We start from the raw sequence: 576716 nt of genomic DNA, 5'->3' as shown, positions 1-576716 counted from the left end.
AACTCTATCCTTTGAAAAAACTGCAATGGAAATTAACACAAACACCGACAATGAAACACTAAGAGGCAGACTTAAGTACAAATGGGGTATCTGCAGCTCTTGCTGGAGTCGTATAAAATGGAACAAGTTATAGATGGAGAAAAAAACCACCATTTAATACAGCCTCCTTGGAAGAACAAGACATGAGTCAACACACATTTTCAAACTGTGGGGTGCAGCCAGGAATGGTTGGCGGGGCATGCCTTGCCTTCTCCACCCCAAGTCACCTCAGTGGGACACCCAGCCTGTAGCGGAGTGTCAACATCTGCCACTGCCGAGCTGATTTCCACTCCCAGTGCCTCTGCACCCAGTGCTAGGTCCACCCCCACCCTGACAACCCTAGGCCTGAGGGGCAGGCATTGGTGTCTAATTTTGTCTGATACTACAATATTCTCAATCTTAGCCTTGCAATGTATCAGCAACACATGGAGCCTTAGGGCCAGGGTACAATTTTACTGTTAATATAACATGAATTTTATGTTAAGAGAGTTTTGGGGCTTGTGAGTAACACAGCATCTTTTCTGGATTTGATTTTTATAATGCTCCTCCTATTTTGCATATGAATGTTCCCTATTCCAGGGTAGCATTTTCACTCCTATCTGGCAGAAAAGCCTTTACAAACTTAGAGTGGGGAGCAGGAATAGAGTTGTCCAGAAATCATTCCCAACCTGAAATGGTCCCATGCTCAAAGAACATTAACATGCCTAAAAACCTCCACAACTAGATCAGTCTAGTTTTTCACTACTTAAAAGTGGCTGTCAGCAGCACTGCAGTTAGGAGACAGATTCTGCCAGTACACAGTTAAAGCAACAGCAGCTAATCATGTGAAACAGCAAGACAAATGCCAGGTAATGAAAAACAAACATCAAAGGCCTTACTGGGTGTGCAGTAAGCAAGGTATCTTGCCTTTCCAGCCACAATAGTTCTACAGGTGATTTGCCGATTGCTTTTTACAGCCATAGTCAGAGGTGGGTTTGAGTGCTGATTTAAAGTTAATTTAGGAAAATTAACAATAAAGGCACAAGGATTCCCCCTCCCCCCTTCATCTTTTTTCTGCTTTTAGGAGCGATGTAAAGTGCAGGATGATTCAAACATCAACAAAGGGGGGTGGGGGGATCAACCCCAAAGAACAAGGAGCAAAATGTTATCAGGGCAGCAGGAAAAAGCAACATCCCTTCCATTAGTCCCCCTCCACCCTGGGCATACACAGAGGGGAAGGTTTAGAGTCTACATTCTGCTCCAACTGAAAACCAAGAGCGTACCTCCCCAATCAGTGCAGTTTACCAGATACATTTCCTTGCCTAACCCCAGGCTGTGGGGGCATTTATAGAAGGGAAGGGGTACTGGAAGCAGCAGGGAAGAAGGTAGTCAGGACTCCCCTCTAGAATCTGAGGGTTTCGGATGGTGGCCCCGCAGCAGCCCTACTCACCGAGCCCTTGACAAGTGCTGGTGAGGAAAAGAGAAAGTCCTGGCAGGACACACAGAAACATTGCCTTCCCAAGTCCCAGTATAGTTCCGATTCATATAAGCTGAGGTCTGGCTTATGCTCTTGGGTTTTATTTAGTTACTAAAGTTTAGCTGGGGTCAGTTCTTTTGTCCAAATAGCAGAGAAACCCCAGGATGTAGAGAGGTAGGTGCGCTGAGGGACTTCTCTCAGGCTTTTCACTGTGCCATAGGTGCCCTGCCTCCAGTCCCCAGATGCATGTCCCAAATCCCCCCCCACCCCCCCCCCGCTGTGCAGCACTTACAACCACTCCCCTCCATCACTGCACCCAGACCAGCCCGAACCCCTTCCAACCCATAAACCCTTTTTCCACCCACCCACCTAACTAGTATCCTGACCTCCTCATACACACAACCACCAAAACCTGCTCCTCCTGACTTATACCTGAGCCCTTCTGATCCCCCTCCACATTCCCTTTCCCCAAGTACTCAGTCATGACTTTCTTCCCAGCTGCAAAAAACCCTCATTTCCACCTTTCATTTCCATCCCCTCAGCAGTTAGACCTCTGCTGTCTCCTCCCCACAAACCACTCTGCTCTTCTCCTCTCTGCAGATCCCACTTGAAAACTCCTTGGGCACCTTGTCCTGACCTCTGATTTCTCAGCGTGTTCTTCTGGCTGGAATCAGCTTCCAGGCGTGATCACCCAAAGTTGGCCACTTTCTACAGTCTAAAAAGGAACATTTAAGGGCAGGAGACCCAAGAGCCAGACTAAGTTTTTCCCCTTCAACAAAAAACAAACCCTACAAGATTTTGCAGAGAGATTAGTGTTCCTCTTCAAAGTGTCTCAGTGCTCTCCGCTACCATAAGAACAAGGCTAGCCCAGCAACCCTGCAACAACCACCACTACCCTGTGCCCACACACAATAGAAGAAAGTGTTAAAGGACAAAGAAACCAGTTTCTGTTTTCAGCTTCCAAAGTGTGCTTGTGAACTGGGTTTTTTTTTGGGGGGGGAGGGGGAAGAGGGGGTAAAATTAGGAAAAGTACGTCAATGGATGTCAAAGCATCTGATGCCTCATGAGATGTTAACACATTTCATTTTCAGACAGCCCTGCTACCCACAATAGGTGTTGCTTTCTGATCTTTTCTGCCTTTACTCTTTAATTCTTGGGATATTTGCATAAAAGCTGGATATTTATCTCCAGATGTCACCTCCTGCTCACTCCCCACCTGAAGTCAAATAACCCTGTTTGTAACATCATGCTCATTTCCACAGCAACCAGCTGTGATTTCACAGACAGGACAATGATTGCTGCAGTTGAGGAATGAGCCACAAAAGCATATTAAACTCCTTAGGAAGCAAAGATCTGGTTTTCATTAAATACCGCAAGTAATAAGAATCAAGGGAAGTAAAATGCAGGAAAGACTGGGGGACAGCACTGAATAATCCCCTGAAAGCTGGGCCTATGTACTGTCTAAGTGAGACTATATCAGGGCTGACTTGCGCTTAGCAGGACAGGGACCAAATTGCTCCTCTGTTGAGGTACAAGGCTTACAACAACTAAGATTTCCCCCCCCATCGCTTGATTATATCCCTCTAATTATCTCCTCCTCTGTCCTCCTTCATAGCCAGATCTCCACTCCAGTGTGTCCACAGCGCTGCCACTATTAGTATGTTTAATTATTTGCAATACAGTAGCGCCCAGAGAGGCCAATGAGATCAGAGCCCCATTGTGCTATGCACTGCACATACCTATAGTGAGAGAGGCAGCCCCTCCTATCCTAAGAAGCTCACAGTCTAAATAGATGAGGCAGAGTCAGGCTGGGAGGGAGACCAGAATCCCAGAGAAGTGGCAGATAGATTAAAAAGTCCAGCTCTGATTTCTGGTCTGTATCGTATTACTCCACTCATCAGGTTATACAAGAAACTTGGCCGATTTCTTTTTCTTTTGAAAAAAGAAAAATAGTGCAGGAAATGTTCCCGACTAGAGAACAGCTTCTCTCACTGAGTCATCATTGGGTCCCACATGTTGAAAGGAAAGGCTCTGTTCTGCCCTCATTTGCACAAGCGCACTGACTTATGGAACACAGCAGAACTGGGCACTACAGGTTCCCAAGGAGGGGTGAACAGTTCTCAGAACTCCTTTCAGAACAGCTCCTTTCTTTCATGCACCTTTTCTCCCCTGCATTTTAAGGCCCTGTAACTTGCCAACATCTGTCCTTCCAGCTGAGAAAAGGTGGTGGGAACACTACCACCTATTTCTAGGGTGCCAACCACTGTTTCTTCACTTTAAATAAACATGACAGACAAAGGTTGGAAGGGGAAACTGAGGCATGGGGAGGTGAAATGACTTGTCCAAGGTTGCACAAAAGCCATTGACTTGAACCTGAGTGTCAGTCCAGTGCCCTATCCACTCACTATGCTGCCTCCCCATCATCTTCCCCACCTGCCTTTCACTTTGTCACACTCTTCTCTGAGCCCCTCCAATTGTCTGTCTTATTGTTAGAAACAAGCCGTCGATGCTCTGCACCCACTCTGCCCAGACCTGTAGCTCTGCCTTCGCTCCTGTTACATTCCTCCCTTTGGCCAGCTATCACCACCTTCTCCAGGCCCCCTATACCCAGAACCCCTCCTATCCAGTTGTCTTCCATCCTGTCAGCAGTCAAGTCTCACTCTACCATATTGCCTAGGAATTCATAACTAAAGGAAGAGCCTGAATGAGGAGCTGGGAGGTCTACTTACTGTAACCCTGAGCCTCTCTTATCCTATCCCCTCCCCACTGTTTGTTACTCCGACTTGCTGCAGAACAGCTAAAATTAGAGTGGATGTTCTTTGGGGCAGAAACCAAATGTCCTCTTGTGGGTGACTCCTAGCACACCGGTGGGTGCTGCCAATAGAATAAAGCGGGAAAGAAAGTGGGCTTGGCCTGGGGAAATGACAGGGGACGAAGAGAGAAAGGGTAAGAGTTTTGACAATATTGGCAAATGTGGGGGGGGGGAGGGGAACTTTATGGGATCCTCCCACTTACACCAACTTTAAGATCCTTCCCAGCCTCCAGACAACCAGGCTGCCCTGTTTTACTGCAGTGTGCCCCCACCCACCCACAGCCCTAAGAGTGCGGCTCAGATCCCAGCTGAATCTGAGCTAGACCCCAGCATGAAGCTTTCCAGTTCAAATATTTTACCTTCTTCCATGCGATAGAGTCTGTAGGGATGCAACCCCCCCCCCCTAAAAATTTGGAAAGACTACACTTGCTGCTACCACAGGTGACTTCTAGTGCATGGGTGTGTGGAGAGGGCAAGGCAGGGCTCACACACAGAGGTCTGCAGCAGCTTAGCTTGGTTTTAAAGTCACTGAGCCAAACACGTATCTTGTGTAGGCCCCCAAGTTGCCAAACCAGGAAAAGCCAGGCATTCAAAGGAGCACACTTGTGTTAGAAATGTACAAAGTGTAATTTAGTTTCAAGCTCTGAGCTTTCCCTTACCTCGTTCTACTGGGCATGCTAAGATTCCCGTGCAATCTCCTGCCAGCTAGGTACAGAATTCCCCTGCTGAATTTAAAACAGGTTGAACAAGTTCAACAGCAACCGCATGAGAGAACACAGGATTTCACATTCCCAGCTTCTTAAAGAAGCACTGGCAAGATTGGTGGAGCCCAAAATCTCATCGCTTACCCTTTCACAGCAGCCCAGGCCTCTTCTGCTCCCCCTCCCTCCCAGAGCCAGAATGATTCAATGTGGTTTTCCCCTGCTCTCCTCTGATATAAAACCAGTTGCAGCATTCCAGCACTCGCACTCAGCTATGCACAATGCAAGAATCATAATTGTGCTATGGAAACGGGTCCATTTCAGGCTTCCCATGGGTCTTATCAGAGAGGCAGGAATATTTTTGGAAGTTATTTTTTACATCAGCCATCCCCAGTGCACTTCGATTTCACCAGTCCTGCTATACTTTTGGAGGCTATAACTGGTGCAATGAAGAGCCCTGGTAGGGCTGCAGCAGATCCACAACTTCAACTAGTTTGTTGGCCCGCAATTGTCTTGCCTGCTTATTGTTTGCCTCAAGAAGGGGCAGAGGGTGGCTTTAAAAAAAAAAAAAAGGCAACTCAGAAATGGCCCAGAGGAAATGCAGACCAGTTATTCTGGGATCTGCAGCCTGTCATGCCTCCCTGTAAGAAATTACTTTTGGGAAGGCAGCTACATTTGTGCATCAAAGCACAGCACAACTATTGTGTACATTAGCATAAATGAGGGCTCACTAACCCCAACAGTATGTGAACATTATAAAGTGTCTTCTATCACCCTGCAGTACCACTGACTCAGCACAAGGGGCTGTCATTCTCCAGGGCACAGTCTCTTCTCAGGCTGTAGTAGTGATTTACTAACCACTAAAGAGAGAGAAGCACAATACTCATCTGGCCCCACAGAGTGAAGGCATGGGTTCACAACAGAGCACAGAAGTTTGTTATGTAACTCCCCCAAACAAATAACTTTGCACTGTCTTATCCAAGAATCTAACAACATTTTATAAACACTCATTTTCACAGTATTCCTGTAAGACTGGTAAATATTGCCCCCATTTTACACATGAGGAAACTGAGGCACAATGGAGTAAGTGACTTCCTCAAGATCACCTAATATGGAAGAACTGGGAATAGAACTCTGGAGTCCAGCTATAGCTAATTCCACACTAGTCACACTAGGCCACTTGTTGGACTCATTGGGGATTGGGAAGGGGATTCCTAAGACGGGTTTTAAAAGCTCACTACATGACGACTGTCCCCACCCTTAGCAATCCTTTCCAAACCCACTTCTTTGGCATGGTAGCAGGGGTTCTTTGTTTTGTTTTAAAAGTAACAGTAAAGTATTAAATCTGCCTATGTCCCTGATCCTACAAACACTTAATGTCAAGACTGGATATCTTTCAGAAAAGATATGCACTAGCTCAGCTGGAAGTTATAGGCTTGATCCAGGAATCACTGAGTGAAATTCTATGGCATGTGTTGGGCAGGAGTCCTGATTACATGATCATAACCACCTCATCTTGCCTTAAAATCTATGAACTCTAAGCACAAGCAGTCCCCTGGAAGAGAGAGGAAGGATGGTCCAGTGATTAGGATGCTAGCCTAGGACTTGGGAGCTCTGGGTTAATTCATTGCTTAACCACACACTTCTTGTGTGAACTTGGGCAAGTCACATAGCCTCTCTGTCTCAGTTCCCCATCTGGGATAATAGCACTGCCCTACCTCACAGGGGTACTGTGAAGATATATACATTAAACATCGTGAGGTGATCCGATATTATGGTGAGATGGGGTGAGGGGGAGAACAGGTAAGTACCTGAGAGAGATGGAGATTGACTGCAATGGAAGTCAACAGGACGACTTGATGTCAATGCAATTCTTTTTGGGTTTTAAATTAATCATATGTATTAGCATTTGCAAAATCTGGGCCTGTATAATTAGAGAGTTAAATTACATTCTGACATTTACTGGAAGCCAAACCTACCTCAGCTGTTACATTCCTTCCTCTTCTCCCACACAGTGCAACAAAACTGAAGTTACTCTATTTTTTTCCACTCAGTTTTATTATAAAAATCAACATTTCATTTGTTACAACTCAGTTTATAGTAATAATTGAAAAGGGATTTTTGTACAAGGTTTATATACAGCTTAAAAGTAAAGCACTTTATTTTACAAAAAAAAGTTAGTGAATGAGTGGATAGGACTGACCAAATGTTGGCCATTATAATATAAATACATCCTTGCAAAGCACCATCGTACCAAAGTTGATGAACAAGAGACACCAGCTGGCTTTAAGACAATGACAAACAGTGATTAAAGCTTACAAAAAAGGATAAAAACAAATAAAAATAAAAAGATTTAAAATCTGAAAGCAGCACCAGATCCTTCACTTGCAAACAAGGCTTGTTCAGCTTAAGCCTGGTGGTATCCTCTTTACAAAAGACGCTTCTTTTTTCCCTTCTTGACTCTTAACTGTTTGGCTTAAGGCTACGGCTGCCTTAATGAGTCTTTCCCAGCTTTTCTTCATTTAAAAGATGGGGAAGTATGCAGGATAGCTCTTCAACAATCCCACCACGCCAGGGTACTTTACTAAGATAACTTCCGGATGGAATCTAGTTGCCAATTGTGCCCTGCATAACTTTGGAGCTGGATTTCCCAGCTCCAATTAATTTTGCTTTAGCATCATTCAGAATCCATCAAGGTTTTCTTCCCTTATTTAAAAAATTACTAAAGAAATTTGCCCAACATTCTACAATTTCCAATAGCATTTGAACCATTAATGCTTAAAAAAAAGTTGCAATATTGTGTGCCTGCCTTGTACTTACTAGCTACAAGAACTATTCCTAATTCATTTTATTTATGCATACTCCACGTGGCAAATAAATTGAGGCTTACATTTCAAGTGAAATTCCCCCAAAAGCAAGAAAATTCCAGGGTTAGAAAACCTGCTTTGCGCAATAATTTAAAAATTACTTTTGCATTCAATAATCAGTAACATATTTACTGATTCTTTCTGGTAGAAGCAAGAGGTAATCCGCTATTTTTGCATGGTGTGTGCAGAAAACAGAGATTCTGCCCGTAACTATGTCATGTGACCTTCACACTAGGGACAAATGTGACAAGGAAAGTAACTGATTACTTTTCAGAATGAAATTTTTGAACTGCACCAATTGATCCAGGAATTTCAATTTTAGCATTTCCCTCTAGAATAGGAAAACTTAAAATTCAGTCAGGTAATGTCTATCAAGCTGATAAGACTGGAAATACTCAAGATAGTTGCCTTAAAAATAAAATTTAGATAGATTGGACACATTCAAAGAAAGGGGGGGGCATAAAGCAGAACTCAGTTTGGGTGTGTAATTCATGCAATGGACCATTGATAGAAAGCATTCATCATAAAGGTAGGGGTAATGTACAACTTAGAGACCAGAAACCCAACTATCACCAAAACCCAACAATGCAGGAAATGAGATATTCTTCATGCGCCAGCAACGGAGTGTAATATCTGCTGGCACCAAGCACCTTAAAGGTACACTTTCATTTATCAGTAAGTGAGGCCTGACAGACTGATTTCCGTGTAGCTGTCAAATACACAGAAAATTCTTACTAATTTGCATTAATTATCAAACTAATGATAATATATCACATAATGGAATTTTTCCTTTTTATTATCAAGTATGACAGAGCATTAGTTTCTTGTAGATGTAGTAGTAAATGTTCTGTAGTATGTTCTGTAGATGCAATAAAGTCTAGGTAATATGAGACAACACTACAAGCTGCCATTAGCTCTTTGCAGAGAGGCAGGGTGAGCCTTCTGGATTATTAATTATTATTGGTGGGAGTGCAGGAGGAGAAAGTTATTGGCTCTGTTGATCAGGCATCTTCACATTAGCAAAGCTCTGTGTGTGTACATACAAACAGAGTTATATTTGGGATTTAGAACTCAGGAAATTGTAAATTACAGATCCCACAGCATATCCTTTGGTATAAATTGGTTCAACTGCAACTTCTATATTACCAAGTTTCATTTAATGCCTTAATATGTATATAGGTAGGCAGCTTGGCTGAATTTTGGATTCATGGAAACTAGAATTTTAAGATTTTAAAATGCTATCAGTAGGAAATAGAATTAAAATGTCCCATCAAAGTAGTTCTTTGCATATAAATCTCCTAGCTTTTAAAAATGAGAAAAAAAAACATGCATGTTCCTTTTAGCATGCAACAGGATATGGCAGGTATACATTTGGAGAACCGCAATTCAAACATGCAAAGCTACAGATAAGTGTAGTGACCAGAATGTACACCTAGGGAAAACTATACCCATGTTTACTGGAATGGGCTATGTGGTTTTTAAAAAGCTATACCTTTCCCTGCCCCCTCCAATTCAACAAGATGAATTTATTTCCATGTGCAGATATTCAGCTACAGACATTCTGATGCACAGGCAGGATAAATTACACATGGTGCACTTGAGGAAAATGCCCCACTGTATATGGCTCTGATTCAGGAAGGCACTTAAGAGAGCCTAAATTTAAGCATGCATGTCAATGGGACTACTTAAGTGCATGCTTAATTTTCAGTATTGAAGCACCTTGCTGACTTGAAGCCAAATGTTCAGTGGACTTAAAACTTCATTTCTCAGTCAATTTCAAAGTAGCAAAGCGCTTGCTCCCTTATGTGGGACAGAGACAGCATAAGCCATGTCTGGTTGATGGGAAAGGAAGAGAGAGAGATTGTTCAGTCTCTCTGTCAAATCAGTCCTTGGCTTATCCACCAGGAATGTTCCAACAAGGATGTTAGTTGTGGTGACGTTTTTGTAATATGGACATCTACTTAATGGGAACTTCCTTAATCTTAAATCAATTTAAGATTTCCACTTTAGATTCATGTAAAATATCTATGATTGCAAATGTAGGTCTCAACTTTTCCAGCAAAATTCTTTGGTAAATCGGAACAGGAAAAGAGCTCATCTCCCCAATTGGTCTTCATCATCTGACAGTTTCCCCCCCATCATTAAAATAAAAGAAGCAGCGGCATATTTAAGTACATGCTGCACACAGTGAGAGCCACAGTTCAAATATACTTGGTCAAATTCTGCATTGACTTAAGTTCTCCCTCCCCCGCCCCGCTATTGACTTCAATGGAGTTGTATCTGGGTGCGAGTACAAAATCTGGGCATTACTGTCCAAAGCTAGAGAGCTAATTCTTCTTAAACAAATCCCTCCAGTTGTCAAGTTTAACAAGCATGTTATCTGTAGAAAGTCCTTGTAAAAAGTCAGTCTCAAAGAGACAGTCTGACGCTCCCCGTAAGAGGATACCACAGCTTAAGTTGAACCACCTCAGAGTTTTTCAGACAAACAAATTGGCACACTGAAGCATTCTGCAAGTAGAGACCATTGACATCGCAGTACAAGCACTTGGACTGAGACATAACAATGCAATATTCTTCTGAGTTCATTAGTGCAAGTTTCCACATGTGAACCCCACACGGAATGCTGCACATTTAAAAATGTAAACAATGTAGAAGTCTCAATGCTGATCAGCACCCCAGCCTCTGCTCACCCTCTCCCGCTCTTCATATAAATGGATTGGATTTCCCTTTATAGCTCACAATACCTTCAATATCCATCCTACTGGAGACCACAAGCAAGTTTCTTCACCAACAGGAAGAGCCAAAAATTTCTTAGGTACCTAGAAGACAGCTCAAGGTATCAGCTGGGTTAATGTTTATGCAAAAGTTAGTGCACCTGACCCAATGGTCAATTCCAATTGTCTGAGGATCATTCAGAATTTTTTTTAAATACTTTGCTTGAAAGCTTCCTTGGGTATCTTCAATTATTAGAAAGGTAAAGCAAGAATGCCAAACTTCATGGTTTCCCTTAAAGCTGAAACCGAAAGAGGCTCCAACAGTCGAGCTGAAATGCAGCACGGGCAAGAATCACTCAAAAACTTCATGAAAAGTATGGGATTTAAAACTAGAATGTTTTTAGCCTGCATCTCTTAGTAGAAACTGACTTTAACAGAGCAGTCAACCCATCTGGGCCTTATGAAGAGTTACTACACCAATGCTGAGCCCCAGTACCTCAATGCAGGAGTCCCTCAGTATCCTTTGTGAGGAGAGGTAAGATTTAGGGTCTGAACTTTGGAGGTGCTCCTGAAACTCCATTAAAAGCCAATGGGAATAGCAGATTGGTAACACATCCCAAGATCAGATCCATTGTGAGCTCCACTTGTTCAGGCTGTTGAACTCAAACACTGCACTGGAGTCAGGAAGAGTGAAGAAGATCATATGTTGCCCTTCAGTTCATGCAAACTGTTTTTAAAATGAATGCATACTATCCCTTTCTAATTGCCAAAGAAGCTAAGGAGATACAAAAATACAGGATGCTAATATAAAGTGATTTGGTTCAGAATATCTTAAAATCTGACATTCACAGTGGTTAATACTAAAGTATTAAACGCATGCCACGCAAAAGAGGAGGTATGTAGAAATCATATGGAGAAGACCGGCTTACCTAACATGAACACAGCATGAATAGTTAATACAGTAGGGGAAACATTTCTAATGATCAAAATTCCATTTCTTATAGATTGTGTCCCATCCTCCCATCGACAATGTTTAAATGCTTCCTTACTAGGAAATAATATAAATATATATATAAATGATTTGTATACTGTGATATTAACTATACACTGAAAGTATTGCAAGGAAACAGGATTCATTTACAGTAAAACTAGTAATTATGGTTAAATTTATAGTTTATAAATATGTTGTCTATATTATATGTGGTATAAAAATACTTGACATTTTGTGGGCACTAAATCAAAACAATTTTTAAGGGACTAAAACGATTCAGGTATATCCATATTACCCTTGTCGATTACATGAGAATTGGGCTGACCTGGTACAAAATGGAACCCTACGGTATCAGCTGAATAAAGAAACCCAAAGCATAACTTGGCACTGCAACACAAGGCTAATAAAAAACAGAGGATGAATTTTCATTGGCCCAATTCTAGAAGTACTTTAAACAAGGAAATTTGATTTAACAAAATGGCTCGGGGGGGGGGGGGGGGGGAGAGAGAAGCAGAGGATACAGGGGTGGAAAATGCAAAACAAATTAAAGACATTTTTAAAAGTGTACCCAACAAAATTACTGAACTTCCAGCAATGGAGAAAGTTTTAAAATGGGGGGAGTGATGCAAATGTAGGCAAAAAAAATTCAGATGCATTTTAATTTTTAAAATGTGTGTGACAATATATTCTAATATTTCATTATATTTGCACACACATATATAATAAAATATTATAACACATACAGTCACTGCTACGATTGCTGTATTCCTGTAGAAAACATAAAGCCCTTTGTGTAAGGTTAATATCTGTCCTGACTGTTTCTTCAAGTTTAACTTTCATTGCTGGCCCTCCATAGTTAATGTAGAGGTTATTTGGCTACTTCCAAGTATCTATGGTATGCTGCTCTGAGACGGACTTCTTTTTTAAACTTTTTTGGTATTGACGAACCCCACACTTTGCCTCACTGGACAGTGACGCGTCCTGGTCCTTCCATTTTCTCATGTGCTCGGTCACTTCACTGGATTAAGGCATGTTTTTTTTGTTCCATTTGCAAAAATAAAAATTTTGTACAAATTTCTATTCTTTTATACAAAAATTTCTTCTTATGGCACAAGCAGCAGATGCTGTTTAAGAAAATATATAAATATCCTTTTTTCTTCTATACAAATATCTCCAGTATTCCCCACCCCATTTCATAACTTTTAACTGTACACTGTCGTGCCTCCTCCCTCTCCAATAGCTCCCTCCCCCCTCCCTGGTATGGACAATTTGTATTTACACTTTTGTAGTGGAGGAAGTTAAGGAAGGGGGCGGAGGGGCCCTCATGAGGAGTCCGTGCAGGGGGATGGAGGCGGCGGGTAGAGGTGATGGGAATAGCTCCGTTCTGTGTACGGGGAGGGCGGACAGCTTTCATAGTTCTCCTCTGCCGAGAGGTACTGGCTCCTTGGCGTCGGTGGAGGGGGCACGGGCTCGGAATCATAGTTCAAATCACTGGTGTAGCCCTTAGTCACTGCTGTTGTGACCCGCCGGCTGGGGGCGTAGTCGCTGTCACAAACGTCTGTGCTGCATGGCGTGGTTGGAGGTGCAAAATGCCGGTAGCTGTATGGCCTGTAGCTATGTAAGGACATTCATAGCAAAGATGTCAGCACTTAGAGAAACTATAAGCCAAAGATTCAGATAACAGAACACAGGGCAGCTGTACCGCCTCAAAGGGAATACTTATTAGCAGAGCTGTGATTTTTCAAAGTACTGCCAGCGCCAAACCGAGGCCCCAAAACCCCAGCCCCACCTGTCTGGGCACAACCACCCCAACATTTTTCAGAATTTTCGCGAATGGAAAAGCTGGAAATTAATTCATCTCACGTCAAAAGAAACGTTTTGTTCCACTTTTGGGCATCTACTTTTCTTGTTTAAATAAAAGCAAAGGAAATGGAAAGCTACATTAACAAGGGGACTTAACGTGCCATTCACAAAACCAAGGAGGAGGGGCCTAGTGATGGAGGTACAGCTGGTGGTGCCCCAGCTTATACCCAATAGCCTAGTGGTTGGGGCAGTCACCTGGGATGTGGAAGAGCCAGGTTCCAGTCCCTGCTCCCCAGGTCTCCCCTCCACCTCTGCCTTGTTTTTGAGAGTGGTGTCCAAGTCCCCTAGAGAATCTAGCCAAAAAAATTGAAACGTTGCTTTTCAGAAATGTCAAAACAAACAGTTTTGACGTCTTAATTTTTTTCTTCAACTGAAACCACTTGCCAAGATCAGCATCAATTCATTAAATGTTTCAGTTGACCTGAGTCTGCATTTCTCAGCAAAAAATGTCAAGTTTTTGCTCAGTCAAAATATGTTGCCCAGCTCCACTAATTAGCCATCAGCTTGGTCTAGACATCACAAAGCCTCAACCCTGGTCAAACAGCTACAAAAGGGGTGGGATTTGGGGGGTTTTAGAGGTTGGGGGAAACCAGAGTGTGTGGAGTAGATGTTCTATTTCCAGTATCCTCTGTTGATTAATTCAGCACTGGATCAGAGTCCACAGACAGAGAAGCTAGCTCATGCGACTGTTTTACTGCAGCCGGGAGACTCATCTCCCTGAGCAGCTAATGTAGCTGCAGTTCCCATGTGCTGCTATCTGAAAGAAGTTCTGAAGTGGGTGCAAGAAAAAAATCAAGTTGCACATATAGAGGAGAGCGACTTCCATTGCCCAAGACACTGAGGCTGTAGCAGCCACTATTGTCAGCACCTCTGCCCCAAAATCAAGATGGCCAATTTCTCTAGGTCAGTGGTTCTCAACCTTTCCAGATGACTGTACCCCTTTCAGGAGTCTGATTGGTCTTGCGTACTCCCAAGTTTCACCTCACTTAAAAACAGACATAAAAATGCAAGTGTGACAGCACAATACTACTGAAAAATTGCTTCATTTCTCATTTTGTCTGTATGAAATTTTAGTTCGTACTGATTTCGCTACTGCATTTTATGTAGCCTACTGTAAACTAGGCAAATGTCTAGAGGAGTTGATGTACCCCCTGGAAGATCTCTGTGTACTCCCAGTAGTACATACCCCGGGTTGAAAACCACTGCTCGAGGTAATTGTCAGAATGTGAGGAAAGACAAGATGATCAGAAGCAGCAATAGGATATATTTTTGACTGGGAGAGAAAGTTCTAGAAACATCAAACCCAGCACCACATGCTCAGTATCATTAATGAGATTCAAATGTCACATCAGCTAACAGTAATCAGAATTATCGAAGCTGGTGCCAAGCTTTGATGTTGGTTTGCTTTCTAAGCTGCCAGTCCCTTTTATAGAGTTTTCATAAGGCCAGAAGGGACCACTATGAACATCAAGTCTGACCTTCTGCAGAACACTGGCCATGTATTCTCCTTTAACAGAAGATATGATTTTTGAGCCCCAATAATTTCTTTATCCACAAGCCCATTACAGAGAACTTATTTTTGACAGAGATACACAACTCCCTCTGGTAGTCAACCAGTGCTGCTTGTGTGTCTGGGGTGGGGTGGGGTGGGGTAGGGTAGGGTAGGGTAGCGGGGCATGGACTATAGACTTGGAAAGGTGCTCCTTTTCTTTCATTTGTGGTAAAAACCCAAATAAATTAAAACATAAAATTATTACAGCAAAGAGACCAAACATCCATCTTCGGGGGAAGGGGAGGGTGTGCATTAACATTACATTAAATAAAAACTATGGGCAAAAGCTTACAAGTCTATAAACAACAACAGTGAAATAGGCCATAGTTTAAAAAGGGAGAAAAAAGGAAATATGTAAAAGTTTAACAGTGAAACCCCCCTTTAGCCTCCCCCCCGACCCAAAACAACAAAAAACAAAATAGGAAGAGGGTTAAAAAAGGATTTAAAAATTTAAATATAAATACATATTAAAAAAAAAAAATCAGAAACACCTCATTGTGGAATCAGAAATAATTATGTTGTGCACAAGCTAGGCTATGTATCCACGGTATCTATGCAACATTAGTCTCTCTTCTTCCTTTCCTAGGATTTGCTTGTCATCTCTCTCAAGATGGCAAGGCCCAAATGATATATTGTGTGCCAAACAAATTATTCATGCAGGAAACTTAAAATAGCATAAGACATACTCTTCTAGAGTGAATGGCTCTCTCACTATCTTTCTGGTGTAAATGATTTTCAGTAATAAAAGTAATGGGACACCAAGCTTATGCAAAACTTAAATAAGTTTTGGACAAAAACTGAGTGATGTCCCTCAATGATACACATTTGAGAGAAACGCTGCTAACATACTTGTTGCATTTTGTCTTAAATTTTTGGCCCCAATCCTTCAGACACTTATGCACGTGCTTCAGTGGGACTACCTTTTCAGGGCCAACATACCAGGTAGATCGGACCTGGGGTAAAGATCTGCCAACTGAATGCTGAAGGCCTCTCACAGTCCAAGTACGACTTCCTGGAGAAAATGGTGAAGATGACCAACATCGATGTTCTCACCCATGTTGCAAATGAAAAAAAGACCCATTGCTACAAAATCCATGGCTATAAACTCATAGCCAGCAATTACCACCCAAAATGGGGGCTGGCAATTTACATCAAGCAGGAGATCAACAAATATGTGGTTCTACCTCCTACATTGCACAAACTACCACCATCTCTGTGCGCATCGGCAAGCTAACCATCATCAATGTATATAAACCACCTGGTACACCATGGCCTCAACCAGCTCTGCAGAAGGTGCAGGACCTTGCTTATTTGTGGGCAGCTTTAAGTCACTACACACAATGAGGCTATGCTGCAAACAATCTTCCAGGCGAAGAACTGACACACTGGACTACAGCAAATGATATACGCCTCCTTTTTGATGCAAACCAGGTGGTCACTTTCCACTCTGCAAGATGGGGCAGAGGATATTGCCCTGACCTGACGTTCATCTCTAAAGAGGATACAGGGCACACCAACACCTATATGCCATGGATCATCCTCAATGACTTCCTGAACACTCAGGACAGACCCATAATGGAATTCAAATCCCAGTTCTCTACCCAAAACTAGCTCCAGGCTGGAACTTTAAAAAAGCAGACTAGGCCACTTTCACTATGATTGTGGAAAACACCATCTCCTGCATTCCCCCTTTTGACCATTTTACTGCACTCCTAATCTCTGCCATGAAGAACAACATTCTCTGGGGACACAGGTATACTCCCAGCTGGACTGCAAAGAGCCACAAGCTCCTCCACAAATATGATGAGCGTAAAGACCTAAAAACTGGAAATGCCCTCCTGGTGTCACGGGATGCAGCAAGGCAGAAATGGTGGCTTGAATGCGTAGAAGGTCTAAACTTCACACGCTGGAGCAGACATGCCTGGAACATTTGGGGGCTGCAAATCCAGCGCATGCCATTAGGTCACAGGTGAAAGCCAATGCCATCGCTGCTAAATGTTTGTGGACTTCAAAACAGCCAGCGAACAGACAGTAGTGCAGACAAGTCGAGCATCAGCTTCAGCTGGTGATGTTCACAGGTGCTGCACTGTCCCAATGGTCTGGGCCATTCAGAAGTAAGGAGATCGATACCGCCAATGCAGCCATGAAACTGGGAAAAGCAGCAGGAAAAGATCGTATCTATCCTGAGATTTTATATAACGTGGATCCACTGGCATGGAAATGGATGATGCAGCTTTTCACCAACATCCTGGTGACTGGTGAAATCCCCCAAGTGTGGAGAGAAGCCAAGGTCATTTTCTAAAGCCTCTGCTGTGACCTTCTGTATTAGCAAACATGGAACTTCCAGCTATCAGTTCAGATAGGGCCACGGCACGAGAACTTAGATGCACCAAAGATTACCCAGAACTTCCCATCTAGCAGGTTATGGATAACATATCCTAACATCAACTGAAATCGCGAAAACCACTGTGGACCACACATGACCACCTCATGTCTCTGGATCTAGCCAGGGAATGGCAAAGTATCTGGACCTTATCTACCGTTCCAAACAAACACATTCATACTGACCCAACAAGCCGCCCTCTTAGTTTTGACCTGCCATGCAAACTTTGGACCACATTTAACTGCCTCCGAACCACCCATGGGAGACGTGGCTACTAGATTAACAAAGACTCCCCGTCACGCGACTGTGCCGAGAACATCCAAACTATCGATTGCATCATAGCGCAGCCCCCCAAATATGGATTCAAAGGTAAACTGGATGATATCCATAATATCATGGGGGAGGGGAGGTTGAAATGGCTTATGGATCTATCACTGCATCCATAGCATGTTGCTCTGCAGATGGCATGTGCGAGACAGAGAGAGTGGGACTATGCATGTGATTAAAATTAAGCATCTGTATAACTGTTTGCAGGATCAGGGCCTTAGATTGTAAACTCTTTAGGGCAAAGACTGTCTTTTGTTCTATGTTTGTACAGCACTTAGTACAATGAGGCTTTGATTCCAATTGAGGCTACTGTATTAAAAAATTACCTGTAGGATCTATGAGTGGAAGGACTGTTTGAAGAATAACCAAATTCCATGGTGTAATGTGAGCGTTCAGTAGCTGGTGATGGCGGAGGGTTCAAAATCTAAAAAAAAATAAAAAATAAAGAGGCATCTTTTTAAACAGCCACAAAAAACTTAAAGAGGAAGAAAAAATTAAATACAGCCATGATGCTATTCCTACCCAATATTAAAGAAAACACTAGTATGTAGTTCATGCATTTCCTTCTTGTTAAGGCAAAGCTCAGTACTGCACCTAGACAAAGCCATGGCCCCTTCCCAGCGTAAATTCCTCTCTATAATCTCAACATCCTGCGAACCTCGCTTGTATCCATTTCCATCTAGGCTATCACTAAGCTTGCCTCCTAAGCAGCTGACTACTGTTGCTATTTTGAAGCACTTAATGCTGAAAAGTAAACCCAAAGCAGGCAATTCAAGACTAGATTGCCATCAGATATACCGCTATCCTAGGCAAACTGACGGATGACTGCCACAACCAGTTCGCTGTTTCCAGTATTGTTATTTTGCTGCCCCTTGTTCTTTATATGGCTGAATGGATTCTGACTCTTAGAGGAAAGAGGATATTTCAACTGTAGTGAAATAAATATCCTAGGGGGAGTACGTTATGAGGCCTCCGACATCATGGTCAGCAGTTCAAATTCAGCCCACATTTGATCATTCAATTTATCATCACCTGATGGGCTGTTTTGTGCGTTATATATGAAGTAGTTGGTAGTATCAGTTGCTACTGGAGGACAAGATTACTTAGGATCTAGACTGTAAAGTCTTTTGGGCATGAACCGTCTTTCTGTTCTGTGTTCTAACACAATGGGGTCCTGGTCCATGACTGCAGCTCCTAGCGCTACGTTAACAGCATGAAAGCCACCATTGCAACTGGTTCTCCTGCAAGGACTGTGGATAGTAGACTCCCCTTTAGTGAGGATCCCTCCATTCCAAGTTGGAGGTGCTGCAGTGGGGTCAAAGGGGAGAAGTTTTTTTCTGCCTGTGCTGTATCTGTTCTATAGTTTAGGGCTTTTACAGTCTCTAGGTCAATCAGTCCAACACCTTTCACCAGCACTAAATCTACTAACTCTTTTCGTTTAGCAAGACATTCCTTTGCAGCTTTGGAATAGGGCATGCTGTACACACACATTTCCTTCCAGTTCACCCACTCCATATTCAACCAACCAACCAGATTTGTTAGACTAGAAATCCAAAACAAAACCCCTGCCAAACAGCTAACCCCAGACATGCGCGCTGCTACTGGACTGAAGGATACCCATGCATGGAAGTGCGACTTACTGGAGGGAAGTAAGTGCCCTTGGTGCTTGAAGAACTACTGGAGGATGCCCCCGTGACATGGGCTCTGTCGTAGGGAGGGCCGCTACTTCCGGCCATAATGCTGAGGGAGCTGATCACAGATTTACCACGAGACATTCCTAAAGAAGATGACAGACAGTATGTACATCAGTATTAAAATCTTTAAAGCAAAACTGAAGAAGGGATGGGGTTAAAGCTAAAATCTCTCTACAGGATACAGGCACTATAAACACATGACTCAAAAATAAATAAAAAATAAAGCTGTCTGCATTAAACAATCCTAGTCTCCTTGAAGGAAAAGCAAAATGAAGTTACTCAGGGAATAAACATGTTGGCTTAACATTCTAGCCACTGAACTCAGGAACCTGGCATGGGGCTGCATGAAAGCTTGTGCAAAGAGAAACTGATTCCTTTCACTTGAATGGCTTTGAAAGGCTTAAGAGAGAAGGCACTTCAGCACTCTCTCTATACTCAAGAATAAAACATTAAACTGATTTTGCCCATCTCATGCGTGCGAGAGGAAAGAGGTTTTGTTCATTCTTTTCCACATAGTGAGTTTTTGCAACAAAGTGAAAGGAGACTAGGAGGGAGGCCTAACAAAAGGGGAAGATGCATGTGAATGCATTCCGGACTACAGCGAAAATTCTGCTCAAAGCTCCCTCTTATGAAAAGCAGCTCATTACAGGAAGGCAAAAGGGGCTGATGCATTGATATAACGCCATAACAGGTTTGCAAAAAGCATTTACAGGCACCTCTTTTGCTCCAGTTGGATCAAAATAAAGCAGCAAGAGTATGGATTTTATTAAAAAGACTTGGCACTGACTAATGACAGCTCATTATTTATAAAGAAACAGATACAGGAGTCATGCACATTAATTAAGACTAAATGCACTTTTGTGACCAGCCTTAGTTTCATATCTCATCGGATAGATAAGGTTACAACATATGGCTGCTGTTTGCATAATGCTGTTTAAAAGGGTTTACAGAAATGAGGCCATAATTACTCCTGGTCATTAAAGATCCCATAGAACTCTCCTTAAGCACACAATACAGGATATTTGTCCCCGAGACAGGGCAATTCCCAATCAACATGAGTGACTATATTCCATCTAAATTCTTGTTGATTTAATTCTATTTCCTGAGCCTACACTGCTGTGTAGAATTGTTGGTGCCATTACACTGGCCCCAGAAGAGGATGAATTTCAGTAGTAAAAGAAGTGATCCCCAGGTATGGGTATATACAATTACTGGTAGTTCTGCTTCTTGTGGATGACACTGTTAGAAATCAAAACAACTGAGTAATACAATTTAGAGGGTTAAATCCTGTCTTCCGAGGGGCAGGTGCCCAGAATTATGTACATGGTACAAACACCTACTTTGCTGGTGAGCACGCGCAGGAGCGTGCATTATAACTATATAGTGCCATTAAGAGGCAGGATAAGGAAACCTAAATTTTTTAAAATGTAGTTTTAAAATGCTTAGACATCTTGTTACTTACCTGGGAGAGACCCTGACAGAGAGCTTGGGTGAGGCACATAACCAAGTGGTACGGAGGCTGGTCCGTGCACCACATAGTCATTAGTCATTGTTTCCCCATCCCCCTTCATGCGTGGGCACAGCACCCTCTGGCAGATAAAGTACATTGCTCCAACCACAAAAACAGTGAGGATCACTCCAATGATCGAGCCTATGGTATTGTTGGCTTGTGGTGCTGGCTCCTCTGTTGTGTCTAAACGAGGAGAGAGAAATCAGATTCTGTAACTTACTTTGTTAGGTCCAACCACTTCAGACATGCTAAGTTTAGCATTCATGCCACTCTCCCCAAAACAAAAACTGGAAGTCTATGCTACTGAGCTTCCAAGCCACTTACAACAGCCTTCTAATTAAACATGCAGCGTGAACAAATGCCCACTAGGCACTAGGATGACATTTTTACCTGCAATTAAAGACAGCTACTTTTCACATTTGACCTAAGTAGCATATGAACCTAGGGCAAAAGCCAGTGTTCTAATTAATACCATTAACTCCCACTCCTCTGCTTCATGGCCCAGCATTCACTGATGCTGAATAGGAGAACCATGGAAGCAATGATCAACTGTGTCTTGTGGCATTTCCAAAGACACCTAACCTGCCCCATGTGCACTTCCCATTGATGGTAACAGCTACACCTGATCATCTGTCCTAGAAGTATCATCTCTGCAAGGCAGTGCCACCCTGAATTGTTATTACAAGCCCATCAGCAGTCAGACAGGGATGCCATTCCTGAAGGTACTGGACCGTAAGCAGTGATATTTCTCAGAACAATGGACAACAACCTGACTATGCCTTGAGACTCTGTGAAGACAAGCAGGTATCAAAGCATTTACCTATTCTATTCAGTGTCTTATATCACACCCATCTCCATGGTATCTAAGTGGCTACTCTTCAATCCATATATCCTTGTTCCCTGAAGTCTGCACCAACCCTTTAGCCAATCTCTTTGGCTCCCATATTTTTTCATCTCTGTAGATTCATTAGATAAGACCCTGTCCACATTGGAAGCAGAACAGAACTAGCTACAAACTTATCTCAGTGAATACATTGACCTAACTTCCCTCCTCCCTCGTTACAAAGAATAGAGAAGATAGGAAATGGGCTCAGGTCAGTGTAACATGCTGTATGTGCACGTTTGTGATAGTGGCGTCTGGCCCACAGGGAGGATAAGGCACCCTACTATTACTGCCAACAAAGGGAGATCTCATTTATCTCTGAAGTAGATTTAGGAGCTAAAGAATTAGGGGTCATTCTGGACATACATTTGGGGACATTCACACACACATTTGTGTGTTTTTATTCATTAATTGTGTCTGTTATGTGCAGTACATCAATTGGTTACAATAGGTGAGGAGATTTCCCATTTAATATTTCTAATAATGTAACAATGATGCCAGTGAACTTTAAGGCTGAAATCTATTCTGTTTGGCGTGTAGTTTTTTTTCTAGGGCCCTGGAGGATTTCAAGGCAGGCACGCCCAAAGGATATTATATTCCATAAACCATAATCTGCAACTATAAACCAAGAAGAGAATTACATAGGCTTTAGGCACAAAGGAAACTTTTTAGCATATTTCTATGTGCAGAGACAGGAGCACTCCTAAGGTTCTTAAAGTACCTCTTGTGAATTCTATGGCTGAGAGAACCATGAAGCAGAGCAGAATGGTTACAACAGCCTCAGGACATTTTGAAGAGATTCTTATACCACAGAAGAATGCTTCCATCCATGCACACAAACATATTATTAAGCAAGAGTTCCAAATTTTTTAAATTTTTTTTAAAATATAAGGGGCAGAATTTAACTGTTTTGAATCTGAGACACATCATCAGAATAATATATTTTTAACTCCAAAAAGAGCTGCATGTCAATTAGCTCTTCCCATGATCCCCAGGCATCAATTATTGGGCAGCAGGTGAGGCAGGAACACCCACCTTAAAATTAATGTATGTGGCTTTAATATTGGGTTGTGAGAGCGAATCCTAACTCACTGAGGAGGTAAACAATCATCTTCACTTGCTGCAACCATGTCTCTGATCCCAGATTATACACTTACAGCATCCTTGCTCATCGGAGCTGTCACTGCAGTCCAAGTTGTGATCACATTTCTTGTTTTTCCCAATGCACTGGCCACTGGCGCAGCGGAATTGATCGGTTAAACAAAGCACTGGAGGGGGGGTAAAATGTCCAGAAATGTTCAATGTCACATACTCAAGAAAACAAAGACAGGTGATCAGGTTCAGTAGGAGGGTAATACAGTGATAACCTGAGAATGTTGTTTCCTATTTGCAGGGTAATAAATTATAGTATCCTGGGCTGAATGAACTCAGAGGCAGAAGGCAACAGTGTTTATAGGAAATAAACCCAGGATAAAATTAACAGGAAGCACACAAGTTATAATTACTATTAACGTTATCCATTAAATATTTGAATTTTGAATGAGAGAAAAGAATTAAGTTATAAAAACTTGTCAAGCTGCTAAAAGATAAAGTTATTTCTTTTCAAAGAGGTTACAAATTCCTTCCAACACTCATCAGACCCTTCCTCTTCCTCCCTCTTTCCCCAGCCCTGCCTTTCCCTCCCTCTAGGTCAGCAAATTGCTAGACCATTGGACAAAATATTTTTGTTGACATTTACATTTTAAACCTGAAGTGGAAGACAGAGGAGGGGGCTGGAACTCTCCCAAGTCAGAGTGTAAACATGCATATGTGACCATTAGTCTGGGGAGAAGGGCCCTCCAGTGAGGGAAAGGAGTTAAAAGGGTTTAATTTACAAACAGGTTTGCTGCGCTTGATATCATCATATTCTTTGCTTTTGTTATATTTTGCTCTGTTTCATGTAAGTTTGGGAGCTTTTTCTTTAGCTGAGATGAGCGAGAAGTTGAACCAGAGGTTTTGTGGCTAGCAATCAGCTTGAAAATTCAGGGTGTAGGAACCAGTTTAAGGTACAGCATTATGGCAGACTAACACAGTAGAAAGATATGTATAGTCATTGTGTGGTTCTGGAGAAAACTAAACTGAACAATAATTATCCAAATACCTGCACTCTAGGTAATAATTGCTGTCAACTGATCAAAGTACAACGTTTCATATACTGTATGGTTGTAAAATCACTGTGCAGTGATTATGTAAATATCAATAAGTGTGCAAGGAATTGTAAGACTAGGGTGTGACAGAGTGACAATATCTTGTCATATCCCAAACAAACCTGACAGAATTAAGATAAACTTAATTCAATAAAGTTAAACCTTATTGAATTAGAGTTAGTATCTTTGGGGTACATTGTATTAAAAATGCAGTGATGTATGTGCTATTGTAGAACTGAATGTATCTTTTCTAGTAGGGAGGGGGGAATGCTAGTGAAAGCTGTTGGAGAGATATGCATATACTAGTTCATACTAGACTCTCCAGAGACCAACAGACAAAGAGAAGACTTTTGGTTAAAAAACTGAGTTTAGGCTGACTAAGGGGTCTTCTTCCTGATCCAGCAAATGGATAGGAACACTGGTTCACAGAGGGGCCCCAATCCTCATTGGAGGATTGGAAGGCCTTGGCCTACCGAGGCCTCATAAACCTGTTTGGTTGTTCTGAAATGAAGCTCTGATGAACTTGTAACCACAAGGTAACCCCTAGGGTGGGGTGATGCCTGGTAAGCTTATTAGAAGGTTTGCAGGCTCTTTTATTATTTTTAATATGATTTCTCTGTAACACTTTTTACCTTAAGAATAAAGCAGGCTTGCTTAGAAACAGCTGTGTGATCACTTAAATCTGTAGCAATCACTCTGCTATCTATCTCTGAAGAGGAAGCAAGCAGATTGTCCTTGCTGGAAATGACATTATCCTTGCTGGAAATGATATTGTGAAGGTAGGGAACTGTGCAGCCTGGAAACATGCCAGGCAGAATGGAGTAAGACGTGGGTCTCTGCCCAGGAAGGCAACATCTAGGGAGCTGGAAGCTAGGAGTTGGATGCCCTTGTTGAACCACTGAGGGGAAATACAGGTACAGCTTCCCTGAATATTGACATATCGGAAATACTATTCTTATTTTCATTAGTAAATGGCGAGCTTTCTTTCTCACACTAATCAGACAGGACAACGCCGTATCAGTATGATGTTTTTTAAACCACCTGAAACTTTGCAGCCAGAAGTTTCTCATCCTAGAGACAAGTTATCAACAGAATCAGAATCTAATGATGTGAAAGACTGGATGGCGTGGCAGGACTGGAAGTGGATAGGGAGACTTTCATTCCAAACCAGTCAGCTTGTTGAAATCTGGCCGAGATCATTAGTTTCCTAAATCATTCCCAACTGAAGACTGGCTTGGGGCCTGCATTCTCAGCCCTCGTCCTAGCAACTGACTTTAAAGCAGTCCCTTCAGATTCAGAAGTTTTTAAGGCCTCAGAAGAGGAAACTGATTGAATGGATGTGCGAAAATGGCTATCCCCTCACGCTCAGAAGCAGCCCCTCCAGGCCGAGGCTGAGACATACTGTCAGGGCAGTCAGATGGAGAAGGACAACTTGCGTGTGTTACACTTGTTTTACTGACACAGGACTTCAGACTCCAAACTTCCAACCAACATGAAAATTCATTTAATTTACAAAAAAACCTCAAACTACAAAAATCGGAGGCTGTTCACATTTGGCACACTAGTATCACTTCTTTGCATGCTGCCTTTTGTTGGAGTTTGCAGGTGGAAGACATCTCCAAAACTCTCTCATCCATCTGCATTCTCACCCATCCATACTCACACCCACTTTAAATTCCATTGTATTCAGATATTATATAATAAATTAATAGTAATCTCATTTTCCCACAGTTTCCATTAGTCAATAAGAAGCATTCAAACAGCTCTCTCAGCAAACAATTAAACACAAAACTAAGTCCAATGCTTTGAGATTTTTAGAGCTTGAAATAAAATATCATCTCATTCTTAAATGGCATCAGTAGACCTCAAAGTGCTTTACAAAGGAGGTCAGTTTCATTATCCCCATTTTACAATTGGGCAAATTGAGACACAGACACTTGCCAAAGCTCACACAGCAAACAAGTGACGGAGCTGGGAATCACATCAAGATCCGCTGGCTCCTAATCTAGTGCTCTATCAACCAGGGACCAGATTTTAAAGGTATTTAGGTGCTTAACTCCCAAGCATCCACTATACCTTCACAGTTCTTTTCATCTGAGTTGTCCTGGCAATTTGCCTCTCCATTGCACCGGAAAACGCTGTCTATGCATTGTCCGCTTTCACACTGGAACTGGGAGTCTGAACAGACAGGGCAGTTCTTTTCATCACTATGGTCTTCGCATTCAGTGAATCCATCACAGCGCCAGGCCACTGGGATGCAGTCAATCTCCCCCGTGAAACAGGTGAATTGCTGAGGGGAGCATGTTGGGGGTTCTTTTAAAAAAAGGAAACAAAAACAAACCCAAAGGAACACATCAATAATCCATGTCTACAAGCAGCACATCTTAAAGGAGAGAGGTGGGAGAACCCAACTCTTCGACAAACATACCCCATGCAAGGTATTTTTTTCCCCCTCAGTGATTGGTGCAGCTCTGAGCTTCATATGCCAGAGTGCAGGCTCATGTAACTGGAATACAAACTGGCACAAAGAGAGGACGAAGAAACATATGCACGCAAAATTCAAAGGACAATTCTCCACCAGCACAGTATACCCTTCCCTTGTACTTCATTAAGTCTTCAAAGGTTTTCACTTGAAGTCAACACACAGAGAGTGTTTCTCTTCCTCTTTTCCCCCTTTCCCGCAATCCCACTGTGTGCACAAAAAATGGCTCGCTTTCTTTTTAATGTTCAACAATAATTGTATAGAAAACATTAAAAGGATATAATGTGCTGCAGATGGATGTGCTGTGACTCAATGTCTAGTTATGTGCCCTCTATAACTGTGTTCAGCCAAACTTGTTTTAGAAAGACAAAAAAATTGCTCCGTCAAGTCAACTCCTGCTATCTCCACACAGCTGTTAGCAGTTATTTAACATTTACTACAGTAACTGTTAATCTTATGTAGTAAGCGTTCATTTTTTTTTTTTTTAAACGAAGAGGCCCTTTTTTGGCCTAACATTAAATTTGCACTCAGAAAATATCTGGATTATGTTAGTTCTTTTTTCCACTGTGTGACCACATGTCGCCTTGCTGGCTACAGAATTGCTCAACAAATCCACTCAAAATGTCAACAGAAAGAGAATGAAGCTCCTGAGCTCTCCTCTACTTCCCTCCTTGAACCAGCAGGGCCTGGCCAGAGGGGCAGCATCTTCCATTGCTCTAGAATGACTCTCCCTCTCCACCTCCAGCTGCAGTTTGGAGTGGTGTGCATGGGATGACTTTGAAGATGGAAATGAAGAGGAAGAAGGAAGGATAGATGGTACACAAAACAGAAGACCCCAGAATCAGAATGATCGACAACAATTTGGGGAAACAATTTGCTATTTTAAAAATTCAGTGCAAGGATTGTTGATCCTCCACCTCTTGTTTTCAGAGTGAGAGAGAGTGAGTGTGTGTGTGTGTGTGTGAGAGAGAATTTAGCAGAGGCAAGAAGTTGACAAATCAGCACCCTAGAGACTAAAGTCCTCTGTTTAGCCAAGGATCAGGTACAATGAAGGCAAAAGAGGTTCCGGTTCCCCTCACAGTACTCTGCCTAAATTCTCATCTAGAAGAGCCACCTCCAAGCCCCATGGGTTAGTCAGTCCTTGGCCTCTGCTGAGAATACCCCCAAGGGTGCTAATTACCCACCTCTAGGGTGGTGCCAAGGAGTAGACTGAAAAACTCATTTGTACTTCCTGTTTATATTTATTGCAGAATTATGAGCCCCTAAACTGAACCTGCCTGAGGTAGTTACGACAATTTTTTCTATCAAGTGTTAATCAGGGCTTTGAGTCTTACTGTACCCACAATGATTTTTATTTTTCCAAGCCACTAAGGCAAGGTTCACAAAAACAGTGCTCTGTGCTCCCTCTTTAGCAGCAGCTAACTTAAAAATACCTCTCGCCAAGAGCTATGTGTTTAGCACTGGTGGTCCTGGGGAAGCCACACAAAAGTGTTGTAGTGTGCTTTAAAGTAGCAGGTTAAACAAAACCAGCTCAATTAATTTCAGCTGTTTTCAAAGTCACCTGTGTGTCAAATAGAAAATGTCACACTAACGAAGGTAGGGAGGGGGAAACAGCTCAGCTTTCTCAGATGGTATTACAAACCACTGAATTTAAAAAAAACAACCTGAAATAACTCAGTGTCCTTTTAGTTACTAAGGACAATGGAAATCTGTATCTTGAAAAGCCTTCTTGCCTCAGAGTTAATTAACACCACTCACTGGGACAGGTTAGTTGTGGAGCTATTGAAGAGACCAAAATGGTATCCAGATACTCGGTGTGGAAAAGCATTGTTCAAGACATCTTATGCAGGAAAGCTCATCCCCTCATGGCACTTACCTTTCCCCCTCCAGAACTTCTCCCAGATTGAGGATTGTGGCTAACATGAAGGCCGTCCTAACCATATGTTAGGGGTTCAACTAAGGAAATGCAGACAACTGGAAGGACTTACCTCCACAGGATAGTTCATCCTGAAGCAGAACAAGGTGCACTGGACAAGAACACCGGGTTGTACCGTCACCCTTCACAATACAAATGTGCGAACACCCGCCATTATCTTGAGAACAAGGATGCTGTCCTGCAATTTATAAACAAGATCTTTATGCAATATAACCCCAAACCCACATGCCTGGTTGAGATTATTTAGAAAGAAGAAACTAATTAGTAAAGCTTGGGTAAAAAATAATCCAGATTTACTTTTTCAGGCCCTGATCCCATAATGAGCTCAGATGGGGTAGATCCCCTGCAGTGGGGCTCCTCATGGACACAGGAGGTTCACCTGAATGGAGCTCATTATGACAATGGCCTGCCTCCCTTTCTCCCTTCCCAAATGGAAAACCTTCGAGACAAGCAGCTCCAGAGTATTTTTTTTCCTTCACAGACATTTATAATTATTTGTGATCTGAAGCATCATAAAAAAAAAAATCACGCAGTGCAACCTTTTAAAAACAGGAAACAAAACCTAAAGGTTTGTTTCTTGGGAAAGGTGGAATTAGTTCTGGAAGAATACAACAAAGGTGCCTAAAATTTAATACTGCACTCACTTGCTCTCTCTAAGCCAATAAAAAAAAAAGCAAACTTTTCTGATTTACAAAGCCTGAAGTATTTGCACTGCCTCCAAAACTCAAATGAATATGATCTAGATAAATATGTCTTTTCATTTTAATGTTTAATAAGGATGCCCTGTTTCTTCTTGAAATTCTTGACAGATTTACTGTGATTAATGGCAAACAAAGCTAGTAGTCGTCTGCTTTAATTAATATCCCCAGACAGTTTCCTAAAAAAATTCTCCAGTTCAAAGCATACATCATACTTATGTTAACGTGATTGCTTCCTCTATGATGGCTGTGGCTCCACTTGGCTGCACCCAGCCCCAGCCAACCCCCCATTCATTTCAAGTTAGGAAAAAGTTTGTGCTCTTGAAAAAAAAAGTTTAGAAACTAGTTGAGTGTATTTACTCCTGGTGAAAAGGGCTGAAGTTCTCTAAACAGACAAAGCATGTGGCAGGTTAAGCTTAACTACTCTACCCCATTAATGTGCCACAACCCTGATCCAAAGGAACCTCCTCTAGGACTAAGATGGTATTTTAGTCTCTATATCCACTCAATCCTTAGTGTCTGTCATAGGACTACCTATAAGGTTGCCCATTAGGGTATGTCTACAATGGAGCTGAAAGGTGTAATTTCTAGCTCAAGGAGACCTGCACTATATCATTCTGATCAGGATCAGAACTCAAGGCAGCTAGCCCCTCCAGGTGCTCACACCACCATGGCTTCCCTTCTCTTTAGTGTGCCAGCTCAATCAGAGCTAAAGTAGGTATGTCTCCTCAAGCTGGGAATCACACCTTCCAGCGCCAGTGTAGAGACATCCTCTGTGACAAAACGTGATAGTGGTTTTTGTTATGGTCTCCTGTCCACTGGGAGTTGTGCTGAGAAAACTCCACACAGGCCCCTTATCAGCCTTTTGGCCACTACTGATCTGGGGTGGATTTAAATCAGTGACATAGGAAGAAATGTCTCCCTATGCCATTAATAATCCCCTGTTGCGCCACTTCCCACCCCAACCCCACACCCCCAATTGCTTCTTGCTAATAGGGATGGTACTTACTGTATTCCTGGATGTTTAGTTCTTTAACTGCATGTATGTCGCTGAGCTGTGCAATACGAGCCTGGACTTTCATACGTCCTTCTCGACCAGTCATGTCGATTTTTTCAATCATTTGTTGTTGCTTGTCAATCCAGTACAGCCAGTTTTCAAATACTGTCAGCCCAACGGGTTGCAAGATATTGGAGTCTTCTAAAACTATTCGATTTGCCCCTTTGGAAAGGAGGTTGTGGTTTAACAATTGGAAGAGACCAAGATATCATCATGAACACATTTTACATAGATGTAAATAAGCATATTACACATGCACGCACGCACACAGTCGTATGTCCTCAATAGTTGTCTGGATTTAAATTCTGCAGCCAGATCCCCAATATACACAATACACCAGCGCAGGGAGTGGAAGCTCCAAGGTAGCTTCAGGGAAATGCAAAAAAATGGAAGGTGTTTTTAATTTTATATTACAGTCAGTAGTATAGTGAGCATAGTACCACTTGTGTTACTTTGATATTAAATTCAGCTTTACGCTGACTCAACTTTTTCATTTTGTACTGCAAATTGTACTGTGCTGATAACTCACAACTGCATTCTAGAAGCAGCTAGATGTTCCAACTGCTGGAAGGGTATAGAAAAAGTGGGTATAAGGCATAAGAACAGCTATACAGGGCCAGACCAATGGTCAATCTAGCCCAGCATGCTGTTTTCCGACAGTGGCCGATGTCAGATGCTTCAGAGGGAATGAACTGAACCAGTAATCACTGAGTTATCCATCCCATTGTCTACTCCCAGCTTCTGGCAATCAGAGGCTAGGGACACCCAGAGCATGGGATCGCATCCCTTACGTTCTTAGCTAATAGCCATTGATGGATCTGTCCTCCATTAACTTATCTAATTTTTTAACAACCTCATTATAGTTTTGTGCCAGGGCTTGCCCAGGCTGAGCCCAGGCATCTCTAGGCTTGGTGGTTCATAGCCCCAGCATCTCCGGGCTTGTCGCATCAGTTATGAAAGTAAGAAAAATTGCTTGAGCCCTGGCACCTCTTTCATTACAAATTAAGTACTGAGTGCATTGTGTGAAGTACTTCCGTTAGTTTGTTTTAAACCTGCTGCCTATTAATTTCAGGGGACCCCAGTTCCTGGGCATCGTGAAGGGGTAAATAACTCGTCCTTATTCACTTTCACCACACCAGTCATGATTTTATAGACCTCTATCATATCCCCTCTTAGTCGTCTCTTTTCCATGCTGAACAGTACCATTCTTTTTAATCTCTCCTCATCCAGAAGCTGTTCCATACTCAACCATTTTTGTTGCTCTTCTATGTATCTTTTCCAATTCTAATATATATTTTTTGAAACGGGGTGAATAGAACTGCACACAATATTCAAGATGTGAGCGTACCATGGATTTATATAGAGGCAATATGATATTTTCTGTCTTATTATCTCTCTCTTTCCTAATGGTTCCTAACGTTCTGTTGGGATTAGGTTTTCCAATGTGCATTACTTAGCACTTATCAACACTGAAGTTCATCCACCATTTTGTTGCCCAGTGACCCAGTTTTGTGAAATCCCTTTGTAAATCTGCTTTGGATTTAACAGTCTTCAGTAATTTTGTATCATCTGCTAATTTTGCCACCCATTTACCCCTTTTCCCAGACCCTTTATGAATATGTTGAACAGCACTGGTCCCAGTACAGATTCCTAGGGGACACCGCTATTTACCTCTCTCCATTCCGAAAACTGATCATTTATTCCTACCCTTTGTTTCCTGTCTTTTAACCAGTTACTGATCCAGGAGAGGACCTTCCCTCTTATCCCAGGACTGCTTAGGTTACTTAAGAGCCTTTGGTGAGGGACCTTGTCAAATGCTGGTACTCTTGATCACCATTGTTTTTTGACCCCATCAAAGAATTCTAATAGATTGGTGAGGCATGATTTCCCTTTACAAAAGCCATATTGACTCTTCCCCCAACAAATCGTGTTCATTTAAGCGTCTAATAATTCTGTTCTTTACTATAGTTTCAACCAATTTACCTGGTACTGAAGTTAGGCTTAACAGCTTGTAATTGCCAGGATCGCTTCTGGAGCCTTTTTTTTAAATTTGGTGTCACATTAGCTATCCTCCAGTCATCTGGTACAGAAGCTGATTTAAATGCTAGGTTACATACCACAGTTAGTAGTTCTGCAACTTCTCATCTGAGCCCCTTCAGAACTCTTGGGTGAATGCCATATGGTCCTAGCAAATTATTACTGTTAAATTTATCAATTTGTACCAAAACCTCCTCAACTGACACCTCAATCTGGGACAGTTCCTCAGATCGGTCATCTAACAAGAATGGCCCAGGTGTGGGAATCTTCCTGCATCAGTCTTCACGGCAGAGGATGTGAAAGAATTCATTTAGCTTTTTCAGCAATGGCCGTATTTTCCTGGAGCATCCCTTTAGCCCCTCAATTGTCCAGTGGCCCCACTGATTGTTTGGGAGGCTTCCTGCATCTGATGTACTTAAAATTTTTTTTGCTGGTAGTTTGAGTCTTTGGGTAGCTGCTCTTCAAATGATTTTTTGGCCTGCCTAATTATATTTTTATATTTGCCTTGCCAGAATTTATGCTCATTTCTATTTTCCTCAGTAGGATTTAACTTGCAATTTTTAAAGGATGCATTTTTGCCTTTAACCACTACTTTTACTTTGTTGTTTAGCCATGGTAACATTTTTTTGATCTGCTTAATATGTTTTTTAATTTTAAAATATGTTTAATTTTATTTGAGTCTATTATGGTGTTTTTAAAACATTTCCATGCAACTTGCAAGCATTTCACTTTTGTGACTATACCTTCTAATTTCCATTTAACTAACGTCCTCATTTTTGTGTAGTTCCCCTTTATGAAGTTAAACGCTACAGTGGTGGGCTTCTTTGGTGTTTTCTCCCCTGCAAGGATGTTAAATTTAATTACATTATGGTCGCTATTACCAAGTGGTTCAGCTATAAGGCAGTTTGGGGTTTTGGCTCTCATGAGGTGATTAAGACTTTTGGCAAAGAGGAGGGGAAGTACTTTCTTCCCCTAACCCTTCTGGAAAGAATCAACAGCAATTTTAAGTTTTGTGCATGGGCTTGAGCTCTTCGGACTTGTCTTCATCAGGGGAAAAAGGGGAGTTGTTCATTCATCACTAATATGATGTAAAATCCTAGTGAAGACAAGGCACTTTGTAGTTTTCATACTAGTTAGTAGGAAAATGTAAACCCTTGAAAACTATGAGGGAGTTAACTCAACCTGCAAACTAGTGTGAAAATTATAAATTGCCTTGCCTTCACTAGGTTTTTACTTTGCGTTAGTTACCATGTGTTAGTTAATTTGAATTAGGAATATACCCTTTTCCCCAGTGAAGACTCCCTCTCCGTTCTCTATATTAGCAACCCTCGGCAGCGACCAGGAGAAGCACATTAGCTGAATGTTTATGCTACAGTGAGAATTATTTAACAGCACTGACTTTTAAATGGTCATTATTAGATTTCAGAGTTAAAATTCCATTCAGATGAAAGGGAGCACAGTTCATACTTGTCTCAGAGCTATTGCTGAAGATGGCCTGTAAACTTACTCTGCGCTACTTTACATTAACTTTTTACATTTATTTTCTTCACAACTCTAGGGCTAGAAACTTATATTTAAAAAAAACCCCAGAGCTTAGATTACACTGCACAATTATACTGTGAATTTGGTGACCTGTAAACAGATTTAGTGAATTTATTATGCCCTGCACTTATACTTACTTTTACTCACACACACTCATCACAGGAACTAAAAGTTCAGAGAACCCACAGCTGGAATGTTTGGATCTAAATCCAAACACTGCCAAACCTTCTGGGGTGTTCAGGTCATTTGTATCTAAAACTTAAAAAACAAAACAAAAAAACAAAACAAAAACCCCTACAGCAGGTAATAGCTTGTGAACGTGTTCAACTACACTATGCTTTGCAAAAAAAAGTAACTGACATTTTTAAAAAAGACTAGTACAATGAACCACCACATATAAAAGGCTACCATTTTTTTTCCAAGGAACGTGTGGCCAAGATTTGCTTTTGGGACCAAAAAGTTATCTATTTATTATTATAATGCCTGAATGTTTTATTATTTCATGTTTATTAATATAAATGTTTTGCATTTTTATAGGCTTTCATTAGATGCGCTCACAGTGCTTTACAGTAAGTTAAACTAATTATCATCTCCATTTTAAGATGGGTAAAGTGAGGCACAGATAGGTTAAGTTGCTTGCCTGATGTCTCATCGTGATTAGCTGATAGATTCTGGCCTGGTCTACACTTAAAACCTAGAGAGTGACTTTTCTACAGTCCACAGTGGTGTTAAAAATCCACATCCCTGAGTGCCGCAACTACGCTGACTCTTAACCCCCAGCACAGACACAGCTAGGTCAATGGAAGAATGCTGTCATCAACCTAGCTACCGTTGCTCAGGGAGTAGGAGTTCCTACAACAACAGAAACCCCCCATCTTTCGCTGTAGTCTATGTCTACACTGTAAGGTTATGCTGGCATAGCTAAGGTGCCATAGCTATACTGCTACAGTGCCTGTAGTGTAGACATGTGTTCTGACACAGCACCTAAGAATCCTCCCCCCGCGGCTTTCAAATACAGACAGCGCTTTCACTTCTTGATCTGGAGCTACACCAGTGTTGAATTTGGCCCTAGGAAAGATGTTAATGGATTCTGTAGAAGGACATATCCAGCTTGATGCAGGAATTACGAGTGTGAGGTTCTATGGTGTGTGTAACGCAAGAGGTCAACTAGATGACCACAATGGTCCCTTCTGGCCTTAAAATCTATGAGTATGAGTCATCTGTTGCGGGAACACTAGCTGTGAGATGTCAAGAAGGGGGCAGAGAGGCGCACAAAGGGAAGCACGACTGTTACTGTCAACCTTTACAAAAATAAAAGTTTTACTTCTTTGGACACAGTTCTTTTATGATCCAGTGAGGAGGTGGGGGATCTACATGACATTTCTCAACATATTGCACAAACTTTTAGCTTAAAAATCTCAGTCTCTTAAAAAGTACCTCAGTTTTTCACCCATATTTATGACTGAGATTAATTTACTATTTGTGACTAAACCAAGACCGTGATATTTATCCCTCATATAAATAAGAAATCCTAAAGTGGGGACCACAAAGTTCACAAAGCGTCCACTAGTCCCACCAGGATTGTCATAAAGGAAGATCCTAAAGGCTTAGAAATCCATGTTTGCTCAAGAATGAAACATGACTAACAGGACTTCTTTCCTGCCATTACTTCCCTCCTACATGGGGGAAACTGACTGGAATAGCCATTTCAGACTAGCTGCCTGTGTGGACACACAGTTCCAGAATAAAAGTCAGTGTATTCCAGAATAATTAGTGTGTGTCCAAAATAAACTAATTATTCTGGAATATACTGACCTTTTATTCCAAACTACTGTCCACATAAGGAACTATTCCAGTCCATTTCCCTGCGTAGACAAGCCTTTACTCATGTGAGAAGTCCAATTGACTTCAATGGGATTTCTATTATTAGGACAACACAACTAGGCCCCAGGTATCTGTTGGGAGCATTCTCCTCTCTCCTATCCTATCACACATATGAAGCATGCGGTCTCTCTTTGTAAGAGTAACAGCATCTGCAGACACAGGAAGCAAGAGAGTTTTTAAGAACACAATGCAGAAAAATTATGCTCTCAGTTTAAAAAAAAAAGGCCTATTAATCAGCATTCTTTAACTAGCAATCTGTCTGAACAGATAGGATTTACACTGATAAATTGCTGTAACTTATCTTGCAGTGCAAATGTCTAAAGATGAGTGTTTTGGAAAAAAAAATTCTCCATGTTCATGGAAGGAATGGTGAGGTTTTAATAAACAATACATAAAATCTGATGACAGCTTTTTTTTTTTTTTTAAGTACGATAATTTAAAAACAAAAGAGTAGGTTTATAATTTACACCAGCCTTCGACTTTGGTGTTCTAAAAATTGACATAACAGATGCAAAAGGGGAAACAAGGAACGAGTAAGTTTCAGATGTCAGTTGAATCCTGCAGATACTGAATCTGTGATAGTCAAGGTCATCCAAGGATACATCATACCAAAATTTCAATGTTTTAATGTACTAAGTGTGGTCTACTGGTTATAACACCCGATTAAGAGTCAAGAGTTCTTTTTCTGGATCTTCCATTAACTTACCATGTGTCACTGGGCAAACTGCACACACTTGCAACTGAAATAATACCACTTGTCCTATCATACAGACATGTTATGAAACATGAATAGAAGACGGAAAGCAAATTGGTGTCCTTGGATGGAATGCACTACAGAATTCCAAAGCATTATTATATCATTAATGAGCATATATCAATGCAATACTTTACTACCAAATTCATTTATAGTTTCCATCACCAGTCTCTACTCTTACTCTCATATCTCATACATGCATGCAAATGGGGGAACGGACATGCATCTGAAGTACAAGGACAGACATTGCAGGTATTACATAGTTTATGTTGCCACAGGCACAGAAATGGCCAGTGCATGCCAACTTAACCCTATAGCACAGATTTTTCACCAACTGTACACTTCCTGGTTTGCCTGACAGGTACTAGTACTCCAAAAAAGTGATGTCCATGAAAAAGAGCAGTGATTATTTGTGAACTGCCTTTGAAGTAGAAGCTAACCAAGGTTTTGAAACTAGAAACTGAAGTGAACAGCACTAATATTGAGCAACTAAGAGTGCAAATGAATTTCTAAACATAAGTTTTATTTTACCTGAAAGGTCACTGCTCTCAATTCTCCGGAGCTCTGAATCAGCCCAGAATAACTTGCTCAGCTGGCTGTCAAGGGCTAGGGCTATAGGTTTACTCAAGCCACTGAAAAAGAGGATCTCCCGTTCAGTTCCATCCAGTGCTGCCCTCTCGATTTTGGGTGACCTTTCCTGCAGATTAGTGAAATACATGTACCTGTAACAGGAATAGTTAGAGTCAAACAGATTAGTAAATTATGCAGGTTTTTATTAAATAACTTTTTTCCCTCTAACAATGTCTCAGAGAGACAAACATCCCTTCTCACTACTGTGCGAAGCGGGAGGGAGGAGGCAGCTATTTAAGACAATAACTGATTTGGGAGTAAAAAAACATTTTCAGTGTCAGGCTAAACTGTCCCTTCCCTTTTGCAGGTGCTCTGCTCCGGGGTAGGAGGAAGGGAACACAGGATACCTGGGCCTAGTACACATGCAGGAAACAGGCTTGCTCTCTCTCTCAGCACTCAGGTGTGCAAGGGAGGAGGAACTGACCATCTGTACAGGAGCTGTTTCTAGGCAGGATGGGGCCATGTCTCTTGCCCTGCATTTCACCAGGATGCGTGTGAAGAGGACAGGAACATAACCAGAATTCTCTTACAGCTGGGGCCCACAGCTCCCTGCACCCAGCCCCACACACTCCCCCTGCTGCTCCCCAATACCCAGTCCTGCACCCAGTTCCACACATACTCCCCTCCAGCTTCCCCACACTCAGCTCTGAGCTTTCCCCACTGCACCCAGCCCGATGGTCTCCCTGCCCTGAAAAACACCATCCCCACCAGGAGCCAGGTGGTTTTGGGAGCTCCAGGCCCCATCCTTCTTCTGCATCTCTACTTCCCAGGAAGCCCCAAAAGCTTGGATCCAATCCTCCCCTCTCCTGGGGACTAGGAGTGTTGCCTACTCCACTTCTTCCTAGGGACTGGGGTGCCCATGAGTGCCCAAAGGACTGTAAAGGTGGGGTGGGGGTAAGGAACATGGAGTTGCAACACCCCTCAAATCTATGGGGCAGCTGAGCCAAATTTGAGTGAGTAATGTTGTGACGTGGTGCATGGGGTTGCAGTGTCACTCAAATATGGCCTGGCTGCCTCTTCTTCATGACAGAGGGGTAGCTGTGCCAAATTTCTAGCTCCAGTCCAGGGCCAAGTGGGGTGGGGTGGGGATGGAGGGAGGGTGAACCCTCTGAGCCCTCTACCCCTCATTGCATCCATTTAAAGATGTATCAAGTCCTGCCCTGTATTGGGCTTCTCCCCTTCTATAACACAACACTACCACCCTCTAATGGCACTGCCTCTCCATCCCAACAAGGCTCAGCCTCAGGAAGGCCATAATTGAACCCTGCTAACCTTTACCAGGGAAATCCTGGCCCCAATTAAGTCAGTGGAAGAATTCCCATTGACTTCAATGGGCCCGTATTAAGAATTTTAGAAGTCTCAACCTTCAGCACCAATGCAAAAGTTCCAAAGACACCTTTATTTTGATGAAGGGTAGCCAGAAGCTAGAAGATTTATTAATAGGATCTCCGGGTTGGATTTTCCCTACTATTCCACATTACAACTACATACCCTTTCTCTGGGTTCACCACAATGGCCCGGGGCCTGTCGTCTTCTCCTTTCAGCACCACGCCCATCGGTCTCCCATCCAAGCGTGTCACATTAATCACATTAGTGGCTTCACAAGTCCAGTAGATATAGCGGCTGTAGATGTCAATGCTCAGATCATAGGGCTGCATGTCTAGGTTCTGATTGGGAACCGGACTCGTCACCACAGTAAGGCTCTGGGAAATCACCAGAAGGATATTACATTCAGTGCATCACCTAGAATTGGATCTGCTGTATGTGAAATTCTTCCAAGTTAGAAAGAGGCCTCCAAAATATAATCCTAAACCAGGAACACATGTTCAGTTGATTCTCTCTCTCTCGGTCCCTTGGTGAGCAACAGCAGAGCGAGCAGTGGACACAAAACATACCCTGGCAGATTTAGGGGGATGGAAATCATACCATTCGGTTGCAGCTCAGAAGAACTGATGTTGTTGTTGGGCTTTGTGGGGGTTACATTAACCAGATTACATTGGTTAAATCCCAACCACTCTAAGAGAGGAGACAGCTAGATCACTAAAGTCAAGGTTTCCACTTGGAAAGGCACTCTCTGGGCCTTGGCATGGCACAGTTTTGATGTTTCTCTTCCAATTCTATCTCATTCTCTTTTTCTTAATAAACCAAACTCCTTAGACAGTCCAGTTCCTCAGTACATAGACTAATGTGAATACAGAACACACATCTCTCTACAACACAAAGTCCACGTCACCAATAATCCCTAACCCTGAACAGTCTATAGGATAGATCAGGAAAAGAAATGTTCAGGAGACCAGCTGATGGCTTGGACAACAGCTCTCGCATCAATCCTCCTACATCATTTTCATCACATATGTGAGTAGGAAAATCACATTAGGGAACCCTTCTAACTGGTAGAGGGGATATCTGCTAGCACTGGTCCTTAGTCTAGGTATGAAATTTAGCACTTTAGAATTTTCCCATTTTACTCCCTTCTGAGTTTTCCCTGTTTTTCCAAGTATTTCAACTACATGTAATCCCCCTTTCTGGCCCTCTTCAATGTATAGAAAATTATTATGCAGACATTATAATCGCTCCACAGATAAGATCAAAGTAGTCTTCCCTGTGACATACACGATTTACCCCACCCAGACAACTTTATTAGAGACATATCGATCCAGCTGAAAGTCCATGTACCACATCTTAGCCTTCAACAGTCTCTCTGGAAAGCCTGGAGTAAATTCAATGTGACATTCTGGGGACAAAGGTGCTCTGTAAAGTAGTTTGTCTTGCACTTTTGGAAAAGTTGCCAACCTTTTTTTTTTTTGGCTTGTCACATCTTCCAAAGCACTTGGCCTAGAAACTGCACACTTGTTTTATTCTGCTGGTCCTGGAGAGATCTGGCACTTTGGACCAGTTTTGGATGTTAAATTATTTAGATGTTCACGAAAAATATCCCTAAATAGGAGTGAAGGATGAACGAGCATTTCAACGGAATCCAGTTCACATTTCCCACCCCCTCCTTAAGAAACTGCACTTTCTTTTAACAAAAAAATTTATGTCTTCAATTCCCCGCCACCAAAAATAAATAAAAGATTTTAAAAGTCTGAGAATGAACAATTGCACAAGCCTTAATCAATTACTGTTACCTCACCCATCCTGCACCACGCTTTGTCTCCGGCCCCATCCGTGCCTCCTCTCTGCTCCCCAATCATGTGCTCCCTTTCCATGCTGCTGGGATTCTTGCAACTCTGTTTCATGCCTCTAATCCAGAGTCCCACTGGTCTACTACCCCACTCTCCTCATGCCTACACCAGAATTCCCCAACTCCTAGACAGGAGCGGCATACCACCCCAAATCTCTTACCCTCAAGTCAGTGTACCTTCCCCGGTCATCTCTATTTCCCTGCACAGACTATTGCCCCTTCTGTATTTCCTACATGAATCCTACTATCCATTTCTATTGAGGTTCTCATCACCACCAGTCCAGACCAGCTACAGCGAACCCGGAGCTAGCAGAAAGTCTGTCCGTCTATATTATTTAAAATTTAATCATTGCTTCGTATAAACAGTGCCTCATCTCTTTGCAATTCCTCTCACTGGATACCTGGCTGCCATCTTCTTGTGCCTTCCGGATAATGTTCTGCCGAGAGTCAATCCAGTAAAGTTGCTTATCTAGGGGGTCATAATCGATGGCCCGGACATTCCTGAGACTGTGGATAGGGAGTATGATATCTGGACTCTGTTGCTCATCTATCACCATGCGATTAATTGCGTTCTTCTGACTGAACAACAGGAAAGTTGTAGGAGCTTTAAAAAAAGGGGGAAACACACAGAGCAGAAACACCGGTTATCTATATACCCACTACTAACATTACTACACAAAAGCTATCAATACCTTACTTTCCCCTAGAACCCACCTCTTTCCTCCTCCCCACATATACACACATCTGCACAGAGTTTTTTTTTTTTTTAGGCTTTAAAGGCATCTTTTAAAATAAATTCTTGTGTGGGGATGTAAAAAGCAAGGATAATTTCAAATGCAAAAAAAAGAAAAAGAATATGGACACACTCTTTGAAATCATGACAAGATCCAGGTATTCAATTTAAAACACTTTTCCCAAGTCTCTTCACAGCATCCTTTTAGCCCAGTGGTCTGTCCTGCAATAAAGTTACAGTGCACTGTAGAACAAGGCCCAGCAGCCTCAGTAAAGTAGATCTCAAGCCTGGAAAGATCAGCAGGGGGACATTTCACCCATTTCACCCACAGGGGGACATTTCACCTATAAACCAGGCGAGGCAACAGTTGGGCGAGTGAGGTTCCAGAGAACATCCTCTGTCTTTATTATTTTAGGCATGTACTTTGAGTATTTTTTCTGGTTGCTGCTAAGAAAAAAGTTTCACTGGCATAAAAATATACTTTTCACACTGTTCAAAATTCTGACCTAGGTGCAAGTTATTTTTGCTTTCTGAAAAACCTGGATTTCCCCCCAAGCATTTCACCAGTGACTTTTTTCTACATTTAATCACTAATTAATAGAAGATAAGACAAAAGCAAACCAAACACCCCTCCCCCCTACACACACACACAAAGTTTGTTGTACGTATGTAGTATATAAACAGCAAAACACCACATTTGGAAAGGTCAAATCCCTTATTCATTACATAAACCAGAATTTTAAGGGACACATGTAAAAGAGAAAGTTTTAGACCAAAACAAAGGAAGTTGTAACTGAAAGCATGTGTCAAAGTTCCTCCCCCACTCTGAACGCTAGGGTACAGATGTAGGGACCTGCATGAAAAACATCCTAAGCTTCTCTTTACCAGCTTAGGTCAAAACTTCCCCAAGGTACAAAATATTCCACCCTTTGTCCTTGGATTGGCCGCTACCACCACCAAACAAATACTGGTTACTGGGGAAGAGCTGTTTGGATGCGTCTTTCCCCCCAAAATACTTCCCAAAACCTTGCACCCCACTTTCTGGACAAGGTTTGGTAAAAAGCCTCACCAATTTGCCTAGGTGACTACAGACCTAGACCCTTGGATCTTAACAACAATGAACAATCCTTCCAACACTTGCACCCCCACCTTTCCTGGGAAATGTTGGATAAAAAGCCTCACCAATTTGCATAGGTGACCACAGACCCAAACCCTTGGATCTGAGAACAATGAAAAAGCATTCAGTTTTCTTACAAGAAGACTTTTAATTGAAATAGAAGTAAACAGAAATAAAGAAATCCCCCTTTTAAATCAAGATGGTAGATACCTTACAGGGTAATTAGATTCAAAACACAGAGAACCCCTCTAGGCAAAACCTTAAGTTACAAAAAAGATACACAGACAGAAATAGTTATTCTATTCAGCACAATTCTTTTCTCAGCCATTTAAAGAAATCATAATCTAACACGTACCTAGCTAGATTACTTACTAAAAGTTCTAAGACTCCATTCCTGGTCTATCCCCAGCAGAAACAGCATATAGACAGACAGACCAGACCCTGTTGTTTCTCTCCCTCCTCCCAGCTTTTGAAAGTACCTTGTCTCCTCATTGGTCATTTTGGTCAGGTGCCAGTGAGGTTACCTTTAGCTTCTTAACCCTTTACAGGTGAGAGGATTTTTTTCTCTGGCCAGGAGGGATTTTAAAGGGGTTTACCCTTCCCTTTATATTTATGACAGCATGCAAGCCTCCTTTCACAAACAGTCAAATCCCTCTGCTCCCCCGCTTCCAGAGACCCTTTGTCATTCTCAGAGATCCACTCAGTAAGAACTTCAAAAGGAAAGGTATTAAATAATTGTCTTCTTGATATCTGCAAACTCAGACTTCTCTAGCATTAGTATTATCCAAATGAATCGTTCATTGTATGTGGTGGTAGGGCAAATTTCCCATTTTAAGTCCCCCATTCTCTGGAACTCAGTTTGGGTTTTGGAAAACATTTTCTATTCTCCAACGTAGTTTCTCCCAACAGTCATATTTTAACTATATCTCTGGAAGGAACTGTAGGTGAAACACAGCAGCATCCCAGCTGGGGAACTGCTCTTCAAGCTTAATAATGCAGCATTGGCTCTGAAAGTTTGAGCTCCCAGATCTCGTTGCAGCAGCATCTCCTTCCCATAATTAAAAGAATGTGCGCACACATGTGCATTGTGGTCAACAAAGGGAGGAATTGGCCTCTAAACAGAATCTGTGCTAGAATAATGCTCAGAAACACATAACCAAGTAAAATACACAACAGAAAGTTAAAATGATCCATGTGCCAATTACAGAGGCCAAGAGAAAACTTAAATTACAAGCAGAAAAATCTAAGTCTCCAATTACCTACAAATGAGAAGTGGGAAATCTACCAGGGTTGAACATGGCTGAAAAGCTGTTAATGCCTAATGAAAGACTCTGAACCATACTATTTAGGAACAGTTCTACATCTTTATAACATAAGATGTTTCCTGTATTTTTCTCGTTGCTTTGTAACGAAACATTTCCATGAAAACAGGATCTTTACGTGACTACTACTTATTTCTCGTCCGAAGACAAAATTCCCCGCTTATGATATCATAGTTATCACCACAACTATGTCAATTATTCTTTTGACATGCAGTAGAGGAGGAAGGAGGGCATGGTACAAAGATTTTGTTCGCATGCAAGTGGTCCCTTGTAATCAACAGAAAAGAAATACTGAAAATGTGGAGTGTGCAAAGCAGAAATGTTTCCAAGAGGATGATTTTCAAAGTATTCCATGGAGGTGACATTCTCAGAATAAGTGACACCTGATTTGGGTTTAGTGCAGCAGTTAGATCTCTTTACTCATCCATAATGCAGATGAGATAATATCTGATTCTCTTAAGCCAGACTAATCTGAATGACACCAGCAGAAACCATCCAAGCATCCTGGCAGTCAAAAATGGAGGTTACTTACCAGTAACTGGAGTTTCTTCAAGACATGTGGTCCCTATCTGTGTTCCACACATTAGGTATGCATGCGCACTGTGTGCTTGAGTCCAAAAGTTTTTGCAAGCAGTGTCCATTGGCTCACACATGTGCTGTAAGTCTCCTCATACTCCAAACCAAGGGCATAAAAGGTGATGCAGGCCAATGCCTTTCCAGTTTTCCATTCTTACAGCAGTTCAAACAATCCACAGCAGAGGGGATGGAGGGCAGGTAGACGGGGACCACACATCTTGAATAGCATCCAGTTAACAGTAAGTAGCCTGCATTGCTTCCTCGAGTGATGGTCTCTATGTGTACTCCCCATGTGGGAGATTAACAAGCAGTGGTAAGCCAAGAGGTGGGTGCAAGGAGACCAGCGCTGACGGTACAACTGCTTTCCTCACAGCTGTCTGCATTTGAGCAGACCAGAGCGTTATGTCTTGCAACGGTCTGCAAAGAGCTCAATTAGCTGCCCTTCATATCTCTGGGAGAGGTACATCTCTCAGCAATGCAGCCAAAATAACCGGCCCTCTAGTAGAATTAGCCCTCACCTGCTCCGGAGCGGGAATATAAGCTAGTTGGTAACGAAGGGTAACACAACTCGAGATCCATTTTGAATGTCTTTGTGTCTATGTAGCTTGACCCCTTGATCACTCTGCTACGAAAACAAATAGTTTAGGTGTCTTAACATCATTTGTTCTTTGCAGATAAAATGCCAAAGCACTTGAGACATCAGACAATGCAGTCATCTCCCTTCATCTGAGGCATGCAGTTTTGGAAAAGCTACCGGTAAATGGACTACCCGACTCATATGAAACTCAGAAGCTATTTTAGGAATGAATCTAGGGTGGGGTTATAACAAGACCTTTTCTTTATAGAATGTAGCATACAGTGGGTCCACCATGAGCACTCCCAGCTCACCAACTCTTCTGGCTGACATTATGGCTATTAGAAAGGCCACCTTCATGGACAGGTGAGTCATAGAACATGTGGCTAGAAGCTGAAAGGGGGAAGGGGAGCAAGTGAACAACAACAAAACAAAATTGAGGTTCCACTAAGGTCAGGGGTGAAAGTAAGTCGAGTGACTTACCGATACTCTGGGGCCAGCTCTGGCCCCTGGAAGGGGCAGGGACTAGGGCAGAACAGGGGTGGGAGGGTTGAGGGGGTCAGAGCCAGCCCCAGCCCACCCTGTAAGGTAAGTGCCCCCCCCCACTGGGGTAGCAGCAGCCCAGGGCTCTGGAGGCTATTTAAAGGGCCCGGAGCGCCCCTCTTCTACCGCCCTTTAAATAGCAGCTGGAGCCCTGCAGCCGCTACCCCAGGGCTCCAGCAGCGGGGCTCTGGAGGTCATTTAAAGGGCCTGGGGCTCCAGCCACTGCTGGGATTGCCCCCTGGGGAAGCCAGGTTGCCCCAGTACGGTACACCGGCTCTTGCCGGTACGCTGGACCGGGGTGTACCAGCTTACTTTCACCTCTGACTAAGGTGCAAACTTCACCAATGGTGGAAAGGCTCTGAGACTCCTTTTCAGAAATCTAGTTGTGACAGGATCAGTGAATACTGTATGGTATTTAGAGGACAGAAATTACTGATCGCTACTAAATGTACTCGCAGAGAATTGAGCATGAGACCTGAAGACTTAAGAATAAGTAGATACTCTAAGATAGGAAGGATCCCAGCAGATTTTGGACACAAGTTGCATTGGTGAGCCCAGGCGGAGAAATGCTTCCATTTTGCTTAACAGCAGCTTCTCACAGACTCTTTTCTGCTTTGGTTCTGGATGGATTGCACCCTTTTAGAACGAGTATTCTATTTCTGATGCCCATCCAAATACAAGGCCCTGAGTTGCAACAGTCCCAGGTTAGGATGCTAGGACTTGCCCTTATGCACTCAGAGTCCGGCACCTTGGGGATGTTCTTGGGTGGGTGAACTGAGGCCTTCAGCAGATTGTAAACCAAACTGTCTCAACCAGTTGGGTGCAAACAGGAAAACATGAACTCTGTCTTCATGAATCTTTGGTAGCACTAGTGGTGTCAAAGGCATTCCCCAGGCAACCCTTCCATGACACCAGTAGGGCATCTTCTGTCAAGCCCTTGCCCAGGGCTACTCTGGAGAGGTACTGAGGAAGTTTCCTGTCCTCCCATGAGGTGAAAAGGTGTGATGTCAGCATTCCCATTGGATGAAGACGTCATCAAGAACCAAATTATGAATCTCCCGTATGTGATGTGTGGAAAAATGTCTGCTCAAGCAGTCCACTGGGGACTCATAGCCTTCTCCAGGAGATATTTTCCGAGTTTCAGTTCCATAAGCTCATGAATTCTGGGGGGAAAAGAGCAGCAGATGCTCACAGAAATATAAGCCTCACCCATGCAGTAGAGGCAGTGCTGATGTTTGTCATTCACCGAAAAGGAATGAAGGCAGGAAACACAATTTTTGAACCCTAGGCATAATCCCAGACTTCTCCAGAGAAAATAAAATGGGTGGGGAAACACTAACTACAGAAGAACCTCAGAGTTACGAACTGGTCAACCACACACCTCATTTGGAACCGGAAGTACACAATCAGGAAGCAGAGACCAAAAAAGGCAAATACTGTAACGGCAATTAAATGTAAACTGCTATAATAAATTAAGGGAAAGGTTAAAAAAAAGATTTGACATGGTAAGGAAACCATTTCTGTGCTTGTTTCACTTAATTTAAGATACTTAAAAGCTGCATTTTTTTCCTGTGCAGTAAAGTTTCAAAGCTGTATTAAGTCAATTTTCAGTTGTAAACTTTTGAAAGAACCACCATAATGTTTTGTTGAGTTACGAACATTTCAGTGCAGAACCACCTCCATTCCTGAGGTGTTCATAATGCTGAGGTTCTACTGTATACTATAAAAACTACTACAACTAATTATGTACAACATTTTACAGCAATGACGCAATAAAAAAAAAGAAAAAAAAAGAAAAAAAGGGGAGATGAGGACACCAAAGATCTCGATTCAGACCACGCAGCCATAAGCAGGAGCTGAAGAGGTGTAGGCCTGCACCACTTTTCATGCCCTGGGTTTGGAGCATGAGAAAAGCTACAGCACATGTACAGGCCAATGGCCACTGCTTGCAAAAAATTCTGGATTCAAACACATGGTGCTCATGTGTATCCCATGTGTGGAATATATGTAGGGACCATCATATGAAGAATTATGAGTGCTGCACTGGAAGCCACTTATTGAGAGAAAGATGAATTATTTGGCTAGAAACTAACTGTGGCCGGCCTAAGGGCCTTGTGGGTCACACACTGCACAACAATGAAAAAAACTGGGGGTTGGCTGCTTGCTGTCTCTATTGTGATCAGGAACTGGAAGTGCTGTGAAGGCAGCACCCTGGGGCCTCTTTTCTCACTCAAAAGCAATGTCTTTAGCCACACTGGGGTGAGCTCTGAAGGAAGGTCTGTCCAGCACCTCTTCAAGCTGGAATATAAATCACAACTAAATTCACCTCCAACAACCTAAAACGCATCCAACATTCCAAAACATACACCAAAATCCCATTAATCCTCTATGCCTGGTAAATCTCAAAAAAATAAAAGGGGACATGAAATAACTTTCATGGGCTGGCACAAAAGCAGAAGTGTTTCCAGCCTCTCTTCTTACCCAGCCTTATTCTGCTTGGCAGAATGAATAAAAAGGTTCACTGAAATTAATCCCGTTGCCAAGCTGTTGGCCTGGAATTTTTTTTTAAAATATCATAACTTTTACTCAACTGCCTGGTAGGATTTTAGTATGGTTAGAAAACAAAATCCAGCCAGTTTTTTTTTTAAATATCATAACTTTTACTCAACTGCCTGGTAGGATTTTAGTGTGGTTAGAAAACAAAATCCAGCCACATTCACACACACACCCCCTCTGCCAGAACATCCTGCTTTAAAACTTTGCATTGGAACTGGAAAGGTTTTTAATAACCTTTCAGTATCAAAGGTAGAAACGAGCCATGACTTGGCACATTATGTTCCTGTACCAAAGCAAATGGTCTCCTCTTTGTTGCTACTCAAAATAAATAGAGAAGAAATGAAAATGTTTCTTTTTTTTCCTAGTAAAATACTTTTATCTGTTACCAAATTGCATTTGCTTCCATAATTTATTCCCATCGGAACAACAAACATGGCATTCTTTTCCCTGTGTCTCTAATTTGTCATTTGTGCTTAGGGCTTACCACTACAGGTTCTGTTGTCAGAATTCAAGGAATAGTGAGCTGGGCATCCACACACAAAACCACCAACTGGCACTGCCAAGCAGAGATGGGAGCAGTGCCCATTGCTAGATGCACATTCATTCCAGCCTGCCTGTCTTGAGGAATGGAAGACCAGGATATCCATCACATAATCCAAATGGCCTTGGATGATGGTCCGGTTCTGGCCACTGGTCTTGTTGGCTCGCTCAATGCTGCGCCGGCTCCAATCTGTCCAATAGATGTAATCCTGGTATTGAGTCAAGCCGAACGGGTGAGGCAAGTCATCGGCTATAACTTCACGGTCAAGGCCTGTTTTCAAAAAAGGGAGAGAGGAAAACAAGAAGAATTACTGGGGACATACTGGGTTTTTCTAACAATGTGTTAGACATTGCTTCTTTGTGGATAGGTTAAAAAAGGCAACAAAAAAAAATTAGTTTAAAAATCAGCTTCCACCAGGATTGCCAGTCTCCTGGAACAACCCATCTGCAGCACAAGGCCCCTTCCTCGTCTGTCTCTCTCTTTCACACATACGTCCTACTCTCATGCCTGATGCATACAATGGAGTACGCCTACTTTAAAAAAAATTTTTTTTTATTTAAATCAATTCTGAGCGTATTATATCTATGAGCTTTTTTGCAGTTTGGCTTTCCTACCACCTCGCCACAACAAATGCTGGTTATATTTTTTGCCGGACAGGACACTCCAAAAGCTATCAGTTGACAGCTTTGTCCTACATGTAACTAAAAATACACAGCTTGCACCGAAAAAGCAACAGCAGCTTACCTAGCATATTTGAAGATTCTATTAAGTTGGTATCTAGATCAGTCCAGTAAAGTCTTCTTTTCGCATAATCAATTGTTAGCCCATTAGCTCGCCCCACGTTTGGTACCAAAGTAGTACGTTCACTTCCATCCATGGCAGCTCGGTCAATCTTGGGCTTCCCACCCCACTCAGTCCAGTACATAAACCTGTATAAAAATGCCAGAAATTTCTCATTTATCTGATATAGAAGTTCTGTGCTGATGCAGACTCTTAACATTTCTTGTGAGTACATGAAAGGAAAAAACAACACAAAAGCAAGAAGAAAGGGAACAGAAAATCAGAGTTACAAATTTAAGTGTTTATTAAAACACATTACATTAAATATTTTTCTCAAAATACAAGCTAGGAAATGAGTCAGACTTCCCTATACTGTTTTCAATAATATTTGCTCCATCCAAAGCTGGACCATTACCAAGGACTTCCTTACTAGAGCCCTTCAGTCTTTAACTAGTTCACGTGTGTTAAGCTAATAATAAACAGGATGGCATCTGGGTACATTAAATTGCATGTTGTTCTTTATCAAAAATTGGTCCAAAGCACATTGCATGAGCAACAAAAATTGCCTTCTGCTTCTATTCAATCCTCCACTGAACACCAAACTAAATGTTTCTTTTAAAATAGGTGAGAGTGAGGATATTTCCTTTCTCCACTAATTTCCACACCAGAGATTGCTTTTATAGATAGCAATGGACTAGACAATTTTCATGGTTGAAGTACCACAAAACTGTATGGTATTTCCATTTCACTCAGATATGGATACAAAGGATCACACACCTGCCTGCTAATTTATGCCTCACTTGTTGCCAATGTGGAGTTATCAAGGATACTACAACATTTCACATACCAGTGTTTGTTTTACTAAAGGATGTTAAACACACCACAAAATCCTTCCTAAAACAGTATATTTCTTGTGCAGACATTTGGTATCAGCAAGGCAAGTACACATCTTCCAAAATGTTATGACTACATAGTGCTTAAAATTTGAATATAACATAACTAGCCAAATTAAACACCTTTATCCCAGGTCATGATAACGTTCAGACAAACCTGATTTGCATCAACACAACCTCTCCAGGGAGAGATAGGTTTCTGAAGTAACTGCCTGATGATCAAGGAAAAATGTTTCTTCCTTTGGCTGTCAGGGTACCTGAAAAGCTTTTCACCCAGTCAGATGCCCAGCACAGATCTAGTACAAATCTCCACAACAGAAAGGCCATGGGAAGTTTCATTTAAGTGATATGAAAGTTGCAATAACAATCTGGCATGCATGGGGGGATGGGGGAGGAAGAGGAAAGGAAACGGATTTGTTCCAGATCTAGTACTGGGTTGAGGCAGCTGACCAGAAATGGGAACTAAGCTTAACTAATTTTGTGTGACAAAGTGGTGCTCTGCAGGACATTTTAAAGTTCTTCTCCCATGTACTCCCAACAAGCTGAATCGTAACAGATTGTCCAGAATAAAAGCTCAAGTATTCCTAATTGCAAATTTGAATCATGCAGAATAACACTGTATTCATTCAGATTGAGAGTCTCTGGCCTTGCAAACAGATCTCAGAGGCTTTCCACTGCAGTTGGGTAACGATACACTTCATCTCAGATACTGCTGAACCAAGGTAATGCTCTCACCCTCCTATGTATAGAATACAGATCATCTAAGTACTGTGATAGCAGTCACCACATAAGCATATACTATTGTTCTCTGGCATCACTGCATTGCAGCAGGGAGATGTGTTTCCATATGTATGATACCAAACTCTTTGTATTGCCTGCCATGGACTATGCTGATCCTAATATCTTGAACACACAACACCCAAAAAGGTTAGATAGGTAAGCTAAACTAAATAGGAATAAGATCACTATGAGTGTGAAGTGATCTGACAGAATATGTACTGGCCAAGACTATAAAGAAATGGATAGATAATGGATAGGTTCCTAAATACAGGTTTCAGAGTAACAGCCGTGTTAGTCTGTATTCGCAAAAAGAAAAGGAGGACTTGTGGCACCTTAGAGACTAACCAATTTATTAGAGCATAAGCTTTCGTGAGCTACAGCTCACTTCTTCAGATGCATATCGTGGAAACTGCAGCAGGCTTTATTTCCACGATATGCATCTGAAGAAGTGAGCTGTAGCTCACGAAAGCTTATGCTCTAATAAATTGGTTAGTCTCTAAGGTGCCACAAGTCCTCCTTTTCTTTTTCCTAAATACATAGGCTCATTATTCAAAGGGAGCTGCTGAGTTAGGTGTCTAAACATAGGATTAAGAAGAAAACCCACTTTTGAAAATCTTGGTGATTATTTACTGTTTTAAAAACAACAAGAGAGAATGCAAGTAAAGCAACTTCACTGTCGGGGTCCCAGTGTGAATTTAAGATGAGGAATTGAGAACCACTCTGGTCTACGTGTGTTTTGACAATATTTCTGGCCAGACAGCTATTAGAGCAAGGGAAAATGAGGAACTTTGCAGTAAATGAGAAATACTAGCTCTTGTGAATACCAGTGATGAAAAGGAGTCACAAACCTCAAGGTAAGTGGTAAAATCACAGCACTAATCTGCAACTCCAGGGATTGAGCTGCTTTGAGGGACTACGTGGACACAGCATACTCCCAAAACATCTGGCTCAGATTTGCATATCACATCTGCAAATTTAGTTCTCTCCCACTTTGGATGAACATTTTTGGTATTTAGCAAACTTTAACTGCTATTTTTCAAGTGAAAGATGGTATGGAGAGGCAGCTCTACCTAGTGAATGGGAGCCTGGAAATCCTGAGACTTTCCAAGCTCTGCAGTGACTCAGTCTGGACTCGAGCACATAATTCAGTGGCTGATTTTCAGAGTTCCTGAGCTCCTACAGTTCCAACTGAAGTCAGTGTAAATTGCGGGAATTCAGCGTGTTTGAAAACCAGACCCTAAATTTCTCTGTCTCAGTTTCCTCATCTGTAAAATTGGGGTAATATATAACTAGCGTCTCTCACGTGGATTTTGCAAGGAATAAATTAGTAAATGCTTGTAAAGCATTTCAAGGTTATAAAGTGCTATTTAGATGTTAAGTATTATGACCGTTTTTTTCTTATTACATTTTAATGTGATTGAGTCCATTTTCCTGGAGAAAAAAAAAGAGTTCCCCCTTTATAAAATCTTACATTTTGGATTGGCAGATAGTGCATCCACGAAAACTGCTCTATTTCCCTCCCCTGCCTACCCAACTTGTCCCTTCCCTCCAAAATAATTGCTCTCCTTATTCTCACACAGTGAGCTTCCCCTTCCCCTCAGAGGCAGAGCACATAATACCCTCACAACACCCTAATCTGTGATGAAGGGAGCTCCATTTTAAAAGGACAAATATTTTCAGAGCTTTCAGTGTGATGGACCTTTTCTAATTAACGAATTCCATAAACCCAAAGCTACTTCGATTTTATGATTAATTAAAAAACTAAATATAAATCCTTTTTTAATGAGCTTCTCTGATTTTTGTGAAGTATTCCTAATGATTATTCAAGGACATTAAGAGCACATTCCTCCAGCCCTTGTATTCTAAATTACTAGGTTATATTTCCCAAGCTGAGTTCTCTCAGGATTTATATACTGGTGCCTCATTAACATGCCCTACAGAAATTATGCATGTGTTATTTTTAAGAAGTTTGTAAACATAAAATTAAGTCAGCAAGTTACCCTTCAGCAGGGTCTAATGCCAGTGCCCGGGGGCTGTCCAGATCCTTCCACACCAATACTTGACGATGTTGTCCATCCAGCTTTGACACTTCAATACGATTTGTTCCGGTATCAGCCCAATACAGGTTCTTCCCTAGCCAGTCTACTGCCATGCCTTCTGGGTAATCCAAGCCAAACTCCACCACATGTTCGAGTGCACTGCCGTTCATAAATGCCCTGCTGATAGTCTTCAGGGATACAATGATACACAGGCAAATTAGGAATTTTACCAGTCTGTCATTGGGGTTTGCATTTAAAAACTTTCAGATTTCAGGCATTTTGCAGAAAAGAAGTTCATACAATATGCTGCTTACTCCTACAATTAACAATAAGGCCTATTCAAGAGTGTTGATTTACTATGCTCTATGAAAGGTCACTGAAGAAATAAATGGGTTGACTTTAGTTGGGTTTCATTAAGCAGTCTACATGCCACACTGACCTTAACAACTCACTGACAGCTTTGAGGAGAAAACATTTTGGAATTCTCAGGCTCATGCTGAAGCTTCTATGCTACAGCGAGGAGCAATATTTTAGAGTCACAGAGACAGCATTTAAAGGCAAGAAGAGACCACCAGACCATCTAACCCAACCTCCTGTATATCACATGCCACTTCCCACCCAACCACTCCACGCCACATTATTAATTAATTATGTTTATTATGATAGTGCCCAAGGATCAATTAACAGCAGGGACCACTGTGGTAGGCACAATACAGATTAGTAGACAGTCCCTTCCCCGAAGAGCTTTCAATCTAAATACACCAGACAGCACACAGGCTGGAGGGGGCAGGCGGGCAGAACACACCAGCACAGTGAACACTGTGATTGTGAGAAATGTCTTGTGTCAGTGCCATGATTTATTTTAAACAAGATCCTCATCTAAAAAGTTCAGAACAAATCATCACCCAGATGAAAACAATCAATGGCCAAGAAGTCAGTTAGCTCTGTAGTGCCAGTGTTTATGGATGGATGGTAAGCAACTAATTTAATTCTCCATTAAGAAGAGTTTTGATCTCTCTTTTGTCCAAAAGATTTCTCTCTTTTAACTCTCAACTTCATAGACCTTCCTATGACAACAGAGGCAGCCATAATTGTATAATATTTCACAGCTTAGCCATTCACTGATATACAATTATGACCAAGAAGCCCGAAGATAACATATCTTTGCCAAGGGACAACAATGGTATGCAAACACTAGTTTCTTCCCATCCCTCACTCCTCATGTTTCTAACACTGCAGAAGTCAAAGTTCAATTCTGTTTGCTTACAGTTTGTGCGCTAGAACCAGTGATGTCACAAGAGTGTCCATAATTGGGAGTTCAGGGTCCCTTAATCCCTATCTACAATGCCCTTTCAAACCAACGTTGGGAGCAATGTTTAATCTATTTCAACCACAGTTCAAGTTAAACCAGTTTCTACAACAGTTTGGCCAGCTTCCCTCTTGGAAACTCATTTACAAGTTAAGTTTTCAGCCCTTGTGTGCCCAACTCCTAAATTACAGAGTGCCGAACACAGCAAGTTATTGTGTAAGCCTTTATTTAAAAAATCCTGATACTTCCATTTCTGAATAAATTTACTCCTCCTGAAAATGAGTGTGTGAAACTAGACTGGTGGATATAGATGCTGAAACTTGTACACCATTTGTCTGCCTTATGCCTATTTCTGATCTGCAATACTCCCCAATACTTCAGTCTCAACCGAATAATCTAGCTATTTCAGTATAACTTACCATTCATACCATATTTCACCAATTGTATGGTATCTTCATAACTAATGCATACCGAAGTAAGATTAACATCAGCTTTCACTTCAGGCTCAAGACACAGTTCCCTCCCACAATGTATTTGGCAAGATATCCATATTAAGTCCCCCAAATCTCCCTCAAAGTGGCGTCTTCCCCCAGTTTCAGTTTTCCACAAAATGCTGACTTTTATCCTTGCAAATTCATTGTGTATGTGAAAAAACATATACCCACTGATTTAAAAAGAACATGTCTGAATTTAGCCAGGATATGAAGACATTTTGTGTTGAGTCACGCTTTTCCCTCTGAACTAGAATTATGTAAAATTTATTTGTTGGTCAGTTCTTGAGTTTAAAGTGTTTTGACAATGCAGCAATAGCAGGACTGCATGGGTGGAGAGTGAACCCTGGGCTCGGGGAGGCTAGCCAGCAAGCCCCTGGCCCAGCCTGCCCCTTCTACACGAGGCCCCGCCCCTCCCACTCCCCTTCCCCCACAGGAGCGCTGGGCTGGCGATGCGCCCTCCCCGGCCCCGAACACTGGGCAGTGTGAGCAGCAGTTCCAGCCACCAGGAGTCCCCGGCCCCAGGCCGGGGTTCTGGCCATGGAGGAAGAGCCACAGAGCCCCAGCGGGAAGCAGGAGGAGACCTGGGAGCGAAGCATGGGTGGGACAACACAGGGCTGTTTGGGGAGGCACAGCCTCCCCCGGCCTTTGATACCTGCTGCCCATGCAGGACTGAACACTAGACAGAGACAACTCCCTCCTTTACCTTCAGTGAGATATCTGTCCAGTAAATCCGATTGTCTGTCACGTCAAAATCCAGAGCAGAAGCTTCTTTGACTCCCGTAAGTGGGATGGCAACATTGTTGTTGTTGGTTTCCAAAGAGATTCGCCTGATATCTGCTCTCCGAGAAAAGAGCAGGAAAGCTTCTGGGACAATGCAAGTCCTCATATCACTGATGAGCTCTAAGCCTATGGGACAGGCGCAGCGAGGGCCCTGAGGTCTGTACAGACAGAGGTGGCTGCAACCACCATTGTCCTCTGCACAAGGGTTTGCACCTGCACATTCAGTAGAAGCAAAAAGAATTTTTTGACATTGTCATCCTTTTCAAGAGAATTATCCTCAGACAGAAGTGCTAACTTTCTCCACAGTACATTGCCCCACAATCTACCTCAGCCTTGTCCTATAGCAATTACCTTAAGAATGGAAATAGTTGCAGACTTCACACCCATTCAGAACACTAATAAAGAAGACTATTGTGATAGTTTTTTGTGTAGGTTATGGAAGTCTGTCTATTAAGAGCTGCACCAACACCACCAAACACTCATTTCACACAGGCCAAACAGCTGGGAGGAGGTCTGCATTTGACACATGTAACTTAGTGCCCATTTAGACCAATCAGTGCACATGCAAAACCTGTGTCGCTCCTAGCTTTCGTGCAGACACAGAGCACAGTTCGTAGACAGGTTGTGAGATGAAGGCCTATAGAACAGTCTTAGCTTTATTAACCAACCGTTGGTCCTAAAGAAATACAAATCAACACGTAACTAAACTGAATTTTGTACATGTTCTAATAAGGCCCGGTCTACACTAGAAAATTAAGTCAGCCTAATCATGTCACTCAGGGGTGTGAAAAATCCACCCCCCTAAGTGGCGTAGTTAAGCGCACCTAAGTCCGTGCGCAGACAGCACTAGGTCGACGGAAAAATTCTTCTACCACCCCATGGGGAGGTGGATTACCCATGCCAATGGGAGAACCCCTTTTGTCGGAGTAGGCAGTGTCTACACTGAAGCAGTACAACAGCACAGCTGTAGCATTTGAAGAGCAGACAAGCCCTAAGATGACGACCAGGCTATCGAGCCCTCAAAGCCTGCAGAAGATCATTGATGACACCGTTCCCTACTCTCACTAGCTGAGTTAAATACAACCACAGATTTTCTCTCTGTTCTTGTTTATACTTTGGGGTAGTGTCTTTACAGTGTGAAAGAACCAGTTACCCCATTCAGCTGCTTATGAAGCTGCTTTTCACACTTTTTGTCCAGATCTGATTTTCAGTCACTCACCAATGATCTGATGGACATTAGTAGCTTTCAGGCCCATTAGGTCAGGCAGTTGGTCTATGATGATTTCTCTTTCTGCTGTACGCTTATGCACTCGCTCAATGCTACGCCTTTGCCAGTCAGTCCAATAGATGTAATCTCCCAGCAAAGTGAATCCAAAGATGTGAGGCAGCTTGTCCTCCACCAGAACTCTCCTGCTACTGCCATCTGCATTCATGACCTGTGCAGATACAAAAACATTTGAATGAGAGAAACCCTGCCAACATGCAGAATAATTTCTCCAGACGGCCCACAATTAATAACTAACTTTCAACACAAAATAAAAAAAACCCAACAACTAAACTATCAGAAAGGCTTTTGGCAAATCCTCCATCCACAAACCCATGCAGGACCTGTACATCTAAGGCTATATCCTTATAAGCAAAATCCTGATAAACAGATCCTAAAGTGAGGTTATGACTCAGCAAATCCTATAGTAAGAACATGCAAGAACTGATATGCTGGTTCAGACCAACGGTACATCCGTCTCCAACTGTAGCCAGTACTAGAACTTCATGGGGAATAAACAGAACTGGACAGTTGGAGTGATCCACACCATCTTCCCCCCTCCCAACTTCCGGCAGTCAGAGATTTAGGGTCGCCCCAAAAACAGGGTTACATCCCTGATCATCTTGGCTATCCTCCATTAACTTATCTAGTACTTTCTGAAACCCAGTTATACTTTTGGCCTTCACAACATCCCTAGGCAATGAGTTCCACACGTTAATTGTGTGTTATGTGAAAAAGTACTTCCTCTTGTTTGTATTAAGTCTACTGCCTGTTAATTTAATCAGATCACCCCTGATTTTTGTATTGTGTTGAAAAGAGTAAATAACACTTCCTTATTTACTTTTTCCACACCATTCATCACTTCACAAACCTCTATCACAGTGATGCCCAAACTTTTCCTCTCACCCCCTTCCCCCTCCTTACCAGTGAAGGAATGTGTCCACGCCCCCCTGGGCCAGGAGCAGAGTCATGGCTAAGCAGGGGGGCAGGAGCAGAGCCTCAGCCAGGCGCAGAGCCTCAGCCGGGGCAGGGCCACAGCCGGGGCAGGGCCACAGCACGCTCCCTCCTCACCCTTGCATGGGGGTTGGCTGGGGCTCTGCCATGCTCCCCGGACATTCCTCCATGCTGCCCTAGGGGGCGCACCCTACAGTTTGGTGACCACTACTCTAGCATATCCCCCTTTAGTCATGTCTCTTCTCACTGAACAGCCCTAATCTTTTTAGTTCCTCCTTGTAATGAAGTCAGTCCATACCTGGATTATCTTTGCCGCCTTCTCTGAATCCTTTTTCCAGTTCCACTATGCCTTTTTAAGATGTGGCAACCAGAACTGGACACAGTATTCAAGATATTGGTATTTATATAGTGGCATGATATTTTCCATCTTATTTTCTACCCTTTTCAATTAAACTTTTTGACTGCTGCTGCATATTGACCTGAAGTTTTCAGAGATCTATCCATGGTGATTCCAAGATCTTTCTTGAGTGGTAACAGCTATTTTAGAATCCATCATCATATATGTGTAGTTCGGGTTATTTTTTCAGATGTGCATTACTATACTTTGCATTTACCTATGTTGAATTTTCTCTTTTTTTTTTTTTTGCCCAGTCACTCAGTTTTGTTTGGATTTAACCATCTTGAATATTTTTGCATCATTTGCAAACTCTGCCTCCTCAGTTTTCACTCCCTTTTCCAGATCACTAATGAATGTGTTGAACAGCACAGGTCCCAGTACCGATCCTTGAGGGACCCTGACGTTTACCTCTCACTGTTGTGAAAACTGACCATTTATTCAAATCCTTTGCTTCCTACATTTTAAACCACTTTATGATCCATGAGAAGACTCTCTCTCTTATCCCATGACTACTTAGTTTACTTAAAAAAACAGGAGTACTTTTGGCATCTTAGAGACTAACAAATTTATTAGAGCGTAAGCTTTCATGGGCTACAGCCCACTTCATTGGATGCATTGAATGGAACATATAGTAAGAAGATATATATACACATACAGAGAAGGTGGAAGTTGCCATACAAACAGTAAGAGGCTAATTAATTAAGATGAGCTATTACCACAGCAGGAAAAAAAAAGCTTTTGTAGTGATAAGCAAGATGGCCCATTTAGACAATTGACAAGAAGGTGTGAGGATACCTAACATGTGGAAATAGATTCAATATGTGTAATGACCCAGCCATTCTCAGTCTCTAGTCAAACCCAGGTTAATGGTATCTTGTTTGCATATTAATTCAAGCTCAGCAGTTTCTCATTGAAGTCTGTTTTTGAAGCTTTTCTGTTGCAGAATTGCCACCCTTAAGTGTTTTACTGAGTGGCCAGAGAGGTTGAAGTGTTTTTGAATGTTATAATTCTTGACGTCTGATTTGTGTCCATTTATTCTTTTGCATAGAGACTGTCCAGTTTGGCCAATATGCATGGCAGAGGGGCATTGCTGGCACATGATGGCATATATCACATTGGTAGATATGCAGGTGAACGAGCCCCTGATGGCATGGCTAATGTGATTCGGTCCTATGATAGTGTCACTTGAATAAATATGTGGACAGAGTTGGGATCGGGCTTGGTTGCAAGGATAAGTTCCTGGGTTAGTGTTTTGTGGTATGTGGTTGCTGAAGAGTATTTGCTTCAGGTTGGGGACCTGTCTGTAAGCGAGGACTGGTCTGTCTCCCAAGATCTTAAGAGCCTTTCATGAGGGACCTTGTCAAATGCTTTCTGAAAGTCCAAGTATACTATATTGCCTGGATCATCCTTATTCACATGCTTATAGATACCCTCAAATAATTCCAATAGATTGGTGAGGCATGACTTCCCTTTACAAAAGCTGTGCTGACTCTTTCTCAACATACTGTGTTTACATATGTGCCTAATCATTCTGTTATTATAGGTTTGTTTGAGGGTTTTTTTGTTTGTTTGTTTGTTTTTTGTTTTTTTTACCAATTTGCCCAATACTCACGTTAGGCTTACCAGCCTCCAACTGCCAGGATTGCCTCCGGAGACATTTTTAAAATCACCACTTTAGTTGCTATTTATTTTGTGATCCCAAATTAGGCATATCAGTCACACATCCAGTCCTATACCTCCGATCTCCTTTCTATGTTATCTTTATTGCTTTTCATTTTAAATGGGAGGGGCAGTGTGATCTGGAGGATGAATACAAGTTTAGAAAGTCAGGAAGTCCTGGCTCAGCATATAGGCTAGTTAGCAGTCCCTTCTATGACAGCTTAGTCCAGCTCAGGACGAATGATAATATTCCACACAGCAGATTCTGCAAACTAGAGGGTTAGGGAGAACTAACTGTATCCATCATTTTAAATAACAAACCATTTTTGTGTTCTTTACAACTAAGATCAACATCTTCTGAACAATAAAAATAATGTAAATCACTTGGTGACTTTGGTCAGGACACTTCAATTCTCTACCTCAGTTTTCCCGTTGCTAAAACTGTGTAATTCTTACCTTCCTCAAAGGGGCATTGGAAGGATTAACTAACCTTTGTACAGCATTTGACCATGTTAAAGCACTGGGTAAGTGCTAAATATTATTAGTAAATACTAAGTGATGGAGGTGGAAGGAAACTAATATTTTAAAAGACGTATTTCTATGCCAACGTAACAATCATGTTACAACATGATTTGATATGATTACTGAATTTTGTGCACAGAGAAATCACTACTGAAATGTACTGCATTTACTTTAAATATTTTTCCATTTGTTTTCAACAAATGAACATTTCAGGAAAGAATTTTCCTTTTACTTCCATGCTAAAATATTGCATAACTTGTAAAATTAATCCATCTTTCAGAAAACTTTATGAAGTATCCAGATAGCATTCTCAGCCCTGCAACAGCTCAGAAAGCATCAACTTTTCTCCCCCTTCTAGAACCTACAGTGTTACCCAAGATCTTCTGACAAAACGGCCTTATTTTGGAACACTAGATTGGGGACAGCAGAAACTTTTGAATCACATTCACGTATTGTTTTAAATGGGTCCTGCGCGTCCCTGGAAGAGCCCTGGGGGCTTCCTCTTCTCTCCATGACCCACCCCAAAGATCTGTGCAAAGACAACCTTCAGTGTCAGTCAACACCAATGCATTAACCAGGGGGGCCACTGTTTTATGGTTAGAAAAACTTCCTAGCACTACGGGATGAGCAGCCTGCCTCTCTAGTGCACCATCCCCCCCTTCCACTCCCACTTGCAATCCTCAGGGCAGTGGCGACCAGGGTGAAGGGGGAAATGAAGAACAAAAAAACCCCAGATCTTTCTCGGCATAATGCAGAGCAGGCTGGTTATTTTTTTTTAAAGGTAATTTCTAATATCTTCCATATTAAAAAAATTTTTCTAGCCACCACTTTGGACCACCACCATAGTCTCCAAACACATATTTTTGATCAGAAGTGATTATGTCGCAAAACTGTCTGGTAATGCTCAATTTTCCCCATCCCACATTGAGTACCCAGTTCTGTGAGCCTTCCCTCCTTGGACAGAAATCCTTCTGAAAATAGAAGCTTTGTATGTTTGCTGGCTTGGAGGAATGGGCTTTAAATTTGTCTTAGAAATAAATTCAAAATTACTCCATGAAATGGTCACATCAAAAAGTTTTAGCCCATTATTGTACACTGTATATTTACACCCACCCACACACACACAGTGTCCACAAAAAAAGGCAGGCATTACATTTTACTTTGTGAAATTTATATTGCTACATGTATTAAGATTCTTTTGAAAGTACAATAAGCACACTTTTCCAAACCTAATTTTGTATTAAGGTACATTTACCAACCTAGGTCTACACCTTAAGCTTTTTACACCAATAACCAAATCCAAAAATGCTGCTCTTCTCATTACAGATGGTTTAATTTTTAGACTTCCCTTCGAAAACTGTGCTGTTATTCTACTTCAGAAACTTTCAACATCTGCCGACTTCCCCCATTTTTTCTAGCTGCATGGTTCCCCGACATTCTTTTTTGACAAATGAGGTGCCTGAACAAAGATGCTTAACTGAAGAAACATGAAACTGCTCTAAGAAATGTCTGTAAGGCAAACTGTGACTAACACCTTTTGCTCAAGCCAACAGTCTCTCCAACCTTCAAGCCACCAGTCTCTCTAATCAGCATGCAGAGCCCCCTTTTACAAAAATCTTCACTGGTAAAGAAAACATCTCCACCCTTTAAGTGAAACTCACCATCCACATTTTATCTTATCAGCATCTTGCTGACTTTCACAGTAGTTCTAATTCTCTGTGCTGATTTCACTTTTTTCCTCCCGAAGCCATAAAGATAAGCCACTTGTCTGTAACTAATTAATTCACAATAATTAGTGCTTGCTAAGCAGAACAGCCAGCTATGAGGCATGCCTAGACGTAAACAGATCCTGTAACTGGAAGTGACCAAATAAAATAAACAGTAGTCATCATTAAAATGTCACTAGTTACCAAAAGTAGCCACCACACTGCATTAGCTAAGTTACCACACTTTCACCCTGTACTTACAACAGAATACAATTGTGGTATTAGAGACGGTGTCCTGGGAACTGCTGGTAAAAGATTACTTAAAAAGTGTGCACTGTGAACTAAACGAAAGCTCACATAAGCTTCAAATGGCAAGCTATGCTACTAAAACAGAGCAATCAACCATACTTGTCATGAAAGGAAGGTGAGGAGGGGGCAGGGAGGAGAAGAGAAAGGAAACCATCACCTAGCCCTTTGTGAATTTCTGGTTTGGAGTGTTTAAGGAGATTACTTACCTGTAACTGGAGGTTCTTTGTGATGTGGGGCCCATATCTGTATTCCACTGTGGGTTACGCATGCGCACCATGCGCTGGGAGTCAGAAAATTTGAAAGTAGCGTCGATTGGTCTGCACATGTGCCCTGTCTCGCTTGGTGCTTCCGACAGAGGCAATAAAGGGCGAGACAGACCAAGCACCTCTTCAGGTCCTTTTCTACTGTGAATAAGGGAGGGTGAGTATTGGAATACAGAGAGGGACTACACTTCTCAAAGAACCTCCGGGTACAGGTAAGTAACCTCCTCTGGTTCCTGGAGTGATGGTCCTGATTGCATTCCACTGTGTGCGATTGACAAGTAGTATCTAAGCAGGGGGAAGGTGTGAGGCTGAGACTGGTAGGGTTGAATGGAAAACTGCCATCCAAAAGGAGGCATCAGCAGCTGAGTCCTGTACCAGGGCATAATGCCTGGTAATTGTGTGGACAGCGCTCCACGTGGCCAGTTTACAGGTATCTAGGAGTGGTACGTCCTGAAGAGACACTACGGTTGTTGCTTGAGCTCTAGTGTATGAACTAGATACACTAGATCCTGTAGGGGGCGGGAGGCTTGAGAGCTGATAGAGTAGAATGCAGCCAGAGACCCATTTGGAAATTCTCTAGGTGGAGATGGCATGCCCTCTGACTCTCTCCACTACAGTGACAAACAATCTCGGGGACTTCCTGATTGGTTTTGTTCTCTGTCGATAAAAGGCCAAGGCTGGTCATACATTGACCGAGTGGAGTCTGTTATTCTAGAAATGTACGTGGTTTTGGGAAGAATACAGGTAAGTGAATGGATTGGTTAAAGTGAAATTCCATAACCACTTTAGGGATAAATTTGGGATGTAAGTTTAAAGAAACTTTATCTTTATGAAACATGGTGTATGGAGGGTCTGCCTTCGCCGACTCTCCTCACCGATGGGATTACAAAAAAGGTGACCTTCATGAAGAGGAGGGAGATGGAGCAAGTAGCTAAGGGCTCAAAGGGAGCACTTGTCAGTACCAAAAGAACAAGTTTTGAGTCCACTTGGGGCACAATCTTTTGAGGAGGTGGGAAAGTTCTTATCAGGCCTTTCCAGAAGTCGGAACCGACTGGTTTGTGGTTGTGTGAAAATAGAGTAGCCCTCAGTAGGTTGATGGAATGCACTGACTGCTGCCAAGTAGACTCTCACGGTACTGAGGGAGAGACCCGATGTCTTCAAAGTTAGGATATAGTGTAGGATGAGTGGAATATCCATAGCTTCTGGTAGAACACCTCTTTGTTGTGTCCAGGACGAGAAATGTTTCCATTTAGCTAGGTCACATTTCCTAGTCAAGTCCTTTCTGCTATCAGAGAGGATCTCTCACAGGGCTGAAAAGCATGTACAGTCTAGGGATGGTGCCCATCCAAATACCACATCCTGAGCAGACATGCCAAACCCGTGGAGAAAAAACACGCAGAAATTGGGCTTGTTATTGGCTTGAGAGTTGCTTGTTGGCTAGTAGCTTGTTGGGCTTCTAGTGTGTTGGTTGTTGCTGCTGCCTTCCTCTTTTTTTTTTTAAAAAAAATCGGCTCCTGGCAAGCAGGGGAAAGGTGAGAAGAGAGTCGGGGTGCACAGCGGGCTCACCACAGTCCCAGATTTCACACCGGGGGGATCTAGTCACAGAGTGTTGGGGTTCTTAGGGATTGGCTTGTTTTGGCCTGGTTTTGAAATGGGATTAGCTTGATTTTTGGCTTATTGTGAAAGTCAGGGTGTTTATTTACTGCATGAAAGTTGGCAACTGTGGTCCTGAGGTGGAGTGGTCATGGTTTAGGGTGTTAGATCCTGCTGCTGTATTTGGTCAGGAGCTCGGGAAACACTGGCAGTGAAATTGGCAGACGAGACAACATGCACAGGAGGTTGGGGAACCAGAACTGTCTAGGCCAAAAAGGGGTGATCAGGATGACTGTTGCCTTGTACCGCCAGATCTTGCGTAGCACTCATTGCAGGAGCAGCACTGGAGGCAAGGCATAGTTGAACAGCTCTGATCAGGAAAGAAGGAGAGCATCACCCTGGGAGCAGTAACCTAGGGCTCCTCTGGAGCAATAGGTGGTGCACATGTTGTTGGCCTGGGAAGGAAACATCACGTGAAAATGCCATGCAGCACTGTGTCGTGATTTTCCCCACTTGTAGTCGATAGCAAAGTGCCTGCTGAGGGAGCCAGAGTACATTCTGCGTCCCTAGAAGCTAGGCTGTAAATAGGGTGATCTGACTGCTGATGCACCGGTTCCAGAGATTGACTGCTTCTGCACACAGAGAGGCAGATCTTGCTCTGTCTTGCTTGTTGATGTAGAAAACTGTCATGGTGTTGGTCTGACATTATCAGGATATGGTGAGAGTGGATGAATGGAAGATTCACATGCCTGCTTTCTCACCCTTAATTCCAGGGCACTGATGTGCATTCTGGACTCTCGAGTTGTCCATGTTCCTTGCACTGGGTGGTTGCCCACATGGGCTCCCCAACCTAGTAGGGACGCATCTGTAATTATGGCCTTGTTCAGTGAAGAGGAAAGAAAGGGGACCCCCACACATACATATGAGGATTTGTCCTTGGTGGGAATGGTCAGTGTGAAGTTTGTGGAATGATCGCTTGGGGAATAAACCAACTGTAGCCATGTTTGAAGGCAACAAAGGTGGAGACTTGCAAATGGAGTATCGTATGTGCACAAGGCCATGTGACCAAGTAGGGACAGACAGGTTTTGACTGTGACCTGAGGGTTGCTCAAGATGTGAGCTATATCATCATTCATGGTCTGGAACTTGTCTGTGCTCAAGCACACCCTTGCAGTGACAGAGTTCAGGGTTGCCTCAAAGAAATCCAAAGATTGCAGGGGGTAAGAACAGATTTTTCAATGTTTACTCTGACTCCCAGTGAGGAAAGGAGGCAGAGCATTATAGAGGCTGACATATAGACTTCTTGGCATGATTTGGTGATGAAGAGCCAGTCATTAAAGTATGGGAAAACAATGTCTGACATGAGCTGCTACCACTGAAAATATCTTGGTAAAGACTCTAGGGGCGGTAGCTATCCCAAAGGGTAGGACTCTGTATTGGAAATGGCTGGAGCCCATAAATCTGAGATACAGTCTGTGGGTGGGATAAATATTGACGTGAAAGGGACAGCGGTACCATTGGAGCCCAATGTTTCTGGCTTCTTGTCTTGCCTGTGGGACTTAGGACATCCTAAGTCCTCATGTGCTGAACTGGTGGATTTGCTTGCAGGCACATCCGGTTTCTTTGAAGTGGACTTAAAGTAAGACTTATTCCCATGCTTATGAGGAGTGCTTCCTAACTTCCCAAGCAGGCCCTGCCATGGGGTGTGTGGAGCTGGATTCCCTGGCACCGGGGTTGGACTTTGCAGCAGAAGGCAGGCTACTTGATGACTCAGGCCAATGTATGGGGTTGAGGGGGGGTTTCCAATCAGGGTCTCATTGCCTTCTCCATGAGATACTTGCGGAGATTAAACGCCCACCCTTCTTGGGTACGGCTGGGGAAGGACTGGCAAACACTGCACCAAGCCATGATATGAACTTCTCCCAAGCAGCACAGACACCACTGGTAGTCATCAGTGACTGAGAAGGACTGTGGACAGCAAGCGCAGAGTTTGAAGCCCAGAGTTCTGGGAATAGTCTGATACCCAAACAGATTATGAGGGGTTCCCCTGTAGCTTAATCTAAAGCTAAAAGATACTAAAAAACTATTAAAATTACTAAATCTATTAAAGTTTATTAAGAACTATTCAAACCCAGGTCTTTCTCCTCCTCTGTTGCATTCAACTGACCAGACCCCAGTCTATAGCAAAAATTCTTGTTGCATGACCTTTCACTTTGTACTATTAAATTTCATCCCACTTCTCTTACTCCAGTTTTCAAGGTTGTCCAAATCTTCTTGTATGATATTCCAGTCCTCTTCCATATTGGCACTGTTTCCCATCTTTGTGCCATCCATAAATTTTATTACCAAACTCCTACTTTTTCTGCCAAGATCATTCATGAAAATGTTAAACACTGATCCCAAGACTGATCCTTGAGGAACTCTACTAGTAACCTCCCTCCATCCTAGCAATTCACCTTTCAGTATGATCCGTTGTTGTCTTCTCTTTAACCAGTTCCTTACCCACCTTTCAATTCTCATATTAATCCCCATCTTCTCCAATTTAACTAATAATTTACAATGTGTGAAATCCATAGATTAGATCTACAGCATGTCCTTTGTCTTGAAAATTGGTTATCTTCTCAAAGAAAGAGATCAGGTTACTGTGGCATGATCTACGTTTTGTAAAACCATGTTGTATTTTATCCCAATTACTGTTTACCTCTATGTCCTTAACTACTCTTTCAAAATTTGTTCTCAGTTCTTGCATACAGCTGAGGTCAAACTAAGAGGCCTGTCGTTTCCCAGATCACTTTTTCCCACCTTTCATAACATATAGGTAACATACTTGCAATTCTCCAGTCATAGGGTATGACCCCTAAGTTTACAGAGTCACTGAAAATCCTTGCTATTGGGCTTGCAATTTAATGTGTCAGTTCCATTGATACTCTTGGGTGGAGATTATCTGAGCCCCCAGACTCTGTCCCATTAAACTACTTGAGTTTGGCTTCCGCCTCAGATATGATCATTTCTACTTCCACATCCTTGTTCCCATTAACCAGCAGGCCACTGCCCCCCGAACTCCTCATTATCCTTATTAAAAAGTGAGGCAAAGTATTTAAGTATTGGCCCATACGTAGATTATCTTTAATTTCCACTCCCTCCTCTGTGTTTAGCAGTCCCACCTCTTTCCTTGTTCTCTTTTTATTTATACGGCTTAAGAACTTTTTACTATTGTTTTAATTTCCATTGGAAGGTCCAACTTTGCTTGGCTTTTGGCAGTTTTCTCACTTTTCCCCCTATATTTTCTGAGTTCCAACAGGTAGCTTTCCTTGCTGATCCATCCCTTCTTCCATTTCTGTAGGTTTTCTGCTTTCTCTTAATAACCTGTTTGAATGCTTGCTCATCCAGTTTAGTCTGTAATCTTTCCTCACGAATTTTTTCCCTTTGCTCAGGATGCAGGCCTCCGATAGTTTCTGCATCTTTGACTTCCAATAATTCCAAGCCTCCTCTACATTCAGATACTGAAGTTCTTCAGTACAGTCCACTTCCCTAATTAATTCCCTTAATTTTATAACGTTTGCCGTTTTGAAATCAACCCTAGCTGCAGACCTATTTTTGTTTATCCTTCCATTTAGCAAGCATGTAGGACCATTAATCATCGCCTGATGCACAGAACTGAGATTCTCAGCACCACGCAGGACCTAGTGGATGGATCTGCAGCAATGAGTTCCCAAACTGTGGTGGGGAGACAAACAGCATGCTCATCCCTATTTTGGCACTAGCCCACCTTGCTACTGAGTACTTCAACAGAAAGGCTACTTTTCTATCGTTATGCAAGCAATGATGGATCACAGAGAATGCTTCATTGATATCTCACATTTTGAAGAACACAGGACTTAGAAAGCTCAGAAAGCTGCAAGCAGAAACATTCTTTCCCAACCGGTAGATGACCATCAGTGATGCTGAAATACCCACGCTGATCCTGGAGGACTCACCCTACCCCTTGCTCCCCTGGCTCATGAAGCTGGGCACTGGCCACCTTGACAGCACCAAGGAAAGATTCAACTACCAGCTCAGACTGGCTAGGCTGTGGAGGAGCCTCAAATAGGTCCTGGCTTGCGGCATGGTCGGAATCCCCCCTCACAGTTCACGAAAGGGGCTTCTGTTTTGGGCTCCTCAAAGGCACCCATAGTGGTTTGCGGAGTGCTGGTGGGGTCTCTGCCAAATATGGCATGCAGGTCCACGGCTCAGCACCTGATCTGCTGTTATGCTCCTAGGCCTGGTATCCCCGACAAAGTTCCTTCGCTTTCACGTGGCACTGCTGCTGCTCTCTGTCGTACCCCTTTGCCCCACAGCCTCTTCTCCCCACAGGCCAAGGAGATCCAATACTTATGTATTCCAGGCAGAAGCATACCTAGTCGTACATGATCTGTTCGGCAGCTGCACACAAGGGTGAGCTCCTAGGTGTGTAATCAGGATGAGGCACTCCACAAACATGTGGGAAGCATAAGGGGTGGATGTGGCTTCTGGGCTCCGTGACCCCAGGACAATGGAGTTTAAAATTGTGGCCCGAATGGTCACTGTCACAGGGAACGGGGCATTGTGAGACAGCTGCTGGAAGACTGTTAGGGTCGAGTCAGGTCATGTAGTGTCTACACTCACACGATGTTGCCCTCATTAGGTCAACCATGGCTCTACGCCATTCAGGGAGATGGTTTTACTATACTGCTGTAAATGGATGCTTATGTCAGCTGGCGACAGATTTGAACACAGACACGCAAACACAGACCTAACTTTGTAGTGTAGATCAGGCCTAAGTAACTTGCCCAAGATCACTCAGGAAGTCTGTAGCAGAGCAGGGAATAGAACCCAGGTCTCCCAAGTCCTAGGTGGGCAACAAGAAAACTTGGTTATTTAAGTGAACTTAACACTGGTGAAAGGTGCTGGACTGGCAGTCCAGGCACAGCACTATGGCCGTGCAACCTTGCCCACATATGCCCCAATCCTCACCTGGAAGGGTGGGAGCATAAATCAGGTTCCATGCCCATTCAAACCATAACCACTTGGCAGAGACTGGCAAGAAGTGTTGTCAATTAGTGCCAACTGTGGTGAAGAAGTTTCTTAAAGGGCACATCTGTCTACAAAGAGCTGGAGTTAGAGCAGCAGTAATTCCATCATGACCAAACAGACAGCAACATTTAGTTCCTACTGACCTTAGCTGGATTTCAAAGGTTTTAAAAGGATCCCAATGTGTAAATCACAAAACAAAAAAGAACCAGAGTGACGCAGGGGGAAAAGCAAGAAGGGACGCGGGGGCGATACATACATTCTACACAGAAGAGAAAAAAACAGTCATAAATCAACTCATTCTAGAGGATTTCAACATACACTCTTCAGACTGTGAAATTCAGAGAACAATCAGGTCACAAGCTGATCTTCCTTGCATGTGTACTCCTCTGTGGGATCCCAAACTGGATTATTCAGCCAAACTGATAACCAGGCACTCTGAATCCCTGGTTAAGAAACCTGTCTTATAATCTGAGCTAGTGTCTCCAGTGGTTTGTGCTGCTTTAACCACAGTGTGGTGTGGGTTTCACATTCTGAGGCTATTCTAAATACTTCAGACCACAGTGAGAATACAGGCTACAACAGGAAACAGATGTGCTTAACCACAAAAGCTACCTTTACTGAAAGAGTGAGTAGTTCTATGAAAGGGGGGGGAGGAGGAAATCACACACAAGAAATGCAAATGGTCTTTCCTCTGGGCAAGAGTCTTGCAAATCAGTCAAAGAAAACAATATCAATACAAAACTTCAAAAAAATATAGCATGTTGAAAATAAAATTAATTAAAACAAAAAATAGTGGCCATATCTTAAGATGCTGATGACCAAACACGATGTGAATAATACATACAACTTAATATCTCATAGTATTGTTTCCATCTGAAACCAAAAAACTTCAGAGTGGAATTTTGCATCAGAGCAATTTGTTCGGTGTCTCAATTTTTGCCAAATATTCTAGATGTAATTCACTTCTGAATACCAACAACAACGAAGTGATATAAGTGGGCTGATGCAGTGACATTCCACTTCTGGCAGCACTAGCTGACATTTGACTGGTGGTCTCAATCTAGTCAAAACACCTTGGCCATTTCATCAGTAAATTCCAGTCAGTTCCAATCAGAACAGGAAGGTTTGGCAAATCATTACTATGGTGTATTGGCAGAGTTATATGGAGGGACCCCAGTGAAGTGACCTTTCAGCATTTTCAGTATTATTTCTATTGTCATTCTGAAGATTACCTTAGCATCATTTCAGAATAGGACTGAAAACACTCTTGGTGTTCGGTTCAGCTTACCCGATTTTGGGAGATTTTTCTATTAATTATTTCTGAAGAAAGGACAATGGTTTTAATGCTATGTACTGTGGTCACCTCATGAAATTAAAAAAAAAAGCATTTAATAGGCACCTTGTTGCTGTAAGAACAACAGCTTTAAAAATAATTCAAAAGAATATAAGACACCCCAAGAACATTTCACACCAAGTTGTCCCTCCTCAAAAATGCCCTCCCACCCCAAAAACAAAACAAAAACCAAAAACCCACACCCTAAATAATCAATATGCTACACACTCCCCTGGAAAATCTGGCACTGTCATAGGCAGCATACTGAGCGTGATGGATCATTGGTCTGACCTAGTACGGCCATTCTTAAATTCAGATTTGGCCAAGTTTGCAAGGCCTTACGCTCATCTTGATATAGTGTAGTTGTAGCCATGCTGGTCCCAGGATATTAGAGACACCAGGTGGGTGAGATAAGGTCTTTTATGGGATCAACTTCTGAAGATATTACCTCTCCCACCTTGTCACTCAACTTGATGGCATTTCAGAACACAATAACTTTTGAATGCCACATCTGATCAACTCCAAAATGCCAGGGAATGTTCTAGGCATCAATGGGCACAACCATATTGATTTGGGTGAAATTCAGGAGACAGGAAAAGGAAAACGGAGGACACACAAAGCCCCTGGCATCTGGTTAGCAAACTTAGCAACTCCAACCACCTCTGTAACTGTCTATAGATCAAAGAACCAGCAGATGGCAGCCATTACCACCTTCCAGCATAACACACCCATCTCAGCTCTGCCCTTCCTCCCAACACGGTTTAAAATGTCGACACCCTGAATTACTTATCTCCCACACAGAAAGAACATAAATAAGAATGGTGAAGGTAAGGGGGAAAATGGGGGCACACAAAGAGCCCCTAGCATGGAAGCGAGAATGGGGAACCCTGGTATGGGGGAGAAAGTGACACGGAGAGCACACACAGCCCCTGCCAGAGGGAGCATGGGGGTTTCAGGAAATACAGTGGTCCAGGAAGGTGGCACACAGAGAGCTCGTCAGGGGTGAATGCAGGAATCCAAGGAGCCTCTAGTGTATGCAATGTGCCCATCTTACACAAGCAACAAAGTGTGACCCTCTAGTTCAGACATTTTAATTGTTGAGGTAGTTATTAGCTGGTCTAGCATGGGATCTGTACATGTATATACACAATAGTATGCAAAACTAATATCATTACTTAGTATGGATAATACTTATGATGTGATGGTAAAGAAGGCAAATTTGTAGTAATTCTACTCAAGATCTAATTGTTCTTTCCATGCTAGGTGTTACAGAACCCACTTTTGCTCTCAGATAAAACACCGTAAGTGTATAACAAGGATATTGCCCAAAAACTTACTAAAATTATATCTTTTCTGTATTTCTTTTTCTATTACTGCAGACATCATAAACATAGCACTTAGAGGAGAGGAAAGTGATCAGGAACAGTCAGCATGGATTCACCAAGGACAAGTCATGCCTGACTAATCTAATTGCCTTCTATGACGAGATAACTGGTTCTGTGGATGAAGGGAAAGCAGTGGACGTGTTGTTCCTTGACTTTAGCAAAGCTTTTGACACTGTCTCCCACAGTATTCTTGCCAGCAAGTTAAAGAAGTATGGGCTGGATGAATGCACTATAAGGTGGATAGAAAGCTGGCTAGATTGTCGGGCTCAACGGGTAGTGATCAATGGCTCCATGTCTAATTGGCAGCCGGTATCAAGTGGAGTGCCCCAAGGGTCGGTTTTGTTCAATATCTTCATAAATGATCTGGAGGATTGTGTGGATTGCACCCTCAGCAAATTTGCAGATGACATTAAACTGGGAGGAGAGGTAGATACGCTGGAGGGTAGGGATAGGATACAGAGGGACCTAGACAAATCGGAGGATTAGCCAAAAGAAATCTCAAGAGGTTCAACAAGGATAAGTGCAGAGTCCTGCACTTAGGACGGAAGAATCCCATGCACCGCTACAGACTAGGGACCGAATGGCTAGGCAGCAGCTCTGCAGAAAAGGACCTAGGAGTTACAGTGGACGAGAAGCTGGATATGAGTCAACAGTGTGTCCTTGTTGCCAAGAAGGCCAATGGCATTTTGGGATGTATAAGTAGGGGCATTGCCAGCAGATCGAGGGACGTGATCATTCCCCTCTATTTGACATTGGTGAGGCCTCATCTGGAGTACTGAGTCCAGTTTTGGGCCTCACACTACAAGAAGGATGTGGAAAAATTGGAAAGAGTCCAGCGGAGGGCAACAAAAATGATTAGGGGACTGGAACACATGAGTTATGAGGAAATGGGGATGTTTAGTCTACGGAAGAGAAGAATGAGGGGGGTTTGATAGCTGCTTTCAACTACCTGAAAGGGGGTTCCAAAGAGGATGGATCTAGACTGTTCTCAGTGGTAGCAGATGACAGAACAAGGAGTAATGGTCTCAAGTTGCAGTGGGGGAGATTTAGGTTGGATATTAGGAAAAACTTTTTCACTAGGAGGGTGGTGAAACACTGGAATACGTTACCTAGGGAGGTGGTGGAATCTCCTTCCTTAGAAGTTTTTAAGTTCAGGCTTGACAAAGCCCTGGCTGGGATGATTTAATTGAGGATCGGTCCTGCTTTGAGCAGGGGGTCGGATTAGATGACCTCCTGAGGTCCCTTCCAACCCTGATATTCTAGGATTCTATTCCACTTCTGTTATTGCATAAACTCACTCATTTCCCATCAGACAGCTTCTCCCAAAGTATCAATTAAGCAGTGTCTCAAATCTAGCATTTTTAACACCCTAATTACTTTCATGGTGACAAATTGATTTCAGAAACAATGGATTGTGTTATCATTGGGATTGACTCAGGCCAAAGATACCCAAGTAAATAGGGGAAAAACAGCTTCTGTTTACAAACTTCCTGACAATCAACAATGACATCCTCTAGGAAATCTCAGTAATACAAAAGAAACTACATTTGGTAGTAAAGGATCAGACAGAAATTACAGTTGAAATGAAGGACAAACAGGGTTGAGAGCACATAGACAACCTAAAAAATGTCTCAGAGAGAGAGGGGTAACATCTATATACAAATAAAAAAAGTTTTAAATGGGCAAATAAGTATTCCTGATAATGGAATAAAAACTTCAAGCATTTAACACTTCTAAAACATGGTGGAATGACCTCAAAGGGGTAATATACTAAGTGGGCACAAACTACACAAGGATAGATTAGATTGTAGATATGGAGGGGGAGCACAACAACTTAAAGATTCCATGAAAACACCATATCAGAGTGGAGGGGACCATAAAGTTTGGATATAAATCCCAAATCATAAGAATAGGAATATATCTACTAGGGTTGTATTACCACACTTCAGAGAATGAAAGATATTAGGTTTGTAGTGTTGAGGGTGATCTGAGAGAGAATTTAAAGTTAATGAGGCAATAAAAATGGGTGATTTCAACCACCCACATATAAACTGGTCATATGGTTTAGAGTCCGTGGAACAGCTACTTCGAGAACACAAGAGGAGAAGTTACTCTGGATTTAATCCTAAATCCAACATCCATCTCAGCTCAATGTGCAGCCGTGCTCAGAAAAGCAAATAAAGTGTTAGGATGTTTAAAGAATGTGGAAAAAATAATGAAAAAAATACTATAAAGCCATTCATTATATAACTAAATATAAACCTTCACCAGGAATACTGTATTCTGTTCTGGTCAACCTACCTCAAAAAAGATATAGGAATAACAGAAAGAGTTCAGAAAGAAAATACCTCAGCCCGTGGCGCTTCCTGCAGCCCCCATTGGCCTGGAACGGTGAACCACGGCGAGTGGGAGCTGCGATTGGCCAACCCTGCGGAAGCTGCAGGTAAACAAACCGGCCCGGCCCACCAGCAGCTTTCCCTGATGGGACACGTGCCAAAGGTTGCCAATCCCAGATATAAAACATAGTTTCTGTCTGGAGAAAAAAATTTCCCTAGAACCTAACCCCCGCTACTTAAATGAATTCTTATGGGAAATTGGATTCGCTTAACATTGTTTCGCTTAAAGTAGCATTTTTCAGGAACATAACTACAACGTTAAGCAAGGAGTTACTGTACATCTCTCATTTGTACAATATACCAGGGGCAGAATTAAGAGGCAAAGCGGTTTCAGATGTATGCTTCATCTGCATTTACTTCTAATATCTAAAAGAGCTATTGGTTCTGTCTAAATGTAACTATACAAAAACATGTGTGTTCAACTTGGCAGGGAGTTGACTGTTTCTACCTCTCAATTTTCAGTGCTTTATTAAAAAGTGGGGGTTGAACAAAAGCAATCAAGCTTGTCTACACATCAGTATTTCACAATATACAGATATATGAAAAAGAATTTCTCAATAACATTTTTTTGAATGCTTGGAAAACAAAATTTTCTTATTAGGGTACTGACGAAATAGAGTGTGTTGTCATCAAAGGAAAATGTAGCCCTACAATTTCAGGATTAGAATGCAGAATGGAGCATTCTCCAGATGCCAAGCTTTTAATTCCCTGGTCATACACAATAAGGTCTTCTCTGTTCAAGACCTTTGTACCCCAAAAAAAAATCTTAATAGCTTCCATTTTCTGTTGCCCGATGAAGCTGTGTTCTGAAAGCATGTGTGTACTTATGCTGAAAAGAAGCAAGATATAAAAGACGTTCCCCATTAATCATCAGGGTTAGGGAAACTAATGCTAGGCATGATAAATAGAGTTGGGCATACAGAAACACTTCAAGTTAGAACTGCACTCAGAATCATTAGATAATGGTTGGATCTGTATGGGAAGCACACAGTCTTTGCTCAAAGCCCCCTCCCCCCCGCCCTCTCCTCCAGGAGGTGTATGTCTGTTTCATCACTGGATTTGAGAAGAATGGAGAAAAGGAAGGAGAACAGATAAAGGATAACTGAAGCAAAAAACATACTGAAAAATTGCAAGAAAACCAGCTGTATCAATCATCAGAGGGGTAGTCGCGTTAGTCTGGATCTGTAAAAGCAGCGAAGAGTCCTGTGGCACCTTATAGACCAACAGACGTATTGGAGCATAAGCTTTTGTGGGTGAATACCCACACACACTCTATATCAATACAGGTTTTGCTGGCCATTTAAAATCCATCCTATGTCTTAAAACAGGTAGTATACATGTCCAGAAGACCGTATTCACTTGAGCAGGAAAACAAAAAAACTGTTCAACGGAGCAGATCATACATTTTTAACCTCATAGCACGGCAGGAAAATCCTTTAAACCTGTAGCAAGTCAATGAGAAATCTTCCCCACTGGTAAGCACAATAGCAGCCATCCATTTCAATAGAAGTTTATCAGCAGTGAAACCTGACCGAGATAAATGAGGAAGCTTTTGAGCCACACAGCCTGCTTCTGCCTGCTGCAGACTGCCAGATAAAATGGGAACAAAAGCTCCCTGCTGCACCCCCTACCATTCTCCATTAACCCCTGCTGATGTTTTATCATCATCTGGGGGCTCCAGAAAAGCATAGCATGAATCAGTGCGTAAAAATAAATACTAGAGCACATATGTGGCACAAACATACCAAAAATCTGGCTTGCAGGAGACACTGACTTCTTTAGTGATGCAATAAGACTACTATTTGAGTAATGCCACACATTGAAAAACAAAAAAGCAAGCACTATTTAATGATTTTGTATGGAAAATCTACTTGTATACAATAATGCATAATCACACTGAAATGTCTCTTTGTCCATACACAAGGCCACTTATCAAGCAGGAGCAGGCTGAGTTTTCCTGACACCAGTTCCAAGTTCTACAATTAGACCATGCATAAGGCCCTTCATTTTCAGTTTTTATTTTTTAAAAGAACTTCACAGGAATTTATTAGTATTTATTCTAAAATTTTAAAAATGAGTGAAAGATAATTAAAAATTAAAAAGGAAGGGTAGTGTGCAAGGCAGGGCAGTAGGGTGACCACCTTTTCAGAAAGCAAAAGCAGGACACATGCAGGTGCTCTGCCCTCTGTGTGGTCCTGCCCCTCCTCATCCTCCCAAGTCCCCACCTCCTGCCCCTTCTCTTTCCTCAAGTCCCTACCTCCTGCTCCTCCTCTTCCCCCGAGGCCCCACCCCATGGGCTAGGCTGGAAGCTGGAGCAGGACTGTGTTAAGAGCCACCTAGGGAGTCCAGACTGCTATGGGGAACCTCAGACCCTCCATCTGTCCTGAAGCAGCCTCTGGCCAGTGTGCCCAGCCTCTGGGGTGCACCGCCCAAGGGCAGGTGGAGGGTCTGGGACTCCAGGGCTCCCCACAGCAGCCCAGGCTCCCTGGGTGGTTCTTACATGCCCAGCTCTGGCTTCTGGCCTGGCAGAGGCCTCAGGAGGGAGAGGAGGAGGAGGAGCGGGGGGGCAGGACCTCATGGTGAGGGGAGAGACTAAGGTCCACCCCTGCCCCTCCACCCTGCACCAGGAAGACGCAGGCATCACCCTGAGCCTCAGACAGGCGCAGACCAGTGACGCAGGGAATCCAGGACAAATGCTGTCCCAGAGACATTGAGCCCGGAACCAGGACTTGGCTCTGCATTTCATGACTGTCCAGCCCAATTCCGGGTGGGTGGTCACCCTACAGAGCAGGAGGTATGCTTACTACTCACAGGGGTTGGGGATACTTGTGATGTAGCCTCGTCTCCTAGGACCCGGGCTCCCTGCCTGTCTCGCTCCCCAACTGCGCAGAGGAAGCAGACAGGACTCCGGCACTTCAGCATGGCCAAGACAACAGAGGCTACAACTTGGGAGTACTGACCCCCCCAACTCCCGCAGGTCATAGCCCTCTCCTGAACGCAGCCTTTCAGAATAGCGCCATCCACTTCCTGGGGTCACACTGAAGGGTATGGGTCAGGATAGGGCTTTGTCCAGCAGGGAGCTCAGTACTCACAGAGTCTACTTGCTGGCTGGTACACAGTGGGGGAGAGAGATGGGCAGGGAGCTGGGTCCCGGTAGTCGAGACCACATGCACAAAGTGCCATCCACTTCCCCTGCAGGACAGAGCCCCCAACCCTGCCCCTGGCCATTTAGTGTGATCCCAGGAACCAGATAGGGCTGCACTGAAAGGGCCAACAGGGGGCTCTCTCTGGGAAGTGGACAGGGTGCAGCCTTCTGCTCCCCTTTTGTGCCTGACCCCGTCCACTTCCGCCACAAAAAATTCCTGGGTCCTGAACAGCTAAAATTGGTGAAAACTGGGTAAAGCCCGAATACTGACTTTTTCAAAATCCAAGAATTTTTTTTTGGAGAAAAATCAATAAATACCGAAAACAGGCTACACAACATCTCAAATTAAATTAAAATTTAATTCTGAGCTCCTTTTTTCTCTCCAAGGTTAAAGGATCATCTTATACTAAGGCTACACAAATAGTGGGGGGGTTTTTTGTTTACTTTTTTTAAACAGCAGAGATCTAGTAATCTCCTTAGCATATGTACCATTTTGGTGAAAATGGTATTTGATATTCAGTTGTTTACAGTCTCAAAGGCTTGTACATTAAACACAAAGAGAGCAAATTTAGCCCAAAATTGAAATTTATGAAAATTGGCCTACGGCGAATAGAAATGTTTCTTGTCCTCCCCTTTCCTCATTTTGCCCTTCACCGTTTCTTTTTTAAAAGAAATGAAAGGGGGAAGGAGAGAAACCTATTCCCCCTGCAATGTTTGAAACCCTTACAACATTGTGCTACGCAGATAAGAACTCGGAAATGAAATTGACTAGAAATATGTGAAAATGACTAATTTATTTTAAAACTGTCTGAATTGGAAAAAAAGCACAAATAGTAAAACGCACATATGTTTACATAATTTTTCCTAATGTGTTATTACCAATGTAAGTAAGGAAATCTGTTTGTTTTTTAAACATATGTCTAAAGATGTCCTTTTTAAACAAATCCTCCCAATAGCAACCCATCCCCACTCCCCAGATCTATTACCTGGTTATTAGTCCCAATTTATAGATAGAGAAACTGAAGAAGAGTAGTGAAGTGACTTGCCCAAGGCCACAGAGGAAGTCACTGGGATTAGAATTAAAGAGTTCCTCATTCAGAGTAAATCCTCCACACCTATGCTGCCTCCTGAAGACCTTCATGGCAAATATATCAGTGTCTATAGCTAGACAAATGGAAGTTGCTCTATTGTCTTAACTGTGTAGAATTAATTAAAAATGCCATTAACAAACCTCAATTTTGTCTGTTTTCGCATCTCCCCAATATATTTTGCTTTCTGCATAATCCAGGGCCAGTCCATTTGGCCAGCCAAGCGAAGTATTCACCAGCACAACTCTGTCTGACCCATCTAATGCAGCCCTCTCAATCTTTGGAATTTCTCCCCAGTCAGTCCAATACATGTATCTGCAATGGAGAGCAGAAGAAAAGTTTAAAAATACTTTAAAACTAATGCTTTCAACATTAATGCAGCTCATCTCTAATACCCCCACACCAAAACGGTGTGATCAGAAGACATACAACACAGACCAATGCATTTCTAGAACATGATTTCTATCACTGAGGTGGTAAAATTCAACTTGTGCAATATGTCCTCAATGGTGCTTATATGTGTAAATGCACTGATCAGTTTAAACAGAATTCCCATAACAATCCGCTGCAATTCTCATAATTGTATAGCCATTTTTAACGAGCTTCAATTAATAGCCAATTCTACTTAGTTACCCAAATCTGGAAACACGGGCAAAGACCAGAAAGAAATAAAGAGGACCAGTCAATTAATCAAAAAGTAGAAATAGTTCATTTGTCCCCATTTGGTAACTTGCAGATAATCCAGGTTTTTTAATTTCAAGCAAAAAGAGCATATGTAATATTCATGTTCCACTATCTGCACCGGTGTACATACAGGCATCAGTTCCTATTTTACTAAATTTTTGTTTGTGTTTTATATGCAGGGACAGGGTTGACTTTTTTAAAAATCTTTTTCAGCTAGAGATGTTCAAGCACAGTGTTAAACAAGAACCGACACTAACGGTTCAGATGTTTAGTAATTATTTAGTAATTCTGAGAAATTGCAAAATGAGAAACAGGAAAAGAATAGGAGGAAGAGGTTGAAAAAAAAACTAAAAAAATTTAACTTTGGAAACGTAAGACCTCCCACAAATCAAATGGTATTAAAGATCACTTGTTCTTAAATTTTCAAATCAGTGTACATATATCTGCATAGCCCAGATCATGTTACAGTTAAAAGCCAGATGAGTGAAAGTGAGTTTAATATGATAAAAAAATTGGTATTATTTATACTCCTGAATACAGACAGGCTTGAACTCCACTAGAAAGATCACTAGGGTTTGTATTTTTTGTTTGCCTTTTAAAGAGACCATAGTGTATTTGGCATCAGAGAGCTACAATGAATCTCTGCCATTGTTAAAGGGTACACATTACATTTCTGAATGATACAACTTTCTAAAACATTTTAAACACTTCCTTACCCAATCATGGGATCCAATACGATTGCTCTTGGTTCTTCCAAGTCTTCTGATATCAAGATCTTTCTCATAGTCCCGTTAAGTCTTGTCACTTCTATGCGGTCAGTGCCGGTGTCAGTCCAATAAAGGTTTCGGGCAACCCAGTCCACAGCAATGCCATCGGGATGCGCAATCTGTGCCGTGACAACGAACTGACTACCTGATCCATCTATGAAAGAGCGGCGAATGGCCCTCACCTCATCATCAGTCCAATAGATGTATCCTTCCACAGGATCATAGTCAATAGCAATGGCATGACGGATGTCCTCTAGCTGCAAGACAATGTCTGTAAAATCCGGGGTATCCAAGGAAATGCGCCTCAAGTCCGTCCTGCGGGCTAGGAGCAGTAATTCGGTGGCTCCTGAATATACCAAAACCAAACAAAAAAAATATACCCTTAATTCAAAAATTGCACATGATAAATATGCAGATTCTTAGCAAGATTCTCAGCTGGTGCAAATTAGTGTGGCCCCACAGACTTCAGTGGTACTATGCAGATTGATTTGCACCTCTGGAGAATCTAGCTCAAAGTTCTTCAGTGTGAATTTTGGATCCAGTGCTGAATGATTCAGAGGACATTTTCTGTAGAAATGGACTATTAAAATCTGCATGATAATAAGAAAATGTTGATGAATAGTGCCCTTTTGGTCCAACTTGAATTGTACATAGCATGTACATTTTGCAAAGTTTAATATATTACAGTATGTTTTAGATACGTAGACTTGGCAAAATTAGTTTTTTTATATATAATTTCAATGGCTAATACCCGTTAATTTTTAAGGTTTTTTTTTAAGATTGAAAATGTAAATCGATACCAAAGCTGTGGAAAATTAAGGGAGGGTTTATAACTGTTACAATACAAATTGTCGACATCACATGTCAAAATATACAAGGTAAAATATGCTTAAATCAAATTAATAAACTCTCAAGCAGCATTTTCTTATTCTATCTGTAAATTTTAATTATCAATTGAAATATTTTTTCATCGGGGTGCGTGTATGGCAAAATCAATATTTACCGATATTTATCAATAAAAATTGAATCCTTCCAAAAGCACTGAAACCAAATCAACAAATCTGTTGTGACTATATTGGAACCAACAGTTGGCTATCCTCTCATAGATAACATATCTGGTGGCAATAGGGAAAAACCTTTTATTAAAAAAAAAAAGTGCGTGTTTAAACAGTGACATACCTATGAAACAAGCTAATATAAAACAATGAGAGTGACCCTCCTGTGAAATTCCTGTGTCAATCAACCTGGCTTGTTTAACAGGGGGAAATGCATCATATGCTGGGATTGACTCTCATGAAGCTGGACGGACTCTTCATTAACACATCTAATGAAAGAAGTCTGTATCAAGATGTGAAGACCTCTACTACATAGGCTTACAAAGTCATGCTGAAATGAAGTGTACTGATGCCTTTACAACCTTTACATTTACAGAGGGAAAAAAAATCTGTTCATTTATGCTGTAGCTGATTTTTCCATAGAGTACAGCACAAGCTAGTGGTGAATTTGTCATTGTATCTGAAAATATTTTTATTTTCAATAATGATTTATTTTGCGGGATTTTAAAGTTATCTTATGCCAGTGAATTTCATTTTTATTTAAGATAAACCAACTTAACTGGAATGGGTGAGGTGATTTATCTATTTGATAAGGAGTGACCGGATGGCTTTAAGAGGATCACAAGCAGGGCTGGGTTTAGGGGGGTAGAAAGCAGAGCAATTGCTTGGGGCCCCAGAAAGCTAATGTACATGTTTCAGCCCTGAGCAGCGGCTGAAGCCCAAAGCTCTGAGCTTAAGGTAAGTGGCTGTAAGTTTTTCTAGTGCTGGGTGGGGGGGGTCACACTTTACTGTCTGTCTGTTTGTTTTTTAAGTCCAAAGAGGGTCGACAGCACAAAATGGTTGAGAAACACTGCTAAAGAAGATGGTGATTTTGAACAATAAAAGTTTAGAACATTAATACAAGTGTTCTTTCTTAAGAATGGACTAAAAAGACCGTGTTATTCTCCATCCTAAACCATCGCGTTCTCGTTTAGAAATATATGTATACATTTGTCAGCTATTTAGCTAGCAAAAAACTCTTCTTTTATGCATTATCCAATGTAGGTTTTCCCCATCCCGCAGCTATATTTTTATGCCTTCTTTAAACTTTAACATGAGACTTAAACAAAAGAAAAACAGACCAGGGTTACAAGGGTATGCTACACAGCAATTAAACACTTGCGGTTAGCCCACGTCAGCTGACTCAAGCTCAGGTTGCGAGGCTATAAATATACAGGGTAGATGTCCGGGCACAGGCTGGTGCCCGGGCACAGGCTGGTGCCCAGGCTCTGGGACCCTCCAAGATCACAGAATCTGGAACCCAGGCTCCAACCTGAGCCCGAACGTCTACACTGCAATTAAACAGCCCGAAAGACTGAGCCCGAGTCAGCTGACATAGGCCAGCTGCAGGTGTTTAATTGATGTGTAGAAATACACTATAAGTCCCATGATTACAAAAGTTAAAAAAAAGTAAGCAACCTTGTCACAGAAGTCTATTAACTACCATATCCACAAAAATAAATAAATAAATAAATAAATAAAATCTTGATTCGATGTCAAGGTCAAAACATACTTACATTGAATTACCATATATACAGTAATAGATGCACAAGTAATCAATTTGCCACCAACTACCTCAGCTATTCATAGTCAATTAACAAAGATTCTCCAATACAGCCTCATCAGAATCTACATCATCTTTTATCCAAGCTTCCATTTGACCTAAATTGTAGAAATCATCATCATCAACTGCAGTTGAAGTGATAGGAATGCATTACCACCAGGTCTGCAGATGATCAAAAGAAGTCATATGAAGTATTTCAGATAGTAATTTTAATACGTAACTTTAAAAAACTTTCTTGGACATGGGTGAAAGTTATGATCATTTTGAAAAACTATTGCCAGTTTGCCAGAAAGACTTCAGCTGAGGAAAGTACTGTCTGTGCTGAAATTCACCCTTAAAATTGACCTTCTGATTGTTCTCAAATAAGCTCCATTTCAACACAGCATTGACAAAAGAAAAAAGAATTTTGTTTTGTCAAACAGACTGCAGGCTGGTCTCCACTGTAGAACATACATCGACATAGCTACATCTCTCAGGAGTGTGAAAAATCCATACCCCTGAGAGACAAACATACCGACCTAACCCCTGGTGTAGACAGTGGTATGTCTATGGAAGAATTTGTCTGTTAGCCTAGCAACTGCCTTTTGGGGAGAATTACCAATGCCGACAGAAGTACCCCTCCCATCAACGGAAGTATTGTCTACACTGAAGTGCTACAGCGGGGCAGCTGTACTGTTGCAGATGTGCTGCCATAGCACTTTAAGTGTAGACATACCTGTGTCTCTAGGACCCGTGTCTTTAAGACCTCATTCAATATCAGGAAATTATTGGCTTTCAGTTAACCTATGTTGCACACCGGATCTTTGAGCTAAGAATTTCATGGTCTTTATCTAGGAGCATAGCAAACATTCCACTCATCAAACAAAACCAACCCCGCAAAAACATGGCCAATCAAGCAATAAAGAGTTAAAAACGTTCTTTAAAGTGATTATCCACACCTCTGTAAACAGACAACTTATCTGGCTAGTTATATCGCTTTTGAAAGCCATTCTGTTGGGAAAATGGGAATTGATTAGCAGAGAAGCACCTCACCAGAAGTTTAGGTTGAAGCGGTGTAACTTCAGATGATCTCAGCAGGCTCTCCTTGTCCTGACCAATACCAAAAGTAGTAAATCTCAGAGGCTGGAATATCTATAGGATGACCACTGGCCACATATCACCACCTTGATCATCATCAAGGAACAAATAAGGGAAGACTCCAAACTAAAAACTAGACAAACTTGTACAAAACATCCGTTGAAAAGCCTCATATAACATTGGATTGTGAGGACTATGTTCAGAGGACTATGCAAGACATGTAGGTTGCGCAAGACATGAAGCTTTTATATCTCAGTATTTTGTTAATTCAAATTCCAAAGGTCATTAAAAACAAACACATACACACAAGACTAAAGTCCAGCTTCAAGACTCTGTACATACACCATCAATTTTCTAAGATAATTACCCAGAATAGTTGCAGCTTGTAACTTTTGCCCTTTGACCCCACGGTAACGAAGTTTCACTTAAAATTTGTGTGTTTTTGTTTTGCTTTGGTACAAGATTAAAAACAAAAACAAAACCAAAAAGCTTCTACCTCCACTGGTGAACAATACAGGAAAAAATCATACCGGGTACACATACTTAAGAGGAAAAAATGCAGGAAAGAGGATTTCAGGTTTGTGCATACCTGTGTATAGGGTTTCAAGTCATCATTTACTGGGGCACTGTAACTCCTTATGAATATACAAAATGGCTCATAACCCCACTACCACCATGACTTCAGTGGGAGAGGGGAACACACTGGAGCTACCAAATGTAATGTGCTTTTTTAATTCAAGTGTTACGGAACTATATTTAAAGTTAGCATTTAACAGTAAGCCAAAAATACTGAAGTAGTGCTATAAATTAAACAATCGAGCAGTTTTTTAAAATCAGGTCTTCTGATTACCATCTTGCTGATCTCCCACACAATTTATGAGAATTTTAGCACCCAATAGTTTATAAACGATTAAAGTTGGAGACCAAGACCAACATTTAAAAAAAATATCTATTTATACGGGTTCCTAGAGTTAGGTGTTAATGGGAACTCACTGGGTGCTCAGTTCTTTTTGAAAAGTCAAGCCATTTATTTAGGTGTCTAAATATGGACACAGAAGCCTTACTCTAGGGCACCCACGTTTGAAAACTTTTGCCTACTTTTATTAAGCAGTTTGAAAGCTGGCTTTGCAAGCTGGCAGTGCATTGTATCAGTTCTACTACCCCTAATATTTCTCTAGAAAGTCTCTACTAATAATCAAGTCTAATTTAAACACATGGGGGGAGGAAGAGAGATCTAGGAAAGAATGGGAAGAAGCAAGCGGATACTTGCAATTACATGACTTTAAAGTCGTATGTGTCACGACCTGCCAAGCTTTACAATAGTATAAACAAAGCATCTGCTTGTTGCCCTGGTGATCTGTACATTATTTTACTTTAAAACCATTGTTGGTCCCTCAGAATAACAGTATTTTCTTGGTATCGGTCCAGGACTATATAAATAACAGGACCCATGCCTAGCACAAGTCTAATGCTCTCTCTGTGCCTTATCAAGCGTAAGTAATGAATAAATTCTCAATACAATTATTACATATTTGATTAGATTTCCTTCTCCTAAAAATCTTTGCCTTGATTTTTATCCCATCCCATTTATTTTGTTGTACCTGTTGCTGTCAGTCTGCCCCTGCTACTACAGGAGGAGAGAAGAGATAGAACCCCAACAAGATTTCTCATCTAGATGAGAACAGCCTTGAATTTACAGAGGAAAAGGAAGAAGTGTCCAGAAATTTATGGCAAATTTCTCTCTTGTTTAAAGGGAGGTGGGGAAAGGAACAATTTTAAAATGAAGAATCTTGATATGTATAAAGAAATCTGGATTCAGGCTTTACAGGCTGTGGAGGCAGAGAATTTAGGAGTTTCAAGGGGTACTCTTAAACTGCAACAGGAAATACAGAGTTCTGGTAGCTGTCCTCAAGACAAGAAAAAAAAAGAAAAAACAGTATAAGGGTTGCTAGATATGGATGGGATAAAGAATGTCTCTTCTTGACAGTGACAGGAAAACCAAAGCAAGATTCACAGCCCAAAAAAAAATTATTTATTTATTTACTTTTTAACAATGCTACATTAGAAAAATATTAGGTCTCCTCACTAAGTGAAAGCAACTACTGTAGTGTTTATTCCTTTCCAAGGGCCAACAGTTAAACTGTACTGGTGGTAGAAAAAGTGCGAAATAAGAAGAAAATGTCTAGCGCACATAAGGACACAGAGTGCAAGTGAATGAATGGGGAGATCTTCCCAAGATAAACAAGAACGCAGTAGGCCTCTAAAAACAAACTCAAATTTTACCATTAAACAAAAAGAAATGTCAATCAAACAGCATATATACAGCCAGAGTGTCAATAGAAGTAGGTTCATATGGATGCATGTCATACTGAACAACACCCCAAAGTGCTTTACAGAACAGCAAGCTAAAGTAAAATATACTGGCTGTGGCAGTTGCATGCTCAAAATAGCTCAGTTAGCCTTGGACATATCGATTGAGGAATTGCTGGCTGGCAAACTGGTCATTCTCCCTCTCTTTTCTTTGAGGAATAGGGATTTTTGAACTTTCACCCAGATGTTGGAGGAGTGTTAGCATTGGAAGTAAGCCAAAGTCCCAATTACATAACTGTTTTCTTTTGGAAGGGGAGTGGAAATTAAAAGCGACTGAGCAGTCAGTATAATTAGTCATGAGGAGAATAACTAACTTTATCCCAGCTCATACATCAACCCTTCCTAAAATACTTTGGAGAGAAGTTTATGGAATCTACCCAAAACAGGAAAGGGGAAAAAAAAGGTATTGTTCTGAATAGTCAGAAAAAATGAAGTTCCTCTAAGGTGCGATTTAAAAAAACCCAAAACACTAGAAAACACACTTTGCTATAAACTGAAACTATTCAAAAATGCTAGTTGTCATGGAAACTGCTCAAGGAGGGTCAGCCAGCCTCACCTTTGGCTGCAAGGTTCATCTGTCAATGCCAAACCACTGCTAACATGCACACAATAATCACCCTCCAAATCTTTCCTGTTCTGGCCAGCGCGCTAATCTAACATTCCAGAAAAATAAGGATCTCTGCCTCTCAGAGGTATTCCTTTCAGTATGAAACAATTTATTATTTAGTTTCAGAGCTATCATGATTTTTGCTCAGACCACCACTAGAAGATAAAATTGCCTTGAAAGAAAGAGGCATTGTCTCTCTCCTCATTTTCACTGCTCTTTAACTGGAAATCATCTTTTTTCCCAGCAAAGTCAAAAACAGGTTACATTTCAAAACCTCATCTGAAACTTTAATTATTCAGCTTTCTTTGGTTCTTTCAGCACAACTGAAATTTACTGAATGGATCTGGCTCACAGGGAAAAATTGATTTTTTTAATTCACTGTGTTCAGTTTCACTTTTTCCAGGACAAACACATTTAACAGGCCAACTGCAGAGTAAAAATGGAAAATCAATTTATTTCACTAATATCAGTAAGCAGCCTACAAGAGAAAGTCTACACATAAACAAGAACAGATTTACTTCTTTTAGATCCTTGAGACTCCTGCTGGCCTGCTCTTTTTAACTGCAATGCCCCACAAAATTCACAATTTTGACATTTCACAACTACCAAAAGCAATCGAATGCAACTTGGAGCTGGCCCTGTAGGGCTCAGGAAAGTCCTGCCTCCCTCACCCACAGCAGCCCCAAGTCTCTGTCACCTTCGCCACCTCAAAGAAGGAGCACAATTGTCAAAGATACTTTTTTTTTTTAATTATTATATAATCTCTGAGCAAAGCATAACAACTTTGAAAGCTGGACCATACCCCACACACAGGCCTTCCCTGGTTCCCTTTGGTCCTATCCTCCCCCAGCAAAAGTCTCTTAGCAGCTGTGATTTACCAGAATGATGCGTACTGGGACATTAGGTAAGCACAGCGAGACATCCTAGAATGTGAAACAAGGCTTGAGGTGTATATATTTTTACTTTGTTTTGCACTGACTACTCTAATCCTGTTTAGCAGTGGGGTATACAGCACATATTGACTAAGGAAATGGATTTTCCATTTTTAATTTCCATTCCACCTCTTAAAAGGTGGGCTTGTTATTTTGGATCATTCAGAGAGTCAGGCAGAGTCATAGAGTTTAAGACCAGAGTGACCACCAGATCATCTCATCTGATCTCCTGTATATCAGAGGCCACAAAACACCACCCAGCCGCCTCCACACCAAACAACCATAATTAGATCAAAGTATTATAGCCCGCAGGAGACTAAACTATTGTGTGCCACAGGCAGAGAACAGGAGGGACACACAAATTGATATTGATATGATCATCTAAGTCTCTGTTGCATATACTCTACATATCGCTTGCACAATGCTTTAAAGTGATTCTTAGTAAATAAAATCACTGATAATATGAAGAGCTATGCTGTAATTCTGAACAGGAGCACACTAATGGTTCAGTATCTCATGTTCTTATGGAGAGAATGGAATAAAAATTGACTCATCATGAACCAGGCAAAGAAATAAGCTGATATATTTTATGGCTGTGAATACCCAGAATCTGATATCAGAGTTTAAATCATTATTTGAAATTTTTATTTATGAAAATAAATACTCTTCATCTACATGCCTCAGATAATTTATTTTGACAGGTAATAAAAACATTAGCTTGTTCATCATGGTAAGGATGGGAAAGTAAATTTTTTGCATGGGCTGGCAATTCCTCATGACAATTTTGCAAGGCTGCTTTAGAATCTTTATGCTTTTTTGCTCTTCTATGTACAAGAGGCAATTTATTTTAATAAGGTTCTCACGGACACAACTAGCCATGTTAAACAATCAGGAGGAGTGAAATAGGAGGAGATAAGAGGAAACACTGAAGAGCAGCTGACAAGTCCGAGTAAATGTCTTAAATTAAATATAAACGGGTACATTAATAAAATTAAAAACATTTTTTTCAAATTATTCTATTTAAAATTAATTCTGCCTATATCATTTTATGGGTCCCCCCCCCCCCCCCCGCTACCTTTTCAGTGGGGAGAGTCTGCATGAAAAAAGGTTCTTTGTTTTACAAGAGTTAATTTGATCCTGATACTTATTCTTCAGCCGTTTGACATCAGGATCATTATAGCAATCCGATCCAATGTTAAAAATTATTTAGATTTTCAAACTTGAGTGCCTAAAGTTAGGCACCTGAATCTATATTTAGGCACTTCAGTAAAGATCACTTGATTTACAGGGAGGGGTGTTGAGCAGTCATATTTCCCTAACAAGTCAGCTAGACCTCTGGGTGCTCAACACCTCTGGAAATAATGCCACACTTATTTTAGTGCCTAAATACAGATTCAAGTGCCTAACTTTAAGCACATGATCTGAAAGTTTCAGCCTATGATGTTAGGTATGAATGGGGTAGGATAAGTGGCAGCATTAAAGAGAGATTTTGCTTGGTTGGATCTCAAAGAAGGGATGAAAATATTTAATGTACAATAACAACAGAAGTGCTTTACAGACATTAATTCACTGAGGCCAGGTATACACTATAGACTTACATCAGTAGAACTGTGTTGCTCAGGGGTGCGAAAAGTCCACACCCCTGAGCGACAGAGTTATACCAACCTAACCCCTGGCATACAAAGGGGAGAGCTTCTCCGTCAATATAGCTCCCACCTCTCAGGGAGGTGGATTAACTGTACCGATGGGAGCAGCTCTCCCATCATCATAGGAGCATCTTCGCCTCAGCGTGACAGTGGTTCAGCCGCACCTATGCAGCGTTTTAGGTGTAGACCTGCCCTAAGAAGCAATATATGAGGTAGTTGTTACCTCCTTTTTTAAGAGATGAGGAAACCAAGGCTCAAAATGCTTGCCCAATGCCACATAGTCAATCAGTGGTGGTGCTGGGACTAGACCCCAAATCTGGTCTCCAGTACCTATTCTTTAGCCATGAGACCACGCCTTCTCTTTTTAAAAGTAGAGAGATGAACATATTAACAGAACACAATTAGAAGTTTTCCATGCATGTGCAAGTCTTCAGGGAACATTCCCTATAATTTACATCTGTATTGGAAAAGCATAAATCATTCTATCCTACTATTTCCCATAATAATATTTCCAACCCACAAGCCCCTTCATATGCTTTATCCAATTAAATGGACAAACACCTTTCTTGCAGAAACTACATCAAGTTTATTCCAAAATAATCTTTCAAAAACAAAGCCTACCATCTTTGCAGTTCTTTCCATTCTCAAGGAGTTTCACACCAGTGGGACAAGCACACTGATAAGAAGGCTTGATAGGAGACATCAAACACAAGTGGGAGCAGCCACCATTATTACTTCCACATGGGTTTGTAGCTGTTGAACATAAATCACACAGATTAATATTTTTGATAACAAATAACCTCCTCTCATGTGTCAGTAGGCACAAGGCTTTTTTAAGAGTCTGTGTTCGGAAAGTGGATAAAGGAGGAAATAATAAACACAGAACAAGTAAAAGTTAATTCCAAGCATTAAGAGTGGATAATTATTGTACCCAACTGCAAAGACATTGCATATTTCCTTTCTTGAAAATGTGGCATTTGGCTCTACATAGGATTCTTGTTTAATCTGTGCTCTTATCAGTTTCACAAACTGCTCAGCACCAAAACAAGCAGCGGCATGTACAAAAATACAAAATGCAAGCAAGATAAATTCACTAAAAGGTTAAGATGGTGGTTATCCTACAGAGCTAGTCATGTTTAACACCATTAGCCACATTAACAATAGTTTCCATTCAGGAACATGGACTTCTCAGGTAATGCTCAAGAGAGAGAAAAAGTAAGTCCCCTATTGTTTAAATCTCCAGCACATGGCCCCCTTAAAAATAAATAAATAAAAAGGAACGCTGCACAGCATCACTATGGCAGGCAAGAGGAGGAGGAGGGGTGAGATGTTTTATTAATGTTAAAGAACAACGTAAAGAATACTCAGTGTCCCTTTAGGTCTATTCCCAAGTCCCCTGCTTTGGAAACTGTTGCATCATAAAGCAAATGTAGCCATCCAGCTCTCACGTAATTTCCTCTTGTCCCCAAACAGAAAGGCATATCAGACTTCTACAGATCAGTTCCAACCTGCAGCTAGAAAAGAAACCAAGACTCCTTACCATTTGGCTGCCTCTGTTGACTGAAAACATGGATATCCATGGGAGAGAAAATGTTGGAATGTATTTCACGCAGGTCCTCCCCAGAATACTTGTTGCAAGCCAAAATAGAATGAGTGTTCCAGTCAGTCCAGTACAATGTGTCCCCAAACAAAGTCAAAGCAAAAGGATGTGGAAGAGAACCTTTAACCACTGCTTGCCTAATAGGGTATAAGGAGGAAAACACATGTTCACATATAATTAAAAGTACACTTTTGTTTTAAATTTACATTTAAATAGTATAATATCTATGAAAAGGTGTTACACTGATAGCGCTGCTGAACAAAGTCTTCTGTTTATCCATGGGAAAGCGCATTAGCAACGGAGGGCAATTCACTTTCTATTGGCCAATCCGTTGACGCCAGAATGCCAACAGATGCCAGCTGTTCGGGGTATACAGCTCCACTAACAAAGCACTATAAAAGTGCCAAGGAGTAGTTACCTTTTCAAAGTGCTGCACAAACATTAGAGAGTTATACTGAGATTACACATTTCATTTCACACATGCCAAACCACCAATAAATAATTCAAGTCACTTCCAACCTTGACACAGATTTAGAACTGAAAGGGTTTGTGATCTATTACCAAGCCCCGGGGCCAACCATCTCTTCTAGGTTTACTATTATTTTCAACCATTAGAAGAATAGCTATCGTATCAAAAATTTAAATATTACAAAGTGTTTAAATACCAGAGTTCTATTTATCATCATTTATTTCACTAGATTGTTTTAATATTTATTAAAAGCAGGGCCATTAAGAGTCATCTATTGGCCACATTGCTATGACATCTCTTCTCACCCCAGTTTCCCCTTTTATGCGGTCCTTACCTATCCCCAAAATGAAGTACAAACATTGTGGAAGACAACATGTTCAGATTACTGCTATGCTGAAATCAGTCATCAATGAATCTGGCCTCATGGGATTAAAGCTGAGTATTTTGCAGTCTTTCTCCCTCACCCCAAAAGCAGCATGTTCTACCTCACACATACGAAACACTGTAGCTGACTTCCGAACACCCCCTTTACCCAGTGTTCTTCTGTTCTGAATGTTGTCAATTTTTAATACCTCTGCGCTTTTGCCATTCCTTCCTTCCTGGGTGCCACTATCTAGCTTCTGCTTAGAAAATGGATGAAGTAGGACTTAACAGAAATTGATATACATTTCCACTAGACATTCAGTTGCTGGCACAGGTCAAACTCATTTTGGCAAGCTGCATTTATTTAAGAGGACTACTAAAGTAAAGCAGACATTCTAAAAGATAGTTATGGAACCCCACTTCCCATGAATTCTGGAGACACATTCCTGACCAAAGATTAGAGCTTGAGGTACAGGCTCAGTTTCTTTGGGATCAGGATTTGCAAGATGTACAATGACCAACCAGCCTCATTTCAGTCTTTTCTTGAGTGGAAAGGAGTTGCTGGTTGCATAACTTGTTGAAGAAATATCCACACACTCCCTCCTAGACAGGAGTCAACAACTGACTGAGGGACAACAATATTCTCACTTTTCTGATCGGTGTTAAAAGCATAGCAGCAGGACAGTATTGTGAAGTATGAACATGTCCTGGACCAGTGGCTCTTTGGATAAAGGACATTGCAATTTCTAGTACTTCACTCTAGCACATTCAATTATTGATTAACTGTCTTTTAAAAACTGCTACTCTTCAATTTGCTAGAAAAACACGTTGATTCATTTAATGGTCATGTTTATGTTCCAACACCACACTAAATAAAATCATCTATTTCCTTACATTTTGCAATAGGATCTCGGATATCAAACCATAACTGCTCTTTTACATGCCTCCATCTGGGTCAGACAGATATTTATTAGCACCTAATTAAAATGAGGAAACTCAAGTTCACACATTGTGAGACACTATTATAATGTAGGTTTCAGTTGAAATCCAACATTGTGACAATGAAGCTTGACCTACTGGAACTCCCAGAATAACGGAGTTTTAAAAAAATATATGCCAAATAGCCATTAAAAAGCTTTCAAGTTTGCGTAATTAGACAAGTTTTAACAGGGTCATAATTTGTCCAAGTCTTTTAACATGATCATTAAAACAGCAGAATTCCAAGGTCTCACTGACTACCAACACCCCCAAAAAAAACCCCAAAACAACAACAAAACCCCACACTGCTCTGAATACCCAAGGTCAAATTTTTCAAGAGCCCTTAGTGCGCACCTACAACTCAAGCCATATTTTTCAAGAGAGCTCAGTTCCCATTTAGGCACCAAAATAAAGTGCCCAGATTTTTAAACGTTCTCAGGTCCCAAGAGCCCTCAAAGAGAATATGTCATTGAGAACAATGGAAGATGCTGGGTGCAAAGCACTTTTGAAAATCTAACCCTTAACATGCAGTGCATAAAGTGATTTGTGATCCTTATCTAAGCCTGACCCTATCTGGAAAGGTTCATAAAGACTAGGAAGCTACCACACTTGATTGCTCTATCAATTATGTGATTATACTTAAATGTGTGTTATTTTTTTCTGTAGATAAAAGGACAGGTCATGGTGAAAAAGTCTTTAAACCTAAGTATACAGGTACTGGTTTCTGGTACTTCATTAAGCTAAGTAATAATATAACACTATGCTCCACTTCATGTAGTTTTCTGGACAGCAATTAGGAGATGTGGTGATAGTTCATTTTCAATCACCTAATCTAACTGGCATTTTATTCTCTCTAAACATGTTTTATGGGCCATATTAGCAAGTTTGCTCAAGAGTGGCTACACACTTTGCATCAGCAATGAAGTTGAGCTTCACTCCACAGACCTTCCTAAATCTGCCAGCTCTAGATTCTAATCAATGGGAGCTTTTTCTTTCTCTCTATCTTTCTTTCTTTCTTTCTTTCTTTCGTGGAGAGGGATGGGAGGGAGGAGAGTGGAACCACAGAAAGCAGGGAAAGGAAGAGAAGTAAAATAAAAGAAGCAATACTCCCTCTCGGGCTGCTATAAAGCAATTTTAAGTATGATCTGCATTAAGGGCTGAAAGGGTTTGGTGGGGAGGAAGGGGAGAAACTGGAGAGGAATAATTTTCATCTTGATTTACTAATTATGAAAGGTGCCAGAGTGACAGTACTGGAGAGTGTTGTTGTATAGTTAACTGCTGAGTACGGGTAACAGCAGTGCAAGCTTCCCACAACAGTCCTGCCAGTGTGCTTAACCACTAATGCAAATGAACCCCACCTAAGGGTAAAAGGGGAATAGGGTCTCCACCCCTCTGGTGAGACTGCCAAAAAGGGCACCAATTATGAGGTAGGTGGTGTAACTGGATTGACAAGATCTCTGACAGATGGCTGGTGGCAACTACTTTCAATCATTAAATTATCAGCCCATGCTCAATTTGAACAAGTGATGTGAAGGCAAGATATTGTATATCCCATTATCATTCTACCAAGCTATTCAGTTTCCTCAAAGGCTTACAGTTTCATAGGCATAGTCAAATTACTGTCATAGCTAAATTACTACTTCTAGTCACAGGTATCAACAGAAATAAGAGCAGGAGAGTTGGGGATAAGAGAGCAGTTTTATTAGCCCTGTAGACCTCATGGAGATTTCTTAATCAACACATAATCATCAGATAAAAATATTTATAGAGAATAACTGGAGGTTCAGTCAAAATTAACATGAAAAATGTAACCACAGAATTAAACTTCAAAAGCCAGGGTAGTTTCAGGATGGATTAATTAAAATCACCTATTTTAATCATGATTTAAATTAGCAAGCAGGAAACCCTGATCTGAATCACTGATTTTTAAGCTTGCTTTGCATTTGTACTTTTTTAGTTATTTTCCTAAAAGAAGGTTAATTTTCATTGGTTGGTGATCATTAAAACATGATGATCCTCAACTAAATATAGCCATTATAGTAAATCTAGTTTCTCTTTTTGCTAACCAGGAGGCTCTACCACATCTATAGACATTTATTTAGTCTAATTTACACATATTCAGATTCTTAATTTGTCTTAATTCTTATGTTTACATTTTTATATTGTCAGAAAATGGTGTGAAGCATTTCTTATTTACGAGGTGATTATTTTTTTTTTTTACTTGTGATTTGTGACAAGCTCTATTTGGAGGGAAATTCAAACAATTAAAAATGCACAAAACCAGCATTTTAAAATAACCCTCCTTTATTTAACCAAATTAAAGTTATCAAAATATGTTTTGCATTTAAAACTAATCGATGTATTGAGAAAGGAAGTAACATCTCCAGTTAACTAACTGAACTGACTTTTCCTGGTCACCATTGTGCTTCAGAATTTTAGAACTAGTAGATCTCATCTTCTCAAACCTAGTTTTTAATACACAGATTGGAGGAGGAAATAAACTTTTCTGTTTTTTCAACTCCCATTTGTTTCTTAATTCTGAATGATCTAGTCACTGCACTGAAATAGCTGAATAAACAGAAATGAAGAAAATATTCCCTCTGAACCTACAGAAGAGGCTATTGCTACTAAAAGCAATTTTAGCACTTCAACTAACTCTAGTTCCAAGCGCTCAGCCAGTGACTTCCACCAGCTCAGTGGTTTGACTTCCTTCAACATTTGGCAGCAAATATGTACTACTAAATATTTTTTTAATTTAAATTTTAAAATTACTGTAATAGATTACAGTAGGCCTTACCACAAAATCTCCAATTTAATTGTAAATAGGTTTATTAAAAAAAAAAATAAGCCTGTATTTAAACTTTTTAAAAGTCCAATTAAAAACATCATTTTTTTAAAAATCACCTTTTTATCCACCCTTCGCACCTTACTTTAAAAACATTTACAAACTATATACACTGTTTTAGTGGTGGGAGAAGAGACAGTGCACCTCTGTCAAGATGAATCTCTCTTGTGCTAGGTATCACTGTTTCCTGACTATAGCCAGTTATATTATCAGCATGGTAATCAGTAAAATTAAAAACAGATTTTACCAAGAAGTCTGCTATTGCATGAAGAAAATTTAGTTCAAATTAAATGTATTTGCATTTATACTGTTGTTTAAGATGCCTATATAATACTTTGTGAGAAAGCAGGAAGAGAAAGGACTAAACACTTACTATATGTGGCTATACACATTTAAAACAAACTGAGTGAATAAAAAAAGATTGATGGCCAAGCATTTACCTATTGTATATTAAGAGCAACCAAAATTCTTGCCCTGTTGTGGAATGATTGTTTTTTGGTTTTATTAGGTCACCATATTGAGTACAAACATTTTTCCTACGCATGACAAAAGTCCAAACTGTAAACGTGTAGGAAGTGGCCAGTTATACATCCCTATTCTTGATAGGTTGGCATTTCCCTAAAATCCTGTACAATATGCTGCCAACTCCCAAATCCAAGAACAGATTCAATTTAAGATGAAAAACATTTACAGACTTCCTTTAAAAAAAATGCACCAACTAAAACAGAGAATAAAGATGGGATTTTTCCAAAACTTAAAAGAGCAAACAATTAGACCAAAGGATGCTGCATTATACTAAATCTAACACTGTGGATCATCCATACCTCCTTATTCTAACTAAGCTTTCATGCCTCAGTAAATCCATTATTTCCTCTTTACATTAAAGAGGAAACTCATTCTACCTGAAAACTGTATTTCAATAAACCCAGAACATATGGGGTGCTTTCAGCCCTTGTATTTCTCTCAGCTGTTTATATTCCATCTCCACAGCACCAAGAACTTCATTCTTCTATCCATATTACATACAGAACTTATTAGTATACACTAATGGCTTCCAGCATGGTATAATACTGCAAAAATAAAAAAATTTCAGTCAGCTAAAGCAACGTTTTGTTTCAGTTCATCATTTCCACAATACAGAACATAAAGGGCTGTCTAGTAACACTACTGAAACAGAGTCAATACTGTTCTGAGCTAAAATTATAGGTCTCAAAAACTGAACAATGGAACTGCAGACTGAGATAATAAAGGCATAACGTACATGATGCAGCATCCAAAACTGAGGTACCCATAATCAATAATCATTGTTTAAAAATCTTGGTCAACATTTCTATATCAGCAATATGCAGCACATGGACAGAAGGTACAGTAGTTGGGTCCACTAGTCATGGAAGGTCTTTATCCCTAAAGTCTCTTCTCTTCATGTTCCATGTTGTAGGGGCCAATCTCAGTGGTAGAGAGTAAGAATTATCCTATGTACATTTAATTCCACCTTTCAAATGAAGATCCTGTACATATTACCATCTCCCAGCAGTTCCAGGATAGTAAAACTATCATTGTTTTGGTTTTTTGCAACTGAATTTCAAAAGCGTAAGGGGGGAAAAAAATGAAGTTATCCACACCACTGCCACATGCTAACAAAATAGCATATAGACACCCCATATTAAAACAAGTAATCTTACAATACAATTTGTGTGAGAAATAGTTCTTCATGTACAACACTTGACCTCTCCTGTCCGATAACTGAGTGAAGAGGGAGCAATCTTCTGTCCAGATGGGTTGATCTGATGGTGTAGAAATCCCACTTGGATGGTTGAGTGTTTCCACTGAACTGAGCTGCCTTACCAAATCCTTAATAACCTACCCAATCATCCAACAGAAGGTGAAATGGGCAAATTAAGTTGAACATTTTAGTTCATTTACACCAAACAGGGACATTCCACTTTTATCTGAGTATTCATTACCCACTCAAAGGATTCCACACCAGGAATGTAAGTAATGAAATTGATGGCCTGCTAACCAGGAAATCACAGTTAATGATTTAAACAAAAAAGTCTCCGCTATTTCAGCATAGCTACATTTCCTCAAAAACCTCTCAGTAGCATACCAATTAAAACATACAAGCACACAAACGTGCGCGCACACGCACACACAAAAATCCTGTCAGCTCAAAACATTAACACCAGTCTGCAATATTTCGCTTTACTTGTTGCGTGGTGTGGATGAGGCACCTTCCTTTGTACCACAGGGCCTCCATAATCCCACACTGCCATGGTTTGGGCTTTCAGGCAGGTCAGGCCTTGCTTGCAACAAGATAAGTGTCTTGGACAGCTAAGAGGCAAATTTGCCATATTACTCTAAAGTGACAGCGGAATATTAAAGAAATAGAAATCCAATTTACAATCTGGAGGTTAAAGTTTTCTGATTAGCCATGAAATCAAGAACACAGTCTTTAGGGGTTACTGCTGGCCCATATTTACATTTGCTCGTTATTAGCCTATTGAAAACTATTACACCTCTGATACTATATACTGGATCTGTTTTGAATGAATGCTCACGGCTACATTTTTGTCACAGATTCCATTATTTTCAGGGTTGTTTTTTTTTTAAATCCCTAAAAAAAGTTTTTGCACAAGTATTTTACTATATCAGTGATAGGTGGGAAGATGCCAAAATGTCATTCTTTTTAGTACATGAAAAGTATAATAGAAAACGTATAACAGCAACAGACTTGTATAATACAAGTTAAACTCTGTCTTGTAGAGAATATTTGTCTGTCTACAGACCTGAAGAACTACTCTTGGTAAGCTCAAAAGTTTGCCTCTTTCACCAACAGAAGTTGGTTCAATAGAAGTATTACCTCACCCATCCTGTCCCCATAGTAGCTGTCTACAAAGTTATTTAATTATACCATAATCCTTAAAAAATGTCAGTTATATATCCATGACTCTTGACATTTTGGGCTATTTGCTTGTAGGTGGGTGTGATGTTAAACAGTTTCAATGAGAATCCCAGGCCCTGCCAAACTAAATCCTATGACAGTGGTTCCCAAATTATGGGGGAGGAATGTTCGGAGGGAAAGGGGTGCGGGCGCCATGCAGCAAGTCTTGGGCTAACCTCCCATAGGGAGCAGGCAGGAAGAGCCACGCTTCCAGCCCCACGCCACCCCCAGACCAGTTCTCTCATTTAACCCTGCAGTCTTGCTCTGCCTCCAGGCCTGGGCCATCACCCTTGGGAGGTGAGGAGCATAGGAGTAGTTTGACTTCTATACTGGGTGGGCAGCTCCAGTCAGGCCAGCGAGGCCACACGTGGAAGGCAAAATTCTGCGCCTGCCCAAGGTTTGCAGTTTGGGGGAAGAGGAGAGAGGAGCAACGACCCCCTGCTTCCATCCCCAAACTACACCCATGGTGGAAAGAGTGCCATGCTTTCAGACCCGCTCTGCCCCCAGGCGTGGGCCAACCCCCATGGGGGTAGGGAGAGAGCGCCAAGCTTCCAACCCCACTCTGCCCCCAGCCCAGCTCTGTCCGCTGCTCCATCCCCAACCCAGCTCTGCTCTCATTCCCTCTCAGACCAGCTCAGCCCCTAGCCCAAGCTCCTCCCTATCCCCAGTTCTGCTCCCAGCTCTGCCTTTAACTCAAGCTCTGCTGCTTGGCTGTGCAGTAATGGGGGGGGACCGGGGGGCCACAGAGAGATTCCACTAATGGTAAGAAGGGGAAGGGAGGGGTGCGACTGGAAAAGTTTGTATACCAATGATCTAGAGAATATGGAAAGCTAATAGTACGGTGGCCAACTTTCTCATGCCAGAAAACTGAACACCCTTGCCCCACCCACTGCCCTGCCCCTTCCCTGAGATCCCGCCCCCTGCTCAATCCATCCCCCCACCTGGCTCATATGCTTATTTTCACTGCAAGGCCCAAACAGGCATAATTTATTGTTTTGACAGAGGTACTATGCTAATTTAAAGTTATTTGTTACAGGATTCTAGAGCTGGCAGAAAAATAGTCAAAAAGGGTAATTTTTAAAAACCTGAAATTTCACAAAGGTTGTCATGATTGTTTCCCTCCCCCTTCCCTTTTTCATAACCAGCTCCATGTTTTTTGTTCGCTAAAGTTATTGTAATTTTATCTGTGAAATTAGGACCACACATACAAATACAAATCCATAAAGCACAACCACAGAAATGCACACTTGTCCAGATACCCATATAAATAAATCTGTAGAAACTGACTCCTACACCTACACGCAGATACACACGTGTATTCATGTCTACAACTTTATCATGCACGAACACATATACCTCCACATTATTTAATATTACAATTGTTGTTTAGTGCCTACAGACCATGAGTCTGAAACAAAGTTTATAATGTAGCTAGACAAAGGTTATGAAATGAACACACATTTTATGTCATCAATTTTTTTGTGCGCAAGCCAGCAAAAGCAAAGAGTTAGGCCGCAAATTTTATTTACACAGGTAAAACACACATGCAGCAATACACACCCCTCCCTACACAAAGCCACACACTCTCTTACACACATACAATACATGCACGCATACACTTGCCTACACAGAGACACCCAGCCGGGAAGGGAGGAAGGTGGTCTGGAAGAGAAAAGATGGGGGAAGGTGGAGGGAAAGAGACCAAGGATGAGAGCAGGGTGGGGATGAAAAGGGGTAGTGAAGGAGACCGGGGGGAGGCCGAAGGGTATAGGTGCATGAGCATATGGGGGGCACAGAAGTATATAGGGACATAATGGGAGTGCAGCAGTGTATGGAGATGAATGAGGTGCAGAGCTGTGGGAGGTGAGGGACATGGGGGTGGCAACTCTGGGAGGTGGAGAGGATGGGTGGGAGAGCACTGTAAGGGGCAGAGGGCTGGGATGGGTAGGTGTGAGAGGCAGGGCTGGGATGGGACGCAATGAGGGAGATGGAGGTGGGGTGGGATTGGGACAGAGAGGGATGCAGTGAGGGGATTGGGGGTGAAGCCCCATTCCCAGCACTCGGGGATACAGACCTCGAACTTCTGAGTGCTGGCGATAGGGCGACAGACTGCAGTTCGCCACAGGGCACGCGCTGCAGCTTGAGCCCAGCCACAGGAGGAGCATGAGGTAGAGAAGAGGGCCAGCAGCAACAGGAAAGGCGCGTGTCACGACCTCTCAATAGCTGCCTGCTAGGCACGCTAGTTTGTCCCCTGCCCTACCCTAGCCAATGGGAGCTGCACCTGCAGGCGGGGTGGCAGGGCATCACGCGCACCCCACTGGCTGGCCACCCTATAGCTTAGGAACCGGACATGCCAGCTGCCTCCCGGGATCCGTAGAGGCTAGCAGGGAGCCTGCCAGCCCCACTGCACGGCACCACCAACCAGACAGTCAACGGCCCGGTCAGCAGCATTGACTGGAGCCACCAGGATCCCTTTCTGACCAGGTGTTCTGGTCAAAAACTGGACACCTGGTCACCCTAGCTAATAGAGAGCAAGGCACTCAATAACAACATAGTGGTAACACCAAAAACCTGCCCAGTATACCCTAATTCCTCCAGGGATCATGTGGTTTCTTCTTCTGTCAAGGTAACAAAAGCTTATTTTAAAATAATTGAGAAAGTTAAATCATAGAATATCAGGATTGAAAGGGACCTCAGGAAGTCATCTCGTCCAACCCCCAGCTCAAAGCAGGACCAATCCCCAACATGGTTTACAGAGGTCTTTCCTCAATACACCAACAGCTTTATTTATATATCATTATCACAGCTCAAACACAGTGCTAATTACCTGACAAAAAGAGGGGAAATAAAGATTATTTTGGGGATATAAAACATTTTTAAAAAATAGATACACAGTATTTCCATTACTTTTGCCTTTTTTTAAAGCTACATCTGCCATGTGATACTTCCTTAAAGTCTCCATGGTAAAAAGCGCCTTAAGATACTGCATATTCAATCTTAAGTTTATTATACATTTTTAAAATGTATAATTTTGTAACTGAACAAGATGTTTGATGCTGGACTGGAATCCGGACATGAACCCCTTACCCTTGGAAACCAAAGGTGAAATACTGGTTGAAAGTGAAATGATTCTGTTGGTCTCATTTCAGTGCACATCATAAAATTGCCTCAAAGTTCAGTTTGAGTCAAAGGACTCTGCTGAAGAGGAATTTGGGATGGAAATAGCATAGGATGTTGTGCTCAGGAATGAGGGATGCTGAAAGAACTACAGATAGAAGCACCTATTACAGTGGCAGTCCCATGTTTTTAACTCAATTTTGTTTTGCTATTTCCTCATTTTTGGGAGCACTAGATATTTTAATATAATAGATATTTTTATCATGTATATTCATTTATCAGTCACGAAGATTAGAGAATTTCTGCTATATTTTTACAAACTATTTCACGTAGAACTGAAAGTTCTATTTTTCTTACATAATTACTCTTAAAAAAGCTCTTTAAGCTTGCTCTAAAGAAATACTGTGGATACAGTTCAGCTTTATTTTAAAAAACTTAATGAGACTTTTTAAAAAAACATTCCACAAGAAAAGAGCAATATTTTTAAAATTAAATTTGATTTTTTTAGATTCAAGTAAAATTTGACTGATTATAATCCTGTATTCTTCGTTTGTATGGTTTTACTTTAAAACAACTGAGGTAACCATTGTTTATTTGTAAATATTCTTTATAAATATATTATTCTTTGTAAACATTATTTTCTAACAAGTTTGCATTCCTGGGCTACTGGTACACCGCTGAGGTAGATGAAGGCACTGTCCGTTCAGCCTGACAATGCACAAAGGCCCCAAAAATATGCAGCCTGTTGTGATTTACTGCTTAACTAGAATCACTAGCATGTAAATGTTCACAAGTCTAGACATTTGGAAACTGCATCTCTCTGAAATAAAGTGCCCAGAGCACTTCTAGCAAGAGTTGGGGAATTAGCTCCAATTCATGCCCACCTATTCCCTCCCCTGCAATTTCAATTAGCCATGGTATTCTTCCCTTCCTCTTCTGAGTTGTCATGCAGTGTTAACACAGCTATTGACTTTTCACCCCAGAGATGGCTCCATTTTAGTAGCTGAAGAAATTTTTAGCTTTTTAAAAGACACATCACATAATTATACTGTATCCATAAATTATACGTACACAAGGATAAAAGGTTCTATTGTAAATGTCAGACTTCATATTTTTAACTTTTCATCAAATCCACAACAACTAATCATCTGACAGACACACATGATTTCATGCTTGAAAGCAGACCCACAATGCTCAAATGCAAAATTAGAAACCCAGGAAACACTTACAAGGCAGTTGTTGAAAGTATGTTTTCTTACAATGGCCTCTAAACCCATCTCATTAACACAAACGCTTCCTGAGGGACCATGTAAGTGCATTTCCCTTCAGCCAATAATGTGTTAACTTATTAATTAGAACTGCTGTTGCAGGGTAAAACAAGACAAAATTAATTCAAGAGCTGCCTTAGCAGGCCAACCTATCTCAGTACTCTACTCACAGGAGAGATGTCTGCAATTCAGTTTTGTTTAATTAGTCCCACAAAAAGCAACTGGTTCACTCTGATAAGGAGGATAAGAGCCTCAAAAAACAAAAACGCTCCTTCCATAGGCCAATTTCATTTTTAAACTATTGTTTTTCCAATGTGAGAAACGGCTGTTTTAAAGAAGACTGTACATTCCTCTCTCTTGCTTGCAAACCAAGGACACTGAACATCAACTTCTGCACTACCATCCTTCATTCTAACAAACCCATCACTGAAGCAGTCAGGCCAATAAGTCCCAGAGCTAGATGACAATTATATATGATTACTTAAAATTTGCTGTTTGCGTTTTCTTACAAATGGAATCTCATATCACATATTCAGTGGGAGAGTTTTACTATTTGAATAAATGGAAGGGAAGAAGCATTGCTAACATTGTCACAGGGCCTAATACTCATTTTTTATTCAGAAGCTTGCAGGGTTTAGACGGAGCTCCTCTATCCCTCTTTCTAGTAAGCAATAAAACATTGAACATGATCTGTTGGTTTCTCCCTCCTCCTCCTCTCCGACCCTCACTTTCCCCCATCCCCAAAGTAGGAGCCAAGAAAGTGAGAAAGTAAGCTGTCATGGATGCACCATATTATTTATTGTCTTTCGTTGCTGACAAGCACAGTAGCCTGTTTAATTTAAATCCATATATTTTGACTGCTATTTAGTGCAAGAAATAGAAATGGCAGTTAGTCTAGAAGATAAAGAATAGAAACAAAGTAGCATATTTCCTACAATTTCTGGTATGTTCAACAACATCAAGATTTTTCTCTCTTTCACATATTACTACCACATCCTTCCCGCACCACTGTTGCCACACAGGGCAGAAACTCAGCTACTTCATTCCTCTCTGCCATTTGCTGTTGCTTCCATCTGCTCCGTGGTGGAGAGATCAACAGTTATGTCCTCCCTATTAGGAGTTATTCTTAAGGTTTCTCTTCGGCTCCCTCATTTTTTCACAAGTTAGTTTCCACATGGGAGTCTGTGCACTGGCATGCAGAGTAAATGCCCCAAATATATCCAGCACTTCCTTCCAATTTCAGTGGATATGAGCTGCTGGTTGGTGATTTCTCAGATCTCTTCATTGGTGATTAAATCTTTCCATCTAATGCCCAGAATCTTTTGTAGACACATTTTCAACAGTGTCTAGTTTTCTGACTAACGTTTTGGTAAATCTCCAGCATTTGTGGCCATATGTTAATCCTGAGATTATGTCTGGGTCGAAAAGTCTAAAGTTTTTTTTCTGACGCTGTATATGTTTGATTTCCATATGCTGTGAGTTTAATGATCTGTTCAACTTTCTTGATATCTTTGCCTTCTAATGTGATGTTGCTGCTTGACCTCTGGGTTTTGAGGATGTGTGTGTTAGCATAACTAATTTTGAACCCTGTTTGCATGCTCTTTTTCCAGATTATCTTTGTAGATCTTCAAGACATTTCCCATCTACCCATGAATTACCAGTGTTTATGTTGCTAATACATTTCTTCATTATCCAATTTATGAAAATGCTAACTAGAAGATCAACTAGAACACAGCTGTGTTTCATGCTAGTGTCCACTTTGAACCATTGTGCTGCCCGATTGTTCACTCTTATAGAGTGCTTCGCCTCTCTATACATAATTGTAATGGTATTGGCAACTTTAGATGGGATTCCATAGAACTGAAGAATATTCCACAATATATGTCTGTGCAGGCTGTCAAATTCCTTTTGAAAAAATCAAAGAAATTGATTTTCTATATTTGTAATGTACGCAAACAGTATATTAATTTGAGCTGTGTCTGAACCTCTAATACTTAGAGCTTTATCGATCAGAGACACTGGCTTTTCACATCCAATTTAGGTTATATTGCTTTCTAAATTCATGCCAAACCAAACCTCCATTTCCTTTGGCTTGTTTGAAGCTCTTTCCTGGATTAATAGTATTTGGTATTATTACTAAACTCTCTCTCTCTCTCGAAGTCTCATATTTGATCCTCCTTTCTTGGTAGATTCTTTGCTACAACACATGTATCTGCTATTACCTTTGTCTTCTGCCTTATATTATGCAAGACTAAAAAGGCTGGAGGCAGATCTTTGTACTCTCATCCGCCTCCTCTGCAAAACTGACCAAATCTAAACAAATTCAGGACATTATATTTGCCAAACTATACAATTTTCGTAAAGCCAGTTGCTTCTGTTTATTGCTTCAATGGTTCTCTAGCTTACACATGAGCAAATATTTTCCCCTATGTAATACCACCATGCGGAAAACAAGCAGAGCGACTAGTAGCATTTTCTAGAGATCACAGATCCTAATTTAAGGGGAAGGAGGGCGTGGAAATTAGACTATTAAAAAATTACATATGAAATGTATTATATGTGATGCCTAGTTAAGGATCTGAACACTGAGGTCATTTCTACCAAAGTATCTGCACCCTGGTTACACAGCAATTAGTTACATGCTATACAAGTTCCGTTTTTTAAAGGGCCATATCCATCTCTACACCCCTTCATATTATACTATGAGTCCTCACTAACAGTAATTTAGAAATAAGGTTTGGGTTAGTGATGTTGTCCTTGCCCTCCCAGTCTTCTGCTCTCCACTTTTGCAATGTCGTAGTATGTTTTTTATGTGCATGGATTTTAAAAGATGGCCTGCAAAAGAGGAAAAATTTGGATTTGTACCCTTTTTTAGGTCTGTGTGCATTTAAAGAAGGCCTCACAAGTTTGTTTCCTTTCAAAGGTTGTTTTTTTGTTTTATTTCCTGCCCTTTTTTTTTTTTTAATGTTAGAAATTCAGATCTTGGCTGAGGAAACTAAGAAAATGGTGACATCAAAAGAGCCAAGCCACTGAAAACTGAATAAACTAATGGTATGTTAACACTGGGAAAAGGTGTGTTTTAAAAAACATGACTGGTAACATTAAAAAAACAACCTATTAATGCAGACAAGCCAAACTGTGGTTTAACACATTAGTTGGTCAAGATTAACCCTGGGAAGGAAAATAAGGAAGGAAAACCTTGACCAGTTAACACATTAAAACTACAACATACTGCATCTATATTATGATTTTTAAATGGGTTAGCTAACACGTTTTAAAAATGCACCTGTTTTGCCTAGTGTAGACAAAAGTCTAGAAGGTAAAGACAGAGAAGAAAAAAAATTTAGAAAGAGTTGCTTTGCTCCTTGAACAAATCTTCCTCTTTTTCCATGATGAACGGGAATTGTAAAAAACACAGCACACCTGACACAGATGCTGACTATATTCTGAATGTTTACAGCTCCCTTATGTGCCGAGGGAAAACCAGGTGCTGCAGAGAGTGGAGTACGCTTGTGACTGCTTAAGGCAGGTTATAAGCACCTGGTCCAGAAACAGTTAGTATTTATTTGAAGAAAAATAAAAAACAAAAAAACCCAATTCCCTCCTAATTCCAACTATCATTTTAAGGTTAGCCAAAGGCAAGTAAGGGGATGAGTTCACTTACAACCTAAAGTTCACATGTGTTGCTGCACAGTAGACCATTAAGAAGAGAGATGCTGAAAACAAGCCTGCAGGAAAGAAATACTGAAAATGCAAAAGTGCCTGCAGGAACAGTAAGGTATCTGTGGAGCTGGAAGGACTGGGAATGATGGATAAGACGCAGGGAAACTTGTGTTTGCACGTTAGGAAAGCACATACACACATATATCAAATTGGATAGAGGTTAGTATTGATTTTGATCACTGGGTGCTTTAACAATGAACACTTACCATCACCAGATGTCTACATTATGCATAATTTCCCATGGGCCCTACCCAGACTATCTATTCGAACCCAATGACTCCCACCACCCACTGCTGCCATCCCCTTATTTTAGTATAGTTAATAAGCTTCTCCTTTTTTTCCCATCCAAATATGAGAGCATAAAACAGGTAATTCAAAAAATAAAGCAAGCTACATATTTACTCTGTTGGGCAAAAACTACAAGCTGGGTTTCAAGGGTGATCAAATCAGCTGTCATTTGTGAGTCTTTTGACGATTATACAAAGCTTAGTCATTTAAAAATTGGATGAGAAATCCACCTCTGGCATGTAACCTGTCGGGTGGCAAGCTGTCATTTTGTGCCCTTCACGTGGTCAGTTTCAGTCAAGATGAAGATTTTTAAGCACCCATTACTTAACTGGATTTAAGACCTCTCCTTTTTCATTACAAGAGAGCTTTAACATCAATTTATTTTTAGCCAAAATTAGACTAACTGGAACATCCTCTGTTCCCTTCTTTGTTAATGATTTCTATTAAAAAAATTTATATATCACAGACCCAAATAATTTTATACATCAGTTATTTTGCATTTTAAGGCATTTTACGTGATAATGTCATTTCTGCCCCTTTGCCCACCACTTTGGAGCCATTGGCCAGTTCTGCATTCTTAGAGGCAGGAGTATCATCAGCTTCCAATTATTTTCCTTTTTCCCAGGCAACAATTCCAGAGCCATTTCAAAATCCACTTAAACTACAAACCTCATACCCAGCCTGGAATTATCTATACTAGTTAAATTATTTATAATAGTTGAAAAAAAATATTGTACACAGCTGCTGTTATCCCTCAGACAAATGCTAATACAAAAATTCTGGATGAAACACTGAAACAACAAAGTTTTTTGTCTGCTAAGAGGCAGGCTTCAGGACGTATGTGGCATAAGCCACCGAGCCAGCCATGTTGTGGTTTTATCCTCTGCTTTCTGGCAGGAAACCATGGATTACAAATAAATAACACATTAATACAGTGGATGTGTTTTATAAATGCTGCCTGTGTAACTAGCCACAAATTAAAATGAAAGGCCTAGATAGCAGATACTGAGGCTCTTTAAAGGGCCCAGTTATTGGACCATGAATTTATGTTCACACAGGAACAACTGCTAAATCACTAGGATGTCTGAGGAGAGAGTAACAAAGAAACCTTACCAGACATAGCTAAATCTATAACCCCCTTAACAGCTCTGTTGTAGAAACACAATCAATTTAGCACCCACACATACATCTCTGAAAATGGTCTACCCTGTTCTTGTCACAAGTAACACCTTATCTGACTGAAAGAGAAGAAAAGACTGAAATATTTTCCCCCATGTTGTTTATTTGCTGCATTTGACAGGCCTCTGCTTAGAGACACAACCAGAAGGGCTAGAAATGTTTGTTTTTAGAGAATTGCAAGTTGAGATTCTGCCACATTTACCTGATGCAAGGACCCGGGGCTATCAGAAGAAGACCAAAGAGTGTGAGGCTTGCAATAAAATTGCGAGAGCTGACAGTACTGTCTTTAAAAAGAAATAATCCACAGCAAGCAGGGGCAGAAAATCCATTAAAAAAAAAAAAAACAGGAAAATGTTACTGTAAAACCAAATAAATTAACAGGGGTCCCTTTAAGGATCACTTCAGAAGAAAGGCTTTTGTAGCTTTTCTAAGAATACAACAGATTAAGAACCATCCCCCAGTTTGAGTATCCATTCAAACCCCACCTGTAGTTTGTTTTTATTTTACTATTAGTTTGTTTGGAGCTTCATGAGTGCTAACGTGGCAGTTTGACTGGTTCGAATCAGCTGCTATAGAGCTTATGTATTTATTAAACAGAGTCTGTTCAAAAACCATTGGATTTGCATACAAGTCATATTAAAATTTCTTACCGATGAGTTCCATCCAGGTTTGATTTGTGGATGAAGTTCAGTTTAGCATCTGCCCAATAAAGCTTCCATTCCTCATAATCCAAAGTCAATCCATTTGGCCAGTAAATATCTGTGTTTATTATAACGGAGCGGCTTGAACCATCCATCCCAGCACGTTCTATCTTTGGCACTTCTCCCCAATCTGTCCAATACATGAACCTATAATTTTTTTTTAAAAAGAGAAGGATACAGATTATGTTCAAATCTACACTCTAATCACTGGAATTATTATATTCCAGTCAAGATGAAGGCTTAGTTGCTATTTTTCTAAAAGAGACTGAGTTCTCTTTCTCTGAAGCTATATTCTACAGGGCAATGCACCGACCTTCTGTGAAGCAGAACAAGCGTATCTAGGTTTTGCTTCTGTTTTTAACTAAAATCTCTCAAACATCATTCGATAGTGCAATTTGATATTACCCTTTTCAGGGTCTCTTCCCTCAGATCGCATGAGACCTTTGGGGAAATTCTACACACATTATCTATAACCTATCAGCATCAAAATTAATCAGGGAAATTAGACAATGTGCACTGTCATAGAAAATAACTCCTTTAATATGGATCACAGGAGACGAGTGTGGCAGTGCAGGGATTGTGGGGGGACAGTAACTGTACGCAGTGGCAGAAAAAGAGATATAATGGACGGTTGTTTTCTTTCGGGTCTCTGTTTGTTTTTTTGTGCGGGGAGAGCACTTCTGGCAGGGAAACTGCTTTTGTGAAAGAATGGATTTAGAGACAGACAACCAGCTGACGTGTTTTTAAACACAATTTAGCCTGTCTATATTGGGTGCCAAATCTGGATTTTAAAAAAAGAAGTCACATTACAGGGATACTCTAGGCTGTGAAACTCTGTTTTAAAACACATTAACACACGTTAATACATACCTTTTTAAGCACTACTTAGGAAATCGTGTAAACCAGTGGTTCTCAAACTTTTGTACTTGTGACCCCTTTCACACAGAAAGCCTCTGAATGCAACCCCCCCACATATAAATTAAACACACATTTGTATATATTTAACACCATTATGAATGCTGGAGGCAAAGCAGGGTTTGGGGTGGAAGCTGACAGCTTGTGACGCCCCAGGTAATAACCTTATGACCCCCTGAGGGGTCCCAACCCCCAGTTTGAGAACCCCTAGTGTAAACAAAGACATGTAAAAGCATGTTACCTGGTCATAGTTAACCCTAAGAGGAAACGTATGGAAGTTAGATAAGGCAGTGGGGAGAGGGAAAGAGTATGATCAGAAAACTCTGCTCTTTTGCTGATGGTAGGAGGAACTAACTCTACTCTTCTGGACTGGTAAAAGGACTTAGGAATAAACACTATTTTGTACCTAAAGGATCAACATATGGGGCAAGAACTTAAACAGGTGGATAAGAAAGCCAGGCAAAACATTGTGTCAACAAGGGAAAACTGCAGCTCTTGGACGCTTGTAGCACTCAGAGGCACAATATGTCACTGTATGGTGCCCACATGTGAGAACAGGACCTGGCCACCCATGCTTTAAACAAAAACAGACATGCAACATATTTAGAAACATTTGCAGATGAAGTTCTTCTTGGCAAAGTTTATTTATTTATTTCTATAAAGACTCAGGAAATTCCAAGTCTTAATCTATGTTTACAGACTCAAATGAGAGTTTAATACAATGTTATATCTACAGACAGACATGCACCACAAGCAACACAAATATTGCCCAATTCAGTCTCACATGATTCACGCTTTAAAAAGGGATTTTTCTGCCTTAAACTCACACACTGCATGGGGGTTTAGAGAGAATGCATGAAATTTCTCTAGACATGAATGAACACCATGAGGGAATGAGTTATCTGTCAAGAAGAAAATAAATCTAATCTTACTGTAGAAAAAGATTACTAAATAGCACCTTTGGCAGGTTATCTGGCCAACCGGCATGGTAAGGTGCAATTAGAAACTTGAAAAAGAAATTCAAGCAGTACTTCTACAAAAAGAAATAAAGTTGATTTAATAGTTTTTAAAGAAACACCCCTTCCCCCTCCCCCAGCAGAGTCAAATATTTTCCAAAGGTTAACAGGTTCCAAGGTATTGACCACCCTGCCTGACCAACCCTTCAGGCTGAAACAGATAGCTCATTAGTCGCTATAATAGGCTCATTTCTTTCTCCCTTTCTCCCACCTTTTAAACAAAATGCAATTATTCAAGTAAAACCAGGTAAGGAAAGCTCAGTGACAAAACAAAAGTCCTCCAAGAATTCACAAACAGGCCCATTTCATTTGTCAGAATACATACACGCCCATGCACGCACAAATTCAGATTACGATTTTAGGACATTTCAAACCAGTTCCCTTGACTTTTGTTCAGTTTCTCCAATAGCTTTTTCACAGTCATCTGTTTGTTTTCTTCTCTATGGTTTGGAAGCCTGCAGGTTTTAGTCCCAGTTAAAGTCGGTGGAGCCAGCAGATCCAGCACACCAGATGATGGCACAGAAAGAACATATGTAAGTGCTGTGCTTCATTTGGGAAAATCAAGAGACTTATCTTCACTGAATAGCGAGCAGAGGATTTTTCTCTCCTTCTTTCCACATACACAAATCTCTCACCCAAGTGTGGTGGTGCTTTCTACCTGGGCCAGCTGGTTACAGCCCAGGTTCCGCATTCACGTGGGCTGGTAACTCACTCTGCACAGTCAAGTGCAGACAGTCCTCTAGTTTCTTCCCACAATCCCCTGTGTGCTGGGAAGGAGAGACTATTTCTATCACAATTCACTGGGAAAGAATCAGAGTGGTCCATCTTAGTGCACCACAAAGTTCTCTGGGATGAGCCCCCACAAGTCCTGGTGCCTCATGTGAGTGAGTGCAATGTCAGCGTGAATGCAGCTGAGTGGACATATCTGTGTACAGCTTTGCAATGGGGCTGCTCACCTCTTAAGTCAGGCCAACACAACGGCTCAGACTCCAGTGCACATCACCCAAATTAACTCTACCATGAAGAAATATTCACAATAACTTTGCTCACATAAAAACAAAGAAAAGAAAGTGTGATGATTCACAAGACTACAGTCTAATATCTTCTATAGCTGCTTTAACATAAATCCCTTTTCCATCTTTAGGTGAAGTCAAGCTACACACTTAACTATTTCATTTCCATTCTTCTGGAATGTTTACAGAATCAAGATTTTTATTTGATTAAATTGTGGATGGTAACAAACCATAGGGGGGAGGTGAAACAGGTATATGGGTTTTTTAAGGACTTTTCTTTAAATTTCTGTAAAAGGCAACTATAGTATAGGAGAGGTGTTTTTTATTTCACTACTGAAAGAAAATCTAAAAGGAGTATTTTCTGTTAAATTATACCATCCACTTGTTATCATATGCTACTTAACTTCCATTACAGAATATGCCTTTTCCAAATTACTAATAACGAAGACAAAGATTTTGTCACAGTTCTTTTTAGTAAAAGTCACACACAGGTCACGGGCAATAAAAAAAATTCACATAAGCCTGTGACCTGTCCCTGACTTTTACTAAAAATAAATGTGACAAAACGGGGCGGAGCCTGAGCCCTGCTGCAGGAAGGGAGTCCAGGGCCCACCACCACTACAGCTGACAACTCCAGGGTCCCCTCTCTGGTGCCCATGGTGGGTGGGAGCTCTAGGATCCCCCAGCTGCCCTTGGAGTTGGAGGTGGGGGGGGAGGGGAGAGGAAGAAGAGCCTCTCTCTAGCAGCTCAGAGCTCCGGGGCTGAAGCAGAAAGTGTCATGGAAGTCATGGATTCCGTGGCTTATGTGACCTCCGTGACATAATCTTAGCCTTACTCACAACTTGCTATAAAACTCAACTTTTGGACTGATGTTTCTCATGCCTGGCCTCAGCCCAAAGAGGGAAATTTGTAAAAAAAGTTTAACTGAAATCTGCGCCCCTGTTTTTGAGTTGTACAAGAGGAAAAAACAGATGGATTTCCAACTACACAAAAATGTTGAATATGCCTTTTTGCATATAGCTAACTTGGAAAAAATTTAAAGTACAGCTGTTTTTCAGAAGATTAGTAATTACTGAGAACTGGCCTCCAGTTCCTATGAAAAAAGTGAGAACAGTTTTAAGTATTGAACAGGTCAGTATTGCTCACATGCTTTGGAACTTTTTGCCTTCATTCAGACCTATGATACTAACTACAACACAGCATTATAGGTAACACAGATGTGGAAGGTTTCAGAGTAACAGCCGTGTTAGTCTGTATTCGCAAAAAGAAAAGGAGTACTTGTGGCACCTTAGAGACTAACCAATTTATTTGAGCATGAACTTTCGTGAGCTACAGCTCACTTCATCGGATGCAGTGAGCTGTAGCTCACGAAAGTTCATGCTCAAATAAATTGGTTAGTCTCTAAGGTGCCACAAGTACTCCTTTTCTTTTTAGAAATGTGGAAGAACTTCTAGTTGACTCTTTCCTCACTGAAGTAACTACATACCGCAGCCTTTATGTGCTTTGAGGATGCAACAGGCACAGATTTCACTGCAGAAATGTGTGTGAGCACCACTAGAGCAACAGAAATTTGTACTGTTTGCAAGCCCCAGGGTTGAAATCCTGGACCTCTTGAAATTAATGGTAAAATGCCAACAAATAGTTTCCTACCCTCCACCCAACATCACATCAGTTTGAAGGATGAAATCTGAGCCTGCAGTCTTTAATCTATGCCCAAATCTCACCCAAACACTAATCAAAATCACTTAACCATTTTGACTATGTCAGATGAAACGGAGATAAAACAGACTATAAAACTCATACACGCTAACAAAAATCATAAATTTGTGCGCAGATTTTTTTAAACTCAGACCCTTCCTCTCAATTTTAATCCAAAATCCCTTTAAGGAAAAAAGAGAAGATTGATTATCTGAACCATGGAAAATAGAAAGGTTCTTCGACCCATCTAATTCACTTGGATAGTCTGCTTGACTAAGGCCCAGAATTTTGTTGATAGCAATTTAAAAAAGCTTTTGCTTAGAAAGTTTACATCACCTGCAAAAATGCAAAGCAGCAGCAAGCCCCAGTTCTGCATTAAACAAGCACACCTTCAGCTCAGCCTAATTTGCAGTAATGGCTTAGGCAGAAATTAATTTAAGATCAAATTTTCAAACTCATCTACATGAAGTTGAGGACAACAGTAAAAGTGGCCGGGCTGTCAAAGGTTCTAAGCACTCAATTCCTGCTAAAGTTAATGGGAGTAGAGTGTGCTTAGCACTCTGAAAATCAGGCCACTTCATTTCAGGAGCTCAAATCTGGACTTGAGATACTGCAGTTAGGCACCTATGAATAAAGAATTGAGCCTTTGTGTTTAAATCATGATATAAATGGCTATATTTGCATTGGGCCACCAGATGAATGGTGTAGATAATGCTGTAACTACTGCAATTCAATGGTAATGAAAACAGTCTTCCTCAAACTTGTTTACATAGTAAACCACTTACAAAAAAAAAAAAGTCTTAAAGCAACCCTCCCTCCCTTCCCCCACCCACAATCTCTTGGTTTGCTTGCTTTCACCCAGACTAGGGTTAGCCTCATCCCCAAATACAAGTGTGGTTTCAACCAAGAAGTCTCAGTGAAGAAAAATCAAGACTGAATCATCGCCTTGGCCATTTTTAAATTATGATACAGAAAAAAACTAAACATAGTTTCACATCAAATTCTTGGTCTCTGAATATAAAAGGAGGAAAAATGATTGCTCCATCATGCAACATTAAATGCAAAGCAGCTCTTACACCACTGAAAGTTAATGTGTGTGCTTCTCTACTTGTGTTTCTTTTTTTCTTTCAGAACAATGATCACGTTCAACCTATTTGAATGAAAATAGCTTTTGCTCTCCCAGCCCCTTTTCCTCTATGAATTTCAAAATGTTGTCATGATGATGTCATCCCCATGACATCTGCAGATAATTAAAGGAAGTCAAACACAGGGTTTTAACTATTGCAGATTTGAAAAGAAGTGAGATCAAAGGAGGTAGTTCTTAAGGGAATATGCCAGCCTAATTAATGGTAGGTTTCAGAGTAGCAGCCGTGTTAGTCTGTATTCACAAAAAGAGAAGGAGTACTTGTGGCACCTTAGAGACTAACAACTTTATTTGAGCATAAGCTTTCATGAGCTACAGCTCACTTCATCGGATGCATACTGTGGAAAATACAGAAGATGTTTGTTTCATGATTTGTGTGTATAAAAATGAAAAGCTCATGAAAGCTTATGCTCAAATAAATTGGTTAGTCTCTAAGGTGCCACAAGTACTCCTTTTCTTTTTATAAAGTAGTATGACTGGCTAGAAGTTGGAGTGTGGAGCTGTTCAGCTGTAGCCCAGCAGTTTTAATATGTCCCAAGCTGGTAATGACCAAAAGAGATTACTAATCAAGGATACAGCAAATCAATTGATGTTCTCAGTTCAGTCTCTGTAAATGGAGGGGGGAAATAGGTAACAGGGTCCTTATTCCAAAAAGCTCATAAACCACACACTATAGGAAAAATATTTCAGGTATGCATAAGAAAGCATGCTGAAAACAAATGTCAAGATTAAATACTGTAACTAAACAGTTATTTGTGACAGTGGACACACAAGGATGGAAATTCATCGCCATCCTCCACCAGCTTTGTAGCTCTCTAATGCCTTCCAATGGTGCTGCAGATTCTTCCACCCCTACTATCCACTCAGAAAACTAGGCCCCTGCTCAGAGTATCATTAAAATGACAGCCCACACTGTCAGGTTTCAGAGTAGCAGCTGTGTTAATCTGAATCCGCAAAACAAAAAGCAGGACTTGTGGCACTTTAGAGACTAACCAATTTATTTGAGCATAAGCTTTCGTGAGCTACAGCTCACTTTATCGGATGCATACTGTGGAAAATACAGTGGGGAGATTTATATACACAAAGAAGTACCTCAGACCTTTTGTCAACTGCTGGAAATGGCCCACCTTGATTATCACTACGAAAGATTTTTTCCTCCCAGCTCTCCTGCTGGTAATAGCTCACATTACCTGATCACTCTTGTTACAGTGTGTATGGTAACACCCATTGTTTCATGTTCTCTGTTATATAAATCTCCCCACTGTATTTTCCACAGTATGCATCCGATGAAGTGAGCTGTAGCTCACGAAAGCTTATGCTCAAATAAATTGGTTAGTCTCTAAGGTGCCACTAGCCCACATTGTGACACACACAACAGTCCCATTCAGTGACTGGAGATTCTGTACATGATACTTAACTGATTTTAAGCCAGTTAATTGGGACACCTCTCAGGCAACCATTTACCTTCCCCAATGTTATTCAGTGCAAAAGACAGCTGCTTGATTGGGAAAGCCAATTATTTGGTATTGCCCTTCTCAGTGAATGCTTCAACTTTCCAATTATCCTAGTTTTGGTCCCTACGAACCGCTAAGCTCTGCAGGGACTGAGGCAGCTGAGAAGCTTGTAAAACCATTCCAGGCCCTGAACTAAAGCAACCCCTGTGGAGCTTATCAACGCTGGAGTGGTCCCTGCTCTCTATTTGGTTCCAGCCTCAGTACAACAGTTGCTCACCTAATAATGGAGCAATATGAAGCCAAGATGACGTGCCATCCACTGGGGCCATCCAGATAAATGTACTGAAGCAGACAGGGATTTCCAAAAAAAAAAAAAAAAAAAAAAAGTATAAAAATTACATATAGTAAATATATGTTGGCTATTGAAGATACTGGAAGGTAGTGGCTCACTGGAATTTTCCTGTAAAGTAACTGACTTTGCAGAAGGAATTTTCACCCGCAAGCTTTGATAAAATAATGGGAGATGATTCTGAATTTGCCATTGCAGGTAATAGCTCACATTACCTGATCACTCTTGTTACAGTGTGTATGGTAACACCCATTGTTTCATGTTCTCTGTGTACATAAATCTCCCCACTGTATTTTTTCCTAACAACCCAAGAGTATCAAATTTAAAAAAAAAAAAACTTAAGGATCCATCTGAGTTTCCTGAGAACATATTTTTTAAAAACATAGAAACAGAGCATCAAAAGAAAGTGGTAAATGCATATATGCAATGGATAAATTATTTTCAGACATCAGAAAGACTGTCAGTGTGAAATTTCTCAATTTACTGAAAGACTCAGGAAATCCTTTTATGCTCCCAAATGAAAAAAACAACCAACAAAAAGCACTTAAGGTCAATAACATCTTCTCCTTCCCCAGTTATTGCCATAAAAACAAAGGAAGAACAAACAGTCCCTACAAGACACAGTCTGGATACAACAAAAGGCATTTTTAGCTACCTGAATAGTGCAGTTTTTTTAAGGCTCCATGCAAGCTGTAACTTCTTACTACGCTTACCAGTTAGGGGCACAACTGGTTAAAAACTTCAGTTTCTCCACACAAAAATTACATATTGGACAAAATGAAAGCAACACAAAGAAGTTTACTGATATTTTCATGCAAATCGAGTCATCTTCTTTCTGTTGATCTTAAAATTTCATGTAGGGCTGAAGATGTCAGCATGCCTACCATGTGACAGTCATCCCAAGTAATGCAACTGGAAATGTTAGATTTTTCTTTCAGCTGCCATACTCAGTCTCTGTACCTGTAGTACCAAAACAACAAGATTTGGCCAGCAAAGTATAGAAGATGATGGAGAAAAAGGATATTTCACATCTCTAAGGCCTAGTCTAGGCAGAAAATGTTCATCGGTAGCCACAACTTACACAGGCCAAGAAGTGCTTTTGCCAATATAGCAAATGCCAGTTTCCTGAGCAAAATACACTGTACTTACTGGCAGAAGCACTTTTATGCTGGTATAGTTGTACTACTGGAAGCCCCAGAGTAGATGCAAAAGTATTAGTCAAACCCAAAAATACAAACAAACAAACAAAATATCACACAACCCACCCCCAACCAACACTGCTAGATCATCAAGAGCTTCCAGTATCAATCTAATCTTAGAGCTCATCTCCACTTACCGGTGGATCGACACTGCAGCAATCAATCCACTGGGGGTTGATTTAGCCGGTCTAGTAAAGACCCGCTAAAATCAACTGCAAATCGCTCTCCCATCAACTCAAGTACTCCACCGGAACAAGAAGAGTAAGGGGAGTCGACAGGAGAGCATCTCCCGACATAGCGGAAGCTACATAACTTAAAATTGTGTAGCTTAGATCCACTTTCACCCATACTGTTGACCTGCCCTTAGCTTCTTACTCTGAGAAGTTGGTAAAGTGGGAGAGAGAAATAGCCATTATTTTTAATTAAATTACTTTCCTTTTAAAATTTTTATAAGCCTAGGAACTCCACTTTTGAAAAATCATTTCATCTAATACATTAAATGATAATATACCAAACTAATGCTTTGCCCGTTTTTAAAAAACAAATACCTGATATAGTCATTATCCAAGTTAAAATATTACAACAGGTCAACCTGAAAACAGGAAACACAACAGTCCCATCTCCTATACAGAAAGAAATGACCAACCTTGCAAAATCCATCCATATAAAACATGGATATCCAAAACAACTCAAATGTGCAGGTATTATATAATCACTCTAGTTAAAAAATTCACTGGCTGTGTTACAAGAAAACCAGAGAGAAACGGTTGCCTTTCATTCCCATCCAGACTTTAGTTAGAGTCCTTTGGAAGTAGTATTTGACACAGTAAGCAAACACGCTGATAGCGTTCAGAGACACATGCATGATTGGCCTTTTGGTTGCTGAACCCCGGGAATTAGCCAAAAAGAAAGAGGTGTATTGAACCGAAGCAGAACCAGTTCTTGCCGAGTGTTGACAAAGATGGCAGCTCCACTGTTTGAGCAAGTACAAAGGGCTTTTGCTCCAAGGACTTGCAAATTAACCTTTCCTGTCTGAAGGCTGTCGCATACTAAAAGTCTGAGAAAATTCCTGTTTTTTAACCATGAAGATGTCTTTTTATTGTTGTTGTTTATTTTGAAGTGAGCAGGAAATAAAGCTAGTCAGAACTGCAGCATTTAAAAAAAATCATTTTAGAAAAATCCACCTCTGTGTGAGTAGCCAAGCCAATAAGGAGATTATATGGTACCAAGGTTCAAAAAAGGGTAGCATAAAATCACAGAAATGTAGGGCTGGAAGGGACCTTGAGAGGTCACCTAGCCCAGCTTCCGATGGCCCAAATATATCTAGCTAATCCCTCTGTCTAACCTGTTATTAAAAAACTCCAACAATGGTGATTCTACAACCTCCTGGGGAAGCCTATTCCAGTACTTAACTACCATTATCATTAAAAAGTTGTCCCTAACATCCAACCTATGTCTTCCTTGCTGCAGATTTAGCGGATTACTTCTTCTTCTACTTTCAGTGGACATGGAAAACAATGGATCACTATCCTCTTTATAACAGCCCTCAATGTATTTGAAGACTCTTATTGGGTCCTCCCTCAGTCTTCTTTTCTCAAAACTAAAACATGCCCAGTTTTTTAACCTTTCCTCATAGGTCACATTTCCTAAATCATATGTTTCCAGCTCGCAAAGCCACTCACTCAAATTTGGTCATGACGGAGGGGTAGCTCAGCCAAACCTGAGTGTCACTGCAACCCTGTGTGCCACGTCACAATGCCCAGAGCTGGGCCCAGCCCCATGGGACAGGAGCTGCTGCTGCAGAGTGCGTACAAAGCAGTCTCTTTCTCCAACTCCTCCCATCAACCTTCATCTCCTCCCTGAGGTTAGGGGGGTGTGTGTGTGTGTATTTAAAACACATAAGTTTTAACTGAACAATTTAATACTGTACACAGCAATGATGATTGTGAAGCCTGGTTGAGGTGGTGAAGTCAGAGGGTGGGCTATTTCCCAGGGAATGCCTTACTGCTAAATGATGAACTAGCACTCAGCTGAGCCCTCAAAGGTTAACACTTTGTTGTTAATGTAGCCTCACACTCTACAAGGAGGCATGAATGGAGAGACAGACACACACCGTGTGTGAGAGACAGAGACACAGAGACCAAAACACACACCATGTGTGTGAGACAGACAAGCATTGCTCCTTTAAGTACGCTGACCCCACTCTAAGTACACTGCCTTTTTAAGTATCAGAGGGGTAGTCTGGATCTGTAAAAGCGGCAAAGAGTCCTGTGGCACCTTATAGACTAACAGACGTATTGGAGCGTAAGCTTCCGTGGATGAATACCCACTTCCTTTCAAGTAGATCAGCAAGTTGAGACAGTGGCTGCTGCTGGCAAGCTCCCTCTGTCCTGAGCTGTTGTGTCCCGCCCCCCGCACTCTGTAGCTGAACTGGCAATTGGTAGTCTGCTGGGCAGCTGCCGGACAGGGAATTTACAGGAGCGGGGAGCTGATAGAGGGGCTGCCGGTCCACCCTGGTTCCAAGCCCCCACCAGCTAGCTGCAATGGACTGCTCTTCCTACAAGCAGTGGACAAAGCAGGTGGCTGCCAAAAAACTTTATAAGGGAGCACTGCGCAACTTTAAACAAGAATGTTCCCTAACTGATCAGCAACGTGTAGTGGAAAAAATTAACCACACGTTGTATGTGGATTAAAACCAAGCCTGAGGCTCCTTTATTGATTACCAGTGCAGGGGGGGGGGCGCTACTATAGCTTTAAGTAGCTGCCCCCTGATGACAAGCACACACAGCTTTTTAAAGCTTAAAACCACAGACAAATTACACATACTTTTGTCTTAATTACCTTATTTGGAATATATTTGGAACAAGCTTTTTCCTGTTATTGACAGGTTGGTCTTTTGTGGTTAATGTTTTTTAAGCTGTGCTGCTGCAATTGCCTTACAATGGAATTTTCCTCACTTTCTTTTTATGCTTGATGTACACAGTTAGCTTGACCAAAGTTTTAGGCCTACTTGGGTCCACTGAATTTTTTCTCCACAAATGTTAACAACGAAACAACATTAACTGGGACGACTTTAAGTGAGGAGTTACTGTATATGTAAAGATGGGTCACACTAAAAAAGGACAAATGCAGTTGGTGGGTCGCCTTAGTAAAAAGTTTGTGAACCACAGCCATGGGATGAATTTCATCAGACCCTGCCAACTAGAATACATGTAATTCATCTAAATATTTTTAACGTGTTCTTTCCCTATTCTGCCTTGAATTCCATACCTCATGTTGTTAGTATTGTATTAACTTATTTACACAATTAACTTATTTAGAGAAGACCAAAGCAAAACAGACATTAAGCACTTCGGCTTTCTTGGTGCTCTGTTATTAGCTCTCCTTCCCTGCTAGGCAGTGGACCTGTATTATTTTAAAACCACCACTGCACTACATTTGAATACCAGCTGCATGATGGCGATGCACACATCTCAAACATATTTCTCAGCACTACAACTAGCTGTCTCTTCAGGAATCACATCAAATGTAATACAATGGATCCTGAAAGCCAACGTGAACCTTAGTTTACATCAGTAGCAGGTAAACTGGCTGAAATAATAAAACCTAGATAACCAGCGAAAGGGACAAACTAGCAAAGTTTCTGTAAAGGAAAATTGTATTTATCCAATCTACTAGAATTCTTTGACCTTATCACAAAATAATGGATGAGAAAGAAAAAGCTGATACACTTTCTATAGACTTCAAAAAAACAAAAACAAACCAACCAAAAAAACCCCCCATACATACCCCAACAAACCACTGTCAAAGTCCTTCACAAGAGATTATGGAAGAAACTAAGTAGTCATAGCTCATGAAGTGGATAACGGACAGAAAAACAGTAGGAATAAAAACCTTTTACTACACCAGAAATTGATAACAGTTGCAAGAGCTCCAATGGTGACCAGTAGGATGGTTGGTGTTTAACATTAGTTACTTATTTTACTTTTTAAATCTTGTTCAGAATGTAGAACTTTTAAAAAAAATTATATGTAGCCATTAATGTATTGGCCAATAAAGGAATGCAGGGAAAAAATAGGTGTTTATCAGTTCGAGCATACTGCTGTTATTTGGCTTTTTCTGAGCACCAACAACAGGCTGGGAGCTATAAAAGATGTAGAAGGCCAGGTCCTTGCCCAATGGGCTTATAAACAAAATTAGACAGACACGGTGGAGTTGAAACACAACTTGCAAACATACAAGACACTTCTGTTCACGATGAAGCTTCCATCCTATAAGTTACCTGAAATAGTGTACACCTTTACAATTGTCCATCACTAAGTGAAACCAGGTTACCTGTTAACTGCCAGACAGTTGTCCATCTAGTCAATTCTCCTATTTCCAACAGTGATCAAAACCATATGTAAAAATCCTGAGAATCCTGCCCACAGGAATTTCTTTGCAGACTACCCTGCTTCCTATCCATTAGTGGTTGGTTTATGTGCTGAAGCTGGATCCTGCTATGCTCTTAGACAAAATGATAACATGTGACAATAAGTTCAATAGGTGAATTATACATAATGTAACCACGTATTATCAGTTTCAATTTATCCTTCTATTTCATTGGCTGTCTCCTTATTTTTGTAAGATGAGAGGATACACAGTCATGTCTGAGTTATCTTTACATATCGCTACCCCAAAACCACATGAAGTTCACCTCTGTAATCAGTTTTAAAAAAAAAGTAATTACTGAAATAATAATGAAGAGTCAGCTCTTCAGTAATAAGAAAAGGAGTACTTGTGGCACCTTAGAGACTAACCAATTTATTTGCGCATAAGCTTTCGTGAGCTTTTCATTTTTATATACACAAATCATGAAACAAACATCTTCTGTATTTTCCACAGTATGCATCCGATGAAGCGAGCTGTAGCTCACGAAAGCTTATGCTCAAATAAATTGGTTAGTCTCTAAGGTGCTACAAGTCCTCCTGTTAGTCTGTGTTCACAAAAAGAACAGGAGGACTTGTGGCACCTTAGAGACTAACCAATTGATTTGAGCATAAGCTTTCGTGAGCTACAGCTCGCTTCATCGGATGCATACTGTGGAAAATACAGAAGATGTTTGTTTCATGATTTGTGTATATAAAAATGAAAAGCTCACGAAAGCTTATGCTCAAATAAATTGGTTAGTCTCTAAGGTGCCACAAGTACTCCTGTTCTTTTTGTGAACACAGACTAACACGGCTGTTACTCTGAAACTCTTCAGTAATGACCAAATTCAGGAAAGGAATGGTTTAACTTTAAGCACATACTTAAAGTCTTTTCCTGAACTGGGCCCTTCATGAGAAAAAATTTAGAGCGTGCAGTAAATTACTCTTTTAAAAAAAAATTAGTATCTGTACAGTAATTACACTGAGGAAGTGGTCAACAACCTGATACAACAGGTGAAAGAGGAGGAGGAGGGCAGGTCAGTTTGTGAAATACTGTATAAACTTTGACAAATGCTTAAGATTCAACACTGCCAATCAAGTAATTTGCATATTCATTTGAGGGGAAAAAATAACCACACAGAAAGGACTGAATTGTTGGCTGCCTCAGTGCGTGGTTGAGAGCTGAACAAAAGCCAACAGACGTGCTTTATAGAGCTGAAGAGAAAGCTTGCCCAGCTTTTCAGAGTCATTCCCCATAGAAGATAAAGTGGAAAGCATCTGGGAAACAGAGACAGAAATATGAGCTGAAATTGAGAATTAAATCACTTTCCTTCCCCCTCTTTTGTCCACAATAGACTTAGAGCTCAGTTGAATCCTTGAAATAAAAACTAAAATTGTCTTTCAACATATCCAATATAAAAACTCGCCTCTATAAACAAGGCAATATAATTCTGCCATTTCAAATAGTATTGGGCTGGAACGCAGCACACAATCAGAAGCCAACACACAACTTCTCCATCCCTCTCCTCCAGAGAAAACAGTCATCGTTATTTAATCATACTGTTTCTTCTGCTTCAGGGGGGCAGAAGCTGAGAGTTCTGCATTAAAAAAGCCATAAAAATTGATGTGTTTCTCTTGTCCCTTTTCCTTCCTATACCACAACACTGCATTTCAATTTACTGATCATACTTATCCTACGAGAATTACCGTAGGCCTTGTTTATACTAGAAGGAGTTTACCAGTATAAGTTATACCAGCTCCTCTGGCACAATGAAACTCTCAACGATAAAATTAAAGCTCATTTGTACAGGACATAAAACTTAATCTGGGGGTGGTCTAAGAAGATGGAACTCCCCCATGGACTGAGGACCATCACAAACTTCACCACTTTCCATTACAGGTGCAAGGTGCATTTCTTTGACTTTGCCTTCTCTGACATAAACACATAGCAAAAGGTGCATTTATTCAAACAACTAAATCTGGACATTCCACTGCATAGGCTGCTCCCTTTGAGGAGAGGAGAGGAGAACAAACAGCACGTCAGATGTAAGGTTAGGTTGCTCAATGAGCTATTGGAAGGTGCTCCGATATTATGGAAATGAATGCAGCATCAGAACCTATACAGAATCAAACGGAAAACCCTCCTCGTGTAGACACAGCTTACACCACATGTACAAATAAAATCACCTATTCCAGAAAGACAATTCTACATTTACACTAACGGCAAATGAAAAATACTATATTTTTTTTTAAAAATTACATGCATTACTAGCTTTATTATACCAGCAAAAGTGTCTGTGTAGACCTGGCCTAATTGTAACAACATTTCAGCATCTTAAAATCTTAATTCAAGGTCACAAATGAGTTGCTTGCTTTCAACTTTGCCACATTTTGTCATATGTTCCCATATCGGTCAACATCTACTCGGGGGAGATTCAGAGCTAGAACAGCAGGGGTCTACAGTAAGGAAGAAGAAAGAACGAAAGGTAGGTAAGGGCAATAATTCTTAGTTGTTAATTTGGTCTTCTGGAGTACTAATTTATCCCAGACCTCTCTCTGATAGGCAAGGGAGACAGTATAACTGATGTCAAATTACAGTACATGTAAAATACCTGTTAAACTTTATTTTAAAAACCTCCTGAGGGAGTCTGGTATCACTAAATCAAGAAACCTAAATCAATAAAGAAATTTTACCCTTCTCTGGTACATTATTTTATATCCAGTACATACAAAATTTCCCAAAGCAGTAGAGAAACCTCCAAGGAGGAACCAGTGCTTAACTCACTGCTCTGAATTTGTAATTGTATTGGTTTATTACAGCAAGAGCATATGTAGTCTTTTCCTTTACCAGAGTACAAGTTTTCGCCTGTGTTCATTTAGAACAGCGGTCACCAACCCGTCGATCCTGGGGACTCTCCCATTGATCACGATCTCCGGAAGTGGCCAGCGTGCCCCCACAGCTCCCATTGGCCAGGAATGGGGAACTGTGGCCAATGAGAGCTTTGGGGGCAGTACCTGCAGAGAGGGGCAGCACACAGAGGCACGCTGGCCCCTTCCGGGAGCAACATGGGGCCGAGGCAAGCAGGGAGCCTTTCTTAGCCTCACTGTGCCACGGACCGGGAACCGCCCACAGGAGGCAGCACCCCAATCCCCAGCGTTGAGCACCCTCTCATAGCAGCACCCCGTACCTCCTCCTGCACCCCGAACCCCATCCCTGTACCCCAAGCCCCTGCCCTAGCCCTGACCCTCCTCCAAGAGCCAGCACCCTGCACCGCCTGCTGTACCCTAACCCCCTGCCCCAGGCTCAGCTCAGACCTCCTCCCACACTGCAAACCCCTTGGCCTCAGCCCAGAGCCCGCATGCCCGCCTGAACCTCAAACTCGTGCCCCATTCCGGTGAAAGTGAGTGAGGGTGGGGCAGAGCGAGCGACGGAGAGAGGGGGGATGGAGTAAGCAGGGCGGGGCCTCGGGGAAGGGGTGGAGTAGATCATGGGTTGCCCTTAAATTCAAAAAGTGATCTTGGGTGTAAAAAGGTTGGAGACCACTGATTTCGAAGGAGGCCTGATGGAAACCTCAGGTTGTTCTTGACTACCTCTAAATCCTCTCTATATTCTGGAGGGGATTATTTTGTTAGACAAACCAAAGTCTTGTATGTTCGAACTGTTGACTAGGCGACAGAACTCTCCTTCCCTCAACCATGTTCCAAACTGCTAAGACAGGCCACAGAATTCCCTAGAAGTATTTGTCATAGAACCAACTCTAGGTTTTAGACATTTTCAAAGGAGTGTAGTATTTCTTCCACAATCTCCACTTTCTCTACATATAACAGTTCTCCAAAAAGTATAGCCTGGTGAGCTGAACTTTGGATGCCATTTACATCAAGGGTCTCTTCTTGGTTGAAAATAAGTATGGTATGATAAGATACAAAAGGAGAATTCAATTAGTGTCTTCATTAAGCAAGTGGAGAATCGGCAACATTTAGCAATATTTGTACTAACTCTGTATTAGCATCCCCACTTGCAGACAGACTTCCCTTATTTTCTGTCACTACCAGACTAGCATGCCTACTGCACCAGTTACATATGGCTGGTTACAAGGAAAATCCTAATGCTTTAAAGGATTTTTTGAGCAATTATTCAGCTGTATGGTTTAATAGACTCTCCCCCTGCTCTGGAATCATAGTTTGTGTTTTTCAGCAGAACCAGGATCACTTGCAACAGAAGTTGACAAAGTAGCCAGCTCAATGTCAATACCTTTTCTTGATTTAACTTTTCATTTCCTGCATCCGTGGAAGAACTAGTAATGCACTGATGATGTGGTTTTGGAAAATCCTTGGAAAATTAGTTCCCTGGAAAATAAGATTCAGTTTTGGCTTACAACATTGTTGAGCCCAGTCAATTGCCCTCAAAAAGCAGGATCAGAATAAGATTCTCTTTCATGCTCTATGTATTTGGTTTATCCCAGCACTTCAATCAGAACACAACACACTAGCTTAGTCAGGATCTTGAATTATGCATCCTCTGACCAAAAAAGTTGCTTTTCCAGACTAGGGTTTATCTGTAATGGTGGACCACACATACAGATACCTTGTTTAGAAAAACATGGCAACTCTAGAGAGGAGTTGCTGAGATACTGACTCATAGCACTGTCTACACAGAGTTAGGTCAGTATAACTACGTCACTCAGGAGTGTGGAAAATCCATGCCCCCTGAACGACGTTGTTATACTGATATAAGTTGGTAGTGTTGACTAAGCCTTAACAAGGAAAAAATATCCAGCTTTTACCAGCACACTGGTTTAAACTAGAGAAAACCGGTAACACAAACATGGCTAGATTCCACTCTCCGTCCCCTCTAGTATTTTTTTACCTCACTGAATCCAGCTAAAACGAAGGTCTTCATAATGAATCAGAGGAAATACTTAAATAATATTGTTGATAAATTCAACATTAAAATATCAAGTGCATATGCAGGGTACACAAATTTAAGAGACAACTCCCCAAAATACAGAAGGTTGTAAACTATTTACTCAAACATCAGTAGGAGCAAAATGTACAGTACAGTTCTGCAGTGCCAAATCTGGGTCACCAGGCTGAACCAAATGTAAGGAATGTTGGAAGAAGAGCCAGTTTATGAGAAGCAGTAATGCAAGTGATCATCATGTTTGGTTTGGTTTGCAGTTTGGTTACCAACAAAGAAAAACTATACTTCCTTCTTCTAAATTGACTTCCAGCCAAATCCTTTATATCAATAACTAATTAAGCTCCTCAGACACAAGTTAAGTATTTATCCCATTAGTTAAAAAAAAGGGATAATGAATAACAGAACGTTTAAGAAATTTGCCCAAGACCTCTGGCAGGGCCAAGAATAAAATCCAGATAATCTAGCTCCAAGTCCTTTTTTCAACCAAATGGTTGTCTTCAACTACAGTTTTCTTCTTCTTTAATCATGTAGCACACAACTCACTAGGAAATGACACCTAGACCCTTGGCTCCTTTCGTATTATAATAGCACAAGTAAGGCCCTGTTATTACTTATCCAAAGCCATCTGATATCCAAGAGAAAAAAAGGAACAGAAAACATCAAAGAGAAAAATCCGTGTTGCCAATTCATGGTTTAATTGTGAGACTCGTGATATTTGCTGTTATACTGAAAACTCTCATTCCTGAAGAAATGCAGTTATGTGATAATCTCATTTTCGTTTAAATAAAATTAAGTTTCTAGTCCTCTTTGTTGCAGAGAAAAACTTCAAAATGTAACTTGGATAAGATGCACACACCAGACTCAAAAACTAGAAAGCAAATATAAAAAGGTCAATTTTATTTTTAACTCATGATTTTAAATACACTCATGATTTTTGACTATTCGGAGGTGGAAATAAAAAAAGGAAACAGAACTTTTTTTTGCTTTTCTGCTCCTTGTTTTAAATGGTTAAAGCGAACAGCACTGGGCACTGCAAACAGACTAAACGCTTACATTAGAAATGGCACTACATTCAACTACAGCCACATTTCCATTATTTATGTGCACCTGGGAGTCAAAGGTTAAAATCAATTCAGACAACCTGAAAACCAAGCCATGATCATTGTGCCTTGAGAGCATCATATAGGTCAGTCACCCGCTCTTCCAGTAAGCTCCACCACCACCTAATCATGCATACTGCATACAAATCCACTTCTAAAGACAGAGATGCAATGAAGGCGAAACAAATCTCACTACTCTCATCACCACTCCCCAAGCCCAGGTAAGCCCCACTCACAAGACACATTCTAACGGGGAACAAAGAAAAATCTCTACCAAGCTACACAGAAGAAAACAAAATCCAGTATGCATCCAATGACATGTAAACAAAAAAGATTGTCAATTTAAATCTGAGTTTGCTACTGAATAGCTAGAAAAATGCTGCTCATTTGCTACTAACTTACGCTGGATAAAAACATTCTGTTTCGTTAAAAAAAGCCCATTTTCTAAACTATAAAAGAGCATACTTCTCCTTTCCTTCACTAAAGGTATTTTACATATAGAATACACACACCATATTTAAGCAGAAATAATGCAAAGCAATTTAATTTAATTTTGATCACAAATTGTGAAAAAGCTAATACTTGAAAGTGACATGAAGGCTCTAGGTAAGGCCTCGTCTACGCTACATGGTTAAGCCAACATAAGATGCCTTGCACTGACCTGGCTATGGAAGTGTCTTCACTTAAATTTGGCTCCCACTGACATACTTGCCTCTCTGTGCTGATTTAGGGCTTGGCTACACTTACACTTTATAGCGCTCTAACTTGCTCAGGGGTGTGAAAAATCACCCTGACTGCAGCAAATCAAAGCGCTTTAAAGCGCTTGTGTAAACCGCTCCCAGTGCTCGGAGCTAATCCCCTCGTGGAGGTGGATTACCAGGAGCACTGGGAGAGCTCTCTCCCAGCGCCTGTGCACAACCACACACACACACACACACACTTCAAAGCGCTGCCACAGGAGCACTTTGAAGTTTCCAGCGTATCCATGCCCTTAGTAACACTATTTCCCCGAGTGACATCGAGTCACAGTTGATGTAATTAGGTCGACGCAGATACAGTGTAGACACTACATTGCTTACCTTAACTGTTACTGGCTTTCAGGAGCCATTCCACAATGACCCACCCTGATAATAAAATCAATACAAGTGCTCATGACCAACACAATGTGCTAAGTGTGCACACACAAGGGATTAAAACTGCAGTGGCTCTATGCCGATATAAATTAGGTCGACATTTTTGTAACGTAGATATGGCCTAAGATCAAGCATAGCTGAAGAATGAGAAGAGTTCATTTACAGAGCACTAATGTAAAGAACTAGTTCGATTCCTAGGTCTGGTTCCTACACAGATATATATTGTTGGCACCTGCAGATTACACATCTTGTTTACAGGTTTCAGTGGTAGCTGTGTTAGTCTGTACCAGCAAAAACCAGGAATCCTTGTTAGTCTCTAAGGTGCCACATCTTGTTTAAAATCTTCAAAGAATTGGATGGTTAAGAACAGATTGGAAATTCCACGGTGGTGGCTATCTAGAACTTTTAACTATTTAGAAAACAATATATTTGTATACTATACTATCAATAGGGTTCTTTTGGTGGCATATTTCCCTCTGAGTCAGCAGGTCCCTGCTTTATGCTCATATCCAATGCATGCACTGAATTTCCTGAAGGGGATAAAGACTCAAAGGTTCAATAATTATCTTCAGATAAACCATGAGGTCTAGGTGTCTTCAGTCCATCTTTCATAGCTGCAGAAATACAATTTTACGGGGATTTCTTTTTAAAATAAAATAATCCCAGTGTCCAGTTCAATAATCCTTTTTCTAAATAAAACCGGTTCAAATGTACGCAATCATAGGCAAGCTTTTGCCACATTCTGAGTATATAATGGCTACAACGTTTGTCTACATGGTCACCAGGCTAGCATTTACCTTCATAAAACAGGTATCTGACAGATGCAGAATGGTTTGACAGAAAATATCGGCTTCTGATTGCTGAGACCTACAGGTTTGTTCTTCTCCCTTTCACCAGCATGTACACTTAATTCCCACTCCGCAGAGCACCCCTGTTCTCTAGCACCCAACACCCACTTCCTCATGCACACACGTACGCTCCAAGCATCTGAAGCTATAACTGTTTCCTTAGGGCTGCCTTTCATACACATGAATTTATTTTTAGCTTTGGTTTTGTTCTTGGGCCAATGTAATAGTTTAACTCAGTGCAACTCAATATAGTCAGAAAAACTTGGAAGTAATGTTCAACTTGCATGTTTCAACATTCTCCCAGCCTCCCACGAAAAAGAACAGAGCATTCAGAGGAAAGATTGAGAAGTTCAGGCCAGCAATGCTTTTAAATCTGCAATTCACAATGCCACAAGAGAGCAAATGATGTAACTGCTCATCTGAAGCTGGAATCAGCATTTTTATTAGATCTGTAGACTGGTGATGACTTTCCTCTTTTAAACTTTTTAGTGCCAAGATGGTTCCTCCCCACTCTCCATGCAGTCTTTATATTTCCATCATACTTTGTCTCCTCCTCTCTTCCCAATATCATTTTGATGGGGGAACTGAGGAAAACCCATGTTCATGCTGACGCCTGCAACTTGCTCTAACAAAATGTTTTGTGCTCATACACAAGAGCACCAGTGAGTTTTATGTCGAAAGATCAACATATTAGATGCTGAGTAAATTAAATGGCTTCTACGTGCTGTCCTGAAATATAACATGTCAATCACAAGATCAGACATCTGGGTCACTGAAAATTCCAAGCTAGGGGCGAAGGATACAAGACATTTCTCCAGCATTTCCTGTAAATTACTGCTACCTAGAATCATAGGTCTGGAAGGAACCTCAAGAGGTCATCTAGTCCAGTCCCCTGCACTCATGGCAGGGCTAGGTATTATCTAGACCAGAGGTGGGCAAACTATGGCCCGTGGGTCACATCCAGCCGGCAGGACCCTCCTGCCCAGCCCCTCAGCTCCTGGCCAGGGAGGCTACCCCCGGCCCTTCCCCTGCTGTTTCCCCTCTCCTGCAGCCGAAGCGCACCGCGCCACCGGCTCAACACTCTGGTAGGCCGGACACTGCAGTTGCAGAGCCGCAGCCTGACCCGGTGCGTTGGCTGGTGCAGCTGTAGCTCCGCCAGCCACCGGTACTCCAGGCAGCGCAGTAAGGGGGCACGAGGGGTGGATGGGGGCAGGAAAGTTCAGGGGCTGTGGTCAGGGGTGTGGATAGGCGTCGGAGCGGTCAGGGGCAGGGAACAGGGGGTTGGGAGTCCCAGGGGAGCCGTCAGGGGGCGAGAAGCAGGGAGGAGTTGGATAGGAGGCAGGGGCCGGGCCACACCTGGCTGTTTGGGGAGACACAGCCTCCCCTAACCGGCCCTCCATACAATTTTGGAAACCCGATGTGGCCCTCGGGCCAAAAAGTTTGCCCACCCCAATCTAGACAAAACACCAATCAGGGATGGTCTAACCTGCTCTTAAAAATCTCCAAGGACTCAGATTCCACAATCTCCTTAGGCTATTTATTCCTGAGCTTAATCATCCTGAAAATTAGGAAATTTTTCCTAATGTCCAACCTAAACTAGCCTTGCTGCAATATAAACCCATTGCTTCTTGTCCTAACCTCAGAGATTAAGGAGAACAATTTTTCTCCCTCCTTCTTGTGACAACCTTTTATGTGCTTGAAAACTATCATCATGTCCCCCCTTGGTATTCTCTTCTCCAGACTTAAACTCAATTTTTTCAATGTTTTTAATAATTTTTGTTCCTCTTCTCTGGACTTTCTCCAATTTGTCCACATCTTTCCCGAAAAGTGGCACCCAGAACTGGACACAATGCTCCAGTTGAGGCCTAATCGGTATGGAGTAGAGCGAACGAATTACTTCTCGTGTCTTGCTTACAACACTCCTGCTAATACATCCCAGAACCATGTTTGGTTGTTTTAGGGTGCAACAGTGCTACACTGTTCATTCATATTTAGTTTGTGATCCACTATGACTCCCAGATCCCTTTCCACAATACTTCTTCCGAGGCAGTCATTTCCCATTTTGTATGTATGCAACTGATTGTTCCTTCTTAAGTAAAGTACTTTGCATTTGTCCTTGTTGAATTTCATCCTATTTATTTCAGACCCATTTCCCAATTTGTCCAGATCATTTTGAATTTTAATCTTATCCTCCAAAACCCTTGCCTAAGTGTACTCTCTCTCTCTGCCATTCTCTAAATCATTGATGAAAATATTGAACAGAACCAGACCAAGAACTGATCCCTGCGGGATCCCACCCGATATGCCCTTCCAGCTTGACCGTAAACCACTGATATAACCTACTCTCTGGGAACGGTTTTGCCACCAGTTTGGCAGACACCTTGTAGGAGTTCCATCTAGACTATATTTTCCTCTTTTGTTCATGAGAAGGTCATGCAAGACAGTATCAAAACCCTTACTTAGGTCAAGATATACCCCATCTACTGGCTCCCCTCTATCCACAAGGCTTGTTACCCTGTCAAAGGAAGCTATTCGGTTGGTTTGACACAATTTGTTCTTGATAAATCCATGCTATTACTTATCACTTTATTGTCTTCTAGGTGTTTGCAAACTGATTAACTATTTGTTCCATTACCTTTTCGGGTACTGAAGTTAGACCAGTCAGTTTAAGTCCCCAGGCTGTCTTTATTTCCCTTTTTATAGATGGGCACTATTTTTGCCCTTTTCCAGTCCTCTGGAATCTCTCCCGTCATCTGTGACTTTTCAAAGATGATTGCTAATGGCTCAGATATCTCCTCAGTCAGCTCCTTGAGTATTCTAGGAAGTATTTCATCAGGCCCTGGTGACTTGAAGACATCCATCTTGTCTAAGGGCATGGCTAGATTGGAAAATTCAAAGTGCTGTTGCAGGAGCGCTCCCGCGGCAGCGCTTTGAAGTGTGATTGCACGCGAGTGCTGGGAGAGAGGTCTCCCAGCGCTCCTGGTAATCCACCTCCATGAGGGGATTAGCTCTCAGCACTCGGAGCCTGTCTACACTGGCGCTTTAAAGCACTCTGACTTGCTCCGCTCAGGGGGGTGATTTTTCACACTCCTGAGCCAGCAAGTTAGAGCGCTATAAAATGTAAGTGTAGCTAAGCCCTAAAACTGGTAGCCGTGTTAGTCTGTATCAATAAAAACAACGAGGAGTACTTGTGGCTTAGTATTCCCTATTTTAGCCTCTGATCCTACCTCATTTTCACTGGCATTCACTCTGTTAGATGGCCAATCGCTACTAACCTTTTTAGTGAAAAACAGAAAAGTCTTTTAGCACTTCTGCTATTTCCACATTTTCTGTTATTGTTCCGTCCCGACTCCCTGGTCCCACCCCCACTGAGTAATGGGCCTACCCTGTCCTTGGTCTTTCTCTTGCTTTTAACATATTTATAGTATGTTTTCTTGTTACCCTTTGTGTGTCTAGCTAGTTTAATCTTGTTTTGTGCCTTGTCCTTTATAATTTTGTCCCTACATACTTGTACTATTTACAGGGTGGATAAAAATCAATGATTTTTTTTTTTTTAAAAAAAGATCAGATTTTTTTTATTTAAAATCGGAATTTTTTGATAAAATGCTTTTTGAGGAAAAAACACCTATCTAAAGATATTTTTAATTAAGATACATTGTAGCTCAAAGATATCTCATCATGGAATAGGGATTATAAATTGCAATTCTACAGTATGAAACAATATATTCATGTAATGTTTAAGAAAAGTTTTGTAAATGAGTTCCAACAGTTCATGGACTAGGGACCCAATCTTATGGGGTTCCACAGGCTTCTGTATAGATTATTTAGGTTAATCTTCCTATCTATCCAAAGTGACAGTGTTCAGTCTAGAAGACACCATCAGAGATGCTTAGTTTTGCACTTCTCAAATCACGGATTTGTGTCTTCAGAAGCAACATGCTTGTTAACAGCAAAACTGTTTTTAAATAAATAAATAATACAATATAGAGAGGTGAGAAATAACAGACCTCAACCCTATTGTCCCTCTGCAAATTTGTGTACCCAGAGTCAATCCCTTACCTCTCTCTAAAAGTGCAACGTTTCAAAAAGTTCAATGAATAGAAGATTGTTGGGGGCAGAATAGATCTGGACAAGGAGAAGTCTGGAGATAAATGTGAAAAGTGAAGGACATATGCTTGTTTTATAAAAATATTATATGTTTGCTGTTGAAGAATTATATCCAGAATACTTAACGGTGTTGTTTTAGTTAAATAAAATAATTTAAATGTCTGTTTGGTGATGTTCTCCTCCTAATAAGAGCATGGTAAGAAAATCCTCCAAATATTAATGATTAACCTGTTGAATTGGAGATAGTTCCCCTCCCAATAACTTCATAAATATCTGCTTCAATTACTTTTGGTAAATGAAATAACCAATCAACCGTTCATTTTCTGATGTACCTTTAAAACTAATCTGAAAGTTTTCAAAATAAATCACTGTTTAAAAATGTATAGCGTGTACCTTCTAAAAACGAAACCTACATCTCTCTCTGACCTGTGAAGAGTATGTATTAAGGTTATAATAACCAACAAGAATGCACTTTTATGTAGAAAATCATGATTAAATCGAGTGTTCCTAACTAGTGATTTAAATTAATTTGATTTAAATCAAATCCACCCTGGTTATTTATATTCATCCTTTGTAATTTGATCTTGTTTCCACTTTTTGTACAACTCTTTTGAGTTTCAGATCATTGGGGATCTCCTGGCTAAGACAGGGTGGTCTCGTTATACTTCCTATCTTTCCTATGCAGTGGGATAGTTTGCTCTTGTACCCTTAAAAATGTCTCTTCGAAAAATTGTCAACTTTTTTGAATTGTTTTTCCCCTTAGGCTTGCTTCCCGTGGGATTTTACCTACCAACTCTCTGAGTTTGCTAAAATCTGTTTTCTTGAAATCCATTATTTTATTGTGCTGTTCTCCCTCCTACCATTCCTTAGAACAGGGGTTGGCAAACATTTTGGCCTGAGGGCCACATCGGGGTTCCGAAAGTGTAGGGAGGGCCGGGTAGGGAAGACTGTATCTCCCCAAACAGCCTGGCCCCTGCCCCGTATCCACCCCCTCCCACTTCCTGCCTCCTGACTGCCCCCCTCAGAACTCCTGACCCATCCAACCCCCTCTGCTCCTTGTCCCCTTACTGCCCCCACTCCCATCCAACCCCCCCCATTCCCTGACTGCCCCACTCCCTATCCACAGCCCCGCCTCCCTAACAGGCCCCCCAGGATTCCCACACCTACCCCTGTTCCCCCCACCGCCCACCGAAACCCCACCCCATCCAACCACCCCCTGCTCCCTGTCCCTTGACTGCCCCCCGGGGTCCCCTGCCCCTTATCCAACCCCCCTCACTATGCCACTCAGAGCACCAGGACTGGCAGCCGTGCCGCCCAGCAGGAGCCAGCCATGCCGCCGCGCAATCTAGAGCATCGGGCAGGCTGGCGGCTCTTGCAGCCACGCTGCCCAGAGCAATGGCAGCATGGTGAGCTGAGGCTGCGGGGCAGGGGGTAAAAGAGGGGAGAGGCCGTGAGCTGAAGGACCGGGCAGGACGGTCACACAGTCCACATGTGGCCCACGAGCTGTAGTTTGCCCACCTCTGCCTTAGAATCATGAACTCTACCATTTCATGATCACTCTCACCCAACCTGCCTTCCACTTACAAAATTCTCAACAAGTTCCTCCCTATTTGTCAAGATCAAATCTAGAACAGCCTTTCCCCTAATAGCTTTTTTCCACCTTCTGAATAAAAAAAAAAAAATGGAATGTCTCCAAGACATTCCAAGAACTTTTTGGATAATCTGTCCCCGCTGTATTATTTTTCCAGCAGAAGTTCCCCCATCACCACCAAGCCCTGTGCTTTGGATGATTTTGTTACTTGTTTTAAAAAAAGGCTCAGCCATCTCTTGTTCCTGGTTAGGTGGTCTGTAGTAGACCCCCTACCATGACATCATCCTTGTTTTTTACCTCTTATCTTTACCCAGAGACTTTCAACAAGTCTGTCTAATAGTACTTTATTGTAACAACAGAAGCTAGAGGACTCAGAAGTACTGTGCAAAGGGCTGTAAAAATAGACAGTAAAGTGAAAGACCCTATCCTAAATGGTTTATAATTTAGGTTAATGATTAGAGCCAACAGGCGGATGAAATAAATGGATGAAGATGAGGGAATGGGAAGACAAGGTAGTACGTTTTCATGTAGACTTGTTGTGTGCACAAAGTAGTTCCCACCACCCACCAATTGTTAACTGGCAGTGTTCTGTAGGCGTCACAGCAGAACTAAGTCATAAGGAAAGATCTCACAGAGAATAAGGTAGAAACTGTAGACTTTATGGAGGAGTTCGTACCACACGTAAGGGTTAGCATGGGAAAAAGCACGAAGGGGTTCACGGAAGAACTGGAACAGGCAGAGTAGTCTGGAAGCACTAGTGGAACAAAGGTGGTAGCTGAAGATGTGATAATGCCCCTGAGGACAAGAAGTTTAAATTTGATGTAGTAGAGAAAGGATTCCGAGATGGAAGCAGCAAGCAAAAGGATAGAATTTTGAATGGAGTCCAGCTGGGCAAAACCGCGGTTGTCAAAACCAGAATGAGGATCTGAATGAGAGCTTCAAGAGTCGAGACATAGAGAAGGCTGAGTCTTGGAGATATTATGTAGGTAAATGTGGCCACATTTATCATTATTCCCGATAAAGTCATCCCTCCCTACAGAAATCCATCTCAATAAGCTATACAGATAAAAACACATTTATACAAGTGTAACTGCATCCATTTTGGGGGCAGCACCAACTTAACTGTATCTATTTCTAAATCAATATAGGTAAATGGTACAAAAACTGTGCTTAGATTGCTCTGAAGACTGATCTGTAAACTGTTGACTTCCCATCTTAACATTCAGACTACACAGATTTCAAACTACCCATTTCCTAGAGTTTAGCTTGCATTCAGACATCTGTATAAAGATCAAAAGTTCTCTAAAATTGACATGCTTAGTCAGATTTCTTTGAAATTTGGTGTGCCTCGAGAGGGTGCAGAGAAAGGTTAGTGACCTAAATTTGGAGTCATCTGAGCCAGGGCTTCCAGAAATGTAAGCCCTGAAAAAGTAATTAAAAAAAAAAGCCAAAAAAAAAAAAGCCACACATTTCTAGGTGGAGGCTTTTTTGCCCAGAGCTAGAGATCTGATGCCAGTCAAAATGGTCTGAGGGCAGGTCTACACTTAAAATGCTGCTTAACTGCATTGCTTAAGTGAAGACTCCTACACTGACAGGAGAGAGCTCTCCCACTGACATAATTAATCCACCTCACCAAGAAGTGATAGTTATGTCAACAGGTGAAGCTCTCCCACCAATATACTGCTCTCTACAGGTTCCCCAGTTATAGCGCCCCCCCCCCCAAAAAAAAGTTTCTTTCTGCTGCCTTGTACTGTTAAAGTGAAAGGTACTAATGACTGGACGAAACAGACACCTCAGTGAGTTTGATTGCTGTGAACTACCTTTCAATTAACACAACTAAAGATAAGTTAATCAGAAGCTAGAGGTTGGCTACAGTTTGAGAGTCATCGGTGGCAGTTTTTTTTTAGGGGATTGTAATCAAGGTATTGGGGGGTGGGCAAATTAGACATGTGAATGCTTCTTGGGGCAGGGAAGGATATTATCGAGGAGTGGGGAAGAGGGGTTTGGGGCTGCAGCAAAAGAGGGGGATAAATGGGAATGGGATAAATGGCCCCCTCCTTGCATCCCATGTGAGCCAGGATCTGGGGAAAGTCCTGAACCTTTGAGTGGGAAGAGCTGAGAACGGACATACTTCACGCATCTCACAGGCTCTAAAGCACTCAGAAGGAAGATAGTACATCTGCTGAGATGAATGGAGCAGTTCACACATTTCAGAGCTCTTGTTTCAGGCTGTATTCATCTCTATGGGGTGTTCTCATTCAGCTGAGAACATCACATTGAGATGAATGGGCCACTTTGCCCTTGTCAAGGTCTCCTAAGTTGCAGAGGGATGTGCAGAGGTGCCCTTTCCCTCCATCCTTCCTGTTTAAAGGATAACCCTTCTAAGTGTCCTAAGATCCATACATTTGCCAGGATTTTCTTGAAATTTGTTATGCAGACTAAGGTTAATGATCCACATTTGGGGTCATTTGAGCAAGCAGTTCCAGAGATATAAGCCCTGAAGTAAATAGCCATTTTTCAAAAACCTATTGGGGTGGGAGGAGGAGAGAGGAAGAGAGCTAGAGATCAAAGTATTGCTGTGATGAGGATCAAAATGGTCTCAGTTGGTCAATTTTTACCCAAAGTAGTGAACAGCATCCACTAAGTCCTTGGGGACCCAAACTGAGAACAGTATTTAAGAACATGTTCACTTTCTTTACTTATAGCCATCTGCAGTCCAGAAGGTTTACAGCGTGCATGCACCAATAAAGGAAAACCCATAAGAGGATTTCTATGCAGCCACTTTACGGTTGCCTGGGTAGTTTGAGGGAACGTTTCAACAGCATTGAGCATACTACTTCTGGATCTTCGGGCAGATTCAAGTGGTGTTGCAGAATGCTGAGCTGGGCAAAACTCAAACATTGGAAAACCAGGAAATGCAGAGTTAAGGTTACAATGCCCTAATATGCTCCATTAACACACACAGCTTCACTGTGCCAACCAACCCCATAGTTCACCTCCTTTTACAATCCGTTTACTCTCACGCACAGGTTTCTGTGGGCAAAAGGCAAACACTCACACTTAGCCAAGTCCCGAGAAAGAATACAAAATGTCTACAACTTAAGAATCATTTCACAATCCCGTACGCTTGGGCAGGATCTACACTAGGAAATTAGATCACTATAACTACATCGTTCAGGGGTGTGAAAAATCCACTCCCCTGAGTGATACAGTTAAATGACCTAATCCCCAGTGTGGACAGCACTAGGTCGATGGGAGAATTCTCCCATCAACCTAGCTACTGCCTCTTGAGGAGGCTAGAGTACCTACACCAGCGGGAGACGCTCTTCTGTCAGCACAGGTAGTATCTTCACTGAAGTGTTACAGCAGCACAGCTGCATCAGTGCCCTTACTCACAGTATACCACCTCAACCTACACATTCACTTAACTATCATTAAAGCATTAGAATCCGGTCATATTCCACCTGTTATGTGCTATATTGGAGCAGTGCTGATTGAAGGCAGAGCTAAGTGTGCATTGGAAATTCTATATTTCCTGGGTTTCAGAACCTTGAGTTTTGCTCAGCTCAATAGTCTAACAAAGAGACAACATACCACCAAACCACCCTAATTCTGCATTAACATAGTTTTTTACATTGAATTACACATGACTTGAGTTTGCGTACATTACTTCCATACAGGAATCATGCAAGCTTAAAGAGCAACATATTTAGTGCAAATTACACACACACTTTCAATTAACTGAGTTTGCTCTCAATTTAATTTATTCCTTTCATATTAGGTGACATTTAGCCTGTCCATTCCAGTGCTCTGCTCCAGATGACAATATTTTCTTTTATTGTAATCATGGATAATGATCCCTTCGTGGTAGTTATCCAATTTTACCACAACTTTTAACTGACCTATTGACAATTACTATTAAATTACCCTCCTCTGAACTGAATACAACTGTGATAGAATGGATCTCTAGTTATGCAAATTACTTTTAAAAAAAGGAGTGATTTAATACAGAGGTTTATTCTAGTTAGAAATATGCAGTTAGTGTAAGTGGAAAATAAGCCATAGAGTCTAGATAAAACGCATGTGCAGAAAAGTGAGAAGCGTAGTAGGGACGCCAGTTTTCTTCACCCCTTTTGCCACATTAATCCTTCCCAATACAACACACTACTACATCAAACACCCACAACTAGCTGTATTGTGCGGGGGTAATCCGATAAAGGGACGTATGGAGAAGGGCAAAGTTGCACTACATAGTTTGTCATTTAGGATAGCTGTGGTAACGGTAAGGTGTGTACATGGGGGTGGAAAAGTAGAGTGCATGAACGGTTAGGAATCTTAATTCTTTATTTCCTTGTTTTGTTGGTTTGAATAAATTTACTTTGAAGTTGTTAGGAGTGCTATGCACATATGCTTTTTGGGTACTAATATGAAAGATTAATTTTTGAGCCGGGGCAGGCAGGCGGACGAGGGGGAGGGGGGAAGAGAAAACTTGTTGCATGTCTCTTGACTACTCGACAGACCAGGGGAAAATTTGTGGGGAGGGACTGAGCTGTGTAATGGGTGTATTTTGCTCATTCAGAAGAGCAGGAAAATGTATCCATGCTTACTTGAAAATTTCCTTTCTTCAAATAATAAGGTCCACAAATCTATTACATTAGGTACTACAGCCTGCTTGAACTTGTGAGCAGAACTAGATGAGTCAGCCACAGGAAGCAAAGGAATGCCCCACCACCAGAAGTTCCCTCTGAGAATTTCCACAGCCAGCATAATCCCATTCTACTTTCCTAAATTACAGATTGTGTTAACTATACTTTGAATAAAAGGCACAAATTTCCTACTGCAGAGCATGGTGATAATTTCCCCCAAACAAAAAGTACAACTGAATCTTTGCATGTCAGTTTCCTTTCCTTTTCTGCATGATCTGGTTAACTCCAGAGTCCGCCGGATCTGTGGACCTTATTACCCAAAGAAAGGATGTTTTCAAGGTATGCCCAGACAAATGTTTCTGTTCTGTGTCATGCTAAGGTCCACAGGTCGATAACAATGGGATTTTCAAAAAGGCTTGCCTCCAAGGTGAGAAAGCAGGATCATCCTTTAAATTTGGACACTCAAATTGAAGTAAACTTTGTATCCTCTATCTTCCCTGGGGCACTGAAGACCGGAGAAGGGTTCTGCTGAAAAATGGCATCATCAAAAGATTGGATAACAAAGTGGGTCAATTTATGTACGGATGGCCACCTTGCAGATCTCAATACAGTAGACACGCTTCTCTGTCCTCAGTCTGTCCGTGCTCCTACAGATTGGCCTTTGATGCTTGACAGAAGGAAGAATATTTCCTGAATTTATTTTGGAAATGAATGCTCTGATACTTGTTATGGCTACTTGTCTGGATTAAAACTATAATACTGAGTCTCATCCGAGCAAGCTCCCAACTTCATTAATTCATCTGACTGGAGACAGTAGTGATTGGGAAGGCTACTTTAATGGCTAGGCAGCATGACACCTGCAACAGGAGTGCAATGGGGGTAGTGCTGTAACGACCAGGATGAGTGTCCAAGGTTATGTCTGTAGATTTCAGCCTCATAAGCAAAGAAGCATCTAATGTCTGGGTTCGTACAAAACTTTATTTTCTTGAACATGTTAATAATATTATACTACAGACACTTGACCTTTTCGCTTAGACCCTCCCATACACCCACATTAAGGCCCTTCTGGAGAGTTGCAAGGCTATACAGTAGAACCTCAGAGTTATGAACTTCCTGGTCAACCACACACCTCATTTGGAACTGGAAGTATGCAATCAGGCAGCAGCAGAGACACCCCCCCCACCCCCCCAAAAAAGCAAATATAGTAAAGTTTGTGTTAAAATGTAAACTACTGCATGAATAAAGGGAAAATTTTTTTAAAAAATCTGACAAGGTAAGGAAAGTGTTTCTGTGCTTGTTTCATTTAAATTAAGATGGTTAAAAGCAGCATTTTTCTCCTGCATAGTAATGTTTCAAAGCTGTATTAAGTCAATGTTCAGTTGTAAACTTTTGAAAGAACAACCATAACGTTTTATTCAGAGCTATGAACAACCTCCAGTCCTGAGGTGTTTGTAACTCGGAGGTTCTACTGTACTTCACTCATTTAACATGGTAGTTAAACTATGGTCTTTGCTCGAACCAGTAAAACAAGTTGTATTGATAATTGCTCTGAAGTATCCATTTTGTACCTGCGTTGTCCTGGATGGAGGACTGTTGTCTGCAACAGGAGACCTTCTCGGACGTAGAGACATAAGAAGGCCCAAGAATACCACCTACCTCTAATACACTGCTTTTATCTGTAAATCTCAAAGCACTTTACAGGCCTGAGAGCCATAGCCTCTTCAGCCAGAAAAGATTAAAATTGTGTAATTACTGCTTTTTCCTACTTATCTTTTCATGGTTCTGGGAAACAGTGGAAGAAGTGGGAAGGCACAACGTTGAGACCTTGCCTGGCTTTGCAAGAGATCATTAATCACCTCACATCCTGGGACCTGAAACATTGAGAGGACACAGAGCACTTTATTGCTGTTTCCAGATGCAAAGAGGTCAATCACCAGCCCACTATACTGATTTACAATGAATAGACACAATTAATACTCTGCTTAATCTCACTTATGCCATTTAAGCCTTACTGTGCATCTTCCCCTCGATAGGCAGTGCACACAGAGATAGGAAACCTGGCTCGGCCCAGGACAGGAGAAGTTGATTTTCTTTCTAAAGTAAGGGTGATTGTTATGTTCTAATTCATTTATGAAAATCCCATCAGATACAGTGGCTGTCACAACCAGAATCTGTTTCCATGAAAAGAAGAGGGCTCCAAGACCTCCATAAATGATTGCATTCCAGGAGGTGGATGCTCTGTGCTCTCGCTCTTTCTGCTCACCATTCCCTGGATGGAACTGGGACTTGAAGGAGCCCTCCCTATTATTCCCAGCTGGCATCTGACATTAGAAATCACAGGTAAATCCCTTTGAAAAATCTGATTCTCTGCATTCACCAGTGGAGGGAGGGGAGACTATACAATTGGGCCCTTGGCCTCTGCCAACAGATGAGATAGGGAAGGGATAACAAATTACTGGAGAAGGCTCACATGAACTCCAATTCACTGGAGCATGATTTCGCATGAAATCAACAGCATCCAATAAGACCTGAATTTTGGTTTTGGTGACATCATTTGTTCTTCTGTTAACAGTCTTCTGAGGAGAAACCTTGTACCAAATAGGATTCATCCTCACCCCAGCCATATCTAAACCAGGATTCCCACTAGTATTACTAGCAGGGTCAGCAGCAGTGGAATTTTTTTCTTCTAAAAATCCCTTGTGTAGATAAGGGCCTCATCCTTACGGTCACCATGTCATCAGCAAACAAACTATCAGGTAGCCCCAGAATATTCTCTAGCACCCAGTAGCAAGAGGTTTCCAATGTAACGGAGATGCACTGAAGTTGCTGAAGCCATGGCACATGGCTCCAGTAATCTTTGTGGTGGATTTAACGTGGCTCAGAATTAGGACAGATTGAGTCCCGCTCCCTCTTTTTAGGAAAAAACAGTTACTTACCTTCTCGTAACTGTTGTTCTTCGAGAAGTGGTGTTCATGTCCATTCCACATTAGGTGTGCGCACGCTGCGTGCACCAGCATCGGAAATTTTCCCCCTAGCAGCTCCCGTCGGGCCAGTGGGGGACCCCTGAGTGGCACCACTGCGTCATGCATATATACCCCCTGCCACCTGACCCCTTCCGGTTCGTTCTTGCCAGTGACTCAGACAGAGAGGTAGGAGGGTGGGTGGTGGAATGGACGTGAACAACATCTTGAAGAACAACAGTTACAAGAAGGTAAGTAACCATTTTTTCTTCTTCGAGTGCTTGTTCATGTGCATTCCACAAGCTTACCTCTGGAGGAGGGTAGGAGTCACGGAACAACTGATTGGAGGACCGCTCTGCCAACCGCCGCATCCTCTCTGGCTTGCTGGTTGACCACATAGTGGATTGTGAAGGTGTGCACAGAGGACCAGGTGGCTGCTCTGCAGATCTCCTGGATCGGGACCTGTGCCAGGAAAGCCGTGGAAGTCGTTTCCGTCCTGGTCGAGCGGGCTGTGACCGCCAGGGCCGAAATACCTGTGAGCTCAGATGCAGCTTGTAATCCAAGGCGAGATCCGCTGCGCCGACACCAGGAGGCCTTTCATCCTCTTGGCTACGGCCACGAACAGCTACGCAGATTTACGAAAGAGCTTGGTGGAAAAGGCACTCCAAACAGAACTCCAGCGCTCGACTGACATCCAGGGTGTGTAGGCTGTGGTGACTCGAGTTCATATGGGGTTTTGGAAAAAACACCGGCAGACAAATGTCCTGGCCCAAATGGAATTGCGAGACTACCTTAGGGAGGAACTTTGGGTGCGGTCGGAGCTGCACCTTATCCTTGTGAAACACTGAATACGGTGGCTCAGAGGTGAGAGCCCTCAGCTCAGACACCCTTCTGGCCGAGGTAACGGCCACCAGAAATGCCACCTACCAGGAAAGGCGGAGGAAGGAGCAGGTAGCGAGGGGCTCAAAAGGGGGTCCCATAAGTTTAGAGAGGACCAAGTTAAGGTTCCAAGGAGGGACTGTGGGGGCGTGAGTATGGAAACATCTTCCAGTCCTTTAAGGAACCGTCCCACCACTGGGTGGGAAAACACCAGGCCTCCCGAAAACCCCGGATGGAAGGCGGAGATGGCTACCAGGTGTACTCTGAGTGAGGATGGGGCAAGCCCCTGCTGGTTGAGGTGCAGGAGGTACTCTAGGATGGCTTGCACCAGGGCTTGGCACAGCTGCACCTGTCGGGGCTCACACCAAGACGAGAACCTTTTCCACTTGGCCATATAGGTAGCCCTGGTAGAGGGCTTCCTACTGCAAAGCAGAATCTGCTGCACAGGAAGGGAGCACTGGCTCTCCAAGGCGTTTAGCCACAGAGCTTCCACGCCATCAGGTGTAGTGATTGCAGGTCGGGGTGGAGAAGCCGCCCGCCGTCCTGCATGATGAGGTCCTGGTGTATGGGGCAGGACTACCAGGGCCTCCACCAACAGCTCTAGGAGTGTTGTGTACCAGTGCTGGCGGGGCCACGCCGGGGCAATGAGGACCGCCGCCACCCTGTCCCTGTGTACCTTGAGCAGGACCTTGTGTACCAAGGGGAGCGGGGGAAAGGCATACATCAAGCCCCCTCCCCACGGGATCGCAAACGCATCTGCGACTGAGCCCGGGTTGCGGCCCTGGAGCGAGCAGAACCGTGGCCACTGGGCACTGGCCCTGGTTGCAAACAGATCTACCTGGGGAAAGCCCCACCTGCAAAAGAGCGAAAACATAACGTCCACTCTGAGCATCCACTCGTGCACGCGATATGACCTGCTGAGGTAGTCTGCCAGCTTGTTTCACGCCCCCGGGAGATACGACGCCTCGAGGTGAATGGCATGGGCTATACAAAAGTCTCAGAGAAGCAGAGCCTCGCGACAGAGCAGCGAGGAACGGGCTCTGCCCTGCTTGTTTATATAAAACATGGCAGTAGTGTTGTCTGTCAGAACTGTCATGCTGTGACCACTCAGAGTGGCATGAAAGATCTGGCCAGCTAGACAAACCATCCTGAGAGCCTTCACAGTGATATGGAGCGACTGCTCTGCTCCGGACCACAAGCCACGAGTCCTGAGTCCCCCAGGTGAGCCCCCCATCCGTAGTCCGACACGTCCGTCACCAGCACGAGGTCCGGTTGTGGGGCGGCAAAGGGGATGCCTTTGCAAACCACAGGCTGGGACTGCCACCACAGCAGGGAGTCCAGCATGTCCCTTGGGGCTGTCACTACCAAGTCCAGGGGGTCCCTGCCTGGGCAGTACACACGAGCAAGCCATGACTGTAGAGTCCTAAGTCTCCGTCTGGCATGCCTGACCATGTGCGTGCATGCTGCCATGTGGCCCAGCAGCCGCAGGCAGCACCTGGCCATTGTCGTTGGAAACTGGGATAGGGAGGCCACTGCTTGCTGGATAGCTCGGAATCGGGATACTGGAAGGCTTGCCCTGGCCTGCACCTTGTCCAGGACCGCCCCTATGAATTCCACTCTCTGCGTGGGCACAAGAATGGACTTGGGGACGTTGACCAGGAGCCCCAGCTCGCGGAACAATCTTAGGGCCACCTCCACGTGGCCCTGCACTTCCACTTCAGACTGACACGCCAAAATGGGTATGGGTAAACCCAGATCCTCTGCCTCCGTAAGAAGGCCGCCACCACCGCCATGCATTTTGTGAACACCAGTGTGGCCGCAGCTAGACCAAAAGGGAGAACCGCAAACTGGTAATGTTCTTGGCCCATGGTGAAGTGCAGGAACCGCCGATGAGCTGGATGGATGACGATATGAAAGTATGCGTCCTTTATGTCGAGGGAAGGGATGATGGTGCCCAGAGAGACCATGCAGAACCGAGCCTTGACCAGGAACTTGTTGAGCCCATGCAGGTCTAAAATGGGACGAAGGCCCCCTTTGGCCTTGGGGATGAGAAAGTACCGGGAGTAGAAACCTTTCCCCTTTAGGCCGTGCGGCACCGCCTCTACCGCCCCCCACCTCTAGCAGCAAGCAAACCTCCTTCTCTAGGAGATGCTCGTGAGAGGGGTCCCTGAAGAGGGACGGGGAAGGGGGGCTGGGGAGGGGGAGGGAGGGAAGAGAATTGCAGCGAGTACCAGTTCCGTACCATGCGTAAGACCCAACAGTCCGACGTAATGCTAGACCACGCAAGGGAGAAATGGGACAGGCGGTTCAGGAAACAAAGGATGGATCCGGTGACTGGTCTGGTACGTTGTACACGAGCGCACCTTCAAAAGCCTGGCTTAGTGCCCGGCTGGGATTTGTGCTGACCGTGGTTCTGACCCGGCGCATGATTGTTGTTATTATTGCGCCGTCGCCGGTTATCCCTGCCTCGCCTACAGTAAGGCTCACGCCTATGACGAGGCTGGTCCTGGCACTGAGGGGGAGAGGCTGCAGCTTAAAGGGCTTCCTCTGCGTCACTGGGGTGTGCATTCACAGCGACTTAAGCATAGCCCTCGAGTCCTTGAGGCTATGCAGCCTTGTGTCTGTCTGGTCCGAAAAGAGCCCGGACCCTTCAAAAGGGAGGTCCTGAAGCGTATTCTGGACCTCAGGCAGCAGGCCTGACTCCTGAAGCCACGGCGAGTGCCTCATGACCACCCCTGACGCAACTGTTCTGGCCGCCGCATCTGCTGAACTCAGGGAGACCTGGAGAGAGGTCTTAGCTAATGCCTTGCCCACCTGGGTTGTAAACTCCTGTTGGGAACTTTGCAGGACGTTGTCCTTAAACTTCCCCACCGCCATCCAGGAGTTAAAATTATGCCTGTTAAGGATAGCCTACTGGTTTGCAATCTTCAACTGAAGGCCCCCTGATGAGTACACCTTTCTGCCAAAAAGTCCAGGTGTTTTGCGTCCTTGGCTTAGGGGCTGGGGCCTGTTGTCCATGGCGCTCCCTTTCATTCACCACTGAGACCACCAGGGAGCATGGACTTGGGTGGCAGAACAAGAATTCTTAACCCTTTGATGGGGCAAAGTATTTGCGTTCCACACCTTTGGCCGTTGGAGCGCTGGAGGCCGGGGTCTGCCATATAGTCTTATAATTCAATTGGATGGTCTTAATGAGCAGGAGCGCTGTTCTAGATGGACCTTTGGGGCTCAAAATGTCCACGATGGGGTCCTCCTGCTCAACAGTCTCCTTGGCCTGCAACCCCAAGTTCGACCCTACACAGTAGCTTCTGGTGGGCTCTGTGGTCTATGGGTGGAGAGCTGGCCACTGCTGTACCCACCACCGCCTCATCCGGAGAGGACGAGGTTAGCAGCTGCTCAACCCCCTCTGGCTGGTCCTCCTGCTCCCCTTCTCCCATGGGAGGGGCCTCTGACTCAGGCCGGGGCGGGAGACCTCGGGGTGGCACCGGACTCGGTGCTGGTCTCTCCAATTTAATCTGAGGGGGATGCTGGAGGCCTGGATACTGTAGCTTCCTGCGCCGTAGGGCGTCGGTGCGAGGACCGGGACCCGCTGCACCGAGCAGCTCACCCTGGACGGGGCACCTTGGCACTGTTGACAGGCCCAAGGAGTCCAAAAGGGCCAATGACCTGGCGGCCCCCATTGGGGGTGCCAAACTGAGGGTCCCTGCTGTCTGGAGCCAGGTATGAGTAACTAATGGCCTGAGTCGGCGCTGGACTGCGGCGATGCCGACTGCGAAGGCCACAGCAGTGCCGACGATCTGTGCCGGTGGGAGGTCAACGAGCAGCTCCTAACCAAATGGGAGCGGGACCGGGACCGGTACCGATATCCCCAGGACTGGGATCTGAACCAGGACCAGCGCTGGCATTCCCGGGAGCGGGATCGGCGTCTGTGGGAGTCCTCCAGTGAGGGCCATCTTGACTCCTCCTGGTGCCAGTCTCTAATTAGTGCTGGAGAGCATTGTGCCTCTCCCATTATTTCCTCATGTCAACCCACTCCCAGTACCGTGACTTCCTTCTGAGCCGCGGGTAACTGGTAGTCCACAGACACGGAGCACGACTGGGACCAACTCCAGGAGCGATGCTGGGATGATGTCCTCGAACGGCACACCATTGCCAGCTTACCCCTCAACGGCACACGTGGCATGAGTGCCGAAGGATTCTCCCCATATGGGAGGGGGCTCGTCGCCGACAGCTCAATGAGGTCCTTCACCACCTCAAAGGTGCCAGGCTTGGAGGGCTGATCCAGTAAGTCTTCGAGCCCATCATCTGCACTGAGCTCACTTAGGCCTGGGCTTGGTGGGACTTGTGGTGCTGAAGCGGCGTTCCTGCTCTTATTGGTGCTTGGGGCCTTGGAAGGCACTGGCCTCCTATGCGGGGAATGTCCACGCCTTCCCTTTGATTGCACCATGGGCTGCACCAGGGAGGATGAGCGGTGCCAGGGCCTAGTCTGGCACTCTGGGGCCAACAGCTTTCAGTGTTTAGCTGGTGTTGGGTCTCTCGACGGCTCTTGGGCACTACGCACCGAGGAAGCCAGAGCCGACGTCAGGTGCTCCAGTCCCCATGGCTGCAATGCAGCTTCCATCAACAACTGCTTCAAACAAAAGTCTCTTTCTTTCTTTGTTCTTGGCCTGAAAGCCTTGCAAATCTTACACTGCTCAGTTTGATGCTCTTCCTCCAGGCAACGTAGACACGAGCCGTGGGGGTCACTAACTGGCATAGGCTTGCGGCACGTGGCACAAGCCTTAAACCCGAGGGCCTGCAGCATGCCCCGTGGCGGGTGCTGGAGGATTCCAAGCACCTAATCACTTAAGTGTCCACAACAAAGGTATGCTAACTAACTGATAACAGCTATCTATGAGAAAGGCTAAGGGACTGTACTCATACGAGAGAGAAAGAGAGAGAGGGGCCAACGCCGCCACAGATTGTAAGAAGGAACCGGAAGGGGTCGGGCGGAAGTGGTATATATGCATGGCACAATGGCGCCACTCAGGGGCCCCCGCCGGCCCAACAGAAGCCACTAAGGGAAAAAGTTTCCAACACTCGCGCACACCTAATGTGGAATGGACATGAACAAGCACTTGAAGAACAAGAAGAATTTAAACTGAGAGACATTAGAATCTTCTGAGTAGGACAACCGCTTCCTTCTTGGTTTCTGAACTGCGAATGCCACAATCTTAGGTCCACTAGAGCTTCTCTAGAAAAACTGCTCTGTGGGTCAGCCACACCCATTTTCTACTTCTCTAAACCTAGCCTGAAGAGAGGCAAATTTAAATTAAGATTTCATATGAAGAGGAAGGTTTTTCTTTTTTTAGAAAACCTAATAAGCTTGAAATTGAAAGTTATTATAAACAACAAGAAAAACATTTAAATCACGGGTTCTCAACCTGCGGCTCAATCAGCACAGAGCTGTGGCCCATGTGAAATCCTCAGGAGCTTTCCTCAACATTTGTACATGTGATCCAAGGTCCAGAGTAGAAATTGCCACTACCCACCACCAAGTCCCCTGCACTCGAACACTTTTCACATTTAATCATGGCAGCAGGAATAGCAAAATATATGGAACATCTTTGGCAAGGAATATGGGGAAGGCCGGGGGCTGGTCTACATTGGGAATTTACATGGGCACAGCTGCGTCACTCAGGAGGATGAAAAATCCACACTCCTGGTAGACTTAGCTATGCGAACCTAAACCACAATGTAGACAGCACTAGGTCAGAGGTTCTCAAACTGGCAGGCAAGACAGACGCCCTGGGTGGACACGGAATGTATTCAGGGGGTGGGGGGCAGGTGAAAAGGCAGAGCGTAGAGTGGCAGCTGCTGTGTGGGCATCCAGCTCCAAAGGCAGCGTCACCACCAGCAGCATCACAGAAGTAAGGGTGCCATGGTATGGTATTGCCACCCATACTTCTGCACTACTTCTGGGTGGCCGAAAAGCTATATAATATATACTTAAATGGCTCTGTTTGAATCAGTGCCTTACTGTTTTTAATATTTAGTGAGTTGCATGAAGATCTTTTAAAATTGGTATATATACACATGTGTGATGGAGGTGGGGGGGGGGAGGATACGTAAACTACTACAGACACACAGAAGAGGGGCGTGATCAAATAATATTAAGAACCACTGCACTAGTTAAACAGAAGAATTCTTCAGTCGACCTAGCTACTGCCTTTCACGAAAGTGGATTACCTACGCCCATGGGAGAACCCCTCCTGTTGCCATATGTAGCATCCACGCTGAAGCGCTGCAGTCACATCCCTATAGCATCTTCAGTATAGACATACCCTGGATAACTAATAGATCTTGCTAAAGCTATTTGTACGCTGAAGCAGTAATCACAGCAGTATTGCTGAAGACAATATCTCCCACTCTGTTCATTTGATTAAGCCTCCACTAGAAACACAGTTTGAAGTCTGTACTATCTAGTTAATTGAGGACAGCAAAAACCCATGGTCTGCAAGCTTAACATTGCAGACTGAAAATATTTGGAGGTGAGGAAGAAGAGGGAAATACAAAATTAAATAATCCTCAAAAGTTCCAAGAATGATATTTTACCCATCACAAAGTGAGAGAATACATTACACATTTTAAGTTATCAAAAAAGCAAGAAAAATGCCTATAAAGTACAAATATGAACTGCTCTCTGGTTTTCTCAAATTGAGTTGACAGGAAGGGATTTTTGCTTTTGGAATAGGGAGGTATATCTGGATAAAAATTTAGACAAACATTTTCAAGACTAAAATCCTATTCCATCAGGAAGTTTTCTTACCCCGTTACCAAGAACAATGTAAGAACATAAGAACGGCTATACTGGGTCAGACCAAAGGTCCATCTAGCCCAGTATCCTGTCTTCCAACTGTGGCCAATGCCAGATGTCCCAGAGGGAATGAACAGAACAGGGAATCATCAAGCGATCCATCCCGTCGCCCATTCCCAGATTCTGGCAAACAGAGGCTACGGACACCATCCCTGTTCATCCTGGCTAACAGCCATTGATAAACCTATCCTCCATGAATTAATCTAGTTCTTTTCTGAACCCTGTTATAGTCTTGGCCTTCACAACATCCTCTGGCAAAGAGTTCCACAGGTTGATTCTGCATTTTGTGAAAAAATACTTCCTTTTGTTTTAACCCCGCTCTGCCTATTAATTTCATTTGGTGGCCCCTAGTTCTTGTGTTATGAGGAGTAAATAATACTTCCTTATTTACTTTCTCCACACCAGTCAGGATTTTATAATACCAGTTTAGAATTAGTTGAAAGCATTTTAAGAGTTCAATTTAAATTTTTCACCTTTTATGTGGCTTATTTAATTAATCTCAGACAACGAAATTAAAAACAGATCAGATTCTCTTGCTGCGGACAGATAATTTTAATTTCTGGTTCATTGGCCCCACGTTTTTTTATTTAGGCTTCCAGCACTGTAGGAAAATGCTTAAGTCCCAAACTCTCTAAATTAATGGAGGTTTGTTTGTTGTTCTAATTATCCTAAAAGCTTTAATCCATACTAGGGTTTGTAAAATTTACTTGCCTCCTTTCCCACTAAAAGGGTAGCCTAAAATGTTTGACAAATTTAAACTGTTAAAGCGAGCATGGGATAGGACAACTGCTACGTGATCTTTTAAACACAAAAACAAAGCAGGATCAGTGCTGGTCCATCTTAGGTGTTGTTCAAACAGAAGAGAAGACTCCAGGCCCTTTCTCAACTTGTAGCTGAAGAAATAAAACAAAACATAGTTCTGTGCTTATGTAACAACATTGCATACTGTACATCAGCAGACCTTTACATGTTTTACAAAAGGTAAATCCCCATTATCCCCATTTTACAACAAAGGAAGGAACAGACAGGTTAAGTGATTTGCCTAAGATCATCCAGCCAGTGAGCTGCGGAACCAATAACAAAACCTCAGTCACCTAAATTTAAAAATCTTGTGGCAAGAGCAAATGTTTGCTCAATAATATACATAACATGCATCTCACTCAACTAATGTGACAATGTAGCCTGCCTCAAAACAAAAACCTCTACATTATAGCAAATATGTTCTCACCATAAAAACTGTACCAATCGTTCAGTATGACAAACCCCCACTCAGAGAACTATCAGTATTTAAGTGACTAGTATAAAGTTCTCTGCTATAGTCTGCATGTAATTATTGTTTTCAATGCCTGCCTGAAAAGTCAAACTATTAGATTATATTAAGACAGTATACAAATGTGGAACAAAGAGTGCAGTTAGGTTTCATCATTTTGATCTTACCTGTATTACACATTCATTGACATTTTAAGGATGACTGTGTAGTCTATCTGCCTATTATATAGTGTCATGGTCTGACTTGCTTCTGAACATGGAAGCTAAGTTTTCATTACAATAAGAGTCACACAGGGAAACTTGCCTTTTGAGAGCTCCCATGTTTGCAATTATATTCTGGTCCTAAAAGTGGTTCGACAGGTTTTACTTTAAAATTAAATACCATTTGACCCTGAACTTAATTATCTAGTAACTAGCTCCCTGCTCCAGGGTGTACTTAAACCTTTATTACACAGAACCTGACATCTGATGACCTTACAGGTGACAAACCATCAATTAAATCCTCTGCTGTGCAATTGCCCATTTTAGACATAGCACCATTCTGCAAAATCCTTAGAGACAGACAAATGCTATACTTTATAAACAGGGTCCTGCATACTCCATGGCAACAAACCCTAAATCCTGAATCATCAATAATGTATTCAATTACTATAAAATATCCTCAAATCCTGCCCACAAACATAGCCCATTGCAGAAAATACTCAGCTTTGTAAAATTAAATGGTTTATGATTTTTAGGAGAGCTTTTTCCAATATGGTCTCCAGGTGGCCCAGCTCTCCTTACTCAGCCTTAGTTCCTGTGACGTCATCTCAGTAGAACTGAGACACAAAACCAAAATGTTGGCTGCCTAGCTGCAGCAAAATGATAAATTCCACTGCACAAATGCTGAATTATGTGACGTGAAAAAAAAGCCAAGTTTCACAGCCCCAGAATCACAGAGTCCATGGGGCCCAGATTCAGACAAAGAATAAGTTTGCATCTCCTAGAGCTATCGTTTCAAGCTATCTGCAGTCTCGGTAGTTGGTCTACCCCCTGTTCCTATTTTCAAGGTTCTCTCTACAACCAAAAGGGCTAAAAGCAATTTTTAAAAGCTGAAATTCTGGAGCAAGGGGCAAACTCTGTTGTATTGCAGAAATACATAAGACCCTACCTATAAACAAAGATAACTTATTTAAATACTTTTTATTAACACATTCACAGTCACCTACAAAGCACTGTAGTATTAGAAAGAAAACAATTTTATAACCAAATACACTAATCATGACAGTGGAAATCTGAAGTCATGTAAGGTATTTTTCTGAAGACACCAATAAAACAACGTTGACGGCACTATTCAGCTCACTTCTATTTATATGTTTTGGCCACTCTTGCAAGTACTCCTCCATGAATATGGTTTTCAAGACGTGTACAGGAAAAAAAAATAAGTACTTCTCTAAATAAAACTTCTCTTCAATAAACTATGGAATGTGTGCCAAGTGAGGAAGGGACAAAAGATTAGAATGCACTTAGTATTTACATTACAGGATACAAAATAAAAATATGAAACTTTTTAAAGTGGCCTGCAACATACGGAGGGGGGGTGAAGAATGGATTAATGCCTTTTATGATGTACAAAGTTGATTACATCTTCCTTTCTGGCCCTCCTCAACAAAAAAAAAAAAAAAAAGTGTTCTACTTCTTTTCTATTTCTCTGACTATATCAGGATTATTAAGTCTGGTCTTCCAGGGCGCATCCTCTGGTAAAACATGGGAAGTCTCATTTTCTCCTTTGCAGGTCATATTTACCAAAGGCTACGCCCTATACTTAAAACATACCCCCAACATAGCTTATGTCTCTTGGTGAAATGGTATAAGCTATACCAGCAAAAACATTTAAGCCAATATACATTTCCTATACACTAGAAGGGTTTGCCAGAATAGTTGTTCCAGCAAAACTTTTCTAGTGTAGATGAGATCAGAGTTAGTCCTCCATTCACATAGGGATGGCTAATATAGTACAGGATGCAACTAAGGTGAAAATGAAAATAAATGGTAAGATGTATACTAAGAGGAGCTGAAATCAGGTGATACGAGCTTTTGAAAGATAAGTGTTCCACAGACCTATTTCTGCTAAAAAAACTAGTTACCCATTTTAGACAAAGTTGTGCTGCTTTCTGAATCAACTGTTCTGATTGCACACACAAGTTAGTTCTTGAAGTAAATTTCAAATGTTTTAAATTCTAAACTCAAAAAATGACCCATGAAGGAAATGTTGCTAGTTAAAGTACACAATGTCTTGGGTAAATAAAGAGAGACATTAAAAGCACGGAGACAGCACTGGGCATGGCTATTCTTGTCAATAGTTTCTACTGCCAAAATATTGAAATAAGGTGTTGCAATAAAATGCCTCCAAAACAGGGCACGTACATTGCAAAACAACCTCCATATGCATACATGGAGATTGCAGTGGATCACAAATTACAAGTCACATTAATATTAACTTACTTAAATGATTTCTTGTCAATGCACGGAAGTACAAATACTTTAAAATAGGATTGGAAACGTCTTTTTTTTACATCAAAGAATAATTCTGAAGAAGCGTATACACATCCCGGAGGGGTGGGGGGAAAGGGAATATAGGTTTTTAGTGTCAAGAGACTGGTATTTTGATATAATAAAGCCTGAAATCTTTCATACTGATGGTTCATCTAACGCTGGCACTGGCCTCAAGCTGGTATTCCATTTCTAGCTCAGCTACCTCAGAGATCCAAGTTCCCTAGGGCAGTGGTCTCCAAACTTTTTTGATTGCGCACCCCATCAGTAAAAATTTTTGAGCACGCACCCCCAATATATGTATATTTATTTATGTATAAATTATATACATGTACTACTGTACTAATATATTGTGTAAATTATAAAACACACAAAAACTAGAAATTAGAAAACAATGAGAAAGATTAAACAATATTTTTAAATATTTTATTTATTAACAGTTAAAAAAACCTTTTTGTGCTCACTAAAAAAATTAATATTTTTAGTGAGAACAATGTGATTGAATATGCTTTATTATTTTTTAAAATCTTGGTTTAACACTTTGTGATACAGCAGGCGCTCAGGGTGGGGTGCGGGGTCTGGGAGGGAGTTACGGTGCGGGAGGGTGCTCAGGGTGGAGGTGTGGGAGGAGGCTCAGGGCTGGGGCAGGCAAGAGGTGCCGAGCACTTACCTGGGGGAGCTCTTTTTTGGAACGGGGGTGTGCAGGTGGCTCTGCGCAGAGCAGCACCACCCCCACGGCCACGATTCTGGGAGCTGCCCCCACCCTGGCAGGCAGGGCCACCTGGAATGTAGGGGCTTTAGGGCCCTGGGCTAAGGGGGCCCCGGAGCTCTGGCCTGCAGCTCTAAAGACCCTTTCGGGATGCTGCCCTGAGAGCATGGGCCGGAGGACTCAAGAGGAGCAGGGCAGCCACGCAGCCAGCGGCTGGAGAGAAGAGGCGCTTTCCCCTTCAAAGCACCACTTCTCTCCGGCCAGCTTTGAAGGGGAAAGTGCCGCTTCTTTCTGGCCACTGGCTGCGCGGCTGCCCCGCTCCTCCAGGGGCCGGAGGACTCAGGGCCGCCCCCCTTTTCCCCCCCGCCTCCGGCGGTGCTCCCCCTGCCACACCACCCTTTTGCTCCAGCGGCACTCCTCCTGCTGCGTCCCCCAATCAATCATCTTGCACACCCCACTTTGGAGACCATGCTCTAGGGTACCCACCAGCAGATAACAGGGATTGGTTGTGTTGCATCTTTCTTTTCTACTCTATGCCAAATTAAATAAAATCCCAAGTAAGAATCAAGCAGACATAGCTAGATTACATTATACAAAAAGCATAGCTAGCTATGCTCTAAGCTTAGTTGCGGAGGTGGAAAATCGTGACTCATCTTGAAGAGCAGTTCACCATAGTCCCTGTTTGGGAAGAAAATCAGCCATTGCAGAATTCCTACATTCTCCGGTTGAGGATGGAGGGGATGAAGCTCTACGTCCCACACTAGCTAGCACAGCTATGCATGTCTGATGGGAAAGTACACTGATCCACGTATTGATCCAACAAAGGGTACTTCCCCTTCACAGCAAGAGAACGGAAAGGAGAATGACTATAAAGGCACAATCTGCTTCCTGGTATGCTCAAGCACAACAATACAAAAGGGACCATGAGAGGTCACCTGCACTGAGGCAGGACCAAATATACCTAGACCCTCCTTGACAGATGTTTGCCTAACCTGTTATTAAAAACCTACCATGACAGGGATTCCAAAACCTCCCCTGGAAGCATATTCCAGTGCTTAACTGTCCTCATAATTAGGAAGTTTTTCTCAATATCTGACCTAATTCTCCCTTGGTGCAGATTAAGCCTATTGCTTTTTGTCCTAAGTTCAGCAGGTTTGGAAAACAATTGATCGCTGTTATCTCCTCATAACAGCTCTTAACATATGTGAAGCCTTACCAGGTTCCCCCTCAGTCATCTTTTCTCAAGACTAAACATAGGTTTTAAAAAAAACTGGGTTTCTTCATAGGTCATGTTTACTAAATCTTTCATCATTCATGTTGGTATCCTCTGGATACTCTCCAATTTGTCCACATTTTTCTTAAAACTGTGGTACCCCAAACTGGACATAATGCTCCCTGCGGCCTCACCAATGCTTTGAGCAGAACAATTACCTGCATCTTAGATACAAACATTCCTGTTAATACATTCTAAAATATTAGTTTTTTATAACTGTATCACATTGTTGACTCATTCAGTTTGTGATGCACTACAGTTCCCAGATTAGGAGTGGCCAACCTGACCCTGAGAAGGAGCCAGAATTTACCAATATACATTGCCAAAGAGTCACAGTAATACGTCCGCAGGCCCCATTAGCTCCCCCCTGCTCCCAGCATCTCCCCCCAACCAGCAGCCCCGCCAATCAGCCCCTCCCTTTCCCTCCCAATCAGCTGTTTCGTGGCATGCAGGAGGCTCTGGGTGGGAGGGGGAGGAACAAGGGCATGGCAGGCTCAGAGGAGGGGACGGGAAGCGGTGGAGTGGAGGCAGGGCCTGTGGTTGAGCAGTGAGCATCCCCCAGACATTGGAAAGTTGGTACCTTTAGCTCTAGCCCCGGAGCCGGTGCCTATACAAAGAAGTAATAGAAGTAACTTCTGAAAAGCTGCATGTGGCTCCGGAGCCACAGGTTGGCCACCCCGTCCCAGATCCTTTACAGCAGTTCTGCTGTCTAGCCAGTTATTCCCCATTTTGTAGTTGTGAATTTGATTTTTTCCTTCCAGAGTGAAGTGCTTTGTACTTGCCTTTACTGAATTTCATTTTGTTGATTTTAGACCAATGCTGCAATATGTCCTTTTGAATTCTAATCCCGTCCTCCAAAGTGCTTGCTCTCAACTTATTGTCATCTGTAAGTTTTATAAGCATACTCTTTAAAGCATACGTCCATTAATGAAAATATTTACTAGTACTGGACCCAAGACAGACCCACTGAGAAACCCCACTAAATAAGTTTCCCCAGTTGGACACCGAACCATTGATAACTCTGAGTATTATCTTTCAACCAGTTGTGCACACACTTTATAGTAAACATAGTAACAGTAATTTATAGACCACATTTCCCTAGTTCGCTTATGAGAATCTCATAAGTGATTGTGTCTAAAGCCTTACTAAAAATCAAGATATATCATGTCTAGAGTTTCTCCCCTCGTCCAGCAAACCTCTCAAAGAAAGAAATTCGGTTGGTTTGGCATGATTTGTTCTTGACAAATCCATGCTGGCTATTCCTTATAACCCTATTACCCTCTAGGCTCTTACAAATTGATTATTTAATAATTTGTTCCAGTATTTTTCCAATATTAAAGTTAGGTGACCAGTCTATAACTTCCTGGGTCCTCTTTGTTCCTCCTTTTAAAGCTAGGTAAACATAGTACCTTTCTCCTGTCCTTTGGGACATCACCCATCCTCTATAAGGTCTCAAAGATAATCCATAATGGTTCCAAGATTGCTTCAGCCTGTTCCTAAAGTAATGTAGGGTGAATTTTATCAGGCCCTGCTCACTTGAATAAAACCACCTTATCTAAATATTCTTTAACAAAATCTCTCTATTTTGGTTTGCTTTCATTCCACCTTGTTATTAATATTAATTGTGTTAAGTATCTGGTCGCAATTTACCTCTTTAATGCCTGTTTTGTTTGTTTTCACTAAACACCTCAGCTTTCGTGATGTCACACTTTATTCTCTCTCCTTCCCCATTAAGCTGAGGACCTACACTTTCCTTCATCTTTCTCTTGATCCTAATGTATTTACACAACCTCTTATTCCCTTTTATGTCCCTCACTAGGTGTAACTCATGCTGTCCCTATGTGCTCATGCTATTTTTTGTACTCATCCTTAGCTATTTGTTCATGTTTCCACTTTTGGCGGGGGTGGAGAGGAGGGGGTAGGATTCTGTTTTGATTTTCAGGGAATTGAAAAGCTCCTGCTGGAGCCATATTGGCTTCTTGCTACTCTTCCCATCTTTCCTTCGCATCAGGACAGTTTGCCTGTGGCAAGGCCATGATTCATCCCGTGTAGGAATTATGCCAGATGAAAGAACGAATGTATTAGAAATCACTCTCGTGCTGTTACCAGACTTTATTTTAAAAAAAACAAAAAACAATCAGTCGAAGAATCATGCCTGCTACCTGAAACATACCTACTTAGTCCAGTGGTTGACAGCACATCTTGTGGTTTGTTTTTTCTAATGCTTTGGTATTATCAGAGTTTAAAAGCTCAATTTGCGCAAGAGTGTAGTTAGAAATGACAACATTAATACATTTGTGGCCGATTTGGGGATGCGCTCTCTCTCTCTCTCTCTCTACAAGCAACCAGAACTTCAACAGCAGTTCAGCATAAGTTAGCATGTGGTCCTTGTTTATCTCAACTAGTTCTTGTGTCTTGAAGGGTAAATTCATCACAGCTTGTACAAATTCACCTATTAATGTGATCTCTCAACACTCAAGGCCTATTACATGCTATGATGGAGTCCAAACCAAAATTCAAACATTGAGAAGTGACCACTGTTTATTGTTATATTTATAACCCGTAGTGCCCAGAGGCCTCAAATCAGGATACAGCAAGACATTTCATACCCTGAAGAGCTCAGTCTTGAATCTCTCTCCATACAGGTCCACTTCAGCAGCTAATGGGAGCTATCTCAACATTTATGGCTTGTCTTTGGTTATCAAAACCGTTATCTTAACATGTCTGCATACAGATGGACAATAATATCTACTTAACATCTAAAAAAGCTAAGAAAAACAACAAAAAGTGGATTTTTCCAGCATGAAAAATACAATTAGTTCCTCTCATCCCATAAACCCATAGAAATACCTTTCCTAGAGAAGGCCATCTTTCTAACCACAAACTCTGAACTCTGCCTTATTTTTTCACTTAAGGAAGAGAGAGAATTCATGAAATGTCTTTAAAACTAGATTAAATACTGTCTTCAGTTCACTCTGCACTGTTTTGGCCACATCAGAGTCACCAGTACCCATGGATATTTTGTACAATTAAAAAAAACAAAACAACCTTGATATTTCTTTTCTGTTTAGCTGTGTCATTTGTGCAGTACATTTAGCCATAGGAAGTCCTCAGTCTTCCAGGTAGGTATTTGTCTAAAATGAATACATTTACTTTGGTTGTTCACTTTTTTTCTGTGAAATGTCCCAACAGAGCAGATAAAAACTGATGGGTTTTATTTAAATTGGGTTATTTAAATTAAATATAGGGTTTTTTAAATTAATGTATTTAAAATTAAATTTGAAATGGACAATCTATACTTAAGGCCTAAACTTCTATTAAATTAATTTAAATGTAATACAAAACATACTATTAAGCAGTACATATTTTCTGCCAAATTTTAAAGAAAGTCAAACCACTGAGGAACTAGTGGAAGTCACTGGCTAAGCACCAGGACAGAGTACATGGTGGCCAGAAACAATTAGTTCAATTCACTAACTACAGAAAATACTTCCTTTGTTTAGTAAGTTAGCTAGTTTTCAATGAAAATCATTTTTGAAAAACTTTTTAAGTATCCAACACACATTCCGTAGACTTACTGAATAAACTAATTTATAATACTATTTTTACCCATTTTTAATTTATTTGAATTTCCATCCAAATAGAACTTGACAAAAAACATAAGAAATTAATCTAGTAAGTAAGTTAGCAAATGGTGAATGATGCATTTCTTAACAAAAAATGTAAAAATTAGTAATCTAAATAAGTGTGAATTAAGCTATACAATTGCTTCATAAATGCGTAGACATACAGTGCATCCTCCTGGTTAGCAAAAAGAAGCACCCAATTTAGTGCAAAGGCTATATTTATTTGCAAATCAACATGCTTTAATGGTTACCAACAAACTAATGACAATCAACCTTTCTTTATGAAAATTACTAAAAAGCAGAAGTGCAAAACACGATTAAAGTTGATTATTTAAATCCAGGTTTCCTGCTTGCTGATGCAAATCATGACCAGTCACTTTGATTTAAGCCAAACCATCCTGATTCCTGAAGTGAGTAACCGCATTGAGTGAGTATCTCCAGTGACTTCCAACTGGACTGCAAATCTCTTGCAGCTTTGAGCTTGTGTCAAAATCTGAATGACACCAAAAAACATATCTTCAAGTACACTGTATCACCATTTTTGTGGTTGTCCAGTGCCTAGCACAATGGGGCTGGGACCTCTAGATGCTAGTGTAATGCAAGTTACTAATAAAATTTTAAAAGATGCCCAGAATTCAAGGCAACGATGCATACGCACTCTGACTGCCACCAGTCTCGGGGGTGGAAGAGAAGAGTGGGGAGAATGAAAATTGCCTCAGGGGTCAGAAAATCCACTCATTTATGGAGTCAATTATGCTACTTGCTAGAGTATGGGGTTGGGAAACAGATCTGACACAGCTCCATGTGACTAGTTAATTGGCCAAAGTAATGAGCTGAGGCAAAGCAGACATCACTACTCAATAAATCTTATTCCAGCTGCTGGGTGCTACTCTCCTGTTTGGGAGAATGAAAATTACAGGTGGATTTAAAGCTTGTCAATTGCTCAGTCACATTGTCAATTTAAAACCCTGAACTGTGTGTAAAAATAAAGCACAACTCTAACAACATTAACAAAACCAGACTATAGATGCCAGAATTTAGTGCCATACTCATTCCTGAAGAGCAGTCTAAAAAGGAAGACCCAAGTCACAGAGTATCTTCAAAGTCAGTCATAAAAAGGCCAACTGTTCCCATACTCGTTTCTACCAAGGAGCCCGTGCTGTTCCATCAGAGAAATGTTAGTCATTTCAGACAGCCATTTCACGTGTTGGACATGCTGTTTTCTCTAGTCTCTCCATGTAACCCTTTTGACTGCAGTCAAATCAAAGGAAACTCATCTAGAAGCTATGGAGAGAGATGAAAATGGTAAACCTCCAAAGCAAACTTTGGACAGACAAATATTAATGTGCAAAAGAGGGGGCAACAAGTCAACTTTTCATAAATAAAAAACTAAGCTTGGAATCTCTCTATATAATAACTAGTTCTAACTCATTCTCCAGCTAGTGCATTCTTCAAATTCGCACCTATATTCCCTAGTATCCATCAGATTTGGTGCATGCAGGAATAGGGCATAATGATCTAGATCAGTGGTCATCGACTGGTCAATCCTGGTGCCTCTGCCAATCGATCGCGATATCTAGGCTGCTAAAAGTCCGGTGGCGTAGAGGGGCTCAGGCAGACTGCCTGCCTGCTGTGGCCCCATGCAGCTCCCAGAAGCGGCTGGCTGCTGGCACTTCTCTGCAGCCCGTAGAAGGAGGAGGGGGTGAGAGACGGCTCCACGCGCAGCCCCCACAGCTCCCAGTGGCTGGGAGCTGCAGGGGTGGCACTTGCAGGCGCGGACCGCGCCCGGAGACCCACTTCCCCCTTCCCTATAAGTGGCCGCTGAGATGTGCCAGCAGCCAGCCACTTCCAGGAGCGGTGTAGGGCCATGGCAGGCAGGCAGCCTGCCTGAGCCCCGGTGCGCCACCAGCTGGGAGCCACCTGTGGTGAGCGCCTCCCAGCCAGAGCCTGTACCTCGCACCCTCTCTTGTGCCCCAGCCCGGAGCCCCCTCCTGCACCAAACTTCCTCCCACAGCCCGCATTCCCTCCCACTCCAGCCCTGAGCCCACACTCAAACTCCCTCCCAGAGCCTGGACCCCTCACTCCCTCCCGCACCCTTGGGGCGGAGCCTAAAGGAAGGAAAGGGGCAGATTCCGAGTTCATCTTAAATTCAAAAGGTGATCTTGTGCGTAAAAAGGTTGGAGACCACTGATCTATCTAGATATATTAATACTAAAAACATTTACCAGAGGAAAAAATACATATAAAGTTAAATTCTCTTGTATACTCTTTACCAGTTGAAGATTAGACACTGCTGGAGTATTAACATTAAATGGCTACCTGAAGAGAACTTTTTAACATCAGCTGGATCTTGTGTTAAAGAAACAATTTCAGTTACCCCAATACTGCTCTAATGAGATAACGGCTTCTATTACTTGTGATTTTGTCCACCTTGCCTTTATGGTGTGCCACAATGAAACTCAAAGAAAAAAACCTGGATTTCTGATGCAACATTCCAAAAATCATCTTTAATCTTCTTTGGAAAATAGAACTTCAGACCTAAAAATCAAATATAAAAAAAACACATCCCCACAAAAAAGATTTAACTTTGACAAAGAATTTACATTGCATATTTTTTCCTTGGAAAACAGAGTAAAGCCAACTTCAGAATCTAAAATTCTAGTCTAGAGGGAAGGGATGTGTATGCAAGGTCAAGGAGAAGAAATATGCAAGATGATTTAGGAAAAAAAAGATTTAAAAGATTTCAACAAGCTTCTGCATATTAAATAGAAAACTAAAAAAAAAGCATTTGCAGCTTCAAAAATATATTTCCTAGGAAAAGAGAAAGAATTTTTTAACTGCTTGTGAACAGTTAATACAACTAATTTTTCCATTTCTTGTTTACAACTTTAGGACAAGTGGAAACTTAAAAGGAGCTTCCAAGTTTTACCTCTTGCACAATGTGTCTCTATAAAATTCTGAAGCTGGTATAGAAGCAGAGTGAACACAGCAGAAATACACTATTCTTATATGAATATCCAGCATAAATTAGGAATGCAAGATTAGCAAAAACAAAAACAAAAAGCCCACAAAGTATGTTTAGGTTTAGAGATGGAGGAGTCTGAGGACAAACCTTTCATGAACAGGCCCCTACAGTGAAATTCTTTCGTCCACAATAAAGCACTTAAATAAATAGCCTGATTTTTGAGGTGGCTGAGCATCCCGCACTCCCATTAGTTCAGAAATATTCTCTCTAGTATATTTTCTAGTACTTTTTCCTGAGTCAAGTTTTAGTATCCCACCATAGTAGGGCTTCCACCACTATCTAACCGATCTCAATCTCTGGAGGCTTTTTGTAATATGATAAAATTTCATTTCTTAGTGTCATTCTATTTCTCCCTAATTATACCTACTCCCTAAAAAAAAGACCAAATTTTTTCCCCCATCCTCCATGTTTGCACCCCTCAAAGTATTCATACGTAATTATTTCCCCCTCTTAATTACTGCTTATCAATCTTTCCAGCCTCCTAGGCCTGCTCCTAAGTGATTTGTCGTCTTCCTGTAAATTTCCCCTTGTTTGCCAATATCTTTCTGAATTGAACACAATATGCTAGGTATGGTGCCCACCATATCAAGAAAGGGATTTTCTTTCACATCTTTGCCTTGATGATTCTCCCCATCCAAACTAAAAATCTAAGTAGCAGTTGTTTGTTTTAAAATGGCAGGCAGCTATAGCACTGAGAGGTGCTGAGCACTCTGGCTTCATTCCAGCAGAGCATTTAAGCACATGTTTAACTTTAAGCAAGTGAGTAATTCCTCTGAATGAATCAATGAATGTGTGCACTCAAAATTAAGCATGTGCTTAAGTGCTCTGCTGGATTGGGGTCAGAGCGCCTTTCATATTATGGGCTCAATCCTCCAATGAACCAGAATCCTCCCCTCCCCCATTTTTTTTTTTAAACAGGTATAAAATATTGGTTTGGTTTAGAACTAGACTATTTCTGTAACAGGTATTCAGAATAATCAATATTATTATAGGTATCTGCAGGAACAAGATGTCTTCATAATGGAGTGAAAAATGCATATACTGGAAAACTCCACGCACACAAAAATTTCAGATATCAACATTAAAAAACACAAAAGAGTCTGTAAAACCTCAAAACACCCAGAAACCAAAGAGGAAAGGAAAGGGAAAGAGGAAGAGAGAAGCAGGGGTAGTAGGGTGAGAGAAGGGAAGCACAAAACACCCTAATACAGTCACTTCTCTCATCCAAACCTTAGCTTAGTGCTTGTCTACACTGGCCAGTTTCTGTGCAGTAAAACAGCTTTTTGCGCTCAAACTGCAGGCGTGTGTACACACTGCCATGTCACTTTATGCGCAGAAACTCCTCAGTTGCAGCACTGCAAAAAAACCACCTCAACAAGAGTCATAAGGTTATTTGCTTTCTGCGCAGTAATTGGTCTCCGGAGCAGTCCCATAATGCCTCAAGTGACCACTCTGCTCACTGTTTTGAACTCAGCTGCCCTGGAGACATGCGCCCCTTAGGGTGACCAGATGTCCCGATTTTATAGGGACAGTCCCAATATGATTTGGGGTTTTATCTTATATAGGTACCTATTACCACCCCCCCACACACACCCTGAAGTGCCGATTTTTCACACCTCCTGTCTGGTCACCCTAGCGCCCCTCCCCTTTCAAAGAACTGTTTCTGACCGTCCTTGCATGCTGTGCTGATCTGCTCCAGGACACAAAGCAAACCATTAATGCTGAATGCTCCTGCTGTGGAGCACAGAGGCAAGTGCAGGGATGGCAGGTTTGTAGAAATTTTGGTGGTGCCCAGAACCCCCAGAAACCAACCCCTCCCCCACCCCGCAAATTCCCCACACACACCTGCCTAAGGCTCTAGGAAGGAGTCTGGGGTTCAGACGATTGGGGTACATGAGAGTGTCGGGATGCAGGCTCTAAGAGGGAGTTTGGGTGAAGAAGGGGTGCGGGGTCAGGCTCTGGGAGGGAGTTTGGGTGGGGGAGGGGGTCTGGATTGCAGGCTCTGGGAACGAGTTTGGGTGCAGGCTTTGGGCAGGGGTGCAAGAGGGATGGAAGTGCAGGCTCTGGGAGGGAGTTTGGGGACAAAAGTAGGTGCAGGGGAGGGGTGGGAGTGCGAGAAGGAGTTAGGGGGAGGGGGTGCAGGCTCTGGGAGGGAGTTTGGGGGCAAGGGGGGTGGCGGTGCAGGAGGAAATTTGGGGACCGAAGGGTGTGTTTGTGGAGGGGGTGTGGGTGCAGGCTCTGGAAGTGGATGGGGGGGGTTCGATCCTTATCTGGTGCACCCCCTCCAGCAGGAGCTCCTAGGCAGGGCAGGCCGGGGGGGGGAGGAGGGGGGACTCCTCACACTGCTGTCTCCAGGCATCGCCCCTGCAGCTTCTCATTGGCCGCAGGGGCGTTTGGGGGGCGGGGGCAGCATGCAGCAGCACAACCCCCTCACATGGGCTGCCAGCAGCCACGTGGAATGAGCGCACAGGAAGCCGCTCAGCCCCGCTGCGCTGCTGGGTGGCAGCGGGAACCCCCAGGCTGTTTTAAAATTGCCCAGGGGCAGCAGGTGGGGGCAGGGAAGCGCGGGGGGAGTGTGTGTGTGCGCATGAGCGTGGGGGGGGGGGCGGACTTTGCTGGAGTTGGGCCTCTGGGACAGGAATATTCCTGGTGCCTGGGCACCACGGGCCCATAGAACTCACCGCCCATGGGTGGGTGTGTGAGAGAGTGTGTATGAGAGAGGGGGGTCAAGGCAGGTGTGGGGGGGCAGGTGTGTGTGTGTAGGTAGGCAGGTGAGGGGGGCTTCCCCCTCCCCCAGAACTGGTTGCTTCCTGCCGCTGTCTGAATTTACAATAAATTGGTTAGTCTCTAAGGTGCCACAAGTACTCCTTTTCTTTTTGCGAATACAGACTAACACGGCTGTTCCTCTGAAACATGCTGACACACACTCTGTCCACCACAACACACTGTCTCTCTCCCCCACCTCCATACAGACATACACACTCCCTGTCACATACTCCTCCTCCTCCCTCCCCCCCCCCATTCAGTTGAAAAGCAGCTGGCAATGTAGTAGGATGCCCATGGAACAATGGGATTGGGAAACCTGCATCATGTGATCCTGGGCCTGCCTCATGGGGCATTGCAAACTTTTCCCAAAGCACCCTGCAGCCAGTTGCACAGTGGGATAGTTACCACAATACACTGGCTAAGTCATTATGCAAGGTAGCCTGTTTCTTCTTGTTTTTTCCTACCCCCCCCCCCAGATGTTCTGGTTTAACTTGGATTTAAACTTGAAGAGTGGTCAGTTTGGATGAGCTATTACCAGCAGGAGAGTGAGTTTGTGTGTGTATGGGGGTGGGGGGGATGTGAGAAAACCTGGATTTGTGCAGGAAATAGCCCAACGTGATTGTCATGCACATTGTGTAAAGAGTTGTCACTTTGGATGGGCTATCACCAGCAGGAGAGTGAATTTGTGGGGGGGGGGGGTGGAGGGTGAGAAAACCTGGATTTGTGCTGGAAATGGCCCACCTGATGATCACTTTAGATAAGCTATTACCAGCAGGACAGTGGGGTGGGAGGAGGTATTGTTTCATATTCTCTGTGTATATATAAAGCCTGCTGCAGTTTCCACGATATGCATCTGAGGAAGTGAGCTGTAGCTCACGAAAGCTTATGCTCTAATAAATTGGTTAGTCTCTAAGGTGCCACAAGTACTCCTTTTCTTTTTGCACAATACACTGCTGTCTTTGCCGTTGCAAGAGCTGCTAAAGTGGATGCACTCCAGTGTCACAAGGAGCACAGCGTGGACACACAACAGCGGTTTAATTCCAGCGGTTTAATAAAAGTGGTATAATTTGTGGCTCAAACTTGCCAGTGTAGACATACCCTCAGCCTGTGCAACAACACAGCTACCACCAGCACTGCTTACTCCAAGCTCGGAATGTCAACACTAAGTTCTTCAGGGAGCTTTTTTAATGCTGTTTGTAATAGGGATAAAGGAGATGGGCGAGGTGGTTTTGGAGATTTACAAACCATCTGGAAAGAAAAAAGGGAAAAAAAAGAGGAGGTCCAAAAGTATGCAAATATGTGCATCTGTCCCCTATTTTGATATTTTAGAGACACACACAACAACCAATTTTCTCACAGCCTCTGATGAGAATTCCAGCTCAAACTGTTTCAACTTTAGATTACTACCAGTTGTTCGCACAGGGTCAGGCTTCAAAAAGGGGAAGACTGACAGAGGCAAAGAACTTAAATAGGAACCTGAGCTCTACAAAGTCAATATTCCCACTCCATTCCAAGGACTGCCCTTTTGCCTCCATAGTCCGAATCCAACTCTCATTGAAGGAAACGGTGTAACTCCTGTTGACTTCTATGGTGTTTAATGCCTCATGCAGATAAGTAGCAACATTAAATTCTGACAGGGTTTGATAATGTCCCCTTGTCACATCAGCCTTCTGCCTCCATGTCAGGTCAAGCTGGGCACCCAACAAAAAAACATGGATGCAGCAAAATTTACTAGTATTTTTGAACCTGTATTTTTTGGTTACCTGTCAGAGGATCAGATCTCTTTACAAACTTCAGTAATTAACTCAATGTGCACATGGGGTGAGTGGATATCATCTCTGTTTTATAGATGGGAAAACAGAGAACGTAAGAGAACTGCCTGCAGTTACAAAGGTCAGCAAGTAGAGGTGGGAATAGAACCCAACTTTCTTGACTTTCACACTTGTGGTTTATCCATAAAGCCATCCTTCACCTACTTATAGAAGGTGGAAATTACAGTGGGCTAGATCCTTCAATTGTGTAAACTGATGTAGCTACATTGAGTTTAATGGAGCTAAACCAATTTGCAACAGCTGAGGATCTGTCCAGGAATGTATAATTGGTTCATTTTTATGTGAAAAATTTATCTTTTGTTTGCCAACAATGAATTCCTGTCAAATCTCACTATTAAACTGCATATTTATAGTACCATAGACTGTTTAAACACAAATTTGGTCTTTAGTTATAAAGCCACTGATTGGGACTATGTAATTTGTTAAGTATGAATGCTTTTAGTGGCTATGAATAATGACCAAACCTTTAATTAAACAAATCTCTTATTTCACCATTGACTGTTCAGCCAAGTAGTTTTCAGTCTGCCAGCAAGATAACAGGTGCTGGCTTGAACCCTGTATATGCCAATAATTTTTCTCATCCATATAATTATAATCACTTGCATGATTTAGGGGCCAATGGAAATTCCCATTCAGCACCTACAAAGACAAATTTCCAGTACATACAAAGAAGAACTACACTTAGCATAGCAACCTACATCTAGCAAAGCAACAAGCTCTTAGGCTTATTTTAAGAGACTTACTGTGTTTTCACCTTCTCTAATGTTTTAACTTGTCTCAGACAACCACAATAAGGTGGCAAATTGCTTAATCAAGTATATATGATGAAAATCAACACAGAAAATGCATACTTTATGCAACTATGGAACTTCTGTGAGTGATCATCTAATTAAGAGAAGTATGAAACGTAATGAAGAACATAAAAATTTTGGAAACACAAACATTTAAAAAACTAGGTCAATAACCAGCTGAAAACGAGAGTCAGAATTATGATAGATGGATGGCATCTTTTATTTTAACTGTACCCTCCAAAAAAACACTCCACAGATTTTAAGTAACAGAAAGATTAAGGAATAGATGGAAACTTCTTATGCTGTTGTGTTTTCAGAGACAAGCTGTTTCAATACGCCAAAACAATAAAAATAAAGTAGGAAAAAACATGCCTGGTGAATGCATTGCAAGAAAGTGAGACAGTTCCTTTAATTTCAGTACCACTTTTAACAACATGTAAAAGTTGAGATAATGCTTATCATTTAAGTTAAATTTAAAAAATAATTTCACACTTTGTGCAACTAAAAAGTTAAATCAATGTTAGTTTCCAAATGAAACTAACATTGATTTAACTTTTTAGTTGCACAATCTCACATCTTTACTGTTCCTTGTTTACAGTGAGAGAAAACGTAATGCTTTCTTCCCCTCCTACCCCACACACAAAAGGTACTTTATGCTGAAACACAGAAATTAAGATAGGTTTCAGAGTAGCAGCCATGTTAGTCTGTATTTGCAAAAAGAAAAGGAGGACTTGTGGCACCTTAGAGACTAACAAATTTATTTGAGTATAACCTTTCGTGACCTACAGCATCACTGTATGCATCCGATGAAGTGAGCTGTAGCTCACAAAAGCTTATGCTCAAATAAATTTGCTAGTCTCTAAGGTGCCACAAGTCCTCCTTTTCTTTCTGAGAAATTAAGATGTAATAGTAAAAAGTGTCAAGAAACCCCTGGGAAATGAAAATGTAAAGTAGGTGTTAAATAAGGAGGAAGGGGAGAGAGGGAGGAGAAATCACATAGTCCCACAGAATGTTGACAGTTTTTAATATGGGAAATGAAGAAAATGGGTTTTTGAACAAAAGCATTAAGGTTCACACAATGTGCCACTATTGTCTTTAAGTTATTATTCAAGAAATACTAGTGAAAAACGTTTCCATTGTTTAACGTTTCTGGTTTAAGGTTACATCTAGGTTATGTTCTTTGCACATTTTAGGTTGAAGATGCAATTATTTTTAGAATTACTGCTAATTTAAGCCTTTACAATTTAAGCTTTAGGATACTGCTCGGACCTAGAATAGCATTACTGATCTATCGGAAGTAACTCTGCTCCCAGGGACCATGTGGATTTTTGCTATTTTTGAACACCCACAACTGTGCTAGGTGCATTACAGAAAGCAGGTAACAGACACATCCCACCCCGAAGAGCTTTTCAGCTAACTGGGATTTTCATCATATTGGTTTTATTGAGGTGGATACAACATCAGACCTTTAAAACAAATGAACTTCCCCCAAAAGAAAAACAAAAGTGGTTCATCCTTCTCTGCTGCATTTTCTACAGCATGTATCAAAAGTGTGGTTTAGGTATTTGTTTGGCCAATGCAGAACAGTTACCCTATTAAATGTGTTCTCTGGATTTTAAATTAAAATTACAGCTAAGATTTTAAAAGCCCATTACTCAAATTACACACACACGAGGAACAGGCAGGAATGGTCATTTTATTGTGACATACCAGGAATAACTGAACTCCCCTCACACTCTGCAAGTAAGGCCAGGTCTACGCTACAAACTTCTGCGGGTACAGATGTCAGCAGGGCTACGATGAAGTGTGATTTGTGATAGACATAGCTGTGCTGACAGAACCTCCCAGTGCAAATGCAGTTATACTAAACACTGCACTTTTGCTGGGATAGCTTATTATGCTTGGGAGGACGGGAAAGCTGAATGAACTATACCGGCAAAAAAATGCCTATACCTGCGAAGGGCTGCTAGTGCAGCCCTGGCCTAACAAATCCTACTCTTAAGGATTGCCCCTTTCCATTCACAGCTGTCAAGAATGCTTTGTCCTCTCATGTCGGACAGGTTGGCATGTCCAACCTCCAGGCTTGATGACTAACACTCTGTATGTAGGAATGAAAAGCTGGCCTTTTATAAGCAAACAAACCAACCACACACAACCTTGCAACTGCTCCAAAGCACCACAGCCCATCTCCATAGCCATAGAAAGCGTAGCACCTCAGCACTCACTCCCTTTGTTGCCTCCCTATTGAATATCAGGCCAGACTGTACATTTCTGTCCTCCTCTACAACCTCTCCGTGCAATCACGGCTTAGATTACGTGAAAGAACCACTTTACACTGCGTAATCATGAGCTCCTGAAACAGCTACTTTTCACTGGAAAAAACTGAACTATTAAACTGAAATGTGAGACTCACACATGCAAGAGACAGAACTTTCTCACCATGTCTTCACTGCTGAGATAATGCAGGCTCTCACCAGGGTGCTGCCTCTAATCTCCCTCCTGTCCACACATGAAAACTTCTGCGAGTTTGGTGGTTCCTTCAACCCAGGCTCACCTTCCTTGGCCAGGGGTATGGGTGAGAGCTGGGTTCCACTTTCACTCAGGCTGGTAACCCACCATTTTGGAATGATGACACAGCTACATCACTTGAGTGCTGATAGCTCTCCAGTGCCACCCCAAAATTCCCCCCCACCCTCAGCGTGCCCAGAAAAACAGACAAAGCTTTCCACAATTCACTGAGAAAGAATCAAAGCTTACTGCAGCTCACAGACCCTTGGAACATGGCCTCAGAGCTCCCAGTGACACACACAGTTGAGCGCAGCACCAGTGAGGACACAGCCGTTTTGCAGCATGGCCACTCAAACCTGGGCGGGCTCACCTGGATGCCACTAACTCTGCGGCGAAGACATACTCTCAGGCCTTGTTTACACTACAAAATTTAGTCCACCTACATTAGGTTGACAGCCACCACAGTAATTACTGCAGTTTTTCATGTCCACAGTAGGTGATGCATGTCCTCACCAGGCACACTTGCACCAACTTAAGTGGGCCAGGGTGGGGGACTACAGACCAAGCTATCAGCCCCGCTCAGGGCTCACAGCCAGAGGCCCGCCGTCCCAGGCTGTCTGCTCCAGCTGTCAGCCCCACGCAACCAACAGGTGATGTAAGTAACACAGTGTCCTCTCAGACAAAACGTCACCCTAACTACATCAACTTAAGCACTATACCTATCATGGAGGTGGAGTTCTTAGGTCAGTGTAGTGGGCAATTTTCATCGGCAGGAGCAACGTTGTAGCATACACGCTTACAGAAGTAAGTCGATGTAAGCTGCCTTACTTTGACCTAACTACAGAGTAGACCAGGCAACAATAAATGATTCACAAAAAAGCAGTTCGTTCCTAGAAGAGTTAGGGATATCTATGTTTTGCATGAACAAAATGCAAAACTCAGTTTAGACCAAGTCCTCTCACAATAATCCCCTCCACCCTTACCTCCTCCCTCCCCCCCGAGAGAGAGATGAGAAGAGATGGTGCAGGTTGGGGGAGTCACGTGTAGGCTTCCTAAGTTTTTAAAGGTGACCCAACAACATGGTGATGGGCACAGCATAAGAACCTGGGTTAGATAAGTGTGTATATTCTGGTTATCCTTAATAATGATGGTGGCAAAGAGGTAAACAAGGGAATCTCGATGGAACAGGACATTAGTAGAAACAAAGTGGTGGTAAATCCTGTGAGGTAAATAGAAAGGAGCATAAACACTGCCAAATAAGAAAAGCCAAAAAGGAGTTTGAAGAACAGCTAGCCAAAAACTCAAAAAGTAATAAAATGTTTTTTAAGTACATCAGAAGCAGGAAGCCTGCTAAACAACCAGTGGGGCCCCTGGACGATCGAGATACGAAAGGAACACTTAAAGACAATAAAGTCATCATAGAGAAACTAAATGAATTCTCTGCTTCAGTCTTCACGGCTGAGGACATTAGGGAGATTCTCAAATCTGAGCCATCTTTTGTAGGTGACAAGTCTGAGGAATTGTCACAGACTGAAGTGTCACTAGAGGTGGTTTTGGAATTAATTGAGAAACTTAACAGTAACAAGTCACCAGGACCAGATGGCATTCACCCAAGCGTTCTGAAAGAACTCAAATGTGAAATTGCGGAACTATTAACTATGGTTTGTAACCTGTCCTTTAAATCAGCTACTGTACCCAATGACGGAAGATAGCTAATGTAACACCAATATTTAAAAAGGGCTCTAGAGGTGATCCTGGCAATTACAGACCGATAAGTCTATCATCGGTACTGGGCAAATTAGGTGAAACAACAGTAAAGAATAAAATTGTCAGACACATAGAACATAAATTGTTTCACAAAAGTCAGCATGGTTTCTGTAAAGAGAAATCATGTCTTACTAGTCTACTAGAGTTTTTTGAAGGGGTCAAACATGTGGACAAGGGGGATCCAGTGGACATAGTGTACTTAGATTTCCAGGAAGCCTTTGGCAAGGTCCCTCACCAAAGGCTCTTATGTAAATTAAGTTGTCATGGGATAAGAGGGAAGATCCTTTCATGGACTGAGAACTGGTTAATAGTCAGGGAAGAAAGGGTAGGAATAAATGGTAAATTTTCAGAATGGGGAGGGGTAACTAGTGGTGTTCCCTAAGGGTCAATCCTAGGACCAATCCTATTCAACTTATTCATACATGATCTGGAAAAAGAGGTAAACAGTGAGGTGGCAAAGTTTGCAGATGATATTAAACTGCTCAAGATAGTTAAGACCAAAGCAGACTGAAGAACTTCAAAAAGATCTCACAAAACTATGATTGGCCAACAAAACTGCAAATGAAATTTAATGTGGATAAATGTAAAGTAATGCACATTGGAAAAAATAACTCCAACTATACATACAAAATGATGGGGGCTAATTTAGCTACAACTAATCAAGAGAAAGATCTTGGAGTCATCGTGGATAGTTCTCTGAAGACTTCCACGCAGTGTGCAGCGGCAGTCAAAAAAGCAAATGGGATGTTAGAATCATTAAAAAAGGGATAGAGAATAAGACGGAGAATATCTTATTGCCCTTGTATAAATCCATGGCAAGCCCACATCTTGAATTCTGCGTACAGATGTGGTCCCCCTCATCTCAGAAAAGATGCATTGGCATTAGAAAAGGTTCAGAAAAGGGAAACTAAAATGATTAGGGGTTTAGAACGGGTCCCATATGAGGAGAGATTAAATAGGCTAGGACTTTTCAGCTTGGAAAAGAGGAGACTAAGAGTGGATATGATAGAGGTATATAAAATCATTAGTGGTGTAGAAAAAGTGAATAAGAAAAAGTTATTTACGTGTTCCCATAATATAAGAACTGGGGCCATCAAATGAAATTAATGGGCAGCAGGTTTAACACAAATAAAAGGAAGTTCTTCTTCACACAGTGCACAGTCAACCTGTGGAGCTCCTTGCCTGAAGAGGTTGTGAAGGCTAGGACTATAACAGGGTTTAAAAGAGAACTGGATAAATTCATGGAGGTTAAGTCCATTAATGGCTATTAGCCAGAATGGGTAAGGAATGGTGTCCCTAGCCTCTGTTTGTCAGAGGGTGGAGATGGATGGCAGGAGAGAGATCACTTGATCATTATCTGTTAGGTTCACTCCCTCTGGGGCACCTGGCATTGGCCACTGTCAGACAGGATACTGGGCTGGATGGACCTTTGGTCTGACCCAGTATGGCCATTCTTATGTTCTTAATGGGAAAAATGTTTACCAAAAAGGGAGGACAAAAAAATTTGAGAATCAAATGCTAATTTTTAAAGCATCTAGAAGGATATTACAGACAGTAAGAACAGAAAATACCTCCAAATCTATCAAAAAAGTAGTTGATGCAGTCCTTTAAAAAATAATTTTCTAATTTACAATGGGTTGCACTCATACACTTTAGGACTGATTTACAAAACTGTCTGAATTGTGGTGAGCCATATATAAGGTAGCCAACTAGGTGGAACTGTAAAACTAGAGGTTTTTTGGTTAAACTCCCCCTCCTCGCCACAAAAAAACAAAAAAAAAAAACCAAGCTCACCATACACCCTGGCTTTTTGACCAAAACAATTTTTTTTTGGCTGAAAACGTAGGAAGCTAAAGTTAGTCCCTTATTCCTAGATCTGTATTAATAAATCAATGTAAGATTAATTTTTTTTTTACAAATGTCACCATACATGAGTGACTGCATTTTATAACAATTTATATTAATTATGGTTTATTCAAATAATTAACTTTCAAATAAGGACCTGGGTTTTCACTGGCTGTGACAAAATACTTCTTGGTCACCCCAAGTGACACATCCCTACAATCATGAAGTAGCTGGAACAAGTCACTCCCTAATCCACAGCTTTAGTTCTGTGCAATTTACTGCTACCTCACTCCCATCCCAACTTCCCTTTTGCATGTGGCATTTGAATAAGGAACTGGGTTTTGACTAACTGTATCTAAGAAAATGTGTCTTGGGGTCATCAGGAGACTGTTTGCGCTACCTAGGACATGCCACTTCCTGACTCAAAGCTTCGTTCTTGAGCAATAATGTAGCCACATGTCACAGCCATACCCCATTTCTCCTTCGTAAATGGTATTTTAATAAGGAACTGGGTTTGAAGTGACTGTATATGACAAGATGTATCTCAGGTGACCCCAACTGACATACCAGTGACCTTTATGGAGAGACAAGGCTATGCAACTCCCAGAGCTGAAGCCTCATTTCTGGGCAAAACTATGCAAAATACTGTACCCCAATTTCTATTTTGTATTTTCCTTGTTAGACAACCTAGAAGATACATGTAAAAAATCACAGTCTTCAACCAATTTGTTTCAACTCCAGCTGTAATATTTTCACAGAAATTATATGGATGATTAGAAATTAAGGTGTTTGTAAAAAACCCTAGTTTCTTCTTGGACAAATTAAGAGGAAAATAGCTAAATTTATCATTTTTAAAAAATGTTGGTACAAATAATACAATAGTTATCAATAGTGTTGTGCCTTTTGCTCATTACACAACAAAAATAATGAAGAAACAAAATGAGCACAACTGGCGCCGACATAATTACATACAAACGTGCCAGGTCTAGCTTAATGCATACTGCTGCTTTTCGTCATTTCTGATGGCTTCTAAAAACACAGAACAACATGTGCGCTACAAAGGACTTAAACAGATACGAGCCTGTTCCCATACACCTCAATTACTGGAACCAGTGAGGGTCTTTAGTGTTGCTGTGAGCAACAGCAGCAAGGTGGCTTAGTACGCTTCCCTTCTCAAGGGATTTTGAGAACTCTCTAGTTGTGGTACCTCCACTTCCATCCTTTCCTTTTTAATTCTAAATCCCCATCACAGACATGCCAGTGACCAAGTTTAGGAAACACACAAAATGGTTCCCTGTGTTGTATGTTATCCCAACAATGTAGTCCCTGTAATGTACAGCATCTGTGCTTTAATAAACTGCTGCTTACACAAATAATTGCTGTGAACTATATTGAGCTAAGGGGTCACACGCTTCCTAGCTGAGTAGGCTGAGCTCACTGCATGCAACATGGGCTCCTGGCATCACTGCATTCCTACCCCCCACGAACTCCCTCACTGTGCCCTCCCATCCTCCTCTATTTCAGGCACTGCCTGCAACTCCCCTCACTCTCCCCCCCCCCACAGGGTTTTGTGTGTCCCCTTTCCTCCCAAACCGGGGTCCCCATTCTCCCCTCCATTTCAACAGTTGTGTGCAGCCCCATCTTCCCCAAAACTCTCCATTCTACCCATGGCAGGGGCTCTATGTCCCCTACATTCCAAGATTCCCCATTCTCCCCCACTCCCACAGCAGAGGATTCCCCCCTCCAAGCAGCCAGGGACCGTATGCGCCCCTCCTCCCCCCGTCCCTCTTCCCTCCTCCACTACTATTTCTTCTTTCTGTTTAGGAGATAAATCACTGAGGGTGTCAACATGATAAACTGCATTGGGAGAACAAGCAGAGAGGAGATGGAAGTCTTGTTGTGCTGGAAGGCGTTAACTGGAGCCATCAGTTTTTTGATCTATATACAATTGCTTGAAAACTATGGCTGTGTTAAAAAGCTGGTAAGGCAGAATGTCTCTCCCATTTCGCCCCCTTTCTGCTTGACAACTTTACCCAAAAATCAAGAGGGTTTTGGTCACTGATGCCTAGAACATTCCCAAAAATTCAGGATGTGGCATTTTCTTTTCTGCATCGCTATTATTAATTTTATCATCTCCACCTAGTATTAAGACATTACCATTGCTAACTTTTCTTTTGTTCCTAATATGCTTTTAAAAACTCTTATCTTGGTGTCCTTAACCCTATTAGCCATGAATTTTTCCCTGACAGCTGTAGACTCCCTTATCAATTTTCCACATTTCATAATATTTAATCTATATGGATTTCTATCTATTTCCTTTTCCATATGTTATATATTGTTCTATTATTATTTCTAATCACTGCCTTCACCTCACCACTGAGCCAAAGTGCAATTTTAGCCAGATGTTGGCCTCTTTCTCAATTGTGGCCATCCAATAAATTCTTCTTTAAGACTTCCCAATCTTCCTTCACATTTTTCTATCTAACGTTTTCCTCTCAATAAATTTTGCTCATAATTTTGCCCAGCTTTGGGAAATTAGTCCTTCTGAAGTGAAGAGTACATATGTTACTGGTTTGGACTGTCCACTGTTCCCTCCTACTGACTCTAAGCAGGGCATGGTCACTGGCCTGTAGTCAACCACCAACTTCCAGTCCAGTGATGAATTCATCTTCATAAGGTCCAAAAGAGAGAGCTACCTCCTGTTGGGTGCAATACCTTTTTAAATTAGAAAATTATCTATAACTTTTAGAAACCCTAATGACATTTTATTGCTGGCTGCATGAGACCTCCAACATGTGTCTTTCATACTGAATTCCCCTGTGACACCATCATTTTTCTTTCCACACATTACAGACAGGGTGTTTAATGAGTAACTCATCCTGTTCTCTGGTTTGATTCAGTGGTCTGTAATAGACACTCACCAATACCCTCTTCTGGGTGCTGTTAGTTAGCACTCTGATCTATATGCATTCAAGAGCCTGAGTCATCAATAACCCTAAAACAGATAATGGCGTCTTTAATGTTCGGTGCCATCACCATGCCACTTTTATGCACTTCATTCTTCCTAAACAAGTTATAAACCATGGGCGACAGGTATAATAGGCCAGGGAAGGCTAAGCCTCCCCTACTCCAAGCCCTGGCCCCGCCCATGCTGTGCCATCTCCTCCAAGTTGGCCGTAGCTCAGCTCTGGCCAGAGGCCAGCAGGTGGCAGGTGCTGCTGGGTGGCCTGGTGCTGGGGCCAGCCATGAACTGGTGTCAGCCGGGTGCCAGGACCTGGCTGGTGGCCCGGGGCTGTTCAGCCGTAGGGAGGCCTCAGGGCTGGGGGGGGGGGGCAGTGGAGGGGGCTCAGGGCTCTGGTGGGTGGGATCAGGAGGAAGGGGCAGGGCCACATGGCTAGCTTCCGGGGGGGAGGGGGTGCCTCACATGCCACCCATAGTTATAACAAATAATTTTAACATTCCAATCATGTGAGTCATCCCACCAGATTTCAGTAATGACAATTATATAAAATTTCTCCTCACTGAAAATTTCCAACTCCTCTTGCTTATTACCCAGACTCTCAGCATTGGTAGTATAAGCAAGTGAGAAACTTATTCTCTTCACATGCTTTATTACTTTAGTTTAGCAGTTCTCAAACTGTGGGATCCCAAAGCCGGTTGCAATACCATTTTAATGGGTTCGCCGGGGCTGGCATTAGACTTGCTGGGGCCGCAGCCAAAGCCCGAGCCCCACCACCCAGGGCTAAAGCCAAAGCCTGAGGGCTTCAGCACTGGGTGGTGGTGTTCAGGTTACAGGGCCCCCACCTGTGGCTGAAGCCCTTGAGCTTTGGCTTTGGTCCCCCCACCCGGGGTGGTAGGGATTAGGCTTTGGTCCCCACTCCCAGGATAGTGTTGCAATTTTTCTTGTCAGAAGGGGGTCACAGTGCAACAAAGTTTGAGAACCCCTGCTTTAGTTCAATTTGTGACATGATGAATTTGAGCTTGAACCAAGTTACTGTAATGCCCTCCTAACTGCTCCAGCTAGTCTCCAACAAAGATGATCATTCCCCACATCACCTCACCTGTTGGATACTTTAGTACAGCCCAATATTCCAGAATCCAAAACCCCCAGCCTGACACCAGTCACACAGCCAACAGTTCTGACTCTGTGACTAGTTGCTTCACACACCAAGGGCAACTAGTTAGGTATGTCCCCTATAGCTTTCTGTTCCCTTCCTCCAGAGATAAGTAAGGAAAAACCTGACTCGCTCAATATCTGGTAATGTTTTGATACTTCTAGCCTTGCTGACTGTCTCCTGGGTCTCTTCCTCTGTCGTCCACAAATTACCGAATTACTCTAAACTCCCTCCAAAACTCCTATTTTCTGCTCCTGTTCATCTGGCAACTGATTAATATACTGATCAGACTTGCTATTCAGCTCCACACCCATACTAAAGGGAAGGCTTAACCACTCGGACTTTAAACACTGCTTCTGTTGAAATATCCAAAGGTCACAGCCACATGGCCCTCAGTAGAAGAAACAGACCTGCTTCACCTGGCTGGCTGTCCATGGACCCACAGTCCAGTCGCACCACTGTCACAAAGAACAAGCAAGAAGCCAAACACACCACTCAACAAGTCCCTCTACCGCCAAGAACAGGATCTGCAGCTTCTCCCTCTGAAACATCCCTGTTTGCTACTCCTCTTGCCTTGCTAAAGGGGGCATGTGTTTTAGGAGGAAGGAAAGATGGCGACATGGGCCACAACTTTTTACAAAGAGAAGGGGCCAGGGAGTGACTTGTCCAATTCAGAACAATCTAATGGTCACAGGGACTTTTTTTTTTAATATCACCCTGGGCTCTCGGCTCCCCACTGCCTGGAGGCAGTCTCCCGGGGAGCCAAAAGCCTGGGGTGCATCCAGGCTCTTGGCAGGGAATTGCATATGGAGCTAAGAGCCCTGGCTCTCAGCCCCTGCCCCCCACACACACTGTCCCTCTTACGTCAATGGAAGAACTCCTGGTGAGGATGCGCACCACCGATAAGAGGGCAGTGCGGACATGAAGCACCGCAGCAATTACTACGTTAGGTCTACTTAGCTTTCTAGTGGAGACATGCCCCTATTGTTCTTACAGTTACGATGTTTTTCCTGAGATTTAATCTAAATCTGCTATACTGTAGTTTGAACCCATTGCCTCTTGTCCTGCCCTCCAGGGCAAAAGAGAACAACTCTTCATCTTTTTTTGTGGCAGCCTTTCAAATATCTGAAGACTTATATCTTCCACACACACACACACACACCCCATCTCCTCTTTTACAAACTAAACATACTCCGTTCCTTCAGCCTTTGCTCAGAGGGCTTGCATTCCATCCCTCTGATCATCTTTGTTGCTTCCCTTTGGATCATTACCAGTTTCTCTATATCCTTTCTATACAATCAATGACCAACACTGGACACAGTACTCCAGTGCCGCCTAGAGCAATACGATCACCTCCCGTGACTTGCATGCTATGCCTCTGTTAATGCAACCTAAAATTGCCTTTGCTTTTTTTGCAACAGAAATGCATTGCTGGCTCATGTTCAGGCTGTGATCCCTCAAGTCCCAGATCCTTCTCAACAGTGCTGCTGCCAAGCCAGTTTTCCCCCATTCTGTATTTGTGCATTTGTTTTTTCTTCCTTAAGAGTGGCACCTCACATTTGCCTTTGTTGAATTTCATTTTGTTGTTTATAGACCAGTTCTCCAATTTACCAAGATCCCTCTAAATTTTAGCTCCATCTTCCAAAGTATTGGCAACCTCCCTTAGCTTTGTGTCCTCTGCAAACTTGATCAGTATGCTCCCTTTACCTATATCCAGATCATTAATAAAGATGTTAAACAATACTGGACCCAGAACAGATCCCTGTGGAACCCAACTAGAGACTTCTCTCCAATCCAACATCATTCCATTAATAGTTACTCTTTTGTTTGTGGTTGTTTAACCAATTATGTAGCCACTTAACGGTAGTTCTGTCGAGTCCGCATTTCTCCAGCTTACTTTACAGAGTGGCACGTGGGACTGTGTCAAACGGCTTGCTGAAGTCCAGGTATATTATGACCACCGCATTCCCCCATCCACCAAATCAATTATCCTGTCAAAGAAGGAAATCAAGCTGGCTTGACATGATTTCATCCTGGTAAATCCATGCTAGCTGCTAATGATCACCCCTTCATCCTCCAGGTATTTGCAAACTAAATGTTTTATACAGTGCTCTAGTAGCTTCCCAGGTATCGAAGTTAGCCCGACTAGTCTATAGTTTCCTGGCTCCTTCTTTTTCCCCTTTTAAAGATGGGTACTATATTAGTCCTTCTTCAGTCTTCCAGGATCTCTCACGTCATTCACACATTTGTAAATATTAATGCCCGTGGGCCGAGATTTCTTCTGCTAATTCTGTCAGTACCCTTTACTAAATCATGTTAGTTAAAACTTGTTCACCAACACATTCTAAAAATTCAACCTGTCTTCATAGTCTAGACTTCCCTCAGAAGTTAGTTGTAACTGTAGGGATTGAAAGCAGGAAAAAAACATGAGCATGAGCACATGCATACCACCAGGGGCAATTTATGCAGAACAGAAATTACTATTTTGGTTTAAATATTTAACCTAAGTTATTGAGCAAACACTGCATGTAAACATCTCAAGTTTGTATTAACTTTTATGCTCAGTTGACAGTTATTTTATTAATTTATATAGCCCTTATCACCACAGCAACTAGGTGCACTGAATGCAAAACATTTCAAACAAGTTATTTTGAAGGTGACTTTATTTGATAACAGGTCTTAACCCAAAGGCCTTTAGAACCAAAACCCAATCCGCACATGAATCAAAATAAGTGGGCTTTACACCATCTTGCACATTTTCTGGGAGGAGATACATGGATATGCGCAGATTTGAGCAGGTGATAACGAAGGGAATTCATCTTAAAATGTCTAGAGTAGTATTAAATGACTGTATTGTACTGATTTATATTTTTGTACTCATTTATAACAACTGTGTACAATGATTTGCTAGTAAAAGTCAGATTTTTTAAAACTACAAAAGCAAGTTATCATCCACACCCCTCTATATTTTATATTGGGAAATTGAGTTGCTTTTTAAAAAAGCGATCTTCAAGGTCTGAACAATAAAATTGGTTCTTTTCTTCTAAAGAGTTTAGTGTATAGCGACCTAGAAACATTCTGGCAATTGACTAGAAATCAGAGGCAACACAAAACCAACAAGCATGTAGCCTGTGCTACAGTGGCAACACACCACCTTCTGAAATAGTGAACTTCCACAAGTCAAGAAAACAGAAGCACTTCTACCAGGCCATACTCAGGTTTCTGGGACTTGTGGTCCTAAGATGCCCAGCAGATTTGCCTAACTAGAGAGCCACAGACCGCTGCACACCCAATGAGAGAGAGAGAGAGACACACACACATATGAAGCTGCTGTCTGTGATGGTGTTGGCAGCAGAAGGGGGTGCCAGAAATTGCCCTGCCTTCAGCAATTGGGGAGAGGGGGATGGTAGAGAGTGGGGGGAGGAGTAATGGGGGTCAGGGACGGGTACAACAGATATGGGACTCAGAGGGGGGCTTCAGACATCCTCCAGCCTCTTCATTCAGAGCTGCTGTTCCCTTTACCCTCAATCCAGTTACTCATTTGCACATTGGAGCCTAACTTTACACTCCTATTGTAGAAAACCTTGGCTTCTGCGTGTATAAAAAAGTTCAGTTTGTTATTGTATTGAAAGTCTAAATAACTTCATTGTTAACATTAAAACAATTTGTTTTCAAGTTTCAAAAATGCCACTCAGAAAAAAAAAGTTTTTAATAAAAATAATTTTAACCCCGATGAAGCAAATGTTTATATACACGCTTAACTTTAAGGACACAGGCTATGAGACTAGTCATGCAAATAAAGTTACATACATGCATAAGGGCTTGTCTACACGTGGAGTTATTTCTGAATAAACTCCATGTGTGGACATTCTTATTCCAGATGAAGGCCACCTTTTTTCCAAATTAATTTACTCCACCCCTTCGGAAGTGGATTAATCTAAATCAGAAAAAGATTCTCTTATTCCACTTTATTTGACTTGTACCTTCTTGCAATAGTCACTTTGTCCTTGTCGCTGAGGTGACAGATCTTGTAAACGTACAAGTATGCCTAGTCTTCACTAGAAAAATTAATCCAGCTAAAGCTATTACAAGGTTTAGAAAACACTTTGCTCATGCATACCAAAAATTACTACTTCAGTTAAAGTGTTTAGTTCTAACTTCTTGAGCAAGCACTACATTGAAAAATTATGTATTTTATTACGTAGTCCTGTTGTAGCTGTGTTGGTCCCAGAATATTTGAGAGACAAGATGGGTGAGGTACTATCTTTTATTGGATCAACTTCTGTTGACGTAAAAGAAACTTTTCAGTTTACACAGAGCTCTTCTTCAGGTTTGACTTCTGTACTCTGTCTATTGGTATATTACTACATTTATGTAGCCCTTTTCTCCCCAGGGGAATGACTCCAATAACCAAATCAATAAGATATAAATAATGGATTTAAAACACTTGGTTTTTAAATAAATCACTGATTTAAATCAGATTAAGGCTTTATAAAACTAATTTAAAACGTGCTATTGCAATTTTAAATTAAAACATAAATGCTGAGTTTTGTGTGTCGATGCCCCTATTGGTAATATATCTTATATGAAATTTACTGCACTGCTAAAAACAAAAACACAAACATTTTAACATTTAAGATCCTAATCTTGCAAACATTAATTCGTAGAGAAACCCTTAAAGTTATTCTGAATATGGGAGAGTATAAATTTAAAGCAGAATAGGTATTCTGGAATAACACTAATATAAACCAGGCATACATGTTCATTGGCAAGTTCTATCACCTCAGTGACAGAACCAAAATGACTGTTATAAACAAGATACAATACAAAAAAAAAAGTCCAGAATGTATTACCAATGGGTAGCTGGCCACTTAACAAAATGACACAATCCCAAGGAAACTAGTAAAAATCATAGTCTATACTAGCTTTTATGGCATGTGATCTATACCATATGTAGAGAGTAACACTGTAGTCAGACATAATTTGGGTCAATAAAAAGGAACACGTTATAACTGGAGAAGTATCATCTGCAAATTGGAGCATGAGAAAAATCACTCCCTTTCTCCAGAGGAGGTTTAAACTTAAGAGCTTCCCCCAACACATTATAGCTAGAAATCAACCTACATTGTCATGAAAAACAGTATATTATTCTTTGTACTCTAATGTCACCCATTAATTGAAAAGCCTTTATAATGTGAACTGATTAGAGTTTTACTTGAGAGTTTATTCACTAGCAATTATTTTAACTCTAGAGTTATTTGAATTAAAAAACTACCACTGAAATGTAAGACATTAGTCAGAGCTTCCAGCGGACACTTAAAGTTCCCTTTCACCTCACAGTATACCTAGAAGTGAGAAAAGCTAGCTGGTCTTGGCAGCACTTTTCTTGAGACTATATGCAGTGTTGATTTTGTGTGTTACAGAAACTAAACTAAACAACTTTGTTTACACTGAAACATTTTCACACATCATCATCAGCTGCACATTATCATCTGCAGCACCGCTATTAAGAACAGTTTAAGTTTTAATGCAGGTCAGACAAAACACGCAGTTACAGAAATGGCGATTGGGACTTGGTCAGAGATAATCTTCTGAAACAATATTGAAAACTCCCACTGATTTCAAATGACTATAACATCCATTTCCCCTCCCTTTGAACCACACATACACAGGAGTTTATTCCACTGCCAGAAGGATGAACAGTAACTGTGTCAAATAATAAATTGCAGCATGTGAAATGAAAACCTTAAGCCATGCCCCAATGTTTACACAATTGGCTAGCAAGATCGCTACACATTTTAAGTTATGCTGGCTTTCTTTAAGTAAAAATGCCAAGTTAAAAAAAAATTCATCCCCATGTATAAACTACCAATAAAATACCATAAAATTAGGAGGTTTGGCAGTGACAGTGGCAGTTACCCCATCCATTTATTTTCCCACCATCTCCACCACTGCGGTGACACTCCCTACAAGAGCATGCCATTCCCCAGATTGGTCAACACAGCTTTGGGGAGAACAATGGCTGACGACAATACAAAGAGTGTCATGCAAAAGTTCTTACTGGCCTGAAAAACTAGGGCAACTGGGGGTAGGGGAGATTTGTTTTGAGAACTGTGGTTAAAAAAAATCAAGAATCCTATTACAATTTAACTTCTATTAAATGGGCCACTGCCAAGAAGTCATGATGCAACAGCTAAATGAAATTAAATTGCTTTAACTGCACACATTTAATTTAGTCCTTTTGTTTTTTAATATAGCAAATGTATAAACACCTTTCACTACCTAATTCAGCTTGACCAGAAAGCCAGAATGGTTCACAACACTGCCAGAGAAAATTTTTAAAAAAGGTTTTGAAACAAACTCAGCTAAAAATCAGAAACTTATTATATGTGCCGATTTATATTAGATGGATTTATTAATGTTACGAAAATGGTCATTATGCATTAAACTGATTTTTTTCATTAAGCCCTGTGTAATTGCCAAGATATTTTTCTTTTTAAATTGAAAATATTTACAGATTATTTAATTTGGAGTAACAAACAACTGTGTGTAAAAAAAGAGAGACAGGCTGAAATTCCAAAGAGAAGAGACAGTTTTGTTTTTCAAGTTCTAGATTTTACTATTAGGCTGCTGTTCTTAGTCCTCTTTGCTGCTGGTTCCACACACCAGCTGATGGGCACTAATATAAAACTCCCAGACAGCACACTGGTACTTCTATCTATGCAGTAATAAATTAACAAATGCAGGGTGGATAAAAATCAATGTTTTAAATAAAAAAAATCCAATTTTTTTTAAAAATCAGATTTTTTGATAAAATACTTTTTGACAAAGAAACCTATCTAAAGATAGTTTTAATTAAGATCACTATAGCTGAAAGATATCTCATCATGGAATAGGGATTATAAATTCTAATTTATAGTATGAGACAATATATTCATGTAATGTTTAAGAAAAGCTTTGTAAACAAGTTCCAACAGTTCATGGATTAGTGACCCAATCTTCGGGGGTTTCAAAGGCTTCTGTATAGATTATTTAGGTTAATCTTTCTATCGTCCCTTGGCCCACGCCGCTTCCCACAGCCCCCATTGGCCTGGAGTGGCGAACTGCGTCCAGTGGGAGCTGCAATCAGCCAAACCTGCGGATGTGGCAGGTATTATAGGTTTGCTGTTGAAGAAAAAAATCCAGAATACTTAACGGTGTTGTTTTAGTTAAATAAAACAATTTAAATGTCTGTTTGGTAATGTTCTCCTCCTAATACAGCATGGCAAGAAAATCCTTCAAATACTAATGATTAACCTGTTGAATTGGAGATAGTTCACCTCCCAATAACTTCATAAATATCTGCTTCAATTACCTTTGGTAAACGAAATAACCAAACATTCATTTTCTGATATAGCTTTAAAACTAATCTGAAAAGTTTTAAAAATAAATCACTGTTCAAAAATGCATAGTGTGTATCTTCTAAAAATGAAACCTACATCTGACTAGTGAAGAATACGTATTAAGGTTACAACAATCAACAAGAATGCACTTTTATGAAGAAAACCATGATTAAATCGAGTCTTCCTGACTAGTGATTTAAATCAAATTTGATTTAAATCAAATCCACCCTGAATAAATGCTACTGAAACAGAAAAAAGATAGTTTTCATACTTTCTGTATTCCTATCCCTGTGCTGATGCCACTCATCCTTAATGCTCAAGAGAAAGTTTTGACATATGATCAGCTTGCAAAAATGGCATCTCTCTTCAATGGATTTTAAGCAGACAAAACTGCATTCCAAATTTGATTAAAAAGTGAAAGAATAAAATTACTGCTAACGTTTTTCTGATTTTTAGACTGATCAATCTCTTCAAAATATTAAATAAACCACCAGGAAACATGTCCTTTATTTCACAACTTACACTAGTAACTAAGTTGTATCAATAAATCTCATCAGGGACAGTTTTATTGGAGAGTTAGAAGAGAGAATATTCCTTTATATTTAAAGCTCAATCTTTGAAAGGGTTCTTGTCTTGAACTTCTACTGACAAGAACTGTAGTAAGATTTGGAAATGTTTTCTTGCCTTTCAATTACATGAAGATTTAAATTAAAAATTGAAAGATTGTGATCAGAGAATAAACTATTAATTAGGAATCTGACTTTCGGAAAGATTATGGAAAGCGTTTTTGCTCATCTATAGTGGATTGTCCTGTTATTGCTTATTTTTGGTCAAATGAACTCCCCCAAAAGTGTATGCTACTGCATTAGATTTATCTTTGGCTCCTTCAATTTTTTTTCTTTTTCAGCTCTACTCTCAGGTAAACCTTGTGAGAAAGTACAATAATCTACATACTCATCCAATTCTAGCCACCGAAAATGTTATTGTGCATACTTGGAAATTAAGTACTCCTCTTGCAAAGCCCAAGTGGCTTGCTAAAGTTTGGTTTCTATTAGTTATGGACAAAATTTCTCTTCTGTTACAAAACAAACTGCTAAACTTGATTGCCGCACGGACACTATCTTTGGCTAGGTCAACAGAAACCACACTAACCTTGACAAGCCAAAAAAGCTTCCTAATTCTGTTTTTATACAAATTTCATTCCTGATGTTCTGCATATGAATTATAACTATTTTTATAAAGAAAACACTAGTGTGATGATGTAGTGCAACCAACTGCTGGCAAACCTATCCCAAACATATTTGCCTTATTTTTCCCCTTCTCTTTTTTGGGTGGGCTTTATATTTTCATTTGCTTCCTTCAGTATTTTTATTGTTTTAGGGTTGTATGTAACTGATGTATTAAGTTTACTGTTTCAGTGTCAGAGTTTAAAAACTTTCAAAGCAATTGGTGGGCAGGGAGGAGAACTCCATCTCCTTTTTGCTGGTTACGGTTGCATCCATTTATTTCTAAACCTGTTGATATATGCGTGTGTGGACTGTGGAGGAAGTACTTTTATTCTTATTATATCTTGTCCATAAGCCTCTCAAAATTATATGGGGAAAACTTGAAAAACATTGTATTACAATTTATCTATAAAAGTTTAATAATTGAATATGACAGCACATTTTACTATATTGACTCCTGTACTTGAAAACCAAACTATGCCTTCAAATAAATTAAAAATGAGATTGCCTCTCTTTAAATTGTAATATGGCTATAAGGACAAATTCAGAACTAGCAACCAAAGCATCCAACAGTCTACCTAACAATACCCCCAGATATCTGAAACTGAGAAAGGTGTTGGCAGAGACCCTTTCATAAAAGCACCCTCTGTCGGTCTTCTTAATATTGCAGATACAGGTGAACTTTCTTGCTCAGATAAAAACACACTCTTCTTTTATTTGTAAGCTACTCTACATAATAGACCCTATTCAAATTTTTAAGAAAAAGAATGTTGGGTTAAGTGGGCCACTAGGTTATTGCACCAGCCTTTCATTTCTGGAGACCATCAGGTTTTAGAAAGAACATCACAAGCAACCATGCATTTCGTGGTCGCATCCTAAATTTCAGTGGGCATTCATCTACATCACAAAAACTACCATTGAATTTAGCATGCTTGATGGCCACCGTTTAGGGAGAGGCCCCTGAAGGGAATTAACAGAGAGTACTGCAAGTCATGACTAAGGTCCACTACCAGACCTTGAAATGGCAGTTGAAGAAGAAGAAAGCTTGTACTATGCCTAGCCTGAGCCAGTTCTACTGTATCATTGTTTTTATTACAACAGAATTTCCCAACAGCACTGGGGTCAGATGTTTGCAATAAATGTATTTTCTAATTGACTACTGAAACCTCTCTCTCAACATCATCATTATGTTTTTTCTTACTTATTACGATGTTAACACTATATTGTACCAAATGCTGAGCAGAGACAAAAAAAAGTTATTCAGATCACAGCAGCAATACAGTATATTACAGCTCCATAGGCAGGTGTTGGCTTTACAGACAGACTCCATCTGTTTTCACGTTAATCAGAACCGAACGAATTATCATCCTCTGCATTGCTACTAGAACAAGAATAGTTTCTTCTCACATTGTTTGCTTGCGCATCTAATGTTTTTAAACAGAGACAGTTTGTTGTTCAGACAGCAAGCCATCTCACACATACACAAAAATCATCATCAATATTGCTGATTATTATTTTCACATCTCACAGCAAGTGCAAGAAAAACAAGACCACCATCTGGTATGCAAACTGGCTTAGGACAGTACCATATTTAAAGGTCACAGCATAACTGAGAATATTCAGATCTCTTTAAGCATGGTGAATTTCAATAACTAATGACCAAAACATGCCAAAGATTTTAAAAAAAAACAAAACCCAAAGACTTACCCTCTTGCAGGATCTAAGGCTATTGCTCTGGGCTGATCCAATTCTTGCCAAAATAAAACTTTTCTCAAAGATCCGTCTAAATTGGAAACTTCAATCCGATTTGTTTCAGAATCTGTCCAGTATAGTTTCTCTCCCAGCCAATCGCATGCCAGCCCGTCAGGTGACAAAAGCCCAGAAATGACCACATTCTGTATACTCCCAGTTTTGTTAAATTCTGTTCGTTTAATGGCTTCTTCGCTTACATCACTCCAGTATATCAACCCGCGGACAAACACAAAGTCCACTGCGGCTGCATCTTCCAAACCACCCACTACAACTGTAGCATTCTCTTTCCCATTTTCAGCATCCACCAATCGCAGATCACGTCGGTTTGCATACAGCAGCAGCGGGGCAGCTTTAGGTGGGGGGGAAAAATGACACACATTAATGTAAGTCAGGCTATTACAATTTAAGGCAGTAGTAGTTTCACAGACATGGTATAAAAGGGCTAATTCAATGACTCCAGAAAAGGCAGCCTTTGGAAGTTAACTAGATAACCTGAAGTCACAGTTTCAAATCTCAGCAAGATCCTCTCAGCTCTTTCAAAGGAGATAAATTACTAACATACCGCTCACTATCCTACGGTGTGTGTAGTTCAGATAAGATGGTCCAAAAAAAAAAAAAAAAAAAAAACCACACACCAGGTCTCAATACATTCATTGAAGAACACATGGACCCTTTTTCCTAGGAGAGCAGTGTTCAAACAGTATCTGAAGGGGAAACTGAGGCCATTGTGTGCTGTGCACCATTTGCTCACCTGCTGCTGCCCTGCAATCTAAAGTCGGCTCCTTTTTAACAGTGTTGCACATACACACTCTGAAGCAACTTGGAATGAAAGACATTATATAAAATGTTAATTAGTACTAAAGCGAGGGGAAAAAGCAGGGCTACAAAGACTGCATGAAGTCTTCCTTCAAACTGAGGCCCACCATGCCGTGTTTACTTATCCGATCAAATGTCTTTTTTTTACATGCCTAGTTTGCCTACCACATACTTGTTTCTGCACAGTCAGTATAACTTTCATATGTAACCCACAAATAAAACTACTGAAAGGTACAACCATGAAAAGAGATATTTTAAAAGTAACATATCTATTTAATTATACTCAACCACCAGTAGTATCACATGGCATCATGAACATTCCAGCATCATTTGCACGGCAATGGAAGTTAGTAAGAACAAGTTTTTAAAACAGAGAAACACCACAAACGAAATCTCCTTTTAAACTGTTATCACAAAATGGAACTAGCCTTCTCTATGATTGCCAAGGTACTATTGTGATGAGGGCACATAAAATACCTAGCTAGACACGGAGGTTGGCCCTCTAAACATATTCATGTACATGCCATTATATCATTGCTATCAACTTAACAAAAAACTGTAGACTTACCTATAGCTGTCAGTTCTCTCTACAAGCTAAAGTAACCTGTTAGGTCACCAGAGAGAGGCCTGCATTAATGGAATCAAAAACTGCACATGGTTTGATGACGGCCATTGTTTCTGTATAGGTCTGAAGAGTCTTACAAAGATAGCACATTTGTTTCCAGAAAATAGACAGTTCTTATATAAAAGGCTTACACTGAGACTAGAAATCCAAGTGCCTGTTAAATCAATTTACACTTTAAAATGTCGCCTCAGAAGTTCAGCTTTCTCAAGACTATTCATTGCATATGTTCCATACCATGTCCTTCAGAAACTCACATGGGGAGCGGGGGCGGGAGGGGACAGAATAGAAAATAAATTTTTGTTCTGTGTCATTCTGTGTCAGGAACCGTATGTAAAAGTGTTCCAATTTTTTTAAATAAAAAAAATTTGAACTTTGTTTTTAAAATTTTGTTTAGGTTCATTTTATAAACACTGCATAAAAATTCCCCTCACATCCAATCATTTAAGTCTCTACATAACATTGAGTGTTTTTTTCTAACAAAGTCAGATTTCAAACTTAACATCTTTATCTACCCACATTATTGATTTACAGCAAAACATTTAGTGCAGGCATAGTACTTCTATGGGAGTTGAGGAGGCATTTTTACAGAATCAGAGGGGAACCCCATTTTAAGTTACAAATTTGTTACTTTATCTTTCTACCTTCCTTTCTCTCCCCTGCAAAAAAAAAAAAAAAAACTAAAAAATTAATTTTAAATGATTTAAAAGATAGTTTCCAAAACTTTAGGTCTCAAGTTGCTTAGACAGGTCACAAGCAGTCACATACCAAAAAAAGGCACATTTTCCAAAAAAGTTATTCAGCACTCCGAAAATGATAAATGGGAATGAGCAAAATAACTGCGTGTTCCTGTAAGGTTACCATGTAAACTGGGAAGTTTAGCTAGTGGTACAGTGCAGTATAGAAGTGTGTATAGCAGACTGACAGAACCGTTTCTAATAAGATAGTATGCACCGTGTTTGAATAAGGCAAATCCAGGCACAAACAAGTACAAGCTCCATTATTATGTACAACACGGAGGGAGAGTACCCAGGCACACAGCATGCACTGAACTGGAACACCAGGCATGCCAAGGGTAATCACGAAGGCACTGCTGAGTCTAACACAACTGCATTGCATAGTTTTTCATTCTTTGTGGGAGCTCAGTTCTGGCGGAGGAATGATTCCGAAAGATGTCCTTTTTGCAAAGTGAATTCGAATTACACTTCAGAATGAAATTTGACTACAAGCATGACACACAGTTTTACACAGACTGATTCAAAACCACAACTTGTAGTGCATTCTGCAGGGCTGGCTGCTGAGAGTATTAATCCTTCCAAGTTGTTGAAACATTTAGAAACCAGGCATTTAGAAACCAGGCATCCATCAGTGAACAATAAATCTGAGGAATTTTTTTTTCCCCTGAGAAAACCTGAAGCTTTGAGTAAGTCAACAAGACCTGATCACTCAAACTGGCAGCATCAATAGGAAACGCCCTTTATGCATCTTATTGAGTACCCATTTGAATTACACAGCATTGGAGAGAGAAAACTTGTTGCAAAAAAATTCATCTTTCCCTGTGTAACTGACATGGGGTTTTTTTGGTTCTTTTAGGGACATAGGATCTGAGGAAGCGATCACACTGAAAAGCATGCCTTTGTTCAAATAACACTGTTCTGTGCTTTACTGAAGACATGGCAGATGATGTCCAAGTGGAACTCCTTTGAGAACGCAAACATAGCAGTAACTACTTCGCAATTCAACTTGATGAGTCAGCCAGTGTATGTGTGCACGTGCGTGCGTGCATGCATGCTTTGATTATTTGCAAGTTACGTTTCTGATAGTTCTACTGAACACTTGCTCTAGCTAATGTGCAAAAACAAGGTTTGTGATACTACAGCAAATAGTCAGAGATTTCTGCATGTAATGGGCACAGTGTTTTGCAATCTGCCTGCCTGGAGCCATTCGACAATTGGTAAGAATAGTGGTCCGATCACATCAATGCAAATCATTACACCTACCAGCTTATGGCTTCACTGTTTTGTACACAATCTTTTTGCCAGCAAGGAAATAGCTGAAAACCCAAACCTAATCCTTCATGAAGCTGTAAAAGCAATGCATTTAATTAAAGGCGCGCCAATGAATTTGTGTTTCTGTACACTGCTCTGTGATGATATGGGTTTCCCCTTACTATTAAGTCCTCTTTCATACTGACATGAAGGGAAAATGGTTACAAGGTTTGAATCATGAACAAACCTGAAAGTTTTCCTCAATTTTTAGCTCTCCCCCTTTGCTGACATTTTCAATGACTTATCCAAGTGCAAAGAAGAAACCAAATGGTTTCCTCTTCTTTCAGATTTTGAAGGAGCTATAAATTCAGAAGTTAGCATGTCCAACCCAGCTGTTCAGCTATTCTCCTAATGACCCCCAGAAGAGAAAGATGTCATTGACTTGACAGCATAGATTGGACCACTTCAAGACAAACTGAGAGGGACAAGACTGCAACTGACTTTTGCTGAGAGAGAAAATACAGAGCTTTCGTAACATCACATTGTTATCCTCACTTCTCTGCAACTCAGCATTCTCTTCAATAGTAATGAAAAAAAGTATCTATCACCCTATAGTCCAAAGTTACTTCATTTCAGTATACTTCCCAGTTAAACTTAGTGCACAGCACCTTTTGTCAGCTCATCCACCACAGTGAATGCTGCGAATTTAAAGGTTGGTCTTCCTTTACTAATGGAATTCATTTACACAGCTTCACAATTCTTAATTTTTGTACAGTTACATAGTTTCTGTGCAACACAGGAGGACCATCTTTGACCACTTGCTGAAGCACACACCAGAGATTGGTATGTAGATTAACAAAAGTCAAAACAAAATGTACATTTTAAATGTACAAGTTTAAAATTAGCTTTCGGTAAATCAAAACTGTAAATAACCAATCCAAAGATTACATTTCAATGCCTCAAAAGCATTAAATTTGCTGTGGCGTTAACTTAGGAAACAGAATTTCTACTTCAAATGAACAGATAGAGGTTTTGGAGGTGGGAAGGGAGGAATCTACTTTAGCAATTATGATTACTAGCAACTTTATTTTTTTAAGTTATTGATCAACTAATGTAATGCAGGTCCAACTGTACTTCCAAGGCACCCATACAAATCAGTTTACACATCAAATGTGACAAATATGTAAAAAGATTAACAGATAAGAAATAATCCTACAAAAACAATTTTATAAAACACATAATTCACATCTGTCTCTTTTCAGATTAAGCACTACAGTTCAAACCCAGTTTTGAGAAGTTTTAAATATTGCATCTATTTATAAGCTTTGCTCTTTTGCATGGTATACGGTATGATTATTAAACCTCAGTGAAGTTGCTGCCTTATAATAACATCACTGATTTTCCACATGGACATCATAAAGTGGATACAAGGCTTCCCAATTAAACCGTGTTCTATTCTGAATGGGTTACTTTCTCCGTTAATCCATTTTTGCACAAGAAGATTCTTGGATTTCCACAATGAATTAAGAATAACTGAGTACAAATTATTTTATTCCTTGATCGATCTATCTATACAGTGAAAGAAAAGAAGCTGAAATTCAGAATAATCCTAAGTTTTTGCTACTTTTTACATGCAGTCAGTTTCCAGAATTTGGCCAACAATGGCCAGGACTACAGCAAATAAATTACACTCCCTCTAAGTATTTTGAATCTTTGACAACTGAGGGCAACTAGGGAAAAAGTTTGTTGCTAGAAAGCAACCAAAGTATAATAAATAAAGATAATAATATGAAGCAAATTCCCCCCCCCCCTTTTTTTTTGGCAGCAGGCAATGAGGAGAAGAGGCTGAAGGGGAAAATTATGTTTCCTTTTATTAATTCACATTTCTATTTGAATAGTGGGAAAAATAGTTTGGCTAAGTGACAGAATTATTATTAGTAGAATTATTCATGTAGTTAGTTAATTAAGACTGTAGATTTCCCTTCTCTCCTCTCTCAGAGATGAATAATTTTCAAATTTGACACACAGTGCTTACACATGGCCCTCAAACAGAATTAAAACGATATTGTCATTTCTGTTACATTGATTTAATTGTAATACAGAGTAATTCTATTTGGGTAATATAATCCCATAACAAAAAAAAAAATCTTTGCAGATGTTGCCATCTTCCATATCCACATATATAAAAGCATTCATTATTAGCACATCAGAAGCCAGTGAATATTCTATCTTTAAAATATAATAAATAATAATCTATGTTAAAACTTTGGGGACTTCTCCCAAAATTAATACAGAAAGTTTAACTAAAAGAATGTTAATAACTAAACTACAGTTTAAATGGGATAATCCCAAATGCATATTATTAATCCAGTGGGGAAAAAAATGGTACAGTATTCACACACTCTCCCCTCAGATTTTTAGGTTTGACTCCATTTCGAAGATGCTTTAGGGTCCTGCCAACTGACTTGAAATGCACAGCCTTATATTTTAAACAGTAGCTAATTAATCACTGTAAAAAGAAAAACAAATTTTAGTAAGTAAAACACACAAGGACATAATGGAAAGGAGAAAACAATTATGACAAGCTAATTTCTAATGCAAATACCATCATTTTAGTCAAACTGAGCTCGGCCCACTTGGAGCAAATAGCTAATCTTCTCACACTGTGAATTCCTTTCCATAAATATTTATAAACTACAGGAGCATTTGGACAGTTAAATTAAGTCTTTATTAGCGTGTTAATTTGCCTGCCAAGTATAAATAGCTTTTTCCTATTTAATTTTTAGGGCAGTCATCACCCAGCATTTATATAATTGTAGATGCAATGTTTTCCCCTCCGAACACCTGGAAAATTGTACTTTTACAGAACTGCCTCTTCATTTATACTGGCGAACGATTATGCAATGCTGGTTAAACTGCTCAATATGTGGAATAGGTTGTGTAAATACTGGTAGTTATTTAAGAGGAGAATGAATGCTCTTTTCACCCAAATCAACTATTAGTAATAACCAGGCAAAGAACAGAGACAATCCCAAAAAGGCTTGTCTACAGTTTGCTCAAAAGAATAATAACCAACCATCACATGCCACCACTGGACAACGCCACACTTGTACAAACACTTGTGTCCTACACACAACAGGCATCCAAAGCGTGCTGCAAGCACAAAGGGCTTGTCTACACTGGCACTTTACAGTGTTGCAACTTTCTTGCTCAGGGGTGTGAAAAAACACACCCCCCCAAGCGCTGCAAGTTTCAGCGCCATAAAGTGGCGGTGTAGACAGCGCCCCAGCACTGGCAGAACTCTCTCCCAGCGCTGGTAGCTATTCCCCTCGTGGAGGTGGCTTTTTTAGAGCACTCTCCCAGCGCTATGCCGTGACTACACAAGCCATGTTAAAGTGCTGCCATGGCAGCACTTTAACACTGCCAGTGAAGACGTGCCCTAAGTCAACGGCTGGGACAAGTGGCTTAGCTGGGCTTTAGATGAACAAGTGTCATCTGCCTGATGTGAACAAGAAGCCACCATCAGTGCAGCAACATTCCTTCATTTCACAGTAAGCACCCTGCATCAGGCATCCATGGGGTAAACATCTGTGGTTACAGGAAATCCCTTACCAGTGTTTTAACTTGCAGCAATAGCTGGATATTAAAGCATGTCCCTGATGTGCTACCTCACATAAACTGCAGATAACTTGCTAAATTCTATGCTACCATCTGTTTCCAAGAGCCATATTCATGGACTCCTTCAAGCTGGCCCAAGGTTGATGAGGGCCCCCTGCTAGAACTATCAGTCTGTTCAGGTGCAGCACCCCTCTGTACATAAAGGTAACAAGGCAGTTTGCCAAATTGGGAGAGGTCCTGCACAAGGCCAGGGATAACAGCTGCATTTCTGGTGCCAATCCAAAATCCTCTCTCCCACGTATGAGAAACTGGACTCTCTTGGAGAACAACCCACCAGCAAGCCAACTCACATAATTAACATTTGCCAGGAAGCTAATGAGGATGAATATGCCAGGGACAAAGAGGACAGTGTTGAAGTCTAAAGACTGGCTGCCAGAGAAAACGGATGGTGACAGAACAGGAGATGAGTGTCTGACTGTGTCTCTCTCTCATATGCGCACGCAGTGTACTATACACTACTTGACTTCAAATGAAGAAGTAAATATAGCGATGAGTGCACTGAGGTGGATTGCTTCAAGCAGGCACATATGGGATGCAATATTACCAGAAGGGTAGAAATACGTGTCAGAAAGGGTGGAAATTCTCTGATTCCCAGAAGTATGTGAGTAAGAACTCGAGCAGAGGAACATTCCTGAGCTGCTATCCTCTAGCTGAAAAATTTGCACAACTGCAACAAAACCCCCAGCCCAACCTGCTGTCCCTGCAGTCAGATTGTCACTTCCAGCTAAAACTTAACAAGAGAAGAACAAAGATCCCTTACTGGAAGGTAACGGAGGAGGGAAACCTGAAAATTATTAATATCACTCTGAACAATATTTCTGTAAGCTATTATGATTACATTAAGTTCTTCAGTTGAATAGTTTTACAGTACACAGGTGGATACAAGTACTGCATCACCTTCATAAACCACTGACAAAGTAAATTACAACAACAGGAGTACTTGTGGCACCTTAGAGGCTAACAAATGTATTAGAGCATTAATATTAAATAAATAATAATAATAAATATTTATTTATTAATGTTCTAATAAATTTGTTAGTCTCTAAGGTGCCACAAGTACTCCTGTTCTTTTTGCGGCTACAGACTAACATGGCTGCTACTCTGAAACCTGTAAATTACAACTGTATCCAAAAAGAAAAAAATACCAGCGAACTTCATCATATTTGAACACACTTTGCCATAATGCTACTTTATATTTTGCTCCCAGCCACAGGTGCTATAATCACCTTCCTAATACTTTATTTAAAAAAAAACTTTCAGTGATGATTTAATGAGGATGAGGGATACAACTGTGGAAATTACTGTATTAATGATGGCATTTACCAAACCTTAGATCATGCTGGTTTCAGAAAGCTCTCAGCTGAAATATGGCAATGACAAAGGCAAACCAAATGAAAAATATGGCATGCACAATGCCAGACTGATCTCTAAGGAATGATACAAAGCCAATTAAAAATGGGCTATCTTTTATACATACAGGGATTAAGGGACAGGGGGAATGTATTGTGGTAAATTGGAGGAGGATCCTCAAAGGTCTAATCTCCAACACTGGCGCTCCAGGTCTCAAGAAACCCTTTATCTGAAGACTTGAAGCTCCCATTGGAACTCCTCAATGCTGCTATAAGACCCCAACTAGTTGTTTCAGAATAGAACAGGATACAGTATACCTCTTCCTCCTCTCTGCTCCCAGCATGCTGTTTGAGCAGCACCTTTAGTCTCTACTAGCCCAAGGAGCCTGGAACCTGCTAGCCTTTCTAAATTAAAAACAAGAGAGTCTTTACACAATGGTACCACTGGACAATTTTTTTTTTTTTTTTTTTTAAAAACACAAGTTTTTTGAGCACATTAGGAGTTTGTCAAAATATCAATTACCCAACAGGCATTTCCATTCCTTCAAGGACTGATTCTAAATACAGGACAGCGGCAGGTCTGTCCAACACAATGTCATGATAAATTTGCACAAATATAATTTATAAGCTTCCTAGTCAATCAATTCTTGATGCACTCCTGAACTCTCTTACTGATCAGTGAAAATTAGGAAGTTTTCCCCCAGAAGGGAAGAAGAGGTAAGCCATCAGTTCCCGCAGAATCTAACCTGTTCTTTTGTAAAAGAGAAGTTAAGTTTCTAGCACCTATGACTGAGGTAACTTTGCAAATGTAAACCTGTGTGGTGTCATTTTCCTTCGTTAACAGAGAGGCCTATTGCCCACCACTTTGCTCCCAAGCAGCAGCGGAACCTCTAAAAGATTCTGACCAGTTTCACTGCTACTATTAAAAATACTATGGGTAACTGTGAAGCTGACATGAATCAGCTCAACCTCACTCCTCTATGCCCTGGGGAAAACTCCAAGCAGCAGCAACAGCGGGCACTGCTGATGTTCAGAAAAGAGGAAGCTGCAATCCCAAAAATAAAACCCAAAGCTGGAGGAGGCATACATTAGCAGTGACTGCACCAGCAGTCAGGAGGTTCTGGGACAGTGGTCTGCTCTCCCCCACACCCTTCCAGCACCAGAATAGGTCAGAGGCCAACATGAAAGATGGGAGTCTTTTAGTAGGATCCAGGGACATCTCCCCTTTATGAACACCAGCATTCTCCCCCCCAGCCGGTAGTGGGACCAAGGTTTCACCACTGGAGAGGCCCCACATATTACGTATCAACCTCTGGCTAGTAGGTGCCTAGTATACTTTTCCCATGATCATGAGGGTATAATTTGCTAATTAACTGGATCTTGCATTTAAATGTTACTGGTGTTAATCCAGCCAAGACTGGTAAACAAATGATCAAAAATTCCTACTGTCACCTGGCTAATCTTTGTGATACGTCAGTGGTTTCTTTGCAGTTTATCATGGTCAAATATCCAAATCAAAGATTAGCATCAAAATGTGGCATTCCTAAGTAATACTCCTAGAAGACAGAATGCTGCAAAATAAGAATGAACTTCAGTTCCATTCCTGTGTATAAAGGAGGGGCTTCAGTCTCCAGCACTGTCAGCTTGGCAGATTTCACAGCACCCAATTCGCAAACCAAGAAGTAAACATATGCACAAAAAACTTCACCCTTACTCATGTAAAAACGTAGTTTTACTTCGGACAATATTCTATGTGGGCACAGCTTACCTTTGCCTCATTAAAGGGCTGCTGACGCCTCCTGGAAATTGAACACATTCTGTTCAGAACCAATTCTGCTTGCATATCATGTACCTTCTTTATTATGAAAGACATATGCATAAAAATACTATCTTTGTTTCTTCCAAGTTCAGCTGCTCCTGCTGCTTTTCCCAACCTGAAGTAACAATTAACTGCGGTGGAAATTATTGTAATGTCACAGATAGAAGATTATGATTTCAGGTGGGGGAAACAAACAGCAGGAGCAGATGAACTCTAAAGAAACAAAGATGCTGTTTTGATGCAAATATACTCAGCAAAAGATAGAGGGAAGAGAGAAAAAAGGACAATCCAGAATGGTTTATAAACTGAATGTCTTTCAAAGTTTCCTACAAAGCATCAGCGGGTCTGTGAAGACTTGCAAAAAATATATAACTAAGAGCTGATTGATTTGGAAAAATGACAGTCATGGTGCCAATATCCCACTGACTTGTATACTCTTGCTCAAAATGCAACTTAAGGAAAAAAAAACAGAAGAATATCTGGTTAAAGGCAACAATTAGTGCTAGATGAATTTTTATTAAGGAAATGTATGGTTATTAAATAATAAAGTGTACTGCTCAAAATACATTATTTTTTCTCCTTGCCTGAGATCCAGTTACTTAAAATTGAACTTTACAGCCACAAGTGGAGTATGAAATGTTATGTAGCCCATTTAAATAAGTAGTATACTTAAATTTCTCCAACAGGATGCAATATGGCAAACAGATGCATGGGGGGGGGGGGGAGAGAGCTTTCCTCTTCCAGAGCAGTGAGCAACTGACTGACTATCAAGCTCTTCCTCCAACCCAAGTCCCCTTCCCCCAAGCTCCCATCAAAACAAATTAATGGTTGAAAGCCAATTTTTAAATCAGAATGTGATTACTTTTTTCTGATATATCAAAGAATCCCTTCCCTCATTAACTTTGGAAAAGGACAGTGATGTGATGGATATAAACACAGGTCTCTTCCCCCCCCAAAAAAGGATTTTAAACAAGTAGAATCGGTTACTGTAATCAAATTTACAGCATACAAAACCTTCAGTTATCTTTCTGTTCTCTGCAATACAGGAAATTGAGGGGAGGGAGAAATTAAATTTTGTATTATATTGTATTTAAAACAGTGAATGCCATTTGGCAGTTCATTTCGAATCCCTGATTTGAAAAATATATCAATATTCATTCCATATGTATTAGCCAAGTCTATCAACATCCTTTACAATCAGCCCTCTAAAACACAAACTTTTCTCAAGTCCCAGAATGAACCCAATACAGATCAGAAGAGTGTTATTCTTCTTGTCAAAAGAATGAGGAGTCTGGTGGCACCTTAAAAACTAAACTGATTTATTTGGGCATAAACTTTTGTGGGTAAAAAGAAACCCCACTTCTTCAAATGCATGGATTCTTCTTGCCAACTGTGCATTTATTCCGGTGCATATAAAATCCAATGAAACGCTAGATTATTACATACACTTTTTTTCAGTAAAGTGTACAGGACTTCAATTATCTCTAAGCATTTCCCCTAGTGGATAGGCCCAGGGGGCGACCAAAACAAAAAAACAACAAACCAACACACCCACCCACCGCGATGTTTTAATGCTTTGCTCTTTGAAACGCTGCCCAGAAGCTCCTCACCCCCCTGCCTAACCCATCCTGGATTACGTGCAAGGAGAATTGCAAACCCTGAGCTTTTTTTTTTTTTTTTTAAAGTTTGCAAAAACAAATATATACACATATATTTTTTTAAGACGACTCCTGAGCACGCAGGATGAACAGAAATAACTCCAGCCACCCCCACACAAACATCACGAAGCCCAGAGAATATTCGCCACCAGGTGATTTTCTCTGAAAGCGACTCGGGGGTTGCGGGGGGGGGGGGGGGGCCCGCACAAGCCCGTGCCCTGCCTCCCAGCCGCCCCGGCCAGCGCAGGGCTTGCCCGCGGCGCTGCGGGAAGGTCGCTGGGGGAGGAAGGCTGGCCCCATGGCACTGCACAGAGCGGGGCTGCCCCTTCTCCTGGGCCCCTCTCCCCCTCCCCGGCGGCCAGGCCTGGCCTCCCCCCCGGCCGCGCGCGCGGAACGTGGCCACGGGCAGCGACCCCCGCCCGCCCGCCCGCTCACCTCGCAGCAGGGCGCAGAAACTGCAGAGAAGCAGGCTCCGCAGCGCGGGCCCCATCTTCCCTCTCTGCTCGCTCGCTCGCTCACCGGCGGCGGGGTGGCGGCGGCGGCGGCGCTGCCGGCGGGGGAGAGCAGCAGCAGCACCTCTGCTGCCAGTTCATACTTCCAGGCGGGGGGGAGCAGCTGCAGATCCCCCCCCCACCCCCCGCTGCCTGGCTCTAGCAGGCGGCTGGTCCCTTTGCACCGGCCGCGCAAACGCGCCCGTCCATGCTGCTGCCGCCGCCTGTGTGCAAAGGCGGCCGCAATTCCCCCATCCAACCCCTCGGCCAGCCTCAGCCGCCGCCGCCGCCGCCGCCTCCCGTGCACAGCGGCGCAGGGATACACGCCCCCCCTTCCCCGGCTCAGGAGCCGCCGACGCCGCCGCCTCCCCCGGACGGCGCCCCACGCCCCAATGCAGCGCCCTCCTCCGGTGCCAGCGCTCGCACAAAGCCCGCCGCGCGCCGCCCCCCGACAGAGGCAGGCGGGGCGAGCCCGAGCCGAGCCGGGCGGCGCTTTGCCCAGGCACCGTGCCCGGGGAGGGACGCTCCAGCAGCCCCTATCGCATTCCGATGGGACTATTTTCCTTTCCCTCCTCCCTCTTTTTTGGGGAGTGGGGGTGCGAGGCGGTTGTCGATTCAACACTGGACCTGGGAGGGCCGGACCTACTTTCAGCCACAGAGCAAGAGCGAAGAGCAGGAGCACAAAGGAAACTCACAGCTGCTGCTCCTGCTTCAGGTGAAGGCAGCCGTGGCTCCGGCAGGCTACGTGCTAGCAGCCCGGGAGAAGCTGCGGGAGACAAGCAGAAGGGCCCGTGCCTCTTTCCTTTTTAATTCCCTTTGTCTAACCACTGCAGCAAGGCATTAACCACACACTGCGAATGGATCAGTACTAATGGCCCTTGAACCAGCTGGATATGCAGGGATCTCCACGATAAACTTCTGGGACCAACCCTGCACTCCTTACACAGCAAAACTTCCACTGACTTCAGAGAGAGTTTTGCCTAAAGACTGCAGCGTCCTTCAAAAAAATCCTTTCAATCCCACATCAGCCAACCCCCAAAATAAAATTTCTGCCAGTCACGCAACTGGGTGGAATAATATTGACATTTAAATATTTATCAGTCTCATAGGCTTTTCCTGGTCTGGCCTCCTGATTGAATTAGAAACCCCCTAGGGGAATGGCTGAGTCATGTAATATTAAAGTATCAGTATCCCTAGAAAAAGTTGAGCAGCATTGTAAAATGAAGCTACAGTGTGGGGTCACTATGGGCTGCAAAGGAATTTTTTTTTAACCTTTCCCAGTGCAAAAATGTTATTTATTCTTTTTAACAGAACTTTGCTGCTTAATTGGTGCAATGATGCATGTCTCATTTCCCAAAAGTCACTAAGGGTTCTTTTTGTCCCCTTCACTGAATCAATGCAATAAACAGTTTTGAACAAAAATAAAAAAACACAAACATAAAACCACACAGTCAACATTTAAATGTAACAATAAACACTTCCCAAATGATAGCCACTTAAGCACCCCCCTTCTATGTCAACTACTATAAACAGATTTTTAAATATTTAGTAATTCACTCCTAGAAGCTTTTAAAAAAAGTTTTATTTCCCTGCATATTTTGCTCTTTCCTAGTTGAAAACATTGAATGAAAGTTTTCTTGCATTTCCATAGCTTCTTTCATCCGCTTTACAAACTCCACTTAATGATTTGTACTAAGAGACATAAATACCACTTTGCCCACCAAGGAATGCAGCAGCTGTTTAATAGCACACAGACACAATACGCAACAGCTTAGGGCAGAAGTTGAGAGAAATACCATATTAAATTTAAAGGGTCATATTATTCTCAGATCTACTACAAACACAGGAAAAACAACCCTTCCAATTTCATGGTTTACTTTGTTCTTTCCTGGTGATCATTTATAGTAGGATGTCAGCACCGGAGACAGACTAGGGTATGGGCCTTATAGATCCTTGCCTAGGGCCCCAGTTTCTTGAGTCTTGCGATTACATCAGAATCTCAACTTTCATTTAAAAAAAACAAAAAGAAAAGAAAAATGCATTGTAAGTTTCTCATCCATATGGTTGCAAAGAAAAGCTAGAACATTTAAACAAGAGTCAAACCAAAGCAACAATATCTCTGCATCTGCAACACTAGCTCTGAGAGATGTGAACTGCCTCATTCATCCCAATGGTGATAGAACTTCAAGACCCACTGGTCTGGGAGACTCCATCGACATCACCTCCAGCGGTGGACTCAGTGAGGCCCAGCTACCAAGTTGATTTCCCCAGCTGCTAGTGTAAATATTGGGAGGTCCCCTGCCTACCTGGGGCTTGGAGAGGACGCCCCATTACTACTCCTGGAGAGATATGGAAGACTCATGTTGCTCTCTCTGCCTCTCAGCTAAGAGACATGGCCTTCCCTATTTCTACCACTCCATCTGGGGGATGGGCTCACAGGGGGGCCCATGTCATCATGTATCTAGGCATTGAATTCCCTTAAATCCAGCCCCAGTCAGCACAGTTACCTGAGGCAAGAGCCTGCAAGGGAAACATAAAATTATTTAAGCTGTACCAGAAAAATGATAATAATTTTCACAATATAATGTAAATTGTAAAATCAGTGTTGTGTAACAGTGATTAGCCTTTTAACACAAGTATCTAGAGTCTGTGATGAATTCCCTATCATAATCACATAAAGTAGAGCTGAGAAAACCCTCAACCTGAGAGCTATCAAGCCTGACCCCCTGAAGCATGCAACACATTTCCCTACATTATTCCCTCTAGTGTCTTATCTAATCTTTTGCTGGTGAAACTCCAGTGTCTTGACTACCGCTCTTGGGAGTCTGATCCCCTACCTAATTGCTCTCACTCTTAAAGACATCTTCCCTGAGGTCCAGGCTAGTTTTATTTTTAGTATTAAAACTTTACAGCAGTCCATGTCTTCACCATGTCATTGTAATGCAAGTCTTCTCCTTTCCTGATATTATTTCCTTGAAGGTACTTAATGAATGTTATTGGCTTCCTCTACCTCAGCTTAGCCCTTTGTTCCCACAAGTATCAAGTCAGATCCTTCAATCTCTTTTCATCAATGCTGTCATATCTAGTCCTATTCTGAACCTACTCCCTATTTTTCTTCTTATAATACAGAGGCCAGAACTGTGTGCAATATTCTAGGTGCAACAATACCAGGATAATATAAGAAAGGCAAGGTATGTGAAGTAAAATCTTGTATTGGACTAACTTCTGTTGGTGAAATGGACTTGCTTCCAATCTTCCTCAGGAAGAGCTCTGTGAAGCTCAAAAACTTTTCCCTCAACCAACGGAAGCTGGTAAAAGATATTGGTTCACCTAGCATGTCTTTCTCATATCCCAGGACCAACATGGCTACTACAACAATGTAAAGACAATAAAACAAACAAAAAACCAAGGCACCTACTCTGCTTTACTTGCAATTCATATGCACAGAAATTAGTTTTTCAGATGGACGACAAAAGGAAGTAGGTAAGACAAATGGCCTCACCTACACCTGCAGGTCTGTCATACTGTTTATAGTATGTTACTTGATTTGAGCTCAGAGTCAGAATAAAATAAAGGGGAGTGGGAAAAGGGTACATTTTGAATTTTAATAGGGATTCCTCATGTTAATTAACATTTAATCACTGGCTCAAAGTAGAATTTCTGGGTCACAGATTCAAAAACAGTCTAAGACCCCCAATCCTGCAAAGAGATCTGTGCAGGCTAGCAGGCTCTCACACCAACACAAAATCCTGATTAAGTCAGTGGGATCCTTGTAAGACTGGGGCCCAAGTCAGTAGTGATCAAAAGCAATTAGTGGATTATGATTGCCCAGCAAATGAGTTTGTGGCTACCACATCACAGAAACCACCATCAGAATTGAATTCTTTGCTGATTGTCTCAATGAGTCCAAGAATTCAATGGGCATGGTGGGTGAAATCCTGCCTCATTGAAGTCTATGGCAAAACTCCCACCCGCTTCAGTGGGGCCAGGATTTCACCCCAAGACTCTAGCTCACCCCTAGAAGTAGGACCACAAAGGCAAGGCTGAGGCACAATAGTTTGGGGGGATAGAGCACTATTTAGGGAAGCCTTATGCTGCTGTTGCCGGTGTTGTAGCTGATACTGTTCAGTGCATTAACAGAAGACATTGGCTTTCAGTGCTGTCAGTCTGACACTTTTCCCAAGCCTTAAACTCACTGTTTAAAAAGAAACAGATTTAATTCTTATCCTCCCTAACCCTAAGCCCAACCCCTGTTCAAGTATAAGTGCATTTACCATCATTTCATGATAAATCTTTGGGAAGAGGTTTGCCAAGAGTTTCTCTTCTGAAATGAAACAGCTCTTTAAAGTGGGGCTACTTCAACAACCAAGTAGAAAGGGGTTAGATTATCTTGTGCATAATTAGGGTCAACATTAATGGGAGATATTTTGTCCCTCACCACCTCCCCCATGCCATGGGGAGGTGCCTTCAACTTTTCAACAGGAAATAGGAAGCTCACAAATAGGTTTCTTTGGATTGAGAGAGAGAGAACATTTTGGTTTTCTTTGTTTCTAAAGCACCACCTCCACTTGTGATCCTGAGAGGTCCTCTCAGAGCAATCCTCCTCATCTCCTCTCTTCTTCAGATAAACCTTGAGATGAGAAAAACTAGAAGCATCTCTCTTCAGAGCCCATCAGTGCCACTGCTGTTACCAGAGGGGGCCATTTACACAGCAAAGCAAGTAATTCATCTCCTTCACCTACAGAACCCATTCCTTGTGGCAGATCATATAGCAAATGGGGACTTGAAGGGACAATCAAAGTTTCTGCTCTCTCCTTACATCCTGTTCGTTCTCATCTTATTTTTTTCACTGATTCCTTTTTACCCTTCCCCATTACCAGAAAAGGTGGCGGGTTGCTCAGCCTCTATTTGCATCTCCAGATAACCAAACCACAAGTGCCCTCCCACAGCCAAGCACTGCAACCAAAGCAATAGCTTGGACTGTGCCTGAGCCACAGCCATATATATATATATATATATATATATAAAAATCTCTGCAGAATTTCTACTGAAGTGTCATATATATAAGCCACTTCAATAGAAATTCTACGGGGACACCCTGAGAGTAGGGATGGAAGCCTTCAAGGACCTGCCCACCACCTTACTTGCAGCGTGGGGGGGGAAAGAAAAGGGGTAGGGAAGGAGGAGCATATTTGTAATGGTGGCCTGGGTGGATCTGAGATCATGTGATATACCCAGCCCCCACTCCCCGCTCCTTTCCTCTCCTCCTCTAACTCTCAAGCTTGAAAATTCTCTGCCCCCCACCCTCAGAGCATGCTTCCGTTGTAGTGCTTTCAGCTCCCCACATGTAGGATTCTGATCCCAGATTTACACTACCCGTTGGACTACAGGGCAGGCCCAATATTTATTAATGTTTAGCATGCCTAAATTTCAAAGCCAAATTATGAAAATGTCATTTGAGAAAGTTACAGTTTTAGTATGTTTAAGTACTTTAATGCTGCATGGATGAGTTAAAACATCCTTTTCAAAGGGATCACATTTTACACTGAAATGCACTGAAGCATTGTTTTGTTTTAGTTTGCTAAAAACTTTCAAAAACAGGCAGCATATGGGCCCCATTAAGTCTAATGTGCATGCATTTTAAAGCAACAACAATTTTAAAATACTTCCTTTTCAGAACGCTTTCATGGAGTTCAATATTTTGCAATACGTATCCTCAGTTTTTACCAATTAAGCGTTGCATTGCAGCCTTTGAAGCTTAAGAATTAGCTATTGGTAAAACACTGTACGTGTTGTTCACACTATTTTAGTCACAGGGATTGGTGGCCCAAGTCTATGGCTATGGTGAAGAAAGGGAGGTCACCATTTCAGGGAGTAGTTAAACACACAACAACTTTCATATGGCAGCTTTCATTCCTGATGGGCCTTAAGAACTAAGAAATACAAGCTGTACGCAGGGAACATCTCATCTAAGCCTCGCAACGCAGCCACTTCTGGGATGAAATGCAGTAGTTAACAGTGCACAGAAACACTCTCGTTTTATCCAGTTCAAATTGCAGAGGGAATGTAGCTAATCAGAACCTAATCACTCATACTGGAACTCAGCCAGGATACCAGGGCTACTACCTTACCTCTCAAGAAAATTACTTTGAGATTTTCAGTAGCAGTTTCTCATCAGGGGCTTGGGCTTTTTACATCCATTCTACATCTGTAGGGTAGCACTACAGTACCCCTAAAATCAAGCTGAGTCTTTGGTTCAGTACAGATTCACGGGAGGAAAGTGTGCCCCCTACTGGCTCACCAACACCATTACCTGCTGTGCCTCACATCTCATACAGTCCATATCTGCTTAGATTGTGAGGCAGGATCACATTAAAGAGAAGGTATTGGAGCCATTCATATTTAAAGAGATGCCAAGATCTTCCTCAACTCAGTGCTTTGTATCCAGTGATAAAAATCAAAGAAAGAACTATGGCACATTCTCGATGAACCCCCATTAGCATTAACAGGGATTTTTGTAAGCTAAGTTTATACACTTGGCAATGCCCACTTGCCACCACTGCTGAACACCATAGGTTTTTATTTTATTTATTTTGGTGTGTCCCAGGTCCTGTAAGGGAAACTTATAGGAAACATATGTCCCCAGTTTATCTTAGGCATATAAAATACTAGTGTGTACATTGTGGCTATATGCTACCTCATATTTGTTCCATTAAGGCAAATTCCTTAAAACTTTTTTTTCTGTTTTTACTGAAAGGCACAAACTCTAAATGCTGATAATAAAGATAAAGTTTAAAATTACTGTTGCCCACATCTTAACCGAGCATAACTAATGAAAACCCTGTTTAATTGATATAGTTTTGGACATTTGTGAGGCTGAGTGAAATGGAAACTGAATCTGCATTTTCCCCTCTCAACTGGCAGCATTGTTAAGTGCAGGGTGTACCATAACAACCTACATCTCTTCCATGCCATAAGGGAAAGCTGACATGTAGACAGAGGACAGCAAAAAGTTAGAGACACAAATTCAGCCTTGGTATAAACTGACACTTTGACTTCAAAGGCAGTTACAACTGCTTACAACAGGAATTAAACTGGGCCCTTAAGTTTGCACTGATTGTGTATATAATGATTTCCATCGTTTTACAACTTATAACTCATTCTTTGTAAGATGAGAGGGCGGGAGAAGCAATTATATATGGTTGAAGACTCATTTGCTGTTTTTCCATGTCCATTAGTTTCTTTGAATAATTTCCTTGGGCACTGATGAAGATTGTTCAAGTACAGCTGGGGATAAAACAAAGACAAGTAACATAGGAGACACTAAAAGAGATCTCCAAACGGTATTAATTATAAGAGTCACCCATGCTATAAAGGTATTAATATAGAACTGGTGCATTCAGTTTTGGAATAAATAGATTTTGTTTTCTTTTAAGGAAAAATAAGTTATTACAGCAAGAACATCCATTCTGTCTCTCTCCCCCAGCCCATAAATAGTACTTGGTCACATGAGTCCTTGTAATTCAGAAGACTGAGGGTATGTCCACACTATGGAATTAGGTCGAATTTATAGAAGTCGTTTTTTTAGAAATCGGTTTTATATATTCGATTGTGAGTGTCCCCACACAAAATGGTCTAAGTGCATTAAGTGCATTAACTCGGCGGAGTGCTTCCACAGTACCGAGGCAAGCATCGACTTCCGGAGCATTGCACTGGGGGTAGCTATCCCACAGTTCCCGCAGTCTCCGCTGCCCATTGGAATTCTGGGTTGAGATCCCAATGCCTGATGGGGCTAAAACATTGTCACGGGTGGTTCTGGGTACATATCGTCAGGCCCCCGTTCCCTCCCTCCCTCCGTGAAAGCAAGGGCACACAATCATTTTGCGCCTTTTTTCCTGAGTTACCTGTGCAGACGCCATACCACGGCAAGCATGGAGCCCGCTCAGGTAACCATCACTGTATGTCTCCTGGGTGCTGGCAGACGCGGTACTGCATTGCTACACAGTAGCAGCAACCCATTGCCTTCTGGCAGCAGACGGTGCAATACGACTGGTAGCCATCATCGTCATGTCCGAGGTGCTCCTGGCCATGTCGGCTGGGAGCGCCTGGGCAGACATGGGCGCAGGGACTAAATTTGGAGTGACTTGACCAGGTCATTCTCTTTAGTCCTGCAGTCAGTCCTATTGAACCGTCTTATGGTGAGCAGGCAGGCGATACGGATTGCTATCAGTCGTACTGTACCATCTTCTGCCGGGCAGGCAAGAGATGAGGATGGCTAGCAGTCGTACTGTACCATCTTCTGCTGAGCAGCCATGAGATGTGGATGGCATGCAGTCCTTCTGCACCGTCTGCTGCCAGCCAAAGATGTAAAAGATAGATGGAGTGGATCAAAACAAGAAATAGATCAGATTTGTTTTGTACTCATTTGCTTCCCCCCCTCCCCTGTCTAGGGGACTCATTCCTCTAGGTCACAGTGCAGTCACTCACAGAGAAGGTGCAGCGAGGTAAATCTAGCCATGTATCAATCAGAGGCCAGACTAACCTCCTTGTTCCAATAAGAACAATAACTTAGGTGAACCATTTCTTATTGGAACCCTCCGTGAAGTCCTGCCTGAAATACTCCTTGATGCAAAGCCACCCCCTTTGTTGATTTTAGCTCCCTGAAGCCAACCCTGTAAGCCGTGTCGTCAGTCGCCCCTCCCTCCGTCAGAGCAACGGCAGACAATCGTTCTGCGCCTTTTTTCTGTGCGGACGCCATACCAAGGCATGCATGGAGGCCGCTCAGCTCACTTTGGCAATTAGGAGCACATTAACCACCACACGCATTATCCAGCAGTATATGCAGCACCGGAACCTGGCAGAGCGATACCGGGCGAGGAGGCGACGTCAGCGCGGTCACGTGAGTGATCAGGACATGGACACAGATTTCTCTGAAAGCATGGGCCCTGCCAATGCATGCATCATGGTGCTAATGGGGCACGTTCATGCTGTGGAACGCCGATTCTGGGCTCGGGAAACAAGCACAGACTGGTGGGACCGCATAGTGTTGCAGGTCTGGGACGATTCCCAGTGGCTGCGACACTTTCACATGCGTAAGGGCACTTTCATGGAACTTTGTGACTTGCTTTCCCCTGCCCTGAAGCGCATGAATACCAAGATGAGAGCAGCCCTCACAGTTGAGAAGCGAGTGGCGATAGCCCTGTGGAAGCTTGCAACGCCAGATAGCTACCGGTCAGTTGGGAATCAATTTGGAATGGGCAAATCTACCGTGGGGGCTGCTGTGATGCAAGTAGCCCACACAATCAAAGATCTGCTGATATCAAGGGTAGTGACCCTGGGAAATGTGCAGGTCATAGTTGATGGCTTTGCTGCAATGGGATTCCCTAACTGTGGTGGGGCCATAGACGGAACCCATATCCCTATCTTGGCACCGGAGCACCAAGCCGCCAAGTACATAAACCGCAAGGGGTACTTTTCAGTAGTGCTGCAAGTTCTGGTGGATCACAAGGGACGTTTCACCAACATCAACGTGGGATGGCCGGGAAAGGTACATGACGCTCGCATCTTCAGGAACTCTGGTCTGTTTCAAAAGCTGCAGGAAGGGACTTTATTCCCAGACCAGAAAATAACTGTTGGGGACGTTGAAATGCCTATATATATCCTTGGGGACCCAGCCTACCCCTTAATGCCATGGCTCATGAAGCCGTACACAGGCAGCCTGGACAGTAGTCAGGAGCTGTTCAACTACAGGCTGAGCAAGTGCAGAATGGTGGTAGAATGTGCATTTGGACGTTTAAAGGCGCGCTGGCGCAGTTTACTGACTTGCTTAGACCTCAGCGAAACCAATATTCCCACTGTTATTACTGCTTGCTGTGTCCTCCACAATATCTGTGAGAGTAAGGGGAGACGTTTATGGCGGGGTGGGAGGTTGAGGCAAATCGCCTGGCTGCTGATTACGCGCAGCCAGACACCAGTGCAGTTAGAAGAGCACAGGAGGGCGCGGTACACATCAGAGAAGCTTTGAAAACCAGTTTCATGACTGGCCAGGCTACGGTGTGAAAGTTCTCTTTGTTTCTCCTTGATGAAACCCCCCGCCCCTTGGTTCACTCTACTTCTCTGTAAGCTAACCACCCTTCCCTCCTCCCTTCAATCATTGCTTGCAGAGGCAATAAAGTCACTGTTGCTTCACATTCATGCATTCTTTATTCATTCATCACACAAATAGGGGGATGACTACCAAGGTAGCCCAGGAGGGGTGGTGGAGGAGGGAAGGAAAATGCCACACAGCACTTTAAAAGTTTACAACTTTAAAATTTATTGAATGCCAGCCTTCTTTTTTTTGGGCAATCCTCTGTGGCGGAGTGGCTGGTTGGCTGGTGGCCCCCCCACCGCGTTCTTGGGCGTCTGGGTGTGGAGGCTATGGAACTTGGGGAGGAGGGTGGTTGGTTACACAGGGGCTGTAGTGGCAGTCTGTGCTCCAGCTGCCTTTGCTGCAGCTCAGCCATGCACTGGAGCATACTGGTTTGATCCTCCAGCAGCCTCAGCATTGAATCCTGCCTCCTCTCATCACGCTGTCGCCACATTTGAGCTTCAGCCCTGTCTTCAGCCCGCCACTTACTCTCTTCAGCCCGCCACCTCTCCTCCCGGTCATTTTGTGCTTTCCTGCACTCTGACATTATTTGCCTCCACGCATTCGTCTGTGCTCTGTCAGTGTGGGAGGACAGCATGAGCTCAGAGAACATTTCATCACGAGTGCGTTTTTTTTTTCTTTCTAATCTTCACTAGCCTCTGGGAAGGAGAAGATCCTGTGATCATTGAAACACATGCAGCTGGTGGAGAAAAAAAAAGGGACAGCAGTATTTAAAAAGACACATTTTATAAAACAGTGGCTACACTCTTTCACGGTAAACCTTGCTGTTAACATTACATACATAGCACATGTGCTTTCGTTACAAGGTCGCATTTTGCCTCCCCCCACCGTGTGGCTACCCCCTCAACCCTTCCCCCTCCCCGTGGCTAACAGCAGGGAACATTTCTGTTCAGCCACAGGCAAACAGCCCAGCAGGAACGGGCTCCTCTGAGTGTCCCCTGAAGAAAAGCACCCTATTTCAACCAGGTGACCATGAATGATATCTCACTCTCCTGAGGATAACACAGAGAGATAAAGAACGGATGTTATTTGAACGCCAGCAAACATACACTGCAATGCTTTGTTGTACAATGATTCCCGAGTACGTGTTACTGGCCTGGAGTGGTAAAGTGTCCTACCATGGAGGACGCAATAAGGCTGCCCTCCCCAGAAACCTTTTGCAAAGGCTTTGGGAGTACATCCAGGAGAGCCGCGAATGCCAGGGCAAAGTAATCCTTTCACATGCTTGCTTTTAAACCATGTATAGTACTTTAAAAGGTACACTCACTGGAGGTCCCTTCTCCGCCTGCCGGGTCCAGGAAGCAGCCTTGGGTGGGTTCGGGGGGTACTGGCTCCAGGTCCAGGGTGAGAAACAGTTCCTGGCTGTCGGGAAAACCAGTTTCTCCGCTTGCTTGCTGTGAGCTATCCACAACCTCATCATCATCTTCATCTTCATCGTCCCCAAAACCTGCTTCCGTGTTGCCTCCATCTCCATTGAAGGAGTCAAACAACACGGCTGGGGTAGTGGTGGCTGAACCCCCTAAAATGGCATGCAGCTCATCATAGAAGCGGCATGTTTGGGGCTCTGACCCAGAGCGGCCATTCGCCTCTCTGGTTTTCTGGTAGGCTTGCCTCAGCTCCTTAAGTTTCACGTGGCACTGCTTCGGGTCCCTGTTATGGCCTCTGTCCTTCATGCTCTGGGAGATTTTGACAAAGGTTTTGGCATTTCGAAAACTGGAACAGACTTCTGATAGCATGGATTCCTCTCCCCATACAGTGATCAGATCCCATACTTCCCATTCAGTCCATGCTGGAGCTCTTTTGCGATTCTGGGACTCCATCATGGTCACCTCTGCTGATGAGCTCTGCATGGTCACCTGCAGCTTGCCACGCTGGCCAAACAGGAAATGAGATTCAAAAGTTCGCGGTTCTTTTCCTGTCTACCTGGCCAGTGCATCTGAGTTGAGAGTGCTGTCCAGAGCGGTCACAATGGAGCACTCTGGGATAGCTCCCGGAGGCCAATACCGTCGAATTGTGTCCACAGTACCCCAAATTCAACCCAGCAAGGCCGATTTAAGCGCTAATCCACTTGTCAGGGGTGGAGTAAGGAAATGGATTTTAAGAGCCCTTTAAGTCGAAATAAAGGGCTTCATCGTGTGGACAGGTGCAGGTTTACATCGATTTAACACTGCTAAATTCGACCTAAAGTCCTAGTGTAGTCCAGGGCTGAGTTATGCCTGAATAGCCTTGACTTGTAAAGCCTCTTCCAATGCCTTTTCCAGTGTCAGGGCTTTGCAGTTAATGCAACTTGTACTAATTTTTCCTTACTACAGTTGTGAAAAATCTAATACCTTTAGGATGATCTGAAAAGAGCTTACACAGAACAAAATCCCCGTTTAATCTTGGCATATTAAGAGATCTTTTCTTTGAACAATACATTTAAAATGCTATTTCCCTCCATCCCCAAACATTTTTTTAAGCAGAGCTCCAAAAGAAGAAAAGAAAAAGGTAGAAATTCAGAGCCACATATTCATTTGTGGTTTATGAATCTTGGCACTTTAAATTGCCAGAATTGTTAATGAACCTATGGGTTTCCTATGGCACATTGTGGCAATAAATCATTACCTTGTTTACCAAAATGCGTCAAGTTCCATGCGATTATGTTAAAAAACAATGGAAGGCCCAGGACCAAACCTCTTTAATGGAGAAAAAGAAGTATGAGTGAAATGTCACACAAAATCTATTTTACTCAGTCACTGCCCCAGCCTACCCTTCACATATACATATACCATATACTCCCAATTTGCTTGTGTTAAAAAAATATTAAGGCATGTGCTTGCTCCCTTTTTCTATATTTGATCTTCCTGACTGGGTGATCGTTGTACCGGCAGCCTGTGTAGTTACAGACCCAGCTATTGCCACAAGTCTGTTTCCGTGCAACATTTACATACCTACTATGAAGCTGATAAGTCTCTGTCTCTTGAACAATTGCACTATAGATACTTAAATGAGCACAAAACATATGAGGTCTGAGTCTACATAGTTGGTGGACCAGTTGCAGTGGCATACCACTGCCAATAAGGAACAAAGCTTGATTTCACTAAATGGAACTTTAATTTCAGTGGGCCCAGAGTTTGGCTGCAAATACACTGGGACATTAAAATTATGAGTGCAATTATTGAGAGGAAAAACACCCTTAGCTCCCATTGACTTCAGTGGGAGTGGAAGGTGCTCAGTACTTTACAAACTTCCCCCCAGTCCCCTACATGTGAATTATCCATTAACTAGCTTCATTAAATACAACTTATATAAGCCATCTCAGAAGACCTATATTTTAGAGCCCTGCGATCCAAGTCCTTCTTCTCCTTTTGGTACAATATTAAAAACATGACAGACGCATAAAAAGAATACCAAACACAAATTAAGGGCATATTCACAAGATTACGCAATAACTATTTAGGGACTTTTTTCTGCCAATCAGATGCAGTTGTCAATTTTCCATGAATAAAACAAACAAAAAAAGTTTGTAATCAAAGTATCATGCTTTATGTTCACACTGGGCTGACTACCCTCTCATTTACTCTCAGTGTAAATGGGAGTCTGGTGCAGGAAACGAGGAGTGCATGTGCCCCCTAATCAGTGTTTAAAGTGATGGCAATAGGGAATTCCATGCAAAGAACAAACGGGGAAATTTACAGCTGAGCTGAATTTGAGACAAGAAATTCAAGTTCAGACAAGATTTGGCCATTATAACTATACTTCACAGCCAATTATTTTTGACCTTTTCCAAAACAAACAGTCCTCAATAAGGACGACAAATAGCATATGGCATATCTGAACGTTTTCCAAAAACAGTGATTGAGTTATTGGAGTATTAAATAAAACACATCTGTACTATTTATTTCATGCCTTGAAACAAAACAAGAGAAACACTGCCATAGTTGGCTAATCAGAAACAGTTGGGAAGATTGTCTTTGGAGTCTTCCAAAAATTTCACTGCTGGATTGAGAAATCGTGTCCTCCTTAAGGCAATCATTTTGAAAAGTTATGACACACAGTGGAGGGCCTTGGCTTGGGGCCATGAATTATCTGCACGTGGGACTCCAACTGACATAACTGGAAGATGCATACACAAAGACAGAGCAGTACATGACCATTTCAATAAAAGGGCCACCTTATCCTTAACTACTCGTGATGCAAGAAGAGAATTTAGCGGCAATGGGAGCTGGTCGTAGATGGAAACAGGCCCATTAGAAAGAGCAACTAGGAAAACTCACTCAAAACACACACCAAATGTCTTCCCTAATACCATTCAGCAGGAATGCCCTAAATCATCACATCCAATGAAGTGAGCTGTAGCTCACGAAAGCTTATGCTCAGATAAATTGGTTAGTCTCTAAGGTGCCACAAGTACTCCTTTTCTTTTTGCGAATACAGACTAACACGGCTGTTACTCTGAAACCTAAATAAAGGTTCTTCTAACAGCTCCGTAACCCCAGAACAGATAGAACCTTGTGAGAGTATTAAAGTAGTTAGTTAGAAGGCATTGTAAAGGCACTGTAAAATGCACAATCTACAAGTTTGAACAGTGTCCATGAAATATAGAATAGCTAGAGTAGGCACAGAAAAAGTAGGTTCCTTTTCCCTGTTACTCTTCAACATTATACTAGATCTTCCACCATAAAGATCAGGTTCCACTGTGAAGTAGCAGATATCAAAATTTCATACCGGAATGAGCTGTATTTGATCGAGGCAAACTGCATCTTTGGTTGCTCACTAACATTAAGGATGAGACTCCCAATCTGCTAAAAATCGGTCAGTCAGTAATTACTGTAGAGACAAAGTAAAACTGAGAATGACTCTAAAGTCAGGCACCTAATAACAAACGTCTTTCCTGTGCCAATCTCAACTGATCTTTCAGCCAGGTTAAACAGAGTACCTCGGCATCTGAATCACCCCAGACCTAATGAAAAGTACCTATCCTTAACATGGAGGACTTGTCTTCTGTGGGACTATGCATGAGCAAATGGATTACAAGAATCTAGCCCCCAATCCCTTCAATTTCTGCTGAACAGCAAAAAATTATTTTCTTGCTCATTTCATTTTAAGGAAGTACTGAGTGCGCAAGATTAACCAATAACTATTTAGGGACTTTTTCTGACAATCTGATGCCGTTGTCAATTTTCTATGAATAAAATGAAGAAAGACAAAAAAAAAAGTGGGTGATCAAAGTATCCTGCTGCTATGTTCACACTGGGCCTGACTACCCACTCATTTACACCAATGTAAATATGGAATAATGCGACTGAAGTCAATGGTATCACAAAAGGTTAAAGGAGGGAAAAGCAGAACAAGTGGTTTTAACTTGCGAGCTTTAAATCTTTTTTCTCACTGAACCAATATACTATTTTACAGAGGATAATACAGTACATTATAGATGTACTGAAACTGGAAAAGAATATTTAATCCAGATTATAAATGAAGAACACAGTAGTGGGCGTTGTGATGGATGGTTACACCTGAATTTATGGTCTGAATATTAATATCCTTATGAATTACATATGATATAAAACTCCAGGGTGAGGTAAAGATTTTCTATAGACAATGACTTCCTGAAGGTCAAAAAGGAGGGCTCTAGAAAGAACAACTTCAGGCATGCTCCAAGAATGTAGACAGAAGACAATATAGTGGGAGACCAACACCACAAGAGGCATACAACACAGATGAACTTGCATATAGAGGAACATGCCTTTCAAGGTAGGTGCAGACCTTTGGGGAGACAAGAAGAGCTGGTTTTCCCAGAGCAACTGGCTACAAACTGAGAGATGAGAAAAACTATTCTTATGTGAGGAAGAGTAACCAGAAAGCATCCACGAACCTGGCAGTGTCATGTTCACAGAAGTGACTTGAAGGGCCTGTATTCCATGCTCTAAGAGATACCACCAATGTCAGGAATGCTGATGTGTTAATACCATCAATAATTCTTTCTAGTTGGTGGGGGGAAGGGGAAAAACCTTCACATCATTGACATCTGGTGTTTGCTGTAAGCTGTAAATTACAGATTAGAGAAAAAGGAAGCGAACTAAGAGTTTTCTGATTGCCTTTCCATGTCATTCTACACTCTTTTTTAGTTGGTGATTGGAAGTTTCTTATTACACAGCAATATTACTAAAGTACCAAGGTTTCATACTTGGCACAAGGTCATACTGAAATTATGAGCATTTGAATTGCTAGCCTATGAAACCATACAATATTGAACTCCCAATAGTTTGAAGTGTGGTTTCCCTGCCCCAAAACAGACCTGGAGCTCTTGAGTGTAATTTTCTTTTTTGATCGTTTGCATTGGTGATCACACAACTAGGTTTTCAATTTGCCTTTTTATATGGGACCCTACAAAATTTTTGTGTGCCAGTCTATATAACTTGATGATTTTTAAAAAACACATCTTATTTATGTTCTGCATAATAAAAAATAATAATAATAATAATAATGTGAAACACTCCTAGAGACTAGGGTAATTACTACATTTCTTACGTGATTCAAGTCAATCAGTTTTTGACTTTGTGCTGCAACATAACCTGAGATGTGCTAAAGAGCCCAGAAGTACACAGATTATCATGTCATAGTGGCTGATAACTCTTCATATGTCTCTGGTATTGTTTTCCTATATTAAAATTAATGTATTGTCGACAAACCCAACTTATTTTCTCACCAACTTCTACTGCTCCCTGATCTGTTCATTCCTTGAACTGTCTGCTGAAGTGTGTTACAGGTTGGCAATTTCATAACAAGAAGTGGGGGGGCACATGTCATATTTTAGGAGCATGCGGTGCAAAAAGAAAGTAGTCCATAAGAATCTATGATGAAAAAGTACAATATAAATATAATGTATTTTGTTTGTTTGTTTGTTTGTTTGCTTGTTTAAACAGCTGCTCTGCCTCACACATTTACCCTTTCTGATGTCCAGGAAAATAAATTAAGTCTGAAAAATGCATATTACTAAGAAGAATAAGTTATTTATAAATTAAAATGTGATTAAAGCAAATCCTCTCTCACCCATGAAGTATTAACATTTTTCAATTTAATAAACTGATGTTGCCCTCTAGTGTTGAAGTGTAGCTTCAAAATACTTTTGAAATAGAAGAATGATCCATACAAGTTATCCAATGGCTTCTCTTTTGTACCTGGAACAAAATGAATCTGGTAGACTATAAGCAGTTTTTAGAAACTAAGAATTTTTAAAATAAATTGTTCCACTTCTTGTAGAAATCTCAACTCTGTTTCCTTACCAAATTGGTCACTGCATCATTTCACATGCATCTTATTTCCATGCTTCTACTGTTAAAATGTCGAATGTCTGTTTACTATCTCATTTAGATGCAATGTTTTAAGATTGTATTTTTAGTTACATTTACCTACCACATGGGCCAGAGCCAGCCTTGGACAATGCACACCATGTCTGCCAACTATCAGCTTCCTTCAAAGAGAAGGCTATCCCAATTAACACCCCCTCCCCACCTGCCTCCAACAACCTCCTTACTACAGTAGAGACTCACAATGGAAATTTCATGGCTTTAGACAGCTGCTCCAGCAAGTGAGCTAAAAGGGAGCCTCCTTCTGGCCCAGACAGTAAAAGCTAAGCTCTTTCCACAGCATGTGTATGAGTAAATTGTCTGGCACTAAGAGATATGCAAATAGGGATTATTATTAGACTAAATACATAGGATGTATTAACAAGGTCTGCTGACACAGACCATATTCAAGACTTCCCACAAATACTGACTGTCCTTTTAAAAGGAACATAGTCAACTTAAAATCTAGTCAGCCATCTTAAGAAGAAACTTAGAAGTAGTTTCAGGCACTACTGCTGCTCCCATGTCCCTCTGACTATATTTATCATTTCACAGACACATTTTGCAAAAATGTTTCCCCCCCATATTCCTTGCTAAGAGTCTCATATACTGGAAAAAATAAATTGATTGCGGACAGAGTGTTTTCAACTACACAAAGTGAGCTGATAAAATTGAAATGCTGTTCTCGCTCTAATGTTTTTCATTTACCATAATCTAAGGCAGCAGTTTTCAAACTTTGGGTCACGACCCGGTACTGGGTCATGAAATGCAAGGCACCAGGTCGCCTTGCTCAGCATCCAGGGACCCTGGTGGCCAGCCAGTAAAAACTAGTAGTCCCTACATGTTCTGACACCGCGCTGCGCCCCGGAGGCAGCCAGCAGCAGGTCTGTCTCCTAAGCAGGGGGGCATGGGGCTCCACGAGCTGACCCCGCCCAGAGCACCGGCTCTGCACTCCCATTGGCTGAGAACCAGCCATTGGGAGCTGGAAGAGCGGTGCCTGTGGGCAAGATCCTAGGAGCCGGATCTGCTGCTGGCTGCTTCTGGGGCACAGTGCAGTCCACGGTGCCAGGACAGGCGGGAAGCCTGCCTCTGCACCCCAGCTGCACCACTGACCGGGAGCCACCAGAGATAAGCCCGCACCCCAACCCTGAGCTCCCCCAAACCCAAAGCCCCCTCCTGCACCCCAAACCCCTCATCCCCAGCCCAGAGCCCTGATCCCCCTCCCACAGCCCAACCCACTACCCCAAATTGTTGATGCCTGCAACCCAGAACCCCCTCCCACACCCCAAACCCCTCATTCCTGGCTGCACCCTGCAGCCCTCTCCCCTGCACCCCTACCCTCTGCCCCAACCCTGAGCCCCCTCCCACACCCTGAACCCCTCTGCCGCAGCTCCACTGGGTTGCAGGCATCAACAATTTTCTTCAACTGGGTTGCCAGAAAAAAAGTTTGAAAACCACTGATCTAAGGGGTGTTTCCTAACCTTATAATGACACATTTGGAGACTTAAGCATCATGAAGAAGCTGGTACTTCTGGAGGTGAGGGCTGCTTTGCCGCCTGCTGCTCAGGCTTACCTCGACCAGGTCCTGCACAAGGGCACGCCCCACCCACCCTCCACCCCAGGTCCTCCAGACCTTTTCATTGGCCCCCCAGCCCCGTCTCCGTGAGCCGGCTGCACGACTTGCAGCTGGTCCACTTCCAGACCACACCACGAAAGCATCTATACACGCTCGTGCTCCACACTCTTCACTTTCTCACCCTCGCGTCCCGCCCCGACACAAAGTGGCAGGACCTCCTGCCACCTCTAGAGGGTGAGAAGCCCCGGTGGGCCAGCCTATACTCCACCCTGGTCCCGAGGCTCGCCGGGGATATCAGCTGGTGGCTCCTTCATGGGACCATGAGCACGGGCATGTACTTGGTGCAGTTTACATGTCCCGGACACCTGCCCCTTCTGCAGCATGAGGGAGACTCTGGCGCACATTTACTTGGAGTGTGCCAGGTTGCAGCCCCTATATTGGCTCCTCACGAATATTCTTTGCATTTTTGGCTGCACTTTTCCCCTCACTTCTTTCTCTATGCACTCCCTGTCCGTGGCCCCACGAAGTCAAGGGACCTCCTGGTCAACCTCCTCCTGGCCCTCGCTAAAACGGCCATCTATAAAACCAGGGAGAGGAGGCTGACCGATGGAGACTCCTGTGACTGTGGGGCCTGTTTCCGATCCTCTGTCGGTTCATGTATCCAGGCAGAGTTCTTCTGGGCGGCATCCACTGGCTCCCTTGACGCCTTTGAGGAGCAGTGGGCCCTGTCCGGGGTTCTCTGCTCGGTGTCCCCCATCAGGCTCCCTTCTTCTGATCCTTTGACCGTGCTCCTGTCCCTGTTATTTCATTAGTTGTCCCCCGGAATCATTTGGTTTCCAGGTCCTGTGGATCTTCCCCTTAAGCTGGGGAGGGAGGGTCCCTCAGCAGTGGATGAGCTTCCGCCCGCCCACTTCCCGGAACCCAATAGGTACAATGAAGTTTATTTAGAGAAAGTTTTCAACTTCTTTGTTTTGCATAAATTAATCTGTGAACAATTAATTTTTCTTCATAACCCTGTTAGTTTGAGTTAAAATTAAAGATGGATGCTTTAAGAAATTTATTCTAAGAAAATTATTTTTGTACCCCTCCAGCTTAATCCCATGATAAAAACCTCACCTCAAGCACCAAATTTCTCACACCGCCTAAGAAACGATTGGATATAGGTTATTTTTTTAATTTAAAAATGAATTATTTCCCCTTATTTTTGATAATCCCATTTTTCTGTTGTTGATTGTACTGGCTGTCAAATGGATGCTCTAGGATCTAGGCTTTCATTTAAAAAAAAAAAGATTCTATACTTCATGATTGTGACAAGCTTTGAAAACAAGAACTGGATGCTACAAACCCTGTCATCCCACCCCACACACTGTTGCTTCCCACAGCTGTGCCCCCTGAATGTGGCTGTTCACTCCCACACTCTTGCTCATCCCTTGCCCGCATCACCAGAGGCAGGGAAGTCCATGTGTAGAGTGCATGTGGGTGTTAACAGCCATGTAGAGGAGGCATGAGAGTAGGGTTGCCACCTGACTAGGTTTTCCCAGGATCATCCCTGTTTTGAGGTCGCTGTCCTGGGAAATCTGCAAGGATGCTCTGTACACACTGCCAGCTGTCCAGTTTTATGGGCTCAGGATCATTTTGGATGTTCCAGGTTTTGTACCTCAGAGGTGGCAACTCTATGCAGGAGGTGAATGAAGATGCATGTGTGGAGGGAGGTATAAGAAGGGGCAACATGCTATTAGATACAGGGAGGTTGGGAGTGAGGGGACAGGGCTGTGCAGTGGGCCTGGAATGGAGTGTGAGCTCAGCACTGGGACAGCAGTGCTGCCTGGGTTCCCCAGTGCGCTGATACAGCTTAGAGCTTCTTCTACTAAACTCAGAAGATACACAGGCTTGCTGAGACATTTCTATTGATTGGAAGTGGCATCTCTGATTGCTAGACAGATTTGTGTGATGCAGACACAGCTGTCCTTTAAAGTCAGAGATTAGTATCCCTATGGAAGTGGCAGTGGCAGGACCCATGCCTTTAAGTGGTGGAATAGAAGACAAATGGTGTTAGGTGCCTTAACCTTTCATTTCCTTGATTTTATATCAGGTAGGTTTATGTGCATAGCACCCTTCACTCTTACACCATGAAATTTTGCATATGAATGATTTCTTTTTAAAGTGTCCCTCTATGGCATGAGGCAATGTATTAAATAGGACTGTCAGGCAAACAGTAGTGTTTACACACTGTTTAACAGATATTTTTGTGCCAAATAGTAACAGAATAGGGGGGTGGGCTGTACAGATGCACAAAATAAGTTTTGTTCACAACCTAATCAAGGTGTAGAATATTATGTTAGGATCTTGATCTTTTATTTTAAATCTAAAAACATCTCTGCTTAACGTAGACAGTGTTTGTTTATTTTATGATTTTGCAGTTAAATAAATGTTACTCCGCAATTCAGGGTGTACTTTTTTTGCAGGGGGTGGGGCGAAGACCATATCAACAGCTGCTTGCCCCTTTCCCATCTTCAGCTAAGAGAGAACACACCCTTCTCAAGGATTTCAGCACTGCAGTTCAGTTTCAGGCTACAGCTGCTAACAAAGACTGCACTTCTTACCAATGTATTGTTTCAATTTCCCCTCCCATCACACGTCAGTATACATTCCATTGATCAAGTAATCTAGCCTATTATAATGTCTTCTCTGAAGAGATTGAGACATCCTTCTGCCTATTAGCGCAATAACTAATAGCAAAGACACTATCCCAAAAAGTAAAGCTGCTATGAGACCACTTTTGTCACCAGATTGAGGGGCATGCTTGCTTTTTGGATCATCATCTAATAGGTAGGCTTCTGAATCAAGCTGCCTATTATCCTGGTGCATATTTTGAAAAGGAGCCAAGGAATCCTTACTAAGCAAAGCACCAACTGACAAAGAAAAGAGAGCGATGCTGCTAGTACTGTCTGCAGAGGTGGCTATTGGCTTGATCGTGGTGGCAGATGTTCTTAGCCTTGCAAATTCTGTAGCAGTTCTGGAATTTGAGACCAGGCGGTCAGGTGTGGTAAAAGCAGTGGTGGTAGGAATCTGAGTGCTAGAGGTTGCGGTTTTGGGTACCGCGCTACTGACAGTGGTAGGAAGCATGGGAGGCGGTGGTGGAGAGGAGGTGCTGAACTGAAAAGTATGAGCAGCCCTGGTAGGCATCAGCTCCGTTAGCTTTTGTTTTGGGAAATAATCTAAGGTCTCAGGATGTTTTTTCTCTTGGCCTTCAGGAACCTGTGTGTGAGATTCAGTCTTAACTAAATCTTCTTCTATATGGTCAATGAGTTCAGACATCTGAGAAGTAACCGATTTCTGCAAAGCAGCAGTATGATTCAGGTGACCTGCCTGACTGGGAAGGTCAAAGCGAGCTGCTTGTGAAGAAAGAGAGTTTCCATTCGTGTTGTAATTTGCAAGCTGTGAGTCCAGAATCTGTATACCTAAAAATAGAAAGAAAATATATAAATTAATTATTCAATCCACTTTAGCAATCAAATGCTTCCTCTGCCTACTGCTTCTTCTGAATCCAATAGAGAATCACAAAAGGGACCCACCCCGAAAAGAAACAACTAAACTGCCTGGGGTATCATGATTTTCTCCTATATTTTTTTTTTAAATCACTCAAGTGTTTGGCAATAGGCATATTAAAATTACAGTTGTCATAGCACAAATTGATACTCCATCTCCAAAGCCTAAAAATATCAGGCCGGATTCTTCACAGTCTTACACCTCATGTAAGCATTTACCTCTGTGTAAAGCAAGCATTTGATTTGGTAGTGTTCTGCACTCACATTGCACATGTTTAAATGCTTATACAGAGGTGCAAGGCTGTGAAGAATCAGGCCAATCATCTTCAAAACATTCTTAGTCTTTGCCAACCAGAGAAGCAGAAGTTACCAAGTCACACTTGTATTCGTCAATTTTGCATAGATCAATCTAAAGTACTTATAAGGTCCCTGTTGCTTCAGTATCTGGATGCCTCACAATCTTTTAATGTTATTATCCTCACAATGTAATTATCCTGTGGGGTAGGGAAGTATCATTATCTTCATTTTACACAGGCACAAAAAGGTTCAGTGACTTGCAAAAAGTCTCACAGGAAGTCTATGGAGGAGCATGAACTTCAGCCCAGCTCTCCTGAGACTCAGGCTAGTGTCCTAACTACTGGACCATCCAGAATTAATTTTCTTACAAACCCGCTTCACTCCACTTAGTTTCTCTGTGTACCTGCCTGCAATACTTTTATTTTTTTTTAATCCATGCAGATGAGACAGGCTTAGGGGTAACCTGGGGACATCCATCTACACAGAGGATAGATAATTCAGTCCTTGATCTCTCTGGGAAGAAGGAGGAACACTGCATTGTTACAACTGTATTGCATCAGGGATTGAATGGAGCCTCTACAGTTTACAAGCACCTCTCTGATTGAAGTATCTGCCTGACTCAGGGTTCAACAGTGTACCTGGAACAAATTAAAATGCTGATGTGTTACATTGGCACTGAACGAATTTAAATATCTTAATATCTTGCAGGCATAGCTTGAAGGATGCAGGATATGCCTATTGAAAACAAAAGTTGTACATGCATATACATATGGAATTTGTGACCACACTAGTGGAAGACCCATGTTCCCACATCACATCCTGAAATCTGCTCATTGCAAATGCATTCCACTTGCTCTGACTGGGTTTATCAATCCTGTCTATCAAATAGAGGGATTGTCACATGGATTCCCAGCCCTACCACCACGCAGTGAGCAGAGCAAGGAGATATTCCAACTTAGCAGCCAGGTAGGAGAGTTCCACCCATCCAACCCTATACCTGTAGAAAGTAAGGAAAGCCACCCTAATACCCAGTAACTAGGCGACAGAAGAACCCTCTCCATCCCAGAAGCTAAGAAGAACAGAAAGAATGGATCTCAGAAGTGTGACACATAGGGATTTCTACCATGGCAAACAATTGCTATTACGAGTGTAACAAATCCCCACATTCTCCAAAACATCCTGCCAACTTCCTACACAACAAACTGACTTGTTGAACAGTCTGGGTCTCCACTCTTTTACTAAGAGAAAGGTACCCCCATGAGAGCCATCATGACGGGAAGTGGATGAAGAGTTGTTAGAAATGAGGAGAGGCAGGGTCCATCATAAGTAGTTGACTCAAATGTTCACCTTTCCTCTGAAGTTAAATTGAATCGGTTTCTAAGCAGCACAGTGCATAGCAGCTATGTTAAAACTATTAACTGGAGTCTGGTAGCAAAATATGCACAGTTTGGCATGATAAAAGCTGCATACAAACTCACATTATTGACAAAGATTCCATTATGTTAAGATACTGTATATAGATCCTATGCAAAAAAACCCCCTAACACTTTGGGTGAGTAATAGTTCTTGGGAAGACTAACTAACTGGCACACCTCCTTTGTTCACATCATCCAACAGCCAGTTGAATTTACCACTGGGTGTGGTGCTTCACCCTTATTCATTGTATTACCTCTAAGTACTGGAGGGTTGATCAGACATGAAATTCCTAAGCAAACAAGAAACCACACACCCCCAACACTTAGATAACCTAGAATTAATGGTGAAAGAATCTGACTCTTCCTTCAATTGAAAAATCTCTAAGAAATGGATTTTCTCTCTGAGAAAAGTTAAGTGATAAGACAACCATGTTAAGGTTCCACTTTACAAGATCACCATAACATTAAAGTATGTAAATATTTGGGTGACCTTCACTGTATACCTTTAAATTTTCCCCTGCCACCTGACAGCAGCCAGAAACTAAGATAAACAAGTTGACTCACAGGCTCACCTCATCAGTGATTGCCCTAGTATCCCTAATGTAAAACTATATGAAGGGTGTACACACTTGCTTCCCTCAGAATTTCCCCCAATATATCTAGATTTTGACCAGCAACATCTCTGCTCTTAAGAGCAAAATTGTGCAATACACACAAAATAAGTACCAAACTGAGATCACCTGACGCGTAAGTCAGGATTTGACCTCAGGCGAGTGCACTAACCCTGTGTATTCATAGATATTTAGGTCAGAAGGGACCGTTATGATCATCTAGTCTGACCTCCTGCACAACGCAGGCCACAGAATTTCACCCTTCCTTAGCAACAGGTCTTTGCAAGAGAACAGACAGGAAGAAGACGAGAAACTGAATATATGGAGAATTTAGAAGGAGAGTACACTGCTAAGTAGCTTACATTCAGATTTTGCCTGCCTTAAAATTGATATAATTAGATACATATAGGACTTTTGAAAAAAGAAGTGGCGGATTTAAAATATACAATTCATGGTCTCTTCTGTCTCAACTGGAAGCCCCTTTATGCAGAGTGCTGTGCTAACTTCCATTATATTGGGTCACAAGGAAGGAAAAAAACCTTCACAGTTAATTCAATTAATTGAAATGGAAAGACCACCTACCCCAGCTGCTGTGGTACAAGTTGGGAAATATATTTTAGGTTTCTAGAGGGGACATTAAGCAGCATAGAGCAAAAAAACAGTTATGTTATGAACTGGAATGCAATAACTTTTTAAAGAAAATTCCATTTAAAACCATAATCAGAACGAGAAAATCCTTGTTATATACCAGTTTTTTACCACATGGCCTTTTCACAATCTATCCAACAGACACCAAAAAACTCCCAGAGTCTACCAAGAACAAGTTATTGATTTTTCTGCAAGCTTTACTCAGTAGTCAGAAAGGGATTTCTACATAAATTGATATTTTATTATTTAACGTGCACCACAAACTCAAAAGTCAAAATCTAGATGGTCAAAATCCAACAGTTTCCTCAGTTCCAAGTGCGTTACCTCTGAGACAAGGAATTTGCCCAACAATACAGCAGATGTGGTCAGCTAAACCACCATTCTCTTCTCATTCCAAACAAAGGAGTGTGGGACTGAACCCCACTTGTAGAACCCATGCTTTTAGACAAGCTCCCAAAGTAGAACAATGATGCAGTGTTCATGTAAATTGGGTTGTGCAACCTGCAGGTTACCAAGTTCACTCCCTCAAATAACCGTCAGAAAACTGCAGTGTGTGTGGAATTTATGCTGTGGGAAACAGCTTGGTTGGCTGACAAAGAATGATCTCATCACCCTACTTGAGTCTCCCCACCTTCTTCCACAAAGCCAACAGATGTACCTGAACACTCTTGGATGTACTATCAAGAAGCAGACAGTTATTGCAGCCGGAGTCTGACTAATCACACCCTATATTTTGGGAGTTAAAAAACAAAAGTCAGCCTTATTTCCTCATTTTCATTTTAGATTGTAAGCTCCCAACTGCAGGGGCCTTGTCTTCTTAAGAAATTGTCACGTGCTAGGGACACTAGTGGCATTATAATAGAATAAATAATCTTGCTATTGAAGGAAGACAGATAAAGCAGTGCACAAGCCACTATTTAAAAAAATATAAAAGAAGAGTATTCTACAGGACCATTCTCAAATAGTCCATCTGCTAAACTACCTTAGAGGTCATCTCCTTGATGGAACTCTCATTTGGAATATAGACAACATGTTCCATACAGGTTTCAGAGTAACAGCCGTGTTAGTCTGTATTCGCAAAAAGAAAAGGAGTACTTGTGGCACCTTAGAGACTAACCAATTTATTTGAGCATGAGCTTTCGTGAGCTACAGCTCACTTCATCGGATGCATACCGTGGAAACTGCAGCAGACTTTATATACACACAGAGAATATGAAACAATACCTCCTCCCACCCCACTGTCCTGCTGGTAATAGCTTATCTAAAGTGATCATCAGGTTGGGCCATTTCCAGCACAAATCCAGGTTTTCTCACCCTCCACCCCCCCCCACAAATTCACTCTCCTGCTGGTGATAGCCCATCCAAAGTGACAACTCTTTACACAATGTGCATGATAATCAAGTTGGGCCATTTCCTGCACAAATCCAGGTTCTCTCACCCCCTCACCCCCCTCCCAAAAACCACACACACAAACTCACTATCCTGCTGGATACATACAGATCCATACAGATAATCAATCGTGATATTGGTGGATACCTACTGAGAATACCCATAGAATCCCATCAATATATCACGATTGATTATCTGTATGGAACATGTTGTCTATGTTCCAAATGAGAGTGTGAGAGGCAGAGCAGAAACCCCAAGCAGTTTTTCAGGAATAGCTTTTGTGGCTGGAAACAGAAGACAAAGACATCTCCTGAATCACAAATGGGTTCTGTGGTGGCTGAGCTGGAAAAATCAAGTTTGCACTGAATAAAGCTGCTCCAATATTTGAGTATTTTTCTTTATCACTAATAAGTGTAACCTTGTGCACATTTCTATCTGAAAAAACAAACTTAAAAGGTTTGTCACAAGAAGTGGGCTAGGCTTCTTGGTAACTACCTTTGAAAAGCTTATCAGCAATGTAGGCTTAAGGTAAATGAGCTCACAGACGTCATTTTCATAAATCAATGTGACCAGGAGCCAGAAAAACAGCACAATTGAAAACAAATGGGTATAACTCAGCAATTGCACTTTGGCAAATCAAGAGCCCAGCACAGTCACATGTTCCCTTCCCTCTTTCATTCCTCTACATACTCCTGGGGGAGAAAAGAGTGGGAGAAGAGTGATAAAAGTTAGATAATAAATTAATTACTTGGACTCTTCTGCTTTTGCACCCTAGGAGTTTAAGCCATTTGTTCCTTCCCCTGCCCTGGTTTCCTGGTGTTGTCACAGCAAATGCACCCGAACAGTTTCTGAAAAAGTTATGCGGATGACCCTGACAGACAGCATGCTTTCCCTCACCAGCCAATTCCTTCCCAGGAGAAAGTTACCTCTTCAGTAAACTCAGCCTTTGGAGCTATCTGAGAGAGAGGAAAAACTCCAGTATATTTAAAAAACTTGTGTTCTCTGCAAAATGAGCCATACTGAAACCACCATATAAACTCCCTTGCGAGAGGACAGTCTAATTGTCAATTTGTTATTTGAAGAGTTCAGTCAGATAAGGTACCAGTGTAGAAGTACATTTTGAGAGACAAGGTGTGTGAGGTATCTTTTAGTGGACCAAATACTGTCAGTGAAAGAACCAAGCTTTCAAGCTACTCAGAGCTCGTCTTCATTACCTCACCCATCTTGTCTCTCCAATATGCTGGAACTGCCATGGCTATCACTACACTGCAAAGTATATTTTGGTCAGCTTGCTACATCTTAATAGCGGACCTTAGTACAGCTAATGTATTAGCACCAAAAAGTGAACAGCACATTAGACACGACAAGAAATTCCTGAGTTCTAAGTCTTCTCTAAACCTTGCTACTGACATGCAGTTTGGCCTTGGGTAATAAGTCCCTTTGCATCTCTGCTTCAGTTTCTCTACCTGAAAAAAGAGGAATATTACTACTTTTGTTTACTTACTAACCTTGCAGAGATGTAATGAAGATTAATATTTGTAGAGTGCTTTCTATAACTAAGTATTTATATGCCCCTCAGCCACCAAAATATGATCCCTTCAAATATGTAAAATGCTACAAGGGTGCTAAATTTCTACTGCTTCTGTAATATTTAATATACCCACAAGGAATTTCTCCCAAACATACAGAATGTGTCAAAACGGAAGAATCTTTTTAAGCACACACAAACTGTATTATTTAGGAATAAATCCCTGCCTTAAAGAGCTTACAGTCTAAACAGAAAGCATAGATATGAAAGATTGGAGAGGAGATATATTTTCCTGACATATGAATATTAACTATGTCTCACATTGTCATGGTATGATAGGGTGGGCTTGTTTCGTTTTTTTTAAAGAAAGAAAGAATATAAAAGATTTTGAAGTCTAATAAAGGGGGGGCAATCAGGATGCATCATGGGAGATGCAGTCCACATGAGAAGCCAGGTCCATAAAGAAGAAAGGGGGTATAAGGCACCGTATAACTCCCATGAAGTACTATGGTAGCATTTCCAAAACGAAATTTTCAGTTTTCAGCTGATTGTTTCAGTTTTAATTTTTGCTGATAAATCAAAACATTTATGACCAACTCTAATGCAAACACACATCAGTAAGGCACATGAGTATAAACAAAGTCAATGATCAGTTGATTTTAGTATTGTTTACCTCTATTTATCCTGTAGCTCATGAGTCCTTTTAATGGTTTCATTGGACAAGCTTCCTTACTAGGGCAGTAAAACAGGTAGCAGTTTGGATGCTGGCTTATCCTTCGAGCATCAAAAATCATCAAATTACATTGCCTGTCTCCTAAAAAAGGATAATATATTATATACTTTAGCAGCAAGAAGTGTTGTATCTGCCTCTTTTATGGCAATAAGCTCTGCTTAGCTTGACTAAAATCCTCCAGATCAGTATGAAGGGAAAAGAATGAATATATCACATTCTGCAGGAAATATAGTTATGGGGATTAATATATATAACTAGATACCTACAAGCCAAAAGCTTATGTGCAAGATGTTGCCCATCCTTCTACGTGCCAATGAGTTCTAACAGAAATAGTAGGATAAGCCTCCCCTCACCCACCTGCTGGGATTCCTACCAAGGTGCTGTTGCCCTCAGATCAGATCTGGGGACACCATTTTTCATATGAGCCTTTGGCTCAAAGGCATCTGATAAATTTGAAAAACCCCTAATTTCTTTGAATGACTGAGAGAAGATTTCACCATTCCCACAGCCTCCTGACTCTTTCTACTGTTTGATTCACTGTTAACACTGTGAAGCTGCTATCTGCAGCTATAGTTCATTTTGCTTCTAATGGCTTGATGGAAAGCAAAGATCCCAGAAGAGTTTAAGCATTTTATTTTTGGCTACTCATATGTAACATAAAACAATCCATTGTTTCTTTTTATTCTGTCTACTGGACTCACAAAGTTATGGCTTCTACATCTTGGAGTGGATGGTGTGGGCGAGGGGGAAGGGCTTAAAACCATTGTGCATGCCAAACGTTCAAGATACATGCAATAATTGCTCAGACTAATACATATTGCTAGGACTTAATCACTAAAATCTCATTTCATTGGCTAATAGGTTTAGCAAAACAGACCAATATTCACAATATCTCGTTAGTCTTGGTGTGAAAGGAGAGAGATATTCACATTTAGTGCTGAAAGAAGAAAGGAAATGCAGAATGTCCTGGTTCTTCCCCTTTGAGGGCTGACACCAGCTCATCCTATCCCAGCCCATTACAAGCATGTCATAAGCAATGATAGAGAAGAACAGAGATCAAGGGAGTATAAGGTTACCCGATATTTTTTTTTCTAAGCAGCAAACATTAATACAAGCTTCCCGAGTTGGTGTATATATTGGCTCAGTCCCTCTGATGCCTTTTGAGAGAGATCGCATCATATCAATGACAACATTTTCCATCTTCTCTAGAGAGCAATCTTGACTTAGGGATGGCCCAGGTATCATGTAACACATGATTAGAAATGTGCAAGTAGACCACCAAGTTATGCTGATGGCCATTTTTACTTAGGCGCCTTCTTCTTCAGTCAGGAACAGCGATGAACTTCTTGGTGTTTAACTTCAAGATAATCTCATTTCAAGAAGAATGCATATCTGTAAGGAAAAATAAAGAATGGCTTCCTTTAGTCAAAATGAAGTTTTCAACAACTTTTAAGAGCCTTTTGTACAAGTAGCAAATGTTGGTCTTTTTTTTTAAAAGTTTATATTACATATTTGATGCAAAGTTACTTACTTCCTGTCATAAATATAAAGGGAAGGGTAACAAACTTTATGTATACAGTAATATAAAATCCCTCTTGGAGAATCCCCTTACCTGTAAGGAGTTAATCAGTTCAATTAACCTAGTTAGCACCTGACCAGAAGGACCAATGGGGAAAGAAAATACTTTCAAATCTGTGGGCGAAGGCTTTGTTTTTGTGCTCCGTGTGTGTTCTCTCCGAGACAAAGAGAGAGACCAAGCAAGTAACCCAGCTCCTACTGAAATGATACATCTAATATTAGAGAAATAGTAAGTAATAGCAAGGAATGCGTTAGATTATCTTTTGTTTTAGCTTGTGAGTTTTCCCTGTGATAAGAGGGAGGTTTATCCCTGTTTTTTTGTAACTTTGAAGTTTTGCCTAGGGGGGAATCCTCAGTGTTTTAAGTCTTATTACCCTGTAAAATTACCTTCCATCCTGATTTTACAGAGGTGCTTTTTTTACTTTTTTTTAGGAATCTGACTGATTTTCAGTGTCCTAAAAAAACAGAGGTCTGGTCTGTGCTCACCTTGTTTACCTATCTGGTTGGTAGATTATTCTCAAGCCTCCCCAGGAAAGGGGGTGAAGTGGCTTGGGGGAATATTTTGGGGAAACAGGAACTCCAAGTGGTCCTTTTCCTGAATCTTTGTCTAACTCACTTGGTGGTGGCAGCAGTACTCATCCAAGGACAAGGAAGGATTTGTGCCTTGGGGAAGTTTTTAACCTAAGCTTAATAAGCTTAGGGGGTCTTTCATGCGGGTCCCCACATCTGTACCCCAAAAGTCACAGTGGGGAGGGAACCCTGACACTTCCCAACATACTTGGCATTTAAGATATTTTAGAATTTCCCAATTAAAAACATTGCTACACTTTTCAAATGAAAAAGGGTGGTGAATACAGCACACAAGAATCTCTCTGAGGTATTTATATGGCCCCATCATAATATCTGAGTGGCTCTTAATCTTTAATGTATTTTCATTACATACCTATAAGGTAGGAAACTGCTATTATCCCCATTTTACAGAGGGGGAACGGCACAGAAGGCATAAGGGACTTGTCCACAGTCACACAGGAAGTCTACATCAGCCCTGGGGACACATATTGGAATCCTCTTCCCTACTTTTTCAACCAAGATGCCCAAGGACATAAAAAGAGTGACAAAGGGGATCAGTGCAAACACTGGAAACAGGTGATTTGGGGGATTGCTATTGAGACAGACAGCCCCCCTTACATAACCAAGCTCCTGCTCAGATATGCTAGAGGGTCAATAGAGTAAAAATAGTTACATAGATTCCAAGGCCAGAAGGGACCACTGTGATCATCTAGTCTGACCTCCTGTATAACACAAGCCATAGAACTTCCCTACAATAATTCATAGAGGGTATTTTTTCAAAAAACATCCAGTGTTGATTTTAAAATGGTCAGTGATGGAGAATCCACCATGACTCTTGGTAAGTTGTTCCAAAGATTAATTACTCTCACTGTTAAAAATGTATGCATTGTTTCCATTCTGAATTTCTCTAGGTTCAACTTCCAGCCATTGAATTGTGTTATACTTTTCTCTTCTAGATTAAAGAGCCCATTATTAAATATTTGTTTCCCACGTAGGTCCTTACAGACTGTAATCAAGTCACGCCTTCACTTTTTCTTTGTTAAGGTAAATAGAATGAGCTCAGCGTGTCTATCATTAAGAGGCAGATTTTCTAATCCTTTAATCATTTTCTTGGCTCTTCTCTGAAGCCTCTCCAATTTATCAAGATCTTCTTGAATTGTGGACACCAGAACTGGACACAGTATTCTAGCAGTAGTTGTGCCAGCATCAAATATAGAGGGAAAACAACCTCCCTAGTGTTACTCAAGATTCCCCTGTTTATGTATTCAAGGATTGCATTAGACCTTTTGGCCACAGCATCATACAGGGAGCTCATATTCAGCTGAATATCCACCATAACTCCACTGGCAGTTTTGTCAAGCAAAATAGTGGTTTCAGTAACTTTTTTAATGGATAGGCATCCACATCACAAAAAGCACCATCGAATCTAGCAGTGCCGGTGGTACTCTCAGTAGTCTGGCTAAGATTTGAATAGCTGATGGAGACTAAATGACCTCCAGGTCCCAAGGGCAGGGACAACACAGAAGAAGCTTGCAACATTACTGCCTGTGCTCTATCTGTCTAGTAATTAGAAGGATACAGATCTCAGGATACTTAAGTCTTATACCTTAAGACTGGAGGATAGGTAATGTGATGCCAATTTTTTAAAAAGGCTCCAGAGGTGATCTGGCAATTACAGGCCTGTAAGCCTAACGTCAGTACTGGGCAAACTGGCTGAAACTGCAGTAAAGAACAGAATTGTCAGACACATAGATGAACGTGCTTTGTTGGGGGAAGAGTCAACATGGTTTTGTAAAGGGACGTCATGCCTCACCAATCTACTAGAATTCTTTGAGGGGGCTCAATAAACATGTGGACAAGGGTGAGCCAGTGGATATAGTGTCTTAGATTTTCAGAAACCCTTTGAAAAGATCAGAGCCATCCTGTCCATAGGACGGACAGGGGAACCGTCCTGGGCCCTGAGCTTTGGGGTGCATGGGAGGGCAGGGCAGCCCAGGGGCCTTGTGGGGGGCCTGGCGCCAGCAGCAGGGTTGGGCCCAGGCCCCACACTCACTGGCCCAGGCATTTATTTCTTTTTCTTGCCTGCAGCCCCCTGGGCTTGGGCTCAGTCTGTGCAGCAGGAGCGAGTAACCTGGCCCCAGCCCACTCTGCTGGCTCCCAGCATCGCCTGCCACAGCATGGTCCTAGTGTCCCCCAACCACTAGGGCCAGGGCAGGCTGAACCTGACCCTGCCCTTCTGCCTCGGACGGACCCTTCCCTTTTCTGGTAGTACCCTCCACCAGCACAGGCATCCCCTCGCCCCTAGCACAGGTGAGTGCCAGTCACTAGTCTCCAACATCCCTCACCCATCGCCCAGCCCTGGTGTCCTGCCAGTGCCCCACACCTCCCCCTTGCACTGCCCTTTCTCCCCTCTCCCAGTGCTGGGTGGGGTCCTCCAATGCCACTCCAGGCCAGGGCCAGCCCTTATCACCCCCCGCCTCAGGGTCCTCCTTGCCTTTCAGCTCTCCAGCCTTGGGGTCCCCCTCCCTGCAGTACCACCCACCAGGAACTGGGATCCTCCATCCATCTGCTTTTCCGCCTCCCCTCCCCCTCCCAGCCCCCAGAGAAATCAGATCTTAGAGCCCCTCCTCCATGCTGGAGGGTCCTGGGGTCCCCCAGCACAGCGCACATATAGGCTGTCCAAGAGCCACGCAGTTCCCGAGACATGGACTCTCAGTGTTGCAAATGTGTAATTACATTTTAAAAAATCCACCGAGGGTAGTGAGACCATATGCACCTGGGAAGTAAGTTTGCTGCAAGGAAGTCCAGGAAGGTGGATTTCAGAATGTAAGCGGTGTGACACTGATCGTGATCGGTGAGGGTTTTTTTAAATTATATGAACTTTATTGTAAAAAAACTACAATATAACATTATAATTATGAAGCTGGGCGCTATCAATATTTAACCTGTGGCCAGCAGCTGCCCTTGAAGTTCACTGTAACCAGATTTCACCTGTATAAAAAATGTTAAGGGTGGCCACAAACAGGCTAATTTGCTCCAGGCTCCGCACCCAGCTAGGGACAGCCCTGGACAAGGTCCCTCACCAAAAGTTCTTAAGCAAAGTAAGCTGTTATGGGATAAGAGGGAAGGTCCTCTCATGGATAAGTAACTGGTTAAAAGATAGAAAACAAAGGGTAGGAATAAATGGTCATTTTCAGAATGGAGAGAGGTAAAAAGTGGGGTTCTCCAGGGGTCTGTACTGGGACCAGTCCTATTCAACATATGCATAAATGATCTGGAAAAAGGGATAAACAGTGAAGTTTCAAAAACTGCAGATGATACAAAACTGCTCAAGATAGTTAAGTCCAAAGTAGGCTGCAAAGAGTTACACAGGGAACTCACAAAAGCGGGTGACTGTGCAACAAAATGGCAGATGAACATAAATGTTGCTAAATGCAAAGTAATGTATACTGGAAAATATAATCCTAACTATACATATAAAATGATGGTGTCTACATTAGCTGTTCCCACTCAAGAAAGTGATCTTGGAGTCATTGTGGATAGTTCTTTGAAAACATCCACTCAGTGTGCAGTCAAAAAAGCAAACAATGTTGGGAATCATTAAGAAAGAGATAGGTAATAAAACAGAAAATATCATATCGCCTCTATATACATCCATGGTATGCCCACAGCTTGAATACTGCGTGAAGATGTGGTCACCCCATCTCAAAAAAGATATATTGGAATTGAAAAAGGTTCAGAAAAGGGCAACAAAAATGATTAGCGGTATGGAAGCGCTTCCATATGAGGAGAGATTAACAAGATTGGGACTTTTCATCTTGGAAAAGAGACGACTAAGGGGGAATATGATAGAGGTCTATAAAATCATTACTGGTGTGGAGAAAGTAAATAAGGAAGTGTTATTTACTCCTTCTCATAACACAAGAACTAGGGGTCACCAAATGAAATCAATAGGCAGCAGGTTTAAAACAAACAAAAGGAAGTATTTCTTCACACAACGCACAGTCAACCTGTGGAACTGTTTGCTGGAGGATGTTGTGAAGGCCAAGACTATAACAGGGCTCAAAAAAGAACTAGATAAGTTCATGGAGGATAGGTCCATCAATGGCTATCAGCTAGGATGGGGAATGGGGAGCTCTGTTACCAGAATTTGGGAATGGACGACTGGGGATGGATCACTTGAAGATTACCTGTTCTGTTCATTCCCTCTGAAGCACTTTCCATTGGCCACTGTTGGAAGACAGGATACTGGGTTAGATGGATCTTTGGTCTGACCCAGTATGGCCGTTCTTGTGTTCTTTCATGAACACAAACTTAAAGAGTTTAAATTATTCTGAAGTCCTGCAAAGATATGGGAAGTAGCCTCTGTATACAAACAAACAACAGTGAGTTCCTCCTGCCCTACCTCAGTCCTCCCACCCCTAAAAAAGGAGCAAGATTATTTTTGATGTCCCTAGTTTAAGGAAACACTCATTGCCCTTTAAAGCAAACTGGGCAACTTGTTGAAAACTACATAACTAAACAGAAGGCGGAGCAGCGCTGCTTACAGGGCCATCTGCCAGGAAAAACAGGTTCCCCATCCCGCATATGTGGGTGGGGCAGAGGGGCACAATAATCCCTGGGGCGGTCACAAGAAGCTGCGTTTGCTGTTATGGTTTCAGGGAGCCCGAGTCCTGAATCAAAGCCGGGGGGCAGGGAAGGAGCTTACACATGCACTCAGAAAGGAGAGGAAACGGCTGCTGGGACAGGAAAGGAAGGGGGAGAGGATTAAGGCACCAATTAACAAGACCCCTCTTCTAAATGACTTGCAACGTGTTTTCCCTTTCGCAGCTCGCGGTCAGGCTCCCCAGTGTACGGAGCCTGGCCAACAGGACCTGGCTGCCCCCCGGATCTCTGGCTCCTGCCCCCAAGGAGTAGCCGCTGCTGAGAGCCCCCCTCGCGCGGCTCTCTCCAGACAGCCTTACCGGCAAGAGACGTCCCGCGCAGGGGGCAGCGCTGCCCAGGGAGGCTGCCGCAGCCGCAGCCGCAGCCGCAGGAAGGAGCTTTGCTTTCAGGCGCCTCCGGGTCCGGGAGGGAGGAGGCAGAGCTGCTGCGGGCAGGGGAGGGCTGAGCTGTGTGACTTTGAGGTCTGTGTGATCCCGGACGCTTGAAAGCAAACTCATGCGCTGCTCGACTCCAGTGTCCAGTCTTCTTGATCCCAATGGGGCTACTCCTCAGTCCCCTGCTCGCAAATCCTGAATGAGGCTCCAAATGATTGGCATAAGAATGAGATTTGTTTATTTTTTAAACAGCAACCGTTTCTGGGGTCTTTTTATTTGCCTCCTGGTTTTGAGCCTTCAGGGTTCACATCTTCCAGCTTTTCTCTGCAACCATGGGAGTTAAAAACTTACTCTCTCCCCCCACCCTTGAAAGCTGACAATCTTACCTAATAACATGACTCCAGGCAGAGGTGCTGGAACAATTTGTATAGTGGGGGGACTGATGAGAGCCATTGAACCAAATGGTAAACCCTGTATGTGATGGAAACCACTTTAAGTCAGGGGATGCAGCAGCACCCATAGTTCCAGCACCTATAACTCCAGGATCTGGGTCTTTCAGAAAAATACCAAATATCTAGAAACTCCAGAGACTTGGCAATGCTGAGTCATATGTTTGCAGGATCAGGGCCTCTATCCCTCTCTCACCTTTGCTAGATGGGCTGAAGGCACCTGTGTTGTCAGGAGTGTAAAACAAACATTGGTCATTACACAGTATCTGATCTGCCACCACATCCGGATCCATAAACCACTGAACTTCCCAAATAAGACAAAAAGAAAAATTTCCTCCTTCCAAAAACAGAGAAAATTCTTCCTGACACTTAAATGCCAACACAGGTCAGTCAAGTTATAATTTGCTCTAATTATCTCTCTCACAAATGCAGATGAGGGGCAATACAAAAGGTGTAAAGTTATCATGGAATCATAGAAATCTAGGACCTGAAGGGACCACTCTATTCCTACTTGAGATTCCCCTATTTAAGGATTGCATTAGCTCTTTTGGCCACAGCGTCATACTGGGAGCTCATGTTCAGCTGATTATCCACCAGCACCCCATATCTTTTTCAGGGTCACTGCCTCTCTGGATACAGTCTCCCATTATCTAAAAGTGTGGCCTACATTCTTTGTTCCTAGATGTATAATTTATGTTTAACCATATTAAAAAGCACGTTGTTTGCTTATGCCCAGTTTACCAAGCAATCCAGATCCCTCTGTATCAGTGACCTGTCTTCCTTGTTATTTACCTCTCTCCCAGTTTTTGTGTCCCTTGCAAACTTTATCAGTGATAATTTTTTTGTTTTCCTCCAGGTCATTAATAAAAATATTAACTACTGTCGGACCAAGAACTGACCCCTGCAGGACCCCAATAGAAATATACCCATTCTGTGATGATTTCTCATTTATAATTAAATTTTGAGACATATCAGTTAGCCAGATTTTGACACATTTAATGTGTGCCATGTTCATTTTATATATTTCTAGATTTTTAATCAGAATGTCATGTGGTACCAAGCCAAATGCCTTACAAAAGTCTAAGTATATAACATCAACATTATTATCTTTCAGAGTAACAGCCGTGTTAGTCTGTATTCGCAAAAAGAAAAGGAGTACTTGTGGCACCTTAGAGACTAACCAATTTATTAGAGCATAAGCTTTCGTGAGCTACAGCTCACTTCCTCAGATGCATATCGTGGAAACTGCAGCAGGCTTTATACATACACAGAGAATATGAAACAATACCTCCTCCCACCCCACTGTCCTGCTGGTAATAGCTTATCTAAAGTGATCATCAGGTGGGCCATTTCCAGCACAAATCCAGGTTTTCTCACCCTCCACACCCCCACACAAATTCACTTTCCTGCTGGTGATAGCCCATCCAAAGTGACAACTCTTTACACAATGTGCATGACAATCAAGTTGGGCTATTTCCTGCACAAATCCAGGTTTTCTCACATCCCCCCACCCCCATACACACACAAACTCACTCTCCTGCTGGTAATAGCTCATCCAAACTGACCACTCTTCAAGTTTAAATCCAAGTTAAACCAGAACATCTGGGGGCTGGGGGGTTAGGAAAAAACAAGAGGAAACAGGCTACCTTGCATAATGACTTAGCCACTCCCAGTCTCTATTTAAGCCTAAATTAATAGTATCCAATTTGCAAATGAATTCCAATTCAGCAGTTTCTCGCTGGAGTCTGGATTTGAAGTTTTTTTGTTTTAAGATAGCGACCTTCATGTCTGTGATTGCGTGACCAGAGAGATTGAAGTGTTCTCCGACTGGTTTATGAATGTTATAATTCTTGACATCTGATTTGTGTCCATTTATTCTTTTACGTAGAGACTGTCCAGTTTGACCAATGTATATGGCAGAGGGGCATTGCTGGCACATGATGGATGTCATGTGGTGGATGTGCAGGTGAACGAGCCTCTGATAGTGTGGCTGATGTTATTAGGCCCTGTGATGGTGTCCCCTGAATAGATATGTGGGCACAATTGGCAACGGGCTTTGTTGCAAGGATAAGTTCCTGGGTTAGTGGTTCTGTTGTGTGGCATGTGGTTGTTGGTGAGTATTTGCTTCAGGTTGCAGGGCTGTCTGTAGGCAAGGACTGGCCTGTCTCCCAAGATTTGTGAGAGTGTTGGGTCATCCTTTAGGATAGGTTGTAGATCCTTAATAATGCGTTGGAGGGGTTTTAGTTGGGGGCTGAAGGTGACGGCTAGTGGCGTTCTGTTATTTTCTTTGTTAGGCCTGTCCTGTAGTAGGTAACTTCTGGGAACTCTTCTGGCTCTATCAATCTGTTTCTTTACTTCTGCAGGTGGGTATTGTAGTTGTAAGAAAGCTTGACAGAGATCTTGTAGGTATTTGTCTCTGTCTGAGGGGTTGGAGCAAATGCGGTTGTATCGCAGAGCTTGGCTGTAGACGATGGATCGTGTGGTGTGGTCAGGGTGAAAGCTGGAGGCATGCAGGTAGAAATAGCGGTCAGTAGGTTTCCGGTATAGGGTGGTGTTTATGTGACCATTGTTTATTAGCACTGTAGTGTCCAGGAAGTGGATCTCTTGTGTGGACTGGACCAGGCTGAGGTTGGTGGTGGGATGGAAATTGTTGAAATCATGGTGGAATTCCTCAAGGGCTTCTTTTCCATGGGTCCAGATGATGATGTCATCAATATAGCGCAAGTAGAGTAGGGGCTTTAGGGGACGAGAGCTGAGGAAGCGTTGTTCTAAATCAGCCATAAAAATGTTGGCATACTGTGGGGCCATGCGGGTACCCATAGCAGTGCCGCTGATCTGAAGGTATACATTGTCCCCAAATGTGAAGTAGTTATGGGTAAGGACAAAGTCACAAAGTTCAGCTACCAGGTTAGCCGTGACATTATCGGGGATAGTGTTCTTGACGGCTTGTAGTCCATCTTTGTGTGGAATGTTGGTGTAGAGGGCTTCTACATCCATAGTGGCCAGGATGGTGTTATCAGGAAGATCACCGATGGATTGAAGTTTCCTCAGGAAGTCAGTGGTGTCTCGAAGGTAGCTGGGAGTGCTGGTAGCGTAGGGCCTGAGGAGGGAGTCTACATAGCCAGACAATCCTGCTGTCAGGGTGCCAATGCCTGAGATGATGGGGCGCCCAGGATTTCCAGGTTTATGGATCTTGGGTAGTAGATAGAATATCCCAGGTCGGGGTTCCAGGGGTGTGTCTGTGCGGATTTGATCTTGTGCTTTTTCAGGAAGTTTCTTGAGCAAATGCTGTAGTTGCTTTTGGTAACTCTCAGTGGGATCAGAGGGTAATGGCTTGTAGAAACTCGTGTTGGAGAGCTGCCGAGCAGCCTCTTGTTCATATTCCGACCTATTCATGATGACAACAGCACCTCCTTTATCAGCCTTTTTGATTATGATGTCAGAGTTGTTTCTGAGGCTGTGGATGGCATTGCGTTCCGCATGGCTGAGGTTATGGGGCAAGTGATGCTGCTTTTCCACAATTTCAGCCTGTGCACGTCGGCGGAAGCACTCTATGTAGAAGTCCAGTCTGCTGTTTCGACCTTCAGGAGGAGTCCACCTAGAATCCCTCTTTCTGTAGTGTTGGTAGGGAGAACTCTGTGGATTAGTATGCTGTTCAGAGGTATTTTGGAAATATTCCTTGAGTCGGAGACGTCGAAAATAGGATTCTAGGTCACCACAGAACTGAATCATGTTCGTGGGGGTGGAGGGGCAGAAGGAGAGGCCCCGAGATAGAACAGCTGCTTCTGCTGGGCTGAGAGTATAGTTGGATAGGTTAACAATATTGCTAGGTGGGTTGAGGGAACCATTGCTGTGGCCCCTTGTAGCATGTAGTAGTTTAGAAAGTTTAGTGTCCTTTTTCTTTTGTAGAGAAGCAAAGTGTGCGTTGTAAATGGCTTGTCTAGTTTTAATAAAATCCAGCCACGAGGAAGCTTGTGTGGAAGGTTGTTTTTTTATGAGAGTATCCATTTTTGAGAGCTCATTCTTAATCTTTCCCTGTTTGCTGTAGAGGATGTTGATCAGGTGATGCCCCTCTGCCATATACATTGGTCAAACTGGACAGTCTCTACGTAAAAGAATAAATGGACACAAATCAGATGTCAAGAATTATAACATTCATAAACCAGTCGGAGAACACTTCAATCTCTCTGGTCACGCAATCACAGACATGAAGGTCGCTATCTTAAAACAAAAAAACTTCAAATCCAGACTCCAGCGAGAAACTGCTGAATTGGAATTCATTTGCAAATTGGATACTATTAATTTAGGCTTAAATAGAGACTGGGAGTGGCTAAGTCATTATGCAAGGTAGCCTGTTTCCTCTTGTTTTTTCCTAACCCCCCCCCCCCAGATGTTCTGGTTTAACTTGGATTTAAACTTGAAGAGTGGTCAGTTTGGATGAGCTATTACCAGCAGGAGAGTGAGTTTGTGTGTGTATGGGGGTGGGGGGGATGTGAGAAAACCTGGATTTGTGCAGGAAATAGCCCAACTTGATTGTCATGCACATTGTGTAAAGAGTTGTCACTTTGGATGGGCTATCACCAGCAGGAGAGTGAATTTGTGTGGGGGGGGTGGAGGGTGAGAAAACCTGGATTTGTGCTGGAAATGGCCCACCTGATGATCACTTTAGATAAGCTATTACCAGCAGGACAGTGGGGTGGGAGGAGGTATTGTTTCATATTCTCTGTGTATATATAAAGCCTGCTGCAGTTTCCACGATATGCATCTGAGGAAGTGAGCTGTAGCTCACGAAAGCTTATGCTCTAATAAATTGGTTAGTCTCTAAGGTGCCACAAGTACTCCTTTTATTATTATCTTTATTAACCAAACTTGTAATCTCATCAAAAAAGGTATCAAGTTAGTTAGACACAAACCTATGTTGATTGGCATTAATTTTATTACCCTCCTATAAGGCTTTATTAATCAAGTCCCATAACAACTGATCCATTATGTTGCCTGCAATTGATGTCAGACTTGCAGGCCTATAATAACTCAGATCATCCTGTCTACCCTTTCAAAATATTGGCACAATATTAGCTTTCTTCTAATCTTCTAGAACTTCCCCGGTGTTCCAAGACTTATTGAAAATAAACATTAACGGTCTCTGAGCCCCTCAGCCAGCTCTTTTAAAATTCTTGGACATTATCAGGTTGTCCTATCAGTCTTCTGTTCCCAAGATTAATATGCCCAGGTGTTTTTAACCTTTCCTCATAGGTCACATTTTCTAAACTTTTCATCGCCATTGTTCTCCTCTGGACTCACTGCAATTTATGCACATCTTTTCTAAAGTGTGCCTCTCAGAATTGGACATAGCACTCCAGCTAAGACCTCTCCAGTGCCAAGTAGAGCAGGGCAATTACCTCATGTCTTACAAATAAAACTCCTGTTGACATGTGTGACACTGGTAGACATGCTGCCAGCTCTTGTCAAGGCTGTAGGTGTCAGCGAGCATTGATAAATTCATAGCTGGAAACCAGACGTGTTCACCTATATGTTAGTATTGTTCAAGATAGGGGTTTGACTTATAAACATGTGTTTAGTGTTTAGACTCTGTAAAATGCTTGTAAATTGCTGCATACATTAATCTTACTTGTAATGTCTGTATCCAATAAGGCAGGGGTTTTCAAACTTCATTGCACCACAACGCCCCTTCTGACGACAAAAATTACTACATGACCCCAGGAGGGGGGACTGAAGCCTTGGCCCACCCAAGCCCCCACCAGGGGTATCAGGCGGCCAAAGCCAAAGGGCTTCAACTCTGGGTGGGAGGGCCTGTAACATGAGCTCTACCGCCCAGGGATGAAGCTGAAGCCTGAGCCCCACAGGCTTCAACTTTGGCCCCAGGCAGTGGGGCTCAGGCTTTGGCTTCGGCCCCTGGCTCCAGCAAGCCTAATGCCAGCCCTGGCAACCCTATGAAAACAGCACTTTGAGGTCCAGACCCAAAGTTTGAGAACTGCTGCCATAAGGTAATATGTAAGTTTTGCTTTATAACTGTAAAAATGCCTGCTCTTAACTTGTGAACCAAGGCAGGGGAAGTGGTTCCCTTGCCCATCAAGGACTATCAAAACTAAGTGGGCCATTGTGAAACACCACAATATAAAGACTGGGTTGACGCCCCTCTCACACCCATGAAGGTGCTACGTACAAGGAAGCTGGTCCCATCAGCTTGAATTCTGGAAGAAGAAAATAAAGACAGCTGACATGAAAATTCTTGATCTCTTTGCTGTTTGGACTCTCACAGGGCTGGAGCTATGAAATAGAAGCAGAGATCCCCAGGGTCAAGGGCTGGCCCTAAAAGACATTCAGTGCTGACAAATTAATACTACAGTTCTGTCATCTTTTGGAACCACAGACTGTAACTCATTTGGAACCACAGACTGTAACTCATATATATATATATATATATATATATATATATATGTTGCCTCCTTTAACCTTTAAATAATTCTCTCATTTCTTTTTCCTAGTTAATATATTCTTAGTTAGTTTACTATAGTACTGGCTACAAGCATTCTCTTTGGTGTGAGATATGAGGTACAAATTGACCTAGGGTAAGTGACTGGTCTCTTGGAAGCAACCTGAAGCCCTCAGGAAGCAACCTGAATCTTTTGTGATCTTTGATATGTGGGAACCACTATAAACTAAATCCAGCTCATTTGGGTGGCAAGATAGACGGGAATGCCCAAGGGGACTGTCTGTGAATCCATGGCACGATTGTTATAGTACTTCAGGAGTTCACATTTGTTACTGGGTTGGTGAAATCGAATTACAGAACATACAACCAGTTTGAGGTGTATGTCCTGCTTTTGACTGTCTACCCTGAGCTTGGCATTCATGGTCGTGAACCACTCCAGATAGCGTGACAGAATATTAGCTTTTTTCCCAACTGTATCACATTGTTGACTCATATTCAATTTCTGATCCACTATTCCGCCCAGATATTTTTCAGCAGTGCTATCATTTGGCTGGTCATTCCTCATTTTGTAGTTGTGCATTTGGTTTCTCTTTCCTAAGTGTAGTAGGCTGGTTCAGCATGATTTATTCTTGACAAATCCATACTGGCTATTCCTTAGAACCCTATTATCCTCTTGGTGCTTACAAACTGATTGTTTAATAATTTATTACAGTATCTCTCCAGGGTATCAAAGTTAGGCTGATGGATCTATAATTCCCTGGGCCCTCTTGGTTCCCCTTGTTGAAAGCTAGATGCTGTGCCCTACCTTTGAAAATAACAAAGAAAAATCAAACAAGTTATTCTGAATTTTATCCATTCAACTGAACGCCACATTGACCAATGTAAAAGAGGGGTGAACTGAGCAGCACTAGTTGGAAATGGTATTGAGAACATATATACATACATATATATATTAGAATGATCATGACAAGTGATGATCATATAAAAATGTCAGTGTTTTTTATTACTATTAATAATCATCTTTATTATGGTAGAGTGTACGGGCCAACCAAGAGTGGGGCCTCATTGTGCTAGTTACTGTACAACCACAGAATAGTAGACAGTCTCCGTGCCAAAGAGATTACAATCTAGATAGACAAGATGGATACAGGGTGATATCACTAAATCCCCATGGCATGGCTTTCAAAGATGCTCACATGCAGCAGTTCCCCATGTCACAGAAGCCCTCATTATGCAAACTTCTCCGTGCGGCTGGACCCCTTTGCCTGTGAAAAGCAGGTTGCAGGATCAGAGCGTAAGGTCCTGATCCTATTAACACTTACACATGTGCTTAACTTTAGCACCAGGAGTAGTCCCAGGGAAATCATAGGACAGCTAAGTGCAAGCATAAGTGTTTGCAGGACTGGGGCCTTATTTAGGTGCCTATATGTGGACATAGGATTCTAACTGTAGACAACCTATTTTGAATGGCCTCAGTGCAGACGCTATTAATGTTTTCCATATGGAATGATTTCTTCCCCTCCCCTTTTTTTTTAGGAGAGCTCTAGCACCCTGAAGAAGCCCAGGAGGAGTGTAAGTTTTGTCCTCATTAATGCGTGTTACCTACACAGTTTACTGCTTGGTAAGGGCCCTGCTCTTGAAAACTGCTGTACATAGGCAGAATCCTGTGGCAAACAGAGCCCCACTCATGTGGCCCACCCTCTTCCTCAGACCAGCTTGCAGGAAAAGGGCCTAAGGGCTCAATCCTGCAAGGTATGTAATGCAATGGGAGTTTAAGACACTGGGCACCTCGTAGACACGACAGGATTTGGCCCAGAATTAGAGCAAACCTTGCTTTGTGAGCTGGCTGCTAATTGGTCAGTGGGGCAAATGCAACCTGCTGGTGTGACCCCCAAGCATCTCTGTATTCTTTCCATACACAATATGTGCAACATCTGCCTCGTGCGATATCATTTAAAAACTAACAACACACTGATCGTCGGTATTCTTGTGTAATGTATGTACAAAATGCATATTCAGAGTTATGAACATAAACTGAAATTATGAGTACAATGTGTTTACCAGACAAGTCTGGGGAACGGGGAACTGGTTTCTCAAAGACAAAGGACAAGCCGACGCCTCTAGCCAGGTGTCAAAGCTGATTGGCAATCACTGGTCAAGTGACCATTCTTTTGCAAAGAACGGGGACAGGAACAGATCAATCTGCATTTTAGCAAACAACAACATGGAACTTCTTTCACCATGAGGGGTAACCCTCAGGAAAATGCATTTAAATGGGTGACTGGACTATAAAAGTGAGGGGCAAAACACCCTAGGTTATCTCTCTCTCTCTCTCTCTCTCTCTCTCTCTCTTTCTTTCTCTTTCATCTAAGGAGACAAAGGAACCAGCCCTTTGACTTTGAGGGAGATCCTGACCTGAGAATTTGGTCAGCCATGTTGCTGGGAACCCATGGTAAGGATTTTACCTTGAACCAAGTCTAGCTTGTTAAGTTTTAGCTATTAGGAAGCGTTTCATCTTTATTTTTCTTGTAATCACTTCAGACTTTAATACCTTATACTTGTACTCACTTAAAATCTCTCTCTTTGTAGTTAAATACATTTGTTTTATTTTTTTAATCTAAACTAATTCAGTGTTGTGTTTAAACTGAACAGTTTGGTAATTCCAATTAAAGCAGCAAACTGTTGAATATTGACGCATTCAGGAGCAACGGACCTTTAATATCTGAACTGTCCAGGAGAGGGCAGGGAAGTGCAGAACACATGTTTTTGGGAAAATTTGGGACTGGGAGTATGTTGGGGTCATCTTCTTGCAAGCTGTAACCAAGGCTGGTGGAAGCCAGAGTGTGACTGGAGTGCTGCTGACAGGTCAGAGTTGCTGGACAGTGCTGCAGTTACACACAGATACACAGGGTGTGACCTACATGCTGTTAGGCCAATGGTTTTTAACCTGTGGTCTGCAGACCCCTGGGAGACCACAGACTATCTCAAAAATTTCTAAAGGGGTTTGCAACTCCATTTGAAAATGTTTAGGGGTCCACAATTGAAAAAAGGTTGAAAACCACTGTGTTAGGCTGTTTGTGAATGGCCCTGGTTGGGAGCTACAACAGCAAAGCACTGTGAGGCACCCAAGGTTGTGGGGGAGGCAGTGACACAGCCCTCACTGGTCTGGACTGCACCCCAGAATGTGACAGCTGAGTAGGACTGAAATCTGTACACTCCAGGTATGACTACATTAGAAATGCTACAGTGGCGCAGCTTTAGTGCTGTCATGTCAACACTACAGTGACAGAAGAGAATCTTCCACCGCTCTAGTACATCCATTTGTCCAGGAGGCAATAGCTAGGTTGATGGAAGAATTCTTCCATTGGTATTTACACCAGGACTTAGGTCATCTTAATTACATTGCACAGGGCATGACATTTTTCACAGCCCTGAGTGATGTAATTAAGCCAACCTAACTTTGTAGTGTAGACCAGACCTGACTAACAGATTTGTTTGCACCTTCCCCCATCAGTAGATTTACTGTAGTCTGACAGAGTAGACTTGCCATTACATTTACAGTACAATCAACAAAACAGAGGGTGAAGCTCAGTGATTAAGACCCCAAGATTTCAAAGTTTTTTGACAGGAAGCAGACATACCTATGTCCGCCATCCCAGGAATGAGCTAATCTAGGCAGACAGCCTGTACATTATGCCACAGCATGCAATTGTTTTATTTCATAGGAGCAACATTGCTTAAGAAGACTGGCCAATTTTTAGTTCTTCATTAGGATTTTTATTAACAAACTGCTAGACATTTCTGCCTCACCAGTACCCTATTTTGTCTTCCTTTCAGAGGCAGCCTTGAGTTCAAAGAGGTACTGACACGTAGTTTAAATCCCAGATTTTACATCCTGGACCTTTAAAATGGTTAAAGCTGAAAAGTGGAAAACAGAAAATCTGCAGTTTAGTCTTGCTTCTGCTAGAGACTTGCTGTGGGACTTAAAGCTAGTAATGTAAACCTCTCTGTACCTCAGTCTCCACATCTATGAAATAAGCATATTGCTACTTACTTCCCTGATATGTGTAGCACACTTTGAGATCCTTGGATGGAATTAATGCAACACTGGCAGCAGCAATGCAACCTGCCTCATGCTGCCTTACTAAAGTGCCGCATTCCTTGTCATGGATGGAAGGCTAATATATCCTCTATGCCCATTCAATCTTTGTCCTTTTTTTTTTTTTTGAGACAGCCAGCGATGGGCTTTTATGCGGACACCTATGTAGTAGTTAGATCGAACCTGCTGACTCATTTCACATTAAATGGGCCGTCAAATAGCCATGAGATGGAAATGTGGTTTAGTCATTAGTTGACCTGAATCAAAAATGAGTGAATCATCTACAGATGATAAAATATATATTCCATTAACATACCCACAGGGAGCATCCTGACCTCTACTTTTACACAAGGACCTGCAGCTGTTGACCAGCTAACTATTTGGGGAGATGGAAATAACATGACACTGTTTTTAGTGCATTTAGTTTAAGTCCCTACTACAAAAAGTACTTGGCCAAGATGTCAAGGTCAGATTACGAGCAGGACTCCAGCTCCTCAAAGCTCCTTCTGGCTATTGCCAGGCAGATTCAATAAAATGCAACTGATTTGGGTTAGACAGCAAAAATTATTTTAGTAGAGGCAGAACTGATTTTATAGAGATCTGTATATATACACAGAGACCTATAGACTAAATTCCTGTATTAATGCATGGAATACATACAACATATGTGACAAAAGTGGAAATTTGCCTTTGCTGTCTTTCTAACATGCCCCAACCATGAACTGGAGGAGCAAGAGAATAGTTTAATCTCCATAGCCAGTTCAATTCTTGCCCTTTTTACTGAGTCTGCCAAGTAGATTGTCAGTTGTTGTGAAAGAAATGTTTGAATACATGACCTGAGTGTACCCTAAATGCTCAAGTACTAGAAGACAAAGAAAAAGAACCTCAGATTCATAATTTGTTTTAAGTCACATAATTTTAAGCCAATATGATTTCGGGAGGGGCCAACTCATGATTTTTGAATGCTTTGAGTTGGCAACAATACCTGCTTCTTAGATGTCTCTGCCTCATGGTAGAGCTTCTGTCTGTAATCTTACACAGTCCCTCCTGGGTACCTTCCGGTTAAAGATTTAAGTAAACAGTTTACATATCCTCACACATCTACTGCCTTTTATTATTTTCAAACTTCTCATAGGGAGAGCGAAAAAATAAAATCAAAACTATATCATAAGAGAATATTTGACTTTGTTCCTTTAAATTGTTTGGTTCTTGGTAATAAACATATCAGATCTGTATATTCTATATGTAGATATATAAAAAGGGATATGTACTTTCAAAAGCATTATCTTAGCCAGGAGTTGAAAGGATGCTGAGGAGCAATTGTCTCGTCTCCAAACTATTAGCAAAATACAAAACCAAAATAATTTGCACACCTAATATATTTTAAAGTATGAACACAGGTTTATTTTATTTAAAAAGCTTACAAAGAACAAATTTTTAATTACTTCTTTCCTTTTTCAAGTACAAACCCTCATATATTCAACACATATACTAGTATTTAGTAAATCAAAAGCCTGAAATTTAGAGTGATGATAACACATCTCAAAAATCACATTTTTAAAATTAAAAAAGAAAAGAGAGGAGTAGGATTTTGGAGAGGAGAAATACCATACTGTTATATTTAAAGGAAACTATCTGTTTAACGAGAGAGAGATATGTCTATCCATATATACACAAACATTAAGCAGAAAAAGATCCTTAATGTTACCTGTAATTAATGTACAGGTCTCATCTATAATAAAATCAATATTCTGCCCAAATAAGGTTATTATAACATGATCACCATAAATACAAAATAATTATACAGTTCACAGAAATAAAAAGTGCGAAACTGAATCAAGCTAATTTAAGAATTTGCCTGAGCTCTATTATGTTACATTACATTATCTCATATGTTAATTAGGCCCTGATTTTCCAAAGATTTACACACATGCTTAATTTTGCACACTATGAGTAGTCTCAATGAGATCACATGTGATTATTTTTAAGCACATGGGTAAGTGTTTGAAGGATCAGAACTCATGATTATCATCACTTTGCTAAGGATGGCACTGCGCCAACAATCGTTTGTTTGATTTCCCACTCAAAGAATTATATGGCTTTAAAATTACTTAAGAAAAAAACTGTATTCATAATTACAGATTCCACTGTAAAACCAGTTACATTATTATTAGATTGCAAAAACACTATGGGCTTGTCTACAGGGCAAGTTGCTGCGCAGCAAGCCAAGGTATCCCTCTTCTGTGGTTCAGCACCACTCTAGACGTCTGGCTCCCCAGCAGTTGCCTTTCTTGGGAGGAAAACTGCATCTCTCTCCCTTCTAACTAGGGTATTATAAGGCTGAACAGTTCCCTGCCTTCACTGTGTTATTCCCCAGCAAAGTGAGGCTGCCTAACCATTCCTGTTTTACTTATTCCGCAAAGACAGTAAACAGTGTAATTATCATAGTTAATCTACCACACTGCTCTTTCTAAGCAAAAACATTTATTCTTAAGGTAAAAGCATTAAAGAAACAACATATTAAAACTAATCAAAGAACCGACACAGAGGCTAATAAGCTTACCAGAGATCACCCCCTCACTCTGACAAGACCTCTTGCTGATCATCAGTCTTCAAACCCTATACAGGGTTTCCCTGTGGTCACCAGTTCACGACAGCTTCAGCTCAGAACAAACACCCAGCCTGGGCCAAATCTTTCCAACCCTTCCCTAAGGATTGGGGACCCCCGTGGATCAGATGTCCGGTTGGATGGTTTGCTTGACCACAAAGAAGGCCCTGAAACAGTTTAAACTCAGGCTATTTATCCAAAAATCCTTACTTTGTCTGTTGGTCTCCAGAGAATCCAGTCTGATCAGTATATGTGAGCCTCTCTCCAGGTGGGCGTACCTCTCTGGAGGCGTTATAAGCTTAATGAACTTGCCTAGCCTCTGTCCCCCGTCATTCTTTTTAGTTCCTGGAGTAGCACTGGTCCCCCTTGTTCCCTGGGAATTATACAAAATCCCTGGCCCTCGTCAATGATATCCCTGGACAATGATACATCAACTTAATTCAGTAAGGTTTGTCCAGGATATTGCAGGAAATTGCCATACCTGTCACACGGACAGTGCAATGAAAGTCCCAGAAACTGCACACCAGGACTTTCATTGTGCTGTAGCAGTGTCCGCTGGCACACTGCAGATTCATATCCTGGCTTGCCGTGCAGTAACTTGCTGTGTAGACAAATCCTACAGTTTATGACTGAGAAGTGATCCAGGCATGCTCATCTGGGGAATAATTAGGTGCTGCTGAGCTAAGATAAAACTCAGAACTTTACAAAGAGGCTGGGCTTCACACTCACGATAAGCATGGGCTTGGCTAGAAGCCAGCACAGGGAATGCTGGAGATGGAAGAGTTGGTCTGTTTATATTATTTTGTGTTTATAGATAGTCCTGTTTTGCAAGTTTTATGAAGGGAATGTGTCCAGGGACACTGAGGGGGTTTTGTTGCTGTTTTAATTGTGCTAGATACAAAAACAATAAACCTGAAACCTTCAAAGAGGATTTTTTCATTTTGCTTAACCTAAGCCTCCTATGAACTTTCTATCTGGCTGTTATTATCTCAGCCCTGTCACAATGATAAATATAGAGTGCTGCTTCCTGCATGTTGGACCTGATTAGTTATTTATCACAGAAAGATGTTACTTGTTTTTTAAGAGATGGGTACTAAATTTCACAGTGTCAACAAAAAGAATTAAAAATATAAAATCAGAAAAAGAAGGTGAGTTTCTATTTATTTGTTAGTTATTAAGATGTTCAGGATACACATTTAGGCTCTAATTCCATCATTGTCACCAGTGATTTTAAAATAAGAAAAATGTTTGCAGCTGATTTCCCCAAAAACGTTTGTATACATTGAAAAATTAATAAATACATCTCACTGACAAATTGCACATGGATTAATGCTACTCTTAAGAGTTTTTTTCTGAAAAATCACGTGGGCATATTCATTGCTCTCTCAGAAATGCATCCGATGAAGTGAGCTGTAGCTCACGAAAGCTTATGCTCAAATAAATTTGTTAGTCTCTAAGGTGCCACAAGTACTCCTTTTCTTTTTTCAGAAATGAGGGACAATTTAAAATGATGACTGAATGATATTTAAAATGTTTTATTGAAACACACTAATAACAAATTCATCATAAGGTCCTGATCACTTATGCATGTGTTTAATTTGACTACTATTGATGGGACTGGTTAGGAGTTTAAAATGTTTCATTGAAACACACTAATAACAAATTCATCATAAGGTCCTGATCACTTATGCATGTGTTTAATTTGATTACTATTGATGGGACTGGTTAGGAGTTAAGCGTGTGTTTCCGGGCTTGGGGCATAAGAGAGAGATTTAGGCTCTGATCCTGTAAATGCATACTCACATGTGTAAGTTTACTCATAGGAGTAACCCCATGGAGGCCTATGGAATCAACATCCAGATTAAATGAATCCAGAGTCTTCCTATTTTTAGGAAACATTTCAAAATCTTCCTCTTTGATAAAGTCTTTCCATATAGCAAGAATGGCAGTCACAAAACCAATACCCTTTACTACTCATCCTTCCTGAAACAGACCCCAAATGAACAAACAGACCACATAAACCAACAAATAACCCGCTCCCAAGGAAGGGTTTTTTTCCCCCCTCAAAGGAAGATGCTGTGAAGTCTAGCAGGGACTTTGCTCTTGCTAATCTATTTCACATAGATGGTGCTCAGATAGTAAGGTGATGGGTGGTGGCAGTATAAAACCCTTAGATATGAGCTTAGAAGATAATGTTTGCACTTCACGATCCAAGAGACACCGACAAGGTTTTCATCTCGGGGCCAAAAGACCAAACCCATCAAGACACTTGACCATAGTCTTTAACAGGCCGAGAACCAACTTACACTTGATCTTGGCTCCAGGAAGCCAAGAAGCATATGCATAAATGTCTGCAGGATCAGGGCAATACTCCAGTATACTCCAGCTCCCCCAGGTCTTTCCTTTCTCATTTTAGTTAGCAGGTTAAAAAGCTCCTTTATTTTCCTTTTCCAGTCCTCTCCCCTTTCTCCTTCCCTTTTCTCGCTCAGCGCCTTTGGCAGGCGAGATGCTCGTTATCACTATTTTCCTGCTCATAAGCTCTCCCCCTCCCCCCCCCAACAAAAAACAGCCCGGGGTAAGGTTAATAACACCGCTGTATGTTGGGAGGCAGTGCAGCGGGCCCTTTAAAACCGAGCCACCGGGCTCTGCCTCCGCCCATCTCCTGCATGGGCCAGGCCTCCCCCTGACCCAGGAACAGGAACGTCCTCTCAGCGGGCCGGCTGGCGGCTGGGACCCGGAAGGCATCGCGCCGCAGACTCCGTACATTGAGTCACGCACAGGGGAGGTTGCGGGAGCCGCAGCTGCAGCAGGCGGGACGCTTTCTTTTGCGTGTTGGGGCTGAGCTGCTGTGCATGCGCTGCATCCCCTGCTCCCGAGTCAGCGGGAGCCCCGTGGCCCTAGCAGTTTGGGGCCCGCGGGTGGGGGTGCGGGGGGGCAGGTTGGCTTTCAGTGCAGTGGCAGGTGCTTGGTTTCCAGGGCAGGTTGCTGCCCTTGCTTCCCCCAAAGGAGAGGAGAGGGTGGGGTGTTTGCAGCGGCGAAGAGGTCCGAGGGGGAATCCTCCAGCACAGCCGCAGCCACCATGGGAGCTGAGCAAAGTGCAGAAGCTGAGAACCGGCCAAATGACCTGAGCAGTTCAGGTCGGTCTCTCTGTGTCCCCCCACCCCCATCTCTCTCACCCCTTTGCTCCAGTCATAACCCACCAGTCACAGGGGTATGCGGGAGGGGACAGCAGCAGCATAAACCCTTGTGTGCAGTCTGGATTTCTGGGGCGATTTGGGTGGTGCTGGTTTGAGGAGTGGCAGGGATTTTTGTGTACTCTTGTTAATACGTAGCTGGATGATTATATGTCTTACTGAGCCATATGTGTTTGCATGATGTTTTACAGGAGACTAAAATGGCACAGTCCCTGCTTATACATGTGTCAGGAATGCAACAAATTGACAGCAAGAGGGGTAGTGAGGGGGACAAGACACAACTTCTATAGCAAGGGAAAACAGCATTTGATGGTGGAGCCTTAGGGGTGTGTTGTGCCCCCGCTCCACACCGCAGAAAGCAGCTTGTATATGTTGCTATAGTTCTTCCTTTTATTCCTGTTGTAGGTGGGCGATTGTGAAGCGGCATCTGTGTATGGAGGGATCAGGATGATGAGGGGGTGGGTAATTTGTATACAAGAGGTGGGAGACTGTTTGGTCCCAAGGGGTGGCAAGGCAGAAGAATACTAAAATATCTCTTAAGAGTAAGAGATGGGAACAGAAACAGAGATGTTGTTCAGAGCCTTGAAGGTGAGGATCAGCATTACATTCATGCAAAAGATGAAACGAGTGAAGGGACAGTGAAGAGGAAATTTGTGACAAAGGGAGAAAAAGATCTGTCTAATTTCATCCCTGCATGTTAATGATCATATTGTGTATACTGGCAGATGTGTCTCAGGAGAGTGGGGGAATACGGCAGGCAACATGGCCACAGAGTGTCTTGTTAGCACACTTCAGCTCTCTCGGGCTATGCTGCATGCTAATCAGATGGCCATGGGAGGATGGAGGAGCTTTTAGCCCCAGCCAAGGTTTCTGGAGAAAGGTGTGGAAAGAGACTTCAGCAGAGTTTGTTTTATTTAATTTTCATCACAATGAGTAACAATATTAGTTTAAAACAAATAGCTGAAACACCATGTACAACCAATTAACTGCAGAAAGTGACTGTAGCAGGAAATATTTTGAGGATTTTAAAAAACCCTAAGTGTAATAGGATAGTGTCACCTTCAAAATCATGTGTTGTCAAAAATATCTTTACTTGTGTTACTAAAACCCTTTAGAGTATTAAAAATGAAAGAACTATAAATATGCTGTATTTGCCTGTGTGTGTGTGTTTTATATGTACTTTTTTACATTTTTCTAGATAGTGGCATGAACAAAAGTAAAACTGACTTTGTAAATGTTCACTAAGTCCCTAACTGTCTTGTGGGGGTGGTTTTTGTTTTTGTTTTTTTTGTTTTAAATGGAAACATTTCTGTTGTTCTTTGGCTTGTTTTTAATAACATTAAAATTTTAGGTCAAATTTAAATTTATAATGACACTCTCTAGAATTTTAAGAAGTGCAGCATGTCTGGGTCTAAGTGAAAGTTTGAAATGGCCAACAGCAGTTACTTTCTGAAAGCTCAATCTACTTTTAAGTAACAAATATTCTTTATTCTGCATTCCATTGACTTTTAAAAAACCCTGGAATAATGCTATCAAGCAGAACCTCTTATAACCAGTGAAAGTAGAAGAGCACTATGAAGTCCATTTAACTTACCTGGGAGGCATCTAGGTACTCCAGTGGTGTCTGCTATAGAAAACCTTTAATATAGACAGAGTGCACACACCACAGTCATATTTTTTGACAAAGGATGAAGCAGATCAGTAGTGACAGAGTTAGCACTGTACGGCCTTATTCATTTAAATGTTTGATTTACTTATTTTTTCCCCACAGCATCTCCTTCTCCAGCCAAGCAACGAGCTAAAATGGATGATATTGTGGTGGTGGCTCCGGGAACACAGTCCTCGCGGAACGTAAGCAATGATCCTGATGTGATAAAATTGCAAGAGATTCCAACTTTCCAACCCCTTTTGACAGGTAAGAGAGAATTTTCCGTTCTCTTCCCCCTGCCCCCCTGGGCACTTTTTCCCCTTAGGAAACTCAGTGGGGGACACAACCCCATCTCTATCAGAGTCCAGGTTCCTGATGATCTAATCACTTCCCTTCTTTCCCCAATCTATGTTTTATGCCTTGCACCCATAAGCCCTAAACTGCTGTTGCTATCCTGAGGAGTGGTGAGCCGGGGCAATGGCATAATGGGAATGTTGGAAGTTCTGCCTCTCCCAGAGGCCAGGGACACGCTTTTGTGATTACAAGAGATCTAGAGATCTGGTTTAGTTGTTAGGTTGCCCAGCCTGGTCCGAGTACGTTAAGACTGTTTTGGACTTTTTGTTATTGGAGGCTATTGGAAAATGGGTAGAGAGAAAGAAAGTACCCTTTGGCGCCTATGGAACATAATAGTGTCCCCTAGTATCAGTTCATTTCCTTTATTCCCACCACATCGTCTTCCTTCCCTTCACCCCATCCTTATTCTTTTGCTTGTTCTATTCCCCTTTCTGAGCTGACCCTTCCGTTGTCCCTGCTGCTCAGTTGCTTTTCTGGTACTTTGTATGAAAGTGATACTTCACATTTCTGAGTGTGTTGCTGATAGGAGCACCATGTCTGTCTGTTACCTTGGTGTTGCCTGCATGCTATATAGCAGGGGTGGCCAAACCGTGGCTTAGGATGAGCCATATGCAGCTCTTTTATAGTTAAAGTGCGACTTGCGGAGTCCCCTCTGCCCCCCCGCGACTCCTTCAATCTCTGCCTACCGGACTTACGTGGAGGGAGTGGGAGGCACAATTTAAAGATTTGCCCCCCCCCCCCCAACAGCTTGAGTCATGCCCCCTCCCCCTTACTCTTAGTGGCCTCTCCCTCCAGCTCTCGGCTGTTTGCCATGCCTCTCCCACTGCTGCAGCAGCTCCCAGCTTGCCGGCTCCAGCAGCTGCCGTTCAGGGTGGGGGGCCATGTGGCACCATGTAACCAAGGGGGCCAGCAAATCCTGGCAAAAATGTGAGGGGTGGGGCTTGTCCCCACATGGTGCCTCTGGCTTCTGCTCAGTGGGGTGGGGGGGTCTTGGGGTTCCAGCCCCGTGGGGCGTGCCTGCCAGGGCTCGGGGCTTCAGCAGGAGTGGGGCTGAAGCTCTGAGCCCCGGCAGGTGCCACCAGCTGGGCTGAAGCCCCAGGCCCTGGTAGGTGCACCCTGGCTCTTGAACTTCTGAAGATTGTCGTATGCGGCTTGGAGGGTCAGTAAGTGGCCACCCCTGCTATAGAGATTGAGAGTGTTATAGACTAGGCTCTGAGTTTTGCGGTGCTGGAGTGCTTCTGTTCTGGGGAAGCTCCTTAGAGCTCTGTATGGTTATGCTTTGAGGTGAGGCAAGTGGATGAATGCAGCAGAAGTGGCCTTGGAAGGATCCTTTCCAGCAAAAGGGAGGTAAGGTGGGCAAGCAGGGGAAGCAAATGGGTGGAGGTGAGGGAAAGGGATAAGTGAGGACACTTCATTTGGATTGGTATTCCCAGGAGAGAAAAGAGACCCTGTGCTCAAAATAATCCATGTTTGTGACTTGCTTCAAAGCCTATCAGCACTGCTTCATAACTAGCTATAATGTTGCTGAATGGTGTGGGAGAATGTCATCAAAGGGCTGAAGTGTTACCAGTTTGGTGCACTCTACCTTTGCCAGTCCAAGAATCCAGAGACGAGGAAATGGAACCTGAATCCCACATAAGACCGTGCAGAGAACTGAACACTAGGTCACTGGTGACCAGCCCCTTCCTCCCCTTAAAAAATAAATAAATAAATTATACAGTTTGCTAGGAAGTCTTTAGCCATTTAATTGGCTCGACCATGTAGGTCATGCTGACATCTGGCTCTTGGGCAGAGCTGCAAACTAGACTATATTGCATGGAATAAATAATTATATCCTGTCTTTCCAGCCCAAGTGTTGTATTTGTAAAACAAAATGTGTGTGATTCTTGCACTGAAATCACTGAAAGCAGCATGACTTAGGATACGGCACTGGACTGGGACTTGGGAGACCTGGGTTCTATTCATGGTTCTGCGACTAGCCTGCAGGGTGACTTTGGAAAGTCACTTCCCATGGGTAAAATGGGGATAATGATCCTGACCTCCTCTGCAATGCGCTTTGAGAACTAATGATGAAAAGTGCTGTATAGGAGCTAAGTATTACTACAATTTGGCATGCACCTGGGAAAATCTTGCGCTGTGTGTGTGTGTAGTTTACATGGAGGGAAGAACAGATTTGAAACCTAGCTCAAATCAGTGAAGAAAAGGAAACTGGGAATTAATTGTTTTATTAAAATCCACTTTTATTAAATCTTAGACAAATTTAAGAAATGCTTAATGTAGTCAGCCAGTATCTCCTTTGCCATTTGCCTTTGGGTTTGCTGACCTTGGTGCATTGTAGAAGTTATAATTGTACTTGGATGACTAGTCCTTGAACAATTTGTCCTGTATAATTGACATCCATCAATAGGTTCTCTGTGCCAGCAAATCTTTACTTCTTCCTTTTTTTCCCCCCCCGCCCCCTTAAAAAAAACAAAACAAAACAACCCATGTATCTGTTGCAAGGAAAACCATCTGGCCTCTCTTGAATGTTGAACATGATGCTGTTTTCTGGAGAAGGCTGTTAACCATTCAGTCTTCCAACATAAAAAATAAAATGAGGTGTGTTTCTATGAAATGTCCAGGGAGATTAATGTCCCCTCCTCCCCTCCCCCATCTTCTTTAATTGCTAGGAAAATTTGCATGGAAAACCAGGATTCCACTTGTCAGCCGTGCTTCTGCTGCTTAATCCTCACCTGAAATCCTAACGTTTTATCCTTGTGACTCCCATTAAGCTGTTGAGGAGAAGACTTGGATTTTGCACATTGCCAGTTATTATTTCAAGGGGGGAATGAGCAGCAAGCTCTAGTGGACTCTTAAGAGGCAGAGATCCTGTTTGCATGCAAATACCCCTAGTAATAAACATAGGGAATTAAAATACAGAAAATGTGATCTATTGCACAGTTAGCAGAGTGGTCTCTATGTAGCATGCTTGTCAGTTTTTGTCCTGAGGTGTCGATAGCTCTCTAAATTCTGTTGTGGAATCACTTTGCCATTCTCAAATATATTTTTGAGTTGTGACTTTTTTTAACACACCCAATTTACCCTCCACTCCCATTTTAAATCAGTTTCTGTTGCACCAGTTGATTAAATGTATGTATTAATACTTTAAACTGGCAGTACCAAACTTCTTGTCTTCAGTAGGCATCCTCTGTGAGGAGAGCTGGAAATGGCTTCCTCAGGTACAAGACAAACCCCCTCTGAGGCACTTATAGGAATTGCAGGAGAACATCACAAGGTGCTTGTTCCTGGGACCGAACATACACTTCAGTGCTGCCAGCCGAGGGGGGAGGAAGTGGGACATGAACTTGCATCTCTGAAATGGCAATGCAGCATGTTGAAACTAGACTGCCTTGCTGACCCAGTATGTGGTGCACTCTGTCTTCTGTTGGTGTGAATGTAGTGCTGGTGAAAGATGATTCTCTCTTTGTATTTTGCTAGCTCCGAAGACCCCTAGTCACAGATCAGGACCCTGCTGTACTAGGTGCTGTACAAACACAGAACAAAAAGACAATCCCTGTCCCCAAGAGCGAAGTTCTGTTCGACAGCCCAGGAAACTGAAGTCTCTAGAAGTTGCAAACACAGAATTTGTCCCTTAGCCATTGCCTGACCTGATCTTGCATGTGATTCTCACCTAAATGCTCACTGGTCTCCGTGCTTAGTATGTACTATCAATATGTAGCAAGTGGGATTTTAAATAGGACGAAATACAAGGCACCTCAAAGTGGCTGACATTTTCAGAGTTAACTAACAGACCCTTATGATTTCTCTTTTTCAGTTTTTCCATAAATGCCACTAAATAAAAGTATAAAGGTCATTCCCTAAATTTTATGCCACTTTCAAAGGCAGATTCTTCAAACCCTTAACTCACATGTCTGGTCCCAATCAAGTTAATGGAACTGATTAGTGTGAGTTTTTGGAATTAGTTATGGGATATGCACCCCAAATTAGTGTTTCACAAAAGAGGCTGAAAGTCATTGTCATTTAACAATGGCTTCTCAGTGGCTAGTGGGCAGGTATTCACATTAAAAATTACACTGACTCCCATCCTTGTTGGACGGGTCATCAAGTCAGCATGGGGACCACACTAGCCACTAGGCCCCAGAGATGGGTGATCCCTCTGGGTAAGGGGATTGAGGCAGGGTACTGTGTGGAAACTTGCACTGCCCATATTGTACCTGTGCTATGGATAAACAGAAGGCTTCATTTCCATTGTTTATTAACCCTGCATCTTTCACCAACACACAAAATTCACTTTGAAGTTATACATATTCATCCATCTTCATTAGCATATTAAGTCTTTTTAGTGTCAAGAGCTCTGCAGGCACTGCTGGGGGTTTTGATTCAATGATTGCAGCTGAAAAACCAACGTGGAAAAGGGAAGCATTGCTCCAGAAGTAGAGTGCTCACCCTATTGGTCAAGATTGTATTCTATATTTCACACACTAGCGTGTGTGTATATGATTTATTTCTTCAGTGTGTGTTTCAACAACTTAAGATATATACTAAATAAAAGGCTGTTGGGAAGTAACTAATGTTACCTAGAACCTATGATGTCATTTCAAAACTACTTAAAGGAAACTCCAAGAAATTTCCTTTGAGTGCTTGGCTGACAAAATACAAATAACCTTCAGCACCTTTACTCTCATAGGTATTCTAATTGGCTATGCGACTTTATTTTCATTGGGGAGTTAAGCCAATTCAAGATGACTGTTTTCCCCTCTGCATTCCCCACTACAAAGATCTCATTCCTGAATCAGGTAGAAGGAGAATGCTTGAGATGGCCTTTTTTAGGAGCTAAGCTGCTGCCCCTGTTTCACACTCATGCATTGTCGGCCTGGAGAGCTAGAGACCTAAACCCATATACCTCATGTGGCAGAGATATTAGTGCTCTTCACCCTTCTTGGTTCCTCCTACACTGAGCAAAAATAAAAGGGATGTGGGTTGTCTTTTTTTGTTTTGTTTTAAGTGTGTCACATGAAGCAGTTAATGAGTCAGTCAACTGGAGTAAGTATAGCAGCATGGGCCCATGATGAGGAGCGCCATTTCAGATTTTGGTTGGAGGGGGCAACTTTAAGTGTGATTCCAGGGGCTACTTAGGCAACTGAAAACTCTAGGTGTGTTTTTTTTTTTCTTTTCAGAAAACATAGACATTAGCTGACTGTGTATCTGTATAGCTGTGTGTGTAGGGTTAGGTCTGTCTTCATTGGTGTTCTTTTTATTTGCCTGCTGCTTTTTGAGCCTTTAGGGTGCACTGGGGTCACATTTTGACATTTTCTCCGAAGCCACAAGGGCTAGAGACTAACTTTTTTTTTCTTTAAGAATGACGGCTGAAATCATCACATAGCCACTTGACTCCGGGAGCTGGGGCTTTCAGAAAAACAATAATTATCATGAGAGTCATGACCAAATTATGAGTTAGCAATACTGCTTTAATTTCTATTTAAAGACTGGTTACTTTCCAGAAGGCTCTTAAGAAAAACACTATGGTGACTGAGTTGCGGTTCTTACGAGACTTTAAAACCAACCACCAAGAAAATTCCACATTTAAAGTTGAGAAAAAACTGAGACTTCTGAGGTATATCAGGGCCACTGCAGGCAGGAAAGGAAAATAAACAGGCACAGGAACTCTGGGCAGCTCTTCTTCTTGGAAAAAAAGTTGGAGGGTCAAAGCTTCCAGTCCTTAATCAGGTAAAACTTGTATTGTCATCAGCGCTTCCACTCCTGGATATTAACGTGCTCAATAACTATACACGTTATACTTAAATATCTTGAGCCGTCTTATCCAGGGCTTGGATAAGAGTTGGAACTTCTCTATACCACTGGTATCCCTTCCCTTGGTTTTGGCCCCTTCTTTTCAGAATGTAACCTTGGCTCACAGTGCTTGGCTGTACTTCTTCGAAATCCCCTGCATTCTGTCAGTGCTGTGTTTCATTTTAGAAAACAGTTCTCAACAGAATGTGTACATTTCCCTTTCTTCTATTCCAGTATTTGAGTTTACTGCATTGGAGTTTCACAGAACTACAAGCTGACAGAATTAGGAAAATAGTCCATACCAGGAGTGTTACTATATTGATTTTCCTATGGCAAAGCTGTACTGTTAAACCAATCCATAACACACAATGCTGAGTCCTTCCTAGCACAAGAAGAGAATTAACTAGTCTGAGCTTTATTTTCTCTTCCTAATTGCAGAGAAGATTCTTTACATCTAATATCTTCACTGAGGCCCAAAACACTGATACACATCAATGAAAATGTCACCCATTAAGAAAACTACTTAAACCCAAGTAGTGTGACACAGAACCACCTCTGGGTCTATTAACATGTCTTGTACCCATCTGCTTAGGGACCATAATGCATTGTAAGTGCTTAAATAATGGTCAAGATTTTCAAAGGTGATTGTTTTTTAGGTGCCTTAATACCCAAAATAAGGTACACATTTTAATGGTGAGGGTAATTAACCAGTGGAACAGCTCACCAAGAGTTGTTGTGGATTTCCCCATCATTGGATATTTTAAATCAAGAGTGGATATTTGTATCTGTTGCATGTTATGCAGGAGGTCAGACTAGATCAGGGGTTGGCAACTTTTCAGGGAAGAGGAGCCATTTTTTTGTTTTTGTCTTTGACCAAAATATTTTGAGAGCCGCATCACACGCAAAGCTATTTGTAGAGTTAAAATTTATAAACTAATAATAATTGAACGTGTTAAAGTTATTACTACTCACCAATACTTTTAATGTGACTTCTGCTGTGGGACATCTTTAGAAGGTTGCTCAATGTTTGGTGAATATGCTGTGATTTTCATTTTTCAAGCAGGACTCGAGACTAATATCTTGCAGTTGGCTCCTCAGTTTGTTTTTGATTAAATTCATGTCGGAAAACACTTGTTCACAGAAGTACGTTGAACCAAAGATTGAGAGAAGCCCAAGTGGTGTATTTCTTCAGCTGACTGTACGTATCTGGTAGACAGTTCCAAATGTCACATATAATCTGGTCTTGCTGTTTAAGGTCGTCCATTTCAAACCACTTGTGTTGTAGCCCTAGGGTGGATTTCTGCCTTTCCAGATTTTCAAGTTCAGTGACAAGCTCTTTCAATTTTGAATTCCATAAATCCTTGTCTTGCAAGTCCGTTAATTCAAGTTCAAATTGCACTCGATTCCCACAAATGCTGAAAAATTAAATGCAGAAGTTTGAGCTTCACGTGGTTTCAACAGAACTGACAAAGTGGCCTTTTCCCTTCTGAACTTGTGAAATTGGTCAGCAAATGCAGCCAGCATTTTGATGATGTTTCTGCAAAGAACCTAACATCAGTGTCACAGTTGGTTGTTTGTATTGCTTCAGTGTTGGGAAATGCACTAACATGCCCGTCTCAGTATCCCTTACAAACAAAGACTGCTTTCGTTCAAATGAAAGAACTTCTTCCAAAAGTGAAATTGCAATATTTCCTTTTCCCTATAGCTTCCGATTCAACATGTTTAAATGAGAAGTTAAATCCACCATGAAATTGAATTTCTGCAGCCAGTAAGGATCTGTTAGCGCCACCTCTTTAAGGCCCTTTTCTCAGAGGAACACCCTACTTTCCTCAAGACGTGACGCAAACCTCACCAGGAATGCACCTCTAGAAAGCCATCTTACCTTGTGATGCATGAGAAGATCAGAATATTGGCTGTTAACTTCTCGAAGAAGCTCGCAGAACTGCTGATGATTGAGAGCCAGGGCCGTCCTTAAGATTTATGGGGCCTTATGCAGTATTATTAAACTGGTGCCCCTATGTCTGACTTGCTCATAGCAACACAAACATGAGCTTGCAGTACTGGAAAACTTGCAGTCTGCACTTTCTTTAAAACAGTTTAATTGTACCGTCTTCACCCCAACCCCTGCACTTCCTCCCACCTGTGCCCCCAAACCCAGCCCTGTGCTGCCAGTGTGCCCTGCTACACTGCACCCTCATGCCCAGTGGCCCCTCATCCAGAAATCTCCACCGCAGATCCCTATGCCCAGCAATCTCCCACCTATAGACCACTGCCTAGCACCCCTCTCACAGCCCCCTCCCCCATTCAGCACCAAAAAATTAAATTCTGTGCACAATATTTTAAAATTCTGCAAATTTTGTCAATAAATAAATGTGGAGGCTCCAGCATGGCAGTAGCAAGCATAGGCCAATGGCTGCATGCAGGTGGGAGATCGCTCCTCCCCTCCTCGGATAGGGACCTGGCAGTGAGATACCGCTGTGTGCCTGTCAAAAGGCCAAAGCGAAGCCTTTTACGTGATGGCTGGGGTGTCAGCCCTGACCCAAAATCCATTTGAATGACAAAAAAGAAATAGCTGATACCAATGGCTGAGTCCAGCCCTCATACAGGCCCTTGCCTGTCACTGCTCTGAGCCATCAACTCCCAAATTGCCTTTTATTCTCCCTAAAACAGAGCATTTCCCTCTAATCCTGAAAAGTACAGAGGTGCTTCTGATGTGCAGTTTAATAAGAAAAGGAATTATAGTCAGGCACCAGTCTTTTTTTTTTTTCTGCCCTGATTTACACGCCTGGTTGCCACACACGCCTCAGTGGGATTGTACTGGGTATAACTCAGCATGCAGTTTCAACAGTGGGGCTGGAGCCGTAACAGTATGGGGAGATGTCAGCAAATGAGTAAAGTGCCTGAAACCACTATGGCTTATTGCAGTGTTTCTCAAACTTGGGATGCCACTGTTCAGGGAAAGCGCCTGGCGGGCCAGGCTGGTTTGTTTACCTGCTGCATCTGCAGGTTCAGCCGATTGCGGCTCCCACTGGCCATGGTTTGCTGCCGCAGGCCAATGGGGGCTGCGGGAGCGGCGTGGGCCGAGGGACGTACCGGCCGCCGCTTCCTGCAGCCCCCATTGGCCTGCAGCGGTGAACCGCAGCCAGTGGGAGCCGTGATCGGCTGAACCTGCGGACGTGGCAGGTAAACAAACCGGCCCAGCCCTCCAGGGGCTTTCCCTGAACAAGCGGCGTCCCAAGTTTGGGAAACACTGGCTTATTGCTAAAAGCAGCCAAGTCAGCAGGCTTAGCTTAACCAAGGCAGGAGGGAATACATCTTGCAGTCCCCACCAGCAGACGGAAGATTTGGCCACCGGAAGCCTGCCGCTGTGTCACTCGAGAGCCACACTCAGCTTTGGTAATTATCAAGGGTTGGGGTGTTTTACTAACCTTTTGCAGACATGTGTAAGTGCTTGAGACTAAGTAAAGCTTAGCTTGAAGTGAAAGCACTCTTGTGTTGTCCTGTTTGTTTACCAGCCACGTTTCCCCTGATTTATTTCCTGACACCACCTCACACAGAGTAAAAGTTACCAAGAGCTGTGGGTTGAAAGAACCCTGAGTAACATAATCAGCCAAGTCTCATTTGAACAGTGGCTCTTGTTTTGGATTATTTAGGCCGTTTTTAAAGGTCTTTCCCACGGGTGAGGAAGAAGGAGCTGCATTCTTGAAGGGACCTTTAAAATCCCACTCAACTCTGCACTGTTTAGAACTCTCCCTCGTTCAAAATGCTACCAGCTTGAGAGACAGCCCTGGAGATACTTGGATCCACAAGAAAAAAATCATGTCCCTTTTCCCTAAATAAAAGTTTTCAGCTACTTCAGCCTTGTCAAGTGCGAGTCCATCTTCTTCCCCAGCTAAGAGGTCACTTCCTGCCTTGTGTTCTGCAGCCCTGATTGCTTCTTTTCTGCTCCAGGTACACCCCTCTCCTCCTTTTGTTTTAGGGTATGTCTACACTGGAAACTTCAAAGTGCTGCTGTGGGAACGCTCCCGCTGCAGCGCTTTGAAGTGCGAGTGTGGTGGCTCGCGAGCACTGAGAGAGAGCTCTCCCAGTGCTCCTGGTAATCCACCTCCATGAGGGGATTAGCTCTCAGCGCTCAAAGCCTGTCTACACTGGCGCTTTAAAGCGCTCTGACTTGCTGCGCGCAGGCGGGTGATTTTTCACACCCCTGAGCCAGCAAGTTAGAGCGCTATAAAATGTAAGTGCAGACATACCCTTAGTGTCCATTTCCCCCCGTTGATACTGGAATATTGTGAATGGGCAGGAAAAGCAAACACCAGTTTCTTTTGTTTTCCTTTACCTTTTCCCTCCTCTCCACCCTGGTTGTGTGTGTCTCTTCCCTCCTCCTAGCCTGCTGCTGCTGATCCCTGCTGGGGAAGGGAGGAGAGAAAAAGGTGACGGTCTAAAGGGGATCCTCCGCGTCAGAGAAGAGGGAGGCGAAATGAAAAGGAGACTAGGAGAGATTTCAGGGAGTTGCCAGTGGGGCAGCGCATGTGGGCAGAAGAAGGGAGAGGTGCAGATACAGTGTGGGGTTGCTTGGAACAGTTGCTCTCCCACGGGGTTACCAGCCTGCTCCCTAGGAGGCCCTGCTGCTTGCCAAACGAAGAACCTCCCCCACATTTTCCCTTCCCAGCCCAGCTCCCTGGAGCAATCCCCAGCCTGGCTCCTCCTCTTCCTTCCCCCTGCTCCCCAATGTCCCATGCCCGGCTCTACCCCCCGAGCTCGGCTCCCCCATCTCTTTCCAGCCTCCAGGTATTCCCCCCCACCCCGGCTCTGTTCCCAGGCTTGCCTGGCCCGTCCCTGTTCACTCACATGCAAACTTTCACTCCTGGCCCCATGAGGCCCCGCTCCAGCTGGAGCCCTCAGCTGGCTGGCTGAGAAGGGAGTTGCCGGAGGGGAGGGGCCTGTGGACCAGAACTGGAGAGGGGATGGAGAGGAGTCTGTGCCACAGCCAGCGAGGGTGGTGCCCCAATTTTTTGGGTGACCTACGCAGCTGCGTATGCCTAAGGACGGCCCTGTTGAGTGCGCTTGCCATTATTTTGTTAACAATCTGCACAACCATTTCCATACTTTTGAGATTTCCTCTGGAAAGTTTTGTGCACACAGCACCCTCTGGTGGATTATGTCATGAAATGAAATTACGTCATGCTCCATACTTTTTTTAAGTAAAGAAACGAAACCTTTGTGTGCCCCCTTCATGCTCGGTGCTCCATCTGTAGCAATAGAAATTATTCTGCTGATGTCAATATCTTTTTGTATCAATTATTCAGCGACAACAGATGCAATATCTTTGCCTTGAGTTTGTCCTTTGAGTGACAATAATGCGATCAGCTGTTCTTGAGGACCTTGATCATTAACGTATCTGCCGAGTAAGGCAACCTAAGCGATGTCATCCACATTACATGTCTCATCGCAGGCAATAGAAAAACCTGGTGCTGATCTAATATCTCTAATCTGCTGGCTGGTTACGTCTGTGGCCATCTTAATAGTTCTGTCCTTTACAGTCTTCGCAGATAATGGCATTTCTCTAATTTTCTAACTATTACATCTTTGTTTTTAAAATTGCTGAAGAGGTGCTCAGATCATAGAATCATAGAATATCAGAGTTGGAAGGGACCTCAGGAGGTCATCTAGTTCAACCCCCTGCTCAAAGCAGGACTAGTCCCCAATTTTTGCCCCAGTCCCCTAAATGGCCCCCTCAAGGATTGAACTCACAACCACAGCTCAAACCACTGAGCTATCCCTCACCCCCATGTTTTAATGAAACATTCTTTCACATATTCTCCATCTGTGAATGGCTTCCCCCATTTGACGTTTTCTTGAGCTGCCATGAAACTCGCAGTAGCAGTTCCACTTGGTGCCTTCATCCATTTAGCAAACATACATCTTGTTTGCTCTGCTTTGCGTCGGAGCTCGTGTACTGCTTTTTTCCTCGCATCACCAGCTGGACAGGTTTCAGCAAAACATCCAATGTTTCTTTTCAAAATGTCTTTCTAGGTTTGATTGCTTATTGTTGGATAGTTTCTCATTGCAAATGAGGCACAATGGGACTCCAGCTGAACTTGCTATAAAAGCGTAAGACTCAGTCCAATCATTTTGAAATTCTCGATGTTCATCTTCTAGCTTTCTCTTTTTGGTTGTCATTTTTTTGATTGAAGGTATTTATCTGATCTATTTTATTTCTGACTTTAGACTTTTTCAAACTGTTGGATGTTGGAACATACTAATAAAGACAGCACATCTGCTTCCTTTTCACAAGAAATTCCAAGAGTTTTATTGGTAGGCAACAGTTGCCTTGGTAATGAGCTGTTTGAATTTGAATATAAACAGGAGGGGACTCTGGGCTGGGGCAGAGGATTGGGGTGCAGGAGGGGGTACAAGGTTTGGGAGGGAGTTTGGGTGCAGGAGAGGGTTCTGACCTGGGGCAGGGGGTTGGTGTGTAGGAGGGGCTGTAAGGTGCAGGCTCTGGCCACGAGGCGCTTACCATAGGCGGCTCCCAGCTGGCAGCGCAGCAGGGCCAATGGGAGCTGCAGCGGGCGGTGCTTGTGGGCATGGGGGGTGCATGGAGACCTGCTGCTCCCTTCCCACCAAGGGGCATGCAGAGACATGCCAACAGCCAGCTGCTTCTGGGAGTGGCGTGGGGACAGGGCAGGCAGGCAGCCTGCCTAAGCCCTGCTGTGCCGCCAGCCGGGAGCCGCCTGTGGTAAGCACCTGCCGGCCAGAGCCTGCACCTCACACTCCCTCAAAAATTGGCTGTCGGCAAGGGGGCAACGAAAGAGCCGCATTTGGCTCTGGAGCCACAGGTTGCTGACCCCTGGACTAGATCAAAACGGTTCCCTCTGGCCTTACGTGCGAATTCTTGGATACTCAACTTGAAAAACCATGAAAGGGCCTGATTTTCAGCAAGTTCTGAACTCCCAACCCCTGAAAATCAGGCCCTGATAAGGGTCTCAAGTTGGTTGCCCAAAATCACTTACTTGAAAATCTTGTCCAGTCTACTAGATGACTTTTTTGAGTTACCACAAGGTGGCACTATTTGCTTCTTTACTGGGACATTGCAGTCTAATTTTGAGTGTCATTTGTACAAATATCTCCCTGCAAAGCAATTACAACAGTAGATGATACAGTGCATCAATAAGAACTTAGGCTACAGCTACACTACAGCCGTGATGCTCTGAGATCGATCCACCAGCGGTCGATTTAGTGGGTCTAGTGAAAGACCCGCCAAATCGACAGCAGATCGCTCTCCAGTCAACCCCTGTACTTGACTCCTGATGAGAAGAGTAAGGTTAGTCAATGGGAGAGTTTCTCCTGTCAGCCCCTCTTCTCCCCTCCCCCCCCCGAGGTTTAGGCCCCGAGGTAACTCGGCCTGGCGTAGGTCGACTTACCTCTGTAGTGTAGACATAGCCTTGGAGCGTGGGTGGGGGAAAGACTAGACATAAGTAAGGATACGTAAGCGTGAGCATCAGTGTATGGAACTGAGAAATCAGTTAATTACTCTTTTAGCACTGCAGTATCTTGTTGGGCTAACATGATGAACCAAGTTGAGATCAATTGCAAATGGGCGTAACCCCATTAACTTTAGCAGAGTTGTGTCTGCTTGTAGTAGGTCTGACACTTTGGCCTATTCTTACCCAAACTTTTATCCTTGCCCCATGTCCCAATCCACCGAGTCCCACCCAGGACTACTTTCCTAGTTCTGCTAAACAAGATTTTCACAGAACTGCCCTCCCAAAATTGCCTTTTCAGTGAGAACAAGTATGAAAAATATCAGCCTAAAGGGTATTTTTAAAAAAAAATTGTAAGCACCTGAAAACAAGGACTTGTGGTGAGCAGTACCTTCTCAACTGCTGATTCTGCCATTGTGCTACTGATATCAGAATAATTGGTCTAGGTTTTGCTCATTCATTGCATGGGCAATAATGAATAGTACTGAATGATATTTGTTAAATTACTATTTTGAGCCAGACTCATCTCGATGTCCTTATTGTAGGCCATGGAGTGGTTGTTGTGTTTCGTAAAATACCTTCTGGACAGACGATTAATTGTATGTTCCTGGACTTGTCTCTTTTTTGTTTGAATCTGGATTTGTTAAAGGACTAGCTTTGCAGAAAGGGAGCCCTGTATCTGTAGTATGGTTGTGCTGTATTTCTTTTTGTTAGTGTTTTTGGATTGGTAATGGACTACTGTCTGCTGGTGGTAATTGTATTGTACTAAGGAAAAAGTTTTGTCAACTTCAAAGAACAAATAAAATCCACAGACAGTAACTTAGATGAGTGAACACAGACTCTTTAAAAATGAAAACCAGGATTGGTTATATGTGTTTGGCAGACACCAGCTGGCTCTTTAGCTGATCCAGTTGGATGGATGATCTATTGGTGAATACCTTTATGATGTGTTTGTTTTGAAGTCCAGTGCTGTGTTCCATCAGGGCTGCTTGTTGTGTGAGAATGGCATACATGTGTGGAGTATTATGGCCCTCTTCTAGATGCATGTACTTGTATGTTTCAATTGAAACACTCATCACTAAAACAACTTTGTTAATAATTCAAAACAAAGTGATGGGAACCATTACCCTGTTAATTTTAGCAGGTTTGTGCTGGTATTTTCCTCTCTATCCCTTCCCCTCATTTCCTCCAATACTAAATTCAGCTCTCCAGTTGCTGTAATGGCAGTTGCCAATATAGTGTTTGCTCTGTATGTGGAAGAGTGAGTGGCTTCTGCTGAACCAGGTGCCCAAGACTGAGGGGAAGCATTCTAACCTTCGTGCAGACCTATTTGGGTAGTCTTCTTAATGTTCCATGCTAGGTGTGGCGCAAACCTCAAATAACTTTAAAGCTTTAAAAATGCAAAGTCTGGCAAAATCAGGACATGTTTGTGGCTTTTAAATATTTGAGGCTAGTAGCTGAAACCCGTGCTGTCATGGAGGTGTAATTTGTAAAGTCATGTGTTTGTGGGAGGAGGGGAATGGGAGCTCTTGTTTTGACGCACGGTCATGTAGTGTCACGAGTACGCATTCCTCAAAGTTTGTGCACAGAGCGGACCCCCTGTCTGGGGGTACAGCCACCTCTTTGTCACCCATGTAGCCGTTACTCTTTCTCTGATCAGCTGTTGCATTCCAACTGTCACCGAACCTTTGGGCTCCAGCATTCCATCTCGTTCTCACAGGGCTCTGTGATGATTGAACTCGATGCTATTCTTAACAAAAAGAGTTTTCAACCGTGCTGTAGCTGTTTCCGTTGCTTCACACAGACTCAACACATAAGTGGTGTTTGGGATTATTGTGGGTGGCTGTGTTGATTTGTGTCTTGGGGGTTGTGCTGAGCAATTTGTGGGGATGGCAGTTGGGTCAAGTAATCCACCGTCTGTGCAGTCTTACCCATCCCACCAATGAAATTGTTGCATGTAAATTAGCTATAGAGTAAGTGTGGTAACTGAGTTACCAATATCACTGTGATCCAGGATTTTGGTATTGCATAGATGCATATCTTACTGTAGCTGTATGCCAACCGGGTATAATTCATAAAGTCAAAATGACCAAGAACTTAAAAATTGGATGATAATAGTGATTCAACCTCATGATAGTCTGAACAAAAAAAGCCCTTAGCTATGCATATAGTTGTTCCATCACTTCACACGGACTCAGTGGACATGTTAGGCTTCTGAGAGACATTCCTGGGATCTTATTATGTAGTTTTCTTTAAAGTAAATTAATCTATTTCACTAAACTATTCCTTTTTTCACACTTTACAGTTTCAATTTATCTGCTGTATTAGTGATCGCCTCACACCTCTCTATCCAACAGGATCAGGGTCACAGGAAGAGAAGAATAGATACAAGGGCTGGGTAAGTTGGCAGGACAGCAGAGACACCCCTCCCCACCCCCCCCCCAAAAAAAAAAAGACTAGGGGCAAAGGGGTCAGATAGAAGTGTGGTTGGAGTTAGAGCTTTAAGTACAGATTACAAATGAGAGGAAGGAGCTGGTAGAGGATGTTGAAGGTATTGATGGCTTGTCGGTCATTAGAGGACTAGGGTGCTGGGGGACTGAGAGAGACTGAAGGCAAAGGGGAGTGAGAGAATTTGGTGAGGAGGTCAGTGAAAGAGCAGTTTTGGGTTAGTACTAGGTCAAGTGACCACATAAGTGAGGTACTGATCCAGACATGTAGGTCAGATGGGAAAGTGAGGCACAGAAAGTGAGAGGACGTGAGGGGTTATCTGCATGGAAGTGGAAGTTACAGAAAACGATGCTGGAGAACTGGAAGAAGCAGATGGATGAAACCAGGAATCTAAGAGGAAGAGCGGGGAGATTAACAGACGGAGAGGAGGAACAGAATAGCCAGGTATTCTGAAAAGACTGAGGCAGGAGAAGTTGGAATTAGTGGTAGTGGGAGCAAGATGATCTCAATGCTGCCACCACCACCAGATGGGTATGGTGTAGGAAGGCAGATAGGGCATTAGAGTGAGAGAGCCGAGTCTATGAGGAAGCAAGGAGATGGAAAGAGCAGGACATGGAAAAGATCATGGGTAGTAGCCATTTTTTTGGAGATGTGGTCTGAGTTTGAGAGAGGGAAAATATGCTGGAGATTGTGGGAGGAGCCAAAGGGGTGTGGATGATGACAGAGCAAATGACTCCAAAGGGAAGAGGTGGAGGTGTAAAGAGAATTTATAGTAACAAGAGACATAGTAGTTGGGAGGCAGGTGAGCTGGGAAAGTGGGGTTGTGGAGGAGTAGGGGAGAATTAAGGGGGCATAAACCAATAGCCAGGAGATGCCTTGCCACATTCCTGTCAATCAGGTTTAGAAAGGAGTGAGCAGATTAGAAGGCAATCCATTACTCAAATTGTAAACACAGTTAATGGAATTAATTAGGAGGAATTGAACACAATTAAATGGCATCATAATCCAAAAAATGGCAGTGATGGGAGGGAGCACAATCAGCAGTGCAACAGAATTGATTACACAGAGCTGGAATCAGTAAGGATAAATCAATTAGAAAGCATCACTCGAGATAGTTAACTGAGGTTCTGGTCTGTTGATGTTAGGTCCCATTGCTTTGGTGACTGGATGGGAAGCAGGAAAAGTATTTCCTAGTCCTGAGCAATGCAATTCCATTGCAGCTTGGAAAGCAGCAGGTAAGTGCTGCGGATGGGGTTTAGAGGTTGGGGGTATGAAGAAGAGTTAAATAGTAGACGTTGGGTTATTATGTCAGTGGCAGCAGGGCTGGCTTTCTCCCAGTGATTGGCCATTCTGTAGTCATTACTCCTATTAATTTTATCGTTTTGTCTCACCAGTAATATCATGAAGGGTGTGTGTATGCGCGTGTGCAGTAGGTAGTCCATAATGCTTTGGAGTATTTCTAGACATGATGTAAATGTGCATTAGTACTAACAAGAGGATTCCTGACACATCCACCAGCAAGGGGTTGAAGTGACTTATATCTCACTGAAAGGCCTTAAGTGCTGGGCCTTTCAGAACATGACGTGGCCCCTGAGTGAGGCTCTCGCGTGTAGGCAGAGAATGTTGTTACAGACAGGCACTCGAATTCTACAGTCAAGAGGGATGCATAAGTACCCGGATATATATGAGTGTCTCAAATTCTGAAGAGCAATAAACCAGGAGACTTTCTAATAGTAAATGTCTATGGTGCTGGATAAGCAACACAATGTGTGGTAATAGCGTTTGCAGCAACGCTTAACGGGGACACAGTCAGGTTATAAATTATATTGTAATAGAGCCCAGATTTCCCCATGGTAAGAGACAGTGGACACTTGAGTTAATGAAAATGTCTCTCCCCTTCCTGGGGATGCTGTATTTTATTTAGGCTCCTAACAAAATGAAAAACTGTGTGACATGCCAAGGACTTCTCTGCCTTTGGCCTCAGGCCAGGTGCTTTACTCCTGAGGTCATTCTATGCCAAAAAATTATGCTCACAATATTTTAAAATTCTGAAAGTTTTATTTATCAATAAATAAATGCAGAGGTCCCAGCATAGCAGTGGGAAGCACAGGCCACGGGCTGCACAAAGGTGGGAGATCACCCTGCAGCCCCACCACCCCCGCCCCTGGGACACGGACTCAGTGGTGAGGCTGTACCCGACCTGGACACAGCACAAGGCTTGGGCCTGCCCCAGAAACACCCTGGGGCCCTGCCTCTCTGTGCCAGGCACACCAGGTGTGAGGCAGGCAGCTGATCCCAGGTCAGGGTAGGAGCCACCACAGTGATTTACCTCTCCGCTGGCTGCTCTGGGTGCCTGAAATGATGTACTTGCGCTGCTAGGGAGTGGTTTGTGACTGCTCTTGCAGCTTCCCTGTCAGAAAGTCATTTTGCTGCGGGGGACATGAATTCTGCGCATGTGCAGTGGTGCAGAATTCCCTCAGGAGTAGTGCTTTTTCCTGAAATTGAGAACAGGCATTTGCATGGCACTGTTGTAACTGGTGTCACAAGATAGTTATGTGCCAAATGCACTAAAAATTCATATGTCTCTTCCTGCTTCAACCACCGTTCCAGAGGACATGCATCCTGGCTGATAAAGATCCAAAGCAGTATGGGCCGACGCATGTTCATTTTCATCATCTGAGTCAGATACTACCACCAGAAGGTTGATTTTCTTTGTTGGTGGTTTGGGTTCTGTAGTTTCAGCATCAGAGTGTTACTCTTTTAAGACTTCTGAACTCATGCTCCACACCTCATCCCTCTCAGATTTTGGAAGGCACTTTCGATCCTTAAACCTTGGGTTAAGTGGTGTAGCTATCTTTAGAAATCTCATATTGATACCTTCTTTGCGTTTTGTCAGATCTGCTGTGAAAGTTTTCTTAAAACGAACAATATGTGCTGGGTCATCATCTGAGACTGCTGTAACATGAAATATCTGGCTGAATATGAGTAAAACAGAGCTGAGACATACAATTCTTCCCCAAGGAGTTCAGTCACAAATGTAATTAATGCATTTTTTTTTTTTTAATGAGCGTCAACAGCACGGAAGCATGTCCTCTGGAATGGTGTTCGAAGCATGAAGGGGCCCACGCTAAACATTTGTCTCTGGCATGTAAATACCTTGCTATGAGAGCCACAAAAGTGCCATGCAAACGCCTGTTCTCGCTTTCAGGTCATGTAAATAAGAAGCGGGTAGCATTATCTCCCATAAATGTTAACAAACTTGTTTGTCTAAAGTTTTACATTGTTTTGTTTTTTTGAGTGTAGTTATTGTAACAAAAAATCTACATTTGTAAATTGCACTTTCACGACAAAGAGATTGCACTACAGTACTTGTATGAGGTGAATTGAAAAATACTATTTCTTTTGTTATTTTTACAGGGCAAATATTTGTAATAAAAATAATATAAAGTGAGCGCTGTACACTTTGATTTCAATTACAACACAGAATACAATATATTTGAAAATGTAGAAAAAATACAAAACTATTTACTACATTTCAATTGGTATTCTATTAACAGTGCAATTTAAAACTGAGGTTCTTTTTGATTAAATTTTTAATTACAATTCATTTTTTTTAGTTAATCGTGTGAGTTAACTGTGATTAATTGACAGCCCTAGTTAAAATGTTTTGTATGCATTTGATTTGAATATTGAAGTCTGACATAATGAATTATGTAAGTGCAACATCTCTTTGTAAAGACTTGATCCTGGACTACAAGTCTCAGTTGCTAGCACTCTTGCCAGAGGGTCATAGATTCAGATCCCATGCTGTGTGCTGGGTTTATACCTAGTGCTGGTGCAACAGTCCGTTGTGGGTTCTGTTTAAGATGCAGTCCTTCAGCTGTGACATTGAACTTCCATTGGACTTTTATGAATAGGCATAACTTGACTTCTGTATTTGTGGGGGCAGCTCCAATCAAGCCAACAGGGCTGTGCATCAGGGGGCAAATTCCATACCTGACTGAGGCTTGCAGGTTGTAGGGGGCAAAACCCCTTGGCCTCCCCCAAACTACATCCATGCTTTTATGATTATTTTATTAATCATACTATAGATGTACATAGCAATTTGCAAACTAGTAAAATATGGCAGATAAGCTGCAAGATTCTAAGTGCAGCTAAATTAGATGTGTTATAGGGAGAGAGAACATTGCACAAAAGGAGTGAGGAAGGGGAAGGAATGGGCATACATGGTATGAGGTTGTGTAATGCATATTCAGGGTGAAATCCTGACCGTGCTGAAATTGGTGTAAAAGCTTCCATAGATATCAGCAGGGCCAGGTGCTCACTTTGTTCATGTATTTATTTAAAATCAATCAGACACAGTAATGGATGTCATTTTTGAATAGGTGGGTTTTGGAATGGGAGAGGGAGGTTGCAGTGGCAAACTGCACAAGAAACAGGCAAAAACACTTTGATTTAAGAACCCAAAACATTTCTGGAAAATACTGAGGAGATAACATTGGATATTTGGGTATTGTTGCCTTTCTATTTATATACAAAAAAGCCTTGCATACTCAAGGCTACCTGTCAGCTGTTGTTACAGAGTGCATAATAGCAGCTTCACTTGGCTGCTTCACTTGTCTACACAGTGACTGCACAACCAGACCATTATTCCACAAAGAACAGTGACGTGAGATCGCCTGTTTCACAATGACTTGGTTGTAAAGTACAAAATGGAACATAATGTAATGTCTTCCAATTGCCTACTGTACTGGAGTAGCATTTGGAGTAGATTTTTAAGGCCCTATACAGACAGAGGACAGAAAGAAGGGTTAATGATGCAGGGAGATCTGGGTCTTTTTCTTCCATTTTATCAGTCAAAAATGAGAATGATGTTTCAGAGCAAAACACTGAAACATTAGTCTGCACTCTTGGATGTGTTGTTCAATGCTTTTTTTTTTTTTTTTTTATAGCTAGCCTGTATTAAGACACCCTACCTTTAGAAAATGTTAGGTATATTCTAATTCAACAAAAAGCAAGGTTTTCAGAATGAAGGCTGCAGTTCTGTCTTTAAGGCTGATTAAATTCTTGACAGAATAGGAATATCACTAACAGTCAGACAGAAATAATGGACTGCAGAGCTGCATTTCCGCCTTGCAATGAATTACTTAGAATCCTAGGTAGTGAAGCGTGTTTAATTTTTCACCTTGCTATGTCAGCTTTGAAAGGCTTGGCCCACCCAAGTGAAAGCCACAATAAAATGGTGTGATATTTCAACAGTTGCATTATTGCTTTTGAATCTCTCTCTATTCTGCATTGGGACTGGGAAAACACATCACAAGCACCCTCTAATCCAGGGGCAGGCAAACTTTTTGGCCTGAGGGCCTCATCAGATTTCCAAAATTGTATGGTGGGCCAGTTAGGGGAGTCTGTGCCTCCCCAAACAGCCAGACGTGGGATGGCCCCCACCCCCTAACCGAGCCCTCCTGCTTCTCGCCCCCTGACGCCCCCCCTGGGATCCCTGCCCCATCCACCCCCACCCCCCCGTCCCCTGACCGCCCCCGGACCCTCTGCACCTAACTGCCCCCCGCTGCCCCATCCAACCCCTCCTCTCCTTCCTGACTGCCCCCCCCGCGACCCTGACCCCCATTCAACCCCCCTGTTCCCCTCCCTCTGATCGTCCCGACCCCTATCCACACCCCTGGCCCCTAACCACCACCCCAAACTCCCCTGCCCTCTATCCAACCCCCCCTGCTCCCTGCCCCCTTACCACGCTGCCTGGAGCACCAGTACAGGCTGAGGTTGCGGGGGGACAGCGTGGTGGGGGGCCAGGGGGCGAGCCTCCCGGGCCAGGAGCTCAGGGGCTGGGCAGGAGGGTCCCGCAGGCTGTAGTTTGCTCACCACTGCTCTAATCTTTTCTATTAGGGAAGGCATGTATATTTCATGCTTCACTAATGAAACACATCAGGGCTGTTTAGGTGCAGCGTTTCAGCTTTGCTCCTACATTTCCTGCCTCTTCGTTTTGTTCTGACATCCATGTCAAATACTAATAGAGTAATTCAAATTGATACTGTTTAGCAAACATTCAACCAGCAGATGTCACTATAATACAAAAAAATGGAATAAGAAAACATCTGGAAGTATTCTTGAAACTATACATGAAAACTGTCTCTCTTTTAGGAGAAAATGAAAGTGAGTCTTTAACAGTTTGAAAGTTAATATTATTTTTACTAAGCTATCTTGGCCTATGCAGCTTTGATACAAGTTTGTTCCTCGTATATCTATGACTTTTCACATAGGATGAGCCTGCTGCATATAACCAAGATGTGACTGATTTTAGGATCAGTCAAGGGGGAATGGTATGAAAACAGTACTCTCTGTGACAGTTGTTCAGAAATTGGAATCTGCAATGTTCAATATAGGAGTCTCAGACAGAAGACTTTGCATTAAGTTTCTCTTCCATTGTTGATACCCTTATTGAGTATTTGTGTTTATTAATCATATTGGTGTTTTAATATAATGATACAGAAGATTATTGGTGGTTAAGGCATTCAGGAGACCTGAGTTCAGTTTCTGTCTCCACTTCAGACTTCCTGTGTGATTTAGGGCAAAGTCGCTTTATCTCTCTGTGTTGCTTCCCCATCTGTAAAATGGGGATAATATTTCCCTACTTCACAGGCATATTGTGAACATAAGTACATTAAAGATTGAGGTACACTGGTACTATGGTAATGAGAGTTATGTAAGTACCTTAGATTAGATAATAGATCTTGCAAAGACTTATGCCTGTAGTTTTACATGCCGTGAGTCATCTCATTCACTTCAGTAAGACTACTTGCAGTGTGTAGAATTAGGCAAATGCATAAATCTTTGCATAATCAGAATATAAGACTTCAGCCTTTTTTTCTCAGGCTATTCTAACTGAATAAAATGTTCCTCCATCTCTAGTCATCAGACACACCTAATCAGCTTGAAGTCCAGTGCTCTGCTAATTCCTGTCATTTACATAGGTGCACGCATGTGTGTAATGTCTAGAATCTTCATTTCTGTTGCCTTAGAGATGTCATAAGGACACTTTTATCCAAAATCTATAATATCCAGCAGAAGCCCTTCTACTTCACAAGAGATTTATATGCCTATCTTTCATTAACATGTTAGTGGGAGGTGTATACTAGAACATCCAGGGATCAACTGGAGAAATATGCTCTTTATTACAGGCTGTTCAAACTTTGTGTCACCAACAGCTGGATTGACAATTTAGCAAGAATTTGAAGTTATACCAAATTTACATGTAACTGCTTGATATACATGTGCAAAACCTTAATACTTGCTTAGACTTGTCTTCAGTGAGACAGTGGAAATTGCCTGTGTGTGTGGGTTCACAATGTGCAGTTGGTTGCCTTTGTCCTGATATTGCTGTAACAGAGAGAAGATAGGCATGGACTGCGTTCAAAAGACTTGCAGGTTTTGCTCCTTAAGCACTCCTGCTTTTGGTATAATCTGACTAGATTTGCTCAGGTCCCTCCTTAAAACTCACTACTTCTGCAAAGCCTTTCTAAACTAATTCACAAGATAGGGGCAGGAGGGAAGCTCTGTTTAATGTTAACACCTCTTCCCCCTCATCCCCTTCCCAAAATGAAAGAAAAACAAAACAAAAACAAAAAAAACCAAAACCCTAAACCCCTTTAACAAAACACCTGAGATCACCTGGGCTTCCCAAGAGCAGTAATCTTCTCCTCTTCCTCCTGTCTTTTCCAGTGTCTCTCTCCCAACAAGTTTCAGAGTAACAGCCGTGTTAGTCTGTATTCGCAAAAAGAAAAGGAGGACTTGTGGCACCTTAGAGACTAACCAATTTATTAGAGCATAAGCTTTCGTGAGCTACAGCTCACTTCTTCAGATGCATATCGTGGAAACTGCAGCAGGCTTTATATATACACAGAGAATATGAAACAATACCTATTCCCACCCCACTGTCCTGCTGGTAATAGCTTATCTAAAGTGATTTCCAGCACAAATCCAGGTTTTCTCACCCTCCACCCCCCCACACAAATTCACTCTCCTGCTGGTGATAGCCCATCCAAAGTGATAACTCTTTACACAATGTGCATGACAATTAAGCTGGGCTATTTCCTGCATAAATCCAGGTTCTCACATCCCCCCCACCCCCATACACACACAAACTCACTCTCCTGCTGGTAATAGCTCATCCAAACTGACCACTCTTCAAGTTAAAATCCAAGTTAAACCAGAACATCTGCGGGGGGGGGGGGGTAGGAAAAAACAAGAGGAAACAGGCTACCTTGCATAATGACTTAGCCACTCCAAGTCTCTATTTAAGCCTAAATTAATAGTATCCAATTTGCAAATGAATTCCAATTCAGCAGTTTCTCGCTGGAGTCTGGATTTGAAGTTTTTTTGTTTTAAGATAGCGACCTTCATGTCTGTGATCGCGTGACCAGAGAGATTGAAGTGTTCTCCGACTGGTTTATGAATGTTATAATTCTTGACATCTGATTTGTGTCCATTTATTCTTTTACGTAGAGACTGTCCAGTTTGACCAATGTACATGGCAGAGGGGCATTGCCATGCTCACTGCATCGGGTATAGCTCACGAAAGCTTATGCTCAAATAAATTGGTTAGTCTCTAAGGTGCCACTAGTACTCCTTTTCTTTTTGCGAATACAGACTAACATGGCTGCTACTCTGAAACCTGAGGAAAGAGATTGGCTGAATATTCTTCAGGGTTTTATCTTTTGTAATATCCGTTCCATACAGTATTCTTGACAGGTTTCCATCATTATGTAGCAGTGCAAAACTTAAATTTAAGCAGAAAGTGGGGAGAAAAAAACATTCACTTCTATATTTTCTCTGGTAAGATAGCCAAGACAGAGGGCCAAATTTTGCCTTTCAAAATCACCGTGATAAGCTGAGGTAGAATTTTATTTTATAAGAGTGACAAAAGCTCTAGCAAAACAGATGTTGAGATATTGTGTCTGAGCTCCCAGTGCAGCCTAAATTCTCTCCTGCTGCTTGCACCCCCCAACCCAAACTTCATGCCAGGCTCTTCTATAATAAGAGGTCAAGTAAAAATTCCCCCCAACTCTTGGAGAAAAGCCTAAATCTTGAGCCTACCTTAAACTGATCATGTCTTAGCACCTGGGAGCCCTAGTCATAGACCCAGGCCCCATGGTGCTAGGCGCTGTACAAACACAGGACAAAAAATGTTTAATGAGAGGGGTGAGACCCGGCCGTGGTGCGGCTGCAGAATCCAGCTGTTCGCTCCACCCCACTATAAAGCAAAGGTTTTTCTCCAGCAGAGCAGAGATGCCTTGAGCAATTCCACCCAGGGCTAAGGCAGCTGGGAGGCTGCTGCAGATTGCGGGGAATGTTCACGGCCATTCAACGACTCTGCAACACCCAAAGCTGCTTCCTGGCATGTTCCACCCACCCTGTAGCAGCTGCTGTATCGAGGGACCCCGTCTCTTTGCGGGAGGGTGGCTAGCTCGGGGCGGGGAGGGGGAGGTTTGTTCAGGCCCATCTGTGGGTTTGCTCTCAGTCACTCACCCATTCCTCTGACCTGCTTACCAATCCCAGGAGCGCTGGCTCCCCTTTGTGTTGGAACGTGGGAGTGCAGAATGGGATGCTGGATATTGGGCACTGGGATTGGGGCACTTGGGCAAGCAGTAATTTGGGGCAAGATCCCCCCCACCCCCGTCACGAGAGTTCAGGGCTGGATTTTCAAGCACTCAAGCATGCGCAATTTTTGGTGAACCTGGGCTGGGCGCTGCTGCAGGGTTCTGGGCCCCAGGCCCCAAAGGACTGAGGTCCACCCATGTCCTGGGTGCATGGAGCTGCAGGTGCTCCATGGTGCTGGATCCTGGGTGTCTCCAAGGGGTCTGCTTTTCTGGGTGGGGAACAAAGAAGGCTAGTACTGGGGGGGATGAGGGGGATAGCTCAGTGATTTGAGCATTGGCTTGCGAAACCCAGGGTTATGAGTTCAATCCTGGGGGGGTGCATTTAGGGATCTGGGGCAAAAATTGGGGACTGGTCCTGCTTTGAGCAGGGGCTTGGACAAGATGACCTCCTGAGGTCCCTTCCAATCCTGAGATTCTATGATTCTATGTTTTGATAAGAGCATATACATCTCTTATGCCTCTTCCATTTGCCATTAAGCCTTATTCTTATATCTCAAAATATGTAACCAACAGCAATCAGTTAATCATATAAATGGTTATGCTTGTATTTGAATATACAATCTCATCTCTAAACAGAAGATTGAGCAGAATACCTACACTGTTTGTTTTTATTACCTGTTGTCTGGAGATGTTGCTATTGTCACCTTGTCTAGAGTGGCTCACAGCTGTATCTGACAGACTCTGGTCAGACTGTCGGAAAATAAGGCAGACACCCCAAACTGGTGGTATATTCTATAATTAGATTTCACAAGCCAGTAATAAATGTGCACTCCATCACTCTCCCTGTTTTACCATGGAGTCTCAAACAGTCCCTTTAGGTTGTCACCTGTCATCCTGTCACCCAGACAAACTGGAGTTAATAATAATGGTCACATAAACCAAAAATCACACCACATCAGGTTACTCCCAATCCCAAAGGATTAGTGATTTACCCCAGATCAATTTGGTACTCTGGATCTCACACCAAGTGGAGATGATGCCACACCCCCACAACTGAACACTTAAGAAAAGCTTCAAAAGAAAAGGACTTGGAAAGGGGATAGGGATCACAAGCTGAAAAGCAAGTGCAGCTTGTGCCTTAAGAATCTGCAAGCCTGCTTGCATCCTCAGTCAGGGTGAGAGATTGTTAATTCAAGTCCTATCCTTCTAGTATGGTAAACAAAAACTAAACTTATTTACTAGGTAATCTGCTTTGATCTGTTTGTTATCACTTATACTCACTTTAAATCTATCTTTTTAATTAATAAAAATTATTTTATATTTTCATCTAAACTGGTAAGTTTGGAGTGAAATGCTTGGGAATCTTTAGTTCAAGGGGCAGGGACTGTTGCATTTCCCCTCCATGTTGAGGGAGGGGCAAACTCTATGACTTTATATTGTATAAATCCCTGTGCAGTGCAAGACGGTACAATTTTGGGTTTATACTCCAGATGGGGGATGCGTACCTGGGGAGTTGGGGTTATCTTGGCTGTAGCCTCTCTATTGTCGGTTCATGCAGTAGCTCGTTAGAGAGCCTGCATGTAACTGCAGCTGCGTGTGTCCCTACCTGTGTGAATGCTGGTGGAAGTGTAGGACCGGGACTGGGTCTGCAGCTTGTCACAGCAGCAGTGTGAGAGGGAGCCCAGACCGGTGAGTCAGAAGGCTCAGTGGTACCCCAGTTCCAGGTGTCACCTTTGGGGGAACCCATCACAGATAGCACTCTTCTTCATTTACATTTCCAAGGTTCCAGTCGTGTTTGATGGGTAATTTAATTACAGGGATATATACAATGTAAAAGGTAATGTAATAGAAAACAACAGTCCTTCATTAGTTTTCATGAAGTTTACACATCGAGTAGATTCTCATCTTAACACTCTCATGCTTTTGGTCTAGGGTTAACTAGTTAAAGGGAGATACATAATATAATGTAATAGCAATCAACACGTTATAGATAAGTGAAGCCAATGCCATTAACGTTTCCTTTGAACTAAACTAACACACAAATGAATTGGCCTGATTACATTACAATACCTTTTGACATTCCTTTGATTTCTATTAGCATATGAGTGAATTAGCCTGTGACTTTGTCTTGAGCTGGCACCAGGGTAGACAGTGTCACAGCTGTGAATTCAGAATTTATTGCAAAGCTGAAGCCTTGGATGTCTGGTAGGGTGCTATTAAAATTACTCTCATTAGTCTATTTGAAATTCTTGGTTGTTTTGCATTCCCTCTGCTACAGGTCTGTGTCTTTAGTGTCCCACCGCGTAGAAGGTACTATGTGAGACCTTACATTGGATACTGAGCTGAGTGGTGAAGATGGAGGTCTTGTTGTTGTTCTTAAGTTCTTCCCCAAATCCGTGTAGGTTGTGTTTATTGAAATCTTTCCCAAGCTCCAAAGCAGGTGGGTGTTTTGGTGGCAAGAGGGAACAGGTCACTGTATCAGTAATATCCAAGCTTTGCCCAACCTAGTGCCATGCTTGCAACTTGTCAGATGCCCGGATTAGTACAAAATAGTGTTGATTGCACATACCCTCTTCTTCAGCGCAGAGGTGGATTCCCAGCATGCATTTACTTTCATCAAGGTGGAGCATTGCATGGTGGGACCTGAATTAAAGATGAGCAGGAAATTGGGCTGTATTTTGGAATTCTGGACTGCATTTGGCTTATGGGCTGAACTTCATCTACACTGAAGTTACATAAAGTGCAAACCCTTGGACTGCTATTCCCAGTTCCTCCAATAATTTATATGACATTTTATCAATATAACTAAACACAATAACAAACATAAGATCATAGGTTAATCTTCACTGCTTGCAGCAGCTTTTGGATTGCATAATTTCCTAATAAAGACAACTGGGGATGAGAATTAGACTTGGGACCAATTTAATATATGAACCACAAATCATTTCAAGGATACAGATGGCTATTCTGATAAATGAATTTTTCACAGTGTGAATCTAATTAAATTAACTGTGATTCCTGTAAAGACACATTGTCATGGAGGCATTTTGACTGAGACACAGCATATCTTGATAGTTAACAAAAGAGAAGAATTCAGTTCATGTCTTAAAATTAATTTATTTAGTCTTTCATAACTCACTAACTGTAAAGTGCTATTGAGTATTGATGAATCAGTAGATAGTATATATGGTAAGTAGAAGACATCTGTTTGCTTCTGGCTGTACCTCTTGGATTAGTCTAATAGAATCATAGAATATCAGGGTTGGAAGGGACCTCAGGAGTTCATCTAGTCCAACCCCCTGCTCAAAGCAGGACCAACCCCCAATTAAATCATCCCAGCCAGGGCTTTGTCAGGCCTGACCTTAAAAATTTCTAAGGAAGGAGATTCTACCACCTCCCTAGGTAATGCATTCCAGTGTTTCACCACCCTCCTAGTGAAAAAGTTTTTCCTAATATCCAACCTAAACCTCCCCCACTGCAACTTGAGACCATTACTCCTTGTCCTGTCATCTTCTACCACTGAGAATAGTCTAGAACCATCCTCTTTGGAACCACCTCTCAGGTAGTTGAAAGCAGCTATCAAATCCCCCCTCATTCTTCTCTTCTGCAGACTAAACAATCCCAGTTCCCTAGCCTCTCCTCATAAGTCATGTGTTCCAGACCCCTAATCATTTTTGTTGCCCTTCGCTGGACTCTCTCCAATTTTTCCACATCCTTCTTGTAGTGTGAGGCCCAAAACTGGACACAGTACTCCAGATGAGGCCTCACCAATGTCGAATAGAGGGGAACGATCACGTCCCTCGGTCTGCTGGCAGTGCCCCTACTTATACATCCCAAATTGCCATTGGCCTTCTTGGCAACAAGGGCACACTGTTAACTCATATCCAGCTTCTCGTCCACTGTAACCCCTAGGTCCTTTTCCGCAGAACTGCTGCCTAGCCATTCGGTCCCCAGTCTGTAGCGGTGCATTGGATTCTTCCTTCCTAAGTGCAGGACCCTGCACTTATCCTCGTTGAACCTCATCAGATTTCTCTTGGCCCAATCCTCCAATTTGTCTAGGTCCCTCTGTATCCTATCCCTACCTGCCACCGTATCTACCACTCCTCCCAGTTTAGTATCATCCGCAAATTTGCTGAGAGTGCAATCCACACCATCCTCCAGATCATTTATGAAGATATTGAACAAAACCGACCCTTGGGGCACTCCACTTGATACCGGCTGCCAATTAGACATGGAGCCATTGATCACTACCCGTTGAGCCTGACAATCTAGCCAACTTTCTACCCACCTTATAGTGCATTCATCCAGCCCATACTTCTTTAACTTGCTGACAAGAATACTGTGGGAGACCGTGTCAAAAGCTTTGCTAAAGTCAAGAAACAATACATCCACTGCTTTTCCTTCATCCACAGAACCAGTAATCTCATCATAGAAGGTGATTAGATTAGTCAGGCATGACCTTCCCTTGGTGAATCCATGCTGACTGTTCCTGATCACTTTCCTCTCGTGTAAGTGCTTCAGGACTGATTCCTTGAGGACCTGCTCCATGATTTTTCCGGGGACTGAGGTGAGGCTGACTGGCCTGTAGTTCCCAGGATCCTCCTTCTTCCCTTTTTTAAAAATGGGCATTACATTAGCCTTTTTCCAGTCATCCGGGACTTCCCCCGATCGCCATGAGTTTTCAAAGATAATGGCCAATGGCTCTGCAATCACAGCCGCCAACTCCTTTAGCACTCTCGGATGCAATGCATCCGGCCCCATGGACTTGTGCACATCCAGCTTTTCTAAATAGTCCCTAACCACTTCTGTCTCCACGGAGGGCTGGCCACCTACTCCCCATGCTGTTTTGCCCAGTGCAGCAGTCTGGGAGCTGACCTTGTTCGTGAAGACAGAGGCAAAAAAAGCATTGAGTACATTAGCTTTTTCCACATCCTCTGTTACTAGGTTGCCTCCCTCATTCAATAAGGGGCCCACACTTTCCTTGGTGTTCTTCTTGTTGCCAACATACCTGAAGAAACCCTTCTTGTTACTCTTAACATCTCCTGCTAGCTGCACTCCAGGTGCGATTTGGCTCTCCTGATTTCATTCCTACATGCCCGAGCAACATTTTTATACTCTTCCCTGGTCATTTGTCCAATCTTCCACTTTTTGTAAGCTTCTTTTTTATGTTTAAGATCCGCAAGGATGTCACTGTTAAGCCAAGCTGGTCGCCTGCCATATTTACTATTCTTTTGACACATTGGGATGGTTTGTCCCTGTAACCTCAATAGGGATTCTTTGAAATACAGCCAGCTCTCCTGGACTCCTTTCCCCCTCATGTTATTCCCCCAGGGGATCCTACCCATCAGTTCCCTGAGGGAGTCGAAGTCTGCTTTCCTGAAGTCCAGGGTCCATATTCTGCTGCTTACCTTTCTTCCCTGTGTCAGGATCCTGAACTCGACCAACTCATGGTCACTGCCTCCCAGATTCCCATCCACTTTTGCTTCCCCTACTAATTCTTCCCGGTTTGTGAGCAGCAGGTCAAGAAAAGCTCTCTCCCTAGTTGGCTCATCCAGCACTTGCACCAGGAAATTTTCCCCTACATTTTCCAAAAACTTCCTGGATTGTCTGTGCAATAGTATTTTCTATTTTTAAGATCTGCATACTACAGCATCTGTTGATATCCGTTTAGACCAGTGGTCCCCAACGCGGTGCCTCTGGGCACCATGGCGTCCGCTGGGGCATTTATGTGCTCTCGCCTACTGACGAGGGAGCACTTCTGCCAGACAACCCGCTGCCGAGGAGCGTGGCCTCCAGACAACCAGCCGCCGAAATGCCGCCCAGAAGCGGCAAAGCCAAGAAGCATTTGGCGGTGACGCTTCTCGATGACCCCGCTTCTTACCGGCATTTCAGCGGCTGGTTGTCCGGCGCCCGTCACACTCTTCTGGGAACATGAATATGCTATTGCAACAGAAAGGTTGGGGACCACTGGTGTAGACATTAACCAAAATTATGAAACACAGTAGCAAAGTCTTTTGCAGCACTGTTGCATTTAATCTCTTCTTGGAGAGATTGCTGAAACAACTGTCCTCATCAGATGATGTTGTAGGAGTTTAAAGAATCCTTATTATGAGTCAGAGGGAGTTTGACGGTTTTGTCACTTTTGGGAATTTGTCATTCTGAAATTTGCATAAACATACTTGAAAGATGTGTGTTGGGGGGGGTCAGATTATGCTAGAAACACTGAAAGAAGAGTTAATCTGAATGAAAATACTCACTTTTTTTCCTTCAAAAATAAAATAAAATAAAGGGGGAATTGATGAGAACATCCAGGGTCTTGTTATAACTAGTACGAAGCAATAAGAATACTACAGTACAGGGTGGATTTGATTTAAATCGTGATTTAAATCACTAGTCAGGAAGACTTGATTTATTCATGTTTCTCTACATAAAAGTGCCTTCTTGTTGGTTGTTATAACCTTAATACATATTCTCCACAATTCAGAGATGGATGTAGGTTTCATTTTTAGAAAGTACACACTATGCATTTTTAAACAGTGATTTATTTTGAAAACTTTTCACATTAGTTTTACAGCTATATCAGAAAATGAATGATTGTTTGGTTATTTCATTTACCAAAAGTAATTGAAGCAGATATTTATGAAGTCATTGGGAGGTGAACTATCTCCAGTGCAACAGGTTAATCATTAATATTTGGAGGATTTTCTTACCATGCTGTATTAGGAGAAGAACATCATCAGACAGACATTTAAATTGTTTTATTTAACTAAAACAACAATGTTAAGTATTCTGGATGTTTTTCTTCAACAGCAAACATATAATATTTTAACAAAACAAGCATATGTCCCTTGTTTCTCACAATTATCTCCAGAGTTCTTCTCCTTGTCCAGATCTATTCTGCCCCCAACAATCTTCTAGTCGTTGAACTTTTTGAAACTTTGCAATTTTAGAGAAAGGGAAGGGATTGACTCTGTACACAAATATGCAGAGGGACAATAGATTTGAGATCTGTTATTTCTCACCTCTCTCTATATATTTATTTAATTAAAACATTTTTGTTATTAAAAGCATATGACCCCTGGAGACACAAATCCAGTTTGAGAACTGCAAACCTAAGCATCTCTGATGGTATCTTCTAGACTGAGCACTGAGTCCCATTGGGTAGATAGAAAGATTAACCTAAATAATCTGTACAGAAGCCCCTGGAACCCCCATAAGATTGGGTCCCTAATCCATGAACTATTGGAACTCATTTACAAAACTTTTCTTAAACACTACATGAATATATTGTCTCATACTATAGAATTAGAATTCATAATCCCTATTCCATGATGAGATATCTTTAAGCTATAATCTATTTTAATTAAAACTATCTTTAGATAGGTTTTTTACTCAAAAAGCATTTTATCAAAAAATCTGCTTTAAATAAAAAAAATATAATTTTTTAATTAAAAAAAAAATCATTGATTTTTATCCACCCTGCTACAGAACTTCCTAGAAGCCTAGAGGGAAATAGGTGGAATCAGCTGTCCCTGGATGTTGTTGAGATGACTAGTTAGGATTATAAAGTGGTATGGAGGCTTAATTTGCTAGAATCTAGAAATTTGTGGAAGGTCGGCAGGGCATTTGAAAACACGGTTCTGTTGAAACTGGCTAACTCCATCTTATATTTTCTGGCTGTGCATCAAGATTGTTTCTCATTCTAACTGTAGAAAATACAAAACTGGCTTATCAATATTGCAAATGGGTGACTTAGTATTTGGTAATTATCAAGTATTGGTGCGTGACTGTCAGAGTTGATATGCCTAAATTTGAAGGCAGTGATAGGAAACAAGCAATTGTATAGAGTGAAGTAATGAAAACAGATACATTCTTCTAACATAAGAGTCAGGAATTGTTAAGAGCAAGATGGAAAGGATTCATGCTCATCTCAAAAGTGCAGAAAATCTATTTCTTTTATTCTTCAAGATCAAATATGTGATTCAATGAAACTGTCTTTTTTGGAATGGAAAGGAAGACATTGAGTTTAATAATCCTGCAGGTGTGACATTTTTTATGCTATCAAAGTTGTCTGTGCTCCATACTTTCCAGCATCAGCTTAATTCAGGAGCAGGCGCTGCTCATTTTGACACCCAAGAAATGGCAATAATTAGTCACAAGTTATGCTACAGAAAGAACTGAATGGGAAAGGCTTGAACTTGGTGATGGGAAAGTTGCAACCTTCTTTTATACTAACAATATTGACTTCAGCATAGCACCAAACTTGGCGCTGGGAAGAAATCGGATTTCCTTTTCATAGGAGAATCTGTGGTAGTTTTTAATATTTCCTGTTCTGAAATGTAGCAAAACCAAAAATGTCTTAAATACTCTGCAAAACAAAATCCGACCTTCTCTCCTCCCACTTCCATCCCCTTCTCCCCCTTCCCAAAGAAAAGTCATTTCAGGATGATTGAAACATTTTGTTTCAATATAATCAAAATGGTTTGTATTTTTTGTTACATACAATAAATTACATTGAAATGAAAAGTAATTTCAAATGGAAAATTGAGATATTCCATTCTGAAAAGGCTGAAACAGAATGTCTTGACCTTGTCACTTTTTCAGTTTTACTTTTGAAACTAGCTTTTGTTGAAATTGATGCATTTTCACTAAACGTTTTGCTTTTGACAAATCACCATTTTCTGAAGGTGGAATGAGGGGAGTTCTCTCAGAAAATTCCTGACTAGCTATAACCACACTATCAGGTTAAAAAAGCAGCTGGAGTCCTTTACCCTGGATATACTCTTCCAGATAAACTAAAACTTTCAGGACCGATACTGCAAGTGAAGACAGGGGGACCAATAAGGGTATCATTATGATTATGTAGTTGTAGTCTGACGCCATGCATAGCACAAGCCATAGATTTCACTCTGTGACTGGTGACTAAACTGGTTCACTTTAACTCATGGCAAAGCTAGAGTGTGTCTTTTAGAAAGACATGCATTCTTGCTTTAAAGACTCCAAGCAATATAAACTTTGCCACATCTCTTAGTAATTTGTTCCAGTGGTTTAATTACCCTCACTGTTAAAATTTTGCATTTTATTTAAAGGTAGAAGTAAAAGAATCAGGACTGTCACTAATGCAAGGTGGTTGGTCAACATAAGAATTGACTCCATGGTCACAAGAATCATACATGGGGAAAATATTCCTATATAATCCTATAGAATCTATATCTGAGTGACAAAAAACATGGAATATTGAATGGAAAGTGTGGCAAATCATGTAGAGAAGATGGCAAATGTACAAATGAATGGCTTTGTATGCCAGTGTTAACTACTCTGTCAATTTAATTTTTATCAATGAAGGCACTTAATATGGTCACGTAGGACTAACTGGAGCATCAAAAGATCAGAGCAGCTTCATGTCTCTGGAGTAATTACATTTTGCATGTGGTGGACATCAGTAGGCTAGCAAGGAGGCTCTTATGAAAGGCTAGCCTGGCAAGAATCAGTCCAAGTGCTGAAGTTGCACCAGTTTTGTTGCATCAATAATAATAAAAAATAAAATCAGCCCCCACTGCACATCAGCAGACAGTCACAATGAATCAACAAAGGTGCATGGGATAGACTGTAGGTCAGTCAAAGATAGCACTTGTATGTCACCCCGCAGTAACAGGAGTGATGTGAATAAAGTAATCTCCAAAGAGAGAGATTCTGAAGTGGATAGGTGAATGCATTTATCTAGCAATAATATGCAGATAGCAAGAGGTACAAGAATGGAGAGACTACAGGGTTGATGCTTGGCTCGTATAGATGGTCATAACTCTGTGGGCATCAATGGAGCTGAAACAATTTACACCAGCTGAGGTTGTGCACCTCGGAATGTATATGAAAAACGTGCCATTGGAGAACAAGTGGTACTCAAAACGGTAAGTTTTTAGCGTGTCCTGATTTTTTACACTTTCAGATGTGGTCTCCCTACACCAAGGATTTGTCTACGCTTGCGGCAGCATGTAAGGTATTGTAGCTATATGCTGCAGTGAAAAGTAGGCTGCATCCACGCTGAGATGTGAAGGCTTTCCCTATTGCCCCCCAGCTGCTGAAGCCTCCCACTCTACAGCGGAAAGGCTTCCAGAAGTTGGCAGGCAGGAGGACACTAGAGAGCTAAAATTAGCAGTGTAGATGTGAGAGGCACTGCTTTGGTGTGCAGAGAGCCGTGTACGGTATATACCCTAAGGTTCTGGTGTGTCTTTACTCTCCTAAGTAGTGCCTCACCATCTACACTGCTTATTTATACCCATGCTAGTGGGGTGTGCAGTGGTTGTGCTCTATATGCTGCATTCTGTGTAACATAGCCCACAATGCTATGATGAGAGTTTTCTTGGCTCAATTTCAGACTCTTCCTTGGTCACTAGCATCTGATTTTATGTGTGTGAGAGAAAATATTTAATATGACATCCTGAGATTTGACTTAGATATTTGGTTCAGTTAGTCTCCACTGGTAGGAATAAATGGAGAAGATTGATTAAATGCTTCATTTTCTTTTTCCAAAGGTAGGAAAACGTAATCCTATTCAAGAACCTCTATCATGAGAGGACTCTGTTTAAAAACTTGCTGACTCTATAGGAAACCTTTATTAAGAAACGGTCATGAAGATCTCTCATTCTGAGTCTTCTTCCTTAATTTTAATTCCAAGGGCATAGCATGAAGCATTTGCTGCTTTATTAATTCCTTCTGCTTGTTGATGCTACTTTTCAGTTTTAGAGAGTAAAATTTAGATACACTGTATTATGCTGAGCTATTTATACTTTTTACTCTCCTAAAGACGTGGGGTGTTCTGACATCTCGTCTTTTCTATCTTACCAAATTCAAGATAATGATGTTCACTGAATATTAGGAAATGTAAGTATTTGAACAATGAGTAGAACAAATTTTATTAATACTACAGTGGGGAGGGGAAATCACAGAATCTCTTCCCCCCGCCCCCCCCCCCACCTCTAGGTCTTCTCTACATAGGGAGTTATTCTGGAATAGCAATTACTGATTAACTCTGTGTGTGGATGCTCTTATTTTGGAATAAAAGCACCTTATTCTGAATTAACTTTAATCCACTCTACCCTCTACATCAGGGGTGGGCAAACCTTTTGGCCCGAGGGCCACATCTGGGTATGGAAATTATATGGCAGGCCATGAATGCTCAAGGAATTGGGGATTGTGGTGAGGGCTCCAGCTGGGGGTGCAAGCTCTGGGGTGGGGCCAGAAATAAGGAGTTCAGGGTGCAGAAGGGGGCTGTGGGCTGAGGTAGGGGATTGGGGTGTGGGGGCAGGGGGTGAGGGCTCCAGCTGGGGGTGTGGGCTCTGGGGTGGGGCAAGGGATGAGGGGTTGGGAGTGCAGGAAGGTGCTCCAGGCTGGGACGAAGGGGTTCAGAGGGTGGGAGAGGGATCATGGCTGGGACAGGGGTTGGGGTGCAGGAAGGGGTCAGGGGTGCAGGGTCTGGGTGCCGCTTACCTCAAGCAGCTCCTGGAAGCAGCAGCATGTCCCCTCTCCGGCTCCCACATGGAGACACAGCCAGGTGGCTTGACACACTGCCCCGTCCTCAGGCGCTGCCCCTGCAGCTCCCATTGGCCATGGTTCCAGGTCAAAGGGAGCTGTGGGAGAGGTGCTTGGGGGAGGGGGCAGTGCGCGAAGCCCCCTGGCTGGCCCTAACCATAGGAGCTGGAGGGGACATGCCGCTGCTTCCGGGAGCCGTGTCAAGCCACAGCACATGCGGAGCAGGGCAAGCCCCGGTTGGAGTGCTGGAGCGGGGCAAGACCCAGCCCTTGAGCTCCCACCGGGAAGCGGGGTCTGGATTAAAACGTCTGAACGGCCGGATGTGGCCCCCGGGCCGTAGTTTGCCCATTCCTGCTCTACATTTAGCTTAATCCCATAGATTAGGTTAATTTGGAATAAGGTGCTCTTATTCTGAAATAAGAGCATCCACACAATGAGTTAATCAACAATATTTAATATATTTAAATTCACACCATACTTTATTCCAGATTGATGTTCATGTGTAGACAAAGCCCTTAGCTTGTGTTACCAGGTTTAAAACGATACCCAGCTGCATATGTCTGTTGACACCTTAGTGCTGCCTATGTCCAACTTTAGCAATGCCTCTGTCCACCCTTCCTGCCTATACTGACAAAGTAAACTTATTTTCCTCTGTGTTCTTCAGCTGGTCATTTTATCTCTAATACATACCGGTGTGCACATGCACACACATGGACTAGAAGGGATGGCTCAGAATTGAGTGGCAAAAATGTGTAGAGAGATGTAAAGATTTCCTCATACTGGAATTGTTCAGACATGAGATGAATAAGAGAGGGATATGATAGAGGTATACATAATAATAAAGAATATAGTGAAGATAAGTCAAATTTTCCCTACTTACCATTTCTCATAATATGAGAACAAGGGGAGATTGAGTGACTGATATTGAAAGACAATGAACTTAAATATTTTACTCACTTTCTCTAGAGATCTTTGAAGCCGAGATCTCAATAGGTTTTAAAAAATTAGATTTTTATATTGATAATGAGAACATCCCTAGTTTACACTAGGTTAAATAAAAATATTTTAAAAACAGGTATAAACCCTAATATTTGTACCTATAAACCAACTACTAACTTCTCCTGGGGCAGGTTATTCAATAGTTGTTCAATGTGTACATTCTTGCACCTTCCTCTGAAGCAGCTGCTACTGGAAACATTTGGACTTGTGTGTTCTGTTATCTTTTAACACTAGTCAAAATTATAGTTTCAATGAAATGATTTTGTTGAACTGGATTTTTCTGATGGAAAATTTTTGACCAGCTCTTTTCCGTGTGTGTGTGTTTAAATGGGCTCAATCTTCTGTTTGTTCCTTTGACTGCACTTATTTAAGGAATAATATTTACTTTGCATTTTTGCCCCTTGCCTTTCTTCACTGGTCTCATTTGCTGTAGTATTTGCTGACACATGTCCTTGGTACAGGTGACTCAACAGCTAAATGGGTGCTCTCTTCTGCAAAGCCTTTGAGAAATAGGTTACAGGGATGCTGCTATTCTGTAAGCAGTGCATGTCAGTAAAACAGAACACTTAATAAATAAATAAAAGGCCAGAAATTTGAATTCCTTTCACAAATACGAAAGAGAGTACTTCTGCCAAAGTCCTAGCTGCAGTGTATCTTGGCATAGTACAGTAGTCTGTTATATTTTAAAGTGCACTTGCAATCACTGTGATAGTGAGATAAGAACTATTTCAGTTGGATGAAATGCCTTTGCAATCTTCAAGGACAAATCTATCCTTCTAATTTCTGGATATCTGTTTTTATACATTTCTTGCTTTAAGGTGAAAAAAACCATCCTGCTGGTAATAACTAGATTAAGCTACATTGATTAGAATGTAGTAGTTTGCCCAGAGCCATTGCCTCTCCAGTTTACGTTCTCAGCTGTGACACATGTTCTCTTGAGGTTAAGCCATGACCTGCTCATTCGTGTAGAGATTCTTTACAAGTGTCTTTCGTTCCTATGAGCCTCACTCTGCTGCAGATCTGGAATTCCCTGTAGCTAGTGTTTTTCTGTTTTGTTTAATATGGCAGAGAATGTTCAACAAATGTGTTTAATCATGCAAAGAAGAAATCAGAACATTTAATTAAGGCTTTTTAATTTGTTTAATATTTCCCCAGGGAAAAAGTCTTTAAAGTGGAATTAGGGTTAAGAACAAATATGGGTAATTTATTATTTTATTTCTTAAATTGTTATTGTAAAGAAACAAACCTGAATTTCTAATGGTCAGTTAAGATTAAAATTTAAAAGAAAACCAAAGAAATGATGGAAATCAATTAAGGCAGCCAAATTACCGAAAAAAGAGGGGGAAAAACATGTCATGTTTTCTGCTGCTTTACCATGTGTAACATAGGTCTGAAATGCTTGTGTTTGTTCATGGTTGTTGTTTCTTATTTGTTCTTTACATTAGCACTTCAGATCTTATCTACCTGAAGGGACTTGTCCATATGACAAAACTTCACCAAGTTTGGGTTGTGAAGAATAGTCAGCTGACCACAGTCTAAGGTCTGTAGCTAACCCTAGGACAAATCATGTTCAACGTCATGTTTGCTAATTGTGGTTAAATCCTGGTCCCACCAGTGAGTCCATCAACGAAATCAAGGAAGACCAGACTTGATGTTTCTGAAACTTCTGATTAATAAACATGCAGGGAAAATGGGTTGCTTATAATAATAAACCTTCAAGATCTTATATACCATAAAAGCAATAAAATAAGCACAACCCTAACATTTTTTTCCATGTCACGTCTCCTTGAGCTTTGCTCCCCAAGACACTCTCTGGATGGAAGAAGCCAAACCTGAAACAATCATAGCCAACCAATCCAAAATTGCCTCATGTCAAGTTGAGAGTGCTACTTCAGAGTAGAGGCAAGGAAGTAGTAATACTTTATTAAACATCTCTGATATTGTTTGCAACTCAAAATTGTGGATAGTCCTCAATTACTCCATTATACAAATCTCAAATTACAAAGAATCCATGGTAGGTGACAAAACTGATTAATGGATTTGAAAAATACCCGCCTTCTGAATAAATGCTAATGAAATCAAATATAGACAGCTGGTCAGGGCATAAAATTGTTGCCTATATATGTGTGAAAGGGTAATATAAAGGTGGGGTGGGATCACTTACTCTGTCTGACTCTAACGTCTCAAGGTGCAACAGCTGAAAATAAAAAAGGAAGTATGGTGAGTTTAAAGCCCCAATCCTGAAATGTATAATATGAGAGTTATTTTCAGTGGCCCTTCATGAAGGTGAAGCAGTCTGCCTGTGCTTTGTACATTGCAGGATTGGGGCCTAAGTGATGATGTGCCTGGTAATGTTCTTGATGCACTGTGAACTCTTTAAAGGTAAATGGAGGCGGTGGTGTTTATCAAAATCTTAATATAGGATCATGTGTTTGACTGTCCTGCAGTGTCCAGGGTGAGTGCCATAGAACCCTGCTTGAACACAATTTAATACATTTTGGAACAAAGTAGTTGTAAAACCTTATCCAGAATGATGATTTATAGTAAAATAAGCACCACTTGCTATAGGCTCGTTCTGCTGTGGTTGTAATATTACCTTCTTATTTCAGGACATCAGCACCTACATTTAACTTGACTCTAAATTTTTTTCTTTTTAATACTTTGAGTAGGGTAGAAAAAACTCTTACGGGACATCAGTATAAAAGTCTGACTCCATTGCATAGAGTAAGTTGAACAAGCCTTCTTGGGTTATTTATTTTAATCCTATTAGTAGGCCTTCTAGGCTTCTTCTTTGATTGTACTAAAGGTATCAAACTAGAGTCAGACTGATACGGGACAGATTTTCCTTCTATGAGATTACAAGTTTAAATAAAAGACAAGATTTCCAAAAGTGGCTAGAGATTTTGGGTACTCAACCTGAGATACCTTTAAAGGGGTCTAATTTTTTTTCAGAAATTGAAAGTCTATAGGTGTCTCATTGGATGTCCCGTAATGGAAATACCCCCAAACCACTAGTCGCTGCCGAAAATCTTGGCCATCATTTTCATTGTTAGTTGTCCCACTATTTTAAATACAAATACATAAATGGCTTAGTTGCTTAGTCATGTTCTGATCCAGGCCTTTACAACAGTGGGTTTAAACCTTTTTTCATTTGTGGACCCCTAAAAAATTTCAAAGGGAGGTGCAGCTCCCTTTGGAAATCTTAGACATAGTTTGCAGACCCCCAGAGGTACACGAACCACTAGTTGAAAACCACTGCTTTGGAATAATGCTGCTTTCACAGAGTGGATAGCCTCTCTGTCATAAGAGACATGATTCAGTGTATAACTGAACTGCTAATATACCCTTAGACAGCTCTCCTGAAATACAGTTCACTAAACTTTCCTTTCAGTCCCTCTATTAAGAAACTGCATCCAAGAGTTAAGTTTGATTTTGGCCACTGATAGCAAACTTGTACCTCCAGTAGGTTTTGGAAAAAATAACATGGTAAGGAAATATGCTCTGGGTTTTTTAATATGCATTTACATCCTATCAGAATTAGACTTGTTGCATTTAAATATTATATTCCTGTTCTAATAAAACAAGTGAAGCACTGACAAATTGCAGTTAATGAGAGCCTCACTGTGAAAGCTTTAAGAAGGCAACATACTAGTGAAGTGCAATGAGAGTATGGTTTGTGCTGTGACTGCAGGATTGATCACTTGAGGAATAATTGTATGGTTCTTATTTGCTCTGTTTAGGGTGTTCAGAATATATTTGACCTTTGCTGCTGATAGGAATATTGCCAAAATGAAGTAGGTTTCCATTTGGATGGAACCTTTTAACAGAGGTGAAGGGGACAGTTTCGTTTGTTTTCCAAGGGAAAAATGAGACCTTCTGTACTGTAGCTGGGGTTTGGGTGAATTCTGCAATGTGTGCTCAACAAGCTATTCATATTGCTTTAGATGAAATAATGCCCTTTATCTACTGGCAGCACTTGCAAGGCATAATTAGTCTCAGTTTTAGGTGATACTCTTGCAGTGTTTATTAGCCATCTCAGCTGAACTGCCTGATCATAAAATCAAGTAAAATACACTTTCACTAGCTGTATTTTTGTAGTGCACGTAGAAAAACAAAGTTAGACTTTTTTTAGCCATAGCTGCAGTTGTTCTGAATGTCAAAGGTTATAATACATATTAATGATTATTTTCCCAAGTCATTAAGTATCTTGTTTATTGTTAACAGATTTTTATTCCCCAGATAGGTATGCAGCTTGACATTATCATTACTGAGAAATTATTGATTTTAATTATTTTCAGGCTGTGACACCAGGGTTTTTTGGGGGATACAAGCTCATTATGTTGCATAGCAGACTGTGAGATTTTCATTCTTGATATTTGCCAGGACAGTATGGCTCATTGATGCACAACTGCATGAAAGGGGAGAGCTAGCACTGGTTCACATATGAATTTTACTTGATGAATATCAACTGGCTAGGGAATGCTGGACTGTGAGAGAGTGTGCCATGAATTCAGGCATACTCTAGAAAAATCTGCAAGATTGTCTATTCACAGTGAATGTTTAAGAGTAGGATGTGGACATGGAATAGCTTTCCTGGTCCTTTCCTCTGAATTTTCTTTGGTCAGCAGAATAAGTTAATTGCTTCAGGGGGCAGCCAGTCTTGCACATTCTCATTTCACATCTGTCTGTTGGTCTTGTACATGAGACTCCAGGCTCTCTGCAGAACTGTTCTTAGACAGGTGGCCACATCAGTTACTCTTGACAAATGTAAACATGTTCAAAAGGATTAGACAGTAACTTTTTAATTAAAACTCAGAGGCTCAATACTTAAGTGAGGAAGTTGACTGTTGCATTGCTCCATAGTTTGATCAACCTAATGAGACTGTGGAACTGACTGCCACAGGAAACTGAGGCCAAGAATTTTGCAAGATTAAAAAAGGGAAGGGACACTTATGTGGATAGCAAGGATATCCACAGTTGTCATAATTTGTGATAACGAAGTTTGGAAGGAAAAATAAACCTCGTGCTTTGGGCCTTATGCCAGTCTTTAATTATTAGAGATCAGGCTGAGACCTAACAAGTCAGGGGTAGATTATCCCAGATCTGCCTACTGTGGGGTTCTTTCACCTTCTTCTGAAGCATCTGATACTGGCTATTGTTGGAGGCAGGGCATTTGGACAAGAGATGGCTCTCAGGTTTGATCCAGTATTTGTAGTTCCTATGTTCCTAAACCTACTTACTGAATGTGTAGATAAGTAACAATTTCAAGATTCTTGGACACATGAGGCAACATACCAGGGTTTGATTTGCAGTGTGGTGCCCAGCTGAGATCCCAAAACTTTGTCTGAATTGAAGTCTATAGGGTTAAACTTCCAGCCTGTGTAGCAGGACCCAAAGATATCTAAAAACACATCTGTTTCTGTTGTTGTACAAATGACTGAGCACACATGCATGCTTATTGGCCACTATTTTGGAATGTCTTAAAAATTACATTAGATCAGTTGTTCTCAACCTATTAATCATTGTGGCCCGCAATGTGTTACCAGGGCTGCAGGTTGCGAGCCACAGCACCACCCTCACACACTGCTGTGGCCGGCTCCCCAAGCCCAGAGACCCCTCCACAGAGTGGGCCCAGGAGTGGAGCCCCGGTGATGGGGCTGGGTGGCAGGGACCTTGGATCCTGTTGTGTGGGGCCGGGCAGCAGACTCGACCCAACCCCGCTGCCAATCCTGACTCTGACCCCCACCGTACAGGGCCAAGCGGTGACCCTGACCCTAGGCTTGCCAACCCTCCTGGTTTCACTGGGAGTCTCCTGGAATCAGGCCCTATCTCTCGGAGGCTACTGATACCAAACTGGGAGATCTTAGGTGCTAAAAGTCCAGTGGGGCCAAGGCAGACTCCCTGCCTTCCCTGGCCCTGCACGGCTCCTAGAAGTGGCCGGCACGTATCTGCAGCCCTTGCGGGAGGGCACAGGGTCTCTGCGCACTGTCCCTCCCTTGAGCACTGATTCCGCAGCTCCCATTGGCTGGGAACTGCAGCCAATGGGAGTTGGGGGGGCAGTGCCTGCGGGCAGGGGCAGTGCGCAGACACCCCTGATCCCCCTAGAGGGATGTGTCAGTCGTTTTTGGGAGCTGCCCCGAGGTAAGCACCACACCCCAACCCCCTCCCCCGGCCCAGAGCCCTCACCCCACACCAAAACTCCCTCCCAGAGCCTGCATCCTGAGCATGCTGCAGGGGGCCGCCCTTTAGCACACAGCTGGGCTGCAGCTGTGTGCTAATTAGGCCCTGGGTTGAGAACCACTGCATTAGATAACAGTTTGGCTTAAAGTGGCAAATGCAGATAAATACCGTGTTAAAAGTTCTTTTGTCTTTAAATATTGAAACTTCTATTTGGGTATCAAGAACTGTGAGCCACTCTTTTACCCTCTCAGCCCCAGTAAGTGAGAGCTTTGCTGCTGCTAAGCTATGTACCAGATTTCTGACACTCCAGCTTGTCTGCCTTGCTAGCAAACTCTACAGCAGGGGTTCTTAACCTTTTTATTTCTGAGGCCCCCACAACATGCTATAAAAACTCCACGGCCCACCAGTATCACAACAACTGTTTTTCTGCATATAAAAGCCAGGGCCAGCATTACGGGGTAGCAAGCAGGACAATTGCCCAGGGCCCCATACCACGGGGGTCCCCACAAAGCTACGTTGCTCAGACTTCGGCTTCAGCCCCAGGTGGCAGGGCTGGGAGCCCTAGGTTTCAGCTCCACCCTCTGAGGTTTGAACTTTCTGCCCTGGGCCCCAGCAAGTCTAACACTGGCCCTCCTTGGTGGCCACCCTGCAACCTGCTTGCGGCGCTGCTCGTGGCCAGAGGGCTGTGGACCCCTGGTTGAGAACCGCTGCTCTACAGGACTCTGGCAGCCCAAACATTTGTCTTGCAAGTAACAACCAGTGAACACCAATTCCCGAGATCCCCAGAGAAGTCTTTCTCTGCAGTGTTCAGTCCCTCTCCCTGGACACTCGCAGGGGTTAAGTTCGCTGCCTCCATAGAGATAGCATGCCCATCAACCTGTTAGGCTAGCTGAGTACTCACTCTCCAGTTTAATACACAGCACTGAGATGGTTTTGTAATAATAAACTTATTCTTGTTTTAACAAAGAACAGAGATTTAAGTGATAATAGATAAGGATGAAAGAGACAGGTATGGTTAAAATGGAAACAAAAAACCCTTTCTAGTGACTAAACTTTAATTTCAGCAAGTTACAGTCTTTATTTAAGCAGGTTTCTCAACTATAATCAGATTCCAGCTGCTCTTGCCTCCCAGGTCAAGAGGAGCCTCCTTTCATGAACTCAAAGGGTACTGTTCTCTTTTGTCCCCACAGATTTCTCCCCAGCTAGAAAACATGAGTCTTTAAAAATTTGGATTGATATTGAAAAGACTTACAGTTACAGGAGAAAAAAGTTCAGCAATTTGAACTAATTATGAGATCCCACAGCCTACCTGAGGTCCATCCCTTCCCTCATAACTTTTGCTTTTTATGAGGATTGGCAGAAATTGATGTGTTCAATTCTAAACCTTGTTATTGCTTGGAGGAGAATTTTCAAATTTTCATTTGGTTATTGTTTTTAAAAGTCGTCTTTCTGACCAAGAAGGAAGCCATCCAGTCCTTAATAATTAAGCACTGTGAACCTAAACTTCTCAATGGATTTGAATACTTACAAGAAAGCTATATGAAGAAATGTCAGTTTTGTCCTATGTCCATGCATGTTATGTACATGTTTTTATCACAGCTTGTGCTGTTTAAATTGATAGTCATCGGCTTTGTGGAAGGCAAAAACTGGTGATAAGATGTGTTTTATCAGCATTCCTGCTGAACTAATTAGCCCCCTGAGACAGTGTTGCAGTGTATGTGTTACTGTATGTCCTGAATAAGTGTTTGTTTTGTCCATGAGTATACAGTACAAATAGCTGCAGTAAGATAATTCATCGCCTCTCCCATTGCACTGGAGATTTATTTGGCTAAATGGGCAGCTCCGACAAATTCTGTTGTCTGCATAAATGGAGATAAAACAACCGGAGGCTGCTAAGATGTGTTGGTAACCAGTCTAATTATAGTGGCACTTGGCCTGTTATAGTCAAACTCATTTCATTATTTCTCTGTTTCATATTTCTGTGACCAAACACCATATTTCTAGATGTTTGAAACACATGTAAAAATATGCTGTGAACTACAATTTGGGGGAAAAAGGTTTAAGCCCGGAAATGAACAAACCTGTGAAAATTGCCTGAATTTTGGTCGGCGATAGGGAAGATGTGTATTTTCTCCACTTTCTTCCCTTTTGCAAAATGTAAAATAGATCTCTCCCTTTTTTAAAAATTAAATTACAATAACCCCAATGCAACAAATTGAGATTGCTAGTTTCAGATGTATTTTTGTGCTCCTGTAATTTTAAAAACATTTTTCCCCAAACTGAACTCTTACAAGGCTGTTTTGTGTGTGGGAAAAACTTCCCTATCTGAGTCTCATGGCTTTCATGTAAGAATCCAGTGTTAACAATTAATGCACTCTGTCTTTTAAAAATAAATACATTCCCAAGGCGTTTCTTGCATAAACAGATTTAAAGACCTTTTCTTGGATCAGTTTTTTTCCCCATGGGCGCTTATGTGCATAGCTTCATCCCTGGGGTAGTGCTGCATGTCCAGTTACAGCATCACATTGTCTTTTCCATGACAGCCCAATGTGGTACTGGTGCCCCTCATTGTCTATAACCTGACAGTACTTGGAGACAAGCAGCATGACAATACCAAAGGACAAGTCATGAAGTGTTTGTTTGTGGAGCTGAGATTTACCGAAGCAGCCATTTGAGAGTGGAGGAGGGAGAGAGAATGTGCATACACTAGTAGGCAGCCATCTAAGTGAATACCCATTGGCTTTCTGAAGAATCAAATAGATTAATTTACTGGGCCTTCTGCTCCAAATTATTTATTTGTATTGTCATAGTGCTGAAGAGTCCCGGTCATGGACCACCATTGTGCCAGGTGCTGTGCAAACATGTTTCTGCCAAACTAGCTGGTGGCTCTTGTTTTATTTAAAACAAAAACATTTATTTTTACAATTTCAAATAGAATGTGATGTAGAGCAGTGGTTCTCAATGACCAGACCATGGACCGGCGCCAGTCCCTGCAATCTCCCTGACACAGTTTAGGAAGGCAGCAAGCTGGTCCCTGATATCAAAAAGGTTGAGACACACTGATGTAGAGCATGTGAGATTCTGAAGATTTATATCTGATCATTCCTGTGCTTCTGCCTGAAAAACGAGCATTCTTCCCGTTAGAAACTGCGTGTGATAAAATCAGTATCATTTTGTTGTTTTGTGAGATCATCTATATGCCTTATGCACCAGCCTTCTTCGAGGCTTGCTTTGGAACATACTCCTGCCTGGCCTTGATTGCAGTTGTTACCTGCACTAAGCACTTCCTGCCTGATGGTCTAAGTACTGCTGCTTCCGTTGACTTAAGTGGGAGCAGCAATGGATTCGGTACGTTAAAAAATCCGGTAATGAGTTCAGGAAAGGTTTTTGGTTGTATTATCAATAGTACAGAGGAGATGCTAAGAACACTTCGGCCAGCTTTTAAAAATCTGTTCTTTCTTGCAATGGCAGATGCAAATGTGAATGTGCAGGCACAATCAGGTACTTACTTAGATGTCTAAATGATATTAACTGCATCTGCTAAGAACTGTGGGTGTTAAGAAAAATAAAGAGGATGGGCTGTTGAAGCCAGTCTGAAAAGCAGGTCCTAAAATATTTTGACATAGTAGGAAAGGGAGGAAAGGAATTGATTTTTTGTATGGTCTGTGTTAAAGATGTGTGAAAAAATAATCTTCCTAGCAATATAGACTTTCTCAGTACTTACAGACATCAGTACAGGTGGTATGTGTGAATGATGATACTTGACAGTGATCGCTCCTCACTCTCATTTTAAAGGTAATTAACTTCTGTGGTGGATTAAGCTAAAAGGATGTTGTTGTTTGTTGTTAAAAGCTGTTCTGACCACCAGAGGAGTCTGCAGGGCTTGTTTCGTGGAAGACAGGAAGCCTGTAGGTAGACTTCTCCCTTTAATGACAACAATCTAGAGTCTGTCTTTCCCTTTTGGAGAGTTCTATAAATTGATTTTTCACTCTCTGCGCTGGCTGAAGAAAATCAATGATTCAGGTGCACTCTGAATACATTAGTTCTTCTGGAGTATGAAGGCTCATAAAATCCCTTTGGCTTAAATGGGGTTAGACACAGTGCTGTCACATGTCAGGGAGAGTAAATGGCTACTTTTGCTCTGTTGGTTGATTGTTAGGCCATCTGGGAACCCCTAAATCCCTTTCTCAGCAGAGGTCAGGCCAAGTAGCTGAAATACCTAGGGCAGCACTGGTTGCCTGAAGGCAACTGGCTGATGGGTGCCTCAGAGTTCTACCAGGAGCAGCCTAAAAAGCTGAGGGAGAGAAAGGAACATCTTGTTCCTTCTGTCCCAATAATCGGGGCAGTTTGTGGGGAGTGAGCAGGGAGAAACAAAACCCCACCCTTAAGAAGGGAGAGAGACAGCCAGGTGGATAGAGGGGAAGGAGCATGGAAGAAAAAAATCTGGGGTGCTGGTGGAGAAATGCCCCAGTGAAAGAAATAGCACCTGGGATTTGTGTGTCTCCTCCTCTCTCCCCGCTTCCCCCTACCGCTGCCTCTGAATGGAGCCTTTCCCCACATATTCCTACACTAAGTAGGAGGCATGGGATGGGGGAAGATACAGGCCCATTCATTTTTGGCTATGTTAAACAATCTCAAAGAAATTCAGAAAGTATCAAAAGAGTTGTGTAGGGTTGAACTCAGAATTGCTCTTCATTCTTATTTTGTAGACTTTCTGCCTGCCCCCAGTATCGCTCTTTCACTGCTGAAAAAGAAGCAAACTGACTCCTTTTACGAAGTGTTTTCCTTGCTCAAATGTGAGCACAGTGGAATCTTTTTTTTTTTTTTTTTAATTTTATTTGCAATGCTATGGTGGCCCCAGGTCTAGGAAATGTGGTGGGTTTAACATATTGTGACTTGCACAAGCAACAGGAAAGTGTCAGAAAACAAACGACAATGAAAACAAAACACAGCCAGTAACCTTGTGGCTGTTGGAACAGAGCAAATGTTTGTCAGAGTGAGATTCTACTGGACATCACTGAATAAGAATGAGTTGAGGTCACACTTGGCAAGATTGGGAGCTTGTTTCCCCCCTCCCCCCAGCGCCATACAAACAGCACAACATCGCCAGGGGAAAAAAGGGTGGGGGGAGGGGAAAGAGGAAGGGGGGAAGAGAGCTGTTTGCTGTAAACTGAACTAATAAAAAATATATAAAAGCTTTGTTTGTTTTGTTGGAAGGAGTCTTGAGTCCTAGGACATAAATAGACAAAGGTTAAGGATGCGTGCGAGCTCCTCCTACACTGCAGCTATGAAGAACTGTACACAGATCCCTGCAGAATATTGCATAACTGCTTTGAATCTTTTCCAGTAAAGAATGCTATGGACTCATTCCTCAAATCCTTACTCAGGCAAACCTCTAATGGATTTTAGTGGGAGTTTTTGTTTGTGTAAAGAAGTTCAGGATTGTGACCTTTGGTAACTTCAGTGTTTTGAAAATGTATATGATACACTGTGTAACTTGCATGTCCTTCTTGTGTTAAAACTTCATTGCATGTTTAACATAAATAACACAATTTTAACTACAAAAAGAGATGCCAAGATGTATTCTTCACAAGTGTACAGACAGTACTGTATATGAATCTGACAGCAGTGGATTTTAAATGTCCTCAGAAATGGGGTAGATTTGCTGAGTGAATTTAGTGGTGGTTTATTATTAATTGTACTACTGTAGCATGTAGGAGCCCTAGTCATGGAGCAGGACTCCATTGTGCAAGGTGCTGTACAAACACGGAACAACAGATGGTCCATATTCTAATTGCAAGTCATAACTTGCTTCCCTTCATTATCCTAACCTCCCTTCTTCTAGAAGAACAGAAAAGGATTGTTAACATATAATCTAGGGGGTTATCTATTTGGAAATTTACTGGCATAACTCCCTATATGGACACCCTTGTTCCAGAATAAGAGTTCCTTTTTTCTAGTTTAGCTTATACCACTTCCAAAGTGACACAAACTAAATCAGAAAAAGGAACTCTTATTCCAGAATGTCCATGTAGGGAGTTATGCCATTATAGTTTTACCAATATAAGACACTTAGGTGTCTTCTTTGATAAGTTGCAAATTGTGCCTGCAACGGAGAGGTTGTTTGAGTTTCCATTAAAATCTGGGCCCAGAGACATTACAAATATAACTATAGTGTTTCTAAAAAAACCCTCAACTCTTCCTCCCTCCTTGCTTATTGTCCTATAGCAATTGATGTCATCATACAACCTAAAATACAGCAAGAAGTGCAAGGAAACATTCTCTGGTCTGTTCAAGGCATTTGATGTGTTTTCCCTCTAATAGTTAAGAGTATGGTCACCTGATCAGAGGACTCTTCATTTATTTATTGGGACAAGATGCTTTTCAAACATTTTTGGTCTGATATTTTTTCCTCAAAGCTGAGCATCTCCAATGGGATTTATGGATGCTTAGCACTCCTACAAATTGGGCAGCTTGTTTTAAAAAATGTAAATGATTTGTAAACAATTTGAGGATCTTAAACTTATTTTCAGCAAATTATTGTCACTTAGCCTTTAAAAGCATTGGTCAAATTTATGCGAGTATAAGCAGGCATAACTCTACATTTGACCCCTTAGCTTTATAATTCTCTCCTGTCTGGAAACTGTTTTGATTTGATGACTTCCTGACAGGCATACGTTATATCATTCAAAAGGTCCTGCTGATGTGTGATGGGTTGAGTAGAAATGAGCACTTTGTTATGCTGAGCGACCTTATTAGAAATACTTATACTTCTTTTAACCTCCATTGCAATCATTTGTGGGTATGGGCATAGAGTAATACATCAGACTTCAATGTACACTGGCTAGACAGAGGCCAGCAGTGGCATTCAGACTCAGGACAGTTAAAAGAAGGCTGTGTAACTTCCAGAGAAGGGTCAAGTTTGTCATGTTTTCTATTTCCATAATTATAAGGATTATCAAAGTAAAATTCTTCACCGAGCAATCGCTCCACATGCGTCTCCTTGACCCCACTATCATGGCCAAAGGAGAGAAAGAAAATAAACACTGTATGTTGCATGCATAGGTGCTGGAACTAGGGGTGCTGGAGGTGCTGTTGCACCCCCTGGCTTGAATTGGATTCCATCATATCCAGGGTTTACAGTTTGGTTCAATGGTTTTCAGCACCCCCACTATCTAAATTGTTCCAGCACTTCTGATTGCGTGAAGCGGTGAATGTACAATAGGATTTCACAACGCTGTCTTGTAGTTTTATGCCTAAAATTTGAGCTGGAGTAAATTTTCAAGAGAGTCTTCAGAATTCAACGCCTCTAGCTTTTTAAGTTCGACTCTACTGTTTCTTGAAAAGTCTTATGGAAATAAGTTTATATAGTACCTAAACCAGGGCCGGATTAACTTTTTGTGGGCTTGGCGCCAAACATATTTGTGGGCCCCAATGGAGGCAATGGAACATGGTACAGGGGGGTTTGGTCGTTGGAGCAAGGGGCCAGCCAGAGGCAAAGGGGCATGGCATGGCAGGGGAGGCCCCGCTTTGCCCAGCCAGTGCGAGGGCACTATTTACAAACTGGCAGTTGCCAGAAGCACAGTGGTTCGCCCAGGCCTGTGCTGCCAGCATACCCCTTACCCTCGGGGGTGGGCCCACGCCATCCCATGCAGTCCCCCTGCCCAACACCAGAACACCTTCCCGATTCCCTATGGCCAAAGGCCCCCTGGACCTTCTATGCCCAGCGCTGCCCCAGACCCTGCCACAAATGCACAGTGCCCCACACAGAACCCCCACTCCCTAGTGCCCCAACACACAGAGATCTTCCCTGCCACCTCACAGCCGAGCACCCACCCCCCAAGGCCCTCCAGAGACCCACTCCCCCATGCCCTGCCTCCTGGCCCCACTCACTGGCCCTGCTGAGGGGCGACTGTGTCTGCCTGGCTGAGCTGCCAGCGTCCCGGGGCGGGGAATCACTCCGGCCCCTTGGGAGTGGTGCGATCAGCTAGGCCAGGGCCTGCCCCACCTTGGCTCCTGCAGGACCCACTTGCCTGGAGGGGCCCAGCCAAGCCCCCCACACTGTCCCTTCCCCAACTGGCTGAGACTGGCCAGGCTTCTGCATCAGTCCTAGGTGGCTCAGCTCCAGGGAGACAGGTGGGTTCCCACAGATGGTGGGAAGCAGAGACTGCCCAGAGCCAGAGGTGTACTGGGGTTTGGCCAGGAAGCAGAGAGAAGCCAGCAGGAGGCCAGGGGGTGGAGAGGAGCCGCCAGCGGGCAGGCCGAGAGGAGCAAGTGGTGGGCAGGGTGTGGGGGAGCTGGCGGGGTCTCAGGGTACAGTGCAAGCAGAGCAGGCCAGGGCCCCTTCTGAGCCTGGGCCCAGCTCCATGGCGCCACTGGAACCATTGTAAACCCAGCACTGACCTAAACCAAAACAGCAGCACGAGCAGCTATTGTTACCAAATGCTGTTCGCAGGGCTGCGATGACCATCTTCAATAATGCCTGTGCCCACTGAAATAAACAAAAAAGTCTATTAATTTCAACTTTTGTAAGAAACCGAGAAAATAGCAAGTCCCACACCAAAAGGATAAAGTTATTGGTAAAACAGTTTCAGGCTTTAAGAATATTGTGAGTGAAGCTGGGTTTATTACATTTGGGACTAGAAGCTAAAAGTTTGAGTTCTACATCTGACTCTGACACTGACAACCTTGAAAAATCTATTTGGAAGCAATTCTGCTTTTATGTCCTCTTTATTTATTACAAGATTCTTCCTCTGCCTTTTTTTTTTTTTTTTTTTTAATTACTGAGGGCATTTGCCTGGCAACAAGAATGTCTTTGGCTTCCGAGCTCATCCCTTCCTGCTGTTCTGTTCCTTATCTGAAGTCACAACCCTCTGCATACAATATCAAAATTAATTGCTGTCAGTGTCACAGACACAGCATCATAGCTTCAGAATTGGAGTAAGCAGCAGGGGGAATTGTATATAAGTGTGTGTGTGTGTGTGAACTTTTTAATATTTTGTTTATATTTTATCTCGCACATTAAGCGCAATCCTCTACTCTGCCTGGCCTCCATTTGATGCAGGTGGGAGATGGAGGTGGAGACCGAAGTTGTCCCCCAGAGCCCATCTGCTGGCTAGTGATTGCTGGGTGAATGAGGTTGCTAAGGGGTGATGTGGAGCCAGCTGTGCCAAGCTTTGGGGGATTCCTGTCTGCAAAGCCAGTTCTCAGCTGGATTTACAGATTCTTTGTGCTATGGGAGAAGGGTGCAGAGTCTGGTGCACTATTTCTAATAGCATTGCATGTATAGAGTACTACTCAAAGGAAGTCTATTCAGTGAAATACAGTATGCTTCAGTTACAGCACACATCTGACTTTTTTTAAAGCCACACCAGATTAATGCTAAGCAACTGAGTAGCTATTCAATCAAATGCAAAATCTTTTGTTTGGCACATTGTGCATATTTTCTAATAATACAAGCAGTAGTATGTTACAGTTGTATCTAGTGTTGTTGTGGGTCCAGCTATATATATTCCTTAGTACCGGTGTGTTGACAAGATTGACTCGCTTGATGTGGTTAAATATCATTGATGCGAGAGGAAGGATTGTCCAACAGTTAAGGCCCTAACCTGGGACAAGGGAGATCTGGGTTCAGTATCCTGCTCTTCCACAGACTTCCTATGTGACTTTGGGTAAGTCATACTATGTATGTTTATGCTTCAAGCAAGGGGTGTAATTCCCAGTGCAAGAAGACACACCCACGCTAGCTCTGATGAAGCTGGTGCGCTAAAATTAGAGTGTAGCCGTGAAGTGCAAGTGGTGAGAAAGGCTAGCCACTCCGAATACATCTGAGATGCTGGGCATGTACATGGGACGACTAGCCCCTCTTGCCACATGCGCTGCCGCAGCTACGCTCTATTTCTAGCACATTAGAAATATACGCCCAGTTCAGAGTGTGCATATACCCTTGTCTCTCTGTGTCTCAGGTTCCGGTGTGTAAAATGGCGGTACAAGTACCTCCCCACCACAAAGAGGTATTAGTGTCAATAAACACGGGAGGTTGAAAGGAGCTCAGATACTATTGTAATGGGAGCCATGTAAGTATCTAAGGTAAACAGATGGACACAAAAGTGGTGTAGGAAAAATAAACTTTGCCACACAGAAGTAGTAGGGTATCTAGTTAAAAATTGTCGTGTGAGGAATGAGATCCTGAAAATGGACTGTAAAATGACTGATACTTTCCATTTTAGGCTTTGGGAAATAGTTCCATGCTGTGTTTTGAGTGCATCACGGGTAGTGTTTTTATCAGAAAATGGGCATGTTTTTACAGCTGTGTTCTTTGGGGGCAATAGGGAGAAAAATGAATTTTTATTATCTGGGTATCTCTAACCACAAAGGCCGTGACGCACATGCTTGGCAGAGCTGGTAGAAATTCACTCCATTGGCTGTGTGATATGAACCTCGTCATTGATGACCACCCTGAGATTCAGAGTCATCTTATAATGTTGGAAGCCAGGGTTCAGGAAACCCTTATGCTTGCTTAATGCATGATGTCATTTGTGGTACGTATGACTGATAAAGCTGTACTCTTAGAAGTGAAAGTAGTGTATAATGGAAGAAATTGCAGGGCCTGGGAGAAAATGAATAGTTGCCTTGGGTCCAAATTATACAGTTCTTTGCAAATACATATCGTTCTCTAAGAATATAATCAAGTGTTTTTTTAGGGAGTATTCAGCATAAGTAAATCTTCTTTTAAAACTTGGATGACTCTATCTTTTAATATAGATCATACCAATGAGTTCACTTACTGAAGAGGTCTGAATAGAATGTAAACCATTTACTACGGGGAGAGGGAATATTTGATTTGTTTTTCAAAGATTTTAAAACATTGCATGACATGGATTCCTCTCTTTCCTCAAGGTGCTTTGCCACTTAATAGTAATGACAGCATAGGGTAAATATTGAAGTGCTACAGAGCAAATCAGGTCACTTATTTCTGAGTAATTGTTGCATACCTTAGATGTTGTAATAAGCCACAAAAAGCCAAGTGATACTTTTTGAAAATGGTTTTAAAAAAATATTTTGTACTCCTTCACAACTTTCCATCTCAACCTGTGGCTAAATTTAACATCCATTTGCCACATTTGTTAATTTCATTTCCAGGTCAACTCCATTCCCCATGTATCCCTCTAGCCTCAGAGAAAGTGCTCAAAATGTTGCAATACAAAACTGAGAACAGTAGCAGCTGCTGGAACATACACCTTGGGGGGGGGGGGGGGAAGGCATATATTGTATACTTTAAGAGACTTTAAAATCAGTTGTTCTAATGCATGTGAAAATGAATCAAAAACAGATTGAGGAAGAACTGGGAAACAGTGGTTTAGTTTTGTTAAGTCAAGTCATGAAGGTAGGAACAACAAAAGCAGGTATTTTTACAATGTTTTAGTGCCAGGTATAACTGCTGTATTCCCCAAGCCAGTTAGTTTGGCAGTGGTAGTATCTTTTAATACAGATTGATCTGAGCTATTTGAATCATTTTGTTCTGTTTGGACAATCGTGTTGCCAAAGGCAGAAATTAACGTGCACAGGCAAGTCAGGCTTCTCCATCCTGTATTCTACAAGAGGAAGAGCCACCATCCCAGCAGTAAGAAAAGGAGTACTTGTGGCACCTTAGAGACTAACACATTTATTTGAGCATAAGCTTTCATGAGCTACAGCTCACTTCATCGGCTGCATGCAGTGGAAAATACAGTGGGGAGATTTTATATACACAGAGAACATGAGACAATGGGTGTTACCATACACACTGTAACCAGAGTGATCAGGTAAGGTGAGCTATTACCAGCAGGAGAGGAAAAAAACCTTTTGTAGTGATGATCAAGGTGGGCCATTTCCGGCAGTTGACAAGTCAACTGACAAGGCCCACCTTGATTATCACTACAAAAGGTTATGCTCAAATAAATTTGTTAGTCTCTAAGGTGCCACAAGTACTCCTTTTTTTTTTTTTTTGCGGATACAGACTAACACGGCTGCTACTCTGAAACATCCCAGCAGTGCAGAGGCTGGTGCTTTGCATTTCTGAATGGAAGATACAAGATAATTTTCCATTCTTTCTTGCATTTTTCAAGTTTGCAGGGGGGTTTGGAGTGTGAAGACGAGCATCCTTAGGATCGCAGGAGAGGAATTAGTTTGTGTGTTGAAGAGTAGAATACATTATGTTCTTCTTTGAGTAGTGTCTTGATGGGTGCTCCCTTTCAGATACATATGTGCCTGTGTACCTTTTGATTAGAGATTTTTGGTAGCAGTGCCTGTTTGGCCCACACAAGTGCCATATGTATTCTTGATGTCTGTCCAGAGGCTATCTAGGGCTGTGTGGGCGACCCCACCCTCAGTTTCTTCTTAACCACCTTCGACCTGAGATGGAGTACAGCGCATGCCTGTTCTCTCCACAACTTCGTTTTAGTGTAGTTATTGTTCATGCTAGTTAGTGAGTTATTGGCACCATTGTTTACCCTTTTCACTTTCCCCCCATTAAGTGGTTGTTCTGGGGTATAGCTGGATCCCTGGGCTGTAAGTGGTGTCTTTCCTGCCTTGATGTTATCCCAGTCAGTGACAGGCATCTTTGCTGCCTCTGCTGTTTGGGAGACATTTGCGTCCCTAGCAAATGTAAAATCTGTAGCTCCTTCAAAAGTAGATCTTGAAAAAGGAAGAGCAAGTTTAAATGACTAATGACGGAGAAAACTTTAAGGCCGGTTTCTGACCTGGATGTTGAGAACCCTCCCCCTCCCCTTCCCCCCGCAAGTCTTCCAGTACTCCTAGCGTCCTGTTTTACCTCAAGGTTCTGGTGACTGAGAGCCTTGAGGGATACAAATGCTACTTCACCATCCATCTCTGGGTCGCGATCACCAAAAGCCTTAGGGGAGAGAGCTTCTGTCCAGGTATCCATGGTACTGAGAGGTGTGTTATCTGAGTCTCTAGGCTACCAATCTAGAGACTAGGAGTACTAGATCTCCTAAGAAGTCTAAGTCACTAACCCACAAGAAGACTATGGAGAACTTACTTACCAAGAGAAGTTCCATGGAGGCTTCAGATGGCTCTGGTGCTGCAAGGTTGTCAAAAGTGTCCTCTAAGAGCCAGACTACAAAACGGGACTTGGTACCAAGGTTGTCTTCTACTTCGAATACCCCTACGCAGACTAATAGAGAATCTTCCTCTAAGAGGTCTGCACCACTGAACCTTAATATGTCTCTGGTATTTACAGCAGTATCACATCACTCTGTGGTATGATGGATGTGTCCCCCTTTGCCCTATGGCGCCCTGCAGTGGGCTTGTTGTAACCCTTGGACGCTGTTATGTGCAGTTTGAGAGCCTCTACTCACTCACGGAGGGAGCATAAACAGATGTATTCTCCTCAGCCTCCACTCCCACCATCACAACCATAAGAAGAAAGATTTGAAGAGCAGGAAGCAAGGGCTGATAAGGAGAGTGCCCCCACCCCCTTACAAATATGTCCTCATCATCACCTAATGAGGCTGTCATGTGTCCACTACCATCTATGGAGGATGACTTCAAACAGATTCAGGAACTGATAGTGTGTTGCTGATGTGCTTCAAATTCCATTAGAGGAGGTCCAGGATTCACATAAACTCCTGGACATTTTACATTCTTCAGTTTCTACACACATAGCCATCCCTGTCAATTAAGCATTACTGGAGCCTGCTAAGACTTTTTGGCAGATTCCACTGTCTGCACCACCTACTTACAAGTGTGTGGATAAAAAATACTATGTTCCAGCTAGGGACTGAAACATCTTCACTGAAGTGCCTGATAGTGAATGCAGTTACTGAACATGGTTAGACAACACAATGCTAAGTCTACTCTTTACCGTAAGGACCAAAGGAGGCTTGACCTCTTCGGTCTTAAAATTTTCTCTTCAGTTTCAAATAGCGAAAATCAGGTGCTTTTGTCAAAATATGATTATTTGAACTACAATACATTTAATGCCGTTATTGACCATCTACCAGAGGAACATTGTGAGCAATTCAAGGCCTTTATCCAGAAGGGCCAACTTTTAGTAAGAACACCATTGCAGGCTTCCTTAGATGCAGCAGATGCTGCATCCTGATGTATTTCCAACGCAGTTATGATGCGGCAAGCATCTTGCTTATGGCTGTTGGGCTTCCCTAGGGAGGTGCAGAGTACTACTGAGGTGAGGACCTTCCTTTTGATGGTCATAAATAGTTTGCAAAGTCTATGGATGACTCCCTTCACACCTTGGTTTGAAGGACTCAAGATCTGCTCTCCAATTCCCTCGGGATTTATACCCCTGCAAACAACAGAAGAAACTTTAGCAGATTTCAGATGGTGCAGAGATCTTGCCTAGCCCATTTTTCTAACTTTCATAGACTACTTGAGCCACTAGCCAAGAAGCCTCAATATTCGAAAAAGCTAGCTACTGCCACAACTACTTCATCTCAGCTATCCCCCTCATCCAAGCACCCATTCTGATGGCTTGGTTGAGAATCTGGACCACCTCCTTGACACGGATTTATTACTGCACCATCCCATCCTCCCTTTTGACACCGTCTCTCTTTCAGTTTCAACCTGCATGGGGGAGCATATCATCTGTCAACTGGGTTTTGGAGGTCATAATGTCTGATTACTCCATCTGTATCTTCTCTATCCATCCCTCCCATCCCCTTTCCAGGGACCCATCTCTCAATCCGTTACTGAGACAGGACCATGGTTCTCTTCTGTTCATAGGAGCTACAGAACTTTATCCCAGGTCAGGACATGGGAAAAGGGTTTCATTCGAAATACTTTCTGGTTCCCAGAAAGAACAGAGGGTGGAGACAAATATTAGATCTTAAATGTCTGAACAACTATGTGAAATGGCAGCAGAAATTCAGGATGGTGACCCATGCAGCTCTAATTCCTTCCCTGGATTCTGGGGATTAGTTTGTGAACCTTGACCTTCAAGATGCCTATTTACATGTCGCAATTCATCCTTCACACAGGAGGTTTATTCACTTTATAGTCAACTGTGACCACTGCCAGTCCCGCATGCTCCCCTTTAGCCTCTCCTCTGCCCAGGGGTGAAAGTAACTTGAGGGACTTACCGGTACGCAGCGCAGCCGGGGTCCTGAGCAAGGTTGGGGGTCATCTCAACAGAAGGGGTGTTGCTGGGGCCAGGCTCTGGCCAGGCTCCGGCAGTGATTTAAAGGGTCCTTTAAATCACTGTTGGAGCCCCATGGTAGTGGTAGCAGCGATGGCGGCCGGGAGCCCCCAGGCTCTGGCGGTGATTTAAAGGGCCAGGGGCTCCGGCTGCAGCCAGGAACCCCGGAACCTTTTAAATTGCCAGGCCCCAGGGCAGTTGCCCCCTGCTGGTACGGTGGGCTGTGTACTGGCTCTTACTGGTACACCGTACTGTACCGGCTTACTTTCACCTCTGCCTCTGTCCCAAGGCTATTCTCAAAGGCAGTCCTAGTGTTGGATCATATTAAAGAAGTTCTGTATTAAAATCACAAATGAGTTTGATTCTCCAGAGTTTAAATTCCAGGGTATTACTAATTAAGAGGTCTCTTGGTTTTTGGTACTGTTTCTCTCCCTCTATGTGTGAAACTTGCAAGCTGCTAACTGTGTTAGTACATTCTAAGACAGAGTCTGTTCTCAAAGCAATTCACAAGAGAGAGAGACTCAAAGCAATACTCTAACAACAGAAACAGCACCCAGAGACTCCCCACCCTTTTGTTGTATTAACCATTGTGATTAAAATAGAGATAGAGGATGTATGTGGATGGATGCTTGGTGTGGATAATAACTGAATGATCAGGGAGGTGCCAGCCTAAGAATCCAGTGTCCATCGGCTGAAGAAGGTGTCAAGTGGAAATAACCAGAGGACCCCACCCGGAGGGCAGACTGGAATCCACCCAACAGCCTCAAGAATGGGAGAACCAAAGAACAAGATAACATCTAGCGGCACGGAGCCGTCAGGAATGTGCTATCTGCTGATTGATTCAGCAACAGCATGATGAAGCAATTCCCATAGACTGGCATAGGAAGAAATTCCTATAAAAATAGACTCTAAAAAGTGAGAACTTTGGGGTCTGATTCTGCAAACCAACTTCCAGGAGCATCAGATGAGCATCTGACAAGGCCCTGCTCCCTCCTCATGTCCAGGCCACCTGGCCAGTGACTTGGCATGAGCAACTCTAAGGCTGGTAACTATGATAACAACCTTGCAGAACCTGTGTGTGTGTGTGTGTGTGTGTTTGTATGAATGAATGTGAGAATAAATATGAGATTGAATGGAATGTTATAGCTATAACTAACTGCTTACTATGATTCTTTCTGTATTCACAATAAATGTGGTATTTTGCCTTTTTCCCTTTAATAAGATCCTGCTGGTTTTTATTTTATTGGTACAACATTTTGGTGGAGAATTGCGAAAGGGGGAATATTGGTAAAAAACCTCAGTTATTGTAAATATTGGTGTGCACACCGCCAGCTCTAGTGAGCTAGGCATTTCTATTAGGTTAACCAGACCTGCTGGCCTCCGAGAAGGTAGCAGGGGACCTGCTGGCCTCCGAGAAGGTAGCAGGGAAAACAGATTAAACCAGACCTGCTGGCCTCCGAGAAGGTAGCAGGGGACCTGCTGGCCTCCGAGAAGGTAGCAGGAAAAACAGATTAAACCAGACCTGCTGGCCTCTGAGAAGGTAGCAGGGGACCTGCTGGCCTCCGAGAAGGTAGTAGGGAAAACAGATTAAACCAGACCTGCTGGCCTCCGAGAAGGTAGCAGGGGACCTGCTGGCCTCCGAGAAGGTAGTAGGGAAAACAGATTAAACCAGACCTGCTGGCCTCCGAGAAGGTAGCAGGGGACCTGCTGGCCTCCGAGAAGGTAGCAGGGAAGAACAGGCTAACCGGACCTGCTGGCCTCCGAGAAGGTAGCAGGGAAGAACAGGTTAACCGGACCTGCTGGCCTCCGAGAAGGTAGCAGGGAGAAACAGGTTAACCAGACCTGCTGGCCTCCGAGAAGGTAGCAGGGAGAAATAGGTTAACTGGACCTGCTGGCCTCTGGGAGGGTAGCAGGGGACCTGCTGGCCTCCGGGAAGGTAGCAGGGGAAAAACGCATAGATTAAGCTATGATTTCAGAATCTAGGCTGTGTCACTTGCTAAGTAATACCAGCAGTGACAAAGAGATTGAAATATCCATGTTAAGATGTTTAAAAGAAAACAGGGTAAGCCAGTACTAGAGGGAGGAATGGAGTCAGAAGGAACTCCAACCTCACCTTTTGTTAAAGAAATTACACCTTTTAAACAAATCCTTCAAAAATTTGGGCACAGTCCTTGGACTAAACAAGGCCTAGCTGATGTCTGCACTATTTCGGACCTAGAGGATAGATTGGCTCAGTATATCCTCATATACAAACCTTCTAGTGCTGCCAAAAGAGATGCAGCAGCAATTTGGTTGTTGTGGGAGGCATATAAGGATTCTTCCCTCCGCTTGTCTTCATGTAAAGAGGAAAAGGCACAAATGGAAAAGGGAGCAGACAATTGGAAGGTGCTGGCTACAAATATCCAAAGCCAGCTGAAAATAGTGAAAGAGGCACTCCAGGAATACAAAAAGAGTGAAAAAGTTAACTCTGCAGAGGCTGGAGGGAGGCAGGTAAAGGGGGAGAAGGTCCTATGTACGGCACCCCCAGGCATAATTACAAAGAGAAAAGAGAGTTAAAAAAAAAAAAAAAGTTAACTCTGCAGAGGCTGGAGGGAATTAAGCAGTTAAACTTTGTATTTCACCCAAACAACTTTTAACCGAAAATGTTAAAAAGGAAAAGTGTTAGAGCATTCTTGGTTTCTTTGCAGCCATTCTGAAAGAAAAATGGGCCCTTTTCCAAAGGAATGTCTGTAAATTAGCCAGGCAAAAATAAACTATCTGATTAAAATCATTTGACTGGACAATTTAGTCAAATTTGCTAAAAGAACATAAGAGGGTTCTATTGGAACTTAACTGCCTCAAATGTATAAAGGGAATGTAAGATGTAAAAAACAGAGCAGTGTGGAAGGGATGTTAAGGAAAAGAAAATGTGTATGTATCTGTCTGTGTGTGTAAATATGTAAAGTTCTAAGGACCAGTTAGTTTTGTTTTTGTTAATGCCACTAAAAATCCATTTGACTCTTTAATTCAAAGTTGCAAAACTGACAGACCTTTTTGCTAGACACAGGTAATTAGTGTTGTTTGGCTTTGGGATTTGGCATTTAACCCTTAAAAGGTAACTCAATGCTTTACAAAATTTAAAATGTTTTTAAGTTGTGGCTGCAGCAGGGCAGTCAAAATCAGGAGAATATAAAAAAAAAAAAATTTGGGATTCTTTTTGTTTGTTTGTTTTTTGTTTGTTTGTTTTTGTAACAAAACAGCAGATGAGAGTTGTAGTAAAAAAAAAAAAATTAAAAAAAGACAGTGCCTCTCTGAAGCAACAGCAGGGGTGAGGTGCACAAAACAAAAAGAAGCAATGTTAGAAACACTGAGTCTTAAAATGGCTCTGAGTAATCAGACTGTCACTTTGATAAAGGTACATGAAAACTCTGTAAGCAAAAAAAGAAATAGTGACACCTTATGTAAAAATGGATCTGGATAATGTTATAGAAATTAAACTATGGAAGGAATGTGCATTTGCCCCAGAACATGTGCAGGGTATATTGTAGAAGGGGCAAAAGAAATGCAAACATACCATGCTACTTAATTAAAATGCTATTAGGGCTCCAAAGGGAGCCACAATAGGTTGGGTTTTCTTTTTCAGATTGCTGTGTGTTTTGGAAGCAGAAGTTAAAAGTAATCAAAACTCTGGTGAAAGTTGATTGTGTCCCTTTTAAGATAGAGTCTCTGAGCTGCTGATGGCTTTAAATCCAAAAGCAGGAAGTTTCTGTGAAAATGCAAATGACCTAAATGATAAAGGAAGGAAAGAACTAGCAGCACAAAGGAGCTGCAGATAAAGGACATACCTGGTCAGCAAACAAATTGTCTAAATAAAAGGCATGGGATAATAATGATAATAAGTATCCCTGTAACAAAAAATCCTTTAAGGTCGTATGGTAATGATGCTTCTCAGTTATTACCTGTAAATAAAACTTAAAGCTTAACACAGCAGGAAAAACATTATAAACTTGGTCTGCTGTATAAGAAGGAAAACTCAGGGATTTAATGACTAAACAGTGGGATAATTTCCCCATAACCCTTAAAAGATAAAAGCCTTTGAAACCTGGCCTGCCTATAGAACAAAAACAGGAAAATATGGGGGCAATTTCTCTGTTTTGCCTGCAATCAGCAAGGGTATTTGTAAAAGAAATATTTTAAGCAATAATCTGCCACCCCAAAAGGGGTAGAAACATGTTCTTTTTGTCTTTCAGAAAATCAGGAAAAGCTGATGCCAGCTGAAAAGCAACCCAATACCATGAATCTACTGTCACAATAGAAATTGTGTTCTGTGTTCTATGTTTTGTCTTGTGTTTTGTGTTGTTGCTAGCACTGTTGTGTGTTTAAAAAAAAAAATACTGAAGACCTGCAGGAACTTAAAAATAAATTAAGCTTTCTGTCCCAGCTACAGGACAGCCTGATACAAAAACAAGTACATGCCAATGTAGACTTGGTCCAAATTGGTCTGGGTAACCTAAACGGCCAATGGAATCTTTAGTAATGGCTTAATACTACCACATGGCTTATCCATAAGAAAAAAAAAAATATTAGAAATAGGAAACTACACAGCCATAGCTATGGGATGCACTGAAATGCAGATACTTGCACTAGCTACTTTGGAACACAAAATGTTCTGGGTCATATTGGGAAATATTAAGGGTTTGGTGCATTTGTTAAAACAAAGAAAGAGATCATTGTTTGACACTTATCAATATGAATGGATGCAATATGTTTCCAGTATTGTAAACCAGACTTGTTAATGGGAGAAATTGTTGTCAAAATTGCACACTAACAGTTCCTGGAGGCAAAGGTATTGAAGGTTAACCCACTCCCCATATTACACATGGGATCCTTCTGGCTACCCTGGACCTCGAGCCAGTGGGCTGGGGAGGGAGGGAAGCTATTGGACACTAGAGGTTGTACCGAATGGACTCCTCAAAAGTGGGTGTGCCTCACCTTGCCTGTTGCCCCAGAACCTTGTAGTAAAGATACATCACCAGGATCATGTATGTGGCATGAATTGGAATCACAAACTCAAATTGCCTCACAGTACTTTCTCTTGAATAGGCTACATAGAAAGTGACACTGACGATTATAAATCTTAGTGTCAAAAGGGGGATTATGTTGGATCATATTAAAGAAGTTCTGTATTAAAATCACAAATGAGTTTGATTCTCCAGAGTTTAAATTCCAGGGTATTACTAATTAAGAGGTCTCTTGGTTTTTGGTACTGTTTCTCTCCCTCTATGTGTGAAACTTGCAAGCTGCTAACTGTGTTAGTACATTCTAAGACAGAGTCTGTTCTCAAAGCAATTCACAAGAGAGAGAGACTCAAAGCAATACTCTAACAACAGAAACAGCACCCAGAGACTCCCCACCCTTTTGTTGTATTAACCATTGTGATTAAAATAGAGATAGAGGATGTATGTGGATGGATGCTTGGTGTGGATAATAACTGAATGATCAGGGAGGTGCCAGCCTAAGAATCCAGTGTCCATCGGCTGAAGAAGGTGTCAAGTGGAAATAACCAGAGGACCCCACCCGGAGGGCAGACTGGAATCCACCCAACAGCCTCAAGAATGGGAGAACCAAAGAACAAGATAACATCTAGCGGCACGGAGCCGTCAGGAATGTGCTATCTGCTGATTGATTCAGCAACAGCATGATGAAGCAATTCCCATAGACTGGCATAGGAAGAAATTCCTATAAAAATAGACTCTAAAAAGTGAGAACTTTGGGGTCTGATTCTGCAAACCAACTTCCAGGAGCATCAGATGAGCATCTGACAAGGCCCTGCTCCCTCCTCATGTCCAGGCCACCTGGCCAGTGACTTGGCATGAGCAACTCTAAGGCTGGTAACTATGATAACAACCTTGCAGAACCTGTGTGTGTGTGTGTGTGTGTGTTTGTATGAATGAATGTGAGAATAAATATGAGATTGAATGGAATGTTATAGCTATAACTAACTGCTTACTATGATTCTTTCTGTATTCACAATAAATGTGGTATTTTGCCTTTTTCCCTTTAATAAGATCCTGCTGGTTTTTATTTTATTGGTACAACACTAGCCAGTCACCTATGTCGTCTGTGGATAATTGTCTTCTCTTAGCTCGATGACTGGTTACTCAAGAGCAGATCTTATCTTAAGAGGTATGGTTCAGTTCAGTCCTCAAACCTCCGCAAGAAGTTGTCTTCAATGTTTAGGGCACATCGTAGCTTATGTATTCAAACTCAACATGCCAGGGGGATAGCTCGGGGGGGCTATATTCCGAACAAGCACAGTATGAACAAACAGGTGTCTGTCCCTTGCTGGGGTCTATGGTCACTTGACTGGTAGAAGGACCCTTCAAGGTCTGTGAGGAGTCCCATTTTGTTAAAGATCCTCCTTCTGTCATCATAACATCAGACACATCACTCTTGGGCACATCTGGGGTTTCTCACAATCCAGGGCAAATGGTCATTCCAAGACCAGCTTCTCCACATCAAACTTCTAGAGCTGAGGACAGTCAGGAAAGCTTGCATGCACTTCCTTCCTTTTATCAGAGCCATGTCTGATAGAGCCATATCTATCAAGATCATGACGGATAATGTGGCCTGCATAGTCTACATAAATTGTCAGGGCAGGGCGCATTCCTACTCACTTGGTGCCAAAGCAGTAAAAACAGTAATTTGGTGCATAATCAACCAGATACTCATCTCAGCATCTTACCTTCTGGGTATGCAGAACATCATGGCCAATGACCTCAGCAGACACTTCTCCCAGAGTTACAAGTGACATTTGTATTCATGAGTCCTCAACAGCCTATTTTTAACTTGAGGATTTCCAGAAGTGGACCTTTTTGCCACTGCAGCCAACACAAAACAAGAAATTTTGCTGAGATGGGAACTAGATCCTCAATCAAGGGGGGAATGCCTTCCTCATCTACTGGACAAGAGGTCTTCTCTACACGTATCCACCAACATCATTACATTTGAAAGTACTGAACAAGATCAAGCAAGACAAGGCCAGGGTCATTCTAACTGCATTGATCTGGCTGAGACAAGTTTGGTATCCTTACCTGATTCAACTGCTTCTTGTCCACCATTGAAACTTCCAACCAGTTGCACTCTGTTGTCTTAGCATTCCGGTCAGACACTTCACTCCAATCTGCGACTCCACATATAGCTCTTGGATGGTTTTCATGTATGGAGGCCTCCTGTTAAATAGAGGTACAACAGGTATTATTTAACAGCAGAAAGACATCTGCGGGAGAGAATTACCTCCAGAAACAGAAGAGATTTCACCACCACTTTACCCATCGACAAGTTTCTCCAGTTGACTCTTCTCTTTCCACCGCCGTTGACCACCTGTCGAAATTAAAATGATCAGATCTTGACACAAGTTCTGTCAAGGTTCATTTGGCCACTATCACAGCCTTTCACTTACTGATAGAAGGTTTGTGGGGTTTTTTCCCCTCACCCCATAACTTCAAGGCTTATCACAGGCCCTGTGAACTTTTCCCCACACATTAGAGAACCTACCCCTGTATGGGATTTTAACCTTTTTCTTAGTAGACTTATGAAACCCCTCTTTGAGTCAGTAAGTATGTGTTCATTGCTTCACCTATCTATGGAAACAGTTTCCATGGTGACCATCACTTCCATCCAGAGAGTCAGAGAACTGGGGGCTTCCATGGTGGATCCTCCTTTCATAGAGGTGTTTTTGTTTTTTGTTTTTTGTTTTTTTTGAAGGACAAGGTACCATTGTGGCTACATCCCACATTTCAGGTGTCCTCTGAATTTCTCATAAACCAGACTATTCACCTTCCAGTTTTTTTTTGTGAAACCATATCACTCTAGGCAGGAATCTGCCTTCCATAATTTAGGGATCAAAAGAGCATTAGCCTTCTATCTGGGCAGAACCAAATCTTTCCAAAAGTCTCCTAGACTACTTATTTCAGTTGTGGACAGGTCCAAGGGATCTGCAGTCTCCATCCAGAGACTCTCAAGATGGACTTGGGGTGTATTATTTCATATTATGACTCTGCCTCCTTCTGGAGTGTTAGCTTATTTTTCAAGGTCACAATCTACATTTGGAACATATTTAAGTAATGCAGCATTTACTGAAGTCTGCAGAACTGTCACTTGTACCTCTGTACATACTTTCTCCAACCATTATATTCTGGTTCATGCCTCTAGATCCAACACTGTAGTTGGAAGTGACAAGTCTTAGAGACAAGTCTCTGTTCTGAAGCTTCCTCTTCCTGCTGGGGATACTGCTGGGCAGTCACCTGAAGTGGGACACCCATAGGGACACTACTCAAAGAGGAAGGAGAAGTTACTCACCTTGTGCAGTAAAGAACAACTGTTGAGATGTGTCCCCCTGTGAGTGCTTCCCCTCTGCTTCAGAGTTTTCCCTTATAGGCTTTGTGGTGCAGAAGGAACTGAGGGCAGTTCACACATGCAACCCTATAGAGCCTTGGTATGGGGCATGAGGATGTGCAGGGCACATGCATGGGCCATACAGGCAATGCTACCAAAAATCTCCGCTCAAAGGTGCATGGGTACCTAGTCACCTGAAGTGAAGCACCCACAGAGATATAGTTCTCAAAGAACTTCAGTTACTTCACAAGGTGAGTATCCTCTCCTACTTTACTGAATTGGGGCTTATGACACTAAACCAAGACTGGAAGTAGCTTATGGGACTGCCTGAGAACCCCACAGTACATTTAATTGCTGAACTGCTAGCACTTTCCTCATATGTTTTCTCTTTCCATATATAAGCCATCCATATGGTCCCTACCTCCCAGACTTGAGTTTACAAATCGACTTTGTAACACTGAGAAGGTGACTTTTGTTGAAATATCGTTACTGTCTCCACTAAAAAGAAATATTGTCAGACATTAAATCGAGTCAGTGATCCTTAACCGCAAAGGGCCAAATTCTCCACCTTATTCACATTGAATAGTACTTTGTTCTGTGAGTAACTCCATAGTACAGTAAGGCACTACTCCAGGAGAATAAAGGTGGCACAGTAGGGGCAGATGAACTAAAAGATTAATTACTTGCTGTGTCTTAATATTGACATTTTTGGTTTAAGTGATGGGCCGGTGGTAGATTTCATGCTAAACCTGAAAACTGTCTTGACTTCTCCCCACTGAGATGCAACATCATAAGCAAGTTCATTATTTATGGACCTTGCCCTCTCTCTGTTTCTCTATCTGTGTGCATGCAAAACCTACCAAAACAAGACACTCCATTGCACATGCTTCTCCTCTGGGGTGTGGGTGAGAGAACAAACACATTACAGATGTATGGTCATGTTGCTTAATGCACTACTGGGGAGCGCTTGGGTACTATGATGATGAGTGTGGTGTAAGAACGTATATAAAATATAATATTTAATGCTTCTAAGGCTAACATGCAGAGTGTAATGCACTCAGGACATTAAAGGGACACTGTCAACTTGGATTTTTCTTAACTAATTAATTTTTAAAAACAAAATATGATTTCTCTTTAAATAGCAGTAGCGTGATCTGAATTTTTTTTAAAGGCCCCTTAATATTGTTTTGTAAGGGGTTTTTCTGTTAACTGATTTGGTACAGTGCCATAGTCACAGTATCACTGGAGGTTATTGTATGCTGGAAGAATTTAGGGGAGATTTGAAACACAAGTTTAGGCTTGTGCTTCTCCTGCATATTATGCACAGATTAAGAGTCCATTTCAAAATAGACTTATATTTCTCATGTACTGCTCTAACTTCTATATTTGATATAATGAACAATGGTCATGTGTTTCATAACTTTATTTTAAAAAAGAGAGAGAGAATTTGATAACATACTGCTTCAGAAGGCAGTAATAGTGTAGACAGACACACCGCATGTGCTCCAAAACATCATGAGCTTACATAAATAGAATACCTTTTAAATGGATTTCTCATGAAGATGCTCATATTCGGGGAACATTCAATAATGAACAAAAATGTGAAGTCCATCTTGAGCTGAATGTACACTAAAACTCTTGACCAACTTGTGCCCAGTGGTACAAGTAGAAATCATTTCTTGCCAGGACTGCACTCATGGGAGGGACACAAAGGGGGGCACGTTACCTCCCCATGTGCCCCTCCGTGTGATTCCTCCCTGCCCTGCACCCAGCCTGGGGCCACCATGCTCTCCTGTCCCCTCCAACACTCCTCCCCCCTTACTTGTCTAAAATTTTACAACTCCATTTGTTAAACAGATCCTGTTGTAAAATGATGCTTTGGGCCCCTGGTGCCACCTGTACTTCCAGGCGTCATTGAGGATCCAGCAGCACCCCAAATTGAAAACTTCTTAAATGAAAGAAGGATAGGAAGGACAATCACCCCACTTTCCCTTAACACACTATCAGTGCCTCCCTTATGTCCAAACTAAGCTTCTGTGCCCATACTGATTTCAGTCAGCTTCTTCAAAATTTACCAATGTGCATTGCCAAAGAGCCACAGTAACACATCAGCAGCCCCCCGTAACCCCTTCTCCCCACCCCCAGTGTCTCCCACCCACCAGCAGCACTGCCGATCAGCACCTAACCCTCCATCCCTGCGCCTCCCGCCTGCCGCGATCAGCTGTTTTGTGGTGTGCAGGAGGCTGGGGGTGGGCGGAGGGGGGAGGGAAGGAGGAGGAGCAAGGGTGCAGCAGACTATGGGGAAGGGGCGGGGGCCCTGGGGAAGGAGCAGAGTGGGGCTGGGGTAGAGCCAGGGGTTGAGCAGTGAGCACCCTGTAGCACATCGGAAAGTTGTTGCCTGTAGCTCCAGCCCCGTAGTTGGCACCTGTGCAAGGAGCTGTATATTAACCTCTGAAGAGTCTCATGTGGCTCCGGAGCCACAGGTTGGCCACCCCTGACTTAGAACTATGTAAGGCTCAGTGTTCCTAATATTGCTAGTCTTGTGATCCCCGCCTTTCCCCTCACCACCACTCTCTTGCAGTTACTTCAAAGGTGCAATGTCTCTTTATTTTCCTCTTCCAGCTCATTTAGCTGCTATAGTATTAATACAACAGGATTTAGAGTTTTTTCCTGCTATTCTGGTTCTGGCTGTCCCTACCACAGCCACAACTACAGTCTAGTCCTTATTTAAAAAGATGTTAACTTCATAAAAACACGGAGGTACTCCAATTTATAAATGCTAAGTAACAAAGCCGGATAACACCACCTACTTGTGTTTGGCTTGAGAGGGGAAAAAAAAATAATTTAGCAAAGACTTGTACAGGCACAGCTAGTAGGGAAGTGCACTCTGCCTTGGAAGTACTAACACTCCTAACTTTTGTCGGCAGCTGTGCCTCTCTGCTTGTGACAACCATGGGTTTCACACTCATGTGCAGGAGACGAGGTAAGAATAGCTTAGTGGTTGGAGCATTGGCCTGCAAAACCCAGGGTTCAATCCTTGAAGGGGCCATTTAGGGATCTGGGGCAAAAATTGGGGATTGGTCCTGCTTTGAGCAGGGGGTTGGACTAGATGAGCTCCTGAGGGCCCTTCCAACCCTGATAGTCTATGATAAGATGTTATCATTGCTATGTATATCTACTGGTCTCTTAAGAGTGAAATGTGTTTGGGCAATAGCTGGTCCTCTAGTTTATGTCCATGGAGGCTAAATAATGAAGGCAAGATAAAAATGAGGAAGCAGCTTTTTTAGTAGCTTGTTTTGCACTTATTTGGAAATAACGATTGGGTTCAATAAGCATTAGAAATTGCGCAATAATTTTATGACAAGCCAGCGGATGATGGGACCAACAGTACTGTTTTTCTGATACAGAAATGTAACTATGAATTACATTTGAATGAATTTATCTTCAGTCCATGTACATTCCAATTTCAGAATCTTTATTATTGATGAGGCCAGAAGGAATGCTGCTTGACTTTCGGGTTTGGCATCAGCTTGAGTTAGATAGGTTAGCCATGCTTTCACTTGTGCAAATTTAATATGAAACTTACTAAGAACAATAAACACGGAACTCCACAATCCTGCTGATGTTGCGGTTATCCTTCAGAGCAGAACTTCACTTTGAGTGTGCTGCCAGGGCAATGGTGTATCCTCTTGACTGAAAGGATGCTGAGAAACCAGCATGGTATAGGAGGGGACAGATTGTGAAACTAACCTTGGAGCACCCAGAGTTCTAGTATTGGCTTTTGATTGGATGTGGTTTCTGCCCTTGAATAAATCAAATAGCCCACCTCAGTTTCCCCATCTGAAAAACAGGGGTGGTAATACTTATCCACTTCACAGGAACATAGCAAGGACTAATGTTTGTACAGTAGATTGGAGGTGGAAAGTACTACTTACATGTGAAGTGTTAGCATCCAGATTTCAGAAGATGCTTTTTCAGTCTTTGTAACATCTCCAGGAGGCTTGACTAGCCAGTTTTCAACAGTGCCTCTTAAGCTATGTTTCCTAGCTAGGTTGTGTGGTGAAAAGGAGTGGAGTGACTTGTCCAGTGTCTCACAATAAGTCAGTTGCTCAGTCCCAGCAAGAATCCAAAATATTGTGTCTCCATAATTTGTTTTTAGGACTAGTTCTCACACCTGTTTTATGTCTTTCTTGCCTCTCAGGTAGTTCTGGTTTCCTTGGATGAGTTTTAAGTTTATTTAAGGGTTCTGTTGATCAGTCCAGAGTATCTGCCACCTGCAAAGTGTTCACCACCAGGTATGTAGGCCCTTGGTGGTAGTATCTGAAGACTGCTTTAAAGCTGGGTCCTTAGTGAACTGGGACGCTTTGACCTGCAGTCATTATCCTTATGAATTCTAAGGTGCAGTATGGAGTATCCTCTTCTCTGTGTAGGCCAATAGGGAAGTTTGGATACTAAAGCTCCTAAGTGAGAAACATTTAAGAGTTGATAGATACAGTGCAATTGGGGCTTCGGTTGCTCATCAGAAGAAAGCAAAATTGCCTTGGGTTGTGCTTTTTTTTGTTTGTTTGTTGGGCTCCCACTTCCCTCACTTTAAGTGGAATTAATACCTTTATCTCTCCCTTCGCTTGTATCAACTGCATTTTTGATTAAAAGAAGCCAGTACATCTAGTCTGTCATAAAGGGTCATGTAATAGGGTGTGCTGTTAGCAGCTGACTCAACACCCTGTAACTCTAATAGCTCCAATATAGATTAAGTGGGTACTAACTAGAAGGTCAATTAACTGAGCAGAGCTACATCTGAGGGGCAAGCAACTCCAGCAGCTGGGAGCATATAAATTGAGAGGAAGGAAGTGCTGGTGGGGAGCTGAGAGCTCTTGTTCAGCTCTGTGTAAGCTCAAAAGTTTGTCTCTTTCGCCAATAGAAGTTGGTCCAGTAGAAGATGTTCTTTGTGTCTCTAGTGTCCTGGGACCAACACAGTTACAACACTGCAAATAGAAACATAAAATGCCATTTCCGTTATTTTCTATATTAAAATCTATGTTTTTATCCTTTCTCTAGTGTTATCACTTTTCTTTCTGGCAAACATTGGTTTTCCCCTCTGATCCCCACCATGGTTTGTTTTTTTAATTCCTTTCTTGTGCACCAGTAGAGTTCTTGCAATGAACCTGTGCTCTCTCTGTTAGTGAAACACTAGCTCAGTACACAACAAAATTATGTCCAACCTAAACAAGGGAGAAGGCAAATCCATTTGAAGACCTGTGAAGGCTTAAACTGGCCGAGGAGCTGTCACTGGATCGTTACCAAAAAATCTCAGGGGAGGCATGGGTTTTTTTTTCTCTCTTCAAATATTTATTGGGAACCTGGCTGAGATTCCCATCACATAAAAAGTGTTAAGGTAGGTCAAATTCTGGACCTGAACTTCAGGACAATATCCCTTTCACTGTGGTATTAAAGGCAATAACAAAGCATTACTATCTCTGTTAACCTTTTACATTAGAAGTCTGCCAACATTTTATTGTCTAGCATGAAGAGACCTTTAGTATCAGACCACCTGCTGTGATCAGATGAATCATTCCTTGGGGGTGCTCTGCACTGGCTCTTGTCTCCTCTTCAATATCAAGAGGAGGGAAAAGGGTGCAGTCAACCATATTTTAATTTGAATAGCTTTTTTTAAAAAAATAGGGAACTAGATGATAATGGTCCAGATCTTGGCTACAGCAAAGAGAACACAATGCAGCTTAAATAGCGGTGGTGCAAAGGTGGATTTAAGGCACACAGTTCTGCAGTCCTGGCTTGTCTGTGAACCAGATTGGTTCTTTGGTGTAAATTGCAGCAGCAAGGCTAATTTAGAGGGCTGTTCTAACTTGTAGTAACTGTCCGTGGGATAGTCTTGTGGGTAGGGTACTGAGCTGGGACTCAGAGCCCTGGGTGCAGTTTCTGGCACAGCCGCAGAATTCCTTGGGCAGGTAACTTAATCCGTTTTGTGCCTCAGTTCCCCATTTGTAAAATGCTACTTCTCTACCACCTGGGGGCGTGGTGATGCATAAAATCTTGTAAGGCTTTCAAATAGTATGGTGATGAGGGGCATATAAGTCGATAGAAAGAGAATGCCTCCACCAGACTGATATGACAGCTAAGCCTAGGGAGGCACCAGCTATGCCATCTTTCCTCCACCTACACGTTACACTGACTCAAACACCAGACCGCCCCTACAGTGGAGGGATTTCCCCCATTGACAGCTTTGATAGCTTTATGGCCATCTTGCTGTCATGGTGCAGCATAAAGCAGATGCATTGCAACATCTACTTCGTCACTATTGCCAGTTCATTGTACTTGTATTGCGGTGCATATTTTCAAATATGATGATGTGTGGCCCTGCCACATAGGATTCAGAGTGTTCTTCAAATCAGTTGGTTTTGGTGCTATTCAAAGTCCTGGTCTTTTGGAAGAGCTCAGTTTTAGCACAGTCCTTTCAGAACTTTGAATTTAATATCCTGCTTGCCTGCTTGTAAGTAGAACCTCCAGAGGTGGCTGCAGTCCTGGGGAACAATGAGATTTGAGCCTTTTCAGCAGCTGGCTGAAAAGCTGAGGAACTTGCTTCAGAAGGGGCTGGTTTTTGACCATGAACTCAACCAGGTTCAAGACAATATGAAATGTGCCTTTTCACATTACTTTCTCATAGCACAGCATAGCTCCCACTCACTGGTGTGCACAGACAACCTGTAGCTAATCACCACCTACTACTTTGCCCACTTTCAGAATGCGGAGATGAACAAAGAAATGAAATTCTAACCCCCCCCACACACACACACTTGTGAGAGAAGTGAAAAATCAAGTCACCTTGTAGACCATTCATATGGACTTGAAAATTTGTAAGGTGCTTTGGTAACTTGGAGATGGAAAATGTTTAAAAATCTAGGTTGGCCAGAAAACAAAGCTTTATCCCTTTGGAAAAGGGGGATTCCCACTGAAGATACAGCAGTTGCTTCTATTTCAGGACTATCATGAGATATCCGATCTTAAATCTGACATTTTATGTATAGCTGAACAATTTTTTGTGTAGTATAGCTGTATTACATGGATTGGGTATAATTTTCCTCTCCTAAGTCTTGTTTGGTTGGACTCATGTGCCACCAGGCATTATAGCTAGAAAAAGACAAATATTCTGATAACATTTTTAAACAAAATCCTGTCCAGAACATTCCTTTCTTCATTTCTGTGAAATAGGGGCCATGGCACATACAAAGCTCATGGTGGTGTGGTGTTGCACTGCTAAAAGGTTTCATTCTTTGGCATTGTCACTCTGTGACTAATGCAGCCATCCCAAACTCAAGCTGGTAAAACCTTCGTAGCACCTCTTCATGTAATCCCCTAAATGTCAAATCTGATTGAGGACTAAGTGCCCACAAATCTGTGTTTTAAAAATAGACGATGGAGACAACCAAAATGTTGTCATAATATCTAAATCATCTGAATATCATAATATCATAATCATCTAAAAACAATGGTTCTTCTTCGAGTGCTGTCCCTGTGGGTGCTCCACTCTAGGTGTCGGTGCGTCCTGGCACAGTTGATCGGAGATTTTTGGTAGCAGTGCCTGGTCGGGACGCAGGCGCTCAGCTGGAATCTTCCTGAGCGCCTGCGTACGGCACCCTCCTCAGTTCCTTCTCAACCATCCCCAGCTGGAAACGGGGCTCGGGGCAGTGCTACTTCTCTTCCCTGGTCTCTGTAGGAAAAAAAGTATCAAAGAATAGAATATAGAAATAGTTATTAGTTACATCCCAGTTGTTTCCCTTCCTTCCTGAGACACGCTCCCCTGCTATTTCTAGTTCACAATGCCAGGGGCTTCAGGATTCAAAAAGTGTGTTTCCTGTCAGGACTCCATGCCATGGTCCGATGGGCACTCACATTGTGTGAACTGCCTCGGGGAAACCCACATCCCTGCAAAGTGCCTCCACTGTACAAGCCTCAAGTCAAGGGCTCGGCGAGACAGGGACCTGCGATTTAAAATGCATCTGATGGAAAAATCCCTGCAGCCCCTCTCGGAGATGGGGAAAGTTAAACCCGCTCCTACATGCTCCGAACCAGTTGGGAGCATTGCTTCACCCTCTCTGGAGCAGAGGCAAGAAGCACAGCAGTCTCATAGGAGAGACTCCAACAAGGGTAAAGAGTCTCCCGCGAGATCCTTACCCTCTGTGCTGACAGCGCCACAGGGGGGCACCACAGATCTTTCTAAAGCCTCAGCCGTGGCTCCCACAGACCGCAGAGGTAGAAACCCGACCTCCCGTACCGGGAAGGTCTCCGCGGCACTGAGCGCCTCAGCGCTAAAGATAGTCGAGGTGCCGCCTGCGCGTTCTGAACGTCGGCACCGAGCCTGCCCCGGCACCAGCAGCAGACCCCCTGCAGGGCACCTCCAACAGACCCGCGGCACCGCTGACACTTTCACTTTCCAATGCTAATGCGCTAGAGCACAGTCCCGGCTCAGCGCAGCCCAGGGAGCAGGAGCAGCAGTTCCTCACTGAATGTGATTTATCAGTGCCACCGGAGCTTAACTCTCCACTCCTGGGTACACAGGGCTCACTCTTCGAGCAGCCGCTCTCACCACCTGAACTGGCTACCTGACAGCAAACCCGATATACAGCAGCAGGCGGAGTTCTCCCCACCTGCCTCTCCTCCTCCACCAGACCCTCTTCCACCTCAGGCTACGGTCATCAGTTACCAGCCTCCGTTTCCCTACTTCACCCCCCATGGACGGCACCTGGGTTCTCTTACACTTGGCCCCAGTGGTACCCTTGGCCACATCCTCCTACCACGCATCCTCAGACCTCTTCCACGATACCACTGCTTTCTTCTGTGCCTCGATCTCCAGCTCCGTCCATTTCTAGAGTACCTGAACCCCCTCCTGAGAATGTGAGCTATGAACCATATCCTGACTCACCGAACCCGAATTCTCTATCTGCTCCAGACAGAGCCTCCACAGAACGTGGACAACTGTAAACAATTTCAAGAGCTTTTCAAGAGGGTGGCACTCAGTCAAGACATCCCCCTAGAAGAAGTTCAGGAGACACAACACAAACTCCTCAGAATCCTTCAACCCTCTGCTCCCGCAAAGATCGCGTTCCCTATAAATGAAGCTCTCCTGGAACCAGCTGACACTCTCTGGCAACCTCCAGCTTCTTTATTACCTACCTGCAGAAAGGCCAAATGTAAATACTATGTTCCTGCTAAGGATGCTGACTTCCTATTTTCTCACCCACAAACGAACTCTCTCGTCACGGATGCAGTCGCACAAAGGACGAAACAGCCACAATATCGGCCCACCCCGCAAGACAAGGACCTTAAATGCCTTGACGTCTTGGGACACAAGGTTTACACATCCTCCACTCTTCAATTCAGGATTGCAAACTACTCTGCGCTCCTCGCCAGCTACGACTTTGATAACTACAATAAACTTTTTGAATTTGCCTCCTACATTCCAGAGGATAGTAGAGCGGACTTTAAATCAATTCTGAGCGAGGGCCAATTGATTTCCAGAACGGCCCTACAAGCCTCTTTAGACACGGCAGACACAGCAGCCTGTACTACTGCAACTGTTGTGGTTATGCGCAGATCTTCATGAATTTCTGCATCTGGCATCCCTAAAGATCTGCAGACCAAAGTGGAGGACCTCCCTTTTGATAAAGACAAACTGTTTTCCAAAAAAATCCGATGAACTACTTCACATTATGAAAGATTCTAGAGCGACACTGCGCACCCTCAGTATTCACCCATCTCTTCACAGGAGACAATGATACCAACCTTACCAAAGATCACGCACACAACAGTATTATTGGCCTCAACCCAAACCATGTGACATAAATAGGAATTGCTGTAGACCACCTAAGCACAGACAAAATCAAGCTCAAGCATCCACCTCCCACCCATCCAGGAATAAACAACAATTTTGAAATGTTGGTCAAAACGACTGCCCCTTGATTCCACAACCTACTTGCCCATTTGGCCACCGCCTCCACAGTTTGCAATGTGCCCGGCAGCATATTACACAAGATCGCTGGGTCCTTGAAATAGTTCAGTCCGGTTACTCTATCCCTTCATATCCTATCCTCCTACCCTTCTCCCTCCCTCTTCAGGGACCCCTCTCACGAGCACCTACTTCGCTTAGAAGTGGCTCACCTTCTCCAGCTAGGCGCAGTGGAACGTGTGCCGACTCAGCATTGAGGGAAAGGGTTCTACTCCCATTACTTCCTGACCCAGAAAAAGACCAGGGGATGGAGGCCTATACTAGATCTGCGCCAACTGAACAAATTTGTGAGGATACAAAAATTCTAGATGGTCACACTGGGCACAATAATTCCTGCACTGGATCAAGGGGACTGGTTCACAGCCCTCGACATACAGGGTGCTTATTTTCATATATGAATTCATCCAGCTCACCGACACTTCCTATGATTCACAATTGGTCACGACCATTTTCAATAAAGAGTTCTTCCTTTTGGCCTCTCCACAGCACTGAGAGTCTTTTCCAAAACTCTAGCCGTGGTCGTGGCTCACCTCCACAAACATGGGATCACGCTTTTCCCCTACCTGGACGATTGCCTCGTCAAAGGCGACTCCTATGGTGAGACACTTCAGGCTACCCGCTTTGCCATCTCCCTCTTTCACAGCCTAGGCCTCCAAATAAATGTCCAAAAATCCACCCTGACACCTACACAACAGATCGAGTTCATCGGCGCTCATCTCGACTCAATCCAGAGCAGAGCCTTGCTCCCATATCACAGATTCCTTGCTATCACGCAGCTCATACCCACACTCTCTATTCGTCCCAGGACACAGGCAAGAATCTGTCTACAGCTCCTTGGTCACATGGCAGCCACCACCTTCATGGTCCAGTATGCCAGGCTACACATGAGATGTCTTCAGGGATGGCTCAATTCCAATTTCAAACCCAACAGACACACCTTAGGGACGCGGCTAACTCCTTCTCCCAATGTTCTAGCTTCCCTACATTGGTGGACAAGACCAGAAAACATCTGCACGGGGGTTTCCTTCCAGCAACTATCCTCAATGCTCACACTCACCCCGGATGCTTCCCTAATCAGTTGGGGAGTGCATCTAGGGGGACACAGGGCACAAGGCCGGTAGTCCGCATCAGAGACACACCTACACATAAATCTCTTAGAGCTCAGAGCAATGAGATGAGCATGCCTTCACTTTCTTCCCCTCATAAAGAACAAATCTATTCGAGTCTTAACAGACAACATAGCATGTATGTACTACATCAACAGACAAGGGGGAGCCCGATCACATTCCCTTTGCATGGAAACCATCCGAGTATGGAGTTGGTGCATACAACATCAAGTACAAATAATTACTTCCTACCTACCAGGCTGCCACAACACTACTGCCGATGCACTCAGCAGGAACTTCTCGACAGAACAGGAATGGGAACTGCATCCCGCAATACGTCAACAGCTCTTCTCCTTCTGGGGCACCCCATCACCCCGTCTTTGCCACACCCCAGAATCGGAAATGTCGGCTGTTTTGCTCCAGAGAGGGACTCGGACCTGCATCCTTAGGAGACACGTTCCTCATCCCGTGGAACAACTCTCTCCTCTGCACCTTCCCGCCAATCCCTCTGCTACACAGGGTTCTTCGGAAGATCGTAGACGACAAGGTCTGGGTCATCCTTATTGCCCCGGCTTGGCCGAGACAGACGTGGTATCCTTACCTACTCCGCATGACCTCCCGTCATCCACAGGCTCTCCCCAACAGGCCAGATCTCCTTTCCCAGGACAACGGACGGGTTCGTCACCCCCAGCTCCAAAAGCTCCACCTGACAGCCTGGTTCCTTCATGGTTCCAAACCCATGAACTAGCCTGGTCCGAGCAAGTCCGATATGTCCTCCTGCACAGTAGAAAAGACTCCACTCATAAAACTTATGTGCAGAAGTGGAAGCATGTCATCCTCTGGTGCTCACATAATCACTTAACGCCCAATACGGTGACCCTCCCTAACATTCTAGACTACCTCTTGAGACTAAAACAGGACGGACTTTCTCTCAGTTCCATCAAAGTACACCAGGTGCTTACCACCTTCCACGACCTGTTAGAAGATTATTCACTCTTTACCCACCCCACCAAAAAATGATTTCTCACAGTCCTGCAAAATCTCTACCCTGAAATTTACCCAACAGCAGCTACGTGGAATCTTAACTTCATTCTTCACGCTCTCATGAAACCTCCATTCGAGCCTTTGGCTACCTCCTCTCTTCTCCATATGTCCATGAAGGTAGCTTTCTTAGTTTCAATAACATCAGCAAGGAGATTAGGTGAAATAAGTGCCCTGATGGCCCATCCTCCCTACACGATCTTCTCCAAAGACAAAGTCATTCTGAGACCACATCATAAATTTCTCCCTAGTATCCACCTTAACCAACCGATATACTTGCCTACTTTTTATCCCAAACCTCACAAGACTCCACACGAGGCATCCCTGCATACTCTTGATGTCAGGTGAGCAATCGCCTTTTACATAGACAGGACTAAGCCATTTTGTAAATCTCCACGACTCTTTGTCTCCATCACCGAAAGATTAAAATGGCTGTCTCTAAACAATGTCTGTCCAAGTGGATCTCTGACTGCATCAGATCCTCTTACCGTATTCAAAATATTCAACCGCCCGAAGGCATTAGAACTCATTCCACTCAAGCTATGTCAACATCTGTTGCCTTCCTGCATAACATACCCATTTCTGACATCTGTAGAGCGGCTACATGTCATCTGAAAACACGTTTGCCAAACACTATGCTATCATGCAAGATACCACGGCAGACACCATAGTAAGCCATACAGTACTCTCACTGCCGCATCTCCAAAGTCCCACCGACCATAGTGGGTACTGCTACACATTCACCTAGAGTGGAGTACCCACAGGGACAGCACTCGAAGAAGAAAGGGAAGTTACTCACCTTGCAGTAACTGAAGTTCTTCGAAATGTGTGTCCCCGTGGGTGCTCCACTCCTCACCCTCCTTCCCTCTACTTTGGAGTACTAGTATAATCGCTCCACGGTAGAGAAGGAACTGAGGGGGGTGCGGGACGCAGGCGCTTAGGAAGATTCCAACGAGACGGGAGATACCAACTGAGCGCCTGTGTCCCGACCAGGCACTGCTACCGAAAATCTCCGATCAACGGCGCCGGGACTCACCGACACCTGGAGTGGAGCACCCACAGGGACACACATCTCGAAGAATGTCAGTTACTGCAAGGTGAGTAACTTCCCCTTTTAACCAATTTTTTTTAATAAATAGACTGTCATCCGAATGAAATCTGTGCATAAAGCTGTAGCTCATGACACAAATGGAAGTGCTTGAGTGTTAAATTGCTGTAGAGTAAAAAGGGTTTAAAATGGAAAATGCCAGCTAGGCTTGTAGCATTTACAAATTGCTGCTGCTCTTCTTTGTATTTTACTGAATACATGTAATGTACCAGTAATGGGCTTAAATTACTCTTCCTAGTACTCCTCGTGCAAACTGCCAGTACTCTAATTTCCGCTGTCTCTGCTTCCATTAACAGACCTACCGGGTGACCATCTAGGAAAAATATTACTAAATAGAGAAAACGAAGATATATTTCAATATGCATACAAAAGCTAAGTGGCGGAGTACATATCACCAAACCAAAGCATCTTTTAAGCGATCAAGTCTGACTGCATCCTTGTCTTTTCCCAAAGGGGGCAACATCTGTGAATCTTGGTTAAGTTGGTTATAGGCTGTGTGGAGACATGAACGTCCTGAGGTAATGGCCAAATTCCTTTTAATGCTCTTGTTAGAGAACCTAAGACAGAGAATCAAGTCAGAGGAAGAGCCTGGGTGAGTGTGTGTGTGTGAATAATGGGAAGAAACAGAGGAACTCAGACAATGATTCACAGGAAGTCAAGCGTGATGAAGTTTATTGAGATTGGGAAATGGGGGCACTTACAAAATAAAGTCAGGAATGCGGAATAAAGTTTATAGGAAAGGCAACAGAGAAGAGTGGCCATGAACTATAGCTGTAGAAGACTTTTAAAATGTCTTCTGTAATACATATATTAAAACAATGAAAGACATTTGAAAATGATAAATTCAAAACCTTCCCAGCACCATGGGCAAGATATTGGCTCTCCCAGTGCCAGGGAATTAACATGCATAAAACATTCCTCTGTGCACTACCTGTATTGTATATAATATAGCTATGGGGACGGTAACCTCCATGGGGCTGCTATGCAGCTTCCTTCACAGAGAGTGTGTGGAGCATTGACTCTGGGGGGCTCCCATCCAAAAGTGATCTGATGTGGAGAGAAAAGTAATCTGCCCCAGGTAAAGGACTGGTGCTAATTCCCCCCTGTCCATACTATGACATAACCAGAGACAGAATTATGATTCTCATATTTCCGTCTCTGGTTGATCCTGGGGCACTGAAACTACATACTGCTCCCTACACATGGCTAGTGACAGATCCACAATCTAACGCTAAATAAGGAGGATTTGATACTTATAAGAATAGATCAGAGATTACTGCATAGCAAATTTATGAGGGCAGGGCAGAAAGATTTTTGACAAACCCTAATAGAAAAGAGAGACCTAGACATATAAGGTAGACCCTTCTAAAAGGATGATAAGAAAACAATGTAGAGATCTCTTTCTCCACTCATGTACCCCACTATTATTGTGAAGTACTTTAATGGGTATTTCTGTTATCCTCTGAAGCATCAAGTCTGAGCAACTGCTAAAGACAGGAATGGGACATGCAGGACGATGGGATGATCAACTCTGTTGACTGATTTATGTCAGGGCAGCTAAATGAGAGAACAACCATGACCAAACCCAGTTATCTGGTCCTGCACCTTATGTAACAAACTGGTCCTGATAAGACTTTTTTACATGCACTTTTTACATTGCTCTCCAGATTCAAGGCTTGTGTTGCTCACCTGCCCACAGTTGGTAAGGGAAATAATTGGACATGCAAACTGAAAGAGCTTCCCACAAGAATTCCAAGATGGTTTTGAGAATGAATGTTAATAATCCCCTCCCTCTCCTCCTCCCTCTCACCCCAATGAGGATAAATCTAAGATCTTTGTGGCATTTTAGCAGATCTGGCCATTTCACTTAAAGTCGGAGGTCTTTCCCCTCTTCATTCACACCGGACTGCATCAGGAAGTCTTCAGAACCTTGATGGGGTGGCAGTGTGATAGGGGACTGGTTTGGGGCTTGAGAGACCTTGGTTTAGTTCCTGGCTCTGCCACTCTCCTGCTGGGTGACCTCAGTCAAGTCACTTTCCTCCATTTGCCTTAGTTTCCCCTTCTGTGACATAGGTATTATGATACTGACCTTTGTTATGTGCTTTGAGGTCTAACAACGAAAAGTGCTGCATAAGAGCTAGCTAGCATTATCATTATTATGATAGGTTAATTTTAAGGGGCTGAGACCTTCATGACAATTTTTTGGAGGAAGAAGGAGGATTTAAAATGTAACTTATTTAAAAAAAAATATGTGTAGCATTAAAATGTTCAGGGGAAAATGTTGTAAAAATAGTTAAATCTATATAGACATTGTTCCCGCCAGGAGGTACAAATAGATACATTTCTAGCTTAAGCAAATTTTCAGACATTCTTGTAATTTTTAGCTCCACAATTTCCCTGCCATTTTTTAAACTGTAGCTTGCGTCTCAGAAAAATTAAAGTGCAAACTCAAATACTAGACTAGCTGAATCTCAGAGTGAGTAACCTGTACCTCAGTCCTTCTTCTGACCATCGTGTGAATTTAAACTGCATTGCGGACATTGTGGAATGAACTCCTATGACACTCAAGGCAAGTCAGTGTTTAGTCCTAACTTATTTGGCAGTGTTTTCGTAAATGTTCTCTCCTATTTATCCCTAACAATCATATCTTTGTCTTAAGTTATGTTGGCACTGTAATTTGCAGTTCCTGCAGACATATTTGTGCTAACTGTACTCTTGGTAGCTTGCTAAAAATAGCAGTGAAAATGCAGTGGTGTGGACTGCATAAGCATGGATGTACCTTAAGGTGAACAGGTGGGCTTGTAGGGTATAACTGCACTGCAATAAAAGGCCAGTGGGCATGGCTGTGGTTGGCCTTGGTCAATTGACTCAGGCTCGTAGGGCTTGGGCTGTGGGGCTAAAAATTGCAGTTTAGACGTTTGGCCTTGGGCTGGAACCTGGTCTCTGAGGCCTTGTGAGAGAGGAGGGCCACGGAGCCCAGGCTCCAGCCTGCGCATCTACACTGCAATTTTTAGCCCTGAGGCCTGTGAGCCCGAGTCAGTTGACCCGGGCTCATGACTTGGTGCCCCATGTTTTTATTGCAGTATAGACATACCTGTAGTGAAGCCTGTACCACTGTGTTCTCCTTGCAGTTCTTAGCAAGCTAGCACAGATATATATATGTGTGTGCTGTAAATTACACTCCTGGTTGCAGTGTAGAGGCAGAGATTAGTCTAAATTTCATCTTGAAAACAAGGACCCTCTAATAATTTTTCTCTTCTGTTAATAACTGCTGTTGACATACCAATAATGTACATAGCCTTATCCTTTTGCCTACAATCATCATTGGTTAGCCCCAATGAGCTCTCAGTAGTTTGATAATAAGACTAATTAGCTGGGTTTTTTATCAAGTACTGGAGAGGCAAAGGGGATGGTCTTGTGGTTAAGGCTTTGGACAGGGACATTGAAATCTGGATTCTGTTCCTGGCTCCACTACAGCTGTTCCTGTGCAACACTGGATAAGTCACCTTATCTCCCTGTATCTCAGTTCCCCATCCGTTTTACGAGGATAGTCACGTTTTCTTTCTCCTTCCCTGTGTATTTATATAGTACTTGGAATAATGGGGCTCTGGTCTTGGCTGCGGCCTTCTAAGTGCTACTGTAATACAAATAATAATAATAGGTTTTTGATCAATTTTGATGCGTTTTAAAGATACTTTCCTGCAAAATAAAAGAAGCTTGTTGGTTCTGTTTCTATCACGTGAACATCTTGCCACTTTTCCATGTGGCTCTCTCAACCATTTTTTTCAGTGTTAGATTTATTTTTATATTTTCAAGTCTGTGGCAGGAAGTGGGACATACACTGTTGCAAATATGTAGAAGAAAACACCCTTTGTAAACCACCTCTGTGCACCAGAAGTGGAGAATCAACATGGAGCTGGACTGGGCAGCAGCTTGGCTGTTTGTGTGGCTGGCTTAACACACACATTTTAAAGAGAGTGGTCACTTTGGATGGGCTATTACCAGCAGGAGAGTGAGTTTGTGTGTGGGGGGGTGGAGAGTGAGAAAACCTGTATTTGTGCTGGAAATGGCCCAACTTGATGATCACTTTAGATAAGCTATTACCAGCAGGAGAGTGGGGTGGGAGGAGGTATTGTTTCATGGTCTCTGTGTATATAATGTCTTCTGCAGTTTCCACAGTATGCATCCGATGAAATGAGCTGTAGCTCACGAAAGGTCATGCTCAAATAAATTGGTTAGTCTCTAAGGTGCCACAAGTACTCCTTTTCTTTTTGCGACAGCTATGTGTGTGCCATCAGACTATTGTGCGGGTTTTTTTTTTCCCCTACCTGTAGCTTCAAAAGAAGGGTATTTGTTGACACAACGTTTTCCAAAGTTCTGGCAACTGCTGATGACTTTTCCATGGTGCAAACCATTCAACAGTCTGCATGTGCACAGAGATGTATATAGTGACTGTATACTGGACTTATGAAGTATTCAGTCTCGTTATTCATGTTTTTGTTTTTCTAATCATTATAGAAGTAGAAGGATTCCAATAATCCAAATGGTGAAGCGTTACCATTGTTTAAATGTGGGAGTTTAAAATTCTGTACATCTACAGCATCGCTAAAATATTTTTCGTTTATAGTAATGAGTTGGGGGTCCCATTGTGCTAAGTACTCTACAGACATAAAATAAGAGGCAGTAGTCCTTGCTTCAAGGAACTGAAAAACTAAGGCCTTGATCCTGCAAAGATTATGTATATGCTTAATTTTACATTAATTATTTCTACTGTAGGCCTATTTACCTAGGTGGATAACATTAATCACATACAAATCTTTGCAGGATTGGGGCCTAAATAAAGACAAGATGTATCAGGTAGGTGTAGCACATGCCATCCTGGGAGGAAGACCGAGTAATCTGTAATTGGATTCCCTTTTAGTGAAATTGTTCCAAATAACTAATTATAAACTACTTAATGTGGCTTCCACAGTCTTGTTAGGCGGAGGTCTGGGGTGGTGGTGGTGCTTTAATATAATGCAGAATATGTAAAGATCACATAGTGATCTGGTCCTCAGAAACTTCTAGGGAAGAAGCGGGAGAGGGAAGGGGAGGGGAAAATGAGGGGTTCCTCAATGGCAGTGTTCTCACCGTGTACTAGGATGTGGTCTTAGGTTTAGACATTACAGTGACAGCATTGAAGCATACTGTTGACAGTGAGCGGGTGTTGGTGCTCCACTGTTAGAGCTGTCACCTGTTTTAAAAAAAAAAAGAGAGAGAGACATGAGACAATTTTTCCCTTCTGCCCATCTTTGGGGGGCTACAACTGCAGAAGTTAAAGATCACAAGGTGCTTTTTCAACAAGAGGGCTGGGGTACCCTGTTTCAATGGGTGCACTATGCTAACCTGCCAGAGGGGCACTGACCATCTACAACAGCACCGGCTGCCCCAGCATTGCAACCCTAATCCCATCCCAGTGCAGAGGGGCAACAGGGCCAGCCCTGAGTGCCGTTGCAACCCTCTGTGCCAGGTCACCACATCCAGAGCAGGAAGTTAAGCCCAGCCCTGTGGGACAGGAGCTACCACTGCATGGTGATTGCGGAGGGGGCTCATTCTCTAGTCCCTCTTTTGCCTCCAGCCCTGGGGCCTTCCCTCTGCACCAGGCTGGGAGAAATGTTTGCCTGTTTATTGATATCATGATTTCTCTAGGTACAACTGAACCATGCTAAAGCCGCCCTGGAGAGGGTTAGAAACTGCTGTTCTAGCCAACATTCCTGGTCACAGTAAAAAACGTGTTAAATGTTCCTGGCTGTGAATAAGCTGTTGTTGCTCACATAATGACTGCACAGTTTGCCTATAGTCATTGCACTACCTTATCCAACCGCAAAGCATTTGAAAATACATGCAGTATAAAGCCAAATTTTATTCTAGAATGGATGTGTCAGGGCCGAGATGCAGGCGGCCAGGTTTAGTGGTTGGAGCTGGAATCAGAATCAGGGAGTTGAACCAAGGGTCAGAATTAGAGTCAGAGACCATGGGCAAGGAGTCGGCCAAGGAATCTGGTAAGAAGGCAAGGTCCAGTGTAGCAGCCCACTTGTGCGGACAAATTCCTGTGCCTCTCTTTGGGTTTAAATAAGAAGCTCTGGCCAATCGAAGTTCATGGTGTACCTTCAGTCAGGCCGAGGAAAGAAGCCCTTCCTGATGTAACTTCAGGTTTCATACTCTCTCCTGCTCAGCTGGTTAATAATGAGCTGCTGGCTGGGAGCAGGGAAGCAACAGTTTGCTGAGGACCCAAGTTCAAAACCTGTGCGATCATGACCGAATGCATATTTTATTACAAGATCTCTTAAAATTACACTTTTAAGATAAATTTGTTGGTAACAAGAGCTTACAGACTTCTACATAATCAGCAGTGGGTTAAAGTGTGATATCTTGCCATTCTTAGTGCCTTTGGTCTGCTCTATGCTACATAGTTAGGTCAATGTAATCTGCCTTGCGTCGATCTAGCTGTGTAAGTGTCTTCACTGAAATTTGGCTCCCGCCAACTTAAGCACCTCTCTATGCTGGTTTAGTAACACTACCTCCCCAAATGGCGTAGACCACATACATTGGCGTGGTCAATGTAATTAGGTCAATTGCTTACATCGACTATTACTGGCTTTCAAGAACCATCCCACAATGCCCCACGCTGAAAATACAATCGATACAAGTGCTCCTGGTGAGGTTGTGCACCACCATCAGAGGAGCCAAGCGCACGCACACATACAAGTGATTTAATAACTGTGGTGGCTGTATGCTAATGTAAGGTTAGGTTGACATAATTTTGTAGTGTAGACATGGCCTTAGATTTAGTAACTTGGTTTTCAAGGTAAGTAATGATCAGTAGATTCTCAGATCCTACTGAAAGCTGTAATGTTTTATTGTTCAATATGTACAATTTTTTCCATCGCTACATGAATGTTCATCTGTCCAGGGTCTGTCTGAGAGCTGGAAGGAACGCAGGGATTTCCAAAGCATAGTGAGACAAGTTTTGGTGCATTCTACCTGTGTCTGCAACAATTATTGAAGTAAAGAAGTTGGACAGTCTGGCCATTTCTCCTGTCTTTAAAATTGGTTAAAACCTAGCATTTTGAGGTTCTTCCATTCGGAGAACCTTTTATGGATGAAGAATACTATTTAAATTCACAGTATTTATAATTTCTGCAAACCAGACTTCTTGTCCGTTTGGAAGTATTTAAAAACAACCGACTCCCCTGTCCCGTCCCCCCCACACACACACAGAGCGCTATTTCTTTCACTAAGTTAGGCTTTAAAATAATTTAAAGTAGAGACAAAAGGCTCCAATATCCCCATTTACCAGCAAGTCCACTGTCTCCAATCTGGTTCAGGTCATATTGATCAAGAAATGGGACTCAAGGCTGCTGGGGACATACTGAGTGGGTCCATCAAAGCTGGTTTGTTCACCTGGACACTGGGAGAAATTGCTGTGCTGGAGCAGTTTGAAGCAGCTAAGCAGGAAGAGAAGGGGTGTTTGTGGGGCTGTGTGCTAGGAATTGACTATAGGTGGTAGGATCCATAGCCGTTTAGTTTGTGCAGCAATGTCCGCAACTGTAGCAGGTCTTGCCTAATTGTGCTCAGGGTGAAATTCAGAGGACTTAACAAAAGGCCTATGTAATGCTTGAAGCCTGCTTCTCAAAGGCATAAGTGAGGCATATCCTGTGTGGCCCTCTACAAAGGGATGCATTTTTAGAAAAGCCTGCTATTGCTTGTTGCAACCAAGTGATTATGGAGCCTGCCACCAGTCTTCAGTACTAGGCCAAATACAGGTTAACAATAAAGTATTTTGTGTACCACCACGGCTAGAAATGGGTACTACTGGGATTGATGCCCTTTCCAATGAGACACAGCCTTTTGTTTCTAGTCCTGATAAATACTGAGATAGTGAACTTTAAGACGGTGACGTTATACTAGTTTTAGATAACTTATTTCTAGTGTCACCTTAGAGACTAAGAAATTTATCTGAGCATAAGCTTTCATGGGCTAAAGCCCACTTCATCGAATGCATGCAGTGGAAAACAGAGTAGGAAGATAATATACAGAGAACATGAGAAAATGGGGGTTGCCATACCAACTCTAACAAGACTAATCGATTAAGGTGGGCTATTAGCAGCAGGAGGAAAAAAACTTTTGTAGTGGTAATCAGGATGGCCCATTTCAAACAGTTGACAAGAAGGTGTGAGTAACAGTAGGGGGAAAATTAGCATGGGGAAATAGTTTTTAGTTTGTGTAATGACTCATCCACTCCCAGTCTTTATTCAAGCCTAATTTAATGGTGTCCAGTTTGCAAATTAATTCCAGTTCTGCAGTTTCTCTTTGGAGTCTGTTTTTGAAGTTTTTTTGTTGAATAATTGCGACTTTTAGGTCTGTAACTGAGCGTCCAGGGAGGTTGAAGTGTTCTCCAATTGGTTTTTGAACGTTATAATTCTTGACATCTGATTTGTGTCCATTTATTCTTTTGCGTAGAGACTGTCCGGTTTGGCCAATGTACACGGCAGAGGGGCATTGAAGAGTTGGTATGGCAACCCCCATTTTCTCATGTTCTCTCTCTTTCTACTGTATTTTCCATTGCATGCAACTGATGAAGTGGGCTTTAGCCCATGAAAGCTTATGCTCAAATAAATTTGTTAGTCTCTAAGGAGTACACAAGTATTCCTCGTTCTTTTTGCTGATACAGACTAACACGGCTACCACTCTGAAACCTATTTCTAGTGTGTTGCTTTTAATTTTCCTGACTCTTGGGGTTCGTGCAGTTGGACTCATGACATGAAGGAAGGTTAGCTTAACTCAAGGAGGGAGATAACAAATAGTGCCATTAATGTTAGAAAATAGAATGCCACAAAATGCTTCTAACATAGCTTTTCTGTAAAATATCTGGCACTTGTTGGAACACCTTGTGTAGCTCCTGAGGAGCTTTCCTCTTTTATGAGTAATGTGTGCATCTCAGGCTCTCATGCTGATTAAAATCTTCATAATCAGGCCACACCATTGTGTACTGTCCCTAATATTGTGTATTCTGTAATATATAAAATGTCAGCAGTAAAAGTGTTGATTCCTTTTTGTCATGTCTGCTTGGGACTGGGATTAACAAAATGCCAGGAAATATAACTAAGTGAAAATACAGTAATTGCTTTTCAGCCTGCAAAGTGAGCTGATTCTTCTCAGGATCGTTTATTTAAATCTGTTGAATGTTACTGTAATTGGTTAACGTGTTATGCACATACGTTTACAGTAGTGGTGTTATAAGGATCTCTTCGAGACTCTCCTCTGTTGTTCCTCTGGCTTCATAGAAATGGTTTCGTATTAACAGCTTTCTTCTGCTCAATAGGATGTGATTTGTTGTAACTGTAAACTGTAAAACTATAAACTGGAACCAGCAAGATGATGACTAACTAGGAGGGAAATGGTTTTAACATGCCTCTGCTTTGCCAAGGAATATGAAAACAATGAGAGCTTTGTCAAGTCTGTGGGTCAGCTAGCCTACTAGTGATATATGGTGTTTTTATAGGCATGCCACATTTTTTTTTTTTTTAAAGTGCCGTTTAGCAGCTGAAATGTGATTTCCCATCTGTTTGCCCCAACAACTGCGGAACATCACCTTCATGGTTGTGTGTTGTTTAGTAAGGAACATAGAGGCTGACTCCTCTTGGTCCTCTCTGGCAGGCGTGTAGTGCGGTCTGCCTTTATTTATTTTGCAGTACAGTTTGAAAAGCTAAGAATGTGTATTGGTAGCAATTGCCAAGACATTTTGCGTCCATACACTACAGCTCCTCAGCCCTGCTGTAGTCCTTTTCCCTCATGCCAGTGTTTTGCTCCTTGCTTCTCTGTAACCCACTTCCCCTTTCTTTCCAGTTAGTCATGACTAATGCTAAGATTTTGTCACAGATATTTTTAGTAAAAGTCACAAGCAGGTCACGGGCAGTAAAGAAAAATGCACGGAAGCCGTGACCTGTCCCTGACTTTTACTAGAAATATCTGACAAAATGGGGATCTGCGGGTCCCCACACCACCTGCAGCAGGGCAGCTGCGTGGCGGCTTGGAGCTCTGGGGTGCTCTGAGCTCAGCAGTGCACCCCTGCTGCCCACAGCTTTGGAGGTCCAGCCACGGCAGCCAGGTGCTCTGTGTGGTGGTCCCCCCACCAGTCGCAGTGGCCAGGAGCTGTGAGGTGGCGGGGGACCCTGCAGCTCTTGACCGCCGCAGGCTGAAGTCATGGAGGTTGCTGGAAGTCACGGATTCCATGACTAAATCGTAGCCTTAGTCATGATGCACTTTCCATATGTCTCACCCCTACCTGTCTTTCAGGACAAGCTGCAGCACCTTATGTGCCAAACATCCTATCTCCTGGGGCCCAAGCTGTATTAAAACTTAAGAGCTTTCCTACTGGAAGCCTTATGGCAAACTCTTATGGCCAGGCCTTTAAAAAGTAACTAGAGATTTAAGAGAGACCTTAAAAGAGGCTTGCCCTTTAGAAAGTTCAGAGCATCCCTTCCCTTTGAAAATTAAGATGTCTCAGATTGGACACCCAAATCACTAGTCACTTCTGGAAAATCTTGGCCTTGGAACTCCCAGTATTCCTCCTTCAGCCATGCAAAACCCTTGTAAACCCAGAGTGTTTACGGTCTCTTCCATGAAGAATTAAGGTGACTTACTGTGAACATAATCTGCTCTCTTGAAGCAATTTAGAAGTTAATAACTTGCTGAAAATGCAGTGAATTAATGAAACATTAATATTCATAGCACAAATTCCATAGCAGTAGTCAGAAAGTTTTTAAAAACAATAAATAACTGATCATTTTATAGCTTATGGAACCTCGAAGTCCAACAGAGAACATCACGTGCCCGTTTCAGCCTGTTAGTACTAACTCTGGTTGTTTTTCAGATGGATGGAAGATTTCCATGTGAGTTAAATTTACTTATAATGGCACACATCATCAACCTGAGTATAGAAATCCTAGAGAGGCGCTGAATTCCATCCCCACCTCCTCAAAAAATAGCATCCAGCTCTTCTTGAACTGATTTACACTACTTGTTTTTTATTGCTACCTCATAAATTGGTGCTGGATTGTATTTCAACCAGTGATGAAACACACTTGGGGGTAGACTAGATGACCCTTGCAGTCCCTTCTAACACTATGATTCTATGATGTATTGTTTTAATAAATAAAACTCTATTTGAACAGTTAACATTCCTCCACTTTCACTTCAGCCCATGATATCCTGGGTAGTGAGTTACAGGCTGTTTCTTATATTTTAAGTGTCTTTTAATTGCTTTTCACAGTACGGAACGGTACAAGATTTTATGTCTATAAGCTTAAGAGCCATAAAGGAACATATTACCCATGTTGCAATCTTTATCCTAGCTATCTTTGCAAATTCCAACAAACAGCTTGAAGAGTTCCCCAAATACCTACACAAAACTTTAAGGTTAAACTTCAATATCCTAAATGACATGTAGCTTCTCCTCTGCTGGTTGGAGGTTGGTGAGTGAGTAGTAATAAATGTAAATGAAATTAATTGGCCAGGGGCATAGGGTTTTTGGCTGCTTCCAAGAGCAGGATGGCACCTCAATGACCAGTGGTCTGATCTAGGATGGGGAATACTATGTTGTGACTGTGTGAACATCCAGTAAGACACAAGCTGACTGTGCTAGTCAGACTTTTTCCTAGTTCTGTGTCATGAGATGCTTGCTCTCATTACTTTTGAGAAGTTTGGAGTTAAACAGATCCAGCAAAACCCTAAAAATGCTTGAAGTCACACACATAAGGAATCCCATCCGCTTCAGTGAGATTAAAGTTATGCATGAGCTTTACTGTTCGAGAATCAAGGGTTAAATCCTCTTTGCCCCACTGAAGTCTATGGGAGTTTTTCCGTTAAATTTGGTGGAACCAGGATTTCACCTGAGGTTGGTTTGTCTTTCAGAAAGTAAATGACAAAGACCATTACTCACAGTGTTAATACGGTTTCAGTGACAAACGTTTAGTTTTTATCAACCCAGGCACCTGTATTGGGCACAGAGTTGGGATAAAAGGATGAATTCTGACAGGCAGTGTGGTGAGGGAAGCATGATTTTGGGAGGAGAGAAACTAGACTCAGTTGAGGGAACCTCTGTTGTGGAACTTTTTCTCTAATAGATGCTCCTAAATTGAGCTAATTAAATACCTGATGGCAAATTTAGTAGAATGAATGCTTTTATTTCTGATTGTGACTGATCTGTAACCAGATGTATTTTTTCCTCAAGTTTATTTGTCAAACAAGTTGATTCTTGATCTGTAGCTTGGTCATAAACCATTTTCTGACAAGTATTTGATATTTGAAAATCCAGCTATTGGTCATATAGAATTGTTTCAATTTCCTGGCTGGGTGGACTCTTAGAAGCAGTTTCTGATTCAAAATATTCACAATTATCAATTTGAAATCTGCCTTCTGTGTTTGTTTGGTTTTTTCAGTGGATATTCCTGCCAGTAAACTAGAATGCCTGTGAATATTCACAGGCAATGAGCACACAAGGGATGCAAATGCAGTCAAACTAAATTTATTTAGCAGCTCTGACAGATATTATTGGAAAACTTTTTGTGGTATTTGCCTATTGCAGCTCTAGTGCTAGAAGGTTCAGATGGTGCTTAGCCTGAACAAGGAAAAAGTTTAACTAAACCAGTAGGAAAACTAGAACAAAACAGTAGGAAGTAGTACAAGGAGGAGCTTAGTAGTACTAGTATCATTTCTTCCTTATAACTTAAAAAAAAAAGTTTTATATCAAACTGCCACAGTGGAAATCAGAAGAGGGTCTCAAGTTCGACTCCTTTTGATAAAAATAATATGGGATTGCTTAGAAGAGCATTCTCTATAAGGGCCCCACAACTCTGGAAGTTGCTTTCCCAGTGTTGCCAACTTGCATTTTTATCATGAGTCTCAGTCCCTGGAGTCATGTGATTAGGTGAGAATCTCAACTTTCATTTAAAGAAAACAGTGAATTTCTGGTCTTCAGGATTGTGTAGGAAAGCCTGAAAATGTGACTCAGTAGCATTCTGGAGTCTCAAAAGCAGAACGCAAACAAAAAATACAGGCCCCTGCCTCCTTTTTTTAAAGAAGATTTCAACTCATTCTTTTCTTTGTGGAGGCCTGACTCGTGACGTGGGAACTCTTGTCGTTGGCAGTACTATCTTTTTGGTCCAAAATAGTCCGAATCTGATGACCTTTTGGGAACATTTCAAAGCTTACCATCTTTCCTCCCCTTCCACAATTTGAAAATGTTGGGGGAATTATTAAAGGTGGGAAACTGGATGAGGAGGAAGGAAGGGGATTTAAATTCTTAGGTAACCCACCACCAGCAAATCACGTTTTCTGAAGTTGTGCTGCCGCACTTAGAATGTGTTTCAGGTGCGTCAAGGGTCCTTGCTGGGTATGGTTAGAGGTACCTGTTTTAGCACTTCTGTCTACTGCATTATTTACATACTGCATTATTTCTTTTTGGCAGGTTTGTTCCACTGCTGATCTTTCATAGTTCAGTTGTGTATTAGTTGCTGTTTAAGCAGTCAGATTAATTCCATTATTGCCCATCTCTTCTAGGACTGCTCAGTGGGCAGACTTCCCCTACAAACAGCAAATTGGAGAAGCTGGACTCTCAGCAAGTGTTACAGCTGTGCCTCCGATACCAAGATCACCTTCATCAGTGTGCAGAAGCTGTTGCCTTTGATCAGAATGCTCTAGTGAAACGAATCAAAGAGGTATGCTGTACAATAGGTGCATGCTTCTGTCAAAGAGGGAGATAGCTGGGGTTGAACCAGGACTAGCTCAACAGCTATAGCAGTGCTTGCTATAGATCACCTTAAGTCATTTGCAGTAATCCCTTAGGTTCTTCTTTCAAAGGGAAACTTTAAAGGGAAGTAAGTGTGTGTATGTGTGTGTGTATTTGTGCGTGTTTGAGTATCCTCTTGGCTTGAGCAATGGACACCCTAAACCTTACTGGTAAAAGCTTTGCCATATGAGACTAGATCATTGGACCAGTATCCTGCCTCATGTAGTGTCCAGTTCCTGATGTTTCAGGCAAATGTATGCTGACCTGCACTTCTAATGCACCTGCCCAGTATGATTCTCAAACTTTTCTTGTTTTTACTGAGTGCCATTTTGTGAGAGAATCTCTTGTGGACCCTCCTTCTCTCCCAGTGCCTGTTAACCGCAGTTGGTTAATTCTCAAAGTGATTCAATGTGGAGACCAGCAAAAAAGGCTTCATGGAGCATGGGTTACCACTAAGCCAATGTTTGAGAATCACTCACCTGGTCAGTTAAGCAATGGCACACATGGGAAGGAAATTAATTTCTGATGCAAGCAGCATACACCTTGAAGCTTGCAACTGGATTATTCTTATATGCATACTTACAGTGTTGTCAATGGTCATAAGACCATACAGATTTCAGAAGTTAAGGTACAGTGCAAGTGAGAGAGAGCTCTTAGAACAGCATGTCTGTCAATAACCAATCCATGGTGGATAACCCAGCCCAAAGCATAGTGCAACACATTTGGGAATGTTGCTTTTGACAAGAGTAAGTGGTGTCACCAAGACCAAATGCACTTAGTATCAACAGGGTGGAGAGTTTGATGAGCAGGTGATTAATTTGTACCGGCTCCCCATAAACAGTGACCTTGTTTTGTTGCTGTCCTATTGGCTCAAGATTAAGAAACCCCACAATATGAACTGGATAATAAATGTGATTCATGGGCTGTTTTGGAGAACTGCTGTGTTTTCATGATGTGCTGAGTCCAAAATACCATGGGAGCCATATAAAAAAAAAAATCCCTTTTTCTACTTTGGTGAGTGAAGATATAAAGCCAGCTATTATGCAAGATGTAAAGGTACTTGCAGATGTTGGTGACTCAGCTCACATAAATCCAGAATTTATTTAAATTGCCAATTTAATGACATTACAGTGCATTAATTCAAATAGTTTGTCATTCTTTTGGCCATTAGAATGCAAGGGCCAGTGTCAAACTAATTTGAAGGACTGGTAGACTGTACAACTGGCTTCTGACGCAGTTTCACTTTCTGTAGATGGGTTTATTTTATGCAGGGTAGGTGGCATGGCTACCACTCGACTTAATGATTATGATGCTTTCATTTGATTCATAATACCTTAGTTTGTAAAAATATAGTGCCTTGGTCTTGGTTCAGTACTGGAACGCGCAGCTCTCACTAGCCTCTTTATTATGGTCTTCTCTAGTACAACCTGAAGATATGGACAGCTGACCAGTCACTTCTGTTTTTGTCATAACACTTAAGTAGTTTCAGGGCCCTGAGTCCCTCTGCCAATCTGTGTGGTTTTACAACTTACTTTCCTGTTACTTTTTGTTTTCCCCCCTCTCCTGTTGCTGTATATCTGCTTTGGAGAGGAGGTGGGTACAGAGGAAGTCCCTCAATTTAAATAAAATGTGAAGCAAGACATGGGCCCTGTACAGTATTAAACTGACCCATTGTTGACAGTGAGTGCCAGCAATTGGTATAGTTGAACTGGCGGGCTAAATATGACTTAGATACAAATATAGACTAGGACAAAGCAAGATGAGCCCCACCCACTGTCATCGGTAGTTCAGTTTTGTGGTATAGACTAGGCCTAACTGACTATAGAGAGGAAATGGTGAAAGAGAATATATAGCATACAGCAAAAAGCACAATGTTTGCAAGCTAGAGGGAATACACTCTCTCTTCTCCATACTGGTAAAGTTTAGTTGTTGTTTGTTTTAAAGTAGGTAAACTGCTTCTGACAGAAGTGTTGTTTGTTTGACAATACCTCCTTAACTTTCCTCAAATGCTTGTAACCTTCAGTCCTCTATTTGTCCTACCTCTAAGGGCCAGCCACCTTTCCTCAGGCCTTACTGACCACATGACCATAGTCAGGTCCCTTTTTTGGTGTCACCTTGACTAAGTGCACCATGGCAAGTGCTTTTTGCTCCTGAGTTTTGCGAGAGGATGTTTCTTTTGACAAAGTAGGGCGGTGAATTTACAGTTCCTCAAAAACTCATCATCTGACACAAAATGGTCTTAAATAAAAAGAGAATCATTTTAAAATACCCATCTCTCAGACATACAAAGGGTTACATGGCCATTTTAAGGGTATCTGCTCAAATGTAAGAAGAAGCATCAAAAGGAAAATATTCATCAATCACTTTCTGTCTTGCCTTCCACAAACAGCTGTTATTATCTCTAACGAAATTAGGGCTTGTCTACATGCACAGTTGTTTCAGTGAGTTAAGCTAAACAGGAACATGGTGCTCTTGTTCCTGAATAAGGCTGTTCACGCATGGAGTTGGTCAGGAATGGCTGCTGCACTTCAAACTCATACCCTGTTTCAATGTGTACTAGCTTTCAGTTATGGACACACACAGAGTACCACCACCATCCCTGCCACAGCTATCTGTCTGCTTGTGCTTTAGCTTAGCTAGCATCATTTTGGACGTAAATTGTCTCTGAGGGACAGTGTTGACTTAGGCTGTATCGATGGCTGTATTGAGGCCTTGGTCTATGTACAGTTTTTGTACCAACATTGGTGTAATTGTTTTTATCAAAATAGGCTGTTTGCATAGCTGAAACGGTGTTTTTTACAGCAAGATAATTAATGCAGATAAACATGTAGGAAAGAAGTTACTAGCTAAGAAAAACCCTTGGATAACAGATAAAATTTTTGCTCTGATGGGTGAAAGAAGGAAAGTAAAAGCACGAAGATCGACATCAGAAAAAGAGAAACACCAGAGATTGACTAAAATGCTAATCTGCATTTATTCTTTATCAAAGTCTAAATGGTTGAATGAGAAATGCACAGAAATTGAACAAATAAAGTGAGATATATCAAAAGATAAGAGTCTTTGATTACAGAAGAAAAGTAATCAATATGTCCCTTAAGGACAAAAGTGGACACTATTTGACAGACCTTAAAGACAAGAATGAGAGATGGGGAGAATATATCAAGGAATTATATTGTGAAAAACCTCAACTAGAGACCAGTCAAGTAAGCCCACCAAAAATGGGTGAAGAAATCATAGCATCAGTACAAGGACTTCTGAATGGAAAAGCATAGCTTGTCATGTGAATTGTTCGAAAGAATAGGGGATGAAGGCTTTAAAGCCCTGTCAGAGATAATGAAGAATGTTTGAGACAGAATAGCCGGAAGATTTTACAATCTCACTTTGTATTCAAATCCCAAAAAAGAACAATCAGCCTCGTGTCACATGAGACTCTTGCGAGTTGTTCAAGATTGTATAAAAGAAAAGATTGATAATGAAATACACGAACAGCAATACAGCTTCAAACATGGAAAGCCATAATAAATGACTTCATGAACTTAAAGCTCATACTAGAAAGATCATTTGAAATGGGGAAAATAGTATACGTGTGTTTCATTGACTTCCCTAAAGCATTTGACAGAATCTACCACTCACGGATTTTGTTCAACGTTTGTAGCGAGTGTTTGAAATTAATTGAAGAAACAGAAGATGGTATTAAGGTGAATGGAAAAATGGTGAATAATGTTTGCTGTGCAGATGACAGTGAAGTTGGCTGATTCAAAAGAATGTTTGTTGGTTTTGAAGTTAGCAGAGATTTATATATGAATGTGGTCTAGAGTTGAATGGGTCAAGTTAAAAACTATGCTACTGTGTGAGGAGCCTGGAAAAACATGCAAGATTGCCGTGAGTGACACAAGTGTACATCAAGTGAGAAAGTACTACCACTTAGGAAGCATCATTACAGAAGATGGAAGATCAAAAACTGAAAGCAACACCATAATATCAAGAGCAAAAGGGACATTGTGGAAGAATAAACATCTGAGTCAGAATTTAGTCTTCAGATTTGTCACTTCTCCTAAAAACTTATATTTGATCTGTGTTTAAATTATAGCTGTTGTCAGGGTTCCTTCCCCACTCTGAATTCTAGGGTACAGATGTGGGGACCCACATGAAAGACCCCCTAAGCTTATTCTTACTAGCTTAGGTTAAAAACTTCCCCAAGGTACAAACTTTGCCTTATCCTTGAACAGTATGCTGCCACCACCAAGTGTTTTAAACAAAGAACAGGGAAAGAGATCACTTGGAGATGTCTTCCCCCCCAAAAATATCCCCCAAGCCCTACACACCCCCTTTCCTGGGGAGGCTTGAGAATAATATCCTAACCAATTGGTTACAAAAATCAAAAAAGATCCAAACCCCTGGATCTTGGAACAATGGAAAAATCTGTCAGGTTCTTAAAAGAATTATTTTATTAAAGAAAAAGAAAGGTAAAAATAATCTCTGTAAAATCAGGATGGAAAATACTTTACAGGGTATTCAGATTCAAAACACAGAGGATCCCCTTCTGGGCAAAAGCTTAAAGTTACAGAAAACAGGAATAAACCTCCCTCTTAACACAGGGAAAATTCACATAAAACAAAAGATAAACTAATCCGCCTTGCCTGGTTTACCTATTCTGGTTGCAATAGTGGAGACTTGGATTAGGTTGGGTTGGAAAAGATGGATTTCTGTCTGGCCTCTCTCAGTCCCAAGAGAGAACAACCATGTAAACAAAGAGCACAAACAAAAGCCTTCCCCCGCCCCACCAAGATTTGAAAGTATCTTGTCCCCTGTTGGTCCTTTGGGTCAAGTGCCAGCCAGGTTAGCTGAACTTCTTAACCCTTTACAGGTAACAGGATGTTGCCTCTGGTCAAGAGGGATTTTATAGCACTGTATACAGAAAGGTGGTTACCCTTCTGTTTTGTATTTATGACAACTGTGAAACATGGACGTTCAAATAATGTATAATAAAGAAACTACAATTTTTGAATTATGGTTTTATAGAAGAATTCAAAAATATCATGAGTAGGCCACATAGTTTTTCGTTGGTTATCTGAGATTACTGGAAATCTAACACTTGTTAGAGATCTTATGAAAAGAGATTTGATTTGCAGGACACATTTTAAGAGGTTCAGTGGGTGATGCATGTTTAAGGGAACAGGAGGAGAAAGTTGATGGCAGAAAATGAGACAGAAAAAGAAGAACTTGGATGAATGATGTGGTATCCCGGTGGGATCAAAATGACTTCTCCATCCACAAAGGAGATTAGCAGAGGATTGTACAGATTGTGACACCAAGTTTGTAATGTACAGATTGTACAGATTGTGACACCATTCTAGTAATGGAGATACCACATGAGAAGAAGAATTAATGCATATTGGTTATCTTGCTGTAAAATCCTAGTGAAGGCAAGGCAAGGTGGATTTTTTTTTTAAACTGTGATGTAACTAGGAAAGGTCAACCACAGGTTGGGGATGTGTTGTTGACCTCACCTAATAACAGCACAGTAAAAATCACCTGCAACTTGTCTTCACTGGGATTTTAGAGTGAGATAGCTAACTGTAAAAAAACAAACAAAAAACCTAAAAAACAAAACAAAAAACCCTTCCTTTTTTGGCAATGAAGACATAACCCTAGTTAAACCACTGTAAGACCGCTATTGTGTACGTAGTTACGTCAGTGTAAAGATCCCTTAGGCCAACTCTACACTATAGACTTTTGCTGACACAAGTTACCTCGGTGTACAGCCACGAACTATTGTATATTGCTTGAGCACCTGCACACTTGGATGTTTGGTTGGTGTTGTGTGTATGCATGAGTGGCTGCATTGGTGTAAAATACATTGCACCATGGATAGGGATCCCAGTGGGCCCTGAACTGCCATCCAGCTCAGTGCCTTGTGGGACATTTTTGTAGTGCTTTATGGGATATCATACATTTGCCCATGGATCTCTGAGAGCTAGGGATCAAGTTCCCACCATGCCACTTTCTCCATCCAATAATGCTTATCCCATCCTATAATTTTGTGCCATTTTAAAAAAATACAACCTCCCACAGTCCTGCATTCTGCTTTTCAGTCTCTGCCATCTTTCTGGCAGAAGTGTGCACCCTACATAGTTCAGCATAATTATCATGAGTGTTGCTGATACCGGACACATGATTGCCCTTTATTTGCAGAACTATGTGTGTGTGTGTGTGATGAGGAAGATGCAGAGATGTTTCAGCACAATAACTGGACGCTGATGGACACAGCAAAAAAAAAAAGGGCGAGGCTGTTGCTGGTATTCATGGAACAGCTCCACACCACTGCTTCTGTCCCAGAAAAAACGAGCACTGATTGGTGGGATTGCATGGTAACGGGGGTATGGGATAACAAGCAGCGGCTGCAACACTTTTGAATGCAAAAGACTACATTCCAGGATCTGTGTGCTGAGCTCACCCAACCCCTCTAGCACATGCACACCAGAATGACAGCTACATTGGTAGTGGAGAAGCAAGGGGGGATTATGCTCTGAATACTTGTGATGCTGCCGTATTGCTACCAGTCAATGGGTAATCAGTTTGGCTTTGGAAAATCCACAGTAAGGGCTATTTTTATCCAAGAGTGTAAGGCTCTTGCCTCCTGATATACAGGATTGTGACTCTCTGTGAAATGCAGGAAATATTGACTGAATTAGGGGCTTCCAAACTGCATGATAGGTGGCATGCATATCCCTATTCTGGCACCAGCCCACCTTGCCATTGAGAATATCAACAGAAAGGCATACTTTCCTGTGGTTTTGCAAACCCTGTATTGCTGGAGATATGTTACTGTTATCAGTGTGGGCTGGTGAGGGAAGGTGCATGACATCTGCATCTTTAAGAACACAGGACGTTGCAAGCATGGACACATCTTCTCAGCTGGTGTATTATCATCGGCGAAGTTGAAATACCAGTTAGTGATTCTGTGGGATCCAGCCTACCCCTTGTTTCCCTGGCTCAGGTAGCTGTAATTGGCCATCTCAGCAGCACCAAGGAAAGATTCAACTACTGGTTTAGCAAGTGCAGAATGACTGGAATTGTGCTTTTGGTAAACTGGAAGGATGTTGGCGCTATCTGTTCACTGGATTGGATCTCAGTGTGGGAAACAGCCCCATCGTTATTGCTGCATGTTGTATGTTCCACAGTATCTGTGAGGGGAAGGTGAAAAGCTACTGCCAGGGTGGAGGAGTGACGTGGAGTGGCTGTCTGCTGAATTTGAACAACCATACCCAAGGACTATTAAAAGAACCTATCCTGGAGCTGTACAGCTCAAGGAGGCCTTGAACGACAATTTTAATAGTTAGGCACATTTAAATGTTTTCTGATGAATATGTTATGAAACTGTTCATGTGTCTGTTATTGCCTGCTGCTGTAAATTCTGTAATGTATGGTACAAACTAGGAAATCTGGGTGGGTTATTGACCCCTGCAATGAATTCCTCAATGTGTGGTGTAAACTGATAAAGATAATTTGAGTTTCCAGAAATAGAACTTTGTATACAAAGAAACAGGGCAACAAAAGTAAAATGAAAACAAATATATAAGATAAAAACAGCTTGCCAACATGAACCACAATTTAAATCCTCGCATTCAAATTTGAAGTAAACAGTAATCGTGGAACAACCGATCCCTCAATTCTCAAGCCTCCTCCAAGGTCAAGTCACATGGCCACTCTACTCATTGTGCTCATGAGCTGAGGCCTTAGAGGCCTAGTAGAGCTCACCAAACATATACTCCCTTAGTCTGCTTCTTTCTCTTCCTGATAGGGGTCAGATGTTTAGAAGTCATGAAAGGAGAATCTCTCAAGGTCACCATACCAGAGGCTACTGATTAAAAGAGACAGACACACAATTAGATGTCAGTGTTTCTGTGTCTGATTCATAGTTGTGCTTGCACAGCCTCTTCTCCCCATAGATTATGGAGATCGAAGATTACTTTCCTGCTCCAGGCAGGAACTTGTCTAGTAGCAAGTTCTCTCTATGTGGAGCTGCACACAGCTAGATGCACACAGCTGAAGTGAGCTGGTAGGTGTGCTTACCAAGGTAGGCAATCAGTAAAAGGCATTTCAAAAACAGGTGGGTGGTCTTCTGGTGTCTGTGACCTCTGGGTAGTGGAGTTCAAAATTGTTACTGGAGCAGCCATTGTCATGAGGTCAGGGGCATAGTGGGAGAGCTTCTGGAGGACTCTTAGGGCAATACAACTAATGCGGTGTTTTCACTTGCATGGTACTGACCTAAGGAGGTCGATTTGTGACTCTGCATCAAGGCGGTGGCTTTATTGCATCGCTGTAATGGGATGTATGTGTTGGCAGGAGACAAATTTTAGTGTAGACACATTCATAGCTAGGTCTACACAAGTTGACTTAGCTTGATCAAAGTTTGTAGTGTAGAGCAAGCCTTATACTGGTAGAGCTTATTCCTGTAAAGGCACCTTTATTCTGGTGTAATTGCGTCCACACTAGGGAGGGTTGTACTGCTTTAACTAAACCAGTATAGTGAAGTGGCACAACTGTTGTGTGTAGACAAGGCTTAGGGGCTTGTCTACAGTGCAAAAGTTGTACCAGTTTAACTGAAAACTGTTTTGTAAACCAATGCAAGTCTTTTTGGATGCTTTTACTTTGGCTTAAACCTGGTTTATTCAGGGTTCAGCTTAATTTGGTTCAGCCTCTTGTATTGGTTTAATAAAATAAGTTTAACTTCAACCAGTTCGACTTCTGTTTGTAGACAAGGCCTAGGAAAATACTTAACATTTAAAAAATGTCCTAAGATGATTTAAGCAATGTGATTTTAAACAAGACTTTGCACAACAAACAGTCCTTGAATAAAAACATCTTAACGTGGTTTTTAAACCCAACTTTCCTTGGACTACACTAAGTTCAATGTCCTGTTTAAAAGCCTGTTAGCTATCATGTTTTAAAACCAGGACAGTTTTCCTAATCTAGAAATTTGAGCCCTGACTCCTTTAAATTAATTCCCAGTTAAAATTATTTTTCATTCTGTGTCAGACATGAATTATTGACATATGAATCACCATCTGTCACAATATTGTTTGCAGTATTGTTAGGTCACCATTGCTTGTTACATGACTGCCAAACTGTGCAATTAATACAGCTTTTTTTTCTGACTGAAAAACTACAGAAAGAACAACTTAGATTTTTGTGTGTCAGATTGTGGAACTTTAATTCTGTGTTATGGCACTTGATATCACCTGTCAGTTTCCCACCAAAATGACTTGTGTAGGTTTGTCTGGGTGGTATATCTGTCCTTTAGCGGATTGCAATATCGTGTAGGATGAAAACTGGCAGCTTGTTGGATTAATTATTGCACAGTTGATTTCTGTGGCCATGCTGTGCAAACAAACTGGAAACTGGTTTGCAGAAGCTTGAGTGCTGACAATATGGGAAAAAGTGGGTTTCTTTGTAATGTCTACACTAGGGGGAAAAGTATATTTTTAAGACAATAGTTAGCAAATGGTAAAATCATAGTGTACACAGGACAAGTTATAGTTAACCTTTATTGGACAAGTCTAGGTGACCCCCCCCATTCCTCCCCAGGGGCTTCACCCCAGAGATAGCTGCATTTCTGAGGTGGGTTAAGTTACCTTTGTGTACAGAGAGCTTTTGGGATACTTCAGGCTGAAATCTGTATTTTACCTTGACCTGCTAAACTGAGGTAAATGACAACTTGTCCTGTGTGTCCTAGAATTTTCCAGTGTGTTAGCTATCCCATGATAAAAACACACCTTTTTAGTGCATATATACACACACTAGGAAAAAAGAGCTTAATTGTCTTCTTTTACATTCCTGTCTATAGCTGAGAATTAGTCTGGAGATATTTCCAACTCTGTTACTGGTGCTCTCTCTCTCTCTCTCTAGCCTTATGGGAGTTACTAATGGTCTGATTTTCAGAGTTGCTGAGCAATCCTAATGGCTGTTAAAGTTGATGAGCCACACCTTAGAAAATCATACCATGAGGCCTCAGTTTCCTGATCTGTAGAATGGAGTAAATAATATTTCAAGGGGATTCTGTGAGGATTAGTTTCAAGACAAACACTGTCCAAGTGCTAAGTATTTGTTACAGAATGGGAGTTATAAGAGCTGACTTATAAATTGGGTGCTGTATGAAAGTGTCATCTGATAAAATAGAATCAAATACATGAAAGAAGCAGAAGGGAATAAGGACCTAGTTTCAGGATAGTCTTTCATCAGTAAAAGAAATCTATCACGGTTGGCTAGAAGATCTGCTAGGGGACTGTGTAATAGGAAAGATGAGTAGAAGAGATAATTGACAATTTAGGACCTGACTCTTAATACCCAAGCACTTCAACTTTACGACATATTTCCAAGTAACCCGTGATTTTTGTGCACCTCAATTATCAAATGTCAATTTGAGATGCCTTTTAAAAACTGCCTGGCTTTTCAGAGAGTGCATAGAGGCTTGCAACCCGAACCCAATCCGATGGGGCCTGACTACAAGTGTCAGCTTTGGATCGGGTGTAACTTGTATAGCATGCATTTGGGCTCAGTTCGGGTTCAGTAGTCTCTGATCACTGAGGGCTTGTCTTCACAAACGTTTTGTTTGCGGCAGCTAGGGTGTGAATATTGCCCATGCTAGCCTGCCAGCTAGGACTGACTGTTCAAATGTGCTCCCTGTTGACGTACTCATGAACTGTTCATTAATGTGTTTTGATCTAGTCCCATTTGAAAGAGGACTAGATCAAAGTGCATTAACAAACTGATCACGTGTGCATCAGCAGTTAGTCCGCAGCAGCCGGCCAGCGTGGAGTAGATTCACACTCCAGCTTGCCGTGAATTAATTGTTCATATAGACAAGTCCTTAGTTTGAAGAGTGTATGCTTGGGATTATTATATAGGGAGAGGTTTTCAGGTTGGGTATGAAACAACTCCATGCTCTCTGGTTCTGGTTGGGTTCAGGATTGGCTTTGGTTTAGTCAGTTTTGGGTCAGGTGTTATAACTGGGTGGTATCACAGAGAGGGGACATCATTTTGAAGAGCATCCTGCTCCACCCCCACCAGTGTGATCTCGCATGCACGGTCATGCTGGTGGGGGCAGAGCGGCATACTCTTCCAAATGACGTCTTCCACATGACGTGACCTAGCATGCACCATGCAGGGGTCACGCAGACTGGGTAGGCCCATGCTGTTCTTAGAAGTACCTGAATGTCCAGTATTCTGGGGATGTGGCAGTGGCCATCCTCTGGGTAACACAGGCCATAGAATTTCACCCTGCATGTTACCCACTGCTAGGCTAGGCACAAGTTGAAGATTGACTATTTTACTTTTAAACAAAAGGTCCTCTGCTTTCTCTTAGCTTCAATCTTCAAAGTGACTAGTAACTTTGGGTGCCTCAGTTTTTTTTGAACTCCACTTCAGATAACTTAAAGGAGCCTGACTTTCAGGGTGGGAGGAGAGGACTGTGCAGCACTTTCTGAAAGTGGTCTTTTTAAGGTTTATCAATTCAGTCCACAAAAATTGATGCCTCCAAAGTAACTAGTCCCTTTTGAAATCTTAGCCAGGATCTTTGAGTCTTAAGTGGTCATATGCTCTTACTCCCCTTCTTTGCATGATATCATAATCCTCTGTTTGTGGCCACAAAATAGCTTGCTTGGGAGTAGATTAGGATGCCCGAGCTTTCTGCTAGGCCTTCCTGAAGTCAAAAGACGTTTGTGCCATAGCGGAAATGCAGCCTCGTAGGAAAAAATTGCTGAAGTACCTGGAGTGGAGGGAGGATGGACATAAAATCTTAAAAGGCTAATCTTCTGGAAATGAAGGTGGATGAGCTTTTTGTTTGTTTGTTTTCCCCAAGAGGACTTTACCTGAGAATGGAAAAAGAAGGGACTGGATAAAGTGACCAGTTCAGAGGTTCCATCCCTCAAACTTGATACCCAGTAATTTAAACAACTTATTTCTCATTCTCCTCCTATCTCTTAGTTTTTTAGGAAGCATGTTAACTCTGTTCTCAAAAGGGGTAAGGAGCAGAGATAGAGAGCTTGTTCACTTGAGCTATGTGACATCCTCGCACTCCCCTCTTGTCTGTTCCTGACTTGCAGTACATCTAACCCTTTCTAAGAGTGGCAAAGGTTAGCATCTCCATTTGAAAAGTTATAGCAGACTTTTTTAGGCCTCACGGAAAGTAAAAAGAACAGCTGTCGGCTCCAGGGGGGTGAGAATGAATAATAATAATTGAATCTGCAGCCTGCAAACTTAATGATGTTCACTTTGACAGGGTATTTTACATAAACACCTTTTCACTTTAAAATGAAAACAATGATCTTCATGAGAAATGTCTCAGTAATGGTCTTGGTTTTCCTTTAAAATCAAAGCTTCAAAGATTGTTGTACAGATAGAACAACTTGCATAAAAATCCACTTAGTTGAAATAACTAGGTGTTCTGATGTGCTGGAAAAGAAGATCTGAGACTTATAGACATCATTGTAAGATCAGGAAGTAGGGCAATTGGAAGCTATATTTTGTAATTAGAGGTCATGTTTTGTTACTATTTGCTTAGTTGAAAGCAGAGTTGTATAAGTTAGCACTGGTCTGTCTAAAACTGATTAGTTTTTCTCCTGGAATTATTATAGAAACTCCCAGCCTCTTTTTATCTCCTTCCGTAGAGACTTACTGGTTCAGAACAAAGGTTTTATGGGGACACCAAAAATTAAATTTCATCAGCCTGTGTGTATCAGACACACTTAAAATCTGACAGGTTTCAGAGTAGTAGCTGTGTTAGTCTGTATCAGCAAAAAGAATGAGGCGTACTTGTGGCTCTTTAGAGACTAACAAATTTATTTGAGCATAAGCTTTCATGGGCTAAAGCCCACTTCGTCAAATGCATGCAGTGGAAAATAGAGTAGGAAGATATATATATATACACAGAGAACATGAAACAATGCAGGTTGCAATACCAACTCTAACGAGACTAATCGAGTAAGGTGGGCTATTAGCAGCAGGAGAAAAAAAATGTTTGTAGTGATAATCAGGTCGGCCCATTTCAAACAGTTGACAAGAAGGTGTGAGTAAGGGGGAAAAGTAGCAAGGGGAAATAGTTTTTAGTTAGTGTAATGACTCATCCACTTCCAGTCTTTATTGAAGTCTAATTTAATGGTGTCCAGTTTGCTAATTAATTCCAGTTCTGCAGTTTCTCTTTGGAGTCTGTTTTTGAAGTTTTTTTGTTGAATAATTGCGACTTTTAGGTCTGTAATTGAGTGTCCAGGGAGGTTGAAGTGTTCTCCAACTGGTTTTTGAACGTTATAATTCTTGACATCTGATTTGTGTCCATTTATTCTTTTGCGTAGAGACTGTCTGGTTTGGCCAGTGTACATGGCAGAGGAGCATTGCTGGCACATGATGGCATATATCACATTGGTAGATGTGCAGGTGAATGAGCTTCTGATAGTGTGGCTGATGTGATTAGGTCCTATGATGGTGTCCCTTGAATAGACATGTGGACAGAGTTGGCACTGGGCTTTGTTGCAAGGATAGGTACCTGGCTTAGTGTTTTTGTTGTGTGGTGTGTGGTTGCTGGTGAGTATTTGCTTGAGGTTGGGGGGCTGCCGGTAAGTGAGGACTTGCCTGTCTCCCAAGATCCATGAGAGTGAGGGATCATCCTTCAGGATAGGTTGTAGATCCTTGATGATGCATTGGAGAGATTTTAGTTGGGGTCTGAAGGTGACAGCTAGTGGCGTTCTGTTACTTTCTTTGTTGGACCTGTCCTGTAGTAGGTGACTTCTGGGTACTCTTCTGGCTCTGTCAATCTGTTTCTTCACTTCAGCAGGTGGGTATTGTAGTTGTAAGAACGCTTGATAGAGATCTTGTAGGTGTTTGTCTCTGTCTGAGGGGTTAGAGCAAATGCGGTTTTATCTTCGAACTTGGCTGTAGACAATGGATCATGTGGTGTGATCTGGATGAAAGCTGGAGGCATGTAGGTAAGTATAGCGGTCAGTAGGTTTCCTGTATAGGGTGGTGTTTATGTGACCATTGCTTATTAGCACTGTAGTTTCCAGGAATTGGATCTCTTGTGTGGACTGGTCCAGGCTGAGGTTGATGGTGGGATGGAAATTGTTGAAATCATGGTGGAATTCCTCAAGGGCTTCTTTTCCCTGGGTCCAGATGATGAAGATGTCATCACTGTAGCGCAAGTAGAATAGGGGCGTTAAGGGACGAGAGCTGAGGTAGCGTTGTTCTAAGTCAGCCATAAAAATGTTGGCATACTGTGGGGCCATGCGGGTAACCATAGCTGTGCCGCTGACTTGTATACATTGTCCCCAAATGTGAAATAGTTGTGGGTGAGGACCAATGTTCCCGCTAATTTTTGACAGGCCTTGTGCACTAAAAATTTCTTCTGTGCAAATTTTTGTGCATGCGTGTTTCGCTGTGTGTGTGTGGTTTAGGGCGCGCGCACAGCTTAGAGGGAACAGTGGTGAGGACAAAGCTCAGCCATGAGGTTTGCCGTGACATTATCGGGGATTTCCCCATGCTAATTTTCCCCCTACTGTTACTCTCACCTTCTTGTCAACTGTTTGAAATGGGCCATCCTGATTATCACTACAAACGTTTTTTTTCTCCTGCTGATAATAGCCCACCATAATTGATTACTCTTGTTAGAGTTGGTATGGTAACCCCCATTTTTTCATGTTCTCTGTGTGTATATATATATCTCTTCCTACTCTATTTTCCACTGCATGCATCTGATGAAGTGACCTTTAGCCCATGAAAGCTTACGCTCAGATAAATATGTGCTCAAGGTGCCACAAGTACTCTTTGTTCTTTTATATAAAATCTGCACTTTAGCGGTTGATAAAGATGTAGACAGGGCTAGTGCCTTTAGAACACAAGAATCATCCATCTAGCTCGGTATCCTGTCTTCCAAAATGGCCTATGCCGGATGCTTCAGAGGGAATGAACAGGACAGTTATAGAGTGATCCATCCCATGTTGTCTGGTCCTAGCTTCTGGCAGTCAGAGGTTTAGGAACACCTGGAGCATGGGATTGAGTCCTTGACTATCTTTTCTAATACATTGATGGACCTATCCTCCATGAATTTATCTAATTTATTTTTGAACCCAATTATACTTGTGGCCTCATAACATCTCCTGAAAATGTTTGTTTGAAACTTGCTGCCTATTAATTTCATTGAGTGACCTCTGGTTTTTGTGTTATGTGAAGGAGTAAATAACACTTTCTCCACGCCCTTCATGATTTTATAGGTCTCTATAATATCCCTCTTGGTTGTCTCTTTTCTATACTGAACAGTCCAAGTCTTCTAAATTTTTTCTCATATGGAAGTAGTTTCATACTCCTAATCATTTTTGTTGTCCTTTTCTTTATCTTTTCCAAGTGTAATATATCTTTTCTGAGATGGAGCAACCAGAACTACATGCAGTATTAAAGAGGTAGCTGTACCGTGGATTTAATTTACTCCTGAGGGATTTCTGCACCAAAAAATTAAAAATTAAGTGCACAATATTTTAAAATTCTGCAAATTTTATTTGTCAGTAAATAAATGTGGCTCCAGCATGGCAGTGGGGAGCACAGGCCACTGGCTGCATTGAGGTGGGAGATCACCCTGAAGCCCCCACTTCCCCCGGTATAGGGACTCGGCAGTGAGGCTGCACCTGAGCCTGACCCAGTGCAAGGGCTGAGCCTGCCCCAGAAACACCCTGGGGCTCTGTCCCTCTGTGCCAGGTGCACCAGGTGTGGGTGGGCAGGCTCAGCCCAGGACAATCCAAGTGTGGAGGGGCTTAGTGTGGGGGGATCCAGGTGTGGGGTGAGAGGTTTCTGTGTGGTGCAGTCTGGTGTGGGCGGCTCAGTGGGAGATCTGGATGCACAGAGGCTCGTTGGAGGGTTCTGGGTGCAGGGGCAATGGGATTCTGCAGGAGATCCAGGTGAAGGTGGTTGAGGCTCAGGAAGGGGAGCTGGATATGGGGAGATGGGGCTCGGTGGGAGGGTCTGGGTGTGTGGGGCTCAGTGGGGGTCTTCGGGTGCTGGGGGAGTGGTGCTTGATGGGTTGGGGGTCCAAGTGCAGCTGGTTGGGGATCAGTGGGGTGGGCATCTGGGTGTGGGGGGCTCATCGGAGGGCTCCAGGTGTAGGGGGTAGGGCTTGTCAGGGTGAGTGTTCAATGGGCCTGCTTAATGGGGGAGCCCCAGCTGCTGCAGAGGGGACCCAGCATACCGGGCTTCTGCTTCTCTCTGCGATTCCCCATCCCCTTCTCTTTTCCATCCCCCTCCCCTCACTTCCACATTCCCCTCCTACTGCCCTATTCCACTCCCTCTTCCTTCCCCACCCCCTCTTCCCTCATTTCCCCCACCCCTCTTCCCCAGCCCCACCGCGGGCACTCACTGTTGCACAGAATAGAAAAACAGGAAGGCTCCCAGCACACAGGAGGGGAGCACGACTGGCACTAGAAGCCAGAAGGCAGCATTCATCAGCAGAGCCCAGACACAGCGGGCAGCTCTGCGCTTGCAGAACGGGGCGCGGGGGGCGGCAGTGGCATGTTAACCCCATGTGCCCCCCCATGCCTCGCCTGTTTGGAGGGAGACAGTCCCCTCCAAAAAACTGCGCCCATGGTCGCTCACCACCCTCCTCTCCCATGCGCAGTGTCCCTTTGCTTCCCTGCCATTTTCTCCAGGGAAACACAGGAAATTGCTGGGGGCGGGGGAGATTTTCTGCAGGTGCGCAGTCACGCAGAATCCTCCCAGGAGTAATTTATACAGTGGCATTATGATATTTTTTTTGTCGTCTTATCTATCCCTTTCCTAATGGTTCCTAACATTCTGTTAGTTTTTTTGACTGCCACTGCACAATAAGCAGATGTTTTCTTGATTGTTAACAGCTAATTTAGACCTCATCATTTTGTGTATATAGTTGGGATTGTTTTCTAATGTGCATTACTTTGCATTTATCAACACGGAAGTTCATCTCCCATTTTGTTGCCCAGTGACCCAGTTTTGTGAGATCCCTTTGTAACGTCACAGTATACTTTGTACTTAACTATCTTGAGAAATTTAGCATTATCTGCAGACTTTATTTAGCATCTCACTGTTTACTCCCTTTTCGAGATAATTTATGAATATGTTGAACAGCACAGATCCCAGTACAGATCATTGGGAGACCCCACTATTTACCACTTTCCATTGTGAGAACTGATCATTTATTCCTACCCTTTGTCTCCTATCTTTTAACTAGTTTACTTCCCTCTTATCCTATTACTGCTTATTTTGCTTAAGAGGCGTTGGTGTGGGACCTTGTCAAAGGCTTTCTGAAAGTCCAAGTACACTATATCTACTGGATCACCCTTGTCCACATGCTTGCTGGCACCCTGAAAAAATTCTAATAGATTGGTGAGGCATGATTTCCCTTTACAAATGCCATGTTGACTCTTCTCCAACATACTGTATTCATTTATGTGTCTAATTCTGTTCTTCGCTGTAGTTTTGACCAATTTGCCTGGTACTGAAGTTAGGCTTACTGGCCTGTAATTGCCAGGATCACCTCTGGAGTGTTTTTTAAAAATTGACGTTACATTAGCTGTTCTCCAGTCATCTGGTGCAGAGGCTGGTCATCTGTTATAGAGGCTGATTTAAGTGATAGATTACATCTCAAAGTTAGGGTATGACAATTCCATATCTGTTTACACCTCACTCTGGGACAGTTTCTCAGATTTGTGACCTGAAAAGAAAGGTGTGGGAATCTTCCCCATATTCTCTACAGTAAAGACCAATGCAAAAATTCATTTAGCTTCTCTGCAATGGTCTTGTCTCCCTTCAGTGCTCCTTTAGCACCTTGATTGTCCCTGGCCCCACTGATTGTTTGGCAGGCTTCCTGCTTCTGATGTACTTTTGAAAAAAAATTGCTGTTTAGTTTTTATTTTTCTAGTTGCTCTTCAAATTCTTTTTTGGCCTGACTAATTATATTTTTATACTTGACTTGTCAGAGTTTATGCTCCTTTTCTATTTTCCTTGATAGGATTTGACTTCCAATTTCTAAATGATATCTTTTTGTCTCTGACTGCCTCTTTTTCTCTGCTGTTTAGCCATGGTGGCATTTTTTGTTCCTCTTACTTTTTTGTTATTTGGGGTGTACATTTAGTTTGAGCCTTTATTATGGTGTTTTTAAATCATTTCCATGCAGCTTGTCGGCAGTTCACCCTTGTGACTGTTCCTTTTAATTTCCATTTAGCTAGCTTCCTCATTTTTATGTAGTTCCCCTGTTTGAAGTTGGGTTTCTTTGGTATTTTCCCCCTTACAAGGATGTTAAATATAATTACATTATGGTTGCTGTTACCGAGAGGTTTAGCTATATGCATCTCTTGGACCAGATTCGGTACTCCACTTTAATGTGATTCTCTCAGATAGGCGAGTCCCAAGGTATTTAGGGCTTTTGTAGATCAAAAATAATACTTCTTTAATTTCCATACAGAAACCAATAGGCAGCCAGTGCAGATCCCAGGGCCCCAGTGTCATGTACTCTACTGCAATATCTCATTTAACAAGTGAGCAGTCCATGACAAGCTTTGAATGGATTTTAGGTGTAGCCCCATGTAGAGCATATTAATGCATCTGGAAAAGACTTGTCTCACAGAGACTCTTTTTAAAGTCTATGCCGAATATTTTGTAAAAGCACTGACTGAATGATTTATTATTTGGGTCAACTAGGGAGTTTTCCTGCTAATATGGAAAAATTTGCAATATTAAGAATTGCAATACCTTTTTTCTAAAATCTGAATCGATTGAGCAAAATCCAGTGACGGGGAGACAAATGACTGATAAATTGCTTAAGTCAAAGGACTAAGTTTACGACTTTTTTGTGTACCAAACGTATTAAACTCATGGCAAAAAACAGCAGTGGGTAAATACCTCAAAGAATTGGGTAAGAACATACTGTTTGAACTGTTCATGGTAGCAAGTTTTCTTAACTCCTGTAATTTTGCTGAAGACAGAAAAGCTTGTTCTTTCCTAAAATAAGTAATCACCCACAACTGTTAAAATAGTGTAATTTAATACTTCCTGAAGAGTTTTAAAAGTCTAAAAAGGGACAATCTGCAGCTCAGACTAGGAAGTCAGGAACCTAGTGATGATTCAGATTTCACAAATCTCATAATAACAATCAAACTAATAACTTTGAGGCTGTAGCTCATGAAAGCTTATGCTCAAATAAATTGGTTAATCTCTAAGGTGCCACAAGTCCTCCTGTTCTTTTTGCGAATACAGACTAACACGGCTGCTACTCTGAAACCTGTAAAATGTCTGGCACTTGCACTGACAGCCAGTTCTACCATGTGAAGATTGTTACTAAAGCATGTGGTATCGTAATGTCCCGGTAGCGTGAGTTGCACAGATTAATCCTATGAGACATATGAAAGTACTGAATTTTATTAGGTTTAAATGTTTCGCCTTTTTTATTTGAATGTGAGGTATTATAAATGATGGGGAGAAAAATGGAAGACCCTGAACAGACTGTAAATACCTGGGGTGGAGAGGCAGGGAAATAGGGAATGAAGTAATTAATACCAAGTGGCATTTTGTGGTGTTCCAGTCTAGATCTGAGCTAAGTGCAGTTACAGTGAAATGTATTTTGGTCTTCTTACAATTTTGACTTTATAAATGTTTAAGTCAGTATTGGGTTAAACTTCCCTTACTACTGCGCCAACCCATCACTCAACAGATCCAGATAAAGAGACACTAAGTAAATGTTTGGCCTTCCAGTTGTTCTTAACTTGCATCTTCACTCTTAATCACCATAGTAAAAGCAAGAAGAAGAATAGAGCTAGCACATGTGCAATGATAATGGACAGCAGTTGTCCACAACACACATTTCTGTGAGGCCTTCAGGAACTTGGGTGTGTTTTTAGTGACACAGCACAGCACTGAGAACAGGACTCTCTAACATTAGATGTATTTAAGCAGTACAACACATAATTTTGATAGTATTTTCAGGAGGCTTCATAGCAGCATTTAGTGATGAGAGAGATCTGTCACATCTTACCTTGAGTCTGTTTTGTTAAGGGGATGCCAGTTGGTTAGAAATATGGAAGTGCTGAATGGAGGTTGTGAGAAAAAGATGGGTTCTTATAGTCAGGATATGTGGAAGGCCCAGAAATGTACATGGCAACCGAGAGGAAAGGTTCACATTAAAAATTACAGAAGCTATTTTAAAAAACCACTCTGGTGTTGCTTTAAGTAAAATATATGCACAACCTGTATCCAAAAATATGAATGACCTTGGCTTACAGACTCTGCAGTCCTGGCTAAACCTTAGCTAAGACACTCTGCAGCTCAGACGCTATCGTGATGAAGGATCTTGTAGATGAACATAGAGAAACTCCACTGAAATAAATGGAGCTTTTGGGGCATGGAATTTGGCCCTTTGTGTGTAGTACAGGTTCCAGTGTACTTTTTCAAATCCTAGTAGGACTTTTACATCCAATTAGAATAAATGCTTCTTTTTCTCCTAGCTCAGATTACATCTCTGCAGAGAGTGGATTGAACGAGTCCTTGGCATTGTTTGCATCAAAGATAGGTTATATAAATGGAAAAGGAGGGGGTTGACGTGGTTTTGGTCTTGGAAGTGGTAAACAAAACCTGAAATCATATGTTTTGCAAATGTTGGCCTGGTAACACTCCAGAAAAAAACTATCCACAATTGCTTTTGCACAGCAGGGTTCAGGCTTCCTGGATCTCGTGTATGTTGTGTTATGCACTAACCAGGTTACTCACCCTGTATGTTTTTCATTTTCAAGCATAAAAGATAGGGAGAAAGAAGATATTCCACCATCAAGAAATCATCATGATATTGTGTTAACCTTGCATAACATTATCAAAAATGTAATTCGCCAAACACGTTTTCTCTAGCTTCTGACAGAGAGAAGGTCTGTCTTCAGCTTGGAGTGTATTTATTTAAAAGAATTTCCACACCAGCTCATCATGACTAATATTCTGTGCAGTCATGTTCCTGTCTGTCATTTTCAGATGTGATTTATGTGCAGCTGCAAGAAGAAACTCATTCATTCATAGCCAGGCACCTGACAGTGCACAGTGGAGGCCATTTATGTTAAAGGGCATTGTTCTAATAAGTGAGTTTTGCAGAATAAAGATCTGCTTCTAATTGCAGTGTTCTCTGAGCCACAGCAGAGACAGAGGTTGAAAGCCTGCAGAGAAGGCGACGGGGACAAGAGAAACCTGCAAAAACCAAAATTTTGGAACATGTCATTGGGATCTCCAAAGTTGTTATTGAAAAGAGAAAAATCTTTGTGCCACCAGGGAAATTTCAAGAGGGGTTGGAAATGACAAAGCATTTTTTGTGGAATATATTTTTCTACCACTGTCAACATGGCAAACGCTGCTTTAAAAATTTGCCTCAAAGCTCAAGAGTCATGAAACTTTCATTGTATTTTCTCTTCCCATATTAAATCTTGAAACTATGAAAAAGTGTGAGTAGCACAAGGGAGGACAAAATTGAGATCAAAATTAGAAGCTGTGACCTCAGCCTCCCATTGCTCAACGTGTATTCACTGTAAAAGTGCTATAAAATCCCACTGGCTCAGAAATAGGAATCATTCATTTTTGCAATACTATTTTTTGCACTGTGTCTTGAAAAGGAGAAGGTAGCGTCCAGTGCTGATCTGAATCCTCCATTGACTAAGTTGACATCTTCATTCTGGTCAGCAGCATGGGTCAGAAATAATTGTGGGATGAAATGCAACTATTCAGTATGTGCAAAATGTCACGAAATGCCATGAATTGTGTGATGGTTGTCAGGGTATCCAGGACCATGAGTCATCTTGTTACCCCTGCCTCCATCAGTTACCCCTGTTAGCCACTGAAGCACTTTCCTCTGGGCACTGCCAGTCCCTATTTTCCCTTGCAGGTTAACAATAGATGGCCCCCAGTTGCAGAGGCCCTTTGAAGCATTCCCCTATAATGTTCAGCCCCTTTTCCACTGAACGCTCCCAGAAATACCAGGTCTTTAATCCCCCAAAGGTACATGTAGGCACAAGCTTGTATGATTCATCTCAGGATTAACACCTTGCTTAATATCACAGCACTTCTATATATTTATAGAAAACCAGAATACATTTATTCTCTCAGATTCAAGTGATAGAGAACAAGAATACTGGAAACAAATGGTTACATAAAACAAGATCATGACACACTTTCTAGAGACTAAACTTAACTAACAGGCTTCCCTCCTGTCTAAAGAAGTTTCTCTCATCCCCAAAGTCCTCGGCAGCATTTCAGCCAAGGTTCGCTGGAATCCCATTTTCCTTAATGTAAACAGGCAGTGTGTTTACTTCCTAGCTTCAGTGTTTTCTTTGCTTTCTAGTTATATCCTCAAAGTTCCTTGTCTGTACTCTTAGCCCTGGTCTACACTACGAGTTTAGGTTGAATTTAGCAGCATTAGGTCAATTTAACCCTGCACCCTTCCACACGACCAAGCCTGTTTTGTTGACTTAAAGGGCTCTTAAAATCGATTTCTGTACTCCTCCCTGGCGTGGGGTTTAGCGCTAAAATCGACCTCGCTGGGTCGAATTTGGGGTAGTGTGGACTCAATTTGACGGTATTGGCCTCTGGGAGCTATCCCAGAGTGCTCCATTGTGACCGCTCTGGACAGCACTCTCAACTCAGATGCACTGGCCAGGTACACAGGAAAAACCCCGGGAACTTTTGAATTTCATTTCCTCTTTGGCCAGCGTGGTGAGCTGATCAGAACAGGTGACCATGCAGAGCTGATCAGCACAGGTGACCATGGAGTGCCAGAATCGCAAAAGAGCTCCAGCATAGACCAAATGGGAGGTACTGAACGCTGTATGGGAGAAGAATCCGTGCAGGCAGAACTCCATTCCAAAAGATGAAATGCCAATATATTTGCCAAAATCTCCAAAGGCATGATGGACAGAGGCTACAACAGGGACACACAGCAGTGTGGCATGAAAGTTAAGGAGCTGAGGCAAGCCTACCAAAAAACTCGCTCTGGGTCAGAGCCCCATACATGTCGCTTCTATGATGAGCTGCATGCAATTCTAGGGGGGGCCCCTACCACTACCCCACCACTGTCCGTGGACACCAGCAAGGGGGGAGTCTCATGCAACAGGAATGAGGATTTTGTGGATGAGGAGGAGGAGGAGAAGGTTGAGGATAGCGCACAGCAGGCAAGCGGAGAATCCCTTCTCCCTGGCAGCCAGGAACTGTTCATCACCCTGGAGCCAATACCCTCCCAACCCTCCCAAGGCAGGCTCCCAGACCATGAAGCCAGAGAAGGCACCTCTGGTGAGTGTACCTTTGTAAATATAATACAGGGTTTAAAAGCAAGCGTGTTTAATGATTAATTTGCCCTGAAGACTTGGGATGCATTTGCGGCCAGTATAGCTACTGGAAAAGTCTGTTAATGTGTCTGGGAATGGAGTGGAAATCCTCCAGGGACATCTCCATGAAGCTCTCCTGGAGGTACTCTAAAAGCCTTTGCCATGTGGTGGGGGGAGGCCCGTTTGTGCTGAGCTGTTCGCGTTTGGCTGAGAGGGATCTTCCCTGATAACTAGCCACGCTGTGGTGGGGAGTGAAGCACATGTGCTATGTAATGTGAATCGCTTGATTCAGTGTGAAATAGTCTTCCCTTTGTTCTCTAAAATGTATCTTTTTAACTATTACTCTCCCTTTTTTTCCTCCCGCAGTTGCAAATGTTTCTATACTCCCCCTATCATCTCCGTCTCAGTGGCTAGCGCAGATGAGAAGGCGAAAAAACCGCACTCACGATGACATGTTCTCAGAGCTCATGCAGTCCTCCCGCACTGAAAGAGCTCAGCAGAATGTGTGGAGGCAAACAATGGCAGAGTCCAGGAAAGCGTTAAATGAATGCGATGAGAGGAGGGAGGAGCACACTGAGAGGAGGCAAGATGCAATGCAGAGCCTAATGGGGGAGCAAACTGACATGCTCAGGCGTCTGGTGGAGCTGCAGGAAAGGCAGCAGCAGCGCAGACCGCCGCTGCAGTCCCTGTATAACTGCCTACCCTCCTCTCAAAGTTCCATATCCTCCTCACCCAGATGCCCAAGAACGTGGGGGGAGGGAGGCTACAGGCACCCAGCCACTTCACCCCAGAGAATTGCCCAAACAACAGAAGGGTGGCATTCAATAAGTTTTGAACTGTAGTGTGGTCTTGTCCTTCCCTTCTCCCCTCATCCACCACCCCACCCAGTGCTTCCGTCCTCAGCCACCCCTCCCAGGCAACCTTGCGAGTTTTACCCCTATTTGTGTGATGAATTAATAAAGAATACATGATTTTGAAATAATAATGACTTTATTACCTCTGAAAGCAGTGATCGAAGGCAGGAGGTTGGTTGGCTTACAGGGAAGTAGAGTCAACCAAGGGGGCGGGTTTTCATCAAGGAGAAACAAACAGAACTGTCACACCGTAGCCTGGCCAGTCATGAAACTGGTTTTCAAAGCTTCTCTGATGCGCAGGGCACCCAGCTGTGCTCTTCTAATCGCCCTGGTGTCTAGCTGTGCGTAATCAGCCGCCAGGCGATTTGCCTCAACCTCCCACCCCACCATAAACGTCTTCCCCTTACTCTCACAGATATTGTGGAGCACATAGCAAGCAGCAATAACAATGGGAATATTGGTTTCGCTGAGGTCTAACTAAGTCAGTAAACTGCACCAGTGAGCTTTTAAACGTCCAAATGCACATTCTACCACCATTCTGCACTTGCTCAGCCTATAGTTGAACTGCTCCTTACTACTGTCCAGGCTGCCTGTGTATGGCTTCATGAGCCATGGCATTAAGGGGTAGGCTGGGTCCCCAAGGATAACTATAGGCATTTCAACATTCCCAACAGTTATTTTCTGATCTGGAAAATAAGTTCCTTCTTGCAGCTGTTCAAACAGACCAGAGTTCCTGAAGATGTGAGCGTCATGCACCTTTCCCGGCCATCTCACGTTGATGTCAGTGAAACGTCCCTTGTGATCCACCAGTGCTTGCAGCACCATTGAAAAGTACCCCTTGCAGTTTACATACTGGCTGCCAAGGTAGTCCGGTCCCAAGATAAGGATATGCGTTCCGTCTATTGCCCCACCACAGTTAGGGAATCCCATTGCAGCAAGGCCATCCACTAAGACCTGCACGTTTCCCAGAGTCACTACCCTTGATAGCAGCAGCTCAGTGATTGCATTGGCCAGTTGGATCACAGCAGCCCCCACAGTAAATTTACCCACTCCAAATTGATTCCCGACTGACTGGTAGCTTTCTGGCGTTGCAAGCTTCCAGAGGGCTATCGCCACTTGCTTCTCAACTGTGAGGGCTGCTCTCATCTTGGTATTCTTGTGCTTCAGGGCAGGGGAAAGCAAGTCAGAAAGTTCCATGAAAGTGTCCTTAACGCATGCGAAAGTTTCACAGCCACTGGGAATCATCCCAGACCTGCAACACTATGTGGTTCCCCCAGTCTGTGGTTGTTTCCCAGGCCCAGAATCGGCATTCCACGGCAGGAACCTGCCCCATTACCGCCATGATGTCCAAATTGCCAGGGCTCGTGCTTTGAGAGAAGTCTGTGTCCATGTCCTCAGCACTATCATGATTGCGCTGTTGTCGCCTCCTTGCCTGCTTTTGCAGGTTCTGCACATAGTACAGGATAATACATGAGGTGTTTACAATGCTCACAACAGCAGCGGTGAGGTGAGTGGGCTCCATGCTTACCGTAGTATGTCGTCTGCAGGAGAGCAGAGTTGCAGCAGAAGCGGTGGGTGACGACAGCTGCCACGAGAATAGATATTTATACAGAACGACGAGAGGACCTGCGAGGAGGATTCATGGTACCAGGAGAGCAGAGTTGCAGTGGAAGCGGTGGATGATAACGACAGTTAGCAGTCCTACTGCACTGTCTGCTGACAGCAGTATGGTGTCTGCATGGAAAAAAGGCACAAAACGATTGTCTGCCATTGCTTTCACGGAGGGAGGGGCGACTGACAACGTACCCAAAACCACCCGCGACAATGTTTTTGCCCCGTCAGGCATTGGGAGCTCAACCCAGAATTCCAGTGGGCAGTGGAGACTGCAGGAACTGTGGACGCACCCCACCAACTTAATGCGCTTAGTGGGGACACACACAATCGACTGTATAAAATAGCTTCCTAAAAATTGACTTCTATAAATTCAACCTAATTTCGTAGCGTAGACATACCCTTAGACAGCGTAAGCCCCTGTGGCTTCTTGTTCTTGTATGCGGCTGCCCTGTTGATTTCACATCTCTTCAATAACAGTGCTGGCTTACAGTGCTTAATTTACATATGACAGAGAGAGGTGAATAAACATCTCTTGTCTGGCAGAAAACCCGTTTCTTCACCTCTGCTGGTGACTCATGTCTTGATACAAAATCTAAGGACATGTTTTCAGTACATAAACATAATTCCTTAAATGCATTTCACAATGATATTAATGACCAGTGTGACCCTGGCTTTCATTTAAGACCTCACTTGACATTTTTTGGTGAACCAGAGTGGACATATCAGAATCAAGACATTCCTGTTGTCCCCTTACCAGTTGGCATTAAGAGATTCTTGGGTCACACCTCCCCCCCTTATGTTGATGCAGTGGGGTTAGCCACTGGCTGATCCATAGTTGTCTGGCCATAACTTTCTTGCCCGGACAAGTCATCTTCCACTATATACTCTCTCCCTTTAATATGCACAGTTGCAATGCCATATTCTTAGAGCAGTTGTTCAGTGTAGTAGTTTGGTGTTGGTACCTTTGGTTCAATGTAGCCATACCAAAAGAGAGAATGGTCTGTTAGGATCCTACATTTTCTGGTAAATAGCTAGGACCTTAACTGCTTGCCCACACAATAGCATAATATTCTTTTTTCTATGACAGAATAATTTGTGTTCAGTAGGTGTCAGTTTTTTATGAAAGAAAGCAGTGGGATGCTTTTTATTACTTCCCCGTTTGCATCAGTACCACACTTAAACCCATGTCTGCATCGGTACGTGGTTCAAGTATTTTGTCAAAACCTGACTGGCTAGAGCAGGCTTTCTTCACAGGGTTTTATTTGCCTCATCAAAACCTTTCTGACAAGCTTTTATCCACACTACTTTATTTGTCTTTGTCTTTTTGCACCACTCTGCGATAGCAGACAGCATGTCACTGAAACCGGGTACAAATCGGCAATAGTAGTTAGCCACACCTATGAAAAACTGGACTTGCTTTTTAGTCTGCAATCTAGGCCAGCTAACAATAGATTCCATTTTCAAGAGAAATTTGGCCACCGTCTACCCTGTGTCCTAAATAAGGGATTTGACTGTGCCTATTTTACATTCTCTCACCTTTCACAGTGAGACCTGTCTCTCTGAGTTTCATCAGCACAATTCCCAAGTGGTTTTTATGATCTGACCAAGACTTGGTAACTATTGGGGCATCCTCAATATAAGCCCATACATAGTCTGTTACCCATTTAATGCTTTATTAACAAGCCTCTGAAAAGTGGCTCCTGCATTAATTAACTCAAAAGGTTACACTTTGAACTCATAAAGTCCCAAATAAGTAATGAAAGTGGGGTTTTTTTTCTGTGCTTCGCTCATGGGATTTACCAATATTCTTTTGAAGTCAAGAGTACTTAAGTATTTTGCCTTGCCTAAACATATCATCAGTTCAGGGCGTAGGATATGAATCAGGTACTGTGACAGCATTAAGTTTTCTGTAATCAACACAAAACCTTGTAGTCCCATCCTTCTTAGGAACCTTGATGACTGGTGAGGCCCAGGATTGTTTGACTCTTTAATTAGCCCTATTTCTAGCATACTTTGTATTTCCTTATGAATTTACTAATGTGTTTTCCCAATGGTCTGATATGGCCTGATAGGGGTAGGCAGGGCTCAACAGAGTATGTCTGTACTGCAGTAGAACACCCACGATTGTCCCGTGTCAGCTGACTCAGGCTTACAGTGCACAGGCTGTGGGACTATAAAGTTGCAGTGCAGACGTTCAGCTCAGGCTGGAGCCCAAGCCTTGGGACCTGGTGGTGGTGGGGTCCCATTTTGTGCCTTTTTACAAGGAGTAACATCAGGTGATCATTTGCAGGCATTGTGGTCATACCACGTTTTCTGTGCAGCTTGGCTTTTACTGAGGTTCAGCTGAACCATTTCCATCAGACTTCAGGTCTTTCCTAAGCTTCTGTAGCTATTCAGTCACTGGTTTCCCCCTTAGCCCCAGTGCCACCCTCTCAGGAGTCCCTGATGAGACCTCTGACCTTTCTCCCAGATTGGAGAGCAAATGGAATGAACCCAGTGGACTCTTGGGGTACTTCCCTCTAAGCAATTAACACACAGGGTGGGTAACATTATAGCCCAGCCATTTGCCCTTTTGGTTGCATATATTCCCATCATTGTTTTTAGAATCCCACTGAAGCTTTCAACTAAACTGTTCATGGGTGATATGGGGCAGAGCTCAGCTGTTTTACCTGTTACATCTTCCCTAACTGAGACAGTAAACAGCGCGGACGCAATTTGACCCACTATCTGATAAGATTTCTTTTGGAAAACCTACTCCGCTGAATATAGCGAACAAAGCCCCAGCCACCCTTTCAGCCTCTATAGTAGACAGAGCAACTGCCTCTGGGTATCTTGTGGTGAAGTCCACTGTTACTGGCATATATTTCTTTCCTCTCTGAGTCGCTTGGGGCATTGGCCCAACAATATCTATGGCTACCCTGGAAAAGTGTTTCCTTGATTATTGGTAATGAGTGCATGGAAGCCTTGTGGGGCCCTAGAGGCTTTTTCCACTGCTGACATAAGTCTCAAATATTTCTTTCCCTCATTCTGAATATTGGGTCATAAATACTCAGAGTATTGGGCTGTTTGTAACTTTTCATATGTCCTCTCTGATGCCAAGTGACTTGCACCAGGGGAGTCACGGGTTAGTAACACTAACTCCCCACAATGCTTAGTGGCACAGTCAGTTGTTTGTAGGGCTCCCCAGGCCTTCTATTTTTCCCTAAAGGTGCTTTTCTGTACATCCTTTCCCTCGTGTACAAAAAACCTTTCCCCTGTTTTCTTGATTTGGGGCTTGATGAATATGGTTCCTTTTATGCTTTCTAGGGAGAGTCTGCTTCCTGTTCAACATCAAAAACTGATTCACTTTTGCTTGCAAGGAGGTCTGGCCACAAATAAGGAGAAAGGCTCCCCCTTCTTCTGCACCTTGAGACACAAAACTGTTGTCTGCTAATAGAGAGAATCCACCTTTCCTTCCTCAGTGTTCACGTCTGGGAGCTGAGAGACATATTCCTTTTTACTACGTGTCACAATAGTAACAGCTTTGAGCAGTGAGAGCATATCATTACCAACCAGCACATCAACTAGTAAATTCTCAAGAACTCCCACTTTTAAGTTACCCCTTAAACCTTCCCGTTCCAGTAGAATGCATGTTAAAGGCATTGTCATTTTAACCTGACCTAACAGTAGCAGGTTCACTTCTTCCCCAGAGAGCATGTTGCTTTCCTGAACCACATCTCTCCTGATTAGGGAGATCTGAGCACGAGTGTTTTGTTAGCCTTGACAGACTTTGCCATTTACTTTGGCCATTTTAATGAACTCTTTGTCCTCCTCCGAGAGGTCAGACCTGACAGAGTTAACCAGAGCTCCCTCTGCCACCACTGAAATTTCTGACTCCAGGATAGATATATTAACCCGAACAAATTGTTGAGTGACTTTGGAACTATCATTCATAGGACGCTCCCTTTTCATGTGATCAGGGGAAGCACATGGTAACACTTTCAGGGACCATCTTCTTGGGCTGGGGTCCTTGGAGGAGAGTGGTACTGGGGTTGGGTGGACTTTACTTCCCCTCTTCCTTATTCCTACGGACAAACCAGGGACCCACTTTTACTCCAAATCTTTGTCCTTCTCCTTGGGGCTTGTGCTCCTTGCATTGCCTTGCTTGTATGTATAAGTCAGCTGTTTCTGCAGCTGCTTCTACTGATATAGGAGTTTTCTGCCACACAGCAATTCACACTTCTTCAGTGCAAATCTCAGAGAACTGCTCTTGAGCTATTAAATCCACTGATTTGTCACGGGTGTTTGCCCCTTTATTCTTAATCTGTTTTTTTCAAATAATCCACCATTTAATGCACATATTCTCCTTGACTTAATATATCAAGCATTTTAAGGTTCCTCAATATGAGGCGATAAGCCTCTGGTGTAATTTGAAACCTTTTTAATGGAAATAATTTAAAAACATCACATTTCATATAGCTTCACTTACATCCATATCATTAAACACTTGTAATGCTTTCCCCATCAGCTCTTGGGGTACCCAGGACTGCCTTGTTACGCCCCTGCCTCATCATGAGGGACTCTTGTGCTTAACTGGGTATCAGTTTCCAGCACCAGCACCGTCAGCCACCCAGGCACTCTCCTTTGAGCTCTGCCAGCCCTTACCAGCCCTTACTCTGCCTTTCCGGTTACCAACAAAGACACCCAAGTCCCTTTTGAAACATTCCCTTATAGTGTGTTCAGTCCATTCTCCACTGAATGCTCACAGTAATATCAGGTCTGCTGGCCTCAAAGGAACAATGCACACCAGATTGAATGATTCAGCTCAGGATTAGCACCTTGCTTAATATCATGGCACTTAGATATATTTGTTATCAAAGATTCAAGATTCAAATGATAGAAGTAAGAATAAAACAAAATCATACCCCGTTTTCTGGAGCCTAAACTTAACAAAGTTAATCTCCTGTCTGAAGAAGTTTCTCGCCTCCAAAGTCCTCTGCAGTGTTTCAACCACAGTTGGCTGAGATCCAGTTTTCATGACTGTAAACACACTGCCTGTTTACTTCTTAGGTGCATGAAATGTTCTCTCGACATTACTGGCCAAGTGACTAGGGCACTGGATTAGAAACCAGCAGACCCAGATTCTATTGCTGACTCTGCCATTCACTTGCAAAAGAACATATTTAAAAAACATTGGGCTTGTACTTGTTTTTACTGTGTTACACTGTTAAGACTTAACTTTTTTATGTGGGGGTGGGGGAAAAATCCTGTTTTACTATAAAAATGCAAAATCAGGGAAGCCTAAATTTAGCAGGAGGAATTCTTTTGGACAGGAGGAGGGAAGGGAGGAAGTCTTGGAGGATGTGTATTTTGAGTTCTTGCACCCTGACTGATAAACACTTCCTCTTCCTCAAGTCCAAATGAAGAAGGACCGTAGTGTTGCTCACACTCTGGACTGGAACTTGGGAAGTCTGTGTTTAGTTCTGGACTCTGATGCAGACTTCTTATTTGTCCTTGGGCATGTTGCTTAAGACCTGAAAGCCCATTAAGGTAAAGGAAAAGACACCCATTGACTTCAGAGGTGCAGCTGGCCCTGTAACAATGACAGGCCCAAATACACAGATAGGCGCTGGCATTATAAACAGATGCTAACACAAAACATTATTTTTGAAACAGTCTGATCAAAAATCCCATCTCCCCTCAATCAGACGCGCAAATTTCACCCTTCTTGTGAGATCGCCAGCTCTGCAGTTGCCATAGTCTTCCAGAGCAGACAAAACCTGAATTACTAATGTGGAAAAAAACCAACCATCCCAAGTGACCTCACCCACCTTTTTTGAGGGCCGGGGGGGGGCTGGCTCTTTTTTAGCCTTTGTGTGCACATCCAAAGTAGCACAAGCCCATTATTTTTTCCTCTTTGCAGGTCAAGTGGAAACTTTTTGTGCCTCCATTTCCCTAAATGGGGATAATGATTCTTACTCACATTCACAAAGTGCCCAGAGATCTATTAATAAAGTGTGCTATATAGAAGCTGCTAATTCTGATTATTTGATTGTTTATTATGTTCAAACCTTTTGTAAAGATGAGCTTTGCCTATTGCTTGGAGTTTTGAGGCCATGTGAAGAACGTATCTTGAGGAAAACTTTAAAACCAGGGGAGATTTCTACTTCAGCCTCCGTGTTGCTCTGTTTAATGAGGCATGCTGACTTTTGAAAGGATTCCAACTGCCTACCATACCACAGCACTCTCTCATTAGGTGGCTCATTTTTAGGCACTGGATTGAATTTACTTCCATGCCAAGCCGACCTGGTGGTGATCTGCTTTTACACACTACAATTTACAGAACTAGCATCAAAGTATTAAGCTGAAGTTTTAATGGAAACCCCTAAGCAGGCTTAAATTGTTTCCACACGATTTGGAGTTTCCTGCTCTGCTGGCTTTTATTTTGTCCCATGTGTGAAAGGGTAGCGGGAGGAATCCACAGGAAAGAACAGAGGGGAAAGTAAGGATTTCAGCCTGAGAGTGACAGAAAGCAGGCTAGAAAGAATTAAAGGTTAATTGATACTGTATCTGGCACTGGTGGAGGTGATAGAAAAAATGCTCCTAAATCTGCAGGGCAATTAAACAGACATATATTATTTTAATACTACTTGTAACTTCAGTTCCTTAGCAAAATATTATTTCCTGACTACTTTTGCCTTGATTCCTTCCCGGCTGTTTTTCTTCCTGAGCTCTTGCCAGACGTTGCTGATGTGGACTGCATCAACTGAATTCAACGGTCATTCAACAAAACCTTGGCTCACTCCTCCTCTCTATTGTCTTGGGGATATCCCCTCCCGATTCACAAGCAGGACTTTGGAGCAGCTAAAGAGTCTGCTCCCAGAGTATCCTTCCCTAGTGCATGTTGGGACAGAACCCAGTTGTTTAGTGAGTGCTGTGTGGAAAAGTGTACAGTGCAGAAATGATCAGCAAAGCTAGCTAGTTGGTAAGTCACTGTTGAGCTTCCAGTTACTGGGGTCAGCACCTTCAATCTAACACTATTAGTTAATGTCCACTATTAGTTAAAATAAGCAATCTTGGTCAAGCCTGTTCACACCAGCAGAACAACAGAAAGCGGTGCTGGTTGAGGAAATAGGAAAGGAGTTTCATGATCAAAAATGCTTTTTTTCCTCCCCATATTACAGTAGTGTGACTGGATTCCTGAAATTCACTGCAGTGATGTTGCCAATTCAAGTGCCACAATGGTAACTTGAACTGGTGACAATGAGAGCAGAAGGCCTGTGGGCTAAAGTGAAGCCATCATGCCCGCTTTCTCCCCTTCATCTGGTAGCCACCACCTAGCATTTCTTCATTCGTGACTGAGGAGGTAGTTTTCTGCGGAGACTGAATGTAGTACTTTCACAATTCTGTATATTTATCCTACTTCAACTGATGATTGAGGACTCCCACTTACCAATGTTGCGTGCCAGAGACATGACCTGTGCCCAAGTGCTTGGAAATACCAGAGTTTGAATAGTCAGCAAACTGAAGTGTGTGCAAGTGTGTGATCATATGACTGAGCCGTTGCAAGCTTGGGTATTTGGGGTCTTAGATGGTTCCTGAGGGTTTGGAATGTAAATACTCCCAACTGCTGTGACTGAGAGAGATGTATACACTAGATCTGTCAATATTCAAAATCCTTTTAAAAAAAAAAAAGGAATTATCCTGTCATGCATTCATCAGAAATGACTAACAGCTGGAACACTTAATAGGTTTTAAAATTGTAGATTAGAAAGCTGGGAACAGATGATGCATTGTGAATTACTTTGAAGATGAAATAAGCGATATAAATGCAGAGTGCTATTCCAGCACTAACTGATCCATACCACTTCCATGATCGGTAGGTACATATTATATCTAATTGTAGAGATGGGCAAGATAGAGCTGCTAGAGAAGTGCCTTTTTAGCTACTGGTAGATCTGGCAGACTGACAAATACACTTGATCACTGGTAAGAGTCATGTGCCCCACTGAAAGGCATTTGGAAACTCTAGCCTAACGTGGCCCTCCCTGTTTTGTTTTTAAACAGATGGACCTCTCAGTGGAAACTCTCTATAGCTTCATGCAGGAGCGCCAGAAAAGGTACGCCAAGTATGCAGAGCAGATCCAAAAGGTCAACGAAATGTCTGCGATCCTCCGCCGCATACAGATGGGCATTGACCAGACGGTCCCTCTCATGGAGAAGCTAAACAGCATGCTGCCTGAAAGCGAGAGGCTGGAACCCTTCACCATGAAACCTGACCGGGAGCTCAAGCTATAGTGGCTCCAAACTCCCTTTCCTCCCCTTCTCGTTCACACATTCAGCACAACGCTGCGCTTCGAGCATGCCTGATTGGCAGTCCCTTGGAACAGACCGCTTTGTTGCCTGACTTTTTGCCGTCTCAGCTGCCAGAACTGTGCATTGAAACAGTACAGCCAGGAATAAAGGAGCTCCCTATTCGGATTGTTTGGAGAAGAAAATTTACCCTTCCTTTATCCCCATAGCACCTCCATCTGTACTGAAACATGTGCTTCATTCCTGTAACTAGATTCAGCCTCAAAGAGGAGCGATTCCTCCACCTGATCTTTTTCGAAAAAATTCAAAGGGGTATTGGGTGTAAGAAACCCTGTAGCGTACTTTCCATGCCACTTGAGAAGTGGACAATTTACAATATTCCCCAGCCCTGGAAACATGTATATTTTGTAGGTGAAAATGTGGAACCAGGAACAGGCTTATTAAATCTGCCTGTTGTTGTAATTAACATGGTTTGCGTGGCAAGGAAGTTTCCCTTTCAGTTCTAGTCAGCATCTCTTTCCTTGAGGCTCCTATTTTTATGGTCTTACTAATTTGTGGGGCTGTAAATGAATAACTGTTCCAGTTCCATGTGTCTGTGTCATTATTGTTGTACAGGCCCTGCTCTAACCCCCCACGTAGTGACGCTAATCCGGGACATTTACCCCAGAGCAATTCTATCAAAACCTTGGCATCCTTTGGTTTTGCATCAAGAGATGAATGTGAGGTGATGGGAGCCTTTAACATGCCAGTCAGATTGTTTGCTGCTGCCTTTAGCTGGAAGACTGTAGTTCTCTATCTTGGAAGGGAGGCTGAAGTGTCCATTGAGCTTGGTGTGTTGGCTCAGCTGCCTTCATTCTGAGAGCAGTTGTGAGTGCAGTGTTTCATGACTAAAACCACATAGCCCTTCGGGATTGTGCTCAGAAAACTGCTCCAAAGGCAACAGGACGTTCTCACTCTATTGCAGACACCACGCAGCTCTGGAAGGGAGGCAGTGTGCTGGTGCTGGAAGAGCTCTGCTCTGGGACATAGACAGCTGGGCTCTATTCCTAGCTCTTTCACTTGCCTGCTGGGTGACCTTTGGCAGGTCAGTGCACCTCTCTGGGCCATGGTTTCTCAGTCTCTAAAATCGGGGTAATGATACTTTACTCACCTTTGTACAGTGCTTTGAGCTCTCTAGATGAACGGTGCTGTGTAAGCCACAAATATGTAATGACCTGAATGGCTGCTTCGTGATTAGTCTTAAAAGTGAGGAACCCTTCCCTGCTTTTGGCTTGTAGCGACCTGAGGAAAGAAATCAGGACCCACAATCAGGCCCAAACATGGGCTTGTTACTTTAACCAGAAAATGCCACGGAGGGTGAAAAGCACACCTGTACCTGGCTTGAGTAGTCGTTACACCATTCCACAGGGAGCATGCTACAGCAGGCCTAGATCTTGGAATCCTGAAGCAGGGTGTGATTCCTGCTGGCTGCTTTGAATGTTAATAGTCCACTCGTAGTTCTGTTTGAGAGCCTCCTGTGGCATCCTCCCCATGTAGTGGATGGTTAGGTAATTTACCCAAAGGGTTTTTTGAATGCTTCCTTCGGGGCTTTGAAAACATTATTGTACATGTAGAGAATTTATTCAGCCAAAGTTTGTGTGTAAGCACTGGTGAATAAGAGTGGCTCAGGCTCCTGTCAATATTAATTGCTGCCTGTTGGCAGCAAGCTGCTTATTGTTCTCTCTTGTTGCATTACCTAAGGCCAGGTGGTCTTGTATTGGTATCCATATTGTAGAGTGCAGCCCACTTTGACTTATATTTGAAACATAGCAATGGTTGGACTCAAGCCCTCTGACCATTGTGTGGGAATGGAGTCCCTTTGAAATGAGGAACAATTAATGATTCAGATTTGGCAAAAGATTTATTGGCAGGGTACATGCAAGTAAAGGCAGCTTAATGGGCCCAGTTCTCCATTGCTTTATACCTTGTGTACTTGTGAGCAAAACACTGCCAAATCAAAATTCCCCCCTTTCTCACACCAATGGTAGTATTTTACAACTGCTTTGCACAAGTGCTAATGACAACACAAAGTTCAAGGCAAGGGGGAATCAGGCCCCGAGGTCCTGGGCTCTTTCCTAGATTGTCAAGACACTTGCAAGCCAAAAGCCATATAATACACACTGCCTCTCCACCGTAGTGGAGAGATCCATTTGCTAAATTGGGGAGCACTGTAATAAGATCCCTTATCATGCACCTTGACGCAACCCTGATCTCTGCCCATTATTCCATCACCCCTGGGTATCTGACATTCCCTCGAGCAGCTTCAACCAGCTGCCATATTTCCTTAAATCAACCTGACACACAAGTATTACCTCCTCTCTCGAATTACACTGGCTTGAGATCCAGGATGGGCAATATTCAGTCCTAGACCAATGATGAGTTGAATGATCGATATCCCACAGCTGTGCGGAGCTAGATGCTGGAAGCTTATACCTCTGGGTAGGTCACAAGATACCAGAGCTTACATTTTGTTAGGTCTTTTTTTAGAAGGTAGGTACTGTAAATGTTTTCTCTCCCATAAAGGTCTGGACAGTTGGACAGTCCTGCTATTAAGGTACTATATCAAAGATGCAATATATCCTGTGGTTCCGCAATTTGTTCTGTCTCTCTAAGTGTGGCACACATGCACATACACAACACTTCCCATCTTCTAAGTACTTTCCAGTATTGCTCCTTGCAGCACAAGTGAGGCAGGTGTCTTGAGTATTCTCTCCATTTTACTACAGCTGCAGAAACTAAGGCAGTGATGTAAAATTTGCTGCAGATGACACGATGTTCCCTCTAATTTTTTACCTCCATGTGCGGAATTAATTTTGTTATGTGCACCAGTATGGAGATGATGTGTGGCAGGGGTGGGGTCACGGGGTTCGGAGTGTGGGGAGGGGGCTCAGGGCCGGGACAGAGGGTTGGGGTGAGGGCTCTGGCTCAGGGTGTGGGCTCTGGGGTGAGGCTGGGATGAGGGGTTTGGGGTGCAGGCTGCAGCGGGGAGAGAGAACTCCCCCCGGCCCTTGTCACAGCAGCTCTGGGACCAGGGGAGAGGCGCTTCTCCCTGCCTGTGAGGTCCTTGATAGCCTGCTGTGTGGCCACGCAGCTTAGAGGGAACTTAGATGCCACAGCAAGTCAGCAACTTCTTAATTTATGCACTGTTGCCATGAAACATGTAGAAAATGGTCTGATTCTGAAAAAAATTCTTATTTGTGAGAATCTGGTTGTATAGATCTCTGGACACTGCTGAGCACCCTGTTAGTGCTTTACAAATAGCAAGGAAACAACAATGTGGTCTGCAGGCCTCCGTGTCGGGTATCAAAACAAACCAGTAAAATCAGTAGCTTAACTGGAAAATATAACTGGGCCCTGATGCCAATCATCCTCAAAAGTGTGTATACAAGTGTCAGCCATTCTGTTCAATGGGTGGCACAGAAAGCGTACATGTGACAGTTGCTTTGTAAAATGCCATGTACACGTTCTGTAATTGTTCACAATTTTATTTAATTTCTCCACCATTAGATTTTGTAACCCATAAGTCTTTGGACCACTTGCGGAGGGAAAGCTACTCCTTTCTTTATGTCCATAAGCTGCTGCTTTGGTCATTTTGCTGCTGTTGGTTTTCTTAATTGCTGCTGCTCTCCAGTTTGCTCCATGTCCTGCTTATTGTCTTCATCTCAGACATATGTGATACTCAAGGTGTTAGATGCCCTTTTTTCCCTTCACGCTGTTTAGTATGGCATTTGGTGTAAGCCTTGAGTCACCAGCCTACTAATGCAATTCCTTTTCCAAACCTCCTCCCAAACAGCATCAAAAATAGTCCCAATAACACACTCCGTTATGTCATCCATGAAACACAGCTGGCCAGTGTTTCTGGAAGAGATGCAGCCCCACACCCTGGCACTAATAATACTCAAAGGTGACTGTAAAAGGAAAATAAACATTCCTGTCCTTTGCTGCTGCATTATGATGTGAAAAAAGGTCTGATGGTTTGGGGGTTGCTAAAAAATGTTTGGTGGCTTATGTTTCTTTTGTTTTAAACTAGAAATATTAGTCGTTGGCCTCCTGTTATTGATTGAAAATCCTCCAGAGAACAAGGTGGGTTTCTGATATCATAGGGCAGCGGTTCTCAACCAGGGGTCTATGTACTCCTGGGGGTACTTCAGCTCATCTAAATATTTGCCTAGTTTTACAACAGGCTACATAAAAAGCACTAGCAAAGTCAGTACAAACTACAATTTCACACAGACAATGACTTGTTTGTACTGCTCTCTATATATACACTGACATGTAAGTACAATATTTATATTCCTGTTGATTTATTTTATAATTATATGGTAAAAATGAGAAAGTCAGCAATTTTGCAGTAATAATGTTCTGTGACACCTTTGTATTTTTATGTCTAATTCTGTAATCAAGTCGTTTAAGTGAAGTGAAACTTGGGGTACACAACACAAATCAGAATCCTGAAAGGGGTACAGTAGTCTGGAAAGGTTGAGAACCACTGTCATAGGGGACTGAAATGTGAGTAGATTTTCTAAACATTGTGTGTTTTAGTAACACCTATTTAACTCAAACTTTTCCTTTTGGAGAAAGGAAGGTTACTTACTTTACAGTACCTGGAATTCTTTGAGATGTGTGATCCCCATGGGTATACCACTGTGGGTGTTTATGGGCTTCATGCACTGAGACTGTCCATGCCTTTGTCACCTCATGCTCTGACCCAAGGGCATAAGGGATGGCATAGCCTGACCACCTCTCCAATTCCTTCTCTACTGTGAATCACCTGAGGAAAGGCTCTGAAGCCAAGGAGGAGGGTAGGCAGCGAAATACCCATAGGGACCATACATCTCAGAGAACTCCAGTTACTCCAAGGTAAATAACCTTCCTTTCTTCTTTGAGTGGTGGTCCCGATGGGGTATTCCACTGAGGATGACTCACAATCAGTATTCATAGAGGAGGAGGGTGCAAGGAACCATGCTGCACCACAGACTGCAGGAACCATATACCACGCTGAAGGATGTGCTTGTACCAGACTCTAATATCCAGGAGGGGAACACCCTGAAGAGAAGCCCCTGAGGTAGCCTTAGCTCTAGCCAAGTGAGCCCTCCGCCTCTTGGGGGGTGAGGGGGAGTCTCCATCAGCTCATAGCAGAGCAGGAAGCAATCTGGGATCCATTTACAAAGCCTCTGTGAGGAGATTGCTTCCCCTTCCATCCCCTCAGTAATGGAAACAAAGAATCTCAGAGATTTCCTGAAGGATTTTCTCCTTTGCAGGAAGAAAACTAAGGCACAGCAGACATACAGAGAATGGAGCTTCCTGTCTTCTTTGGTGCTGTGAGGGTTTTGGGTAGAAAACAGGTAGGTATATGACCTGAGTCAAGAGGAGTTCAGAGGAAACGCTGGGAATGAACTTGGAGTGTAACCTCAAAGAAACCTTATCCTTATGAAAGACCTTGTCTGGAGGGTCTGCCATAAGGGCGCCGAGCTCATCGAGTCTTGTGGAGGTGATTGTAGTCAGGAAGGCCACCTTCAGAGACAGATAAAAGGAGCAGGAAGCCAAAGATTCAAAAGGAGGATTCGTGAGCGCTGACAACACCAGATTGAAGTCCCAGGTTCGTTCCAGTTCTGGTACCAGAGGAAATGTTCTGGTAAGTCCTTTTCAAAAACCTTGAAGTCAGAGGGTGGGTGAAGACTGAATAGATTACCACCACAGTATGGAAAGCATTGATTGCTGTTGTCATAAATATATGTCATAAAGTTTTAACCTAAGGTGGTGAAAGTAAGCTTAGGAGGTTTTCATTCAGGTCCCCACATCTGTACCCTAGAGTTCAGAGTGGGGGAGGAACCTTGACATGGTGGCAGAGTGGTGGGATTAACCTGAAATCATTTTGAGATCAATTTGAGATTTTTTGAACTAGAAATACAGATTTTAAAAAGGAAATTTTTTTTTCCTTTGGGGCTGCTGGAAAGGAGGTCCAACTGAAAGCAGGTAGTTTTTTCTCTGCTTTGGGGCCAGAACAGAGACAAAAGGGGATTATCTTTGTGAATTGCAGGTTTTCTTTGCGTGGAGGCAGGGTACTTAACACTTGCAAGGGAATTCAGTCTTCCAAACCAGAGGTTTTTTTTCCCCTAAAAGTAAATGGGGGTGGGAGGGTGTTCTACCCATTTGCCTGGAGACAAAAGTGGCAGGGATTTTTTTTTTTTTAGGATTTTGATTTTTTTTACAAGGAGCACAGGTTTGAAAGGATTTTTTTTCCTTTGGGCTGCTGGTAAGCAGGTTTCCAAGTAGTTGGAGGTTTTTTGCTTTGATTTGGGGCCAGAGCAGAGACAAAGGGAATTGCCTTTTTCTGCGGATTGACAACCACTATCAAATAATAGATATCCTATTCCAGCACAGCAAAATTTTACAAGCCAAGTTTTGTTTGTTTTATTTCTAACCCTTGGGTGTAAAGTTAGTTAAAAACAGAGAGATAAAGATGGCAGACACGAAGGCACTACACAAATTGGAGTTAGCCAAACTGGAGACAATGAAAGAAATCGAAAAAGCTCTAGAAGCTGCTCACAGGAGAGCAATAGACGCAAGGGACAAAGAACTGGAGGCAAAGGACAAAGAAAGGGAGGCAGCGAAAGAGGCAGAACAACACCAAGCGGCTGCTCACAGGAGAGCTATGGAAGCAAGGGACAAAGAAATGGAGGCAAGGGCCAAAGAACTGGAGGAGAAGGAAAAAGAGAGGAAGCTTGTGGAGGAGATGGAGAAGATAAAGGCTCAGCAGCATATACCAACAAACCCTAAGAATCCTTCTCCAGGTACCACTTCCCGTCCCAGAAGGTTCCCCACCTACAAGGCAGGCGATGATACTGAGGCCTTCTTAGAAAACTTCGAAAGGGCCTGCCTTGGGTACAGCATCTCTACCGACCAATACATGGTAGAGCTGAGGCTGCAGCTCAGTGGACCCTTAGCTGAGGTGGTGGCCGAAATGCCTAAGGAACACATGAACAAGTATGAACTGTTTAAATCCAAGGCGAGAGTCAGAATGGGGATAACACCCGAGCATTCTCGTCGGAGGTTCAGAGCCCTAAGGTGGAAACCAGACGTGTCATTTACCCGACATGTCTACTGCATTGTGAAACATTGAGATGCTTGGATATCAGGAACAAGTGTTGAATCTCCAGTAAATTTGCCCTTCCTAATGCAAATGGAACAATTCTTAGAGGGTGTTCCTGAGGAAATAGAAAGATACATCCTAGATGGGAAGCCCAAAACTGTAATCGAGGCAGGAGAGATTGGAGCCAGATGGGTGGAGGTGGCAGAGAAGAAGAAAACTGGTCGCAGTTAGAGCGGAGACCAGAAGGGACAACCCCAGACCACACCCTATTACCGGGGGCCGCCCAAGGCCCCACCTACCTCCCGAAGAACCCTCCAGACCCCTTATCGTCCCACCACCCCGTTCTCCAGCAACCCACCTCGTCCCAGTGTCCCGTCAGCTGGACGATGTTTTAAATGTAACGAGCTGGGGCATGTAAAGGCCAACTGCCCCAAGAACCCCAACAGATTACAGTTCATTGCACCGGAATCACACCAGAGGTCCGCAGGCCCAGATACCTCCCAGATACCCTTGGAGCGGAGGGAAACTGTGAGTGTGGGCAGGAAGAAGTTCACCGTGTGGAGGGATACCGGAGCACAAATGTCAGCTATCCATGCTTCCTTAGTGGACTCCAATTTAATCAACCCAGAGATCCAAGTGACGATTCAACCCTTCAAGTCCAACTCTTTCGATTTGCCTACAGCCAAGTTGCCTGTCCAGTACCAGGGCTGGTCAGGAACGTGGACTTTTGCAGTCTATGATGATTATCCCATCCCCATGCTGTTGGAGGAAGACTTGGCCAATCATGTGAAGCAGGCCAAGAGGGTGGGAATGGTCACCCGCAGCCAGGCTAAACAAGTCGTGAGGCCTAGCTCTCTTCCGGAAACTTCTATCAGGACCCAGTCAGAGGTGATGGACCTGGACCCCAGGCCAATGTCTGCAATAGCAGTAGTGGATCCAGTCCCAGAGACCCAGACGGAACCAGTCCCAGAACCGGAACCAGTGGAACAACCAGCACCAGACCCATTGCCAGCACTGAATCCAGTACTTGCAACCTCAACACCAGAGGGCCTCACCGAACCTGAACCGGCAGCAGCCCATAACCCTACACAAGAGGCTCAGCCAGAGCTGGAACCCCAACAGAGTGTCCCAGCGGAAAGCGGTTCACAGTCAATGGAAACAGCCCCATCCCCTACATCGCTTCCAGAGGGACCAAGAATAGGTCCACAATCCAATGAGGAACTGATGTCTCCAGCATCAAGGGAACAGTTCCAGACCGAACAGGAAGTAGATGAAAGCCTCCAGAGAGCTTGGACGGCAGCACGGAGCAACCCACCGCCTCTCAGCTCTTCTAATCGATCCAGGTTTGTTGTAGAAAGAGGACTTTTATACAAAGAAACTCTTTCTGGTGGACACCAGGAAGACTGGCATCCTCAGAGACAGTTGGTAGTTCCAACTAAATACCGGGCCAAGCTCTTGAGCTTAGCCCATGATCACCCTAGTGGCCATGCTGGGGTGAACAGGACCAAAGACTGTTTGGGGGGGTCATTCCACTGGGAGGGAATGGGCAAGGATGTTTCTACCTATGTCTGGTCTTGTGAAGTATGCCAAAGAGTGGGAAAACCCCAAGACCAGGTCAAAGCCCCTCTCCAGCCACTCCCCATCATTGAAGTTCCATTTCAGCGAGTAGCTGTGGATATTCTGGGTCCTTTTCCGAAAAAGACACCCAGAGGAAAGCAGTACATACCGACTTTCCTGGATTTTGCCACCCGATGGCTGGAAGCAGTAGATCTAAGCAACACCAGGGCTAAAAGTGTGTGCCAGGCACTAGCAGACATTTTTGCCAGGGTAGGTTGGCCCTCCGACATCCTCACAGATGCAGGGACTAATTTTCTGGCAGGAACTATGGAAAACCTTTGGAAGCTCATGGGGTAAATCACTTGGTTGTCACTCCTTACCACCATCAAACAAATGGCATAGTGGAGAAGTTTAATGGAACTTTGGGGGCCATGATACGTAAATTCGTAAATGAGCACTCCAATGATTGGGACCTAGTGTTGCAGCAGTTGCTCTTTGCCTACAGAGCTGTACCACCACCCCAGTTTAGGGTTTTCCCCATTTGAACTTGTATATGGCCGTGAGGTTAAGGGGCCACAGTTGGTGAAGCAGCAATGGGAAGGATTTACACCTTCTCCAGGTACTAACATTCTGGACTTTGTAACCAACCTACCAAACACCCTCCGAACCTCTTTAGCCCTTGCTAAAGAAAACGTACAGGATGCTCAAAAAGAGCAAAAAGCCTGGTATGATAAACATACCAAAGAGCGTTCCTTCAAAGTAGGGGACTAGGTCATGGTCTTAAAGGCGCTCCAGGCCCATAAAATGGAAGCATCGTGGGAAGGGCCATTCACAGTCCAGGAGCGCCTGGGAGCTCTTAATTATCTCATAGCATTCCCCACCTCCAACCGAAAGCCTAAGGTGTACCATATTAATTCTCTAAAGCCCTTTTATTCCAGAGAATTAAAGGTTTGTCAGTTTACAGCCCAGGGAGGAGAGGACGCTGAGTGGCCTGAAGGTGTCTACTATGAAGGGAAAAGTGCTGGTGGTGTGGAAGAGGTGAACCTCTCCATGATCCTTGGGCGTATGCAGCAACAGCAGATCAAGGAGCTGTGCACTAGCTACGCGCCAACGTTCTCAGACACCCCAGGACTGACTGAACGGGCATCCCACTCCATTGACACAGGTAATGCTCACCCAATTAAAGTCCAACCTTACTGGGTGTCTCCTCAAGCTAAAACTGCTATAGACTGGGAGATCCAGGATATGTTACAGATGGGTGTAATCCGCCCCTCTAGAAGTGCATGGGCATCTCCAGTGGTTCTAGTTCCCAAACCAGATGGGGAGATACGTTTTTGCATGGACTACCGTAAGCTAAATGCTGTAACTCGCCCAGACAACAATTCAATGCCACGCACAGATGAACTATTAGAGAAACTGGGACGGGCCCAGTTCATCTCTACCTTGGACTTAACCAAGGGGTACTGGCAGGTACCGCTAGATGAATCTGCCAAGGAAAGGTCAGCCTTCACCACACATCTCGGGCTGTATGAATTTAATGTACTCCCTTTCGGGCTGCGAAATGCACCCACCACCTTCCAAAGATTTGTAGATGGTCTCCTAGCGGGATTAGGAGAATATGCAGTCGCCTACCTTGACGATGTGGCCATATTTTCGGATTCCTGGGCAGAACACCTGGAGCATCTACAAAAAGTCCTTGAGCACATAAGAGAGGCAGGACTAACTGTTAAGGCTAAGAAGTGTCAAATAGGCCTAAACAGAGTGACTTACCTTGGACACCAGGTGGGTCAAGGAACTATCATCCCTCTACAGTCCAAAGTGGATGCTATCCAAAAGTGGCCTGTCCCAAAATCAAAGAAACAGGTTCAATCCTTCTTGGGCTTGGCTGCTTATTACAGACGATTTGTACCGCAATACAGCCAAATCACCGCCCCACTGACAGACCTAACCAAAAAGAAACAGCCAAATGCCGTTCAGTGGACCGAAAAGTGTCAGAAGGCCTTTAACAAGCTTAAAGCGACACTCATGTCTGACCCCGTACTAAGGGCCCCAGACTTTGACAAACTGTTCCTAGTAACCACAGATGCGTCCGAGCGTGGTGTTGGAGCAGTTTTAATGCAGAAAGGACCTGATCAAGAATTCCACCCTGTAGTGTTTCTCAGCAAAAAACTGTCTGAGAGGGAAAGCAACTGGTCAGTCGGTGAAAAAGAATGTTACGTCATTGTCTACGCCCTGAAAAGCTACGCCCATATGTTTGGGGACGGCGTTTCCACCTGCAAACCGACCATGCTGCACTACCACCATGGGAAATAACAAGAAACTTACTCAGAGTTTAGCTCTCCAAGATTTTGATTTCGACATCCAACACATCTCAGGAGCTTCTAACAAAGTGGCTGATGCACTCTCCCGTGAAAGTTTCCCAGAATCAACTGGTTAAAATCGTCCTTGAGATGTGGAAAATATTGTTAGTCTTTATGTACTTGGTAGTATGGTTAGAGGTGCATGTGTCTTATTAACTCTGTTTTTCCAAGAGCTCCAGGAAGAAATCCCAGCCAGCGTTTCATCCTAGCTGAGATTTGGGGGGCGTGTCATAAATATAAAGGGAAGGGTAAACCCCTTTAAAATCCCTCCTGGCCAGAGGAAAAATCCTCTCACCTGTAAAGGGTTAAGAAGCTAAAGGTAACCTCGCTGGCACCTGACCAAAATGACCAATGAGGAGACAAGATACTTTCAAAAGCTGGGAGGAGGTAGAGAAACAAGGGGTCTGTGTCTGTCTGTATGCTGCTTTTGCCGGGGATAGAACAGGAATGGAGTCTTAGAACTTTTAGTAAGTAATCTAGCTAGGTATGTGTTAGATTATGATTTCTTTAAATGGCTGAGAAAAGAACTGTGCTGAATACAATGACTATTCCTGTCTGTGTGTCTTTTTTGTAACTTAAGGTTTTGCCTAGAAGGATTCTCTGTGTTTTGAATCTAATTACCCTGTAAGGTATCTACCATCCTGATTTTACAGAGGTGATTCCTTTTCTTCTATTAAAAGTCTTCTTGTAAGAAAACTGAATGCTTTTTCATTGTTCTCAGATCCAAGGGTTTGGGTCTGTGGTCACCTATGCAAATTGGTGAGGATTTTTACCAAACCTTCCCCAGGAAGTGGGGTGCAAGGGTTGGGAGGATTTTGGGGGGAAAGATGTGTCCAAACTACGTTTCCCAGTAAACCCAGTTAGAGTTTGGTGGTGGCAGTGGAGATCCAGGGTCAAAGGATAAAATTAATTTGTACCTTGGGGAAGTTTTAACCTAAGGTGGTGAAAGTAAGCTTAGGAGGTTTTCATGCAGGTCCCCACATCTGTACCCTAGAGTTCAGAGTAGGGGAGGAACCTTGAAAGCTGTGAAATGCACACAGTAAGCTTAGAGATAGGCCTCAGTTCTTTAGGGAAAGGAGATAGTCCAAAATGGTAGGGCTCCGAGTGCTTTGGAGGTATTGGGCGACGTTGGCACCAGATAGAAAATATTTCCATTTAACAGCGTAACATTTCTCATGGAGATCTTCCTGCTGTTATTAGAAGATGTATTGTACCCCCTGTGAACATGACCTTTCTAAGCTTGTTGTCTATCCAAATACAAGGCTTATAGATGGAGGGATGCTGGGTTGGAATGGTTGGTCTTGCCTTTGACCTGAGTCAGCAGGTTTGGAAACTGCTGGAATCATAGGCACAGACATGCTGCTGCATGAAGGATGCTGGTGAACCAAAACTGCCTCAGGCAGCAGGGTGCCATCAGAATTACCAATGCTTTGCCCTGCTTTATTTTTCTCAGTATTCAAGATAAGAGGGATGGGTGGGTATACGTTAGTGGCTCTGAACAGTGAACTAGGACCTAAGCTGCTTGGGAGTAGTAGGCTTGGCATTTTTTCTTCTCTTGGGACATGAAGAGGTTCCACGCTGGAAATCCCCACTGTCGAAAGATGTTCTGTACCACCCAGTCGTGCAGTCCCCACTTGTGTTCACTGTTGAAATGCCTGCCGCGACTGTTCGCCAACATGTTTGTTACTCCCGGGAGGTGCACTACCAAGATGATGATCTGGTGTTGGATGCACCAGTTTCAGAATTTGGTCACCTCTGTTCACAGAGGGGTGGACCTCACTCCTTCGTGTTTGTTGACATAGTATATTATGGTTATAATGTCTGACATGACCTGAACATGCAGGGCACAGATGAAAGGAACCTTTTGCAGGCTTCATGTACTGCTCTCAGTTCAAGGAGTTTGATGCGAGGGTGGTTATCCTGAATCTTGAACAGCGTATGAAGGTGTTCAGTTGTCTAAGGAGCAGGATGGGTCTCCAGCCTCCCTTCTGTTTGGGAACGAAGAAGCATCTCCAACGAAAACCTGTCCCCCTGTGTCAAGGAGGCAGGGTTCTACAGTTGCTAGCTGGATCAGGGAGTCTCCCTTCTGTCTGAAGATCCTCTTGTGAGAGGGATCCGTGAAGAAGGATGGGGAAGGGGGTTTTGTGAAAGGGATGGAAGGAAGTTCTGTTGTGTAGCTGCTGGAGATGATCTTTAGGACCCATCTGTCTGACACAATATGATGCAGTACTGGAAAGAAACTGGCTAGGTGGCCACCCTAACGGGTATCAGAAGGAGTGGGGACTGATTGTCAGCTCCCTGGGGTCCCATCAAAATGGGACAGGAGGTTGGGACTGGGCAGAGGATAACACTGGGGCATTTTGTCTGCTCTGCTGCATTTTCTGGCACTTCCTGGGAGGCTCATAAGCTCTCTGATGGTAAAGGGGTGAGGAGCAGGATGTTATTTATAAGGAGATGGTTTGGAGTACCTCTCCAAGGTGCTGGGGTGTAAATACCAGAGGAGCAGACGGTTGCACAGGAGTCTTTAAGGGTGTGCAGAGACTTATCAGTTTTCTCACTAAGTAGATTGTTGCTGTGACAGGGCGCACTCATCTCTTGCCCTCATCAGGTGGGTCTTCAGTGGCTCAGCCCTTCAGTGAAGTCACACAGAGTCTAAACACATGAAGGAACCCTGGGGTAAAAGGTCCAACAGGGCCTGTCCCTGTGACCTTGTTACTGTCTTTAGCCCTATTTCTGGGCTTAGTTCTCAGCCCCTTCTGGGCTAGCTTTAAGTCTGTGTCTGCCCTGGTAGAGAGCAGTTCCTGCAGGGCTTTCACTCTGGAGACTCTAAGTCCTGCCCTTCACTTGGGCCTCTAAACAAGCCTTCTCCCCTTCTCAGGGCTTTGGCCACACCAGGCCCACCCAGTACTCCAGATCCTGACCCAGGGACCCTATAAATAGCAGCCAGGTGTGGCTTTCTGCAATAGCTGCTGCTGCTATTCCCTGGGCCACTTCCCAGAGCCCCTTCCTCTGACCCTGTAGCTCCTTTTACCTGAGCCTGCTGCATTCTGATAGGCTGCTTTCCTGCAGCCTTTCTAGGTAGGCCTGGAGGGTGTGCAGCCAAAAGTTTGCCAAAGCTCTGGAGAGGGCAGTGTGTAGGTATTGCTTGCCGCCGTCCCTATGCTGGAGAGGAAAGCTGTGGTTGGGGGTTGCTTGAAGTCATGCGGCGCTAGAGGGTGTGAAACCCAGATAGACGTCAGAGCAGACGCTGTGGTAGTGAGACATCAAACAAAGTTTGATATTGTGTTGCTTCCGCCACCAGAGGAGTGCCTGTGTATGGCTCCTTATAATTGTAAATGTTTGATTAAAAAAAAAAAAATTAAAACCATTTTGAGGGGGGTTAGATGGACAAATAATGATTAGTGAGTTTATCCTTCCACTAAGAAAAATAGTTCCTAACTGGAGGAGAAAACAGCAGGGGAAGGTTATAAACTGTTTAAAGAAATAGGGGAAAATACCGAGTGTTTTCATTCCTCTTTTCCCTCTCCATTTGAAAGGTTCCCTGGTTGAGTTGGGTCCCCTATCCAGCCCGCCAGGAAGCCTTTCAGCAGCAGTTTGTCCCAACAGGCACCTGGCAGCTCCCGTTCTAACTAAAGTTGGAATATTGAATGGCTGTTAAAGTAGCACAGAGGTAAAAGGGGGTAGAGGGCCAGCAATGGCTGCTGAAAGGGAAGCCTGGCACTACTGGGTTGGAGGCTGCCCCATTTTTGCTTCTCCCTTCCACAGTCTGCCTCAGATCTTTGCGCCCTCAATAATTCTGCCCCTCCTCTCTTCAGCTTAAAATGAAGGGCATAAGGTCATTCAGTAGTAGTCACAGCGGTGGGATGGGTAGGTGAATGTGTCAGCCGCGACTGATTTACAGCTTTGAATGCCATACTCTAATTTCTGTTCAATTAGCCTGACCCTTACTAGCCCGTGTTCATCTGGTACAGCTTCGGGAGTGAAAAAGTCTGGATGGGACATTACTCTAGAACTGCAGTGGGGAAGCCTGGAAGAGAGGAAGGGTGGCTTAACGGTTAGGGTGCTAGCCTGGGACTGGAGATACCCAAGTTCAATTTTCTGCTACACACACACCTCCTCTGTGATGCTGGGTAAGTCACTTAGTCTCTCTGGGCCTCCGTTCCCCATCTGTCAAATGGGGATAATGTCCCTGCCCTACCTCACAGAGGTGCTGTGAGGATAAATATGTTAAAGATTGTGAGTGGTCAGGTGCTATAGTAATGGGGCTCATAGGAGTAGCGAAGATAGGGTACGGTAGAACATGGCCATCCCCTAACTGTGCACCGGAATGGTGAGACTTGTAGCATAGATGTTGTCCTGCCCCACCGACACTTTAGTGCCGCTTCAGTGGTTTATGTTATTGAGCGAGGTTGATTGTCCAGCAGTTTATTTAATGCCGTATGAAAGTTGTGTGTGTTTATTTACTAAATGCAGCTTCCTCCAGTGCTAGCCAGCAGGAGGACTTCTCACACTGGGCTGTTGTCTAAGGACATTTTCAAATCTCTCTAGCCGAGGAGACAACCTTGACTTGAAATATTTATTCTGTTTGGCACTGTTTGGGTTTTATTAATAAACGAAGGATGTGTGATTCATGCTGGAACCTCCTCTGTGGAGACTTCTTCTGGGGGGAAAAACTTCTTATCCTTAGAAGTACTGTCCAGTTCCTGTGTGTCATCCTGTGGGTGGAGGTCTTTAACCCTGTTCTGCGTTTTAGGACGCATACCATTTGAAGGTAACCTTCTCATTCTGAAAAATGCTTGGCGTTCAGCTGTGGGTCCTACAGGCAGCCTATGGGGTCGTCCTGTAGTGATTCAGCCAGCAGCCAATTAAGCTGCAGGAGAGTGCTTTAAGTATAGAAGTGTTCAATAATCACAATAGGCCTGTATTACCTTTTCACACATGCACTGTTAGTTTGGCAACAGGTTTTCTGCATGATAATTTCTAGCTTCAAAATACAGCACCAGGACTCAAAGCAGCAGCTGTGTTAGTCTGTATTCGCAGAAAGAAAAGGAGTACTTGTGGCACCTTAGAGACTAACAACTTTATTTGAGCATAAGCTTTCGTGAGCTACAGCTCACTTCATCAGGTGAGCTCTAGCTCACGAAAGCTTATGCTCAAAGTTGTTAGTCTCTAAGGTGCCACAAATACTCCTTTTCTTTTAGCACTAGGACTGTAGCCTGTTAAGCAGGAGGGTTGACCATTGACCCCTGGTATTTGCCACCATAAAGCATAGTATTAAACACACCATCAGTACAGCAGTACCTGTAGGGTCATACATTTAGGACTGCATTGTGTGTAGCAGAAGGATTTGAAACATCTGCTGGGCTGGGACCCAGAGGGAAGCCTCCCTAAATCTGGTTGCTGCCTGCCACATTCCTGCAACAGAATTGCTAAAGTTTTTTCACTAGATCCTGCTTCTGCTAGGGAGGGGTGGGGAGAGGGTAGGATTGGTCAAGGGGAAATAAGGAATTCGGGGGAGGGGAGGATACAGGCTGTACCACCCTGACCAACCCATAACAGCGACCAGCCAGCTGGAAGACCATGGGCTACAAGGAAAAAGTGAGTGAGTCTGCCTGCATAGAATGGGCTTGGGATAGGAGCAAACAGTGCAAAACCCCCCCTTTGTGCTGGGGTTTTGAACAATACAAATATTTGTTAAACCAATTTATATTTTAAAAGCGATTGTGGGATGTTACCATAGCTGCAGTCCAGGCAACTGGAAGTCCTACTTACCCACCCCATGGCCTTGTACAAGCTTTCTCACACTAGTCTCCCAGTGGTGACCTGGAATGGCCATCTCATATGGTATAAAGTTAGGATCCAGTCCTGAATTGAGAACCACTCAGGCAGTCCCCTCTACCCACGAGCCCCAGCACTGTCCAGGTCACTACATGTTGGTGCAGGCATGCATTTGCATGGAGTCAATTGCAGTTTTGAGGCCTTAACTTTTTCCCCATGCCTGTTCAGCCTTTGTCCACTGTGCTCTGGCAGTGTCAAAGCAGTGACTTAATCAGAAGCTCTGTCGCCATAATCTGTAGTACCCTAGTGAGAGCTTTACTTCTGCCAGTTCCCAAACAGTAGGTGGAATTACATGTTCAGACATTTCCCATTAACTAAAAATATAATGTAAATGACTAATTGTCAGCACCTCCCTCTACTAGGACAACTCTATAATCTTTCAGTCTCTTTTGCTGCAGTTGATAAGCCTAATTACACTCCAGCTTTTTAGAAAGGCAGCACTTTATGGAAAAGGGTGGAACTGCTGAATGCTCGAAATAGCCCCCTTTTTCTTTTCTGTTTATAACAGCTGTCCCTAATAGTCCGGCAGCACAATCTGTACTGGAAGATGTGTTTCTAGAAACTCTAATACGCCTTAAGTATGACAATTCCACCTGGAAGACCTGAATTCCAGTTGAACGTCAAGTAACAGCCGTGTTAATCTATATTCGCAAAAACAAAAGGAGTCCTTTTGGCACCATAGAGACTAACCAATTTATTTGAGCATAAGCTTTCGTGAGCTACAGCTCACTTCATCGGATGCATACTGTGGAAAATACAGAAGATGTTCTTATACATTCAAACCATGAAAAAATGGGTGTTTATCACTACAAAAGGTTTTCTCTCCGCCCACCCCACTCTCCTGTTGGTAATAGCTTATCTAAAGTGATTACTCTCCTTACAGTGTGTATGATAATCAAGGTGGGCCATTTCCACCACAAATCCAGGGTTTAACAAGAATGTCTGAGGGGGGGGAAGGAAAAAACATGGGGAAATAAGTTACCTTGCATAATGACTTAGCCACTCCCAGTCTCTATTCAAGCCTAAGTTAATTGTATCCAATTTGCAAATGAATTCCAATTCAACAGTCTCTCGCTGGAGACTAATCCACAGAGACCTCCCTACCAACACTACAAAAAGAAAGATTCTAGGTGGACTCCTCCTGAAGGTCGAGACAGCAGACTGGACTTCTACATAGAGTGCTTCCGCCGACGTGCACGGGCTGAAATTATGGAAAAGCAGCATCACTTGCCCCACAACCTCAGCCATGCAGAACACAAAGTCATCCACAGCCTCAGAAACAACTCTGACATCATAATCAAAAAGGCTGACAAAGGAGGTGCTGTTGTCATCATGAATAGGTCGGAATATGAACAAGAGGCTGCTCGGCAGCTCTCCAACACCACTTTCTACAAGCCATTACCCTCTGATCCCACTGAGAGTTACCGAAAGAAACTACAGCATTTGCTCAAGAAACTCCCTGAAAAAGCACTAGATCAAATCTGCACAGACACACCCCTGGAACCCTAACCTGGGATATTCTATCTACTATCCAAGATCCATAAACCTGGAAATCCTGGGCGCCCCACCATCTCAGGCATTGGCACCCTGACAGCAGGATTGTCTGGCTATGTAGACTCCCTCCTCAGGCCCTACGCTACCAGCACTCCCAGCTACCTTTGAGACACCACTGACTTCCTGAGGAAACTACAATCCATCGGTGATCTTCCTGATAACACCATCCTGGCCGCTATGGATGTAGAAGCCCTCTACACCAACATTCCACACAAAGATGGACTACAAGCCGTCAAGAACATTATCCCCGATAATGTCACGGCTAACCTGGTGGCTGAACTTTGTGACTTTGTCCTTACCCATAACTATTTTACATTTGGGGACAATGTATACCTTCAGATCAGCGGCACTGCTATGGGTACCCGCATGGCCCCACAGTATGCCAACATTTTTATGGCTGACTTAGAACAACGCTTCCTCAGCTCTTGTCCCCTAACGCCCCTACTCTACTTGCGCTATATTGATGACATCTTCATCATCTGGACCTATGGAAAAGAAGCCCTTGAGGAATTCCACCATGATTTCAACAATTTCCATCCCACCATCAACCTCAGCCTGGTCCAGTCCATACAAGAGATCCACTTCCTGGACACTACAGTGCTAATAAACGATGGTCACATAAACACCACCCTATACGGGAAACCTACTGACCGCTATTCCTACCTACATGCCTCCAGCTTTCACCCTGACCACACCACTTGATCCATTGTCTACAGCCAAGCTCTGCGATACAACCGCATTTGCTCCAACCCCTCAGACAGAGACAAACACCTACAAGATCTCTTTCAAGCATTCTTACAACTACAGTACTCACCTGCGGAAGTGAAGAAACAGATTGATAGAGCCAGAAGAGTTCCCAGAAGTCACCTACTACAGGACAGGCCTAACAAAGAAAATAACAGAACACTACTAGCTGTCACCTTCAGCCCCCAACTAAAACCCCTCCAACGCATTAAGGATCTACAACCTATCCTGAAGGATGACCCAACACTCTCACAAATCTCGGGAGACAGGCCAGTCCTTGCCTACAGACAGCCCCCCAACCTGAAGCAAATACTCACCAGCAATCACATACCACACAACAGAGCCACTAACCCAGGAACCTATCCTTGCAACAAAGCCCGTTGCCAACTGTGCCCACATATCTATTCAGGGGACACCATCACAGGGCCTAATAACATCAGCCACACTATCAGAGGCTCGTTCACCTGCACATCCACCAATGTGATATATGCCATCATGTGCCAGCAATGCCCCTCTGCCATTTACATTGGTCAAACTGGATAGTCTCTACGTAAAAGAATAAATGGAAACAAATCAGGTGTCAAGAATTATAACATTCATAAACCAGTCGGAGAACACTTCAATCTCTCTGGTCATGCGATTACAGACATGAAAGTTGCGATATTACAACAGAAAAACTTCAAAACCAGACTCCAGCGAGAGACTGTTGAATTGGAATTCATTTGCAAATTGGATACAATTAACTTAGGTTACCTTGCATAATGACTTAGCCACTCCCAGTCTCTATTCAAGCCTATTTCCCCTTGTTTTTTCCTACCCCCTCCTTCCCCCAGACGTTCTTGTTAAACCCTGGATTTGTGCTGGAAATGGCCCACCTTGATTATCATACACATTGTAAGGAGAGTGATCACTTTAGATAAGCTATTACCAACAGGAGAGTGGGGTGGGGGGAGAGAAAGCCTTTTGTAGTGGTAAACACCCATTTTTTCATGGTTTGTATGTATAAGAACATCTTCTGTATTTTCTACAGTATGCATCCGATGAAGTGAGCTGTAGCTCATGAAAGCTTATGCTCAAATAAATTGGTTAGTCTCTAAGGTGCCACAAGTACTCCTTTTCTTTAAGTAATACTCTAGACGGGTAGTTTGCCCGGAGCTCAGTTGTCCAATAAGGATAATTAGGAGTAGAATCATTTTGGGCTTCAAAACAAATTATGTTCTGGGAGAGTGTTCACTGTGATCACCAGAGTACTACAATAATGGAATATTTTTTTTACCTCAGGAGGAAGTTAAAGGTTAAAAACAAATGCAGGGGAGTTTGGTGAGGGAATAGCATGGTGACTAAAAAACCCAACTATTGAATTTAAAATTCAGATGCGTTTTTGCTCAGCTTTAATGTGTGAGCGAGTCAGGAGCTCCTAGGAAGAACTCTGATTTTCAGAACTGTTCAGCCTTCATCTAACTCTGCTCCTACTGAAGACGGTGGACATAGAGTTAGGCCAACACTGAGTCTTTTGAAAATACCACCCTTCGGTCATTTTTCTTAAACAGAACAAGCACCAATCAAATCAGGTTGTATGGTTGCTGTGTTCATAACTAGCAGCAGACTGTTTCACAGCCCTTCGCTACAAACAGTAAGTTACAGTTTTGACAGATGAACGCTCTGCACACACACTTTGGGAAGCTTGAACAGTGGAAAAATGTCTGTATAGAAATATTACTTACTGCTCTCTTACCAAAGTTGAAATGCTTTACTTTATTGGTATTAAGTTCCTTACACTCAACAGCACCACATTGCCTTTTTCTGCATTATGGAGTTCTCTTGTGTTGTGGTTGGAGAAGTAGACCAAGTTGTCCACTAGAATCTGGACTGAACAACCCAGGTCTGGAACTTGGCCTTTATATCAAGCTAAAGGCATGTCTACACATCAACTAGACAGCCAGGGCTCGGGCTGCAGGGTTATTCCAGTGCTGTGTGGACTTCCAGGCCCAGATTACAGCCTGGGCTCCAGGGCCCTGAGAGGTTGGAGGGTCCTAGAGCTTGGGCTCCAGACTGAGCCTGGAAATCTACACAGCAATTAAACAGCCCGGGGTTTTTCTTTGCTGCATAGACCTAGATGTTCCACAGGTGAAAAGGTCGTGCATTTAATCAGTAGGCTGCCAGACCCCTGAAATAGTAAGAGGCAGATTTGAGAATGTTGTTGGAACTGGCTTGTGGCAGCATGCAAGCTGCTGATGCAGCTAACAAAGTTATGGTGAGTCCAACTGTATTTCATCTCCTTCCCTTCCGCCAGGGAGGGCTTGGGGTCTCTTGTTGCAGTGCTCTGATGGAACCAGCACGGAGCACAGGAGGGTGGGTGTGGGGAGAGGAGTACGGTAAATCATGGAAAGGCTGGGTGGGGCATGCAGCTGAGTGGGGGTGAGGAACAATTGGAAGATAAGGAGACTCATTTTGAAACTAGACTCTTGTTCCTTTTAAGGTCTATTTCTCAAGGAGAACAAGTGCAAAATGTTCTATTTAAATCAGAACTTGACTTGCTGGGGGCAGAGTGAAGCCACGTGAGGGCAGACACTGCACGGAGGTTTTCAAAATGGGCATTTTTCTTCATCTAAGAACATGACGCAGTTTAGACGAGACGTTGCTCTTGCCCTATTTTTTTTTTTTCCTGTATTGGATTCAAGCAGTTATTTAGCACTGGTAGTTTGTTTTCAGAAAGCCAACACAAAGTAAGATTGCAAGTTACATGGTGCTACTACCTCCTAGGGAAGGGGAAATACAGAAACGTTTGGCCCTTTCCCTTTTAATATTATAAATGGAACTTTTTTTAAAAAAAAAAAGGAAGAGACTGCTGAATTTTGGGTGGATAGTTAGGAATGATTTTAATAAGCTGGCATGCAAGGGTTTGTAGGAGTCATTATAGCCTCCAGTACTATCACTCTTGACCCATTTCAGAGTAACAGCCGTGTTAGTCTGTATTCGCAAAAAGAGAAGGAGTACTTGTGGCACCTTAGAGACTAACAAATTTATTTGAGCATGAGGTTTCCTGAGCTACAGTTCATCCAGGGGTGCTGAGAGCCATTGAACCAAACCATAAACCCTGGATATGATGGAAACTGCTTCAAGCCAGGGGGTGCAGGAGCACCTTCAGCACCAATGCCTTCACCAGCTGGTAGGCTGACATCTCAGCCAAAGAAACATCCTCCGTTCAGTACGGTCAGAGTTTAATCTTACTAGGTTTTCCCAGAAAAGAAAGCACTACGACTGAGTCTGAAAGGCGAGGCCAGGCTGGCATGTCCACTGTCCCCGCATGTGTCACTCCCCTTCAGCAGCAAGAAGGCACTGTGTGCGCACACCTGCCCATGCAGCATCTGTCAGTCATGCTAAACAAACTAGGGGAAGGGCAGCACGAGAGCATAGCATGAGAGGCACTCCCCCGGCTCCTAGGTAATTTAAACAGTTTGAAACAGTTGCAGCAAGACCAGTAGCACAGCTGTTCTTCAAAGCCTCAGTGTATCCACTTGGGGAACTGGATTATTGCCTTGTAAAGCAAGTACCACTGTGCATTTGTGTTAACCTTTTAAACCGTCAATTATTGTTAAACACACGGATACAACAGCTGTTGCTGTTCTAATGGGTAGAGGGTGTGTGGGGACAGGCAAAAACACCAAATGATTATTGAAGATGTAGAATCACGACTGACTGCTAAGTGTGACTAAGCTCAGTTAAAGTTCAACATTCGTTTGCCTCCACTTCAGCAAAGCTGCCCATTCTGTAATTAATAAGTAGATGACCAGCAGCAGCCGCTGACAAAGCATACAGGAGATCCAGCCTCCTGGTTGCTTGGAACTGTGTTGTATTGCAAGCCGGTAGGTGCATGCTCTGCAGCTGACTGCAAAAAGTCTCTCAGCCATTCTATAGAAACAGGTACCACTTCTGATTTTATTTCATCATAACATACAAGTAATGCTCATGACACATCAAGATGAGAAACTCATCTTTGAACCATTTAAACAGCTTGCCATACACCAAAGAACATTATATTCAGATTAAACATTTACACACTGCTCCCCCCAGCCTCCGTCTCACTTTCCAAGCTTCTTAAACCCATTTTCTAGCATCTCTCAGGTACAGGATACGAGTACAGAAATGAGATAAGGAGATACCACTACTAGACAGGCTCCAAGGCTTCTTTCTCCCATGCTGGTGCACTCAACAGCCCAATCCAATAGCCTGCTGATCCTGCAGCCATGACTTAACTGTTGATTAGAGGATGTTTGGAATGATGAGGAGTTGCAATGAGACCAGATTTCAGTTGCCAAGAAAGGGTTTTTTTTTTTTTTTAAAAAAAAAGTCTCCTAGCAGAAGCCAGGACGATCTCAGCTTTGTTTCTGCTGGCAGGGATGTCTTTAAAATATTTTCCAAACCCCCTTCTTGTGAAATATTTGATTTCAACTATTACTTAAAAAAAGTGGTTGTAACTGAAATCTGGTATACATGAGATCTGATAAATGGATCACATGTGTCCTGTATATTACAAACATTGTGTGTTTATATGCTCAATGTCACTTTCACTTGCTACATAAAACAAGTGGCAGCATGGGTAGCGATTAGCCAAGACCTGATATGCTTTACAATGTGGTATCAACCTACATGCTTGCCGAAACTACCCTCCCTTCCTGCATTTCATACACACATAACAAACACAGTCTATGGATTCAACCATTCCAGTTGCAGTCTGTGTGTCTCACACTCTTTAGGATCAAGTTAATCAACTCTGTAGCTTTCTCTCAGTGCTAGTTTTAAAAAAGTCCATCATAGGACATTTAAGTCACATCCTAGCCACAAATAAAACAAAAAAGACAAAATCCTGTCCATTTCTCAATATAGTAAAACCTGAGATTTGAGTCACCAACTAGCTACTCTTAAAGAACAAAAACAAGCTGCTGACTTGAACTAGGGCTTCAGTGACTACCAGATCTTAACTGACAAAACCTCAGCCAACTGCTTTAAAAAGCAGTTAAATCATTTTAAAGTATTTTATATTTTCAGCTGCCTGCACTGAAACTGTACAAACAGGGGGGCCTACTGCAGGACGCTGTAGGGATCTGGAGAATTTTCAAATTGTGATCTTTGTCACAATGCTGGACTGAACAACGAAGCATGATGTTAGACCCCTGCGTATCGTTTGTTATTTTAATACCATAATCCTCTAACAAGGCATATGAAGTGGCAGCCAGAGTACCACAAGAATCACAGGCTGGAGAGAGAAAGCAGCTGGTTCTCTCCCTCTCAGAATAAATAAAAATACAATAAATGAATGAGCCCTATCCCTGTCCCCTCTGGCAGCAAGGAAATGACAGGATCTTCCCTAGCAGGAATCTCCAATAGGTAGTTAAGGCTCTGAAACAGGTACTGGCCAGCAACAACAAGAGCAGCTGTGGCAGGATTTACAACTCTCGCCATCAGCAAAACTATGTTGTATTAGCATAGAAGCCCTGCAGTGGGGATAGAGATAGAACTGCAATGGCCAGATTCTCAGGTTAGCTTAGAACATGTCATGGGAAATTCTTTTATCTCCAGCACTTGGTCTCGATTTTTCTTTTTAAATCTTATTTCTTTAAATGCTATCTTCTACCCCCAGTTCCTGAAGGACAGTAATGTGGAACACCTTCTGTCCCTCTTGGATGACTGAGGCTTGATCTTAACAGGCTACTCCACTTCTCATCTGAAGATAGTGGGTCCGACAAGGTTTGAGGATTAAAGAAGGGATGTGTACATGCCTAGGGATGTGCGAATCCTCAGGATTTGGGCAAGGATATGGAAACAATTACTTTTATTTCTTTTAAAAGGTTGGAAGTAGAGACTAAGCCTTCCCCTTTAGGAAAAGGGAAAAGTACAGACGGGGCAATTCTCACACTGTTACTATACTTGAGGGGTCAAATCCAAGGCTCCTACTCATTTTCTTAAAAAAAAATTTAAAAAATTCTGCTCTATCATCTATTTAATTTTCAGCAGACAAAGGGATGGTGCTACTTTCACCCAGCCACTTCTCTCTTGCACATAACCCTAAATATTATCCACCGTTCATGCTATCAGCATTCAGTTCTTCCTTTAGTATCAGGTTTAGAGGTGACAGATTCACACCTCAAGAGCCAACTTCAGAATCACACACTAAAAAACTCTGTCTGGTTTTGTGTTTAAATGAACTGGGGATTGAGCACATTTGAGAAGATTAAATTCTACCACTGGTCTCTAAGCCAACTGAGAAACTTGTGCGTAGACCGCTTTAATCAGTCTCACTGTGTGGCCAGTCATCTACTCACACTGCTTACAAGCTGACTACCAGAGAGTACGTCGCCATGAAAGCTGTAGCTTTCTTTATTTTTTGAGGTATGGGTTTTGCTCTAAAGCAGCTTTCTGGCAAGTCACCTCAAACCTGTCCATGAGAATGATAGTTATGTCAATATTTACATTGTCTGAGCTTTGTTTTTAGCCCAGCCCTGCTGTGATCAGTCACCACTTGTTTGGTTTCATAACCAGTCTCTGTCCTTAAGGAAAAGGATCTCTCTGCAGAAGTCAGCTCAGTCTCAGAGCTAAGGTGCATTGTTGATTGGGGGGGGGGGGAAGGGAAGGGTTTGAAGAGGGGCACTAGAATTTGTTTGTGATTTTTAGTAATGTGTGTCAGTGGAACCAGGGAGATGGCCTATCACCAAGAAAGCTTCGTTTAAAGGATGTGCAATTTGTCGCATATAATCGCTTCATCTGTCAGGGAAAACTTCTGAAACATCTGGCCTTCCATCTTAAGGGGGAGGGGGAGAAAAACAACAAAAAAAATACAGCGGCTCTCCCCCGTGCAGATATTAGTTTGTCATGTCTGGTAATAAATCTATTCATTGCCTTCACACTGAAGCCCCAGTTTTTAAAAAAATTTCAGATTTACAGGGAATTGTTTTAAACGGGGAAAAATAAGCCAGCTACAGTGTCACAATTGTCTGCCATGTCTCAAGATACCTCAATGATTTCCATGCTGCCCGAAAAGCTAGACTGGCTGCCCACTTTCCCCAGTTCCTCTCGGGATCTGTTTTCTGACATGATGCTCTCCCCAAATTCCATCTGGCAACTTCTCCGCTTAAACTGCTTTTCAAAGGAGCTTTCCTCATGCCAGCTGCGCCTTGAGTCACCTCTGTCGCCCTGCTTCTGCCTCCTGCGCACAGCGCCAGCCTGGTCACAGCCCGTGGGCAACTGGCTGCAGCTGTAAGCAGAGTAAGTGGCGCTGCTCCCGTAGATTGCGGAAGCGGAGTAGAAGCGTGAGGATTCAGTCGCAAAATACCAGCTGTTGGTAAGGGACGTGGTGGATGTCTGAGGAGCTAAAATGTCAGAGTGCCAGCCTTTGAGGCCCAGCCCAGCAGCAGACTTCCCCACGTGTTGCTGACTGGTGGGAAGGCCAAACAGGAAGTTTGTTCTGTAGTTGTCTTCCATGCTCCCGCTCCGATGCAGTGGGTACAGCAGCGACCTCTGAGTCGTGCTGCCGCTGCTGGTTCTCCCCACATGCGGCCGCTTGCTCTGGCTGTCCAGCTGCCAGGCGTTCTGCGGTCTCTCAGGGGGATCTGCCGCCTCTTTATCGGGGCTGGTCTCTGGCGTCTGTTCGGAAACTTCCTGGACGGGGGAGAACTGACACAGCTTGTTGCCGCCGTCTAGAATGCTACAGACGTTCAACTGTTTTAAAGCGTCCTCGGATGCGGCAAAACCCTGCACCGATGCAGCCACACAGCTGCTGCTTGCTGTGTAGGATACTGATTTGATATCCAAAGAAAATGAGCGCTTCAGTCTGTTGCTATCTTCTACCTTGTCCGAGGACACATGGAGTCCATTTATGCCCTGTACCAGCGGGCTGTCCTCTAACGCTGGCAAGTGCGAGTACGGGAGACTTCCAGAGTCCATCAGCTTCTGCTCCACAGGCTCGGAGGTAGAGTTAGGGCCAAGCTGATTAGTGGAGAGGCCACTGCTCTGTCCACTTTCCGGGACCAGTCCATGCTCGCTGCTTTTTTCCAAATGCAAACGTTTCAGCTTGCTCATTGGTCCAGGCTGCCCAGTCTGGTTCTTAATCTTCTTCTCAAAATCCAGAAGCTGGCCCAGGAAATTGAAGTTGGGAGAAATTGTTGCCCTTTTTTCTTTCACAAATCTAAGGGGGAAAAGCAAGAATTATTTAAAAACCCTACTGGTTAAAATGTGAATAATATTCCCACTAAGAGTACTGGGCTTACAGTCCTTGGGGGGTCTTGATTCTTGTTAAGGTATTTGGATTCAGGTTCAAAGAAGCACCACTAATGGATGCATGGGAAAGGCAGGGACATCAATGAATTGAAGGACTCAAAGGTAAGCAACTAGACAACCCAAAATAGTCTCTCTCCTTTTTACAGTTTACACCACTCTTCTTAAAGAAGAGGGGGGAAACGGTGCCTTTATTTTTTCTTCCTCATTATATATAAAGAAAGCCTAACAGCGGCTTGGAGTTATTCTGTGCAAGTTTTTACTTCAGATTATCTGGTTTTGAATACCCTGTTCTGCTGGATTTTTTTAAGAGCCTCTCAGACCTTCTTCATATATTAAAGAAAAGAGTTCTTCATTCTTTTCGCCCCTCTCCCTCGTAGGTCACTTTTAACTCTCTCTCTCAATATTTTAAATTAGTTTATCTTGCTAACATTAGCATTTTCTGATCTTCTCTCTATCCTGTTTTTATCTTCTTGTAGGCAGGGTCAGCCTGATCTGCAATATGTTGGGCCTAATTTGTGCAACAAGGACCACTGGTTTCTATGATGCATCAGTTTGGTCTTCAGCCAACTGAAAATTAATTGACTTTTATATAATTTGATTAATTAAATCTAAAAATGCAACACAGTTGGGCTATGTCAACATTTCAGAATTTCTCAGAAATAGATTCCCCCCAGTTCCTTGGCTGACAATTTTGTAAAAATTTGCTTCATGCCCGGTGGGTAAAGCACTGAAACAAGTCCTTACAGCCTATTGAAATCAACGGCATTTATGTACATGCTTAAATTTAAGCATCCAGTATTGAACCGGATGAACTTAAAATATATAAAGTTAAGAAAGTACATTTGCTAAATTAGAATCCAAAAGTAAACAGAGGTTCAATATTGAAGTCTGGGCAAGCACTTCCTCTGAAGTTATATACAGTAACATCTTGACAACTTGTTTGATTTGCATTGTAGCCCATGAATACTACCTGCTCTTTATAAGCTCTAAAAAGTTACCATTGTTACTGTACGTGCCAGCATAGGAGTCCAACCCCACCCTCCCACCCTTGTGTTTTCATTCCTGGAATTACACAGGTAACAAAATGGCAGGTGCAATCACAAAAAGCCAGTATAAGTGGAAGTGGCAGCAAATGCATCTGTCCCTGTGATCATGTATTTGGGTGGGAGGAAAAAATATAAAAACCCACCAGGGAAAGGCAAATATCTGGAAGTCTAGGAATATCCTGGGAAATGGGGTGAGGAAGAGTATTAAAACAGGAGCAAAAACCATCAAGCCCTAGTGAACTCTAGGAGGAAAGTAATTTTCTCTTACAAACATGCACATGTGGAAAAGTAAAACACTCAAACTATACTACGTTAAAAAAGCTAAACACAAAAAAAGTATCCACAAGAAACTGTTCCAGTCAGACTAAAACAGAAAAATCCATATAACTAAGTTATAGAACCATCAAATAAAGAACTACAAAAACGCAAGAGATTGGTTTGGTTTGCAGTAGTCACCGCTACCAGTCATGGAGAGGACTTGGAACCTTCTGATTACAGTTTATGCTAACCCTTTCAGTGCTAATCCTGTGACTAGTGAAAACGGGCAAATTAATAATAATAATAATAATAATAATTTGAATGGGAAGATCAGACAAGAAGCATAAAATGGCAGCTGACTCTACCACCCTTACACATGCATCCATATTATTCTCTGGCAGCTGGGAGAAAGGGACATCCTGCAGACAATTCTCCATCTCGGAATCTCCCGAGCAAGGAACTTGAAGCATTCATTCTAACGTGTTCAGGAAGTCAGTCATTGATTTCATACCATCTTTGTTCTAATTGTTTTCCTCTCTGCTGGTTGCCCTTGTGGGATTAACCCAGTAGCTTCTTTCCATCATGTTGTCAGATGTACCAAATAAACTAGAGAAAATACTTTGATCCTTCACTTGGATTTTACTGGTAACAAATGTAAAGCTAAGGTTTCAGACAAGTTATTTTATAGTTGTTTATCTTCTACCTTTCACTAATTCAGAAAATAAAATATGCCCTTCGTAGATTTTCGTTTTTAAAAGCTTTGCACCAAAACAATGCTAAACAATTGCGTTTTTTTAAAAAAAGTCCTTTAGCACACCTTTGCACAGAAGTTTGACTTGATTGACAGTGACATGCTAGAATTCATTGCAAAAGTTCAATTGACTGCAAGTGCTTAGAGCCAATGAGAAATCTCATTAGAAAAAGGTGTTGGACTTCTGTCATTCATACAACTCCAGTTTCATTTCTCTTAATGTTGCCAGCTTAAAGTGATTGTAACACAAAATCTTAGTCTGCCTTGTGACACAGGTAATCACTACACATAAACCATGTATTTTTTGTCTGTGTCCTGTCTAATTCCTAGTTTGTTCATCAGCATCCCTTATTTATGCCACTTTCACCATATCTAATGGAAGTTCCTTTGCATTAGTAGGTTCCTAACTAGTTCTGAGGAGGTGCAGTGTTCAGATCTTGCATGATACATCTCCCACATTCTGTAAAAAGCAGCCTTTAAAAACGAGAGTTCCTATCCCCCGTCTAATGAAATATTGATTAGATCCAGAAGAAATTCTGCCACTCAAATAGAAGTTAATCCCAGGCAGATTTCTAATACTACAGGTGTTGCTGTGATAGGAAGAAGGGTAATTGGCAAGATGTGTCTAACCAGCTCAGCAGCAGCTGTTCAAAATTATGTTCTTGGGAGCTTACAGTACACGTTACAGATAACAACCTCCTCAGAAGTAAACAAAAACAAAGCCAGCCTGGCTTTCTGTGGCATTGAGAACAAAATGTTTGTCAAATGAAGTACAAAAATGGTGGTAACAAGTCTGTGTTCAACCTTCCCAAAGCATTCACAGTCAAACTAGATTTCAAAATTGCCTACTCGTGTGAAACGGAGCTCAATTCTTGTACAAAACCCTGGGCTGCCCAAAGAACTGTTACTTCAAAAGATTTTCAGAATGATCATTGACGGACTTCAATGGCAACAAATTATTCATCTTTCAGTTTACTTAATTCCTAGAAGACATTCACTACAGCCATTTGTGATTATCATCCAATACCACCAGTAAATCAATAGATTCAATCTGGCATTTTCCAAAGTGCACACACTATATAAACATTTGCTATTCTGGTTTCTCTCCTCTCTCTCTTTGTGGCTTATATTGGCACAGACTACTAGATGGTGGCCTATATGTGGTCTCATCTGCATATTCTATTTCTTCCTAGCTATTACTATTATTTAACATTCTACCCCTTACCTACTCTGAGCAGAGGCCAAGACTATATTCTGCAGTTGGGAGCTAAATGCCACACACCCACATCAATGGGTGGGGGAACTTGATGGGGCCAGTGGTGAAAAGGGGACAGTCCCAGTAGCAAGGGAGGGAGACACTCACCAAGGGACAATAGGTAGCTTCTCCCACTGGGGTCTCTGGCACCCATTGGCCAGATGGGTGAGAAAGGTGCTGATTGGCCACCATTCCACAGCTCTCAGGATTCAGCTCAGCACAGGGGCCACATGGAGCCTCTTTTGGCTCCATTTCAGCAGCTCACCCTACCCACTTGAAGTAGGGATGGGAACCCGGTCTGACAAATGCTGATAGACTAAACAGAGTCTAGGCGATCACCTGTTTAGGGGATCAGGAAGGATTTTTTTCTCTCAAGGGCCAACTGGCAGAGGACCAGGGAGTTTTTGTCTTCTTTGTGGCACCTTCAAGCCACAGTGGGTTAAACAGGAATGTGCTGAGTACCTAACCAAGGTACTGAGGTGGAGTTTATTTGTTGCAACTTGCAGCCCATTTCCAGTGCAGTTAAGAGAATAAAATTAATGGTTCCCACAAGTAGAATACCGGGAATTTTGGTGATGGGCCTTGGGCTCTTGTGATAGGTCAGACCTTGGGGCCCTCGTGGGTCGAGGTCTCAAGCCTTCTGCAGCCTCTGTCCCCTTGTCAGAGGTAGGGAGGCTGGGACTCAGAGCAGGGGGGTGGAAGAGGTCGGCCGAAGAAAGCCACCCCATGTTATGGGTTATATGGTAAGGAGCCCTGTAACCCCCACACAGGAGCCAATTAAATGCCTGGTATAGGAGAGCATGGGTGATGGGCGGGTAATGCCCCATCTGTATATTAAAACTTAATGCAAGTTGCAGCATGTCGCTTCATTCCATGCATGTGGCTGTCCTCATTTTGCAGCTGTGTCCACATCAATGTTAGGTTTTTACTTCCTACAAACAACGACAGGGCTGAGTCTGCAGGCAGCCCATATTTAAAGCAAGAGTGACTTCAGGCATTCTTGGATGAAGAGGAAAGAGTACAGGATGAAATAATGTTAATGAGTTTCAAGCTGACAAGCACAAAAGCTAATTTAAAAGGAAAAGTCTGTCCTTACCTGTAGGCTTCATCAAGGGACATATCCATTCTTTTCATGATGTACGCAATTGCAATTGTGGCGGAGCGGGAGATCCCTGCTAAACAGTGCACTAAAACCCGCCCATTTGAGGCTTTTGCTTTCTCTGTACAACAAAAAGAAAAATTCAAGACATGTCACTGTCAATGGCACAGGGGGATGAAATACTGAAAGCCTCCCTGTGAAAATGACAGAACTTTAAAGTTCTCTCTTTATTACCAATCCCATGGAAGCTTCGAGCAGAAATCAGTGTTATGACTGATCTGTTGTCTTTCATTGCATGTATCCATGTTGATCTGTTCTTGTATTAAGAATATTACTATATACAAACAGCCTTACAGAAACTACCATCTCACGATGCATTAAAGAATAATCCTGACTGGGGGGGGGGGGGGGGGGGGGATTTGTTCCCATTTTGTATAGGAATAAAATGTAACACAAATTAAATGATTTGCTCACGTTCACGTGGTGGGTCAATGTCAAAGCTGAGAACAGGACCCGAAAGTGCAGCTCTCTTGCTCTAAACACAACACCCTCTCCTTAAAAAAACAAAACAAAACAAAAAAAAACCCACGGATGGAGCAGCAGCTTTGTTGTAGCCTGATCCTCCACCCAATGAACTCAATGGAAGCTTAATCCTTAATGTGTTGGAAAGTTCAAGATCTTCATGCAGATTTTTTTTTTTTTTAAAAGGAAACCTGTAATATTTACAAACACACACACACACGTACACCTTTGTTTTGGATCAGGGAGGACATGATACAAGAGAAGGGAAAAGAGGGGAGCCCAAACCTTTAATCTTTCCGTTTCCTCTGAAGCCAAAATTTACATTTATACTGAACTCATACTTAGAGCAATGATTTAAAAATTTTAGTTATATCACATAGTATGTGACCGGGGGAAATTCTATGATCTAGGCTAAGACATATGCAAAAGATAAGTCGGTGTCAACTGTCTGTTTAATCTGTGCTGGAGAAAGAAAACCTTACAATGCTGTTGCTAAGTCACTATAAAATTGTTTATTTGTTAAAAGCCTTCCGTCAAATTGTACATAAACTTTGTGGTTACGTTTCTCAGCTTTTGGATAAGCTTACTTTTACAAAATGCTGAATCTGAAGCCAAATTTGACCCATTTCCCTTTAAGAAAGATTATGACAGAGTTCTTTGTTCACACCTGACATTTATGTAACGCTACATGTGTGTTCAGCAGGAATCTGCAATTGGCACTTGACTCTACTTCCCTTTTTATGGCACTGCTATGGTATGTGCTGATGCTCTTACTGCTTCCAGGACCTTCAAAATCCCCTCTACAAATTGTCAGCAGAAGTACCTTTGCTGATTTCTTAACTGTTAATGTGATGTAGAGAGGCAGGCCGTTTCCTAGCCAACAGAGAGACCATCTAGGGAGGGTACAGCATTACTTATTCCAAAGATTACCAGCTAACTAATGTTTTCTGATGACAGAATGGTTGCATATATTTTAAAACACACATGCACACCTATATTTATACATGTAATTTTCTTCCTGTATGTGGTGCTGCCTTTTATGCTGATAAATGCAACTGAACTACTTTAAAAGCCAACAACGTTTCAAAGTAACTGTAACCAGGCAGGAGAAAGTCTTCGATGTCAACTCCATAAAAACCATCTAGTCCATGTGTAGCACTGCTCCCCCTCTCCCCCCGCCAAATAAGCAAAATGTCCATATACATAGAGAATGAACAAAAATAATGAAAATATTATTGTGCTAAAGATGATGGTTTCTGAATAGCATGTTCCGATCTACTCATTCTATCTCAAAATAAGTATAGCAGAAATGAAAGGGGTTCACAGATAGACAAGAACGTAAATTAGACACAGAGACCTGAGCTGGAGCAGAAGTTGAAGGTTTGGGAATGTTGAGTTTAGAGAGGAGATGTATGAGTAGGGACACAAGAGTGGTATATAAAATGACAATTGCAATATGGAAGGTAGATCAGGTGCTTCTGGTTACTTTCTCATAATAAAAGATGAGAAACTTAGCAAAAAAAATCAAAGAATTAAAATGGATAAAAACGCTTTTTTTTAAAAAAATGGCATAATTAGCATAGAACTGTTTTATCTCATCTTACCAATAAAATCAACTGATTTGTCTAACCAAGGCAAAATTTTCTCGCAGAAGCTGTCATTCACAGGTACTCTCAAGAAATGGGACTCTGGGATAAAGTCAGGCTTTGGACAGGTATTGCTTGCATTTAATACATAACCAATAGCATTCTGCTGCATCAGCTCCTATAAAAGAGACAAAGATCAAGAGTGAAAAAAAATACAGCCCTATCTCTGCAAGGTAAGAAAATTAAGCAAATAAAAGTAAACCTGAGCCTACTTGGAATGTTACTTAACTGGAAGCTAGATCAGAATTCTTATTTGCATAATTCTAACTGTATGTTAGACATAACGGCCACACTGGGTCAGAACAAAGGTCCATCTAGCCTAGTATCTGGTCTTCTGACCAGTGGCCAATGCCAGGTGCTTCAGAGGGATTGAACAGAACAGACAATCATCAAGTGATCCATCCTCTGTCATCCATTCCCAGCTTCTGGCAAAATTTCTATGTGTTGGATTATCTTGCTAAAATCCATCTGAACACTCAAGACACACTTAAATGGATGGAATGACTACGTACTCATCGGGGAGACTTACAAAGAAGGAGGGGGGAACCCTTCCCGTTCTCAAGTGTAAAGTGTTGTTAATAGGACAGGTGGGATTCACTGCCACTTTTGTTAAAATATATGTTCATTTGGTAGCAACAGAACTGGCCCTCTCAACAGGTCCAGTATTAACAGGCTTACTTACCACATATGTAGTTCTGGGTTATCCGTCCCAGAATAAAGTTGCCCTCACTGAGAGGGTATAAAAGAGGGGTCACTGAAAAGTGTGAAATGAATCTGATAGCTCCCATAGTGCTAATGCAATAGAAGAACGATCCCTAAAATGCATGTAACTTATTAGCAATTCCAGCTTTTTGTTATTGCAGTCAATATTCTCTGCATTTTTGCATGGATAATGGCTAAGGCTATGTTTGTCATGGAGGTCACGGACGTCACAGAATCTGTGATTTCCAGAGACCTCCGTGACATTTTCTGCTTCAGCCCCAGGGGCTGTGGGACTCTGGAGCTGTCAACCAGCAGGGCCCTGACAAGGTTGCAGCAACAGGGGGCCCCCTGCAAAGTTCCAGTGAAAGGTGACAGACTCCTGAGGGGGCCCTCCTGGGGGTTTCAGCCACGGCCAACAGCCTTGCGCGGGGATGGGGGAGAGGGGGATGCCTCAGGTGAGTGGCTGGGGGTGTCCCATTTTCTCTTTGGGAAATATGGTGACCCTGCCTGCCGCCGCGGGCGGAGGGGGACCCCCCCATAGCTCCCAGCCACCACAGTGGTGGGAGAAACCATGGAGCCGCAGCAGCAGAAGTCACAGACAGGTCACGGCTTCAGTGGATTTTTGTTTATTGCCTGTGACCTGTCCGTGACTAACTAAAACTAACCATGACAAAATCTTAGCCTTAATAATGGCAAGTGAGAACATCCCCGCTAGAACGAACGAACAAACACTTTCATCACCAAGCAGTAAGTTAACCACCTCCCCGATTGGCATATCTCTGGCTTCTGAGAGTTGTATGAAGGTAGGTTCTGCATATAAATCATACTTCCAGACACAGAGGTAAATCAGTCTATCCTGGTTAGTGAAGAGCTAAAGGTCCTGATTTGGAACTCATTTTCCCCAACATCTGTCAGAATCGGGGCTTCTTCATCCTAGCTTCCTGGCTTTGCCGCAGACTTCTTTTGTGAGCTTGGGCAAGTCACCCACAGCTAGATTCACAAAGGGACTTAAGCACCCAAGTCCAAGCACTAAGATCCTCAAAACTCCCATTCAGCTGCTGCCTAACCAAAAGGCACTTAAAGTCGCCATGAACCTAAGTTTTTGCTGGTGGGCCTGTGCAAGCCTGCCTAAATCCTGATGCTGCTGAGCTGCTTGGTGCTCTAGCTCATGCCTAAACCCCAGGGGATTTCAAAGTAGGTGGTCCCACACCTATCTCACCTGCAGGGCCCAATCAGGCATGCTCTGAGACTGCTTACCAACTGGACTGGGCCTTACGCAAAAGACATCTGGCACATGACCAGATTTGAAGAGAGATGCGGGGGGGTGTCAGAGAGGGAAAGTGTATGTGTGTGTGAGATGCACTCACCTTATTCCAACAGAACTGTCTGGAGGCTAGAGGCGCAAGAGTTTGAGTTAAAGAGAAAGTTTCCCCCCATTTTGGCTTGCTGTACTCAGTGGGTAAAATTCAGCCTAAACATGAGTTGTAAGTGGGGCTTCAGGACTTGTGCAAGCTCTCTGCTGCAGGGTGTATATTCTCCAAAGAACAGTGATGAGCAATGCACTTATAAGCACATTCAAACCCTTCCAGCTGGGATTTTCAAAAGGACCCTAGGGGAATTAGGCACTGAGCTTCTACTGAAATTCAGGTCTAGGCACGTACCTCCTTAACAGCCCTCAGTATGGGAAAATGCAATAGTAAAGGTAGATTGGGGGTGTGCGCGCGTGTGCGTGAGACTAATTGCTGCACAGCTTTATATTTGTTTAAAAATAACTGATACTGCTGTCACATTAAGGCTGGGATTTACATGTAAGCACATTCAGTAAGAAAAATGTTGGTTCAAGCAATTTAAATATTTTAAAAATATACAGTTTACAGCAATTAGTGCCCCCACCTCTCCATTATTATATCTTCCCAAACAGCTGGCTCTTAAGATGTCTGCAGACTTGATCTTTTGTCCATTAAATTTATTTCTCCCTTTTCCTGTTTGCATATCCAGTTCTATTTTTAAAAAAGAAATCAGTTTGGCAGTAGTAAACTTGTGTGTGTGTGTGTGTGTGTTTGTTTGTATTTTTTGGCACAGTATAAGGAAATAACTACTTAGGGATTAACAGAACACAAACACATATTTGGCAAGTTGCACACTTTAACTATTGATCATACAACCCTCTTTACTGCTATATTTGAGAATCTTGTATAGCCAGGGACCTAGAGAAATGTGAGGAATACAGCACAATGTCTTTAACAGGGAGCATTTATAAATGTTTCCTCTACAAGAGTCAATAAATAGTTTGCTTAAAACACACACAGAAAAATCATTTGTCCTCTGAAGAGTTACTGTGCCAAATCTGGAAGTTACTTCAGTCAGTCATTCCAACATGAAACAGGCATTTTAGTTCTGATGTGAGTGCCAAACTCAATGCTACCCTAACCATAGAGTCACTACCAACACCTCCATAGGAGTTCAATTCACAGCACAGCTTCTCTCTCCTCCCCACCCCCATCACAGGCCAAGCCCCAATTCTAATTTCTCTCCGTCACACATAGGCTCTGCACCCGTCCTCCTCAATCCTGCTTCCCGCATATCTTCTACAGCACCACTCTGCAACATGCTCCCCCACTCTCCATTATATCACATTTAGCTATTACATATTGATACGCAAATGTTTAAATCTGAAAATGGAAGGAATGTAGGGGCTAATCTGAGCTGTGCACAGAAAGTGCCATGGGTTGGGAATGGGGTTTGGTGGGGGTGGGCGCAATATTTTTAAGTTTGAGTCAAAGGTTGCTTGACTCCCATCAATGCAAATGCTAAAAAATACAAAAGGTTAAACCACACACAGTTCACATATCTCCAAACTCATCCTGAATAACCAACATGGAGCCTTAACTCTGGCCATAAATACAGTGTAACAGTGTAGAAATCTGTGTGTGAATACTATAAAAAAAATCAAATCAATAACCAAATTTAGATCACTAAAAATAATACAGATCACCAACTCACGTAAGTTCTCCTAAATGTTACAGGAACACTGTTGCCATTTGCAGTTTGACAGTGTACCTCACTTTCACAAGCCTGTACAAAAAATCACACGCAGAACCATACTCAATGTAATTTATGAAAGCCCACCAGGGGAAAAAAACCCCAAACTTATTGCCAACAACCATTGCTGGAGTTTGAGACTGTTTGTTCAGGATGAGGGAGGAGATATATGAGCTGTGGAAGGGGAACTGATGAGTGAATGTAGATGGGGCATTGAATGGCTTCTTTCTTAGCTTTTTCATATGGTGCTGGTGGGCCACTCGCTCTAAGAACCTCAGCGCAAACAAAGATTTTTGGTGAGGAACTGATTATGTAAATTGGAATGGAGAGGATGGCATAAAACAGCACATTCCAAGCCTGTGTGTGTTTGAGTAAAAAAGAGTTACTGCTCATCTTTGGGACTAGGCCTAAAGAAAGAAGTTATGATTCCTTGTGTTTGGGATATAAAATCATTCACAGAGCTGCAGACTATAATGTAATAACCAGAAAACAGTGACTTCACTGTAAGGCACCCAAGAGGAAGAAATGAATTATGATGGGAGGAAGATCCAGAAATCCTAATACTAACAATATGTGAAAAGGAGGTAAATGCTCTTTTATCAAGTTATTTACCTTTTGCGACTTGTTTAATCTTAAAATTAATGACTACCCAAAAATGCCATATTTTTCCAGGACACAAAAGCCAGGTCTAGAAAAACAAAATAGTTTTGTAAGGAGCAAAGCAAAAGGTTTTACAGTAACTTGTGTAAAATGTGCTTATGAAATATACATGAGCCTGAGCAACTCTTGCCTACACCTGAAAACACTGACTATAAAAAAACTTGTACGTTATATGCCATCCTTTAAAAGGGACACAGTCAGGTAAGCATATGCCCAAAATGTAGGTTGTGTCCTTACACAAAATTTTAAGATCAACAAAAACAGAGTGTGTTTGGACCTAAATACTCCCTTGTAACATTTTTGCAAATACTCAACTTTGTCTTAAATGTTTTGAGACCCAGAAAGTGGAACTGACTCATCAATTTTCATTATCCAAAAATACAGAAAGTTAATAGTATAAATGGTTAATAAGAGCCTGAGTTTACAAACGTTTATACCCAACTTTGCTTGCATGCGCAGTCTGACTGATTACTCATATGGGTAGACCCATCAAAAAGTTAAATGCCTAAATATTTCCAGTGCCAGGGCTCAAGTACTAAATTCATAATGGGTCCACGAAAAGCATTTCTGAACTTTGTACCTATTTCTAATTTAAATACTAAAAAGCTATCCAATATAAAATCCTAAAACAGAAATAGGTGTTCTCTTTACAATTTCTTTAAACAAATATTTTAAGTCAATACAGTGAACATGTAAAGAATCCCTAGGACTTTGTAAAGAAGTTGCAAATTTTGATGACTAACAAAAACTGAAACCACACATTTCTGCGTGCCTTACCTTTTCCTAAGTGATGCTATATACCAACTATAATATGAATCAGAAACATTGTGAATATTGTTTTAATTGGTCTAGGTTGGGGATTATTGGTAACTTCAGATTGTAAGGTACAAAAACTTCTGCAACAGGATAAAATGTTTTGTTTCTCCCAGGAGTCTCACATAAGACCGCAGAGGACAACACTCAGCAAGCTTGCCAAGTGATGTGTCAGAGACTCCTCCAGCCCCATAAACTAGACTGAATCATCTACAGGCTCCAATATCCACAGCTGATTTATAATTCATTTTGCAGAATAAGTTTCGGTGATATGGAGATCAGTTGGTCTGGTTAGGATTGCTCACAACACAATCGATGATTAGAGAGCACTTAGAAGGCAAAAGCAAGGACAATAGAGATCTGAATTTTATAGAATTTTCCTGCAGAATTGCCCATACACTTTACTGCACTTTCCATAATTTAAAAACATGAACAAGAAGCGTATTTTATCCTAAGCAGCAGAGACAGAAGCCAAGTGGTCAGTCAGGGGCATGCAATCCTAATGGCTGCCTCAGAGAAAGTTCTTCTGCTACTTGTCACTAAGTTTGGTTCCCTTCCTTCCTTCCAGCAGAGAGTCCTCACTTTCATCCACTTGGAACATTTTTTTAAAATGATCCGTCTCTTCTATATTGCTCTCCCTATACGCATTCTCTCAACAGTCAGATCCTGTTCACAGAAGCGGTGAAAGTGGTCCTTTGATCTAGGCAGGATCAAACACTGGAGGTTCTTATCACTGTGAGCCCTCTTCTAACCTCTTCAGTGGAACGTAGTGCCTCACGTGTCCCTCACAGTTAGTATTAGCAGACTGCCAGAAAATTGAGGTTCTCAGGAAAGCTAAATGAAGGCTGTTGGCATCTCCCACCACAGAGAAGGAAAGTCTCTTTCTGCTGCTAAATCACCTGGGAAGGTGTCAGTGGGATTCCAGAGGTAGAGATCTTCTTTTTGCTCTCACAGCTACATAGACAAGGCAGAAAAGACTACAGATATTCAAGGTGAAAGCCATGGTATAGACTTGTCAGAAGAGGCTAGTGACCAGAACAATAAGCATCCAAGGGCCATCAATACCCTTAAAACTACCTAGTTATTGCAGTGTAAGCCCCGTCAGAGATGCCTAGTTCACAAAAGGAGGCTTCCACCTTTTGTTCAGAGAGAAAGAAAAAGTATGATGGATAAATAGGTCTGAGATCATAAGATGCAGCTTTGCCCTGGACCTGATAAGAAACCCAAAAGACAGGTTCCTAGTTTCTGCTAGAACTTCTAGCAAACTGATAAATGAAGAAATTAAATAATCTGTCCAGGACTGGGACAGAAGAACCAACTGTGGGGGAGAGAGATTCTGTAGACTTTATTCTACCTTTTATGTGACTCTCCAAAGGAAATGGAAAGTGGATGGTGATTTTAGACATGAATTCCCTCAACAGATAGATGGAGAAATGCAGGATTTGATGGAATTCTAGGGTCCTACTCTAACTGTAGTCATGGACAACTGAAGGACTGATCAATATAGCGGCCACATACCTTTACATCAAGATCAGAAATTCTCATTGCATGGTCCCCTGCTTCTGCTGAACAAAAAAAGAGCCACCCAGGGCCCCCACAGACAGCCACTGTGGTTATAGCAACCCCTCCACTCTGACAGGATTCACTCCCCTTCCCCCACACCCATTTCTCATCAAAGTTAACCCAAGCTTTGTCCTTGCTGATGGATTCCTTCAACAAGTAGTTGCTGAACCGACTAGAGGGGATGCCATTTTAGATTTGGTCTTGGTGAGTAATGAGGACCTCATAGAGGAAATGGTTGTAGGGGATAATCTTGGCTCAAGTGATCATGAGCTAATTCAGTTCAAACTGAATGGAAGGATTAACAAAAATAAATCTGCAACTAGGGTTTTTGATTTCAAAAGGGCTGACTTTCAAAAATTAAGGAAATTAGTTAAGGAAGTGGATTGGACTGAAGAATTTATGGGTTTAAAGGTAGAGGAGGCCTGGGATTATTTTAAATTAAAGCTGCAGAAGCTATCGGAAGCCTGCATCCCAAGAAAGGGGAAAAAATTCATAGGCAGGAGTTGTAGACCAAGCTGGATGAGCAAGCATCTTAGAGAGGTAATTAAGAAAAAGCAGAAAGCATATAGGGAGTGGAAGAAGGGAGGGATCAGTAAGGAAAGCTACCTTATTGAGGTCAGAATATGTAGGGATAAAGTGAGACAGGCTAAAAGTCAAGTAGAGTTGGACCTTGCAAAGGGAATTAAAACCAATAGTAAAAGGTTCTATAGTCATATAAATAGGAAGAAAACAAAGAAAGAAGAAGTGGGACCGCTAAAAACTGAGGATGGAGTGGAGGTCAAGGATAATCTAGGCATGGCCCAATATCTAAACAAATACTTTGCCTCAGTCTTTAATAAGACTAAAGAGGATCTTAGGGATAATGGTAGCATGATAAATGGGAATGAGGATATGGAGGTAGACATCACCATATCTGAGGTAGAAGCGAAACTCAAACAGCTTAATGGGACTAAATCGGGGGGCCCAGATAATCTTCATCCAAGAATATTAAAAGAATTGGCACAAGAAATTGCAAGCCCATTAGCAAGAATTTTTAATGAATCTGTAAACTCAGGGGTTGTACCGTATGATTGGAGAATTGCTAACATAGTTCCTATTTTTAAGAAAGGGAAAAAAAGTGATCCAAGTAATTATAGGCCTGTTAGTTTGACATCTGTAGTATGCAAGGTCTTGGAAAAAATTTTGAAGGAGAAGGTAGTTAAGGACATTGAAGTCAATGGTAAATGGGACAAAATACAACATGGTTTTACAAAAGGTAGATCGTGCCAAACCAACCTGATCTCCTTCTTTGAGAGAGTAACAGATTTTTTAGATAAAGGAAACGCAGTGGATCTAATTTACTTAGATTTTAGTAAGGCGTTTGATACTGTGCCACATGGGGAATTATTAGTTAAATTGGATAAGATGGGCATCAATAGGAAAATTGAAAGGTGGATAGGGAATTGGTTAAAGGGGAGACTACAACGGGTCCTACTGAAAGGTGAACTGTCAAGTTGGAGGGAGGTTACCAGTGGAGTTCCTCAAGGATCAGTTTTGGGACCAATCTTATTTAATCTTTTTATTACTGACCTGGGCACAAAAAGTGGGAGTGTGCTAATAAAGTTTGCAGATGATACAAAGCTGGGAGGTATTGCTAATTTAGAGAAGGACAGGGATACCCTACAGGAGGATCTGGATGACCTTGTAAACTGGAGTAATAGGAATAGGATGAAATTTAATAGTGAGAAGTGTAAGGTCATGCATTTAGGGATTAATAACAAGAATTTTAGTTATAAGCTAGGGACGCATCAACTAGAAGTAACGGAGGAGGAAAAGGACCTTGGAGTATTGGTTGATCATAGGATGACTATGAGCTGCCAATGTGATATGGCTGTGAAAAAAGCTAATGTCGTCTTGGGATGCATCAGGAGAGGTATTTCCAGTAGGGATAAGGAGGTTTTAGTACCGTTATATAAGGCACTGGTGAGACCTCACCTGGAATACTGTGTGCAGTTCTGGTCTCCCATGTTTAAGAAGGATGAATTCAAACTGGAACAGGTACAGAGAAGGGCTACTAGGATGATCCGAGGAATGGAAAACTTGTCTTATGAAAGGAGACTCAGGGAGCTTGGCTTGTTTAGCCTAACTAAAAGAAGGTTGAGGGGAGATATGATTGCTCTCTATAAATATATCAGAGGGATAAATACCAGAGAGGGAGAGGAATTATTTAAACTCAGTACCAATGTGGACACAAGAACAAATGGATATAAACTGGCCACTAGGAAATTTAGATTAGAAATTAGACGAAGGTTTCTAACCATCAGAGGAGTGAAGTTTTGGAATAGCCTTCCGAGGGAAGTAGTGGGGGCAAAAGATCTATCTTGCTTTAAGATTAAACTCGATAAGTTTATGGAGGAGATGGTATGATGGGATAACATGGTTTTGGTAATTAAATATTCATGGTAAATAGGCCCAATGGCCTGTGATGGGTTTTTAGATGGGGTAAGATCCAAGTTACCCGGGAAAGAATTTTCTGTAGTATCTGGCTGATGAATCTTGCCCATATGCTCAGGGTTTAGCTGATCGCCATATTTGGGGTCGGGAAGGAATTTTCCTCCAGGGCAGATTGGAAGGCCCTGGAGGTTTTTCGCCTTCCTCTGTAGCATGGGGCACGGGTCACTTGCTGGAGGATTCTCTGCTCCTTGAGGTCTTCAAACTACAATTTGGGGACTTCAATAGCACAGATATAGGTGTGAGGTCTTTTTTAGGAGTGGTGGGTGAAATTCTGTGGCCTGCATTGTGCAGGAGGTCAGACTAGATGATCATAATGGTCCCTTCTGACCTAAATATCTATGAATCTATGAATCCTTGAAGATTACACATAGAACAACTGTGCAAGTGCTCTCCTCCCTTTACAGGCATTAAATTATTGCAAGTGTGGAGAGGAGCTTCTTTTTTCCCCTCCAGGATTATTCACTGGCTAGGGGCCACTATAGGCATATCAAATGGCAAACATTTAGTGCCTCAGAACCAGATGGATAACATGAGAGCAAAAGTTCTGTCCCTCATCCTGAATGCAGGGACATTGATCAGGAACCTGATGGGGGCTGCTCAGCTGGACTTTGTCATGTCTGGACATGACCGTCCTTGGGGACCAGAATAGCATTGTGTATTTAAAATAATCAGAATAGAAAATAAAGCTTCTTGGAGACGTTCTATGGGTTTGTGGCAAGGGAGAAAAGAAAAATCTTTGATTTGTACTGTCCTGGGGACACTAAGAATATACATGCTAAGAAAAATGATAAATTGCTCGGACATCCACCAAAAATAAGTCGGGTCTAAACTGCTGGCTTGTTGCACAGTAAAATATGTGCAAGTTTTAAAAGAAATATCTGAAGTGAATATAATCGCCATGGACTAACCTCCATACAGGCTGCTTTCTTTATGTGCTGTGGAAAAAAGTATCTAGTAAATTGTCTGTACTGCAAGGACTCCATTAAAATAATGGGTCTAAAAAGCCATGAACAATACCTTATTAAAAACAGACTGGAAAGCAGAGAGAAACAGAAGGAACTGGAAAGAATCTAATTATGGTAAAGGGATCTGAATGTGATAGAATTACAAGCCTGTTAAGACTGGAACAAGAAATGTCTTCACACACAAGTTTTTACATATGCATATGAAACTGGACATTCCCTACTTGGGTGAAGAACTAACATGTTGTGGGGTGGGAGTGGAGGAACCTTATGTGGGTCTTAGATAGTTCTCAGAGCTCAGTATTTAAACACCTTGTAAACAGCAGCTGTCAAATGGGAATAAACTGGAATTTTGAGAAAGAGGGAAGGTCCCCCCCACCCCTTCATTTCAACATTAAAAAAAAGTGATTACCTGGTGAGGTGACAGGAGGGCTGACGCATGAGCCAGGCATGTAGATAGTTGATGTGTACACACAGGGCAACAGAAATTAGATATTGAGGAATCATAGAATATCAGGGTTGGAAGGAACCTCAGGAGGTCATCTAGTCCAACCCCCTGCTCAAAGCAGGGCCAATCCCCAATTTTTGCCCCAGATCCCTAAATGGCCCCCTCAAGCACTGAGCTCACAACCCTGGGTTTAGCAGGCCAATGCTCAAACCAGGAAGCTTTTAGAGAAATCATGAGCCTGCCCCACTGCAAGAACATCATTTAGTTCCCCAACAGAAGGTGTAATTGGCTATTTTAAAGACACTGCAGGGCTGCTGATTTTAGGAAAGCAGCAAAGGAACAGCGATCTATTAACCTTATTTATACTTGTGATCAGTGTTTTACCATGATTACAGTGCTATAGTACGGATGAATTTAAAAGGCCCAATGGACTGTCTAAGACTGTATATTTTACAAAGGTGACTTTAAAGAAAGATACGCGCAGTAATATCTCCTTACAAGATGCCCAGTGTTTCAAACAGATTTTTCCTAGTACTTATAGAAAATACATGAAATAACACAATTTTTTTTGTCCTGTAGTTGCCATCAGTACACTTGTGTTCATAACTTGTATGTTTTCCAGAAGAACTAGTTGGAGCCACACATGAAGCCTGTTCAACTTCTGCAGTGAGAGATTATTAAATTTTCCATTGGTTGATAGATTGCTGAAGTAGGCATCACATAGCTGATTGAGGTTAAGCCACACAAGGCTGTCAGTTGCATTTACTCTAGGTGTTTTGCATTTGTACTGCTGCAACATCACAATGCACTCACAAAAAACACTGAGACGCAATTATTTCAGAAAGCGTGATCTGTATATTTTTTTGTTTTGTTTTTAAGCAACTCTTTCCACTCCTGAAAACTACACATCCATGGCCGTAAATAATAATTTCAAAGTACCCACCTTGTTGAGGACATCTCGCTGGCAACCAAGGTAAAGATGAGGCAGGATTCTGGTTGGACCAATGTTGGAGACAGGTAAGCAAGGTTGAGAAATACAAGTAGGGACTAGAACAGATTTTCCTTCACAGAGGCCAGGGAAACAGCTGGAGAATTCAGCAAACCCACCTAAGAAAAGCAAAAACCTGAGTTTCAGTGCAGTGGGGAGAGTGTAAGACAAAGCCATGTAAAAGTATTTTAGCGTACCCCCAATATCAAACACAAAAAATTATTCTGGGGGTGGGAGGCGGTGATGGGATGCAGCTGGCAAACCCTAGAGAAGCAAGTTGATAGAGCTGCATGTGCGTCTTTTCCAGAGTTGCTGTGACTGCCAAGTTCAGTATGTAATCCAGCACAGAGTCTTGCTTCATATGCCCCCCACCAATGATATAACGATCTAAAAGAAGCCTGAAATGTTTCTTCTCTTCATTACCTCAAAAACTTGAGGTACTTCTCAATATTTACTTGTGGAATGGAGACAACACCCCCTACCCCCCCAAAGATATCCGATCACTTAGAATTAGCAATGACATTGTCCCTTTTCCCTTGAGCCAAGGCTTTAATAATTCTCCTTTCCATTGCTGTGACAGCGATTGCAGTGAAGAATGTGTCATCAGTACAGGGTTTTTAAAAGTGTTAAAATGCATTGTTAGCTGAATGAACACTGACTGCAGAATTTTTCGTCATCCTAGCCTTGTGCCCCAACAAAAAAATTCAGCCAGTCTCCCTGTAGACCTTACGTTTCAAAGCTGCAACAAGTAGAAACTTCGGTCTTTAAAAAAAAAAAAAAAAAAAAGAAAGAAAGAAAAAATTAAAATCTAGATTCTGGGATTCTCCTGGCAGCTGGTCAGTAAAAAATAACACGAACCTTGAATAAGTGGTCTCTCAATCATTCTGGTTAATGCTTTAGATTCTCTTCACATTATGGTTATCGTAGTATTTTTATTGAAGTTTTCCCCTCATTGCATTATCACATGTATAGACTGGCTGCTAGTGTTTTAGCCACAGTATTGTTTAAGTCTGCTCAAAGAAGATCTATCTGATGCTAGGACTAAAATCCCAGAGGTTACCACGGACCTGTCTACACTAGCATTCCCACCAATAATGTAGCTCTGCTGGAAGGAAATACGAAGATAAATGCTAGTGCAGACAAAGGTTAAGATGGTTAGCCACAAACATATAAGCACAGTTCAAGATCGATTCCTTTCTCCTGTGTGGACAGGTTTCCCCTGAGAACTGTGTTAGTGTTAAAAAGCCACGCTATATGCTCCATCTGCACTGACCTTACAGAGTTTAAAAATCATGATTCAACATAGTTGTTGGCAAACATGTGCTAGCAAAATCTGGCTAGCTAGCATGCTAGAAACCAAATTAAACTAAAGCATGGGCTTTTTACTCTCATGCCTCATGAACAATTTACATATTACCATTAAAAAGTACCCAGCCACTTATTCAGTGCACATGTTTATTTGCCAATGCTATTCAAAATTAGACAGTAAGTATGATACAAATCAAGATAAGAGTCTCCAGTTCTCTCCCCATGGGATCTTATACAGAATTACAAGTAGGGAAAGTAGAGAGAAAATCCTAAACAGATTATAATTATAAATGCCCCTAAATCCTTTGTATCTAGAAAATAGAGTATTAATGTGCTAAATATACCAAACACTACAAACTGCAGTAACAGGTAACAAAAAAATAAAGTAATTCACAAAATTATACTGTTTTTGACAAAAAGCTTGTCCTGCCACTGTCTGAGTTGTATCTGTTCTCTGGATATATAGGAATTGAGTCTCTACTGCTGGCAGGTCTGACATCTTTTACCAAAATTTAGGGCATGGCTACACTTGCGAGTTAGAGCGCATTAAAGCAGCCCCGGGTGCCCTAACTCATGACGCATCCACACTGGCAAGGCACGTAGAGCGCCCGGACTCCGCGGCTGGAGCGCTCCTGGTACTCCACCTCGACGAGAAGCATAACGCTTGATGCGCCCTGGCTTGAGCGCCACAGCCGCAGTGTGGATGCCCTGGTCTATTAATGCGCTCTGATCGGCCTCCAGAAGTGTCCCACAATGCCTGTTCTAGCCACTCTGGTCATCACTTTGATCTCTACTGCACTTCCCTCGGGTGACCAACAGTCAGACCCGCCCTTTAAATTCTCTGGGAATTTTGAAAATCCTCTTCCTGTTTGGTCAGCAAGGCCAGGAGTGTTCTCAGCGAATCTTTCCAGGTGACCATGCCTCCAGGTGATCTCCAGTATGGAGCAATGGCGGGGTGTTGGACCTCATCAGTATTTGGGGGGAGGAAGCTGTCCAGTCCCAGCTGTGCTCCAGCTGTACGAATTACGATACCTTTGGGCAGATATCAAGGGACATGTTGGAAAGGGGCCATGACCGGGACGCACTGCAGTGCAGGGTTAAAGTAAAGGAGCTGCGGAATGCCTACCACAAAGCCTGCGAGGCAAACAGCCACTCCGGTGCTGCCCCCACGACCTGCCTTTCTAGAAAGAGCTGGACGCGACCCCACCTCCTCTCTGAGTACCACCATGGACACTTCAGAGCCCAGTTCAACAAGGCAGGACGAGGAGGAAAGCGGGAACGAGGGTGCTGAGGCGGAGGAAGACACCCTGGAATCCCTAGACGCATGCAGCCAGGACAGTTCTCAAGCCAGGAAGAAGGTAACCAGTCGTGGTGGCCAGTGCTTGGGGAAGAACAAACACCAGAGGGGGTGCCCAGTAAGCGGCTTTTATTTTGGGAAGGAAGTTGTTCAGTGCAGGCTCTTGGGGTGAGGAGGGTTAGGGCTGCATGCTTGCCTAGATGGTGAATAGGGCATTCATGTGTCTCTCACATCATGGTAATCGGCCTCAGTGATCTCATCAAAAGGTCTCATGCAGAAGCTGGGCAATCCGCTGGCACAGGTTCCTTGGCAGTGCTATTGTGCTCCTTGTCCCAGTCAGGCTAACATGTCCATGCCACTGTGCCGTGAGGACCATTGCTGCACACAGGCAAGCTGCACATGGGCCAGGGTGGAAGTCCCATTGTAGTAGAGGACCCTCCCTTGCTTCCCAAGTCACCCTCCTGGAAGTGAGATATCTTCCCAGACGAACTCCTGTGGAAAATGTGGGGAAAGTGTTCAGTATAGGGGCCCCCTGCCGCTGTTGGCTCTCCCCAAGGCACAGGACCCCGGAGGACAGTACAGCCCTGAAACAATCAGTCACCCTTGCCCCTGTGCTTACTCACAATTTTGGGACTCTTGTGGGTTGTGTGTGCTCACTTTGGGATGGGCAATTTCTGCTATTGTGTAGACTGTGCTTGTTTGCTTTAAGTATGGCCGAATCATTGCTCTGTCTGGTGTGAACAATGCTGCCTCTGTTAAGTGTTGCATTTTGCCTTTACAATCTTAAGATCTCAGCCGTCCTTGTAATCAACAGCCGAAAGACTCCAAAGAATTAGGAAGAGGACATGCTGCATGAAGTGACAGAGGATGTGGAAAAAGCTAATGTACTCAATGCTTTTTTTGCCTCTGTTTTCACTAACAAGGTCAGCTCCCAGACTGCTGCGCTGGGCATCACAAAATGGGGAAGAGATGGCCAGCCCTCTGTGGAGATAGAGGTGGTTAGGGACTATTTAGAAAAGCTGGACGTGCACAAGTCCATGGGGCCGGACGAGTTGCATCCGAGAGTGCTGAAGGAATTGGCGGCTGTGATTGCAGAGCCATTGGCCATTATCTTTGAAAACTCGTGGCGAACCGGGGAAGTCCCGGATGACTGGAAAAAGGCTAATGTAGTGCCAATCTTTAAAAAAGGGAAGAAGGAGGATCCTGGGAACTATAGGCCAGTCAGCTTCACTTCAGTCCCTGGAAAAATCATGGAGCAGGTCCTCAAAGAATCAATCCTGAAGCACTTGCATGAGAGGAAAGTGATCAGGAACAGCCAGCATGGATTCACCAAGGGAAGGTCATGCCTGACTAATCTATGATGAGATTACTGGTTCTGTGGATGAAGGGAAAGCAGTGGATGTATTGTTTCTTGACTTTAGCAAAGCTTTTGACACGGTCTCCCACAGTATTCTTGTCAGCAAGTTAAAGAAGTATGGGCTGGATGAATGCACTATAAGGTGGGTAGAAAGTTGGCTAGATTGTCAGGCTCAACGGGTAGTGATCAATGGCTCCATATCTAGTTGGCAGCCGGTATCAAGTGGAGTACCCCAAGGGTCGGTCCTGGGGCCGGTTTTGTCCAATATCTTCATAAATGATCTGGAGGATGGTGTGGATTGCACTCTCAGCAAATTTGCGGATGATACTAAACTGGGAGGAGTGGTAGATACGCTGGAGGGGAGGGACAGGATACAGAAAAACCTAGACAAATTGGAGGATTGGGCCAAAAGAAATCTGATGAGGTTCAATAAGGATAAGTGCAGGGTCCTGCACTTAGGACGGAAGAACCCAATGCACAGCTACAGACTAGGGACCGAATGGCTAGGCAGCAGTTCTGCGGAAAAGGACCTAGGGGTGACAGTGGACGAGAACCTGGATATGAGTCAGCAGTGTGCCCTTGTTGCCAAGAAGGCCAATGGCATTTTGGGATGTATAAGTAGGGGCATAGCGAGCAGATCGAGGGACGTGATCGTTCCCCTCTATTCGACATTGGTGAGGCCTCATCTGGAGTAGTGTGTCCAGTTTTGGGCCCCACACTTCAAGAAGGATGTGGATAAATTGGAGAGAGTCCAGCGAAGGGCAACAAAAATGATTAGGGGACTGGAACACATGAGTTATGAGGAGAGGCTGAGGGAGCTGGGATTGTTTAGCCTGCAGAAGAGAAGAATGAGGGGGGATTTGATAGCTGCTTTCAACTACCTGAAAGGGGGTTCCAAAGAGGATGGCTCTAGACTGTTCTCAATGGTAGCAGATGACAGAACGAGGAGTAATGGTCTCAAGTTGCAGTGGGGAAGGTTTAGATTGGATATTAGGAAAAACTTTTTCACTAAGAGGGTGGTGAAACACTGGAATGCGTTACCTAGGGAGGTGGTAGAATCTCCTTCCTTAGAGGTTTTTAAGGTCAGGCTTGACAAAGCCCTGGCTGGGATGATTTAACTGGGAATTGGTCCTGCTTTGAGCAGGGGGTTGGACTAGATGACCTTCTGGGGTCCCTTCCAACCCTGATATTCTATGATTCTATTAAGTCATGCAGCAGTCCCTTAATGAAAAATCAAAAAGCGTAGGAGTGGCGGAAGAGCGAAAGGAGGGTCCACCAGCAGAATGCGGATCGCCGGCACCAAAGCACGGAGCGGCTGCTAAGCATTATGGAGTGCCAAGCGGACTCGATACAGGCGCTCATAGCCATGCAAGCGGAGCACTTCTGCTCCTGTCCCACCCCTTGCAGCTCTTGTCCCAAAACTCTCTCGTGCCCCCATGTCACCTCCAACCCACTTTACCCAACATCCGGGTTCTTATTGCCACCAGCTGCTTCCAACAACTGTAGCTTCACCACGCAGCCCTGCAAAACTACAACCCTTACCCAACCCCCCTCACCATGCATTTTAGCCAGCCAGAAGTGCAACACTAATTGCACAGCACTCCAGACAGGAAGGCTGAGTATGATCACAGGACATATGCAAATCTGTGATTCTACCGTTCCCACCCCACCCCCTTGCCCTTTCTGTTTCCCAAGCAGTTGTGTTTCTTTTTGATAAATGGAGTTTTTGGCTTTGAAAACATTCTTTATTATTGCATTAAGTAAAAGATACCTTAGCCCAGGAAAGCAACAGGCACTGCAAGTCAGTGCAGCAAATACAAATTCCTACTGACACTGGAAACACTGCACTTCACTCCCGTGCAGGGCACCAGACATTACTGGTGGCTTTCAGTCTCAAATTGCTCCCTCAAGGCATCCCTAATCCTTGCAGCCCTGTGCTGGGCCCCTCTAATAGCCCTATTCTCTGGCTGTTCAAATTCAGCCTCCAGGTGTTGAATCTTTCACCCCTCCCTTCACAAATGTTATGGAGGGTACAGCACAGGGATATAACCGTGGGGATGTTGTCATCGGCCAGGTCCAGCTTCCCATACAGACAGTGCCAGCGGCCCTTTAAACAGCCAAAAGCACACTCCACAGTCTTTCTGCGCCGGCTCAGCCTGTTGTTGAACCGCTCCTTGCTGCTGTCCAGGCTCCATGTGTAGGGTTTCATGAGCCACGGCATTAAAGGGTAAGCAGGGTCTCCAAGGATCACAATGGGCATTTCAACTTCCCCTACAGTGATCTTCTGGTCTGGGAAGAAAGTCCCGGCTTGCAGCTTCCTGAACAGGCCGGCGTTCCAAAAGATGCATGCGTCATGCACCTTTCCGGACCAGCCTGTGTTAATGTCAGTGAAACGCCCACGGTGATCCACAAGCACCTGGAGAACCATAGAGAAATACCCCTTCCAATTAACATATTCGGAGGCTAGGTGGGCTGGTGCTAGAATTGGAATATGCGTGCCATCTATCGCCCCTCTGCAGTTAGGGAAACCCATTTGTGCAAAGCCAGCCACAATGTCATGCACGTTACCCAGAGTCACGGTTCTTCTGAGCAGGATGCAATTAATGGCCCTGCAAACTTGCATCAACACGATTCCAACGGTCGACTTCCCCACTCTAAACTAGTTAGCAACCAAATCGGTAGCTGTCTGGAGTTGCCAGCTTCCAGATTGCAACAGCCACCTGCTTCTCCACCGTCAGGGCAGTTCTCAATCTCATGTCCTTGCGCCGCAGCGTGGGGGCGAGCTCCTCACACAGTCCCATGAAAGTGGCTTTTCTCATCCGAAAGTTCTGCAGCCACTGCTCCTCATCCCAGACTTGTATGACGATGTGATCCCACCACTCAGTGCTTGTTTCCTGAGCCCAAAAGTGGCGTTCCACGGTGGTGAGCATGTCCGTGAATGCTACAAGCAATCTTGTGTCATATGCGTTATGTGAGTCGACATCATTGTCGGACTCCTCACTATCAGTTTGTAGTGTAACTAGGCGGACACACCGGCGGCACCTCCTGCTGGTCATCTCAGGGAATTAACATTCCAGCCTCTAGAGCGCCCTCTGTCAGCTGGTGTCTCGCCTTGCTGCTGGCTCTTGTGTCCCTCCCAGGACCCTGGTGCCCCTTAACTGGGCGCTGCCCCCTCGCAGTACCGTCACAGTTCTGGGTCTCCCCCTCCCACCTCAGTCGTAGGCTCCTGCCAGTCACCAGCTAGCTCCCGCTCCCTGGGGCAGACTGCAGTATGAGCCACTCATCACAGGCAAGGTTGGGTTTGGACCTGCTGCCTCTGCCTACCCATGGCTGCCCCTGCAACCCCCATACCTAATAGGCCTTCCCAGGCCTGCAGCCTGGGGCTTTCCTAGGCCAGAGCTCCCCAGCTCCGTTGGCCTTTCCCCAGCCCTGCTCCAAACTAGATCCTCTATTCAGGTTCCTGCAGCCAGGTCCCTCCCTCTCAGAGCTAGAGAGAGAGTGTTCTTCTGTTCCTGGCTTCCCTGGCTTTTATATGGCCCGCTGGGTCTGTTTGGGGCATGGCCCCCAGCTGCGGCTGCTCTGCCAATCAGCCCAGCTTTTCCCCTGCCCCAGCCCTCTCCCAGGGCTATTTTAAAGCCCTCTGGGCCCGAGCGGGTGTCCAGTAGCTACAGTAGCTTGAGGAGTAATTTGACTGCTATTTGTGATGTGTTGGTGAGACCATCAGCATATTCCTCAGCAGTTCGGGATCCATTCCTACAGCACGCAGTACAAAAAATGTTGAAAGATGGCACCAAATGTGGACAGAAGCACAGGGACTGCTGGGATGCAAAGCGATGCATCATGGGGTGTTGGGACAGGACCCAGAATGCCCTGCACCCCACCCACCGCCCTCTTCCCACAAGACACAGCGTCAGAATGGGAAGAGTGCTCTGTGGGATAGCTGCCCATAATGCACCGCTCCCAATGCCGCAAAGGTGGCCACGTCAGTGCGCTTGCAGCTGACAGTGTGAACACACGGCAGCGCTTTCCCTGCTGCGCTCTCTAAGGGCTGGTTTAACTCACAGCGCTCTACATCTGCAAGTGTCGCCAGGCCCTTAGTTTAATAAAAAAATTAAATCCCATCTACTTCAGATTTTCAAAGCATTTCCGTGTCTTACAATGCAGTCACATTCTTAACAGCTCCTATGTATCTGAAAAGCAAAATATGTCTGGCAAAATCCAAAAGTAACTCAGCAGGACAAAATACTATGGGAAACAATTCTATTTACAGATTTATCTATCCCTTTACCCAGAGAGAAGTCTCCCTTTTGTTATGTTAGGAAGAGAGTATTAGCCAAAGATCTCAATCAATCAGTCTTCAATAACTGAGCGCTAAACGTTAGTCTCCAAAATATTATTCTTTACGCCAAATGACTTGCCGGTAACAAGCTCAGCTGAAGAGAGGTTTACATTAGAAGAGTTTCATTGATGGTATTCCCTTAGGGCTTGTCTACGCTGGCAAGTTTCTGTGCAGTAAAGCAGCTTTTTGCGCTCAAACTGCAGACATGCGTACACACTGCCAAGCCACTTTGTGCGCAGAAACTCCTCAGTTGCAGTGCTGCAAAAAAGCCACCGCAACGAGAGTCATAAGGCTATTTGCGCAAAGGCTCCAGCGCTCTATTGCCAGTGTAGACACTTGATTGCTTTCTGCGCAGTAATTGGCCTCCAGAGCTATGCCACAATGCCTCAAATGACCGTTCTGCTCATTGTTTTGAACTTGGCTGCCCTGGAGACATACACTCCTCCCCCGTTTCTGACAGCCGTTGCTGATGTCAGGGTTTCCCTCTCCCGTTGCCTCAGGACTGGTTGCTTCCTGCCGCTGTCTGAACATACAAGACAGCATGCTGACACACACTCTGTCCACCAAAACACACTGTCTCTCTCCCCCCTACATACACTCACTCACTCTTCCCGCCCACCCCCGCACACACTTCAGTTGCAAAGCAGCTGGCAATGTAGTAGGATGCCCATGGAACAATGGGATTGGGAAACCTGCATCATGTGATGCTGGGCCCGCCCCATGGGGCATTGCAAACCCTTCCCAAAGCACCCTGCAGCCAGTTCAACATAAGCTACCATAATGCACTGCTGTCTTTGCTGTTGCAAGAGCGGCTAACATGGATGCGCTCCAGCGTCACAAGGAGCACAGAGTGGACACGCAACAGCAGTTTAATTCCAGCGTGTTGATAAAAGTGGTATAACTTGTGGCCCGGAAACTTGCCAGTGTAGACATACCCTTAGCCTCCAGCAGCAAGTTCCAGCCATGAGTGGATGAGGAAAATAATTCAGTCATCCACTTGGAGTAGGGGGAAGAAAAGCAAAGCATTCATGGTTTCAGTGTTTTCAAGAGTTCCTATTAGTTAGGCTCCCATCCCAGATAATTCCTATTTTACTCTACTTCATCTCCATTCTGGAGAAGAGAGATTCATTGTCCTTTGACTAATATGTTGAGCAATGCATTGTGGACTAACTGTGGCCCTTTCCAAATAATTTACAGAGTTCTTAACGTGTACCAGATATTGCTTTAACTCTTCCCTCTTATGAAAAGAGATTCTTGAATATTTAGTCACTTATGTGGCAGGTCAAGACTTTTAGATGTAGCTGATTTAAGATGTTGTAGGGCCAGAGTCTCAGCAGCCCACCTGAAAGGAGAAGGAAGATTAAACAAAGTCAAACTATCGTCTTCTACTTCTGATGATGCTTCCAATACTTCCTCTGGGATACTATTCCCTAGTCTAATAGAGCTTATCATTAGGGAGACACCCTCACTCTCGCCCCGAGTATCCAGATACCACTGACATTCTGTTAATGGACTCTCCCTACACCCAGTCTCATGTCAGAGACCTTTCAGTTCCTTTAAATGTTTTCCTAATTCTTGCATTGTACATCACTGCCTGATTCTGTCCCACTGGCATCAGTGGGAGCCTATGATGGGGTACATAGACTCCACACTAACCAAGAAAGGGTTAACAAGAGTCAGAGAGGCCCAATCAGCCCCACCTTGTTACAGGTGTGACATGCCAAGTCCGGAGGGAGGAGTTAAAAGAGGAAGATTCCAGCCCAGTAGTGGCTGACTGTGAGAGGACCTTTTAGGCTAGCTTCACAAAGCAAGGCCCAGCGCCAAACCAGAGCCTCTAAAGTCTCAGAGCCTCCTGAGGGCAGACAGGCAGGCCTGGTGCAGGACCTTTATGTTTCTTTTGTTCCCCTGAACTAGTTTGGTTCCCATTTTGGGGGTGGATCTGCAGAAGAGAGTCAACCTAGGAATAGGCTGTGAGAAGAGCCTTGCTGTGGACTATGGTAGGAAGCAGCCAAGGGATACAGAAGAGAGGGTCTGAAGAAACAGACTCTCTCTTTTTCCTGGTCTGGAATCCAGAGCAGAGTGTGGGCCTGGGCTCCCCTCTGGGCACACCTAAGGCAGTGGTGCAAAAAGCCTGGAGCCAGTTGCTGGAAGGCCCACAAAGCCTGAAGTTGGGCTGAAGCTCAAGGGCTGCCAAAGGAGAAGCCACTATGTCCTGCCCAGCCATGAGGCGGTGTGCCTGTGGTGAGTACACTCTTCTACAGAGCCACTGCCTTCAAAGGGTGTGAGAACCAATCCTTATTTCTTAATTACTTTGTCTACCTTTAATGTGCCACACTCCTTTAAAGTCAGATGCAACATCTTAATGAATGTGTCTTTAGTTCCCTTCTGTTAAATACCTTCTGTTTTTCCTTCCCCACAACAGCAGAGACCAATTCAAACAGCAGCCATTATCCACACAAACACAGCCTCAATAAAGTAAAACTATTGACAGCTGTCACGAGGAAATGCAACAATTTCAGTTTAGACTTTCTGATCCAAATATAGAGCATAGTATCAAGAACTCGAAACAAATAATATCTATCTGTACCATAACTTTAAGCTGCAACATAGGAGTGAAACTAAATTCCAGCCCAAAGATCTGGCACCGTCCATACTTTTGTTAGCTGATTTTTGACATCAGAAATACTGAATCATAATACTGAAGTTTTACATAAAAATGTTCCGATAGTGAAAAAGTATCCCATCTTGTTTCAAGCATCTCTGGCTGTAAAGCTTGGTTGAGTTCCATACTAGAGTACCTGCAGGCTGAAAACTAGCATGCCCCTAATATAAGCATCTTCCTATGCAAGAACAGAGCTTTAGTTAATGATACTACCTACTGTCTTGCTGTAAAGGTAACTGGAAAACTAACTTAGTGGACAGATGAGGACACAAAGCACAAACCCTGCCTTCGAAAAGAATCACACATTCAAGCTTACTGGGGAAGAAATAGATTTTTTTTTTTTTATAACATGTGCATCACCTTTCTGCCAAGGCAAACTTAATCTCTAAATCATCTCCATAACTACTTAAATTGGAACTAGGCTAGTGGCAAGATCAGATTTGCAGCACCCTGCTGTTTGTTTTAGGAAGAGAAAATGTGCTTTTCTTTTGGCACTCATTTCTAAACAACACCCATTCTCCACTACCACTCCAGCCCTTGCAAATAGTAAATCAATCACATGGGCATGTTGAAACTGTAGCAAGATCTACAGGTCATTATCAGAGCTAGTAGTTTTAACAAAGTTTCACTGAAGCTTTTGATAAACTTAACTGGGCCTAGGTCCTAACCTCCTAGGCAAGTTTTGGTAAATCTCAGTTCACCTTCTAGCCAGGGGTGCCTAAACCACAAGGATAATCCTCTGTTTGAAATATCTGGCAAGCTATTCTTTGTAGCCCTAGCAATCAGGGCAACTGCCAAATGCACAATGGACTGGAATTAGAGAGACTGAAAAAGTCAAGAAGAACTTTGAAATATTTGTTTTTAAATAGCCTTATTGAGCCATTCAGGTTCTTCTGTGCTTTATTGTGAAATTGGAATCAAACAACTTGGTCTTTTGACTTTCAACAAAACAAAGCCTCTTCTCTTCTATTTGTTTTAAAACTATGGACGGGGGGGCAGAAGGGGAGAATTTCCTAAAAGTATAAACTGTGCGCTATTTTCATTCTCTTTTCAAAACACAACCAATAATCCCTCCAATAAGTGCAGAAATTTGAAGGTCTTTTTAAATGAAGGTTTTGAAAGATTACCTGTGCCCTGCAAATAAAAATATGGTAACACAGATAAGTTCACCTCATGTCAAACTAAATGGCAAACTGTTTCTATTCATCAAAGCTAAATTGCAATTTCTTATTTACTGTATGAAAAAATGATTGCCAGTTCCAAGGGAATACTTAATGTCAATTATTGTACTGTCAAAGTGGCTTTTCACTGCAACCTATTTGCAGAGTATGTACAGACAGTGAGATGCATAATGGAGTTCACTTTTCAGCTCCAAATAATTGCAAAAATGTCACTCAGCCTTGGCAATTTTCTTTTTTGGTTTGGAGAAAGGTCTGGTCCTATAGAAGAAGATATTAGATGTCCAAAAAAAAAAAAATTCTGGTAAATGGATGTTGACATTAAAGTCAGTTGGACTGTACCTATCTGAAAAAAATAATCCACTATAGTTCAGCTTTTTGTTTTGGCTCTGTAAACTTATTAACGGAGTTTAGAAGATACAACTCTACAAGAAATTACAATTAGACATAATTGGCTAAACCTAAATCAATTCATTAGGTAGCTTGTTAGAATGAACTGGATTCTCCTCAATGAGTTCACAGTTTTAAATAAACATCAACATCTGTTCATTTTAGGTAGCGGTCAGCGCACTCAACACATATTGATGTACCACAGTGCATTCTAGTGCAGACTTGTTTAGTTCATTACTTGTGGCTATGATTCTCAAATGGAGTTTCTATGAAACTACGTTATGGTGCCAAAAGCCTTCAGTGGTTTAGCAGCCCAAAATGCTTGTGGGTGGCAGAAAACACAGTGTGCTCCCCCCCCCCGATCTTTACTGTAAAGCCAGCTTTCCTTGCATACATGCCTCCACTTCCATTCACAGACTTCTGCCAAAATCCAGTCTCCTATTTAATTACCCTGTTGCTATGGATCTGAAAAGTGGTGGCTGCTCAACCTCCCTTTGATCAAAGGGACTCAAGATTCCTAATACAGTTTATATGTGTTATGATTGTTAAGGAATCCTAATACCAGAGGCGTTTCAGCTCCCTTCCTAGCTAACTCAGGAAACAATATAGGGCCAAACCTAGAAGGGATAAAGTTTTCACAAACTCCTTCAGGCGGAGTTATTTTCCTGTTCAAATTCATTATCATCTCGGCACAGAGAGAGGCCTGCACCACACACCTCGACCACGGGGTACCCAAACGATGGGAAAGTTGGCACGGCTAATTGTCACAACTAGTTTGTAGGAGAAAAAACTGAGACAGGTCCTTAAAACTGCTTTGTTTAACATGCAAAGACTGACTAGGCATAGAGACAGAGCTACTCTCACAATCCTAGAATTTTGGTCCCGCCAGGTCAGAATGGGGTAGTTTGATAACATTGGGAAAAATATTGTTGGTTGCTGCTGCAGATACTATATCAGTTCTGTAGACAGAGAATTTCCCTTCTCCAGGGCCACCAAACCAGCATCTTTGACTAAAGAGAGACAATAACCTCTATTATAGAAAAAGATTCTCCTAGGTTCTGGATCTATGATCTGGATTTGTAAAGTACAAATCACAGAAATGTGTAACTTAAATACTCTATCAGTACAATCTAATACCCATTTCAACCATTCAAAATGGAATCCTACTGCAAAGGCATTTTAAACTACGAAAAGAAAATGAGAAGCTTCCTCTCCGCAGACTGTGTTCCAGTGCCTTATTTTGAGTATTCACACCTTAGTTCCTTCAGCTGGATCAAGCTAGGCCTTCATACACACTTCAACGGGTGTGCTGATGAAAGATAACCAGGAAGATTTCAGCAAAAATTTAAACACTAGCAGGTTCTGATTAAAAATACTTAATTTACATAGTATGTTTGCTGAGAGAAGCTCAAAAGCCCTTTAATAAAGGCTCCTCACCCCATGAGGTAGGTGTTTATCCCCATTTTATATATGGGGAACAAAGACACAGTGATCACACAGGAAGTCCCTGGCAGTCAGTTATAACTCAAGATCCAGATGTCATAACTCTTGGTCTCCAGTTACCTTAAACTCCCCATTTTCACCACAAGCACCAGCTACTCATCTTCAGTTTTAAGTCCATAACTGGGTTAGCCCTGCCCTAACTCCTCTCTTACCTGGTCATAAGTGGTCAATCTCTGCTCCTGCTCAGCCAGTGATGCCAGCCTTCATTGCCCAGCAGTCCAATTTCACGGTTGCCCCTTCTCCCATGCAGTCCCTTTGGCATGGAAGGAAGTTCCTGTGAAGTTTCTGTAAAGTTCCACAAGACCACTACGCTATCCTCTTTCAAATCTTTCTGAAAAACTCACCTCTGCTGTGATGCCTAGAAAATACTCAACAATGAGTAGGCAGCTGGAGGGCTGTCATCGCTGATGGTTACACTAATCAGAGTAGTCTAGCTGTTACCTTGCACTCCCACTGTCTCTTGTATCCATCTTTTACAATCTAAGCGTGTGACAATAAACAATTCTTTGGGGGCAGAATTAGTCTTTTCAATGAATGCATGCATCGCATAATAGGGCCCTGTCCTGAACTCAGACTTCTAGATATAACTACAATTCAAATAAATCATTAACCACTAGATAATCCTTCCTCCTAACATCCCTTTAAAGTTACTTTGAGAAGATTAATTACTTAATGCTCTCAAGTGCTTTAGGGACACAACAACTGAAATTTTCCCATAAGTGTCTAAAGGTGAGTGCCCTCTTTAAGTGAGTTGAAAACATGGACAAAGCACAAGAAAGCAAGAGTCGTGCATGTGTGTGTGTGGGCAGATGTGTGTTTTAATATCTTATCTCCTCACAAACCAAAATATTCCTTATTTTTGAGACTGTCAGGAAATTGAACTTGAAATATGAAAAGTTAGTAAGAAGAACAGACAGTTCCACTCCTCACTTAATTTACTCCTCACACTTCTGTCAAAAAGGAGCAACATCACAAGCTCTGAAGGGAGCCCAATGCAGTTCTCCTCTGCCAAAAATCTGGTAGAGGAGCTGTAGGGTTGCTACCTTTCTAATTGCTGATAACAGGGGACCCCTCCCACCCTGTCGCTCACTGGATCGTCTCAAGGAGACTGCCTACAGGTAGGAGGCAGCCCCGGCTGAGCAGGGCCTGGTGCAGGTTAATGACCCAGCCCCACCCCGTGGTAACCGGACTTGTGGTTTGGGAGCCATTTAGGGTTACCAGGTCCCCTTTTTGACTGGACTTTCTGGTCAAAAACTGGACACCTGGCAACCCTAAATGGCATCTGGACACAGAAGTCAGAAACCAGACTGTCTGGGTAAAACCCGGAGGGGTGACAACCCCAGAAGCCCAGGAGGAGAGGAAGAGGGAAGAAATTTTATTTGGGGGCGGGTCAGAGAAAACTGACCTTTATAATGAGACTCCCCAGTTGTGAGAGGTTAAAACATCAATGGAGTTCAAGCTGTCTCTTTCTCAACTTACAGAGACCAAGTTAATTTCAGATACCACAGTTTAGAGCAGCAGTTCTCAAACTGTGGGTCAGGACCCCAAAGTGGTTTGCAACCCTGTTTTAATGGGGTCGCCAGGTCTAGCATTAGACTTGCTGGGCCCAGGGCTGAAGTCTGAGCCCCACTGCCTGGGGCTGAAGCCAAAGCCAGAGCCCCACTGCCCCGGGCTTAGGTTATAGGCCCCCCACACCTTGAACTTCAGCTTTGGCCCCCCTGCCCGGGTGGCAGGGCTTGGGTGGGCTCAGGCTTCAGTCCCCCATCCTGGGGTTGTGTAGCAATTTTTGTTGTCAGAAAGGGGTGGCAGCGCAATGGAAGTTTGAGAACCCTTGGTTTAGAGCAGGGGTGGGCGAACTACAGCCCATGGGCCACATCTGGCACGTGGGACTATCCAGCCCAGCCCCTGAACTCCTGGCCAGGGTGGCTAGCCCCAGCCCCTCCCCTGCAGTTATGCCACCACGCGGGCAGCATGGCTTATGCCCGCCCACCTCCCAGGCTTTCAAATAAGCCTATCCTGCCGCTCTAAGTGGTATGGTGAGAGTAAGGGGGTGGGGGGTTGGATAAGGGGCATGAGGTCCCAGGCGGCAGTCAGGGGAGAGGGAGCAGGGGGAGTTGGATAGGGGGTGGGATCCCAGGGGGGACAGGGAGTGGGGGGGGTTGAGTGGGGGTGGGGTGGGGTGGGGCCCCAGGGGGGCAGGGGAGGTTGGATAGGCCTGGGAGTCCCGGTGGGCCTGTCAGGGGGCAGGGGTGTGGATAGGGGTTGGGGCAGTCACGGGACAGGGAGCAGGGGAGTTGGATAGGGTGTGGCATTCTGGGGGGGGCAGTTAGGGGCGGGAGGTCCTGGGAGGAGGCGGTCAGGGGACAAGGAGCAGGGGCGGGGGGGGTTGGATGGGAAGGGGGTTCTGAGGGGAGCAGTCAGGGGGCAGGAAGTGGGAGGGGGCGGATGGGGGTCAGGGGCTAGGCTATTTGGGGAGGCACAGCCTTCCCTAGCTGGCGCTCCACACTGTTTCACAACCCCGATGTGGCCCTTGGGCCAAAAAGTTTGCCTATCCCTGGTTTAGTGGTTTGACTGAGGGTATTGGAAATCCACGCAGAGCGCCTATTAAATGAAGTCCAAAGAAACAGCACATCCTTTAAAAAAAAAAAAAATTCTCTTGTGAAATATTTAGCACAATCTCCCAGCAGTCTGACAAACACATACTGCTGGAAAACCAAAAGCCAGATATATGGTTACATGGCAAGATTCACAGAAGAATTCCTTCCTTAGCTACTCAATTGAAACCAGAGATCAATCAGTAACTGTCTGTTTGAAAGGATGGAAGGCCTGTTGGAGAAGCCCAGGAACAATGCATAGTGGGGATACCCAAGAAAAGCAGTTACAAAGATTGTATCACCCTTTTTAGTGTCATTCAAACAGTCTGATTTTCCACAACCTCCCTGCCCTTCCCAACTTGGATTCTTGTTAGAGATTATCAGAGTTAAAAGGTGAGGCAGAACTTCTCTTTGAAGTTTTCTTCACTGTACTCTGTCAACATGGACAGGAGGGAAAAGAAAAACTACTCATCTTTCTGCCAGTTTCTCAGCATTGCCACTCTTGACTTAGATGATATGCATAGCCATTCCCAATCTCTGTGTTTATATATTCTATATATATATGTGTGTGTGTGTGTATATATATATACACACACACACACACACACACACATATATATATACACACATATAAACACACTTAACTGATTTTAGGTCAGGAGGCATGGGAAGTGAGAGACAGTAAAGTCTAAATCCCAGGTGACAGACCAAAAACCAAGTGCAAGCATCCACTAGAGAAGCAGCAAGAGATCATTTGACAGATAAAAGGTTTCCCACTTAACCAAAAAACTTCAGGTTGACATTCTTTTTTTCCTCCTCAGCTAGGGTCACTTCCATTTGTAAATTGTATAAAGTGGGACTAATACCTCTTCAAACAAAAAGTCCATTAAAAAATTAAAGCTATGTATCAATGTTTCTAATTGTTTATAGAATGTTTTTGCCTGATAACGAAGTCTAACTCATGCAAACTTATCTATTTTTATCTACCTCATTTCTATTTTCACTTGTGGATTGTTTCAGCACAATTGCGAAGACCATGTAAAAGACTAGCCTAGAACCAAAGACCAGAAGAGCAAACTAGAATTGAAGAAGTTGCTGTCCTCCAAACAAGAGTTTAACTAAGACTGAGGGGGTGGGGGGGTTGTAGAGATGCCTTATGTACCATTCAATAACAAAATGAAGCAGTATTAATATAAAAACCCATAAGTATACAAATACCTAAAGCTTAGTGAAGCAGTACTTTGCTTCATGTAAGATTAGCTATTCTTCAATTGTGGCTTATGAGTAGCACCTTCAAAATTGTGTTCCCATTCCATATTTCCCCCCATACATATTAAAATGCTTATCTAACGCCACAGCAGTTTTTTCCCTGTGCGTACCAAAGAAAATAAAGTTGTCAGCTTTCTGCCTTGAACTTCTATGCATCTGCCATGTTTCCACCTTGTTTAAATGAACTGCAGATCTACTCAGATCATTACAATTCATGCATTCCAGCTCAGCTAAACAGGGATGCCTGCCATTTTCCATTACATAAGCTCATGCAGCTCACTCAGTTAGGAACACTGCCATTTCAGCAGACAGCATTATTTTTCCTTGCACTCTCCTGTTCGGTCCCTTCACACAGATTTTGTTGAGTTCTTAGAGCAGATTAAAAAACAAATCCATTATATTACAGCAGTGAGTAAAAGGCTCCTAATCAGATCATGGCCCCATTGTCTGGGATGCTGTACAGCGCTCATCCTAGGGGCCGGGGCCTAGGCCAGCGCGACCTATTTCTCTGTAGGGGTAACAGAGCATGCCTAGGAACTGTGTGCCGGAGAGGCCAAAAGAGACAGACTAAGGGAAGCTTAAGAGAGCACACAGGTCTTTACCAAGGCTGTGCAAAAGTAACGATGTCCTCAGGAAAGTATTTTCAAATAGCAATCAGGCACCTATCATATGTGCCTTTGAAAATTTTCCCCTAATTCTCAAAAAGAAAAGGAGTACTTGTGGCACCTTAGAGACTAACAAATTTATTTGAGCATAAGCTTTTGTGAGCTACAGCTCACTTCATCGGATGCATACTGTGGAAAGTGTAGAAGATCTTTTTATATACACACAAAGCATGAAAAAATACCTCCTCCCACCCTACTCTCCTGCTGGTAATAGCTTATCTAAAGTGATCACTCTCCTTACAATGTGTATGATAATCAAGTTGGGCCATTTCCAGCACAAATCCAGGGTTTAAGAAGAACGTCTTGGGGGGGGGGGGGAGTAGGAAAAAACAAGGGGAAATAAGTTACTTTGCATAATGACTTAGCCACACCCAGTCTCTATTCAAGCCTAAGTTAATTGTATCCAATTTGCAAATGAATTCCAATTCAACAGTTTCTCGCTGAAGTCTGGATTTGAAGTTTTTTTTGTTGTAATATAGCAACTTTCATGTCTGTAATCGCGTGACCAGAGAGATTGAAGTGTTCTCCGACTGGTTTATAAAGGTTATAATTCTTGACATCTGATTTGTGTCCATTTATTCTTTTATGTAGAGACTGTTCAGTTTGATCAATGTTCATGGCAGACGGGCATTGCTGGCACATGATGGCATATATCACATTGGTGGATGTGCAGGTGAACGAGCCTCTGATGGTGTGGCTGATGTTATTAGGCCCTGTGATGGTGTACCCTGAATAGATATGTGGGCACAGTTGGCAACGGGCTTTGTTGCAAGGATAGGTTCCTGGATTAGTGGTTCTGTTGTGTGGTATGTGGTTGCTGGTGAGTATTTGCTTCAGGTTGGGGGGCTGTCTGTAGGCAAGGACTGGTCTGTCTCCCAGGATTTGTGAGAGTGTTGGGTCATCCTTCAGGATAGGTTGTAGATCCTTAATAATGCGTTGGAGGGGTTTTAGTTGGGGGCTGAAGGTGACAGCTAGAGGCGTTCTGTTATTTTCTTTGTTAGGCCTGTCCTGTAGTAGGTGACTTCTGGGAACTCTTCTGGCTCTATCAATCTGTTTCTTTACTTCTGCAGGTGGGTATTGTAGTTGTAAGAAAGCTTGACAGAGATCTTGTAGGTGTTTGTCTCTGTCTGAGGGGTTGGAGCAAATGCGGTTGTATCGCAGAGCTTGGCTGTAGACGATGGATCGTGTGGTGTGGTCAGGGTGAAAGCTGGAGGCATGTAGGTAGGAATAGCGGTCAGTAGGTTTCTGGTATAGGGTGGTGTTTATGTGACCATCGTTTATTAGCACTGTAGTGTCCAGGAAGTGGATCTTTTGTATGGACTGGAACAGGTTGAGGTTGATGGTGGGATGGAAATTGTTGAAATCATGGTGGAATTCCTCAAGGGCTTCTTTTCCATGGGTCCAGATGATGATGATGTCATCAATGTAGCGCAAGTAGAGTAGGGGCGTTAGGGGACGAGAGCTGAGGAAGCGTTGTTCTAAGTCAGCCATAAAAATGTTGGCATACTGTGGGGCCATGCGGGTACCCATAGCAGTGCCGCTGATCTGAAGGTATACATTGTCCCCAAATGTAAAATAGTTATGGGTAAGAACAAAGTCACAAAGTTCAGCCACCAGGTTAGCAGTGACATTATCGGGGATAGTGTTCTTGATGGCTTGTAGTCCATCTTTGTGTGGAATGTTGGTGTAGAGGGCTTCTACATCCATAGTGGCCAGGATGGTGTTTTCAGGAAGATCACCGATGGATTGTAGTTTCCTCAGGAAGTCAGTGGTGTCTCGAAGGTAGCTGGGAGTGCTGGTAGCGTAGGGCCTGAGGAGGGAGTCTACATAGCCAGACAATCCTGCTGTCAGGGTGCCAATGCCTGAGATGGTGGGGCGCCCAGGATTTCCAGGTTTATGGATCTTGGGTAGTAGATACAATATCCCAGGTCGGGGTTCAAGGTAACCTATTTCCCCTTGTTTTTTCCTCCCCCCCCGACGTTCTTGTTAAACCCTGGATTTGTGCTGGAAATGGCCCAACTTGATTATCATACACACTGTAAGGAGAGTGATCACTTTAGATAAGCTATTACCAGCAGGAGAGTGGGGTGGGAGGAGGTATTTTTTCATGCTTTGTGTGTATATAAAAAGTTCTTCTACATTTTCCACAGTATGCATCCGATGAAGTGAGCTGTAGCTCACGAAAGCTTATGCTCAAATAAATTGGTTAGTCTCTAAGGTGCCACAAGTACTCCTTTTCTTTTTGCGAATACAGACTAACACGGCTGTTACTCTGAAACCTGTTCCCCTAATTCTGTAACTCTTCGCTCACATGAGTGGCCCTATTCACTTTAAAGATAGGTTACAATGACAGGCTGTATCTATACTGAGCTTTTTCTTAAAATTTCCTACTCTTGCACTACTGCAGATGCAGCTCCACCTGCGATAGAAATGATGGGAGCTCTAGTGTAAGCTGTAAGATCCTAGTTATAGTGGTACATGGGTTACTCCTGGGACATTCTGTGCCAAAACGTTAAAAATCCTGCACACAATATTTTAAAATCCTGCAATTTTTTTGTCAAAACAGCACTACATAATTACACCAGTTTCAATTATTTTGAGAATTTATTTCAAAATACCTGTCAGGAAGTATGTCTGTAACAATACACACACACAAAAATTCCCCCAGGAGTAGAGAGTTAAAGAAACCCCTATGACAACCCAGTTTCTCTACCTTCTTCCCTCTCCCCTCAAGCCCAGCCGGGGGCCAGACACCCACAACCCCTGCCCTCCACCCCTGAGCCCAGCAGCAGGGTCCCCCCAGCCAATACACCCAAACCCCCTCAGAGCTAAGCCACAGGGCCTCCCCAGCCTAGATACCTGCACCCTCTCCACACAAGGCCAGCTGCAAGGCCCCCCTCTTGCCCAGATATCCACACCCCCAAACCCACCCATAGGCCAGCCATAGCCCCACCAGCCCAGACAACTGCTTGCCCCCTCCCACCTGAGCCGAGGGATCCAGAGGGAGTAAACAGCCTGATGCTCGGTCCCAGGCTTGCACAGAGTTTTCTGCACACCACCTCCTTCCCTCAGGGCGTGCTGGGAATAGGGATAAGCAGTGGGTGCCCTTTTTCAATATCATGAGTAGTAAATTTAAAAGCCAAAACAGACCTTTAGAATCCTAAGAATGTTGCTCACAAGATTCAAGTGTTTTTACTAGGTCAAATCCAGGGTTTTAGCTAATAGTGTCCCTTTAAGGAGCTTTCCATCTGTAATTTCAATTAAAAGTAATCTTCAAGGGGGAGGTGTGCCTTCATATTAAGCCTCAATTAAAAAAAAAAAAAACACAACCAAACAACTCATTGAACCCTCAGTAATGGGGATCAGTGAGACCATTCCCAAGAAGTCTATTAACTGCTGTTGAGACTTACTTTTTTTCCCTCCCCCAAAACACATTTATTTCAGGTCATTGTTGTAAATAAGCTACACAGTGATTAAGAAAAACCTTTAGACTTAAGTTTTTCCCTTTCTGCAAGGTGCATTGACCCCTAAACTCGTTATTAGCCATAAATGTTTTACAAGGATTTGTTATCAACTTGCTGAAAGAACAATTTTATCCAGTCTTCTACAGAGCAAGGCACCAGCAAGCTATTGCCTTTTTTTTTTTTTAAACACTAAATTTTACACAATTTTTTTTTTAAACAGGCAAAAAAAGATTCATTCCATTAGACTCATACTTAAAATACTCAAGCAGGAAAGGCAACTTTTCTAAGATTACATTTCCTACTGTGGCCTAATCTATAGCCTTGTCCACCACTTGTGTAAGACTTGCTCCTTTTTTAGTTACTAACCTTCTATTAAAAACAAACAGCATTTTAGACTGGACAAGATATTTTCCTATACAAATACTAAAAACAGAGGAAGTTGGATATAAAAGAAGGAAACTTGGAGATGAAGCAGTGTAGTCTGAGTATACTAATAGTTATCAATTTTTTTTCCGTAGTAGTTTCTTATTTGGCTCATCTTTCCTGAAATGGCACAGTTATTAATCTACTACATGTAGTAAATATTTCCACCTCTCAATTATGTTTATACTCTGCAACAACAAAAACCAGATTATCCCCACTTTACGTGAGGGTGACTCTACAGCCTTCCCTTCACTAAGAAAACAGGTTTTTAAATACAACTTAAAGTATATATTGTCCTGTCTACACTAGGGTAGTCACACACTAGCTGGTCGGGGCTCAACTTTAGTGGGGAGCCTAGGTTTATGTTGATCAGCTAACACTTTAATAGTTAAAATTAAAACTTGCCTGGTCTGGCCTAACCACGTAACTAGCGTGCCAATAACAAACCTTTCTTCCTAGTGTAAACATGACCTACACAAGTGGGATTTGCCGTGGCCATGGAGAGTTGGGGTGCTTTCCCTCTGCACGGTCACTCACTCTTCTCCTCGACGCCACAGAAGAGTCTGTGTGCTGCTCTTTGGGGTCTTCTCTCCATGGAGATTAGGAGGCACATGGAGGTGAAAGCAGAGCAGGAGACTGAACATGCTCCCCTGCTCAGCACCCAGCTATCCGTCCATTCACTCACACAGAGTTAATGCTTTTTCCAAAGCAGCATTGAGTCCTACTGTGCCTCCATCAAAACTGACATGAGCGAGCTCACCAGTAGGAAAATGACAATAGATGCAGAGAGTCAATCTCCACAGAACTTAGGTGTCTTTTCCTCACTGATCCCATGACTGATCTCCCCACTCCCATTAGAGGATAATGGTGCCCTGAAAATGCTGGGAGGTGAGCCTCATGGAGTTCTCTGGCTGCCTCCTTCAGGTTCCTCTGCCGGTGATCTGTCCCTTAATTATTACGGAGCTGTAAGGCATTTCGAGGAGGAAGAATTTGGTACGTCTTCCCTCTGGGTGCATTAAGTGTGAATACTTTGTATTGTGGCATGATGCAACAATGCAGCGTACGTTATTTAAAAAAAAAAAAGCACCCTCAACACAGCCAGTTGGACAAGTTAGACACTTGTAACGTTTGATCAGAAAAAGGATTTCATGATGTGGCATGAACTGCTTCTAACAAGTCCATTGTAAACAAAAACAGTTTCAATTTTAATAAAGCATTAGTCACATCTCTCAGCATTTCTCTCTAAATGTATCCAGTGCCTGAGGGTAAAACTATTTCTGTTTATTAGGTTGAGGGGGGGTCTCATACACAAGAAGAATTACTTGGCTGTAGAGACAGAAACTAAAGCTCAGAAGCATAACTCTTGATAAGACAGTCAAGAAGTAAAACTAGTCTCCGAGCACCCCGACACAGTTAAACAAATCTACTCTGTGTCTGTGCATAGCTCCCACTGAAGTCAAATAACTATAACTTCATTTTGCTTCAAGCACTCGAGACTTCTCACTGCATCATTAGCAACAGGCATTTAGTTGAGTTTCTCTCTGTTGGAATATCTCCCTGAGATCCCCACACTCCACTTTCAAATTGGGCAATTTTCTCAGTTTCTATCAGCAACCAATGCAATTCACCACCACTGTTGGATGAAGTCACTGAAAAACCTCAAATGCAGCCTCCTGCTACAAGGAAACATTTCTTTAGAATTTCTTCCCTTTCCCCCTTCCCTCTGCATTTCATTTTCTTATAACCATTTTCTCCTTAATTTCTATGCACCTTTCCCTTCCCAATGACTACAGTAATTTCTTTGAAGGTTTTTGTTGTTGGTGTTTTGTTTTTGGAGGGCAGGTTTCTGAAATTTTCCCTCCCCTGCCAAAGAAGCCCTGCAAACCTTTCTTTCAGCTCCCTTCTCCTTAGCCTACCAACTCTTCTCCCTCACTGGGCCAGATAAGGATGTGGGAACTAGAGTAGGAGAAACAAGCAGCATCTCCAAAAGCTGAGTGTGCTGCATCCTCAGTGTTGCTCACCCCTATTTGGCCCAGAGACCAAACTCAGTCCGAAACGGATGTGTGCGTGCCTCCCACTGGTCCACTTACCCCACACTGTCAGTCTCCTCCTTTCAATGTGTTATGTGGGTCTCATCCAATACTACCTGTATGGCCCTGAGGATGTCACATGGGTTGCAGCTCTGTGCTGATTGGGCTGCAAGCGGCCTGCAGGCCGCAGGTTGAGAACCACTGCTATATACAGTTCTCTCTTCTTCCCACCACTGGCTTCACTTTATCCCCCTTCACTTGGTATCATGTGTGTGTCTACTGCATCTCCTTCTGAATAGGAGAAACTGCTGCCCCTCCATTTCAACCCTCCCCCCCAAAAAACACCCCAAACAAAAACTAACCCTGTATTATAGCTTTCTGTTTCTCCGATTCAGACTTGGGGAGAATTGAGAGCAGGGGAAAGGGGAGAGAAAAAATATAAAAACCACACAAGACTGAGAATATGGTGTTTGTTTCCCCAGTGTGGACATTTTAGTTCTATGCTCCAGTTCAGCAATGGAGGGACATTCCTCCCCCCCAAAGTGTATACAAGGCTTTAAGAGCCAGGAACTGCACTCCTAAAGCTGCTTCCGGGTCAAATATAATCAGCATTTCTAGGTAAAAAGCCTAGAACCCAATTCTCGTTTTACATAGCCAGAATAGTGTAAAGAGCCCTAGTGTAAATAGAAGTCAGGACCTTAAGCTTTATAGAGATGCTCACATGTGCAGCATATACATCTATCTGCACATAGTACTGTAACTATTTTTTAAAACCCTACAGTTACATGCATAAACTTAAGTGACCTGACTACAGCAGGTTTAATACAACCCTTTTCTTAATACAGGCAAAAAAGCGAAAGTGTGCACTCTTTACATATAAAGAATTACACCCTCCCTCGCTCAAGTGATTTTCTTGCATCCTACCTGAAAGCAGGTGTACAGAGTTGAAATTGTTCTCCAACTTGCCCAGTAGTACAGTAAGAAAGCAGTCAGATGACAGAGAGGCAACATCCTTGGAACTTTGATCATATACCACTACCTCCTGCTTGCAATCAATCTCAATCTGAAAAGCAAATAATTGCAAATAAGGGAAAGGATAGGAAACCTTACCAAACAGAATTAAGAGACCCTACATCTTTACTGTACAGTGGTTCCAGTATCTGGATTTTACATACAGGTTTAAATAAAACTGACATTTTTACACCTCTTAGTAAACCTGACTGTACTGTATTGCTTCGGGGTTTAGTAAATGGATTATCTGATCAGGGCTGAAGCTTGTTGCATGAGGTTCATCCACTGGGCAAATCTGAGCCACTTTAAAAAAAGTTTACCTGAAATTAAGGTGTTTTGCATTCAAATGTAAAAGCAACAAACCTTTAGTTTCTTCTCCCAAACTATTTACCTATCCAAAGACCTTGAACTGCTACAAGTATATTTTATTACATCTATAAAACTTGATTGACTTTTTTGAAAATTAGACTTTCCAGATTACACCATGTATAACATGTCAACCTGTGGCAAAAAGTTTATGCAGACATTCACTCTCTTCTCCCCCTCCCCCCAGTCTTTTCTGCCCAACCCAAAACATTTTGGAAACATTGAAAGACCTCTTAAATAAAATCCACAAATAGATTCACTTAAAATTCTCTCTCATTGGCCTAACTATGAAAGGCTTATCTTTTAATCCAAACAAAAGATATTTTAGAGTTAGCCAGAATGGGTGGGGTTTTTCGAATTTACACATTTCCTTCCACAACGTACAGTAAAACCCTTTAATAAGCAATCCTTGCTGCCCAAAAAAAGACCATCCCAAACAATCCTTGAAAGTATTAAATATAGTTCTGTTCCACATGTATAAAAAAAAAAACTTCCAACAACTGGATTTTTGTGGTGGTCTCTCAAGGGGCTCCTTACCATGGGATTCACTGTATTTTATACACCAAGATGTTTGAAGTTTAATTTGCAAAAACATACACTTGAAATAAGAATTAGCTACATACAGGGACCATACTACATGAAAAACCCTTAAGAGGGTTATAGAAAAGTAAACTGATGGGGAGATTTTCAGTAATCTTAAATTCTTAAACATTACTGTATCGTCTATAAGCATAAATTCACCAGTAGTTTATTTACTGTAGCTCCTGAGAACTAGATAATAAAGTTGTGGAAGACTGCAGTTCATCATTACTCATTTCACTACAATGTAGTTAATTTTATTTTAAAGTTTTACTTCCACACACCCTTTAAAAAAAAAAGGTGGTGGGGGGGAACCATCCTTACCTTGTATTTTGCTGAATGCTGAATGAGTTCCGTAATCAACACTTTGTCCTGCTGCAGCCTCCGCTTCATAAGCTTGGAGCAGTTGATATTGATAGCATCCAAGATGTGGGATGTATTGTATTCCACAAAGGGACGGCTATCAATCAGTAGCAATTTTTCTGTGCCACTTTCCAGTAAAGCCACCAACCTCTCAGCAACCACGAGTTGAGTCCTGATCATCTCATCAGCCATGACAACAATAAGGCCTCTTTTACCACCTCCCTTTCTAATTTGCAGAGATGATGTAATGGCTATGTACTCAAAGGCTTAGCCACTCCATTGTACTGAAAGTGTATGAGGTCATGCTGGTAGTGACTGGCAAAAGAAAAGTTAAACCCATTTTCAGAAAGAGCCCTCCAAGTGAATGTCTCCTTCTGCTTCCAGTTGATGCGCTGTTACAAAGGGCTCATTCCACAAAGCAGCCCCTCACATCTGATTCATCAGGAGACTACTATGGAGTAGCCATTTCACAATTCAAACAAAAGATGCTTTTGGGCTGCCACTGCATTACATCATTCTTTACCTATGCTCCCAGCTTTGCACCGGACTGAGGGCCTGGAAGAAAAAGAAAAAGGAAAAAAGAAAAGAAAAGAAAAGTGCTTGCAGTATACAGTATTTGACGTTCTCACAATCTAGCCCATGCTCTGCAGACATTACATTTTTAATATACACTTAAAACTTCACATTTTCTTTGCTGTACACTCCAAAGAGCTAGGGGTAATATCTGGAAGAGTGGGCTCTGACTCTACTCCAACTATCCTGGCTGTACAATTACCCTGTTGGGGCAAATACAGTCAGTCAGTCTTAACTGAAGAATTTTGTTGTCACTGGAACAATCGCTTCATAAGACTGTGCGTTAGAATAGAATTATGCAACACTGCTCTAAGCACTGGTGTTCCTTCTAGGTGCATTGCAGCAGATTTAGTGAGAAGATCTACAATTTATTAGGGAAATGTAAAAGCTTGATGCTTTGAAAAGGATTTTTTGTGTGAGCTTGTGCACGGTCTTTCTTCAAAGTTTCACCTTAAAGTGAGGGCAAAAATTTGAGTGGAAATTGTCAGGAGCTAAAATGGCATATCAACTCCCCTGGTTGGAGAAGGTGGGTGAAGAGAACACACAAGAGCAACATGCTGCCTTCAGGACCCAAACTTTTTGGTTTATCTTTCAACGTACAGTATCAATGACATAAGGCTTGTCTACACTAGAGAAATTCACCATGTTTGTTCAGTCTAATTGGAGCACTTGTGAGAGGTGTGTTACAAACAGTTTACATGCCTGCTAAATATCATTCGGAGGTGACTTCAGCAGAGCTAAATACTGATATAACCTCAACCAATCCAGTTTAAACAGTTTTAGTGCCAGAGTGGTGTACAAACTAGATGAAATGGTTCATCTTGTCCTCCCAATACAGTCGGTCAGCTGCTTTTTGAAGTCTCCCAGAGGGCACTGCTTCTGGAACCTGTGGGATATGTACTCAGAGGCCACAGCAATGGACACAGTTTAGGGTTAACAGACAAGGGCAAACCTGCCAGAAATTCAGCATGGCTTGCAGGACCACAAAGGGTATGTCTCTACTGCAATTTGAAAACCCACAGCTGGTCCATGGCAGCTGACACAAGCTTGCAAGGCTTGAGCTAAGGGGCTGTTTAAGTGCAGTGTAGGTGTTTGGGTCCCAGAGCTCAGGCTGCAGCCTGAGCCTCAATGTCTATACTGCAATTAAACAGCCCATAGCCTGAGCCAGCTGGCATGGGCCCTCCACAGGTATCTAATTGCAGTGTAGACATACCCAAAATGAACAATTTGTGCTTAAATCTGTCCAATATATCCTTCTCAGCTACAAGTGGTTCTGCAGTGTAGTAATGCTGTTTTCTGTTGTTTAGGGAAATGTCATATATAAAACTGAAGTACCTCTTTGATACAAAACAAAGTACAAATCTAGCAGCTCTTTGTCATGTCAGCTAGCTATAGCCTAGGCTCGTAGCATCTGACCTGCAACCCAGGCAATCTTAATTTGCTAGTGGTTATACCAGACTGATGATAGGCAAGCAAGGCAATCCAACCATGAGGATTGTTAGAGAAAAGGGGCAGAGGGACGAGGTTCAAAAAAAATTATTAAAATCCCCATAACGATCAGTCTCTTTTGGGGGATACAAATTAAACACTGGAACATTTCTGTAAACTTCAAAGCACTAATTTTTGCAAAAAAATATTTCTGAAATTTAGTATACAATGCACATGCAAAGATAAGAGGCTTTGAACACAACCCCATCTGCAATACTGAGTTGTTGGATTTTTTTTAAAAAGAAAAATCTTACCTCAGATTTCTTTTAAGTCTTCATCTAAATCTAGCCAGAATACGTCCAGGGTAGAACACATTTTACAGCCCTAATCCTGAACTACAAACAGCGCAGAGGTAGGGATGGGCCTGCAGACTTTCCAGGGCAGAATCAGGGTCTAAAGTAGCACATGCACCTTGGTCTGCAAGCATAATGAACAGGGGTTCCAATTGTGTAAGGTGGTGAGTACTTTTAAATCCCACTGATTACAAGCGGAGTTAAAGGAGCTCAGCACCCTCCAGGAAGCACTTAACACCTTGCGGAGTCAAGTCTGAAGAAAACAACATCTTTATTGTGATAAGCTCATGAATTCAAATTAATTCAGAAATGGTTGTATACATGGTTTCTGTTATAGTAACAGGTCATTTGTGTTTAGCAGTGGGAAATCCCACAGCAGTAGGTGTTCCATTAATTAGACAAAGATTATTCAAAACACGTACCCCCCCCCCGCATATATCTAATCTCAATTCAGAAAAGTGAACAAGGTTCACTCTGACAGCAAGAGTTAGTCTTAAAATACACACACACACCAACCAACCCTAGGATAAATAACTTGTTTCATGTTTTAAAGAGAACAGTGTTGCATTTACCAGCACAAGAAACATGCCAGACTTGTACATAAGCAGTCACTGGGTTGATAAAATGTTGTTTATCTAATTGCCAAGACCCCACTGCTTCATGGCAAGTTGCCACCATTTCTATTCAGACCTAGTGAAATACATATTTCTCTAGAGGCCAAAATAAAGTAGTGGGAAAAATTACTATAGCAGACCTTTAGGAACTAGCGAAATCCTATCTATGCAATCTGACCAGCAGATGCTTTTCCTACATAGAATGTTCACTGAAGTCCACGCTTATTTTAAAAGTAGGCTGAAGGGGATAAAGCTGAACTAGTTAACAGGCTTTAAACTATCTTGTTACAAAAGAACATAAAGCATGGCTAGAGCTTGTTAGCCTAGCGAGTTATGCCTAATTTCTAAAACCGCAAGAAAAAAATATGTTTAGATTTGTATTAATATATTGTACCCTGAATTTTGGATTCACTTCTCTGTACCCAGACATACTAGAGCCTGATCCAAAGCTTGATGAAATTAATGGGTGCCTTTCCACTAGCTACAATGGGATTTGGATCACGCCGTTACTGAGCTAGATGTTCTGCTCGGATGGGTAAAGGGCTGAGTTTAAGTCTGAATAACAAAGAAGAAATACAGTAGGTAAGAAGTTTCATGAACTTTCAACATTCTTAATTTTACTGATTTATAAATGTTTAAAAACATTCCTTCAGAAAAGGATTATTATTAAGTAAATTAAGAGGCTATGAAAAAAAGCAATATTCCCAGGCAATTTATTCCCTCTTGCTGACACAGTCAGCCCCTTCTCACACAGTGTGAGTTTTTCTAAAGCCACAAATTCTTCTCAAAGACCCTAAAAATCTGATTGTAAGGACTCCCCCCACCCCCCCTTTTTAAGAGGTATGGCTCTCTTTGAGTCCTTTTAGTAAATTTTCTAATACAGTTTTGTAATCTGCAAACTTCTGGCTGTGTTTACATAGTGGTAATCTGAATGTTACAAGCACTTTGACTTTAGTTTTGTCTCACATGTATGGCTGCCAGTTTCATGTACTAAACTGCATCATGGAGTGACTGTCAATTCATTGTGCTCCATTGCAACATAAGTGACAACGTCATGAGGCTGCACTTAATTAACGTGTCAAAAGCAGGCCATTATATTGCTGATCTTTGGACCAGGAAACATCTTAGAAAACCCAAGTTACAGGATGATCACAGGTATTGCTCATGTGGTAGAACTGTGTAAGGAAGAACAACGAGGAGTCCTTGTGGCACCTTAGAGACTTATGCCCAAACAAATTTTTTAGTCTCTAAGGTGCCACAAGGACTCCTCATTGTTTTTGCTAATACAGACTAACACTCTGAAACCTGTGTAAGGAAGGCGTTTCAAAAAGTTTTTTTTTTTAAAAAGTGGATTTTCTCCTGTTGCCATTTGCAAAAAGATGAAAAAAAATGAGGTTTAGTTTTGGTCATGGATCCAAACAAAATAATACATGGGCAGAGGTCAGGCATCTATAGGTTTTAGGGTAAATTCCACTTTCTGCAACCTGTTTTACAAGTTCTCTCCTAGACACGTGATCAACAGCATTCTAAAGAGATTATCTGGGGACTGAACAAGACATTCCAATACTCAAGGCAAAAACCTTTGCTGTTTAAGCAAAACTGCATCGGAATCAAGTTTCAAATTATGGGCCATATACCAACTAGAGGTCTCCCCACACTGACCGCAGAAAAATGGGAATGAAAATTGTTCTGGAAAGGAGTCTATTACCCATACAGTTGGAGGTATATTTCAATTCAAGACCAACAGAAACAACAGTAAACGGCTAGATCGGATTGTTATCCACCAGTAGGGAGAAGCTGTATGTATGTGGGGGAGGAGTGGATGATTTCCAGTGAGGAGTGGAGCATAAGGGATCCTGCTCAAAGGGAAGTCCTGTGGGGAATCTCCCATCAACTTCAATCCATGGTGCAAGATACAACATATTAACTCTATAGGCCAGCTGCATAAAAGAGCAGAAAGTCTGTGTGTCACGTATGAAATTCATGCTAACAAGTTATGGTTCTCCATTTCCTCCCATTGCCTAGACCACGCAGAGGGGATGTCTACACTGCAGCTGGAAAGTGAGCCTCCCAGCTCGGGTAGACAGACTTACACTAGCTCCAATGGGAGCTAGGGCGCTTTAAACAGCAGCAGCATGGGCATTGTGGCTCAGGCAGCAGGTTGGGGTCTCAAGCCCATCCAACTCACCGGTCTGACTAGCCCAAGTCTCTGCTGGAGCCAAAACGTCCATGCTGTAGTATAGATGAACCCATAGACTTTTAGGAGTCTGCTGTTGCCTGTGACCTAAAGGACTAGGTCCATTAGAACAAGTAGTAGAGGCTCATGCTTTTAGACCTACAGGGCCTGGGTTCAATAACTGCAGATGACCCAAGCAACACCATTGTTACTCAGACTCACCTCTTAAGAACATAAAAACGGCCATACTGGGACAGACTAATGGTCCAAGTATCCTCTCTCTGCCAGTGGCCAGTGCCAGATGCTTCAGAGAGAATGAATACAACAGGCCAACTTAAGCTTTAAGGTCAGCACAGAGCATGGAAAGATGTAGGTTTTGCCCTACCCCACTAGGGCATTCTAAATTGGTCTAATAGTAAAGAGAAGTAAGGAAGACAAGGAGAGAGAGGACCTCAAGTAAAAATTTTCAAAAGCATCTCAGGCCCACAGAACCCAAGTACTATTTTCAAGAGTGACTTGGGCACTTGTGGTTGAGCACAGAGATAAAACTTTCACATGCTCCTGCCTGCCCTTCCTCCAGTGTATCTGCAATTCATGTCTGGAACCATCTAGAGCCAGAATACAAGTGCATTACAGTGGAATCACATCTTATGCGGGGGTTCGGTTCTAAAGTCAGTGCGTAAGGCGAAAATCACGTATAGTCAAAATTACCCTTGAAAATCCCTTAAATCGCCCATAAAGTACAGTATACTGTACATGTTTGTGTATACAACCCTGTACAATAATATGAATACAGTAATGTACATTACATAATAGAGTACATATGCAAAATATAATTTTACAGTACTGTATTTTTAATTACGGGGGTTGTCAGGGCTTGATGTCGATCCAGGAGACGGAGGTGACAGAGAGCTTGGGTGACGGAGAGCGAGTCGTAGACGAAGTGATTGGCTCTGGTTCAGCTCGAGAAGTTGATTTTGTAGGCTCATCTGCTGCTGGTTGTTTTTCCTTGAAAAATATGGTGATCGGCAACTGTCGCTGTTGTCTCTTGAGCTGCTCAAACATTTCTTGATATGGTCTCAAATTGTCCTCAATACCACGTGTGATTTTGGTGCGTCGTTCCATAGAGGGATCATATTCAGAAATTAAATCATTTAAGTGTTTCGCTGCTTGGAACACTTCAGCAAATTTATGAAGATTCGAACTTGCTGACTTCCTGTTCGTCATAGTCATCATCTTCGTCTTCTGTAGACGATTTTATCCATTCCTCTAACTCTTCGTTAGTCAATGTTTCTCTATGGCTCTCAATTAATTCTTCAATTTCTTCCTCAAGAATGTCGACGAAGCCATCACCACCCACTTGCCTGGCCACCTGAACAATGCGTTTCACTTCTTTGTCAATGGTCGGGAAGCCCTTAAAATCATTCACACGTTCTTTCCATAGGTTTCACCAACATGCATTGACTGTTTCAGGCTTGATTGCATACACGGCCTGTTTAATATAAGTGATGCAATCGGCAATGTTGAAGGACTTCCAACACTACATCACATTAAGACTGGGATCAGCATCCATAGCACTACATATCCGTGAGAACATAAGCCTCGTGCATGTGGCCTTGAAACAGGGAATCACGCCTTGGTCGAGATTTGGAGGATGGAGGTGGTATTAGGGGGGAGAAAGACGACTTCAACGTCAATGCACAAACCGGAGTGCCGCAGTGTGGCCAGGAGCATTGTCTACGATCAGCAACACTTTAAAGTCAAGTCCTTTTTCTTCGAGGTACCGCTTGACCTCCAGAATGAAACACTTGTGGAACCAATCCAGAAATAATGCTGCCGTCACCCAAGCTTTTTTTATTTGATTGCCAGAACACAGGCTGGAGATTTTTGTTCTTGCCTTTTAGGGCACAGGCTGTTGTGGCCCTGTAGAGCAAGTCCAGCTTTACCAAATGTCCTGCTGCATTGCCACAAAACAACACAGTCACATGGTCTTTAGCTGCTTTGAAGCCAGGGGCTTGTCTTTCTGATTTCGAAGTGTAAGTGCGGTTGGGCATTTTTTTTTCCAGAAGAGCCCAGTCTCGTCAGCATTAAAAACTTGTTCCGGAAGCTAGCCCTTTTCTTCTAGGATTTTCTTTAATTGTTTGGGGTAGGCATTTGCTGCCTCTTCATTGGCAGATGCAGCTTCACCAGTAGTCTGCACGTTTTTGAAGTTGAAGAGGTTCCTAAAACTGTTAGCCAACCTTGGCTGGCTTTGAATTCCTTCTCATCAGAAGGCTGTCCCTCTTCGGTGGGAGGTTTGAACAGCGTGTAGAGGCTAAGAGCCTTTTCTAGCAACGTGTTGCCATCGATAGGCACACGTTTACGGTTCATGTCTTCCAGCCATAAGTTTAATGCCTTTTCAGTCTTCACTGAAGTCTTATCACACACCTGGCTCTTCATCTTAGCAGTTATTGGAGCACTTGATGATATGGCTTGATGAATTTCTCTCTCTCGAATCTTGATGGCATGGATGCTAGATTCGTTGCAGCCATATTTACGCGCCACGTTGCAGACCGACATACTGTCTCTCAATAAGTCCATCACAGCCAGTTTTTCCTCCCGCGTTGGAACAGATCGCTGTTTCTTCAGTTGAGCACCAGATGAAGTAGTTGGCTTGCATTTAGGGGCCATGTTGTATGAAAAATACAAATCTTTAACCACTAGAATCACACTCAGCACGGTAAGATGCTCATATTATGAGAGGCACATGGGAACGGAGATCGATTGAGGGAACAGCCAATTCACGTCTCCCATCTCACGCTCACTCCGGGGCATACACTCATTGAGTGTAATGGTGGCCAGAATTTACAGGTATCTTGTTATTTTTCTTTTTTTTTGTCAAGCACGTATAGTTGAATTTGTGTAAGTTAAATGCGCGTATGATGCGACTCACCTGTATTGTCTGTCTTAGTAAAGTGGTATGGCTTGCATGAACAGAGGGTGCCTATAAGTGAAAATTTGATGCTGTGCATTTTTTTTTTTAAATTAATACTTCCCCCTTTTGGCAGATTTTGCAGTGAAACCCAGGATGTTTGCTCAACTCTAATGCAGATAGCATGCATTTTTGATTACCTGATAAACAGAATGCTTGTTTATGATAAAGGGAAATGCAATTCATTGCGGAAATGCTCTGCAGACACTTTTCTGTCAATGCATCATTGCTCAGCAAATTGTTCTTCATGCTTTTTGATCAGTAATTGCTAGTAGTTGTGATTAGGAGTTTTAAGTGACTTTTGGACAAATCTTGTTCTGCCCAGCTCAGACCGGGATGGAGGAAAAGCACCTTCTTTGCATGAATATGCAGAATGTATCTGAAATTTATATTTTAAAATTATAATTTGTATGCCTGACTCTCCTGCCAATAAATTCCCATATTCCAGAGCATTACATCAGTGATTTATGAAGTTCTTGTCCAAATTTTTGGATTTTATAGAAAGCAGAATAGAAACATTTAAAAAAGACCTCTTACAATTTCTTTTTTATTTTGGGTATTTATTGGAAATGTAGTTAGTCTCACATGCTGCAGTCTGAAGCCCCAAACAATATCGTTTTTCAGAAAGCATGCCATTACCAGCACTAACTGGAAAGTTGTAGTTACAAACCTTAGACCTGGCGCTAGAGTTTTAAAAAGTATTGTTCGGGCCTAACAATGCAGATATGCACCCGACAGGATTTACAAAGTGCCTAATTCCTGTGTAGAGGTGAAATTTTGGGTTAGCTGGCAATTTCAGAAATTGGAACACAAATTGGTGTGGGTCAAACTGAAGCTTTTTGGAATTCTCATTTACTCTGGGGTGGGGATTGCTCGATCTCTCCTGTTGAAGCTGTTCTGCTTTGTATAGAGTACATGGAGTACTGGACACCAGGTTCCAGTCTCTGCTCCAATTAATATTTAAGTATTTTTTAAAGCATAGAACAGCTTCAACGGGAGAGACTGAGAGGGACTCGCCTCAGAATAGCTGGAGCAGGGACTTGAACCCAGTTCTCCCCCATCCAGGTGAATGCCCTAACCACAGGGTCGTTTGGTAAAAGGGGGTACCTCACCTCCACCACTACCATCGCCTACATTTTGTGAATGGTGCACAAATCCCCTTGTGAATCTAGCCTGAAAAATCAAAGCTTTGATAGTGGTTCGTTTTGACATTGACAGTTCTGAATGTTTTCTTTTTTCATTTTGACCAAAACGATTGCCGCAACTAACACGAATTTGTGAACTGTTTCATTTTACCTGGATCAGCTGAAAAGTTTCACTCAAATTCACACTCGGGTCACCTTGCGGTCTATAGTCTGCAAAGTCTTGCCTTTTGTTTTCAAAATACCTCTCATCTGATTTCTGCATTGAAGTGCTTTTCACGACCAGCAGATTCAGACAGCTGAGCTAAGCAAGATGGGTGGAGTTTACTTTTAAGCAATGGTGGGATATTGCGCACTATACAAATGTCATTTAAAACAGTTTCACAAGTGACATAGCATGCTTCTCAACAACTGTCTGTTACTGTCCTATTTATCTCTCAATCCATGTGTAATGTTATTGAGAGGCCTCCTAATGCACGAATACCAACTCAGAGTGGCCATAATTGATTATCATTCACTTGCTCTTATTGAGAAGTCAAGCTGTTTATTTCATTCCAAAGATCAATTAGGCTTATTTACAGTGTTTATTATAGCAGACAAACCTGATTGCTATAATATGAAGTCATGGGAAACACTGAAGAATGTTGCTGATATAGTGCTTCGCTCAATAATCTGCAGCTCACACACCCAGTTTATTTCTTGGCCTCCCTCCCCAAATCCACCCAAGCAATAAGTTGTTTCCAGATGGAAACATTTCTCATTGTTGGGTGAGAGCATGTGTCATTTGCTCTGACAGCTTATCTAATCTGCTTCAACGCCAAATGTCAGAGTACAAATTTTTAAGCTTCCCATCTTCAGGGAACTGCAGACAACCAGCAAAGACTTACAACTGATTTTCACTAGCCCAACATGATCTTTAAACATAAGAACATTCAAAATTTAGCTCATTCTAGACACCAGAGGTACCTGGGAGCCGATTCACTTTCACCTGGCAATGTTACAATTTATGAAAAAGTTTAAAAGAATGTAAGAAGTCAAGAGGTGGTATGAACATCATCAATTCACTTATCAGGATGTTGCAATTGCCAATGATTACCCAAATCTAAGCCAATTTCTACATTGGTCAGGTGGGATACTCCCCCACCCTACACATCATTGAGAAGAAAGTACCTAAAACATAAAACAAAGTCAAAAGCAAACACACATGATGATTCCAACTCTCAATAATTTGCAGTACTCCCTCCCCACAACTCTCTGTATTAAAAAACACTTGTAGATATAGAAATGTGATTTTTTTCCTCCCATTAAAATGGAAGAGATTAGGGGGGGATTCAACTGCTATTTTCTAGAGACAAACATCCTAGCCTTTGACTACAATGAAAAGCTGGACATTAAAGCAAATGTAATGCTTTATGAACAGTGGGCTGACCCACCTTCCTGCTGGAAAGTTCTTAAATTCAGACCGGTACAACTGCATCCCATATAAACATTTACAAGGGCCCACAGAGGTGCATGTTTAATGTCTATTAATAAAGTTAACTGACAGTCTTTTGGCTACAGATGAATATGAAATGGTAACTAACTGCTCCCAATTCCATCACGTTGCAACTTAGTCCAATAGCGGAAACTACCTAGAACCAATATTTAGCTTATTCAGAGTTTAAAGCATATGTACTAATTTCTGTATAAACTCTACAAGTACCTGTGGTTATTGAAAGATGATTAAGTGGAAGTAAGGATCATAACGAAGTAAAAATAAAGACACTAATGCTCATTCCACACTCAACAGATCCTGGGAGGCTAAAGAAAACAAAAATCACTATCTACAGTTGGCAACTCTACTTAATTGTCATAACAAACCATTGCCAAGTATTGCCTTATTATGAAATCCAGAAGTGGTTCTCAACCATGTAGCATATACAATCTAACAAAACCATAAGGAGTCATCACAAAAGAGGGCAGAGCTCATTCTGAAAGATGCTGCAGATTCTCTCAAATTAATGCCATCTTGCATTGGAAGGACCTGCAGGAATGACCTCTCTACTTTGTGATAACAGGCATTAAAATCTTTGAAAAATATGACATGTTTGCACATGATACAGTAAAACAATACCCACAACCTCTAACTTGTTTTGTTAGCAGGTAGTTTGTCCGCGGGAGCACTGGGTAGGTAAGTTTTATAAAAGTATGTTAGCCACCAAGGGCTGAATTTATGCCAGCAGAAGTTCCCTGGTGGCAGAAACTCCTCCACAATTCCAGGCTAAGGATGCAACACTTGCATGCACATACACGTGTGTAACGGGGAAAAGGGGGAAGAAAGGCAGTACACACCAAGAGCAGCAGCACAAGATAATCTATTCAGTGTTGTGCCAATTTAACATGTCCTCACACCTGCTCGCTCCAGCAGAGCTCCTTTGAAGCCCCCACAGGAATTAAACCTGCAAATCTCTTCCCTTTGCTCCCCCCTCTTCCCCACCACGTGGGATCCCAATAGAAGGCAGTGGGGTAGGGACAGAGGCAAGAGAAGTGAAAGCTTTTTGTGCAGTCTTGGTTCAGCATTTGGCTAGAAACAGCCTATTAATAATTGGTGCTAGTGCTTCACACACCTTTGGTTTTGCTTAGAGAAAACTTTATTAGAGTCAGTACTGGAATAGTCCCAGGACACCTTTTGCCATGGTGCGTGGTTGCCAAAGTCTTGACTTAATCCCTCTTATGCAAATTCCCTCACAATGCCTCAGATAACCATCACAATAGTGTAGTTAGTAACACTCGGCACATACACAGTGTCTTTCATCCATGGGCCTCAAAGTCCTCACAAACAATTATTAATCCTAACCAGCACCATGCGGAGCTAGATTAGCATTCTCCCCATTTTACACACAGGGCAATGAGGCACAGAGACGCTAAGTATCCTGGCCAGGCATATACAATGAAACAGAGAACTCTTGAATTCCAGCGTACCACTCTACACCTAGACAACATGCACTCTGCAGAACACCAGATAAAAAACAAACAGACACACTTAGCAGTTTCAAAGCACTTTACCTCTTTCCAGTAAAACATGTTTAAAATAGGAATTGCTCATGACTGGAGACTGCTTGGGCCCCGGCAACGTTCATAACCACACTTAAGTGCGTTTGGAAATTCCCTGGCAGTGTTGTTGCAGGAACAGACATTTCCTGTAATTTTCGGAAGCATTTTATTCTCCTCTTGAGCCTGGTGTGAGGGGGAGGGAGGGGAGGATGCTATATTATAATTAAGCAAAATGTGAGAGAGACCCCTGAGTTTAAAATGCAAACTTCAGTTAGTCACACTTAATAGTTTTTGTTCATTGGGACAAGGAGGGATTTTTCTGCTGATACTAGAAAAGTTAATACACAGTAAATAAAGGTGACTTGTAAAACATAAGTTTATTATTTTGCTTATTTATGGTACATAAGAAAACCCTTCAAGCCTTTTAAAATTATTATTAATACAATAGAACGTCAGAGTTACAAACACCAGAGTTATGAACTGACCAGTCAATCACACATCATATTTGGACCCGGAAATGCACAATCAAGCAGCAACACAGACAAAAAAAATAAGAAGAGGAAATTTTTCTTCTGCATTGTAAAGTTTCAAAGGCTGTATTAAGTCAACATTCAGTTGTAAACTTTTGAAAGAACAACTTTTGAAAGAGTTATGAACATTTCAGAGTTACGAACAACCTCCATTCCCGAAGTGTTCATAACTCCAAGGTTCTACTGTACTATGTTCTGCTTGTATCTTGCACCAAAAATTTGGATATTTTCAACCCTGCTGCTACTCAAAGCTTTCCCAAGCTGGTCAGTTTTTACTGTGCTGCAATCTTGTAACAAAAAGAGACAGAATTCTCCTCTCTCTTTCGGCAGCCACTAGGGTTGAATGGTGTGGCTTCAAATGTGTCACTAACTAAAAGCTGATGTGAGACACCAAGCCTTCTAGCATGGTTCAGGGACAGCACCCTTGTAGGAATCCCAGCACCCTTTCTTCCTCTCGCAGCTAGAGGGGCACTGCCTCTTAACAATGAGCTCGGTCATCTTTTGTCTTGGTCCATGTAGGTTTAATCCTCTGCCTAGTAAGGGTCTGATATAAAGTTGGTCAGACTGTTTAGCTGGAGCAGAATGACCCAGCCGTAAGACTTATCTGCCTGATTCCACACAATCCTCCTCTCAAAAGACAATACTTTCGAGACCTAAGTTACAGGATGTAGGGCGGATTTAAGGATTTACAGCTACCCTCAAATATCCAAATTGGGAGGTCGATGGTAGTTGCCTCTTTCCCGTTATAAACCCTACATAGAATACTTAAGAGAGTCTCATTTATGCGATCCCACAGGATGTGGAGACTGGCCACATACATTCCAAAAATGTAACACTGTGGTTTATCATCTCAAAATTTTAGCATATGATTCAAAGACCTAAAATGCACAAATACAGACTAGAGTTACCAACTACTCTGCAGCTCTGAGCTCTTTATATTTCAGTAACTCCTATGTCTTAGCAGCATAGACCACACACTCATTTACAACATGGGGGCAATTACAATGCATTCAAGGTTTTTATATATAAGCAATACAATCAAATTGCATACAACTGCTCCACAAGAACCACCCTAATTGGGTAGACCAGTGTAAACGGTGATTTTATATAACATCTTTACTAGGGAACAAGTTAAAAACAAAAAAGCCAGTGGATTGCGGAAGAATGCTAAATTAAAAACTTAAGTACAGTATTTCCAGTTTTATCCAGTACAACACCTCTTTCACTAGTCTGTCTTATCCAGCATGACCCCAGAGAATTTAGATAATGCCTGCCCCCTTTAAGATTAGGATCGCAGGTATAGTAAAAGGGTTGTGATTAGCTTATAGTTGTGATTAGCTTTCTTTAAAAAGCCTTGTAGGCAAGTGTAATGATGGATGATGTTTTGTGAGAGAGTGAATCAGAGGCAAGCCCCAGCAATGATCCAGCAAAAGAAAGTATCTTTTTCTGTGGCCACTTCAGGGAGCAAGTGGAAGGATGGTGCTGAACTCTTCACCAAGTAGCCTAGAGGGCATAATGGTGGTTTTATTGTGGGAGAAAAATAGAATAACTTTTGGGGGGAGGGGTGACTTTTCAGGAATAGTTCTAAACAAAGTATCACCTTCACAAGAGAAGCAGGCCTCATTTAAAAACTGAAAAATGCATTAAACATTGTCACTGTGGTAAACAGTGGGTTAATTTCTATGATCATTCACCCACTTGAGGAAGTGAACTAATTCTCAGAGGGCAACGAGCATTCAACTCATTCACACCAGGGCATGAGAAAAGCTACAGGGATTTTTTTTTTTTTTTTTTTTAAATAGTAGGTCAGCTTTAATAGCTTGCTTCTTCCTCCTTGTGTTTGGAAACACAGTATTGCACGTGTCTAGTCAGCTCTTAGGAACGGCACCCAAAAATATATGTAAAAAAGAAAAAGCAATCTTATTACCACAAGTAACGTTTCAGATTGACAATAAGATGTAACTTACATTTAATAGCTAACAAAGTTCAAGACACTCCACAAGTCTACCCCAAAATGAAGATTGTTCTAATTTTTTTTTAAAACGGAGGCGAAGGCTACATCTACACTAGAGAGCTTACAGCAGCACAGCTGTGCCATCACATGATCTCTCGCGTACCGACTCTATGCCAACGGGAAAGAGTTCTCCCCCAGCAGAATTAAACCACCCCCAACGAGCGACAGTAGCTATGATGGCGGGAGAGCATCTCCCGCTGGCAGAGGCTGTGCACACCAGCACTTCTGTCAGTGTAACTTATGTCAGTTGGAGGTGTGTTTTTTTTCACACCCCTGAACGACAAAAATGTTACCGACAAAAGTGCTAGTGTAGACAAAGCCGAAGTGTTAGGGAGAGTCCAGGGGAAGCCCTCTGTTAACGGAGCAGCTACTGCAAGATGTCCCTACCAGTATGTGCCATTCTGATCTGAAGGGATATTTTTGGGTCCAGCAATGGCACTTAAGCATGTGCTTAAGCTCATCCCTATCAAGCAAAGAAATGAAGCTGGACCCTGCTTAAAATGCTGCTCCTTTTGCCCTCCCCCGTTGGTGGTTTGGGGTGGGGGCAGGCGTAAAGGAGCAGCTGCCCCGGGGCCGGCAATTTAATAGGGCCCAGGCCACCATTGCCGCTACCGCGACAGCAGCTGGAGCCCTGGGCCCTTTAAATCGCTACTGGAGCCCCCGGGGGCGCGGGCCGGGCAGCGCGGATGGGATGGCTGCGGGACGCTGACCCCCAACCCCACCCCTTCTGCCCTGTCCCTTCTGGGAGCCGGAGTTGGCCCCCGTACCGGTAAGAGATCAATTTTACTTTCACCGCTGCAATGCGGAGAGCGTCTACATGAGGGTCCTCAGATGCAAGATTAGGGGCCAAACTCCTACCATTGCCCCTTCCACCAACACTCACTCACTTCTGAGAGGATAATTCAGAAAAATCAGAACTGAAAACATTTTCCAGGCAAGTTTAGCCTCATGCACATCATTTGTAGGGATACTTCTTGTTCCCCATCAGCCATTTACTTCCAATTTGTCATTTGAATGACATCAGTAATAGAAAAATCTGTGAGTACAATGGATATACAGAGGGCTGTGACAGCACACAGCATGTACTTATTGTAATGTGCTTCGAGATGCTTGTATGAAAGGTGCTAGGACCTTACTTGGTATTGCATTTAGGGTTCAAGTTTAGCAGTAGTCTCAAAGCCACTACAGTATTTAACTTGCCAGAGCACATGGCACAATGGGCAGGTCCCTTAGGTAGTCAGAATGCTAAAACACAGAATTTGTATTTAATTTTTAGGGGTTTACTGTTTCCAGCCATATGACTCTGCTTTATGTTCCCCACCTGCAACTCTCTATGGCACCATATATATAGGCTTGCAAGGATTACATTTTTTTAATCAGTAAATGTTTATTTCACTGGGCATACACAGACAAAATATTTCCATTCTCTATCTACAAATTTCTGTTACCAAAGAAACTTAGAGTTTGATTTAATGGATATTCACTTTGTATATTGACATGTGATGTTAACCATTAAAACACAAAATTGTCATAAAGCTTTAATTTTCTGAATTTTAATACCTACTGTCAGGAAACATTTGTCACGCTCTTTTACTGTCTGACCCTTCCCCCCCCCCCCACCAATACTTTCCCACAACTGTGAAAGTTAATAAAAAATAAACTTTAAAACAAGCATTGCTATTATCCTTCAATTTAATCAAAAAATACAAATTGAATTTCGCCAAGTCTATCTATCTCTCTATAGAGTAACAGATACATATAGAAGAATGCCATAACCGTACAATTTTCCCCCCTCAAAATATCTGTCGGGCTCCCTTACTACACTTTCAGTTTGGAAGCATTTAATATTTTCAAATGTAGTGTTTTCTAGAGCATCTATTACCCACAGGGATTATATAATTTTGCAGCAGATAACACAATAATGTTGCCACAGAGCTTTGAAGATGCAGGGAACAACGTGGGCTATTATTCATTTACATGACATACTCATTGTCCGAAGTGCGCCTGTAAGTGTCTACACCATCTATAAAATATATATACAAAAGAATTTAAAAACAAAAACATTGGATTTAATTACATTTACTCAGATTCCTCCAGCTACACAATGAATGATTTTACAGATCCCTTTTTAATAGCAACTGTAGGTCAGCAGCTGTTATTTTGTTGAGCATTTGTTCTCAATGACAAATGAAGTAGTATACTGGACTTCATACTAGCCCAATGGAGTCCTGATCCATTGACTCCTGCTCCTTGGTGCAATGCTAATACAAATAAATAATAGTTCTATGCTATAATTAGTAGTTCAATGTTTTACTTCTACAAGAACAAATAAAATAGTGAAAGAAAAAAAAAGTAAACATTAACTTCCATGGAAGCAGAGTAAGGCCAATGCAAAACACTTTTGAAAAGCTCACCCTAAATTGCCAGGCCCAGCAACTTAGCAGGCAATTAGCAAATGGGGGAAGGATTGGTTGTTCACCACCAGAGAGAGGCAAGTTTTTCACTCTCTCTAAAGCTACCTCACGTATACCTTTGCATTTTATTAACTTGATCACACATGACCTGAACATCCTGGGAAGAGTGTACTTTTTATAAGTTAAAAAACAAAAGCAAACAAAACCCAAAAGCAGTTTCATAAAGAAAAATCCCAGAATACCGGTGCCAACATTCATGTGTATTTATCAACATGTATATTTATGATGAAGGGAAACAAAATTTAGGACAGAAACATTTCAGAGTTAAGTCTCCAGAGGAATCATTACAAACCTTAAGAAGATAAAGAGCTTCTTTGACAATGCAATTTTAAAATTTGCCTAGTTGACTTGCTCAGAAGGTATTTACGATAAGCCAGTTACATTTCAGTCAAACTTTTCTTGAGTTTCACAAAAGGTGGGAATATTTTACATCTTTTTAAAAAGATTTCTAGTTTCACTCTAAGAAGCTGATAGGCACGTATGAGCTGCATATGTCTTTTGTTATACCTCCAGTCTCTACTTCCTAGAGACTGATCCTGGAATATCAGGTATACCACAAGTGGTCATTCTAATCACTTCTTCCATCTGGAGAATGAGGCCAAAATAGGAAAAATCAAGGAAGAAAACCTATGAAAAAAGAAACTAGAAAGTTCTCTGAGAAATGGATGACTTGTTGCTTAATCAAGAGGCTAGAATGGCAAGGAAGAAAACCTATGAAAAAAGAAACTAGAAAGTTCTCTGAGAAATGGATGACTTGTTGCTTAATCAAGAGGCTAGAATGGAAATAAGCAGCTTACAAAAGCTTCATGCTGTACTAATAAGTTTTCAGAAGTGACTTAAAAATAGGTCAGTTCAATTTATGGCTGATACTTTGTTCTTTGGTGACTATGAACTCAGAATGATGTCAGTCTCCTGTTCAAACATGCTACATTTAGCAGCATATAGCTTTCCTGAGAGCCTCTTTCAACCTTAACACTGCTGCCAGATGCTTAGCTCATACTAAGCTGACTCAGGCATGCCACCTCAGTTTCGAGGGAGTTACGCTGGCTTCCTCTCAAATATTGCACAGAGAGGTTGGTGGGGGTTTTTTGGTAGTGCTTTATTGACTTAAACCTAAACTGCAAGTCTAGAACACCTAGGAAGCAGGTGCTTCCAGTTGTTTTTAACCTTTATGGCCTGATCTAGCAAAATCCTGAATGAGTTTTGAAGACACACAGCATCTCACAGGATTAGGCCCTTAGTTTGGAGACGCTCTGCATACAGGCCCCCCCAAAAAAAGAAAAAGAGGCAAACTCAGTTGATTATATAATGTTTTTAAACCAAAAAACAAATTTAGTTTTTCTATCTTTATTGTTTCAGACACAGATCTTGCCCAGGTTCTTGTAAAGTACTTAGGGGATTCTGGCATAAGGGATGGTTTATGTGGCTGCAGGTATATTGTGAAGTTCGGATTTAACAGTTAAACTTTGGTCATTGGTGGCCTGATCTAAAGCCTACTGAAGTCAATGGAAAGACTCCCAATGGCCTCAGTGGGCTTAGGATCAGGCCCTAAGGCGGAAAAATACTTTGGGTATCTGGCCAGTTACAAAGAAAGTAGCAATTTTTTTTTTTTTTTGGAGGGAAGCGGGGGGAATTATCTATTGCTGTAGGCGTCTTAACAAAAACGGATTTATTTATTTCTAATGACAAAAGAAGCAGAGACTCCCAACACTGAAACATACATGAGGGTGTAAAGCAGGGATCTGCAACCTTTGGCACCTGGCTTGTTTGTTTACCTGCAGCGTCCACAGTTTTGGGCGATCACAGCTCTCACTGGCCGCAGTTCGTCATTCCAGGCCAATGGGGGCTGCAGGAAGCGGTGCCCAGCATATTCCTCGGCCCACACCGCTTCCCGCGGCCTCCATTGGCCTGGAACAGCGAACCACTTTTGGCCAGTGGACACTGCAGGTAAACAAACCGTCCCAGCCCGCAGGCAGATTTCCCTGATGGTCCATGTGCCAAAGGTTGCCAATCCCTAGTGTAAAGGAAAGTGCAATAGAACAGTCTACTAAACACCTTGTCCAGGGTCCACACTAGTAATGAAGTGATGCTAGTCCAGGTTTTTCTGACCAGTGGCGACATGAAATGTTTGTTTTTCCTGACACGATGTCATAAATCCATACCATAGTCTACTCTGTGGTGCAATGCTATAGCATGGGTTCCTTAGCACGCAATTGGAGGGGAAAATATCCCTTCCCACTATATGCGGAAAACTCCAGGCTGATCAGGGCTGTTTCCAGCACCAGTGTCAGCTGCAGCATGGATAAGATTTAAGTTCTCTCTTTCATTGGTAGAGTGGTCAATGAAAAACTGTGGTCCTGCTAAACTACATTATAACTAGGACTGCTCGGGGGGGGGGGGGAGTGGTATTTTCTCTGAAAAAAATCTCACACAAAAGTGAATTGACAAATACTTGTTTCTTCTGAAAAACTGACCAGCTCCAACCATAGCGGAATACAAAGAAATGAAAACTAGCCATACAGAATAGAGGGAAACCAAGACCCAATAATCTGGCTCTTCCAAACTAATAATGTTTCATGTTTTTCTCTGTTTCAAGGCTTCATTATACAGTATAAACAAACCAAATGGCAAGACAGATTTTCCAAGGGCAAGTACATGGGAGCAAAAAAAAAAAAAAAAAAGTATGCCTTTTAAATTGTTACAGGAGAGATAAGTACCCTGGAAGTAGTTGGCCAAGATCCAGTGAATAAAATATCAGCTAGACAGCTCTCCATCTATTCAGATATCTTCCTGGGCTTTTCTGCTGGGAATTTTGCAGAGGATAGAAAGTCCAAGATTGCTGTCCCCAGCAGTGACTGTCAGCTGGTTGTGGGGAAAGAAAAATGGTGTTACACTGGGAGAACCAGTCTCTCCCTATAAATGCCAGATGCCTTTTGGATGGGAAAGTCTAGGTGATGAGGTCCTCTTGGAAATGAGAGGTTGTCTTCTCAGCTCAGCTCTCCCCCGACTCAGAGGTTGGAAGCCTAGGTGACATATTTGTGGAATGGGTCAAGATATGCAGGAGGGAAGGGGGAGTCATTTTCCCCTCAGCCACAATTCCAGCAAAGCTCACTGTCTGGTTTCCCTGGGAAGAGGTGCAGAAAGAGCAGGTTTTTCCCTTCAGGCTTCTTTTCTTGTTTGTCCACCATACTGGGACTGAGAAGCAACATGCCAGGGCACATGCTGCTGGAAGCCAAGAATTAAATGACCCAAACACCACAAGCTGAATGTCTGGCACACATCCAGCCAAATTAAAGCCAAATTGCATCAGAAATGTAAGATTTTGGTTTGTTTTTAAGTTCAGAGAAAAAACACTTTTCAATCCAGAGGGAGGTCTCGCTAACCCGCCTGCAGCTGTGGATGCAGAACAAAATGAGACGGCTCTTCAGCAAGATAGGGGAAAAGTATGTTTTGCCCATGTTTAAAAAAAAAAAAAAAGTATATTCCTGAGCCAGCAATTGATAGGTCTGAGTATGCCCCACAGAGCTGCAAGCAGGTAGAAGACCCATGGCAGCTATACTATGCTGATTTTTTAATAAATCAGTAGTTATTTATTTGTACCATCATCCAGATCAAGAGCAAGGACTTTCCCTGCAATTGCTGCTCCTGGGAATTACTTAAGAGATCTACATCAAAAAAAATAATACAGTTGTAAAGTCAAGCATTCAGAAGTTAGGCCATGTCACAGTTTAAGGTTCTCCATACAACCTTAATTCAGCCCCCTTGTGCATATGCATTATGATAGGAAAAGTAGTATGTGATCATGTAATTAAACTAAGAACCCTGCCCAATTCAGTGCATGGGTGGTTATGCAACCAAGGACCCATCTGCTCTGCACTCACATTAAAGATACCACGGTATCAACTGAGCCATACAAGATAAGAGATGCTAAAGTTCCAAAGCCCTAGTAATTTCAATGACATTTGCATTTTTTGGCAGTCTGTTTTTAGTACTTGAGAAAGTGATCTGCTTTAGAGACTAGCACTTTTACCAGTTATAAATCTAAACAAACAGCCAAAGCTTTTGCAATTGACAGGAATATAGAGCAAAACAAATGAGACCACAGAGTACCATACAAAAAGCTTCATTAAGGTAATGTTGAATTGCAGATGCACCTGTATGATTCTGAGTAACTCTTTCAAAAACGGAGTTAACAAAAACAAAAAAACAAAACAACAAAAAAGGGCAGTCGGAAAGACAGGAAATTCAGAGCCAAGGTTCATTCAATTCACCAAGCCTCTGAAGGTCTGAAAAGTCGGCTTAACTCATCTCAATTCTGCCCACAGATATGCCATCCTATCAGAGTCTTACAAAACAAAAAACAACCCACTCCCCAAACAGAATCTATGCACCACAAAAATATATGATATTAACACAACCCAAAAGAGATGAGGTCATGTGCAACAGAAGCAAGTTCTCACAAGCTACTTTTTGGAGCCTGGTAGTAAATTTGCCCTTTACGGTTTGGTGCCCCATGTGACATTGCTATCAGACTGTCTCAAAAGCTGGCTCTGTAACAACCAGATATCACAAGACTGGATTTGGCTAAGGACACGTTCACTTTTTGCAACAACAGACTGGAAGAAGGATTGATGGAAAGACAAGATTTAACTGCATGAACTGTGGTTGATGTTTTTTTAAAAAAAGATGTTGAACATAAATCTTTTAGAAGTTCATGCATGTAAATTGTTGGGAGTTTTCCCAACTTTTGCTAAAGTTTCCCTTTGTTAACTAATGGAGAGTGGTGAAAATAGTCACTGTACCATTGAAAAAAAACCCACACTTCTTTTGGATGTTTAATCATCCAGTTGTTTTGCAATTAAAGATGGTAAGGGAAAAAACAAGATTGAGATCACTGGCCAATCTAAAAGAATTATTTCATTAGCTAATGACATCACCATTATCTCAAAGTTTTCTGTCACAGTTAGGTATAAAAGAGGTCATTAAATCTGCAGTCAGGCCTGTTTCTAATCTTTAGCATTCAGCACTCAGACTTAACACTCACTTTCCTTTGGCTCTTTCCCCTCACAGTACAAGCATACTGTCATCTCAAAATCAGATCTTCAAAATCTCACCTGCCTCTCCAGCTATTGCCCCATTTCCCTTACACTTCTAAGCTCACTGAACATGTTGTTTCTCCAATCTCTAGTTCCATCCAAGACACGCTCCCATCTGGTTTTCACCCCTAACAGTCCACTGAAAACGTCTCTCAAAGTTTTGAGCTACCTCTTCCTAGCCAAAGATCTGAACTAGTGCATCATCCTCTTTGACTAAAGTTGTCAGGCACAAGTGATGCAGATGATCATGCTCCTCTTCTTGAAATCTTGTCCTCCTTTGACTTCTGTGACTCTATCCTCTCTTAATTCTGCTCCTACTTCTCAAACTGCTCCTTCTGTGTGTCCTTTGAAGAATCCTTTTCAATCCCCTTCCAAGTTTCAGGGACGGGAGGGGTTGGGGGAGGAGGGTTCCATAATGCTTTGTCCCTTGATCCCTCTTTTCTCCCTGTACACCTTACCACTGGGTAATCTCATCCGCAAACACAAATTCAGCTACCATCTCTGTACGGAAGACCCACAGCTCTGCATAGCCCTTCCCACCTGCTTTCTTGTAATTTGGACATCAACTCAACTCAAAACTCCCTCTAGGTCCTCACAGCCAGGCTATGTCAATCTTGCCAATTCTTTCTGCATCAGATATCTACAATATGGCCTTTCCTATCCATCCACACATCTAAAAACCTCTTGTCCAGGCTCTCATCAACTCACATCTTTAATTACTGCAACAATCTTTTCTCTGTCCTTGACAAATACAATCCATATCCATCAGAATGCAGTTGCAAAGATCATTTTCCTAGCTGTCACTTGGATTATATCACCCCTGACTTTGCATACCTTTATTGGTGTCCCCTTCTTTATCACATTAAAAGTAAGCTGATTGTCTTCACTTTCAATGCTCTTCCTGGCCTACCCCCACTCAACCCACCATCTTTCATTCACTATTAAGATATCAGCTCCTGCCTCCAAATCGGCCAGTGACGTCAGCCTTCATCATTCACTTATTACATTTTCAAATGAGCACCTTTGTGCTTTCTCTCATGCTGGAGGAGCTCCTTGCAACCATCCACAGGGCTACCTCCTCCTCCTCCAAAATCTCTACCTAAAACCCTCCTTTGCCACGAGGCCTACAAAAACGAGACAATGGTTAGGCTCCTGGTATGCAAAGACCACTACTAATCATGCTGACGAATACTGTCTCATTGTTTCCCCCTACTGCCCTGTCGGTATCCCTGTTATCTCATACTTAAGACCATAAGCTTTTTGGAACAAGAACCATCTTTGTTCTGTGTTTCTACAGCAATTAGCACAGTGGTGGGTCCTGTTCCAGGGCTAGGGCTCATAGGTGCTAAATTAATAGACACATAATATGGAAAAGGAACATACAGAAAATACACATTTAAAAAACCAACAACTTGTAACATCAGCTTTAGAGGCCAAAGCCAGTAATATCTATACCCCCCAAACACAATCATCTGAACAGTTATTTAACACTTTGGGAGTCCTACCAAATATTAATGCTATATTTAGCTCAGGTCCATTTTGAAAGGATTGGTTTTATGATACTAGGGGTTTTCATCATAGCCATTCATAACATAGTAGTCTAGTAGCCCCACTTCCAAAAAATTTCCAGCCCCACACATTTATTCAAATCGATTTTCAAAACACAGCAAATTTTAAAAGACAAATTTCAGTCCCACTGATTTTAGAAGTGATATGCAAAAAACAAAAACAAAAAAAATACAAAAAAAACTTTAAAAAAAAATAGTAATAAATAATAATAATAAAGTGTGGTGTGTATATAAACTAGGCCTAGAAACTTTATTTTATCCCCTTCAAAAGACAGGGAAACAAGATGGGGTATTTTTTAAAACATAACTAGAAATATCAGGAATGACAAGTCTGTTCTTCCCTGGTTTTGCTGGAGAACTTCTTAAGAGTGGAGGGGTTCCTCAGGAGAGGTATATAGTGAGTCTCCATGCCTGAGAAGGAGCACATGTGTTGCATTGCATTTAACAAAAACATCCCCCCACCCCCCCGCAGTGTTAATTAAGCCTCAGAGTGGAAGGAGGCCTCGTCTACACACAGTTTTTGTACCAGTATAATTGTGTCGGGGCGGGGGGGGGGGTTGACTGGCTTGATTTTTAAATAATATGCAGTTATACTGGCGTACATGTGCCTCTAATGATGTAGCTTATTTCTGTATGGGAAGGGGAATAAGCTGTACCAGTATAAGCATAAGTACACCACTGCAATTACATTCACGCTAAAGGGTGGGCTTTGTACTGCATTAACTATACCCATATAATTAAAGTGGTACAACCTGTGTGTTTACACAAGGCCCAAGTGGTAACAAAAAAACAAAAAAAAACCCAAAGGAGTCTTTCCATTTCAAAAGCGGCAGTGGTAGGGTGGGTGCTTTTTACATGGACTTTCTTGCGGTGATTACCTCAAACTATTTTGCCAGGGGTGGAGTGTAGACAAGATTCTTTCTAACCTGATAGATCTCCCTTTCCCTCCCCCACCCCGCCCTGGATCTGTGGGATACCAGGAACATACATGGAGGCCCTGCACCAACTTTGGTCACTTGCAGCACCCCCTCCATTCTCCAAGGTACATATCTGGCCCCTTTTATCACAGTATCAGAGCATCTCACAGTCTTTAATGCATTTATCCTCAACTCCCCTGGTGAGGTATGGAAGTGCTGTTATCCCCATTTGACATTTGGAAAACTGAAGTACAGAGAGACTAAGTGACTAGCCCAAGGTCACAGTGGAAGTCTGTGGCACAGCAGGCAACTGAACCCAGGTCTCTCAAGTCACAGGCTCTGTCCCCCCACCCCCAGCACAGATCCATTGGAGTCATGATAGCAGGGATTACCATCTGGCGGCACAGTTTCCAGGGAACCACATGGTGGAGAAAAGCTTATGTAGTCTTGGGCTGTATTATCTTTCCATAGGACCTAGGAGGGAGTTGTGAAAGAGACCCAGCCTGCACTGACTACGGAGGGCTGGGTGGTGACTGAGTGATAGTGTCATGAAACAAGAGTCCCCGTTTCACCTGAAGGAAGGGAGTAGGCAGACATCCATCCTGATTTAAGCTGAGGAGTCCTGTTTTTCTATCGTTTGTTCCTCGTCTGGTACCGAGACAAAACTGAACATGATTTTATCTGGTCACATGCATGGAAGACGCCCTTTTGAAAAGTGCCCTGCTCCTGCTGACAGGACCTCACACAGACACACACACACACACACACACACACACGAGAGGTCCTGCTGGCAAGGTGCTCTTCAAAATGGCATCCTCTGTGTGGTGTGACCTCACACACAGCATTGAAATCAATCGGAGTTTTCCCACTTTGAGAGTGGGAAGAGACCCTTTAAGTGTCATAAAGCTGAAAAGACACAATCCTTTTAAAAAAAGAAAAAACCCACAGTGAAAGTAACAAAGTCAAAGCAAATCAGGTGCAAAGAGGAGCCATTAAGTGCGAAAAAGCAGCAAGGAGAATGTTTTCATTTACCAAGTTCCCTGAACCATGGTCAGTTTCCATTGTTAATCAGAAAAATCTGCTAAGGAAAGCAAGTTACTACACAGTGATTGAAACTTTTTAACAATAACAAATACCTAGAAATGTTGATCTTCACAGAGCTTTCCAAATATCAGTCAGTCCCTTGGTAGCTGTGCGAAGTATTTCTTGTCCCATTTTTTCACTGAGGCAGCATCTGGACACCAAAGGTAAGCAACTTACTCTAGGGCACAGAGACTGTGTCAGAATCAATAGCAAAATCTAATCTAGACTGGGGTGTCTACCATGACTAGGTGTGTCTGAAGGGTTTGGATTCTTTTTATTCTTTACAAAATATAACAAACCAACAAACAACAACAAACAAGGTTTTAAACACTACTGAGCATCTAATGAAGATGTGTTGTGCAGGGGGTCGGACTGGATGATCATAATGGTCCCTTCTGACCTAAATAAAAAAAAAAAAAAAAAAAATCTAGAATGTTTTTTACAAGATGGTGTTAAATCCGGTCTACAGTAGGTGCTAAAAGATGCTTAAAATTTTGTTAGCCAACACACACACACTCTTTTGTGTGTGTGTGTGTGTGTCTACACACAGAAGTTGCAGAGGTTTAAACTTAAATTGGTTTTAAAAGGATTAATTAAACTGTTGCAAATCCCTGCCTGGGCACTGTTCAACTGGTTTAAACCTGTAGCTGTTTATCTTGCTCTGCAGAGCACACCTTTTGTTAAACCAGTGCAACTTTATGTATAAGTCAGGCTCTACTAAAAAGAAAAGGCGTACTTGTGGCACCTTACAGACTAACAAATTTATCAGAGCATAAGCTTTCAGAAGCTACAGCTCACTTCAATGTGATGAAGCTTAGTGTAAGCTTATGCTCAAATAAATTGGTTAGTCTCTAAGGTGCCGCAAGTACTCCTTTTCTTTTTACTAGTTAATCAATTTGTTTTAACACCTTGATGTCTAACAGTACCTCATCTAACCTACTTTGGGCCTACTATTTTCAGGAAAGAATTTTCCCAGTGTCCTGTGTGGTAAAGCTTGTTTCAAAAAACTCGCACACTTTCTCAGAAATACTGTTGTTATCCTTAACTGCTCCTTTGTGGTCCAGTGCAACTGTTGTTTCTCTAATCTTTGTGTACTTAAAGAATTTCATGCTAGTGTTTTTATATCTTTAACTTTTTCGTCTCCTACACTTCCATTTCACCTGCCATGGTTGAATTATGCTCCTTTCTATTTGCTCCACTGGGTTTGGATTTCCATTTTCCGAGGCATACTCATTTGTCATGAATAACCCCTTGGATGTTGCTATTTAACCATAATGTTTTTCCCCTCTTGCCTTCCTGCTTCCTTTTCTTGATAAGTGGTATGCACACCTTCTGTAACGCTTATGGTTTGTTTAAGTAGCTTCCATGCTGAGACTAAGGATTTTAATTTCCTCACTTTTGACTTCTGAATCTCTTCCCAACCTCATACGTTCAAAATAGAATTGTACCGCACCGTCACCAGAATAGCTCCATCTTTATTTGTGGTGTTTAATGCATTTGATATCAGGGACCCCTTACCAAGAAGCCTTCCTCTGTAATGGAAATTGCTTTAGCTAGTAGACCCTGACATTCCATTAATTAGAAAGGATATTCTTCTGCAGGGTGACTAGATGTGAATAGTCTGGCAGTGGTGAAAGAGTAAAGAAAAGAGATTGAACAGTCCATGCTGCTAAAAAAAGAAGAGTCAAGGCCCCCATTACACAACTAACTACATTTGTAATGAAGATGTGTTAAAATTCCAAACCAAGCTGTCATGCAGGAGCCCTAGGTAAGGTTCCGACTATACGGCAAGTTACAAGCAGGTCATGAGACAATGGTTTTGAAATTGGGTAGTTTATAATTACTAGGTTAGTATGTTGAGCCCTGTGTGCACTGTGGTGGAGAGGTAAACTAACAGCAAAATATGCAAAACAATCGCATGAGGATCAGTAGGCAGGTGTAGAGACTTGCCTCTATTCTGAGCATAGATGTGGAAAAATCACCAGCCCCATGGCAGATTTTTCTTACTCTTGTAGCTTGTTAAACCATTCTTGAATGGCATTAAACTCCCCCTATGTTACAGCTTTTCTGTTGTAAGAAAAGCCTTAATTAAATGAATTGGTTGTAATCACTTCCCAACCTTGCCTAAAACAGTATGCAACTAAATAGCAGGAGAAACAGTGAACTGTGACCCCTCTCCCAGCTTATTCATATTGACTTTGAAGCCAATTTGGAAGGTGACCTGAAAAGGGAGGGGGAGGGAATGAAGGAAGAGCAGATTTGTGCCACTTTTTTTTGCTTCATTTTGATTTATAGAAGGTTTGAAAGTTTGTGTGTCTGTGTGTTCCCCCCCACCCCCACATTTTACTCCTAAAAATTAGTATGTTTTTTGCTGAAGCTGTCAGTTGGAGGCCCCAGAGATATGACATGAGGGCACTGTCATTCCTAACTGAAGAAACTATTTGTTAATCATAGGAATTAAATAGTGCAACCCCCCCCCTTTTTTTTAAATGGTATGTGTAAAAATCACTTCTCTTAATTGGCTGGGGGTATTTGGTTGGTATTTGTGGCATCATAAGCCTGTTACGATGTCCATAATCTTTCAGGAAATCAGGATAGATAAAACATGAATTTTTTAATGGGGAAAACCCACAACCTTTCAGGCTGTCTTTTATACATCATAATGAAACAAGATTCCAAACCATTTGAAACCACCTCTTAGTTCTTGTGCAGGTTAACACAGTGTTCTTTAAATCATTCAGATGCACTCCTTCTTTCCCTCCCCTGAAGCAGGGATTACCAGTCACACTAGACAAGGTGGGAAGAGACTGGGGTTTTCCCTACACTTTCATCTATGAAAATCTTCACACTTTATTTCCCTACCATCTCTTCTTTGTAGCATTTGTAATGTCACTTCACCTCCATCATGTAGCATCTTTAACTGCTGTTGTAACCTACAGTTTGTGTCACCTGGTAGGTGTGCTGAGCACTGACAAAACCTGATCGCTATCCCAGGAGGAGGAAATGGAGACAATCTTGCATGCATGCATACACACAGGTTTTGCAGATAGGGAAATGAGAGCCCAGAACTAGGTGTGTGCAGTAACATGGCATGAATTATTGATTAATCTGTGTCACTTCTCTTGTACAGGGATCCCTATTTAAAGAGACATGTCCAGTTTTTTTAAAAAAAGTCTGAGGTTTTTCATCAGTTGTTGCAAAGTAACACTTACGATTACTATCTGTTTAGAAAAATCCATTTCGGTTGTGGTTACTGTGTGCATTGACAGTGCAATGTTTGTAGTTCGTTTCTCCTGTCTGTTCAGTCTGTTTCCCCTCTTGTCCGTGAGCCTTTCCTACACTGAAATAGTTATCTGACAGTCCCTCGTATTTTTTTTAAACATTTGTTTAAATAGAATTGAATATAGTACAGAATAAACCACATATAGCCTTTTCAGCTGCACTGTTATGAATTTTGGGGTGGGGGAGAGGGTGATCAGCACAAGCAACTTCTTTTCCCCTGGGTTTAGTAGGCTTATTCCTCAGGCTAGAAAGGTACCGTAAATTTTCCAAGTCCTCCTTATGTCTCTGTCTTCTGCCTGTGTGAGGTGGCACTCTGTCCAATACACACACAAGCTTCTAAATAATTTAGTTATGATGTCATCGTTGTTTCTGCATCTCCACACTGGGATGTCATAGTAGCTAGGGGTGACAGATTCTCAATTGGCGTAAATTGATGTAGTCATTTGATATTTTTTTTTTAAATGGAGCTCTGCCTGTTTATACTAGCTGAAGATCTGGCCCCGTATGAGCAAATGTTAAGTAAAATCTTAGGGGTGGTTTCTCTGGAGGGGGGTGGGATTCTTTTGTGTGTCTGGTGCTCTATAGGGAAAGGGAATGGAGAAGGAACCTGCTTTGTGCAGTGTGTGGAGTTTTTTGTTTAGGTGGGGGGTTTTTATTGGCATCTTCCAAGTCCTTTCAAAACAGTGATCTATCACCACAAATGGAGTATAGGTTTTTGTTGTTGTTGTTGGTTTGTTGTTTTTTTACCTTTTTAAATTTATTTAAAGTCAATTTAAATCATCCAGCCTACTTCTAAAGCTTGGAAGTATGTCCTCCATGTAAGTTCCACTTCACCCATCTTCTTTCCCTCCCATACCAGCTTTATTTTTTGTGTAAAACCTGACAGGTGTGGTGTGAGCACAATAGCAGGAACCAGAAACTCCTGTATTTTAGGCCTGATCTACACTAGAGCCTCATCAAATTGGTTAGTCTCTAAGGTGCCACAAGTACTCCTTTCTTTTTGCCAATACAGACTAACACGGCTGTTACTCTGAAACCTGATTAACTAGTAGTAAGTCACCGTATCCACAGGATCTACAGCCAAGAGTTATGAGGGAAGTAAAAAATGAAGTGACTGAGCTGAGAAAAATATGCACTCTCTCCTTAAAATCAGGTACTTCAGAAGGATTGGAGAGAACATGTTGTACCTATATTTGCAAACGTACGAAAAGTAATCCAGAGAAGTAAGTCAGTGAGCTCTACTTTAGTACCAAGTGAACTTGCTGAAATAACTAAAAGCAGAATTATAGAACATTTAGAACATGATAAATCGAAACCGCTTTGGCAAAGGAAAATCATGCCCCTCTAACATATTAGATTTTGAGTACGTCAACAAGTGTCTAAAAAAAAAAACAAAACTATTTGATGGGATTTATTTGGACTTTCCAAAAAAAATCTGACAGAGTCCCTAACAAAAGGCTATAGAAGGAATCTAAATCATGGAGCTAGAGATAAAATATCACCACAGATTAGAGACAAAGAGACAAGACAAAGTAGTTAACTTAGCAAAAATGTTAACAGCAGGGTTAATGTTTTTGCCACATACTTCTGGTTTAGACCAATGTTGGTTAACATTTATTAATGACCTGGAAAAGGGGACAAGCAGTGAGGTGGCAAAGTTTGCTAGTGACAAAAGTTAGATTAGACAAGGCTACTGTGACGAACTTCAAAGGTTCCTATCCAACCTAGGTAAATGGGCAGCATAATACAGATTGAAGTCAGTGTTTACAAAAGCAAGGTTGGAAGGAATAATTTGAATGACCAGTTTCTAAACTGTGGCTGCTCATGGAAAAGAGATCCAGGCATCATTGTGGAACTGCTCACTGAAAAATGTCTAATCAAATGCAGCAGCATTCAAAAACTAAATGCTAAGATTAAAAAAAAAAACACCACACACACACCCTGAAAATATTATACCACTGTATTATCAATGGCATAGCCTCACCTGGAGTATTGTGTTCAGTTCTGGTTTCTCTCGCTCACGCGCACAATATTTTATAGATAAATATTAAGTCTCTGGCTATAGCTATATCTAATAATATTTTAGTCTGTCTCTGACTATATTTTTTAATATGGTCAGAGTCAGGTAAGAAAAGTTATTACAGGTATGGAAAGACTTCAATATGAAGAGAGACTAAAAAGACTAGTACCATTTTGTTTGGTGAGGGGACACGTTACAGGTATACAAAACAATGGTATGGACAAGGTAAAGTCAATCACTCCTATTTACCTATTCTCAAAATGCAAGGACACAGGGAGATTGAATGAAAATGAACAGTCAAATCAAGTCGGATCTAAAAAAGAAAGACTTTTAGTTGTCCTCTCTGGGGTTTCTTGCACATTCTTCTGAAGCATCAGGTGCTGGCCACACTCACAAATAAGATACTAAATTAGAGTGACTAGATCCAGTACAGCAATTTCTGTGTTTCTATCTATGGAATCACCAGCACCATTTCCTAAATGTTCCTTTGAGACCCCATATCCAAGTGCTGTCTGAATCTCAGCCCAACCCTGCTCAGCTTGTGAAATGTGAAGAAAACACAGCCCAAAAGGATAGGTCTGCAAGACGGTTAAAAAAAAGCTTAAATAAACTAATATTAAACAGTTTCCTGTAACGTGCTGTCCCTAGATCTATTTAGACTATGGTTTTATATAGCACTCATTCAAAATATTCCAACATGCTTTACATATGGTAAGCAAAGAAGAAAATGCCAGTAATTTTAACTAAGGCAGTGGAACTGAAATTCATCCTCATGTGGAGACTATTTGTAATTTCTTAACTCTTGGGAGACCAAGAGATTTAAAATGGATTACAGAACCCTTCAGACTTTAAAAAGCAGCCAGTTCAATCCAGTCCTGGTGTGTAGTGACCAATAATAGCTGCCATTAGACGAAATATGTGAAATGAATTTGTTGTTTCTGTCTCATTTCTAGCAGACATGTCCAATCACAAAGCCACAACTGCAACTATTGGCTGTCTCAGCAGAGAGGCAAGCATTGAATAGGTTTGGAGAGGGGAAACCTTTCATGCCTTGATGGTCCCTCCAGGACAGACTAGAGACAAAGCAGGACAGACTGTCAGCTGGTGCACTGAAATTAAGTTAATTTACCTCAGCTGAAAATCTTGCCCACTGATCTTTGGTCAGCAATAGAAGAGCAGGCTGGCTGGAGATCAGAACAGAGAGGGAGAGAGAATGGTTTGAGGAATATTTATTTTAACATCTAGAGAAGTTTTATACCTTTGATATTTTGCTTATAAGGCATCAAAATTTTTCTGTTTTGCGTGTTTAGATTAAAGCTGTTTGGAGCAGTGACCATTTCTTTTATGTGTTTGTACATCACTCAGTGTGAACCCCAATATAATACTAGATTGTTTTTTTTTTATTTAAATAAACAATAGCAGGGTGGTCTGTGGAAGCTAACACAAGCACCACTGTGCCTGCTGTGTCTAGAGGGCATCAGTCTCCTGGATTGGATATTTTAGAAGCACTCCAGATCACTAGTCACATATACCGTATCACTTAAAGTTTAAGTCATGTTAAAGGCAAAATTTCTCTTCCATCCGAACTAACCACATACTTATGTTCTGTACAGATGTAAACATCCAAGGATAAGTGAAGGGGGGGGGGGGGGGGGAAGAAGAGGTAAATCATGCATTCATCAAGAAATCAATTAGTGAAGACTGATATATACATTCCACCCCCCCAAGGTGCATCTATGACACTTCTTTACAGGTGCCTGAGAGCAAGTTATTTGTGGCCTACTGTCCTTGGGCCTTAAATAAATAGAGGCCTCTCCAGATGATGAAGAGGTAGGCTATTTTTATGGTGTAGCATTTGAAATGCAATTAATCTGTTGGTTGCCTTTCTAAGTTTTACTGTTTAAAATCCATATCACAAGACAAGGAAAAAATACACCCTTCCTCAAGAGCAATCACATATCCCAATTCCACATGCAGGATTTTGAGTGTGCCTATTATATTATGATGATTTAAATTGAACTAGGATTACAAAAACGGCATGCTCTTAAACATAACTCCCACTCAAAGCAAGTTAGTATTAAAGTTTTCTTACATTCTCTAGTTGGACCTGTAGTATTTGCAATACTGATCCTATCAGAAATTGTACTTTCCTATACTTCCTAAAATATTGTTGGACTACATCTAGTGACTACCATATATTAATTGCAAAAAACCTATGTTAAAATACCATACCAAAGTTGGGTTTGTTTTTTTTGGGGGGGGGGGAGAAATACAACCTTACTCGATACCTACTAGCACAAGGCTACTAATCAGAATGAAAATACCTGCCTTGTCACCAACCTAGAACCACACTCCCTATAGTTTAAAGGAACAAAGCCCAATTGTATGACAACACTCTCAAACAACATTCCATTTTAATAGCTTTTTTTTTCTCCTTTGCCCACCAGCTTTCACTCTACTTTTCTTCTTTTCTTTCCCGTACTAGATCATAGTGCATCTTTTCCTGCACTGTCTCCACTGTCGGTTTCTTCTTTTTGGTCTACTTATATCACATCCTCTCTTCCTCTAAACTGTGTTCCCTACTTGTTCTCCTCCCACCCAATTCATCCCCATTACCCTAAACAGCAGCAGCAAAGTCAAACTGGCTTTATTTTTGTCAGTTTCACCACGGCCCACCTGGTTGTGGACAGCCACAGAAGAAACTGGAAATACTGAGCCATTTCCACCCCACTGAAGCTTGGCAACAATCTGAGCAGCAGCAGAGGCATTGAAGCTCAATCTGCAGACATGGGAAGATAGTACTGTACATCAAGGTATACTTAAATATGTTTGCAAAGTTATCTACACAACCATAATGGCTAGAAAGCTTTGGGGGGGGGGGAAATGGAGGTAAAAGAATGTGGTAGCAGTTTTGTTTGTGTTTTTGATTTGTTGGGAGGGCAGATGTTTTGTTTTTAATTACTGTAGCTTACATTCTGCAAAAGCGGATGGTATCTGACGGGGAGGGGGGGATTGTTTAAAAACTCCTATTTTCCACAGGTAAGTAGAATTTTCAAGCCCAACTGTAGCATATGACAGCCAACTTCTGACAGCAATTAGAGATCTTTCAGGAAGGTGGGGGGGAGAGTTATTTGCCCCCATATTAATACAAGAGAGAGAACAGAAAAGCAGCAAATATTTCACTAAAAATAATGACTGGCCCTCCGGAAAAGAGATGTTATCACATAGGACAAACAACACAGAAAAATCCACCAGTGCAAGGGATTTCTGACATAAATGTTCCAAAAATCTGTGTCCTGCCCCCCTAAGCATTGTTTATTTTCAGATACATCTCAAAACAACATTTTCTCAAACTTTAAAAGATACACCAATTCAGTAAAGAGCCTATTATACCTAAAACCCACTGACTTCAATAGGACTTGAGCACTGTTTCGTTAATCACGAGCTTATATGTTTTGCTGAATTAAGGCCAGAGACAGCACTTGTCCATATTAAGGATGGACTCTTGCTAAGGAATTTTTAAAACCCCTCACCCAGACCCGCACAAAAATTGCTTATTTTAATTAAAGAATTTTAGTAACCTAAGCCTTTAAAGATTTCACCCTGGTTTAAAATGCCCTAAAGGCCATTTTTCTGGCAAAGCAGATGGAGTTCTGAAAGAAAACTTTGTACTCTTTAAAATTCCCCAAACAAACAATTATGTCTCTTTAAAACTAGTGTTTGCTAACAATGTCACTATACTCAGCTATTTTTAGGTGCTGCTAAGTGATGGCCTCATAAGTGCATACAACTCCAAGCAATACAACCCAGAGGTTTCTTATTAGAATAAGGGTTGGAGGCTAGCTCTCAGTTGTGTCAGTGATAAGATTTCACCACCATCACCCCCCATCCTTTCCTACTCTACAAAATCTTAATTATAGACTGAACATGAGACCTAAAAGCCAATGGATCAAGAAATATCCTGCCTATTTTGTGTAAAATCTGGAATATTTGTGCCACAGCTGGATTAGAAAGAGGTTAGTCATTCAATAATTTCAAAGAGAAAAAAATTCTCAAAATACTACATCCCCACCCCACCCCCTCTCAAGGTTTGAGTTAAAGGACATATGTGTTCTCATTTAGCAATGCAGACATTTCATACCCACCTAAATCAGATGTTGCCATACAGACTGTTTGGACAAAAGTAGCTAAATGTGCTTGGTTACTACACCATTAAATAAAGCACACAAAGGACTTGCCATTAACTTTTTTGTCCCTTAACAGGCAGAGGTCATTAATAACTCATAACATTGTTAGAGACAAACAAAATACCTAAACTTCCCCATTGCTTTTCTATAGGTTTCATCTCAACAAAAGCAGCTGATAGAATATTACTCTGCATTTCCTCATACCAGAATAGGTCACACCTGCACTGTGTTGTCAAATCATACCACATTGGTTCACTGGGTAAAAAAAGATTTAAGGGCTACTCAAGTTTGTCCAAAAAACAAAAACAAAACAAAAAACCAGCCACCACCACACACAAAACAAAACAAAGAAAGCCACTGGATTATGTTGTTTAGGCCCAAAACGTGTGTCTCGCTTAATCGATACAATCTCACCCCCAGGCAAAACTTTTTCAAAGTGCCTACTGCTCTACAGTATGAATAGCTGATTTGCCATTTGTCTTCCGCTATTCTGGATTTGATCTTTGGACTGTTATATGGAACTCACAATATGTTAAGCCTCTGTGCTAAGACTGGGCATCTATATTTTCTCTTAAATGTTTTTCTCCCTTGCTCAGCAGTCAGGACAGCTTTATGAGTTACTTGAGAAGGGAGTAGTTTTGGTTTGGTTTTTTTTTAAACTGAGTTCATGTTTATACTCTTTGCTCTGACCATTTTATTTGGAAGATACCTCTAATTTTCTCCAATTTTAGTGCAACTCTTCCAATGAGGGCAATTAATGTACTGATGAGGAACATACCTACCACTACCAAAGGAAGGTTTTGGAGGGAGGGGGCACACATCAAATCTAACTCTTTTCTCCAAACTATTTTGCTAATCAGACAAAAAGGCTGAAAGCCTTCAAAAACAGATTCCCCAGGATCATTACAAAATCCAGAACGGACAATGAACGTAGTGCTCTTCAAAAATATTCTGGAAGGCACCATATGTTTTTCAACTCTGTTGTCATCACAAGGGAAGTTGATTGTTCCAAGGCAAAATTTTAAAGTTCTGGCTCTTAAGAAAAAGTGACAAGGCAGCACAATGACTAAGCAGGTTTAACTGACAATATGTGAGTGACACAATGAAATGAGATGATATTTCTGGGAAGTGAAAGGAAGCATAAATGTTCCTTAACCAACCCTTCTGGTCTGGCTCCTCTTCAAATAAGAAACATTGAGCCTAGAAGACCAAAATCCAGCATGAATGGAAGCCATTGGATTGACAGCTCTACAGGAAGTCAGGCAGCTTCTTAAATATCAATTGTGATGACTAAATTTAAGCTGTTCTTAAAATTTTGGCTCTAACGTACTTTGTAATTTTAAAATACTTTTAACAAGAGTAATAGGATAATACTAGGATACTGTTGTTTTGCTGGCCATGCTCTTTTGCTCTGGGAAGTATCTATTCCTAATTTACTTGTCTATTCGTTGTTGTGTTATGGTCTAAGTGGGGTAAGGCGGAGACATCAACTTTTAAATCGAGTGTAGCCACAGCTAGTTTTTCTTTTAGCAATTGGTTGCATTGAATTCAAAGGAGGAAGGAGGATGACAAAAGTATCATTAAGCACATCTACTTTTTATAGAATTATTTCTCATTAACTGATGTCTCTTTATACAATTTGAATTAGAGTGCAATTTAGATTTTATATAGTACCTTTCATATATTCCAAATAAGCATTACAGTCATAAACTGAAAATTGGTAGCATTGTTGATGTTTAGGGAAACACTGAAGTCATAAGAGGCTCTTAAACAGTTCTCACACACAGCCTTCAGAATTAGAACCGGTTTCAATGGGGAAGAGAGCAAGTTAGTCAGAACAGTCAGATTTATCCTAGACTGTTAGAATTATTATTCTATTAAGATAATGTTGAAGTAAAAAGAAAACAGTACAGATTTTAAGCATAGAAGTTTCTGGTTACCAGGGAATAAGGTACAGATTATCAAGGGGTGCGAAATTCAGTTTAGGAACGGGTGGCGTAAGGAATACATAATCTGCAATCTCTCCGATTGGGGGTAAAAGTTTAATGGGTCAAAGTACAGACATTGAGATATGGGGGTATGTTGTTCATATAATGGCTATGTTCAGGTGTGGAGTATAAGGAGTGGATACGATGAGGAGGATAGATTTACCCTCATTTGGTGGGATTTAATGTTCAGTGAGTTTATGGTTCCAGTTCATATGGTCCAATGGAAAAAGCCTCTCAGTCCCTTTCCCTTTCAGTTGATGCATGATGTCGTACCGGCTCACACCTCCTGGTACTGTCGGTGGCCGGTGATGTGTTCGATGTATATGTCCCTGGACCATCGGATGGTGTCCGAGACCATGAGGCGCCGCACGAGCCGTGTATAGCGTCGACTGATCCCACAGGTCCACAGCACACGCTCGTTGCTGGGGTCCCAAGCGCCCAGGGCTCTGACGATCAGGGCATCCATCTGCACCTCGTAACCCTTCGCTCTCAGGGTGTCGGCCAGGGGGGGCGTATTTTTCCAGCTTATGAGCTCGGGCTTCATGGAAGGCCGGGGTCCTGTTCTCGAAGGAGACATGACATCAACGAGGATGATCTTCCTCTGGGCCTCGTCGGTGACTACCACGTCAGGTCGCAACTGGCTGTCAGTACCGGGGATGGCACAGTTCACGGCGACCTCCCCCAGGCGCGGTGCGATGGCTTTCACCAGACAGTTCTGGATGGCGTTGTGGCGCAGCTGCCAGGCTCTGGAGTGGGGCTTGCAGCTGCACAGGACATGGGGCAGGGTCTCGTTGGAGTAGCCGCACTTCCTGCAACGCTTGTGTCAGTTCCCGTGGCGGACGGCTCCATTGAGCGGGATGCAGTTGAGCCGGGCATGGTGGATGAAACACCAGTTGGCGAAACGGGTGAAGCCGCCCCCGGCGAGGAAGTGGTTGCTGGCATCCCACCTGCTGGTCAGTTCGAAGGCTTTACCCTGGTCCGGTTTACACTTCAGGGTTTCCATGTACAGTGAGTGGATGGCTGCCTTCAGGGTCCCCTCCAGCATGCCCCTGGTGCTCGGGGTGACAATTGTCGTTGGACCTAATCTGCAGCACCAGGACTCCCAGCTCCTGGCACTCCTCGCACAACTTCCAGCGGCAGCCGATGCGCTTCCCCAGGCGATGTATGGCATTGCGAGCGCAGGACCACAGTGAAGCGATGTTGCGCCCGTCCCGTCCGAATTCGCCATCCAGGAAACTGCTCTGGAAGGTGGCGGTGTCTTGGTTGGAGGGGGCTCTGCCAATCCACTTCTTTGTTGTGTCATGGAGGGCGTTTGCCACGATGTTCCTTACCATGGAGTCGGGACACGTCAGCATGCAGAAGGCGAGGGTGATCGCCGCGATGTCACACAGGTCACCCATGCGGTGAACATTGGCACCACCATGCCTGTGGGTGATGTAGACCAGCTGGTTGCTGGCTTTCTGGGGAAGGAACAGCCACTTCTTCACCAGCTGCCAGACGATCCTGTCTGCCTTGTTGAGGGGCACCTTCGCCACGGCAGATCCCTTTAGGACAAATGAGATGCGGGGGATGAGGAAGGTGTTCAAGGCGTTTATCTTCTGCCACGGTGCTAGCAGGGAGGCTTCAATCTTGGTGGCATCCTGCAATATCTCCTGGATGGTATCCTCGGGTGTCTGCTGGACATGGAAACCCGTCGGCGTGCCGAGGTGCTGGTACGCCTGCCCCTCTGCCAGGGGGATGATGGGCTCGCCCTGGATCTGGAACTCTGTCGTCTGCACTGAGTCCCTTTTGCTGCCGTTGATGTGGAGAGTTGCGCGCTTCTTTGCATTGAAGCGGAGCCCCATCCAATTGGCAGCTCGACTGGTGGCATCTAGCATATGTTGGAGGTTCTCTGGATCATCCGCAGTCAGGACCAGGTCATCCGCATGAGCCAGGACACTCACTCTCTCACCATGGAGATTGAAGCCATCTGTGACATTGGAGATCGCTCGCAGCAATAGCTCCATGGCGAGGTTAAAGATGATGGGGCTGAGGGGACAGCCCTGCTTAACTCCGCTCCAGATCGGGATCTCGGCGGTCTCCCCTTTGACCGAGCGAATGGTGGTGCTGTATCCCTCGTACACCTCTCGGATCACACAAAGGAACTTCGCTGGCATCCCAAACTCCTGGAGCGTGGCAAAGATGTGGTGGTGGGGCATGGACCCAGAGGCATTAGCCAGGTCGAGCCACGCTATCGTGCACTGCCTCCGCACCCTTCTGGCTGTTTCGATGGTGGTTTGGAGGACAAATTTGTGTTCATAGCAGACCTCGCAGGACATGAAGCCTTTCTGGATGGAGCTGATGGCTCCCCTGCTCACCGACCACTCCGTGATCCTCAACGCCAGGCAGCTGGCATAGAACTTGTACATCGTGGAGCAGAGGGAGATGGGCTGCCAGTTGCTGGGGTCATCCCACTCGCCCTTCTTGTACACCAGTACCGTCATGGCCTTCTTCCAGGAGCTGGGAGTACGGCAGAATCGGTTGCACTGGTTGAAGAGCATGGCAAGGACCAGGCAGCCGGGATCTCGCTTTTTCAGGAGGCTGTAGGGGATGCCGTCTTTCCCAGGAGCTGTGTTTTTTGTTTTTGAGAGTCTGGCCATCACTTCCTTGGGCGTATAGTCAGTTTCCAGGACACCTGCTTTGTCGACGTGGGGCGGGGGGCAGAGGCACTCTGGGCGCTGCACGTCATTCCGGGCTATGTGGTCGAATACATCCTTGAAGTAGCTGTAGAGACACTCAGATGGGATCATGCAGTAGGGCGAGGTCCCATCTAGGATCTCTCTCATGGCCTTGGAGCGGTTTGCCCGGTACAGCTTTTGGATCCTTGAAGCCGCTACTGGATCGTTGCGGCGGCTGGCTCTACTTCTGCTCCCCTGGTGGTGGTGTTGTGGTTTGCAGCAGACGTTCTGTGGGCAGGTGGGGCGTTCTCCTGGTTCGAACTTCTCCTGGGAGCGATTTCCGCAGACAGTTCTTGGGTGAGCCTGTGTATGAGGAGGTCGAAGTAGTCAAAGGAAGCTGCCGCTTGTAGCTCCTCGGTCCAGGCAGTCTGCCACGGAGTGGCAGCCCTCACCATCGGCTGCTGGCCCTCATGGTCCTCGACCTCATCTGGTGCAGGCTCAAAGCCTGCGTGGTCAGCCTGCCATCTATCTCATGGGTCAGGATTCCCTTCGGTTGGGTGCTGGGGCGGGATCTCTGGCGGGATGCTGGTGTTGCTAGAGGTCGGAGAGACGCAGTCTGGCTCGGAGGTTGCTGGGACACTGCTGATCCTTCTATGAGTGGCTGCTGCCTGGGCGGTTGCTGCTGGAGTGTGAGATCTCCTGTAGGCAGTGTCCTGCAGAATGGACTTGGGGGCCGTGCTGGGCCGTCTGGCAACAAAGGCCCGGTGCTTTGCTGTGGCTGCAGGGCTGGTTCCTCCAGTAACGTCTGGAGTTTGTAGGGCGATCTGGGGCATGGTGCTGGCTCCTCCGATGGCTGGAGCTCGCAGGGTGGTCTGAGGCTTGGCACTGGCTCCTCTGGCTGCTGGAGATCGTAGGGTAGTCTGAGGTGTGGCTCTGGCTCCTCTGGTGGTTGGAGTTTGCAGGGCGGTCTGAGGGGCGGCGCTGGCTCTTCCGGCGACAGGATCTCGAGCAGCTATGTGCGGTGGGGCGCTGATCCTTCTGGGGATGGGGACGTGCTGGACAGGTGGCAAGGTAGCACTGAGTCGTCTCAGTATGGAGATTTGCTTGGCGACATGAGAGGGTGAGACGGGCCTCCTGCTGGCGAGAACCTGTGTGATGTTCCCTGAGGCAGCTGGTACCTTCTCGATCGCAGCATCCCGTTCCGCTGGCCTGGCGACAGGGGCAGGCTTCTTGCAAGGTCGCTTTTCTTTGTTGAAGCTCAGGAGCAGCGGCCCGGCGTGCAGCAGGAGGGCTGGGAGCCAGGGCAGGAGACTCTGTTGTTCCCTTGAGGCGTTTCCTGCAGGCGACTTGGTGCGTCTTGCATTGCTTCTGCGTCTCGAAGGGCAGGCTGCAGAGGGCACAGCTGAAGGCGACCCGCTTGCTGTGGCATCTCTTCAGGTGCCTGGTGACGCCACCGAGGAGGTGGAAGCTTTGGGGCGGAGAGCAGATGAGGCAGATGAGCATGTCCGCAGCGAGGGGATACTGCAGGTAGATGGTGTCCTCATTACCTTGCAGCAGGGGGGTTCCAGCAGCATCAGCAGTATCACTGGCTGGTTCATCCTGGTGTGGGCGGGTAGGGTCAAGAGGTCCGGCTGGGGGCTCAGCAGCTTCTTACTTATAGACACCCAGAGCCAAGCAGGACCTTAACATCTTATCTGAAATGTGGCACTAAACTTGCCCCCAGCCCTACCTCTCCCCCATGCATAGTACACTGCAATATCTTCATTGGCCTGAAACCCAAATCCTGGCATGAAACAGGAGCCTTTCAAACCAGGAGTGAATTATACAGATCAGTCCAAAAATTAAAAAAAATATTAGCAATAGGATGTCGCTATTCCAGTAATTAATAGTGATTTAGCCTTAAACAAGCCTTACTATAAAACTAAGGAAAAACTGAAGAAAACTGAAGTATAGAATCTAAATTATCAGGAGTAAGGGGTGGGGGGAAGCTGCCTACAAATTCTCTCCTATTTTGAGAGCAACATCTATGCTATCCATGCAGAGCCAAAGCCTTCTAATCCAGCAGGCTGAATACATACTAGTCATTCAAACCCAAGAATGTGTGCATAAAAGGAATTTCATTCAATTAGTCTCTGTTGTCCTCTTCATTTTATGCTCTCTGCAAAAGTTCTCAGTCACATGTTGCTACCATTTAGCACTCAGGTCAATCTTTTTGCCTCCCATCACCACTAAATACTATAAAACATTGAAGACAAATATGCAAGAGCATTTAAATGAAAGACCATATGTGCAGAAACACATTAAACTGTAATTTAGTCACTAAACAGCCCCATTTCATGCACAGAGCAAAATGAAATACAGCACAATGAAACTAATTATCAATAGTTTGAGCTCAACATTAGGAGACCTTGTCCAGTAGTTTAGGGCTGAAATTTGACCTAACTTAAAATAGTTATAGTTTTATGGAGAATGTCTTTCATATTCTAATTTTTGTAGGTTATCATTCAATATTTTAAATGAGATTTATCATAAGAAATCAACAGGCTGTATTTTGTACTATCATTTTATCTAGAAAAATTAAAACTATTATGTGAGAGGAGATGGAACAAAAACAGATCAATATTTGTTACACGTAAAAAGAAAACTGAGAAAGTCTTAACTTAAACGTGAAATATTATAACAAAAGGGTGTGAAAACACATTTGAAAGAACCTATGTGTAGGGGGTTTAGTCAAGTCACTGAAGAAGGATCATCAAAACTATATCTACCCAATCTGTTATATAACAATTCTAATATTGTGTCTGAAGAGAAATGTTTAAAAAGTTTGCTGAAGGTGCACGGCTCGTGTTGTGTCAAATAAAGGCATAGATTTAACTAAGGATTTCCTCAGCTAAAGCACCCTGTTCACCAATTAATTTGGCATATTTATGGACCATAAATGCTATAGCTAATGATTCAGTTAGTTCACACAGTGTGAGAGAAGAAAAATCAGAAGAACTGCAGTGTGTGGGACTGGGAAGATGGAGGAAGGGTAACAAAACTAAGAAAGGATCATTCTGCCTACCTCACTGCACCTCAGAAGTTTAAAAAGATACAACCACACAGTGCAGTGTCACAGCAAACCTTCTAGCACCAATGGCAACTTTCTTTCGCTCTCTCTTCCCTGCTTCTCTAGCCTGCCCAATTATTACACTTTGTTTCTAAATTACAGGAGCATTTCATAGGGACACAAAATGGAACAAAGCCAATCTTCTTAGAGCCAATTCTGAGTAGGTCAGTCTTGGCTCAGTAGCAAACTACAGAGTGCAGCAGGAGACTCAAGGCCTTGCCCCCCTCTTTCCTCCTCTAGATGCCGACTTGCTTCTGGCACTGAGGAAAAATAACTTACTGGTGGCCAACAAGGTCACCACTAGAGATGCCAGCAGCTGCCAACAAGCCATATCCCTAAGCAAACTAAGAGATGCTCTGACTAAACTACAGAAATTTATAAAGGATGGAGCCAAACTGTCCCTTAAAATACGTTTCCTTTTCTTCAGACGTTAAACGAAAGTACTAGAGAGCCCAGAAGACCAAAAATGTCTATCCAGAGATACAGCAAGGTCAGCAGTAGTGGGAACATCCTTAGCCCAGCAATGTGCTTCAACTCAGAACCACCTCTAGTAGTGAAGGCAGTTCAGATTCCAAGCCTGTTTCTCCACTCTGCTGCACCAGTTGTATTCTGGTAACTTTACTGAAATAAATGGAGCTACACTATTATATAAAACTGATGTAACAGAATTGAGGATTTGGTCCTTCAGGTATCTACTAGAAACATGACAAAGACCACTCACTCACACTTCACCCACCTCAGAGAGATGGCAATGACTTCCAAACATTACTGTCCTCAGCTGGGTTGAAACCAGAGCCAGACACAAGAGGCTTTATATCAGAGTGTCACACAATATCCACATCTTTTGACCCCAACTTTTATTCATGCAGGAGGACTATGCAGACTTACACACATGCCACGTGTGTTAGGCCAACAATTAATAGTCATGAAAAATGAATTTGCCATTACCTGATGATCAGTTTACTCAAAGTATTTCTCTTCATAGAGCTCATGGAATGCAAAGACACTTTCTGATATTTGCATATTCCACACAATCAACTCTCTATCTCAAACATATTAAATGCACTCCAGAAGTCTTGGGGGGGAGGGGGTGAATGATCTTCTACTCTAACATACAGAGACATGCTACTTCCTACACAAACATCTAGAAAACCAGGGCATGGCCAGGCAACACCCAACAAAATAGCCACAAGGACGCAAGAGATTTAAAAATAAAAAATAGAGACAGACACGAGCTAGATTATACCCTTGGGATCGGCATACTAAGGGGCCCCTCTGTACACAATCCATGTGGCTCGTGGGACAGAACGCAGGTTTTTTCACTGTGTAGTAGGGGAGGGTATGTGCAAATTCTGACCCCCCAACCCACTGGTCAAACTCCCCCAGTAGAAGAATACAGAGGGAATTCAGATACTCTCCTACATGGAATTTTCTGGTTCCTATATGGGCATTTTCATAAAGGCATCTGATCTGGCCCAATCTCATTGTTGGACAAGATGTTTCTCAGTTTATTGTTGTTTTTTTAAGTAGTCCAAATGAATTATTTGGCGGGGGGGTGGGGGGAAATGGGGGTGAGAGTTATGTTCTGTATCCCCTCTTAGAAGAGGAAGCTGCTGATCTGACGTACTTCAAAATCAAAAGGTGTACTGACAGCCTGGGACTTATGACTTAAAGGTGACAATGCCACCCCCTGCCAGGACCTGTCTCCCTCAGAAATGCACTTATTTTAGCTTGCCTTACTTCATTTAGCTCTGCTCTGGGGCTAGTTGCTCCCTTGGTTATATGATTTTAAAAAACCAACAACAACAACTACTAATAATAAACCAAGCCACACGAGTAACTAAGGAAGATAACTCTGAACCAGTACACCTGGTGTGATCTTGATTCGCCCTAACAACCTCCATGGTCTGTCATGTGATTTGTCCACTTGTGGTGGTCAGCATTCAGGGCAATGCCCATGATTTCCCACTTGTTAGTACAGCACCAGGCAATAATGGAGTGAAAACTGGCCTCCCCAGCCTCGGTTTCCTGGTGAGCACTGCCAAACACTAGTTTTGCAATCACACAATACAGTATGGGGCACATCACTAATTAACCACTCTTCTCAAAATGCAGCATGGGGATGCACGGGACTGAGTATAGACAGAGAAATAATTTAACAGAATACCCTAATGGTGCAATGGGCTGTGTCGGGGCAGAATCCCAAGTTCTAGAGTTCATTTCAGGATCAGAACCTAAGGAGGGAAATGATCCGTTTCTTTTGCCATTCGGTAGGGTTTACATGGAATCTGAGGTGGGGAAGCCACTTCTCATCTTCAGCCTGAGGGCAAAGGTACTGGCCAGTCACCATAGCCACAATTTTTAAGTGCAGGTCAGTATCGAGCCTTATAGCAGTAAACAACAACATTTCACTTTTCCACACCAAGTTTTTGTTTGCTTGGCAACAGGATTTTGCCTCACCTGCAGGTACAGGAGCCTGAAAATTAGCTGAAATTAGTTTATCAGCTGGACAGTACATTTGAGACATAATAAGGCTTCCAGAGATCCTAAAGGGACCCTAAATTAGCCCTCCAAAGCCTTAGTGAGCTGAATTATTTAGATTGAGAGAAGGAGGAGCATATTCTGCTCTTGGTTACACCAGTGTAAATCCAGAAACTTTACTTGGCTCCATTCACCCTGCGTACCGCCAGCTTCTGCTGGAAGAAACTGAAGCACAGGGTTCTCACGGCAGAAAGCATGTTTGGTGCTGGAGTTTACAATTGCATAGGGGAGCTATAACCACAACTCCACCAAAGGGCCTGTGACTGGCAGTGACCAGAAAGTGCGTTGTTTTGGCTGGACATCCAGTGTGCCCAGCAGTTGTAGCACATCCCCTGACAGATGGGCTCCTATGGAAGGTTAAAACTACTTTCTACCAAGGTCCAATGCCCCTGCTAGGATAGCCATCCCCACTGGACCAAGAGTGTGCACTTCACGCAGTCAGAGATGAAACAAGCCCATTTACTTCCACAGTTGCACCAGAGTAACTATGGACTGATTTTGTCCCAATACTTCCACTTAGAAACAGAAAACTGGACCCGTCAAAGATATTTATTTTGAGTAAAAAAACCAAACAAAAAAAAAAAACCAAACACCCCACAAAACCCTGATCTAGAGAAGGAATAAAGTACACTGGATTTTTAGAAACTTGCACGGTCTTTTTAGACATTAGCACATTTAATATTAACTCCGCCCCACAAAATCCTGCTGCTGTCACCTAGAACTTACACTTCCTTCTCCATTACTTTTGCTGTATTTAAAAAAAAAAACACAAACACACTCACTCTATCAGGATACATGCAAGCACCACTGTAATAGGAAGCTTACTGCATAGAATACATTAAACCTCTTGCAAATTTCTATTTTTGTATGGAATGTCTGCTACCACCACCAACAAGCATATCTGGTCATTATATGAACTCTTTGGGATAGCATATTCTTTAAAATTGTCTCCAGTTTCTAAAAGCTGAAGGGGGGGAAGGGGGGGGGGAAGATTCCTCCCGATTCCTCCCACCACCAAAAAACCTCTATATGCTTTTTAAACATACACACTTCCCTCATATTTCATCTCAGGAATAGGCTTGTGAACGCTCCAATTTCAAGTGAGCCAGCAAGGTGAACACCAACCACACAAAGAAATTAATCCTTAACATTTCTCCACCCTCCCCAAAAATACACCCATTTAAAATCCAACTCCTGCTTGTTCAGTTGTCACTTCATAAGTCTGTGTCCACCAAACCATATGCTGCCAGGAACAGAAACACATTCTAAAAGCAAGATCACCCAAAAAAAAAAAAAAAATCACAGAGAGAAACTGAAAACATCTTTTCAATGAGAAACAGCTCAAAATGCCTCCAGCAAGTTTAAAGTGTGCATATATATTTATGTTATAATGGATATACACCGAATGTTTGAGCAACAATTAGCCATAGCTGAAACAGTAAAATGTAGTAGCGATGCCCCTTTCATCTGGCGGGTGGGGGAAGATGAAGAGAAAGAGAGGGACAAGAGAACACATGTATAATCAATTTGAACTGAAATAACGTACAAAAACATATTACGTTTTTTGTTTGTTTGTTTTACAGCTTAGTGCCCTTCATCTTAGATGTAGTTTACTAGTGTTGAACACTGAAAACACCACTGCTGGTCAGGTTATGCAGTAGACTTGTCACATACACCTTATTCAGCACATGTTGATGTGTGGAGGTGTTTCCTTCTCCCAGGGCTTCTTAAAACATTCAGAAAAAGATTCCAGGGAGGGCTTGAAGTAATATAAAACACCAATCAAGCTCGTTTTAAAATCACTATATTTAAAATGGAATCAAACTAACGTTTCACAGGTAATTTTTTTTTTAGATTCTACATCAACCTCCATTTTGTTGGCTTGCTTACTTAAAATATTTAGTAAAGTTCAAGGCAGTACTTTCACTCATTTTTAAAGTTTTGGATAGTACTGTAAAACAAGATGTTTTTTTTTAAACTTCATTGTTTTAAATAATTAAAAACATTTGAAATCATGAATTCAAAATACTGTTTACTAAATTTGAAAGGGTCAGAAGCACTTATTGTTCCTGGAAGCAAAAACAAACAAAAAAAGTCAACAAATTCCCAAAACAGCCCTAAAAGGTTGTTTTATTTAATACACATTAATGTAAACAAATGACCTAATTTTTTGCTTGTTTTAAAAATCATGTTTTTTCCTTCCTCACACAAAAGGAAGCCCTGCTTTCTCTCTCTGTCCCTCTCCTTTAAAATCTGGGATTTAAGACAGGTGGCTATGTACTTTTTCCAAAGGTGAATTTAAAAACAAAACAAACCAAACCACACACAACCACAAAACAGCTTGCAGTGTTTAAGAGAATCAAAACCCCACAACAGTTAGGATCTGGTACTTTTTTAAAGCCTAAAAAGTGTCTCTCACCGGCAGCTCATCTGTCCCCCCTTTCTTCCCATATGAGGTGGGGAAGGGGACTGCCAGGGCCAGATAAACAAACCTTCCAATAAAAAAAAAAAGAGGGGGGAATAAAAGGATTGTGGGGAAGATGAGGAGAGAGCATGAAATAATACCATAGTCCCATCACTATTAGGAGCTTCCACCACCTTCCCTCACCCCAATTCACTGAACTGCTATCTCTCTCTTCTCCTAGGGCCTACACGCTGAAACATACACACAACCACCAAAAGAACACAAGTCAAGAAAACTACAAAGCAAAACATTGGGGAAGAGGAGCAACCCACCTCGGAGATCTTAAAAATCGCTTGCAAAGAGATCACAGATCGCATCTTCAGCCCACCCTAGAGTGGTGTCCCTATCGCACTGGAGCTAAACAGGGGGTGACCTTTGTTTGTGCGGGGCTGCCCCTAGGAACCTAGGAAGAAAACTCCCCCAAACCCTTTTGCCAGCCCCCTCCTTCCTCTACTTTCTTTTCAACACTTACTCCCCCCCCGGTTTGTTTCCTGGAGAAGGAAAAAAAAAGTTACCACCAGCTTCTTCGCTGCTGGAGCTGCTGCCAGACCCAACTTTCTCTCCTTCCAGCCGCTGGGAAGCTCCAGGCTGTTCTTCTTCTTTAAAACTTTATTCTGATCTATTTAAAGGGGGGGGGGAGAAGGAGAGAGAGGAAACGTTTGGATCTTTTCTCCCCCCCCCCCCCTCCAGATGGCTTGAGAAAACGAAGGGGGGGAAGAAGAAGAAAAAAAGCTGCGAAGGGAAAAGAAAGTTTAAAAGGCTGAGGTTTCCAAAAGGAACCACACAATTACTAATAAATGGCTAGAACAAACAGACACAAGGGGGGGGGAGAGAGAGAGAGTTTTGCTGGTCAGTAAACTTCAAGCTGCTGGGATGAGGTCATTGGTGTAAAAATAAAGAGATGGCGTCATTTGAAACCAATCCCAGTGAATGAACTCAGCCGGAGGGGGGGGGCAGAGGAGCAGGATAAGGAGACAGCAGCAGCCACCTCTGGCAAAGCAGCCTCGACTCCTCTCTCTCTCCCTCTCTCTCCCCCACCCCAACTCTGCTGTGTCTCCCCCCCCACCCCCAGGACATGCTTGAAGTGAACCTAATGCTGGTGTCACGGCAGTGCTGTCTGGCTTTTTTCTCTCGGCTTGAAAGGGGGCGGGATTCACATTTCTTCCCCTTGGACTCCTGTTTGAATACTTGGTTTCTGAGGCAGCCCCTGGGAGGAGCCTGGAGAGCCGCGATACAATGAGGCAGCTATTCAAATGAGTTGCGGCTGCTCCTCTCCCTCCCTCTTTCCCGCCTCCTTTCCTTGCTATCTCTCCATCCTTCCCTTCTCACTCCTACCGTCTTCCCCAGCCCCTGCCTTCTCCTTTCTTCTCTCCCTTTGCTTCTCCTGCCCGCCTACTGCTCTCCCTGCCTCCCCTCTCCTTCCTCTTCTCTCTCTCTCCTGGGCTTTATCTAGCCCCTTCTCCATCCTCCTCTGTCTCCCTTTCCCGCCCTCTCCCTCACAGGCCCCTTGAAACCAACCCTGCCAAGTGTCAGCTGGGCCATGTCTACACTAGGGAAGTTTATCACCAGCCCCAGCCCCAATTCAACGGTACCCTTAACACAAGCAGGAGCCCTTGTATTATATGCTCACAACACCCCTGTAAGGCAGGGGACTGCTATTAAGCCCATCATAGAGATGAGGAATGGAAATACTAAGGGTATGTCTACACTTAAAACGCTGCTGCAGCTGTGGTAGTGTAACACTGGAGACACTACCTACGCTGATGGGAGGGGTTCTCCTGTTGGCATAAGGAATCCATCTCTCCGAGAGACAGTAGCTAAGGCAATGGAACAATTCCTCTGTTGACCCTAGTGCTGTCTACACTGGGGGTACGGTTGGTATAGCTACATCTCACCGGGGTGTGAATTTTTCACACCCCAGAGAGACGCAGCTATCCCGATGTCAGTTCTTCGTGTAGATCAGCCCTAAGTCATTTGCCCATGGTCACACATGAAGTCAGTGGTGGAGCAATGAATTGAGCCCAAACGTTCCCAAATCCTAAACCAGTGCCCTAACCACTGGGCCATGCTCAGGAACCCTAGTCCTGCTCTACACTAGGATATTAGGATGGTATAACTACGTCACTCAGAGGTGTAAAAAATCCACACCCCTGAGCTACACAGTTCAACTGACCTAGCCCCTGGTGTAGACAGCGCTAGATTGACAGGAGAATTCTCCCACTGACCTAGCTACCATCTCGTGGGCAGGTGGATTACCTATGCCAACAAGAGAATCCTTCCCGTCAGTGTAGGTAGTGTCTTCACTGAAGCGCTACAGTAGTACACTTGTGCTGCTGCAGCATTCTAATTTGAATTAGTAGACAAGCCCCTAGTGTAGACAAGGTGGTGTAGACATTGGTTCAATGGGACTACTCATAGAGTAAAAGTACAACTCAGCATGAACAAGGATCAAGCCCTAAAAGGGGGAATTAATTACCCCTCCCTTTTCTGTTCATTCTTCACATTTTTTAAACTAATTGTTTTATTGTGACACAGGTCCCAAAACAAATTCAAAATAACCTCACGGTACACTGCACACTGTGCTAGATAAATGATAACTAATCATAATTGTTCTCCCTGGCAATAATCGCTTCAGGTGACTTTTCAAAATGTGTACTTATCAATTTAAAATGATTTTACATCAAATTATAAGTAAAACAAAAAAATAGCCACAAGGCTCCTGGTCCCTCAGCTGACTTCCCAGTAGAGCATCCTTGTGTCTGCAGGGAGCCCTTTTGACATCGTTGCAAGATCAGGGCCAAGAGCGTAGAAATACTTTTCTTTAAAGAAAAATTCCTTATTTAAAACAACAACAATAAAACCTTGAGGAAAAGAAATTGAAAATTAAGCTGGAACATCTAGATATACTTTTTATATCACACAAAGTCATTACACATCACACCTCTGCTGTATCAACAGATGCAAAACCTGCAGATACCACCTGCTCTGATTATCAAAACCCCCACAAGACACCTTTCAAGATCCAAGGGTCCTACACATGCCTATCACCATGTGTAGCGTATCTCATCCAGTGCACTAAATGCCCCAGTAACAACTATGTGGGTGAAACCGGACAATCACTATGCTCTCGAGTGAATTCGTACAGAAAAATAATAAAAGACAAAACCACCATATCACTCGTGGGTGGACACTTTTAACAAAACAATCATTCCATATCTGACCTCTCAGTCCTCGTCCTCAAACAAAACCTGTGCAACAGATTCAAAAGATAAGCCTGGGAACTTAAATTCATAACTCTCCGAGACACCAAAAATCATGGTCTTAATAAAGACACTGGATTTACAGTTTATTACAACAATTTGTAACCTACTAACCCTCCTCTGTCCAATTACAGTAGAGATGTTAACTGCTTGTTTCACCTTTGAATGGTCTCTTGCAACATTGATTCAATTAGATAAATTCATGGAGAGTAGGTCGGTCAATGGACAAGATAGTCAGGGACTCTACCCCATTCTCTGCTTGTTCCTGAACCTCTGACTGCCAGAAGCTGGGACTGGATGACAACGGATGTACCACCAGGTAATTGCCCTGTTCTCTTCATTCTCTCTGAAGCATCTGGCACTGGCCTCTGTTGGAAGACAAGACATTGGGCTAGATGGACGATTGGTCTGACCCAATATGGCCATTCTTATGTTCTTAAAAAAAATCAACAGTAGTGCCTAATTTACCTTCTATTATACTGAAGCACCAGCTTTGTATGGTCCAGGTTGAGCAGCAGGTTCTGTTTAGAGGTAGATACTTCTAAGTACTCTAAAATCTGCATGCTTACTTGGATTGTCTTGAAACTTTCAGTGTCTCTTAGGGGTGCTTAGTAGTGTTAGTGGTCCAGACTTGGGGGGTCATTTGAGCAAGGTGTTCCTGAGATAAAGCCCCTGAAAGAACAGCATTTTACAAAAACTATTGGTTCTTCTAAGTTATAATGCTTTTTTTGCACACATCTGGGCTCCAAATATGTCTGATTGTCCCCCAACTGATTTCAGTTACTTGACATTTATCTCACTAGCACATGCCACTGCCCCTTTGGCGAAGCAATATTGAAAATGTTATTGACCATAGAATTTAGCTCTTGAGAACAGTACATGCTAAAACTCATGAATCAGAGAGATTGAATGTGCATGTGCAACAAGACTGCAGCAAGATGCTTTCCAGGCAGCCTGAATGTTGCTACTCTCTGCTTCTGTTAAGGGTTTGGGTTTTTCACTTTGCACTGCAAATTTAGAAGAGGCTCTAACTATTTTCTGAAAGATAATAAATACAATGTACAATGAACAATGTAACTGAGTCAGGCGGTTCCTGATACGCAGTCCCCTTAACATGAGATGCTCATAACATTTTTAAATTCTTATACCTTTTTGGGGGCCAAGCTAGGGAACATGGAAGAGACAGAGGAGCACTGGGTGTCTGAGGGACCAGTGCTGAGAGTGTGAGGGTTGGGAGAAGAAGGGGGGACATTGGGAGTGGGGGAGTAGCAGGGAATAAGGGGAGAGGGATTTGCGATTGAAGAGAAAGGAAGGGATTAGAGGGAGAGGAATAAATTGGAAAGGGTGGTGAGGGAGAGGAGTTGGGGGAACTCAGGCCAGGGGGAAGGGATGGGGATGCGAGGAAGTGGGAGCGATAGCATGGGGGTGGTGGCAGGGGTAGTGAAGGGGATTAGTGACACCACCACCCTATGGCCCCTCCAATCTTACCAGGGGTGTGGAGTGGTGAGGAGAATGGAGTTGGGGAGGTGGGAGGGTTAGGAGCTGGAGTGTGTAGCCAGGCTTAAAGCACTCGGGATGTGGGAGTGGGACGTGCAGCAGCAGTTTGTGCGTGAGGGGCTCAGAGCAATGGACATGTTGGAGGGACTGTTGGAGGAATTGGAGCAGTGACAGGGGTTTCTGAGCTGTTGGGGTTGGCTGTTGGGCAAATAAGGGTTGGAGCAGTGCGGGGGAGGGAGTGTTGGAAGAGTGCAGGGAAGAGTGGGGTGGAGAGGAAGTGGTCAGAGCTGTGCTGAGATGTTGGAGGGGTTTCAGATCTGTCCCCCCAGGTCTAATGTACCCAACCATCAACAAATGACAGCTGCTCCTTTTTCATATGGTGGCTGGCCCCAAGTGCCATAGGAGCTGAACACCTGACTCTGTAATGTATTTATCCTCACAACACCCCTTTAAGGTGGAGAAGTGCCATCATCCCCATACGTCACACAGGAAGTCTGTTGCAGATCAGGGAATTTAACCCAGGTTTTCCAAGCCCCAGGTCCTACCTACCGGGTCATCCTTCTTCTCATGCTCCTGTGATGTCTGCCCCCACCCACTTCAAAAACTGTGCCCACTGACTCCATGCTACTCCCTACAGAATTCCTGCAGCCTCTCCTCCACTCCTCAGTCGGTGTATGCCACGTTGGCACCTGCCTGTCAGTGGGGAGGACAACTCGGGAGGGAGAACCAGGCTGTGCAAGGACAACCAGGCAAGAGACATGGGAGACAAGAAGATAATGTAGGGGTGGTGAAGGGACTAACATGCAGCCAGTTCATTCTGTGGCCAGCGTAATCATTGCCAGGGAGCCAGAGGCCGGGGAGGGGGAGAGCTGGGCTGTGGTAAATGGGGATGCTGAGAGAGCATTTTTTAGAAAACAAGGAAATTAAATGCCCCGTTGCCCAGTGGTGCCTGGTGCCCTTCCAGAATGTGAAGAGTGATTAAACTTAAACCTCTGAAAACCAGGAAATACAAAGTTAAGTTACACACCACCCCCACAACACAACCTTAAGTCTACCCTCTTTGAGCAATGCCCCAATACATCTGTAACACACATGCTAGTACTCTACTCTCGCAGATGTTACACATAACACTTTGGGAAGAGATCACATGAGCCCTATAGAACACAGTCTAACACCTTCTCTTTGCAAAGGCAAAACTTTGGTTTAGGTCAGGCATAGCAAACAGGAGCTACCTATATCTGGCCTATACTCAGATGCTGAGCCTACTCCTCACATACCACCCCAGACTTGATAAATGTTACCATGCCCTCACCCTTGCCTAAAGGATTCTTGCTGAGACATTGCCTTCACTTACCCATCACTGAACCCTGGAGACCACTGTCCTGTGTGCCATTGGACTGCCACCAATCTCCATGGCAAGAAGATCACCTCGGCAGATCTACAAAACTCAGTGGTGAAACGAGGAATATTCAATCCTTCGAAATGCACATACACCGCTTGCAATGTCACAGTAACAGCTCTATCAAGCTGCTTCAACTAATCCCTCCACCCTTCCTTACAGCTACACCTAACACAGTGAAGGGAGTTGGAATGCATGTAGATAAATGCTGGAATTCAAACCCATGGAGCGCCACACAAACAATGGCACATTCTCTTAGAATTTCCTCCTATCTACTTATCGTGACACTCTCCTTACTGACCCGTTCCCAGGGGTTATTGCCAGCTCCAAGGAGAGGAATTAAGGTGGCGTGTAGCTTAACTTTGTGTTTCCTGGTTTTCAGAGGTTTAAGTCTAGCCACTCCCCACATTCTGGAAGGGCACGAGGCACCACTGGGCAACCGTAACCCTATGTTAACGGTGTTTTGGGGGCATTTAAAATAACATTCATCTAAAGCACTATAACAACTTATATGTGACAGCATCTATAGCACAGTAAGAGACAATCTGTGCCCTGAAGAACTAAATTCCTTCACCCTGCAAACCATTAGGCATATGCATACTTTATTTGCATGAGTAGTCCCATTGAAGTTGATAGGATTACTAATGTTAATAAAATTAAGCATTTAAACAGGTGCTTGAAGGATCAGGGCCAATCTGAGACAAGAAACAACATGTAGGTGTGACAAACAACTGCAGGTGGGAGGGAGGATGAGGCTAAAGAAAATAAAATCACGTGATTCTATACGTTAACTATGGGGATTCCTAATGGTTCCCTATTATCTTAGATTTTAAAATAAATACATAAAATAAAATCATCTGTTCTGACTGATGAACAGTCAAATCACCATCAAACATCATGGTTTCTTGTAGGTATAACTGCACAACTGCATCTGGAGAAGGCATTTGAAGGCGGAGAGTATAGCAAACATTATTTACAAAGAACAGCATAATAAAGAATTGTTCTTAAGAATCAGCATATACAAGTACTTTATGGAAATAAATCTACTGTCACCTGATAAATATATTAACACTCCTGAGAGACATAGTTAAGCTGACCTAAGCCTTGGTGGAGACACCACTAGATCAATACAAGAATTCTTCCATTAACCTAGCTACAACTTCTTGAGGAGGTGGATTTACTACAGTGACGGAAAGCTTCCTTCTATTGCTGTAGGAAGTGTCTACACTACAGCACTATAGCCCCGTAACAAGAGTGCTGCAGCTGTGCAACTGCGATGCTTGTAGTGTAGACATAACCTCAGATCTATTAAAGAAAAAAAGCGAGTTACTGTTCATGGTTAATGTGGGAAAGAAAGGCATGAATTCCTCTGAACAGTAACTTGCTTTCATTTGTATGCTTTCATTTGTATAAACAATAAAGGAGAGAACACCCAAAAATCAGTATTATGACCTCAGCAGCAAAAACACAGTAAGAAAAGGTCACTGTTCTCTCTGAAGAGCACCTCATTGTGTGAATGCACCAGCAAGAACATTTTCAATTTGGTGCCAGACCAATTGCTAATAACAGACAGTAGAGCATGTCAGGAAAGACAGGTGAAAATATCAGGTTACATGGAAAAAAAGCTTGTGAAGATTTTGGAGCCTGGAATTTTTTTTCTCAGGGTGCAAGGCTAACTCATGCCTATTTTAGAAACATTCAAGAGTTCAAAAATCTAAGGTGGAGGTGGGGTGAAGGACTGATCATTTATTTTTACTCTCTCTTCTTGATTGCCATTCAGATGTGCAGGAACTATTTTACTCCTCTGTATTAGAAACAGATACTCTTATCTAGTGGCTAGAAAGCTGGGTTGGAAATCTCACAAGAATGGACTTTATCAAGAGATTTTCAGTACTCCCTGCTTCCAGTTAGGCTATATATATATATATCAAGAGAAGTCTTCCTGGTTGTATAGTGATACTTGTATTTTCATCTCTGGCTAGAACCAAAAAGTGCAGAGGTGTTAAAAAGTGAAAAACAGTGGGGTACAAAAGTAGATCTTTATTAAAAAAAAACAAACAAACACCCTTATAAAGGGTTGACTTGAGTTTTGGGTGTAAAGAGAAGAGAAAGAATGTCCCAAATGTCCCTAAGGTTAAAGTACAGGACTGGAAGTTAGGAGCTCTATCTTCTATTTCTGGATCTTCCATAGACTTCCAGTTACTTTACTGGGGTTGCACATGCTTACCTCAGATCTGAATTTGTCCATTGACTCTCCAGTCATTGAAAATTCATTTCAGCCCACTGACCATATGAGGATGAGTTCCAGATAAAAATATGTTGACTAATATCCCTGTGATTATCAAAAATCCTAATTAAAGTAACATGAAATCAACTGGGGATGGGGAATTTCCAAGATGGGAAATTCCAGCTGGAGGATAAGGACTTTTTAAGGTGTTTCCTGGGAACCGTTGACATTAAAAAAAATTAGACTAGTCAGCAGATGCACCAAAGAATACCCTTATAAGGATAAATCCTGTTCGTGTACAAATCAGTTGGAATAGTAAAGTAAATGTAATTTATTTAGTAAAATAATATAAATGTAAATGTAAATTAAATGTAATTTGGCTCCCAAAGTATAAATGGAAAAATAATTCTCTAATGGAAATGTTTGGGATGGTCTCATCTAATTATTAGTTTCAAGTAAGTGCATGTTGAATCACTTCTTATTTTTATAGAAGGAGCTATGTCAAACGATGTCATATTTTCAAGTTTAAAAAACCATTCATTGTTATAACTGAGTTTGGCATCCTAAATAAAGTTTTATTTAATGGTTTCAGCAGGTGACTGGGTATCAGGATTCCTGTGTCTATTCCTGCGTTTGACACTGACTCACTCAGTGACCTGTGACAAGTCCTTTACTCACTCTATGCCTCAGTTTCCCCACCTGAAAATGGGAATAATATTTACCTACCAAATGTTACAGCATGGTTACAGGAGATATATACAGAACCTCCAGACAAAAAACAATGTTAACATGGAGTTAAGGTTGAAGGTATGTACCAGTAACTTAACAGTAAAAAAATATTGCAGGGATGGTGTTGTTATCCCCAAACCAAGCATTATAAACTCAGAAAATGCAGAGTTAAATCTATACATAAATGAAATTCAAACTAGTTAAGGTAATAAAGGCCCAGCTAGACAACCTTAACTCTGTAGTGAAGTGAGTTATGCAATAATCATACAATGATGAATAAACCATTTTAGCATTAGTAGTTCCAGATTAGAGTAAACTGATTTTTAAAGACACATTAGATTTTTTTCCATATTTTTTCCTTTGTGGCATCTCTACCATGTAGTGTAGTTCCTGGGTTTTGTTGGCCCAATATAACTTCTTGTGTTTTATAATTGGGCCTGATAGTGGTAGTAAATTATATTTATATCCCCTTTAAGGGCTCTCTTTGAGTGGTGTAAAGTGGGCTTAGTCTACTATATAGACATCATTAGCATATCTAAAGAGTTTCTGGGCCTAATTTTCATTTAGACTGAGGCCCCTTTATACCACTCTGGCAGTATAAAGGGGCTTTAAAATGGTTATAAAATTCTTATATATTTACATTCACTTTAAGGCCCCTTTACACTGCTGGCATGGTGTAAAAGGGCCTTAGTGAAAATTAGAAAATGGCCCCTTTCTTTAGTGTTTTACAATGAGAGTTCAGTCTATTGGTGTGCTTTATAAGCTAAATACATTTAAACATGAAGCAACAAAATAGTATATTTATGTAAAATGAAGATGATTTTTGTAAGACATTTAGGCTGTTCTAAATGTTTTAAAGAGGCATTATCCAGCAATTTTAGGCCCCAATCCTGCAAACACTTACATATGGGTTTAACTTTAAGTATTTGTTTCTAGTGGCTGCAGTGGAACTACTCATGTACTTAAAGTGAAGCACACACATGTTTGTGGGAACAGAGCCATTGACTTCAAATTTGGGTTTCAAAAGAAAACAAAAGAGGATTTTACAAAACATCATATAAATAGGAATGTTTGCATATATATTTTTAAATTGCCAATGAAAACATTTAAAAAAAAAATATTCCTGACACGTTTTGAACATCAAGGCAATGGCAGGAAGTGAAAGAGACTAGAAATAAAATCAACTGACAACTCCCGTTTCATTATCCAAGCTGATCGAGGTGCAAAATAGTAAACTACCAGCCTTACCTGGTGAATTCTTTTTATTTTAATAATTGAACATTAAATTAGCAACACAAGCATGTTTTTTTTGTTTTTTTATTGTTGTTGTTTTTTAATTTCATTTTTAAAATCCTGACTCTCTTTAAACAGGTTGGGCCACATGCTATGCCAGTTTACATCAGCTGGCCCATTGGAACTGATTCTCCACGGCCTTGTAGCTAGCATAGTCATTTACACTTGTATTGAGTCCAAAGTGGGTGTAAAATGCTGATATAATAGAATACAGAATTCTGACTTGGAAGCGTTTTATGCCCAGTTTGGTATAAGGGCTAGATTTTCCACTGTGCCTGAGCATAGCATAAGCGGCACAAAGTGAACTAGGCAGACCAGAGAATCTGGCTCTAAATCTCTACACAAGGGGCAGGGCAACGGAGAATCAGGCCAGTGCTTTCAGCTTGTCTGTCTGCAAATAGCTACTGTGCACTACAAACAAATGCACATAATAACCCAGTTTATTTTGGATGATTGATTTGTGGGCACATTACTCATGCACTCAATGCATGACATTTCCAATTACATCTTCATTTCATTTGTGAGTTAAAAGATATAAATACTTCGGAATTTGCCACCAGTTGGGTTGCCACCTGTCCGCTTTAAATATTACAGGGGGAAAAAAGGGTGAAATGTGTCGCCCTTAAGAATGCTGAAAGCTATCTGAGAGACTCTGAATGACATTTCTGAGAGGGTCAGGGGAGAATTTTCCATAGCAGGACTGCTAGAGATTTAGCAATGGGACCTTCCCTGTCTAAAATAGGCAGGATTTTCTAGGAAGTTTATAGAGAAAGGGAATGGTTCCACTGAAAATGGGAAAGTTTGCAACTCTACGTGGTTGGCTCTTATTTCGGTTGGATGAGGATACTGTATATCTTCACCTGGCAGATACTGTATGAACGATAAACATTTCAAGCTGAAAAGTCAGCAGTCAACTGTGCAACTGGGTAGATTCATCACTTCCTTGGTTAATGTTTATACACTGGACATTGTAGCAATGAGGTGGTCAGTTAATAAATAGCTCATTTGAATAAAGAACTGAAAAAGAGAAAACAACTACTTGTATTTCTTACTGCAAAATACCCATCTGACTGGTGGCAATCCTCTTAAGTTGGCCATTTGAAGTATTTGAAGTGACAACTGAGTGACACTCTACGTGTGTGGTGTGCTCCTTCCTCAAGCCCAGCTTTCCCCACACTGGTGAAAAGATCCATGGAGAAAACTCAGTGAGTTCCATCCATGGAGCATCCCCCAATTTCTACCATGAGAGCGTGGGAGCATCCTCCAATTTCTTCCACCAGAGTGTGGGTCTCAGGGGATTCTCTGGGTAAAGAAACCATCAATGCATAGGCCCTGAGCCTCTGCACTGTCTCATGGAACCTTTTAGCTTTCTTCCAGCTCCCTATTTCCTTGTGGGCAGTAATTCTGGTACCTTCATATGGGGTGTGTGTGTGGCGGGGGGGCAGGGTGGAGGTGGGGAAGGAGCGGAGGTATGGGAATACACCATACAGAAGGGGATCCATTCAGGAGTTACTAAAGCTTCTCCATATGCAGTTCCTGGTGCTGGACCCGCCATAGGATCCAGAGGAAATGCTATAGAGAGCCTCTTCTGCAGGCAGATACACTGTGTGCAATTTGACCTTGAGTTACCTGGCACATGGTGGGCAGTGTGGGTGTAATGGGCTCTGCATATTTTTGTTCTTAAACTTGGACACCTTTAGGAGCTCATAGTAAGATCATTTGATGACTTTTCTGTGCCCCTTCACACCAATAAAATGTGCCTTTCTTAAATTCTCCTGAAGCAGATGGTAAGACAGCACCAATCAAAAACCAGGCAGCTTTATTCTAAATTACATTAGTTTTTGGCAAAGGCTACTGTCCTGCTTTTGACCAAATCTTTGGCTGAAATTTCAGTTAGGGGTATTTTAACTTTGAAAAGTCAAAAGTGATTCCACAGTTGACTCTCTGGTTTAAATATGGTCCTTTTAGATAAGAAAAGAAGAAAAAAATCAAATGGTTTATTTCACTGTTGCTTACCATTTTTTTTTTAATTTATTTTGCGTTTATACCTTTAACTCCCCAAAACTGAAAATACACCTCTAGCAAATTAGTTATGCTTTCAAGCTTCAGACAGTCTGGAGGCTAAAATCAATTTAAAAAAGAAAGAGAGAACAAAATAAAGTTAACAGATACTTATTCACATTAGTACTTCATTTTCCTTGTATCTTACCTTTTTCATCTGACAATTTGGAAGCTAGAATTGACTGGTGATTTTAAATGTCAGATGCTACTTGCAGTGAAATCAATACATTTTCCGGAGATGGTTGTAATACTGTGTTGACCAGATAAGTAATCCTTGTTCGCATCAGTAGTCCCATTGGTGTCAATGGACTACTCATGTCAGCAGGGCTTAATCCCATGGATGAGGACTCATCTACGATTACCGTCATGTCAGGCGACACAGTTACAGTGGGTTTGACTTCGCAAGGAAATCCTATCAAGCTTAAACATGATTGCAAGGAGTCTAGTTCACACTGACATGATGCCCATTAAGATGGACTAATCAGTGTAGACAAAGACAAGTTACATTAAGCATTTACTCCACATTACTCCTCTCCTCACAAACAGTACAGAACCATGGTAAGATTTCCTAGTGAAGGCATGCCTAATATGGCATGACCTGATTACAACACAGCTCCATCCTGTAGTATGGAGGGAGCCTTAACTCTGTTTCCAAACCATATAGAAATCTTGGACATGTCCTTCGATAGGATTGCAATATTAGACTCAGGCTTTGTAAATATTCTGAGTGTAAACACAGCCCATGTTACATAAACCATGTTTGGGAAAACTGTGTTCAAAAATAGTTTTAAACATGGTTACAATACAACCACAAGCACTAGTACTGAAAGGGCCAGTTACAGACCACAGACTTTCTCTGGCACTAATAGGTATGCATATGTAGGCATATTTGTCAGCGTAGGCCAAAGGAGTGAAAGCATGTTGCAAAATATCTCTAGAACAAAAAACAGCACTGAGATGGAGCAGATTTTTAAACCTCTTGAGAATGAACAATATGCTTTCTACAAAACAAGTCACACAGAGAGATCCGTGTACACAATTTAAAAAGTGACTAATACTTCTGCTGTGAGTTCACCTCAAGTATGTCATGAATTTCACATGACCCACCCACTTTTTTCTATACCTCTGCAATTACCATATCAGCCGCAATAATTCTCTGTTGTTTGAGTGCCAGATACACATATCAACATGGCCAGGACATTCCTGAATGTGGCATATTGTACTGCTCTGCTTTGTTTGTAGTTTCAGCAATGAGATAATTTTTTGTTCCCTTAACTACCTCATTGAGCTTCAGACCACCCTTCTACCAACCTTTCCATCAATGATTTGGTTTGTTCTTTGCTTTATCTCATTATCTTTGAGTAATTTCAATTCTTAACAAAATCCACATTAGTAACATGTCTTTCTCTAACAGCTCCAAAGGGGCTCATTCACCACTGGGCTGGGTCTCATTCACCACTGTCTTTTACTCAGAATGATTGTGGTTTACACCAACTTTACACTTGCATAAGTAAAATTGCAAAGCAATGGAGAGTCTGACCCTTGCTTTTTTGCTTCTGGTAGCTAGTTACTGAGTGTGAACCAGCTAATTCCTGCTGCAGAATGTAGAGATTTTAATTTACAAGTAATTTCTCTGCTTAACAATCTACAACTTGCAACAGCTCTGTTTATGTTGTCAAATTATCTGAGTGGACAAGAAGGTCAGCTAGTCTCAGCCCAGAAAAATCACCACAAATGAGACCAAAGTCATTTATTATTAGGATCCCTCAGTTTACATCATGGGGATTAAAAAGAACAATTTATCAACCAAAACAAAAAACAAAAAAACCCCCCCAAACAAACAACAAAAAGCCTTTACAACGTACAAGATCTTTAAGCATACAAAGTGTTAGGCTACTGTCTAAAATTTCTCCCCACGAGTCATCAGTAAATCCTGCCCACCAACGGACTCTGTAGATTTGAGTAGTCAGTTAAACCCGCTGCAGAATTTCTGCATTTTAGGTGCTCACGTGCACTTGTTCTCCTTTGACTTTCCTGAAAATTCTCACAGTGCCTAATAGCGCTACTATCTTCTGGAAAAAGAAAAGGAGTACTTGTGGCACCTTAGAGACTAGCCAATTGATTTGAGCATAAGCTTTCATGAGCTACAGCTCACTTCATCGGATGCATTCAGTGGAAAATACAGTGAGGAGATTTATATACACACAGAACATGAAAAAATGGGTGTTATCATACACACTGTAAGGAGAGTGATCACTTAAGATGAGCTATTACCAGCAGGAGAGCGGGGTGGGGGGTAGGGGGAAAGAAAACCTTTTGTAGTGATAATCAAGGTGGGCCATTTCCAGCAGTTAACAAGAACGTCTGAGGAACAGTGGGGGCGGAGGGGGGGGGGATAAACATGGGGAAATAGTTTTACTTTGTGTAATGACTCATCACTCCCAGTCTCTATTCAAGCCTGAGTTAATTGTATCCAGTTTGCAAATTAATTCCAATCCAGCAGTCTCTCGTTGGAGTCTGTTTTTGAAGTCTTTTTGTTGTAATATTGCGACTTTTAGGTCAGAGATCGAGTGACCAGAGAGATTGAAGTGTTCTCCCACTGGTTTATGAACATTATAATTCTTGACATCTGATTTGTGTCCATTTATTCTTTTACGTAGAGACTGTCCAGTTTGACCAATGTACATGGCAGAGGGGCATTGCTGGCACATAAGGCATATATCACATTGGTAGATGTGCAGGTGAATGAGCCTCTGATAGTGTGGCTGATGAGATTAGGCCCTATGATGGTGTCCCCTGAATAGATATGTGGGCACAGTTGGCAACGAGCTTTGTTGCAAGGATAGGTTCCTGGGTTAGTGGTTCTGTGGTAGGTCTAGTGCTACTATCTTCTGCTACTATCTTCTGGAGGTCAATGATCATGATGGCTTGTGGTCCTACCATGTTATTGAGCCACTCATTCATCCCCTTGGGGATTGCTCCAAGTGCTCCAGCAATCACTGGGATTGTCTTTGTTCGAGTTTTCTGTAATTGTTGCACTGCATGGCAGAGTTCTTTATCCTTTGCCATCTTCTTTTCTTGTTTCTTTTCGATTTTTCTGTCTGTTGGTATGGCAATATCAATTAACGTGGTCTTGTTTGTCTTCATTTCTACAACAATTATGCCTGGCCTGTTTGCCTGCACTATCTGGTATGTGACAGTTGCCAGATGCTATAAAATCTTAGCCTCTTCATTCTCTAGAGCACTTTCAATTCAGTGGTCATAATACCTCATGGTGCATTTAAATCCATACTTGCCCTAGATGCTCCAAAGCAGACACTTGGCTACCTCATTGTTAGTTCATATATTCTCTCCTAGCCACGCTCCTGCGGGTGCTCAATGCATACTTCACGATCTCTTCTCCTTCAGAACATGTTCTGCATTTCGGGGAGCAGTTCTGTTGGTCAATTTTATTTTGAACATAATTAAGCCTTAAGGACTGCTTTTGTGAACTGATAATGAGTCTCTCTCTCTCTCTCTTTTGAGATATCCATCTGCCAGCCATGAGTTTGTTAATCTTCGATCACCAGTGGGTTTGATCTCTCGCCACCATTGTCTGTGTATTGATTTCTGTGTAAATCTTTTGAGTTTTTCTTCAGAGATTCGCTTTCTCCTTTCTTTTATGCTTCTTTGGGATGCATACTCAGCAGGGCTGGATTACCCAATAGGCAGACTAAGCACGTGCTTAGGGCACCAGCAAAGCAGGGGGCACCAAAATAAATGAGATTTTTTTTTTGAAAAAAATTGATATTTGATATTTCAAAAAAAGCATCAAAGTAGCCATCATGGGAAAAATCAGAACTTTGTTAGACTTCCTTACAGTCCACTACACACTCTTCCCCCATTTTTCTGTTCTGTTTTTATTACTTATCCCCACCTAAACCGGGGGGGGGGCGTTCTACTAATGTAGATTGAAATAATGCGAAGCAATCAGATCCTGTCATGTATTGCAATAAATGTATGTTTTATTATTGATATATTCTTCTGAGTTATACGTACTTGGTTCATTTTTTTCTTTCTTATATTTATATTATATATATACATAAAAATAGTTTATATTGTGTAATTTTTATTTTTTTTAAGTTCAGATAACTGAGATAAGGGGCAGGATGAAATAAAACCAACTGAGTGGAGCACAGAAACGTAAACTGGTGGAAGAAAAGAAACAAAACTAGTGAAATTTTCCAAAATCTTCCAAAGCTGACATCATTTTCCAAAGCGAATCCATAAGAAGCAACATCTTCTCTCAGTAGCACAGACATCGTTCCAAAACCTGTAGGTGTTTCAGAGACTGACCCTTCTTCTATTGGTGAAACAAACACCATTCCAAAACATGTGGATGTGTCAGAGACTTGTAACTGGTCATCTTACTCCTGGTGGTAAAACAGACATTGTTCTAGAAGGTGTGGATGTGTCAAAGACTGAATCTGCTCATGCTGTAAATAATAGGAGAAAAGATCCTGGTATGTGGGTTGATTTCAGTACTGATGATGTAGCTTACTGGATAGATCGCGGACCAAATGACTGTCAACACCACACTGGGCCACTGGAGAAATCACATTGGACTTTTACCAATCGCAAACAAACAAGATATTGTCCACAAAAAATATTTTTCGGCATGAAAGCGAATGGTGAGAAATACACTCGAGAATGGCTACTGTATTCACTGTCAACAGGGTCTGTGTACTGTTTTGTTTGCAAACTTTTTGCATATAAACCTTCAACATCCTGGTTTGCTGCAGATGGATTTAGTGACTGGCGGAATACTGTTTTAATTGAACAACATGAAAATAGCACTACTCACAGAGATTCAATGTTGACATATTTAAATTGAAGACAGGGCTTTGGATTGACACAAAAATGGGAAGAACAAATCAAAGGGGAGTGTGAATACTGGCAACATGTCTTGCAGCATGTTATAGCTGTTATTCAAACATTAGCTGAACGTGGTCTGCCTTTCCGGGGATCAAATGACACATTTGGATCATTGCAGAATGGAAATTTCTTGGGATTGTTGTAGCTTGTGGCTCAGTTTGACCCATTTTTAGCAGGCCATATCTCAAAATATGGGAATGCTGGCAAAGGTAACCCATCATACTTATCCAAGACAATATGTGATGAACTCATTGGTCTAATGGGTGACAAAGTTTGTTCAGCTATTGTGGATGCAATAAGTACTGCTGGGTACTTCAGTTTATCTGTTGACTCTACAGCTGATCTTTCACATATTGATCAATTGAGCATTGTACTGAGATATGTGTCTCCCACAGATGGAAAACCAGTTGAACGATTTATAACATTCCTCAATTTGAAAAGCCACGCTGGTGAAGAAATGGCAAATCAAGTACTGCATTATCTGTGCCAAGTTTGAAAATAGATTTCTCAAAGTGCAGAGGTCAGTCTTATGACAACACTGCCAGCATGTCAGGGCGTTATCAAGGAATGCAGAAGAAGCTTTTAGAACAGATAAATATGCCATATTCATACCAGCTGCTGCACACTCTCTCAATCTTGTTGGCCGCAGTCCTATTGATTGTTGTCCATGGCAGTAAGTTTTTTCTCCACAGTCCAGTTACTTTATACATTTTTCTCTGCCTCAACACACCGATGGGCAGTTCTTAAAACATATTTGGGCAATGATCGTGTGTTGAAATCTCTTTCTAATACTCGCTGGGAGGCACATGCGGTGGCAACAAGTGCAATTCTGGAGTCCTACTCAAAGACTGTGGATGCATTAGAAAGTATAGCTGAAGACCAATCACAAAAGAATGAAACTATACAAGAAGCAGAAAACATTGCAAACAAGATGCAAGAACTAGAGTTTGTTTTCTTTTCACTATGTGGAATGCAATTTTACAACACTTTTACCACACAAGTTAAGCTCTCCAAGAAAAAGAATTGGATTTGAAAACACGTGCAGGCCTCTGTCAATCATTAGCAGACTACTTACACACTTTGAGGAATGATTTCGGAAGATCTGAAGACATATCAAAAGATATCTTGCCTGATACTAACTACAAGGAAGCCCAGTCCCACAAGTGAATCAGGAAAAAACAAACAAATGATAGCAGTGCAACAGAAACATCACTGAATCCTAGAGACAAATTTTGCGTATCTACTTACAACGCTATAATTGATAACTTGAAGCTCATATGAAGAGGGAGGTGAAGTGTACAAAGAAGCATCAAGTAGATTTTCTTTTCTAAACGATATGGACTTATTTGACGAACAATATTCACAAGGTTCCCAAAAGCTAGTTGACTCATACCCTGCTGACTTGAACATGAATCTCTGTGGAGAAGTACGGCAGTTCCACTGTTATATGCATGCAAAGTTTAATGAAACAGGAAAAATGAAATTCAGTCACATTGATCTTCATGACACAATATTGAAAGATGGAATACGTGTATTTCCAAATGTAGAGATCACACTATATATTTTTCTAACATTGATGATTACTAACTGCTCCGCAGAAGGCTCTTTTTCTCAGCTGAAAAGAATAAAAAACCCTCAGAGAACAACAATGTGTCAGGACAGACTTGATTCACTTTCCCTATTGTGTATGGAAGCAGACATGCTTCGTCGAGTCAGCTTTGATGAACTTATCCAGAATTTTGCAATCAGAAAATCTAAAAAGAAGCTATTTTAATTTCAGCACACATGTAAGTTTTGTGTCATTTTGAAAAATAAAATGTTATTTTATGGTATAGTATTGTTTTTATTTTGAATTACATATGGGGGGGCACCATAATCTTTTCAGTGCTTAGGACCTCTAAAGGTCTTAATCCGGCCCTGATGCTCAGCCATCACTTGTTATCGCAATCAGATGATCTTTTACTCTGGCTATATCCTCATATATTTTGATGTTATATTTTTCATTGTGAATTGCTTCCTTCATAGATAGCAGACCGTTTCCCCTATGACATCATCAGATGTACAACCTGTCCGCGTGTTAATTGCTATTCATTACTCTATGTATCTCCAGGAATTTTCTTGTTTGGATGTCAAATTTTTCTTCCTCTCTTGATTCTACTTGATCACTTCAGCTGTGAAATGTACTACTGGTATTGCCCACGTATTAATGACTTGGGTAAAATTCTTTGAGTTAAGTTTTGTCCTTAGAGTACTTCTTATTCATCTGTAATATTTTTTCCTCACTTCTTCTTTGAATTCCTTATGTTGAAATACTGGCAGTTTCCTGATTCCAAAGTATTTCCAGGGCCATGCTAAGAGACATTTTGGATAGTACCTTCGTCAACTTGTATGCCATCGGACTGTAGCAGCTGGCTCCTTTTTACAGATGCTGACATATAGTTATCCAAGCCCACCCATAGCTTTGTATCTTCACCAAACTTTTCAATGTTATCATATTATAAATCTCTGTATTTCCTTTTGTGGCCATCCATGTAGTTTCAGATCATCTATATATAACAAATGGCTACCTGCTTGCTGCTCTTTGCTGTTATGACAACCACAGTTTATCTCAAGGAACGTCCATGTCAGCAGCAGCATCGCTACCATGAACAGCATTGGTGTTATGAAATCCCCTTGAAACATTCCTCTTCTAATCTGGACCTCAACAATGAGAGTCCTTTCCAGGTAGAGTCCAATGTTCCAGTTAGTCATAGATTGCTGCATTAAGGAAACTGTCTTTGGATGAACCTTGTGCATTTGCAGTGTCTCAATGATCCACAAGTGTGGGAAGCTGTCATATGCTTTTTGGTAGTCTGTCCACACCATCTCTGAATATTTCTTTTGTTTTGCATCTTCTGTGATCCTCCTGTTCAACTTGAGGAGATTTTTTTCCTGTTTCATGTTTACTGTGAAACATTTTTGCTCAGGAAGCACTATTCCATTGTGAGCTAGCACTATCTAGTTCTTCTTTCCCAGAATTGCTGTGAGAAGTTTCCACATAGTTGGTAACCATGTGATCTGTCTATAATTCATAGGATCATTCTGGCCTTCTTTCTTTTTTTGTATGAGGACCACTGTCCCTGTCACCATCCGTCTTGGACATCTGTTCTTCAAACATTTATTAAGTTATTCATGTAAACAATTGTAGGAAGTTAGGCATTTCAGCCAGAATCCCCGCACCCTATTTGGTTTGTGTGCTTTCCAGTTGTGCCCTTGTGGGCAAGATGGAGTCTGCTCTATGGGGCATCTCCGGACAAGAAAAGGTACACTCAGGAATGTAGCAGGGAAAATCCCCTCGACCAACCCTGTTCCAACCCTGTTCCAACTCTCCCCAGAATAAACACACATACCCCCCCAGAATACTACAGATAATATAGGAAAGAGACATACGTATTTACAGACAGATGAATGGAGTAAAACAACAGGGGGGAAGAGATAGGGGGAGTGGTAGAACCGGGTTACATCCAACACAAGGACCCACAGGCCCAGTGGTTCCACAATATGAAAGGATAGACACTGAGCGCTGCATCTAGACTCAGAGTTCAGGAGGCAGAGTTCCAATCCGGCAGTGAGTCTTGGGTGCTCCTGGTCATCTTTGGTACTAGTAAACTTTCCCCAGCAAACCCCTCTGGTGCCCTCTTTTGCTGCATTCTGCAAACCTACACAGAGCGACAACCTCCCACTGAGCTAGCTACAGCCTCTTTCCTTATTCCCAATGCAGAGTCACAAGCCCCAGTACTCACAGCCCCACAGTTCTGTGTGGTGGTGACATTGGGTCCAGCTCCGGTGTGTCCTTCTCAGCTGATTCTTTCCTGGCACAGTGCTCCTCCTGGCTCCCGTACTAGGGTGTCCCCCGGGGGTCGCTCTGTCCCTCCCAGGCTTCTGGCTGGTTCTCAGGGGCTGCACTACGTAAGGGCCTGCTTGCTGTAGGACATCTTGTCTGAAGCTATAGACACACACATGCCCCGTCACTGTCTCTGTCTCTTGACTTCCCTTTTCCAGGAACAACCAGCACTTCCTCTGCCTCAGGATGAGGTTTTAAAGGGGCTGTGCTCTCTAAACCCCAAGAGGTTACCCAATTTTTCATCCTTCTAGGTACATCATCTATTTCTTTCTTTGATATTCCTATATATTCCCTTACTGTCTGGTTTTTACATTTTTCTCTCATATTGTTAGTCCAGTCCACTGTCTGTTTACGTTGTACATCCTCAGACCAGATTTCCTTCCAGTAGCACTGGAACTCTTCCACATTATTTATTGGCTCTCTAATTTTTCTTATTCTGCCTTTACTGTTGATCTGATCAAAGAATTTCTTCTGATCTCTCACAAATAGTTTGTTCTCTTGATACTGACAGCTTTCTGCTGAATATCTTTCAGTCCTCTGAGTCTGTCTGATCAGTTTCTGTTTACATTTTTGCTTTTCAACTCTCACATTCCATTCATTCAGTGGATATTTTATCTCCAGGGTTGTTTGCTTCTGTTCTCTCTTCAAATGATTTTTCTCAAATTCATCCAATAGGCTAATATCGCGATATAAAAACCTAACCTTCTGGTTTAACCTTTGTTCCATGGAGATTCTTTGAATACAGGGAATTTTCTGATGCGTCACTTCTTCAGCTGTCTTGATGTTAAGCTGATGAGCTGTAACTGCAGGGGTGTTGGAACAATTTTTGTAGGGGGGTGCCAAAAGCCATTGAACGAAACTATAAACCCTGTATATGATAGAAACCACTTCAAGCCAGGGGGTGGTGCCACACCCTGAGTACATGTAGTTACAGCACCCCTGTATAACTGTTGCTGTAGCATAAATTATGTAATTCATCTGGCTAATATTCATTAAGCTTCCTTAAGCGCTTCATTCAATGCTTGCACTGTATTATCCAGTCTTTGCTCATCTACAAATTTCATGCATGGTAGCTCTGGTTGGTGCTCAATGTTTCTTACACTCTGTATGATTTCAATCAACAAATCATTTGTATTTCCTGTACTTTCTTCAGGCGCCGTTTCACTCAAATTTGTCCTTGATATTTCCTCCATTTGTGGCTGCTTTGCTTATCCTGTATCACTGCTTCTACCAATATGTTCATATGTGTTTTAACACCACTAATCTCCCTTTTTAAACTTTCAATCTCCATTTGCATAAATTCTCTTCTTTGGAATAAAGCTGTCTGTTGTCCAGTGAGTCTATGCTCAATCATTTCTTTCTCCATGTTGTTGTTTGTTGTTTCTCTGCTTCCAGTGTTGGAGCATTAGTTTCCTCCAGCCTCTCTCTTTTGATTTTGCCAAAACCCAACACAGGGTCATTTCTTGATTTGCACTCTGAGTCAATTTCACTCTTTGTCAAAATGATCTCTGGTTTTCTTGGGTTGGTTGGACAGTTGCATGTTACTGACCTACCTCAGCACAACACACCCTGCCAGGTGAGGAGCTAAAGTGGATGGGAACCTGGGAGGCCGTGACTATGAGATGGTCGAGTTCAGGATCCTGGCACAAGGAAGAAAGGAAAGCAGCAGAATATGGACCCTGGACTTCAGAAAAGCAGACTTTGACTCCCTCAGGGAACTGATGGGCAAGATCCCCTGGGAGAATAACATGAGGGGGAAAGGAGTCCAGGAGAGCTGGCTGTATATTAAAGAATCCTTATTGAGGTTACAGGGACAAACCATCCTGATGTGTAGAAAGAATAGTAAATATGGCAGGCGACCAGCTTGGCTTAACAGTGAAATCCTTGCTGATCTTAAATACAAAAAAGAAGCTTACAAGAAGTGGAAGATTGGACAAATGAGCAGGGAAGAGTATAAAAATATTGCTCGGGCATGCAGGAGCGATTTCAGGAAGGCCAAATCACACCTGGAGTTGCAGCTAGCAAGAGATGTTAAGAGTAACAAGAAGGGTTTCTTCAGGTATGTTAGCAACAAGAAGAAAGTCAAGGAAAGTGTGGGCCCCTTACTGAATGAGGGAGGCAACCTAGTGACAGAGGATGTGGAAAAAGCTAATGTACTGAATGCTTTTTTTGCCTCTGTCTTCACGAACAAGGTCAGCTCCCAGACTACTGCACTGGGCAGCACAGCATGGGGAGGAGGTGACCAGCCCTCTGTGGAGAAAGAAGTGGTTCGGGACTATTTAGAAAAGCTGCATGTGCACAAGTCCATGGGGCCGGATGCACTGCATCCGAGAGTGCTAAAGGAGTTGGCAGATGTGATTGCAGAGCCATTGGCCATTATCTTTGAAAACTCATGGCGATCGGGGGAAGTCCCAGACGACTGGAAAAAGGCTAATGTAATGCCCATCTTTAAAAAAGGGAAGGAGGAGGATCCTGGAAACTACAGGCCAGTCAGCCGCACCTCAGTCCCTAGAAAAATCATGGAGCAGGTGCTCAAGGAATCAATTCTGAAGCACTTAGAGGAGAGAAAAGTGATCAGGAACAGTCAGCATGGATTCACCAAGGGCAAGTCATGCCTGACTAGTCTAATTGCCTTCTATGACGAGATAACTGGTTCTGTGGATGAAGGGAAAGCAGTGGACATGTTGTTTCTTGACTTTAGCAAAGCTTTTGACACTGTCTCCCACAGTATTCTTGCCAGCAAGTTAAAGAAGTATGGGCTGGATGAATGGACTATAAGGTGGATAGAAAGCTGGCTAGATTGTCAGGCTCAACGGGTAGTGATCAATGGCTCCATGTCTAGTTGGCAGCCGGTATCGTGGAGTGCCCCAAGGGTCGGTCCTGGGGCCGGTTTTGTTCAATATCTTCATAAATGATCTGGAGGATGGTGTGGATTGCACCCTCAGCAAATTTGCAGATAACACTAAACTGGGAGGAGAGGTAGATACGCTGGAGGGTAGGGATAGGATACAGAGAGACCTAGACAAATTGGAGGATTGGCCAAAAGAAATCTCATGAGGTTCAACAAGAACAAGTGCAGAGTCCTGCACTTAGGATGGAAGAATCCAATGCACCGCTACAGACTAGGGACCGAATGTCTCGGCAGCAGTTCTGCAGAAAAGGACCTAGGGGTTACAGTGGACGAGAAGCTGGATCTGAGTCAACAGTGTGCCCTTGTTGCCAAGAAGACCAATGGCATTTTAGGATGTATAAGTAGGGGCACTGCCAGCAGATCAAGGGACGTGATCGTTCCCCTCTATTCGACACTGGTGAGGCCTCATCTGGAGTATTGTGTCCAGTTTTGGGCTCCACACTACAAGAAGGATGTGGAGAAATTGGAAAGAGTCCAGCGGAGGGCAACAAAAATGATTAGGGACTGGAACACATGAGTTATGAGGAGAGGCTGAGGGAACTGGGGATGTTTAGTCTACGGAAGAGAAGAATGAGGGGGGATTTAATAGCTGCTTTCAACTACCTGAAAGGGGGTTCCAACGAGGATGGCTCTAGACTGTTCTCAGTGGTAGCAGATGACAGAACAAGGAGTAATGGTCTCAAGTTGCAGTGTGGGAGATTTAGGTTGGATATTAGGAAAAACTTTTTCACTAGGAGGGTGGTAAAACACTGGAATGCGTTACCTAGGGAGGTGGTGGAATCTCCTTCCTTAGAAGTTTTTAAGGTCAGGCTTGACAAAGCCCTGGCTGGGATGATTTAATTGGGGATCGGTCCTACTTTGAGCAGGGGGTTGGACTAGATGACCTCCTGAGGTCCCTTCCAACCCTGATATTCTATGATTCTATGATTCTATGCAGTGCAACTAAACTCTTTTCAGAACCCCTTTATGCCATTCATGATAATTATTGATATGCCTGTATTTTCCATATTGAGTTGGGTTGGCAGGGTATACTCCTTTGGGTGCCAAACCAATATTTCTAGGCCTCAGGGTTTATTTATTAATTATTAATATTATTAATTATTTGTTTTATTATAGTAGCATATAGGAGCCTCAGTCATGAAGTAGGTGCTTTACAAACGCATAACATAAAGATGGTCCTGGTCCCAAATTGCGTACTTTCTAAGTAGAAACCCTTAATGACAGTACCGACTTGGTGCTCAATCACATCACACTCTTTTCCCCGCACTGCTCCCTTCAGTATGGACTTATACATGTGTTTATTTAGACTGTTAGCTCATTGGGCCAGGTACCTTACTATCTTCTTACTGTTGCTAAAGACCCTGGTACACTTTTAGCCTACTTGTATGAATAAAAAAAAGTGTGTGTGAATATTTTTGTGCCACTCCCAAGTGATGAGCAATATGAACTTTTAACCTTCTAAGCCACAGAAATCACAGTAAATGCAAAGATTCCTCCATCTTCTCAGTGTCAATAGATTCTGAAAAGTGAAAAACGTAGAATTTTTTTTATGTTCAAAAATGAAACCAGCATAGGGTATCAGATTTAAAGATATACACTTCTCAGTTCCCTGAAAAACAATGGCCTTGATTTTCCATTGCCTTTCAAGAAAAAGAGAGAGGCTGCAAGGATTGCCTGTGTATAGTTTGTTACCACCCCTGTTCAAGGAATTAGAATCTGTGTACTTTTTGTAAATAAATAAGTTTCACTGAGAAAATACCCTGACTCTGCTTCACCAATTCCTAATCCATTGGGAAACTGATCTCCAAGGCCTCAAAATCTGTTTCTACTCAACAATGGGGCACCATAAACAAGCGATTTCCATGAAGTTCAGGATGTTAACATTAATATGTTAAAAGAATTATGCTTATTTCAGTTTCTGAGGTGAGGGATATAACAACATGTGGCCTTCCATTTGTTCAAATTAAAAAAAAAGATTGAGCGAATAGTAATAATAATAAAAAAGGATGAAACATCTCTTTATAATGTCAGGGTAATGCAAGCACACAGTGGCAAAGCTCCCAATGAGTTTTATCTCATTTCAGTCATGCTGACACAGGTAATGATTTTAAACAGTTGTACCACTGCTGAACCCAACTCAATTATAGACCTCAAAGTCTCTTTAGATCTGCAGTCCTAAGTGAAAAGCAGAACTCCGAGTTCAGGAAATGTAATTTACTTGAACAGGGAGCTGCCGTAGCTTGACAATAATTATTGCTTATGACATTTGTGTCATTGGGATTAATGCAAACCAATGTTTGTTTGGTGTGAATCACTCTGGCTAGCTTATAACCACCACATGCAATCCATATATAAGTGTAATAATTCATACATAAAAATCTTTGTTAACTTGGAGCTAACGTTGCTCAAAATAAATTCCTGTCAGTGCAATTTTAACCTATTGATTAGTGGGTTTTATGTGTCCAATCCACACACCATCTAAGTCTGGCTGTTTAGCTCAAGCTGTAGAAACTTGTGCTTTTGGCTCTACAGTTCCTATTGAGTCCCTGGTGCATTGGCCAAAATGGCACGAGTTAAGGCAAAATTACACCCCAACACTCACTAACCTCAATTCACATTCCATAGTACCTAGACATCATAATATCCAAACCCACCTGCAAACTTCTCAGCTCCACAACAAACTCCTTTTCACTTCTAATATACATGCACATCCACAACCACACTACACACATCCAGGTCTGTAAAAATCACACTGAAAACACATCCTTATCTTTTCAACGCTGAAAAGTTTAATCATTTGAAGTTTAGTCACTCAGGGAGTCTGTGCTTAGCCTGGCCTGAGCTGGGGGCTGTGCTTCTGAGTTCTGAAGGGGCGGTTCGTTGTCAGGGAACAGTGTAAGGAGCATGGGAGAGCCTGTTGAAGGCAACTGACCCGAGGCTGCTTTAATTTAAACCTAGTGGCATTTATGCATCAGCACTCAATCTATGGTCCTTTCCCCTGGCCATGGTTCAACAGAGGCTGTGTCTACTCTACATGCCGAAAGAAGTGTGCAGTGCAGATGTAGGGTGGTCTAGAGCTGGGTATGTTGGCTCTCTGCCACCCTGTAATTTCCCCCCCATCTGGCTTGTTATACCTGCCTTCTGGCCCCATGGCCCTTCCAGAGTGGGGTAAAATGGCCAGAACAGGGCCAAGGATCTGGCTTAGTATAAGTACACACAATCAGAGTGAACCAGCAAATGTATAGTTCAACTACTTTCTCCAAGTATGGTCAAGTGCTTGACCTGGTGCCCCCTCAGCTGTTACTCTTTTTGTTGCCACATTGACCATCTCTTCCCTTTGAATTTCCTTAGAGTTGGGATGGCGTAAGCAGCATGTCTGGAGAGGCAAACACTGAGGGTTGTGCAAAGCACTTGGCCTCTCACATCAGAAAAAAAGGATCCATGCCTCCCCTTCATGAGATAGGTCTTCAATTCAGGGGAAAATCCCCTGTTCTTAATCCCTAACAGCTGTACATATGACATGAAGAATTAAGTCATGGGATGTTATTGTGAATAGAGTTGTGTGAAAAGTTCACAAATAAAAAGCCATCCAGCTAAATCAGAGGTGAGCAAACAACAGCCCGTGGGCCACATCCGGCCTGTGGGACCCTTCTGCCTGGCCCCTGAGCTGCTGGCCTGGGAGGCCCCTCCTGTGCTCCCGCAGCCTCAGCGTGCTGCCGGTGCAATGCTCTGGGCGGCCGGGCAGCACAGTTGCAGAGCTGCAGCCTGACCCAGTGCTCTGGGCGGCGCGACTGTAGCGTCGCCAGCCACTGGTACTCCAGGCAGCACGGTAAGGGGGCAGGGAGAGGAGGGGTTGGATAGAGGGTAGGGGAGTTGAAGGGGGTGGTCAGGGGCAGGGGTGTGGATAAGGGTTGGGGCGGTCAGAGGGCGGGGAACAGGGGGTTGCATGGGGCAGGGGTCCCGGGGGGGGGGCAGTCGGGGGGGGGGGTTGGATGGGGCAGCAGAGGGCAGACAGGGGTGGGGTGTCCGGGGGTGGTCAGGGGACAGGGAGCAGGGGTTGGTGGATGGTGTAGCAGTCCCAGGGGGAGTCCGTCAGGGGACAGGGAGGGTTGGATGGGGCAGGAGTCCCAGGGCAGCCGTCAGGGCAAGAAGCAGTGGGGTCGGATAGGAGGTGGGGGCCGGGCCACACCTGGCTGTTTGGGGAGACACAGCCTCCCCTAACTGGCCCTCCATACAATTTTGGAAACCCAGTGTGGCTCTCAGGCCAAAAAGTTAGCCCGCCCCTGAGCTAAATGCAACACGCTTTCAGTCTGTTTCGTTGCCAACTTGAAACACAGGCTACGTTTGTGGAATGTACCTTTCAAGCAAGCAGAGGCCTAGTTTCTAGTGAGTCTGGGAGTTGTTGACTCTCGGGTGTTTGAAGATGGGGAGCACCCCATATTATATGTGAGCATAACATTTCTAACCCAGAAACAAAATTATGTGGTGATTGAAAAGGAGTGCCTGGCAATAAAGTGGGCCATTGAGGCCCTGAAGTATTATTCACTTGGAGCACTCTTCACTCTCATCACCAACCAAGCCCCACTGCAGTGACTGCATGCCATGTGGGAGACTAATCCTGGGCTGATACAATGGTACCTAGCCCTGCAGCTAAATATGTTTACAGTTCACCACGAACCTCGAACCACCCATGGGAATGTGGACTTTTTTTCACAGGATGGGGCGGAGGGGAAGGGCTTTGGTATACGTGATGCCACTCTTGGGGTGGAGGTGTGCAACATAGCAATCTGCCCCTTTAATAGTCCAGTGGTGGGAACAGGGAGCAGCCAACCCAGTTCCAGAGAAGCCTAGCAGACAGGTAATGGGAATCAGCTGACAATGATAGCTGATCAGCACCTCACGGATTGGCTCAGAATCTCAGCTGGACAATATAAAAAAACTCAGCCCCACAAAGGGGTGGAGGGAAGATTCAGCTTGATTTGCTATTCTGGTAACCAGGGCTGTTATGTCTGCCCTTAGGTTGGAGACAGCCCTACCTGGTAACTAATGGAAGTCAGATGGCCCCAGTCTGAACTCCTAACCAGGCTGTTGTTTGTGTTGCTTTTTGCACTCTTTTCTTTCTTTGGTTGTGAAGACAATAAACACAGCCCTGAAGAAAGGGACAGAAACCTAACCTGGGCATCACTATCTGGCTATCTCTAGTTTTCCCCAATATCTAACCTAATCTCCCTTGCCGCAGATTAAGCCCATTACTTCTTGTCCTATCTTCAGTGGACATTGAGAATAGCTGGTCACCATCCTCTTTATAACAACCCTTAACATATTTGAAGACCATTATTGGGTCCCCAATCAAGGTATACCCACAGTTAAAATGCTATAGCAGTACAGCTGCGCCACTGTAGTGCTTCAGTGTAGACACTTTCTGTTTTTGCTGTAGTTAATCCACCTCCCCAAAAGGTGGTAGCTAGGTTGACAGAAAAGTTCTTATATTGATCTAGCTCTGTCTCCACCGGGGGTTAGGTCGGCATAGCTACATTTCTCAGTGGGGTGAATTTTTCACACCCCCGTGAGACCTATGTTGATGTAAGTTTTCAGTGTATACGAGCCCTCGGTGTTCTCTTCTCAAGACTAAATATGCCCAGTTTTTTTAACCTTGTCTCGTAGCTCAGGTTTTCTAAACTTTCTGTCACTCTCCTCTGGACTCTCTCAAATTTGTTCATATCTCTAATGAAGTGTGGTGCATCAGCTGAGGACCTCACCATTGCTGAGTAGAGCAGGACAATTACCTCCTCTGTCTTACATACAACACTCCTGTTAACACATCACAAATGATGTTAGCCTTTTTTGCAACTACATGACACTATTGTCTCATGTTCAATTTGTGACCACTATAAATTCCAGATCCTTTTCAGACGTCATTTCCCATTTTGTAGTTCCCATTTTGTACTTGTTGTAGTACTTTGCACTTGGCTTTATTGAATTTCATCTGGTTGATTTCAATTCTCTGATTTGTCAAGGTTATTTTGAATTCTAATTCTGTCTTCCAAAGTGCTTACAACCCCTCCCAGCTTGGTGTCATCCGACAATTCTATAAACTCTCCTGTACTCCTTTATCTTTTAGATTTTCTTCCCATGGGACCTTACCTATCAGTTTTCTGAATTTGTTAAAGTCTGCTTTTTTGAAGTCCATTGTACTTATTCTTCTGCTCTCACTTCTTTCTTTCCCTAGAATCATGAAATTTCATGCAAATTGCCATCCACCTTCAGAGTCAGTCAATTCCTCCCAGCTGGTCAGAATAAAGTCTAAATGGCTGTGACTCTGGTTACTTCCTGCACTTTCTGAAACAAGATTGTCCCCAATACCTTTCAAGAATTTATTGGAAATTTTGTGTTTTGCTATATTACTTTTCCAACAGATGTATGGGGAATTAAAGTTCCCCATGATTACCAGGTCTTGTGTTTTGGATATTTCTGTTATTTGTTTTAGAAATGCCTCATCCACCTCCTCTTCCTGATTTGGTGGTGTATCATAGACCTCTACCATGACATCGCTCCTAATTTTTCTCATTTTATGTTTACCCAAAGACTTTCAACTGGTCTGCCTCTCACCTGCCTCTGGACTCTAGAAAAAGTGTATATATTCTTGATGCATAAGGAAACACCTCCCCCCTTTTCCCCCTTGCCTGTGCTTTGTGAACAAGCTATACCCCTCTATATCAATACTCCAGTCATGATATTTATTCCAAGCCTCTATGACACCAGTTATAGGTAATAATGTTGTTTATGTACTAATACATAATCCATACATTCAGTGAAAATAGAAATATTTCTCTACACTTTATCCTGATGTGAATTGTGATTAGTTTAAATTATTTAAATCACCCATTATTATTATTATTGCTGTATTATTACATTTACATTTCATTGCACACTGCCAGTCTCATAGCGTAATAGTTCTGTGTATGGCACTATAGTTGCCTGTTGTTTTGTTCTGCCCAAGCAGACATACGTCGGCGTGACTGGTGTTGCTCTAGCATGGCAAGTGGTTTTCGGTTTTCTCTCGGGATGTTTGCTCTGCCCTGGCCAGGAGGTTAGTGTCAGTGAGGCCCCGGGAGCAGCTGTGTGTGTGTGTGTGTATGTGGAGGGGCGATTGCTGGAGAGGAAGGGATGTGGTTTGCAGTGTCACAGCTTCACTTGGATTGAATGTTTAATTCCCAGGTGCTTTGTAGTGCAGGGAGGTGGCGCCAGGAGATGCCACCCATTAGCTCAGCGGTGCTCTGCAGCCATTCCTGCTGGAGGCTCCCCCTCTCTTCACCAAGATAGCTGCCGCAGACACACAGCGATCTGATATTTGCCCGATTTAGACCGGCAAGCCCTGTACGGGCCGGTCCCCTTCGCTGCCTTCTGGGAAACGTAGTTTTCATTTTGGCGGCTCCTCCTCCTAACTTATCAGCTCCCCTACGGTACAAAACTACCACGACCAGGGTGCGCCGCGCCACGCAGGTCCCGCCCGGCGCCTGGCCCCACGGGAGCTGCAGTCCTCCGGCCGAGCGGCCTGCCCAGACTGCGGAGGCTGCCGGAGGAAAACAGAACTCCACTTCCCAGGATGCACCCGCCCAGCCCTCACCCCGCCCGCCCGCCGCTGAGGGGCGGAGCGGGGCGGGACAGAAAGCCAGCAGGCGCGCGGCGCGCGATGGAGCGGGTCGGGGCCTGTTCCTGGGCGGGGCGAGGGGCTGTGTCGGCTGCCCTGGCGCCGCTGTGACCGGCCAGCCCGGGGCGGACTCTGCTGGCGCGGGCCCTCGGCTGTTCGTGCGGCGGCTGCCTGGGCCGCGGGCGGGCGGCTGCTCCGGGGCCGGGCCTGGCGGCTCCCATGGATGACAGCAAGGTGGGCCGGGCGCGGCTGACGCGGGGCGGTGTGAGCCTGGGGACCCCCCCCCCCACCCCTTCTCCCGGCCCGCAGCCCGCCCCCTCCCGCCAGCCTGGGGCGGCCGCTGGGGCCCGGCAGCGGCCCCGCCTCGTGCTTCGGTGCGCGTGGCCGTTCAGTGGGTTTGGCCAAGCGTCGGTGTGACAGTGAAGTGCCCCCACCCCCCGCAACTAGGCCCTGAATCTGTGACCCTCCCCCCCCCCCCTTCGGGCCCGAGGAGGAACAAGGCGGGCGGGGTGACGCAGCATCACGCGGGGGGCTGCGGGTGGTGGGATGAAGCTGGTTTGTTGTTTTTACACTGGTCTCTAGCCATTTTCAGCGGGCATTTGTAGCCGTGAATATTGGGAAAAGGGGGCCGATCTCTCCTGCTTGGCGTGCTCACCCTCACTGTAGGTGTGAGGAAGGCCTCCCCCTTTCTCCACCGCTACCCACCATGCGCTGCACTGCACAATTCTTGCTTTCTAGTCTACCTGTAAACGCTTTGGATATGGGCCACTAGTACCAGACCAGTGGCCTGATGGGGTATGGTTAATCCTGGGTTCCTGTGATGATCTGTCTTTTCAATGTAAACAATTCAATTATAATAAAGGCAAGGTACTGTAGTAGCAAATTAAAGAAGGTAGAGGTGTTAAAAAGTAGGGAGAATTGTTATTCCCTTCCCTTTCTGTGTGGTACGCTCATAAAAACATGATGATGACTCTGGAGAGTGAGATCTTTCAGTTACACACAGCAAATATCGCTAGGGTGACCAGATGCCCCGATTTTATGGAGACAGTCCTGGTGCTTGGAGCTTTTTCTTATATAGGCTCCTATTACTCTCCTGTCCTGATTTTTCACACTTGATGTCTGGTCACCCTAAATATCGCAGAAACAGTGGCACAAATTTGTCCTTCACTTGCTAGTGCCACTGTGCCTCAGACCTGAGTTAGAGAGCAATTGCTAGGATGAGAGACTAATTTAGTGTCTGTTCCCATTCAGACTTTAGTTTTTCATCTGAGATGGCCAGCAGAATATTGGTGTTTTGATTCGTTTGCGTGCTGGCTGTGATAGTTTTGAGCCATAGACACTTGTTCTCTAACTACTCTAACTTGCTGTTAGGCTACCAAAAAGTTTTGTCCGGCACTTGCTAAACTCTGACCTGGGTTGGGTTAAAGCCAGTAATGTAGAAATGAAAGGCACATATCCCATTATGAATTCTGGGACCATCCAGTTCTTTTCTTTTCTTATTACTACCTGTGCTAATCTGTCTTAATTGCATCAGAAAACAGCATAGCATCACTTCTTTTAAAAACACATATGTATATTATAAGATACAACTGTGATGTTCTGATCAGGACAGCCAGAACTGTAAGCCACTGTGTTACCAGGTGAGAGCTTTGCTGGGGATTAGACTGTGTGTTCACTGCCAGACCATTCTGTCTGCTTCACCACCAAACTCCTGCCAGTCTAAACCTTGACTTGCAGGTAACATACAGTGAACCCAAATTCTCCCAGAGCTGTATCTCTGGAGTGTCTAGTCCCTCTCACTGAACACACAAAAATTACTAAATTTGCTGCCCCCAGAGAGACAGAGCTAGCTGAAGAGTCACACGTTACTTTAATGCCCAGCATGAAGGTGGTTTTTAATAAAATAAGAATAAATTTATTAACAAAGAACAGAGATTGAAGTGATATTAAGCACAAGAAAGAGAGACAAGTATACAGTAGTTATAAACCAAACAAAACGCTTTCTCATTACTTAAATTTAATTGTAGCAGGTTACGATCTTTGCCTCAGCAATTTTCTTTCTTACATCAAGTCACCAATATCTCTAGCCATCTAGGCTGGGGGTCCAGGTTTCACAGATTCAGAGGTTGCTGTACCCAGTGTCCCCTGAGTGATGGATAACTAAAATGTCTTTTTGCTCCTCTTATAGTATCCAAAGACCATTGTGTCTGCCTCAAGATTCCTGGGTGCAAATTCTGGGCACCCTTGTACTTGCTAAGATGCTGCTTGTTGATTTGAATGCTTTGTTCACTTTGTATGTGAATGTGCTTTCGCTGTCCCCTCCTTGTAATGAAGCTGGTTACACAGATGAATCCACATTCCTTTGTCCAGGACAGATTGGATTTATGCACTGCCTCCAGCCTGCGTTTTAAGAACATATTTCCAGCACATACACATAATTGTTTGTTAGGGCTGTCGATTAATTGCAGTTAACGCATGCGATTAACTAAGAAAATTAATCGCGATTACTAAAATTATTTGTGACTAATCGCAGTTTTAATTGCACTGTTAAACAATAGAATTCCAGTTGAAATTTATTAAATGTTTTTGGATATTTTTCTATGTTTTCAAATATATTGACTTCAATTACAACACAGAATACGAAGTGTATAGTGTTCGCTTTATATTATTATTTTTATTGCAAATATTTGCACTGTAAAAATGATAAACAAAAGAGGTAGTATTTTTCAATTCACTTCATACAAGTACTGTAGTGCAATCTCTTTATCATGAAAGTGCAACTTACAAATGTAGATTTTGTTGTTGTTGCATAACTGCACTCAAAAACAAAACAGTGTAAAACTTGATAGCCTACAAGTCCACTCAGTCCTACTTCTTTTTCAGCCAATCGCTAAGACAAACAAGTTTGTTTACATTTACGGGAGATAATGCTGCCCGCTTCTTGTTTACAATGTCACCTGAAAATGTACATGGCACTTCCGAAGCCAGCATTGCAAGGTATTTACATGCCAGATATGCTAAACATTCGTATGCCCCCTTCATGCTTCGGCACCATTCCAGAAGACTTGCTTCCATGCAAATGACGCTCGTTTAAAAAAAAATGCGTTAATTAAATTCATGACTGAACTCCTTGGGTGACAATTGTATGCCTCCTGCTCTGTTTTACCTGCATTCCTCCATATATTTCATGTTACAGCAGTGTCAGATGATGACCCAGTGCATGTTGTTCCATTTTAAGAATACTTTCACAGCAGATCTGACAAAATGCAAAGAAGGTACCAATGTGAGATTTCTAAGGATAGATACAGCACTCAACCCAAGGTTTAAGAATCTGTAGTGCCTTCCAAAATCTGAGAGGGACGAGGTGTGGAGCATGCTTTCAGATGTCTTAAAAGATCAACACTCCAAAGCAGAAACTACAGAACCCGAACCACCAAAAAAGAAAGTCCATCTTCTGCTGGTGTCATCTGACTCAGATGATGAAATAGTTATCGAGCAGAATCCATCATCAGCATGGACTCATGTTCTCTGGAATGGTGATTGAAGCATGAAGAGACATGAATTTTTGGTGCATCTGGCATGTAAATATTGTGCGATGTTGGCTACGACAGGTGACATTGTAAACAAGAAGCGGACAGCATTATCTCCTGCAAATATAAACAAACTTGATTGTCTGAGCGATTGGCTGAATAAGAAATAGGACTGAGTGGACTTGTAGGCTATCAAGTTTTACACTGTTTTGTTTTTGAATGTAGTTTTTTTTATACATAATTCTACATTTGTAAGTTCAACTTTCATGATAAAGAGGTTGCACTACAGTACTAGTAATGGGGGAATTGGAAAAATACTATTTCTTTTGGTTTTTTTCAGTGCAAATATGTGTATATCAAAATATAAATATAAAGCGAGCACTGTAAATTTTGTATTGTTTGTAATAAAAATTACAAACATCAAAAAAAAATCAAAAATATTTAAATAAATGGTATTACTGTTTAACTGTGCGCTTAATCATGATTAATTTTTTTAATCACTTGACAATTATACATAACCAGTACATACATCAAGTGATGGTTTTCAGAACCAGTGTGTCACTGGTTTACATATGAATTCCTTACAATGTGCCTTTTAGACTCATATAACAACAGCACGTTAGGGGAAATGAGTGTGTCAGGCCTTGTGAGTTACAGTATGGTAGGCCCTGAGCCAGTGGGCATTCAGGGACTCTAAGTATGTCTACACTACGAAATTACTCCGATTTTACAGAATTCAATTTTTGGGAACAGATTGTATAAAGTCGAGTGCATGCGTCCACACTAAGCACATTAACTTGGTAGTGTGTGTCCACAGTACTGTGGCAAGCGTTGACATTCCAAGTGGTGCACTGTTGGTAGATATCCCACAGTTCCCGCAGTCCCTGCTGCCCACTGGAATTCTGGGCTGAGCTCCCAATGCCTGATGGGGCCAAAAATTTGTCACTGGTGGTTATGGGTAAATGTCATCAGTCAACCTTCCCTCCATGAAAGCAACGTCAGACAATCATTACAAGCCCTTTTCCCTAGATTCCCCGAGCAGACGCCATAGCACGGCAAGCGTGGAGCCCTTTCAGCTCACCGCAGCAGTTATGATCATTGTGAACACCTCACACATTATGGTGCAGTTTATGCAGAACCAGAACCTGAAAAACCAGGCAAGGAGGCGATGGTAATGCAGTGACTCGAGTGCTGAGGACATGGACACAGATTTCTCTAAAACCGCAGTCCCCGGCAATTTGGAGATCATGGTGTTAATGGGGTAGGCTCATGCCATGGAATGCCAATTGTGGGCCTGGGAAACAACCACAGACTGGTGGGACCGCATACTGTTGCAGGTTTGGGATGGTTCCCAGTGGCTCCGAAATTTTCGCGTGCGTAATGGCACTTTCACGGAACCTTGTGACTTGCTTTCCCCTGCCCTGAAGCGCAAGAATACCAAGATGAGAGCGGCCCTCACAGTTGAGAAGCAAGTGGTGATAGCCCTGTGGAAGCTTGCAACACCGGACAGCTACCGGTCAGTCAGTAATCAATTTGGAGTGGGCAAATCTGCTGTGGGAGTTGCTGTGTTGCAAGTAGCCAATGCAATCATTGAGCTGCTGCTATCAAAGGTTGTGACTCTAGGAAATGTGCAGGTCATAGTAGATGGCTTTGCTGCAATGGGATTCCCTAACTGGTGGGGCTATAGATGGAACGCATATCCCTATCTTGGGACTGGACCCGTTACACCAATAAAATAAAAACCAGCAGGATCTTATTAAAGGCGATAAGACAAAATGTCACATTTATTGTGAATACAAAAAGAATCATAGTAGGCAGTCAGTTATAGCTGTAACATTTCATTCAGTTTCACATTCATTCACAGGTTAGTTCATACACACACAGGTTCTGCAGCTGCTGTATAGTTACCAGTCCTGAATGTAGCTTGAGTTTGTGGCTTGGGTTCGTAGCTTGTGGCGACTAACTGTCCAGGAAAGTGGGGCACAAGGAAGAGCTGGGTTTCTGTTGGGTATGCACTGATGCCTTTCCATGTTGGCAGCAGAATGTTACCCTTCAAAGTCTTCCATCTCACCCATCCTTTTTGTAGGCTTTTTGAATCCAGAGTCTATAGGTCTTGCTGTGTCACGCTGCCTCTGGGTCCAGTGTGATTGATCACCCGTCTATTGCAGACATGACTTTCAGCCTAGGACCTGGCTTTGATGTTTCTTCAATTGTACTTTTGTTCTTTTCTTTTGAGGGTGGACTCCTCTTACTTTGTCAGGGCTGTTGTCTGCATCTTCAGCCATTGGGTGTTTACGCTTTATTTCATCAGGACAGGCTGGGGCTGGAGGTTGATTCCATCATCCATACATACCTCATTCACACATCTAAACTAATAAGATTACAGCAGGGTTTTGCAAAAATGAAGGTTGCAGCAAGCTTTTACAACACGAAGTGGGCATTTTAAAATGGAGTTTGAGTTACAATATGGACAAGTGTAAGGAATAGCAAACAGTGAACAGAAGTTACAATAGAGAAGTATAATGACAAACAGTGAGCAGAAGTTACAATGTTGAAACAGTGTAAGTTTCAGCAATTTAAGCAGCAATTGGATTGAAAGTGAAACTCAATTAGCCAGTTATTTGTGTAACTGGTTTTATGAATGAATGTTGTTTCATTCATAAAACTTTGCTTATGAAGTTATATTAATAAAGTGAACAATTAAAAACAATTTCATTGATCAGTTCTACAGACCACCAGGGCAGCTAGTACATAAACCACAAGGGGTACTTTTCAATGGTGCTGCAAGCACTTGTGGATCACAAGGGACATTCACCAACATAAACATGGAATGGCCGGAAAAGGTGCATGGTGCTCGCGTCTTCAGGAACTCTGGTCTGTTTAAATGGCTTCAGGAAGGGATTTACTTCCCAGACCAGAAAATAACTGTTGTGGATGTTGAAATGCCTATAGTTATCCTTGGGGACCCAGCCTACCCCTTAATACCATGGCTCATGAAGCCGTACACAGGCACCCTGGATAGTAGTAAGGAGCTGTTCAACTGTAGGCTGAGCAAGTACAGAATGGTGGTAGAGTGTGCATTTGGACGTTTAAAGGGTCGCTGGTGTAGTTTACTGACTCGCTCAGACCTCAGTGAAACCAATATTCCCATTGTTATTGCTGCTTGCTATGTGCTCTACAATCTCTGTGAGAGTAAGGGGGAGATGTTTATGGCGGGGTGGGAGGTTGAGGCAAATCGCCTGGCCACTGAATACGCGCAGCCAGACACCAGGGTGATTAGAAGAGCACAGCAGGAAGCGGTGCGCACCAGAGAAGCTTTGAAAACCAGTTTCATGACTGGCCAGGGTACCATGTGACACTTCTGTCTGTTTCTCCTTGATGAAAACCCACCCCCTTGATTGCCTCTAAATTCCCTGTAAGCCACCCACCTGCCCTCCCCCCTTCGATCACAGCTTACTTGCAAAGGAAATAAAGTCACTATCGTTTAAAAACCAGGTATTCTCTATTAACTGATTATATTAAAAAAAAAAAAAAAAAAAAAGGGAGATACCCCACCCGGCCTACCTTGTGAGTTGTGGGAGGAGGTAGGAGGGAAGGAAAAGGCCACTTCAAAACGTGTTGAATGACAGCCTTCTATTGCTTGGGCTGTCCACTGGGGTGGAGTGGTTGGGTGCCTGGAGCCGCTGCCTCCTCCCTCCCCACGTTCTTGGGCATCTGGGCGAGGAGGCTATGGAAATTGGGGAGGAGGGAGGGTGGTTAAACGGGCTGCAGCGGCAGTCTGTGATCCTGCTGCCGTTCCTGAACCTCCACCAGACGCCGGAGCATGTCCATTTGATCCCGCGGTAGCCCCAGCCTTGTATCCTGCTGCCTCTGATCTTCCTGCCGCCACCTCTCATCTCAGTTGTCCCTCCTGTCCTCACGTTCATTGGCCACTTTCCTGTACTGTGCTACTGTGTCCCTCCACACATTCTGCTGAGCTCTGTCAGTGCCGGATGACTGCATGAGGTCAAGAGAACATTTCATCGCATGTGTGGGTTTTTTTTTTTTTTTTTTGCCACCTTATCTGAGATAGCCTTTGGGACGGAGGAGGGAGGCTTGAAACATTTGCAGCTGCGGGAGGAAAAAAATGGAGTGAAGTATTTAAAAAGACATTTTGACAGAACAATGGCTATACTCTTTCACGGTGAACAACACTATTCACATTACATAGCACATGTGGTTTTGGTACAAGGTCGCATTTTGCATCTTGTATTGAGTGCCTGCGTCTTTGATGTCAGAGATCACACACGGAGTGCCGGGCAACAGGATTCGGCTTGCAGGCGGCCATGGTAAGCCATAGTCTTTCGGCTTCTGCAACCTTCATAACAGCAGCCCCCTCCTTTCCTATACCAAGCAAAGCCCATTGAATTGGCCATTTAGTGCTGCGGTTTTCATATTAACGTGCAGCAGCAGAAACCAAACTAACCCCCTCCCCCTATCCAATTCTCTGGGATGATCACTTTTCCCTTCCTCCCACCGCCTGGCTGGTATCAGGGAAGATCCCTGCTAGCCAAACGCAAACAGCTCCGCGCCAGTGGCGCCCTCCTCCCCCCTCCTGCCCCCCACAGCTTGGCTAACTGCAAGGAGGATTTCTTTTCAGCCACAGGCAAACAGCCCAGCAGGAATGGCCACCTCTAACAGGTCCCCTTGATTAAATTCCCATATTTCAACCAGGTTACCGTGAACGATATCACTCTCCTGAGGATAACACAGAGAGATAAAGAATGGATGTTGCTTGAATGCCAGCAAACACCGGGACCATACGCTGCCAGGTTTTGTCATGCAATGATACCAGACTACTTGCTACTAGCATGGCTTGGTAAAGTGTCCTACCATGGAGGACGGAGAAGGGCTGCTCTCCCCAGAAACCTTCTGCAAAGGCTTTTAGAGTACCTCCAGGAGAGCTTCATGGAGATGTCCCTGGAGGATTTCTGCTCCATCCCCAGACACGTTAACAGTCTTTTTCAGTAGCTGTACTGGCCACGAATGCATCCCAAGTCCTCAGGGCAAATTAATAATTAAAAAATGCTTTTAAAACATGTATTATATTTAAAAAGGTACACTCACCAGAGGTCCCTTCTCCGGCTTGGTTGGGTTGGGAGGGTATTTCAGTCAGGGTGATAAAAAGATCCTGGCTGTTGGGGAGAACGGTGTGCTGTGTGCTCTCCTCAAGGTCGTTGTCGTCGTCCTCATCTTCCCCGTTGGCAAAATCCTCAGGCCTGGCGGGGAGTACCCCATCATCGGAGTCCACGGACAAGGGTGGGGTTGTGGTGGCGGCCGCCCCAGAATTGCATGCAGCTCGGCATAGAAGTGGTATGTCTGGGGCTCTGTCCCAGAGGGTCCGTTTGATTCTTTGGTTTTCTGGTACGCTTGTCTGAGCTCCTGAAGTTTCACACGGCATTGTGTTGCGTCCCTGCTGTAGCCTCGGTCCCTCACGGCTTCGGAGATTTTTTGAAATGTTTTGGCATTTCGTCCTTTGGAATGTAGTTCTGATAGCATGGATTTGTCTCCCCATACAGCGATCAGATCCAGTACCTCCCGTTCGGTCCATGTTGGAGCTCATTTTCGATTCTGGGGCTGCATGGTCACCTGTACTGATGAGCTCGCCTGGCCAAACAGGAAATGAGATTCAAAAGTTCCTGGGGCTTTTCTTGTACACCTGGCCGGTGCATCCAAGTTCAGAGTGCTTCCAGAGTGGTCACAATGGTGCACTGTGGGATAGTATTGGCCACCGGGAGCTATCGAATTGCATCCACGGTAACCCTAATTCGAAACGGCGATGTCGATTTCAATGCTAATCCCCTCATCGAGGAGGAGTACAGAAATCGATTTTAAGAGCCCTTTGTCGAAAAAATGGCTTCGTTGTGTGGACGCGTGCAGGGTTAATTCGACTTAACGCTGCTAAATTCAACATACCCTCGTAGTGTAGACTTAGGGCCACAACTACAGCTAAGTTATTTTAGAAGTTGGTAAATATGTTGTTTCACTAAGGGTTTCATGTTAAGCTTTTAATATTATATACTATTTTGCCCTGTTAGACCTTGATTTTGCAAGCTACTCCGCATGGGTGCACTGTCATTGAAATCAGCAGGGTTCTGTGTGGGTGCAAGGGTCTGCCTGTGTGAAGCTGCTTATGGGATCAGGACTGTAGTTTAGAGGGCCATGAGGGTTTTGGTCCTTGACGCATTTAACGCAAAATGGTGTTGCTGGAATTATTTTTTTTTCCTGGAAAATCTTTTCTTCTGTCCTGCCACAGAATTAACTCACAAAGGCTTGAAGATCTTTGAGATTTGTGGTATATTTAAAATTTTGAGCTTTAAGTGTATTTTGTGAGGTGTCAAGATTGTCACATGATAAACAACATACACATTAATTTGGTTTCTTTGAAAGGGCTACTGGCCATATTCACTAAACAAACTGAATTTTAGTACCCCATAAATAAGAAGATCTTAGCTGAAGTTAAATGTATCCAGAATTTTCCTGGAAGGAATTTCTGCTTGTGGAGGAGGAAAGCAAATATATGGTGACTTCTCTACCACTCCTACCTTCAGATTAAAATACACTTTCCTGGTAATACTTTCTATGTAAACATTCCAGTACTTGCAGTGGGGATGTTTAACAATTCTAAATGGAAGGGGAAGTGCTATCCATAGGAGATTATCTCTAGGATCTAATCCTGGGAAGTGTCAAGCACCAGCAATTTCGTCTGAAAAGGATAAAAATTGAATGGGAACAGAGACTGAACAAGTATTTTCAGACATTACTTGTATTACTGAATTTGCGCACCTGACTTAGGTTTTATTGTCAAAACGCTCTTAAAGGGCTTCGACGCCCTTAGCGACAACTCTTCACATTGCAGGTTAGTCAGAACCATTGGTGGCTAAATTCAGTGATTCCCATCTTGTGTTGGGGAGGGTTCTCACTGAATTGTACAGCTGGAGACTGCTGTGTCAATGTGGGACAGTCACTGTAATAGTACCTGATCATATTAGGTGTGCAGTTTGATGTGGTTCAAGGCCAGCATAGTTTGATCTCTGTAATCTGCTAAAAGTTCCACTGACTCATGTTTCCCTACTTGTTGCAGGGGCTGAAGTAGGTGATTTTAGAGGTTCGCTTCCAGCCTTATCTGTGGTATGAACAACTATGCCTGGAAAAGGAATTTCCTTATAAAAGCTGAGATGATAAAGTTGTATTAGCATGGGAGTAGGCATGTTATAGCTGCATCCACAGAGTTCAGTCATTCTGTTTGGTAAATTATGTTTTCAGTGCCCTGACTCTGTGTGTATTAGGGATGTAAAAGGTTAACTGGTAAGCATTAGGCTTACCATTAACCGACCGTAACCGTTAACCCTGGAGGGACGCTGGCCAGAGTAGCCCTAGCAGCACTATGTGCCAGCCGGCCAGAGGGATCCCAGCCCCGGCCGCGCCCTGCCAGCCAGCTCGAGGGATCCCAGCTGGCTAGCCAGGGGAACCCCAGCCCTGGCCTTGCTGCACCAGCCGGGTTGGCAGCACCCCAGCCTTGGCTGCGCTGTCCGTCTGGAGGGACCTCAGTTAACGGTTGACTGGTTAAACAATATAATTTTATATTGTTTAACTGGTTAACTTTCTTAACGGATATTTACATCCCGTGTGTATATATGTGTGTGTGTGTGTATGTGTATATATATATATATATATATATATATATATATATATATATATATATATATATATATATATATATAAAATAGAATGTATGTATATAGGCTCAAATTTGGGAGTTAAGCAAAAATACTCCCTAGTTTACAGTTGTGTTTATAAGTGATAAAAGATTAAAACCTAATACCTTAAGATGTCTATAAGGTGCCACAGGACTCTTTGCCACTTTTACAGATTCAGACTAATATGGCTACCCCTCTGATACTTAATACCTTAAGATGTATTTTATGCTTCATGTTTGACAACAAATATGATTTAAAATAGGAAACTCTGGAAGTAATCAAAGGGAGAGGCATAGTGGTCTAAATATCAAGTCTGGAAAATGTGTGCTCCATGGCATCTCCTGTTCAGCTGCAATTCAGTGTCCAGTGTATAATAATGGTATTCAGTTACATTTTCTGGTGGGTGGATAAGGCAGTATCCAAATGTTGGTGGGCTAAAGGGCTGTTCAGGTGTTAGCTGTCCAGTGATCCTGCCACCGAAGAGGTTGCAACTTTTCAAAAGTGGTGTGCCAGATTGTATTTATTAAACTCAAAATATTCCATTGAAATCCTGTAAACAAATAGTTATACGAATACACTGTAATGCTTGTATAACAGCATGCTATTAGTATTAATTATATTAAAACTATGAAATTAAAATTAGAAGTTAAACTCATGAGAAAAGAATGGACATCTAATCTTTTTTTATTGCCTGAACTTTTGACATTAGATCTCGTCTCCCTCCCTCCCTCCCCCCACCCGAAAAGATTGTGCAGCATGCAATCAAGTTAACTAATGAAAGCATGTCAATTACTGATTGATTTTGCATAAGAGTCTAATTAAAAGTGTACCACTGTAAGTTGAAGTGTATCAATATATCCTAGCTCCAACATATTTAAATGCAAATGAAAAGTTTCTATATTTAAATACATGGCATGTCAGTAAATAGAGGGAAAGTAAACTGAAGTGTCTCTGTCAGGGTGGATTTGATTTAAATCATGATTTAAATCACTAGTCAGGAAGTCTTGATTTAATCATCGTAAAAAGTGCATTCTTGTTGGTTGTTATACCCTTAATACATATTCTTCATAACTCAGAGATAGATGATAGATTTTCATATATTTTCAAATAGATAGATAGAGATAGATTTCATTTTTAGAAGGTACACACTATACATTTTCAAACAGTGATTTATTTTGAAAACTTTTCACACTAGTTTTACAGCTATATCAGAAAATGAATGGTGGTTAGGTTATTTCATTTACCAAAGATAATTAAAGCAGATATTTATGAAGTCATTGGAAGGTGAACTATCTCCAATTCAACAGGTTAATCATTAGTATTTGGAGGATTTTCTTGCCATGCTGTATTAGGAGGAGAACATCACCAGACAGACATTTAAATTGCTTTATTTAACTAAAACAACAATGTTAAGTATTCTGTTTTTTTCTTCAGCAGCAAATATATAATATTTTAACAAAACAAGCATATGTCCCTCGCTTCTCACATTTATCTCTAGACTTCTTCTCCTTGTCCAGATCTATTCCGTCCCCAATAATCTTCTATGCATTGAACGTTTTGAAACTTTGCACTTTTAGAGAGAGGCAAGGGATTGACTCTGTGTACACAAATTTGCAGAGGGACAACAGAGTCGAGGTCTGTTATTTCTCACCTCTCTATATTATTGATTTATTTTAAAACATTTTTGCTGTTAACAAGCATGTTACCTCTGGAGACACAAATCCATCGTTTGAGAAATGCAAAACGAATCATCTCCAATGGTATCCTCTAGACTGAGCAGATTAAGTAGATAGAAAGATTAACCTAAATAATCTATAAAACAGCCTGTGGCACCCCATAAGATTGGGTCCCTAATCCATGAACTGTTGGAACTCATTTACAAAACTTTTCTTAAACATTACATGCATATATTGTCTCATACTATAGAATTAGAATTTATAATCCCTATTCCATGATGAGATATCTTTGAGCTATAATGTATCTTGATTAAAACTGTCTTTAGATACGTTTTTTTCCTCAAAAAGAATTTTATCAAAAAAATTCAATTTAAATTAAAAAATCAGATGTGTTTTTTTAAATCATTGATTTTTATCCACTCTGGTCTCTGTCCAGTCCCTTTCAGTTTGCCTCCCATCCGCTGTGGCCCATAGCCTCACTTCTGTGGCTGCTGGAGTTCTACACCCCCCTCTCCCAGGCTGGAGAGTGGGGGGAAGGGGCCTGCAGCGAGGTCCCCCTTCCCCTTCCAGGCTGAGCGGGGGGAGGGGGGAAGCTACAGGGGGAAGCTACAGGGGTTCTTCACCCTCCTTTCCTGGCTGGGTGTGACAGGGAGTGGGAGCAGAGGAGGTATCCCTGCACACAGGAAGGGAGGCGGGGAAGAAGGAATGGAGGAGCCCTGAGCTGAGAGCTCTTTCTGCTCCCTCCTCCTCCTCCCTCCTCCTGTGAACAGGGACTGCTCCTTCTTCCCCCCCCCCCCCCCCATGAGAATAGGCTAGGCTCCTGACAGGAGGGGTAGAGAACTTTCTACTGCAGCTCTGGTTGGCTGCCGATTCCCAGGAGGCATGAAGGAAGAGCTGATGTCTGTTGCCTCCTGATGACCAAACAGAAGACCCTCATGGCTGGAGCTGGCCTGCAAGCTGCCAATTGAACAGTGGTATATAGTTTTTACTGGTGGAACCTTAAAAACCAAATTTTGTTAACTTTGCATAGACATTAGTTCCTGTGATGCTTCTATTTAATTAGGATTTGTTCCAGTATTCAAGTGTAGTACTGCTTGATTGCTGCCCTATACCCCAGAGTTGGCTGTGTTTCTGTATGTAAATCCTGTAGGCCCCAATCCTGCAAAAGGGACCATAGGCGTGGACCTGTGCAGAGTCCCATTAATTTTTGTGACCTTACTTGTTTTTAATCCGGGTACCACACTGCATAAAATAATTGATGACAAAGCTGAGTTCAGTGGGAGTCTGTACAGGAAGAAGGGTCTTAGTAGGTGCTTACTTATATAGTCCCCATCACTGTAGAATCTATGTACCTTCTAAGTATTTACAAACAGGAATTACAATAATATTTGCCTCTCTCTTCTGAGGCTATAGGTGAAATAGCTTGATTAATTTGTAGGATGTTTTTCTTTATGCTTGGGTATGAACAGATGTGAGGAATTTGAGGAAAAGCAAAATTAGTGAAATTAATTTTGTGCTTGTCTCTAAGTGGTGAGGCCTGCAGTCATCCATAGCTCTAGTGTAAGTGGGTTACATAGTCTAGTTCAAGCTCCTGTGAAAATTTGGTCTTGGTCACTCATAAGACTCCCTCTAACAATTTCTCTGTTGCTGTGATACCTAGCTGTTGTGGTAGGCTGTGGTCACTGAGGGAGAGGTGCTCTCCCAGGCAGATAAGGCCAATCCTATGCAGTATTTAAGAGGAATCTGTTATGTGACATTCAAATTGGACTCTTGTTCATTCAGCAGTCAGTGTGTGTAGTGAAGCACTGGGATGTGTTTTCATAGAGACCTGTGTTGTTAAAGATGATCTGCTCTGTGTTTCCTACCAGTTGAAGATTTTTCAGGATATGTAGCTTAAGGTTTGGGGCCATAGTAAATAGTAAAGTGCCTTTTGCTATTTGGGTGAATGGACCCTATAGCAACATTAAAATCTTCTTGATATTTGCTTTGAGATTAAAACCTAAATGTAAAGTAGCTTTGACTTGTGGGTTTAAAAAATGCCTGAGCTTGTTTAGAATAGATAAGCAATTAAATCAGTATGTACTCTATGTGTAGTGTAACATGTTGATGTCAGGTCACAGTTCCTTAGTGGACAGAAGGAGGCTGCTGACTTTTGAGCAATAGGAAGCACTCAGAGTAATGCTAGACAGTTTAGATCAGGGGTGGACAAAATATGGCCCATGGGCTGGATCTGGCCCATCAAACATTTCTGTCCATCCTCCTCTGCCCCCTTGTGATCTCCTAGTCCGGGCCGCTAAAAGTCTCGTGGTACAGTAAGGTGCTTAGGCAGCCAGTCTGCCTGCCGTGGCGGCACGCCGGTCCTGGAAGCGGCCAGCTGCTGCTGGCATGTATCTGCGCGCCCCTGGCATGTGGGAGGAGGTGGTGGCTCCGTGTGCTGCCCCTGTCCCCAGCACCATCCTCACAGCTCCCATTGGCCAGAAACCGGGGGGTGGTGCTTGCAGGCCTGCTGGCATGGGCAGTGTATGGAGACCCGCTGCCTCCCTTACCCCAAGGGGCACGCAGAGATGTGCCGACAGCAGCCAGCTGAAGCCTCTTCCAGAAGCGGTGTGGGGCTATGGCAGGCAGGCAGCCTGCTTGAGCCCTGCTGCGCTGCCAGCCAGGAGCTGCCTGTGGTAAGCGCATCCCGGCCAGAGTCTGCACCTCATATCCCCTCCTGCATCCCAACCCCCTGCCCCAGCCCAGAGTCCCCTCCTGCACCCATCTTCTTCCCTCCGAGACCTGGAGCCCCCTCCTGTACCCCAAACTCCCTCCCAGAGCCCATACCCCTCACCCTCTCCTGCACCCCAACACTCTGCACCAGCCCAGAGCTCCCTCCTGCACTCAAACTCCCTCCCAGACTCCGCACCCCCTCCATTAATATAATAGAAATGTGCAGCTAGTGACAACTTACCAAAATTTGTGGAGTGGCCCCCCCTGTGAAAATTATTGCCCACCCCTGGTTTAGAAAGTGGTACTGAAATTGAACCTACTGCATTTCCTGATGGGCAGTACAGAACACTAAAGCTTTGTCTATACTACGCAGCTTTTAGCGACACGGCTGTGCCGCTACAGCCATGCCACTGAAAGGTGCGCAGTGTTGCCGATGTTTGTTGGCAGGAGAGAGCTCTCCCATTGACAAATAAAATTTCCACCCTAAAAGAATGGCGGTAGCTTTGTCGGCAGGAGAGGCTCTTGCCAACAAAGCACTGTTCACACCAGCGCTTTTTCTCAGCAAAACTTTTGTCTTTGGGGGAGGGGGAGTGTGTGTGGTTTTTTTTTTAACACCTATGAATGATGACAGTTTTGTCGTTCACTTGCCAGTGTATTTATTTAGCATGTGCATAGTTGTCTAGCCAAGCAATAGCATCTTCAGTGGCATGATGCATGCAGTTCTTCTAGGCCACCGCTGATTCGACAGTGTCAGTGTAGACAAAGCGTAACACTGCAGTGCTTGGCCCAGGTCTTTAATTTTTTAAATATCCTTTGTATTTATTTTAATATAAATCCTTTATTTTTTTTAATAATAGGTGTCTCTGAAAGCATGCTGGGTAGAATTGTGGGTTCTGTGTAAATGTGTACTATAAAGGTTTTTCCAAATAAAAATGCTTAAACTTTGTAGGGAATCATTGGTACTAAGTATTATGCAATTTAAGATTCAATAAAAGAATGTTTGCTAACTGAACGCTTTTATTTTTGAATAGCTATCAGTCTTAGTCTGGATAGCTTTCTTTTTGTGATTTGGGAAACTGGGCCTGCCAGTGAAGACAGGAATCCAAGGACTGATGGCTCAGGTCCAAGAATTAGATGGAAGTCAGTTAATCAATGTGAAATGTGAAATGTACCATAATATCAGAATCTCCTGCATTGTGTGCAGTTGGGTTATATTGTATTAATGTAAGTGATATACTGCAACTTGGTGGGTATCATCATTTTTATTTTAGGGCTTGTGGCTTATTGCATTTTTGATTACCATTGCAGAGAGAGAGCTTGTGAACATGGATAGAATTTTTTTCCTGCCATCACAAGTGTAGTGTGTTTAGCCTTTATAGATATAGATATAGATATTAAAATATAATCTGTAGATGAATAATCAGTGCCTTGCTATATGTTAATGCTGTTAATGTGGCACAGTGTGGCAAGGATCATGAAACCAAAGTTGTGTTCTCCCCAATACATTGTCACACAGAAGGCTAAATTATGCCTTTTTAGATAGATCTGCAAAAGGGAGGATAAGGAGGTGCGTCTCACCTTCACTCGCATTCCTTATGGTAGTGCCCATTTAAAGCATGATGAAGGCCCCTAGTGAACCCATAGAAAAGTTTTAACACATGCTCCTACACTAAATGCTGCTGCTGATTTGGGGGTGGGGAGCTATAACGTCATTGCCATGCCCTCACCCCGCCCTTGCCTTCCTCCTAACATACATACCCAGGGTGATGAACACTGCTTACCTTGCTGTGTGCCTCCACAAGCACCGTTATAGTCCAGAGTCCTTAGACAAATTGTGCGAGTGATGGCCTGGAGGAGAAAGTGTACAGGGTCTTCTCGTACATCTGTGCAAGGGCAGCTATAATTTAGCCCATGTGTTTTAGGGACATTTGTCATTTGCAGATAGAACTGCACTGGATCCATATAATTCTCACTAATATCCTTACCTAAGGTATTTAAGTGAATTCTTTATGTATCATGACTGAAGTTTTGCTTAACATATATATGTCTATGGCATCCATCTAAGCCCTAACTTTTAACAGATACAAGTGGGCCAGTGTAGATGACTGAGGTTAGGGAAAGACTAATTACCTGGGAAACTGCAAACCTATACCCAGAATTGCCAACTTCAAGAGATCAAAAAGTATGAGTCGGACCCCTAAAATCATGATATTGGCCCTAAAATCATGACATTTTAATAAAAGATTATATATATATTTAGATCTCTTGATATTTGAACTCTCCCTGTCCATTCCCAGGGTGTGTACATGTGACAGTGTTGCCCACTCACCCACATGTGCTGGATAAGGTGATTTTGGCCCCTGCTGCACACTCCCACATCTGCCCATCTCTTGCCCAGCAATTAATCCTGTCTCCCAGTCTCCCTTCAGTTCTCTCCCCACCCAACCTACCTCAGTTCAGCCCCCCTTCAATTCAGTCTCACCCCAGCAGTTCAACATCCCTACTCTATCAATCCTCACCGCCCTCAGTTCACCCTCCCAGCACTCAACCCATCTGCTCAGAACCCACCATCAATACAGTCCTCTACCCCAACAGCCCCCACTGTTGCCACCAGTCTCACTCTCTCAACCTCCCTCATTTAGCCCCCCTGCTGCCACCAGTCTCACCTCTGCTCCTTAGCGTTCTGCATCCTCCCAAGGCCTGGTGGGGCTGCACTGGGGTCCCCTCTCCCACTTCCCGGGCTGGCAGGATTTCTAAGTGAAATTAAGCCTCACATTTAGAACTCTCAAATGTCAGGAGTTTTCCCCCCCAGTTGATTCAGTTGCTTATTTGAAGTTTCCCTGCTGGAGTGTAGCCACCTGTTAGCTGGATAGCTTTGTTTCTCTGATATGTAAATGAATTCTCATTGTCTTTCAAAGTACTTTTTAATTAAAAGCCAGGTGGAGAAGCTGCATTCCTTTTTTTAGGGTGGAGTAACTCTTGTTTGACTAGAAACACATTAGAATGTGCCTCAGTCTCAAAAAAAATCCTGACATTGAGAGTTTTATTGTGAGATCATGAGTGAGGCTTAATGTTACTCAGAATTAATTGATTGCGAGAGTTGGCATGTCTGTATACCTCCAGCCATTATACTTTGTAAGAGCAAGTACCTGAATCACCATATAAGCTACAACATTCTGCTTGTATGTATGCAATTTCTAATTTTCATGTAGACTCTGGTATTTGTGTGACACTCTGCCCCCATTCTAGAGAATATAATTTCTGTGTATGCAGAGATCTTGAACGTACAAGAAACCTTTTTGTTAGTTTAACCTCAAGTGCTGCTGGCTGAAATGGTGTTTGCACAGTTCAGTAACTAATAATTTCTTTTCAAGTGAATTGGGAGCTGCTGAGAGATGTTGATGGCTGTGGGGAGTGCAATCCTGTATTAATCCATAGAGCTGGTTGTGAGAATCAGGGTCCAGACACCCTGTGTTGTGGATATGGGGTGTGAACCCTATAGAATAAGCAGTTGAGTATACAATTTTACTCCTGCGAGAATTCTGCGCCACTGCACATGTGCAGAATTAATGTCCCTTGCAGATTTAGTTGCTTCCCCGCAGAAATAAGACTTTCTGACAGGGAAGCAAAGGGAAGTTGCAAGAGCAGTTATGCACCACTCCCTAGCTGCGCAGGTGCATCATTTCAGACCCCCAGAGCAGCCGGCGGAGAGGTAAATCACTGCAGGGCTGGGGGACACTCCAGCTAGTGGCTCCTACCCTGAGCCAGGATCAGCTGCTAGTCCTGGTTGGGCTGGAGGTAGGAGAGGACATGACTTCCTTTTCCCTTGCAAGGAGTGGCTGGGGCTGTGTCAGACCCACCTCCCAGAAACCTCCCCCAGATGCAGGAAGCTCGTCCTCCTCCCCTGCTTCCTGCCCCCATCGCTCCTCAGCTATGGGGGGAGGTGTCGCTCTACGAGGAGCCGCTCCCGCATCCACCTAACCCCATGCATCTGGACGTCCCATACTCAGGCACCCCTGACAAGCCTCACCCCATACACCCACAACCCCCCTGCCCTCCATACCCGAACCGCACCCCACTGAACCTCAACCCCTGCATCTGGAGCCCCCTGCACCCATACCGCCCTGCTTCCAGACCCCCACCCCTGCACCCAGACCACCCCCCCACTGAGCTCCCTGCACTGAAGTCCCCACCCTGATGAGCCCCCACATCCAGACCCCCAACTAGCTGCACCCAGACCCCCACCCCACCAAGCCCCACTCTCCCAGACCCCCCTGCTGAGTCCCCCACACCACTCCACTGAGCCCAAACCACCTTCACCTGGAAGCCCCTGCAGAGTCCCATGGCCCCAGAACCTGGGAAACACCCGCCCCCTCCCAAAACGAGCCTCTGTGCATCCAGATCCCCCCCATACCTAGACCCCACGCTGAGTGGCCTGCACAGATTGTTCCACACAGAATCGTTTCACCTCACACCTGGATCCCTCAATACTTGGATCCTGTCTGGTTGAGCCTGCCTGCCCCACACCTGGTGCAGAGTTGCAGGGCCCGAGGCTGCTTCTGGGGCAGGCCCAGGCCTTGTGCTGAGTCCTTGTCCAGGAGGTGTGGGGTGGGAGTGCTGCAGGGTGATCTCCCACCTTCATGCAGCCAGTGGCCTGTGCTCCCCACTGCCTTGCATTTATTTATTGACAAAACTTGAAGCATTTTAAAATATTGTGTGCAGAATTTTTAATTTTTTGGTGCAGAATGCCCTCGGAGTAATACAATGTTGTTGTGCTATAAAAATGTAAAATAAGGTCTTTTATGAACGTTTGTAGTGTTCTGAACTTGATGATCATTATGAGATATGTTTTACAGACTGGTTATGAATTTAGGTATTTGTGTATATATAAAATTGTGCTCATAATTTGTGGTGTAGCATTCAGCTCCACCTCACAGTGGGATGGTGAGCAGCCAGACAGGGAGGGGCCGCCTCCCCAATCAGAGGAGAGTAGCTTTGACTATCTAGGATTGTACAATCCAGGAAAGGACAAATTATGGGCCATTAAAGTTAATGGGAAAACATTGAAACAATTTGAAACAGAAAAGAAAACCCCAGTCTTGGAAAACTAAGAATGGGAGGAGTTTCCCCCCACTTTGAATATCTATAGTGAACAAAACTGCAAACCTTTAAAAATGGAAGGGGTTTGAACTGAACAGCCTCCAGAAACTGAGGGACTGTCACTTGACAGGTGCTGTCCATGAAACACTGGGAAACTGTTCAGAGGCAATAGGTAACTTGTGTTAGAAAAAGGAGTTGATATAATTTGAAAGTGTAAAGCCTGAGGTTGTATCTTTGTTTATTTTCTGTGTAACTTGTGTATGTTTGCTTTTCCTATTTTATCTTTGAATCTGTGACCTTTTTTCTATTAAATAAACCTTTTGTTTATTTTTACCCCAAGCAGGTCTGTGGTGTGCAAACTGTGGAATGTATGTGCCAACGCAAAACTAGTGTTGGGGGGTTGGTTTTATGTCTTCAGGGGTGATGAGCCAGAGGGGAAAAGTCCAAGTGCCTGGTAGTTAAGAACTTGGGGTGGTCAGATTTGAGGAGACTCAGGACTGGAAGAGTTGTTGGTGTCAACCTGGAAGGAGTAATTAGTCTGATGGAATCCAGGGTGAGACCTTTATGCTTGTGGGGTGGCTATTGATGTCAGGGCTCTGAGTCATTGCAGCATAGCATTAAGGCACCCAAGATTACAGAGCAGGTGGCAACAGAACCTCTAACTAGTTTGAGAGATTCCCAAAACATCACCCTGGTCCAGTATATGCTGATGCAGCAGCAGTGCGAGCTTTCCCACATTACCCTATCAATGTGCTTCAGCCCTTAGTTTCCCCACCAGTGCTCATATTCTGCATGTCCTGTTGATCTGTCTTTCCAGTGAGGAATCTGATTCTGTACATGGCTCCCTCTGGAATCTAGCATAGCTGCTTTGGGTTTCTGCCAGGTCTCTTCCCATTGGTCTTTTGCCCTTTTTCCTCCTCTCAGAAAGCTGATTGCTGTCTTTATATCCCTCCCAAGCCAAGTAGCTATGCCCTGAACTCAGATACCTCTCATGAGCAAGAGTGATATGAAGATCTCAATATGGTATTAGAAAGGGGAGAAGACATTTTTCCTTGGTTGCTGAAATCTGCAAAAAAAAAAAAAAAATTAACTGAAACATAAACTCTTTTGAATTTCTGACAAACTGATAAGGTGGGTGAGGTAATATCTTTTATTGGGCCAACTTCTGTTGGTGAGAGAGTTACAGAGCTTCTTCTTCAGCTCTGTGCAAGCTCGGAAGCTTGTCTATCACCAACAGAAGTTAATCCAAAAGAAGATATTACCTCACCCACCTTATGTCTCTCTACTACCCTGTAACTAACACGGCTACAACAAATAATGTCATTATTATGATTACTAATGGTGATCTTTCTCTTTTGGCTCTTGATCACACGACTATTTAAAAAGACAGTTGCTGAATGCTAATAACTCCTGATACTATATTAACTCAGAGCAAATAGGGAGTTCGGGAGTTTTTTTTTTTTTCTGTCATCCATGTCTGGATTCAGCTTGCAGTACTGTCTTATGTCATTCTCTGCTGTCATATCAACATAGCAACCAACTAAGCAAACATAACTGGAAGTAAAGGAAGAGACAGTAATACAAAGGATTTAACCAAGATTTTTTTCTAGCCATGTTGCTCAAATTTACAGTAAAGAACAAAAAGACCCGTGTTCCCAAAAAAAAATACCTGTTGTGGTAGCAGGACTGTATTAAATCACCTGGTTATGTGCAAAGTGGAGCAGAATCATGTGAGAACCTGTGGTTGAAACCTTGAGACTCTTCCTGGGCTGTGTGGAGATTAGAATATTATGGAATTGTTGATATCCATCTCAAATCAGAGGGGAGGATGCTTCAAATTTAAATTACCACAATTGTGGCGGCTAACTCATAGGAGAGTAGTGACCTTAAAGACAGAGCCTGCTGCCCTCCCATCTGTGGATAGAGCCCTATGTACAGGGCAACTTAAGTGATCAGAGAACTTGGAAGGGAGGGCAAATAGTGTACCAAAATATAAAAAGTGTTGTGTAGCATGAGTAGAGGTCTGTCAAGGTGAAAGGATAATCTAACTGCTTCATAAACTGTGTATGTACAGTGTCACAGAAATTTAATGTAGCCACTCCTGGGAAATATGGCAGCAGCCAACTAAGCACATTGCACAACAGTGTAAGAGGTAAGCTTTTGCTTAAGAACACAAAGGCAAATCTCTCTTCTGGTTCCATAGAGTCTTAAGTGTTTTAAACCTGATGCTTAGATCATTAAGGCAGGTTTCAGAGGAACAGCCGTGTTAGTCTGTATTCGCAAAAAGAAAAGGAGTACTTGTGGCACCTTAGAGACTAACCAATTTATTTGAGCATGAGCTTGCTCAAATAAATTGGTTAGTCTCTAAGGTGCCACAAGTACTCCTTTTCTTTTTAGATCATTAAGATGTGATCTCTGGGATAATGTAATATCCAGAAACTCTGGAATCTCCTTTGGGAATATTAATGTTCCAGTCCCATGATCGTGTTTTGGATGATAGGTAAAAAAAGACCATGTACTCTGAGTGCCTGGGGCCCTTCTTATTTATTTATTTTAATATAATATATAACTCCTGTCGCACTTCAAACATATAAAGCATTATACAAGTAAGCCATATTGGAATAAGCAACCAAGCCTTAGTTATTGCAGTGAAGCAAAACATTTAGTTTGCATGGAAACCAGCCAATTATTATAACTGTGTCTGACAAGGTGCTAAGAAAACTTTTTTTTGCTTTGGGTTAAATTTACCACAGGTATAGCCTAGTGAGATCAATGGAGGAATGTGAGAATGAATTTTGTTCCATTGGCATTTTTTATTTGAATTTAAAATAGGAAATCTTAAATAACATGCTTTGGAGTCTTCTGTCATGGGAAGGGTGCAGGGAACTTAACAGTTAAAATAACATTCTGCAGCTCAAACTTGACAAAGGATTTGAATTTTCTTCTGATCTTATGACTTCATCATATTTGTTTCAAAATCAATAGAAGTTCATGAAGTACGCTGTGTTTCCCTGTTTGCCCAGGGCAGGCAGCCACTTCTGAATAAATTAGAAAAGGCAATATATGAGGGGATAGGATTAGGCTGCCAAGTGATTGCTGAATCATTTCACTACATAAAGAATGAGTTCTGTTGTCCAATCCACTTTTTATTCTAGAAAGAGTTCACTTAGTGATAAATTGTTTTTACTGTGTGATGCTACAAAACAAACTTGCTTTGATAATCACAGATATCACTTGTTCTACAATGTTTGTGTTATGCAATAAAAACCTGCTGTAACACTTGAACATTTGAACACTTGCCTATAAGAAAAATACAGTGCGTGCATAAATTGCTACATCTGAATTGCAAGGTAAAGGTGCAGTACTAACTGGTGTATTCATCACAGGTTTTTAAAATCTGGGAAAATCAAACCAGGGATCCATGAAGGTATTGGGTGTAGAGGAAAGTCCCAGTGCTCTGCTCATCAAACTGAAGGATTCTAATCACCCTACAGTGAGAGTTTCTTTTTGGTTGGTAGCGTGGGCTGCATGCCTAGCAAAACATTTGCAAGGCAGCTCCATGTAATAGCACCGGTATTGGGTTTGAAAGAAATCTAGGTGCCGCGTTCTGCATTAGAAGCAAAATATGTCGGGAGGGGAATTGAGGAGTAAATGGTAGAAAAATTATTCCTTTCTACACACTGCTGTATTTGAAATGTAGTACATTTTAAAGTAGATTCTCCTAATTCAGTAATGGTAGCTGGGTACTTCACATGGAGTATACATTCAATTCCTGTGGAGGTAGCAGTATTGGGACAGGAGAGGGAGTGGAATGGAATAGAAATTGGGAATGGAAACGTAACCAAATTACCAGTTAACTAAAATCTGTCATAGATTCCTTTGGAAATGAATCAGGACTAAGAGGATGCGCGTGGGATGGACTGGGGTTAGAATAGACTCCCTGGAACTGTGGTTTCAAATCCCATCAGGGTCAACTTGGCCCTTCATTCTTCTGTTGCACATAAATAGAACGTGTCACATAATTTGCTGTGGGTGTGTGTGTGTGTGTGTGTGTGTGTGTGTGTGCTTTCAGGTATGAAACTTTAACATCTGAGGTGTTCTGCCTGTTTTGCAAGAACATCACTTGGCCCTCTTCGAAAGAATAGAGCTTTGTTCTGGTATCCATGGCCAACATTTACTACTTCTCACTGTTGCATAGCTAATCTGTGTCATCGAGGTGGCTGCACTTTGGTGGTACCGCATTATTACTATTTTTTATTTATTGCCATAACACTTTATTTCCCAACTCTCCATAATAGATATTGTACAAACACATAACAAAAAGACAATGCCTGCTCTATGAGCGTAAGTGTATATATTTTGAGATGGAAGATGCTACAGTATACAGTTGTAAAATAGGAATATGCTGTAGCTCTATACAATTATTTCAAGTTGCTATATGTAATGTTATAGCTATAGTGAGGCAATGGTTTTTTGGTTTAAATCATAACACTATTGTCTTTTTGATGAAGATCTATAGAATATATATATATGGTTAGATGGACTCGTAAAAGCCTAAGGGGGGGAGAGAGAGAGGAGTCAAGATTATAGAGAAACTGCAACATGAAATATTTCTTAATTTATTAACTTTTACAATATTGCTGTTCTGTGTATCAATAAAGCATTTAAGATCTGCTTTGGAAAATCGTGAAAGCTTACCAACACAGACAATCTACTTTACCTTCCTGTCTCTATGAAGATGATACTTTTGTCATCTATCGAAAAAACAAAAATCTGTCATGAGCAAGTGAAACTTTGCAGAGCTGACCTTAAGAAGCAAAGGTCTGTGTATATAGATTGAGACTCCTTTTGTAAAATGTATTTTGGAAACAAGAAGTGGCTCTATCTCATATTGATGAATAGATTTTTTTATTTTTTTTTTTAAGACTTATGTCTGCATGAAACCCTACAAAGCTCAGCTGCAGCCATGATTTGTATCTGATTTGGAAATCAACCTTGTAATTTTATTAAAACAATAGTTTTAGGATTATTATATAATCATAAACTCCTATTTAAGATGCTAAACTCCATTCTGACTTTGGGGCTCTGTAATATTCCTAGTGGACAGGATTCCTCACTGCATGTCATGGTTCATAATGGCAGTTGATACAGGCCCTCATACTTGGCTGGTGAGTTGATTGATCTTTTTGTGCTTCTGCAAAATAGTTCTCCAGGTCATATAGCGCACAGTACAGCTGCCTGAGCAGTGCTTCACATTAAGAAGTCCTTGTTACTGCTGCTGCTGTTTAACTACTTTCATCAGCCCCTGAAAATAAAAAGTAAACTCTTCTTCCTCTGTTATCCAGTATCAACTAAAATAGTGACTACACTTGAGGCATCAGAGAATTTGATAGAATATTGCTGTTTTGATTTTCATACACCACTTTTATTCCTTCATGGTAAATTTACCAGCAGTAGGCTCCCCTCTTGCTATGCAAATCCAGCACAACAGGAGGAAGTTCATGCTTATTCCCCCCAAGCTGAATGGAAGTTTAATTTACTGTCACCTTATAGGTGGTCGGAGGCAAAGTAAAGAAACCAGGCAAACGAGGTCGTAAACCAGCCAAAATAGATTTGAAGGCAAAACTTGAGAGAAGTCGTCAGAGTGCAAGAGAATGCAGAGCAAGAAAGAAGCTGAGATACCAGTATCTGGAAGAGCTGGTATCAAGCAGAGAGAGAGCAATCTGTGCACTTAGAGAAGAGCTGGAAATGGTAAGGAATTTTCTTCTAACCTAAACCTGGGTTTGGGCTAGATCCTGCTCTCATTGAAGTCATTGAGAGTTTTGTTATTGACTTAAATGAGAGCATGATTAGGTCATGAAATGTAAAAATCACAAGAACAAATATGTTAAGTGCTTGCTTGGTTTACATGTTGAATATGATCCTGGTATAAGAAGCAGTTTACAAGATTAGTCATATTTGTACTAGATATAGGTAAGCAAGGTGACTGCTGTGCATAAATTTTGTCATCTTAAAATCTTATTTCTTATATCTCGGAAAGTGTCTGATTTCAAGGGCTGGGAAGGGGCATAGTGAAATATTGATATGTAGAGTCATCTGTAGTTTGTAGACATGTTCAGCCAGCCTTTGCTTTTGTGCATGTGGCTGACTCTCCATGCACAAAATTGTATTTGCATGTGTAGATTGTGTACTTGGTTGCTCAGCTGTCTAGTTCTCATTGTGTGCACGAAATGGGTGTATGCACACTTTTGCAGGCACAGTTAGTTGGTGGCCAAAAGTGAGCTTGAAACATGGAGGCTTTGGTTGGAAATTTAGTCTTTAGTAGGCTGTGTTCTGAGTTACCCAAAATAATCAACTTTGTTTAAGAATCAGTGGATAGTCCAACAACAATCCTTTACTTTCTCTTCTTTGATTGGTAGCTTTTATTCATAGTTTAATCAGCAGAGGTTAGGTTGGTAACCTCTACTTTCCCATCCCTCTGTCCCTGAGAACCAAAAAAAGTTTGTATGTTTTGTAGCCTGTTCATGAGGGAGTTTTAATCAGTTTATGATGTGGCTGAAAGGAAGGGAAGCTTCCCATAATTCTGGCGTGCAGAGTACCAGAAAAGAACTCCTGAGTATCCACCAGCATTAGATTCATATGAAATCGTTGCTTTAAAAGGTGGTGAGCTGGAAGAGTATTCTGGCTATTGACATGCCAGCAAAAGCTTACAGTGTTCCTTGCAGTTTAATTACTGTATTGTAGTATGTAGCACTGCCACCAGTAGTAGTTTTATTAACTGAAGCAAGATTTGCTCAGGCCAGTTGTGTAATCATGAACACGTGCTTGACTCATCAGCAATCATGTAAAAGGCTCCAGCCTAGTACATTCTAACCTTAAATGAAGACACCGGAAGGTAAAGATTACAGCTCTGTTTTGTCTGCTAATGTGATCTTGCCAGTTTACTAGTACTTAACGTGTTTGCATATTTCAGTACAAACAGTGGTGCATGGCAATGGACCAAGGGAAAATCCCCTCTGAAATAAAAGCCCTGCTAACTGGGGAGGAGCAAAGCAAAGCACAGCAGAACTCAACCAAACTTGCCAAGACTGGGAAGACAGAAACACACAGTAACAATCCCTGTGAGTATCATGCTTGTGATAACAAAATAGGAACTGAGTCTTTCTTCGTGTAGGAGTGCCATGGTGGTAGGCAGAAGCATAAGGATGTGTTCTCATACACAAATGATCAATTGTAGCATTGAGACAAAGGGTTTAGTGGGATGTATAAAGACTTTGCGATATTTACGTAAACAAGTACAACACATGCAGTTGTAGTAGCTTCAAAGATGGGTGATAATTTTCAAGAGAAATTGATACGTTTCAGAGCAGATGATGTTTTTCCCCTATGATGAAATTTTAAACATTTGACCTGTTCTGTAGAATGCAAGCAAGAGAAGGGAAACAGCAACTTTTAACAAATTATATCTTAGCAAAAGTTAAATGGAATTTCATGGGCCAAAGAAAAGGCACTTCATAAGCGTGAAGGAATTTCCCCTGTTGAATATCCAAGGCCTGCTGCAAACAATGGAGTTGTGAGAACTTCCTAAAGAAAAGGTAGTAAGAATTCTTTCTAATGAAGCATTTTAGGCTGTCTAAATAAAGGGGCTGTTAGCAGCAGCCCCTATAATACTGTGCAGGTGCATGCATATGTGCACACTTTTTGTATACTCAGCTTATAAAGACAAGTATTTTTCTTTCATTCAGAACTTTCACCACCCCCGTTTGCTGCAGTTTTTTCTCTCCCTTCCCATAACTGAACCATGTCTACACTCCTACCCCCACCAGTGGGCCAACTGCCTCCCAATCCCACTTGCCATGTACTGCCTCCTTTATATGCCACCAACTGGTCCTGCGCCTCTATATTCTGGTTTCTATGCCAGTTTCTCCCCAGTCTTAGCTTCCAGTTCAGCTTGCCTCTTCCGTGCCAATTCCTTGTTCAAAGGTAATGCCAGGAACCAGTAGCAAGGAACCTCCCCAATGGCTATACTGGGACCCTTGGGCTGCATATTGGCAGCAGTTTGCCAGACCTTTGGCTCTGGGGAATGAAGGTGGTAGAGCTGCACAGTCCTCCCCAACCAACCTTCCAGTGTGAGGAAACATTTGAGGAACAGGAGGCTAGGGTGGTTAAGGAGGCTGCTCTTCAAACTCCCATTTCATTCTTGTCTCCAGACAAGGTAGTCATGCCTCTGCAACCGTCTATGGCTGACAGTTTTCTCCAGTTCCAGGACCTTGTGAAGAAGGTGGCTGACTCCCTTCTTATAGCTCAAGAATAGATCTAGGACTCGCAGCACAAGCAGCTGGACATTCTACAACAGGCAACATCCACCTGGGTTATGCTACCCATTAATGAAGCACTCCTGGATCCAGCAAAGACTGTGTGGCAAACTTCTGCCGCCATCCTACCAACTTGTAAATGGGCGGATAAGAAATAGTCTGTTCTTCCCAGTGGCTCAGATTTGTGTTTTCCCACCTAATTCCCTGGTGGTGGGTGGTGTAAATGAGTGGGGAAAACAGCATTACTCCAGGTCTGCCACTTATGACAAAGACCAAAAGAGGTGAGACCTTTTTGGCAGAAAGTTCTACTTATCTGTGACCCTCTAATTTTGGATCACAAACAATCAGGTGATCATGGCCAAGTACAACTTCATGGACTGTAATAAATTTGCTGCTTTCATTGAACATCTTCCGCAGGAGCATAGAGAACATTTTCAGGCCATCATTGCAGAAGGTCAGTTGTTAGCCAGAACCTCTCTTCAAGAGTCCGTTGATGCCGCGGACACTGCTGCCAGATCCATCTCCACAGCGGTTATTATGCTCATGGTGTCATAGCTCCAGCTCTCTGGGTTCCTGAAAGAGGTTCAAAACAGTGCTGAGGACCTCTTGTTTGATGGTTGGAAGCTCTTCTTGGAGATCATGGATGAATCCCTGCATACACTAAAGGACTCCAGGGCCACATTAAGATTTTTGGATATATATACACTGCTGCGAACAAAAGCAGATTTAGTATATCCCAAACTGCCGAAAGATTGTCATACCCAGTTCTCAGGATTTCGCAGTACCACTGAACTTGCTAGGAAAAGACAAAAATTCCAGAGAGAGAGAGAGCTACTTCCTCTCCTTCAGTGAGTACCCAGTCATCATTGAAACAGCAATTTTGATGGGTCAGTCGAAAGTTTGATTTCTCCCTCACCTCTAGTTCACGAGGGGCAACCACTTACCCACTTCCCCACCTTTGTAGACCACCTTTCCCATTTCCATCTGGCTTGGTGGCATATTACAACAGAGAAGTGGGTCTGAGGTCATAACATCAGACTGTATCATTTATTTTGTCCCTCCCCCCAACTAGTCCATGTCCTTCAGGCACCCGTCTCACAAGACTATACTGAGACAAGAAGTGCACTATCTTCTTCTAAATTTAGGAGCAATAAAGCCAGTCCATCCCCTCACATGGGGAAAGGGTTTTACTCCAAGTATTTCTTCTTGCCATAGAAAGACATAGGGTGGAGCTGGATCTTGGATCTGAGACCACTGAACAAATTCGTAAAGTCTCAGAAGTTTAGGATAGTGACTCTGGCAGCTATAATTCCTTATCTAGAGGCTGGAGATTGGTTTTTGGCCCTCGACCTACAGGTCACTTATTTCCATATAGTGATACGCTCCCTGCGCCCCACAGGAAATACCAGCGTTTTACCATGGGCCAGGATAATTTTTGATACTGAGTACTTCCCTATTCTCAAAGATTCTAGCCACAGTAACTGCTTACCTTTGGTGAGAAACTATTTTAGTCTTCCTATATTTGAACAATTGGCTACTCAGGGGCTGACCTTATGAAGCAGTACTGACTTGTACCCAGATGGCCCTTTCTCTCTTCCAGGAGTTGGGTCTGCAGCTAAATATATATATATATATTTTATATATAGATATAAAAAAAATCCATATTAGAACCTGTACAGAGAATACAATTCAGAGGGGAGTACTTGGATTTGTCGGCAGCCAGGGCTTACCTTACCACAGACAGGCTCATAACTGTGTCTGATCTGGATGGTTGGAACAATTCAAGGAAGCCCCTGTACAATAAGGAACTGTTTACAGCTCCTAGATCATATGGCTGATTGCACCTTTGTGACTGAGCATGCAAGATTATGCCTGGGCTGGCTCAGGAGGACCTATTCATCAACCTGACACAGCCTGGTCAAACAGGTCATGGTTCCCCTCCAGTTGAAGAATTCCTTAGATTGGCTCAAAAATCAACTCAGTGTTTGATTTGATTTGTGGAGACATCCCTTTCGTTGCCCTGATCCAACAATAATTGTGAACGGATGCATCACTATTGGGGAGCATACCTGAATGGCCTGAGGAAACCAGTTTCCATGTCAGCCTGTTGGAATTCAGAGCAGTCAGGAATGCCTGCCTTCGGTTCCTACCCCTTATCGGGGCAGATCAATCAGGATCATGACAATGTGGCTTACATGTTTTTTATCAGCAAACAGGGAGGAACAAGATTCCCCACCCTGTACACCAATGCTATAAATTTATGGAAATGGTATATAGCCCATCAGATTCAGATATCAACCGTTTACTCTCCTGGAGTCCAGAATTTCACAGCCCGTGTGCTCAGAGGAGCTTCTCCCAGGACTATAAATGGGAGTTGAACTTCCATGCATTCTCTCCAATACTGCTAATATTAAGAGCGATGAACAAGATCAGACAGGACAAGGCCAGGCTTATTTTTATAGTACTGACATGGCTGAGACAAGCTTAGTATCCTCACCTGCTTCACTTGTTGTCCATCTGGTGTTCAAGCTTCCAACCACCCCTCCTCTCCTCTCCCAGTATGCAGGTCATGTGCTTCACCCCAACCTAGGAGTCCTCCGCCTCTGAGCATGACTTCCACGTGGCTTATAGGATTGGAGTCCACCTGCTCAACAGACGTACAACAAGTATTACTAAACAACAGAATGGAATCAACTCTACTAACTTATCTTCAGAAATGGAAAAGATCCAACCAGTGATGTCACCATCGCTGACTTGTGCCTACATCCACCTCGCTTACAGCCATGCTGGATTACCTGCTGGATCTAAAGAAATCAGGGTTATCAATTATCTCGATTTAAGGTTCACCTGGCCGCAGTATCGACATTTCATCCTTCACTAGGAGGACTTTCCATATTTGCTCACCTTGTGCCCTCAACATTTTAGGGAGCTTCTACCTCCGGGTTAAGGATCCCACTCCAACTTGGGTTCTCAACCTGGTACTCAAATATCTCATAAGACCTCCGTTTCAGTCTATGGCAACCTGATCCTTACTTCATTTATCTGTGAAGAAGGTCTTTTCTAGTAGCTATCAAGTTGGCCTGTAGGGTTGGTGAAATTGGGGCCTTGATGGCAGCCCCTCCCCCCGCCCATTTGCGGTATCTTTCACTGTTGTACCTAAAGTGCTGTTGGATTTTCATCTTACTGAGTCCATTCATCTACTGGTGTTTTTCCCAAAACCACGTAAGTCTCAGCTGGAGACCTGCTTTCATACCTGAGATGTTAGATGGGCGTTAGCCTTCTATCTAGGTAGGAACTAGCTGTTTTGGAAATCACCTAGACTGTTTGTCTCCATTGCAGAGAGATCCAGGAGATTCTCAGTCTCTGCCCAGAGACTTTCAAGATGGATCTCTGGGTGTGTGGTAATTTGCTATGACACAGTGGGTGCTCTGCCCACCCTGGGGATAATAGCACACTCTATGGGATCAGAAGCAACATCCACAGCTTTATTCAAAATCATTCCAATGTCTGAGATATGTAGAGCTGCTACCTGGGCCTTAGGGCATGCTTTTTCTAAATATTATGCCTTGATCCATGCTGCCAGATGGGATGTGGTGCTTGGTAATGTGGTACTGTCTTCAGACCTGGACTCCATTCTGAAGCTCCCTCCTCCCTGTGGGGATACTCCTTGGGAGTCACCTGAAGTGAAGAATCCACGGAGACACTACTTGAAGAGGAGAAGAGGTGACTCACCCTGTACACTAATTGTAGCTCTTCAAGATGTGTCCCTATGGGTGTTCCACCGCCTGCCCTTCTCTGATTTGGACTGTTCTTTGACATTTGGATAGAGAAGGAACTGCTGAGGGTGGCTTGCCTGTGCAGCCCTATGTATCCTCGTTGTGCAGTGTGAGGTTGTATAGATAGCTGAATGGACACTGCTAAGGGAAAATCTGTGATCAAGAGGTGCACCCATAGGAACATACATCTTGAAGAACTAGTTACTGTGCAGGGTGAGGAACCTCTTCTTGATTTCTGAGTATAGCTTACATTTATCTAGTGTCTTTCATGCCACAGGATCTCAATGTTTCACAAATTTAAACTGTGTGGTACTTGAGTTCACGTTTAAATGCCAGTGGCCTCAGTGGGATATAAGCATGAGCTTAAAGTTAAGCACATACTTTAAATTCGTTGTTGAATCAGTGCTGTAGAAACTACACAGAGCAATTACTCTATTCATTAGAGGAATAATGAATAAAGAGCTGGATTCCAGATGAATTCAGAGCTGGATATGTGATAAGTGGACAAACCTTTGGTTGTACATCTCATCAAAAATACTATACCTCCTTCCTTGCTCCCTCCCTCCATTCTTTATTGTTTCATTATGATAGCTTTTTATGAAGGTTTCTTGTACAATAAGTTTGTTTTATGGGGGAGGGGGAAACAGAGCTGGAATTTTCACCCCCACCTTAAATTTCCCATCATGGTGAGCAATGGCTTCCCCATTTGCTGCCCTTCACATCATTAATGGGTGTGGCTTTCTGGATTAGCCAGCCATTGAACTTCTAGAAACCTGTCTAAAATGCCAGTCCACAGTCAGTCTGGCACATATAGTGTATTTGTGTTCTCATACCACCATTTTTGGGTGGGATAAAATGGTTATAGAATTAGATAAGGGAAATATGTTACAGCCTATGTCACGACCATGATCTGTAATAGAGTTGTCTATGCTGCAAACCAAAAAAAGTGTAGGCACACAGGTTCTGCTGTCTGTATCAGACAGCTGTATGCTGGTATGACTAGACAGTTAGTAAAGATGGGTCCAAACAGCAGTCTATTTGGTATCCTCCTGGCTTGCCCCAGACACTCTAGTTCAGAGGTGGGCAAACTACAGCCTGTGGGCCACATCCGGCCCACGGGACCCTCCTGCCCAGCCCCTGGCCCTGGAGGCTTGCCCCAGGCTGCTCCCCTGCTACTCCCCCTCCCCCGCAGGCTCAGCTCACTGCACCACTGGTGCAATGCTCTGGGCGGCACAGCAGGGCTGCAAGCTCCTGGGGCAGCGCAGCTGCAGAGCCCGGTCTGACCTGGTGCTCTGTGCTGCGTGGTAAGGGGGCAAGGAGGGTTGGATAGAGGGCAGGGGAGTTTGGGGTGGTGGTCAGGGGGTGGGGCAGTGGATAGGGGTCGGAGCAGTCAGAGGATGGGGAACAGGGGCGTTGAATGGGGGAAGAGGTTCCGGGGGGCAGTCCAGAAGGAGTGGGGGTTGGATGGGGCAGCGGGCGGCAGTCAGGGGCAGTGGTTCCGGGGGCAGTCAGGGGACAGGGAGAAGAGGTGGTTGGATGGGGCAGGGGTCCCAGGGGGGCAGTAAGGAAGGAAAGGGTGGTTGGATGGAGCAGCGGGACGGGGGGGGCACTCAGGGGCAGGGGTTCTAGGGGTGGTCAGGGGACAGAGAGTAAGGGTGGTTGGATGGGGCAGGGATCCCGGGAAGGACGGGGGGGCTGTCAGGGGGTGAGAAGCAGGGGGAGGGCTGATGGGGGGGGGGCCTGCGGGCCACACCCCCCTCCCCTAACCGGCCCTCCATACAATTTTCTAAACCCGATTCGGCCCTCAGGCCAAAAAGTTTGCCCGCCCCTGCTCTAGTTCAATAATAAGTAATTGAACTTGATTCAGGAATCACTGGATGAAATTCTATGGCCTGTGTTATGCAGGAAGTCAAACTAGATTAACAGATTTTAAGGTGAGAAACATTTATAATCTTCATGAGCTCTTCATTTTGGGGTTCATTAAATTCATCTGCTCCACTTGGAAACTGGTGTTTTAAAACTAATCTTATTCTTGCACACATGGTACCTTGTACCTGTGGATCTTGTCTAGACACAAAACCGCTCCCAGAACTGCTTCCCAACAAAGAAGAAATCTGGTCCTTCAAGTTGGGATGCCATCCAGTACACTAGATAATAAACTGACTCTCCTCCATAATTCCTGTCAGTGAAAGAGGTGTTTGACCCTCCCTCCCTGCTCCTCTTCCCTTTCTACCATTGTAGGTAATGTCATGCGGGCAGCTGGCTATCTCATGGAGAGATTGAAGAAGAAGGGGAGAACATCTCATATCCCCACCTATCATAAAAGAAATCTAAAAGTCAGTTAGGACATTAGGCCTGTTGCGGGGAGTGTGGGAATGGGGATAGAAATTATCCAAAGACTTCCAAAAACCTTGTTAGGTGAACCCTAGCACTACTTGGGTTTGTTACAAAACCCAGCACTTAATTTCCGTGCACTACTGTTCTACCATGTTTTGTATGTGCATGAAGTAGACAGGAAGGACCTGATTCACTGTTATATAGCAATAGTATGCTAATGAACTCAAGTGATTCTAATGGAATTACATGTGTATACAGTTGGAGTAAAGCAGTGTGAATCAGGTCCAAGGAATTCTTAGATAACCGTAAGAAAATAACCACTGTAAATCTTTCCCTTTTTCATCCCAGGTATTTATTTAATGTATGAAATCATGAAAAATGTGAGGGGATGGGTTTTGTATATCTGTCACTTCACAGAGAACATTTTGCCTAATTATATATTTTTAAGACCCATCAGTCATGGTTTGCTTTCATAATTGGATAATAAACATTCACCAAGGAATCTGGATTTCATAAAGTGCTTTTTAAAAGAACTTTATAACCTACACGTAGTTATTAAAATGTATTAGATTTCAAAAGGCTTTTCTTTTTCTTAACAGCTGAAACCATGAATATGTGTAGAAGAGTCCTTGTGATTATGATTGATTTTTCTTTTTCAGGGTGAAAGTTGTTCAGCTGATATGGAAGTCAGCGGTGAATCCAATCCTGCTTGGCATCCCATGAAAGAATGGAAATAATTTTGCTTCAGAGTTCTGTTTGCTATCTGTTCTGTGTGATCTTTTTAATTGTTACACCACAAAATCAGTGTTAATATCATAATAAAGAGTTGGACAGTAGCCCACAAATGTATAGAAATTCAGAGGTAAGGCTGAAATTCGACTTTAATCAATGCATGATTAAGTATTGTAGCATATGTGACATGTAAGATCATCTGATATCGATACCCCTTCTGTAGGGAGGGGGAAGACAAAATTTTAGCCTTAACACTAAATTTCCCTCTTGTTAATACTATGTAATGTTCTCTTGGTGTTTGCTTTTTGTAGAATTGAATTTGTTTATTACTTTTTATGGTGGTTACTTGAGGGGAGGGTGCTTTTTAATTTGCAGGAAGATATGAGTCCTCACGCTCCTGATATTGTATCAGTAGACCAAGATCAAGTTAAATTTGTTTTTGTCGTATGCATGTGTGGCATACATTGGAACAGCTTCCTTTAACCATTCTTGCAGAAGTTGTTAATATGTATTCGTGATACTGTCATTTGCATTGCTGTTCTCTATCTTGCCTCGTTTAAATTGAAATATTAAGAGCTTTGTTTCTTTACTCATGAATTGCAGCAACACCTCATTTTTAAAAAAAGAAACGCTGGTTTTCAGTTACTTTTGAAGTCACTGAACTTACAGTGGGTCTGATCCCTAGTCAATGGAAGCTTTTCCTGTGTAGAATGAAGGCGTAGACCCACTTGGTCTTATCTTCCCCTTTAACTCAAGACTGACTTTAATTAATTACACTGACACAGTTAAAGATGGCTTCAAGCCATAGTTCTTGCATACATAGGCTTGGCAGAATTTGATTATTTTTTAAAATAATATTGATGTTTATTTGTAAGCATTTTTTTCCTAGTTTAGTGATTTTTTTTACAGGTGCGCAAAATTACGGATTTTTAGCATGTTTTTGATTTAAATATTGACAATTGCAGGAAATTATGGGGGTGGGTCAGAAAATGGGGGCGGGGAGAAGACAATTAAGAGTAGACAGATTCAAAAAGTTAAAGCTTTATAGCCATTAAAACAAATTGACAACATCATATGTTGAAATAATACAAAAATATCCTTATATCAAACCCTGATAAGAAAATGCTGCTTGAGAACTTACTTGGCTTATCTGTAAATTTCAGTTATCAATGGAAATATTTTTTTCATATGTTTGTGTATGGTAAAATTGACATTTATGGACATTGACCAATAAAAATCAAATCCTTCCAAGCTTATGTATATGCCATGTTGTCTTTGAGTGGGCGATATAACAAAGTGAGGGTGGAAAATGCTGACCAACCGTTAGCAACAGTGGAGCTAACTGGCGCTCTGACGATAAAGTAAGATTCCATTCTGGGACAGGAGGCTATAAGTGGATTGCAAAGTGTATGTTTCAATGAACCAGCATGTTTGAAGTAAATGCGAAGATCTTCTTGCTATGGATGATGGTTTCTCCGTTCAGTCCTCCTTCCCTGGAAGCTGGCAAATAATTTAATTTTAAAAATACATGGTGCTGGGCACAGCAATGCTACACATTCTGTGGTGGGGTTTACCATTGGTGTCCTATAGCTTTGCCATCTAGTTTGATGGGAAAAGCTATGGAATGTTCCTAATACCTGCTGTGGGAATGCTTCTCTCTGACCTTTTTCTCCACATATAAATCCTCCTGTGTATGTCTATGTTGCTGGATTGGTTTTCATTTTGTTCTTTTTTTTGTTTGTTAGGCAGTACTTGGAAATGCCCCATGTGCCTTATCTCTGCCCCCCCACCAAGAGCCCTTCTGTAACACTTCTTCCCCGGCTATGACACTCCTTGCCCCTTTGACTGAGTAGGCCTGATCTTAGCTTCCATCAGAAGTTGTCATGTCTCTCTGAATGTCAGTTCTCTGGTGTTACTTGAAAACACTTGGCTTACTGACTACGCTTTGAGGAAGATATAACACCACTAGCCTATAACAACAATGTACAGCAGTTAAAAGCATTATTAGTGTTTGAAATTTGCTGGGCACACTTTAAACATTTCTGTCTCTTGCAAATTTGTGGGTCTTTTTTTAGCATTCAGGGATTTGGTTTGTGTTCCTTAAACTCCTGTGTTGCCCACTTCAAGCTTTGTCAGTAGTGAAAAGTGTTACTAAGGCCTTGTCTACACTGACACTTTACAGCGCTACAACTTTCTCGCTCATGGGGTGTGAAAAAACACACCCCTGAGCACAGCAGTTTTCAGCACTGTAACATGCTAGTGTAGACAGTGCCCCAGACTGGTTGCTACACCCCTCACAGAGGTGGGTGTTTGTTTTTTTTTTAGAGCACTGGGAGAGCTCTCTCCCAGTGCTCTGCCGTGACTACACTAGTGATGCTTAGCAGTGCTAGTGAAGATGTGCCCTAAGACAGAAGCCCAAATTTTGCTCTGATTTATATCTGTAAAACTCCTGTTGAAACCAAAGGAAAATGCACTTGTGTGAGAAGAGTATTTGGTCCAAAGGGCCTAATTCACCTGCCTCATCAGCAATAATGTAAACAATACTTAGCTCTTACATAGTGCTTTACATCCATACGTCTCAAAACACTTTACAAAGGAGGGCAGTATCAACCCATTTTACAGAGAGAGGCAAGTGAGGCACAGTTGGGAAAGTAACTTGC

The 576716-nt window shown here is 42.7% G+C and overlaps 5 protein-coding genes across 12 annotated transcripts in view; 2 read left to right on the top strand and 3 right to left on the bottom strand.

Moving 5' to 3' along the window:
• The window catches only part of LRP6 (LDL receptor related protein 6), a 242877-nt gene extending 41005 nt beyond the window's left edge, over nucleotides 1-201872 (bottom strand). For 3 of the 5 annotated variants that reach the window (XM_073315558.2, XM_073315591.2, XM_073315582.2), the window contains exons 1-22: nucleotides 201520-201872; nucleotides 189110-189503; nucleotides 108448-108645; nucleotides 90567-90763; nucleotides 89648-89779; nucleotides 79686-80082; nucleotides 78429-78600; nucleotides 56439-56655; nucleotides 55143-55432; nucleotides 52598-52824; nucleotides 48889-49073; nucleotides 48088-48414; nucleotides 40584-40786; nucleotides 38490-38701; nucleotides 36900-37090; nucleotides 30104-30313; nucleotides 28449-28574; nucleotides 26055-26291; nucleotides 22950-23060; nucleotides 20862-21092; nucleotides 19346-19482; nucleotides 18032-18129 (exon numbers count right to left, since the gene is read on the bottom strand). In XM_073315558.2, coding sequence (XP_073171659.2) covers nucleotides 18032-18129; nucleotides 19346-19482; nucleotides 20862-21092; nucleotides 22950-23060; nucleotides 26055-26291; nucleotides 28449-28574; nucleotides 30104-30313; nucleotides 36900-37090; nucleotides 38490-38701; nucleotides 40584-40786; nucleotides 48088-48414; nucleotides 48889-49073; nucleotides 52598-52824; nucleotides 55143-55432; nucleotides 56439-56655; nucleotides 78429-78600; nucleotides 79686-80082; nucleotides 89648-89779; nucleotides 90567-90763; nucleotides 108448-108645; nucleotides 189110-189503; nucleotides 201520-201574 — 4547 coding nt within the window. In that variant the 5' untranslated portion in view covers nucleotides 201575-201872. Of the gene's footprint in view, nucleotides 1-7060; nucleotides 13195-18031; nucleotides 18130-19345; nucleotides 19483-20861; nucleotides 21093-22949; nucleotides 23061-26054; nucleotides 26292-28448; nucleotides 28575-30103; nucleotides 30314-36899; nucleotides 37091-38489; nucleotides 38702-40583; nucleotides 40787-48087; nucleotides 48415-48888; nucleotides 49074-52597; nucleotides 52825-55142; nucleotides 55433-56438; nucleotides 56656-78428; nucleotides 78601-79685; nucleotides 80083-89647; nucleotides 89780-90566; nucleotides 90764-108447; nucleotides 108646-189109; nucleotides 189504-201519 lie in introns of those variants that run through there. The other 2 variants (XM_073315549.2, XM_073315606.2) reach the window with 2 other exon arrangements.
• A 19778-nt stretch (nucleotides 201873-221650) lies between these two features.
• MANSC1 (MANSC domain containing 1) lies at nucleotides 221651-238051 on the bottom strand. Of its 4 annotated transcripts, none has more exons than XM_073329589.2 (5): nucleotides 237914-238051; nucleotides 237140-237314; nucleotides 231878-232193; nucleotides 230742-230882; nucleotides 221651-224093 (listed from the first exon to the last, which is right to left on the bottom strand). In XM_073329589.2, exons 3-5 carry the CDS (start codon nucleotides 232098-232100, stop codon nucleotides 223264-223266), a joined length of 1194 nt encoding a protein of 397 aa, XP_073185690.1. In that variant the 5' UTR covers nucleotides 232101-232193; nucleotides 237140-237314; nucleotides 237914-238051; the 3' UTR covers nucleotides 221651-223263. The 4 variants fall into 4 exon arrangements, with proteins under 4 accessions (XP_073185690.1, XP_073185684.1, XP_073185675.1 ...); XM_073329583.2 differs by having other exon boundaries at nucleotides 237140-237290; XM_073329574.2 differs by having other exon boundaries at nucleotides 237140-237179.
• A 16238-nt stretch (nucleotides 238052-254289) lies between these two features.
• Nucleotides 254290-386178, top strand: BORCS5 (BLOC-1 related complex subunit 5). The gene is made up of 4 exons (XM_073315644.1): nucleotides 254290-254735; nucleotides 256564-256707; nucleotides 351247-351404; nucleotides 385347-386178. The coding sequence occupies exons 1-4, from the start codon at nucleotides 254678-254680 to the stop codon at nucleotides 385575-385577; spliced, it is 591 nt and encodes a 196-aa protein (XP_073171745.1). The 5' UTR covers nucleotides 254290-254677; the 3' UTR covers nucleotides 385578-386178.
• Nucleotides 386179-408687: 22509 nt separating this feature from the next.
• Nucleotides 408688-507327, bottom strand: DUSP16 (dual specificity phosphatase 16). Its single transcript, XM_073315620.2, has 7 exons — nucleotides 506833-507327; nucleotides 458059-458652; nucleotides 456703-456841; nucleotides 431255-431418; nucleotides 419587-419746; nucleotides 417458-417581; nucleotides 408688-412959 (listed from the first exon to the last, which is right to left on the bottom strand). The coding sequence occupies exons 2-7, from the start codon at nucleotides 458287-458289 to the stop codon at nucleotides 411780-411782; spliced, it is 1998 nt and encodes a 665-aa protein (XP_073171721.1). The 5' UTR covers nucleotides 458290-458652; nucleotides 506833-507327; the 3' UTR covers nucleotides 408688-411779.
• A 30821-nt stretch (nucleotides 507328-538148) lies between these two features.
• Nucleotides 538149-575307, top strand: CREBL2 (cAMP responsive element binding protein like 2). The gene is made up of 4 exons (XM_073315520.2): nucleotides 538149-538376; nucleotides 564450-564647; nucleotides 565870-566017; nucleotides 573984-575307. The coding sequence occupies exons 1-4, from the start codon at nucleotides 538362-538364 to the stop codon at nucleotides 573986-573988; spliced, it is 366 nt and encodes a 121-aa protein (XP_073171621.1). The 5' UTR covers nucleotides 538149-538361; the 3' UTR covers nucleotides 573989-575307.
• Nucleotides 575308-576716: the final 1409 nt, after the last annotated feature.

Source organism: Lepidochelys kempii, chromosome 1 (genome assembly GCF_965140285.1).
Source record: "Lepidochelys kempii isolate rLepKem1 chromosome 1, rLepKem1.hap1, whole genome shotgun sequence".
NCBI lineage: Eukaryota > Metazoa > Chordata > Testudines > Cheloniidae > Lepidochelys > Lepidochelys kempii.
The sequence above is the reverse complement of the archived record's forward strand: the minus strand, read 5'-3'. Positions and strand labels throughout refer to the sequence as shown.

Bases quoted from the DNA above. Each gene is read 5' to 3' on its own strand.
- MANSC1 (XM_073329589.2), bottom strand. From the start codon at position 232,100: ATGGCCATCAGCATAACTTGGTGGTCTACTTGCACATTTCTAATCATG. The intron at 230,883-231,877 runs GTAACCTTATAC...ATCCTTTTTTAG, and splicing joins CTTAGAAAAAAAAATATCGG to GAGACAGGCAATGTAATTTG. The intron at 224,094-230,741 runs GTAAACAATACT...TTCTATTTTTAG, and splicing joins GAGCTACAGGATAAATAGAG to GTATACAGATTCTGGACTCA.
- DUSP16 (XM_073315620.2), bottom strand. From the start codon at position 458,289: ATGGCTGATGAGATGATCAGGACTCAACTCGTGGTTGCTGAGAGGTTG. The intron at 417,582-419,586 runs GTAAGATGAGAT...TTTGTTGTACAG, and splicing joins CAAATCAGTTGATTTTATTG to AGAAAGCAAAAGCCTCAAAT. The intron at 412,960-417,457 runs GTAAGGACAGAC...TTTCCCCCTTAG, and splicing joins TCCCTTGATGAAGCCTACAG to ATTTGTGAAAGAAAAAAGGG.
- CREBL2 (XM_073315520.2), top strand. The intron at 564,648-565,869 runs GTAAGGAATTTT...TGCATATTTCAG, and splicing joins TTAGAGAAGAGCTGGAAATG to TACAAACAGTGGTGCATGGC.
- BORCS5 (XM_073315644.1), top strand. From the start codon at position 254,678: ATGGGAGCTGAGCAAAGTGCAGAAGCTGAGAACCGGCCAAATGACCTG. The intron at 254,736-256,563 runs GTCGGTCTCTCT...TTTTCCCCACAG, and splicing joins AAATGACCTGAGCAGTTCAG to CATCTCCTTCTCCAGCCAAG. The intron at 351,405-385,346 runs GTATGCTGTACA...GTTTTTAAACAG, and splicing joins TAGTGAAACGAATCAAAGAG to ATGGACCTCTCAGTGGAAAC.